At 37.8% G+C, this 559,064-nt stretch overlaps 3 protein-coding genes, 1 long non-coding RNA gene, 2 other non-coding genes and 1 pseudogene across 12 annotated transcripts; 3 read left to right on the top strand and 4 right to left on the bottom strand.

Annotated features, from left to right (window-relative positions):
- Positions 1-31,253: 31,253 nt before the first annotated feature.
- LOC122240328 lies at positions 31,254-44,157 on the bottom strand. The gene is made up of 3 exons (XR_006219885.1): positions 44,075-44,157; positions 31,459-31,506; positions 31,254-31,336 (listed from the first exon to the last, which is right to left on the bottom strand). It is a non-coding gene; the product is annotated as an uncharacterized LOC122240328 (long non-coding RNA).
- Positions 44,158-162,617: 118,460 nt separating this feature from the next.
- LOC122240608 lies at positions 162,618-162,724 on the bottom strand. The gene has a single exon (XR_006220388.1). It is a non-coding gene; the product is annotated as a U6 spliceosomal RNA (small nuclear RNA).
- A 28,216-nt stretch (positions 162,725-190,940) lies between these two features.
- PKP2 (plakophilin 2) lies at positions 190,941-450,770 on the top strand. Of its 3 annotated transcripts, XM_042992091.1 has the most exons (15): positions 190,941-191,018; positions 209,365-209,439; positions 215,973-216,035; positions 371,485-371,597; positions 372,288-372,988; positions 384,173-384,308; positions 400,851-401,058; positions 410,828-411,005; positions 429,304-429,421; positions 430,289-430,453; positions 431,360-431,533; positions 438,392-438,545; positions 445,314-445,503; positions 448,858-448,945; positions 449,331-450,770. In XM_042992091.1, exons 4-15 carry the CDS (start codon positions 371,589-371,591, stop codon positions 449,397-449,399), a joined length of 2,190 nt encoding a protein of 729 aa, XP_042848025.1. In that variant the 5' UTR covers positions 190,941-191,018; positions 209,365-209,439; positions 215,973-216,035; positions 371,485-371,588; the 3' UTR covers positions 449,400-450,770. The 3 variants fall into 3 exon arrangements, with proteins under 3 accessions (XP_042848025.1, XP_042848026.1, XP_007090788.2); XM_042992092.1 differs by lacking the exon at positions 209,365-209,439 and having other exon boundaries at positions 190,984-191,018; XM_007090726.3 differs by lacking the exons at positions 190,941-191,018; positions 209,365-209,439; positions 215,973-216,035 and adding an exon at positions 356,611-356,896.
- LOC122240658 lies at positions 380,252-380,355 on the bottom strand. The gene has a single exon (XR_006220431.1). It is a non-coding gene; the product is annotated as a U6 spliceosomal RNA (small nuclear RNA).
- Positions 450,771-463,947: 13,177 nt separating the features above from the next.
- Positions 463,948-484,532, top strand: LOC122240521 (annotated as a pseudogene).
- Positions 484,533-488,790: 4,258 nt separating this feature from the next.
- Positions 488,791-509,129, top strand: YARS2 (tyrosyl-tRNA synthetase 2). Its single transcript, XM_007090723.3, has 5 exons — positions 488,791-490,014; positions 490,808-490,975; positions 505,514-505,669; positions 505,971-506,141; positions 507,656-509,129. Exons 1-5 carry the CDS (start codon positions 489,236-489,238, stop codon positions 507,813-507,815), a joined length of 1,434 nt encoding a protein of 477 aa, XP_007090785.1. The 5' UTR covers positions 488,791-489,235; the 3' UTR covers positions 507,816-509,129.
- Positions 509,107-558,289, bottom strand: DNM1L (dynamin 1 like). 5 transcript variants are annotated; one of them, XM_042992086.1, is made up of 20 exons: positions 557,874-558,286; positions 539,134-539,281; positions 534,283-534,329; positions 533,798-533,869; positions 531,391-531,477; positions 529,763-529,925; positions 526,469-526,589; positions 524,612-524,743; positions 523,505-523,711; positions 520,272-520,392; positions 519,872-520,027; positions 519,542-519,631; positions 517,880-517,972; positions 515,249-515,305; positions 514,258-514,335; positions 513,909-513,941; positions 511,949-512,125; positions 511,472-511,581; positions 511,184-511,343; positions 509,107-510,921 (listed from the first exon to the last, which is right to left on the bottom strand). In XM_042992086.1, the coding sequence occupies exons 1-20, from the start codon at positions 558,129-558,131 to the stop codon at positions 510,865-510,867; spliced, it is 2,367 nt and encodes a 788-aa protein (XP_042848020.1). In that variant the 5' UTR covers positions 558,132-558,286; the 3' UTR covers positions 509,107-510,864. The 5 variants fall into 5 exon arrangements, with proteins under 5 accessions (XP_042848020.1, XP_042848024.1, XP_042848021.1 ...); XM_042992090.1 differs by lacking the exon at positions 539,134-539,281 and having other exon boundaries at positions 557,874-558,289; XM_042992087.1 differs by lacking the exon at positions 513,909-513,941 and having other exon boundaries at positions 557,874-558,285.
- Between the last annotated feature and the right edge of the window lie 775 nt (positions 558,290-559,064).

Below are 559,064 nucleotides of genomic sequence, written 5' to 3'. Positions count from 1 at the left end.
GAATATGAAAGAACATTAATGTTTGTAGAGTCTACAGTCTTCTCACCAAAATCTGAACGGACAATGCTTTTTACACTAGTTTCTTAATATTTTTCATGACAATTTTAATCTTCTTTGTAAGGCTAGCCCTGTTTCTGATACTTTGTTTTACATGTAAAAACTCATGATACGAATGCATTCACAGTTCAGTAAAAACTATCATTACGACTATGTCAGGGAACTAGAGACGGAACGCAGAGCCAAGCATCCACTTTCTCATGCAGTTTTGGCGAATGTGCGTGTGTTCTAGTTACTACAGGGAGATCACAGTTGATCAAAACTGACTCAGGTTTTAGATAAAAGCAAATATATTTGAACCTATTTGGTTATGATACTTGTCATTTCCACCTTGTTTATTCTCCTATAATTTTTACTATTTTAAGATTTTGCAGACTCAATAAAGAACAATCTCGTAAGACTTTACCTTAATGATGAGTTCCTTTAAAAATGAAAAAAGCTAAACTTTCACTCCCTTCTCAACTTCTGCTGTCCATAAAACAAAATATAACTTATTTCAGAATGGGTTATCCAAAGAGCTGAAGGCTATTGCAAACAAAGGGATACAAAATCTTAACTTTGAACACATAGTCATTTCTTTACCTCTTTAAGGAGCACTTGATGTCATCTAAGTGCAGTACATGTAGTTTCATGGAATGGCATTCCATTTTTGCCACCTTAATTGTGATTATTACCAGGTAACTTGACTACCTGAGAATTACGACAAAAAACAAAATAGACTTGATAAGGATTTCAGAAAGTCATTCAGCCTCCACTAAATCTAAAGACAATGTAGAGATCTGTTTTAGTCACAACTTGTTCTTACAGCAGCTCTGGTTATCCTCATGTACTTCAGTTGATCTAAACTTTCATAGATTTTAGGCTAAGAATTTATTGCTGCCAATAAGAGATGATGCAGAAGTATGCAAAGTAAAGTAATTTAAAGTTAAAATCTACATGGGACACCTGGGTGGCTCAGTCAGTTAAGCATCTGACTTCAGCTCAGGTCATGATCTCGTGGTTTGTGGGTTCAAGCCCCGTGTTGGGCTCTGTGCTGACAGCTCAGAGCCTGGTGCCTGCTTCGGATTCTTTGTCTCCCTCTCTTTCTGCCCTTCTCCCACTCCTCTGTCTCTCAAAAATAAATAAATGTTAAAAAAAAGTTTTAAGTTAAAATCTATGTAACTAAATGGTAGTTAAACACAGATGTTAAAGCACATGGAAATAAAGATTTTGAATGCAAAATCAAAATCTTCTTTGTACTTCTAACTTTTGGTGGAATACAAATCTTCTAATACTGTCCAAAAAAATTCATGACACAGAATTTTAATAGTTCCTCAGTGACATGGCTCAGGATATGATTCATCTGAACCTACTAAGACCCATTCTTCAAAAGAAAATAGTGAGTTTATACTTTACATAGGAAACAGAGCTGATTAAACTAAATCCTGTTTCCAATGTATTACTTAGTGATGCTCTTTAACGTAAGAATTTTCTATTTCATTAAAATGCTTTTCCTATATTAACTCAATTTTATGTTAATTACAGTGAATAATAATTTAATAAAAGATGCATTGATAATACTTGTCATCCACCATTAACAGTTAACCAAAAAGATGTGTATTTGAACAGTGGCAGTAAAGTAATACTCAGCTCAAGTGTTTTCTCATCAGAGTAAAAAGGTGTTTTTTTCATTTTCACCCTGCTCATCATGAAGGTGGGTAACCACGGTTTGATTTGATGGCATGACAATACCATGGTATAGAAACTTCAAAAAGAAAGAACTAAATTAAGGACTGCAATGAGGCTTAAGTTATTGCATGCAAACATTTTGAATACCAGAAATGGTGTTTGAAAAAATAAGTAGGTGTTTAAGAGAAAAATAGGCTTCTTTATGCTTGAGATGATTTAAATACACTCCTACAAGGAGGAATTGATTAGAGTAATTCTATTTTTATCTATATTGAAATACTGGAAATGACTAACTATTGATAGATCTATTGATAGATACAGTATCTATCTATTGATAGATACAGATGGCACTTGATGTGGAATTGTTTTCATCTCCAACTGACAATAATTGCTTCTAAGCTCACCTGGGTATAAGGACTCTCTCTGAAGAACAAACTATGCCTGATCTTATGAAAGCATAAAAAAATATGTCATTTTCTTTAGCAATTTTGTTGTGATTTACATCAACTGTGCACAGAATCCCTATTTACTGTACAGGGTGGTGGATTTCAATTATTCAACTTCATATTTTTGTTCCCTCAAAAACAATTTAATGGATAATGAGGCATATTATAAAAATGAATGAAAAATTCTTAGAAAAGTAAGTCTCAATGTTGGAAGGTTAATGCAGATTTTTGTTTTTGTTATATATTTCAAAAAAATTTTTTTTATTTTTTTTATTTTCCCAGTCCAAACATCAATACAGAGTTTGGCTATGATTTTGCTATAGAATAAAATTTGTGAACCAAAAACAACAGAACACTATAATCACTAAGGCTAGCTAAAGAGTCATTCTTTATAAAAATTGAATGATTTATTCTATTTGTATCTATATAGATCATTTTGTGGGTTTATTCTTTTCCTTAAAAAGACATTTTAAGCCTTCCACTTATTTTTTTAGATTTATATTCAAGTTAGTTAACATACAGTGTAGTCTTAGCTTCAGGGTAGAACCCAGTGGGGCACCTGGGTGGTTCAGTGGGTTAAGCATCCAACTTTGGCTCAGGTCATGATCTCGCAGTCTGGTCCGTGAGTTCAAGCCCTGCGTCAGGCTCTCTGCTGACAGCTCGGAGCCTGAAACCTGCTTTGGATTTTGTGTCTCCCTCTCTCTCTACCCCTCCCTCCCCCTCTCTCTCTCCCAAAAATAAATAAACATTAAAAAAAAGGTATTTAAAAAAAGGAGTAAAACTCAGCAATTCATCTCTTACCTAACACCCAATGCTCATCCCGAAAAGTACCATCCTTAAGGCCCGTCGCCCATTTAACCCACCCTCCCCACCCACCCCTTAAGCTGCCCATTTAAAAGACACAGGAATCTCCATTAGGAATAGCTTCATTAATTCTATCCCTATATAAGAAAGAAGCAGATAAACCAACTTTAATATACAACACATTTGCATTTATAGTTTTTTTATAAACAAAAAGTCCAACACAGTTCATGTCATTTGCATCAACTTTTTACTGACCCTTCCACCTGAGAGAAGTGATGGGGTTCATCTGCAAAATATGGGTAAGTTATGGAACACAGTGAGTGAGACTGTCTTTCAGAATGAAGAATTGAGAGGTCAAAATAGAAAAGAACTAACTCACATTTTAAATGTGATGATTCCACTAATGAATAGTCCAAGATATTTGCCAATTATTCTCAACTGCCAGAAAACATAATTTTTTTCAATGCACACATGATATTGAATAATTTAGATCCATCATATTTGATCTTTTTTTGGTATCCTTCAGTCATTGTTCATAAGGTGACTTTTTAACTGAAGTTTGTGATGTAATACGTAGCCATTGTTCAAATCAATATCTTTGACTTCTGCATTATAGAACAGAAATTTTAAAATCTTTTGAAATTCGTGTTTCGGGTTTTTGTACATGGTAACCAGCCAATTGTGAAACTTGACTGCATACAATTGTATTACTTAGAACAAATGTTTTGCAACCACCTTTAAAAGATGTTACACATTTCAGTATTTTTACAATGTCTTCTTTAGAATGTGTGAATATTTGTCAGGTTCAGATGAATTATGTAACAATGAAACCTCAAGCTGTTATGAAGTGTACAGTTTATGATTACTTTTGTAAAAGAAAATGGAAAAGCACTTGAAATATAATTTTACTGTTTCCTATGTATTTTGAAAAATAAATAAAGTGATTATAAATTATTTTTGTTTGTCCTCAAAGAAAATACCTTTTTCAGATTTCATTGTGAGACCTTTCCTTTGATAAAATTTTCTTTAGCAGTCATTATTTTTGGCACTCCAAAGAAAGCAGTGTAATTTATTTATCAATAATTCACTAACTCAAGCAACTGAATATACCTTAAAAATCTCAATACACACAAATTTTTCTTTCACAAAACTAGTAATGTACGGTCCTAGATTATTTCCATTGAGGAGTAAGGAAATAATCATTACCTGAGTGTTAAAGAGGTAAATACTAACACATATTAGCTACGTTTGTTTCACATGCAAAAAAAAAAAAAAAAATCCCCATAAATAGAAAGTGATCTGGCTGCTGGAGTATACCCATTATTTTGTTCATTTGTTCATTTTGTTTTTCCTCAGATTTTCAAAAATATTTTCATAAGGAACAACATAGGTGTTGCATCTAGTTTTAGGTGGTCAACAGAGCACTTGACTCAAAAGGAAATCATGATCAATGATAAACTGGACGTTCTATACTAGAATCATTGTTCAAAAAAAGAACCAGCTCATAAGAAGCAGCAAGTAAATCAATCTATGCCTCTGGATAGAATGTAGGATAAAGAGTTAGTGATGTGGCCTGTCTGGCCTTGCTTAAGTTTCTACACCCAAAAGTGTGTGGAGCCCAAATGAAATCTAAGTTGCTTCTGAAAAGAACAAATGGCTTTTTCTTTGTTAGTATTTCCAAATATCTCCCCAACATATGTTTAGATTTCTATTCACATTGATTTAAAATTTAATTTCCACTAACAATATACGATAGTTTCTAAGTACTCTAGTCAGTACTTGTGGTGTTATTAGAATCTTTGCCAATTTTTTTTTAATCTTTGCCAATTTGAACATGACAAAAATGATATCTCTTCAATGTTTTCTTATTTCTTTTTTTTCTAGTGGTATTGATCACTTTTCATAGGTAGTATTTGAAAATCTGGATTTCATTAAGATTTTCCCCATACTCTTCCTTATTGATTTTCAGATATTGTTATCCCATTTTTAAAAATCTTAATTTTATTTATTTGTGAGAGAGAGAGAGGGTATGAGTGAGCAAGGGGAAGAGAGAGAGGGAGAGAGAATCCCACGCAGGCTCTGCACTGTCAGCGTGGAGCCAGAAGAGGGGCTGGAGCTCACCCAATGCGAGGCTCAAACTCATGAACCATGACATCGTGACCCGAGCCGAAGTCGGACACTTAACTGACTGAGCCACCCAGGTGGCTATTATCCCTATTATCCCATTTTTTTAAATGCAGACAAATTTTTCATTTGATCACATCTTAAACATACCTCCATTCTGCTAACCACAAGGTATAATAATTAGGTTATAATCAGAAAAGCAATTTATATAATATATATGATTAAAAATAATATACATTAAAAAATATATGTGAGAAACATAAAGCAAAGTGCAATCAAAAGCTATCCTCTCTGAAAAGCATGAGTTGTTATTTGACAATTTGGGCTGTCACCACCTGTGTATCTGAAAGAATTTAAAAGCATTCAATTCATTAATAAGCAATTAAAAATTCATTTATGTGCTAGATTTGAGCAGTTTTGATTCTATCCACTCTCAGAAAATATACAACAGGACTATATACCCATCAATATCTACAGAGAATAAAGCCAAATATCTGAACAGTAACCACAAATAGGACGCCTGACAGTTTCTGGTTTTTTAACCCACTTTTCCTCCAAATGGAAAAATCACCAAAAGTTCCAAATAGGAGTATAAATTATGTGAACAGAATCAGTTCCCACTGTGAATGCACTTAGTGAATCTAATTGTCAGCTTGTATGCACTTTCATAAGCAATTTTTTTTTTAAATTTCAGGACAAATATGACAGAAAATTTTATCCTAAATGGGAAGCTATGCCTGAGTGAGCAGCAGGAAATCAAACCAGAAAGTAAAGGAACTAATACATAAAAATCATACCGAGAACACAAAACACAAACAAGCCACCCAATTGCACAGCTCCTGAGGGCATTGATCATACCGTAGTCTATGGAAGTGGTGCCTCTAGGAGTACAAAAATCTAACCAACTCAGTGAACAGCAATGGAGAAGCAGTGCTAAAAGCTATAGAGTTACTTCAACCAGAAACTGTAATTGAAAGCGAGGGTCAAGGATTAAGAGAGAGTTTTTTGGTTTTGTCTTGTTTTAAATTGGGCATATTGCCTAAAACATACAGCTCATGTATGACGCACCAAGCAGTGTACTCTATCTTAGCCCCAATCTACACAAAATCCCTATGAAGTATTACTGTGACCATTTTTGAATGGAGAAATTGAGGTTCACATCAATTATGTAGACATACATACATTGAATGGTAGAACTACAGCTATGAACACATGGTTAAATCATTCCGAAGTCTGGGCTTTTATTCTCTATGTGTCATGAAATATAAAAACTAACATTTATGCAAATTAAAAAATGTTTAACATACGCTGTTTCTTTTCTTTCTTTTTTTTTTTTTTTTTCACTTATGCTGTTTCTTGATCATTACCACAAGGCGTGTGGGTTTTATCACTCCCATTTTACAGAGATGGTGACTGATTGAGAGAGGTTAAATGAAAGCTCAAGTTCACATAGTAGGTGGTGGGACTGGGCCACAAATCTAGGTCTTTCGCCCTCAAACTTCATGCACAATTTGTTACCTGATGCTTTTTCAGCAGAGCACAACACTAAACATGCTATGAAACAAAAGAGTACTTATTGGGTTTTTGCCTCTGTAGATAAATCACCAAGATGAAAGATGTATAAACTTCATTGACTTTTACTTTACTCATCTATAAACTGAGATGAGTTGTGTCTGTCCGATCTACCAATTAGTTAATGTATGTGTCATTTTTATAATACGTAAACCACTATGCAAACAGTAGGTACTAGTTTTTGTCACCAGTACCATTCCTATCATTAATGCCTAATACCTATGGATTGGACAAATATTTCTAAGAGCTGTAAGCTGGGTGTATGCGCAGATCAAGTTGCTAAAAAGGAGGGAGTAGATACCAAATTGATCCTGACCTTGCAAAAAAGGGCAAAGAAGGTAAGAGAAGGAGCATGATACATAGGCTCATGTCCTAGAGTCTTGCTATTCTTATCTCATTTCTAAATTATTTTTCCATTGCCACTATTTTAGTTCAGGCCATGAAACCTGTTATTTGAATTCTGCAAATCTTGCTAATTGGTTTAAAAACTTTCAGATTCTCACCAAACCATTCTCTACTACCCACTGCTATTAGGTCCACCTCTAGAAAACGCAACTCTGTACATCCCATATCCTTACACAAAACCTTAAATGAATCTTAAAGGGGAAAAGAATGGTTTCGGAACAACTAGAAATTCATTTTAAAAAGAATAATTTGAAAACCTACTTCATATCCTACATAAAAAGTAATTTCAGACATGTCACACCTAATTGTAAACCTTAAGCTTATACAGCTTCTGAAAGACCAAGCAGGATATCTTTATGACCTTGGGGTAGGCACCCCTGGCTAAGACTTTCCAGTTTCTTAGAAATAGCCCAAGGCAATTAGAGAAAATCTTAAAATGGAAAGATTTAAATTTCCTCCAAATTGATCTAAAGCAACTCAAAGTTTCAAAGCCAGTCTAATCAGAACCCAATGAGTTTTTTTTTTAATTTTGTTTTAAAAGAACATGATGAGGTGATTCCTAAATGTGTACAGAAAAGTAAAGGTCTATGAACAGCCAGACTGCTGAAATAGAAGAAGGAAGAGGAAGAGGTGAGACTTACTCTGAAAATATCATGGCTTATTCTGAAGCTATAGTGATTAAAGTAGTGTGACACTAGTGCAAGGCTAGACAAATAAACAAAACAAATGGAGCAAAAACTTGTCAAACAGATATGGAAATTAGATGTGTGACAGAGAGGACATACTAGATCGTGGAAAAATGGAACTATTTATTAATAATTGCACTTGGAAGAATGGTTATTCATAGGGAAAAATACAGTCCACATACTAAATTCAACTTCCAGTAGCATTAAATGTCAAAAACTTTCAAAATTCTATTGTAGAGTATAAATTTTTTAGAGACAGAGAATGACAGAGCATAAAATATGCTTGGTATTTTTTAAAAGACCAATGAATTCTATTACATCAAATAATTCAGCACCAAAAACAAAAGCAACAAAAGACTAAACAAGTAGGACTACACTAACTAAAAGCTTCTGCACAGCAAGAGAAGCCATCAACAGGGGCGCCTGGGTGGCTCAGTCGGTTAAAGTGTCCGACTTCGGCTCAGGTCATGATCTCGCAGTCCGTGAGTTCGAGCCCCGCGTCGGGCTCTGTGCTGACAGCTCAGAGCCTGGAGCCTGTTTCAGATTCTGTGTCTCCCTCTCTCTCTGCCCCTCCCCTGTTCATGCTCTGTCTCCCTCTGTCTCAAAAAGAAATAAACGTTAAAAAAAAAAAAATTTAAAAAAAAAAAAAAAGAGAAGCCATCAACAAAATGAAAAGGCAACCTACTGAATGGGAGAAAATATTTGCAGATCATAAATCTAATAAGGGGTTCATACCCAAAATATATAAAGAATTCATCTGACTCAATAGCAGTAAAGCCAGTCAACCCAATTAATTGGTAAACAACCCAATTAAAAAATGGGCAGATGAACTGAACAGACATTTTTCCAAAGAGGACATCAAAATAACCAATAGGTACCTGAAAAGATGGTCAACATCACTAATCATCAGGGAATTGCAAATCAAAACCATAATGAGATATCACCTCACATTGTTAGAATGGCTATTATAAAAAGATAAGAATTAACAGGTATTGGTAAGCATATGGAGAAAAGGGAACTCTCCAGCACCATTGGTGGGAATGTAAATTGGCACAGCAAATATGGAAAACAGTGTGGAGTTTCCTCAAAAATTAAAAATAGAATTACCATATGATCCAGCATTTGCATTTCTGGGAATTTATCCAAACAAAAGGAAAACACTAACTTGCAAAGGTATCTGTACCCACCTCCTGCCATGTTCATTTCAGCATTATTTACAATAGCCAAGATATGAAAACAACCTAAATGTCTGTCATCAACAGATGAATGGATAAAGAACATGTAAAATATATATGCAATGCAATAGTACTCAGTCATTAAAAAAATGAAAACTTCCCATTTATAACAACATTAATGGGCCTTGAGGGCATTATGTGAAGTGAAATAAGTCAGACAGAGCAAGACAAATACCATATGATCTCATTATATGTGGAATCTTATATATATACATATATATCATTAAGCATATTGTATCATTATACACACACACACACACACACACACATACACACACACACACACACACACACACACACACACACACACACACACACACACTAAGTTCATAGATACAGAGAAGAGATGGGTGGCTGCCAGAGGCGATGGGATGAGGGTAGGGAAGGTGAAATTGTTGAATAAAGGCAAAAGGTACAAACTTCTAGTTATAAAATAAATAAATCATGAGAATGTAATGTACAACATAGCAACTATAATTAATAATATTGTATTGAGTATTTGAAAGTTCTTAAGAGAGTAGATCTTAAAAGTTTTCATCACAAGAACAAAACATGCTGTAACAATGTATGGTGAAAGATGTTAACCAGACGTAGTGTGATGATTATCTTACAAATATCAAGTCATTATGTTGCACACCTAAAACTAATATAATGTATGTCAATTATACCTCAAAACTTAAATAACTTGTCATCAAAAAAAAAAAAAAAAACAACTTCCAGAAGTGAAAAGGAAGCTCAAATTGGGGATAAGATATTTATAACACATATGACTAGCAAACAGTTAGCAGCAAGTTATATTTTAAAAAATCTTGGGGTGCCTGGATGGCTCAGTCGCTTAAGCGGCCGACTTCGGCTCAGGTCATGATCTCGCGGTTTGTGAGTTCGAACCCCGCGTCGGGCTCTGTGCTGACAGCTCAGAGCCTGGAGCCTGTTTCAGATTCTGTGTCTCCCTCTCTCTGACCCTCCCCTGTTCATGCTCTGTCTCTCTCTGTCTCAAAAATAAATAAACGTTAAAAAAAAATGTTTATAAAAAAAAATCTTAAATCAATAAGAGCTTAAATAATCTAATTTAAACTGGGCAGAAACATGAAAACCATGAAAGGTGTTTTAATGAGGAATAAATGCATATGGGCAATGAACATATAAAAAGATCCTCCACCTTATTAGTCAAGGAAATACAAATCAATCCTGTAATGAGATAGTGATATATAGTATTAATTGACAAACTCACAAAGTCTAACAACACCCAACTGTGAAGAGGTGGTGACTAATGGGATTCCTAATATATTTCTGATAGGAGACTAATAGTAAGAAAACTGTTTGGAAATATCTATGAAACACCTACCTACCAAGGATGGAGCAATCCCACCCTTGAGTATACACCCAGAGAAACCTTCCTTCATGTGCATTTAGTAAATAGGACAAGAATCTTTATAGAAACACTGTACAAAACAGGGGTCATAAAAGCAGGAAATGACCCACATGCCTATAGAAAGGGTGCTAGATAAAGAAAGTATGGCATATTCAACAACAAATTATGACATATCAGTGAAATAACTGAATTATTTCTACCTACAACATGGATAAATTTTAGTAATAAAACACTGACTAAAAACACTAAGCCTCTGAAGAATTTACATATACAATATTATATATATTTTTAATCTCTAAAGTATATTGTATCATTACAAACAGAAACTATGCACAAACTTAGAGCAATAGAATAAAAACTGATAATTGAATAAGAATATACTATATACCAATGGCATAGAATTTAGAGTTTAGAAATGAGCCCTCATATTTATGATCAGCCAATTTTTGACAATTTTGCCAAAATAATTCAAAGAGAAAACAACAGTTTTCTTAACAAATAGTGCTGGGACAATTTGATATCCACATCCAAACAAAGTTGGGCCCCTCCCTCATGCAATATACAAAAACTAACTCAAAGTGGACCGAATACCTACATGTAAGAGCAAAAATGATAAAATTCTTAAAAGAAAACATAGACATAAATTTCTATGACCTTGGAATTAGCAACAGTTTCTCAAGTGTGAAAACAAAAGCACTAGCAATTAAAGAAATAAGTAAATTGAACTTCATCAAGATTAAAAACTTTTATGCTTCAAAGGATACCATCAAGAAAGTGAAAAGACAGACTACTGAATGGGAGAAAATATATGCAACTTATATATCTTATAAAAGCCTTGTGTCTAGATATATAAAGAACTCTTATAACTCAATAATAAAAAGATAAAGAACTCAATTTTAAAATGGGCAAGGGACCTTAAAAGAATTTCTCCAAAAAGATATACATATGGCTAATAAGCACTGAAAAAGAGGTTCAGCATCATCAGTTATCAGGGAAATGGAAATCAAAACCACAATGAGAGACCACTGCACACCCATTAAAATGTCTCTAGCTTAAAGTTTATTTATTTATTTTGAGAGAAAAAGAGTGTGAACAGAGAGAGAGAGAGAGAGCATGCGCGAGTAGGGGGAGGGGCAGAGAGAGAGGGAGAGAGAGAATCTCATAAACTGTGAGATCCTGACCTGAGTCAAAACCAAAAGTCGAACACTTAACCAACTGAACCACCCAGGTGCCCCTAAAATGCCTATAATTTAAAAGATAGACAATAACTGGGGCACCTGGGTGGCTCAGTCAGTTGAGCTTCCGACTTCAGTTCAGGTCATGATCTCACGGTTCGTAATTTCAGGCCCCACATCAGGCTCTGTGCTGACAGCTCGGAGCCTGGAGTCTGCTTCAGATTCTGTGTCTCCCTCTCTCTCTGCCCCTCCCCCCACTCGCGCATGCTCACGCGCTCTCTCTCTCTCTGAAAAATAAATAGAAAAACATTAAAAAATTAAAAACAAGATAAATACTAACAAGTATTGCAAAAATTATAAAAAATTAAATGGAACCCTAACTGATGATTAATAGAAATACAAAATGGTGCAGCCACTTTGGAAAACTGTCTGGCAGTTCCTCAAACTTGTACACAAAAAGTTATCACGTGACCCAGAAATTCTACTCCTAAATATATCTCTAAGAAATATAAAAACATATGTCTGCAAAAAAAAAACCTGCACATGGATGTTCAGAGCAATATCACTCATATTAGCACAAAAAAGAGGAAACAATCCAGATGCCCACCAACTGATGAACAGAAAGATAAAATGTGGTGTATCCACCTCATGGAATATTATTTGGCAATAAATAAGAATGAAACACCAGTACACAGTACAACATGGTGAACCTTGGAATGTTATGCTAAGCGAAAGAAGCCAGTCACGAAAGATACCAATCGGTACGATGATTCCATTTAAATGAAATGTCTAGCATAGGCAAATACACAGAGGCAGAAATTAGATTAATGGATGCCTGAGGCTGCAGTGGATGTGGAGGCAGGGAAGACGGCAAAAGGGAGCAGGGTTACTTTGAGGAAGATGAAAATGTTCTAAAATTGATTGTACTGATGAACGCGCCACTAGGTGAATACACTAAAAAAATGAATTATACACTTTAAATGATGGATTTGGTATATGAATTATATCCCAATAGAGCTGTTGCTATAAAAAGAAAGAAAGGGAGAGTGAATGACAAAAAAAAATCCAGGATAGTGTTTATTTGGAAGTGGGAGCTAGAGGAATAGATTAAGGACAAATAAATGTATAGGTATAAATAACTAGAAAGAGTCTAAGTCTTGATTGAGAGTTCATGGATGCTCTTTATGTGAATAATACACATATGCACCATACCTACAACCATAAAATAAAAGATGGCTTTGCATGGACCAATGAAGACAATTTGTCTACAAACGAAGCACTATGATTAACAGCATTCTGTGCAACTAAGGTCCATTTAAAAATTAATTTATTAACATTTATCCTGCTATATTCTATAAATCACATCCCCAGTTCAGAAAACTGGATTAGTGGATCAAATGTGATTGCTTGAATCTGTTACACAGAGATAAAAATGTAATTTTATAACCTAACATAATAAATGCCAGAATGAACAGGCACTGATCTCTTTCAATCTCTCTTCTACCAGGATCAATAATTAACATCTGTTCATTCCCCCATGGTCCCCATTTCCCTCATGCTGATACTCCCTTTGGAATAAATTTGTTTCATTCTATTTACCACCACAGTCTCAGTCATTTTACAGACTACAAAGAAGTGAAAGCAAGAGTATAGATAGTAGCAGTGTTGGTAGAAGGGCCGACATAGCCGGCATATGAAACTGACAATGTAGTAGGGCTGGAGTAGAGTGCTCTTACAGTATAAAATGTGGTTTCTAAGTAGTCTCAAAACATGTGCAATCTAAAAATGCGTGTCTTCTTATTCACAACTGTGAAATACCAATTTTGATGTTTGCTTTTTTGTTTGCTTGATTTGGGGATTTTTGCTTTTGCATAATTCTTTATTAGCCTCCTCCAGGGTTATGTTTCTCTTTAATGCTTCTGCTTTTGAAAAGGAAGCTGGGAATAGCTGTTCTCTTACTTGGTACCCTTAGAGCAAAAGCCCCAGCTCTAAACATGTGAGACAGGTTAGAGGAAAACATCAAATGTGAATCTGGGGGCACCTGGGTGGCTCAGTCGGTTAAGCGTCCGCCTTCAGCTCGGGTCACGATCTCCCGGTCCACGAGTTCGAGCCCCGTCACGATCTCCCGGTCCATGAGTTCGAGCCCCGCGTCGGGCTCTGGGCTGATGGTTCAGAGCCTGTAGCCTGCTTCCGATTCTGTGTCTCCCTCTCTCTCTCTCTCTGCCCCTCCCCCATTCATGCTCTGTCTCTCTCTGTCTCAAAAATAAATAAATGTTAAAAAAAATTTTTTTTAAAAAGTTTCAGCAAATCCCTCCAATTATTAGCCAAGTTACATTTTTGAAACATTGTTTCATGTAACCCGTGATGAGATACAATTCAGTGTGTTTTCAACAAACAATATCATTTATTACATGCTACCCCTTTGCATTCTTCATACAAATTTTTGGAAATTTCATATTTCATATGAATATGAAATGTTGCATATTTGAGATACATAGTGTCATATGAATGTTTTTGTTAATTCAGAGCACTTTGGAATTCTCTTATTCTATACAAAGCCTCATCATTGTTCAATCTAAAAGGTAAAATTTTCTACATCACTGAAATTCAAATTTATGTAGATACTATAAATATTAGCACTGCCAAAGCATAAGAGACTGTTAAAAACTGAGAACAAACTGAGGGTTGATGGGGGGTGGGAGGGAGGGGAGGGTGGGTGATAGGTATTGAGGAAGGCACCTTTTGGGATGAGCACTAGGTGTTGTATGGAATCCAATGTGACAATAAATTTCATATATTAATAAAAAAAATGATTGTTAACAGATAAAAAAAATATTAGCACTGATCTTATTTAAATTAACTTTGACTTATTTAACATTCATTAAAATAACCTCTTCCAGTTTTTCCAGCTGTCTCTTCAATAATAATCTCTTTTTAAACAAATTTTTATATTGAAGCCAGCTATCTTACATGAACTGACAGCTGTCATTTATTTGTATATCAATATTTCCATCAGAAATGACTAAGCCCAAAAGAATCTACTACCAATGTCATACAGCCTTCCAGCCCTTATGATTCTATTTTAAATATGCACAATTTTGTAGGAATATTATCTTATGAACTACAACATTAGAATAATTCTCCTTCTATAGATTATATCCACAATGAAATAGACTATCTTTCTTAAATATAGGCATAGTTGTCCAAGTAAATATACTAGCTAGTTGTGCACTCTAGTTGTTTAACCTGTTGGGAGTGATTAGGTAATTTAATTATAATTACATAATTATAATTCTCAGCAATAGTTTTACCATGAAATTGGCATTCAGTCCTCTACTGCATTATTTTCTGAAATTTTTCAATGCTGTTGTTCATTGTTGTCATTGTCCTTGTGTTGTTAAATTAGAATCTTTTGTATCATAAATAGCTATTTTTCATGGGTCCATTTTTATTGTTAAAACAAATGACACATTCAAGGGAATTCAATCTCCTATATATAAAATGGTAAGAAAAATCTGAACCAAGATGTTTTAAGATTTCAAATCTTGATTTAAACTTTCCCTGCTTTAATGATAACTTGGTTGATACTATTTCTCCTTTGTTTTCAACCTTATATTAGAACCTCAATCTATTCTCATTATATTGGCACCATATGGAAACTTCTTTATAATATTCGCTTCACATCTTAACTTAGTACCTGAGTGCATAGAAATTGTTATGAAAATGTTAGTATAGGCTTTTGCATTGTTTAAAAGTCCTTAAAAGGTATCAAGAAAGAATTTTACCCAACCACAGCCGAGATTTCGGGAATTTTATGTGTCATACATGAAAACATTGTACAGTATCTTCAAAAACAAGCAAGTATACTTAAACAGGCATGTAGGCAGGACATAAGCAGGACAGAGATGGTGAGATAGAAATACCACAATCAGTTGTGTTATTTCCATTTGCTTTCTGTCTGAAAATACTCCAGTGTTCACTTTGGCACACAGCAGACAGAAACATGATTTATCTTCTACGTTACCTTTTACCTATACTTTTGAACATTTTACCACATTTTAACAGTGGCACATTCTTCCCCTTTAAATTGTGGGTATGATACAGGACATATGTATTCCCAAATATCATTGAACTTATTCTTGAGATCAGAAAGTAGATCAATATTCTCTGAGTTTTGCAGAGAAAAAAAGTGATAACATCATCTGTACAAGATGAAATTTGCATTCAATTACAAGGACAAGAAAAGGTATTTCTAGATGTTCTAGCAACCAGAAAGTATAGTATACACACATCCTTAATACAAAATATTTGAAGAATTCAACAAAATGAGAAAAGAACAAAAATCTTAAGAACAGAGAAATCACAGTACAAAGGAATTATCTGTAAGAAGTAAAACTATGTAAATAAAACATAATATTAAATCATTATAAAACTTAATATACTATAAAAATGTCTTGAAAAAGAAGACATGATATAAAAAATATGAATTAATGGCAGACTTAAAATTCAGTTTAATGAACAAAAGTTAGAATGAGGAAAGGATGGAAGAAGAAAGCCAAGTTGAATTTATTATAATATATGGAGGTTTTTAATACATGCTTAGATGCAAATATTCAAGGAAAATAACCATTATATTATAGTATCTAAAAACAGATGTTCCCAAAATAAAAACAAAGTATATGCCTTCATATTGAGAGAAGAAAACAGAGTAGTCAATATAGCAAAAGAAGAAGGAAAACAATCAGAAACCATTAAAAACAATAAATTTTATGACAAGATAACATAAGGTCAAATATTAGTTGAGATAAAGCCAATAGGAAACCTCACCTATTTGTATCAAACACTGTCAGATTAAGTAAATAGTATATATGTCCCGACAATAGGACTTCAGCAAAATAAATTCTATCACATACTGCATTAAGAAATATCACACTCCAGGGGTGCATGGGTGGCTCATTTAATCATCAGGCTCTTGGTCTTGGCTTAGGTCATGATCTCAAGGTTCATGGTTTGAGCCCCATTCGGGCTCCTCGCTGACAACATGGAGCCTGTTTGGGATTCTGTCTCTCCCTCTCTCTGCCCCTCCCCTGCTCTCTCGTGCTCTCTCAAAATAAATGAACTTAAAAAAATAACTTTCTTACAAAAAATCACACTTCAGAAGAATACTTGATATCAGAAAATTATTTTTATAAATTTTAAAGAGAAATTGCAAGCAAAAGATTTCATACACAAAACCAGTGGCTTCTGAAGAGAATAACACATAGCAGTACAGGAGAGGATGGCTGGGAGGTACTCTTAGCCACCACCTGTTACATTGGATGCATAGAAAGAAGTTTAACAGTAGATCAATTGTGGGGTGCCTGGGTGGCTCATTCGGTTAAATGGCAGTCTTTGGCTCAGGTCATGATCTTGTGGCCTATAGATTTGAGCCCCGCATTGGGCTCTGTGCCAACAGCTCAGAGCCTGGAGCCTGCTTTGGATTCTGTGTCTCACTCTCTCTCTGCCTCCTCCGCTTGCACTCTCTCTCTCTCTCTCTCTTAAAAATAAACATTTAAAAAAACCAAAAAATAGAAAAAGTAGATGAGTTGTGACTCTTTCAGGACAGTGTTTTTTGCTATGATTGTTTTTTTCATTTTAATGACAGTGTCTTTTGCTAATCTTTTCCTCGATTTTGATACATTAATTTCAACATAAAGAATGACACAGAGATAAACTGTTTTCGCAAGATTAAGGAAAGAAGAATTTGAATTTAACCAGAGGCAAGTGATAGATTGGAGCCAACAAGACTGGGAACTATAGGAAAGTGTCATAGAGAAACTTCTGGTGATAGCAAGGCCTAGAAGGAGCATCAGAGAACAGACATGTCTAACGAGATTTTAAGGTTCTGCTATGACCCCCTTAACATTACTCCATCTGTAAAGCCCTCATTGTTCACACTGACATCTGTGTGAGCAGATGTTTGAGTGGGTTTGTACAGGTGCTGAGTTGCGTGCCAGAGCGATGTGAGAACGAGGGGAAAGAAAGCACATAGCAGCCCAGGGGAGCAGGGGTAGTGTGCTCCTGGCTGCCATCTCAGTTACATCTGGATGCATAGAAAGAAAATTGAAAGTAGATAAAACAGGGGCTCCTGGGGGGCTCAGTCTATTGGTCCTCTGACTTTGGCTCAGGTCATGATCTCACAGTTCATGGGTTTGAGCTCTGCATCGGGCTCTCTGCTATCAGCATGGAGCACCCTCTGGGTCCTCTGTCTCCTCATCTCTGCCCCTCCCTCACTCGCACGTGTGTGCTCTCTCTTAAAAATTAAACATTTTTTTAAAAAGTAGATAAAACCGTGACTGTTTCAGGACAATGCATTTTGCTGTGATTGGTTTTTTTTCCTTATATATATTGTAATATATTTCAAATAAAGGGAACACATTTTACTATAAATGCCAATGATTTTCTAACACTGAAAAAAATCCTTTCGACATTACAGTTCATTCAGTCAGTATCTATTGCGCAGCTACTCTATGTCAGCCATTCTTCTGGAGACTTAAAATTCATCAGTGATCAAAAATACAAAATAATCTAATTCCATGATCTGATGGTGATTAAATTCCACTCAGAGAGTCAGGCCATAAACTATACATAGTAAATGGATGATATATGTATGGCAGAATTGGATAATGGTATTAAATAAAGAGAACAGATTAAAAGGAATCACTGGTGCTAGGAAGGGTAGGTTGTCATTTTAAACAGGGTGGTAGAATAAAATAAATAAATAGGGTAAGCCTTTGGGAGGTCTTTCCTTTAAGCAAAGACTTGAAGCAAGGAAAGCATTAAACATAAAGCTCTCTGGAAAGAAGAATGTCCCAGGCAAAGGGAATAGCCAGTGAAAGACCCTAAAATAGATAATCCTTAGAAATTCAAAGAAAAGCAAGCTGGCCACAGGCAGCAATGCAGGAAGTGAGGAACAGAATAGTCAGAGATGAATAAGTCAGAGTATAAGTGCATGTAGAACATGTAGGACTTTGGGGGCTATTGTAAGGAATTTGGCTTTCTTCTAACTTAGGAAGCCATTACAGGGATTTCAGAGGATGAGTGACAAAATCCAATTGTTTCACCAAAAATCAGCCTAGGTAGTATGTCAGGTAGGTTCTAACTGTATTATTGGGAGGCAGAGAGACCAATGAAAACACTACAGCAACAATCTAGGTGAAATATAAATGGCCCCTCAGCAGCGTAATCATAGTTAAAAATGGAGAGAATTGATTCGTTTTTAATATTTTTAATGTTTGAATCAAGATTTCCTGGCAGATTAAAAAATGACTAAAAGTCTGTTGGCATAAACAGCTAGAAGGACTAAGCTTCCCTCAAGTGAAATGGAAACACATAGAGAAAGAGTAGATTTGGAAGCAGAACAGAAGCTTCATTTTGGAGAAGTTTAGGTTTGAAACTGTGTAGCCAGGGAGTGGGCAGTTGTATGTATGAGAGAAGTCCAGACTGATGACATGAATTTGAAAGTAAACTGTATATACTTGGAATTTAAAGCCACAGTGTCATCAAGGGTGAATATAGGCATAAAAGAAACAAAAGGACTGAGCTCCAGGGCATTGATTCCCACACGGAGGCATGGATCCAGTATAGGAAGCAGTAAAGTAGACTAAGAAGGCATGGCAGAGGTGTTGGAGGAAAGTCAGGAGTGTGCAGATTTCTGCAAGTCAGGCAAAGAAAGTGTATTAAAGAGAAGGATGTAATCAACTGAGTCAAATGTTTCAAAAAGATCAAGTACGATGAGGGCTGAGAAGGGGCCAATAGACGTGTGACTTAGGACCTTAATACACACTGTTCCAATGGAAGAATGAGGCCAGAGTCTGGCTGGGAGAAGGAGAGCAAGGGGTTAAGACACAACTGGAAGAGAAGAATTTGAAATAGTGAACAGGACGGCTGCAAAGAGAAACAGAAGAATCGGACTGTATTTGGTGGAGACAATAGGGTCAAGAAAAGTTTTATTTTTTTTAAGATGGAGAAATAGTATCATGCTTGTATACTGTTAGGAATAGTGATATAAACAAGGAAAACATAATAACACAAGAGTGGGAAGCAGAATCTCTGGAGCAATTTCTTTCTGTGAGAGGAGCTGAGGTCCAATGCACCCATGAAAGGATTGGCTTGAATCAGGTGCACAGGCAGTTCAAGTATCAATTGCTGCCAGAGCTTTTAGCTGCTGGTGTTGATAGGTTGGTCAATGTGATGCAAGGATCTAAGGAAGTTTTCCTGTGAATACTTCAGGGCTCTCTTGGAGAAGGAAGCAAGGGTGTCCGCTGAAAAGGGAGGCCGGGGTGGGGACATATACTCAAAGTCTGAGAGAGGAAGAGGAAAGAAAATCTTATAGGAGAGCAGAGGGAAAGCAGCCCAGGGAAATGTACTATGATTGCAGAGCAGAATTAAGGGTCTACTTTCAGGTTCATGGCCCTGAACTTGAGGTAGGAGTGGTCAATGTAGTCACACGTTTTTTTCCAGTCATGTTAAGTTTCAGGGATATAGGAAAAAATTTTTGGTGGAATAGGAGTAATTGAGAGAATGAGCTGGAAAGATAGAAGATAGTGATACAAGAAAAGAGTGCATGGAACTGTGTAGTTATTTGTCTCCTATAAGGAAAGAAAATCTTACCACTGTAAGTCACAACAAATACTAAAAATATAGTAAATAGATTGATTTAAAGTCATTTATTCACATTTTTGCAGGGCTGTTACTGAGAATCTCTATGAGTGAACAAAATGGACCAAGCCCCTACCTTAATGGAGCTTAATTTGAGGGTAGGAAAGATGTATTAATCAATAATTCTAATTAAGACATGCAACTCTTATATACTGTGAAGCAAGAAGACCTAGCCTAGTCTATTAGAGAACTTGTGGTTGATGGAAACTTCACCGGAAGAAGGGATACTTCAGTGGTGACATGAAGAATGGACAGTTGTGAGTGTGATGGAAAACAGAGAAAACTGCCTATGCCAAGATCCTTAATACATTAGAAGAAATGAAAGATGCTGATTATGGGTGGAACACATACTGGCAGAGTGAGGAGCAGTACAAGGAGACACTAGGTAGGAGCCAGCCCATGCAGTAGTATGACTACTATTCATTTGAACTTTCTAATAGTGGAATGGTTGCCCATAGATAGTAAAGTTTCGGGTTTACGTTTCTTTTTAATATTGAAAGAATAAATTGGAGGTGTGCAAGAGTGAAATAAAGATAAAGAACACTGAAGACAGGGCATTTCTGATGGAGTAGGAGGATTCAAAAATATTTTTCCACACACTGAACTTGAGGCGACTGAAATGTCTAAATGTCTATGTCAAGTAATCCCAATCATTTGCTGAGGGTAAGAAGGAAGCAAGGTCTTTAAGGATAGAGAGGAAAATTCTGAAAGAGTTACTGAACAGCAAGAGAAAGCTACATGAGTTAATGTTGATGCTGAAGGGCTGAAGCATCAAAATAAAACAATTATGCCACAAAATACCTTGAGGGCATTATGCTAAGTGAAATAAATCAGACAGAGAAAGACAAATACTGTATGATCTCACTTATATGTAGGATGTAAAAACAATGAACTCACAGAACAGATAGTAGATTGGTGGTTGCCAGGGGCAGAGGGCTGGGGAAGATGGGGAGATGTAGGTCAAAATGTACAAATTTCCAGTGATAAGATGACTAATTTCCAGGGATCTAATGTGCAGCATGGTGACTAGAGTTAATAGTACTATACTGTATACTTGAAATTTGCTATAAGAGTAGAGCTTTAGGGGTGTCTGGGTGGCTCAGTCAGTTAAGTGTCCAACTATTGATTTCGGCGTCATAATCTCACAGTTCGTGAGTTTGAGCCCCACATCAGGCTCCATGTTGACAATGCGGAGCCTGCTTAGGATTCTTTCTCTCTGCTTCTCTCTCCCCCTCCCTGGTGCAAGCTCATACCCTCTCTCTCTCAAAATAAATAAATAAAATTAATAAACTAAAAAAGAGTAGAGCTTCAGTGTTCTCAACATAACAACAACAAAATGATAATTAAGTGAGGTAAATGATGTGTTAACTAACCTTATTGTGATAACCATTTTGCAATATATACATATATCAAATCATCACATTGTACACCTTAAATTTACACAATGTTGTATGTCATTTATATCTTAATTAAGCAGGAAATAACCTCAGTTAAGCCAAAGGTTATATAAACTGACAAGGGTATAAGAGGTTGTGGCCTTAGAGTGGGATGTCTGAATTGGTGACTGTAAGTGGGGCAGTTTGGGGTAGCCAGAGGTACAGGATGCACACATAGAATCTCAGAAGGTTGGGAAAACATCATATCAGGCAGGTGGACAAGGTATTAGTAGTCAGATGGTCTGACCCAGAGATGAGTGGGGTGTGAGCACATGAACAACTGCTGCTTGAGAAATGCTGCAGGAGGAAGTTAGGTTAAGGCAAACATGTGAAAGACACTGAGATATCTAAGAGTTTGCACATCATGGATCAGGAATGGCAAATGGTGCAGTTAGAAGGCATAGAGGAATCTAAAGAGATGTGAGACCAGATCAATGGAGAGGGACCTCAGAAGCATTAGGAGAATTTGAACTTGGGAGTAGTGGGATGATCAGAGTGTCTGAGGGCAGCAGGAATGCCAAACAGCAGATTTCACTTCAGCAGTCCCCGGAGAATGCTGGATGCTCTGTTTCCCAGGGCTGCTGAAATCTGGAAAAGATGCCCCTTGTCTTGTGATGGGGTGGAGAGCAAGCTCTCTTGATCTCTTTGGGTAACAGCTCCTAGAGAATGTTTCTTTTACTAAATTGCATTATTCAATAGCTCAAGTTTATTTTAATTTTCTGAAAAAGTTAACAGTTTTCCCAAAAAGAAGAAAGATTAATAGCTTTTGGTAAGGTTGGGAGTATGAGTCACTCAGTCCCCAAGGACCACCCCCATGCCCTGTGGGCTGATCTAGAAAGCAAGCTCTCTAATGTAAAGTATGTATTCTCATCTTCTGCTGTTTGATGGCACCTGGCTTTGGATGAAGTGGTCTGTATTTCTACCATAAATGGAGACTCTGCAGCTGAGGTATCACACAGTCTTCAATTAGCTGATTCTCTTATTCTAAGTTGTTTTTGACAAAAGTCAACTTACGCAACCCATTTTGGCTAAATGAATCATTCGCGTACTCTTATAAATTGCATCTATATCATGAAAGCAATGACTAAAGCACTTCAAAATCTCTTTACATAATGTGATTTGTTCTCTCTGGGTAAGAAAAGTTTTATGAGTTCAGGCTGCTCACTAACTGCCATGTGTGTGGAGGGTGCCCTACATAGGCTCTATGCCGAGCTACTCAAGGGAAGCAGCACCAAAAGAAAGTTTCAATCAAATGTTTATCATTTAGGCTGCTATCTTGAATCTCTGCCTCATTAGTACTTTAGTGAGTAGTTAAGGACAATTTAGGAATAAAAAAGAGGTTTGCTTTAAGCTGTCTTGTTTTAAATCAAAAGTAACAGAGATAAATGATACTTCTCTATCATTGTTTCTGATTCCCTAGACTTCAACTCTTCTCAAATAGCAAGTATTCCCTTCATTGAGAGAAAGACTGAGAGCAAGAGCCCACCAAAAGGTACCACGTCTAAAATTTCAAATGACCATGAGTCTTCCTTTGCTCTCTGAATTTGGTAGTCCCATTTCTGTTCTTAGGAAAGCTATTAATTTAGGGATTCCTTTTTTTTCTTATTTTTTTAACATTTATTTATTTTTGAGGGACAGAGCATGAGCAGGGGAGGGGCAGAGAGGGAGGGAGCCACAGAATCCGAAGCAGGCTCCAGGCTCCGAGTTGTCAGCACAGAGCCTGATGCGGGGCTCGAACTCACAAATCACAAGAACATGACCTAGGCCAAAGTTGGATGCTTAACTGACTGACCCACCCAGGTGCCCCTATTATTAATAATTCTAAAAGACATTGAGTGTTTACTCAGAACCATTTATCAGTAACTGGTTATGTTCTTGGTAGGTACAATTACAACTCTAATTTTTTTTTTTTAATGTTTATTTTTGAGAGAGAGACACAGAGCGTAAGCTGAAAAGGGGCAGAGAGAGAGGGAGACAACAGAATCCAAAGCAGACTCCAGGCTCTGAGCTGTCAGCACAGAGCCCAACGTGGGGCTCAAACCCACGAACCATGAGATCATGACCTGAGCTGAAGTCTGGTGCTTAACCAACTGAGCCAGCCAGGTGCCCCACAGCTCTACTTTACTGACAAATGAAGAAAGAGAGTCATGGAAACTTTCAATAGCCTCCCCTGAACCACACAATTTGTAAGTAATAGGGCCAGGTTTTTATTCAAGAAGCTTAACTCAAAGACTCTTATCTCAAAAATTGTACTCTTCCACCTTAATGAGGCTGAGAGGGGGGTAGATGGAAAGGGCAGTCAGCTACCATTCCATCCAGAGTGTTAAGAGTTTATTCTGTCATCTCTCAATCTCTATGTTCAATACAATGATTCTAAACCCTAGCAGATCCAATGTTTCTTTTTTAACAAAAGTTTTGTAATACTTCCTTCATGTTCTGGAATAAAATTCATAGCATGAAATGAAGAATTAACTGAATTGGCTTGGGTTGTCCAAACCCTGTTTATTCAAAAATTTGGCCCTTGACCAGCTTCTGGAAGGTAATCTCTAAGCTTTTAAAATACCTTGCCTGAAAAGAGTGTCTTTGTGTACCTGGGGTTTGGGGCCACAACAAGTAGTTTATGCTAATAAAGTAACTTATGGTCGGGGCTTTGGGCCAAAAAGTATCAATCTGATGTCAGAGGAACTAGAGACAGAGTAAGGTCAGCCATGTAGGCACTCCACAGTTACATGACTGCCCCCCTAATTAAAACCCTGACAACATGGCCTAAGTAAACTTTCCTAGTTGGCAATACTTTATACATGCTGTCACATATCGTTGCTGGGAGAATGAAGCATTGTCCACATGACTCCCCGGGAGAAGACAACAGAGAGCTTATACCTGATCACTTCCAGTGCTGCCCTATGCATACAGTTACTGTAATATAAAAGAATACATGGAAGGAAAATTATTTGCAATAAAACAATAGGTATTTAAATATGAAATTGTTTGCACATGACTATAATATGCAATGTCGGATGCTTGAACTTAGGTCTAAAACCAACTGGCAGCATGTATCTTTGGAGGCACAATTTTTCCAAATGGTTAAAAACTCTTGGTAAATTCCCAAAATATAACATTCCCTCAATAGCACTATTCCTGGAAGATTAAATATATTTCAACACTATGCAAAAAATACTGTCTGTTTACATGTAAAACAGAGGTAAGTTTAGGTTCAGATAATTATGGGTAGATTTTCATCTACCTGGATGTTCTGTGCAGACCAATAAAAAGTCACGTAGGATGCTAGACAATTCTTTCTTTTGGAAGGCTGTCCTGAATATCACAGGACTTCCAGCCTCATTAAATGAGACAGAATGGTGACACCCAAAAACACCTCCCTGGGAGCAGTGTCAATCCTATTGAAAACCACTGATCTAATAATATTCTTTCTTTCTCCATGGTATTAGTCTCTGTGACATTTCTCAACTCATTCCTATTGGTCATTGATTCCCTGAATTCCTTCTTAAGGCCCTAGGGAGTGAGAGACTCACAGCAGTTTATATGCATATGTGCACAGAGCATAACAAGCACAGCAGGATAATATCTTTAGGTATTTACCACTGTTGTTACTTTTTATTTTTTCCTCCTTGGAGCTTCTTTCCACATCTTTCTTCTGCTTTCCACAGTCCTTCTCAGGGGAGAAATATGATAAAGGGGGGAAAAAGAGTTTCTTCCTGGCTTTTTTGTGTCAAAAGCCTCATTGGAGCATGGAGAAGACTTTGTCACACTGAGGCAGAGTTTTCCTCCACTTCAACTCTTATGAGACTAGAACAAGTTTCTACGGACTGGGTGGTGGGAAGCTGAGCCAGGATGAGAAGGCCTGACCTGAGCGAATCACAGGGACAGGAATGAAGGATTTTAAAGCAAAGGATCACTCTGAGGTAGCATTTAATTCAAGGACCTGGTGGCTGGGGGAAAGCTGACCTTACTCAGTTCCACTGGAGGGAGTACTGCTCATCACGCATACCCAGTGGTTAAGCTTCCTACTGGTGAGGGCCTTCCCTTGGAGCACAGTCCCCTCCAATCTGAATGCCACCTAGCAGGGGGTGATGTCTACCTATGCGATAATGCTTTGGACACTTTCTGATAAATTCCAACTACCACTGACTCACTTGGATCTGTTGGCAATGTCTCAGTATGGAAGAAGGGGTAGAAATTTGATTTGTTGTAGAATTGGATTTAGGAAAAGTCACTGTAATTGTTTTCGGGTGGGGTTGCAGCTCAAGATCTTCCTGAGCTGATGTATGGCCTAATACATATCCATTATGCTAGCAGAACTGGAGCCAACTCAAGTGCGGCATCACCTCAAACTCAGATAAAAACAAAGATGTCACCTCGTTTCTCTTTATAGCAGAGAGATGGTGTGGCTATTCAAGGACAAAAGTTTGTTTGTTTCTTCGTTTGTTCATTTGGTATGAGAAGGAAAGGGGTATGAATGGGAAGAAGTACTAATTGGGTTTTTGTTTTAATTTTGTATTTATTATTTAGTTTGGCTCAGGAAGCACATCAATATTGACAGCAGATGAGTCAGCTTATTTCTATAGCTGTGGGTACTTTGTGGAGACCTCCCTGAATGTGGAAGCCTGTACAAAATTGACCACTGGTCCACTGTCTTTTAAAGGACAACAGACTGGTGGAGCGCCTGGGTGGCTCAATCGGTTCAGCCTCCGACTTTGGCTCAGGTCATGATCTCACAGTTGGTGAGTTGGAGCCCTGCATCAGGCTCTGTGCTGACAGCTCGGAGCCTGAAGCCTGCATCAGATTCTGTGTTTCCTTCTATCTCTGCCCCTCCCCCACTTGTGCTCTGTCTCTCTCTGTCTCTCAAAAATAAATAAATGTTAAAAAAAAAAAATTAAAGGACAACAGACTGGTTATGGGCAGAGAGTGCTGTTTGTCCCACTTGGTCCAGATTGCCCTTCACTCCCCTTCACTCTCCTTCACTCTCCCTGCCCCTCCTGTTTCCTAGTCTTCATCTTTAAGAATTTTTTTGACATTCGAAAAAAAGCACAAGATTAGAAGTCCTGCGCCACATGGAACTTGTTTTGATGTAACTTTGCCATTAGAGACCCACCCTGGACACATCAGTATGGGTGCCTCTCTGGGTCCTCAAAGACTCCATGTCAGAACACATGGGACATATGATGAGTGAGCCACTGCGGATAACCACATAAAGAGATCCTGAAACCAACCCCATAAGCATTACATTGGGCAACTGGATTACATGGGTGTAACAGAAGATTGGAATTAATATATATTGGGGTAACTTTTTACTAATAATATGTTTGAGATTTTAAAATTCTTCTAAGTCTCAGTCATACTGATCTGTCTGATGCAATGATGGTATCACATTAAGGAAAACAAACAAGGGGTGACTGGGTGGCTCGGTCAGTTAGGTGTCCAACTTTGGCTCAGGTCATGATCTTACGGTTGGTGAGTTCGAGCCCCACCCAGGCTCTGTGCTGACAGCTGGGAGCCTGGAGCCTACTTCAGATTCTGTGTCTCCCTCTCTCTCTGCCCCTCCCCCATTTGCACTCTGTCTCTCTGTCTCAAAACTAAATAAACATTAAAAAAAATTTTTTTAAGGAAAACAAACAAGATTTTTATAGGATATATCAATAGTTGGAAGTTAGCAAGTCTGGCTGCTGGCCCAATGCTGCCTAGTGCCCCACCCCAGCTAGATGCTGATGCTGTCCAGATCTCAGATTAGTAAATTATTCTCTGGGTTGTCCAGCCCCATGACTCAGACAGGGTAGACCCAGGTAACCTGGGATTCAAAATTATGTGTGCATGTTCATGCAGAGTTTTTGGTTTGGGGGTTTTCTTTTGAGAAGAGAGGCAATTGGTCATGTTTTATATTCAAATTTTTATGTTCATCCAGCGGCAGAAGCAAAAGTATACACATGTAATAGAGGAGACACCTCCAGCTGTTTCTGGGTTTTGCTCCCCAGACTGAAATTCTGAGGTGTACCTGCTGAGAATTATATAGAAAACAAAAAAGGGGTACAGCTGCCAATCTCCAGGCTATGCCCCCATCCTCTCCTCCTAACTAATGTCTGTCCCCTTTGTGCCCCTCATAGGTATTGTTTCTCATTATGGACACTGCTTCCAGTTCTACTTAGCACACTGCTTCTCTACTGGCATACTGAGTGTATTAGTCTGCTCAGGCTACCATAATAAAATACCATAATAAAATGTTTAAACAGTAAACATTTATTTTCTCATAGTTCTGGAGGCTGGAAGTCTAAGATTAAGATGCCAGCGGGGTTGGTTTCCGGTTAGGATCTCTTCCTGGTTTGAAGATGGAAGGCCACTTTCTCAGGGTATCCCAACACAGCCTTTGTGCAGGCACTGAGACAGAGAAAGAGAGATTTCTGGTGTCTCTTCCTTATAAGGACACCAGTCCTCTTGGATTAGGGTCCCTTGCTATGACCTCACTTAACCTTAATTACCTCCATAAAGGCCCTATCTCCAAATACAGGTATACTGAGAATTAGGGCTTCAACATAAGAATTTTGGAGGGACTCGGTTCAGTTTATGACACTGAGTATTAGGTTAAAGGAGGGAGCTGATAACCCATGTTCTATTCATTATCTAGTCCTTGTCTTTTGGCCTTATTATCTCTCGGTTTCTCTGTCTCTGTCTCTCTCTATTGCAGTATTCTCTTTGTACTTCTCCATTTCTGTTTTTCCATTTATTTCACATCTGCACTCTAACCCTGGAAAGGATCTATATCTCCTGAATTTTGGTAAAAAGAGAACAAATTCCAAGTTGCATAAAGTCTGAAATCAGTTTTCCTAACTGCCTTGAAGTTACTGAATTTTTAATATTTCCACTCAATATTAAGGATCTCCTCCTCTTTGCAGCTACTTGAAGTCTGATGCCTGTCATATGCAGATAACATCAGTAACACATGTTAATTATTGTCTGTGACATCTTTCATCAAATTATTTTGTTGTTTTTCTCCAACATAAAAATATGTTCCAGATTCCAGTAACTGAGAACAATCTTGGTCACATGTCCAACTGTATTTTATTATCTGGTTCAGAACATTTTGTCTTTCTCTTCTGAATCACAAAGTGACCTTATCAGTTAACCTCTTGTTATTAAAATAAAATCTAAATAATTTTCAGAGCAATGGCTGTCTCTAAACACATGTGGCAAAACTGAACAACACTGAACTTGTTCTAATTCACTTGGTGTAAACTACCTCAACAAGCCCATCCATCTCTGTGAACAGCTAGAAATCTGGAAATCCTGCAGTCCTAAAGAAAACACTGCACATACTGCAGACACTTAGTCGAATGAAATTTGAGGTTAGACAAAAATTTAGTGCCCTGCAGCAAGATTACACATCCTTTGATGGAAACTGACCTCTTTCCTCCGCACCCATCCATGAATTTAATTCTTACACTCTGTTTAACAGCAATCAAAATTCCACACCCTTCAATTAGTATCTTCTTAAGATCCCAACATGCAGATTTTTTTTTAGCCTCTCAGCTTTCATGCTATAAAACTAGAAATTGATTAACATAACTATTGCATTTCTCCTTCTACTTCTTTCCTCATCAAAATTATAAAATTTGTAGCAACAAAAGCCATGTATTCCTTTACAGTGCATAACATAGAACTAGGCACATAACAGGATCTTAAGAAATGCTTTTTGCTTTGATTTGGTATGGTCAATTTGTAATTCAATTAAGAATACCCCTCTGATTTCTTAATTACACAAACAATCCTTGGCTTATTAAAAAATTTTAAAAAAAACATGCAGAGGAACATGATCGTATTAGCACAATCAATACACCATATAATTTATTCTTCTTTTAACTGTCTGAATCGTTGTATTTTCTATTTAGTCTTGAAAATAAAAATCCAGACAAAAATATCATCCTGTATGTATCCAAGATATTAATTTTATTATTATAAATATGAATTGACAAACTGGATTCTTGCTCTGTAGCTTACTACCATTACTCTATTTCTCCTGGAGAGAGCTAATGAAAGGACATTCCCTTGAATTTATAATGGTAAATTTCAGCAACAACAAAAAATGTTATGCTGTTTATTTTTTTTCCTCCAGAGAATATTCAATGTTCTCTCTAGCAAAAAATTTAGATGTAAGAAACCATGAAATTTTAATCACAGAAATAACCCTCTCAGCTTGATGTCAGCACTTTCATAGGGAATACAGATTTGCTAAAACTAGAAATCAAAAGTAACCAGTAATGAAGTGAAAGTAGGTAGTTTGATATAAGACACCACTGGTGTTTGGTCTGATTTTAGATGAGATCCCCTATGGAACTTGTATTGTACAATACTGTGAGTATAAATAAGTATAGTACTGACATTTCTGTGGACCTAAGAAAATTAGAACCAAGAGGGCTAAGTTAATAGGAGGTGAGATAACTATAGTATAAATCACCAAAAGAACCATTATCAAAATAAGGATACTTGAAAACTTCAATGCTTGATTTCTAAATGAGACTCAAAATTCAAAGTGAATTATATAAACATAATGACATCTAGTATTTCTCATCTGGAGTTATTTGTAAGAGAAATTCAACACATGATATAGTGACTTAAAACATGTGAATCACAATAAAAGTGGACCAATATAGAAAACCAGTCTTTCTTATATACCTGGCTGCATGTCCAAACAGGGATACAAATTAAAGTAAAAACAAAGATCTAGAACAGTGATGAGGAACACAATTGATGAAGGGTCTAAAAAGACAGAGCCAAGAAGGGGCCTGCCTGCCTGTGTTTGTTGGGTTCCATGACCTTAGGGCAGCAAATCTCACTATTACAGTTGGAGATCTCACTTGACTCAATACTGAGTGGATACACAGCTGGCATAGATTCCTAAGTTTCTTTTGCCTTCGGCTCTGACTACACTTCCATATGGAATATGCCTACATTCACAGAGAAGGTTAAATAGTCTCAGATTCAGTGCTTAGAGAAATGTAAAGGTGAGAGTTCCAAGAGCTATTAAATCATCTGAAAGTCAAGTTGGCTAGGTTTTTTAACAAAATAAATTTGATGCTTGAGAATTGTAGAATAAAAAATACCAGTATAATCTCAAAGTTAAAATAAGTTGTATGTTAAAACCATTTGATAATCATATTGTTCAGTAAGACAGTAATCACCCTTCTCAAATAAATATGCTTCAAATTAAATTGCCTTGACACAATCTTATCCACAAAGTTTACCCTCAGGTTATCAAACTTATCATCTTCAAAAGGAACCACAGAAGAAGACTCCTATTAGAAATAGGAGTGTATATCACTGATGCTTTATATTTTAAGAAAATTAAATAAATATTTAATTAGAGTGAATTGTACTCTTTCTTCAAACTTTGGTACTCTCAGCTTAGTGTGTGTGTGTGTGTGTGTGTGTGTGTTTGTGTGTGTATAAAATAATTAATATAATGTGTTTCAATAATATAATTTGATTCCAGACACTGGAGGCAGAAATAACTAACAAAAGAGAATTAACATATGGTACACATTTATTATTTATTCTATTATCTTTGAGCCAGACACTGCTTGGGTGCTAGGAATGTATCAGTAAAAAGACACACAGCGTTGTTGTGGTGGTAGAGTTCAGACACATATCTAAGGTAGAGAGATGGGCAATAAAAATAAATGAATAAAAAGATACTGCTAGACTGTAATAAATGTTAACATAAAAACCTTATTGGTAACATAATGAAGAGTACATGAGTGAACCTACTCACAGATAATCAAAGAAGACCTTGTAGAAGGTGGCACATTTAAGCTGAAACCTAAAAGATGAGAAAAGAACAAGTCAAGAGAAGAGCCAAGACAAAGCAGACATCCAGCAAATGCCAATCCCCTGGGCAACAAAGAGGATATGCAGGAGGAACCTGAGGGCATGATCTGGGCTCTATGTCCTCTCAGGGCAAACTATTACCTTGAAATGGTCTGAAATGGGCTGCCTTTAATATTCCAAGCCTTTCATATGGATGTCCAAAACCTGAAGGAGGCGCATAGGGTGTGCCAGAAGCGAAGTGAACATGATAAATAGAAGATTATACTGGAGCTACAGTGAGGGAGGGCAAGGGCAAGGGCAAGTGAGAACACCTAATAAGGAAGGAGTTTAGATATTACTCAATAGGAACCCAAAGAATGGTCATGACAGGAAGCCATTTATATTTTTGAGTCACAATGGACTCTGTGTTTCTTCCTTGCCTCTATGGTCCTGTTCTTTGGAAATGACCAATCCAATAGCAGTGAGAAGATGGAAGCATTGCCAGTTGAGTAAACACTGTAAGGTCCAAAGTCTGCCCTTGACCCTGGCCTCTTGTGTGAACTGTGCCTAAGTGACAGAATTGCCTCCTCTGCCACAGCCATTGCTCCCTAGGGCGGAAAGGATTGCAAATTTCACACTAGCACTGCTGACTTTTCAGAGGTTTATAAAATTAAGGTGTCACAATGATTCTTGAGAAATTCAGTCAGTCAATCAGTCATTTTTCAGCAAAATATCACCACACAGCAGGGAACAAAGTATAAGAGCCACAGTGGAAACACTCTGGGTTCTATGTGTCCTTTAAGGGCAATTATCACCTTGACACAGCCCTGTTCTCCACCTCCTGAAACAGGCTGCTTCCAAGCCTTTCATATAGATGCCAGAAACCCAAACGCTTATAGCAGTCAGGCAGGAAATATAAAGGATTGAAATGAGTACAGTGGGCACTTGGTAAAGTCCAAATCATAAACTGCATCTAACGAGGTCAGCAGCTACTCAGCTACAATGGACCATTGCCTTATAAATCCATATTTTAAAGAGAATTGTCCTTATTTTAAAGAGAGGCCAAAATTTCTTTGTAAAATTCTGATAACTCATTAAAAATTGTTTAAATCATTATATGGAACAAATTTAAAAAGAAAAAGGAAATTGCAGTCTTGCCACTTATATCTGACCTGTCAGGAGTGAGTTTGCAATTTCTCCCTTTAGGTACCTTTGGAAGCTCACACCAATTTAAATCTGTCCAGACCTCCTACTGTTTCCTGAACCACCAACAGAGTCTACTAAAATTCAGACAAACTTCTCAGAAGATCCAGCAAACACATATTGGTGAACCCAGGAATGTTAATATTAAGCATTTTTCTTGAAGACTACAGTAAACATAAAAAAAGGAAAAATAGAGGCATGTAGGTGGCTCAGTTGGTGAAGCATCTGACTTTAGTTCAGGTCATGATCTCACAGATAGTGGGTTCAAGCCCTGCATCAGGCTCCGTGCTGATCGTTCAGAGCCTGCTTGGGATTCTCTCCTTCTCTCCCTCTCTGCCCCTCTCTTCTCTCACTCTTCCTCTCAAAATAAACATTAAAAAAAGGAAAAATAAAAGAGAATGAAAGAAACTCAAAATTAGAACTGAGGGGTGCCTGGGTGGCTCAGTCAGTTAAGCATCCAACTCGATTTCAGCTCAGGTCATGATCTCTTGGTGTGAGATCGAGCCCCAGGTTGGGCTTTGTGCTGACAGTGTGGAGCCTGCTTAGGATTCCCTCCCTCCTTCTCTCTCTCTCTCTGCCCCTCCCCTACTCATGCTCTGCCTCTCTCAAAAAATAAATAAGCATAGAAAAGCTTATAAAAGTTAGAACTGAAATGAAAAATAATGTGAGGGGAATAAGCAACAAGACCATGGGAAGCAGAAATCAATCAAATGTAACACTATAATTATAATATGAAGAAAGAAAGATATTACTGAAATTAATTCATGAGAAAGATAGGGAGGATAGAACACACTGACCCATGTAGGAGAGGGAGAAGGAAGTGGAAGGAGAATTCCCATTGACACAATGATCTTACACGTGAAACTGAAAAGCAGGCCCATGAGAATACACTAGGGGTGCCAACGGGAGGGAGCGGTAGGTGTGAGGAAGTGAATACTGTGGTAATCACTGTTGCAAATACCTAAATGAGACTATATGTCTGCTAGAAGGACTTGAGACTTGAAGGGAACCATTGTTACTGTTGATGTTGTACTAGAAAAATGTTTTGTGAACGATTTTCAAAGTCCACTCGTGCAAGTAGCATATCTGAAAGAATACGATGAACATGAGGGTGTACACTCTTGCACATGGGGATTGTAGCAGCAGGAAGGAGGGGGCTCACAGGTGTGTGCTCAGTGTATCATCCTGGAATAATAACCAGGGGGCATATCAGTGGGAGAAAAGACATGATTAATAAATAGCTCTCAGGGAAACAATAGCAACTGCCTGATTCTGCATCTTCCCACACCCTCTCTAAAAACCCACACAATCAAGAGAGTAAATAAAACACTGAGATTTTCTATTTTAACAGAATATACATTAAAATATTTAGGAGTAAAGGGCTACAACACATACAACTTGCCTGTAAATTGCTCAGAGAAAAACCCTCTGGTTTTCCAAATGTAGTCATTTACTCACCCATTCATTGTTCATTCACTCAACAAGCATCATCTGTTACATATGCCTTATTCAACATTACCTCTCCAAGTAGAATGCCTGCTATTTGGTATGTGCTTAATAGGTATAGCACACATAAAACTAAGGTATCTTATTACATTCACAAGACATAGAAGTCCAGCTCCATAAAACATTGAGGACATTGCCAGGCTTTATTGCAGTTCACTTGGAAATGGATTGGAATTACTTTCCACATTAAACAGTAAAACCTTCCAAACTCCCCCTCAGTTTCACTTTTAAATAGCAGTTACTCAAATCTCTTAAATCATTCCTATTTGCAAAATTTAACAAAGCCTTTGATTTTCTTCCTACTTCTCCTTTCCCTATTTGGCCAAGCTCTTCTCTAAATTTCTTTCTGCCATTTCCTGTATCAGTGATCATCAGACCCTATCAATTTCCTCCAGCGCCTACTCCTACACCCAGCAATTTTAGGTTCTGTAGGCATGACAGAGACTTGTAGATGACCAAGCTAAAAGGCATTCTTCCTCCTTAGAAACCTGGGGCACAGAGGAGAAGGAATTTGAGGAGGAGACAGACGTAAAAAGGAAATGGAAAGACTTAAAAACAATTATATTTCTCCTTTATTCCTGCCAAATAGATGTATGTAGAATAAACAGAATAGACTATTCTGCTATTTCTTCAAAATGAAATATAGTTTCTTTCCTTAAGAAACTCCCAATCTGATATCCAGTCTAGACTCTTGATAAGAAAACAAGTAAAATAATAGTAATAATAATAATAATAATAATAATAATAATTTTGATGAGGGAGCATGGGGTGGACTGAGGACAATGCACAAGCTAGTACTGCCTGCCCCCCAGGAGGGATATGTGTGATATTCCTCAGGCTGCCCAAGAACAAAGGAAAGGAAAGAAAACAAATGGTTAACTGGTAGAGATCACAGTCATATAGGACATGAGTCTCCATCAGTTTGCAAATATCTTAGTAAATTACAAGAAAAAGGCAATCTTATCAACAGCCTAATTCCCAGAAACCTATACACTCAGTTTGCTGGAGCCCCAACCTCACACCTCCATAGTGATCTGTAGAACAAAGGCAAGAAGGAAATGGCAGGTAAAATTAAATTTCCTTATAACCTGCAGCCCAACGACAAACACTTGAGGCAAATACAGAGTATAACATTTCTCCAGGAACCCCCTGCCATCTTAATGTTAATGCCTTACTAGAGGGAAAATAATCTTAGCTTCACAATAGCAAGGCCTCAAGTATTTTAGTAGTCCTCTTTAGCATATCAAAGTCTCTCTGGAGGCCTCCCTTTTAACTTTACCTCTCCCAACTTCACAATATATAAGGAGCCACTCTCCTTAACACTAGTGCGGCTCTTCCCGCCCATGGATCCTGTCCCCATGCTTTAATGAAATCATCTTTTTTCACTAAAGACATCTTCAAGAATTCTTTCTTGGCTGTCAGCTCTGGACTCTATGAACACCCCACCATCATCCCCAAACTTCATCAATTTGACTCATATAGTAACAGAACCAAGTATAAGAATTTCTCTTGGCGTGGTGACCATAGATGCCCTGAGACAGTACTGGCTTACGATTGTGTTCATTAATGGTGTGCCCTTCACTCTTCAATTGTCTCAATTTGGATGTAAAATTGTTTGCCATATCCACCAGCAAAGTAGAGTGAGGTCTAACTTTAATATGAGAAAAGTTCCTTTTCAAAGACAGAGTTGGTCTATATATATAGAAACTCATATTTAATGCTGCTATTAAAAGGGGCTTCCTTTAAATTTTAATAGGACTCCCAAGAAAACTGCATATACCCTAACCTGCTCAAACGCCAAAATCCTCCTTTACTCTGAGTTTTAGACCAGTCAATTGCAGACAGTGTTCTATGCAGGACCTTTTCTGACCCTCAGGAAACTAGCTAGTCTTTGGATAATGTGTGGTAGAGCCCCTCCCTAAGGAATGTGATGAAAACCTCAAGACAAGGGAAGCAACCTGGCTATGTGTGTGTACATGACATTCCTCATGACTCTGTAACATAAACTGCCCAATCATACTGTATGTCTGTATGTTACCAAGTATGGGAGACAAAGAAGCAGAGATTGTATAAAAGGCTACACCCTGCCGCTCTTAGGGCATGGTTTTTCAGGTACGAACCCAGGCACGACAAATAAAGTTGCTCCCTGGAAAAAGAAACCCTCAGTGTCTCATCTCTCTGTGTGAGAATCCTGCTATAAATGAATGGCAAGATTTCAGTTCTGATCCTCTCCAACTTTAAGGGCTAATTTTGATAATTATGATGATGTCAAATTGTTATCTTAAAAGAGTGGTCAAACAAATCAATGGTCAATTCTGAAAGGAAACAGAAAGGATTCACAGATACCTAGAGATTGGTACAGATTGAGCCTTTTGAAAGCAAAGGTTCCAAATCAGAAAAAAACATACTCTAACCCATTTATATAATAGGTGCCATTAAAAAAAAAATTTTTTTTACAGAACTGAATATTGGTAACTTTTAGAATTAGAGAATAAACATAATTTTTTTTAATTTTAGAACTTCCTTTACTGTCCTAAAATTTAAAAAAATTTTAAGTAGTATTAAGTACAAAGATGAAAGCGATCTGACTTAGTCCTCCAAAATCTCATGATCTAGTGAAGGAGAAAAAACAAACTATGCAAGACAGACTATATAAAGGCATATAACAAAACAAATTCTCACCCGAAAAGAGTTTACAATTCTTGGCAGAGAAGGACGTTCTACCAGTGCTGATACTAAGTAGAATGTCCTAGGAGGCTTATCATTTCAGGTACAAACATTTTAAAAGCTTCCATTATTTGCCATTATTTGCCATACATAAAATCTCTATGTATGACTCTAGTGTATTTATTAGCTCATTTCAAGAAAGGGGGACATTAATTCTGAGGGGAAATTGAAGGCAGGTTTGATAGTTATCTTGATCCTGACTGGTACAGATCAAGCAAGCACAAAAGTTTACATCTCTGGCTCTCCAGCCTGGTTTGGCAGAGCTGTGCTGGGCTGCAGCACCTCTGTGTCCTTGGTAATGCAGTCATCCTGGTTATGCAGGCAACAGCCATCACCTGGAACACTGTTGACTATTTCAACCCATCAACCCCAAACAGATGGGAATCAGATTGCTAAGAAGGGATAGCCAAGCAAAAACTTTGTGATCTCCAAGATATTTTCCAGTCCTAAAAAATTGATTATTCTATGTTTTTGTCTTGCATAAGGAAAGGTTCATGGCAAATGTCTTAACATTTGGCTTTAATTGGTCATACTTGTTTCTTCTTTAGCTAGTTACCCAATATAAAACAATGCAAAACAGATACCTTAGTAACGAAGGATGAGAAGGGCAAAGAGCAAAGAAGAGGTATATTTTAGAAACTCTTGACTCATATTTGTTGTAGTATTAGTGTCTTGTCAGTAAAATTTACTTGTGAAAATATAGTAATTGAATTCTAATGATTTCTAATTTGTGGCTTATTGCTTAATATATTGACATCTCCTTATACTTGTATCATATAGCCAAAATTTACTGTGCCAACCATATTCTGTGTATCACTCATTTATTCATCTATGGAATAAATTTCCCAGCAGAGAATGAATTGATTCTCTGTGATTTTTTTAATATATGGAAACATAGAGAAAAATTCTCATATTGTATTGATCCTTAAATATTTTGTCTATAATTGTGTTAGTCTTCTCTTTATAAAATTTTAACTCAGAAAACTACAAAGGTCATTCTAGTGAAAAGATATATCATATATTGAGCAAACTTTATCTAATTATGGTAAAGTACACATTGTTCTGAGACAACTGCCAAAAATCAAGGCTGGCTGTATGTAAGCAGTGATGGCAGAATCAAAACGTAACCAAAAATTGATCTGGTTCATTAAAAATTGATACGGGGTGTGTGTGTGTGTGTGTGTGTGTTATATAATCTCTACAAATTGATGGGTGAATTTGGCAGGGTAGGGGAGGAAATGATCACTTTTCCATCTACCCTTCTAAGTTCTTAGGTGGAGCCCCTGTAACAAAAAAACAGACTAACAACAACAACAAAAATGTATCAGCCTGTGCATTGCACTTACGGACGGGAGCACCCAGAGATGAGTGACTCCAAGGGGTGGTTAGAGCTTGGATTTATATGCCATCTTAGGCTAAAACAAAAGAAAAAGGGGTTTGGGCTTCTATGTGAAGGAGACAAATTATGGGAAGGTGATCAGGAAAAGCATGGTAAACACTGTTTAGTAAGGTTTATCATGCAGAATTAAGGCAGTGTCTTTTCCACTGATAACAGTTCTTAAGAGTCCACGAGTCCTCCTCTTCCTGGTATAGGAGAGGGAGACATGGCTCCAAATGGAAATTTTCCTTATAAATGTAAATATCCTTTACAAAAGCAAAACTTGTGCCCTGTTTTTAGGGCTTTCCCTGCATCTGCTGGTTCTCAATGGCCTTTAACTCAAAATAATCCATATGCCAAAGAAACCTATCTTGGGATGGCACTTTCTGGTACCTCCTCACTGATATTTGAAACTGCACACTCTAATACTTGTAGCTGCTTTTTCCATATGATGTCAGAGTGATCTGTATACTGAAGTTGACAGCTACCTTATTGCTTATGCATCAATTTTTTTCAATCTGCAGGCTCTGCAGAAAACTTTTATGAAAATGAGAATTACAAAGTATCATTGACTGACTTACCAGTAATTTCACTAGATATATATTCATTTAGTTTTATTAGGTAGGGGTATTCCTCAGATTCCTTCCTCAGTCTCTTAGCATTTTGGGTTTAATTGTCTAGTATAACGGTATTATTCTTTCCATCTTCCAGTTAAAGAGATTTTTTTAAGAAGATAAAATGCTCCAGCTGCCAAAGATTTATTTTCTCCAATTTGATAATCCAAAAACTGTTACCATATAATTAAATAGAATTACAGCTAATGTTGCCTTATTCAGTGTTCTTAAATATATTTAGACTTCTCCAATCTGCAGTTTGGTGTCCCCAAAACAACTCATTTTTTCCTAACATTCATTCATTATTAGTTATCTGACATAATATCAATTTTTTTGGATAAGACTACTGTAGAAAATGTTGATTTATGTGGTGAAATGCCTCTATACATTGTTTCAAATACTTAATAAATCCTTTTCGTATTGAATTTTATACAGGTTTAATATACAATGTTTGCTGAGACAGTTGAATTAGTTATGAGAAGCTAGACTGTACTTTGTAAAAAGAAAAAACAAAAAGAAACCTGAAATGTTAATTGCTTAATCTAATATTATTTCTTGCTCACATCAAGGCCGATGTGAGTTGACCACCCCTCCTCCACTTTATAGCTATCACTGTAACATATGATTTCCAAAATCCCCACCTCAGAAGAAGAGAGAGCAGAAGAATTATTGCAAGAACTGTTTTTAAGAGACAGGCTTAGGTGATAATGTAGCAAGATTCTCGCACAGGGAGATGGGACACTGGGGTTTTTCTGTCCAGGAAGCAACTTTATTCGTTGTGCTGGCACAGGCTTAGTGGGTTCATACAAGAAAAACTGAGCCCTGAGCATAGTGGGGGTAGCCTTTTTATGAAATTTCAACTTCTTTGTCTCCCATATATGGTGACATATAGTCTGATTGGACAGTCCAAGTTAGAGTCATGTCAGAGCTACGCATACGTGTATAGGAGTTGATTGGGCCACATTGCCTTCCTTTGTTCTGAGGAGGCCTCCACCACATTCCTTAGGTAGGAGCTCTACCACAATAACTACTTTGGCAATTAGTTTAGGACCCAGCCATTTGGCCCCAATTTAATTGCAAGGGAGTTTAGGATTAAGGGAGCAAGGGAGCAAGGGAGCTTGTATTCCTTTGTGCCCAGGAAGAAGAAAATGAAATGGGATTTGACAAAAGTATAGAATTATCCTTGCCATGCAAAGTCTTCAAGAAGAGTACCAGTAAGGCTGGAAAAAACAAGAAAGCATTTTTTTTTAAAAACAAAGTGTAACTTGGGTTTGTTTTATGCTAGAGTGAACTGCCATTTAAGTCATAGAGACAATGAACTTCATTGTGAAAGTATAAACTAAAAACTAACTTCCTGGTTTTAAAACAGATCAAAAGCACCATATGCCTATTTGTGAAAGATATAGCCTATTATTTAAAAGGTGACACTAAACTGCTATAATTCAAAAGCAAAAGGAAAACAAATAAAAACAAAAACAACCAAAAAGACAACCTGATTTAAAAATGGGAAAGGAGGACTTGGATAGACATTTTTCCAAATAAAACATACAAATGGTCAAAGGGTATATACGAAAACATATTCAACAATGCTAATCATTAGGGAAATGCAAATCAAAATCACAATGAGATGTTACTTCACACCAGTTAGAATGGCTTTTATCAAACAAAAAAAAAGATAACAAGTGTTAGCAGGGTTGTGAAGAAATTGGAACCTTTGTATGCTGTTGGTGGAAATGCAAAATGGCGCAGCAGTATGGAAAACAGTATGGAGGTACTTCAAAAAATTAAAAATAGAACTACCAGATTGTAGGGGAGGAAAATCATTTTCCTTCTAACCTTTTGAGGTCTTGGCTGAGACCCCTAAAATAAAAGACAGATTAACTAGAGAAAAATAAGCAGAAGTTTATTAACATGTATACTTCATGTATACATGGGAGATACCCAGGGAAAATGAGTAATTCAGAGAGGTGATTTAGAACTCCAGCTTAAATACCATCTTCAACAAAAGACAAAAGAAAGGTTGTGTGTGGGTGGTCAGTGATGTGGAGGTGACCAAAGAAAGCATGGTAATCAAGGAAAGGATTTGTTATGCAGATTTAAGTGTTGCCTTCTCCAGTGATAAGATTCTCTTGTGATATAGTCATCATTCTCTTCCTGGAACAGAAAAGGAGACACCCTTACAAATGGAGCTTTCCTTAATAGATGTACATTTTCCTTACAAAAGAGTAACCCATTCTTGGCTGGGTCTCTGTATCAAAAGACAGATTAACAAAAGAAAAGCATATAACCTTATTTAATATAAGTGTTATGTGACACAGGAGCATTCATAAGGAAAAGAAGACCTGAAGTAAAGGTCAAACCTGAGCATTTTTAAGTTTTTTTCTTTAACATTTATTTATTATTGAGAGACAGAGCATGAGCATGGGGGGGACAGAGAGAGGGGGAGACAGAATCTGAAGCAGGCTCTAGGCTCTGAGTTGTTAGCACAGAGCCTAACGCGGGGCTCAAACTCATAAACCACGAGATCATGACCTGAGCTGAAGTCAGACACTTAACTGACTGAGCCACCCAGGCGCCCCGAACCTGAACATTTTTATACTAGGCTTGATGAAGAGTAGAAAGTCGTAGGGAAATATGATAGGACAAAGGGTATGAACCAAGTGCAGTAAACTGGGGAAAACTTAACAAGGTCTGTTTGTTCAGATTCCTCTTGATGTTCATCTGTGTTCAGAGATAAGGATGTTCTTTTCTTTGGGGGTAGGGAGACCACCACTCACATGAGGATCTAATGACCTGCTCTTCAAGGGAAAGTTAGAAAATCCTCCCTGCACCTGCCATTAGTCAAATTCCTTCAGTTTAAAATACTCAGCATGCTAAAGTGCCATATTTTGGGTAGTGTGTCCTGAATTTATCCACCTTATCACCCTGCAGATAATCCAAGGGATAATCTAAGGTAGTAATAAATATATTGGTTTAACACAATATCTCTTTCCAATGGATTTTAACTGATATTTCTGCTGTTGTCACATGAGTACAAGACAATGTCTAAAACTCCATTGTCTTCACTGAATAAAATTGTTGAAAAAATTATGAATGGCTGTAGGCACAGCCTCTATTTCTTTCATATGACATGGAAAATATTTTTACATTTCATTTCAGGCAAACATGTGGCACCTTAATAGTATCTTTGCTATTTGTTGTAGGAGGAACAGTAACCAGTGAAATAGAATTCTAAGAGCTCAAACATCAGCAAAAATAACAGATAAAGGAGAGAGGGCCCATTATTCTTTAAATATACATGACACTGAAATTAGGGTTCTTGTTTCTTAAGATCTAAATAAAATTAACTCAGACTCCCAATTCATTACATGTAGAAGCCCAGAAATCTTTCCAAAATTCTTGCAGTTTCTTGCAGGATGTACATCCTCAAGGTTACATCCTTTCCTAAGGTCTTCCTCCATTTAATCAGTTCAGGTTATGAACTATTTCACTGCACACATAAATAGTGCTATCCCACTTTATCTCTGCCAAGTCACGAAACTTAGTCTATGCCTCAATTTCCACATTTACGTAAGGTTATCAGTGTGTACATATTTTGAAGATTTTTTTTTGATTGAGGGATTTGAAGAGGGGTATATATTATAGCATTCACAGAACCTCAAATTAAATAGTGGATATCTCTATTCAAAATATCTTTAGTTCACCACTCAGCTGCAGAATATTTTTCACTGATGACTTCCCCAATGGACTGCTTCAGTCTTCTAACATTCTGTTTTTCCTTTCCCTTTATCTCAAATCCCCACCTCATCCCTTAGACCACCTTGGGAATTGGTACGACTTCTCACTCTTTTTTTACAAAGTAATTTAGTTCTGTACAGCACACTCTTAAACTAGGATCAGACCTTCCTTCCCATATCCAAACCCATCTGGGTGGTCAGCACACCAGAATCACTTATTTTATATAACTCATCCTTCTTAGCAGGCAGTGGTCATTTTATCCTCCATTAGGAGTTAGCATATAAAAATTCTTCTAAATATTTTATTGCAATATATAGTCATAATTCAGGCAGAGATTAACTCCATTTAAAACTACATTTCTCTGATAGTTTTGTTCAAAAAAGGTCTGCAAAGGTAATTTTTAAAAAAATTCTACTTGAATCTAGCAATACTGCATTTATTAAGCATGTCATATTTTGTCATCATCTCTGCTATATCAGGATCTATAGAAGCATTATAGTCCATCCCAACAAAATAATTTAAGACTGTTGAATAAGCAATATGAAAACATATTCCCATAGATTGCCAAAATGGATGGCATAAATACTTTTGAAGAGATCAATGTCAGTTAAAATATATTGTCTGAAAGTAATAACATCTTGATGTACTAAGAAGTTTAATTTTAATTAGTAGATATTTCTTTGAAATAAATGCCATTACCATTTCTAGTCACTTGGTCTGTTAGAAAAAAAAAAATTAAAAGATCACTCTAGGGGTTCACCAAATCCAAATTACAAGAGCTAAAAAAAAAAAAAAAGTGGGAAATGTAAGGAACATGTCTCACTCATAGATAATGGATATAAGAAGGATAAATGGATATAAGAAGGCTGGTCCAAAAAATAGATTGGGAGTCCAGAAAAAAATCTCCTTGTCTCCTGTCAGCCTCCAAACATGCTTCCAGGTTAACCATAAGGATATTACATTGGTTCACAGAACAAGTAGGACTGGATAAAAATGAGGTTTGACCCATATGTTGCCATAGAATATTCAGGTTTCTGGTATCAGCAAAACTGAAGATATCCACATTGCTTAGGTTTCAGAGTGTGCCCAGGACAAGATGCAGAAAGTTGGAGATGATTGATATAAGCATATTTTCAAGGCTAAATCCAGAATAGAAGTTGATAATATGGGGCGGTGGGGGCGAATGTTGTGCCTAAAGGAGTTACAACTATTCACTTTTGTGCAAACTGATTAAATGTAGTCAAGATACATGATGACTGCTTCCATACACATACATGCATATCACCTGTGACCAAGAACAATCCTGGAACTAAATATGAAAAAGGATGAAGTGCCCTGTATTAGTCAGCATTCTCCACAGAAAAAGAACCAACAGAATGATATATAAAGAGAATTATTACAAGGAATTGACTCACGAGATTATGGAGGTTGGCAAGTCCCAAGGCCTACAGTGTATGTTAGCAAGCTGGAGACCCAGGAGAGCTGATGGTATAGTTCCAATCCAAAAGGCACTCAAGACCCAGGAAGAGCCAATATTTCAATTCAAGTCTGAAGACAAGAAAAAAGTTGATATCCCAGTTTGAAGGACGTCAGGGGACAAAAAAAAAAAAAACCAAAAACTCTTTTACTCAGGGGAGGCTTGACTTATGTTTTCTGTACAGGCCTTCAGTTGACTGGATGAGACCCATCCACATTAAATAGGGCAATCTAGGGGCGCCTGGGTGGCTCAGTCGGTTAAGCGTCCAACTTCGGCTCAGGTCACGATCTCACTGATCGTGAGTTTGAGCTCCGCGTTGGGCTGTGTGCTGACTGCTCAGAGCCTGGAGCCTGTTTCAGATTCTGTGTCTCCCTCTCTCTCTGACCCTCCCCCGTTCATGCTCTGTCTTTCCCTGTCTCAAAAATAAATAAACGTTAAAAAAAAATTAAAAAAAAAAATAGGGCAATCTACTTTACACATTTCCATCAATGGAAATGTTAATTTTATCCAAAAGCACGTTCGCAAAAACACCTAAAATGTTTGGCCAAGTATCTGCTTACACTGTGGTCCAGACACACAAAATTAACCATCACATTCCTCTTTTCCAAAGTTTCTCACAGCAAAGTTGCCTTAAGACATTTTTTAAATATTTCTAACTTAAGACCTCTAAATTTTAAGACCATTTTTTATGAAAAAAAAAAACCCTATGTCTTTTAATTACTTTGCTGACACATTTCTAAAATAAGGCATTGCACATATTTATTCAAATTCAGTCAATCAAAAGCTGACAAAACAAGGTGAGCAATGGCATATCATCCAGAAAAATACAAAAATCTTAAAAGAAGACTAAATATTACTGAAGACAGACTTTTTTGATAGACTGATTTTGTTCCCATTTTTCTGTAAGATCTGTTTTATCCTCTAAATATTTCATAGAAATTTGCCATAAACTTTCTCATATACTGTTACTAACCACCATTTATTAAGCCTTACTATGTGCCAAGCACTATGAAAAGTGTTTTTGGGGAGCAGGCTTTGAGGAAGATGCTATTATAATACCCATTTGTCAGATGAGAAAAGACAGGTTTAGGGAAGTTACTTACAAGAGATCACAAGCTAATAAACTACAGAGCCAAGACTCAAGCCCAGATTTATTTGTTTGGAAATTTAACACTCTAAACTACTATACTGTACAACACCACAATTAGAAGAGCTTGCCAAATTAATTGGGAAAGTCAGATCTTTCCAGACAAATAGAAAAGGATATGGCAAGGCTCAGAGTATTGAAAATTCCTGGCTTGTCCAGGGAATACCAAGAAATCCACCATCACTCAGTACTTGCAGTTTGTTATATATTTTTAGTTGGTCACTCTACATCGACATGGTTTCCAATTATTTAAACCAAGTTGTGTTAACTAATATACTCAAAATATCAGAAAGCTATAACCTAAAACCATATATTCTTGGCCATTCTAAGATGTTCTTTCTTATATTTATTCCTTGTTATGCCCTTAGTTTAACTTGAGGGATGGTGTTAGAGCTTGCTGTGTGAAACAGACAATTCTATTCACTGTTCAATTGTACTTAAGTTTGCAGTGAATTACATCACTTGGTGTCTCTTCATGTAAGTATTCCCAAAGATAATTTATTTTCAGTTCTTAGGAAAACATTTTGCTTCTCCTGAAATACCAGCATTCTCCTTTTGAAGACAATGCAAATCATATAACTGATTCTGCGTTTGTTTTTTTTGTTTTGTTTTGTTTTGTTGCTTTGGCATCTGGGAAGGTCAGAGACATACCTATAATTCTTTTTTTTAATGTTTATTTATTTTTGAGACGAGAGAGACAGAGAGAGAGATAGAGAGTGTGCACATGAACGGGGCAGAGGAAGAGAGAGAGGGAGACAGAGAATTCCAAGCAGGTTCAGTTCAGAGCCTGATGGGGGGCTTGATCGCATTAACTATGAGCTTGAGATCATGATCTTGACATCATGACCTAAGCTGAAACCAAGAGTTGGACTCTTAACTGACTGAGCCACCCAGACACTCCTATAATTCTATCATAATTATTCTTGATTCTCCCCCAACCCTGCTATATCTCTACTCTCTAATTTTGGTTTTTAAATTTTCTTATTTTTATAGTACTTCTATTTTTGATTGATCCTCTTGAGAACCACTTCAAATCCTTTGTTTAACAAAGCAGAGAGTAAATGAATGAATAAACGAATGATTATGTGAGAGAATAAATCAGTGAATGAATGAACAAACAAACAGACTTCCCCTGGCTCTGCATTTGCCGGGAAATTGGCTGATGACACTCGTCATCTTTACCTGTTCTTATATGTTATCTAGTTAAAAATTTTAAAAAGTAAAGAGAGCTAAGGCAAGTTACTTCAAATGTGTAGATAACATTTCTGTACTGTTAGAGCTATGATAGAGCTAAGAAACCAGTGAGAAAAATTGGTAAAACCAGACTAAGGTATTCTGTTGTGTTCTGAAAGACACTGGCATAAATTTCAATTGATAGGCTATTTAAACCTGTTTGGGGGAGAAATTTTAGGAATTATTCCTGAGTACATGGAAGTATATACTACCTGAGTTAAATTCAGCTGAGCAAGTTAAGTAATTCAAAGCCTTGCAATTATTCTGCCTCTCTAAGACAAGCTCTAAGCATCTCTTGATGCTGTAACACACTGAGATTATCCATGTCTTTTCAGAAGTGATAGAAACTTATCAAAATATGCCCTTTTTTTCAACATTAATTGTCATTTTTTGGAACACTGAATTTTCCCTTGAGTTAAGTATTCAAAATGAAACTTGAGGGGCACTTAGTCACTCAGTGGGTGACTCATTCAGTTGAGTATCTGACTCTTGATTTCAACTCAGCTCGTGATTCCAGAGTCCTGGGATCAAGCCTCACATCAGGCTCCATGCTGAGTGTAGAGTCTGCTTAAGATTTTCTCCCTTTCTCTCTTCCCCTCCTCCGTGCTCTCTCTCATGTGCTCTCACTCTCTCTTTCTCTGAAAATAATTAAACAAAAAAGATACTTGATATTCATTTTTAAAATGTGACTTAAGGAGCATTTGCAGGACATGCACTATACAGACCAAGCATTCTTCTCACATAGAAAAATTGTTAACATCTCCATTAAAATTTCCTTTAATAAACTTTGTTGGACTCTGTGCCTACAAAGATACTAATATGGAAGAATGAGAAACAGTTAACCTGCCAATAAAGATGGCTGCTTAAAAATGCAGAGGTGTCAACTGATGTCCAGTCTTCTCACACAGTTAGGTGTGTGTCTATCTACACACCTCAGGATGGATGAGACGTAAGATGGGGGATAGTACCAAAACACTTAACTCTTCTCTCTCTCTAAACCAGTATTTATTACGGTATTAATTTTGAGATGTGCTTATATTTTCATCTTTTCTGACACAGAGGTCTAAGACCAAAGTTGATGCTAAGTGAGAAAGCTCTCTCTATATTACGGCTTTCTTCTAGTGATGAATATCTCACTGCCCATCACCTAGCTATTCTATGTCAGGTATGCTAAATGCTTCCTTGAATCTGTTGTACAAAATGTGCTTTGGTTGAGCAGCCATTCTTTAGTCAAATACAGTGTGTACATGTGTTCTTTCTCTTTAGCTTTTGGCAGCTTAATTGTAACACTGTCAGAAAGATCACAGTAAAAAATAAATCTATTCATTTCTCATCATCTTCATTCAAATCTGTCTTGCAGTAGTGTGTTTGAATTTGTTAAGGGAAAGATTATGTAAAATGTTTACATAAAATAAAATTATATTTTTGGAATATAAAAAAATAAATAAATAATATTTTTGGAGTATGAATGAGTAATCTGTATAATATTTGTTTTTATTAAAGTAAAAAATAAGGGGCGCCTGGGTAGCTCAGTCGGTTAAGCATCCAACTTCGGCTCAGGTCATGATCTCATGGTCCGTGAGTTCAAGCCCTGCATCGGGCTCTGTGCTGATAGCTCGGAGCCTGGAGCCTGCTTCAGATTCTGTGTCTCCCCCTCTCTCTCTCTGACCCTTCCCCGTTCATGTTTTGTCTCTCTCTGTCTCAAAAGTAAATAAACATTAAACATGTTTTTTTTTTTAATGAAGTCAAAAATAAGAGCGCTGTGTGGACAGACTCAAGCATTTAAACTCTCAAAAACTCTCGAGTATTCTAATGATTAACAAAATACTCACTGTTAAGCCAGATGACAACATATATCCTTCCCCAAAATGGGTTCTGAATAGTATATATTTCTTCTCCGTTTACCTCTCAAACATATTTTTCTATTGAGTATAATTTCTGACAGAAATTCAAACGCTTATTTGAAGTCAAGTTGAACTTATTTAAATACCAGATAACTTCCAGTCAGAAATTCTTTAGACCACCTTTTATTTACTATTGTTTTGTTATCTCTGCACTCCAAATAGGTCACCAGGAAGAAGTGGTAATACCTTAGTTAAGTTGGACCAGTTTAGACAGTGGGAAGAGATTGTAACTAATGGCAAAAATAAGGGGTGATGTATCTACGTTATCTGCTCCATAAATCTACCCAAAGCCATGGTTAAATAGAATAGTCTTTCATTTCCTATACCAAGATCTTAATAATAATAGACCATATCATCTATAGGCCCTATCACCTTAGACCACTTGAGTCAGGGCTTGGAAACAGTCAAAATGACAGCACTATTATCTATCAGTGAGAATGGGGTTTAGCTCCATGTAACAGAAATAATAGAATCCAGAAATAATATAGGCTAGATGTACATGAGATTACTTTTCTCTCAGTTGAAAGAAGTCCTGAAACAGAGAGGTATTTCTTGATCATTAGTGTTTGTTTCTATTCAGCCATCCTAAGTGCATGACTTTTATCCTCAAGGTTGCCTCATGTCCCAACATGGATGTTTGAGTAATGGTCATCACTTATGTATTCTAGGAAGGAGGCAGCAAGAAAGGAAGCAACAAAGGAAAAAAATCAATCAATATAGTTCCAATAACTCTTGAAATTTTGGCAATAACAATTTTTGTGTGTTCTACAATTTAAATCAGTATTTATTTAAACTATATAAAGTATTTATAATTATTCCATTGCCATTTGAAAAAGGTCATATTCTCTATTGTTGGGGGGGCAGGGGAAGACACTTTCTGTCATTCATAGTTCTACTAGCTGGACTAAGAATTAAATTAGCATGAGATAGATTAACAGGAGAAAATCAAATTTAATTGTGAATATATGGAGAATCTACACAGACATTAAATTCCAAAGACAGGCAAAATGAGATATATATATGTTATTCTGAAATAAGGAGACGTAATGGGTAGTGGTCTGGGACTTTAAGTGGGAAGGGATGCAATTCACATAAAGATGAAAAAGAGTAAATGTTTACTAAATGAATGTTTGCTGGGCCATTCAGTCACAACAGGACATAGAGAGGACTTTAATCAGAAAGGCCCTGCCAGGTTCCACATGTCTACCTTACCTAGTTCATATTATAATGTACTCATCTATGGTGATAACTCTCTACAGGAGTAGGTCCTCTATTTAAATTCTTGTAGAAAGGAAGTCAAAGTTTCTTCCAAAGTCTTTTAGGCCTTGATTGTTTTCAGATCACATAATCAGCATGCCATGTCTTGGGGAAGCCTGTCCTTGTCCCCTCACTATAACTTACAAAAGTTTATTCTTCACGAATTTCAAATATACCTTATTATTTAGCTCCTCTCTTTTATATAATTGTTTTAAATTATTTTTAGGTCTTGAAAAAGTGTTCCACATAGGTGCATTTCTGAAAATATTTTCCTGTATCTCTGGCATGTTTTCATATATTTGAGTGTGATTCTCTACAGTGACTACAGATTTGTGGTCCCTTCCTTTCTATGAAATATTAAACCTTCCTTTTTTATTTTATTTTATTTTATTTTATTTTATTTTATTTTATTTTATTTTATTTTATTTTATTTAAAATTTTTATTTTAGAGAGAGAGGTTGCAAGCAGGGAAGAGGGACAAAGGGAGAGACGGAGAGAGAGAGAGAAAGAGAGAGAGAGAGAATCTTAAGCAGGCTCCATGCTCAGCATGGAGCCCAAAGCAGAGATCAACTCCATGACTCTAGAAACATGACCTTACCCAAAATCAAGAGTCAGACACACAACTGACTGAGTCACCCAGGGGCCCCGATATTGAACCTCCTTAAATTTCCTTTTCCTTATCTACAGCATAATGAATATGTTAATACCTATCTCATAAAATGTTGCTAGAAAAAAGATGTATATGAAAGATTTAGCAGGATGTTTGTCACATATTAAGTGCCAAATTAGTTATCCATCATTTCCATCATAAATAAATAGTTAACAAAATATGGCACAATTTTAAGCAATTGATGGGATATAATTTAAACATTTCTTAGACCTTCATGCTAGAAACATTCTCCTTCAAGTAGGCAAGTGACAGTAACATTGGTTCTTGAGAGTAGAAAGTTAAAGAAAATGTAAGTATTCTAAAGACATAGATTTTTGACTGTTCTGTTTAGTGTTATATTTCCAGTGCCTGAAACAGTATCTGACACCTAGGTACTCAGTAAATATTGAATAAACACTGTATACTTCTTGATATGGCTATAAACCATATCTGGTGTCATAATAAAATAGATTCTCTGTATCAGTTTACAACATCTAATGTTAACCTGTGAGCAATGTACAAACCCTTGGTTAGGGTACCGGAGAAGAATATAAATACTAGGAGCCTTTACAATAGAAAAGTGAAAGTATAATTGCCAGAAGGTAGGAGGTAAAAACAGAAGGAAGGATGTCCTGAAGAACAATTTTGATAATTATCATTTTATATAAAGTTGAGGCATGATACTGGGAAGTGTTGACTAAACACAAAATAAGGTACATTTATTATTTAAAATTACAGAAGTAGCCAAAAGAAAAACCCAAACAGTAATATAACAAATATTTGAGAGGGGGAAAGAGACATCATGTCAGTGAGATAAATTCTCCTTGTAATAGCAGGAAGTTAATAGGGACTGTCTAGAGTTGATAAATAAAGATATGAACACATTACTTCAATTTAGCACTTGGGGCTGTTATATGAGTAAGTATGCAGGAGTCTACTATCGTATGTTATGATTCATATGGGTTTTGTAGGGGTCAGACCAATGAACTGAAAAAAGATGTGATGGAGACCACCATTCCTCATCAGTCAAGTTTCTAATGATGTCATTTAAACTCTCTCCAATTTCTTCTAATATGTTTTTGAGTTATGTTGACCTGGGAAAGTGGCCTGAGTTTCAAAAGCTTCCACTGCAGGTTAAGAAACCAATGTGAGTGTTCTGCCAACTTCTAAGCATGTCCATTCCAATTACAAGTTTAGGAATTGCAGAAATGACCACTGGGTGTATCTGTGGACCCATTAAACCCTCTGTGAGACGTGTCTCATTTGTAATCTGATCCCCATAAACGTGTGCTCAAACAGAGGAGTCATTGTCACAATTCACTTCCCATGCATCTGTGTTAATGTGTCCACATAGTCTCTAATTTACCAACAGGCACTGGCAGGGATAACTGATTTTGATCATTGTGACCAAAGGCTGCTACTACATAGGAGTAGGTAGGAAAATATTTACAGCTCAAGTGATCTACCACATTGTCCTTACATTACTTATATTATAGTCTTAACTATAAATTGGCAACTTCAGTAACCACAGACTAAGAAATTTATAGTAACCACAACACAAAAACCTCAGGAATGTTTATAGCACCAAACAAGGCCAGCCACCTAGCCCTACAGAAATGCTAGAATGTAGAGGAAGAGAAGCCCTCTTGCCCTGGAGGTTACATTTCACCTCACCTACACCTGAAGTACCGAAGTCTGGCCCTTTGCCTTAATGTGGGATCAACTCAGTGGTGCACTCTGTCCTTGAGAGCTCCCCAAGGACTCAGGCTGAAGTTAGTCTCCAGTTGAGCCAATCCCTTGATTGGCTTTTTTTTTCTGTTATCAAATCAAGCATTCCTCGTTCTCTTTCTCCTGAGAGCACTTCTCAACAACCACACGCCTCTGATTCATTGTCTCTGGATCTGCTTCTAGGGATTCTGATCTAAAATGAACATTTTCTTGGCTCTTATTTGGAGATTTTTTTTTTCTGTTCATAAAGGAAAGTCAGGATACTATAAACTAAATCTTGGATGTAAGTCTTTGTTTCATCATTGAGGTTTTTCTTCTATTTCCTCCATTTTTCACTCTGAGATGATGGAGAGACTATATACACAATATATGTATAAATTGTGTTACCAATTCATGGTTAAATACAGTTAGTGCAGCTACATAATGAACTATGGGTCAAATGTTACTTTCTTCATAAACAGTGTTAATAACATAGCACAACCCCTCTCATTGGTACATTCTCACATAAAAATGTAAGAATGTATGTGTGTATGTGTGTGTGTGTGTGTATGTGTGTGTGTGTATGTATATTTATATATATATACATATATATATATAATCTATAAAAGTTTTGAGATAAAAATATTTTGAACTTGAAAAATATTTTGTTAATTTAACTCAAATATTTATTTAACCAAAATCATTTCAACATGTAATCAAAATTTTAAAAATTTTTATGCTTAGAGCACATCTTAATTCAGACTAGTGATATTTCAAGTGTTCAACGTCCATTTGTGTCTAGTGGCTATTATACTGGATAGTAGAACTCTAGGTTATCAAAAACAAACTGAGATAAAAGATTTTTAGATGTGGACAGAAATAATAATGACACATCAAATATTAGACAAGATCTGTTTGTTATGTTTTCTAAATCATCACAATATATATGTTTATAATAAATAACTGATTTTAAAAATAATTTTTGCTATTTTTCTGCATATTTTATATATTCTAAGTTTAGACCTTTTGACTAATTCTTCTTACAACTGCATTTTTTTTTAAGTAGGCTTCATACCCAGTATGGAGCCCAATGTGGGGCTTGAACTCAAGATGCTGAGATTAAGACCAGAGCTGAGATCAAGAGTTGGACACTTAACCACTGAGCCAACTAGGCATCTCTCCTACAACATTTTTTATGTTTATTTATTTTTGAGAGAGAGGGAGACACAGAATCGGAAGCAGGCTCCAGGCTCTGAGCTGTCAGCACAGAGGCCCACGCAGGGCTCAAATCCATGAACAGTGAGATCATAAACTGAGCTGAAGTAGGACACTTAACTGACTGAGCCACCCAGGTGCCCCCCTCCTACAACTTTTTAATACATAAGAACAATTCAAAATATTTGCCATACATATAATGCTAATTTTATGATTATATGTTATTAATGTTATGATTTTTTAAGTAAAATGCTTAGAACTTTATACATAAGAGTTATTAGTATTTTCATCTTTTGCCCATTATCTTTACCTATTATATTTAATTACTTAGAGACCAATTCTTTTTTAATATTTATTCATTTATTTTTGAGAGAGAGAGCGAGCACAGGTTGGGGAGGAGCAGAGACAGAGAGGGAGATACAGAATCTGAAGTAGGCTCCAGGCTCTGAGCTGTCAGCACAGAGCGCAATGCAGAGCTTGAACCCACGAATGGAGAGATCATGACCTGAGCTCAAGTCTGATGCTTAACCTACTGAGCCACCCAGGCACCCCTAGAGACCAATTCTTACAATAGTTCCTTCTCCTTTAATTAGTATTCTTTCTCTCTCCTTTTGAGTACTGAATTCCAACTCATTAACAATGAGTCATCTCAAATGTCACCTTCTCTGAGAATTTCCTGACTTTCACTTCTGTCATAATAGTTTTATATTCCATCTTCCATAGCACTACAGGTCTTTGAGCAAACTTCTTCTGTAGCATTTATAAATTACATTATCACTATTTACTATTGTGTTTATCTTTTCCATAGCATCCATTCTGCAAAATGGCCCACATGAATTTTTGTCTCCTATTATCAGATCTCTGTGTGATCCTCTCCCACACTGAATAGAAGTGACCCACGTGAACAGTGGAGTACTGCAAAAATTATAATAGAGTGTGGTTTTGAGAGACTAGGTTATATAAGACATTGTGGCTTCCACATTACTCTTTTCCATTACTTGCTCTATGAGCCAGCTTCCATTTTATAAAGACAATCAGTTGTACAGAGAAGACCATATAAACTAAATTCTTCTGCTGACAATCAGCATGACTTGCCAGTCATATGAGTGGCCCCAATTGAATGGAAGTGAGTTCTGCAACCCTACTCAAGACTTCAGATGACTGTAGCACTGACCAATATCTTGACTACAACCTCCTGAGAGACCCCAAGCAATAACAGCAACTCCCAAATTCCTGATGCATTGGATGCAACCCAATGTTGTTTTATATTTTCAGGTAATTGGCTATGCAACAATGGAAAATTAATACAGATTTTGGTAGTTCAACATAGGGTCCTGCTATAAGAAAAAACTTAAAATATGGGAGTGGCTTTGAATGGCTTTGAGTGGAAGAAATTTAAAGAAATCGTTAGGACATGCTTGGTAGACTTTGAGAAGGCTATGGGTATGGGCTTAAAGCAGTGTGAGGAAATGTTACTGAAAACTGGAGAAAAGATTTCTAATATGGCAAAAAGTTTAGGAACAGCATCACTTTCCTTAATAGAAATAAACGGGCTGATCCAGCTAAGTAGATTTCCAGGTAGAGTGTTGAAGGTATCCCTGATATCTTCTTGCTGCTTACAGTAAGATGTGAGAGAAGAGCAAAGAGTTAAAGGAAGGGCTATTAAACGCAAAGAAGTAAGGACTTGCTGGTTACAAAGCTTCCCAGACTTTCCAGGCGGCAAATGATGATATGATTTAAAAATGGCTTCCAGGCAAAGATCAAAACTAGACAGTGCCAGGAAAATTTGGTGTAAAGGTGAAGTTCAGCCTTGTTTAAACTGTGATATAAGCAAGATATAAATATTTGTAATATTCAGCCACTGAAATTTGGTTTTTAAATTATTATTGCAGAATGGCCTCATGTATTCTAACCAATACAATGAAAAAAGCCAACAATACAGTTTAGAAGGGAATAGACTGTATCTGAGGGTCTCCAATAAAGCAGTGTGTCAGAGTTTTCTTTAGGCATGTTGATGAAATTCTTATATCTGCTTCTCTTCCCTACCCCCACTTTTAAAGAATTTATTTTTTTATATGGGTGATTTATAGTGAATAGAATAACAAGGAATGGATGACTATAGCTAGAAGAAAAAGGAAGTAAATGGACAACTAGAGTGCTATTACATTCTTCTTGAAAATGCTCTACAACTCAGGGGCATGTGCCTACTGGTTAAAGGAAACTAGTTTTGTGTTTGCTTTGAGGCCAGGCTACATCAGTAGACATCCCAGCCTCTTAGACAAATTTTCTTACCTTCTGTGGCCTGAGAGGTTGCATCTACTTCCTGAGCTTCTTGTAAGATCTACACCCATTTATAGATAAAAAATGCTTAGAACAGAGTCTGTTATGATAGACTGAGACTAAGGTTTCTTTACATACAAAAGTCTCAAAGACTTGAGATCCTAATGATTAAGAACACAGACTCAGGAGGTTTGAATCCCATCTTTACCACTTACTTATTCTGTGATCTTTCATTTAACTTTTCCATCCCTCAATATCCTTATTGTAAGACAGATGTAATAGGGATTCTTACCTCTTAGGTCTGTTAGAAGAATTGAGTTAATATTTGTGAATTAAATGAGTTCATTTGTGACTGAATAAATTAGTTTGTAATTAAATGAGCTAATATTTTAGAGGTGCCTGGCTCATAGTGTTATAAATCTAATTTTAAATAAATTTAAAAGCATCATGTAAGTAAGGCCTCTGATTATAGATTTTCATAGTTAATGTAGCTCCTGTTCTTTACCTCTTTATGCCTTTTTGGCCTGATATTAAGACATATTGAAGAATTCTGGGTTTTTGTCCCCTAAAATGCCTATTAGGTTATCTCAATTTTTTATCTTCAACTGAAGCATGTATCAATGGAAATTAAACACCTCTTGATAGTCACCTGGAAATTTTTGACAGATCATTGATTGGCACCTGAGTGATACAGTTTTTTATGACACACTAATCAGTCACTCCAACCTCTCCTAGCTTTGAAAAATTCTATGTTCTATTTTGGGAGATTTGGCAATTTCTTCTGTCTTTAAATTACTTGGCTTGTGACAGGTAATCTTCTGTACACAATGTAACTTTACATTTCAATGCTGCATCACAATGCAATCTTTTCAAAGACATTTTAAGCAAAAATTAGGAATCCAGAATTAACTTAAAATTCAATTGCCCATGGAGTTATCAATGTAAGTATCTCTATTGAGGTGACAATCAAAAGAACCTCTGTAAAAATCTGAGTTCTCACAGCAAAGGCAAGGAAAACTTACTCCTTGCCCTGATGGCCAGCAAGTTTCTTTTAACATCTCTAAGATACATTCTAATTTCAGAAAGAAGGTAGAGAAAAAATTGCAATTTGGAAGAGAGGAAACAACAAATTATTGAATGCCTTGCATAGATTCTGGGCTACTTGTTTTAAGCATTTTATCTCTATTTTTTCATAAAATGAAAGAATATAATTTTTATTTTTCTCTTTACCCAGATGAAAAAAGTATAACCTCAAAACAATTTAACTAGCCCATAGTCACATACTGACACACTTATATATACCTAAAATATGGCAGAAGTGGGAGTTGAAACCAGGGATGTCAACACACAAAAGCCATACTTATTCCATTATATTACCTTGTCTATCAAAGTAATAAGTGCTATTCTACATTAATTAATGAATTAAATAAAATCTTATCATTTTTCATTAACGTAAGTGGTATACCATGATCTTAACTAGAAAATAAAACTTATTGAAATGAAAGTATTTTAGTAAGCTAAACATAAATATTCCCTGTATCTCCTTCTTTAATCCCTTTTCCTTACATTCCCATGGAGTCATTTGCTTTTGACTCCATTATATATTATATATTGATATAGCTTGGTTCCTCATGATATGAGCTAGTTTTGTATACTTCTTTTTTTTAATAATTTTTTAATGTTATTTTTTTTTTAATTTTTTTTTTAACGTTTATTTATTTTTGAGACAGAGAGAGACAGAGCATGAACGGGGGAGGGGCAGAGAGGGAGACACAGAATCAGAAGCAGGCTCCAGGCTCTGAGCCATCAGCCCAGAGCCCGACGCGGGGCTCGAACTCACGGAGCGCGAGATCATGACCTGAGCCGAAGTCGGACGCTCAACCGACTGAGCCACCCAGGCGCCCCTTTTAATGTTATTTTTGAGAGAGAGAAAGAGAGCGCGCGCAAGCAGGGAGGGGCAGAGAGAGAGGGAGACACAGAATCTGAAGCAGGCTCCAGGTTCTGAACTATCAGCACAGAGCCCAACATGGGGCTTGAACTCACAAACTGTGAGATCGTGACCTGAGCCGAAGTCGGACGCTTAACCAACTGAGCCACCCAGGCACACCAAGTTTTGTCTACTTCTATAAAAACATTCTTGGATAAAATCTCGTTATCATACTAATTTTTTATACTCTCTCTTTCCTTTTTCTAAGATATCATTGTTGTTATTCTTTTTTTATTTTTGTTCCCATGTCAGCATTTTTATAGTTTCATATTTTTACTCATTTTAATTGCACCCAGAAGTGGTCCTAGGCAATCATCAAAGATTGTGTCTATAAGAAAGTATATTGAGTCTTTCTTGATGTGTTGTCTACTTTCATAACCTTAAACCTATCTATAAAATTACTCTTTTGTTCTTTGATTTTTCTATTTTTGTCTCAACCTCTTCAACTTTAGTTTTTTGTCCATAATTTAATTAATTGAGTTTATAGAGAGGAATAACAATTTTTATTTTTGAAGCCTCATGTTTTGCCCTTTTCTTGAGAGCTTTCTTCATTTGCTATTTTTAAAGTCTCATCACTTTCTGACCTCTTGAAAAGAAAATAAGACTTCCAGGGGTGCCTGGGTGGCTCAGTTGGTTGAGCGTCCAACCTCAGCTCAGGTCATGATCTCACAGTTTGTGAGTTCAAGCCCCATGTTGGGCTCTGTGCTGACAGACTTTAAAAGACTTTAAATTCTCAATTTTCTCTTTTACTTCCTCTTTACAGACTCCATATGTTAACAGTTACAGACGTGACCCATTCCATTCCTTAATTCATCTTTGTGATTATACATCTACAACCCAGGACTCGTTTATTTTGAACATCTGTGCTACATGAACCAAGCATTTTTTGAAGTATTAATTTAACAAATATGTACTAATTACCAACAATGTTCCATACAATAAGAGTGTACTACTTCTCAAAGCACTTCCTATATATTAGCTCATGTCAATGCCTTCTGGCCAAAAACTATCAGGAACCAATTCCTGACCTCCTTGGACACATGAGCTGGCCCCTTTGGTGGAAAGAGTAACCCACACTCAGAGAAGTCATGCTCCTGCTTCCACTTAGTCTCTTTTTTAAGGGCTTACCTTTTCTTTCTGACAATCACAAAGAATTCCAGGTATGTATTTAGATAGAGGTTGCCAGCACATTTCTTTCTTTTCCCCTTCCTCGAAACAGAAGAAGATATAGCTGTCTCCTTTATGATAAACCATATCCTCATATACCACAAGACCTCTTCAATGCAGGAAACTCTGTTGTGTCTTTTCTTCTCTACATACAAATGTTTTCCTAATTACACATTTCACTACATGAATATCACAGCCACATCTGTAGCATGTCTGCACAACCCCCCTTTTTGTCTCCCAAAGGAAAACAATAAAAGAACCTAGTATAGCGTTAGATTATTAAATCCTTTTAGTTTAGTAATGATTTAAAAGAAACTGCCTTTCTTTGCTAACAGTGTTGTAGAATCCATATTATTCCCAGCACAGGGGAAGGGAAGTGAGGTAGTTGGCTATAAAGAACTCTGGACTCACCATATCTAGAGCCCCATAGCACCTCCTGCTGATTCAGTTTTCATTTTATTTCCATTTATTTGGTGCCTGCATCATCACCTCATTCTTTCTCCCCTTCTCTTATTTTTATCAGAAGCTGAGAAATTCTCGGTAGCAAGTATAACTCTAGTTTTCATAATAATAACGTATGCTGTAACATAAAATATGTATATACGATGCTCTCAAATAATGTCTTTGGACAGGCACCTAAGAAGAAAGTGAATTAGAAATTTTGATTATCTGATACATTTTCCAATTCTTAAATCACAGGACTGACCACCTTTGCCACCTCAGTTATACAGCAGTCTATGCTATCAGGTATTCTAGAATGCTTCACATTATTGCCTTTTCATAACCAATGGTCCCCAATCAAACCCATATTAGCTGTCCTTATAGCAAAGTGATTCATCACCTGTTCTCATGGCAGTGTAAGTACTTTCTGCCAGCACCATGCTTTATTTGCTTTGTTCTGACTCTGGAGCAGGCACAGAATTTCAGATCTGATGCCTCAGACAGGGGTGGACCTAAGAGAGGCCTGAAGCCTAAAAGGCACCAACCAATTTTTAGATTATAGATTACATGAAATATCAACTCAACTCACATGTGTTATTTGTAAAAATAAGAATTTTAGTGGTCCTTAGAGGGTGACTGAGACACAGCTTTAACTTGCATTCCATGTCTTTACTTTGGGTGCCTATTTTGTAGCAATTAACCAAAAGAAGAAGTCCTGAAATCATATTCTGTAAGATTTAAACTCTAGTGTGTTCCTGCTGTTGGATATGGGGTGGGGGGGATTAAGTTGCATCCTCATCCAAACAAGCACAGAGGCCTATAGCCTCCTGCTCAAATACTAAGTGTGTAGTTCTCTTGGATGCCATCCCCTAAAAGAAATGTGAACATTTGGCATCTGACTTTCTGTGGTGACAGGGAAAGACATTTCCTCTACACCATTTGATAAATGTCAAGTGCCTAAGAATGAAGAAAAGGCACTGAGATATTTGCAAGATAGAGTACTATTACAGAATATTTTGTGCTTAGTGCCAAGGTGGGAATAAAGGAGTCTGGAAAACATATACATTAAGTAAGGACAAGATGTTCTTAAGCCTCTGTAATTCCAAAGGGAGAGATATTGGTAGTTTAATGGATGACTTAAATCAAGGATACCAAGATAATAAACATTAAGGCAAGAATGAGAATGTCCTTCCTTTTAGCTTTCCACTATGCCAATTCTGTGTTTCACTCTTTCCCCTGAAACTAGCAGCCATCTTGTTGAGTAAAGACCCATCCTATGGTGCCTCTCCAGCTTGCTGTACTCCTTATTCCTTCCAACTGAACTCTTCCTACTTTTTAAAATTTAGAACTACAATGACTGATTCTCTCTTTCCCATGGTTTGGCTTTCTGCTGACTGGAAATATGTGGATAATGTCAATCCTGAGAACCGGATATACTCCATTTTATTGCCAACTCAAAGGTACAGTAAACATATGCTCAACTCTGACATTCTATCCTCTTCTGGGCACAAGGACCTAGTCTGAATAGACTAGAGCTCCTCCGACAGCTGCCTGGAACTATATTGTCTCTACTCACACATTGGAACTTTTTTTTTAGCTTATTTTTAGTATTTAGGTTGTAGAAAAAACGTTCACAATCATTTTCTTTTGTCCAAAAGAGGAGGCTATCTAAAATGAATAAAACTGAGGATTGAATATGTAATTCGACATGGGAAAAACTTAAATATGCATCATCTAAAAATATTTAAACTGTTTCAAAGAAGAAAATCTTATGAAAATGTTATAGGACACTAAAGGATGGGACAGTGCTTTTGATATGAACCATTTTCTCAATTTTCAGTAGTGTGAAAAAATTATCAAATGTTTAAAATAAAATTGTAAAATTCTGCTGTCTACTTTTTTGTGATTGTACTGGTCAAAGCAATTTGGCTATAAAATTCTAAACCATTGTACTCTTGTTTATTTTGAGTCCTTTCAAATTAATTAGGTTATTTAATTGATAGAAAAATGAATTTGGTAGGAAATGTAAGCAGCATAAGAGCATACTCTGAAAACCCTTTTTAATTTTTTTAATGTTTATTTATTTTTGAGAGAGAGAGAGAATGAATGAGCAGGGGGAGGGGGGGACAGAAAGAGAGGGAGACACAGAATCTGAAGCAGGCTCCAGGCTTGAACTCACAAACCATGAGATCATGACCTGAGCTGAAGTTACGCACTTAATCAACTGAGCCACCCAGATGCCCCAAACCCTGTCTTTTTCTATTTTTTTTTTTCAAACCCTGTCTTTTTCTAAACGCAGATATCAAGACTCTCATTCCCAACTCCCTGAGTCAGTAACTATTACCAAATTTTTTATGTGAAAATATATATGCCCAGTACTGTCCTGATTATCTGACATAGATTTATGTATCAAATCCTTATAGTGACCAACAAGTACATTTTCTTTTAATAAAAGAATCATACCTGGGACACCTCAGTGGCTCAGTCAGTTGTATCTGACTTCAGCTCAGTCATGGGGCACCTGGGTGGCTAAGTCGGTTAAGTGTCCGACTTCCACTCAGGTCATGATCTCACCATTCATGGGTTCGAGCCCTGCATCAGGGTCCACACTGATTTGCGGAGTATGCTTGGGATTCTCTTTCTCTCCCTCTCTCTCTACCCCTCCTTGACTTGCACTTTCTCTCTCTCTCAAATATAATAAATAAATCTTAAAAAAAGAATCATACTCATTTTTAGACAAGGAAATTGAGGTCCCAAAATTAAGAAACTTGTTCCTGGCCCCACATTTTATCAGCAGTGGAACCATAATTTTACCACAGAAAGCCCTGTTCCAGATAACACACACTTAACCACAAAGTTACTGCCTCTCTGTAGCCTTTGTCATTTTATGTTAGATACCACTACACGCATCTCTTCATTTTATATTCAACAAGTACAACAGATGAGTAACCAAATTAATTTTGCATATTTGCATGTGAATACTTGCATATGTTTTTCAGGACCTGTTGTCTGTGTCTACAGAGGTATATTAAGAATGCAAGAAACCTTTGATGTGTGTTAGACATTAAGTCTTTTGTAAAGTTATATTTTATGCCTTATTTTAGAGAGAGAATATAATATTAAGTTGTGTTACTTTCTCTGCTAGCTTTCAATTATATTTTTATCCTACCCCTGTAGGGTGTGCTTGCTCCTAAATGCAATCAAGAATCCCAGTAGACACTGTATATTAACTGACTGGAATTTAAATAAAAACTAAAAAAAAAGGAAAAAAAAGAATATCTCACCAGAAAACAAAGTGTAGCAAACAATGTCATCTATAAACAGAAAATTTCTTATATTTGCCTAAATGGAATAAAAAAGGATAGAAAAGGGGGGGATGAGTTTATTACACTATCACTACATTAATATTCTCTTATTTTGAAATGGCATGGAGGTATAACACAGCAAGGAATGTGCAAAGAACAACAAATAGTTTAAAATTGAGAGCGTAACATAACACAGTGGGATTATGCTGTGAATAATAAGACACCATAAATAAAATCATGGCACAGAAAGTTGCATTGATAGCAAAGAATTTGGAAATTGCAGTGATGATTAAACAAAGGTGAAAACAAAGAAAAGTCTCCTCAGAAGGAAGTGCCGCCTTCCCAGGCCTCAGGTATGCCCAGGGCCAGGGCAGGAAAACTTCAAATGTTCACACCTGGATAGAGCAACTGAGGGCTCACCCTGCCCAGTGCTGTTCACACCTGGGTAGAGTGACTGAGGGCTCACTCTGCACCGGTGCTCCAAACTGCTCCTGTTCCAAATGCTGCACGCAACTCCCCAACTTCCCCAAGACTCCAGAACCATGCCTGTGGGCTACCAGATACAGTTTTCTGGTGAGAAATAAGTCCACGACTTTCCTGAATTGTTACTGTGAGTGGGTAAAGTCAAGGTCAGCTTCCAGGCAAATATCCTTCACAGCCCTGAATTCAGACTTTATTGATCTATTCCAAATCCTTTTCTAATATAAAATTCCATATTCTCACAGCAACAATTCAGCAGATGGCATATAACTTATGAATCGGGTGAACTTAAATACTGCACGAACCAAAGAGAGGAGGGAATTATATCTGCTCAAAAAAGCAAAGTGTATCACCTTCCTTTAACAATTGAATAATTAGGCTTTTTCAACATTGTGGGGAAATCACTCAGCAATCGATGTACTCACATTTTCAGGTTTGGTTTTGCGAAGGGGACAATTCTCCATGACATTTTTGCGTGGCTGGTATGAATTTGCATTCAGAAGTATCCTGTAATGAAACTGCCTCTGGGGCAGAGGACAGATTTGTTTCCTGATCAAGATAATTAAGGTAATGTTTCCCTCTGAGAGAAAGTTGTGTGGGTTTGCTAGCAGCCCCTTTAAGAATTAGGGTTTCCTGGGGCGCCTAAGTGACTCAGTCAGTTGGGCATCTTACTTCGGCTCACATCCATGGGTCGTGAGTTCGAGCCCCACATCAGGCTCTGTGCTCTGGAGCCTGCGTCAGATTCTTTGTGTGTGTATCTCTCTCTGTCCCTCCTCCGCTCATGCTCTGTCCCTCTCTGAAAACAAATAAATAAAACATTTTAGAAAAAGAATTAGAGTTTCTAATCTTATTTTTCCTCAGCTGTGGCACAAATACCCTGTGGGTGCAGCATCCACCTGGGCCTGCATCTGCATTTGCCCCCACAGGATAGGGGAACAAGAGTAACGAATTCATAATTTTTTTTTTTTAACGTTTTTTTTTTTTTTTTTTTTTTTTTTATTTTTGGGACAGAGAGAGACAGAGCATGAACGGGGGAGGGGCAGAGAGAGAGGGAGACACAGAATCGGAAACAGGCTCCAGGCTCCGAGCCATCAGCCCAGAGCCTGACGCGGGGCTCGAACTCACGGACCGCGAGATCGTGACCTGGCTGAAGTCGGACGCTTAACCGACTGCGCCACCCAGGCGCCCCAAGAGTAACGAATTCAAACATGAAAGTCACACCACCTGCTGTGCCATTAGTAATCAAATCCTCTGTCTCCCACCCAGGAGTCGCTGTCTTCTGCCAGTTCATGTGAAACTGTGGCAGGCTAACTTGTTAGTTTGCACAAGTAATAAAATCTCAGAGCCATCACAATTCCTGACAGACTTTTCTCTAAAACAATTAATATTTCTCTTCTTTAATTATCATCATGGACATTTTACAGACAAAACAAGTTTTAATTTAATCACTGTTTTCTTTTTGATGTTCAATCTGTCACTACCTATCTTCCAGCAGTCTCTCCTCAGACTTGTATTTTTTTCCTTTCAAACTATTATGAAAGCATCCTTATTTTTGACAATGGTAAGATGTTGTAGGCCTATGTAGAATATTCCTATCTTAACTATAGAATCATCTATTCCCTAATCTCTGATTCTATTTAAAGAAAAATATTAAAGAGCAAAATATGTACAACAAAGGAGGCATGATGATGGTGCATAGCAAAAAAAATGCACTTTTTCATCCAAATTTCATGAATTCATGCTTGTAAGATTTCTTTTTACCTTGTTCTGAAGTAAGTTTATTAATTCAATTTTTTTCTTCCCATTTGTTTGTATGCTATATATTGTCGTGATATAGAATGTATTCAAATTACATTGTGCCCCCCTCCACCTCTTTGGAAGTTTCTATTTTCCTCTTCTATTAAGGTCCTTGGATTGATTTCAAAGTGCACAGATCTGGATGACACCTCATATTGGTAACTCTAAGAGTGAAAGAAACTCTCAATTTCCCTATATCATCCAGAATTCCACTTCAAGCAATGGACTTGTTTTATAAGGCCGTAAGAAATTACGTGCTTCTACAGTTCTTTTAATGGGTGGAGGAACAGACTCTACAATGGGTTTCCCAGAATAACTACTAGAATCACATCACAGAACAGTTCTGTTCAGGGACCTGCTCTTCAAGAACAGTAGGGAGCTAAGGAAATGGGAAGTGGTGATTCCCAATACTTGCCTTTACAAACACACTACCTTAGCTGTGATCTAGAGAGCAGGAAGCTACAACTAGGGCTATTTTCTAATGGGAAAAATGGCCTTAACTAGAACAAAAGGATCAGGAAGGCATCAGCTGAAATGCTGGCTCCTACAATATGCTGCCTTAGTTGCAGTCCAGGAATCAAAAAGCCATTGCCATAGATGATGTCTCGAGAACAGTACAGCACCTGCTCTATCTGCAGTGGCACAGCCTCCCTACCTAATGTATACGGTTCCAAATTTAATCTTGACACAAATGCATCTCTTTGGCACAAACTAAACCACAATCCAAAAACACAGATGTAAGAAAACCTTAGAAGGCATGTGTAAATTTCAAACTTTTATCATACAAAAAATACAACAGAATATAACTGGAAAGATGTTGAGTGAGTCACTGTATGGTATCCACCATGGTCCATTCTGGCAGCATCAATAGGTATCATTCTTCGCATTAACTTTGAACAACAGCAATAGATCTTCTACTTAAAAACCTCTATAATTCCCCTTCCAATTCAAATACAAAGTCATCAGAGGCTAACAAGCAATCTGGCTCCCTTTTAATTCTTTGCACTAGCTTTATTGCATTACCATCTCCCATAACTGCCCCATTTTTTCCAGCCACTCTAGCTTCCTACTAGTTCAACTAATATACCAGGCATACTCCCACCAAACTACTTTTTGGCTCAGAACACAGCATGGTTTGCTTGCCCTTAGTGAAGGCTACTACTCCCATACCTTTGCTGAGGTCCTTGTTTCTTTGATTCAAATCTTCTTTGTGAGGACTTGCTTCTATAGAAATAATCAATTATGAACAAAGATACCAAACTATGAAGACTTCAGGGCCCAAGGCTTGAAGTCACTTGCCCTGGCCCCAGTAGTTAAAATCAACTGTATTTTCTTTGCATGGCTCACTGTAAGTCTTTAAAAGATAAGATAATAATGTTCCATATATTACAAGGCCAGGTTCTAAAAATATGACCCTGAACAGATTTTTTCTTATTCTTTCGTTCTCCAAATGCTAAGTATTTTGCTTATTTCTCAAAAAGTCCAGGCCAATGGAATCTATTCCTTAAATTGGGGAGGCAAATTTTATTTCTGCAAAGAATCAGATACTAAATACTTTAGGCTTTGTAAGACAAGAAGCAAAATCAAGGTTAATATATAAATACGTATATAACCTTTAAAATGTAATCATTTAAAACTGTAAGAGGTATTCTAGTTTATGAACTGTACAAAAACAGACAGTAGGCTAGATTTGGCTTTCAGACTAGTTTTCTGTCACCTTCTATAAAGCACAACATCCTCATTACCTAAAATTCCATTGACAGACATTTTTTAAACCAAATCAAAAATATATTAAATATTTTTAAATGTTCTCAGTTATCATTTGTTTTTTCTAGCTTCCCGTTATCTATTCTAATCACATTATTTCTCCTACCTTGATTTAGTCACAGATTTAAATTACAAATGAGACCTTTCAATTCAAAGTTCTAGCTTCTTTTCTCTGTGATACCTTTAGCCGAAGCACTTTTTGTGAGAAGTCTGATGATATGGATAGTAAACAATCTATTAGAAAACGTGCAGTGAGTAATTAGTAAATGTTCTGGCCTTAAGTCATAAGAAATTTGTAATATATGGAAAGCACCTTAAAATTTAAATGATAGGACATATTTTAAAATAGTAAAGCAGTAAAATTAAGAGGTAAGTACCTAAATATAAAACTTCTTTCTGGGGCACCTGGTTGAGCATCTGACTCTTGGTTTGGGCTCAGGTCATGATATTATGGTTGTAAGACCAAGCCCACACCAGGCTCCATGCTGAGTGCGGAGCCTGCTTGGGATTTTCTCTCTCTCTGCCTCTGCCCCTCCCCCACTCATGTGCAGGCTCTCTCTTTCAAAAATAATTCTTTTTAATATAGGAAAAGATTTTGATATTCAAATTTTATCTCTTAAGTCTGAAACACCAAGCCCTCTGCCCTAATTACTTCCATCCAAGTGCTCCAGGTTTTTTTTAGGGATGGCAATTTTATGTTATGACCTTTTCATCTTCATAGTACAGTCTCAGATCTATTATCTGGAATGCAAAAAACATTTAACATTAAGCTTATATGATTTAGGAGGCAGATTTTATTGTATTAGAGTCTGACTCCATGTTTGATATGAAGTCCTGCCCTCTCTGCTCCTCCATTGTCCTATATCTGAGTTAGTAGCACTTCCTCTTCCACGAACAGTAAAGTCATTTATCTCTGACCCATGAGTGGCATTTCTTCTTCCAGCAACCTTGAAACTATGGTAGGCTGTTACCAGTAGGATAAAGTCTTAGATACTTCACAGATGATAGTGACATCCCAGCTTAAAACATTTAAAAGATTTCTTATTTCCCTTAAAAATCTAACTTGAACTCCTTACCATGCCCTGTAGAGGGGCCCGTATCATCTAGTTCCAATCTACCTTGCCACATACCACTTATTTTCTGTCCACAACTTTCCCTATACCTTTAATAAAGCAACAAGATTTTCCTGAAGGTCACCATTCACTATTATATGTATAATAAGTATATTATATATATATACATATACACACATATGCATATACATATCTATATGCGTATTATATATCACTATTTTAAAATTTTTTAAAATATTTATTCATTTTTGAGAGAGAGAAAGAGACAGAGCACAAGCAGGGGAGAACAGAGAGAGAAGGAGACACAGAATCTGAAGCAAGCTCCAGGCTCTGTGCTATCAGCACAGAGCCTGACATGGGGCTTGAACTCATGAACCATGAGATCATAACCTGAGCTGAAGATGGACACTTAACCAACTGAGCCACCCAGGCGCCTCAAACTATTTTTTAAAATATTTATTTTTGAGAGAGAGAGAGAGAGAGAGAGAGAGAGAGAGAGAGAGAAACAGAGTGCGAGTGGGGGAGGGGCAGAGAAGGACACAGAAGATCTAAAGCAGGCTCTATACTGACAGCAGAAGCCCAATGTGAGGCTTGAATTCATGAACTGTGAGATCATAAACTGAGCAGAAGTCAACACTTAACTGACTGAGCCAATCAGGTGCCTGTATATATCACTATTATATATACATAATATATGTTAAATATATATGTATATTAAATGTACACTATATACATGCATATATATATGTGTGTGTATATATGTATGTGTGTGTGTGTGTGTGTATATATATAAGTATATAGTGCATTTTACTTAAGCAGGATGCTATTTTCTCTATGAGGACATGTGGCCTGGTGCTGTGATGCTATGCGGTGCTGATGCTACTGGTATGTTTCTTAATACTGCGGTTTCAGAATATAAGAACCATCTGCCAAGACCCCAAAAATATCAACCGTATACCAACCACCTTTCTATCAGAGATGGCTGATATATTAAACATGGGGAAGACAGAGTTATAAAGCAGCTAGAGGTAAAAAACCAAGTCATTAATTTAACACTATCCATAAAATATATTCACAATATCGCATATATGAACACTCCACCCAAATTCTTATTATTTGGATAGGTCTGTGGCTGTGTCTTTAGCAGGGGAGATAGACTGGGTATATGAAAATACAGAGTTATGGTAGTAGGAATACAGCTAAGCCAGTGAAAATAATTTAATGCAAGTTTGTGACAGTCAAGAGTCCTGAAACTAGAGGATAACTCAGTACGATAGCATCTGAGGTCTGTCTGAACCTTTCAAACCCAGCTTTTGGCCTCAACAGATAGCCAGTACGATGGCTTGCTGTTATGTGAGAGTGAGAAAAAGCAGCAGGCTAAACTATCCTTATTCCTTACATAAAATAATATGTATTATTACGGCTCATCCTTCTGAGCCTTAGATAGAGCAATCAAACTTTCCATCAAAACTCACCTAGACAATAAGAGTTATTTCAAAGAGGCCCATGTTTTACAACATTCCCAGGTTTCTTTTCTACAAGAATAATCATTTTAAGGTCCACATAAGTTTGTTCATGAGGGTTTTCTTGCTGTAAGCATCTTGTTATGAATTCTGCTGAGAGGAAATCACTCTGCCAACCCACCCATCTGATGTTCTCTCACCCCCACACACATTTATCTTAGAATCATATAGGATATAAAAGGTTTTGAGTGCCACAGCACCCATCAAACTCAGGCACCTGCATTCTAGGTCATACTGTGCTTCTGAACTCCTCAGTAAATTAGTCAATCACAGTGTTTAAAGTATAGAGTCTTCATTTCTTGAGTTTGTAAACTCCCCTGGCACCAGGTACAATGTTCTGAGCCTAGTAGTTGCTCAGTATTCTTGGACGGCTAGTATCAGTGATGTTCATAAATGTACATTCCCTATTGGGAATGCTTTTTTACTCCACTCAAGTCCAGAGAAATAACTTTTAATAGTTTTCAAATTAATTCATTATCATGTGCTATTATTATTCCCACACCATAGACGTGGAGAGATCTAGATCAAGAGATTTTAAGATTACACAGTTAGTGATGAATCTAAGCTCTTAGAATTGCTTTTCCATTACCATTTGTCAGTGTGTGTGTGTGTGTATTTGTGTGTGTGCATGTGTGTATGTGTGTGTACTTTTGAGTCAAAGACCACCATACTGTGTTAATGGTGGTAAAATAGAAAATTTTATTTATGGCACTAAAAATATTAAAGTCAAGGAGCCCAGTAGGAGAAAGCTTCGGGGCTCAGTCGCTTGAGCGTCTGACTGGCTCAGGTCATGATCTCATGGTTCGTGGGTTTGAGCCCCGCATCAGGCTCTGTGCTGACAGCTCAGAGCCTAGAGCCTGCTTCAGATCTGTATCTCTATCTCTCTCTGCCGTTCCCCTGGTCGTGCTCTGTCTCTCTGTCTTTCTCAAAAAAAATAAATAAATAAACATTTAAAAAAAAAAAAGAAAAAAGAGAGAAAGCTTCAATAACTGAATCTTGTACCTTAATATTCCCTTTCAGGAGGAATCAGGTATTCTATCAAAGCTATTGAAAGGGAAGAATTCTGGATTTCAAAATTAGAGACAAAGAAGCTTAGGAATGCATTGTCTTTGATGTCACTCACCAAAAAGTGACTTAAAAATCAATTCATTTCCTTAAAATCACCTGTGCCAGTATTATTTCTTTTAATACCTACAAGCTTCAATTCTAATTGCAGAGGAAAGTAGCAAAAGAGGCATACAGGAATACTAGTCCCCGTAAGAAACAACACTCATAGGAACATAGTAGTCGGTGAAGTGTCAGAGATCATTTCAAAACTGATAATAGAGTAAGCCATATGAAATTGCTGATATCCAAGCAATTTTATATTGGTACTTGAAAAGAGAATTCTTTACGGAAACCATTATAAAGCAATTGGATTTCTATGATATAAAGATGAAGAAAGTAACAGAAGATTTACTTCTGAACTAAATTCCTAAAATTAACTGATTGAATGTGTTAACTGCATCTACAAATACTTTCACAACACTTCAATTAGTGTTTGTTTATATAATTGGGGACTTCATCTTAGCCAAGGTGACACCTAAAATTAGCCATTGCAATGCCTTTGTTGTTTTTTAATTCCTGGTTCTGGTAGTAACTATTGGTGTGATTTTACACAAGTTACTTAACATCTCTGTGCCTATTACTGGAAAACTTAAATAATCTTGAAAACAGAAAGGTCCCCCATACCAATTCAGAAAAGAGTATGAGAGAGAGAGAGAGTGTTGGTGAGTATGCATTACAAATTTATGTGCATTTAATGATATCATAAAAATGTCCACAAAGTCTGAAGAGAATTTCATACAGATGTATACAGAAAAGTAGAAAAACTAACAATTAAACTTTTTTTTTATCTCCTTGAGTAACAAGAAAGGCTCACCTTCTGATTGTCTCCTGTATACCTCATGAAGGACTTCTAAGTTAATCTTGGAATTAACTCAGAAGAATTAATTTAGAGGGATGTGTTCACAGTTCTAAGGGTTAGAAGATCCAGAATTATGCCCTGTGAATTGAGAAGATGTGGCCTCTTCTCAGGCCTATTATGTTTATAAGTACTCACACTTAGGAGGATAGAGTAGACTGCAGTTAGCTCCCTCTGCTTTGTTAAAGAAAGAAAGAAAGCATAATGATCTTACCCTTACACTATTTTCTCCACAAAATCATGTAATACTATAAGTATAAAAGTATAGTATGTTTGTTAAAAGAATTGAATGAATCTAAGGAAAGAACTTTATTTTATATTTTTAATTTTTTAAGAGAAAGAGTGAGACACTGCATGTATGCGTGAGCAGGGGAGGGGCAGAGGGAGAGGGAGAGAGAGATTCCTGAGCAGGCTCCACACCCAGCCCAGCTGCCTTAAGGAAAGGACTTTAAATTCTGCCCAGCCTCAAAACAATGGCAGGTACTATTACTCTACTTATGTTCTGTTTTGTTTTCTTTTTTAGATAAGTGCTGCCCTGGTCTCTTGATTTAGAAATAAAAATGTACAATTGATATTATTAAGTTTGTGCTTTTATTATCACTTACCTGGATTTTATTATCACACAGCTACCTGCTTGAGCTCCCTGCCACTTGTATATCCACCACCACCACCAACAACAACAACAACCATTTCCAAAACAACACTTCAGTGCCTTATCATCAACTAGGATAAATTCAATTTTCTTAGCACAACCAATAATGTCCTCTAACCTGATTGTGCCTTCCAGTGCTGTCAAGGCTCTGAGTTCCCCTTTTCACAACCTTCATAAATCTGACATTCAACTCCTGTGAAAGCAAACACTTCCATACACTGGCCCATGCAGTCACTCCCCTTTTTTCTCTCCCTGTGTCCTCTGGCCAACTTCGTCTCATGCTACTCTTTCCTTTTCATCAACACTTTCCAGCCACACTGGCCTTTGTGGAATGTCTAATCACATGATTGCCTCCGTTCCAAGATTCTTCTTGTCACCCCATCTTTTACTCTGAGGATCCAACTCCTATATACATATCATTTTCTCAGAAGGCATCTGAACTTCTAATCCAAATTTGGCAGCTCTGGTGCCTTTTTATAATGATAATTTTTTTCATCAGATCATATATATTAAGTTGTATTTTATATTTATTTTGGGGGTTTGTTTTTACTGTAGAGCTCTCCTACTAATTCTAGTAGCTTCTACTAAGCTTTATGAAGGAAAGGGCAATGCCTATGTTGTTTACCACCAAATGTCTAGCACCTAAAGAGAATGCCTAGCACGAAGAAGGCCCTCAATAAAGATCTGCTAGCTGAATGAATAAATACATGAAGAATGAGATGGTATTATTACCTCATTAATAATTATTACATAATTATTATATATAATATATAACATATAATATATATTATAAAATTACTATTATATTATCAACCCCATGTGGCAGGCCTATCCAATATCCATTCTGTACTACAAACAGATTCTTACAAACAGGATCCCAATTGTAGTTGGGGCATTATTATGGTAAAAATCTGTTTTCCTTGTTTTTGCCTTTTTCCTTTTCTTTTTCCCCTTCATCCTATCAAGGATGTTGCACTTATGAGGATGTTGGTTAATAAAACTAGAATGAGCCTGAGTCTTTGATGATATCGAGCTATCATGCCACGCATATATCACAGAGATACTAAAGTAAGTCACAAATATTGAAGTGTAGAGCCCAAGAGGACATGAGAAACAATTCCTTTATAAATGAGGAAAGTGTGATCCAGAGAGGTCTTACTGGTAGTAAGGAGTAGGTGTAGGATTATAATTCAGCTTTCTTACTCTCAGGCCAGGGCTGAGTTTTAACTTCTCTTAGAGTCTGTGGTTTGTTGCTGTTGTTTTTTCTCACGTAGAAGTGTTGAAATTTCTGCATAGCATTTTCTAGGAAGGTGACATATAGAAGGGAACCATGTCATCAGTAAAGGGAGTAAGACATAAGAGGACAAAGCTGACTTAATAAGATGGAAGGATGTGGAGACAAAGTGAAAATTATGGTGTCTTAAGAAGAAACAGACTTTTTCTCAAAGCTCAAAGAATATAATCAAGTCTGATTTAATGGAAAATCTTCTTTTTAAGGAAGAGAAAACAATACTTAGTTATGTTCTGAAAGGAAAGAAAATTCTGTACTATAATTTATAGACTTAAAAAGAACTGCTTCTAATATAACCTACCAGTTTCCAAACTCATTACATTATTCCAATGATGCAATAGCAGTGCTGTAGATTCTATCACAAAATATTGTTATTTCAATCCCATTAGGAGCGTTGGTAATTTTTCCGAAAAAAAGTTTCTAATGCCCATGAGTGTAGCCAATTTGACATTACATGTGAAATTACATGAGTCTTATGGCCCATCAGAGACAAGGACATACACTAGGTATAACAATATAGTTGAACTCAGGAAGAGAGAAAATATCTTCTCTTATACAGAAATACAGAATGCTTCCACCTAAGTGTGTGGGATAGTGGAGAAAGCTATGTTGGACATTACATTTACGATATAATCCAGAACACCCTGAAATCAAGCACATGCACACCAAAAATATCATATATGATTACATTATAGCCTAAAATAGTGTCTGTTATGGGGTGCCTTTTTAAAAATACTGTTGAATAACAGCTTCTTACCTAATCAGAAGTGTATAGTCTCTTCATTAGGAATGAATATACCACATAATTGGGCTACGATTTAAAATTCTAAGTAGACTCCAAGTTAGTACCTATAATACTATTAGTCAAGATTTGGCTAGGCAAATGACACCATTCTAGATATTTCAATGCAAGGTAGTGGACTTCTTCACATGGCATTGGGTTACATAGAGGGTTAGAAATGAGATGGAGGTAGGGAACCAGGGAGGGACTGGACATGTTCTACAGAAATCAGGAATTATAGGAAGCTATGACCATCACTGCAAAAGAGTGCATTTATGTGAACCACCATTGCCTTGCAGCATACAGAAGCCTGTTTTTATCATCTGCTGCTACAGTGTCTACTCCAAAGGAGACTGCCCTGATCTGCTGCCTCCATGGCTCCAAAAGCCCGAAGAAACTCTTCTTTATTTAATGTTCATTTATTTTTGAGAGAGTGAGTTAGGGGAGGGGCAGGGACAGAAGGAGACAGAAGATCCGAAGGGGCTCTGTGCTGACAGCAGAGAGCCTAATGCGGGACTCTGGCTCAGGAACCTTGAGATCATGATGTGATCTGAAGTCAGACACTCAACCGAATGAGCCACCCAGGTGCCACATAACCCGAAGATATTCTAACTCCATTTCACCTCCAGGTCTCAGACAGGATGTTTCCCATTGGCAGGACCTAAACTTCAACCTGCTAGCCATGAAATTTGGGTTCTAGCAACTGTGGAGGTCTTTCTTCTACATGTGCTGCACAAGTTTTTCAGGTACCTAATAAATAGTGAGGGAAACAGACATAGTTCTAAAACTGTTATGAACAACTCAATGTCTATGGGAAAAGATAATTACTAAAACATTAAGCTTATATATATTAAACTTTTATATATATATATATAAACATATGTATCCTATACTTTTATATAATAAATGTAATATATGAATATGAAAAATAATACATATTTTGTGTATAGTATATTTAAAATAATACATATTTTATTAATACATAATACATATTAGGTAGCAATCACTATTCTAAATCCTTTAAAAGTTTTAACTATTTTAATTCTCATAAAACCCAGATGGGATAAGCACTATCATCATTTCCATTTTACAGATGAGGAAACTGAAGCTTAGAGAAGTTAAATAAAATTTCCCCAAGTTCACATGGCTAGTAATTAGCAAAACTGAGATTTGAATCCAGACAGTCTGCCTCAAGTCCTCATCCTTCAACTTGCTATGTGCTGTCTACGCTTCTACTACCCAGTACTAGGACAGAAGGAGTGAGGTGCTCTAGCAGCACACGGGGAAAAAGAAAAAAAAAAAACCCTAATCTAATCTAGGACTTCAGGGAAACCTTCCAGGAGAAAGTGATATTCCAGTGGAGACTCTGAGTAGAAGTTAGCTATGTGAAGAGGAGGAGGATGACATATCCTGGAAGAGACAATATATTCTGAGGCCAGAAAAGGCTTGGCTGTCCCTACAAAACTAAATGAAAGCCAGTGAGGCTGGAGCATAGAACGCAGAGGAAAATGGCAAGAAATGAGCCTGTAAAGGAATCTGAGCCCCCTTCCTGTGAGCTAGACATTGCACTAGGCACTTAACATATACTGAGCTCCAATCCAGAGTGCCTGGGGGGGCTAGAGATCACAGCTAAAAGAGGCACACCGTCCCCCTGGAACCTTGTTCCTATATAAACTTCAGCAGTGTGCAGACTAGGTTTTATGGACAGACTAATAGGCTATGAAATGTTTTTCAAGTGATACCCTAAATCTTACCATTAGAGATTGATTCCTCAGAGTATCACCATTATTTTTTCCAACTTTATTATCCTTAATATACAGAAAGTTGCACATATTTAATGTATACGTTTTGATGAGTTTGGACATAGGCATATACCCATGATACCATCACCACAGGAAGTACATACGTCCATCACCTCCAAAAGATTTCTGTCCCTTTGCTTGTGTGTGTGTGGGCGGGGGTGGGGGGTGGGGTGGGGTGGTGGTAAGAACACTTAGCATGAGAATGACCCTCCTAACCAGTACTTAAGGCACCATGTTGTTAGCTATTGACAACAAGTTATACAACAGATCTCTAGAATTTATTCACCATGTAGAAGTATACACCCATTAAACAAATTCAAATTGATTTGAAAAAGTTAACTAATTAAATAATTAGTTCTTTGTTATTTTATGTGAATTAAGACACTTTTATTTTGCTGACAATTAACTATTTACACAGGAATGGAAGAGTAGAAACACTGATGGGAAGAGAAAAATTGTACCCTTTTGAGCCTAAAGCAATGCCAAAAGTGACTGATGTGAAGACATCTGGTGCCTGAGGAGGTAGACTGGTGGATAGGAAGAAGCCTCAGAAAAGGCTGAAAATGAATTTCATCTGCAACTAAGCAGTAGCAATATCTGACTCTGTTTCCAAAGCCTGAATTTTTCACAGATACAAATAAATGGCTCCTTTGTGTTTTTTTTGTTTCTTTCCATTCCACAGAATTTTCCAGAGGAATACATTATGTGTTAAAAAGAATGCAAAGCTCTAAATATAAAAAATAAATGACACAGCCTTTGCACTCAGGGAGAGAGAACATTACCATAAGTGCTAAGATTCCCAAGCACAGAGGGCTAGGAGAGCTCACACTTAACCTAACCAGAGGAGAAAGGGGGGCAGAGGCCTCCCTTGAGCTTGCAAAGCAGAAGAATTCTTAGAGGGAAAAAGAAGATATGATTAAAGACAGAGGCCTCATCTCTGAGAAATTCATAGTCTTTTTTTTTTTTTAATGTTTACTTATTTTTGAGAGAGAGAGAGAGAGAGAGAGCACAAGCAGGGAGGGGCAGAGAGAGAGGGAGACACAGAATCCCAAACATGTTCCAGGCTCTGAGCTGTCAGCACAGAGCCTGACACGGGGCTTGAACTCACGAACAGCGAAATCATGACCTGAGCCGAAGTCAGATGCTTAACCAGCTGAACCATCCAGGTGCCCCTGAGAAGTTCATAGTCTGAAAGAGAGTGCCAGAAGTGAATCCAGATTTGTGTACATGTTAGTAATTTGGTTAGTAGACACACTTGCTACTGAGAACACACAAACGAGAGCAGATGTGTGATGGACTGAGATGCTGCAGAAGACAGAAACGAATGGTGAACAGGCCCTTGGCAAAGCACCAGAGAGAAACGTGGAGTTCGTTCTAAATTATAGCACATCTGGGATAAAAAACAGGAACAAAATGTTGGGCGACATTTCAAAACTAATGTCAGAATGAATCCCATTAATTGAGAAAATAACTTGATCTTAAATCTGTTTGCCAATTATGATTTTCAACAAAATACTTGCCAGGAAGTAATTTTACTAAAAATCCTATAGAGGTAACTAAAGATTGACTGAGGGAATTAAAATATATTTTTCCTTCCATTAATGCCATTAGCTCACAGCTAATGAGATTAGAGGAGTGTAATATAATAAAGCTACTCTTAAGCATCCTGAACACGCATTCTGTAATGTAACTTTCAAAACGATGTTTCAGTGTTTTTACTTTGACTAACCCACTGTGGCCTCTTGTCCACGGTTAAAGAATTTTTCTTTGTTGTCCAGAAAGCCAAACTTTTCTGTTCTTCTTACTCAAGAGTTTTATTGAACTCGATCTAATCTGTTGACCACAGACCCTGTAAGTAATTGTAAACGTCCTACGCTCAGGTTGCTCAGGTTTTCGTTGGCAGAACCTGAGATAAAACAATGCAGGCAGCATTGTTTCTGCTCACTTCCCGTAAGGTTTATTTCTGCATGGCTTCTCTGTTTCTCTTGCTTAAAGGCTCTACATTTATTTGTTCTGTTTTGCTTTGGCTTTGCTTTGAGTGTGTGTGTGTGTGTGTGTGTGTGTGTGTGTGTGTGTGTGTGTGTTGTTTTTGCTAAAGGTCAGCAGAAATGCTTTTTTATTAGCAAAGGTTAAAGACCATGCAGGCATAAATAACTAAGATGTATAATTTCATGAATTTGATTATGACAATGGAGAGAAATTGGAAGGAGGACATAAAAGGTGATCAGGCACTGGGAAACTTGCCAAAAGGCAGGGAGACCAAATGTGAAAGAACACAGAGAGGAAAGAGATATATAGAATAGTCTGGACTGATCACTGAAAGCCTCTTAAAAGCCCTTGCCCTGAACCTTAAGTATTTATTTCCTATTAAGAACAGAACATCTCCTTGGACACTTCTAGTGGAAACATGAATGCATGTCCACTCTGCCCCCCTGAAACCTGACCCCTAGGCTGCCTTCCTCTGCAAGGGAACAGAATCACCATTCTCCCAGAGCTACCCCGCCTGCTTAGAAACCATGGAGACCTCACTAACAATTCCTTCAAGAGATTGCCAAGTCCTAGAATGCATCTATAGGGCCTCTTATTCTGTCCTATATTTTTTTCCCTTTCCACTCCCCAAACCAGTACTTGAATTCAAGCTTTTAGTCTCTCCTACCAAACTTTTAATTAATCTCCCTGATTCTGGACACTTCCATATTAATCCATTCCACAGAATGTTAATATATGATTTTTCACAATTCACCTCAGTGATTGTGTCACTCTCATGTTCAAAACCTTTAGCCATTTTCCTCCTGCCTCACCTATTAAATGCCAATGTCTCTGCTTATACTTATAGCTTCACACATGGCTCAGAGTCACCTTTTCAGGCTTTATTCTGACTACTCCCTTTTATGTACTCAATGGCTCATACAAATGAAATAACTCAAACCATTCACTCTTGCTGAAATGTCCCCTCCACCTTTCTTTCTCAAAATCCTCCCCATCAGCCAAGGTCCATGAAGACTGGTCACATCCTCCTGGCTTTCCCCCTATTCTGAGCCCTAGTGGCATTTTGCATAAACATATTTCTTGGCACTTACCCCATTCTATCTTATTTTTTTCATTTTTTTTGATGTCTATCACTTTCCTACTAGATTTCACTAGATGAAATGGTGAGGATATGATTTAAAATATGAGTTTAAATCTTCTGTTCCTTTATCCCTAGGTGACCAAGGGCAATTGTCAGACTTGTTTAAGATGCAGTGTCCTCATCTGTAAAATGGAGGTGATAAGAGTATTTTTGTCATACAATTATTATGAAGATTAAATGAGCTAATGCATGTGAAACACATGGAAGAGTGCCTGGTACACAATAAGCCCTCAAAATTGCTTCATCATTTTTAGTATATTTTATCTTTATGACTGTCACAACACAAAGAGTGTAGCCTTATATATGGCAAACGCTAAATAGACATTGTACATGGAAGGGGACACATGAATCATTGAACTAATAAAATGAGAAGGAAGGAAAGGAGAGAAGAAAGGAAAAAAGATTAAAGTGAAGAAAAAAGAAGTTACATTCAAGGTTTTGTTAATGCTAAATTTGGACAAATACATTTCTGTTGCAAAAAGAGGCTTCCAGCCAATACAGCCTCATTGTGCCCAAGTCCTGAAGTATTTTTTCAATATAATGAAAAGAAGTATTGGTTCACCTTAATAAGATGCATTACTTACACCACACACATTATTTCACACACATTATTTCACACATAGGACAGAAAGCATTTAAGCACAAACTAGAAGAAAGCCATGTACTGACATTTCTCTGAAGCTCTTCATTCCTTCACTTGGAAAATCCACTGAAAATACACACACACACACACACACACACACACACACACACACACACACGCGTGCGCACACGAATCACAAATGAACACAGTTTAGCTCTCCAACCCCACAAAATCTTCTATCTACTTCACCGTGATGTTTTGAGGCTGTGCTAGTCGATGATGGCTCACAGCTATGTAAATGAAAACAACATGGTAATATGTCCTGAACAGATAAAATTTGTGTTATTCAAAAAGCCTTTGAACAATGTAAGGCTTATATAAATAAATGAATGACATCCTCTAAGGCAGCTTTCACAATTTGTGGGTGTAACAGCATGCAAAATTCTGCTTCCAGTCAGTGTTTAAAATGGCAAGAGTAAACAAGAATTATTAGAACTGCTGGGGTCAAGCAACAACTTGAAAAGTTAATATTATGTATGCGTAAGACATTGAACATGACTGTTATCAAAGGGAACAAGAATACAACCTGAAAACTCTGAAAGACAAAAAAATCAAAACAATGGCAAAAAACAAAAGAATTTTTTCAACCTTGTTTGAGACCAAAGGAATAAGTCTAGGGGAAAATCATGTATCTCTTTAGGGTTTTCCTGTGATATATGATTACCTCAAACTAATAGTTATACAATACATGAGCTTTGAATTTTGGCCCAGTGTATATCTAATCAGGTCATTTCTCTCTACCATATGAATGTTTAAAGAGATGCAATATGCATACTCAAAAGTAAACTAATTATCCAGTCTCTTCCTTGCCCCCAAACCTGCTGTGTTCCATCTTCCACCATTGGAATGCCCGGTCCAGTTGTGCCTGTCACTAACCATCCTAGCTATCATCATGTACCTAGAAATTCCTTCTCTCTTCAACGCTTTGGTCAAGACGTTTGACTTTCCTCACTACCCCCAAACACATTAACACCTTACCCTGCACACATACAGCACTTTTCAAGAAATTAAATAGCCCATCCAATTTTGTGACAATTTTTCTATCTGCCTTACCAGCCTGTGGCAGAGGCTTTGTCAAGCTTTCTTTATCTCCCTCACTTCCACCTCCCAGCAGCATCCTGGGGCCACCTTCCAGATCTATCTAAATCTTGACCTTCAATTTCAGTTCCAAATATATGTCTCCCAAGGAGCCCTTCCTGAACCTTTGGCCTGATTCATATGGCACTCCCCAGTGCTATACACATCATAGCATTGCCACAGTGTACTGAAATGACTGATTTGCTTGTAATCATTAAAATATAGTCACATTTCTCCATATCCAGGATTGGACCACATTCACTTTATATCTACAGCATCTAACCTAGCATATGGTCTATAGTCTGTTGAGTAAATGGCTAAATGAATGCCTTATTTCTTTGCCATAATCAATTCATCTACTATCTTTCTTTGGGGGAGAGGTGGTAGATAAGAAAATCTGTCAATTCTGCAAGGTTATTCTCTTTGCAATGACAATTGCCTTTTGTTAATCATCTCTACTCTCTCTGTACATAATAATAGGAATCATTTTATAATTGAAAGAAGCCTCAAAAACAATCTAGAATAATTCCTTTGTACAAAAGAATGAAGGTAATGTGTCAGTGATTCAGGGACACTGAAAACTCCACATTTCCAAAAGCAGACTCAACATTTTTTTCTTCTAATGCATTTAACAGTTTCTTATGTAACTATTGTACTAGGCATGTTTTGATGTACCTGTCTATAATGGGTAGTTTTATGTCAATTTGGCTAGGCTACAGTCCCCTTGTTATTCAAACATAAATCGAAATATTGCTGTGAAGATGTTTTATAGATTTGATTAACATCTGCCATCAACTGGCTTTTTTAAAAAGGAGATTATCCTTGATAACTTGAGTGGGCATCATCTATTCAACTGAAATGCCTAAAAAGCAAAACTGAGGTTTCTCTGAGAAAGAAGAAATTCTTCCTGTGGTGTGCAGCATTCACTCTTGCCCAAGAGTTTCTAATCTGCCCTTCCTGATGACCTGCCATATGGACTTCAGACCTGCCTAGCCAGTACCCACAATAGCATGATCAATTCCTTGTGATGGGTGGATGGATGGATGCATGGATGCATGGATGGATGGATGGATGGATGGATGCATGGATGGATGCATGGATGGACGGATGGAAGAAAGGAACAACAAACAAAGGAGTGAAGAAGAAAGAAAGGGATGGAAAGAAGGGAGAGAAGGAAAAAGGGAGGGAAGAAGTGAAGGATCCTACAGGACTCTTCAAAGGCACAATCAAGAGCATATAGAAGTAAAATCTATTTTAAAAAGTCTTCTGAATGCAAGCCCCATGTCGGGTTCTGGGCTGACAGCTCAGTCTGGAACCTGCTTCAGATTCTGTGTCTCCTTCTTTCTCTGCCCCTCCCTGCTCGCGCTCTCTCTCTCTCAAAAATAAATAAACATTAAAAAAAAGAGCCCTTTGAAGGCTGAGGAAATCACTGCTTAGAAGAGCATGTTTGCCTTTATAAAAGTAACTGTACATAAAAGAACACCAGCAATTGGTGGAGGGACTCTAATATACATACACAGATGCCCCAGAAGAGAGTCAGGCTTAACTACAATCAAGATCCAAAAAGGTCAAAGTACTTACAAAGTACTCTCAGCTAAGATTTTTCTTTCTCTTTCTACTTCTATTTCTTCAATCCTCTCCAACTCTTGAAGAGTTTGTAATTGTCACTAGTAAGTAGGAATGGCGCTAACTGAAAAATAAAGATTTCTGTATCCTCTTATCCTAAAGGAGAATGCCAACCTATAAGAGATTCCAGATTGGGTAAAGAATGAAAAGTTTTACCCTTGAATAAGATTGGAAGCCTGCATTACCACTGCAAGTAATGAATTAAGACTATTTTTGCAAGCTTAAAGTGCTGAATTTTCTATACCTTTGTTTCAGATAAATACTATAACCACATTGTGGAGGGCAGGGGAGGGGAAAGAAGGAACTAATTCAAGTAATTCATGAACACAGCATTTCACTAATACCCTCAGTCTTTAGTATAATGGGTACATACATAAGCATGTACCTAATAAATCTAAGGGAAAATTTTGATTAATAGCAAGATATCTGCATGATCCTAGTATATCCCACAGATGGCTTGTAAGTTTCAAGGGAAAGATAGCAACTATACAATAGAGAAATTGGACAACACCCTCACTAGGTGATCAAAATTGACATTTACCAGTGAGGGCCAGATAGAAAATGTCCAAATGGGATACTCTGAGGATACATCATTTATGTAATAGTTTTTTAATAATTTATTATATAATATTTATGTAATGTTCTGGCCTAGAATGCATAATCAGAATATATTCAAGAAGAAATACCAGACAAATGCAAACTGAGAGACATCCTATTGTTTCTTTAAGACTATTTTTTAATGTTTATTTATTTTTGAGAGAGAGAGAGAGACAAAGCACAAGCAGGGGAGGAGCAGAGAAAGAGGGAGCCACAGAATTCCAAGCAGGCTCCAGGCTCTGAGCTGTCAGCACAGAGTCCGATGAGGGGCTCAAACTCAGAGACCATGAGATCATGACCTGAGCCGAAGTTGGACACTTAACAGACTGAGCCACCCAGACATGCCTTTTTTAAGACTATTTTTAAAAGTGCCAATGTCTCTTATACACTAATAATGAAGCAACAGAAAGACAAATAAAGAAACTGATCCCATTCACAATTGCACCAAGAAGCATAAAATACCTAGGAATAAATCTAACCAAATTTGTAACAGATCTGTATGCTGAAAACTATAGAGCTTATGAAGGAAATTGAAGATGATATAAAGAAATGGAAAGACATTCCCTGCTCATGGATTGGAAGAATAAATATTGTCAAAATGTCAATACTACCCAAAGCTATCTACACAGTCAATGCAATCCCAATCAAAATTGCACCAGCATTCTTCTCAAAACTAGAACAAGCAATCCTAAAATTCATATGGAACCACAAAAGGCCCCGAATAGCCAAAGTAATTTTGAAGAAGAAGACCAAAGCAGGAGGCATTACAATCCCACACTTTAGCCTCTACTACAAAGCTGTAATCATCAAGACAGCATGGTAATGGCACAAAAACAGACACATAGACCAATGGAATAGCATAGAAACCCCAGAACTAGACCCACAAACGTATGGCCAACTAATCTTTGACAAAGCAAGAAAGAATATCCAATGGAAAAAAGACAGTCTCTTTAACAAATGGTGCTGGGAGAGCTGGACAGCAACATGCAGAAGGTTGAAACTAGACCACTTTCTCACACCATTCACAAAAATAAACTCAAAATGGATAAAGGACGTGAATGTGAGACAGGAAACCATCAAAACCCTAGAGGAGAAAGCAGGAAAAGACCTCTCTGACCTCAGCCGTAGCAATCTCTTACTTGACATGTCCCCAAAGGCAAGGGAATTAAAAGCAAAAATGAACTACTGGGACCTTATGAAGATAAAAAGCTTCTGCACAGCAAAGGAAACAACCAACAAAACTAAAAGGCAACCAACGGAAAGGGAAAAGATATTTGCAAATGACATATCAGACAAAGGGCTAGTATCCAAAATCTATAAAGAGCTCACCAAACTCCACACCCGAAAAACAAATAACCCAGTGAAGAAATGGGCAGAAAGCATGAATAGACACTTCTCTAAAGAAGACATCCGGATGGCCAACAGGCACATGAAAAGATGCTCAACGTCACTCCTCATCAGGGAAATACAAATCAAAACCACACTCAGATATCACTTCACGCCAGTCAGAGTGGCCAAAATGAAAAATTCAGGAGACTATAGATGCTGACGAGGATTTGGAGAAACGGGAACCCTCTTGCACTGTTGGTGGGAATGCAAATTGGTGCAGCCGCTCTGGAAAACAGTGTGGAGGTTCCTCAGAAAATTAAAAATAGACCTACCCTATGACCCAGCAATAGCACTGCTAGGAATTTACCCAAGGGATACAGGAGTGCTGATGCATAGGGGCACTTGTACCCCAATGTTTATAGCAGCACTCTCAACAATAGCCAAATTATGGAAAGAGCCTAAATGTCCATCAACTGATGAATGGATAAAGAAATTGTGGTTTATATACACAATGGAGTACTACGTGGCAATGAGAAAGAATGAAATATGGCCCTTTGTAGCAACGTGGATGGAACTGGAGAGTGTGATGCTAAGTGAAATAAGCCATACAGAGAAAGACAGATACCATATGGTTTCACTCTTATGTGGATCCTGAGAAACTTAACAGAAACCCATGGGGGAGGGGAAGGGGAAAAAAAAAAGAGGTTAGAGTGGGAGAGAGCCAAAGCATTAGAGACTGTTAAAAAGTGAGAACAAACTGAGGGTTGATGGGGGGTGGGAGGGAGAGGAGGGTGGGTGATGGGTATTGAGGAGGGCACCTTTTGGGATGAGCACTGGGTGTTGTATGGAAATCAATCTGACAATAAATTTCATATATTGAAAAAAAAAATTAAAAAATAAAAATAAAAATGAAAATGCCACTGTCATGAAAGACAGAGGAACTGAAAATACTGTAGATCAGAGGAGAATAAAGTAATATAAGTAAGCACAATAAAGAAATATAAGTAAACACAAAGGAGAATAAAGAAATACAAGTAAACACAATATAAATAAATGTAAGTAAATACTGGTCCTAGACTGAAAGGAAAAGAAGTGGTATAAAGGTCATTGTTGGGTTAATTGACAAAATTGGAATATATGTGGTAGATTTGGTAAAAGTAATATAGCAATATCAAATTTACTGAAATTGAAAAATACTCTGTACATTTGAGAATTGTTCTGGGGCCATACAAGAGCTTGCACGGATGATAACTATAAAAACTGGACTGGGGCTATAAAGGCCCTGTGCTTACGAAATATTCACTGAAGAATTTAAGATTTAAAGGGCTACAATGAATGTGTGTTAACATTGAAGAGCTCAAAAATATTATATGGATTGATAAAGACAGAGCAAATGATAAAGCAAATGGGATAAAATGTCAAGAATAGGTAAGTCTGAGTAAATGGTATATAGGTGTTCTCTGTACTGTCATTATTCTTGCAATTCTTTTGTAACTTTAGAATCTTTCCCAAGTTAAATGGTTTTTTAAGTTGCTTTATTTCTTCTTCAATACAGCTTTCAGAATGTACCATTCTGATGTGACCATCTTGCTATTAAAGTAAGCCTGAGCCTAAGAATTTAACTTAAAGTCAAAGTGTCCTGATTTGGAAAGTCCTTGGTCTTCTCTATCAGAATCCTCATCCAACCAAATGAAGCAGAATCATGTGGTGGCACTGGCAGTTGTGGGGATGCTATTTAGCTGGTTATTTAAAGGTATCTTTCCACCTGTGCACATTTCCTCTGTCAAAAGAAAATAAAAGTACAACTATGTTCAAGTGAGGTATTTGGATGTTTAACTATAAAAGGTAGTCTAGTTTAGGTTAACATTACAGTAACTAAATAAACATAATTAAATTCAAATTCTATTCCTAGAGTACTGTCTAGGGAAGCTGTGAAATCTCAATCTACCTTCATCAATTTTCTCATTTGTAAAAATGAGGTTGAATAAGATTATCTTTAAGGTCCTTTAAATTAAATGCGTAAAACAATTTAAATGAGACCTGAATGGAAGAGGAAGGGGAAAATGGAGTGGACACATACACCCCCACGTGAAAAAGACTCAAAGGAAAATACATTCTTGCGAAAATTAAGCAGCCATCTAAAAATATGTAGTTTTTCTCCCTTCTATTGCTTATATTTATGGAAAGTTCAGTATTCTGACCATAAAGAGCAATTATTTGTAGCTTTTATCTGGGGACTGTGGAATTCAGGAAACTTGGGAAGTAATCAATAACCTATATAAGTATACAACGGAACAGCATAAATTTTAGGAAAGAATGGGAATCAGAATGGTGTCAGATGAAAATGGAAACTGAAGAAAATGTGGCAATGCCTTTAAATATTCTTCGTGAAATGATATCCATGTTAATACCCAAACTTCTTAATCCAAGTAATCAATTATAGCCAGGGAGAGAATGAAGATATTTTCAAATATGCAAGATCTCAAAAATGTTACCTTCTGTGCACCAGGAAATAGAAATTCCAATATAGAAGATTTCTAAAATGATGGAGAAGGAAGGCATTGTGATGTTGGTACTATAGCAGTTTTCAAGAACAGTTAGTCCATACTGGAACTGATAATAGATCAAAGTTGATGGATATTTGAAACTAAAGATTATCTGACATTTTGAATATCAGGTACACATTTCTGGTGGAGAAATTAGGGATGTATTATTAATGGTAAGTATAGAGTTAATTAAGTGAATGACAAAAAACAATAATTATTAATTTCCTGAAAAAAGAGAAAATAAAATATATTGTTCAAAAGTGGAAATGGAATCATATCATACATATCATTATATGGTTCAGCTATAATTCATATTTGTTTAGTCCTAATATAATATCTGATTACCTTTTTAAAAATATGGAGATGATCAGGGGGGAAGAGGGCTAAATCTTTGTCTTCCTTACTTAGAAATCAACGAGTAATTTCTCAAACTAGAAAATCAAGAAAAGGTAACATTTTACATGTTATTTAGAAATTAGAAGATGAATACCAGAAGAAACAACTAGAAACTATGAAGTAATTGCCAATAAAGAGGCAAAGCTAGGGGTTGGCAAGGCTGAACCAGGGTCTTCTTGTCTCCAATATAAGCCCATTAACTTTTTAAGTATACGTGTACTTAACATACAAAAAAAGTTATATAAAAAGAAAAAAATGAGAAATGGCTTTAATATATTTAGTAGGACTTTAAAATTCATTTTTGCCTTATTGAACATGATTGTATCTACCTATATTTGAACACTTATGTATAATTTACATATATAAATTGTCAGCAGTCTACAGAAAAATGCTTTATGTATGTACATACTGGATTTCCACAACTCCAGCAATAACACTTCAGCTTCCCAAGAATCCAGAGCTCACTAGCTTGGAGGCATTATTTTAAATCTTAAATTTTAACTCAGTGGGGTCTAACTGAAAAGGAGCTATAGTGATTGCTCACAGGAAAAACAGGTTATGAAACACACAGTTTCTTATTTTTTGTGATTAATGAAATATATTGTAAAAATGGTACTTCCTGGGGAGAGAGTAATAAACAAAATCTATGATAATGAAGGTGATGATTTTCAGAGCATTTCTGTGTGAAAGACATAAAGCCCTAAAATCAACCCAATCGTTTTCCATCCCACTTCCAAGAATAAAGGAGAGTAGCTCAGAAACAAACAAACAAAAAAACACACCCAGAGGTGTTTTCTTTTCTTTATGCAAATAATAAACCTGAAAAATCACCTGTTCTGTAGAGTACCTAATTATCTGTCGTGTTGCTAAGGCATTTAATTGCTTAGATTATGCAACATCATGTTAGCTAATCTCCTTGAGGAAACAAGAGTACAGTTTAAAACCAACCTTCACCTTCTTTTTCAAACTTACTATACAGACTGGCAGTAAGGACATACCCATTCAAATGAAAAAACAAAACATTTGATTCTGCCATGCCTGTCAGATACTATTACTAATGATGTTAAGACCAGAAAATACAAATGCATTTTATATGGAGAAGACATGTCCTCAGAATTTTTTCTTTTTTGACAACTGCCCTGTAATAGGATTAGAGGTATAAAGGTCTACAATTACATTTCTAGGGTTCTCAGAAAACTTCTTTTTCCACATTTCCAACTGTCCTCTTAAAAAGTTACCATTAAACAAGCATTTATTTAACACCCTCTAACATGCATAGGCTGGGCCATATGCCAGTTCTTCAATGATAAGCAAGACTTTTCTTCACCCCTAAAAAGCTTTCAGTCTCATAAGGAAGAAAAATGCAAACCCATAATTGCAAGGTGTGGCATATTCATATAATGGAATACTACTGCAATTAACTGAATACATTGTGGCTACACATAACAACACGAATACACCTCAGGAACATAATATTAAGAGGAAAAAAATAAGTGCAAGACATTAGCATAATATGATTCCCTTTACAGAAGACTCAAAAATATATAAAACAGAAACACCTATTGTTTAGGGACACAAACATAAGTGAAAAAACTATAAAGAAAAGTAAGAATGATAAGCATAAAATTCAGAAGGGATTTCCTCTGCACACAGCCAAAACCTCTCTCAATGATCTCTTCTCCTACTCAACAATCTACCATGGCTCCCCACTGAATCTAACAGATTTCTATCACTTCAGCCAGAGAAGTCCTCACTACCCTAAAGGTAAGAGCAATTTTCTCTTTTTTAAATTGGATGGAGGATATGATGGCATACAATGATGTTTGATTCATTTTTACATCTTTCAAATACTTTAGAAATATTCTATAAATAATTTAAAAATTAGTGATAAAAAAGGGGAAAGCATCGTGAAATAATCAGGAAATTGTGAGCGATCTGGAATCAAGAGACACTACTGCTTCTGCTTGTGCTTCTTTTCTTTCACAGGAGAAAAATTTCAACCTATTGACTCTTTTGCATCCTGTTCTTAGCGCCCACAGATCCTTCTCTCATCTCAGGCTCTGCCATCGGATGTCCTTTGAACCACTAATCACTCTTGGGATTCTAATTTGTTGCTCATTTAACAGGTTGGTGTCCCTTCTTAAGTGGATAAAATTTCTCTGGACATGTTGTTACCACTTTCAGTTCCTAAAAAAGGATAATCACTTTTTTTGATGAAACCTAAACTATGTGATACATCAAATGAAAGCAAAAGATTTCTTAGGTCTTATACATTCAACCTGTAATAGTTAAAAATAAGTTTGCAATATAATTCTTTCCATTGATAAGTGTTGGCAATTAAGTTTAATGTAAAATATGGGTTTGAAAGTAGCTTCGCAATTTGATTCAGGTTTCCTGGGGCTTTTATCTGTCTCTTGAGCGTAACTTGCCTCCATTTACCAGGATTAAAAAATGAAATGATAAATGGTTCCTTAAAATTTCTGCAGAATGAAATTAATATTCATGAAAATTACTATTCAATGTCAGTCTTGTTCTTATCCTGGGGTTCCAACACCTGCCAAAGTCCTACAACTCTCATAGGTAGGATCTCTGCAATTAATACTTTCTGGCACTCAAATCATTCCTCAAATCAAATCAAAGCTATTTTATAGCAAAATGATTCCAAGGAAACCCAAGAGAGAAGTTTTAGAGCAATTCAGACCTCCTGAAGGGGATACAGTACAAATAATGTATTTCTTACATTGATTTGTTAGTTGCCAATTTGACCATATCAAAGCACAAACTATAGGAACATATCTGTACAAGAGAAAATCAAACTAAGAGCCACTATGCTGCACATACATACTATATATAACATACTAGGCTGTAGCTTAATAATGAAACAGAGACTTCATTATGAAGAAAAGTGGGTGGATGTTTAAAGTGTCAAGCTCTTAAAATATCAGAAATAATTACACACCGTGTCCTCAAACCATGGAAAAATATCATTCTTTATCTAGCAGTAAGTTCTGTGAGTGAATCAAACTCATTCTACCTTACTCTCTTCCGTGCATAGCTTCTTCCTACTACTCACTTAGTGTTTGTATGGACATAATCAGTTCCTCCTGCAGATTGATGATGAAGGTTTCCATGATGGAACTTAGAGAGTTTTCCTCAAAAAGTAACAATGCAAATATAATAAAAAGCAAAATGAGATGTGTCTATAGGCTTGAATATATTGAGAAACACAGGAAATGCTTAAGCCATAACACATCTCAAATAAAAGAGAACAGATCTGTATTTAAAATGCATTTTAAGCACATTTTTAAGATACAAAGCTAAAATTGATTGGGTGCCTGGCTGACTTAGTTAAGCATCTGACTTCAGCTCAGGTCATGATCTCACAGTTCATGAATTTAAGCCTCATGTCAGTCTCTGTGCTGACAGCTCAGAACCTGCAGCCTGCCTCAGATTCTGTGTCTCCCTCTCTCTGCCCCTCCCTCCTCACGTTCTGTCTTTCTCTGTCTCTCAAAAATAAATAAACATTAAAAACTTTTTTAAAATGTGAAAACTTCTAAAGACATGGCCCACACTATATTGCTTTATGATTATGACAGAATTTTCTATTTGATTTTTTCAAAATCGAAACAGAACTATGGCAATGACATTTCCAGATTCTAATTTCTTTAATAGCTTATTCTTTCTCCTTCACATAGAACTATTTACCAGGCAGCCAGATTGTGGGGGGAGAGGGGTGCTTAAAATGATGCTTTTGTAAAAAAGTTTGCAAAGCAACAAAATCAGTTGAAAATTTGGGAAGGTTTTGTTGGGTTGTTGAGTATGCCCTCAGTAAGGAAACAGTGACAGACCCATGCCATCCTGTATGGTACTTTCTCTAAGGAAGGAAGTGCAAAGTTGACATAGTGTAGAGGGTGAGTGAGGAAAGAAGGTTCTGCACTAGAACACCATTTGGGTTATTTTTGGATGCAGTGTGCAAGGACTCTGTGCCAGAATAAATGAATAAGCTAGTGTAAAACAAATTCTACAGTCAAAGGAACATCCCAAGCTACTCTCTTCATGGCTTAGTAAGTGTTGAACAGGGGATGGGCCCCAAGTCAGCATGAAGAGAAGAGAGTAGGAGAAGGGCAGAATAGAGGGTACAATCTTCTCAAGGAATATCTCACAGCCTTCATCCCAACAGTGTGCTGTTCAAGGCTCCCTCTGGTCTGACCACAGCCTAGATTGTCCTGGTAGATGTGCTACGTGGCCTACAGTCCACTCTCACAGACTGTCAACTACACATGCCCACAGAGCCTGTACCATCACAACTTAGTACTAAGCAGAACTGAATCAGTAGGAGCTATGTAAAACAGACATACAGAAGACAAACGATGAAAGACTGCACACTAGCCGTTAAAAAGTAGTCACTTTTCAGAGAGATTATGCTGCTTTTTTGCCAGATGTTATTAAGTGAACATGCATTTTGTTTCCTTTGTGAGCAGAGAGAACATTATTTGTAGGTCTTTCTCTGAACATAGAAAAATGTTTTTCTTTCTGTCCACATGTTCAAGCATTTCATATATTTTTCTTACAAAGAGTAGAATATAACAGAGAGAGCTAGCAACTGAGTTTTCTATTTTCTGTTTCTTTACTTGACCATAATCATTTTCATTTTTTCTGATATAAAAAAATTACACAGCAATAATTTTACTTTTTTAGTGTAGACTGTGGATGGTAGCAAGGGGGGGTGGGACAGAATTGTCTCTTCATAGAAAAGTTTTTTTGGTTTTTGGTTTTGTTTTGCTTTTTTCTCTGCTTCACTAAGAACTGAATCAGATCATCTCTAAGACCTCTTCTGGTGGTAAAATTCTATGATTCTAAGTTCATTTCTGTGTTCAATCTCAGTTACTAATTTCACTTGATACTTTGCATGCATTTGAATATTTCTACTTGCTTGTCTGTCCTTGATTCAACTTTTTCATAAACTTTGCCCAAACTTTACTAGAATTGAAATGGTTCAACTGCTAAAATATGTGAAAAGCCAGCTAGTAAAACTGTCTGATGCTTAAAAGCACTATGTTTAGTGACATATAATGATATCAACTTGTCTTCTACTCTGAAATTGTACTATTCAATAATTCTTCCATTTCTCTAGAACAGTTACCTTGAAATTGTGATGTGTTGCAGGTTTTAGAGTTGTATGCCTTCACATTATTCGTGTTTTGACAAATTTATGAGAAGGTTGCTTCATTGCTGGGGCAAATGCACAGAAGCACCACATTGGAAGATGTGAACACTATAGAAATTATACCTCTGGGATAGCAATGTATCCAGCCACAATGCATTTATTCAGAATTCATAAAAGGAAGAGAAATGAATATCTGAGACACAGTTTAACTTCTCTTCAAAGTCTAATTAGACAGCCCCTAGGCTAAGAATGCAGTGGCAGCAGAGTATTATAAAATAGGGAGAATGTACACGGTCAGTCTGCCCCAGGCTGTGTTCCCATCTATCTCTCACAGAAAAATAAGTGGCCACAAAGGACAAGAATGATTCCTAATTTTAAGAATGTATTTGTCTTTGGGGTACCTGGGTTGCTCAGTTGGTTAAGCGTCCAACTTTCGATTTTGGCTCAGGTCATGATTTCAGAGCCCGTGTCAGTGCAGAGCCTCCTTGGGATTCTCTGTCTCCCTTCTCTCTGTCCCTCTCCCACTTGCTCGTGCGCTCTCTCTCTCTCAAAAATAAATAAATAAAATTAAGGCTGCATTTTTCTTTCTTTTTGGGGGGTGGGGTGGGGATGAGGATGGGATGGAAGGTATTTGTCTATCATATCCAATGGATACATTCTCATAAAAACCAACAGAAATCATTTCAAAATCTGTTCTTTTATTCTTATTTTTCTTAAGGACAACAACAACAAAAAAGAAATACAATGTAAATTCCACAAAGGACACAAGCTGTTAGACTCATGCTGCCTGGTATTTCCCATGATGAGCAAAATTCCTGGGCATGGTTTGAATTAAAAAATGAGTGAGTGAGAGTCAATGAATGAAAAAATAAACCAAACATAAAATTTTAGATGTAGAAGACATCTTAGGGGTCAAAATTCTCATATAAAGTTTTAGGTAAATCACATGAATAAATAATTTTAAAGCCAGAATCAAAGCTGTGGACTCTCAATGTCTTTTCTTATATGCTGTACTGTTCTTGCTTGTCTCTTCTTATTGTTAACTTATCTCAAACCCTGAGCATACATATAATAGATAAATATATGTTTGTTTTGGAACCTGTAATACAGAGAAAGAGTATGTTGAATCATCTAGATGAATTTTTTAAATTTAATATTTGTTGAGTTCTATTTTGTACTGGGCATGGTGCAGTAAAAGGGGAGGTCTCTTTAAGGAGGTATAATGTGTGTGTGTGTGTGTGTGTGTGTGTGTGTGTGTATGCGCGCACGCGCGCATGTGTGTTTTCCCCACTACCATGCAATTCCACATCAGCTGGATATTCTACAGTTCAACTCAATTCTGACATTATCTCTCTGGAGACAGTATCAGATCCCACAGGTTGAGGGCTCAGTCCCACAAGACTACTCTCTCTTCCAACCCATATCGGATGCCAGTCAAGTCTAGTCACCTGTGCTTCTAATCCATCAGCTATATACCAAAGGTTTCCCATTATGCTCTCCTAAAATCTCAGCAGAAATGGCTGTGAGATGTAAAGGATTAAAGAGCGATAGTTGGCAGGTAAAACCTTCAGATGGCAAATGGGAAATGAAGGAAGACACAGCAGGAAAAGCCTCAGCTCTGGGAAGGCCTCTACCAATCCACTGTGGTGCTCAGCACAAAAACTGTTGTTAGAGGACACTGAGAAATATGGTGGTACCATCACTGTGATCAGTCATCACATGGGGGTTGAGGAAGCAGGAAATAAAGTATGGTAATAGTAGATCAAGGGGTGCAGATAATAACCTATAGAACAAATTCAAACACACACACACACACACACACACACACACACACACACACACGTATAAAGGAAATCCAATATTTTTGCCACATGTGGATTTTAGAGATCATATGTGTCATATCCCTTCATTCAGGAGTTTATTTCATTTTAAAATAACAGAATTTTTCTTTTTTAGTCGGCTATGTTTATAATTTTTAAGAGTTTTCTTAAACTTCCTTTCATTGGAGATTAAGACTAAAACAAAAGTTAAGACAAAGGTGAAGAAAAATATATAAACATGGAAACATTTCTTTCCAGTATGGAAAAACTGGAAAGAATGCAATTTTTAAATTTTTTTTTTTTAACGTTTATTTTTGAGACAGAGAGAGACAGAGCGTGAACAGGGGAGGGGCAGAGAGAGAGGGAGACAGAGAATCCAAAACAGGCTCCAGGCTCTGAGCCATCAGCCCAGAGCCTGACGCGGGGCTTGAACTCACAGACTGCGAGATCATGACCTGAGCCGAAGTCGGACACTTAACCAACCGAGCCACCCAGGCGCCCCGAGAATGCAATTTTTAAAAGTAAAAAAAGAAAAGGGAGAATAAATACAAATCACGGTTATTATATGGGTAATATGCTGGAGTCAGGATATACCATTTAAAACTAATAAGCCAGAGAGTGATGAGAAAGTAGGATTCAGGGGACTATTATTATAGGAAGTTTAAATGCAGTCCTTCTTAAATGACAAAAGAATTTTTTTTAAAAAAAGAGAGAAGATGACACTCTTCTTATATAAATACTGTATATATAACATAATATAGAGAGTAATTAAAACCAAAAATAACAAACATAAAATGATAACATTTTGATAAGAATTGATACCAAACTGTCAGTCACATTAGCAGATGTTAAAGGGCTTATCTTGCCTATTAAGAGATTTTTAAATCAACTCAAAGAATAAAATTCAACACTATTCTATCAATAAAGACACATCTAAAACAGAATGATTCAAAGAGGTAATATAAAGGGATAGGCAAAGGTGCACTGTAACAGTAATAAGCACAGGTTTATTTCAGTAGTGGACAACATAAAATTCAGGCCAGAAATCATTAATTGAGACTCAGTAGATTATTTTATAACGGCTAATAGTACAATTTACAATGAAGATGCACAAATTATTAGTATCTACTTATACAGAAAAAACAAGGAAACACCTATATAGAGCCAAAAATACAAGAGATGCAAGAAAAAAAATAATGCAATGCTAATGATAAAAGACTTCAGGAAAGAAAGAAAGAAAGAAAGAAAGAAAGAAAGAAAGAAAGAAAGAAAGAAAGAACAGAAGAAACAATAAATCTGACCTATGGATACATGTCAAACACCACAGTATGCATCTTAATTATACGAAATATCCACAGAAATTATTTTTATCTGCATTAAATTTCCTGAATTTGATAGCTGTACTATGGTTATGAAAATGAATCTTTGCACATAGGAAATGTACCCTGAAGTATTAAGGGCTAAAATGTTATGATGAAATATGGAAAACAAGGAAAGGATATATGAGAGTTTACTATTCTTTCACCTTTCTTGTAATTTGACATTGTTTCTAAAGAAAAAGCTCAAAAATAATGGGCTGTTATTCTGACAGAGGCTTGCATTTACTTGGTGGTTTGTTGCAGACAGATTCATCGCCCCACCTTCACCCAGGCTACAAAACTGAAGACCCAGCAGCCAGCGTGCCAGGACAGCCGGACACATTCTTCTCAGACTACTGCACCAATGTAATAGTGTCTTATGTTTTATGCTAAAACCTCTACATGTGCCTTAGGTTTCTGGGACTTAGAGGGGTGTCAACAATAAAATAGTATTAACTGCCTTTCCCTTAGAGTGATCTCGCACGAAAAACCAAATCTCAAGGTTTTACAACAAGAAGAAGCAAGCTTCCATCCTTCCTTCTGGAAAGAACATTAAAGACTCTCATGGAGACGAGAACACTGTAGGCATTTAGCAAGTGTCTCTTAAAAATATAGATGATACCACATGAAACTTTCATGACGAATAAGAGCCTCTAAGGATCAATGGCAGATTGTAACCTTCTGAGCATGCAGTAGTAGATCCCAGCTAAGACTAAGATTCCAGGGTCAGACTGTAGTCCTTGGAAAAGCAACTAACAAAACAAGATGGAGTAGCAGAAAACAAATCCGAAATTCAGTTTGAGAAACTGGCACACAGCAGACTGGAAGGGATACAGCCTGGGGAAATATAGGAGCACACTGGTCCCAAACAGCTGGTCCCAACCAGCACACTGGTTCTAGATTCAAAACCTGATTGTGAAGAAAGGATGATGAGAGAAAGAAGACAAAGGCTTCCTGAAGGAGACTAATACTGAACCTGAATCAAAGGAGCAATTTAAGTCTGCTTAAATACTTGCTGTCAGAACACCTGGCTGAATAGCTACATAAATCAGAAGAAATATATAGGGAAATATATTTTAGCATTTTATCTAAGTTTCTCGGATGAAGCATTAGTTTGAAAGGAAAACTGATTTCTAACAACATGCATATTATATATCACCTCTACCTTCTAAATTAGCATGTAATTGGGCACATTGTTCTCTTTTATCTCTCTCTCTCTCTATATATATATATATACACATATATATGTATATGTGTATGTATATGTGTATATATATATATATATATACATATATATATATATATATATATATATATATACACATAAAGAATTTATTGTCAAACTGGTTTCCATACAACACCCAGTGCTCATCCCAACAGGTGCCTCCTCAATGCCCATCACCCACTTTCCCCTCTCCCCCACCCCCCATCAACCCTCAGTTTGTTCTATTGTTCTCAAATAGCTATGTAATTCAAGTTAGTCTTAATTCCCCACGGATGTCTTATGCTTTCTTTGTATGTCAACATAGATGCTAGAGAAATACTGGAATAACAAATAAGTCTTTTTTCTTAATGTTTGTTTGTTTTGAGACAGGGAGAGAGAGAGAGAGAGAGAGAGAGAGCAGAGGAAGGGCAGAAAGAGGGAGAGAGAATCCAAAGCAGGCTCCATCCTGTCAGTGCAGAGCCTAACGTGGGGCTCAATCCCATGAATTGTGAGATTATGACCTGAGCCAAAATAAGAGTCAGGCGCTTAACGGACTGAGCCACCCAGATACCCCAACAAATTAGTCTTTATTGAAAAAGCAGCCTACATACACAGTTCTCATTATATCCATAGCATATATAATACAGAATACTTAGAGTAAATGGAAAATCTGTGTAAAATGTTCCTATATTCTACTAGAGACAAAATATAAATTTACTTTTCCCTTTATTCTTAATAAATAGCTTAATATTTATAGATTCCTTCCAGTCTTCCCAGCCAGATGGAAATTACCATTGTCAGAAATATCAAGCAGTGATCAAACCTAATATTTCATCTTGTCGGGTTACATAGAAACACACGCTCCTTTAGTGCTAATAGCGACTATCTCCTGGTAAACACAGAAAATAGAAACAGGACTGTTTGTGGTATCAAGGAGCCACCCTCTTGATTTAACTGAAGGGCTTTACAAATATCTTTTCACCATCTCTGCCTTTGGCTCCTGTGTCTTCATCTCTAAAATAAGGAAGGAGAACAAATCTCTGAGTTGTCTTTCACCTGTGACATTCTGAGACTTCCTTATGAGTAGAGACTCATAAACAGAAGCTTCAGACCACGGATGAGACACAGAGGCCACCACAAATGGCTATAGCTGCAAAGCACAGGAAAAATTCATTTATGTCTAGGTAAGAAAAGTACATAACAAAGGACTTTTTTAGATTGTTGCCATTCACTCTAGGTCATAATCATGAGATGCAGCTGTACATAAACTAGCCCTCCCCAAATAAAACTCACTATATTTCAAAATAATTTATTTTTTTAATGTTTATTTTTGAGAGAGAGAGGCAGAGTGTGAGAGGGAGGGGCAGAGAGAGAGAGTGAGACACAGAATCCAAAGCAGGCACCAGGCTCCAAGTTGCCATCACAGAGGCCGATGCAGGGCTTGAACCCACAAACCGCGAGATCATGAGCTGAGCCGAAGTCAGACGTTTAACGGACTGAGTCACCCAGGCACCTCTCAAAATAATTTAAATCACTAAATTTTTTTATCATGTATCCCATCAATAAAAACTTTTAAAATATGACCTCCAATGTATGTTTATTTCTAAATTATCCATATCATACATTCACTATTATCATAAAGCATACTTTCTTTTTTGAGACAAACATAAATGTAAATAAAAGTTCTAACACTTTAACCAGTCTCTCACTTTAGAGCCGCTGTTAACAATAACAGCAGTGCCCCACACTAGTTTGTCATCAGTAAATCTGATTGGTCTGTAATTCAATTTTTAACGCTGAACTACACTCAGAAATTATTTTATCTCCTATATGGTTTTGAGGCTTGCTCAAATTAGAAACAAAAAGAGTTTCACTTTGACTGGTAGGATGGATAGACCTGCACTTAATCAGACACTAAGTGTAAAACAAGTGTCCTGAGTTCTCCAGCTAATCACATATTATCCAGTGAACTTTGTTGAATTTTAATCTTTTACTTTCTTACAATTGGGACAACTCCTGGCACACAAGTTACAAAAGACAGAGTCTATCTTTCCAGACAAAGCTCAAAGTTATGGAGACAAGTTTTCCAGGTTTTCCAGAAAAATCAGTGGCCAATCACAGGGTCCATATTATCTCTAAAACCCACAACTCTGAAGAGGCCCTCATTTCTACTAGATCATAAACTCCTAGAAGGCAGACCGTGTGTCTTTTCCCTTCTGTGTAACAGCAATCTGAGTTCAGTTTTCTACCCTGTTGAACAGACCAGTTTATGGCAAAATTACTGAGCACCCCACTGACCCTGCAGGAGCCCATGACCGCCCCCACCACCACACCCTAGTCCACTTTGGTGATTCTTTCCTTTTTCCTTTAAGTATTTAATAGTACCTCTCTTGGAGAACAAAACTTTTCTCTTCACAAGGAAATTTGTATTTTAAACTTTCTTTCTCTCTTTTTAAGTTTATTTATTTATTTTGAGAGAGAGAGAGAGAGAGAGAGAGAGAGAGAGAACATAAGCAGGGGTGGATCAGAGAGAGAGGAAGAGAATCCCAAGTAAGCTCCATGCTGTCAGCACAGAGCGTGACATGGGTTTATCTCACAAACCATGAGAGTCAGATGCTTAACCAACTGAGCCACTCAGGGGACCCAAGCTTTATCTTTAATGAAGGAGCATCGATGATATTCAGGGTAGGGGGCAGAATTCAATCATTACCAGAAAACAAAAAGTGAATTACTATGGATGGATATGAAATTCTTTGATCTATGAAATTATACAAATAGATGGTCACAACATGATGAGCCAGCCCAGACTCAATGTAAGATAGTTTATGAATGGTGTTGACAGAACTCAATCTATATTTTAAAACTCCCAGATGACTCTAATATGGGATTAGAAAAACTCTAGACTAGTAAATTGTTGGTTTTCATGCCTTATTGCAAATCAGAATCACCAAAAAGAACTTTTTTTTTTTTAATGTAATTATTTGGAAAAATACCCATAGATTCTTATTGGGTAGATCTATATGGGTTAGAATCTAGTATTTGCATTTTGAATCAGCTCTGTGGATAACACTCATTTCCATGATTTGGGAACCAAGATTTAAACATACATCCAGAGAAGTAAAAGTAAAAGAAAGGGGCGCTTGGGGGGCTCAGTTGGTTAGGCGTCCAGCTTCAGCTCAGGTCATGATCTCACAGTTAGTGGGTTCAAGCCCCGCGTCGGGCTCTGTGCTGACAGCTTGGAGCCTGGAGCCTGCTTCGGATTCTGTCTCCCTCTCTCTCTGCCCCTCCCCCACTCATGCTCTGTCTCTCTCTCTCTGTCAAAAATAAATAAACATTAAAAAAATTCTTTTAAACTAATAAGTGAAATAGGAAAAACCATTACAATTCTAATAGATTCAATGTAAATATGTGAAACTTGGCAGAAATTTGTAGGCTATAGGTAAAGCTATTTATTTTGAGGTATACTTATACAATATTGCAAGCTACTGCTATAAGAAATGTGTATTTATATAGTTGTTTGTTCTCGTATAAAATACTCTAATGTTTGCTAATAGCTTCCTGGCAAAGAAAGTTTTACATATAATCTCTATATCCACAAGGCTGTTTGAGCATGAATCTTTGATGTCTAGCAAATATAGCAAATACCTATCATGTAACCCATATTCCTATCATATACAGATCATTTTCAAATCTCAAATTTTAACGTCTTTTATATTTACCCACTTGTTTACCATTTCAGGTTCTCTTTATTCCTTCATTTATATCTAAATTTCAATCTGTTATCATTTCTCTTTAACCTGAAAGTCATCCCTAGCAAATGGAATTGTTTTCAGCCCAGAATGACTTAAAAACTAAAATATAACCATCTGAGGATAAACCCTTTGTATGAGATAGGCCCTAGGCTACCATTGGTAGCTCCAGATATAGGCAACTTAACAGAAATTTCCTATGAACGATTCTGTTTGTAGAATATTGTGTTTAAGCACTGCTAACTTTGAAATTTTTCCACATATTGTTTTTTCTGTTACATAAAAAATAGCAGTATATTCAGAAGCAAGTGTCTTTATTTTCTTGTTCCACGACATTATGTTGTAAGTGGTAGAAAATCAGTAAGAAAAAGAAAACAGGGAAGGTGAAGAAGACGTGAGGCATGCATGCAGAGCACTCAGCTTGGGCTGATGTCTGGCTTTTTTTTATCAACTGGTCCAGTTTTTATGTGTGTGTTTGTTGCTGGGTTACAATTGTATACTTCGTGTAATCAACATAAAACCAACTTGCTGAACAGGTTGTTCTCCATCAGTCAAAAAAAAAAAAAAAGGTACATGCTTTTAGAATTGAAGTTTCTACTTAAGGATGCTTGTTAGACCCCTTATTTGAAAGACTTACCTTGGTCATCAAAGGTCCTTGGGTAGTTAAGAGATTTAAGACAATTTAACTTTTCTTCATTGCAAAAGCAAACAAAAATACTGCAAGAATAAAAGAATGGCCAAGGGGCGCCTGGGTGGCTCAATCAGTTAAACGTCCAACTTCAGCTCAAGTCATGATCTCACTGCTTGTGGGTTCGAGCCCCACGTTGGGCTCTGTGCTGACAGCTCAGAGCCTGAAGCCCGCTTTGGATTCTGTGTCTCCCTCTCTCTCTGCCCCTCCCCTGCTCACACTTTGACTCTCTCAAAAGTAAACAAACATTAAAAAAAATAAAAATAAAAAGAATGGCCAACTAGCAGGTAAAGCTATTTCTCATTAATTCTGAATCATTAGGTTATAAAACATAAATGTCACCCAGATATAAATTGGTTTGTGAGGCCTCTGGTGGCCTATGTCCCCAAATTCTACAGAGGAAAAAGACCTATGAGCAAAAATACTTCTTCTCACCAAGTTGCATTGTCATGTTATATCATAATCTGTACCTCCTGGTAGATGATAGCCTAGCTAATGTAAGATACACATTGAACATGCTAATGACGCAACAATTCGACAGATAGTTACTAATAACAAGGCCAACTGGTGATATGGGATAGTCTTAAAGCTGAAAAAAGGGAAACAGTTTGGAGTCATGGTTCTTAAACAAACTAGCATATCAAAACCCTGAGACTGCTTATTTAAAAATGTTTATCTTTCCAACCAGCTTTCTTTCTTTTCCTACCACCAACAAAGCTGAAACACCCTGGGAAAGTGGGCATTTACAAACTTTAGCGCACATCAGAATCACCAGAAACTCTCGTTAAAACACAGATTGCTTGACATCACCCCATGTGTTTCTTATTCAGTAAGTTTGGGGTAGAGCCTAAGAATTTGCATGTAGTACAAATTCATAGATAATATTGATTCTATTGGTTCAGGACCACACTTTGAGAATCATTGGCTTAAATAAACTAGGAATACAAAGGAGCAGTGAATTCATCCAAATTAAAGAATCTCGATATAGGGCAGAAAACTAAATTAACTGATGTGAGATAAATCCAGTAGAAAATGTTGAGACTAGAGAAAAGTCAATGTGAGGGATGTTTCCACACAAAACAGAAGTGTTTCTCGACAATTACACTACCAGGTATTTGGCCAAAGGATACAAAAATACTGATTCAAAAACTGATACTATACCTCGATGTTTATAGCAGCGCTATCAACAATAGCCAAATTATGGAAAGAGCCCAAATGTTCATCAACTGATGAATGGATAAAGAAGATGTGGTATATTACTGAGCCATCAAAAAAATGATATCTTGCCATTATCAACAATGTGGATGGAGCTAGAGTGTATTATGTTAAGCAAAATAAGTCAGTTGGAGAAAGATAAATACCATATGATTTCACACATATGTGGAATTTAATAAACAAAAGAGATAAACATAGGGGAAAGGAAAACAAAAGCAAGGGAAGCAAACCATAAGAGACTCTTAACTATAGGGAATAAAGTGAGGATTGCTGGAGGGAGGTGATGGAGGGTAAGGGAAGGGCTAAATGGATGATGGGGACTAAGGAGGGCACTTGTGATGAGCACTGGGTGTTACATGTAAGTGATGAATCACTAACTTCTACTCTTGAAACCAGTATTGTACTATATGTTAACTAACTAGAATTTAAATAAAACTTGAAACAGAACAAAGCAAAACAAAACAAACAAAAAGAAATGTTTCTGGAAAGAAAGCTTAGTAAAAAGGTACCTGATTTCTACAAGAGGCAAATGAAATCATAAGATTTGGGATTCTGATGTATGTAAGCAAAATAGTTCTGACCTGAAGAGGACATATAGAAATAAAGAATAATATTCCCTTGGGCAGAAGTGAAAGCCAAAATAACTGGATATGAAGCTAAAAGGGGACAGTGGAAACCTGATTATCGTGGACCCTAATTCCTTTATGAAACTGTGACATTAACCACCGGGGAGACTTTGGTTTTGAATAACTAGGAAGACACCTGAAAAGATGAAACCTCATAACACCACCGAAATCCAGGTAACTAATTAGAATTTAGTAATTGCAAAGTTGGCAGGAAATAAAGAAAAGAAAGAGAAGGGAGGAAGAGACAGAAAGCAAGAAAGAAGATTATGAATTTAATTTTAAAAATGGGCAAAGGACCTGGATAGACTTTTTCCCAAGGAAAATATTCAAATGGCCATGAAAAAGTGTTCAGCATCACTAATTATCAGGGAAATGCAAATCAAAACCACAATAAGATACCACCTTACACCTATCAGAATGGCTAGAATCAAGAAGACAAGGGGTACCTGGCTGGCTCAGTCGGTGGAGCATGGGACTCTTAATCTCTCAGAGTTGTGAATTCCAGACCCATGTGACTGGAGAGATTACTTTAAAAAAAATCTTGAGGCACCTTGGTGGTTTAGTCGGTTAAGCATCCAAGTCTTAATTTCGGCTCAGGTCATGATCTCACAGTTCGTGGGTTCCAGCCCCATGTTGGGCTGTGTGCTGACAGTTCAGAGCCTGGAGCCTGCTTCGGATTCTGTGTCTCCCTCTCTCTCTGTTCCTTCCCTGCTGACATACTGTCTCTCAAAAATAAATAAAAACATTTAAAAAATAAAAGTAAAATAAAATAAAACAAAATCTTTAAAAAAGAGAGACAAGAAATAACAGGTATTAGTGAGGAGTGAGGATGTGGAAAAAAAGAGAACGCTTGTACACTACTAGTGGGAATGTAAACTGATAGAGCCACTATGGAAAACAGTACGGGGGCTCCTCAACAAATTAAAAAATTAAACAAATTAAAACAAATTAAAAAAAAAATTACCATATGATCTAGCAATCCCACTTCTGGATATATAACTGACGGAAATGAAATCACTATACTGAAGAGGTATCTGTACCCTTATATTCATAGCAGGATTATTTACAGTAGCCAAGACATGGAAACAACCTAAGTGTTTATTAACAGATAAATAGGTAAATAAAATGTGATATTGATACTACTATATCAATAATAGAATACTATACAACCATAAAAAATAAAATCCTGCTATTTGTGAAAACATACATGCAGCTTGAGGGCATTATGCTAAATAAGATAAAGACAAATACTATATGATTTCACGTATACGTGGAATCTAAAATAACCAAACTCATAGAGATCAGATTTGTGGTTACCAAGGGGTGGACAAAATGAGTGAATGTGGTTAAAAGGTACAAACTTATGGTTATAAGATAAATATGTACTGAAGAGGTAATGCACAAGATGAAGACTATACTTAATAATACTGAATTATATATTTGAAAGTTACTAAGAAAATAGATCTTAAAAGTTCTCATCACAAGGAAAAAAAGTATAACTATATGAGGTGATGGGTGTTAACTAAACTTATTGTGGTAATCTTTTTGCAAATATACATACATCAAATCATTATGTACACCTTAAACTTATGCTATGTGTCAATTATATCTCCATAAAACCAGAAAAATATTAATTTTTAAAAATGGCATTCTGAATTTAATTTCACTTTTGAAAATTCTGATTTTTTTTTTCTGAGCCTCGTTTGCTTATTTGCAAAACCTGAAAATCAAACTAAAAACAAATATCCAAAACTGGCAATTTTGTCCGTTCGTTCAAATATTAGCTGCTAATGTTATAAACTTGGATGAGAGCATCCTGTTCAATGATGGTTGAATATTTTATAAATTGAAAAATAAAACAAATATCTGCTGGGAGGAATGAAGGCGAAAAGGACAGAGGGAAGGGGAGGAGTGAGGAAGAGAGGAAAGAAAGAGGAAAAAAAATTAAACTACTAGATAGAAGGAAGATAATGTGAAATTGTTGCTGCAAAGGGGCTAGGTTAGACAGAGTAGACTTGTTGGCTCTCACTAACATTTAGAGTACAACTTTAAAGACCATGAGTCTACTACTCGAAATTCCAGCATTCTTCCATGGTTTTAGGGAGGGTAATGAAGGATAAAAACCATCTAAAGCCCTGACTCATCCCCTGCCAAATCTGTGCCCAGTTGGAAAGACAGATTGGGGAAATAACACATATAGATGTTATATTCCTAAGGAGTGTATGCTACATGGGTCTCTGGTTTGGAAAGGGGTTATGTTAAGAACGAGATAGCCAGATGTCCCCTTGTGGGCTTCCTACCAATTTGGCCTCTGCAACATGTCATTGAAGCAACCACTAAAGTTACTTAGAAGGCTATTTTAACACATTTTTCAAGCAGCAGCTATATCAAAAGTACATGCAAAAACAGGTGCCCAAGAGTGCATGGTAGAGTCAGCAACAGCAGCAAAAGAGGGCCATACAGCTTAGAAGACACCCAAACATCTAGGAAAAAAGAATCTGTCCCTTTAGTTCATGGATTTTGATACTGAGACAGTCAAGATCCTGGGTTTCTCTCACGAGTACCTCTTTCCACACACATCCACTGATGGTGATACCTGGAAAAATGGCAGTATGTACGATTATGCATGGAGACATGTAGTGGTACATGACAGCCTGGAATGTGCAGTCCCCATAAATAAGAGTGGCACATGAGGACAAAGATGGAAGCCATCTGGTAGCAGTGAATACTGGAATTGTGGCATTTTGTGCATCCCATCTGTTCCGATACTGGAGGTAGGAGATCATTTCATTTCAGGCCAGAAAAACTAAAACAAATGAAAGACTATCAGATACTGAGCTAGGAGCTACCCATTTATCTGCCTTCCAGCTGTGGAATGAGTAGGGAATTGATTCAGCCAAGTAGACAGAAAGGCACCCAAGGCAATTCATTGGCACTCTCTACAGAAACACTCTCCATTGGCAAATTCTCGGGCTCAATAGATTTGTTATTATTTGAGGATGAGTAAAACAAAAACATACCAAATGTTACAGACAGGGAAAAGAGAACCAAAAGAGGAAATGAACATAGAAAACTTTAGAAAAATCTGTGACATCTTCAATTATCAAATACATGTCCTCTTTGAAACAGGACCAGAAAGCCATAAGGAAAGATAAAAATAATACACCATTAGATCAATAGACAGTGAGATGCAGGGTTATAAGTAGTGAAAATACTTTCTTTGAATTGTATTGTTAGTCATTACCTCTTTCTAATATGTGTAAAATACATAAGGAATATAAATAAAATAATGTTCCTGAAATCAGCTCATGAAATAGTTGAATCAGCTCTGAAATTTTTCTCCACATTTTCTGTACAGACATTTTTATCATTATTTATCATCTGTTTGGGGGAAATACCTATGCTTAAAATTTTCTCTTTAATAAAAGGTGTTGTACAGGGAAAACCAAAAGACAATGAGATCCTTTCCCATGTCTTCATTCTGCTAATTTTGTAAAGCAGTTAAAATCATTCCGCAGCTCTTTTGAGAAATGGTAGTGATCAGAGCTAGGAAAAGTTCACCAACCATATGCTCCTCCATGCGGGCCTGTCTGCTGTTGTCTGTGGGAGGTATAAATCAGCAAGATTAATAGACCTCGTTGGTGGATATGTGCCTTCCACTACTGATCACATAACAACTTCGGGTTTTTTTTCTATTTTCTTTTGACTTAGGGACTTGAAAGTTTTATATGGGGAGACAGATAAAGTAAAGGAGGTTTACCAATTGAAGCAGTGGCCATAAGAGTCTTTGTCCAAGATCTTCTAGGTCCAAACTAATTAACTCATGAGTTCATTAGAGTCTTCCCCAAAAACATATTGCAAAGAAACTATAAACGCTACAGTGGGGTTTAAAACTTCAATAGAGTAAACAAAGATTAAAACTTATACTGTAAAAATTTTTTAAATCTGGTGGTTCCCTAGAGGGCAAATTTTGTGAGTTCTCCCATAAATAGTAAAACTAACAGAGAGGGAACCACAATGAAGTTTAATTGTAACAAGGAATACATCAGATTGTTTAGGAAAAAAAGACAAGCATCAAAAAATAAATAGAAGAAAAATATCTGTGATGTAATTTCTGCATATAAATTAATGCAGATTGAAAGAAATCACTGAATTCCAGTCAAATGTAACTTTAGAAGACCAAATTTAGAAGTATACTGGCAATTTACTTTATACCTCTGAAAAAAGAAAATGCTGTGTACATTCAAGCCACAAATACATACATACACACACACACACACACACACACATAAACAAAACAGTCAAATTTGTATCAAAACTATCCTTTGCCAAGAAGTCAATAGAACAACATCTGTAGAATTTTTAAATGGTAAGACAGTGATTAAAAATTGTATTTCCAGGGCACCTGGGTGGCTCAGTCGGTTGAGTGTCCTACTTTGGCTCAGGTCATGATCTCACGATTTGTGGGTTTGAGCCCCGCATCAGGCTCTGTGCTGACAGCTTGGAGCCTGAAGCCTGCTTCATATTCTGTGTCTCCTTCTCTCTCTGCCCCTCCTCTGCTAGCACTCTGCCTCTCTCTCTCAAAAATAAACATTGAAAAAAAAATTTTAATTAAAAAAATTCTATTTCCAACCAAATTAGCTTTGCATTGTCTTCTATTTAAAAAAAAAAAACATTCTCATGGCAACCCATTGGTAGGTTCAAGCTCCACATGGAGCTCTGTGCTGACAGCTCAGAGCCTGGAGCCTGTTTCAGATTCTGCGTCTCGCTCTCTCTCTGTCCCTCTCCTGCTTGCATTCTCTCTCTCTCAAAAATAAACATTAAAAAAAAGAGTCTGTTTCCTGGTTTCTCTCTCTCTCTCTTTAAAAAACAAAAACAAAAACAAAAACAAAAAACAAAAAAACCCCAAAAACATTCTCAATAATGCAAGAACTCAGAAAATATGCCATATAAACTTCATGGGGAATAAAAGTTATTTTTGTTGACTAAAAAATTAAGCATAAATACTCTAAAATTAAAAGACATGACCTAAAACTAAACTGTCAAGCAATATTATAGACCATAAAGCATAATGCTGGAAGAACAGTATGATTTATATTAAAAGCAAAAAATCTAGGAGTCAGGAGAACTGGCATTGAACCTGCATTCCACCAGCATCCATAGGCAGGTTTTCAATAGGTTGTGATCTTTATTTTCTTTTATTTCACTGAAGTTTTTAGACATAAACTTCAATATGAAGTTTTAGACATAAAGCAATAGAATGCCTATTAAGAAACTTTATAAAGTATTATTTAAAATAAAATGAGTTTTTGTTACCCATGTATAGGCTCACAACCTTCCAATCGAATAAAAGCTGGTTTGGAAAAAAGACAGTCTCTTTAACAAATGATGCTGGGAGAACTGGACAGCAATATGCAGAAGAATGAAACTAGACCACTTTCTCACACCATTCACAAAAATAAACTCAAAATGGATAAAGGACCTGAATGTGAGACAGGAAACCATCAAAACCCTAGAGGAGAAAGCAGGAAAAAACCTCTCCGACCTCAGCCGCAGCAATTTCTTACTTGAGACATCTCCAAAGGCAAGGGAATTAAAAGCAAAAATGAACTATTGGGACCTCATCAAGATAAAAAGCTTCTGCACTGCAAAGGAAACAATCAACAAAACTAAGAGGCAACTGACAGAATGGGAAAAGATATTTGCAAATGACATATCAGACAAAGGGCTAGTATCCAAAATCTATAAAGAACTCACCAAACTCCACACCTGAAAAACAAATAATCCAGTGAAGAAATGGGCAGAAAACATGAATAGACACTTCTCTAAAGAGGACAACCATGGAGAAATGGGAACCCTCTTGCACTGTTGGTGAGAATGCAAACTGGTGCAGCTGCTCTGGAAAACAGTGTGGAGGTTCCTCAAAAAATTAATAGATCTACCCTATGACCCAGCAATAGCACTGCTAGGAATTTACCCAAGGGATACAGGAGTGCTGATGCATAGGGGCACTTGTACCCCAATGTTTATAGCAGCACTCTCAACAATAGCCAAATTATGGAAAGAGCCTAAATGTCCATCAACTGATGAATGGATAAAGAAAATGTGGTGTATATACACAATGGAGTACTACGTGGCAATGAGAAAGAATGAAATATGGCCTTTTGTAGCAATGTGGATGGAACTGGAGAGTGTGATGCTAAGTGAAATAAGCCATACAGAGAAAGACAGATACCATACGTTTTCACTCTTATGTGGATCCTGAGAAACTTAACAGAAGACTATGGGGGAGGGGAAGAAGAAAAAAAAAAAGTTAGGGAGGGAGCCAAACCATAAGAGACTGTTAAGAGAACAAACTGAGGGTTGATGGGGGGTGGGAGAGAGGGGAGGGTGGGTGATGGGCATTGAGGAGGGCACCTGTTGGGATGAGCACTGGGTGTTGTATGGAAACCAATTTGACAATAAATTTCATATTAAAAAAAAAAAGCTGGCTTGTATTAACCATCTACGGTCGTAGTGAGTTTCTCTCCACCTCGCAACTAAAAAACAATTGTATTTGAAATAACATTTATTTCCTTGGTGAAAAAGATATTACTCATGAAAACTAAAAATATAAAGAAAGAAAAGTTGAATAAGAATAATATGTTGATAAATTGAACTTGATCTTGACCCTAAATCCATTTCTCTTGTAATCTTTCTTGTCTTAGTAAATTGTAACTCCATTTTTTCTGGTTGTTCATCTCAAACCTTGAAACATTACTGACTCTTCACTTAATCTCATGCTCCATATCCAGTCATCTGGATACCTTGTTGGTGTTACCATCAACATATTTATTAGTCAAGCACTTCTTACCACCTCCAAGCTACAACCCTAGTCAAGAGCCATAAAATTGGTCTCCTTGTCTTCATTTGTACCTGTTCTCACAGAGCAGACAAAGTGACCCCTTAAAAAAGATAACTCATTCTCACTTCAGTTAAAACCGTCTAATGCTTCTCAACTCACTCAGAATAAGAGTCTTACCGCAGGCCCTTTGTACTTGCTGTTTACTCTGCTCAGAATGCTCTTGTTCCAGGCTTACAGTGGCTCACTCTCTTCAATTCTTTATTCAAATACCAGTTTTTAAGTAAAGTTTACCCTAGAGCCCTATGTAAAAATTCTATACTTTCCCCCATGCAATCTCCTTATTGTCTACTTTTTTTCTTTTTTTTTTTTTAATTTTTTTTTTCAACGTTTTTTATTTATTTTTGGGACAGAGAGAAACAGAGCATGAACGGGGGAGGGGCAGAGAGAGAGGGAGACACAGAATCGGAAACAGGCTCCAGGCTCCGAGCCATCAGCCCAGAGCCCGACGCGGGGCTCGAACTCACGGACCGCGAGATCGTGACCTGGCTGAAGTCGGACGCTTAACCGACTGCGCCACCCAGGCGCCCCGGTCTACTTTTTTTCCATAGCACTTATTATATGCTTTGAAACATGCATATTAGTCTTTTTTTGCCTGTCTCCTCCTACTAGAATGAAAGCTCCATGAGAGTATGGATTTCTCTCTGGTTTGTTAATTGCTGTGACTCTAGCACTGAGAAGAGTGCCAGTAATAGATACTTCATAAATATGTGCTGAAATAAAGTTTCAGAATAGTCTTCATTCTGATATTATGCATTTTTCAACTTTTATACAATGGGCACAAATTACTAAGTTACTTAAATAATAAAAAATGTTAAAATTAGCGTAAGAAAAGTCATGTATGTACATATAACTATTTTCTTCAGCAGCATTAGAAATAAAATAGAAAAGTGCTCGCTTCAGCAGCACATATACTAAAAAAGAAATAAAATAGAATAATCTAGGACAATATTATCAGGTCCAGAAGATTTAATTTTCAAAGGTTTATTAGCACCTCAAACTATTCACTTGTTATCTTGAAATATATGAATGATTTTTCCCTCTTGTCTATGAAGCTGTCCTTTTTAGACGCACATTTTGATAAATAAAAATTTTAAAAGAAAACCAGTATGATACTTGAAAAATAAATATAAAAGTTAAGGTCATTTTAGTTGGAAAAGGATAAGAATTCTACAACAAACAAGCCAGTGACCCACCTTTAAGCTTCCATTTTTTTTATTGATTGAAGAAGCTATAAATAATGTCAATTTTATAGTAGCAATAACCTACCGAGTGAAAGAGCTTTAGGATGAAAACAGCATAAAATTAAATTAGTTTCCCTGGTATTTGATCTAAACTGAGATAATGTTGTTGACAGTGGAAGGTTTTTAATTTGTCTTTTCGTCTACCCACTTGTCTTTCTTTAGCAAAGATGACCCAGGGGCTGAGATTGTCCTTAAACGTTAATTCATTTGGTTTTTCCTGGCCATCAGTCACATGTGCATGTGGTGAAACAAGCAAAAGAACATTGGGTTTTCATATAAATCAAAACAGGAAAATTGATTTTTTTTTTCAGTTGCGGAACTCACGGAGTAGCCGATTGCCTGTTGTGGGTCTAGGCAAATGTGGTGTTCCTGACCTGATCTGATGCTCAGTATACTAAAAATCCTCCAGTGGGAACATTCTGCCTCTCCCCTAGTTCTAGCCTCTAGCCCCTGTTTTGTACTATTTGCCACTCTCTGGCCAGTTGCCCACCCCAGAGAAGCCTCTGGCCAGGAAGCCCACTCCTTTTCATGTGACCTTGATGCCCTCTGTCCACTTAATGGATCTGTGCTTCATACTAAACCCACAGGTGGATAGTTACTCATGTTTGGGTTTCATGTGCTCTGATAAATATCAGTTCTCTGCTCTGTCTGATTTATACACTAATTGCAAATTAGACCAAAAACAGTTAGGTATCTCCTTGAATGTGAACTGTGAATAGTGGTTTGTTTCCAAAGATTACATCAGGGAAAGGGGCAGGGGTGTGAAAAGTAACTTTACAGTGGCTAAACCTGGAAAACACTACCTTGGCCATGTGACCAAGGTTTGTATCATCAATGATAAGTCATTGATATTATGGGATGAGAAAAATATTTCACCTCTATGGCATTTCACCTCTATGGCATTCCTCCTCAAATCCTATCTATGAGAGAAACATTAGACACACTCAAATTTACTATTCTACAAAATACCTGACCATCTCAAAACTGTAAAGGTCATAAAAAACAAGGAATGTCTGAGAAACTGTTCTAGACCAATTGATGATTAAATCAAACCTAGAATCATAAATGAGCATTAGAGAAAAAACCAGTGAGATCTGAATAAATCCTATAATGTAGTTACTAATCATGTACCAAGTTTGTTTCTTAGTTGTGACATAATTACCAAGGTAATGGAAGATGTTAAAATAGGGGAAACTGTGTCAGTTATACACAGGAACTATCTATACTACTACTCTTCCAACAATCTGTAACTATTTGAAAATAAAGTTCATCAAAAATAATAGTCAATCAGATGAAGATGAAAATATTCCTTTTATTACTGATAAAGTCTAGGTTGAATAAGTAGGCTTAGGTGTGGAATTATACAGACTTTTTTTTTTTACAGACTTTTTAATTATAAAACCAGAAATAGGCAGATTTGCCACAGATACAGAGTTACATGGGACCACTGCAGGCGTCCCAAGTTGGGACTTGACCTTTTAAATAACTTGGGGGTTGGGTACATTCTACAGATAACTGGTTTCTAAGAATAGTAAAAGGGCTAACTACATACGCCTGGTTTCTCTACCAAACTCATCAAAGATAAGTCATTGTTTCATCTCTGGAGAAGAGTGAGAAGGTAGAGATAAATCCAGAGTCCAAATCTAATGAGGCTGCCTGGAAGGGAATAGGAATGGGGGGGGGGATAAATGTTGCCCCCTAACATTTCCCCCGTTTTTGATCTCTAAGCCATTTGAGCTTAACAATTAAGATGATGGTCACACAAGGTCTGGTTACTTCATTTTTGATGAGGAAATTAGAAGTTTCTTTGATCTATGCTGCTTTCACCTTCATGAGGCTACTGCCCATGCAAACTTCTATTGTTAGGATACATTAATAGGCAATATTGATTTTCCTCCCAAAATGCACTGAAATGCTTCCAATATAACAAACACCTCAATCAAAATAACTCTGAAGCCACTCACTCTAAGATTGAAACTCTTCTCCCATTCTATGTCTCACCCCATATTACATCCATGATACCTATAGAAGCCTATCAGAGGCACTTCCAATCTCAGCTCTGACATGTAGAGTATGGAAGTCATCAATACTGTCCATTCAGAAAAAGCTGAATAAATTGAAAATCAATGACTTTTCTTGGACAGTCGGAGGACTGGGGTCACAGGGAAAACTATAACCCTGAAATCTGGAGAGACTGGTGAATCCAAGATTCACAGAGGAGATATGCTTACCTGGAGAAGAATCACCAGAATGGCAAACTACTAGGAATACTTAGATGGCAATTCTAACAAATTGCTGGAGACTGAAGAGTGTAGATTAGCCTGACAGTGAGCAACTCCAGGGGCTTTGCCACTGGAAATCCTACCAGGTACTCACAATGAAGAGTAGAGAAAAAGCCCTCCTGGATCTGGCTGGGAAGGAAAGATAATCATTTTAAAATAAACTGAGTCCATTCTCCCTAACAAAGACAAATCTCCAGGGGAAAAACTTTCCTACAGTCTTACTTCACCTGCAGGTAGGACATTTCTACCACTCTAGCATCTTCCTGTCTCACCAAAGAGGAAGGAATGGCTATAAAACACTTGTGAAAATCCCAGGACACAATCCCACTAAAAATGGAGATTTAACCAAAAGATTATAAAATGCTACCCCTTTTCCCTGATTTCTTACCATCCATACAGAGCTCTAATATAATAGTAGTGGATTACAGATGAAAGAGCTGCAAGACACAGACTCTCTCTGAGAAGTCTTAGCGAAGCCCAGAGTCAACAGGAAAAACAAACAGGACACTAGAGGAATCTGAAACCTCTGGTACCTACAGCTACAGCAAAAATTGAACACAGCCCAACTCCTAGACAGATTAACATAAAACCTCATATTAATGGCCTATTTACCTCAGTTTGTATCATCCAACACATCATGTCTAGCTTCCAACAAAAAATTACAAGGTAGGCTAAAAGGCAAGAAAAAACACAATCTAAAGAGAAAGCAAACAGTGGAATTAGACTCAGGTATGACATAGATTTGAATTACTGGACAGAGAATTCAAAATAGCTATGATTATTTCATGAATGGCTCCCATGAAAAAGTAGACAGCATGCAAGAAGAAATGGCTAACATAAGTAGAGAGAAAGTCTAATAAAGATTTAAAAGCAAATACTAGAAATCAAAAAACATTGTATAAAAATGAAAAATGCCTTTGATCTTTGATGGGTTCAATAGTAGACTGGATAAGGCCAAAGAAAAAATAAGTAAGCTTGAAAATAATCAATTGAAACTTCCCAAACTGAAGTATAAAGAGAACAAAGAATTAAAATGAAAAAAAAGAAAAAAAAACTAAACAGACCAAACAAAAACTGTGAGGCAATTTCAAAAGGAATATCATAGGTGTGATTGGAATACCAGAAAGAGAAATAAAGCAGAAGAAATACTTGAAGTAACAATGAGAATTTTTCCAAAATTATTGACCGACAACAAACCACAGATCCAGAAAATTCAGAGAACATTGAGCAAGATAAATATCAAAAATTCTACACTGAGGAATTTCATATTAAAACTGAAGAAAACCAAAGATAAAGAAAAAAATCTTGAAAGAAACTAGAACTAAAAAATGATCCATCAATCCATGATCCATGAAAGATACAATTGATAAGTTGGACGTTGTTAAAATTAAAAACTTCTGCTCTGTGAAAGTCATTGTCAAGAAAATGAGAAGACAAGCCACAGACTGAGAGAAAATATTTGCTAAAAACATATGATAAAGAACTATTATCCCAAATACACAAATTTCAAAACTCGACAATAAGAAAGCAAACAGTCTAATTTAAAAATGGGCAAAAAATGTGATCAGACACCTTACTAAAGGAGATATACAGATAGAAAAATAAGCACATAAAAGGATGGTAAACATCATGTCATTTGGGAATTACACATTAAACCAACAATGAGATACCACTGCATACCCATCAGAATGGCAAATATCTGAAACACTGACCACATCAAATGCTGGCAAGGCTGTGGAGCAACAGGAACTCTCATTCACTGCTGGTGGGAATGAGAAATGGTACAGCCACCTTGTAAGATAGCTTAGCAGTTTCTTAGAAAATTAAACATACTCTTACCATATGATCCAGCAATCAGGCTCTTTGGTATTTACCCAAGTGAGTTAAAAACTTATGTCCATCCAAAAACCTGCATACCAAGGTCTATAGCAAAACTTGGAAGCAACTAAGATGTCCTTCAGTAGGTAAATGGATAAACTATATCCAGACAAAAGAATATTATTCAGCACTTTTTTTTTTTATTTTTGAGAGAGAGAGACAGAGATAGAGACAGAGACAGAGCACAAGCAGGAGAGGGGCAGAGAGAGAGGGAGACACAGAATCCAAAGCAGGTTCCAGGCTCTGAACTGTCAGCACAGAGCCCTGTGCAGGGCTCAAACTTTAGAGCCGTGAGATCATCACCCAAACTGAAGTCAGATGCCTAAACCACTGAGCCACCCAAATGCCCCCTATTCAGCACTTTTTAAAAAGGAACTATCAAGCCGTGAAAAGACATGAGGAACTTTAAATACATTTTGCTAACTGAAATAAGTCAATCTGAAAAGGCTGCATACTATATGATTGCAATTATATGACATTCTGGAAAAAGCACAATTATGGAGGCAATGAAAAGATCAGTGGTTTCTAGGAGCTTGGGAGGAGGAAGGGATAAATGGGTAGAACACAGAAGATTTTTAGGGCTGAAACTACTCTGTGTGATACTATAATCATGGATATATGTCATTATACATTTGTCCAAACCCATAGAAGGAACAAAGCCAAGCATGAACCCTAATGTCAATGATGGACTTTAGGTGATGAAGATGTGCCAATGAAGATTCATCAGTTGTAACAAATATACCACTTTGGTTGTGAATGTTAACAAGGAGGGGCTATGCCTGGGTGGGTGTCAAGGGGTATAGAGGAAATGGGGCTGACCCTGAAATTGCTATAAAAATAAAGTCTATTTAAAAATAAAAATAAAATCTATATATTAAAATATAAAATTTAAAAAATTATAAACATAACATCTACATATTAAAAAAATAAAAATGGTATTTGTTAGAAAAGATTATTAGTTGTGTCCTGATAGGTTGACAGCCAGTCCAGTCTTCCAGATATCTGGGGCTTTTAAGCTATAAACTTACACAGATTTAGAAAAGTTTTCTATCAAAATAGTTAATGTGTGTTTAATCATGTCTGAGGAGGGATCCACCTGTGTATACTTTCTGACAGTAGCATCTGTAACTTGTCTGCATTCTGAAAAAGTTTAGAACTTTACAATGATGCCATTCTGACTGGCCTAGTCTTATTTTAGGTACCTGGTTCAATACCTAACACTGTTAAAGCCACCCTGGGTACAGGGTACAATCCCACCCTGGGTACAGACACTTTCTACTCTATGCCACAGTAGTTTCTGTCATTAGTGTTTGCTTAGGAATTGCTTAAGCCTTCTGGGAAAGATTTGTCCCTCATCCCTACCATTCTTTCAGCTGGAAATCACCCCCAGGGGACTGTGAAACTAAAGCTGCTGTTGATGCTTATAAAGTGTATGCTCTTGAGGCCTACTGAAGATATCTCCCCCATGTGTTTTTCAAGACACATTGGTTTCTGTACTTGGCAGCATTTCCAATTTTGAAGAGCTTTACATTCTGTTCCATCTTTTTCTGTGAATGTAGGAGTTTCTTCCAGTCTTTCATTTTGCTCTGCTCTTCCGTAGCAAATAAGGTTCAAATGAGTTTCTAATAATTTAACATACTTTCAAAATTGATCCTCTCTAAAATATGAAAGGCCAACACCACTTCCTGGAATTCAATGCCTGCCTTCCTTTTATTTTCTATTTCAATTCTAGTTGGCCTTTGTTTTCCTATAATATTCATCCAAGTTGTCTTTAAGATATTGCATAGTGAGGGAATGTAAGCTGGTGCAGCCACTCTGGGAAACAGTATGGAGGTTCCTCAAGAAACTAAAAATAGAACTACCCTACGACCCAGAAATTGCACTACTAGGCATTTAGCCACGGGATGCAGGTGTGCTGTTTTGAAGGGACACATGCACCCCCATGTTTATAGCAGCACTGTCAACAATAGCCAAAGTATGCGCTAATGTGCAGCTGTTCTGAGAACCATTGATTAATATTACCACCACCTTTCCTTAGCAACAGACTCAGCCTTCTATGTCATGGAGACATTTCAAAGGTGCCCATCGAAAAAAGTCCCTCCTAGGATCACCAGCAGAGGTAGACAGGTGGGGACAGGTGAGTGGGGGTAGGCACTTACCAATAGGTCTCAGAGGATTTTTCATATCAATACATATAAACACTGAGTTTTACACTTTAAAATGGTTAAACTAGTGAATGTAATGTTATGTGAATTTCACCTCAATTTAAAAAATAAAAAAAAATTAAGATCTTCAAAAAAAAAAAAAAAAAAAAAAAACAATAGCCAAAGTATGGAAAGAGCCCAGATGTCCATCGATGGATGAATGGATAAAGAGGTGATATATATATACAATGGAGTATTACTCGACAATCAAAAAGAATGAAATCTTGCCATTTGCAACTACATGGATGGAACTGGAGGGTATTATGCTAAGTGAAATGAGTCATTCAGAGAAAGACAAAAATCATATGACTTCACTCATATGAGGACTTTAAGAGAAAAAACAGATGAACATAAGGGAAGGGAAACAAAAACAATATAAAAACAGGGATGGGACAAAACAGAAGAGACTCATAAATATGGAGAACAAACTGAGGGTTACGGGAGGGGTTGTGGGAGGGGGGATGGGCTAAATGGGTAAGAAGCACTAAGGAATCTACTCCTGAAATCATTGTTGCACTATATGCTAACTAATTTGGATGTAAATTTTAAAAAATAAAAAATAAAATTAAAAAAATTAAAAATTTTAAAAAATTAAAAAAAAAGATATTGCATAGTGAGAAATGTGAAATCAATAACCTCTGGGTCTGTGAAAAGAACCCATTGCTCACAAAATCTTGTGTGCTTCCATTCTCCCGAGATGGATAATATCACCCAGAAGGTAATCTTTTCCCTATAATCTACTCCCTCCCAGTTGCACTCACTTATTAATAAGCCTATAGCACTCTCCTGCATCTACCGAGGCACTCTTGGCACCCCTATGCCTGCACTTGGATAGCTCAAGCTGAAATTGTAACAACATGCACACTAGCACCTACTTGTTCAGCACACCCTCAGACGTTTACTTTTTGCTTAAGGTACTTAATATTGAGGATTCACTACCCAATCTCCATTTTATATTTCTGCTAATTGGAGAAGTTAGAAACCTACAATCTAAATTCACCCAACTCCTTAAGCTAGGATTCTTGACACAAATTAAGTTTCCACCAATTATAAGAACTCTTTGTGAGACTGGGAAAATAAACATAAGAGGTCATCCTTCTGTGGCTCTTAGCTGGTGTTTCTTGCAAAAATGAGTTTAGAAATGTGAGGTTTCCTTAGTCGGAACTGCAGTGTCCATTTTCCAGTTTCTTCAGTATGAAAGGCAATCGTCATGGTGGCAGTAACTTTCTGCTTTGACAGTGTGATATCAGAGGTAGTAACTTTCTTAGTGAATCATCCCTATGCTGTCCTGCAAGTCGTTGGGGAGGTCCAATTGAACACCTCTTTCTTTTTAGCACTTCCAATAATCTTCAATGTACCCATATATGTTATCAATTCTAAGATCTATTTTTTTCATATTTTTACCTTTCTGAATTTAGAGTGCTGTGGGTAATCAATGCCTTTATTTCCATCACTGGTAACCACGTAACATTCATGACACAAGTTTTTGATATCCTTCCACTGATGACTTCTATTAAGATCAAAACAGCACCAGCATCACCACACCTTACAGTAATTTCAAATATAAGTCCCATCACAATTAAGGCTCTTAGAGTATTTTGTGTTTTCCCCACTAAACTACCACTGAAAGATTGGGTGAGACTCATGCGCCATTTACCCAAGGTCTCATGAATACTGCTCCACTTCTATAACAGCCTTTTCTCAGCTAAAATGTGCTCCTTGCTTAGGGGAAAAACATCTTAAGCTACAGTAACTTGTCAGGGTAAAAATCTAGTATGGCTACTGCTTAATTCTGAAGTTGCCTGCCCAGACAACAAAGGAGGCAAAAATATACAATGGGGAAAAGACAGTCTCTTAAGCAAATGATGCTGGGAAAACTGGATAGCTACATGGAAAGAATGAAACTGGACCACTTTCTTACACCAAACACAAAAATAAACTCAAAATGGATTACAGATGTAAATGTAAGACCTGAAACCATAAAACTCCTAAAAAAAACATAAGCAATACTGTCTTGGACATCAGCCTTAGCAATATTTTTCTGAATATATCTCCTCAGGCAAGGGAAACAAAAGCAAAAATAAACCATTGGGACTACACTAAAATAAAAAGCTTTGGCACAGTAAAGGAAACCATCAAAAAAACAAAAAGGCAACCCACTAAATGGGGGAAGATATTTACAAATGATATGTCCAATAAGATATTAATATGCAAAATATATAAAGAACACTATAACTCAACACCTAATAATAGTAACAATAATGTGATTTAAAAAATGAACAGAGGACTTGAATAGGCATTTCTCCAAAGAAGACATACAGATGGCCAACAGACATATGAAAAGATGTTCATCATGGAAAAGTAAATCAAAACCTGACTTCATACCAGTCAGGAGAGCTATTATCAAAACAAAAAACAAAAAAACAAAAAAATAGCAAATGTTGGCAAGGAAATGAAGAAAAAGGAATCCTTGTGCACTATTAGTGGGAATGTAAATTGATGCAGCCACCATGGAAAACAGTTTGATGGAGGTTCATCAAAAAATTAAAAATAGACCATACAACCCAGTAATTCCACTTCTGGGTACTTACCCTTAGAAAATAAAAATACTAATTTGAAAAGATTTATGTACCCCTATATTTATTGCAGCATTATTTTCAAAAGCCAAGATCTGGAAACAACCCACATGTCTATTGATAAATCTCTAGATAAAGAAAATGTAGCATAAATGTACAATGGAATATTACCCAGCCATAAAAAGAATGAGATCTTGCCCTGTGCAACAACATGGATGTACCAAAGAAGGCATTATGCTAAATGAAATAGGTCAGAAAGGAAAAGATAAATACCATATGATTTCACTGATAGGTGGAATCTAAAAAGCAAAATAAACAAACAAACAAAAACCAGAATAGTCTCATATACATAGTGAATGAAGTGGTTGTTGCCAAAGAAGAAAGGCTGGGGTGATGGGAAAAATAGGGAAAGGGGATTAACAGGTACAAACTTCCAGTTATAAAATAAGTCATGGGGATGAAAAATACAGCATCAGTATATAGACACTAATATAATAACTTTTCTTGATGACAAATGATAACTACACTTATTGTGATGAATATTTTGTAATATATATAATTGTTGAATCACTATGATGTACACATGAAACTAATATATGTCAACTATACTTCAATAAAAATTTTTAAAAAATGAAACTGCCTGTGTAGGTCATAACAGTTAAAATGAATAACATGGATCATGGCAAAGATCACAAACCCAATTTGAAAAAGCAGCATCAAACTAGAAATGACCTAGTCAAAGTTATTTTGCTCACCAAAATTCAGGTTTTATCTCTCTCTCAATATTCCTGACATATTCATGAGCAGTTGGTGTTTCAAGGGGGCCTATGGATAGCATCCATTTTCCCTGCCCAAGTTCTAAGTCATTTGAGAAATAAGATTCCCCCTCAAATGTTTTAAAAGATAAAGATCAACATATCAACATCATTAATAAAGTTCTGGTCATAGAACATGGCTTAGACATGTAACAGAAATGGGTTTTTTTAGTACTAAAGCCCAGAATTAGACATTTGCCACTACAGGCAGCATTGAACAACCTCATTACTTCATACATGGGCCTCTCCCCCTTAAAAATGCAGCATGAAATGTGTTTTCTTTAGGCAGCAGCCTCCTGAGGGTAGGGAAGAAATATGGGGTGAGATCCATGTGCCCATTTCCTCCCCAAATCTCAATAACATTCACAAAATAAGAAAGGAAGGAAAGAAATGAGTAAGTGACCAAAACAACCTACAGTGTCAAAGAGCCTATGTTGAGGAAACTAATCTTTGTAAGGACACAGATTTGTCTATGTTGTTTAATGCTATGTTACTGGTACCTAAACCACTTCCTGGCATTAGTGAATCTCAATAATATTAGCTGAACGCTTATAACTGGAAAGTAAAAAAAGGTAGATTCATGGTAGCTTCTTACTTTTTCCTAAAAGTAGGCTAAAACTCAGAATAAATAAGCAAATGGTTTAGTCACATTATTTTCCTCAAGAAAAATATCACCAGCAAATAACATTATTTACCCAGAGAAGGTGGTACTCAGCTCAGCATCTCTTCCATCCCTTATCTCTGCCTACTGCCAGTAAGTGTCATCAAGCCAAAGAGAACCCAAAGGATGTCATAAAATCTTCTGGCACAGAAGACCTCCAAATGCTTCTGCCTGGCCAAAAGTCCCATATTCACCATAGATTTAGCCACTTTAAATAGTATAATTAAACAGGGGCATTTGGGTGGCTCAATCAGTTAAATGTCCAGCTTAGGTCATGATTTTATGGTTCATGAGATCTAGCCCCACATTGGGCTCTGCGCTGTCAGCCGGCATCCTGCCTGGGATTCTCTCTCTCCCTCTGCCCCTGCCCCACTTGTGCGTGTGCACTCTCTCAAAACAAACATGAAAAAAAATTTTAAGTATAATTAGCAGATTTCTCACTCTTTTATCTATTGTTCACAAACAAGAATGAACATCTATGCAAACAGAAAGGAATTGGAAGTAAGGTCTTTCTTTGCACAACTCTAAAGGATCTGAAGCAATCATAATGATAAGCCCTTATCTGTATGAACTACACTACATATCTCCTATTATTAGGCCTATATTGAAAGGTAGATGATAATCTTCACTTTGCCAGCAAAGCTGCCAGGACATAATTAAACATTAAAGGTTTCTATATACAGCCCTGGGTCGAGAGGAGGTATCTCCTACTGGGAACTCTCAAGCAATGTGAACTCTTCTTTTTGAAAGTGGTTTGCCAGTTGTCAGCTAATTAAGTTCAAGGTAACTTAATCTAAAAGGTTATGCTATCATTTGCCCATGAGGATATGAAAATACGGTGAAGACAAAATGAAACTGGAAAAACATGATGTTGGGATTTTTGCTTTGTTTTAGTTTTGCTTGTTTTGTTTTTTTGTTATGACTGTTTGCAATAGATCTATTTAAATTTTGGTATCATATCAGAGTAAACAAGTAATAATACATATTCTGTCTATTTAAAGATTGAGATTCCACAGATAATTGACATGGTCACATTAGTAATATTTATTATCAAATGGCCAAACACATAACAATTTGGTCAACTATGTTGCTGTATCTAACATTTCCCTCATATTCTTTCATTTGGAACACACATCTCTATATTTTTGTATTCCCTTTAGTTACTTGATATCAGACTATGAAGTTCTGGAAGATTAGGCTATATCTTTTTTGCTTGATTATATACAGCACAAAATATGGTACTGGCATTTGGAGAATTTAGTAAGTAGTATTTAAACTCTACAAACACTTCAATGTAATTAAGAGTTTTAAAAGGTTTAATCTTCTGTATAATTAAGTTTCTCAACTTGCAGTATACTTCAGTTAATACATGAGAACTTCTTTATTGCCTGCACAACATAAAAATCTATAAATCTTATTACAAATCCAAATATTAGTAGTTCTAGCTTTGGTATATTTGAATGTAAAACTTCAGTTGCCTTTTAAAGGTCATCTAAGGAATTATAACACTGCACTGGGTAGATAAATATCTAATATTTAAAACACAGTAAAAATGAGTTCAAGGTCTCCAAAATAATCAATTTAAGGTTCAGAAGACATACAGAAAAGTCTCACCAAATATCTATCCCAGATAGACATCTTAAAGACTTGTATCTGCAATTACCCTCTGGATCTCTCCCCAAACCAACATGTTTATAGTGCTTACATTCAAAAATGGGCCCCTATAATTGAGAATCAATCTGGTTCTCAGAAACAAGGTTAGGATAGGGCCACTGATGAAGATAAAGGCAAGGCCTCATATATGTAAAGTTTTCTCCCACTTATCTACCCTCAAATGGCTCACACCCACTTGGGACCCTACGAAGGGTCACAATACAAGACTTTACAGGCCCTCTGATGTCTAGCCCACAACTGACTTCACAATCCCCTTGTCAGTTCATTAGAAAATGGGCAGGCCCTTGCACATGATCAGACCTATCAATGGACATGTGGCAGCCTTTAGTTCCATAAACAGTTTAAAACTAATTCATATACATCACTGGTAGTATTTTCAGAGGATGCATCTATGTGCTGCCCAAACAGAATCTTTGCCTCTTTCTAATGGCTAATGTCTTAAGGTCACATGTGGACCCAGAACAAGTGGGTAGTAGTGACATAGGAAAAGGAGTCTTCAAGCATTACATTAGATGCAACTTACTACATATTATATTTCTGCTGCATTACATCTGATCTGAATAATCTTAATACATCTATGGCTTTTGTGATTGTGAGATGATGTCATTTCTGCTTCTAGCAACACAGAAGGTGGAAAATTCAGCTCACACCACCTGGTGGCTTAGGGTAAACCTTTAAAAAAGGGTCTCTCAAAGAGCAGTTGACCAGAACACACCCCCAAAACTTCCCCAAATACCCCTTTTCTTGTGCTCCCTAAATCGGTGAAGGACACCACCATTCAAGCTACAGGTCATCACTAATTACTACCTCTCTCTTACACATGCATTTGATTAAGGATAAAAGCCCAATCGAGGAAATTTCCTAAGTAACTCCAAAATCTGGTTCCTCACTAGTATCACATAACCACTACTTCTCTGTCTGAGTTACTTCCACAGCATGTTAATAATCATGTCCCTCCTCAAGGGGATCTAAGACACAAATCTGATGGTGTCACTGCCACTCAATCACTCCTCATTGCCTTCAGAATAAAGTCCACAGGCTTTGATAACCTACCTTTTACCTAGTTCTCCAGCCTCATCAGTTATCCTTTTTCTCTTCATATCCTTTCTTTCAGCTACTGTAAGCTGCTTGCATTTCCTATTATACCACACACACATTTTAGATTGAACCACCCTGCACTGTCTCTCACTAGCTTAAAATTCCTTTAAAACTAAACTAAGATTAAACCTACCAGCAAGACCCTCCAACATTTCTAACACCCTCTGAATCAAGCCCAAGAACACCAAATTTATGCTATATATGACTCCCTCTTCAGATTTTCCATCCTGTGCTTCCATTTCTTCTAACATCACTTTCTGTTATCAATTATTTGTGTTTCCTAGAGCCTACGAGTTGGCTTGAAGACATAGTCTCAGATTTTCTATCTCCATGCCTAAGAACAGCCTTTGGCACATAGTAGACACTCAGTAGATATTCGTTGAGTGAATGAATGCGACAACCAAGCTTGAATTCAAATATAGATCCAAAGTCTATGATCTTTTCACTTTATCATAATCATTCAGCTATATATGAGTGGATGACCCAAAATAGACATTCAGAGTAGAGTTATGACAGTGTTTACAGCCTCTTTCTGCCAGACTCTTCACATTTGTCAGAGGAAGAGAAAAAATTGTCTACTGAAAGTGCAGGTAGTACTCAGTGTTTCTCCACTGCTGCAGACAGATGGTCAGAACATCATAATAAATATGAACAAAATGTGCCCAAAATGAGAATGGAAAATTCTGCCTCCAAAATCCACAGAGAGTCCTTTGCCTATTGATGGAGGGATTATAATTATATCAAAGGCATTTTAGGTGAAGCAGAATCATTAATGTGAAACACAGAACCAAGCTTCCTGCTTTGAGATTTATGGATTTATATACTGACAAATAATATGGTTTATTTTTCAGGTACATAAGAAAAATAAAACTGCCATGTAGAAATTTAAGTTCTTATTCAACTGACTATTTTAAAGTATCACTGAACCATTTAAAAAATACCTAAAACAATTTAAAGGAATATTTCTAGGCATCCAAGATTTCCTTCCATAATACTTCTGAAAAAACATGGTGTGCATTAAAATCACCTGTGAGGTTTTTTTCTACATCAATAGAAAATAAATAAATAATCAATCAATTGATCAATCCTGAGTCTCACCCAAGATCTATTAAATCAGAATCTCTTTAGGATCAGGTATAGAACTTTAAAGTTTCTCAGACAATTCTGATGGACCAGACTTGCTTGTGTGAACTGGTATGGTGAACTATTCCTTGAAAATATTTTTTTTTACCCTCAGAAGTGTTTACCTACAGGTCCATTCTAGATGTGCCATGGTAGTGACACACTACTCTTATTCCTCAGAACATACTTTGCAAGCTGTAGATTAGGTTTTGAATATTACTGATTCTTATTTTAACTCATAAGAATAACTTACTTAGGAGCACCAGGGTGGCTCAGTCAGTTAAGCATCCGACTTCTGCTCAGGTCATGATCTCACAGTGTATGAGTTCAAGCCCCTCATCAGGTGATCTCGAGCCCCACTTCAGGCTCCACACCAATAGTGCAGAGCCTGTGTGGGATTCTCGGTTTCTCCCTCTCTCTCTGCCCCTCGCTGACTTGTGCCCTCTCTCTCTCTCTCAAAAAGAAGAAGAAGAAGAAGAAGAAGAAGAAGAAGAAGAAGAAGAAGAAGAAGAAGAAGAAGAAGAAGAAGAAGAAGAAGAACAACAACAACAACAACAACAACAACAACAACAACAACAACAACTTAGTTACTGAACTTCAAAATTGAAGAAGAATATGGGATGGGACACAGTATATCAGGAGTGTATGTCTCCTGAAAGGTCACCAGGACCATAAATCAATATGTAAAATGAAATAAATATAACCATAAATCTATACTTTAGGAGTTGTTCATGGGATAGTTGTTCATAGTTGTATAGGATAAAAATTTGAGTCATAAAATTTAAATAAAGAATGATTAGGGATTTTTCATGTAGTTTAATTTTCACAATTATTGAGGTGTTTATAATTATTTTCCTAGAAATAAATTTGAGAGTTTCACAAAAGTAGTAAGTGACAGCCTGAATTCAATCCTCTGTCTCAAAAATCTGAGTCTAGTGCTGTTTTTAAAACATCGCTGGCTCATATAAATAAATTTCATACACATAAAACTCAATTACAAGGCTATGTGATGGGTAAAATAAAAAACAAAATCAAAACAAATAAACAAACAAAAAAAACCCAGATAGTCCCATATAAGTTTCAAAGAAATCACTTGTGGAAGACCAACTTCATAAACAAAATTCAGCTCTACCATTCTGATGTTTGATTATTTCTCTGCAATCTGGACAATGGCCAAGGATGTTGCTATCATTCTACTACCAACATGGAAGATACCCCCTGCATGCACAAGAAAGAACTATCTGGATAAATAATTCCAATAGAGCCAAAGTTGAGAGACTCTTCCTTTACCAAAGCTTCACCCAGTATCAGGTTTTTTAATTCAACTGAGTCTTTTACATTTCAATATATTCCCACTTAGTTATTCCACTAATTTATCCTCAATAAATATACTTAATATTTCTTGAGAGTCTGCCATTTAATGTCAATACAGTGATAAAAAGAGACACATGGATATTAATCTCATGGAGCATGGGTAAGAATCTGTTCCACAACACATAGGTGAAAGAATAATCATTGTTTTCCAAATCAAACTAAATATGCCTTTAAACCCATTTAACAGAGTGTGGAAAAATCTAATCCCAGTCATATTTGGGGAGCCCAGAATTTGGGGAGCTTTTATGATACCTAGAATGAAAACAAAGACAGAGTCTTGGTCTTTGGTGTCAATGTGATTACTCTTCCTGCCACTAATGCTACTGTTAGGTCACACCCTCTGCCTTTTGTGATGTCTGGTATTCCTGCACCTCCCAGTGGTCTTCTCTACCGGCCCCAGACAGCAAAGCAACTCTGTCCCTCTTTCATCAGGATACTGAGCACTACATCTGAGATGAGAACCTCTCAAATCTCTGGTCCTTTCCCAGTCCTGGAGGCACTTACCCTTCTCCTTATATCAAGACACCTTTATGCTTTCTCCCCCTTGCTCTTTTTTCTCTTTTTCTAGAGTGGTTCTTCTCTCCAACCAAAATCTAAGTAAAGATCATCTTCTAAAGGTCTAGCAAATGCAGGGCAAGAAAAAAATATGTCTGGTTCTCTTGATTCTTCTACAATAGCTAAAATAAAACAAGAACAAATTTCCATAAGGACCCTCCACATAGACTGGCAGTTACAGCCATTTGTTAAATATACACTGTACTTGAGCAAAGCACTACATACTTATCCAGTGAAAACTCCTGGAGCTCTTGACCCAAGGCACATAAAAGTGATACTGGAAGTTTTCTCTTTTTCCCCACTCAATTCTTAGAGTTTAAAGGACAAGAATTTTAATTGATACATCCAAAGTACATCAGGCATAGCACTGCTAGGAATTTATCCAAGGGATACAGGAGTACTGATGCATAGGGGCACTTGTACCCCAATGTTTATAGCAGCACTCTCAACAATAGCTAAATTATGGAAACAGCCTAAATGTCCATCAACTGATGAATGGATAAAGAAATTGTGGTTTACATACACAATGGGGTACTACGTGGCAATGAGAAAGAATGAAATACGGCCTTTTGTAGCAACGTGGATGGAACTGGAGCGTGTGATGCTAAGTGAAATAAGCCATACAGAGAAAGACAGATACCATATGGTTTCACTCTTATGTGGATCCTGAGAAACTTAACAGAAACCCATGGGGGAGGGGAAGGAAAAAAAAAAAAAAGAGGTTAGAGTGGGAGAGAGCCAAAGCATAAGAGACTGTTAAAAACTGAGAACAAACTGAGGGTTGATGGGGGGTGGGAGGGAGGGGAGGGTGGGTGATGGGTATTGAGGAGGGCACTTTTTGGGATGAGCACTGGGTGTTGTATGGAAACCAATTTGACAATAAATTTCATATATTAAAAAAAAAAAACAAAGTACATCAGGCATAGTTAAGTCACCTTCATTTTACTTAATTTTTTTAAATTATTGTTTTTCTCCAATGACATTTTATTAGAAATTAATTAAGTACACTTGAGATTCTGATTTATTTAAAATTAATAACTTCCTTCAATGGTATGACACCTGTATTATATTTTATCTCAATAGTCTGAAATACAAATGAAACCATTCTCTCTACAGTGAGAGAGCCAAGACATCCTCAGAGACGCTGTCAATGCAGTTAGGATGTCTATCAGAAAGGAGATGACATTTGAGGTCAGCCATAGGCATATATCTTAAGTAAGTGACATGTGCCATCTAGCATTTTTAGCTTCCCTGATTTAATCTTTTTTCCCCTTTTTAGTGTCCTTGTCTCTCTGTTGAAGCACTCAAGATACTTTGCTTTACCCAATTCCCCTGCATAACATGTCAAAATTCTCAGGAAATGTCTTAATAAATTCATCCACTCTCAAGTATAAAGGATTGATGTTGTTTAAACTGAAACTACTTCAGGAGTGCCTGCAGTTATTGATTTTTAGGCCTAACGGATAGATAGAGAAGCACTGTGCCTGGGCAAAAGGACTGTTCAACCCCTCAAAATTACACTGACATGTCCAGACCAAAACCAGTTCAAATAAAATGTCTATTTGCATATGTTTTGGAAAAGGTCTACTAAAAAGCCTCACCTAGAAAAACTACTTTCACTTTCAAATGAAATTATATATGGAAAAACACTTTTTAAAGTTAATAGTAATAGGATACTGACTGATTTACAAATGCTGTTCTATTAGCTTTACCTGAATTTATAGTTTACTATAGCCTTAGGAGATTAGTGCTACTGTCCCTATTTCACAAATAAGAAAACAGAGGCAATGGGAAGTTAAATAGTTTTCCTAAAGTCAAAAAGCCACAAAGTGGTCCTCTTAATAACCTATAACCTGTCCTTATCATATTCATCAATGTTATTCTCAGAGCTTTGGCATGCAAGATGATGAATGAGAAGGAATGATGGATAACACAACTTTGTATGTTCTGTTATTTATTTCAGGAAAAGCATAAGCAGTATATTATTGTAGCCAATACTTAGTAAGCCTTTCCTATGGCCAAAGTAGGTTGGTGAGAATGAATGCACATCATCTCATTTTTTGCTCCCAACAGTCCTGGAAGTAAGTCCTTCCAGGAAGAAGTATTTCCCACATAATATCCAGTCATTCTCAAACACTGGCAGGGTGTCTATGAATTCAACTCAATTCTACCACTATCTACCTGGAGATAGGATTAGATTCCACAAGTTGAGGGCTCCATCCTACAAGACTGCTCCCTCCACCCCTCCAGATGCCAGTTATAAGCCCAGGTTGTAATCTATGCTTCTGGACAACAGGGTACAGATTGGGGGTTCTGAGGATCCCCTCCAACTCAGGATGCAATAGCCAGGCAAGGTTGTTACCCCTATTTCTGATCAACTGGTTATATATCAAAGGTTTCCACAATATTCTTGGGTTCAAGTGGCTCAAGTGGCTCATAGACCTCAGGAAAACATTTTATTGACTAGATTAGTATAACAGCTAAATGGAAGAATTGTATTGGGCAAAGTATGGGAAAAGGGCATAGAGCTTCCATGCCCTTTCCAAGGCACACCACTTTCTCCACATCTCCATGTGTTCACCAACCTGGAAGCTCATCAAACTCTGTCCTTTTAGGTTTTTACGAAGGCTGCTACCTACTCCTGATTAATTAATACTGGCAATCAGAAATTAGTTCAACCTCCAGCTCCTCTACCCTTCCAGAACCTGGGGGTTTGGGAATGAAAGTTTCATCACTCTAATCATTTTATTGCATTTCCATTGACAACTAGCCCCAATCTTTAGGTACTTTCCAAAAGTCCCCTCGTTAACACAACAAAACACAGTTTATCATTCTCAATACTGAGGAAATTCTAAGCTTTTTCAGAGCTGTGAGCCAGGAACCAGGAAGAAGACCAAATACATATTTCCTATTAAGTCACAATATCACAATTGCCCCTGGTGTTATAGCAATTTATGCTCAGACTGTAAAATTTCCTAGGTAATTTGCCTCCTGCCTACCCTATGTTCCTGCTACAATAAGCCAAATGTTCAAAATCAGGTCTGTGTCCTCTCACTCAGACTTGATTATCACCTAGCTTCTTTACATATCATAATACAAAACAATCACATCCATGCATCTAAACCAATTCTTACCCTGAGATTAGACCATCAGAGAAAAAGACTTTCTTGGTCATTCTGGCAGCAGCATTTGCCATTATTTGTCAATTAGCTTAAAGAATTATAGTAGGCTTTATTTTTTAATTTACTTATTTAAATTCAAATTAGTTAACATACAGTGTTGTATTGGTTTCAGGAGTAGAACCTGAAGTAGTGATTCACTACTTACATATAACACCCAGTGCTCATCCCAATATGTACTGCCCTTAGTGCCCATCACCCATTTAGCCCATCCCCCCATGCAACTCCTCTCCAGCAATCCTCAGTCTGTTCTCTGTATTTAAGAGACTCTTATGGTTTGCCTCTCTCTGTGTTTTTATCTTATTTTTCCTTCTCTTCCCCTACGTTGTTTTGTTTCTTAAATTCCACATTAGTGAAATAATACATTTGTCTTTCTCTGACTGACTTATTTTGCTTAGCATAATATATTCTAGTTCCATCCCCATTGTTGCAAATGGCAAGATTTCATTCTTTTTGATCACCAAGTAATATTCCATTGTATGTGTATGTATATATATTTACATATATATTGCATGTATACAATACACTGCTATAACACTGGGGTGCGTGTGCCCATTCAAATCAGCATTTTTGTATCCTTTGGATAAATACCTAGTAGTGCAATTGCAGGGTCCTAGGGTAGTTTTTCATTTTTTGAAAAACTTCCATAACGTTTTTCAGAGTGGCTGCACCAGTTTGCATTCCTACCAATAGTACAAAAGTGTTCCCCTTTCTCAGCATCCTCAAGAATATCTGTTGCTTCCTGCGTTGTTAATTTTAGCCACTCTGACCTGTGTGAAGTGATATCTCATTGTGGCTTTCATTTGTATTTCCCTGATGACGAGTGATGTTGAGCTTCTTTTCATGTGTCCGTTAGCCATTTGGATCTCTTCTTTGGAAAAGTGTTCATGTCTTTTGACCATTTCTTCACTGAATTATTTGTTTTTTGGGTGTTGAGTTTGATAAGCTCTTTATAGATTTTGGATACTAACCGATTTTCCAATATGTCATTTGCAAATATCTTCTCCCATTCCATCAGTTGCCTTTTAGTTTTGATGATTGTTTCCTTTGATGTGCAGAAGCTTTTTATTTTGATGAGGTCCCAATAGTTCAGTTTTGCTTTTCTTTCCCTCACCTCTGGAGACATGTCTAGTAAGAAGTTGCTGCAGTAGGGGTCAAAGAGGTTGCTGCCTGTTTTTCCTATAGGATTTTGATGGGAGTGTGATGCCTCCAGCTTTGGTTTTCTTTTTCAACATTACTTTGACTATTCCGGGTCTTTTCTGGTTCCATACAAATTTTAGAATTGTTTGTTCTAGCTCTCTAAAGAATGCTGGTGCTATTTTGATTGGGATTGCACTGAATTGTGTTGATTGCTTTGAACAGTTATAGACATTTTAACAATATCTGTTCTTCCAATCTATGAGCATGGAATGTTTTTCTATTTCTTTGTGTCTTCTTCAATTTCTTTCATAAGCTTTCTATAGTTTTTAGTACGCAAATCTTTTACCTCTTTGGTTAGGTTTATTCCTAGGTATCTTATGGGTTTTGGTGCAACTGTAAATGGGATCGATTCCTTGATTTCTCTTTCTGCTGCTTCATCATTGGTGTATAGAAATGCAATTATTTCTGTATGTTGATTTTATATCCTGCAACTTTGCTGAATTCATGTATCAGTTCTACCAATTTTTTGGTGGAGTCTCTTGGGTTTTCCACGTAGAGTATCATATCATCTGCAAAGCATAAAAGTTTGACTTCTTTTTTACCAATTCGTATGCTTTTATTTCTTTTATTGTCTGACTGCTGATGCTAGGACTCCTGGTACTGTGTTGAAAAACAATGATGAGAGTGGACATCCCTGTCATGTTCCTGACCATAGGGAGAAAGCTCTCAGTTTTTCCCTGTCAAGGATGGTATTAGCTGTAGGTCTTTCCTATATGGTCTTTATGATGTTGAGGTATGTTCCTTCTATCCTTACTTTCTTGAGGGCTTTTTTAAGCAAGGATGTGTAGGGACACCTGGGGGGCTCAGTTGGTAAAGCACCCGACTCTTGGTTTCAGCTCAGGTCATGATCTCATGGTTTGTGGGTTCAGATCCTGGGTCCTGGGTCAGGGTCCATGCTGACAGTGTGGAGCCTGTCTGGGATTCTCTCTCTCTCACTCTGCCCCTCCCCCGGCTCATGCGTGTGCTCCCTTCTCCTTCTCTTCCTCTCTCTCTCTCTCTCAAAATAAATAAAAGACTTAAAGAAAAAAGAAAAGATGTTTTTTGTCAAATGCTTTTTCTGCATCTATTGAAAGCATCATATGGTTCTTATCCTTTCTTTTATTAATGTGGTGTATCACTCTGATTGATTTGCAAATATTGAACCAGCCCTACAGCCCAGGAATAAATCACACTTCATCATTATAAATAATTCTTTTAAGGTACTGTTGAATTTGATTTGCTAGTATCTTGTTGAGAATTTTTGCATCCAGTTTCATCAGGGATATTGGCCTGTAATTCTCCTTTATAGTGGGGTCTTTGTCTGCTTTTGGAATCCAGGTAATGCTGGCTTCATAGAATGAATTTGCAAGCTTTCCTTCCATTTCTATTTTTTGCAACAGTTTGAGAAGAACAGGTATTGACTCTTCTTTAAATGTCTGGTAGAATTCCCCTGGGAAGCCATTTGGCCCAGGATTCTTGTTTGTTGGGAGATTTCTGAGAATTGACTCAATTTCTTTGCTGGCTATGGCTATGTCCAAATTTTCTATTTCTTCCCACTTGAGTTTTGGTAGTGTGTGAGTTTCTAGAAAATTGGTCCATTTCTTCCAGATTGTCCAGTTTGTTGGCAAATAATTTTTCATAGTATTCTCTTATAATTGTTTGCATTTCCGTGGTGTTCATTGTGATCTCTTCTCTTTCATTTGTAATTTCATCTACTTGGGTCCTTTCTTTTTTCTTTTTGAGAAGTCTGACTAGAAGTTTATCAATTTTGTTTATTCTTTAAAAAAAACAGCTTTTAGTTTCATGATCTGTTCTGTTTTTGGTTGGTTTGTTTGTTTCTGTATCATTTGTTTCTGCTCTAATCTTTATTATTTCCTTTCTTCTGTGGGGTTAGGCTTTATCTGCTGCTCCTTTCTAGCTCCTTTTGGTGTAGGGTTAGGCTGTCTCTTTGGGACCTTTCTTGCTTCTTGAGATAGGCCTAAACTGCAATGTACTTTCCTCCTAGGACTGCCTTTGCTGCATCCCAAAGGGTTTGGACTGTCGTGTTTTCATTTTCATTTGCTTCCATATATATTTTTTTCTTCTTTAATTTCCTGGTTAACTCATTCATTCTTTAGTAGGATGTTCTTTAACCTCCATGTATTTTTTCCCACTCGGCACTTTGAATAGGGTCCCCCTACTTATCTGCCATCTTAACCCCTCCCCCAGTCATAGGCTTCTTGAGCTAGCATGCAAGAATTTTACTCAACACTGACTAAATAGGATATGTAAACTATTATCTCATTTTATTATTCTGAAAACTCTAATATTTATAGAACATTTCTGATTATTTTTGTACCCCCAAAATGACTGATCTATAGTACCTAGAAAAAATGTTAGACACATTGAAAATGCTCAGTAAATATTTGAAGCCTTGAATTGTATCAATCACATGAATTTGTATAGGAATTTAAAAATCTTGTTTTGTCACTTAGAAACATCTATCTTGAGAGAAAACTATTGGTATTCCCTTGAGCTCATGGGTATGTTGGTATGCTTTAGATATCAATAAATTATGTAGTGTTGGCAGGAATTCTTTTTGTGTGTGAGTGCACTAGCAGTATAGATTTTTAATTCTTTTCATTGAAAGATAAAATACAGTTCATAAATTTTAAGTATAGCACCACAAACATTTCAAATATAAACACACAATGTAGTCACTATCTACATTAAGGTATGGTAGAACATTATTTGCATCGTTGGTCATTCCTCATACCCATTCCCAAATATCAGTCACTTCCACAAAGAAAACCACTTAAAATTCTATCACCATAAATTAGTTTTGTCTTTTTAAACTTCATATGAATGGAATTACAGATTATGTACTACTCTGTGTCTAGCTTCTTTCATTATATGTTAGGTTGGTGACATTCATCCATGTTGTTGCATGTAGCAGCAATTTATTCTTTTCTGTTGCTAGATACTATTGCATGTATATATACAAATTATAATAGATAAATATTTAATCATATATGTATAAATACGTTGATGAACAAATGATTGTGTCTAGGTTGAAATTATTGTAATGAGCTATGACCATTGTAGTAAATATGTTCTTAGAAAAAAATTTGCATCTATTTCTTTCAGGTAGGAATAGAATGTCTTTCCTTTTTATAGGTAGAATTGCTGGGTCATAGAGCTTATGAATGTTTGGTATTTGCAGAGAAGCCAACAGTTTTCCAAAGTAATTGGACTAATTTATACGCTTTCCAGCTGTGAGTGAGTACTCTATTTGCCACATACCTTTGCCAATGCTTGATAATAACGTTTTTGTTCTTTTGTGTTGTTATCCTAGCAGGTACATAGAGGTATATTGTTAATGGCCTTTGCCACCTTTTAATATGCTTGAAAATCAACGAGATATCCTCTCTATATATACAATGGAATATTATTCAACCATTAAAAAGAATGAAATCTTGCCATTTGCAACAGCATGGGTGGAGCTTGATAGTATAATGCTAAGTGAAATAAATCAGTCAGAGAAAGAATACCATATGATTTCACCCATGTGGAATTTAAGAAATGAAATAAATGAGCAATCAGAGAAAAGCCAAGAAACAGACTCTTAACTATTGAGAACAAACTAATGGTTACCAGAGAGGAGGTGGGTAGGAGAATGGGTTAAATAGGTGATGGGGATTAAGGAGTGCACTTGCCATGATGAGCACTGGGTGATGTATGGAACTGTTGAATCATTATATTGTACACCTAAAACTAATATAACATTGCATGTTAACTATACTGGAATTAATTTTTTTTACAAAAGCATCAAAAAAAGAGAAATATTTTCCTACTCCAAATCCTAAAGACATTCTCCTATGTTATCCTCTAAATATTTTATTTTATTGTCTTATATGAGACATATAAATTGATCATATATACAGTGTGAAATGGGGTCATTTAATTTTTTTTATATGGATATCAAATTGATCAATTACCATTTGTTTAAATAGTATGTTCTTTCCCCACTAACCATGTCCTACCAAACTAATTTTTTTTCTAAAAATAAAAAGTAAAAATTAAGTCAACAATAAATGGTAAGAATTCACTCTTAATATCACATAAAAACTAAATTGCCTTCCTTTAAGTTTCAGGTCTATTGTTAATACCCTGTCTGAAATTTAATACCCTGTAATTTGTTGGAAAAAAAATATTAAACATTTAGCTTAATGAACAATAAGGATCCTGGATACAAATGAAGAAGAAATTTGAAGATATAACCAGAAGAGTAAGTTATAAATTGAATCTATCTATAATTATATCTCTTTCTTTTAAATCACAAAAACTTGGCATTTGTATTTCCCCAAAAAAGAATGAAGGCATTTGTTGTTCAGTTATATTTTTAGGCCACTAGTCAAATGGTGACCCATAAAATAAACAGAATACAGTTTATGAAACAAGATTTCTTTTTTAGAGGGAAAGTTTCACTGCCAATGAATGGTGTTTTCTCTCCCTTAACAACTTACTTTTTGTTCTTTACCAGCATTTGGGAGGGGGAAGGGGAGTGCAGTATTAAAAAACAAAACAAAACAAAACAAAACTAACTCTCTACATTCCCAAATAAGACATGATTAAGATAAAAACATGTTCTCTGTAAACAAGGTTATTATGGATATGGTAAGATGGTAACCACTTAATTTATGTCAAACATAAATCAGTTTTTAAGAATCATAGCAAACACTTCTATAGCATTTCCCATACATCCACCACTATACAAAATAATTTGTGTATGTACACATTTAATTCTCACAGCAATTCTATGAAGAAAGTAATAATAGTACCTGTATCTTGCAGATGAGGAGACAGGCATAGGAAGGTTAACTATCTTACCAAGGTCACACAGCTAGTAGGTTGGTGGACCCAAGATTTAAACCTCTATGGTCTGGTTCTAATGGGTGTTCTGTTAACTCATATGCTAACCACTTTGTGCCAGTTTGCAAGCATTTTAACAAAATGAGTAACAAGGTTACTAAAAGATGTGTATGTATTTCAAATACATTTATTCTAATTTATTCTATCTCCCTGTTTTTCTTATTGTTCCTCTGTAAAATGGAAAAGATAAAATAGTAACTTCCTCCTAAGGCTGCTATGAGGATTAGATGAGTTAATACACAAAGAACACTAAGAAGGATAGATCATATGGGCCATATGAGTAAAGTACACTTAACAGGCATCTATGACCATATAGCAGCAATTAGTACAAACCCCCTATCAGACACCTAATATGTCCCCAGGCCAATATAGGAGGACATCCCTACTTCTACGGCAATCAAAGTCTTTAGTTAATGCTTTGTGGTTTTAGATTTTAGATTTTTTAGATTTTACAAAAAGAGTGTATGTCTCACATTTTATTATTTTATCCAAAATATAGTTGCCATTACCCTCATACTGCTTACTGATATTTTGTTACTTCCTTCAACTTTTCAATATATGATTATAGTGGGAACCAGCAGGTACTATTTATTAGCTTCTCATCTTTCCACTTAACTCCCTCTTAGTGGAAGCCTAATTTTATTCAGATATTCCACCTTACCCACTAATCCATGATTTTCCAAGAAGCTGAACATTCCCAATCCCTGGACTTGGACTGTTTCTGTTTTGTTTGAATTTATGATATAAGAACATTCCCCTGGTATATGTTATTTATCCAAGCATGAGTATGTGACAATACTTGGTGGACTGATATTTAAGAGTTCAGGCATATTTTTCTGACTCTCCCATGCTGCACATGAAAAAAAAGGGCAAATAGGCCAAAATGCCAAAGGAGCCATTTTACAAACATGAATGAAGAAGGAGTTAGCCTTCCAGTAAACCTAGTTCTGGAGACAGCTTAGCTGATCAGCCAAAAGATCCTGGGTATCTGCTGACATCACTTAGTCACTAATCCATACTAAACCTGGAGTACCCACTACCTGTGGATTGCCATATTACATATAATAATAAATTTACTCATGATTTATACTGCTTTTTGTTTGTTTTTTGAGAGAGAGAAAGAAAGCAAGCAGAGGAGGGTCAGCAAGAGGGTTAGAGGATCCAAAGCAGGCTCTGCGCTGAGAGGCTGACAGCAGCAAGCTTGACACAGGGCTTGAACTCACAAACTGCAAGATCATGACCTGAGCCAAAGTCAGATACTTAACCAACTGAGCCACCCGGGTGCCCCTGATTTAGACTAGTTTAATGCAAGATTTTCTGTTATGTTCAGTTGAAAACTTCTTGCCTAAAACTCATATAAATATATAACCTGTTTAATTTGAAGTGAGGTCTGTGTCCATGAATATCTTACAGATTTTCACTGCTTTCAGTGACTGTATATTATCTACTTTGGAGGTTGTACCCTTTGCAGTTATTTCTTCAAAATATTTGATGTCTGCCATATTTTAAAGAAAACTAAAAGAGAACTAAAAGCTAATTTCAGAAAACTATTCTACTTTTGCATCATATTGACTTCGCTGAGTTGTAAACTTATTGAAAAATATGTCAAGGCATAAAGTCCCATCTGGATAACTTACATATAAATACATTTAAACAACTATGCACCAAATGAAAATATTCTATTTTATTGCCATTATAAAAGAATATGGATTTTCATTCATGCCTTACTCTATTTCCAATAGGGTAGCTAAACAGTATATAATAATTAAACTATTTTGTATATAACAGTATATAACAGCTGAACAATTTTAAATATTGCAAGTTGGAGCTCAAACTATTTTTTAATACTTTCTTTGGCAAATTTATACAGAAAAAAGCTATTGAAAATATACAGTCTGTGAAAACAGCAAGTATTAACTGTCTATGACAATTCTGTAATACTCAATAAGTTACATTTTTTGAGAAGTGTTCAAAGGATTAAATTACAAATGAAAGTTTGTGAAGACACTGTAAATATAGAAAGATTACTTTTTTAAAATGAAGTCTGTTAAGAATTATAATGAAAGAAGTTGGGGACAATTAGCATAGGAAGACATCTCTAGAATTTTCTTTATGGCAGAGTGAATTATCTAGTTTAAGTTATGTGGGCAAAGACATTGGCATTAACTGGACAAAAATTCTAAAAAAGCCAATGTGAGAGTCAAAATAGTAACTGACCCTATAAACAACTAACACCTAACACCAAATTCATTGCACTAATCTGTTATAAAATTTCTGATGTTGATTTATATGTAATCTAGGTTTACTAAACTTGAATAAACTAGTATTCATTCCAAACTCCATATAGCATATCAAATATCCAAGAGTAACCATTAGCAGTGACCCATCATAGCTTACAAGATTTTAAATATACAAAGACACAATAGAAAAAACTTTGCCAATAACTCCAGGATTGATTATAACTCTTGTGCATATCTACCATGGGGAAAACATCACAATTACATATCACATATGTATATTCATATATATACAGGTCATATGTATTTTTGTATATCCATATATATTCATATCAATCCATACATATGTATTTATATCATTTTCTATGTTATATACACATATGCAGAAATTATACACATTAGAACTATAAAAGACTAGGTTCTATTTCCCCCCTTTGAATTAATTTAGATATCTAGAAAAATCCTATAATCAAGCTATAATTTTTTTAAAGTAAAAGAAAGTATGGCTTAGAAAATAGTATCTTTCAGTCTATGAAATTCAAGCATCTTCCGAAATAACTATCATCTTCAGATGGATGATTTCGTGACTTCTCCAGAAACTAAATTAGAGCCTTGGTGAAAATGAGCAACCTCACACACAAAGCCTATCAGAGTTACACTGTCTTTTCATAAACATAAGTAAAGAATGCCACCCTAGGGGCACCCTGGGTGGCTCAGTCTGTTAAGCGCCGACTTCGGCTCAGGTCATGATCTCACACTTCATGAGTTCAAGCCCCACATTGGGCTCTGTGCTGACAGCTCAGAGCCTGGAGGCTGCTTTGGATTCTGTCTCCCTTTCTCTCTGCCCCTCCCCCACTCACTGTCTGTCTGTCTGTCTCTCTCTCAAAAATAAGTAAATATTTGCAAATGATATATCTGATAAGGGATTAATATCCAAAATATATAAAGCACTCATAAACTCAACACCAAAATAAATAAATAAACAAACAAACAGACAACCTAAATAATCCAATTAAGAATGGGCAGAGGACCTGAATAAACATTTTTCCAAAGACATACAGATGGCCAACAGACACATGAAAAGATGCTCATCGTCACTAATCATCAAGGAATTGCAAATGAAAACCACAATGAGATGCCACTTCACACCTGCTAGAATGGCTATTTCAAAAAGATAAGAAACAGCAAGTGTTGGCAAGGATGTGGAGAAAAGGGAAATCTCCAGTACTGTTGGTATGAATGCAAATTGGTGGTGACACTGTGGAAAACAGTATGGAGTTTCCTGAAAAACTTAAAAATAGATAATCCAGTAATTCCACTATTGAGTATTTACCCCCCCCAAAAGAGAAAACACTAATTTGAAAAGATATATGCACCCTATGTTTGTTGTAGCATTATTTATAATAGCCAAGATATGGAAGCAATCCAAGTGTTCATTGGTAGATGAATGGGTAAACAAGATGTGGGGTGTGTGTGTGTATGTATGTATACACACAATTTTTTAATGGTATCCCTTCATTTTGTGTGTTTCAAGTTTTTTTGTGTGATTCAAGAAATCAAATACAGGGGGCGCCTGGGTGGCGCAGTCGGTTGAGCGTCCGACTTCAGCCAGGTCACGATCTCGCGGTCCGTGAGTTCGAGCCCCGCGTCAGGCTCTGGGCTGATGGCTCGGAGCCTGGAGCCTGTTTCCGATTCTGTGTCTCCCTCTCTCTCTGCCCCTCCCCCGTTCATGCTCTGTCTCTCTCTCTGTCCCAAAAATAAATAAAAAACGTTGAAAAAAAAAATTAAAAAAAAAAAAAAGAAATCAAATACATTGATTTCTATATCATGAAATCATATCTGGCAAACTTCCTAAACTTTCTTATTAATTCTAATTATTTACCCATATATAACATTCCCTGTAGGTAGACATACCTTATCAAAAGGCCACTTGCAGTCTTAACTTTCTGTCAATGTTTTATATGAACGGATGTTGAATTTTACAAATGTTATTTTTTAATCTACTGAGATAATCATATGATACTTCTTTATTCTCTTATTTTGGAAATTTCAGTAATGGATCTTTGTTCAATGTTAAACCAGCTTGTCTTTTTGGAATACCTGCTTTCTTTCTCTACACACATATATACTTGCACATAACATACTATATACACACATACATAACTTGCTCTCTCTCTACACATACACACACACACACACACACACACACACACACACATCCCATGTACATTACTCCTGGATTTGTTTGTTTCTTTATTTACAATGTTTTCATCTACCTTCTTGTGTGAGATAGTCCTATGATTTTCCTTCTTTTATATCCTTGTCAGGCTCTGATATCAAGATTATTCTGATTACATAAAATGCATTGAAGAATATTTGTTTTTTCTATTCTCTGGAAGAGACTGTACAAGACTTTAAATATTTGGTAGATTTCATTGTTTAGGCTTTATCAACACTGACTTGTAAAAGTTGTGTTTATAATTATGGAATATATTATAGATTTAAATTCTTTAATATTATGATACTATTTCAATTTTTTATCTCTTTTATCAGTTTTATTAGAATGCATTTTTAGCAATTTATATACATTATCAAAATTTTCAAGTTTATAGTTATAAAGCTGTCCTGTTTCTTTTAATTCTTTTTTTTTTAACTTTTAAATTTTTAAATGTTTATTTATTTCCACACCATCAGCGCCGAGCCTGACATGGGGCTCAATCCTGTGAACAGCGAGATCATGACCTGAGCCAAAGTTGGACACTCAACTGACTGAGCCACCCAAGCGCCCCAGGCTGGTCTGTTTCTAATACCCTCTTTTGCTCTTTTTAATATCCACAAGATCTGCAAGGATATCTTTTTTTGCATTCCTGATATTAGCTATTTGTGCTTTAGTTCTCTCTCTCAGTAATAGTATCACTTTGGGATTTATTAATACTTTTTATGTTCATTTTTGTTTAATTAATTTCTACTCTTATCTTTATTTTCTTCTCCTACAGCCTTTGGTGTAATTTACTATGCTTTTTCTTCTCTCACTGATTGCTTATTAGTCTTACTTTTTATCTAACATATTATTTTAAAACTAAATATTTCCCTCTAAGTAGTGCTTTCGTTACACCCCACAAGTTGTATTAGGTATTATTTTATTATTTTATTATTTTAATATCATTTACTTTCATATGTTATCTGGTTTCCATTGTGATTCCTTTTGGGCCCTACCAATTATTTGGAAATATATTTCTTAATTTCCAAACATGGAGATTTCCTAATTATTTTTTGTTATTAATTGCTATCATAATGACAATGTGGCAATTAATACTAAGTATGATTTTAATTTTTTAAATTAAAATTGACATTGACCAATGCTTTATACCCTTCAGTTGACCAATGCTTTTAAATATTCTATATTTTATTCTTTGTCTGATAGATCCAAAAGCAGAAGTCCTTACCAGTCTTTTTCTATTGCCCACCATTTCTGTTTATCTTCTTTTGTGCTGTCATATCTTCTCAGTTTCCAAATTCTGTTTTGTGATGAACAAGTTCTTTATTTGTAAGATTGTGGAAATGATATTTTCAGGGCTAAGATAATGTTATTTTCCTCTAGAAAGAATTTATTTTTGCTTCATCCAGGTATCTGGGGTCACTAGCAACCTGGAGTCTCTTCAATCTAGTTTCCATGAATTCAGTTAAATCTAAACTGAGACATCTGAGAGAACTTCTTCATCCTTACTGCTATGATGCAGTCCCTTCTAGAGTCATTCAAAGCAGAGAGTTTTGCAACTCCTCTTTCTGGGGCCTCTGGACACCAAGTGTTCTGTGAGGCTGCCACGGGTAGTTCTTCTTCACACACCCCCACTCCCACAACCCCCAGCAAAGAACCCAGAGGAAAGGGTCCCAAATGCCTGCCGCACCTTTCTGGGCCTCTATTTTTCCCTGTTCCCGACCCATTCATTCTGTGCTATCCCATTTGTTTTACAATGCCTTTAAAAAGTTTTTAATTGAAATATATTTGACATATAACATTGTGAAGTTTAGAGTATACAACATATATGATGTGTTAATATTGCAATATGTTTGCCACTGTAGAATCAGCTAACACTTCTATCATAATTATGTGTGTATGTGTGTGTGTGTGTGTGTGTGTGTGTGTGTGTGTGTAGGGAGTAATTAAGATCTAGTCTCTTAACAAGTTTGATGTTTTTAATACAATACCATTGTCTATAATCACTATGCTCTTTATCAGATCTCCAGGATTTATTTATCTACTAGCTGCAAGTTTGTACCCTTGAATATCCCTTTTATTCCCCCACACCTCAGTCTCTGGTAACCAGTATTCTACTGTCTGTTTTTACAAGTTTGTGACTTTTTTAGATTCCACATATAAATGGTATCATACAGTATTTGCCTTTATCTGATTTATCTCACTTAGCACAATGTCCTCAAAGTCCTTCCATGTTGTTACAAATGGCAGGATTTCCTTCTTTTTTTTTTTTTTTAATTTTTTTAATGTTTATTCATTTTTTGAGACAGAGAGAGACAGAGCATGAATGGGGGAGGGGCAGAGAGAGAGGGAGACACAGAATCAGAAGCAGGCTCCAGGCTCTGAGCCATCAGCCCAGAGCCCGATGCAGGGCTCGAACTCACGGACCGCGAGATCGTGACCTGAGCTGAAGTCGGACGCTTAACCGACTGAGCCACCCAGGCGCCCCACCTTCTTTTTTTTAATTGAAGTATGTATGATTGACATACATTATATTAGATTCAGGCGTAAAACATAGTGATTTAACATTTATATACATTATGAAATGATCAACATAAGTGTAATTACTAATTACTATTTATCACCATATAAGTTAATATAATATTATTATCTATATTCTGCAGGCTATACATTGCCTTTCCAGGGCTTATTTTATTTTTTTCATTTATTAGAAATTTTATTTTATATATATATATATATATATATATATATATATATATATATATAATTTATTGTCAAGTTAGCCAACATACAGTATATATACAGTGTGCTCTTGGTTTGGGGGGTAGATTCCGTGATTCATCACTTTCATACAATACCCAGTGCTCATCCCAACAAGTGCCCTCCTCAATGCCCATCACCCATTTCTCCCCTCCCCCAAACTTCCATCAACCCTCAGTTTGTTCTCTGTATTTAAGAGTCTCTTACAGTTTACCTCCCTCTCTGTTTGAAACTATTTTTCCCCTTCCCTTCCCCCATAGTCTTATGTTAAGTTTCTCAAGTTCCACATATGGGTGAAAACATATGATATCTGCCTTTTTCTGACTTATTTCACTTAGCATAATACCCTCCAGTTCCATTCACGTTGTTGCAAATGGCAAGATTTCATTCTTTTTCATTGCTGAGTTTTCCATACACACACCACATCCTCTTTATTCATTCATCAGTTGATGGACATTTGGTTTCTTTCCATAATTTGGCTATTGTTGAAAGCACTGCTATAAACATTGGGGTACATGTGCCCCTGTGAATCAGCACTCCTGTATCCTTTGGACAAAATCCTAGTAGTGCTATTTCTGGGTCATAGGGTAGTTCTATTTTAAATTTTTTTAAGACTCTCCACACTGTTTTCCAGAGTGGCTGCACCAGTTTGCATTTCCAACAACAGTGCAAGAGGGCTCCCATTTCTCTACATCCTTGACAACATCTGTTGTTTCCTGGGTTGTTAATTTTAGCCACTCTGGTGTGAGGTGGTATTTAAATGTGGTTTTGATTTGTATTTCCCTGATGATGAATGATGTTCAGTGTCTTTTCATGTGTCTGTTAGCCATCTGGATGTCTTCTTTGGAAAAGTGTCTATTCATGTCTTCTGCCCATTTCTTCACTGAATTATTTGTTTTTCAGGTGTTGAGTTTGGTAAGTTCTTTATAGATTTTGGATACTAGCCCTTTATCCGATATGTCATTTGCAAGTATCTTCTTCCATTCTGTCGGTTGCCTTTTAGTTTTGCTAATTGTTTCCTTTGCAGTGCAGAATATTTTTATCTTCATGAGGTCCCAATAGCTCATTTTTTATTTCCCTTGCCTTTGGAGACATTTTGAGCAAGAAATTGCTGCGACCAAGGTCAAAGAAGTTGTTACCTGTTTTCTCCTCTAGGATTTTGATGGTTTCTTATCTCACATTTAGCTCTTTCACCCATTTTGACTTTATTTTTGTGTATGATGTAAGAAAGTGGTCCAGGTTCATTCTTCTACATGTTGCTGTCCAGTTCTCCCAGAACCATTTGCAAAAGAGACCGTCTTTTTTCCATTGGATACTCTTTCCTGCTTTGTCAAATATTAGTTGGCCATACATTTGTGAGTACAATTCTGGGCTCTCTATTCTATTCCATTGGTCTATGTGTCTGTTCTTATACCAGTACCATACTGTCTTGATTATTACAGCCTTCTAGTAGAGGCTAAAGTCCAGGATTGTAATGCTTTGGTTTTCTTTTTCAACATTACTTTGGCCATTCCGGGTCTTTTGTGGTTCCACACAGATTTTAGGATTATTTGTTCTAGCTTTGAGAAGAATGCCAGTGCAATTTTGATTGAGATTACATTGAATATGTAGATTGTTTTTGGTAGTATTGACATTTTAACAATATTTGTTCTTCCAATCCATGAGCATGGAATGCTTTTCCATTTCTTTGTGTCTTCTTCAATTTCCTTCATAAGTTTTCTATAGTTTTCAGCATATAGATCTTTTACATCTTTGGTTAGGTTTATTCCTAGGTATTTTAACATTCTTGGTGCAATTCTAAATGGGATCAATTTCTTGATTTCTCTTCCTGTTGCTTCACTATTAATGTATAAGAATGCAACTGATTTCTGTACATTGATTTTGTATCCTGCGACTTTGCTGAATTCATATATCAGTTCTAGCAGAATTTTGGTGGAGTCTATCCGGTTTTCCACATATAATATCATGTCAACTGCAAAAAGTGAAAGCTTGACTTCATCTTTGCCAATTTTGATGCCTTTGATTTCCTTTTGTTGTCTGATTGCTGATGCTAGCACTTCCAACACTACGTTAAACAACAGTGGTGAGAGTGGACATCCCTGTCGTGTTCCTGATCTCAGGGGGAAATCTCTGTTTTTCCCCATTGAGGATGATATTAGCTGTGGGATTTTCATATATGGCTTTTATGATGTTAAAATATGTTCCTTCTATCCAGACTTTCTTGAGGGTTTTTATTCAGAAAAGATGCTATATTTTGTCAAATACTTTTTCTGCATCTATTGACAAGATCATATGGTTCTTATCCTTTCCTCTATTAATGTAATGTATCACATTGATTGGTTTGCAAATATTGAACCAGCCCTACAGCCCAAGAATCAATCACAAACATAAGCATTCTTATTGATAGGAATACTGTAATTGCAGGGGACTTTAACACTCCACTTACAACAATGGACAGATCATCTGGGCAAAAAATCCATAAAGAAACAATGGCCTTGAATGATACACTGGACCAGATGGACTTGACAGATATATTCAGAACTTTTCATCCAAAAGCAGCAGAATACACATTCTTTTCGATTGCACATCGAACATTCTCCAAGATAGATCACATACTGGGTCACAAAACAACCCTCAATAAAAATAAAAGAATTGAAATCATACCATGCATGTTTTCTGATCACAATGCTATGATACTTGAAATCAACCACAAGAAAAATTTGGAAAGCCTCCAAATGCATGGAGGTTAAAGAACATCCTACTAAAGAATAAATGGGTCAACCGGGCAATTAAATAAGAAATTAAAAAATATATGGAAGCAAATGAAAATGAAAACACGATAGTCCAAACCCTTTGGGATGCAGCAAAGGCAGTCCTAGGAGGAAAATACATTGCAATCCAGGTCTATCTCAAGAAACAAGAAAAATCCCAAATACAAAATCTAGTGGCTTACTTATTTTAAAACTCAAAGTTTGTACTCTTGGTCCATTTCATCATCCTCCCCCTTCTCTGGCAACCATCAATCAGCTCTCTGTATGTGATTCTGGTTTTATTTTGTTTGTTCATTTGTTGTTGTTGTTGTTTTTAGATTCCATATATAAGTAAAATTATATGGTACTTGTCTTCCTCTGACTTATTTCACTTAGCACAATACCTTTAAGATCCATCCACCTTGTTTCAAATGGCAAGATTTAGTTCTTTTTATGGCTGAGTAATAATTCAGTGTATGTGTGTGTGCATGTGTGTGTGTGTGTGTGTGTGTGTATTGTCTTCTAATGATAGACACTTAGGTTGCTTCCATATCTTGGCTATGGTCAGGAATGCTGAAATGAACATGGAGGTACATACACCTTTTGAATTAGTGTTTTTGTTTTCTTTGGATAAATACCTAGAAGTAGAATAGCTGGATTGTACTGTAGTTCTATTTTTAATGTTTTGAGGAAACTCCATACTATTTTCCATAGGGGCTGCACCAATTTACATTCACACCAATGGTGCATGAGTGTTCCCTTTTCTCCACATCCTCACCAACACCTGTTACTTATTTTTTAAATAATAGTCATTCTAACATGTGTGAGGTGATATCATTGAAGTTTTGATCCGCATTTCCCTGATGATTTGTAATACTGAACACCCTTTCATGTACCTGTTAGCCATCTGTATGTCTTCTTTAAAAAATGTCTATAGTTCCTCTTCCAATTTTTTAATCAGATTGTTTAGGGGTGTTTGTTGTTCTTGTTACTGAGTTCTGTCAGTTCTTTATGTATTTTGGATATTAAATCCTTATTCAATATACAGTTTGCAAGTATTTTCTCCCACTCTGTAGGCTGCCTTTCATTTTGTCGATGGTTTTTTCTTGCTGTGCAGAAGCTTTTAAGTTGATGTAGTCCCACTTGTTGATTCTTGCTTTTGTGGTGTGCTTTTGGTGTTATATCCAAAAAATCATTGCCAAGACCAATGCCAAGGAATTTCTTCTCTATGTTTTCTTGTAGGAGTTTTAGAGTAACAGGTCTTATGTTTAAGCTGAAATAGTGCTTAATCATTTTCTCCATATTTATTTGTTTTCTTTGTGAGGGGCTGGTCTGAATTGTGACAGACAGTTGCTACCACCAAAGGTCACACTGAAATTCAGTCTTTAATTTTTTTTCCAATTTTAGAGCTGTAAAAGTTAACTTACCTCTTATCATTACCTTATAAAAATAAAGTGATGTTGATAAAGGAAGGCATTTGAACTCACCATGAAGTCCACTATAATTCTAATGTAGCACTAAATGATTTAGTCTGGGTATTATTCAGATGCTAAATATAATCCATGGCTGGGACATCTATATTGCTAAAGTTTTACATCTCTTGTTCTTACTAAAAACCCAGCCTACCAAATGAGTAAAGATAATTCCGCTTTACAGATTTTCTACTGTAATTATTGTTAAGAACTATAATCATTAAGTATAATTAGCATCAAGTAGAGTTTTACACAACAGTAAATGGTAGCATAATTACAGATTCAGGCTGTCTGTGCCACTACAAAATTAAGTTAAAAATTTCAAGCAATCTGTATTGTAGTTTATACATATTCATAAGCATACACTATATTGCCTATAAACCCAAGTGAGATTGTAAAGTCCATATAAGAGGTCTAAATCTAACTACTTTTATTTCCTCTGAGATATCAAACTCTTTTGAATTTCACTTGTTATGAGTCACATTCTACTTCTTATAATATGTCATAGACACCATTAAATTTAAGAAAGATAAGAACACAGAAAATAACAGTTTACCTTGCAAATAAGTTTATGTTTACAGTGTTTCATAAGAACATTTTTATTTGTTCCTAGATCTTTCCCACAAAACAATAAAAGCTCACCAAAAACAATAAAAAGAATGAAAAACAGAGAAGATAATCCATATTCAATAAACGCTCTCAATTCCAGACAATGAAGTTCACTAGCCAAACACCAGGAATCTGGATCAAGAAGGGAAGTGATAGGAGTGAACTGGTGCCTACTGGAGCTCTAGCAAGTACAGAATCCCCCTGCCCCCATACCTCAGTCTAGAAAAGCTTAAGCTATGACTCTATGACACTGAAATCTAAAGGATGGGTGGGCAGCAGGAGAAGTGGTGGTCTTGTAAGATTTAATTCCTTTAAATATTCATACAATATCATTAAACATCAGGGATCGAATCATGCTGTCTCATTATTTCTATTACTTATCCCTTACATTTTCAGTAGAATAAAAATCACCAGACATGAATTAGCAATTAGGAGGAAGACTGGGCAACAATTACCAGATTAAAATACAGTTAGCCGATGCCCTAGGGACCTTGTTCTGAGCCATATCATCCACCTAGAAAAAGTGATATGCCCCAGTTAAAAAATGTAATGAAATGACAGATTTGATGAAAGTCTCTTCAAGGTCACAAACGGTAACTCGCATGTAGTCATAGATCTCACCTTTCCCCATATCTCCTCTCTTGCTCTCATTCTGGTATTCCAGACATCAATTCCATTTGAGGATAAGACATAATTAGAAAGAAACCAATATGGAACATGCATTAACTTGGAGGGAGAACAAGAAGAGGCAGGTGACGGATACAAACCAAATGAAAATTTACCCATTGAAACATGTGAAAAGTCAAAGAGTTCCTATTCTCTAAAAGAAATTATAGCTCTGAACTCTTTCTTTAAAAAAAAAAAAAAATTAAAGATCAAGGAGCAGGTTCAACATTCAAAGAAAAGACTACTGAAAGAAGTGAAAAGAGAGCTTATAAACTCAAAACAGAAAAGTAAAAGAAAAATAACACAAAAGAGACAAAAGCTAGATTATAATCCAAATGCGCGCGCGCGCGCACACACACACACACACACACACACACACACACACACACACACACACACACACACAGAGTCAGGAATATAATGTGAACACAATTCTGCAATTCACAGAAAACAACATGAAAAATAAAAGTGACTTAAAATTGAGTATAGAGGAGTACCTGGGTGGCTCAGTTGGTTAAGCAACTGACTTTTTGGCTCAGGTTATGATCTCGTGGTTCATGGGTTCGAGCCCCGTGTTGGGCTCTGTGCTGACAGCTCAGAAACTGAAGCCTGCTTCAGATTCTGTGCCTCCCTTTCTCTCTGCCCCTCCCTCCCCTGCTTGAGCTCCCTTTCTCTCTGTCTCTCAAAAATAAATAAAACATTTAAAAATTTTTAGTCAAATTGAATATAGAGATAATAGACATGGGACACAGGTAAAGAGATCTAACAAATGCATTATTGATATGTTTTCTGGAGAAACAAAAAGAACTGAACTACTAGAATAGAAAAAAAAAAACCTAAAATCTAAAATAGAAGAAAACAATCCTGAAACGATGGCTTTAGTCTACAAACAAAGAAGTATATCATGTTCCAGGATAAATCAATACAATAAGGTCAGCATTGAAACATAACTGCGGGAAGTTACTGAACTATAAGGAGCAAAGAATCATACAGATATCCAGGTAGGAAAACAAAAATTCACATACTAGGTTGGCCTCAGTCTATCTATAGAAGCACTCTTATTAGGAGATAGTGTAACAGTACAGTAAAATTTTGAAAGGAAAAAAGATGATGCTAGAATTTTGTATCTAGTCAAGTATTATTAACCAGTATGTTTTAATCTGTAGACCTTATTTGGATATCTCCAGTTGTCCCAATATCATGGTTTAACTGCAAAAGAAAATCCCAGATCATGTTTTATATTTCATTGCCATTAGTCTTTTTTTCTAGAACAGTTCCATCATCTGTTCTTGCATTCTTCATACTGACAGTTTTTAAGACAAAGTCTCATAAATTGGTGTTGGTTCCCAAACTGGCTCCCATACACGAAGGGCAAGGAGAGAACCAAGAGGAAAGCTGCTTCAGACTGGTAGATGGCAGATTTAACAAGCAAAGGAACTTCATAAGAGGCTTGGCTTGGGCTGCCACAATACCAGTAGATCTCTGTTCCAGCCTGCCAGAATCTTAAAAGTTTATACAAAGGCCTTAACTGAGTTCAGTCATGTACACTGTCCATATGGTTTCAATAGCACCTTACTCTTTCAAGGTCATGTCCTTGAAACAGCTCCTAGTGGGGAATGGTGGGCAGAACGTACATTCTAAGGACAGGGAAGAGAGTAGGGACCTCCAATTGCCCAGGTCTAGCTCAAAGGTCAACTGGTGGTCACATCCTCTATGTGACTTCCTCCAACAATTGGGAATGTGTCCTTAAAATTATACTCAGGCTATGTATATTTGACAGGAATACCACAGACACCACCCTAACCAAGTGATCAAATTAAAGTCCCAGTAATGGGACAAATTGACATGTTCCTTTTCATATAATGAATGGAGAATAATAAGCCCAAATTTTAAAGTCTTAATACATCTGATATAAAATATAAATATATTCCTGATTATGTTTTTTTTTTAATTTTTTATTTTTTTTTTAATTTTTGAGAGAGGAGGAGAGACAGAGTGTGAGCTAGGGGAGGAGCACAGAGAGAGGGAGACACAGAATCTGAAGCAGGCTCTAGGCTCTGAGCTGTCAGCACAGAGCCTGATGTGGGACTTGAATTTACAAACTGTGAAATCATGACTTGAGCCAAAGTCAGATGTTTAACCAGACTCAGCCACCCGTATGCCCCATGATTATACTTTTTTCTTAAATAAAGAAGTATACACAGTGAAAGTGAACTCCCTGTCATACTATCATCCCAACCCCCCAAGTTTCTTTCTTTCCTCAATGGAAAATGCTGTTAATGGTTTGTGGATATTTGTCAGACGTCTTTCTGTTATTTTACATATGTTTAAAATATATATTTAGACTGTATGTTTTTTAGGGGGGGTGAAGTTATTTAAATATAATCATCCTATATATTTTGTCTTGCAGTTCAGTTTGTTCATTTAATATATTTTAGACCATTTTTATGACTACTCACAGATGCCTCTTTTTTTATCTGATGATTAATATTCCATTAATTATATAAAACATTATATAATTATCCTTGTATTGATGGACATTTAGGTTGTTTCCAATTTTTTAGCATTTCACACAATGCTATAATAAGCATTTTTGTATATATCTCTTCATTGAACACATATTTCTTCATGGAACACATATTTCCATTAATAGATATCTAGGAATGAAAAACCTAAAAAGTATGACATTTTGACTTTTTTGATAAATCATGCCACAATAATCCCCTAAATCGACTAACCACTTTGTTTTTACTAACTGTATCAGGAGAATCTGTTTCCTTCACATCTTTGCCAATATTTCATATTAACAACAATTTTTAATATTTGCTAATCTATTGCAAAAAAATCTTATTGATGAACAGACAGGCTGTGTATCTTTTCATATATTTATTGGTCATTTTTATAATCCTTCTGTGGATTATTTATTTGTATCCTTTGTACACTTTTATTGTGTACATTTTTTTATTTATTTGTAAGTTGCTCTTTATGTTTCATTGCATATTAATCATATATAACACTTAGCTTGCCAATATGTGTTCTCCCCAGTGTTGACTGCCTTTTATTCAATTGCATTTTACACTAGATCACTGAAAGAAACAAAAAATCAGAAGTCCCATTGTCTTGATTTTATCCACAGGAAATCTAAGACCTACAGAGAGAGGTATATTAATTTACTCTATGTCATACAACTAAGAACTTAGTCTTATCGGAGGATACCAAAATAAGCATTAGATAGTGGGGGGAAAAGTTTAGAATTTATACTTTTGTCAAAAGATCTGGGCTGGATCCCAATCTGATCAAATAACAGACTGCTCTTGCATCTATTATTGCAAGGCCTTTAAACCCCCTGAAAAACAATTGAACTTGGAATCCAAAAGCATGGGTTCAAGCCTTGACTCTACCAACTAATAGCTGTGTGCAGTTGTGGCAAATAAAATTCTTCATCTGTAAAGTGAGACTACAAAGAGATGACCTATGTATTTCAAATCGGTGATGTGAGAACCAAATGTCATAAATGTGAAAGAGATTGATCCCCTTAAAATATTACACAAATACAAGCAAACCCACCATGATTTTGGGTAATGCAAGGTAACCCCTTACCCCAAAAATAAACCATTAACTATTTCTCAGTTACTACTTCTAGTGAAATAAAGAAAACAATGTTTTGATAATATATATAAGATGATGGAGATTTCTGTTGTACAGATTCTAATTCTTCTCTATCATTAATCTTCACAAATCCAACATTAGTTTTTCAACAGGCCACACACCCTTCAAGCTACTCCAAATTTCTACCATTTCTTATTATCTCCTTTATATTGAATTTCAATTTACTTGGTTTAGAACTTGAAATTTAAGAGCTCAAATCTATTTTTACTGCCTAAGACAGGAAAATGTTAAAGACAACTTTATGGCATTGATAATTCAACTTTGAATCATCTCATGAAAAGAAGTGCCTCAAATTATAGAAGTTAATCATTATTTTATATGAACTATAAACACAGCTACTGGCATAAGCAGATTGTCATGAAATCTATCATAATTGACTAAGGATTTACTTTTAGGTGATTTGAGCCCTTTTAAAAATACTTTTCAATTTAATCATTTCATCTCCTCAGAAAAAGACATGTAAATGAACTCATTATTACTGAGTATATGCAAGGTCATCCAGTGCCTTTCTACAGAAAAATTATGAGGAAAAGAAGACCATTAATAGAGTATCTATCACTTTGTTGAAACTGTAGGTTGAAATTCACTCTCACATATATCCCATTTCTTTTAGCTTCAGAACAATGTGTATTAATAGAGGCTAAGGATTTCCTTATCAGCATTAACACAGTTGCTGAAAATAATTCAAATGCACTAATATTCAGAAGAATTTTTTAAATGCAAGGGTTTCTTCTTTTATAACAGAAAAAAAATGTATTTCTTATACACCTGGGATATTTTCATGCTAATAGTTTACTGACAAATATGAATGGTAAAGGTGATAGGTTATTAATTGCAATTAGCCAAATGTAAATAACCTGTACATCGTTAATTTTAGTGTAGCAACATTTAAAAGATGAAAACAATTTGGTACAACGTATATGTCTAGGAAACTGTGTATCACAGACTAAACAAGGAAAGGAACATGCACTAACTTATTTAGAAACATATATAAAAGCTCCCAAGGGTGCAAAATCCCTGCTTTCCTTATAGGGATCTCAGAAAAATACATAAATAAAACAATGCATAAATTAAAACAAACATTTAAGTCCTATAGTTTAATGATTCCCTTGGTACATATTTGCTGATTCTTACTCTTTGATAATAACCTTCTATAATTTAACCATATTTAGCCTTTTCACATAATTCAGGCCATGATTCTTCTGAACATCAGTATTTAAATACATATTGAGGTTCCATTTTATTTTACTATTTATTTTAAAGTTTATTTATTTTGAGAGAGAGACAGAGGGAGAGCAAGCAGGGGAGGCGCGGAGAGAGAGAGAGACAATCCTAAGCAGGCTCTGCTCTGTCAGTGCAAAGCCTGATGTGGGGCTCAATCTCACAACTGTGAGATCGTGACCTGAGCCAAGATGGAGAGTCAGAAGCTCAACCAGCTGAGCCACACAGGTGCCCTGAGGTTCTATTTCAAAGTCAATGTATATGATCTGAATAAAGGTCACTTTAGCATAATTTACAGGTAAGGAGGTCATCACAACTCTTGATTTCCATCACAAGGCTCCTATCAAGGTAGCCTACTCCTCAATACTAAATTCTCAATGAACGAATGTATAAACAATGCAATTTGAACATAAGTTTCATAGAAAGGTTTCATCTTCCAAAAATGGCTATTTAATTCTGACCATTGTCTGATTTTAAGCTTTTCCGCATTTCCTGAATACAGCTTCTAGACTTTTTCATTTAACAAAAATTCAGAAATACCTTTAAAATTAAAGATTCCATGGTGGTAGACAAGTCTCAAAATAAAAATATAAACAATCATTAAATCTAGAAGTAAGTTCAGTAATCTTTACTCTCTACTTAAGAGACTATAAACTAGCAGTCAATGACCTAATTTTTTTTTCTGACTCAGTTAAAATCAATAACAACAAAAATGAGTTACTAGTATTTAAAAATACAGGGATTTCTTGTGAAATTTTGAGTTTTCAGTTTCCCTTTAAAAGTGTGACATCCAGCACTCAATAATCACATTCCCATATGAGCCGACCTGAGCTGCCTCCTGCAGCCCCTGCATGCACACATCAGGTCAGCTGCAACTCCCACCATTTCCTATTGGGCTGCCCTGGCCCCTACCGCACTCCCTGCCTACCTGCCTTCCTCCCTCTCTCTCTCTTTCTCTCATTCTCTCTCTCTCTCTCTCTCTCTCTCTCTCTCTCTCTCCCCCCCCCCCCCCCCCCCCCCCCCCCCCCCCGCCTAACCTCCCAAGGCAATCAACTTTGAAACCACAAACTGAAGAGGAGTAAAATTACCATAAAACTGAGAAGATTAAATGAAGATACCAGCCTACTTTGTAATCAAGTGTCACTTTACAAAGGGATCTTCCCTTTCTGAAGACACCTCCTGATGTATTATTATAAAGCTCTCATATAAAACATAAGGAACACTTTAATATTGGAAACTGTAATCTGCCATAAGGATTTTTAAAAACTGTCAGTGATATTGATTCGAGTTCCTTCCAGGATGGGCACAATGATGATGGGGAGCACAATAACCCAGCTGATATCCTCCTCAGTGTTTGAGCTCAATGTAGAGGAGATGTGGTTTCAGGGCACAGAGCAGAAAGAAAATTAGCTGAAGCTATATCCTTATAAGGTTGCCATGCCAGAACCAAAGTAAGCAGCCCCAAAGGGTTATTGAACCAAACGTGCATATTGGGAGAAGCAACACCCAATCTATGTGGACTAAGACCTAGGCATTTGATCTATGAGAAAGTTACATGTGTCTCTCTGCCCCACTTTCTTGCATGTTTACAAGTGGCAAATTTAAAACAGTTAAAGGTGTGGAAACAGAGTAGTTGGCAATTAAAATTATGGGAGTGTCTTTATTTGTGTATGTGTGTGTGTGTGTATGTGTGCATTCCAAGTCAAATTTTTAAATTATGTTTGTATAATTAACAAAAATAATAGCCATTAATTTAGCGACAACTGCAAACAGAAATTCTGTCTAAAGTCATTATGAAAAACAAGTGTTGGGGAAGAAAAGATGCCCACCTTTTTAACAACTGAACCCAGTTTAGGGTTGTTGTTAATATACTACAATTAAGCTTACTGAGTTTGGCCCATATCACCAGAGGAAGAGTATTTCCTATATGCAAAAAAAAAAATTACTCATAAATCTTTGGGGGGTGGGAGAGCCTTGTTTGTCTCTCTCAACAAGGTTAGTTTTGCTTCTCCAGAGCTTTCTTTCCATAGCTGGATTCCCTTTCCACTGAGACCTTTTAAAGGAGCGGAACTAAACTTCACCTAAAGGCAAACCTCTAGATTTTCATTGTACTCTCTGTTCTCTCTCCTTTTCCCCCTTTCTGAAGTTCTCAAAATGGCCTTTCTCATTTCTGATGTAGCTTGAACTTTGAACTGCAGGTCAGTCTATCAGCTCCTGATTGCCAGTGACTAAAGAAGAAGCTGAGAGTCCAGATAAAAGGTGAGAGACTATTTTCTTTGGAGCATCAATGAGGTGTTTCAAATGAATTGTAAAACTAAAGCACTCTAGCTTTTGAAGTCATTAGGGGAGACTAGGCCGCACTCCATTCAGCCGTCCAGGTCCTTTGGGTTGCATTCCAGGATGAGAGGGAAACTTGACCCAAAAGGCACATCATGGAACTGGCAAGGCAGGAACATGCAATGAAGCCAGATCACCACAATGAAATGTCACTTACTATCACCAAATAACATCACATTACTTGCATCCACGCAAGAAGGTTGTATTGTTACTAACATTTGGAGCAAATAATAACAACAATAATAATAATAACAACAACAACAACAACTTGAATAGTAAAAGAGGGGAAAAACCACATCAGGAGAAGGAGAGTTTAGAGAAGAAGGCAAACTTAGACACCAAAACTAGAACATATTCACCAGCGACCACAACCCAGGGGAGAATCTTGCATTTGAGAAAGATGCACATCTAGGCAAAAACTAGGCACAAAAGCCAGTACAAATTCTCCTAAGGGGCATCTAGAAAGGAACCGTTTTTATTCTTATTTAGAAGCAAGAGATGAAGCAGAGACCCTGTTTTCCCCCAGAATGATCTTTTCCAGGTCCTTCAGTGGTGGGGAGAGGGGGTTGTCTGAATTTGTTCAGCTGAAATTTGACTCTGCCCCACAGGACTATCAATAAGAAGTAATTCCAATTGGTTCTACATTCACAAAGAGTGGTATTTTCTGAGATCATTTTTATTAAACATCCTTCAATTGCACAAGATATTCTCTCTGCCTGACTCCTCTGTACTTTGCATGGCTGGCTCCTTCCCAGCCTTCCGAGTTACTACACCATACAGCTTTACCTCACTTCTTCATAGACATAGTCCTTCATCAGCCACCATCTAAAGCAGGTTCCTTCCTGTGACTTGGAACCTCAGTATCTTGTTTAGTTGTACTATAACACATATCCCAAAACATAATTTCTTTTTATTTCTTCCTTCTCTATTGACTACCGATCCAACCCCATTCCCATCCCACTACATTGTTAGTGCTGGGAAACTGAAGAACATGTTGGTCTAATTCACAATGGTGTCCTCTGGATATCTTGAAAGGTGTCTGTCACACTCATTGCTCCATAGTTTTTTTTAATAAATGTTCATGGGTAGGTCAATAAAAATTGTCCCCAGTTTAGATTGATTAGATGATTAAATTCATTAGATAGACATAAACTAAGTGAAACAAATTTCTTTACGAAAGGACTCCTATAATCAATTAAGAGCCTCCAAGAGGAGTCTATACTTTTTTTTTTCACTTATGCCACTATAAAACTACTTTTCCATGGACTACCTGTTATTGTCTGCTACATCTGTGTTATATCATCCCTTAACTAGAATTATCAATTAGCTAATGGACTGGGATGGCTTCTTAGACAAAAATGCCTTTAAAGTAATCCATGTGGTTACCATAACCCAGATAGATATACCTTCATGAGCACCCAAGATCATTTTATGCCTTCATCATGTAGTCTTCTGATTTATAATTTATATGAAATTCTCTTCCCCCAGAGAATTTGTATGAAACTGTCTTCTCTGCCACCAATGATTCTGATTTATAGGTTAAAGATGTATCACTTATAAACCAATAAATTGGCATTTTGAATTACAAATTCATCTCCTATAAATTTGACCAGCATGAAACAACCCTCCTGGATAAACTTATGACAAATCAGCTCTATGGTACTGGAAAACTGAGGAACAGAGCCTCAGTCAAAATATAACCCCACTGCCTAGCCTCCTGGCTGACTATGACTTTATCTATAATTAAAGAAAATTTGAAAAGTAGCTTCATAAAATCATCATAGAACTTAAAAATATGTTATAGGACATTGCAATTTGTATCCCTATGGGCCTTTGTCTGAATGAAAATACCAATCAGTGTTAATTCATGCATTTATTCATCCATTTACCAAATACTTATCAAATACTTTCTAATGTGCCATGTCTGTCCTGGTGCTGGAAATACAGCGATAAGTAAGAGAGTGCCTAAGTTTGAAAATGTGAGCACCTACAGGATTTGTGTTCTGACTAATTTTAGGTGTTCTGTGTGTTTTGTAGTTATTAAATTACATGTAGTGAGATAATGTGCCCGGATTATGTTAGCACGGTTACTAGCAGAAAGGTGTTTGTGGAGTTACCATGTAATATCATTAGAAGATTCTAATTCTCACAGTGGAAATATGTTTTTACTTGGCATCCCTTATGTAAGAGACCATCAAAAAATATTTTCCTAGACTTTAGTAAAAAGAAAAAAAAATGACTTTCCAGACAAACTCATTTGAATTTTTATCATACAAAACTTATGATTCATCCCATGTTCCTTCCCTTTTGTAGTGAGGAAGAGAATAGAAAAATAGAGGGTTTAGTTGCTGTTGTGACTATCTCCCCATGGATTCCAGCACAAATATTTTTATTCTTCTAAATTATTTCTGATCAAGCTTGTCACTTGCTTAAGTCATTTATTCTTTTATATATATTCAAGTGCTACAAACCATTGAAAATCCTTTTGAAGTAAAAAGTATTCTAAATTATTAATCAATAAATAAATGAATAAATTTATGAACAGATAGGTAGATGTTTCAAGGATAAATGATAGCTTTCATTCTCTTAAAAACTTATATCTTCAAATATAGTCAGTGTTAGTGCTGCATCATGCTTTTTTCTACATGCTTTTTCATCAATAAAAATATTATTACTAAAATAATTTTTAAGTATATTTTATACCCAAGAATGTACTTAGTAATAATTCATTCAAGTCACCAGGATATACATATTTACATTTTTAATGTATATTGTATACATTAATTTTTAATGTATAATGTATACATTAAAATGTATATACATTTTAATGTATAAATATGTACATATTAATAATGAATTAATATTTTCTAATGCATGTAAAACAGTACCTTGCATAAAATGCTACTATAAATGGTTATTACATAAAGTATTCTAAAAATATTACAAACAGTTGCTAAAACTTGATAATTATCAAGAGGGTAATTATAACACTGCATGGTTACCTGAGGAAATACAAGTATCCCAAGAAAAAACAATGGGAAATATTTTTTAATACCTCCTAAGATACTTCAAATAAAATTTTAACAAAGCATCACTGTCTCTTTTGTGTTATAATACTAACATTTAAAATAAATGCGCCTTAGGATGGAACTGACATCAATAGAACAACACTCCCCAAGAGAAGTTGCAAAACACCTCCTACTGAGTCTGAAATATTAAAAACTGGTTCATTCTGACCACCAGGGATATAGTACAGTGCCAGTACACAATGTACAACTGCATACAGTTATATTAATAAAACATGAGTAGATTTACAATTCACCAAATATCAGAGTATTCTTGAAACTCAAAGAAGTAAATGTGGGGCATGTGAAAAGAAGGCACAGTCTCTCAGGCTCTGGATACAAGAGTGGCTATTATTAGGAGTTTGAGGGTGAATGAACAGAAAAGAATCAGAATTCTTTAGAGAGTATTCTTCAAATTCTTCCATCTTAGGGGACAACTACAACATAATAACATTTAACTAAAGAAGAAATTAAAGAAGTGGCTTCATAAAAAATTAAAGTGTGATTTCTCTGAGACTCATCTCCATGCAGGGGCAGAACCACTATCAAAGTTAGACCCAAAGGAGCTTTCTATAATTCATTACAAAGAAGCACCACCTAGGGATCTATTGGGCATTGAAGAACTCTAAACTCCAGTTAGAAACTGGAAGAGGCTAGAAATCCAATTGGTACCAAGTTTTATCCCAATGGATCACAAAGATATTAACAATACCCTAGTCTACACACAAAAACTAGATTATAACAATAAAACATACAGCTGGGGCAGAATTTAAAAGAGGCCCTTCCATTTAGTCTCTGCAACAACTTCCAGGTCTAAGTAAGTTGTTTGAACCCAACCTTGTATTTGAACCTAATTTGATGTACATTGCACATTGTAGTGTATATTACACATTTTTGTATACATAACACACTTGGATAGTGCGCACCTATGTGAAAGGTTCTGTGCCTTTAAAACTGACAGTGACAATGAAGCCAACTTCAGGTTTCATATATGAAATGGAAAACTTACTATCAAAGCAAAGACAGAAGCAAATTGTCAAATGCATGCCTCTAGCCTAACAACTACTATCTTCTGTTTGCAAACCAGTCCTCGGTTTAAGCTAGAGTGGATAGATGGCTTCTCCACTACTGATTAGCTGTAATGGGACCTGTTTTCTCATATATAACATGGGAATAATAATAATATTTGCTCCCCATAAGGGTAGTTTGTGGAGCTTAAAAAAACAGTTAAAGGGGCGCCTGGGTGGCTCAGTCGGTTAAGCGTCCGACTTTGGCGCAAGCCATGATCTCACAGTTCGTGGGTTCGAGCCCCACGTCGGGCCCTGTGCTGTCAGCTGGGAGCCTGGAGCCTGCTTCTGATTCTGTGTCTCCCTCTCTCTCTGCCCCTCCCCTGCTCACGCTCTGTCTCTGTCTCTCAAAAATAAATAAATGTAAAAAAAATTTTTTTAAAAACAGTTAAAAGCATCTATTAGCATACCCTAGAACAATGCTGTCCAATAGAAATGCAACATCTTTTATGTCTAATGCATATTTTATACTTAGAGTACATCTCAATTTAAGCCCCACTTCAAGTACTCAGTAGCCACATGTGACTAGTGACTACTATATTGAACAAGGCAGTCCTGGAATATAGTTAACATTCATTAATACCTTGGTATTACCGGTATTGGTATTATTATCACCCTTACAAAAACCATAAACAGTGTTTATAACTGTTCATACAATTATAAAATAATTTTAAATCCTTTGCTAATTTTCAGAATATACAAGTTTCCAGTGATGCTACAAAAGCTTATAAAAATGAAGGCAGAGGGGTGCCTGGGTGGCTTGGTCGGTTAAGCATCCGACTTCGGCTCAGGTCATGATCTCGCAGTCCGTGAGTTCGAGCCCCGCATCAGGCTCTGTGCTGACAGCTTAGAGCCTGGAGCATGTTTCAGATTCTGTGTCTCCCTCTCTCTGTGACCCTCCCCCGTTCATGCTCTGTCTCTCTCTGTCTCAAAAATAATAAAAAATAAACGTTTAAAAAAAATTTAAAAAAAATAAATAAAAATGAAGGCAGATATGCACCTTAATATGTTAGGAAAAAGTACAAAGAAAATTTTCAAAGAGCATGGCAAACATTAAATAGGAGAAAAGTTGAATAGACATGGAGGAAATTTTCAGATACAGCATATATTTCGAGAAAAGGTTTTTAGAAGGCAAGATTTAAGGCTATAAAACATAGGTCCAAATTTTGGCTTATAGTTAATACAGTAGGAATTATTAACTAAACTCTCTGCTTATTACCCAGAAAATCCAGATAAATTTAAAGGCCTTAGCAAGACAATTTGGATATACAGTTTTTAATTAAGCAAAATCAGAGTTTTACAAGACCTTCTAAAACATAATTATAAGTCAGGGAGCCTCTTTGGCCTGAATCTACAAAGCATTCTTTCACCAGATCTCATTCTGACAACCCCTAATCATGTTTCAGATACCAACTTAAACTTCCCTTCCTTGGGAAGCTTTTAAAGACCCTAAAAGACCCTGATGGATGTCTATGGCACCTTCTTTTGCTTTATGGTAGTTCTTACCACAATGTATTTCAATTCCAAGAATACATACCTATTTTTTTCTTCTTGAAGCTTTTTTCTTCTTATTTACTTTCTATCCCTGAAAGATCTTGTAATTTCCTATGCTTTCAACTATTTATATATATAGTTTCTAAATCCATGTCCAAAACCTGCTGGAATTCTCTACTTTGATATACACAAACTAAAATTATCATCCTATCTTTTCAAAATCTCCTCCTCCTCCTCACTCCTATTTAACAAACTCACTGTTCTCTTGTCATACATACGTTAAAAAAATCTTCAATTCATTCTTGGCTCTTCTTTCACTGTGTCACCCAGACAAAACATGGCCAATCCTGTAGATAGCCCCATTAACCACTGTCTTCAGAACACATTTCCATTATTCTGACTCAGACCCTCATCAGTTCCTACCTACGTGAACACCTTCTGGCTGGCCCTCCAATTCAAGAGTCTCTCTGACCCCAGCTTGCTGACACACTGCTGCAAAATTTTCTCTTTTTTAAATATTTTTGAGTGTAGTTGGCACACAGTGCTACATTCATTTCAGGTGTACAACATAGTGATTCAACTCTATTCATTATGCTATGATCACCACAAATGTAGCTATCATCTGACACCATACAACACTATTACAATCATTGACTATGTTTCTTATGCTGAAAAGTACGTAATGCTTCACAAATTTGGGTATCATCCTTGCACAGGGGCTTTGCTAATCTTCTCTGTATTGTTCCAGTTTTAGTATATGTGCTGCCAAAGTGAGCACTGCTAAATTCTTAATACATCTGTTTGTCCGTGCTATTCTGTTCAAATTCCTTTGTTTGTCCTAGCATATTAAACCTCTAAGCCTGGCTTCCTAAATCCCCCATAATATGACCCCAAACTATCCTTCCAGCTTTATCATCTACAATATTCTCAGTTAATTAAATGTTCTAGCCAAATTCTCTGTCCCTCTAAAGAATCCCTATGCTTTCTCAATTTCATTATTTTTTCATTTCCTTTGCATAGAAAGACATCACTCAGACAATATACACCTAAAAATACTTTTTTTTTAAAAAAACTGATCTTTCCCTGACTTAATTCCCAACCTAAATTATAAGACATAATTTATATTATTGAGTTCCATCTTTTTTTAAAGGTTCTAGTCAATTTCAAGTTCCTGGAGGGTGGAATCATGTCTTGTTTTTCTTGGTATTACCTTTAATCCACCACCATACAGCAAGTGGTAAAAATATGAATGGAAGAAGAAAATTCACCTGACAATATCCCTGCAAATGTCCTATAGTGAATTAGAAGCAACTTGAAAGGGTCTGGTTATGCTTTAGGTAGAAGAAAGATCCAATTTAGGGTAGGCTTCTTCAGTTTGTGGGGAGTTTGAAATACCACAGAGAAATTTAGTAGGTAAATAATGGAAAAATATTTGCATGTGGCCATTACCCAACATTTACTAAATGCCTACTGCCATCCTTAAAATATTTCAGAGGCAGAAAGAAGTTCCAAAAAAGATAAAAGACTTCATCATCTACAGTATTCAAAACCTCATTCTAATAGGTGGCTGTACTATGGAGAAGTTTCTTTTGAGAATGAAAGATCAGCAAAACCATCCTCACTTGTTCACAAAGCCAACTTTTAACCTAGAAAGTTTCCTGGGGTTGAAAAGATAGTAACTCAAAAAGTACTGAGCAGCTGAACTCAAGTCGCCTTTGAATATTTTCTTTTATTTTCAGTAGTTTCTCTGTTTCTTTTAGGCCCATAAAAAATGCAAACTAGATCTTAGTAGAAAGGAGGCTATAGACTTGCAAATAAGAAATAGGCCATTTGATAATAAGAAAAGCAAAATGCGAGTAAAACAGCAAATGAGATTACAAATAAATTTAAAATGTCAGCTATAAAAAGAATCATGGCTCAAGATCATAACAGATGCAAGTGATTTTAATAATGTAGAAAGCAAGGCCAGAGATGATTGGAAAGAAAACCAAAATAACAAATGGGAACTAAGCAAAATATTTAATTATTGTGGCTGTTTAAAGTTGTAGTAAAAATCTCTCTAGCTGATCAGAAAGTTCTCAGGACATAGAATTTTATTCTTCTTTCATAAAATAAATATAAATCTCAAAAGTTGTAGATAATTTTCCTATTTTTCTTATACACATAGCATAACACTTATGAATGAATTATGGATTATGAATCATAAATGGTTTATGGGTTTTTTTCTCAAATCACTCAAATCTTTGAAAGACCAAATTGAAATTACATGTTCCTATACATAAGCTGATTCTTCTTCAAGGCACAAATTTAAAAAAATAATTTAGGGTAAAACTATCACCATAACATGAAGAAGACATTCTGTGTCTTTTATATATACACCTGACATATAGTTAGGGAACGATATGTTATTATGAGAAAATAAATGAGAGTTAGGCACAATATGAGCTTTCCCTTTCATTTCAGTCTTATTATCTATTTCTTCTTCAAAATATTCTTACAGTCTAAAAAAGAATGAAGTTTTTCCATTTGCAACAACATGGATGGAGCTAGAGAGTATAATGCTAAGCAAAATAAGTCAGTCAGAGAAAGACAAATATCATAGGATCTCACTCATATGTGGAATTTAAGAAACAAAACAAATAAGCAAAGAAAAGAGAGAAGCCAAGAACAGACACTTAACTATAGAGAACAAAACTGATGGTTCCTATATTGGGGGGGGGGGGGGGGGGGGGCAGGGATGAGGGAATAGTATAGGGATTAGAGAGTACACTTATCATGATTAAAATAAAATGATTAAAATATATAGATACTCTTATAGTCTAGTCACATTTAAACCACTCACATTCCTGTAACATCCCCAAGTTCTCCTATATAACTACACCTCTGCTCCTGCTAATTTGTCTTTCTCATATGGTATTTCCAATTTGTCCACATGATAGACTCCTACTTGTCTTTAAGACAATTCTAGTATCATCTCCTCTCTGAAGCCTTCCCAATCCTTTCCCAGTTCTACCTGATACTTTATATATCATCCATTGTTAATCATCATATTGTATTCTAATTATTTTCAATTCCTTGAGACCAGAAACTGTGCCTTATTTGTCATTGTGTTTTAATACAGGATCCTGCTCCATTGTTATATGAATGTAGATCAAATCCACATGTTTATATGTAGGACTGTAAGTTCCTTGAGGTTAGAAGCATTTTGCTGTTCATCACACTACACACAAACCTAACGTAGGCTCTACATGGAATGTTTTAGTGAATTACCTTGCAATCAAGAAAGGACAAAGTTTAAAAAGCTAGGGACTAGTATTTAACCTATCATTTTACAACTGTGAGTTAATACAGATTCATGTATCTACACAAAAGAAAATAGAGTATATACTAAAGATTGCTGAGTTTATTAATATAAACTCCTTCTTGCAAATCATTCTGTTATCATTATTTCCTGGAAAAACTCAGAAACATCTATATCTTTAAAGAGGCCTCTCTCTTGATAAAATGATAAAATTGACTTAAATTTTTGACTACCACAAATAATGTTTTCATAAGGTAAGGAATGAAGGAAACAAAAAAAAGGGTTGCTATTTTCAAAATTATTCTGATTTTAGGCAGTGCAATATCATGGGAAAGTCAGTACAACATAGTGCCAGGGTTGGATTCTCAGCCAACTCAAACACTCTGTGCTTGCAAACTCGAGCAGTTTATTTAACTTCTCTATGCCTCCATTTCGTCAGCTGTAAAACGGGGGGAAAAATAATAGTGCAACCCTCAGAGCATCATTGCAAAGGTTAAAGTTGTTACAACTTTTGTAATCACTATGTCTGGAACATAATAAGTTCTCAATAAAATGTAAGTGATTATGATGTTAATATACCAGATAATCTTCAATAACAGGAGTGAAATTCCACTCTTTTTTTTTTTTTATGTTTTATTTTTATTTTTGAGACAGGGAGAGACAGAGCATGAACGGGGGAGGGTCAGAGAGAGAGGGAAACACAGAATCTGAAACGGGCTCCAGGCTCTGAGCTGTCAGCACAGAGCCCAACGCGGGGCTTGAACTCACAGACAGCGAGATCATGACCTGAGCCGAAGTCGGCCGCTTAACCGACTGAGCCACCCAGGTGCCCCGAAATTCCACTCTTTCCAGTGTGGGAAGATAAAAGCTTCCTGATCCCTCCACATTACCTGGCTAACCAAAGATGTTCTAAATTGCTATAGTCCTTATGAAACAAGCACCCCCATGCCTATCAAATTGTTCTTATTAGGCACAGTACCTGGAAGCCATGGAACTCTCTATGGAATACTGTGTCTTTTTGCAAAACAAATGAAATATGATTACATTTAATTCTATCCTACATACCAAAAAAAAAAAAAAAAAAACTTGACTAGCATAAAATAGTGTTATATTGTAGCATACATGTTACCACAGATGGTTGTCCCAGAACAAAATATGTGGCTATTAGTTATTGATGATTATTCTTTTGGTACTTATTTGGCATACTATCTCTAATACTCATTATTATGATTAATAGTCCCTGTAACTAAAGAAAACCTATATTTACATCTTAGAGTTACTTTCTTTTTATTTTTTCTATGCATAATTTTGAGTTAATTTGTTTACTTTTCATAGGTGTGATTATTGTGTAAAGACAAATTTGTAACCCATTTTCCTCTTTCTCCTTATGATACATTCTTCCACATTAATGTAAACTGTTCCACTATTAATATAAATTAATAATGTATAATAATTTAAATGGCTACATAACAGTTATCACTTAAATATTTTCCTATTTTTGAACACTTAAGTTGTTTTATTTTTATTGTAAATAATGCTACCATGAACATTTTCATGCACACTTTGTTTTCCTGCCTTATCCTCATTTCTTTAAAGTCCCAGAAAAAGTTTTAGGTACTGAAAAATTTTAAGATAGAAGAAAAATTCAAATTAAAGAATTCAACACATTAGTTTAGGATATGTTTCCTATAAGTTGAGAGTAAATTAACCAGCAGCAAAACATCTTGTGCTATCTTCAGGACTACCAATGTTCCATAACACACGTACATGATTAAGTTTTTTAAATCTGTGTTCAAAAAAAAGAAGAAAAAAAGGGATAAAGTGGACTTGCTGGTTGGGAAAAATGATCTAGAGATAATAGAAGGAAATCAATATTGTTCATTTCACATCTTCTGCCATTAAGAAGAATTAATAAAACTAATATAACACTACCTGTTAATTACACTTGAATTATAATAAGTAATTTTTTTAAAAAAGAGTACAATGGATGGAGTGCCAGAAAGTACTATAAGTCATTTACATATATTATCTCACTTGATCTTCATAAGAATTCTCTGAGCCAGGTACAGCTCTTATTCCCATTTTTCATGAAAAAACAGTCACAGAGATGTCAAGTAGCTTGCCAAATATCAGACAGCTTATTATTACTAAAACCAGACTTCAAACCAAGGCTGATCAACAAAGAGCCTGTACTCTTAACCACCTCAGTCTTCTGCTTCCACAGAACACGGAGATAGATAGACCTCAAGTGAAGGAAGTAAGGTTTTAAAAAAGATCCAAACAAGTCAGTTTAAATAAATTCAAAATAAATTCAAATAAAATAAATTCAAATCTATAGGACAAATATTTTATCAACAGTGTTGGTATGTATTTATAAAATATACATATTAAATTGAAAGATGACATATTTAGAAAGAATATGGCAGAATCAAAATTTACATAAATTTAAGGATGAATAGAAGGATTTGGTTAATTCCTGAATTCTTGTTCCAATGATCCACAATATGGACACCAATAATATAAAAATTTCTCCATGAAGTTTAGTTGAACTCAAATTCAGTAAATAGCCACATAACTACTAAACAATAGAACCATTGACTGTATTATTCTTTAATTCAACTACTATGTGACAGAGGATCATGATCAAGGGAGATAGTAATGTCATTGTCTCCCTATTGACCAGATGACATCTAGAATGTTACAGCTGGCCCTGAGTCTCACTTCCACAAACAGGCATCCAAAGTAATTAGACCAGGATGATTAAGGTCTGGAAATGAGAAGTGAAAAAAAGAAAGAAAAAAAAAAACAAAATGGCACTCAGACATTTGAAGGACAGTCACCTAGAAAAAGAAGAGTTTATATGGCATTGTTTCAAATACATAACACATTCAAGTAGCTAAAAATTTCAAAGAAAGAGACCGCTTCAGGAAGTAAACTGCCCTTCATTAGTGGCCAAGTTGGAACACAAAATTGAGAGCCATCTATTAGAAGTGGTAAAAACCTACCCAACACTGAGGAGAAAATTGAACTAGAGTGCCTACGTAGTTTCTTCTGGATATAATATTGTGATGCTTTTAAAATCTGAAAACAAAAACAAATCATAAAATTTCTACAATAATAATAAAATTTAATTGCATTAAACTCTTATTAAAGGTGGTTACTTCCACTGAGGGGTATCTTAATGGCATTGCTCATAGGCAATTCTGCTATAAAAACAAAATATGGCTTTTAGCTAGAGAAGAAAACCGTACAGGCAGCCGAGTCTTCCATTGATCCTACTCTACTCAGAAACCCATTAAAGTAAATCTCCCACATTGGGAATATCTTTAAAGTGACACTGCGAAAATTGACTGAAAATTTGACAAAATGAGGGGGAAAACCTGAGCTTTAGTATATCCATTCCTTCCTGAGGAGAAAAGTGGAATCAAATTAGTTTATTAACAACTTTATAATGCCCTAATGGAATTTTCCTTGATGTACTAATCAATATTTCAGGAAATGGGCATTAAGCCTAACTTAATCTATCTATGCCAGAGTTAATGCTGATATAACAATTCCATAGTGAAACTTGCTTTTAATTTAGAAAGTTTATCCCTTCTCAGAATATTACCATTAATGAATAATTTATCTGTTCCTGTCTATAAGTGAATTTTAATATGGAAATTGCTCTTGAAAGCAACCAGAACTACTCTTATAAGGTAAAGAGTTTTGGAAGTTGAAAGAATACTTCCTAGTGAGTGGGTTCTTCCTTGCTGAGAACAATAAATTTTTACAAATCATTAATATTAAATAATATACCTTGATACAATTATGTAAAAGGTAAGAACATGGATAACTTTGGTGTTTTTTTTTTAATTTCCCAATAACAAGATTGATGTAGAAATGGCAATCTGGCTTTCAGGAGGACTTCAACCAGAAGGCATTAGAGAAATGGGGAATAGAGGCTATTCCAAAAGAAAAAACAAACAAACAACACAAATTAAGCATGGGGCAAGAAGGGTAGGAGATGGCCTAGATTGGCCATGTCTAGGGGAGAAAGGTTGAAAGTTATTTTACAATCTTATTCTGAAGGGGTTTAACATAAAGTTGGTCAGCCTTTTTAATTTTGGAATAAGATATATATGATCTTGGATTTACTGTAAGTAATTTTTCTCAAAGAATTGGGAAAAATAGAGGATTGAAATAATACTGCTGAATAGGAGTTGAGACAAACAGAAAACTTTTGGAAGGGCTTTTACAGTGAATGAACTGGATGGTCATAAGAAAGAGATTATAAGATGTCCAGGAATCCTTGCGAGCTCATATAAAATTAGAAAGCATCAGTCTGCCATTCCCACTTTATTGGAGAAGACAGGATAAATTTTTACCAAATTTTCTAGGTAAAATTAGGATAGTCTGCCTTAACTAAAAAATATGTGGCTCTTTTTAATGCTCAAAAAGTTACATTTAAGTATTTTACTCAATTTATACTTTTTTAATATTATTTTTATTTCTGAACTTTATGAATTTATTTGCCTACTCAAACATTTAAAATTTTTCAATCAAAAATTATAAATTACATATAGTCTTTTGCTTACATTTTATGGATTGAGAAAGTGAAGCCTCTGGGTGTTCATTGATTCTTTGAAGTGGATGTTTTAGTTTATTTGTTTGAATACATGTAAGAAATTCTGCCAGCAAAAATACCATCATGAAAATGAAGAAATCTGGATTGCCCGGTGCTAGTTCCTACCACCTCAGGAAAGCCAACTGGACACACCTCTTCCCAACTCCATGATTAATTACATTATGTTAGAAATTTAAAATTGGCCATGATGAGAGTATTTATACCCAGAAATTGGCAGAGCACACAGTACGAATCGGGAGTTTTCATCTCCTTCTTCCAGAAAGCCAGTTGTTAAAAAAGAAAAAAAGAAATAAAAGAAAGCAAGAAAGAAAGCCAGCTGTTAAATATTTACCAGCATACCACTGGCTCCACGTTAAAAAAAAAAATAGATTTTAAAAAAGTTGGGAGGGACAAAAAGAGAAGGAGGAGGAAAGGAGGGAGCAAGGGAAGAAGGAGGTTGGTTAATTTCAAAAGTATGGAGAGTAAGTGCCAATGAACAAAGTTCAGCTAGTGCAAGAGCAAAAGAGATTGACATATACACAAAGAATCTTTAGTTCTGAACCAGAAAAGGCTTGCTTGCTCCTTTAAAAACAGCCTGGACTGTTGCAAAAATCTAAAGAGTAACTGGGCACCCACAGGAGTAGAAAGTCATCCTCAGAGTGACTGAAATTAAGACTTGAACTGGGTGGGCTTCTTGGCAGGATGGTATAAATCCAAAGCCAAAGACTTGACAGACCAGAAATGAATTAAAATAGCTTAAAAAGACAAAACAAGCACCAATTTAAAATGAATGTCAAATCAACCATGCTAAGGACCTAATACGTATTCAGTGTCTGACATTTATTCCATTGTTGATCTTTGAATAAAGGTATATGCTGTTCAAATGGGCAGGTCATATTGGACCCAATTTCAGAGCTATTTGTATCTATATAATGAAACATCTCCACTTAAGCTGTGATATGTTTATTAAGGAACAACATCCAGAAGTCAGATAGTTCAAAAATGACATCAGGACCTTTCAGTGTATATTTCAATTGGTTATGGAAAGGAAGAAAAAGGTAATCATCCCCAAGTAATACTGTTTCCTACGAACTACTATTTTTTTTAATCTTTTTTGCAGTTCCTAAAAATTACATTTCTACCATAACCGACCTGGTCACAACTGCAAAATCTCCATGTTATAGGTTACATGTCCCATGTTACACATTACTTGCAATTAAACCACCTCACAGGGGCTAAGTATGCCTGACAGAAGAGAGGCTCCACCAATTTTAATTCTAGTTCTGGCATTACTAAATATGTGACAGTGGACTCACTATTTAAGCTCTTAGGACTTCTATTTCCTCATTAATAAAATACCTAACTCATAGGATTACCCTGAGAGTAGATGAGTTTATGCATGTGAAGAGCATGGAACAGTGTATGGCATATAACAAATGCTAAATAAATGTTGGTTTTTATTATTTCACCACCTCAACACTAATACTGGTTTCTATGATATGGCTTTTTAATGATGATTATCTGTTTTATCAAGCAAACCCAAATATATGGTGAATCAGCATTATTTTATGGCTATCTTAATAACTCAGCTGCCCTGAAATGGAAAAAAAATGACCAATTTTGCAGATATACTTTTGTCAAAAGTACTTAGTTCTAGCAATTCTAATCTGTAATACATTTCTTTGGGACTCTATTAGCCATTATCATTGTTATGTGACTGTGTGCATTTATTATTTCTCTGATATCAAATTTTTCTTAGTCAAAGTAAGAGCCTAACACTGTTATGCTACATTGACAATTCCAAAAACTCAAAGATTTTTTTAAAATAAGGTCTATTTCTTATTAATGTTGCATGCCCACAATTGTTTTTGCAGCAACTCTGCCCCTCTCCCTTGCCTTTCCTGCAAGATCCAGAATTACAGAACTGTCCCTCTTTGGGTCTCAGGGCAATGGAAGAGAGAGAATATGGCTGACTATGACCTTACTTTTAAAACCTATGCACAAAGTGACACATGGCATTCCCAACCATTTCAATGGCCAATGCAAGTCACATAGCCATTCTTGAGCCAAACAGAGAAAGGATGTATAATTTTCCCATGGAGAGAGGCAGTGCATATCTTAAACAATAATATGATCTACAATTAAGACTTAGTGATGCCAGGAATCAGGTGTTATTTGGGCGGGGGCAGGGGGGGAGGGTGTTTTTTGTTTTTTAATTTGACTTTTTTCTGTGATTTTACTCTGTGCAGTTTTTGGCTGTAGTTAATGTTATTTTGTTTTTATTATTTCTTACCTGCATTATTTATTATGACCTAGAAAAGAAACTCTTACCTATATCCTGAAATTGACATTAGTGGCCCAATGGCACAGGATCCAAATATATGACAGTAGTCAAAATCTCCTCTTTCTTCTACACAATCTTTCTCTACCAGGTTGCTCCACTACTTCTATGACTAATAGTTCCAACCATATGTGTGCCACTGGCAGGAGACCTTATGGATGAATCATTAAAATCCTTAATATTTTGGGGCGCCTGGGTGGCGCAGTCGGTTAAGCATCCGACTTCAGCCAGGTCACGATCTCGCAGTCCGTGAGTTCGAGCCCCGCGTCAGGCTCTGGGCTGATGGCTCAGAGCCTGGAGCCTGTTTCCGATTCTGTGTCTCCCTCTCTCTCTGCCCCTCCCCCATTCATGCTCTGTCTCTCTCTGTCCCAAAAATAAATAAAAAACGTTGAAAAAAAAATTTTAAATCCTTAATATTTTTTGCTCAGAGGTGCAATAACCAGGATAACGACTAGATCAAGATGGAATTACACTAATTCTCTGACATAATTACCCACTTCCTTGGAGAATATTTTACTTTATTGATTCTAGGACTCAGGCTTGTTTTTATGTCTTAACATCTCTTATATTGGAATCCATCCTTAAATTACCATCAGAAAGCTTTATACAATATTAATAATTTTTTTATTTCTTGGTTATATAAAAATTATGATGCATTTAATATTACTTCACTTCTTAAATTCAATGAAATATGGTTCTTATTAATATATATCTCAAGTTTGATTGGTACTAACATGTTGAGTGCCTTGCCTGATAAGTTATGATGCTGTGAACCACCCTTCCCTGGAGGCTGCTGCCCCAGTTCCCTTGTGACAGCCAGTGGGACTGGTCTATGAAGAAGCCATCCTGAGCATTCATACACTGGCACTAATAGCACCCGTTCTGTTAACAAGGTGGCTTAATGAATGACAATTTTTTTTTCCTTTTTCCAACTTTTATTGTTAGAAGTTTCAGATCTTCACAAAGTTTGAAAGAACAGTACAAAGCACACCCATTTACCCTCTTACTACATTTGCCTTCTGTGTGTGTGTGTGTATGTGTGTGTGCGTGTATGTATGATTTATTTTGCAAAAACACTTGAAAGTAAATTGTAGACCTATCACATCATTCTGAAGCTTTCAACATTCATCTCTTACATATAGACCATCATCATACCTAAAAACTTAATTACCCATAATATCATCTAACACCACCCATATTTAAATTTATATGGGTGCCTAAAATGCCAAATATCCAACAGAAGCCCTCTGAACTTCACTCCTCCAGTCCATCCAAATAATTTCATAAGCTCTAATTTCCTGCATTTGTCTATTTGAAACTCTTTTTTTAAATGGTTCTTTATTTTTGAGAGGGAGAGAGTGCGAGTGTGGGAGGGGTAGAGAGAAGAGACACAGAATCCGAAGCAGGTTAAAGGCTCTGAGCTGTCAGCACAGAGACTGATGCAGGGCTCAAACTCATGAACGGTAAGATTATGACCTGAGCCAAGTTGGACGCTTAACTGACTGAGCCACCCAGGCACCCTGTCTATGTTTGAAATTCTTAAGAGAACATTTTATTTCTTCACTGGACCCAATCTGAAATACACAGAAATTGAATCTCAAATACACAGAAATTGAAAAGAAAACAACAAAAGGTTGTACCACAGTAGTCCCAAACATAGAGAGCTAAATTATTTTGGAATTTTAATAAATTAGTTTGCATAAGTGGATATTATGCAGGAATATGGAAATTAGGATGCATATGAGATATAATAGCAGTAATGATACCAATCCTAATGTGACTCTTTAGTCAGGACTCTTCATTGGGGAAAAAAGGGCCCTCCATCCAAATATAATAAGATAAATATTACGATTGTCTTTTAAAAATAATCTGTAAGTTTTCTTGACATTATACTTCAGAGGCTAACACAAATGAGTGAACATACCCAAGAGTGGTGTTACTCACCTTTTCTATAATGTCAGCACTACTCTTCTGGGGAAACAATGGATTAGCTCTTCTACAAAACATGCTCCCTTGAGTTCAGCAAAATAATACAGGACAGATTTTCAATTTAGCAGCTTCAGAAACATTTTGTGAAAGTTACAAAAAAAAATCCTTTCCCATGGTGCTCACTTGCCTAAATGGAAGCATCTGTTCTGAAGATTAGTGCATCCTGGAAAAGCTCAAGGGAAAGTATGTCACTTTCCTTCTATGAAACCCAAGTATTAACCACCTGCATGTTCCCAAGGCCTCCAACATTTTAGAGTCATAACTTCCTCCTTTACTTTTTCAACAAGCCTTCCTTCAAATACTGACTGGAGAGCTGAAGAGCCCCAACTTTTCCTTGGAGGATTATTAAGGAATTGCATTGCACCTATATGCCCCTCTCTCTGGTTTCCTGCTTTACCTGAGAGTTCAATTGCTCTCTCGTAATGATTTGCATCCCATGGAACCTACTCACCTCTTGCACAGCTCAACTAGGTAGACTTTTGACTTCTTTTTATTTATCCCAAGGAGAACAGAGAATTTTGCTGAAATTGTTAACAGAAAAGAACTTAAGCATAGAAAAAAAGAAACAGTGCAAAATTTAATATTAGCCATTTCTGTTTCTGAAGCCCCTCTTCATTACTCTCTACAGGGAATTTTTCTTTTTTGGGGGGGAGGGGCGGGTAGGATGGGAGGTGCCCTCACCCTCATAGTCTAGTATTGCTATCAGGTCGCCTTAAGAACTTCTCTGCACCGGCCCTTTCCCATAACCCCCCTTTTTTCTCATTCTCTAGTCTCCCCATACATCTTCTTCTCACTCCCAAACTCCTAGTATTTATCTTATTATTTGTGACAGAAAGTAATTTTATTTTCACTGTTGCAGCCCTAATCCATCAATATGAAATTCTGGCCTCACTTTTCCCAACCAAACGACAGTTAAAGTATTCTCCAACACTTAAAAGTCACCTTCTCTAGAGCTTCTCTCTTATGACATTAAGAAATTCATGACCAGTTAAGAATAGATCCTGCTTCGTGAATATCAATGTCTTAACCATGTTGAGGCAAAAGAGTAATATTTTACCCCACAAAATGAGAAATGTAGGAATGATCATTCAGCTCCAAAATGCCCCAAGTGCCCCCACAGTGCCCCGAGCTCTTTTACCTTTTTAACAACACAACACTTTTAGCATGTGTCTCTTTCCCTCATGCTTATAATATGACGTTCCATGTCCAAGCAGGAAGAGCAAATGATTTAAAAAAAAAAAAAAGGAAAAAAGGAAATACAGAAAAAGAAATCAAGAAAATGAGAAAGCTAAAGGGACAAGTCAGCCAAGTCTACTTTTAAAACAACTTTCTAGAAGCCCCATCCAAAGATACCTGCTTCTATTTCATTGGCTAGACTTGTATCCACTACTCTACAAGGGTGTGTACAAAGTTGGGGTTCTGTAAATAAAAAAGAAGAGAATTAATATTTGGTAGGCAATCAGAAATGTCCAGGAGCTGAGCTAACACAGAGATCACACAAATTCAAATATTACCAAGTAGCAAGCTCACTTACATGCTGTAAAGGATTCGAGCTAACAAAAGTCTCGGAGGAAGCAGAGAGAGGGCTGAAATATCAAGAGCAGATCCCCAGGTTATTTCCACCATACATTCCCTCTGGTCCAGAATAGAGGAGATCTCTATGTGAGATTCACAGAACCACTTCACACAAAGGGAGTATTTAAATTATGAAGCAAGTCCACTTCACACCCCAGAGAGATATATCATGCTCCTCACATCCTGATTAGAACAGGTCACCTGCCCTCTCTCTGCCTCCTTCTCCTGGTTATTTTCTCCACCAGGATGCTTTCATTTCTTCTTCCCCGTCTACAGCCAGTTTCTCCTTTTTTGTGTAGATAAAGCGATATAACCATTTTCTTTTAGTTTTGATTTTTTTTTTAATTAGGTAGGATAAAGTTCTTGGGTTCTTTGCAAAAAAATCTGTTGCACAAAATGTAATAAAATATGTATTCTCTGCATCTTAAGCACGCTCCCTCAGAGTCACAAGATTTTTTCTTCCTTTATATCTACAAAGTAAGTCAACAAATTTATGGGCGTCTGCTAACTGCCATTTATTGTTCAAAGCACTGGGAATCTAAAAATGGATGAGAACTTGTCCTTGCCCTGGAGGAGCTCACTGTTTGGGGGATGAGAGAGATTCATAAATACACTATCACAGAGCAGTGTGGAAAGTTCTAGGATAGCCATATTCCTAGGGTACAAGGCATGCTGAATTTGGCAAGTAATCTAGCCAGAAGCTTAAAAAGAAGGGTAGATTAGTACTCCTTTGCTGAATCTTAAAGGTGAACGGGAGGTTGAGAGACTCCAAGCAGAAGTAACACATGAAGAAAATGGAAGAAACTTCTGGTGTGTGTAGAGAACAACAAGGCAATTTGTGGTTATTAAAACATAAATTGTGAGGCAGATAGCGCTGAGAGACGCACTTGGAGAGGGCTTGGGTCAGATCACGGAGGACCTCATAAACCATTTTAAAAACCTTTAGCTTGATCCTGCAATTGATGGTGAGCTTTTGAAGACTTTTAGAGTAGAGAGTGACAGTATCACAAGTACATTTTCGAGCTGGCTCTAGACTGAAACATAGATGAGAAATAGGGATAAGACCAGAGCCAAGAAAACTGGATTAAAGGCTGCTATGATAACCCAGGCAAGAAGTGGTAAGGACCTAAATAAACATGGCATAAGAGAAATAATGTGTTTATTCATTTAATGAATATTGATTGAACATGCACTGTGTTGCAGGCACAATTACAGGCAGAAGGTCATAAAAGTGAGCAAAACAAACAGAAATCCCTACCTTCACAGAATTTATCAGGTAATGTGAAAGTTCTTCCAGATCTGTGGATTAATACATAGTGATTGACTTATGTAACCAAAGGCACATATAAGATTTTCGGCCCAGACTAAAAATATAGTCTTTGTCCAAAGAAAAAAAAGGAAACAGGAAGTCCAGATCCTCATTCACATGGTCTCTAAATCTTGAAGGGCTTTTTCTTATAGAATATTAATTAAATGAAACCCACCTCATCAATGCACCTTTCTGGTGAATATAAATAACTTCCGCTGATCTCTGCAACATTTTAACATTTTCACCATTTGGAAATACAGCTGTTGCTGCTCAGCTTGCTTTTTCTCTGCAGCTTTGATGGTGCAGTAATGTCAGAATGTGACATTATTGCTTACCCAGGCTATGCACTAATGATTCCATTTTTCATAAACAGTGGGGCTTAGTAACCTTTGGGGACCACTTTCAAATTCTTGTACATCCACAAACACTGTAATTTGTGAGACATCTGTTACTCTAGGCTCTAATTTTGAAGGAAACCTCCTCAGAATATATTTTTACTAACTCAGGAAGTTTTTTTTTTTTTTAAATAGTATTACATATTTGCCTCATTGCTCTGCTTTACACACTGTATATATAGGTGAGCATCGAGAACCTGCAAGTACTTTATACTGTCAACTAAGGTTAAACTACTTGCGGGAGTAAAGTCTGCCAGGGAATTATGTATAATAGCAATTTTCCCCTCACCAACACTTGGCAAAGGAACTTTTCCCTACATTTTCTATTCTGGTCAGGTAACTCATTTTTTTTCCAGTGTTTGTTCTATCACTAGCTTGCTAGATGACCATGATAAAGAAAATGTATCACCTCCATGGATATATTTCCTAATTCGGAAATGGAGAGAATTGAATGACAAAATTTCCCCTAACAAGGCGATTCTAGATTTTTTAATTCATAAGACCAGTTTCACAGCAGACATTGAATTCCAAATAAATAGACAAAAGGATACAGGTGTCTCCCCATCCATTTTTTTTTTAATTTTTTTTTAACGTTTATTTATTTTTGAGACAGAGAGAGACAGAGCATGAACAGGGGAGGAGCAGAGAGAGAGGGAGACACAGAATCTGAAACAGGCTCCAGGCTCTGAGCTGTCAGCACAGAGCCCGACGCGGGGCTCGAACCCATGGACCGTGAGATCATGACCTGAGCCGAAGTCGGATGCTTAACCGACCAAGCCACCCAGGCGCCCCTCCCCATCCATTTTTTAAAAGTTTGCGCTACATCACTTTACTTTTACAAAAGACCTACATTAGTACTACCTGTTTTTGTTAACCAAAAGAAATCTGAAGAGGATTGTCACTTTTAGGAAAAAAGACAAAGAGCAAAAATAGCATTCATTGTTTGTTTTGCAGCAGAGCTGTTCTAGAGGCACATACACCAGGAAGGGCTGAGGTGGCCCTGCCAAGCTCCTTCCCCAGGAACTACACTCAGCACCTCAACATCAAGCTGCCATGGTGTTGAACTGTGTGAGCATCTGTGCTTTGTCTTGATTTATTTCACGCATCTGTTAACAAGATTTGTCATAAGGTATCAGAAAAGCCTAAGAGAGGTTATTTGGGGGGCCTGGGAATGCTCAAAATTCTTCCATATAAATTAATGGTGATTGCTTCTTAACTTTATAGCATTTTGGCCTACAAAAGGTTTCATTGCAATACTCTACATTCAGATAGCAGGGGAGACCTGTATTATTCAAAAATAAATAAATGTCTTAATTAAAATATCTAAATCAGACAACACATATCCCAGAGTGCTTAGGCAATGTACCAAAATAATCTCAAGATGGCTGGAAGTAATTTTTTTCGTATTATAGATAACAAATATTGCTACCAGAATACTGTAGACATGAAAAGTTCTCATTTTCAAAAATAGGTGGAGGTGAAGGCACTGGCTCTTTTTTTTTTTTTTTTTTTTTTTTTTTTTTTTTTTAATATATGAAATTTACTGTCAAATTGGTTTCCATACAACACCCAGTGCTCATCCCAAAAGGTGCCCTCCTCAATACCCATCACCCACCCTGCCCTCCCTCCCACCCCCCATCAACCCTCAGTTTGTTCTCAGTTTTTAACAGTCTCTTATGCTCTGGCTCTCTCCCACTCTAACCTCTTTTTTTTTTTTTTTTTTCCTTCCCCTCCCCCATGGGTTTCTGTTACGTTTCTCAGGATCCACATAAGAGTGAAACCATATGGTATCTGTCTTTCTCTGTATGGCTTATTTCACTTAGCATCACACTCTCCAGTTCCATCCATGTTGCTACAAAAGGCCATATTTCATTTTTTCTCATTGCCACGTAGTATTCCATTGTGTATATAAACCACAATTTCTTTATCCATTCATCAGTTGATGGACATTTAGGCTCTTTCCATAATTTGGCTATTGTTGAGAGTGCTGCTATAAACATTGGGGTACAGGTGCCCCTATGCATCAGTACTCCTGTATCCCTTGGATAAATTCCTAGCAGAAGGCACTGGCTCTTTGACAACTAATTTCCTTCATGGTTATTAGACATTTATATCTTTCCATCCCTTTAAGGAGTTAATTCAGGTAACATATCTTCTGGAAAATCGTCCATTTAAGGAGTTTTCTTATTTATTAGCATAGATTTTTGAAAACTGTTTATTGTAACTCTATTAATTATTTCTCTACTGGTGGATCATTCCTTCTCAGCCTTAAATCTATGTATTTGTGTTTTCATCTCTTCCTAGCTACACCCTTGATGAAGGTAAGTGGGAAGTTACCCATTTGACTGGGTTTTGTTACTATTGTTTAACTGCCTTATATCAATTCTACTATTTTTTTCTATTTCTAATTTATGCTTTGATTTATGTTTTTATCATTATTGATTCATTTCTTTCTTTAGCTTTCCTTGGATGTATTTGTTCAACTTCCTATACTGAATGCTTAATTATTTTCATTTTCTTTTCCTTAAGTTGTTGTATATAGTATTCTCAATCTTGTGAGAGGAAAGATTCTGCAACTTCAGGTTTTATTTTCTATTTGACCCAACAGTTGGTTAAATGAAAGCTATTGTTTCTTTCTTTTCTTTTTAGTTTATTTATTTATTTTGAGAGAGAGAGAGAGAGAGAGAGAGAGCAAGCAGGGAAGGGGTAGAGAGAGAAAGAGAGAGAATCCCCAGTAGGCTCCACACTGTCAGCACCACAAACTGTGAGATCATGACCTGAGTTGAAATCAAGAGTCAGACACTTAACCGAATGAGCCCCCCAGGTGCCCCAAAAGTTACTGTTTCATTTGTTTTTTCTTTTGCTAGGTATATCTGGTTTTACTAGTTTACTTTCAGAAATTCAAAGATTTACTAAATTGCTTTTCTACTTTCTGGAATTTATTGAGATTTCCTTTGTGGGTTCAGGGGAGTTTTGAAAAGGTAGAGCCTCAATAGTATATAAATTTTTATAGCATCTCTATTAATTATTAGGAATACTATCTCCTTCGTTATTGGATTGTGGATTTCTCAATATGTTCAGGGTGAAAGAAATATGAAAAATATCTGGGTAAGACTTATCAAGACAAAAAAGAAAGGACTCAAAAAAAAATAATAAAAAGCCCACAAATGAGAGAGGAGAATTAACACCACAGAAATACAAACAATTATAAGAGAATATTATGAAAAACTATATGCCAACAAATTGGACAACCTAGAAGAAATGGATAAATTCCTAGAAATATATAAAATACAAAAACTGAAAGATGAATAAATAGATATTTTGAACAAATCAATAATCATTAAAAAACTGAATCAGTCATCAATAAACTCCCAAAAAAAGTCCAGAACCAGATGGCTTCACAGGTGAATTTTACCAAACATTTAAAGAGGAGTTAATATCTATTCTTCTCAAACTATTCCAAAGCACAGAAAAGGAAAGAAAATTTTCAAATTCATTCTATGAGGCCAGCATTACCCTAATACCAATATCAGATAAATCCACCACAAAAAACTATAGGCCAATATTTCTGGTGAACATAGATATAAAAGTCCTCAACAAAATACTAGCAAACAGGGGGCGCCTGGGTGGCGCAGTCGGTTAAGCGTCCGACTTCAGCCAGGTCACGATCTCGCGGTCTGTGAGTTCGAGCCCCGCGTCAGGTTCTGGGCTGACGGCTCGGAGCCTGGAGCCTGTTTCCGATTCTGTGTCTCCCTCTCTCTCTGCCCCTCCCCCGTTCATGCTCTGTCTCTCTCTGTCCCAAAAATAAATAAAAAACTTTAAAAAAAAAAAAAAATACTAGCAAACATACATTTACATTGTTGGATTCATAAATCCAATACATTTAAAAAAATAATTCACCACATCAAGTGGGATTTATTCCTGGGTTGCATGGGTGGTTCAATATTCACAAATAAATCAACGTGATACATTTCATCAATAAAAGAAATAAGAACCATATGATCACTTCCATAGATGCAGAAAAAAATTTGACAAAGTACAACATCCATTCATGATAAAAACTCTCAACAAAGTAGGTGTAGAGGGAACATACCTCAACATTATAAAGGCCATCTATGAAAAACCCATAGCTAACATAATCTTTAATGGAGAAAAATCAAGAGTTTTTCCCCTAAGGTCAGGAATAAGACAAGGATGTCCATTTTCACCACTTTTATTCAACATAATACTGGAAGTTCTAGCCACAGCAATCAGACAACACAAAGAAATAAAAGGCATCCAAATTGGTAAAAAAGAAGTAAAACTTTCACTATTTGCAGATGACTAGACACTATATATATATAGAAAACCCAAAAGACTCCACCAAAAACTGCTACAACCAATAAGTGAATTCACTAAAGTCACAGGATACAAAATCAATGTAGATAAATCTGTTGCATTTCTATACACCAATAATGAAGCAGCAGGTAGAAAAATTAAGAAAATAATTCCATTTACAATTGCACCAAAAATAGTAAGATACCTAAGAATAAACCTAATGAAAGAGGTGGAAGACCTGTACTACAAAAACTATAAAACACTGATGAAAGAAATTGAAGATGACACAAAGAAATGGAAAAACATTCCATGTTCATGTACTAAAAGAACAAATATTGTTAAAATGTCTACACTATGCAAAGCAATTTGCAAATTCAATACAATCGCTATTAAAATACTAACAAAATTTTTCACAGAACTAGAACAAACAATCCTAAAGCCACAAAAGACCCTGAATAGCCAAAGCAATCTTGAAAGAGAAAAGCAAAGCTGGACACATCACAATTCCAGACTCAAGTTATATTATAAAACTATCGTAATGAAAGCAATATGGTACTGGTACGAAAATAGACACATAGATCAGTAGAACAAGATAGCAAACCCAGAAATAAACCCACAATTATATGGTTAACTAATCTTCAACAAAGCAGGAAAGAATATCCAATGGAAAAAAGACAGTCTTTTCAACAAATGATAAAACAGCAACATGCAAAAGAATGAAACTGGACCACTTTCTTATATCACAAACAAAAATAAAGACCTAAATGTGAGACCTCAAAGCATAAAAATTCTAGAAGAGAACACAGGCAATAACCTCTTTGACATCAGCCATAGCAACTTTTTTCTAGATCTATCTCCTAAGGCAAGGGAAACAAAACTCTTGGGACTTTATCAAAATAAAAATCTTCTGCACAATGAAGGAAACAATCAACAAAACTAAAAGGCAACATACAGAATGGGAGAAGATATTTATAAATGACATATTTGATAAACAGCATCCAAATTATATAAAGAACTTACACAACTCAACACCCAAAAAACAAATAATCCAGTTAAAAAAATGGCCAGAAGACATGAACAAATATTTCTCCAAAGAAGACATGCAGATGGCTAACAGCCTGAAAAGACGCTCACCCTCACTTACCATCAGGTAAATGCAAATCAAAACTACAATGAGCTATCACCTCACAACTGTCAGAATGGCTAAAATCAACAACACAAGAAACAAGTGTTGGTGAGGATTTGGAGAAAGAGGAATCTTCCTCCACTGTTGATAGGAATGCAAACTGGTGCTGCCACTGTGGAAAACAGTATGGAGGTTCCTCCAAAAGTTAAAAATAGATCTACCCGAATACAAAAAGACTAATTCAAAGGGATATACATACCCTGATGTTTAGAACAGCATTTTTTACAATAGCCAAAGTATGGAACAGCCCAAGTGTCCATTGTTTGATGAATGGATAAAGAAGAAGTGATATAGAGATTATATGTATATATATATATATATAAATTATATATATATATATATATATATATATATATATATAAAGAGAGGGGGGGGAGGGGGAGGGAGAGAGAGAGGGAGGGAGAGAGAGAGAGAGAGGGAGAGAGAGAGAGAGATATCATATATATATCAGCCATAAAGTTGCCATCAGTTGCTATGGCTGATGTCAACAGTACCATTCAGCCATAAAAAAGAATGAATCTTGCCATTTGCAACAACATGGATAGAGCTAGAGAGTATAATGCTAACTGAAATAAGACAGTCAGAGAAAGACAAATACCATATGATTTCACTCATAGGTGGAACTCAAGAAACAAAACAAATGAGGATAGGGAAGAAAAGAGAGAGACAAACAAAGAAACAGATTCTTAGCTATAAAGAACAAACTGATAGTATCAGAGAGGTTACCAGAGCATGGGAGAATGGGTTAAATGGTGATGGGGATTAAGGAATGAACTTGAAATGAGCTGCTAAGTGTTGTATGCAAGTGTTGAATCACTATATTATACACTTGAAACTAATATAACACTGTACATTAACTAATTGGAATTAAAACTTATAAACAAATAAAATAAAAATCTCTGGCTACAATTGTTATTTCTTTTGATCTCCTGTTTTCTAAAGTCGTGTATATATATATATATAGATAGATAGATAGATAGATGCTTTGTTATTTACCGTCACTATGAACAGTGCAAAAATGTGTTTAATTTTACCACCTCTCCCTCCCTTTTTCTTCCAGTTTTGGTGACAAGTCCTGGAACATTTTCCCTGGCAAACTATAACTGATTAATAATTATTAATTATTTCACTATATGGCTTTGTTCAAGAGTTATAATCATAAAAGTTAATTTTGTAACTACGATTTAAAAATTTTAACTGTAGTAATTATGTTTTTAAAAATTAATTTTTACCACCAGGATTTTCTTTCCACAGTTTCAATCTTTTGCTTGAATAGAGTATGCATTCAAGTAGATTTTTCATGTAGGCTACATAGGATATAGAGTTGAAGAGTCTTTGTATATTTAGAAATATCTTTCTGTTGCCTTGACATATTAATGACAATTTGGCTGGATGTACCTTCTGTGGGTGAAATCTATTCTTCCTCCAAATTCTGGAAATATTTTTCATCTGTTCTCTTGCATACAAAGTCTCTTAAATTAATTAATTCTTCTGTGTTTATATTTCTATTATTCCTACTTTAACATTTAACATTTAATAATTTCACTAGGTGTGCCTTAGTCTTCAATCATCTTTATTATCTTTCTAGGGAATATAATGCATACTTATTGTTTGCATCCCCCTCCCCCCAAGATCTGTCCCCTCTTTTGCTGACAATAGAATTAATTCATTTTTTTCCTCACACCAATCCATATTGTTTTTTGTGAAGCTCAAACCCCAAACCAGGGGTAGAGCATATAAACCAGTCTTAGGTCAAGTGATACATCATCACCTTGCCTCAGTGATTGGTTCGCTCACAGTGTGTGAACCTCACCATGTGATTTCTCCTCATCGCCAGGTTCACTTGCCACAATGTATTAAAGAGACGTGCACTAATTAAAGCATTACCTGCACTTTGCATTGATTCCTCATTCTACCACATGAAAGAAATAATGGCTCCTGATATCATCTTCAATTTGGGGGCAAATATATTGTCCTGCTTGCCATGATCTTTGGGTATTATATACAGTTCTTTCCTAATTTTAGGACAAATATTCCTTTCTCTGAGTATTAGGGAGTTTTTTGCTTGTTTTGTTTTGTAGATGAAGAATTGCAAAAACATTCTGTGGAGAAAAAAAAATCACTTTTTATTTCTGAAAATTAAAAAATCAAACAAGGCTATGTCCTATTATAGAAAGCCCCATATTAGCTATTACTTTTTTTCTAGCCAAAAATGTTCAGTTACTTAAACATCCTATTCTCAGGTTACCATTTTTTTTCATAGAAAGTGTTTTTGATGAAGCTACTACTTCTTCCTTAAGAAAGATAATGTTTTTCTTTCCCCTGAAGTAAACATGTGAAGTTTAATTCAAGAATCTATTTCCTTCTTTATTAGCTAATTCTTTTTTTTCTTTTTTTTCTTTTTTAAAAAAATTTTTTTAACGTTTATTTATTTTTGAGACAGAGAGAGACAGAGCATGAATGGGGGAGGGCCAGAGACAGGAGACACAGAATCTGAAACAGGCTCCAGGCTCTGAGCTGTCTGCACAGAGCCCGACGCGGGGCTCGAACTCACGGACCGCAAGATCATGATCTGAGCTGAAGTCGGCCGCTTAACCGACTGAGCCACCCAGGCGCCCCTAGCTAATTCTTTATTATTAGTTTATTAACAAAATAGCTGCCACTAATATTATAATTTTAACCTGCATTTTCTTAGTGAAATGGACACTTGTTGGCTTTTGGAATAGATACCATTCATTCACCATCATGTTGATGACAGTGGCTAGTTTTCACTTAAGGGATTTCACTCCTCCCTACTTTCAGTCCTTTGACCATCCTGCTAGATCTAAATGTGGTATTTGACCTAGGATGGGCACATGGTTATGTAGGAATGTGCCAGTGGTTACACAGGAATGATGTTATGAGCTGAATTGTATCCTGTCCCCATCCCCAGCAAAGTCATATAGTGAAGTCCTAACCCCTAGTAACTCAGAATGTGACTGTATTTGGAAAGAGTAAATATCTAAAAAAAGTAAATAAGATTAAATAAAGTCATTAGGGTGGTCCTCATTCCAATATGACTTGTGTCCTTATAAAAAGAGGAGATTAGAACACAAAAACACAGAGAGACGACCATGGGAAGACACAGAGAAAAACTGGCCAATTGCAAGCCAAGAGAGAGGCCTCAGAAGAAGCCAAATCTGCTAACTCCTTGAACTTGGACTTTTAGCTTCCAGAAATGAGAGAAAATAAATTCCTGTTGCTCAAGCCATCCAGTCTGTTATAGTAGGCCACTAATACAAACAGGTATGTGACTCCTCAAATCAATCAGAACCAATAAGATTCAATTCTGGAAATGGATGTTTTTCACTACTGCATTTGAAGCTAAGTGAACTCAAGATGAGGGTTGCTGCAGCCCTCTTGTCACGATGAGGCTAGACCTACCAGAGAATGTAACCAACAAAGAGGAAGTGGTACTAAAAGATCAAATAAATGAGAGAAGTACAGTATTGTCATTTGATTCCCCAAGATCAAGCAAACTTGAAGCCACCTCTACTCATGGACTTTTCAATTTTGCGAGTCAATAAAAATCCATGTTTAAGTATTAGAAATTGAATTTTCTTTCCTCACAGCCAAAAGAGTCCTAATTAAGAACTTAACATCCAAAAATTATAAGCCAAGAATTGTCCAAAGTTACAGATTGTTTTGTTTTGGTTTTTTGTTTTTTTCCTAAACAGCAATTGCTTTAAAATGATACAGTCCTATGGAAAGATGTCATGGTCCCTTTTTATAGGAAAAAAAAATCAGATAAAATAATAACAAAATATTTTATAGGAAAATGTCTTGAAATATCTGTCTGTTCTATAAGTCATTTCCTCTGGAAAGTGAGATTGATTTGGGGTAGATAGATTTCAGGAGTCTATACCACATTTTATTTACTGCTTCACTGTTCTTACACCAAACATCCTTTGAAACAGATTTTGAAATAATAAGAATTAAAATTTATAAAGAAAAATGAAGCAGTTCTGGAATTCTGAGCGTTGACTCCGTGTTTATTTCACTTTCATATCTTTGAGTATATCTGTGCACACACTTGTAAACTGGGGTAACTGCCTACAAGAGAAAACGGGTTAACATATTATATGCCAAAAGCCTACGGGAAAATAATTAGACATGAGGACTGGATCCTGATGGAAGATGGCTTGTTTCCCCAAGCTACTCTGGGTCTCCCTCTCTTTACCACAACCTGTACAACACCAGCAGTCCCCCTTCCCTGTGTAGTTATTCAAGCGAGGTATCAGCCTGCACAGCCGATCAAGCAAGCAATATCCATTCTGAACCCTCTGTTGCTAATGTATTGACTTTCTTATTCCACACCACTCACTAAGCAGACTAGACAACAAGAGGTAAGTCACCTCTGCACCCAGGATGTGCCTGCAGGATAATAGCAATTTTAATCCCTGCATCAAGCAATCCTCAGAACTCCTATGACCGGCTTAAAAAAAAAAAATCAGAATATTAGTCACCCATCTCTCAAGTCTCATTGTGAAGAGTTTGGTGAAAGAAGTAAATACTCTTATAAGAATTTATTAGTAGAAATGTTTTTCCTCAACAAGTTCAGCAATAAAAAAAGTCACAATGATAATGTTACGTATGTTCCTATCTTTCTGTCATCTGAGAAAATTATGTTTTATTTGATTATTAGATTGTAATGGCTGAAGAAACATCGAGACAATATCTGTTTAAAAGGATGCAAATTTTCTGTAAAATTCAGTTTATTTGAAAACTCAAAATTGTTAGTGTTATATTTAATGACAAAAAGAGACTATTTAAAACAATGTGATATTTCCCTCTAATGTTATAATAAAATTTGGCAATTATTGTGACTTAAGTTTTAGTCAGGCAATATTTATATTCTTCTAGAAATGTCTATAATAGGTCTAGGAACCTGTAAGATTTAAGGAAATTTAGGTTAGAAAATCACAGTTTTCCAATTTCTCAGTTATATATCCTTGGACAAGTAATTTAACCTCACTGTTCTTTTATTTTCCCCTATTGTAATGAGAATAATATACTAATTTTTATATGAGTATAAAAATTAAATAAAATAATATGCATAAAGCACCAAACATATACAAGGCTGAATATGAAACATATATACAATATATGTTTTGAAAATAACACTGATATTTCTATATACTTTAAATTAACATACAAAAATCAAATTTACAAAAGACATAGAAGGATAATGTGCATTATTTTTAAGTGTGTTCCCTATAAGGACTATTTTACTACAAAAAATCCTTTATTTTCGAGTTCTCCCACTCATTTGAAAGATGGCTAGATGTACTAAAACTACAGTGAAAAAGATCCAGAGTGAATCCTTACAAGCCTGTGATCCTAGATAAATTACTTAACTTGTCTGAGTCACCATGTACTTAGTGGAAGAATAAGAGCATCATCACTTATTTGCCAAAGCTTAAGGGAAGACAAGTTCTGGCCTGTGGTATGTGCTTAATATATTCTTTAAATTTAGAAACTCACTTATTTTATAAAGCAAGGTACATGTTTGCAGTAGCACCACACACAAGGAATTTTGCTGAAAGGTATGTCTATTTTAAACACAATTATATTGCAAAAGGTTTAGCACAGGTATGGAATCCTATATGTACTCAGTAAGAATACAGGACTATTACATTCATCATTCAAAATGTTTTTGAGCACCTCACCTGCCAGATCTGTGCTAGGTTTTAGAGGCCAATATTTCTGATGAAGCCACAAATGAGGGCTAGTTGCCTAAAATCCTTTATTTCCAGCTCTGTCCTATGCCATAAGAGATTTCATTAACAAGCGCTAATACCTCCAGGATATAAAGCTATTTCAGAGAAAAAAGGATTAATTAACTATTAATACAATAAAATACAACAGGAGCCCAACTGCCAGGTTTATGTATGCCAGTTGTCCTTGCCAGAATTCCCTCTGCAGATTCATTTGAGCTACTCTCCAACCTGCTGGTCAGAATTCCAGGTTCATTGTGTTACTTTAAGTATGGCAGAATGCAATAAAGCAGGAAACATCATTCTACACAAAGCTCTAAGATTGACCTCCTTAAGACAACAGAGAAAACAATAATGAGATGTTCAAGAGAAGTAAAAATTCCTCAAGGGTGAAATGTATTTTCTTAGATCCATGCAAGCAAACATGTTTACAGAATTCCATCTCAGGATCAAAATTTAATTGTGTTGACAGTGAACACTGTCTTATCTTTTTCCATATCATGAATGCTAAAATGGGACTTTACTTTCAAGAATTTGCTTTGACAGCTCAGATTTTTCAAATCAGTGTTTGCCATAGCCAACTACCACTGCCTCAGGTGACCCTATTAAAATATTTACAACACTATGCCATCTGCTATGTTATGTAGTAATATTATGGATATTGTTGTGTTTAATGTAAAGGATCTGAACTAAGCAAAAAGATAGTCAAAGCCCTTCCCCTGGACAACGTTCATGGTGACACAGTCTCTCAGCGCAGTTTATGCTCTTGATCAAAAAGTGTTACTCCAGATCTATCCATTTAAAGAAGTTTCAGACCAATATTGCAAACTCCACTACCAGTTAATTAGAGAACACTCATAACAGGTTTTGTTTCCCCACATATACCTACAGAGGTCAGATAACGAATATTTTTAATCTGATTACTTTCTCCTACATATCATCCAAGTATGAATCTCAGAATTTGAGAGATTTAATTTCAAGTTCTGCTTCTGTCTTGTGGCCATATAACTTCTCAGGATCTCAGTTTCTTCTTTAGTAAAAATACCATTGTCATGATGATAAAATTAAATAACTTATTCAAAGTCTTAGAACATTACAGACCCTCCAAAATAGTAGCTCTTATTACTGAGAAAAGGCCAGGTGAGATAACAGTGCCTACCAGAAGAGAGTAAGAAAGGGCTCTCTCATTCAGAACATCCAGAACCTCCAGGATCCTCCCTGTTTACGAAGGCCTGAAGGAATCACTAAGCTCAGCTGTGAAGAAGGAAAAAAGCAAAAAGGAGAAAACCAGGTGGACGTAGACACAAACATGACTTAATTGCAAGAAGTAACACCTTTTCTTTTTCTGAGTTTTATAATTGCCTAAATTACCTATTTCACTCAAAATAGCCTGTCAACCCTAGCATCCCTGCAGGGGATAATAAAGACCTCTTTAATGACGCATAGCTATCTGCTGGCAATGCTTAGGTATTCCTAAGAAATACCACACAAATAATTTTTACTTTATGCAAATACCCAAATATGTCCACAAGTTAGTTCACTCACAACCCAAAAATCATCACTCCACTGTCAGAACATGGAGGTGGCCCAATACACATAAAGAAATAAAAGGAGTAAAACAGATAGCTGATCAAATGATATCAAAATATCAGCCTTTTATTGTAAAGAAGTATATCAAAGGCCACTTCACAGCTTAATACAAGAGCTACATAGCCTTGCTAATTGAACCCACGGCCAGGCAGATTTCCCTTATCCAATCACAGGCATTCCTGGATAAGAGCAGCACAGAGGGGCAGAAGAGAACCCCTCCATGAAGACAGCCTTATTATAAGAGAAAAGAAAGGGGGCTGAACTGTGCATGCTCACTTGATCCTTCCCAAATTTATATGTTATAGTAGTCGCCCCTTATCTATGGGGGATCCGTTCCAAGACCCCCAGTGGATGCCTGAAACCGCGGATAGTATCGCACCCTATATGCTGTTTTATCCTATAAATACATACCTATAATAAAGTTCAATTTCTAAATTACACACAGTAAGAGATTAACAATCACTAGTAATAAAATAAAACAATTAGAACAATATACTATAATAAAAGTTACATGTCTCTCTCTCTCTCAAAATGTCTCATTGTGCTGTACTCACCCTTCTCGAGCTGATGTGAGATGATAAAATGCCTGCGTGATAAGATGACGTCAGGGGAATGACGCAGGCGTGTGACGTAGCCTCAGGCTACTCCTGACCTTCTGCGGATTCCAGATGGAGGATCGTCTTCCTCCTGACCAGCGCTGACCACAGGTAATTGAAACCTCCGAAAGTGATACCACATGTAGGTGGGACCTTCTGTATTTCTGGGACAGGGTGAAAGGGGTGGAGCGAGGCCAGCATTGCCCCTAAATTGCCGAAACTAGAAGAGTTCTCTAAACCGAGTTCTCTAAATCGGAAGAAATTTTCGGGAACGAGGGAAGAAATAGTCTCTCCCCCGCCCCCACCCGGTATCTACAACCAGAAAATAAACCGAAAGCCCTAAGTAATGCAAGGCCATATTACATTAATCTATTGCCAAGTAGTAGGATCAATTCCTAAAAGGTGTCCTGTTTAACAAAAGTTAAAATTCTATTTAAGCATAGCTTGAGGCATAAAAGTTCTGGAAGGCATCTGGATCCCAAGCAAAGCATATAATAACTGTCTCCAGTAGAACATCTCTCACCTGAATCATAATCTAAATCATTCAAGGCATACTGTTGCGGTGTGTTATGTCTCTAAAGGGCTAGACAAATCTCTTCCCCTAATTAGTTTGAAACAAATTAAGGAATGCACACAGATGCCAGATAGGAATTAAAATACCTGCTTTTCTACCAGTAGAGATGCAATAGAGACTATGGCTTGGACCTGCGTTCAAAATTAAGCTTCTCACTCATTTTCTGCAAAACTGGACCAGCCACCCCAAATTGCCCGTGCCCTCTTTACAGGAACAGAGCCTGCCCAAGTAGGTGTCGGTTTGGAGACAGAGAAATGGCAGGAGAAGAAAGAAAATTCCAGTGTTTTCACTCAGTGAGAGATGTAAGATAGGTCATATTGTTCAAGGGATGCTTACCTCTGTATTTCACTGTCAGCAGTAAATGAACACATGATGACAAATCCTTGCCATCTCACCAAGAGATAAATCATTCCTCTTTGTACATGGAGGAGTTAGCAAAAAGTGAAAGAGAGTATAGATGCCCCTACCTCATATTTTCAAAAGTGTAGAATGTGGAAAGAAGGAAAGTCATCTTCCTTACATATTTCTGTGATCTGCAAAGTCAGATTCTGGTGTAAGCATTGCCTTTTGTGTTGGGTGTGAATTTTAGTCTGTATTTTCGCGTGTGCAAGAAATAGAACTTGTTTGTTTTTTTGTGTAACTCATCCTAATTCTTTTTATAAGAGGAAAGTAACCGTTTTCACAATTTGCTCTCGTCCCACTTTACATATGCTAATCTGGATTAATTACCAAGAGTTCCCTTTTTCACCTTCAAAAGTGTCCTTATTTGGGGGTGCCCGGCTGGTTCAGTCAGAAGAGCATGTGACTCTTGATCTCAGGGTAGTGAGTTCAAGCTCCATGTTGGGTGTAGAGAGTACTTAAAGTTTTTTTAAAAGTACCCGTATCTGAACTATAAATGATATAGTCTTCATAATAAGAAGCCTATTCTAATGGGTGGCAGAAACTTACTCCCAGTCAATCCAGAGGGGATCTCTTTTACCTTGGTGGCACAGGAGTGGGGACTTGGCCTCACATGGCAGCAGGGCATTGAGAGAGGAAGGAATCAGATCAGGGTGAGCAGCTTGCTCCTCTGGCTTCTGTGTGGACCTCTAGTCTTGTCCACACAGAAGTATCTCAGGTGTCAGCTGATACAGACTGCAGCTTCTTAGGTCTCATTCCTGTCCAAAAGCACGTCCAGGATTGAGCTCCATCTATTACTTCAGGTGCAGGGGAGTCACCATGAAACTACCCACACCAAACTGGCATAAGGGAAATTAAGAAGTTAATGCCCTCTGTCACTTTCACACTTCTCTCTGGCACACTGAAATCAGTCTTCTGCTCTTATGTCACCCTGGTGCCACAATAGACCCAGCTTCCTTGCTTGGGAATCACTCTACTACCCTTGCCTCTCACCAGGACATGTGAAATTTTGTAAAACTATCCCCCAGGTCTTGCCGTTTCCTTGGGCTCCATCAGGAAACAGGCACGACATGCCCTTGCTTCTCTCAGGGCCCACCAGATCATCTGGGGGTTTGTACTGACTGCACCCACTCCCAGCAGAGTTTGGCCCAAGAAGGAATCACAGGATCTACTAGTAGGTGGTCAATTAGTAGAGTTATTATCTTTATCATGATCTGTTATTAAGTCTCCACTTCATCATCTACCAAAAAGTATGATAAAATCTATTTTCTCAGTTGTAGTGAAGTTCAAAGAGGTCAGCATTTATCAAAAGCAAATTACAATGTATATTTAAATACTGTTTTCCTTCTGTGAATTCTTTGAGGCAAGTAACCACGTTTTAGTCTTCATTTTTGTCCGTACCATGTCACTAGTACACAGTGAGGTCAAACAACATTTTCAGTAAAAAGATCACCTAAAACATATATAAAACAAGCTTATAATATGAGTGAAAACATTTCCCATCAACATAAGCAGGAATGATGTCATGTAGACATTTATAGTCCCAAGAATTGAATACAGTGATAAAGATATAATAGGAAAGTAGTAAATATTTTGGGGGTGATTGATTTATTTTATCCCAATATGCTTAACTGTCCATCTATGGTGCTTGAAACAAGAATAGGACTTCAAGAATGCCTAATTTGTCTTGTAGAAACAATGAAAACATCAAGTTCAGAAAATCACTATAATATTTAAGAAGTGTTATTGCCAGATGGGAAATATATTAAGTTAAAACTATGTCGAGGAGACCAAAAAATACAGTGGCAAAGGGAAAAAAGGAAATAAATTTCTCTATCACATTTCAGAAAAGTCATGCTGGTGGCTCTGCTTTATAAACTCATTCAAGGACCCAGGTTCTCAGGATCTTGGTTCTCAGGGGTCCCTCAGGGGTTTTCATGGGCGTGGAAGAGACTGAATGGCAGCATGTCTGTGAGGAGGGGATATGGCCCACAAGCAGCCCCATCACCTCTGTTCACATTCCATTGTCAAGAACTTAAACTGGGAAAAAAGGGAGACCAGATTTTGATAGGCAGCTAACAGACCTAATTATAATAATAAAGACATTTTTGTCTCAAATAGGTTAACCCAGGTTAACTTACAAGTAAAATATAGTCAAAACAACACCTTTGCAGGCCAGAAAAGCAAAGGAGTTGCTCTTCCTCTGCACAATTTATATCCACCAGTTATAATTTGCCAACTGTATATAGTATATAGTCAGTAGACGGTGGGAATTTATTTTATAAGTGAAAAAATAGAAGCTAGTCTATAGAAGCTAGAGGAGACTCTCTAGGAGTCTCACAGAACCAAAAGTCATAATAAAGAATATTGTTTGACTTAGCCTTATATAAAACCTACTAAAGGGGTGCCTGGGTGGCTCAGTCGGTTAAGCGGCCGACTTCGGCTCAGGTCATGATCTCTCAGTCCGTGAGTTCGAGCCCTGTGTTGGGCTCTGTGCTGACAGCTCAGAGCCTGGAGCCTGTTTCAGATTCTGTGTCTCCTTCTCTCTGACCCTCTCCTGTTCATGCTCTGTCTCTCCCTGTCTCAAAAATAAATAAAACATTAAAAAAAAATTAAAAACCTACTAAAAATGGGAGAAGAGAAACAGTAACTGAAAGTATCTTCTTGTAGAATCCGTCTTAGTTAGGATTTCTAACTTGAAGTAGTTTATAAAACTGAACACCAAAACAAAGGGACAAACAAAATGTCAGTAATAAATAAAAATGACAAGGACTGAAGGTCCTAATAACAAGAACCTTATTATGATTTAAAATAATAATACATTATTATCAACTCTTATTTAACCTGCTAAACAAAGCATGGGAAAACATGCAAAATGATAATAAAGTACACATTTTCAAGTTAGGGATTGTTGTTCCCTTTCACCCTGTTCTCTGAACGAGATTAACAAGGTGTTCAATGTCCATATTCTAAGCAGGAGAATAGAAAACAGAACAGATTGTCAGTCCCTAAACAATGGCCAAATGCTAGAATATATATATTTCTTTAGGCAATATATTTTTTTTTAATTCAAAAGTTGAAGTAATAAAGATTTGAAATTTGGGAAAATGAATCCTGTAGAATATTATAAAAGCAATGATTCATAGATTCATAAGGTTTTATTTTAACATAGTTATGAATTAAATGTACATTTAATAACATTTATAACTATGGCAAGTCACCACAAGCTTTGGGTTCTAAATTCTTTCTCCTTCACAGTAGAATTTTTATGCTCATTTAACTTATCAATACAATTTTTTAAATGACTAGGAATTCACCATACATATTCAGGTTCTATACTGTAAAGAGGAAGCTTAAAAGGTCTACTTAATTTGAGCATCACTGCAGTGACTACACCTGACAGGTGAGTCCACCTGATTCAGAGAACCCTCATTAGCAGTAGTTGAAACACGCTTTAAACTCAAGACTAGTGCCCAGCACATGGTAAGCACTCAATAAATGTAGCTCTTACTCATCACAGTATAATCATATGCCCACATCAAGAGAACATGCCCTATCGATAACTAATTTCTCCTCACTGAAATATTTGTGAAAACCATAAAAAGACAATCTTTTCTAGATCAGATCAGCCCTTATTCTTATAATCCACTTTAGTCCATCTCTGGCTGACCTCTGTATAAAAACTGCCATTATCTAAGAACTCTGAAATTGGTCTGTGTTCACAGTTGCTCAAAGTTCCATAAAGAGCAGAGTTTTCCTCAACTGTCATTCTCTCTCCGAATCTGTTAACTACTGTACACGCCTCAGCAGAGATCAGCTGAAATGGAATCATCTGTTGTTGCCCATTGCAAGCTTCTGTGCTCTGAGTTATTGGACAGGGAGTTGTTGGGTTTTTTTAATTGTTTTTCATGTTTAATTTATTTTTGAGAGAGAGAGAGAGAGTGTGTGTGAGTGGGGGAGTGGGAGGGGCAGAGAGAGAGAGAGGGAGACACAGAATCTGAAACAGGCTTTGAGCTGTCAGCACCGAGCCTAACACAGGGCTCAAACCCACAAGTGGTGAGATCATGACCTGAACCAAAGTTGGATGCTTAACTGACTGAGCCATCCGGGTGCCCTGTTTGGTTCTTTTTAATATACTTTATGTAACAAAAAATATAGTCTCCACTTTGTGCTGGGGATAGAAATCTTAGTTCATGATTAGGTGTAAAAAATTATAAATTTAGTTTTTAACAATTTATTTAATCTTTTGTATCACATCTTGACATGGGAAAAGAAACACAGACTCCATACATTTTTCTCCTTTTGTCAAGTGACATACAATGCCCAGTGAAAAGTGGATTCTTATAGTGCACATCCTTTGGTGGTTGATGGTGGGGGGGGGCGCTTAATCCAATTTTCAATGTCATGTGACCACAAAAGTACTTACACAGATGTATGTCATCCCATCTTCCTTGTCAATCTATCCAGGTTGTCCAACAATGTTCCTTGTTTCTGTCTGGTCCCTGCAGGAACTTAGCTCTCTCTATTCCATCAGTGACATACTTGAGGCCATGGGAATTTCCACAAGGCTAACCAAGTTCCCAGATCCCTAGATGTGACCCTGCTGTATCTTCCCCAGGGCCCTTGGAGACATCTTCCCAGTAAGGTGGGTATGGGGTCCTTCTCAGTCAGGTCTACCATTATCATACACTTGTCACCTTGCCTTGGGCTCTCTCCTTGCTGGCTTAGCAGAAACTCCTGGACCCTCAGTTGTTCCTCACAGATATTTGTGTTTTGTTTGTTTTTTAATTGGTGGACTCCTCTCCACTCCCACACAAATATGTGGACTTTTGGAACACCTGTTATTTTACAATTTCAGAAGTTCCCTGGGTGAAATTCGAAACTGGCCCCCGTACACAGAAGGAAAGGAGAGCCCCGAGGAAGAGGCAGACCACCCCAGATTGGTAGGTGGCAGATTTAATAAGCAAGGGAACTTACAAGACTGGTAAGATGAGTAGATTGCCACACCAGCCTTCCAGAATCTTGAAGGTTTACACAGCAGCTTTAACACAATTCAGTCACATTATACCATCTACATGATCTTAACAACACATCACTCTGTCAAGACTGTGCCACTGAAGCTGCTTCTAGTGTGGAAATAGTATGTGGAATGTACATTCCAAGGAAGGAGGGAGGGAGTGAGGAGCCCCTGATTCCTAGGTCCAGCTCAAGGGTCAACTGAAGGTCACATCTTCTCCATGATCGCTTCCAACAATGTGAAAGCCAAGAGGCTTCAGGTTCCTCAGGAAACAGGCACTAAGATGGATATGTGGGGGGTGCTCTCAGGAATAATGTCTCTTAAGTATCAAAGGGGAGCGGGATTGAGTAAAGGAAGAGTTCAACAGGAGGCAGGTGTAACAGAGGCCACAGCTGATCTGACAGAAAGCTCAGAAACAGGTGCATCTCTTCAGAGATGCCCTAAATTAAAGAAAAGGCTGAGCTTCAAGCCCTCTCACCAGCAAGTCATTGGATAAGAGAGGGACTTCACCTTGGACAAGGCTGCTCCTTTTGGTCACAGGCAACTCCTAGAGCCATGGATAATCTACATTCCCAGGAGCTAAGGTAGGAATAAGCATCTCAGTCCTAAAGAGGGATCTGCTTCATCAGGAGTTCTCAAACTTGAGCAGAATCAGAATCACCTAGAGATAATTATTAAAGCACACATTGCAGGTAAAACCCAAGTCTGATTCGTTAGTTGTGGGTTGAGGTTAGAGTATCTGCATTTCAAACAAGTTCCCAAGTGTTGCTGCTGTTGTTTTGGGTCACCCTGTAAGAACCACTGGACTCCAGGGGTGCCTGGAGTGGCTCAGTCAGTTAAGCATCCAACTCTTGATTTTGGTTCAGGTCATGATCTCCCGGTTTGTGAGTTTGATCCCCATGTTGGGCTCTGTGCTGATGACATGGAGCCTGCTTAGGATTCTCTGTCTCTTTCTCTCTCTCCCTCCCTTCCACTCTCTCTGCCCCTCCCTGACTTACATGTATGTGTCACTCTCTCTCTTAAAGAAAAAACAAAACAAAACAAAACACTGCACTCCACTATTCCAAGCTTGCTCTTTTTTTCCATCAGCTGAGTAAAGAACACCTTGAAAGTCAGAAAACCCAAAGAAGATAAAATAAGGGTGAATGGAGAATGAGAATCTATTTTTCAAATACTGTCCTGTCACAACCCACTGGGATAGAACGTATTTTACTCATTACAGTTGATCCTTGAACAACACAGGTTTGAACTGCACAGGTCCACTTATACACAGATTTTTTTTTTCTACAAAAAGCTTCATTGTTTCCCCTTCACCCACACCTCGGGAGAAGGCTCCTGGGTAGCTAAAAAGCTGGCTAGTGGATGCAGGGAGAGGCTCAGGCAGAAGCCCTGGCCCCAGGGGGAGGCCTGAGGGGGCCCTTTGAGGCTGCTGAGCTCCTAGTCATCCTTGCGAGGGAGCATCTGGAAGACAACAGCGCCCTGGACCCAGGAGGGTCCAGCCTGCTGAGGTGAGTCAGGTGGGCACATCCTCTTGCTGAGTTTCACCTCCTCACCTGGGAAGCAGTTCTGCAGGAAGGGAGGAGCTGGGTGTCTCTGTCAGTAGAACCCGTCCTGCAGCTCCAGAAGGGGCTACTTAAGGCTCTTTTTCAGGACAATGGGGGCTCCTACAGCATCTGGGATTCAGCCCCACACATCTTGGGACAGATTCTGCTTGTCCTTTAAGAAGACATAAATGCATGCTAGTTTTGCATCATCAAAAGATGCTGGGAACCCTCATACTTCTCCCCAGCCAACTCAGGAAGAAGTGGTTCATACCCTCCAGAGCCACAAATTGTAGGAGGCCCACAAATGTGTGTTGAGCAGGCAGATGACTGCAGCCTCCACCTAGGTGGAATAATTCTGATAAATCTGGAGCTCAAAAACCAGTGTTGGCTTGTCCTTGGGGCAAAGAGTAGCTGAGAAGATGGTTCTGAAGGTTGTGACTAGAAGGGAAGTTGGAGGGTGGCCAGAGATTGGAAGAAAGGGTGTCCTAGGGTCTGTTCTGTCCAAACACTGTGGAAACAAAAGACAAACTCAGGACTGTCAGGAGTTCTGCCTGTTAGTAGACTTTTTTTTTTTTACGAGATATTACCATAAATGTATTTTCCTTACGATTTTCTTAGTAACAATTTCTTTTCTCTAGCTTTATTGTAAGAATGCAGTGTGTGATAATATACAAAATATGTGTTAATCAACTGTTGATGTTCTGGGTAAAGCTTCTGGTCAACAGTAGGTTATTAGTAGTGAAGTCTGGGGGAGTCAAAAGATATACCCAGATTTTTTACTGCACAGAAATTGGCACCTCTAACCCCTGTGTTGTTCAAGGGTTAATTTCCTGTGGGGTTCTTTATATTTAGTTGTTTTTCTCTTCTGTTAATTAAATGTTCTTTGCTATATGATTATTCTTGCTGTCAACTTGTCCCCACACTGGAAGCAGTAACTCAACATTACCCCCATTCTAATCCACTCATTCACTTAGAAATTATGTACTCTGCCCATTATGTTCATTTGTTATGTCTGAATTCTCTAGTATGAAAAGTTTTGTGCAATTTAATTAATAAGTGAGTTATGGCTACACATAGAGATAGGAAAAACCACAGGCACAAACCCTGTGTGGGGGCTAGGTGACTGCAGGTGTGGCTATAAATAACAGAATGACCCCTAAACAGGAAGATAATGAGGTTTGTAAACAAGCATAACACCGTAGCACACAACATGGAGTGGAGTGTAGGGGACTGGACATACGTTTCTTGTGACACCCAGAGTTGGTTGGGTTATGATCACGCTGATAGGTAGCAAGTGGACCTCATGGGGGACTTGTGTTCATTTTCTGTACTAGAAGCACTCAGGTCAGTGAAGCACATTATACCTGAGGATTATGCCCAGATTGAGGCAAGGGCTGTGAAAAGTCCTGGTTTCCTCCTTCCCACCCCGATTTCCTGCACACTCTTCTACATGAAATTGGTGTTTATTTATGACATTTTGCCTTGGTTTTTGCCTCTCATGACTGCCACTTGTCATTCTTTTTAATACTTTCAGTGCATAAAATTGTAGTTATTGGTGGTAAAATCATAAGTTTTCCTTTTTATTTCCCTCTGCAAAGGTCCAAATCCTTCAACTCTTTACATATAACCATCTAGGGTCATATACATTTTTCTGGGCATTATGGACAAAGAATAATGTGTGAAATTTGGAAATGGCTTATTACTAATTAAAGAAGATGTTTAAAAAGCAGAAAAATAATGTCTATGAGGAAATATTCTGAAAACCAGGACTATTTAAAATGGAAATTAAAGTTTAGGGATTAATAATCTTCTTCAAAGATATAAAGGGCATCTAATTGAGGGATGGAGGAGGAAAGCAAGGATAAACCCTCAATTTCTACTAAGAAACAAGGATAATATAAACTAGATAGAAAGGTTTTTTACCTAGGAGACTATTCGACATTAATTGGGCACATGAAAAACCTGTATCATCTCTTTTCCTGGGAGGGTCTAATCAAAACAGTATCATATTTCAAAACAGGATTAGATGTGGTCCTATCAGAATACAAAGATGACCTCCTAAGTTCTCTTCTCACCCTAAGATTTTTATCTTTTATGATAGCAGTCAGAGACATTCTGATGAGCAAAATTGATTTCTGGCAAAGGACATATCTCCAAAGAACCATTTTTCATGGCTTTGTATATAATTTTTATTGATGCCATAATCTTCAAAGAATGAAGAGATGGCTGCCTGAATTGAAAATCCTTAGGCTGCTCTAGCTGTTTGGAAGGATTTACATTTCTGTGATGTCCTGAAGTTCTTAACTCATTGTGACCCCAATCTAACACTTACATGCAACCTGGTTAACAATAAGAGTGTGAGACTACACTCCAAAAATATTTGAAAATATTATCTTTATGACATAGAATTTTCTTTTTCTCATATTAGTTTATTTTCATTCATAGGGTTTTATAAGGATGAGGTTAATCAGGTAGAGAAAATCAGAGAAGCTTGGACTCACTCTAGAGAAAATTTGAAGAATGTCAGACGTATACTTTTGCCATCTCAAAATACAGTCACCAATGGGTACTAGAATGAGGGATAGAAAGTAGAAGAAGTGAGAGAGACACCAAGGATATAATTTCTCTCAATCTAGAAGTTCCCTTGAGCCCTTTTGTATGTAGCAAAGTTCTACTGTACCATTATATCCCAGGTAAAATACCACCTTGTCTGGGAAGCCCATCACCACTCCTACTATAATTTATGTAAATTAAACTCAGATACCCCTGAGTTTAAATCCTTAAATCCTTATTGTTAACAACAAATAATATCTATAAATACTTGACCATTTTACTTAACATCTCTTAATTTCAAAATAAAATTGGCTCACATATATGTGAAAAAGTTTAGGACAGTGTCAGACACAGAATTCATCAAACATCAGTTTCTTCCCTCAAAATACTGTAATGGGTCATATTGGCACCCATGCAATGTGTGCCAAGAATGTACAGGTATTAAACACATTTTTTTAAATCTCTAAAGTTCAAAAAACACTGAATGTCAATCATCTTAAAAGATACTAGGAATTGTTCTTAAGAGTATAAAATGTTCATCACGATCTTAACCTCTGGCATAAATGAAAGTTGTAAGTAAACAATTATTAGCTAAAACTGAAGACAATCTATAATTTTACAAAATTTACTGGTATTCCATACCCTGAGCTAATTTCTGGGAATTTGTGTCTGAAAGAGAAAAGTACAAAGGACTGAATGTTTGTGTCTCCCAAAATTCATATGTTGAAACCCTAATTCCAATGTGATGGTATTTAGAGGTTGGGCATTTGAGAAGTGACTAGTTCATGAGAGTGGAGCCCTCATAAGCGGGAATAGTCCCCTTATAATAAGGGGTCAGAGAGGTCCCTTGCCCCTGCTGAGGTGTGGGACACAGAGAAGATGGTCCCCGAGGAAGAGAGTATTTACCAGAAACCTGACCATGAGATTACAGAGCCTGCTCCTCTTCATCCTGGACTTATAGCCACCAGAACTTTGAGAAATAAGTCCGGGGTAATTTTTTTAAATATATTTTTTAAGTTTATTTATTTATTTTGAGAGAGAGAGAGAGAGAGAGAGAGAGAGAGAGCGCATGAGTGAGGGGGGGAGGGGCAGAGAGAGAGAAAGACAATCCCAAGCAGGCTCCATGATGCTTGCACAGAGACCCACGTAGGGCAAGAACTCATGAACCATGAGATCATGATCTGAGCTGAAACTAAGAGCTGGATACTCAACTGACTGAACCACCCAGGTGCCCCTCAACATTATTACATTTTTAAAACATCATTTTATTTGTTGTCAAATGTGCCTTTATGCATATATAATTATATACTCACTCTTTTCTTTGTTTCTTAGTTTCCAAATTTTCATTTCATAAATACACATTTAAAGAAATTTTTTTAATTTAATTAAAAAAAGAGAAATGTTAAAAGTCCAGTTACCATATTGAAATTTAAAATAATGGAGCTTATTGGTTTCCATACGACACTCAGTGCTCATCCCAAAAGGTGCCCTCCTCGATGCCCATCACCCACTTTCCCCTCCCTCCCAACCCCCATCAACCTTCAGTTTATTCTCAGTTTTTAAGAGTCTCTTATGGGTTGTATAGAAACCAATTTGACAATAAATTTCATATTAAAATAAAATAAAATAATGGAGCTTAGTCTAAATGATACCATCAAAACAACTTAAAATTTTATTGAATTACCTTATTTAATAAGTTATCGAGAATTATCTACACACAATAGTTCACCAATTGTTTTACAATAAATTTGTTATTATTTTACAAAGTCTAAGACTAAAACCAGAGAAGTCAAACATTTATAAACTATACTTTTTTTTGTTTGATCCCGAACTATTACTCCTTATTAGGGAAGAGATCAGGGAATCAACGTGGTGATCAAAGAAATGTGGAGCACATATCACTATTATAAGTCTTTTACTTTAAAATCACCCTGAGAGATGTACCATAACTTGGTAGCAACAAAGCATGAAAGAATGATCCAATACTTGGTATGCTCAAATACCCTCGAAAGTTTCTTTGGTAACTAAGTTAAAGATGTATCCTTCTTCCTGAGAAACTTAACAGAAACCCATGGGGGGAGGGGAAGGAAAAAAAAAAGAGGTTAGAGTGGGAGAGAGCCAAAGCATAAGAGACTCTTAAAAACTGAGAACAAACTGAGGGTTGATGGGGGGTGGGAGGGAGGGGAGGGTGGGTGATGGGTATTGAGGAGGGCACCTTTTGGGATGAGCACTGGGTGTTGTATGGAAACCAATTTGACAATAAATTTCATATATTGAAAAAAAAAAAGATGTATCCTTCTGCTTAGACTTCAAGGCCCTCAAATGTAGCCCTAAGAATCCTCTCCAGTCTTGTCCTCCATATCTTCCCTGTGCATACCCTTCACTCCAACAACAACAAATTATTTGGCATTTCCTGACATGCTCCAGGCTTTTCCACTTGCATCTCTACACACTGAAACCTTACTCTTCCCTTTCCTCAAGGCCTGAAGCCCTTTCTAATAGCTCTCATTTGGATATGGTTTTGTTTCCTTTTTACTTTCGCAGTACTTTTCTTCTCTCCTGTGGCACTTACCTTGTTCTGTAGAGTCTTGTAGTATAGTTCAGTGTATATTTGCCATTTCTGATTGGATGGCAAATTCCTTAAGGGTGAAGACTTTGTTCAATTTAGTATTTCTTTTTTCATCTTCCCATTAGTTCTCACTCAACATGGAAAACGTAGTTCTTCAATACCTATTATGTTGCATGTTGCAGGCCCTGTGCAGGGCTGTGGAGATGGAATATTTAGTGAGCAGGAGGTGGTTCCTGTCCTAACAAAGCTTATTCCAGACATCAGAGGATAAAGAAAAGTAAACAGGAAATCAAAGTAATGTGGAAACATGTAGGTATTAAAGCAGGACATGGCAAAAATACCAACCAATCTATAGTGGGGGAGATGAGACATACTATTCCAGAGAGAAGGAACAGAGTTAAGAAAGAACCTGGAGTTGAGGGTGCATGTGGTTTCAAAGAGCTGAAAAAGTACAATATGGCTGCAGCAAAAAACAGAAGATGGTATGTCCTCCATAGCCTCTGTTTTATGGACCATGAGGGCTTTGCTTATGAGGGCCATGTCATTGAGGCCCTCATAAATAAGGTAAGAAGTTCAAACTTTATTCTGAGATCACTGGAAGTTGTTAAAGACATGACCTGATCAGAATTGACACTGATACTTAAAGAAAAATCCATATGCGTTAGCTTATTTCCTACCGTGTATTTATTATTGTACACTCTGCCTCAGTTTTTTTTTTAGTGTTTATTTTTTGAGACAGAGAGAGAGTGAGAGAATGTGAGCAGAGGAGAGGCAGACAGAGGGAGACAGAATCTGAAGCAGATTACAGGCTCCAAGCTGCCAGCACAGAGCCTGACATGGAGCTCAAACCCATGAGCTGTGAGATCATGACCTGAGCCTAAGTCAGATGCTTAACCTACTGAGCCACCCATGCGCCCCATACTCTGCCTCAGTTCTAAAACAATTTGATGTAGCTAAAATACTTGCAGTATAATATTTACAAATTAGCATATTTCTACTTTCAAGGAGAGTTTTCAGAATACAAGAAAATCAGACATGTTGTACTGAAATCAAAGATATATACAGCCTGAACACATTTCATGTCAAAAACAAAACAAAACACTAGACACATAAACATATAACACCACCACATGATAAGCTTTAAGCTTATTGGAGTTTTTTTAATGAAAAAGGTACACTTTTTAACACTTTCTGTCAGACTTTATTTTTTTTAATGTTTATTTATTTTTGAAAGAGAGAGAGACAGAGTGTGAGTGGGTGAAGGGCAGAGAGAGAGGGAGACAGAATCCGAAGCAGGCTCCAGGCTCTGGTCTCTGGGCTATCAGCACAGAGCCCGATATGGGGCTTGAACTCATAAGCCGTGAGATCATGACCTGAGCCGAAGTTGAACGCCCAGCCGACTGAGCCACCCAGGCGACCCTCTGGCAGACTTTTCTACAACACCAGAACACTTGTTAAAATCCTTTAAGCAATAGACATAAAGGGATATACAGTATACATGAAAATATATAAAATGTTTTGCCTTTCAGAATTCCCCTTGAAGAGAAGATTTGTTGGGGATAAAAAAAGTCTTCTGGTTGCTAGTAATGATAAGGTGAATAGTGCTTTTAAAATTAAAAAAAAAAAAAAGAGTTCTTCTTGTGTGTTGAGATTTTGAAATATACTTGTTGGAATATTCCCAAAGATATGAATCAGAACAGAAGAAGGACTGCTCATGGGGAGCCTCTAAGTAAATGAGTTTCTAGAAAAATGAATCTACTAACAGTAGTTCTGTTCTTTTTACTTGCTAAAGTAAAGCTGGAGCTTTAGTCTTTGAAGAAGTTACATGTTTATCTACCGATAATTTCTACATCAAACTATTTTCAAACTGTCAAGATTCACAAATTTCAGGAGAACATATTATGTCAAGCCCAGAGAAAACCAAAATATCTATGCCAAAACTTGCCAAGAAGGATAATGTGACTTACAGATAAAAGGAGATACACAAGGAAAAACAAGTGTTTCTTTTCATTCAGTTGCTTAATTAAATGGCATTTCCAGTTTAAATGGTAGAAGGAGGAAACATCCCTGTTTAATCAGAAAAATCAATACAGAAATAGCAAATTCAAACACCATTCATATCAGTATACCATCTAAAAGAGAGCAGTAGTTGAAGTTGTGGACATATAGAAGAAACTCTCTGAATATTGGAAAGGTCATTTCTCTCAATTTTTCACCAATACAATGTCCATCTGAGGTAAATAGAGCAGCATAAATCTTGTATTTACAAAGGTAATTCTCATAGCACAAAGGTGATCTGAGAAACGGTAAGTCTGGGATATTAGGAAACTATTAAAATAAATTAAGCAGTTCTGCTTTTAGCTAAGATCAAGTCAGAGGTACAAGGTTTACCTTCCCACCTAAAAAAAACTCAAAAACTAGGTGAAATATATGAAACAACACATGTGTAAGAGGAAATTACTTGAAGCCAGGAAACAACTATCTAAAATAATCAGAGAGAAAAGTTCCTATTGGTCACATGAGGCTGAAAGAGTGACTGTTGCAACCGACCAAGCTGGAAAACCTCATACTACAAGGAACATTGAACAGAATTCTCAGAAGGATCCTGCCTTGGTTGTGGTGAATAATTAGCCCATGATTAAAAACAGCCCTGGTACTGCCTAACAAGTATTAATAGCAAGACCCAAAGGATCTAATCATTTTCAAGTAACTGTCTCATAACAAAGCTCAGAAGTATTTATAGGAACACAAAAATATCTAGCACAATACAACAAAATAAAAGCAAAATGACTATCATTCAATCAAAAAATACCAGATATACAAACAGAAAAACAGAATTCATAATGACAAGAAAAATCAATTGGCCAAATTCAAACCACAATGGGATACCACTTCACACCTATCAGAATAGCTAGCATCAAAAAGTAGGTAACAAGTGTTGGCAAGGATGTGGAGACATTGGAACCTCATACACTGCTGGAGAAAATGTAAAATGATTCAGCCACTTTGGAAAACCAGTTTGGCAGTTCATCAAATGATTAAACATAGAGTTACTAGAGGACCCAGCAATTCCAGCTCTTGGGTACATACCCAAGAGAAATCAAAGCAGACGTCCATGTAAAACTTTGTAAATGAATGATTATATAGCAGCTCTTATTAACAATAGCCAAAAAATGGAAGCAACCAAATGTTCACCAACTGATGAATGGATAAACAAAACATGATATATTCATAAATGGAAAATTCTTCACCTATTAAAAAGCAATGAAATACTGATACATGTCAGAACATGGATGAACCCAGAAAATATGCTAAGTGAAAGAATTTAATTATAAAAGACCACATATTGTATGATTTCATTAATATGAAAATCCAGAATAGGGAAATCTATAAAGACAGAAAGTAAATTAGTAGTTCCTTGAGGTTGGGAGGGGAATAGGGAGATAAGGAATGATACCTAATGGATCTGGGGTTTCTTTTTAAGGTGTTGAAAGTTTTTCTTAAATTGACATGGTGATGCTTCTACATATCTAAATATACTAAAAAACATACAATTGTACAATTAAATGTATAATTGCATGGTATATGAATTATATCATCAATAAAGCTCTTTTTAAAAACCAACCCAGAATGGACACAAACGTTACTAGCAAACAAGTGCATTAAAACAGTCATTATAGTGTATTCCATGTGTTTATAAGGTTACATAGATATATGGAAAATCAAACCTCTAGAGATGAAAGTTTTAATGTCCAGGATGGAAAATGCAATGAATGTGATGAACAGCTGGCTAGATTGAAGAAGAAAAAAAATAATGAACTTGAATAAATAGCAACAGAAACTATCCAAAATAAAACATAAAGAAAAAAAGGAATTTAAAAAATAAACATCATGAGTGAGCTGTGGGACAATGTCAAGTGATTACATACATATGTAATTAGAATGCCCAAAGAACTGTTGAGAGAGACAGAGAAAATATCTGACTAAATGGCTAAAACTCTTCCAAATTTGATGAAAATTATAAATGCATAGATCCAAGAAATCAGTGAACCTCAAACACAGGAAAAATGGAGAACTAAAGAATATCATAATCAAATTGCTCAAAACCAGTGATAAAGAGAAAATCTTAAAAGCAGCAATGGCAAAACATACATTCCAACAAGATAAGGATGATAGCAGATTTCTTATTAAAAACAGTACAAGTGATGGGGTCCCTGGGGGGCTCAGTCAGTTAAGCATCTGACTCTTGGTGTCATCTCAGGTCATGATCTCATGGTTAGTGGGTTCGAGCCCTCGTCAGGCTCTGTGCTGACGGTGTCTCTCTCTGCCACTCCCCTGCTTGTGCATGCTTTCTCTCTCACACACACACAAAATAAATAAATAAATAAGTAAACATTTTTTAAAAACCTTCTTGAAAAAAAACCCAACAATGCAAGTGAGAAAATGATGGATCACATTTTTCAAAAAACTAAAAGAACTGTCCAACTTGAATTCTGTGCCTAGCAAAAATATCTTTTGAGAACAAAGTCCTTACAAAAACACATTTTTCTGCTTTAGTCTCTTCAAATAGTGAGTAACTAATAACATAACACCAATCTTGCATTTTCATAATAAGTCCTACTTAGTCATGATATAATAACCTATTTGAACATAGGTTGGTTGAGTATGGCAATATTTTGGCAAAACTATTTCAAACTTGCTCTTGAATGAGATCCAGCTGTTATTTTACTTTCTTTTGCTGTCCCTGTCCCGATATAACAGGTGATCCTAGCATCACAGAGGAGAGTGTTTCCTCTTCCTTAACACTCTGTAATAGTTTACTCAATATTCAAATTATTCATTCGTGAGCATGCAGTAGAAATTTCCAGGGAAGACACCCAGGCAGCAAGGTTTCTTTTTGGGAAAATTTTTCACTAAGAATGAATGTACTTAATGTTTTTAAGACTATTTGGTGGGGTTTTTTTGTTTGTTTTTTTGTTTTGTTTTTTGTTTTTTTAACCTTGAGACTGTTTTGAAAAGTTACAGTGTTCTAGGAATTAGTACCTCTTACCCAAGTTTTAAGTAGCATAAAATTATCCGTAAAATCTTCTGAATTTCCTCTTCACATCTGGAATATCAATAATTGTGTCATTTAAAAATTTCATTTTATACTTGGTCTTCTCCTTTCTATTCTTCTACCAGTTTTACCAGAGTTTGTTTATTTTATTAGCCTGTTTCAATATCAATTGTTTAGTTGATATTGTCAGTTTGTTTTTAATCTTAATAATTACTGCTCTTACCTTTATTACTACCTTAAATGCACTCGTCTTCTTCCTTCCCTTGCTGTTGATGAGAAGTAACAGTCTCACTGCAGCTGTTTTGTACATCAGTCTTTTCCCTTTGACTTTTTTGATATTTTCTTTTTATCTTTGGGTGTCTTCAGCTTTATCTTTGCATATGTAAGTGTGGATTTGTCTTCCCTTTTCGGACTTGTTGATCTTTTTAAATCTATGGATTAATGTCTTTTCATTATTTGGGGTGGAATTCTGAGTGATTGTGTTTTTTAGCACTTTTATTTTTACAATAGATTCCTTTTAATAGAAAATTTGGGAGGATAGTACAGACAGTTGCTATATCCAGCTCACATCTAATTCTCCCTATTCCTAACATCTTTCATTATAGGACAATTTGTCACAAATAATGAACCAATATTGATAAATGAAGTGGAAAGTCTATAAACTTTATAATAAAGTTATTGATGTGTAAACTAAAGTTTATTTATATTTCCTTAGTTTTTACCTAATGTGCTTTACCTATTTTAGGATCTTATCCAGGATACTACATTGTATTTAGTCCTGTGTCTCCTTAGGCTCCTCTTCCCGGTGACAGTTCCTCAGGTATGTCTACTTTTGATGACCTTAACAGCTTTGAAGGGTACTGGTCAGGTATTTTGTAGAGTTTCCTTCTGTTGGAATTCATCTGATGTTTTTCTTATTATTAGACTGGGGTTGTGGGTTTTTAGGAGGTAGATCACAGAGGTAAATTACTATTTTTATAACATAATAATAACAAGGGTACATATTCTCCACATGACTTGTCAATGTTGTTAATCTTGGTCACCTGGCTGAAGTCATTTGTTAAGTTTCTCCCTTGTAAAGTTACTCTTTTTCCCTTTTTTCAAACTTCGGAAGAAAGTCATTGGGCACAACTCACACTTAAGGACTGTGGAGTTATACTGTATATCATTTAGGGCAAAATAAGTATATAAATTGGTTGGAGTTCTGCGTGGGAGATATATCTATTTTCCCTATTTATTTACCTGATCATTTATATCAGTATGGACTTGGATATTTATTTTACAGTTTGCATTATAATCTGTTATTACTTTATTTTGCTCCTCCAATTACCTTAGCTTTGCAATGAGGAGCTCTTACAGTGGTCTCTTGTGTCCCTTTAGCATACCAGATCATTGTGGTTTGCTTATGTGCTCTATCTTGTTTTGTTTTGTTCAGCATTTTCTTATTTTCTGGTGCTACAAGATAGTCCACACTCATACTGCATATTTATGGCCCCAGCTCTAGGATCAGTAACTTCTCCAATGATCCTCCATTCCTTTCGCTGGAGAACAGTATGAGAAACCAAGATCTGGGTGCTGAATATATTCATTGCTACTAGAATGCTGTTGCTTTTTGTTCTGCCTGCTGACAGATGAAGGAAATACGTATATGTACCAGTCATTATATTTTATTGGCAGGCTTTATTTTTTAGAGCATCTTTATATTCACAGCAAAATTGAGCAGAAAATACAAAAATTTCCCATACACCCCTTCCCCACATTTGCATAGCCTCCCCCATTATCAACATCTCACACCAGAGCGGTACATTTCTTACAATGAACCTACGCTGACACATCTTTAAACCCGAAGTCCATAGTTTACAATAGGTTTCACTGTTAGTGTACATTCTAGGGGTTTGGATAAATGTATAATGACATGTTATCTGCCACTATAGTATCATAGAGCATCATTTCACTGCCCCCAAGTCCTCTGTGTTCTGCCTGTTCATCCCTCCCTCCCCCTAACTCCTGGCAGCCATGGTATTTGTTGCCTTTTCCAGAATGCCATATAGTTGGAATCATATAGTATATACACTTTCAGATTTACTTCTTTCACTTAGTAATATGTATTTAAGCTTCTTCCATGTCTTTTCATGGTTTGATAGCTTCCTTTTAGCACTGGATAAAATTCCATGGTCTAGCTATACCATAGTTGTTCCACTAACTTACTGAAAGACGTCTTCATTGCTTCCAAGTTTTGGCACTTACAGAAAAAAAGCTGCTATAAATGTCTGTGTGCAGGTTTTTGTGTGGACATAGGTTTTCAACTTATTGGGGTAAATATCAGGGAGCACAATTGCTCAATCATATGGTTAAGAGTATGTTTAGCTTTGTAAGAAACGGCCAAACTGTCTTCTAAAGTGGTTGTGTCATTGTAGATTCCCACTGACAATGAATGAATGTTTCGTTGTTGACATTTGGTGTTATTAACATTTTAGGTTTTCACCATTCTAATCGGTTGTAATGGCATCTTGTTTCAGTTTGCAATTCCCTGATTACATATGATGTTGAGCAACTTTTCATATGTTTATTTGACATCAGGATATCTTTGATGAGATGTCTGTTCAGAGCTTTTGCTTATTTTTTAATTGATTTGTTTATTTTCTTATTGTTAAGTTTCAAGTGTTCTTTGTATATTTTGGGAGACCGGTCCTTTGTCAGATAGGTCTTTTGCAAATATTTTCCCCCAGTCTGTGTCTTATTTTCTTGACACTATCTTTTGCGGAGCAGAAGTTTTTAATTTAATGAAGTTCAACTTATCAATTATTTCTTTCATGGGTCATGCCCTTATATTTTTAGATATTGCTTTTTCCTATTTGTATTCTCCTCTCCTTCTGGAATCCAAATAAGTATATGTTCATCTCTTCATTCTCTTTTCCATGTATCTTATGCTTCCATTAGAACTTTCATAGACCTGTCTTTCCATGCTACATTTTATTTTGCCTTGTGTATTTAGATATTTTAAACCTCAAGCTACCAATTTTCATTGAAATTTTATTTGTGGAAAATCTTTGCATTCTCAAATTTTCCTCTCATCTACCAAGTACTGTCTAGAATGACTCCATGTTCTCAAAATGAAGGTTTTTTTTACACTACACAGGAAGTATAAATTCAGGCTGAATACAACATGTGGATTGTACTATCAGATTTTCAATGCTTTTCTTTTTCTGGCTTCTACTCAGCACCAAGTTCATGACCGTAACTATTCCTTGCCACAATAAAAGGAACAGGTGTTTAATATATTTCTACTTTACCCTTACACTGAAGATGTAGTCTACAGAATCTCAGGCATATGGTAGAAGGGAATATATTGTATTAAAATCATGAACCTGGTTCAGCTCTGGATTTCATCTCAAATATAAGGTATCTAGTGAGGCCACAGAAAGCAAAACTCAATGGTACAAGGCTTAGCAAATGCTTTCAGTATAAAAACCAGCTTCTGTGCTCCACTATCCTTTCTGAGTTTTTACTTTCACTAGGATTTTTGGTACAAAAATATTACTCACTTTCTTGCAAGATCACCAATGCATTTGTGATGATTTAAGTTATTTTATCCATAATTTTGAGGATTTTTCAACAAAAAAAGATCAATTCATGGACCTAGTCTGTCACATAGGCGGAAATACAAATCTTTTACTCCATTTTCCTTCTTTTCTCACTAGTAGCCAACTTACATCAAGAGCAAATTCTAGAAATATGCAATATATATACCTTTCCAAAAGTCACAAAAGAATAGCTTTGGTATCCATGTCCCATTAAATCTTTCTAAAAGCTTTATGCTCCACACTTCCCCTTGCTACTTACCCTGCCTTTTCACCCTAGAAAAAGTGATAAGCATCTCTGTAGTTTCACTGTTTGATTCATGGCATCTATAATATTTTGTGTAGTTTTACAGAACCTATCATTTAAAAAAGCATTGAAACAGAACATAAAAATATTTCTTAACCCATATAAAATACCTTCTTTATGAAGCTAAAAACATTGCTGACAACTGATCTGGAAAACATAAACAGAAAGAATGATTGTTCAATGTTGATTTTTAAAGATGCATTTAAAAAGAAAACCCAATATTTACCAGGGCATGGTTTTTCCTGCTTGTTTGCAATGACTGCAAAGGAAATCAGCATCATTCTTCTCATTTTTGTTTTGCTTTGCTTTAAGGGAGAACAATCCCGTGGGGCACCTGGGTGGCTCAGTTGGTTAAGTTTCTGACTTTGGCTCAGGTCATGGTCTCACGGTTCATGAGTTCTATTAGTGCAGAGCCTGCTTTGGATCCTCTGACCCCCTCTCGCTCTGCCCTTCCCCCGCTCATGCTCTCTCTCAAAAAATAAATAAATAAAAGAACCCCATGTATTTGAAAGTCCTTTTAGCAGAATTATTGTTTATTTTATATGTCAAATGTAAATTGACTTTAAAATCTTTATGTTCTGCCTCTTAGAAAAAAATGTTTTGCACAATTATTATTTCTTAATAGCTATCAACAATCCATGTGAGAATAGGAGTATTGGTTTAAGAAATAGGATATTGCCACTTTTGCTAAGCTGTACAAGAGTCAGTATATTTTGACAGATCTATCTAGGAAGCCAAATATTGTCACCATTTTATTCCTCTAATAATAATGATTTCACAGACATCAGAAAATTGCTTTTCCAATATATTGATCCTCAGGCCAACCAACAGAAACGAAGTTAAAGCCAGACCTTATAAAAATCTTTTAATCTCCTCCAAAATAACCAGTTTCATGATTTTATATGACATAAAACTTGAAGTCAAATTTGGTACACAACAAGCCATCCATCAAAGTTTATACCTTTGCTTCCATTGGCAAGAACTAGTCAGAGCAGCTAAGTAGGATAGGGGAGGTTTAACAAAGAAACAGGAAAACATCAGAGCAAAGAGCTTTTAGGTAATGTGTGGAGGGGAAGGATAGGAAGTAATCATAAAATAAAGTACTTCAGATTACTTGTAGCAGGACCATGCTGTTACTGTTATTTACGTAAGTGATTTACCTTCCTTCATTTTTCCTCTTGGGTTTTGCCTACATCCGGTCAGCCTGGTGTGCTTTATCCTAGTGAAGCAAACCAAGTGATGAAGTTAGCAAGATCCTACTGGCATTTTTATCAAAAATCACACATCTGTGAAAGATAACTTGCACCCTCTAGCTCAGAAGAGCTGTAGGAGCAGAGAGGCAGGGTCACATCTGGAGAAACAGGAACTTTGACATTCTCGCACAGATTCTCAGGCTCTCCGGTGCCTGGGTGGCTCAGTCAGTTCAGCATTCAACTTCAGCCCAGGTCATGATCTCACAGTTCAAGAGTTGAAGCTCCACACTGGGCTCTGTGCTGACAGCTTTGGATCCTCTATCCCCCACCCCTGCCTTCTGCTCCTTCCTCATTCAATCTCAGAAATAATAAATAATAAAAAATTTAAAAATAAAAGATTCTCATGGCCTCAAGTGTGACTGATGGAATGGAAAGAACTAGATTCCTGAAGAGATTAGGCAATAGAGTCTAAGAAAACCCAATATTAAATATTAAAATTGTGTCTTAGGGACAATCTGTAATGAATTGATGACCAAGGATCAGAAGGTTACATATATCTCAGGAGATATCCTTATGTGCACCTGGTATTGAAAGTCAGATACTCTCCTTCTCCACACTAACTTCACCAGCCATTAAGGCTGGTCATGATAAATGCTACCTTTGCACTGTATCTTTTTGTCACTTGGTAAAAGGAGAATCATCCTACATTTATGAAGGCTAAAGTTTTTTTTTTCCCCCATCAAAACGGGGCATAAAATACATTTTTTAAGAGAAAATTATGTACTTTTTTCACATGAGTTAATGCATAAAATTTGTATCCCCACTACATTAAAAGTAGATATTAATCCTTTTTAAGCCTAACATAGGAAGCTATATAATAAACCAAATTCATGCCAATAAGAGAAGTCATTTTATAAAGGGTGATAAGAGGAATTCACCATCATTTTTAGAAGCACACTGGTATTTATTGTACCAAAAGGACCAGAAATAGAATGACAGCTGAGGAAGTCTCTTTTTGTGACAGAATTTTGAACAATTGTGAACATAGACTAATTTCAGAGTTTAGTCAGTGACAGTTATTGTATAAAGAAAAAGTGGTTTGAGATAGAATAAAGCGGATCATCAGAATGAAGGCCATGAACATGATAAATGTCCCTGTCTGTATCTAGGACAGACATTTCCCCTGACAGTACTGCTTATGAATTTAATATCTGAAAGAGAATTAGTTGTTACCATTAAGTAGGTGATGTATTTATATGAAATATTGAAAATAGTAACGTCTACGTTTATTGTGTAAATGGTGTGCCCAGGGCACTGGCCCCAAGTTGAAAGTGTGTTTCACCCATTGTTAAGATTCTCTGAATCACATGGACTCCCCTGTCAGGCATAGTTACTACAGTGGTGCCCAAACTAGGCTAACCTATAAACATCATCTTTATGGAATCAGATCCAAACATCCATATGGCATATTTTCTAGTGTATATGTTTAAGCTATTGATTAACCGAATGATCATAGAATTTCTCCTGCACGGGAGAAAGGTATTTTGAATACAAAATGTGTGTCCATTTATTGATGACTCAGAAATGTCATTAAAAGTAAACCTAACTAATAAGTATGTTAAAAAGAAATTTTTTAATGAATGCTTGCTATACATCAATAAACCATTGAATTTCCAATTATAATACTTGAGCTTTATTTCCACATTTCAAATATTATCATTTTTACTTTTCAGTTTTTAAAAGATAATTATTAATGAAATATATTTTCCAGTATTTCTCCACTATTTAGGAATTGGTAATCCACTTAAATATTGTCTTATTTTTCTCCTATTCTTTTTTTTTCTGTTTCCTGCCTGTAATTTGGACTTTGAACATCTTACTAATCACATTAGGAATGTAAGGTGCGAAGCCTTAAGAGAAAATTTACAATCCTAAAATAATTTTTTAATCATTTAATACGGAAATTAGAACATTGAAGTGAAGTTTTGCTTTAATAATAACCTAAAATATGTGGCTATTAACTTTACACTGGAAATAGATAACACAAAGCAAGGAAATATCATAAACAGAAGTTATGATATGTGACCTGTGATGTGATGTATGACAAAAATTGATAATTTCTCATCATCAATAATTTAGAAGGCAGACTGTTTGCTGACTGAAGCTCAGGCTCTAGGGAAAGTGGATAGAAAGAACCAGGATGTGTGTTGGCTTTTATTTACTAATTTTAGCAGATAGGCCCATATCTGAGCCTCAAACTTTGGTTCCCCAGATTTGTACCAGCAAGAAACCAACCTCACGAAGGATTCACTGCCAGCGCCCAAATCAAGTGAAGGTATGGGTGAGAGCGATGATGCAATAGAGCCATAGAAAGCGATGAATGAGGGAGTTCCTCTCTAAGGAGTTGAGTCTGTTCAGTATGTGGCAAAAGTGTTCTACCCAGATATTTGCTGGTCTGAGCAAACTGAAGCAGGGAGGGTCACAACAAAATGCACACTCTTCTTTCCACAGTACACTGGTTATCGCCAGGATGTGACTGCCCAGCCAGGATACGTTTTCCAACTCCACACCAACGCCTGCCCTTCCCTGCATCCTGCTTGCACATGGCCATTTGATTAAGTCTTATCTTTGCAAAGCTATAGAAGGTATATGTGCATTTTTTAGCAAAAATTATGTAAAAGGGCTGGGATCCCCTGTTATTTTACCCTTTTCACTGGCCAGGTAGAAACGACAAGGCCCAGAAAGCTGACATTTAGCATTCTGTTAGCATAAGGCATGTGCCACACATGAAGAGCTAAGTGAATGTGAGCTATCATTCCATTATTGGAAATGATTAGTAAATGTTTTTAATTCTTTACTTTGGGCAATTTAAAATTTACTGGCTTGAAAACTCTTTTCAAACTCATGTATTAAGCTTCCCATTGCGCTTGTCCATCCATACAATTCAACTTCTACATACAAGCCACACCAAAACCAAAAGGAAAAAAAAATCAATAAAAATTCAGGCACGTATCCACCTAGGAATTTTTTGTGGAAAAACTTCTTGGAAATGTATAAATTATTCAGGTAAATTATATTTGGGGAAAAATCAATACCTGTATGTATTTTTCCTGAGAAAAATGTATGTATGTATATTCTAATATTCTAATATTTCAGACCCACTACTAGTATTAATAGTGGCCAATAATTAAGAGGTCAAAATAGATGGTTTAGCTTTGACCTGTGGAAGAAATAATAAATGAATTAATTAGTATGAGGATGTTCTCTAATGTATTACATATGTAATATCTACCATAACACTGCAATTCATGTCCCTCCACTGCAAATTTATAAGACTCTATCAGCCTTCCAATCTATTATATCTGAGATCATATACAGAGGATGAGTCATTGAAATGTTTCAGTCATGTTCAAAGAATGTGAACAGACAGCCCTTCTGGGTAATCCAAGTTCTAAGTTCAAGTAGCAAAGTCCCTCTACTTGATTCTGTGCTCAAGTCTGATTTATCTTTAAGGAAAAGAAAAAATGTGTGTATAATTTAAATATATACTGTACATATATTTTTATACATGTGTGAACATTTTACATGTATGTAAGCATATGTTTACATATGTTATATAAATATGGTTCAGGGAGATAGGTATAGAGAGTGATGTATAGATAGACACATAGATTGATCTCTAAAGAAAAAAAAGGTAGGGAAACAAATTGACTACATATTATTTTATTGGATATTAGTTTCCTACATTTGCACAAGGAGCATACTGAATAGTATGTTCCAGATTCTTCTGTGTTAGGAAAAGCAGCCCCATGCATGCAGTCTCTTGACCCCTAGTCAACTGCATAAGAATAGACTTTGGAGGGCGCCTGGGTGGCTCAGTCAGTTAAGCGTCCGACTTCAGCTCAGGTCACGATCTCATGGTCCGTGAGTTCGAGCCCCGCATCGGGCTCTGGGCTGATGGCCCAGAGCCTGGAGCCTGCTTCCGATTCTGTGTCCCTCTCTCTCTGCCCCTCCCCCATTCATGCTCTGTCTCTCTCTGTCTGAAAAATAAATAAACGTTAAAAAAAAATTAAAAAAAAAAAAAAAAGAATAGACTTTGGGCCTGGAACACCTCCTTACCAAGAGATAAAGAGTCTTCGCAAACTATGCTGGACTTAGCACCTTGTGTGAGAATATATTTCCTTGTCAGACTCAATGTGTGTTCCTTTGCTCCACTTAAGCATGTATGTCATATGGCACCTGGCCAATCCCACTGCTTTATCTGTCCCCTGTAGGGGGAGGAGGGGATTGGGTCCTTCATTTTTGGCCACATCCCTGCATTGACTTCCAGGGGAAACCTGCTGGCAATAAGGAACCAGTGCCCACTACTGAAGCTCATCTTACTCTGTCTCTTCTCTTCATAAGTGTCATTCCTTCGAGTGGCTATATTGTGTTATTCCTTGGCAACTCCAATACCAAGATGCAGTGGACAGAGGTGTTTAATGTTCTACTCCTGATAATAGACAAGAGAAACCACTTTCTCTGTATTCTGTACACACTTCCAACAGCATTGCTCAGTATAGACCTTAAGTTAAGTACTTCTCTAATTCCAATTGGTTAATACATTAGCTTCAGATTCCTGAGGGCACTTGATGAACCACCCCTAAGCTACCTTCCCAAAGTCCTTATGAGGTAGGTTGACCAAAGAGATTATAAATCATCCATAAAAGTTAAACACTGACCTATATATCCTAAGTCTAAAATAATATTCAGAATTAAATTGTATACCTATTGAGAAAGTGAAAAATATTCTTACTTCCTATTTGTGAATCTATTACTTCTTTTTCTACCTAACGTGACCTAAATTTTCTTCATTCAGCAGGTGTTTATTCAGTGCCTCCAATGAACCAGGCACTGCCCTAGCAGATGAGAACAAAATAATAATAATAATAAACAGAACAAAGTTCCCCTCCACCCCCACTTAGAGTTGTATACTTGTGGTATAGACAGCTAGCAAACAAGTGTAGAATCAGTTGAAGATAAGAACTATTGGGAAAAGAAGCAGGGTAAATAAATATAACGTGATGAGGATAGTATTTGCATAAGGTAGTCCAAAAAAGCCTCTCTGTGGGGATGACCTTTGAGCAGAAATGTGAGTAAATTGAAGGAGTAAGTCATATGAATATCTGCTACAAGAGCACTTCCAGTGGAAACAAGTCTTCTCTAGTTGTTTTCTATTTAGGCATCTTGTTTCACCCAAAAGATTACAATGTTCTTGAAGACATCTTCTATTTATTTTGTATCTACCTCAGATAGTAGTCTCAAAGTAATCTGATTATCAGTATATACAAAGAGGAGTAGTGGGATTTTTATGGAGATATTTTATATATGTACTAATATTAAAAGTAATACTCTGTGTGCTGAGAATGTAGTATCTAGTAGATTACAGAGGGAAATAGCCATGGCAGCTTGAAAAAAAAAAAACAGGTGAAAAATAAATCTTTGTCAATGACAGAAGAGGTCCCAGGACTAGCAACACATGTGTGTGATTCACAAAAGTAAAATCTGAGGGCAGATTTTTCACTGGAATCTGTGTCTTTTTGTGACATGATTATGTGTCACTCTATTACATGGATACTTTTTTTTTTTTTTAAGTAATACATTTAAAAAGCAGGATGAGGTTGAAGGACCAGGAAAAAAGATAGCAAATGTGGATGAGTGAAATCCAATTTGCCAGGAGAATTAAACTTTTAGAGATATCCTTAAAATTTATTTCAGAGGTGTTTAACTACCATTCCCATTCTGAATATGTGAAGAAACTAATATGGAAAGGAAAGTTAGCCAACTTGAATTGCATTGTTTTCAAACAGATGCATTAATGGTAAGAAAATTTAGCAGATTAATCCACTCAGAATCAACCCATTCTCTTGCACTTCAGAAATCAAGAGTTTAAACCTTTTGTAATACTCTAGCTCAAAACAGAACTTGTGCTTGATTTCAACTAGCATAGAGTTATGCTTATAAGTCTTAACACTGTTTACATTTTATATTTTAACTAAAAAATTTATATTCTTTTGACTGACTCTAAGACAAATTTGTAAGAAAATAGACTTCCTGGTGTACCCGAAATCTAAATAGATTGGTATCTTGATACCTGAAAATCTTGATATCTGAAAATATCAATTGGAAAAGATTTAGGAAAGAACAAAACAAGGCGATTCTTATATCACAGTAAAGAGTTCAGACTATAAAACCAGATGACCAGGATTCAAATCCTGACTCTGCCATTCACCATCCATGTATCCTTCGATGAGCAGTTAACATCTTTGTTGCAGTTTCCTTAGCTAAAAAATGGAAAAAATTAATAGACCTCCTTAAGTTTGCACGGAGAAATGAATGTGTTAACATGCATAAAAATAAGTGGACCGATACCTATTTTTGAAATATTTCAACACATAATACATACTGTGATATCGTTTTGGTACTAGTAATATGGCAGGGCTTTTAAGAAAATTAAATGAGATAGTTTATGTAATACATATAAAAGGCTCAGCATAGGGGCTAATTACAAATGGTAGTTTTATTTTTTTTTCAGTATATGAAATTTATTGTCAAATTGGTTTCCATACAACACCCAGTGCTCATCCCAAAAGGTGCCCTCCTCAATACCCATCACCCACCCCCCTTCCCTCCCACCCCCATCAACCCTCAGTTTGTTCTCAGTTTTTAAGAGTCTCTTATACTTTGGCTCTCTCCCACTCTAACCTCTTTTTTTTTTTCCTTCCCCTCCCCCATGGGTTTCTGTTAAGTTTCTCAGGATCCACATAAGAGTGAAAACATATGGTATCTGTCTTTCTCTGTATGGCTTATTTCACTTAGCATCACACTCTCCAGTTCCATCCACGTTGCTACAAAGGGCCACATTTCATTCTTTCTCATTGCCACGTAGTACTCCATTGCATATATAAACCACATTTTCTTTATCCAACAAATGTTAGTTTTAGATAGGAGCATTATCACCATCAAAATCCCTATCCCTAACCTTCATCTGGAAAATTCTGATATATAAACTAAGCAAAAGAAATGTCAGTGGGCCCAGTTGCATGCCCATGAATTCTATGTATGGAACAACTTAGACCCAGACAGAAATAAGTATTGTTAGGGCACCACACAACAAGAGGTACCATTGTCTTTATTCCTGGACACAAGATTGAAATAACTATTTAGAGACTATCTTTCTAAAATGAATACTAAATTCAACTTCTTGTATTTCTATAAGTTATAAAGACAGTGTTCATTGATAATATTAGAAACTACCCTATGAGCTATATACAGTTTCATAAACCGAGAATTTCCATACAAATATACATACAATGAATCTAGTTGCACATAATGGGATTCTGCTACTACTTTGCAAATCTTCTTCACTAAGGAATCAGAAACCCTTCATCAGACGTAATGAAGAAAACTGTCTCGCAGATCTTACCCAATTTCTCTCATTTCTTCACATGGATTCTGAATTGTTGGCTAATCTCTTATGTTCCTTCCTATTCTGGTCTCATGCCAGTCTGGGATAGGCACTTGATTGTGTGAGGGCTTTTTATACTGATTGCAGACAATTCATGCTATTTCCATCTACAAGTACCAAAAGTTCAGGGTTTTAAGAGGAAGATTTAACCACGTTTCTATATCTCTAGCTATCAGTGTTCAAAACTGAAAAGAATTTAAGCAGATTTCTCTGCTTTTTTTTAATTTTTTTTTAACGTTTATTTATTTTTGAGACAGAGAGAGACAGAGCATGAATGGGGGAGGGTCAGAGAGAGGGAGACACAGAATCTGAAACAGGCTCCAGGCTCCGAGCTGTCAGCACAGAGCCCGACGCGGGGCTCGAACTCACGGACCGTGAGATCATGACCTGAGCTGAAGTCGGCCGCTTAACCAACTGAGCCACCCAGGTGCCCCCAGATTTCTCTGCTTTTAATGAAAGACACAGAATGTCTTCCTTTAGATATTTATTACAAAGAAACAATTTCTTTCCTTGTGCATAATGCCCAGCTTTCTCTCTGCCTTTCCACCCAGAGGATTCTATAATCTGTATTTATCTTTCACTTGTTGATCCACTCAACAAATATTTATTGTTTGCTATGCCCAAGAAACTCTCTGGGCCTGGGGACATACAGTGGACAAGACATAACCCACAGCTTCAGTGTTAACTGCATTTACAAAAAGATTAAATCCTGTCTAATAACTTAGATAAAAGAAATTGTATATTAACTATATGTGAGAAAAGTCTTGGTTCCTATGATGTATTCTGAGTACTTTTATACCAAGCGTCCTTTTAGAAGCCACAACCTGTTCTGAAAACCTTAACAGCAGTGTCACACTGACTGTTCTTCCAATGTCGTTTTCCTATATAGCCAAACACCGCAATGTGGTTATGTGGTAGATGGTACTGGCTAGCGTAATTGAGATGAACTCTGGTAAAGATAGAAAGGTCTTAAGACTAGAAAATTCATAGGCTGTTAGATTGCTTTCACATAATGTACCTCAAGGCTCATCCTTTTTATCTCAGATGGGTTTAAAACAAAACTTCTCCAGTTACGACTGCATTAGCTGTATAAGTAAATCCATGAGAATAGCTACAAGATATTTCCACATTAGCTCAGTTACTTAATGAAGCAATCATCTGAAGAACATGAGAGTAAAATATAATACAAAATAAGCCTGAAAAAAAGGGAAGAGATGCTTTAAAACAAATGCTAACACTATCAAAGAGAAGAGCAATGAGAGAAGATTAGAATAACTCTTATCCACTGATACAACAAATATTTTTTGAGCTCTTAACATAAGTACTGTGACAGGTGCTGAAAGTACAATGATGAATATTACTCACTTGATGACATATTAAAATTATAGGGTCTTATTGCAGAATAACAATGACTCTTTATTTAACTTGTATTAAATGTATGGGACTGCTTCAAGATTTTTTGAAACTGTTATTTTTTATTCTCAATTATTTGATGAAAGCCCTAAATTTTCAATCTTGCATTTCTGTTTCTGTATGTGTATGTATACACATTCATATATATTTCTAAACATAAGTTCATATATGTGTATATACATGTTCTTATTAACAGAAGTACTCAATAATTTCATCTTATTTAGGTTTTTTTTGCCCTAGAGGAACCCTTGAATACATGAAATTTTAGAAACAATTGAGATTAAGGATATAGTTAACAATGGAAGATACATGGGTAAAGCATTCGTAATTTGGATATTTGTTTCAATTTATAGGAAATCATTGAAAGTATTATTATTTATTCACATGGAACACTTATCCTCAAAACACCATTAAAAATTCCATTCTCATAAGATTGTTATATTTAAGACAATTACTTGATTAACAACCTAGAACTAAAATGTTACATGTCTTCTCAGCTCTTATTTCAGTGCACTTTTACCTAACCACTGTTTTAAGAACAATGGAATGCAATCACAATATTGAAGAGAAAAAAAAAGTCCCACCAAAGAAGATCACAATGATGCCAATTTGGCTGTCTAATAGCAATGACAACATTTATCATGGAATACAGGCCCTTTCATGGCCTGACTCCTGCTTAACTTTCCAGATTCTTCTTTTGTCATTTGTTGCCTTACACTTTATACTATAGCAACATTGAATGATGTACTATGTCCTCCCCATATTTTGTTGCCTCTCATTTCACTGTCTCTTCTCATTCTTCTTCCTCTGACTGGAATATCGGTGTCTCCCTCCTCCACTTTTTCTCTTATTCATGCACATTGTCCAAGTGTCGGTTCAGACATCTCAGATACCTTCCTTAGACCCAGCTCTTCCAGGCTGTTTTCTTCTCAGTATCCTAGGTATCTCTATCACTACACAAACCACATTGTAGTAGTAACATTAGGTTGAACCAAATGAAATTGCCATTATTTGGTTGATGTTGACTTACAAAAAGGGTGAGTCATTTTCTACCACCGGGCTAAAAGTTTCTTTGGGGTGGGTCTTATTACTTAATCACTGTCTATTCTTTCCCTGTTTAGAATGGACTCTAGTACCTGTTTGCTTACCTGAATAAATGGGCAATTTATAAACAATTGCAGAAATTTCAAGGATGTTCCTCAAACTGTCCCACACCCTAATTTAAGCCAGTTTATGTCCACTCACGCCTCCAGTGGGTTGAATGCATGGTTAAACCAAATATTTTTGCTATATGCCTTGTTTTGGATAATGAAGCAGGGCTCCCTACAATGTTTTTTGTTGGCTGTTCTTGCAAATTGCGTGGCTTCTTTATGACTATATCTTCAACAGAGACCTGAGAAAATCTGTCCCCTAGCAACAGCTTTCTGTAAATTATACTCATAAGTCAATACAAGGAGAGGGAGTGAGAGATGTGGGGTGAAGCATTTCTTGGTTGAGCATAATTTTAACTTTAGACAAGATCCAATTGATTCAAGCTGATTATGAACCGACTGTCTCTCTCCCTCCTTTGCTTTGGTTCTGTATACCTCAGCTTCATCCAAAAAGATTCTGCTTGCATCAACCCCCCTATGCCTTCCTGGAGCTGTTCAATCACTCCTGGCAAATGGATTATGAATAAGATGCCAACACATGATTTACTTCCTACGAGTCACAACTCATCATCCATATTTAGCAAATGCCCACTATGTTCTAGGAATTAAGGTAGGATTAGAAAGATGGGTAAAAAGGAATAACTCTTGCACTCAAAGAGCTCTGAGTTTAGTAGGAGGAATGAGACATATAAATAAACAAAGGCCAAAAAGAGGAAAACTCATATTAAAGATATATACCAAGCACAATGGCAATGAGAAAGAGTTTTCTCATGGGGCACCTGGGTGGCTCAGTAGGTTGAGCGTCCAACTTCGGCTCAGGTGATGATCTCACGGTCTGTGAGTTCGAGCCCCGCGTCGGGCTATGTGTCAACAGCTCAGAGCCTGGAGCCTGTTTCGGATTCTGTGTCTCCCTCTCTCTCTGACCCGCCCCCGTTCATGCTCTGTCTCTCTTTGTCTCAAAAAAATAAATAAACGTTAAAAAAAATTTTAAATACCTGTAGGATCTGAAAATTAGATAATCGGTGGCCTTGGTAAGAATAGTAATAGTGTCTACTGGAAAAGGATCCCAACCACTAATTGGTAAGCTATGATTTACAGATAAGGGAGTGGAGAAATCAGTAGTGAAGACTGTTGTTTCTATGTGTATACCTGATATAATATTAATACTGAAATTAAATAAATTTGAATTGTGGAAAGATACAAAGATAGAATACCTACAAATACCTATATTTGTATAATCTTACTGACCGTATGGGTTAGCTATCTTTATTTTCTGCCTTTTACAAAGAAGGAAATCAATAAACTGGACTTGAACGACAGAAGTAAAACCATCATGAGTTGGATTTTTTTCATATTAAATCCATTTTCCCACATTGTACGTACAATCCATCTTTCAAAGCACTTTGACATTTGGTATTGTCAACCCTAACAGGAATTTAAATTAGAAAAAAAAAAAGAATGAGATAAAGATTAAGTGATTTGTTCAAGGTCACATTGTTACAAAACTTGCATCTTATCCAAGACTCTACCTAAAGGGCACAATACCCAAAGTCTAAAAGAAGCCAGTGTTTATAGTTGTTGTCTATTGCACATCCTTTTCTCCTCTGCTCCCATTTGCCAACCAAGCTGAGACAAAATAAGGTAGTGATTAAGAAGAAAGAGGCAGGGTGCCTGGGTGGCTCAGTCAGTTAAGTATCCAACTCTTTATTTTGGCTCAGGTCATGATCTCATGGTTCATGAGATCAAGCCCCATGTCAGACTCTGCAATGATAGCAGGGAGCCTGCTTGGGATTTTCTGTCTCCCTCTTTCCCTGTTCATGCTCTCTCTTTCTCTCAAAATAAATAAACATTAAAAAGGAAAAGAGGCAAGACTCTATAGCCAAAATGCCTCTACTCAAATCCAGGCTTTGCCACTTACACTGTGACCTTGGCTAAGTAACTTAACTTTGCTGTGACATAGTTTGTTCATCTGTAAAATGGAAATAATAATAATTATACCTATGGCATAAGAGTGTTTTGAAGATTATAGGAGTAAATCGGAGGCAAACACTTTGAACAGTGTCTCATATATAGTCAGTACTATATATTTATTTGCTATCATTATTATTTTTCTTTGTTGTATAATAACTTAGAAGATGACAGATATCAGAAGAGGGTAAATAGCCAGATCCATTCCTTCTAATTGCCAACACTTGTCAATCCAGCCATTCCTTTGAGTTGTTTAAAAAGGGAGATGGGGTACCTGGGTGGCTCAGTCAGTTAAGCATCCAACTTCAGCTCAGGCCATGATCTCATGAGGTTGGTGAGTTAGAACCCCGTGTCTGGCTCTCTGCTGTCAGCACAGAGTCTGCTTTGGATCCTCTGTCCCCTCTATCTCTTTGCACCTGCCCCCCTCTCTCTCTCCCTCAAAAATAAACATTTAAAAAGGGAGACATTTTACCACAAATTCTGAGGGAAAGGGGTAAAGAATAATGAAAATGCTTAACTGAAACAAATTTTGAGGATGTTTTTATCCATGCCATCTCTTTTCTAAAATTACCCCTAGTATTGAAGGTTACTTTGATGTTTAACTTACCCACTAACCTCAGAAAAATAATTTCCATCTTTCCCCGTACATTATAGTAAACAGTACAGAGCCTGCTTGGGATTCTGTCTCTCCCTCTCTCTCTGTCCCTCCCTTTCTCTCTCTCTCTGCAATAAATAAGCAACTTAAAAAAAAATTCAAGACGGGCAAAAGGAGGTATGGGGGGGAAAGTCTAGGGAACAGAAATGTGAGAGGTAGCTGAGAGCAAATTTTGCAGACTGATTTCTATTTTCTCTGTTCTTATCTGATAGCTTCTCGTTTCAGCTTTGTAGCATTTGAGGGAATATGCTATGTCTTGAAATTTCATCTAATGGATGCACCAAGTTATTCCTCTCAAATCTGAATATGCTGCTAAGAGAGAAAAGTAGACCACACCCAATTTGCCATTATGTTTTTCAAGTGGTTAAACCAAATTAATGTTAGAAAAATAATAAAAATGTTTAAATAAGTAACGTGTAAAATTTGAAGGACTATAATGTTTATTAAGCATCATTATGTTCCTGGTCTCTAAAATAAGTACACTTGATCCTTGAACAACACAGGTATGAATTGTATGGTTCCACTAATACATAGATTTTTTTAATATAAATATAGTACAGTAATATAAATATATTTTCTGTTCCATATCATTCTCTTAATAACATTGTCATTTCTCTAGCTTATTTTACTATAATAACACAGTATCTAATACATATAAGATATTAAATATGTATTAATCAACTGTTCACATTATCAGTAAGGCTTCAGGTCAACAGTAGACTATTAGTAGTTAAGCTTTTGGGAAGTCAAAAGTTATACATGAATTTTTTTTTTAACATCTTTATTTATTTTTGAGAGACAGAGCACAAGCAGGGGAGGGGCAGAGAGACAGGTAGACACAGAATCTGAAGCAAGCTCCAGGCTCTTAACTGTCAGCACAGAGCCCGACATGGGGCTCGAACCCATGAGTCGTGAAACTGTGACCTGAGCCAAAATCAGATGCTTAATGGACTGAGCCACGCAGGTGCCCCCAAAAGTTATACATGGATTTTTTACTTCAATGTAAGGGAGGGGGTTGGCATCCCTAACTCCCAGGTGTTCAAAGGTCAACTGCATTTTTAAATATATTAATTAATCTTTATAATTATTCTACAAAGAAAATATTAGTTCCATGTTACATATAATGAAACTTAAAGGAGGCAAATAACTTGCCCAAGACCACGGAGCTAATAAGTGCAAACCTCTGTGGAATTTAAATGTGGATCTAATTTTATTCAGAGAATGAGGGAAAAAAATAATATGAGCTCTTTCTAGATTGAGGAGAACCAAAAAAACCCACAACAGTTATTACCAAAATCCCTGAACAAAGAATATACAGATAATTAGATTGAAACAAAAAAGTAAATTAACATTTAATTCTCCTCTATCATAAGTGAACAAATTTTCTAGATTATGTATTTTTAGCTATTCACTATAAAAGGACACAATTTACATTTGAACATATAGTTGTACCTATAATATGCACTTTCATCTCTGTATGTCAGAGAATTGCTTGAAGACTTGAAACATGACTTTTGGGCATATACTCTTGTTGCTCATGAAATATGTAACTATTATTTTCACTCAAGATGCAAATAATATTCCCAATTATTTTAGTGATTTCCTTTCCTTTCTTTGCTATGGTAAAACCAGAGGTTTTTTGGGTTTTGAAATGAGGGGCATGATTCTTTATCTCCCTTTTGAAAGTTATTGAGATAAATGAGAGACTTTAAAAGAAATTAAGGTGTTTTTTAAAAATCATTTTTAAAGTTTCAGTATATAACATACAAAGTCAATTCATTGCCTCAGTTTATATTAAAAGGAGGAGTCAAGAATACTGAGGCCAACTTTTTCTCCATTCACCAGAGAATTACACACATTTTTACATTCACAAGGAGAAAGAAGAGTTTTTGTTTTGTTTTATTTTGCCTTTTAAAGAGAAGTTCCTCTCAGTTTTACTTGTTATATATTTTATGAAAGGATCAGCCAGTCTCTATTCTATACAACACATGGGTAACCCTTTTGTTGTTAGATTTAGATTCTATTGCAATATGATGCACCAAACATCATTATTATGTATTTTATGTAAGTTGTTTGGAGCTAAAGTCAGAAGACATCATAATATATTCAATTCAATTCAGAAAACACTGAATGAGCTCCCTGTAGGAATAAAACAATGGAGTGAGCATTACCTGAATTCAGTGATTAATAAAACACTCTCCCTGACTTCCAGCATCTCACATCTAGCTCTTGAATAACTCTAATATGGGACAACATGTCATAAATTTTATAACAGACATTCAGAGTGTTATATTTGAGCTGTCATCAATAAGAATACTTATTCTAAATATATCCTGTCCATGATCTGATCCTGAAGACTTCACTTATGATTGTCAACTAACCATAATATGGAAACACTGCTTCTACCAAAACCAGTTGAGTTTGTTTCCAGTAGTCTAGTCCTTTAGAGATTCATATGTGCCAAACACCGCATGCTGGCATACACTTCCATACCCTCCTCTCTCATGCCTGCTAAGCACTATGGCCGGTCAGGGTTTTTTAGCAGTACTAGCAGAAGAAACTCTGTTAGGTATACCCTATTCTCTTGAAATAGTAATAGTAATTAACAGTCTGACTTTTGTCTGGGAATGTTCTCCTTTCCAACTGAGTTGATACAATCAAGAGAGATAGGCACGAAGAGATAGAAGGTGTTAACCACTGTCAGCCAGATGTTAGATTCGTCAAGTCAGCCCAGACAATCAGTGTCATTTTAGGATCCTCTCACATCCTGCCACTAGTCCTGCCTGGTTCTCTTATGCTTCCTCCTCTAAGGAATAGAACCTCTGAGGGCCATTTAAAAAGCCCTATCAGGGGGTACCTTTTTATGTCAAGACTTCTCTCCAAATAAGCTTGCCTTCAAAACATGGATTAACCTGGGGCGCCTGGGTGGCTCAGTCGGTTAAGCGTCTGACTTCAGCTCGGGTCACGATCTCACATTCTGTGAGTTCGAGCCCTGCGTCGGGCTCTGGGCTGATGGCTCAGAGCCTGGAGCCTGCTTCCGGTTCTGTGTCTCCCTCTCTCTCTGCCCCTCCCCCGTTCATGCTCTGTCTCTCTCTGTCTCAAAATAAACGTTAAAAAAAAATTTTTTTAATTAAAAAATTAAAAAAAAAATATGGATTAACCCCTGAGGCTCAATTTCTACAGATGACCTGCTAAGTAACAATTAATTAATCCCAAAAGTAATCTGTGAGAGATAAATAATGAAACCATTTACCTCTGCTTCCTACCCTCTGCAAACTCCTCCTCTTCTGAACTATATGGATGCATTCTAAAAACCATTCCACTTGTTACCTACTCCCCTTCACCAAAAAAAACTTTTATTGATTGTGTTGCTATAGTAATTAATTAGGGAGATATTTGAAGGGACATGGAGTTTCACAATCTAATCATATTATGTTATGTAAAAAGCACCCAATAAGCATTTATGTGGAACATATAAAAATATGGAACAAATACTAACTAGAGGAAACATAGTCATAAGGCAAGGGCTGTATCTTTCATCCTTGCTAAAAATCTTTTCTTGGTAAAGCCAATACTGCTTTATATATCCTCTAAGGATTTGAACTTGATCCTTCTCTTGGAACAGTTGTGAAGAACATTACCATTCCCTCTGGCTGAAAAACAGCTACTGAGTTCTATTCCTCTGGGGGGCGGGGGGGGGGGGCGGATTAGGTAGATGATAGGTAGGTAGATAGATACATAGATAGATATTCTGTGCCAATATAATTTTCAAGTCACATCTTGGAAAACCTAAAGAGATAAATAATTTTCAAAGGGGGCACTGAAAGTTTCTCTTTTATTTTATTGTTTTCCACAAGCAGATATCTCATTATAAAAAAGGAGTTACTGTTCTGCTGTAGTTGGAATTTTTTCCTTGTTTTAATATTTAAAAAAAATTACATCAATTGATCATTTTTCTAATAAGCAAAAATTTTGCCTGAAAATAAAACTAAAATATAGAGACAGTTTGTTCTCAATTGTGCTGCGATAAGCCCCATAAGTATTTGATTGTGCATGCAAATATAGGTACTGGTATTTGTTTTTATTAATAATACTTCAGGGAAAAGAATCAATGAGGGCAAGATTCTCTCAGGTATTGCTATCTTAAAGACCCGAATCAACTGAAAAGAGAACATCATAAAAGCATCTTCCTACTTAAAAAAAAAAATAAGATGGGGAGCAATTCATAAAATCTAGGAAGACAACTGTCAGGGAGCAGAAGAAAATCTCCTTAATACTATTAGAATCAGAGGACTGAAAGGAACCTGGGTAGTTTATTTGACATACTACTGATCTCATATCTAAATCATCTTACAAAGAAGATGCCCCACTTTTTGTTCATCTCCCAAGCAGAGGAAGAGTTCATAACATCCCTAGCAATTTAAAACTGCTTAGAAAACCTTTGGAAGACATTCTGCTTCATAGTTTATGTAAATCTCACCTCTGTTCTTTAAATATGTTGATATTCTTAGTGGAATGCAAGAACAAGTGGTTATAACCTTTATGTCATAACCTTTTCAGATTTTGGTGACTACTGTTGTCTTTCTCAAGTTGCTCTTCCAAAGCTAAATAAACTCAGTTCCATTGATCTGTCTTTACATATGCCAAGTAGGTCATTTAATGCAATCTCTCAAGCATTTGAGTAACATGTCTCTGAACCCTGCCAAATTTTTTACATCTCCATTTAGATGGGGAATCCAGATGTCATCAAAATAATGAGTGTAAAGATGATCTTGCACAGTCTATAAATAATACAGTAATTACCTGAATGATGATTTTAGTTTTAATACTTAGTAGAGATTTATGAAGAAAATTATTTAGGCTATAATCTGGTTCTCAAAACAAAAAAAAGTTCATAGTAGGTGCCATGGCTTTTGACTGATTAAGTGATAGCTTGACGTATGCATTCAAAAATTCATCATGGTTTCCTGCCCTAATAGAGTAAGTGGTACCTCATTAACCCTTGTTGTAGAAACAAGAGTACTGACATATTCCATACATTGAACAACAGACAGCATAGGATTATAATTCTGAAAGAAAAGAAACAAATGATGTACACCACAGAATTGCCTGGGCTTTTTACCTAGAGGCATATTCTGGACTGCTGCCTAGAGAGGGAAATACAAACAGACTATGGGGGGTGTCACTAGGTTGAGGAGACAGCAGAGTTCCGAGAAACGAAGATGAATGTTATCTAGAATATGGAGGACAGAGGGGGAAAAAACACGTAAAAAAGAACTCCAGAAATCGGCCCAGGATCCTCTTGAGTCTTTGACTGATTACTCTGCTACACATAAGTTGGCAGTGAGACATATAAGACAAAATAAAGAAAAACCAGTAGGGAAAAAACAAGTGTCAGAGTTTACACAAGGCTAGAAGATAGCCAAATTTCAGTCAGCCAGAGGGAGAACCTTCACTGCACACCTGGAGCATTCAGGAGAAACTCCAGAAAGGCCACACCTTAGGAGTAAGGCTAACTTCATCCTAGCATAAAATTAACTCTGAACACACCCTAACAAATCTCAGAAAGAAAACAAAAGCCCAAAGAATCAAACCATTCTTCAAAAAATTATCTACTACCACAACAAAGACCGTTTAAAGGATAGATACAAAATCTAAACTACTCAACAACCAGACAAATGAATCATAAAAAGGTGAGCCAAAACCAGTCAACAGAAATAAGGTAGAAATAATAAAGATGACAGACAAACAGATAAGGATTTTTAAAACAGCTATTAAAATACATTAAAATTTAAAGAACATGAACAAAATGATTAAAAAAGGAAAAACCAGTTAGAACTTCTTGAGATGAAAAATGCAGTATCAGGGATACCTGGGTGGCTCAGTCAGTTGGGCGTCTGACTTCAGCTCAGGTCATGATCTCACACTCTGTGAGTTCGAGCCACACATCAGGCTCTGTGCTGACAGCCCAGAGCCTAGAGCCTGCTTCAGATTCTGTGTCTCCCTTTCTGTCTGCCCCTCCACACCTCGCACTCTGGCTCTCTCTCTCTCTAAAAAGAATTAAACATAAAAAAATTTTATAATGCAATATCAGAAATAAAAAATATACTGAAATAATAAATGTACAAAAAAATTAATTTTGCTGTATGTAAATTATATTTCAATAAGTCTGACTCTGAAAAAATATACTTAATGGAATTAACAGTTCTGTAGGTACTGCAGAAGAAAAGACCAAGAACTGGAGACAAATAGAAAATACGTAAACTAGAGAGAGAAGAAAAGCACAAAAAACAAAAAAGTCTCAAGACTTAGGGGACAGTATCATATGGTCTAACATGTGTAAGTGTGTTCTAAAAGGAAGGGACAAATAAAATATTTAAATAAAAAATAGCTGAAAAATTTCCAGATTTGTTGAAAATTGTTAATCCATAGAACCAAGAAACACAATGTACCCTAAGCAAGATGAGCACAAGAAAACTGCATCAGGTATAATATAATCAAATTTATAAAAACCAATAATAATGAGGAAGTCCCAGAAGTAGTTGTGGAGGAGAAGGGAAATAAAAAGATACTTGACATCGTTAGTCATCAGAGTAGAATAAATTTAAACCACAATGAGGCACCACTACGTATCTACTAGAAAATCTGAAACCAAACAGACTGATCATCCCAAGTGTTGATGAATGTATAGAGCAACCAAACTTTTCATATCATTCTATTTCACAAGTGTAAAATGATACATGCAATTTTTTAAAAGTTAACATGTATCTATACTATGACACAGTGGTTTCATTATTACGTATTTAATCAAAAGAACTAAAGATACATATCCACAAATTGACTTATTAAAGGAATGTTCGTACCAACTTATTCCAACCAAACCTGAGAATATTCCAAATGTCTACCAACAGGAAAATAGATAAACAAATTGTAGCACGTTCATACAACAGAATATTTATATTTAATTTAGTTATAATTCAGAGAAATGCAATGTTACTGCCTTTAAAGATGGAGAAAGCATGCATGAGCCAAGGAATATAGGCAGCCTTTAGAAGTTGGAAAAAAAAAACAAAGAAACATTCTTCCTTAAAGCCTTCAGAAAGGAACACCACCTGATGACATCATGATTTTGGTCCAGTGAGATGCATGGTGGACTTTTAACCTACAGAACTGTAAGATAATAAATTTTTGTTGTTTTCAGTCAGAGGTTTGTGGCAAATTGTTACAATAGCAATAGCAAATGTCTATAGATCTTCAAACTCCAATATTAACCAATAATCCTTAATAATATGCTATTTTACCTTTGACTAGCTAATCTTTATTTTAAGCATAATTATAACAAGTTTAGTTTCACACCTGGCGAATGGACACTCTTCATCATCAAAATGGAATTGCCTAAGGGCACCTAGGTGGCTCAGTCGGTAAAGCATCCAACTCTTGATTTCTGCTCAGGTTGTGATGTCACAGTTCATGGGTTCGAGCCCCACATCTGGCTCTGCAGATGGTGTGAACCCTGCTTGGGATTCTCTCTCCTTCTCCCTCAAAATTCTCATTTGTGCTATCTCTCTCTCTCAAAATAAATAAATATAATTATTTTTAATGGAATTGCCTAATGCAATTATGTGTCTGGTATATGTAACAAAGTAAGGAATTCCAATCACAAATTCCTACACAAGGAATAAGCCTTGGTCTTATATTAAAATATTGGACAACAGAAATATGTTTATGTTTTTTCAAGTGAAATACTCATTATGTTATATAACATTTTTGTAGATGCTACTTTTACCAACTTTTTCATTAAAGATAAACTGTCTTTCCTAATCATATTGAAACAAAAAGAACTTCCATTGAAGTACTAGAAAGAGCTACACTGACAACAAAAAATAAGGTTGAAGATCCACGGGTGGGTGAAAGGGTTCTAGAAAAAATCTTAATATGCTAAAAATAATTAAAAAAACTCAAAGCAGAGAAATCTGACAATGGATCTTGAGAGCACCTGATTATATTACTGTTTTTCTGGAGCACCTGGGTGGCTCAGTCGGTTAAGTGTCCGACTTCGGCTCAGGTCATGATCTCACAGTTCATGGGTTCGAGCCCCACATCGGGCTCTGTGCTGAACTCTTATTCAGAGCCTGGAGGCTGTTTCGGATTCTCTGTCTCCTTCTTTCTCTGCCCCTCCTCCACTCGTGCTCTGTCTCACTCTCTCTCTCAAAAATAAATAAACGTATATTACTGTTTTTCTATGTGATGCAATAACTGACTTTTATAATGACAAACACTAATTGCCAAAAAAACCGAACCAAGGCTTTCATACATGCTAATGAAACAGAAACATAAGAAATAAATTTTTAGGAGATTTTCATTAAAACTGCCAAAGTAAATAAATGTTGATTTTTCAATGAATATTTGATTATTGGAAAATTTCCTTAAGAATCTAAAATCTCAGTCAGTAAAGCTACCAACTCTTGATTTTGGCTCAGGTCATGATCTCACAGTTCATGGGTTCGAGTCCTGCATTGGGCTCCACACTGATGGAGTAGAGCCTGCTTGGAATTCTTTCTCCTCCCTCTCCTCTGCCTCTCTCTCTTCTCTGCCCCTCTACCATTTGTGCTCTCTCTCTCTCTCTCTCTCTCTCTCTCTCTCTCTCTCCCCCTCTCAGAATAAATAAACTTTAAAAACACTCTAAAAAAAACACTAGAAAGTATTTTTGTCAGCTATTGACATACCTTAGTGCTAAAGTGTGACTTCTGCCTTCATATTTGCAATTGCAAGATGTTTAGAATCAATTTGAGTTTATCATAATGCTTAAAATATATTAGTTTTCCACAGATCCTCCCCCCCAATCCCTTCTTTATTTCTACAAAAAAATATTCATATACTTAAGGCAACACATTTTTCAAACTCAAATATAATATTTTTACATACATGACAGGTTAGATAAAATGTTATATTTTACACCAAGGGAAAATTTAAGTGAGTATTTATTGAGGAGTTTAAATGACAATAATTATAAAAAAGGACTTTTTTTCTTTTCAGTTTGAATATAAAGCTTTTAATGTCTGGAATATCAACTGTATTGAAGTCATTTGTTATTCTGGGTTTTAATGCCATGTTTCTTTCTGGTGAACAATAGTTTTGTCATTTGTTACCTTTATGGCATTCTTTACTAAATCTGTACTGAGAAAGAGACTGGGGACAGCAGGCTATCAGAGACAATAAAATAAAACATCCTGAGGAATGAGACTTGCAGCCATTTACAAAAGAAAAAAGAAAACCCTAGACAAAAAGTTAAAAAGCAGAAACTAATTCTGTCAGCGAATACTAATTTCTACGTGTCAACTTAACCACTTCAATGCTGATTATGCACCTTTCAATTCTCTGAATAGAGTACAAGAGAGGAAAGTGAAGCAATACTCACAATTCCTTTTCAAAGAAAAACCCAACTAGAAGACCTAGGCAAGAATTTTCACTCCACCCGTATGGCAGAGAGAGACAGAGAGAGCACAATGTCACTATCAAGAATCTATTTTCCTGACACAGACCTTAATTTATGCACTTGTTCACTTATTCACTCGTATTGCTGGTGGTAGAACCTACCTCTGGGAAGTAGATCACAGTTCATTGCATCATTGGCAGTTTTCTCCTGACATGGGTACCGACATTATAAGAGAATAGTTGCAAATGAACTCATAGGTCATAAAGTACAGTATGAAAAGCATTGACTTTGGAATCAAACAGACCTGGGTTTGAATTCTAATCCCAATCCTTATTAGTTATGTGAACATAAGCAAAGTTCTCTATAAGACTCTATGAATCTCTTTTTCTTTGTAAAAGAGCTATGATAATATTTACCAGAAACTGTAATAATATTTACTATGATAATATTCACTAGAAGTATAATATTTAATAGAAAATTTATTGCAAATAATATATGCAGTTGGATACCTTGCAGGAAAACAGGATTTGGTGAAGTTTTATGAAATACATTTACATACCCTCAAACTCATTTCTTCTAACTCTTCAGTAGTCATAGTCTGTGAGAATCATGTCCTTCACAACTTCACAATATGAATACCAGAACACAAAGAAAGTACAACAGCCCAAAACTTCCAAGATGTTTAATATATTTTTAAATAAATGTTTAACTTAACAATATGTTAAATATGGACAAATGATGTTTGAATTACTTCTTCAACTTAAACGTCAAAAATACAGATCTACAACTCTTAAAAGTCTTATGATGATGTTTATAGCAAGATAGCAAGAACCTCATTCAAAAGCCATTTTCAGCTTGAGTCTCTCCTATTAAGATAAGGTAACTGAAATAAATAATAGAAACCAAGAGTATAAGGAAGTTAGGAGCAATGAGGAATGAAAAGAAAATTTGGCATTACATAGCCTAAAAAAATAATGGAAAGTTAATATTTTAGCGATTTTCCATTATATTTCATTTCAAAATTGCTAACTTTTGTGGAGTACATTAAGATTCTTTTCATTTATTTTCTTTTGCAATTCCCCATGAGCTTCACAAGAAGATTTTTTTAACTGAAGCAATAACTTTCTTCTCCCGCCAAGGAAGATACATAACTATAAATGCATGGAGAAAAGTCTACTTTGTGTCTGTCATTCAGAGGATGAAGCAAAGGAGAATTCTTAGTCTGAGAGTTATGTAAGCAAAATTCCTGACCCTTTAGGCTGAGCCTTCACAGTGGGACTTCATATTTAATTTAAAGTATTCTAGATTTTCAGGTTATCAAAATCAACTTTAGGTAAAATACAAAATCGTATTGCAAAAGCAAGAGGTTTTTTGGGGGGAAGGGGTGGGCAGAGGATTACATTGTTTTGGATTATTTGGGCACTCTTGTTTAACATAGTGTTGGAAGTCCTAGCCTCAGCAATCAGGCAACAAAATGAAATAAAAGGCATCCAAACTGGCAAAGAAGAAGTCAGACTTTCACTTTTTGCAAATGACATGATACTCTACATGGAAACCTGAAGGACTCCACCGAAAAAGCTGCTAGAACTGATATATGAATTCAGCAAAGTCTCAGGATATAAAATCAATGTACAGAAATCAGTTGCACTTCTATACACCAGTAATGAGGCAACAGAGAGAAATATCAAGGAATCAATCCCATTTACAATTGCACCAAGAACCATAAAATACTTAGGAATAAACCGAACCAAACAGGTAAAAGATCTGTGTGCTGAAAACTATACAAAGCTTATGAAAGAAATTGAAGAAGACACAGAGAAATGGAAAAACATTCCATGCTCATGGATTAAAATGTCAATACTACCCAAAGCTATCTACACATTCAATGCAATACCAATCAAAATAGCACCAGCATTCTTCTCAGAGCTAGAACAAACAATCCTAAAATTTGTATGGAACCAGAAAAGACCCTGAATAGCCAAGGCAATGTTGAAAAAGAAAACCAAAGCTGGAGGCATCACAATCCCAGACTTTAGCCTGTACTACAAAGCTATAATCATCAAGACAGTATGGTATTGGCACAAAAGCAGACACAAAAAGCAATGGAATAGAATAGAGAACCCAGAATTGGACCCACAAATGTATGGCTAACTAATCTTCAACAAAGCAGGAAAGAGTATCCAATGGAAAAAAGACAGCCTCTTTAGCAAATGGTGCTGGGAGAACTGGACAGCAACATGCAGAAGAATGAGCCTGGACCACTTTCTTACACCATACACACAAAAATAAATTCAAAATGGATGAAAGACCTAAAAGTGATACAGGAAACCATCAAAATCCTAGAAGAGAAAACAGGCAACAACCCTTTTGACCTTGGACACAGCAAGTTCTTACTTGACATGTGTCCAAGAGCAAGAGAAAGAAAAGCAAAAATGAACTATTGGGACCTCATCAAGATGAAAGGCACAGTAAAGGAAATAATCAGCAAAACTAAAAGACAACTGATGAAATGGGAGAAGATATTTGCAAATGACATATAGGATAAAGAGTTAGTATCCAAAACCTATAAAGAACTTACCAATTCATCACCCAAAAAACAAATAATCCAGTGAAGAAATGGGCAGAAGACATGGAGAAGTGTCTACTTTTCCAAAGAAGATATCCAGATTGCCAACAGACACATGAAAAGATGCTCAACATCGCTCATCATCAGGGAAATACAAATCAAAGCAACACTAGGATACCACCTCACACTGGTCACAGTGGCTAAAATTAACAACTTAGGAAACAACAGATGTTGGCAAGGATGTGGAGAAAGGGGAACACTCTTGAATTGTTGGTGGGAATGCAAACTGGTGCAGCCACTCTGGAAAACAATGTGGAGGTTTATCAAAAAATTAAAAATAGAATTGCCCTACAACCCAACAATAGCACTACTAGGAATTTATCCAAAGGATACAGGAGTGCTAATTCATAGGGGCACATGTACCCGAACGTTTATAGCAGCGCTTTCAACAACAACCAAATTATTAAAAGAGCCCAAATGTCCATCAACTGATGAATTAATAGAGAAGAAGTGGTATATGTATATGTGTGTGTGTATACACACACACACACACACGTGTATGTATGTATGTATGTATATATGTATATATGTACATATACATATATAATGGAATACTACTCAGCAATGAAAAAGAATGAAATCTTGCTATTTACAACAGTGTGGATGGAACTGGAGAGTATTATGCTAAGTGAAATAAGTCAGTCAGAGAAAGATAGACATCATATGTTTTCACTCATATGTGAAAATTGAGAAACTTAACAGAAGACCATGGGGGAAGGGAAAGAAAAAAAATAGTTACAGAGAGGGAGGCAAAACATAAGACACTCTTAAATGCAGAGAACAAACTGAGGGTTGTAGGGGGTGGGGAGGCAGGGAGACGAGGAAAATCAGTGATAGGCATTGCGAAGGGCCCTTGTTGGGATGAGCACTGGGTGTTGTATGTAAGTCAACATGGGAATCTAGTCCCGAAGTGTATACACTATATGTTAGCCCACTTGACAATAAATTCTATAAAAATAAAACACAACAAAAAAAAAACAAAATAAAATAACATTTTTCCTTAGAGTTCTTTAAGAAAATGACTTTAAGAAAATTCTTAAAGAATTCCTTAAGGAAATGATTCATTATGCAAATGATTCCCTAGGATTCTTTAAGAAAAGAAAAATTTTTTACTTATTTTTTTAATGTTTATTTATTTTTGAGAGAGACAAAATGTGAAGGGGGGAGGGTCAGAGAAAGAGGGAGACACAGAACCTGAAGCAGGCTCCAGACTCCACACATCAGCACAGAGTGCAATGTGTGGCTCAAACCCACGAACCGTGAGATCATGACCTGAGCTGAAGTTGGACATTTAACCAGCTGAGCTACCCAGGAACCCCAAGAAAAGAAGTTTTTTTAATTCTTTAAGAAAATTTCCGTAGAATTCTTTAAGAAAATTATTTAAGAAAATGAGAACAATATCTTTTATTTATTTCATTCTAAAACCTGATTGTATGAGGCAAGTGGACAAAATCTTTAAAAAATCTGTCTAGTTATATGAGTTACAGGTCTTAAGATTCCCCATATGTCTGCTCCCGTATTTGATCGCTATATGAGAAAGAAATTACCCTCCTAAAAATTGGCCACTCGTAAGATATCTTCATAAGGAACCTCATATTTCTAACTTACCTTATTGAAAAAATCTGAGGAAAGAGGAAATGAAAAAAAAAAAAAGACAGAGAGAGAGAAAACGAAGAAAGCATGGATAGAAGGAAAGGGAACAGAAAGTAGGTTCCAATTGTGTGCTTCCCTTGTTCGGCTGCCCTTCTCCAAAGTGACCCTTTCATCCTTTGAAGATAAAAATTAGGGGCCATGCCTCTCTTGCCTTCTTTTAGTAAACCAGATACCTAGAAAAACAGTTCTTTTGGTCATGAATACTATTCAATTATGTATTTTGTTAAAACCTCCTTTTCACCAAATAAAGTTAGTCCTGACCCGTTTATCAGCAGTGAAGAAAGGGAGCCTGGCAAACATCCGCCTTTTCAGATTTGATTCTCAGATCAATTGTTTACAGTGGTTATTTTAGCTTGATAGGGCCCACCACTTAAGGAGATAAATCTTTTTTTTTTTTTCTTTTCCTTTCAGGCATGCAGGGGAACATGAGCTTTGTGATACCTGTTTTTTTTTTCCTGCAAAATAACAAAATTGTTTATAAAAAACGCTACTTTTGATTCAGTACAATCACCTGAGATATGATCACCTTGTGTTTTCTATTTTTCACCAACACTTTTATTATATTTTATAATGGCATTGGAGCGCCACAGTTACTGCTTAACCTAGTTTTGTCTTGAACAAGACAGCAGAATTGTTGTCAAATGCTTGCTTAACCTTAGCATACATCTCTACCATTCTTTCATCCACATTCGAGAGTCTAATGTAATTTCATTTTGATTGAAGACATTGAAGCATTCTCTTTAAGGGAGCCCATGTTACAATGTTCCCATTAAATCTAAGACCTTGAACCACTACTCCTCATTATTCTTTCCTCCTGCCGTCCTTCCCCTTGCTCCCCATATCCACAGTAACATTCATGGTAACAGTAATCTGCACCTTTTGTTTCATTCCATTCTTTTAAGAGTCTTCTCAAGGTGTTACTTAATGAACAAAATCCACCTCTCACGTGCATAAGCAAACAAAAAGCATTTATGGGAAAGGTGCTAGGGTATCCCACAGAACCAAAGGGCAGGATAAGAAGCCTGACCCCATAAAAGACAGGGACCAGGCAAAGAAATAACCCCGGTCACCACTCTATTTTTGCCTCTATTTGCATGTTTACTCCTTTTGTCTCTTCCTCTATTCACACCTGACTTAACAGAGTCAGCCTGTACATGGCCCTCACCTGCCTTGTCTCCAGTTCACCAGACCAACTAGTGCTTTCCTATTCAAATTCCAAATTCTGATAAGTACAAATCTGATAGTTATCCAATGCAACCCATTAACTGTAACTAAGGATTCAGAGTCATATAGTTCAAATGTGGCTATCAAGGTCCCATCTTGGGGAACAGGTAAATGGGTTATTAGTGAAAAGTGGTATGGGCCAGAAATGTCCCCCAAAATGTTCCTGATACTAGGTACAGGTTCTGTCAAATCTGCCCCATTTTAAATATGTGAAAACCAATGCATGTTTTATTTAATGGTCTTGTCTTCAAAGACTGGGGGTTTAGCCTTAGTTTTGTCACTAACAAGATTTTGGAACTAAGTCAAAATCACTTCAGACTATATAAATTTGCAATGTTTCTTCTAGCATTAAAATATGGTAATTCTATGTTCACCTGAGATTGGTATTTTAAATGATCAATTCTCCTGCATGGATAATATTTTATAGCTTATATAATATTGGCTGACTTTTCCTGTATAGTTACTCTGGGCAAGACACTATTCTAAAAGCCTTAACATCTATTAACTACAATGCGACTCAGACACAAACTTCATAGGTAAAGGGCACTGTACCCCACAAGACTTCCCTCACTTCAGGTGCCAACTATAAGTTTGAGAGTTCCAAGACTACCCACACTTCTCTCTGACCAGCTGGGTACAAATTCAAGGTTCCTACTACCCCTCAGATTCAATAATTCTCTAGAATAGCGCATGACAATTCGGGAAGGCACTCTACTAACAATTACAGTTTTATTATAAAGAATGTAAAGTCAGGACCAGCTGAAAGAAGAGACGCATAGGGCATAGTCTGGAAGAGTCCTAAATATGAAGCTTCTGAGACCTTAGGAAAATCACCCTCCTGGTGCATCAGTATATGGTTACCAACTGGAGAAGCTCACCTGTGCTCTGGTGACCAAAGTTTTTATTGTGGTTTCATTACATAAGTATGATTAATTGAATCATTGGCCATGTCACTGAGCTCAGTGTCTAGCCAGCCTCCCCAGAGGTCAGGAAGTCAGGGTGGTATTACATGACTCAGAGCCCCAACACTCTAATCATATGGTTGGACTTTGGCACGACCAGCCACCATCCTGAAACTATCCACAAGCCCACCATGAGTTACCTTGTTAGTACACACACATATATGGTCCAAGAGGCCTACCATGAATAATAAAGACACTCCCTATCATTCAGAAAATTCCAAGGAACCAGAATCACAGCCAACTGAATTCTTTATAATATAACATTAATTTATTTAATTCTCATAGCAACCCTTTAAGGTAAGAATGAAAGTTTTCAAAATTTTATAAGGCAGAAGGTGGTTAAGTAACTTGCCCAAAGTCCACACCTGCTAATAAATGGACAGAGAATCTGGGTTAGATCCTGTGTTTTTATTTATTTTTATTTTTTTAAATTTTTTAATGTTTACTTTTGAGAGAGGGAGAGAGAGAGAGACAGAGTGTGAGCAGAGAAAGGGCAGAGAGAGAGGGAGACACAGAATCCGAAGCAGGCTCCAGGCCCCGAGCTGTCAGCACAGAGCCCGATGTGAGGCTCGAACCCACAAATGGTGAGATCGTGACCTGAGCCCAAGTCAGACGCTTAACCAACTGAACCACCCAGGTGCCCCTAGATCCTGTGTTTTTAAATGATATGTACTTTCTCCTTCAGTTATTTGGCCCTTGCTTAGAAATCTGATCAAAAAACTACATGCCCCCATCTATCACCCTACAACACTACACATGTGATGAGCACTGCATAATGTGCACAGAGGTTGAGTCTTTATGTTGTACACCTGAAACTATTGTAACATTGTTTCAACTACACTCAAATAAAAACTTTTTTAAAAGGTCTAAATAAAAATAATCACATACCCCAAATCATAAATAATAATTCTTTGACTTACCATGTCATACTTTCCAACTCAAAAATAGCAACATCCTAGTCTTTTGTTTTCAAAAGAAAATGTATTTAAAACCAGTGCTGTTTGTCATCTTCTTCCCTTTAAAACCACAGAATAAATTATAAATCTGTGGGAAATGTGGACTTGATAGCTTTATAGCCATTATCTTCAAAGTGACTGAGTACAGAGAATGTGGTAGGCATCTTTATCCAACAGTGGTGTCTAATATGGCAATGGATAGAATGATTAATTCTACTCACTGCAACGAACTGCCCCCAAATCTCAGTGGCTTCACACAATAGATTTCTTTTTCATTCGCATATAGTCCAGTGACGGTTGGGTAGCTCTCCTCTGACTGGAATTCAAGGATCTGGGCTCCTTACCTCATGTGGTCAAGCCATCCTGGAGCTCTTTGCTTTTAAGCACACAAATGAAAGAGAGCACTTAAAGAAGGTGAACCAGATAATTAACCCCTTAGCCCAGAAATGGCATGTGTCACTTCTGAGCATATCATATTGTCCAAAACTCGTTAGGTGGCCAATTTAATCATAAGAAGCCTGGAAAATCAAAATGCAACACAGGGATATTGCTTAGCATTATTAATAGTGTCTGTCAGAGTCTGCACGTTAGTTACCAAATATCCATTTGATCCCTCCTTCCTACTTGGGGAAAACACGCCTCCACAAGTAGCCAACACAAAGACCCAGCGCCCTTAAATATGGCATCCAGTGTTCTTTCACTAGCTGTGTGGGCATGTTATTTACCCACACTCTGCTCAGTAAAATTGGGAATATTATTGTTCATACCTTAAAAAGTTATGAGAATCTAGTCTCTAAATCCTATCCATTAGACAGTATTCCAGGTTGTTCCTATGAACTGAGATGCAGGTTATATCCTTCGGTACATGCTCGTATACAATGGTAGTACAGAGACAAGACAGTGCCACTGGATACTCCTTCAGAAATGGAAAGGGGCGCCTGGGTGGCTCAGTCGGTTAAGTGTCCAGCTCTTGATCTCTGCTCAGGTCATGATATTGCAGTTCGTGAGATTGAGCCCCACATCAGGCTCTGCACTGACAGCACGGAGTTTGCTTGGGATTCTCTCTCTCTCTCCCTGTCTCTCTCTGCTCCTCCCCCTCACATCTCTCTCTCTCTCAAAATATGTAAGTAAACATTAAAAAAGACAGAAAGCAATAATTCATCACTAGCAGCTCTGAATTGTGAGAAAAAGACAGTGGAGTCTCCCTGCCCTGACAGGATAGAAACCTCTGGTACTGCTGCCCTCTGCAAACAACTGCCTTGCCTATAGTTCATTGTGACCTATACTAACACTCTTCTTGGGAGGTATACAGTTGTCAAAACTACCTTCTGTTTATAGAAGGCCGGGGACACAACAACAGTTTTAAGCCTTGGACAGCAAAAGGTGTTTTAGTCCATGTTCTGAGTTCTTTGGTAATGTCATTCCTCCAGAAACCTAGTAGTCTTCTTAGTTCTGGTTGCAATTAGTTCTGTATGCTAGTAGCCACACTCAAAGTTTATCTTAAATATAATTCTCAACCTGATTTATTTCTGTTTCTCTTTGCTGGTTTCTACCATGTCTTTCCTGACAATTTCATTGTGATTACCTGAGACTATCTAGCAAGTGAATGGGAAAACTACATCCTTAGTCTCCTCTTTGCACTGAGACACTTAATTCAACTGAAAAGTTTACAGAGACTTTGCATCTTTTTTTTTGGGGGGGGGGGCAAGAAAGAGAGAGATCTAGAGATCTAGTTTTTAATCCTTGAGGCCCTGAATTAATGGACTCTATTTCCCCTCCCTTTTTAAAATAGCTTTTTTGAGGTATAACTGACCAACAATAAACTGGATATATTTAAAGCATACAATTGGATAATATTGACATGTATATATCCATTAAACTACCACCATAATAAATATAATAAGTTGGACTTCATCAAAATTAAAGGCTTCAAAACATACTGTTAAGAAAATGGAAATACAAGCCACAGACTGAAAATATTTACAAATCACATTCCTCATAAAGGACTTGTAACCAGACTATGTAAAGAACTCAAAACTCAGTAACAACAAAGTAAAAACTCAGTTAATACAGAAATCGGCAAAATATTTGAACAGACATTACTCCAAAGATAACAAAGATATCAAATAAGCACATACAAAGATGCCCAAGGTCATAATTCACTAGGGAAGTGTGAATAAAAGCACAATGAAATACAACTACACCCCTATTAGAAAGGCTAAAATTGGAAAGACTGACCATATCAAGTGTTAATTGGAGCAACCAATACCTGAATATGAAGCCAATATTGCATACTTCTGAAACCTCCACATCTAGTACCAGTTTCTGTTTTGGTCAGCTACTTAGCTGCTCTAACAAATAACCTCCAAATCTTGGTGTCTTACAATGAAAGTTTTAGTTCTTGTTGGTACAAAGTCCTGTGTGGTCTAGAGGCTCCCCCGAGTATAGTCCAGTGGCTCTCTTTCACTGCTGACTAGGAATCAGGGCTCTTTCAAGCACATGACTTCATTATCCCAGAGTTCTTTCTTCCTGACCTTATAGACAGTGGAGTGGGTGAAGCAGAAACACCAGTTAGTGAACCATCTTGTCCCATAAGTGACACAAATCACTTTACATAACTTTACATTCTTCAGAACAAATTACATGGCTAACCTAATTGTCTTCTACAAATAGTTAATAATTAATTGTCTGTTCTATTTCCCTACCTGTGCTCTGGAGTCTGTCCCCTCCAGGTTTCTGAGAACCTTTGTTCCAAGCTTCATTCTCTCGTCTTCTAATACCTTCAACTGTTGAACAATTTCCGATTTCCAGATTATTGGAAACATTTGGGTTTATTCCATGTTCCCTTACAAGCACCTTCCTCTTTTTAATCCTAGTGTTTTACAGTTTCACGTTTGGATGAGTGTTTCTATCTACACAGTCTCCCAGCCTGATGCCTACCCAGCACAGTATTTAGATTGCTCTTGTGCCACATGAAGGGCCCTCCCATAAAATTTAACTGTCCTTACTCATTTCTCATCCTACTCAATGCCTACTGCAGTCTTTATAACTCCCTTTCCTAAGAGCATATCTTTGTTTTCTGGTTCTCCCCTACCTCTTATGGCATAATCTCACCATAATACTTTCCTCCTCAGTACTCTTCACTGCGGCCCGGTGCTTGCCCCTTTTCCCTTCTCCCTTTCGTGATGTTAACTATATTTACTGATATTTTCAAGTGCTATTAATGCTAAAGTAATTCAATGTATTTCTATAAATACTCTCTCATTACAGAGAATATTCTCTCATTACAGTTCTAGAGTTAGCAAGATTGCCCCAGCTAAAAATAGAGTCAAAGGTGTGCTAAAGGGTAGGGATATTTTAACTACAACCTTTCATTTTTAAAAATTTTTAAAGTGTTTATTTACTTTTTTGAGGGAGAGAGTGTGCTAGCGGGCAGGAGTAGAGAAAGAGGGACAGAAGATCCAAAGCAGGCTCTTCACTGCCAGCGGTGATCCCTATATGGGGCTCAAACTCGCAAACTGCTAGATCATGACCTGAGCTGAAGTCAGACACTCAGCCAAATGAGCCACCCAGGTGTCCGTAACTACAACCTTTCATTTTTAAGGCAAGTCGCAATATTCTGTGATTTTACCAATATCGTACTACTGCTAGCTGTCAGGAAAACTGAGACTAGAACCCCATTTTCCAATATCCTATCCACTAAGCTAGGCTGATTCCCTGATTTTTACTAATTCTTTTCTGTTTCCATTGGTTTTTAAATGTATTCAGAGGAAGTCCAGATAGGTGAAGATGTAAATCTTCCACAGAATAAAGGTATCTGAATAAAGAACCAAATCGAAGGAAAAGCAAGTATTATTAATTATGAAACACTTGAGTTTATTTTTATTCTAAGGAGAAACACTCATTCATTTACCTCATTTAAAATTTCAATTTATAAGTTTTTAAAATTTTAGGAGTATGAAAATCTCAAAAAACACTTTAATATTAAATGGCGCTTTCTTCTGATAAACAGTTCTAACCAGTTTTTTTAATACAAGAATAATCCTCACTTGAAGTGTTACTAATTGAGATTCAATTAGTTATTTTATTTAGATTAATTTGTCATATTAATCTTTACTACTTATTGTGATAAGTAGTACCATTCATTTATTCTCTGAAAGGCAGCAATTCTAAAAAAGTAGCCAATTGGAAATTAACTATCCTAGTGGAGATTTTCCATGGATGAACACAGCAGAGGTCCTATAAAGACAAGTTTCGAAGTTCCCCAAATATTAATTGCTTTGTATAAACGTCAGGGGTTTCCATGATCATGATACAATGTTGGTGTTTTACTTCTTTTGAATTCAGCAGTTTGTATTCTAGAGATACTCAAAATGTTGTTAATCTGAAGCAATTTATTTAAAGATTTTTAGAGACTTCTTTACACTATCTCTACCAAATATCTTTTTGTCAACAGAGATGGGAATGTTTTGAACTGAAACCAAAAATAAGAGATAAACAGTCTAGAAAGCATTCACTTCATAGACACATACTGAGAGAAATAAATAAATACGGACATGGGGGAACAGGTATGGAGAATAAGTTTAGCTGTTGGGTTATGTACTAATATACCCTCAGCATCAGAATTAAAATGCAACCATTTGTGGGGCACCTGGGTGGCTCAGTTGGTTAGGCGTCTGACTTTGGCTCAGGTCATGATCTCACCGCTTGTGGGTTCGAGCCCCGTGTCGGGCTCTGTGCTGACAGCTCAGAGCCTGGAGCCTGCTTCTGATTCTGAGTCTCCCTGTCTCTTTCTGCTTTCCCCCCGCTCATGCTCACTCTCTCTCTCTCTCTCTCAAAAGTAAATAAATGTTAAAAAAAATATTAAAAAAAATTTTTTTAATGCAACCATTTGCTTATGGTTGAGGTCATAAGATTCTAGTTGCTGGCCTCCTAAAAATATTCCATTTGAAAGTCTCATTTCACTGAGATTAACGTACAGCCTAACAAACCAAATACTTTATAATGAGACAATTTGTGGGTTTCCTTATCCTTACCAAAAAATAGAAGAATCTAATAAAAAGTTGAACACAATAAAATTTCAATATTCTAAGACTTACAAATAGGGAAATTGGTAATAGTAAGTGTCAATATGAAGGATGGGTAATTAGGGGCGCCTAGGTGGCTTGGTCGGTTAAGCGTCCGACTTCGGCTCAGGTCATGATCTCACAGTCCGTGAGTTCGAGCCCCGCGTCGGGCTCTGTGCTGACAGCTCAGAGCCTGGAGCCTGTTTCAGATTCTATGTCTCCCTCCCTCTCTGCTCCTCCCCTGTTCATACTCTGTCTCTCTCTGTCTCAAAAATAAATAAACGTTAAAAAAAAATTTTTTTTTAAATGAAGGATGGGTAATTAGACAAGAAATAATCTGAATAAATTACTCTATAGATACAGTGTAAAGAGAGAAAATTATACTCTATTCTCAGTTTTTAAGATTGTCTTTAATTTAGGTTCTATAGATGGGGAAAGTCTTACATGAGCCAACTAGTCAAATAACAATGAGTTGGGACTGAGTAAAGGAAACTGAAGAGAAAGTTTGGTTATAGGTATGATTTTAATATGAGGAAAATTAGAATTAATGCTTTTGTTTGTTGCTTTCTGCTTTGAAGTATAAGATCCATCCTCCACCCTTAGGAAATTATAGGAAAGGATTTGATGCATCTTACATAGAGGTTGTAATGGAAGAGACCACATAGCTCCAGCTGGAACTTAACCAATGGCATTGTCTATCCTTCAGGGGCTCTGGATGTTGAGTACTGGACTAAAGAGCCCTCTATATTTTGGATCTGTGTCCATGTCCATTCTAAAGACTCTTTTATGATATCCTTTCACTCACCAAATTCTCCCTATGTTTCTTGGAGGAAGATAGTTAAGCAACATAGTACATAGAAAGAATTGTTTCCTTATCACCTTGATTGGGAAACAGACCAGTTTAACACTTTTTTAATTATTTTTTTAAGTGGGCTCCACACCCAGCATGGAACCCAACATGGGGCTTGAACTCACGACCCCTAGATCAAGACCTGAGCTGAGATCAAGAGTCAGACATTTAACCAACTGAGCCACCCAGGTGCCCCTAATACATTTAATAACTGGAAGTAGACTTGTATAAGAGAAATGACTAGAACAGCCTTCTAATTGTTCTCCCTGCTTCCTCCAGTCTATTCCCCACACTGGAGCCTGGATTATCTTTTGAAAATGCAAATTTAACCACATCCATCTCTGCTCTAAACTTTCAGTGACTCTCCATTGATCCTTAGCATAATCTCCCCTCATAGTCTCACTCTTCCTTAATCCTCACTCCCATCTTTCACCAGCAATGCCTCTCTAGCTCTTCTGACCAGCTGTGCTGAACACCTTTCCCTTCCCTGAGTGCCCTTGTTCTCTGACCCATGCCTTTGAACATGCTGAGCTCTCAATCCAATACACCCAGTCAGCTCAAACCTTATCATCCCTGCTCCCCCTTTTTACCTGATAACACCCAGGCTCCAGAAAGCCTTCTCTGATCCTGAAATTAGATCTGGCCTCCCTGATTCCATAGCATCTTTTGAGAAAGCTAAAACAGTACTAAAACAGTTCAGTCAAAGACTAAAGTTCCAATCAGCAGTTCCTGTTCAGAAACCCATGGACAAAGCATTCTTGGAATAATGCCTCAGATTAGACACATGGATGTTATATTCTTTTATCAGAGAACATAGAAGATAGAAGAGATAGAAGTTTCAGTCAAGTTTCAAAGATTCTATGTAACAGTTACCAAGCAAAACCACAATACAGACCATCCTGCAGGAGGTTTCTGACCCCCTTACCTCTCCTTCCTTCCTTAGTACTGGCTTCAAACCTCTAGGGGTCAGAATTAGTAACTAATGGTTCAGCAGTAAAAGAAAAGAGAAGGAAGCTGCCAGCCACATCCTCTTTACCAGTTATGGATGTCAAACCTACAGCAGGACCTAGATGACAAAAGCAAGCATGGTCAAGCTTCAAGCCATGGTGATTCCTATAAAGGCGTTATGTTGTGGAGTTCACAGTGACATGGAATTAATGTTCTGGGTAGGTTGAACAGTATAAACTAGATGCATCAGGCAGGAAAACCAGGATTATACCATGTCATATGAGTTCACTAGACTGAGGAAGTTTTAAAAATTCCTGGGACGCCTGGGTGGCTTGGTTGGTTAAGCGTCCGACTTCGGCTCAGGTCATGATCTCACGGTCCGTGAGTTCGAGCCCCACATTGGGCTCTGTGCTGACAGCTCAGAGCCTGGAGCCTGTTTCGGATTCTGTGTCTCCCTCTCTCTCTGCCCCTCCCCTGTTCATGCTCTGTCTCTCTCTGTCTCAAAGATAAAAAATAAAAATAAAAAGTAAAAAAAAAAAAATTCTCTGTAAGTAATTTCCTAGAAATTGGTTTTTAATTCAGCATATATGAACTTCTTGAAAAGTAAGAGTCCTTATGAGCCTCTTGCAGCTATGGCAATGTCATAAGCTTTTTGGGGTTTGCTTTTCTTCTCATTCATTAAAATCTCTTTAGCCAGTTTTATCCAAACCCACACCTTTATTTACCATCTAGACCATAATGGCTCCCGAATGTGTACTCCCCAGTAAAGACACCTCCTCTGAGCTCCAGATTCATAATACACTCAAGGGTGTATATTATATGTAAATGAAAATACTGCAGACTAGCTAAGAGTCTATAGCATAGACTCTCATGTGGCAAACTTACATGTTTCCATGGGCTAATCAGGTAACATAAATGATTGAAAGCAATCAAATGCCAAGGAATCAGGTGTGGTGAGGGCTATTGCTAGCTGGAAAGCACATGCCCTTTTAAAGGAGGTAATCACTACTCTGCATTGACCAACTTCTGCTCAATGGGAAGACAGGTTCAGTAGCACCAGGTGTTGCTACTTCACAAGGGAAACTAGAACTCCGATAATAGTGTAAAACTTCTCTATTAAAATGATGTGCAATCCGGGGCAGTCAGTTAAGTGTCTGACTCTTGATCTCGGCTCAGGTCATGATCTCATGGTTCATGGGTTCAAGCCCCTCACTGGGCTCTGTGATGATGGTGTGCTTGAGATTCTCTCTCCTCTCTGACTCTCTGCTGCTTAAAGTGCTCTCTCTCGCTCTCTCTCTCTCTCAAAATAAATAATCTTTAAAAAAAAATAAATAAAATGATATGCAATCCAAACAAAGCACTTTGCAGTATGGAACCTTCTGGTTTGTAGGGTCTAGTAATAGTGGTTATGAATGGATTCAAAATCATCAGAACCTCCATGTCAGTGCTAGATGATCTCATCACTTCCTTGGGAGGTAAAGGTTTTTTTGTGTTGTTTTATTTTTTTAATTTATGTATTCATTCTAAGAGAGAGAGAGAGAATCTCAAGCAAGCTCCATGCTGCCAATGCAAAGCCTGACATGGGGCTTGAGCCTGTGAACCAGTGCAGAGCCTGACATGGGCCTCAAGCCCATGAACCATGAGATCATGACTTGAGCTGAAATCAGGAGTTGGATGTTTAACCAACTGAGCCACCCACATGCCCCAGGAGATAAAGTTATAGGGAGAAGAGTAAGTTTGGATTTGTAGGTTGGACTTATAATCAAGAATCAGCAAGAAGGAAAGAATTGTTCTTCGACTATACCTTCAAATGAGAGCTGGCTACCTGGAATTGTGAAGTATAGCTTGGAAAATCTGGCACATTTGGACCAAATTTGTGGAAACGATTTAAAAGACTGAAGCTTGGGCGCCTGGGTGGCTCAGTCGGTTGAGCAGCCGACTTCGGCTCAGGTCATGATTTCACAGTCCGTGAGTTCGAGCCCCGCGTTGGGTTCTGTGCTGACAGCTCAGAGCCTGGAGCCTGTTTCAGATTCTGTGTCTCCCTCTCTCTGACCCTCCCCCGTTCATGCTCTGTCTCTCTCTGTCTCAAAAATAAATAAACGTTAAAAAAAATTTTTTTAAAGACTGAAGCTTACTTGAGGGTTCGCTAAATGCTCGCTATTGGTTAAGCTAATGAAAACTAAAAGTGACCAAGATCCTTAGTAAAGCAGTACCACAGATATGCCTCATAATCTTGAAGTCATGAGAGGAAAGATATCAGTGGGCAGGGATAAACCAGTTCATCAATTCCAGCTAAAAGAATTGACAGTCTCCCTATCCCCTGAATCAATGTAGGGCTCAGCTTAGAAACAGGAGTCCCAGATCTGCTTCAAGTATGGCAAGTTGATCATGGTTTTTAGTACCCAGCTATCCATCTATAGCATTTCATAGTCCCCAGAAAAGGCAGGAATAGCTGTACACTGGCTGTAGCTGTGACAGAAAGACATTTTGTGGCAATCTGCATCCTGAGGATTTTAACACTAATTATGGGAGTAGAACCCCAAAGGAGGCAAAAATTAAATCCCAGAATGAACATATTGGCTCCCAGACATGCCAGTAAAAACTGATTGGTGCAACCGTACTAAGCCTGGTAATGTCTTCTGATGAAACTGAGAGAAATTTCATTCACCTCAAAGAACGAGAAGAAAGGGATATTGGACTGTGAATGGGAAGGGACCCTGGGAAGGCAAAGTGTATGCTGTATACTTCTTTATGGAGCACTACAGAGATTTTTTGCTAAGATAAAAATGTAATGAGGTAGAGAATTTCAGAGGGTTTGGGGAGCCTGATTCTAACAAGGAAAACAAGTGATAAACCATGATTGCCAGGGAGCTATTGGATGGAAAAGAACAATTGTCAGGAGTATGGGGCATAACCATTGCCAAGAATAAGGAAAGGAAGAGATGTGAAAGCAGCCAAATGGCACGATGGCTGCAGAAAGAGAGGCAGAGGGAAAGATATTTAGCAGTTGCCCTGAGTGGGAAACTTTGAGCAGAATGAGCAATATCTGAAGATGTTTTTAGGAAGACTTTCTTAAGTGCTAAGCTATATAAAGTCACTATCTTGCTACTTTGAACAGATCAGCCATAAATGTGTTCTTCAACCTCTTAACTTTTTCAAAGACTTTTTAAGACTAAAATTCATAATGGAGGTGTTGGGGTGGGGGAGGTGAGTTGCATAAACAGGAGGAGGCAGACCAAGCAGCCTGCTTACAATCCAGCTACATTTGAGGGCCCTATTTAGTATCGACATTTGGTTAAATAGCAGACTTCAAAGTGAAATCTCCATCTATGGTAGTATTGGAATCTAAAATACATATTTTGGAAAGTGTGTAAGGAGGAAGATCAAAATCTCTGAAAGCTTAGGGGTATTCCCTCCTAGCACACATCAGGCATGGCTTCTCTGTAGCATGCAATGCTGTGTGTATTATTATGGCAAACTCCCCAGGGTAACGTTGCCTACAAACACAAGAAACACTTACTAAGGAGGGACTTTTGATGTCTACTTATTTAGAGAGGCACCCACTTTGTAAGAAATCTCAGTGCACAGACTAACAAAGTTTGACAGGTTTGTTCAGTGCTGCTGGGTATAATTGATTTTAGATTATCCTGATTAAAGCAAGTCTAATTTTCAAACTGTTGTTATATCAAAAGTCCCTATTGAAAAGAATCCTTGTGAAGAGCTAATGACAGTTTTGGCTTAATTACTTTCCTTAAAATCTCCCTGAAGTAGAAGAAACAAACAGAGGTTATTCAAGCCTATGAATGTTTTAATACTTCAATCCACATGACAATGGGGAAAGCTTGATATAGCAAATGATAATTTACAAAACATATTTTCCTCTTTTCCTATTACTAAGTGGAAATAAAATATAGATTATTACTGTTACTTAGGGAAAGAATTTGAACCCCTTGATCTGATTATAGACAACTCTCTGGGGGACAAAAATGGTATGGGTGATGGTGTAAGAAGAAAATTACTTTTGAAATGAGTACTTCACAATAATTATCATTAAGATAGTCGCATCATGCAAGTTGGCTACTGTATTCTTCTAAAGGAAACACACTGCCCTTTCCAGACTCCTTTATTTACAGATTGATTCATTTCCTGTTTTTGGAATCTAATGTATCAACTGTTAATCCCACTTTGACACACTAAGTGGAATTATAAAGGCTTGAAAGGGTTAAAACATCTCTTCAAAGATCTAAAATGCTACCCCAGGGGTGCCTGGGTGGCTCAGTTGGCTAAGCATCCTACTTCAGCTCCAGTCATGATCTCACAGTTCATGGGTTCGAGCCCTGCATGGGGTTCTGTGCTGACAGCTCAGAGCCTAGAGCCTGCTTCAGATTCTGTGTGTGTGTCTCTCTCTCTTTGCCCCTCCCCCACTCGCATTCTGTCTCTCTTTCTGTCAAAAATAAATTTTAAAATTTTAAAAAATAATAAAGTGCTATCCCAAAACACCTCAGGAACTAAAACACTACTCAACTCTTGCTGCACATTAGAATCAGTTGAAGCACTTTAAAACCAAAACTACCAATGACAAGCCCTCCCCTCACAGTCTGGCGTGGGACTCTGCAGTATTTTATATAAGCTCCTCAAAAGTGAGTCTGATGCACAGCCTCATTTGGAAACCACTTGAATCAAGAAATATTGGTATTTTAAAAATCAGTGAGCAATCAACAACTGGAATTTATTATCAATTTTAATATATTAAATGTGACTTGAAAGATTAACTCAACACCAGAGGATGTTCGCTTAGTAACTGACCTCTCTCCGAAGGAATAGTAGCACAATATAGAAGCCCTACCAGTTCTGTAATCTAGAACTATGCATAAAACCACCCAGATGTTCCAAAATTGGGAATTGCTATTTCGCATGATGCAAGAATATAAAAGAATGTATCATTATTTCAGCTTATCAGTTATCCATATCAAGCTATGAGAAAGTACCTCAATCACCACTATAAAATGACATTGTCACATACACAGGCATACCTCAAAGACATTGTGGGTTCAGTTTGAGACCACCACACTAAAGCAAATACCACAATAAAGCGAGTCAAAGGAATATTTTGATCTCCCACTGCATATAAAAGCTAGGTTTAAACTGTAATATTGTCTAGTAAGTGTGCAATTGCATTACATCTAAAAAATGTACACATGTCAATTAAAAAATACTTTATTGCTAAAAATGCTAACCATCCTCTGAGCTGTCAGCGAATTGTGAACATTTTGCTGGTGGAGGGTGTTGCTTCAATGTTCATGGCTGCCAGCTGGTCAGAGTGGTGGTTGCTGAAGGTTGGCGTGGCTATGGCAGTTTCTTAAAAATAAGACAACAGTGAAGTCTCCCACATTGATTGGCTCTCCATTTCATGAATGATTTCTCTGTGGCATACAATGCTGTTTCATAACATTCTATCCACAGAACTTCTTTCAAATTTGACATCATTCCTCTCACATCCTGCCACTGCTTTATCAGCTAAGTTTATGTGCTATTCTAAATCATTTGTTGTCATTTCAACAATTTTTACAGCATCTTCACCAGGAGTAGATTCCATCCTGAGAAACCACTTTCTTTGCTCATCCATAAAAAGCAACTCCTCATCTGTTAAAGTTTTATCACAAGATTGCAGCAATTCAGTCACATCTTCAGGCCCCACTTCTAATTCTAGTTCTCTTGTTATTCCCACCTCATCTGCAGTATTTCCTCCACTGAGCTCTTGAACCCCTCAAAGTCATCCATGAGGTTGGAATCAACTTCTTCCAAACTCCCAGTAATGTTGACGTTTTGACCTCTTCCCATGAGTCACAAATGTTAATGGCAACTAGAACGGTGAATTCTTTCCAGGTTTACAATTTACTTTGCCCTGATTCATCAGAGGAATCACTACCTATGGCAGCTATAGCCTTACATAATGTATTTCCTAGATGATAACACTTGAAAGTCAAAATTACCCTTTGGTTCATGGGCTGCGGATTGGATATTGTGTTGGCAGGGCTGAAAACAGCATTAATTTCATTCTCATTACACCTTTCCATCAGAGTTCGTGGGTGGCTAGGGGGCTAGGTGCAATGGCCTGTTGTCCATTGATAGAGCACAGGCAGAGTCGATGTAGCATAATTCTTTTAGGCCCTAGAATTTGGAGTATGGTCAATGAGCATTGGCTTCAACTTAAATGCAACTTCACCAGCTGCATTAGCTTCTAACAAAAGGGTCAGCCTGTCCTTTGAAACCATGAAGCCAAGTGCTGACTTCTCTCTAGCAATGAAAGTCCCAGATGGCATTTTCTAATGTAAGGCTGCTTCATCTACATTGAAAATCTGTTGTTTTGTGTAGCCACATTTATTAATGATCTCACCCAGATCTTCTGTGTAACTTGCTACAGCTTCTTCATCAGCACCTGCTGCTTTGTCTTGCACTTTTATGTTATGGAGACGGCTTCTTTCCTTAAATGTCATAAACCAGCCCTGCTATATCTTCCAGCTTTTCTTCTGCAGCTTTCTCGCCTCTCTCAGTCTTCAGAGAATTGAAAAGAGTCAAGGTCCTGCCGTGGATTAGGCTCTGGCTGAAGGGGATGTTGTGGTTGCTTTGATCTTCTGTCCAGACCACTCAAACTTTCTCCATATCAGCAATAAGATTGTTTTTTATCTTTCATGTGTTTGCCGGCATAGCACTTATAATTTTTTTCAAACTTTTTTTTTTTTTTTTTTTTTTTTTTTTTTTTTTTTTTTAGTCACAACTTGGCTAAATGTTTACTACAAGAGGCCTAGCTTCTACCTATCTCGGCTTTCAACGTGCCTTCCTCACTAAGCTTAATCATTTCTCATTTTTTTTTATTTAAAGTGTGAGACATGTGGGGCGCCTGGGTGGCGCAGTCGGTTAAGCGTCCGACTTCAGCCAGGTCACGATCTCGCGGTCCGTGAGTTCGAGCCCCGCGTCAGGCTCTGGGCTGATGGCTCGGAGCCTGGAGCCTGTTTCCGATTCTGTGTCTCCCTCTCTCTCTGCCCCTCCCCCGTTCATGCTCTGTCTTTCTCTGTCCCAAAAATAAATAAAAAACGTTGGAAAAAAAATTTAAAAAAAAAAAAAAAAAAAAGTGTGAGACATGCAAGTCTTCCTTCACTTGAACACTTGATTGGCCTAATTTCAATACTGTTGAAGGGCACCTGGGTGGCTCAGTTGGTTAAGTGTCCGACTTCAGCTCAGGTCATGATCTCACGGTTCGTGGGTTCGAGCCCCACGTCGGGCTCTGTGCTGACAGCTTGGAGCCTGGAGCCTGCTTCGGATTCAGTGTCTCCCTCTCTCTCTGCCCCTCCCTTGCTCATGCTCTCTCTCTCTCTCAAAAGTAAATAATAAACATTAAATTTTTTAAAATAAACATTAATAAAAAAAATTTTTAAAAGAAGGAGTAAAAGGAAAAATGTAGAAGAAAAGAATCCTTAAAAATTTTTTCAATATTGTTAAGTCTCAGAGAATAGGGAGACCTGAAGTGAGGGAGAGAGATGGGGAAATAGTCAATAGAACAGTCAGAATACACACAATATTTATAGGTCAGGTTCTCCGTCTTATATGGGTTCAGTTCATGATACCCAAAAAGAATTACAAGGGTCACATCAAAGACCACTAATCACAGATCACCATAACAAATATAGTAATAATGAAAAAGTTTGAAATTTTGTGAGAATTATTAAAATGTGACTCCGAGACTTGAAGAGGGCAAAATCTGTTAGAAAAAAAAGAGCACTGATAGACTTGCACAATACAGGGTTGCCACAAACCCCCAATTTGTAAAAAAAATGCAGTATCTGAAGGCACAATGAAGCAAAGCACAAGAAAACAAGGTGTGCTGTATTTATTTTACACGGAACATTTGGCATCTGTCGCTGATACATTCTATAACTGGAGAAAGTTACGTGGAAGAGACAAATCTTTTTTGAAATAGGATAAGGAGGTAATTGATCTATCTCACATGTGGTACAGTTTATTCTTCCACGTTTGTTTAATTACTATCATGTACGTTGTTAAACAGTAAAGATAGTAGGACATAGTAACTTTGAAACATGTAATCTTTCTGCATCGTATCTCTTGTTGCTTAGTGACAAAAATTTATCCTTTTACAGGCCTCTAAGTTAGGCCTAAGCAAAGAGAGCCTTTATAAATATTCTCCTGAATTAGAATGTTTAACTTTCTTTTTAGAAAGGTTTAAATCAAAAAGACTACTTTAATGAATTTTATTTATTTCTCATCTTCAAATGAGTGACTGGACCAGTTGTTATTTAAATTCCCATATAGCTGTAATTCTACATTTTAACATAAATGTAGCTATATTGTAGATACATTGTAATAAAAACTGGTTAGGGAGTAGTGTTGGGGAGAGTGAAAAAGCCTCACAAGAAAAAGAAAATGTGGCTCCTAACCTGAAGATCTTTTGTAACTGAGCACATACAAGCATATTTACTCAAGCATAATGGGAATTTCCAATCACTGAGTACACAGCTATGAAGTTTCACATTCTTGTCCTTTGAATCATTGATCTGACTGAAATTATTTGCATCTTTTATATTTTAATTTATACCTATTTTATAAATTTGTGTTACTCAGAAAGTCTACGCAATTGCGTATTGAAATCTGAGAAAAAAAAAAACAGAGTCAGTTGATTTTACTTTATATTTTTAAGATGTAGTGCATTCCTGGTATGCATATGATTAAATAATTCAGAGCAATTTTGCTTTGGATGTAATCAAGACAACATAAAACTTCTCCGCAGTAGATGAACTGGAAACTGGAGGAACCGGCTGTGGCAGACCCCTGGGAGAGATCAGTGTTTTATTTTGTCATGTTTGGTATGCAGCCTCATTTTGATTTTTATTACATTGGGCTTTTCTTTTTTACTTCTTTTCCTACAGCCCCTTTGTGGAAGCAATATTACAGCATCTTTAAAAATAGCATTTTGAACTGAGAGAAGAGGACAAAACACCACTGTGGGGTGGTGATTTGGCTATAAAAATCTTTGAGCCAGAGGATTGGTTTGTGACTAACTTTATTCAGATTTGCTCATTTAATATTGGCAGTATTTCAAGTAAAAAAAAATGTTCTGTCTTCCACAGGATACCGTTAATTCATAAGATGCTTAAGAGATGCTGGTGAGGTTGAAGACAAAAGCATACAGTATATTTCAATGTGTCTGTCTGTCGTCTGACATGGAATGGGCTGTGGAAGTCCAGACTGTTATTTGTGCAGGGTGCTTCTAGAAAGCTATTGGACATCATCTTGAACAACTACACAGACTCTGGAGCCGTTGTAGTTTCAGTAGGGTGAAGTAAGGAGTGAGGGATGGAGAAGGACACTGGGGGATGTGAGTATTCTTTTTGCGCTCTTGCATTTGGGTACCTAGGCAGTGCTCTAAGGCTGATACATTTATGCAGTACCTTCTGTGTGTCAAAGCACTCTGCCATATATCCATCACTGTTATCTAATTTAATCCTTTCAGTGGGCCTTTGAAGTAACTAATCTCTCTGTAACCTGAATTTCCCCCAAGTCTTACCTGTCTGAGGGTACAGAAGAGGTTCTGTTAACACTAACATCCAAATTGCAGTGGCACTTAGCCCTCCCTGTGTGACAGCCGTCTTTACAGGACCTCACCATGCATGTCTCATGTAGCTTAAGAGCAAGCCATTTCCGTTCCTCCACTCTGATTCTCACACTGGTGAGGTCAGCACCAATCCTTTAGGAATGCTCTCTCCAAGCTTTCCTGCCAAGCAAAGCTACCCTGGGTCTGCAGCTACCCTTGGATTCCTCAGCATAAATCTGAATTGGGATCAGTGGCTGCATAAGGTGCTGTGAGAGGGTTATTGGAATTCAGGGTAAAAGATGGCTTTATCCTTGGGACGCCTGGGTGGCTTAGTCTGTTAAGCGTCGACTTCAGCTCAGATCATGATCTCTCGGTCTGTGGGTTCGAGCCCACTCTGTGCTAACAGCTCAGATTCTGCTTTGGATTCTGTATCTCCTTCTGTCTCTGCCCCTCCCCTGTTCACTCTCTGTCTCTTTCTGTCTTTCAAAAATAAATAAAACATTAAAAAAAAACTTTAAAAGATGGCTTTATCCCCATCTCTGTGTAGCACTTCTCCACTTGGACCTGAGGTTACATTCATTGTACCATTGTTGCACACACACACACACACACGCACACCCCTCACCTCACTAATTATTGCTCCATCAATTTCTTTTCTTCACTCCTCTTTCCACTGGGGCTCGAAACAAATCCCAAGTCCATGTGAAAAGACATAGAGACAATTCCCCTTCACTCTCTTCATCTTCCTTCTTTCAGGTATCACAGCATACTCCCCCCCCCCCCCCACCTATCCCTCTTTCTTTAGAAACCCTTCCACGATACCAACTTATGACAGTAGACATCTAAAGGGATCGTGTATCCATCTGTTCCACACAGATGGCCAGACTCTGAAACCCATTTTGGAATCAGCTGGAGAAACTGGCTAAAAGTCCCTGTGCAGCATATGAAACATGGGCAGTGTAGACTCCAAAGGGCTGTGTTCTTCAAACATTACAACGCTTCCCAACACACAAGCATAGAACTTGCCTGGTTTCAGACTCAGTGTGCTTCAGAAGACTTGTCACCAAAAACCATTCTCAACACCTAACATATAATGATTTTGAGGGAAAGAAAAATAAGAAGTATAGAAAGCGTATTCTGAATTTTACTACTTAAAAAGTTTGTGTTATTTGAAAAATAATCATGTGCAGGGGTACTAAGAGGCATCAGCATAAAACAATAGTATCCAAAGAACAATGGGATCGGGGCATCTGGGTGGCTCAGTCGGTTAAGCTTCCGACTTCGGCTCAGGTCATGATCTCACAGTTCGTGAGTTCAAGCCCCACATCAGGCTCTGTGCTGACAGCTCGGAGCCTGGAGCCTGCTTCAGATTCTGTGTCTCCCTCTCTCTCTGCCCCTCCCCTGCTCATGCTCTGTCTCTCTCTGTCTCAAAAATAAATAAAACATTAAAAAAAATTTAAAAAAAAACAACAAAGAACAATGGGATCTGTCTGAGGAAACTTCCCATTTTCATGACTTCTAAGGAAGCAGTGATTTATTATTTTCAGAAGTATGATTATTTTTTAATGTTTTTAATTGTACTATTTATGCTATACCAAACAATGCACATTAATCTGCACATTTTCGTTTGCTAAAACGTCTGAGCTTGCCTCACAACTCAACTCTCCTGAGTTTCATGGAGGACATTGAGGACTCCCCTGATCTCTGGCCAAAACTCTGTGATCAGTGCCCTACTCTGACACTCATGACAGAGGTTCCAAAGGCATTCACGGTAGACAGGGCTGCACCAGATAGAACTTCCTTCTCTTCACTCCTTGCAAAATGTTTGCATTGCAACTGTCACTCTTCCTCCCACTGTACTTAATGTCCCTGACAAAACATTAAGGCACCAGAAACCCCACTGTTTAATAATAATACAGACTGTAATATTTTATTGGTACTTTTAACTTTTAAGGCACTTTGCTCACACGATCATATTGTATGCTGATAGCAGTCTTTTCAGAGGGCTGGAGCTGAAGTCACTAGCTGGCTTGTACATGCGACAGAGAAGAAATGGTTGAGAGGCATGCTGAGGACCATCCGCTTTGTGGGTGTCTTATCTCTTTCATCAGAATCTGCTGATTTTTTAACACATATGACCGGAGGCCTTGATGTAATGACTCTGGTCGTGTTTTGATAATTTTGAAAAGTCATTATGAAAAAATTGAAAATGAACTTTTATTTGTTCACTTTTTCATTTGTTCATTAAAAATATTCATAAACACTCATTCATGTCTATAGATTTAGCTAGGGGGAAAAACAGTCCAAAACTCCACTCTCGTGGAGTTTATATTCTAGCAAGCAGAGAGTCCATAAATGAAACAAACAGGTAGTGTACATATTATGCAACATGCTAAGGAGACAAAGCAATAAGGAGTTGGCGGTGGTGTGCATTTCAGACAAGGTGCCCCGGATGGCTTCACTGAGAAGATGACATTTGTGTAAAGACCCAACAGAGAAAGACACTAAGGAGATTAGGTTTATATAGTTTACTGTATAACCCACAGCTTTTAAATTATCTTCATATTTATAACATCAGTTCAACCTCACCAGGGAGAGTATTACAGATGAGGAAATGAACCTCAAGGATTTGCCCAATATCATGGAACTGGTTAAATTCTAAGCTGGATCCAGAACTAAAAAAGAAAAAAGAAAAAAAGATCCCTGGTCACTGTTGTTTCCACTATACAAACTCTCCCTCTGTAATTGAAGACAGAACATCTTTTTTGGGTCCATGGAAAAATAGGTTAATAGTGGATTTTAAAATTTTTATTGTAAAACTGTTTAAATTTAAAATGCAAAATGAAAGTATTTTAAGATCTTTTATCACACTGCAATCATATTCAGTTACTCATATTTAGTACAACTAATTGTTTTAGCAACTTTTCATTTTGTCTACTTAAATTCAATTAAATAAGTTTTATTAAGTACCAGCTAAGTGGGCAGGAAAGTGTTCTGTTTTGTGAACAACAGGATTAAAAAGCCTAAATAGTCAAATGAGCCATCAAGGAATTCATCCAACTATATTTTGTGATTGTGACAAACTAGATCCTGAAATGCTAGTTCTTGGGGTCCTAGTTCTGGCTATATAGGACACATAATATAAGCCCTCATGAGGTGGTGCCTCAGTTCTGATGTGCAAAATCTCAGAAACATGGGGAGGTAATTGTTTCTATTAACATTTTTCTTAACATATTTGGAAAACAAATACACAAAGATGCTCCTAATCCCTCAGACCCGGAGGACAAATAATGATACTTTGGGTAAATAAAAAGTCTCATTGATTGCTTTTCTCATTCTTAAGATCAAAAATGAGAAATGTAGTTATAGCTTTCTTTCCACAATACTGAACATTTAATGCAGGTTTTCTTTTTTCAAGCTAAGTGAATGGCCAAGTCCTACTGGACTTGTTTTACATTGCTCAGAATTTTATGAGAGCAAATAGGCAGCAACTTAGCAACAGTGTGCTAAATTTCAGGATGGCACCGTTTTCACCCTGCCTCCTCACCAGTCCTATGGAGTAATCGCCAGTAAACACAGGGGGTGATATTAGACTCCCATATTGCAGTCACAGTAGCTGCAAAATGCATTTTTCTCAGGCCCCTTTGAAACCGACCACTTCATTAGGCAATGGACATGCTCGTCAACATCATCTCTGCCTCCTATAGTTCTCAAACTCTCCAGGCTTGCCTTGCTCCCTCATAATAAAATAAGCAATTTTCTCTAACTATGCTCACTGTTGCCCCTGTTTACTGAATTAGAGTTTCCAGGTTTGGTAATTGGTCTCCTGCAAATGTTGCAGCCACAAGCGTTTCTTATCACTCAGCTGCTGCTGTTCCCATGGCAACAGATGTGTTTACATTCACAACGTTATTCAACTTTTTTTTCCACCTCTGCAATTCAGTAAGAATAAAAATTGATGTGTGAAAAGGAAAGATATTGCCATAAAAAGGGACAGGAAAGAAAAAGGATTTTTAATTATAGGAATTAATAAAATATTCAACACCTACATACATGTTTGAATATTTTATTAATATTCAAAATGAAACATGTTTACTTTTAGAGGAAAGTAATGAAGGCAGGGACTGGTGTCTTTGTGAGATTTACTAAATACTTTAAAATCAGAAATAAATATATATCGGGAGAGCCTGGGTGGCTTAGTTGGTTGAGCATCCAACTCTTGGTTTTGGCTCAGGTCATAAGCTCTGTTTCATGGGTTCACGCCCTGCATCAGACTCTGTGCTCACAGTGTAAAGTCTGCTTGCAATTCTCCATTTCCCTGTCTCTCTGCCCCTCCCCAACTCACGCTGTCTCTGTCTCTCTCAAAATAAATAAATTTTAAAACAAAAAAAAGAAATATAAATCTTATTACAGACATGGATGTAGAGAAAATCGTACTTACTACGAAGGTAAGAATTGAAAACAATTGTGTGAAGACCATGGTTTTCACAACCTCCTGTAAATTTTTTTCTCCCTGATCTTAAGATCTTTGGGACCTATTGTGGGCTGAATGTTTGTGCTCCCCCAAATTTCATATGTTAAAGCCCTGACCCCCTATGTAACAATATTTGGAGGTAGGGACTTTGGGAGGTAATTAGGTTTTAATGAAGTTATGAGGCTGGGCCCTCCATTATGGAATTACTGCTTTTATAAAGAAGACCCTCCAGAGCTTTCTGTCTCTATACACATTCACCAAGGAAAAGCCATGTAAGCACACATCAGGGAGGTGTCTACAATCTAAAATAGGTTTCTCACCAGAGCCCAGCCATGCTGACACCTGATCTCAAACTGCTAGCCTCCAGAATTTTGAGACAGTAAATGTGTTTAATCCTCCCAAACTATGGTATTTTGTGATACAGCGCCAGCAGACTAAGATAAGGCCCTATCATTGAGCCTGTAGAAACGAATTAGTCAAGACTAAGCTGCTTCAGACATTGTAAAGTAGAATAAATGCTATTTCCCTGTGAAATATGCCCTGTGAATATGATCTGTGTGTCCTCATAACTTACTCTCAGGTGAGATAGGTTGCAATTTGAGGAAAGCCCTGGTCATACCTTGGGTCTGAAGTCTTTCTGCTCAGTTATACCTGGAAATGGAAGCTGAGAACCATTTTGATCCCTGTAAGTGTCCTGTCGCTGATGTATAGAAAAGTTGCAGGCAAGAGAGTGTCATAAAATCAATCCATGCAGCTGATCAGGAGCTAAATAATTTTAAATATAAATAAACTATTAACCTCCACTTGATTTACTTTCTAAGGAAGTGGGGAATGAGGAGGATTCTTTTGTTTTGTTGAGTGAAGTGGTGAAAGGGAAAAGCAAACACAACGGGTAGATTGCTAGGCTGTAGATCTACCAAGAAGAATAAGGTCTGAGGAAAGCAGCAGGGAGGAAGACAAGTAGTGGAAGAATCATAAGAAAGGTAGGCTGAAAGCAGGGCCCGGGGATGGGGGTGTGTAAAGGGAAGGAAGTAAGTGATGTGGATAGTTGCCACATGTAATGAAACTTTGGGGGAAGGCAGACAATATCTAAAGAGAGTTTTAAAGTTTATTGTGTTTGTCATGTGATATAATCCTCCCTTTGCTGACTCATTAAATGGCCTTAGAAAAAATCTAGATTATTTTTCTGTTTTCTGTTTTCTGTTTTAAGTTGAACTTGGATTTAAGTTATGACATGATGATGAGGCTGTCAATAAGATAAACTTTAAGTTTTACTTGTCTATATTAACTGCCAAGACTTCTTGGTATCCTGCATCATAGGACTTAAATGACTCAACTACCCTCCTTAGATGTGGGTATTTCTAAATCAAAATGGCAGGCCTGAATTTTACACAGTATTCTTGCCATCTTTGTCTTCTGCTTCTCTGTCTCCTTATGGTCCATTTCTGAAATCTCAGAACTATCCTTGAATCCCTCTGCCTAACCTCTAACTTTCTGTATATCTTCTCCATTTCACTAAAAGAAATCAACATCCACCTGGTAATTCTATCCCCATCCCAAAGCATTGGTTTTGTAGTAGAAAATCAATATCTGTAAATTCTTTGGAGCTCTTTCCATCAAAAGGTAGAATCGACTTCTCAAACCCAGGCATCTATACTGGCTCTGTGACACTCTGCCTAGTAGAAAGCAGTAGAAATGGTGTTGTATGACTTCCAAGCCAAGGCCTCAAGAAACCTTTATCTTTATTCCCTCTCTCTTACAGTGTTTCTCAACTTGAGCACTATCAACATTTTAGACCAGATAGATCATTCTTTATTGTTGAAGCTGTCCTGTGCAATGTAGGATGCCTGTCTACCACTAGATGCCAGTAGCAAGCATCCCCACTCACCGTCTCACAGCCCTTCCCTTGGTAATTAACTTATTAATCTTAATATTTTAATTTAGAGTCTTTTGGATTTTTAACGTATATAACCAAAACATGTACAAATAATCATTATAACATATTTCTTTTTATTACCTTACTTCACTGACTGGGAATTTAGTATTTTTTCCTAATTTCCAGGAGAAGTTTTTAAACATTATCAAGCATGATATTTGGTATTGATTTCTAATAGATATACTTTAATAGATTAAGGAAATTATCTTTGATTTCCTAGACTGGTAATAGGCTTTAAAATGTTTTTTGAATGTATGTTGAATTTTTAAGTCTTTTCTGCATTAAGATAATTATATGATTTGTCTTATTTTGTTAATGTGGTAAATAGCATTGATTTATTTTTTTATTATTAATTTTTCACTCTTGAAATAGGCTCAACTTATTTGTGTTTTATTATCCTTTTTTATTTATTACTGGATTCAGTTTCCCAACAATTTTAGGGTGTTTTTTTTTCATCTATGTTTATCAGTATGGCTGGTTTGTAATTTTTCTTTATTGAAATGTCCTTGTTCAGTTTTATTATCAAGGTTATATGGGCTTTATAATATGAATTTGGGAGATGTTATGAATAATTTTTTCATTTGCCCCTTCAGATCCTTCCTCTGTCCTTTTATATGTTCAGAAAGTTTGATTGCTAAGAACAGAGGCAACCTGGCTGTCCTGCTCTCTGCCTTCTATTTGCAACTGGGTACGGGAGGCAAAGATTGGAGAGCAAAGGACAGGAGGAAGAAGTGATTAGGTTATTTATTCTTTCTACTATCTCTAGGTTTACCTGTGGATACTTTTCTGTTAAACTACAGATTCTGCTTGGAACCCTTTCTTGTGTGACTATGCCTGTCATGGTCCCCTGATAACCAGGTTTCTTCTTCTTGCTTCTTTGGATCTGGCGGCAGTAGAGGCTTCCTACTGTTGCAAGCCCAGAGGTGCCTCACCATCTTTTGTTTCTACTCTTCACCATGTCCACACCTCTATAAATAGTTCACTCCTTAAATTCTCTTCAGTTAAACCTTTTTACACGTGCCGTATTTCTACCAGGATTTGACTGAAGATGTGTTGTTTCTAGAACTGGACCAGTGTTATGAAGTGAAGTTCAAAATGGAGCTCTGAGTTTCAGTTGTTCATATGCTCATTGAGCACATGGATAATCCTGCTGAAGGAAATGTGGCACAAGTATTCCATGGCATACAGCAAACTTCACAATTATTTAAATTATCACTGGTGGTGGCATGGGATAGAATACTAGAAGAGGACAAGGTGATGGGGGAGTGGCTCTGGGATTTAGTTGCCATGGTGGCAGTATTGATTACAAAGATATTGAGGTAAGCTACTTACTTATGAGTGTCCTGGAGACCTTATGAAAGTAAAAGCACAAAATTAAAATAAAATTAAAATTAAGGCTTTGGATTTCTCAGCGAAGTCATGAATGGAGAACCACAAAGCTTTCATGATAGCTTTAAAGAACTTCCTTATCTTATGTAACCACAAGGTGGACATTGCTGAGCATCAGACCACAGATCTGATTGTAAGATTTACAGAGTTGCAAATTCTGTTAACCTGCTAAGTCCTCTATGCTAAGGAAACTGTTTGGAAGGAGTGGCACTACTTGGAGTAGGGAATTGGGGCAGATAAAGACACGGGTGAGAATTTTGGATCCCATATTATCTTGAAATTTTTGCTAGTGGAAGGGCCGTTGCATCTCACTTTGTGCAAACAATTACTCCTTTGCATGAATAATCTTCAATGACTTCAGCTGGGACAGGTACTTTGCAGGAAACTCTCACACATCTGTCATTGTCTTGAGACCTGTAATGAGAATTAGCGTCCAGCCTAGTCCAGATGGAGAAGTGTAATGTCTACTCTTAGGAAGAGATAGCATATATACCAAAGGAATTACAAGATCTTGCCAATTTGCCTCTATGGGAGCTTACAGAATAGGCATGGTAATGGATTCTGGACTCCATTGTTCCTTCTTCATTTATTCTCAACTCTAGAAGCATTTCTGTGTCCTGTGTTTGTTCTTCCTGTATTATTTACAGAGCTCTTTTTATAGTTCACCACCTTTTAAAATTAATGGTTATTTTAACCAAATTCTCTCTGTTGAAGTTATTAGAGTGGTTTCTGTCTCCTGATTGGACCCTGACAGACAGTTTCATAGAGCTTGCAGTAATGCCATTTGAACCTGCTCTTTATTTATGGAAGGAAGATTTTAGATGACTGTTTCAATTTACTTAACAGTTATGATCAATGCATCTTTCTAAATTTTTCTTACATTTTCTTGCATTATTATATTTAGTAATGATTGTACATACCTTGTGGGTCACTATTATTTTCCTTTTACTTGATGTATGTATTTTAGAAATTCCTTCATACCAACTTTCAGTCCAAACTATCATCATTGCTTACTTTGCATCTCCACTCATCATTGGACCATGGCACTAACTGTATAACTAGACTTCTTGCCTTCCTTAAACTTATCCTCAAATATCAGTTATTTTTTTATGAATATATGTATCATATCATGTCATTTGCCTGCTAAAAAACCTGAGAGATATCAAAATTTATTGTCTAGCATGGATTCTTAGCTTGGCTCCATGAACGAGCTCTCAGAGTCTAAAATATTACTTGGAATTCTATGCAAATTCATAGTAAGAGTATCCTCAACACTTAGCATATTCTTGGAAGAGTCATGACACTCAAAAATTAAGAACCACTTTTTAGAATATTTACAGCATTTATAATCTTTACATGAATTATTATAAAAGTACATAGTTCTCATTCCAGGATACAAGTTTAAACATTCTCAGTAAGTATGCTTGCAGGCTCAATGGCCAGTGCTTGAATTTTACAGTAAAGATTCTTGTAACCAGGGTGGGAAAATCCATGCAAAAATCATTCCAATAAAATGCTGACTTAATAACATTTACTTCTGCGTGGATGTGCCATGAATTACCAAAATTCTTGGTAATTATATATTTATTATTAAAACTCAGGGGGCACCTGGGTGGCTCAGTCAGTTAAGCGTCTGACTTCGGCTCAGGTCATGATCTCACAGTCCGTGAGTTCGAGCCCTACGTGGGGCTCTGTGCTGACAGCTCAGAGCCTGGAGCCTACTTCAGATTCTGTGTCTCCCTCTCTCTCTGACCCTCCCCCATTCATGCTCTGTCTCTGTCTCAAAAATAAATAAACATTAAAAAAAATTTTTTTTTAAACTCAGAATATCTTTGCACTAAGGTACCACATTCTTTTTTTTTTAATTTTTAAAAGGTTAAACTTTTATTTAGAATATTCCCCTTTCCAAACTACCCATTTCATAATGTTCTAGGTCAATAAAGTGTTATAATCATTGGAATAACAACACTGACAGAAGGTAACATTTATTATAAGCTTACTCTCTACTAATATGGTGCTGAGTACTTTTACATGTATTTCATTCTCAAGACAACGCTATGAGGTAGAGTTTATGATTATTTCTGTTCTATGAGGAAACTGAGGTTTGAAAAGTTAAATATATTATCTAGGGGCGTACAATTGATAAATTTTAGAGACAAGAACTGAGCTCTTTAAAATTTATTCTCTTTACCAAGTGTTAGATATGTTGTCTTGTGGCTTGGATAGAAACTACTAAAATACGGCTTCTGGAAGATTTCTGTTTTATAACCAGTAGATATTTTTCTGGAATTACTTAAATTCTTATTCCCTCTGCCTCCTTCCACCCTCAGAAAATGCTGATTATAATTATGTAATCAATTATGATGTGAGCAATACCCCCATTCTTAAAAAAATTATTTTTTTATTTTAATCACCTGGTGCTCATCACACCAAGTTCACTCCTTAAACCCCATCACCTACTTCACCCATGTTCCTACCCACCTCCCCTCTGGTAACTATCACTTTGTTCTCTACAATTAAGAGTCTGTTTCTTGGTTAGTCTCTCTCTCTCTCTCTCTCTCTCTCTCTCTCTCTCTCTCTCTCTCTCTCTTTTCCTTCACTCTTTTGTTTTATTGTTTTGTAATTGTTTCTAAAGATTTTTCTCTGATTCTTTCTTGTCTTCTTTTTCATGGTTTTTGGTTTTCTTTAGTGATATGTTTGGATTTTTTTCTCCTTATTCTTTGTCTATTGATTAGTGGTTTTTTATTTGTGGTTTCCATTAGGTTTATATATAACATCTTTTGCATATAGCAGTCTATATTAAGTTGATTGTCATTTAGGTCCTCTCCTTCCCACGTTTTAGGTATATGGCATCATATGTTGCCTCCTTCTTTTTGTGAGCTTTGACTGATTTTTTTATAGAAATATTCATTTTTATGAATTTTATGTTTCCTACCTTCATAATGTCACTTTTGGCCTTTCATTTCCACTCAAAGAGTCCCCTTTAATATTTCTTACAAGACTGGGGGTGCCTGGGTGGCTCAGTTGATTGAGCGTCCAACTTCAGCTCAGGTCATGATCTCACGGTTTGTGACTTCAAGTCCCACATCGGGCTCTGTGCTGACAGCTCAGGGCCTGGAGCCTGCTTCGGATTCTGTGTCTCCCTCTCTCTCTACTCCTCTGCTGCTCACATTCTGTCTCTCTCTCTCTCTCAAAATTAATAAAGATTTAAAAAATTTTTTTAAATATTTCTTACAAGGGGCGCCTGGGTGGCTCAGTCGGTTGAGCGTCCGACTTCAGCTCAGGTCACGATCTTGCGGTCCGTGAGTTCGAGCCCCGCGTCAGGCTCTGGGCTGATCGCCCAGAGCCTGGAGCCTGCTTCCGATTCTGTGTCTCCCTCTCTCTCTCTGCCCCTCCCCCGTTCTGCTCTGTCTCTCTCTGTCTCAAAAATAAATAAATGTTAAAAAAAATTTTTTTTTAAATATTTCTTACAAGACTGGTTTAGTGGTCATGAATTCCTTTAGTTTTTGCTTGTTTGGGTAACTGTTTATTTCTCCTTCTATTCTGAATGATAACCCTCCTGGATATGGTAATCTTGGCTGCAGGTTTTTCCCATTCAGCACTTTGAATATATCATGCCACTCCTTTCTGGCTTGGAAAGTTTCTGCTGAAATATCTACTGATACCCTTATGCTGTTTCTTTTGTATGTAACTATCTTCTTTTTTTTAATACTGATTTTAATATTTGTTTCTTTATCACTATATTTTGCCATTTTAACTACAATATGTCTTGGTGTGAATCTGCTGCTGTTGATTTTATTTGGGGATCTCTATGCCTCCTGGGTCTGGATATCTGTTTCTTTCCCCCCCCAGATTAGGGAAGTTTTCAGCTATTATTTCCTCAAATAAATTTTCTGCCCCCTTTTCTCTCTCTTCTTCTGGAACTCCCCTGGTATGAATGTTACTACATTCAGTAGAGTCACTGAGTTCCCTAAGTATATTCTCATTTTGCATAATTCTTTTTTTTTTTTTTTTTGCAGTGTAATATCCCCTCTTGCAGGGCTTGACACTTTCGGAAGTATCCCCAATGTGTGCTGCATGTGCTCTGTTGTTGTGTGCTTTATCCTTCAGGCCAATCATCTGCAGAGGCCCTCATTGCCTGATACAGGCAGTGTTTGGTCCCTGGCCTGAAAGCAGTGTGTTTTAACTAGATGTACTCTGGTGAAATGAGACCTGTCACTGCCTGGAATGGGAGCCTTGCAAAACTCCCAGGAAGGGAGAGACAGCATGTTGATAGGGGTTTGGGCTGGTCTTCTGGAGGGGAGTCCCCACACTGGGACTGAGGCAAGCATGACAGGGGAGGGCAGTTCTTCCAGAGATGCTGGGGGGGGGGGGGGGGGGGGCAAGGCTTAGCATAAGCCAGTTAGGTAGTGAGTGTGGGCATTCCACTGGTTCCCACAAGTGGCCCTGTGCTAATGCTGAGGGGCAGGGGAGGGAAATGTCACCTGCCAATGCCTTTGTTCCCAGAGGGATCTCTCTGTGAAGGCTTCCTCTCTGTGACATGCTCCAAGATGAGCAACTAAGCTCCCTACTGTGTGCTCCAGGTGCACTTCAGATTGCTGTTACCATGCTGTGTGTCCATGGGTTCTTTACTGTCTTCTCACCAAGAGCAACCCCAATGTCCTCTGAGCTTTCCCAGAGTCAGGCACACTGACCTTTAAAACTACAGGCTCAGGGCACCTGGGTGGCTCAGTCAGTTAAACGTCCAGCTTTGGCCCAGGTCATGATCTCATGGTTCATGAGTTAGAGCTCCACATCGGGCTCTCTGCTGTCAGCACAGAGCCCACTTTGGATCCTCTATCACCCACTCCCTCTTTGCCCCTTCCCCGCTCAGGTGCTTTCAATCTCCTTCTCAAAAATAATGAAAAAAAATTTTTTTAACTCCAGGCTTTAAGTCCCACTCTTTGCAAGAACTCACAAAATTTGGACCACCCCCCCTCACTTTCTAAGCCAGTTGCTGTTGGGATTCATCTTCCCTGCGCACTCCCCTGTATGTTAGTCTGTCTCTCACCCTTCTCTGCAAGTGCAACTTTCTCCCCACTATAGCAGCTACAGTTCATTTCTTTCCCAAGCTGTGTCTCCACACCTCTTACTTTCTTCAATGGAAGTGCACTGGAACTTTCTTTCTTTTCTACCTTTAGTTGTGGAGTTTGTTCTGCCAGTCTTAGGTCAATTTCTCGGGTATTATGGGTGGTTTGATAGTTATCTAGTTGTATTCATGGTATGTAACAAGCCTAGGGGCCTTCTATTCCACTACCTTCTTCTCCTCCTGCCTAAATTCTCCTTTAAAAATATTATTTGAACTAAAGAGGAGGGGTATTATATATATTAATAATGTATATTATATATAGGAGGAGCATAGATCAAAGCTGTTGTTGAGGAGAAGCCGCTTTTCCTCTACCTTCTTAGGTTTAGTGACTAGGGCCTGTAAATTTATAATAACAAAACACAGATTAACAGGAGAAAAGGCATGCAATTTTTATTAACATTTATTTGCATAGGAGTTTAAAAAAAAGAAGTGAAACTCAACACACTGGTTAGACTCAGGAGTCTATATACCATTTTTTTTTTTTTTAATTTTTTTTTTTTAACGTTTTATTTATTTTTGAGACAGAGAGAGACAGAGCATGAACGGGGGAGGAGCAGAGAGAGAGGGAGACACAGAATCAGAAGCAGGCTCCAGGCTCCGAGCCATCAGCCCAGAGCCCGACGCGGGGCTCGAACTCATGGACCGCGAGATCGTGACCTGAGCCGAAGTCGGACGCCCAACTGACTGAGCCACCCAGGCGCCCCATATATACCATTTTAACAACAACAACACAAAAAAAAGGCAGGCCATTGGGCTTCAAGGAATGATAAGTTAGGGGAAGTGACTAGCAAATATATGGAGAAGATTAACGGGAGATAAAAATTTAGTTATTCAGATTTCATTCTGCCTCTCTGTGTTAGGTGATGAGTTGCTCTCCTCTTCCCATGACAGGAGATGGGGACACCTTCACAAAGGAGGGATTTATGCCCTGCTTTTAGGTAGACAAAGGGAAGGCAGAGAACCTTTCCTGCGTCTGTGGATTCTCAATTGCCTTCAGCTCAAAATAATCCTTATGCTAAAGTTGAATATCTTGGGGAAGCACATACCCTGATCTCCTCCACAGCAGTTCAAGTTAATTTTGAGTCTGTGTCACTTTGCTTCTGGTTTAGTTTAACCCTTTTAGATAATGCTTGATTAAATAAAGTAAGATTAGTTACATCGTTAGCTATAATAACAGAGCAATGTTAGGATTAAAAAAAAAAAAAACAGGCTAGTAATCAAGTCAACATAGGAGCTCTTCAATAACATTCGATCACACTCAATTTGTAACAGGGGTAATATGGTCTGCTGTCCTGGTTCAAAGGGCATTTCATACTGGTTTTGCCTTATCCCCTGGCTGTCAGGGAATAAGACTCTCCTTTTAAGTCAATGCGATTGCATGAAGTATCTGAAACTCCACAACTATGAGTTTCCAGGATGATCCGTTGGTGGATTGTCCCCTCAGTGTGTCAGCGATATGTGGGGGTTTGTTCCAAAAAGCACAGGGTTCATGAAACTATTTCTTGCCCTCTTGTTCATGTGATCGTTTCTCCAGCTCCTCCAGCTCTCCTGTTCTTAATCTGCTGCCCTTTATATAATCACCTTTATATGAATTCACTCTCTGCATGTGTGCATGGGAATTTTTCGACCTTGGGAACACTTTGTTCTTTTTTCTTCAGCTCATGATTTGAGTGTGGGTTTTGAGAGTGGAGAGTGAGAGGCCTTTGGGTGATTGAAAGAATTTCATGACTGCAGGTATTGAGGGAGGCGAGGGTGCCAGTTGAAGGAAAACCAAATAAATTAGCTATATTCCTCTATGTGTAAAATGTAAGCTCCTTCCCCTAACCTACAGGACACTTGGACCTGGCTCCAGCCCACTTGTTTGCACATTAGTCTGCATTTTCTCTTCCTTCCCTGGAACAGCCTTCCCTTGGCATGGTGGGCTCCTTAGTGTCATTTAGTCTCAATTCCAGCAACATCTACTCATTGAGGTCTCTCCTCAAATGATAAAGTAGCCTGCAAGTCACTCTTGCATCATTCTGTTTTGTTTACTTCATGGCACTTGTCACTGTCAGAAGTTGCTTCACTCATACATTTACCTGCATGTTGTCCAACTCCGATGGAACATAAACTCCAGGAGAATAAAGACTGGGTATCTCTCTTTTTTACTGCCGTATCCCCAGTCCCTATAATGTTGCCTAGCAGTAAGTCCTAAGTGATTATTTCTTTGCTCAGTGATTGACTGACTAAGAGAATGATTTGATGAATTATGTGGAAGGTGAGGAGTTCACTTAAGACAGCTGTTTGCAAATTTTTTCCCCAGGATCCTATCACACTCAAAATTATTAAGGCTGCCCAAATAACTTTTATTTATGTGTTGTATGTATGCTATTTAGTGTATTAGCAATTAAAACTGAAAAATTAAAAAAATATTTATTAATTTATTTACAAATAGTAAAAATAATAAATCCATTACATCTTAACATAAAAAAAGAAGCTTTTAAAATACAAAGTCAAAGCACCTGGGTGACTCAGTCAGTTAAGCGTCTGACTTCAGCTCAGGTCATGATCTCACAGTTTGTGAGTTCAAGCCCCACATCGGACTCCATGCTGACATCTAAGAATCTGGAGCCTGATTCAGATTCTGTGTCTCCCCCTCTCTCTGCTCCACCCCAGCTTATGCTCTGTCTCTCAAAAATGAATAAACCTTAAAAAAATTTTTTTTGAAGGAATATCGTGAATACTAGCACAATTTGGTGATGCTGCCTTGTTTCATGCTGGGTGGGACACCTACAGTTTTCCCCACCATTGTTTCTGCACTATCAGTGAAAATTTTAACTCTTTTACAGGGAAAAAAAATTAGTATTATTATAAAAATAAATGTTGACTTCATCTACCTCTTGAAAGGGGACCCCCCACACACACACCAGAAATGTTCTGGGGCCACACTTTAAAAGGCACTGCCCTAGGGGAGCCTGGGTGGTTCAATTGGTTAAACATCTGACTTTGGCTCAGGTCATGATCTCACAGCTCATGAGTTCAAGCCCCACATTGGGCTCTGTGCTGACAGCTTGGAGCCTGGAGCCTGCTTCAGATTCTGTGTGTGTCTTTCTCTCTGCCCCTCCCCCATTCACGCTCTGTCTATCTGTCTGTCTGTCTGTCTGTCTCTCTCTCTCTCTTAAAAATAAATAAATAAATAAATAAATAAATAAATAAATAAATAGCACTACTCTAGTTCATGGTTGCTATAAGCCAGAGATAAGATACAGAAGAATAGTTGACACCTTCTAAACCCAAACTTCAGTCTAATTGAATTTACAAATACTAAGTTCAAGCAATGTTTTCTTCCTATATTCCCTTATATATAAATATATGTCCAGAAATGAGCCCAAAGAATAAGATAGCAGGTTAGAGGTACCTTATACAACTATTATGGAGGCTCATTGCTCTATTACGATCTAGGCATTGCTGATCTTCTGCATATGAGACAGGTCTTATATTTGTGCTCTATGTCTTAGAAACATTTCTACCATTTTCTACCTGTGGATAGAGTGAAGAGAGTGAAAAAAGATTATAGGTAGTAATCCATAAGTTTTAAAATTCTTTTTCTAAAAGTGGTTCCACAATATTACTGGCCAAACTTTTCAAAGAAATTAGAATTTGACCAATTTTGATGACAAGCCATCAGTTAGAAACTTGAAGGTTCTCTTTACCCTATGAGAGATTTCTCAGGCCACTTGCTTGCACAGATAGCCGTGTAAAAATCTTAATTTTATTCTGTTTTGGGCATGCTTTGTATTTCCACATGCTTCCTATTATAGTGCAAGTCTATAAGCAAGGCTCTTTTATCCATACTTATGGACATTCTGCAAATGCTGGGAATTTGGCACAAGGAACAACCCTCAGCAATAAAAGTAGGAAATAAAAACCCCACTTTCCTTGTCCTTCACTGAGATAATTCTAAATTCCTGAGAGCATCCCCATCTGGACCTAATCCCATTGCCCACAGAGGTAACCCACCTCATTTAGTGCACCCTCTAATGGCTTTTCTTCCTTCCTTCTTGCACCTTCTCAACTCCACTTGTGGATCCTGGGATCCACTTAGATAAACCACCTACACTCAAGTCCTTTTTTCAGGAATGGCTTTTGAGAGATCAAACAAAGACAAAATTTTCCCTTAAATGAAGTCAGTGGTAATGAACAAATCTCAAGTAGTGGGCTTAGTTGGGAGGCAGAGAAGGAAAGAGGGAAGCAATGTCACCTTTTACTTGACAGCTGATAATGTGTTCTAGTCATAATATTCATTGACATGCCATTATGTTAAGAAAATGTTATACAGGGCATATTCTCAATTTCAAAGCATGGATGTTTTCAATCCTAGTTTCTGGAGCTATATCTCCACCAACATATTTTTCTCATGATATTTGGTTTTCAGAACCACTAGATTTATCTGTGGACTCCACTTTTTGCTATCTGGCAAAACTTACAGATTTATAATTTATATTTCCATATTGCTTTCCCTTTCATTCTCTTTAGCTACTATCAGTCTGGCTTATAGTAACTTTTAAATATATGAGTGAATATAGGGGCGCCTGGGTGGCTCAGTCGGTTAAGCGTCCAACTTCGGCCCAGGTCATGATAGCACATTTTGTGGGTTCAAGCCCCGCGTCAGGCTCTGTGCTGACAGCTCAGAGCCTGGGGCCTGCTTCCGATTCTGTGTTTCCCTCTACCTCTGCCCCTCCCCTGCTTGTGCTCTGTCTCTCTCTGTCTCTCAAAAATAAATGTAAAAAAAAAAATTTAATATATGAGTGAATACAGAAGGAAGAAACAAAGGAAAGGAAGGAGGGAGAGAGGGACAAAGGAAGGAAGGGAATACAACTGTATTTGAAAATGTATTTGGTGCTAAGCCATGCAGTTCTTTCTACAGGACAGGTTTGATTTATTCTGCATACATAAATTACAGTATTTATGAATTACTTGGTTATCTGTAATTCTTAACAATAAGCCCAGGTACTCCTTACTGTCAAGTGAGAAAATAAGTTTCATATATCAGAAACTCAGAAAAAGCACTGAGATCTGAGACGCATTCTTCAAAGGAAAGGAAAGTCTGAACACCAAAGCAGAGTTCAGTAGAGGGAGTCAAAATAAGACATTCTAAGTTCTTAGCAGAATGATTTCATTCAGGAATATTTTACTCCATTCCATAGAAGAAAAATAATTCAGCAATCAAACACACAGAAAGGAAAACAAAGTGCATGAAGTTTCTGGGCCCTTAAAAACATAACACAAGTTTATCTACCTGAAGATTAAGTGAATTATGAGAAATCTTATGAAAATTAAAGTAGTGATACTCTTACCATACAATCCAGCAATTGCACTGCCTGGTATTTACCCAACAGAATTGAAAACGTATGCCCACACAAAAACCTGCACACAGATGTTTATACCAGCTTTCTTCATAATTGCCAAAACTTGGGAACAGCCAAGATGTCCTTCAGTAGGTGAATGGATAAATAAACTGTGGTCCCTCAAGACAGTGGAATATTATTCAGTGCTAAAAAGAAATGAGCTACCAAGCCATGAAAAGACATGAAAGAAATGTAAATGCATATTACTAAGTGAAAGAAGCCAATCTGAGAAGGCTACATGCTTTAGAATTCCAACTATATGACATTCTGGAAATGGCAAATCTATGGAGACAGTAAAAAGATTAGTGGTTGGCTGGGGTCAGGGTGAGGGAGAGATAAATAGGTGCAACACAGAGGATTTTTATGGCAGTGCAGCTACCCTGTATGATGCTGTAATTGTGGGTACATGTCATTAGACCTTTGTCCAAGCATGTACACCAAGAGTTAACCCTATTATAAACTATGGACTTTGGGTGACAATGTGTCATTGTAGTTTATCAATTGTACCAAATAAACTACTTTGGTGGGAGATGTTGATAATGGGAGAGCCTACACATGTGTAGGGCAGGGAGTACTCTGTACCATCCGTTCAGTTTTGTTGTGAACATAAAACTACTCTAAAAAATGAAGTCTGTTTTTTAAAAATACTAAAGTAGTGCATAATTTAGTTCTCACCATCAATTATCTATGTTGAACTTATGCATTCAAGGTTATTATTAAGAAGTTATTTCTGGGGCGCCTGGGTGGCTCAGTCGGTTGGGCATCTGACTTCGGCTCAGGTCACGATCTCGCAGTCTGTGAGTTCGAGCCCCGCGTCGGGCTCTGTGCTGACTGCTCAGAGCCTGGAGCCTGTTTCAGATTCTGTGTCTCCCTCTCTCTCTGACCCTCCCCAATTCATGCTCTGTCTCTCTCTGTCTCAAAAATAAATAAACGTTAAAAAAAAAAAGAAGTTATTTCTTTCCATACCCCCCTCAAAATGAAATCCAAGTAAAGAGAAAAATAATCTCAAAATGCTTATGATTTTTTATTTTCTCCACACCACTCCTTCCAAATGATGTTTTTACAAAGGGCTTGGCTGTGCAAAATTGTTTTTAAAAATATTTTCAGTAAAAGTCTAGTCCAACCACCTTGGAATGTGTGTGATCTTTTCTCCCTCACTCAAGAATTAGACTTTTTTTGTTTTCTTTCCAAGACAAGCAGGCTTTAGTTCAGTTGAGGAAATACAATAAGTTACTCATCCAGGCTATAATTTCAAACTGTTGAGCTTCTGGCAACTTGCCCCTCCTCACCATTCTCTAGATATTCCTCCTTTTCTCCTCTTCACTCCCACGCGCACACAGTCCCCTGATATCCTCCATGGAAGCATCACGTTTGCGAATTGGGGTGATGGGAAGGCTTTGAAGTCGCTCAGGCATAATAATTTGCTTTCTATTTTTAAAAACAGATCTACTGGTAAAATAAATCAAGTGTTGGGCAAAGTGGTATAATCAAATGTCTATTTTGTGCCTCTTTCTGAAGAACAAATAAAATTTTCTCTCCGTGGGGACAAGAAATGATTTGGAGAATTGGAATAAACTTTACCTCTCTGTCCCCAAATTCTTGATCTTCAAATATTGACTGTCTTGATGAGAAATGCAGATGATCCCCAGCAGGCCCAACTCAGACAGAGTTCCAGGAAGCTTAATATGTGGCCACTCAGTAACTGAGATATCAGTGCCTCTAGGTTCCTTTCAGTGGTCCAGCCACAAACTGGATCCCTCGTGGTATGTATTGTATTCACAAGTTATAATTCACAGTTGTGTAATATAATATAATCCTTTGCTTCTTCTCTGCCTGGTTGGAATGGAGGGATAGGAATTAATAAATATCAAAGTAAACCCAAGCTAGCAGCAGGAAAAGAAATGACATTTTATTATTTATTTATATATAAATATATACCCCAATGTTCTTCATTCCAGTTTCCTGGTTATCTTAATGATGGGGACACATTGATCCCCTAGTAGTCATTTTCTTTTTTTTTTTTTTCCTTTTTTTTTTTTTTTTTTTTTAGTTTTGAGACAGTGAGAGACAGCATGAACAGGGGAGGGGCAGAGAGAGAGGGAGACACAGATTCCACAGCAGGCTCCAGGCTCTGAGCTATCAGCCCAGAGCCCGACGCGGGGCTCGAACTCATGGACCACGAGATGGTGACCTGAGCTGAACTCAGACGCTTAACCAACTGAGCCACCCAGGCGCCCCCCAGTAATCATTTTCAAAAAAGGTAAATGCTGATGTCAGCCTCCATGCAGCATGACTTAACAGACATTAAATACCATTCCCAGAGCAATTTCACCAAAATCCCATGACCCCAAGTATACTAGTGATGAACACTCTCTTCTTAACCACTCTCTAGAAGCATGGGTTCTAGCAGCATAAAGCTGCGTCCCAAGGATGGCATCCACCCCCTCTTAAAATGCCTCCTGAGAAAGCTTACAACTATAAATCCTTCCTCTGCTTCTTTGAGATGTAAATCTTCTGCTGTTCAAAACTGTCTCTTCAAGGACCTAGGAACCATCTCTTTGAAATAAAACACTGAAGGAGATACCTCTCTCTCTCTGGCTCCCAGACCATGTGGGAGAGGAAGGGCCTAACTTCAGTGGACACCTTGCTCCAGCTTGTATAAACACCCTAGTCATAAATCTACAAGAAGCTTCTTCCTCCTCTGGATGAGTGCCAATTAGCTAGATGGCCTAGTTGGATGTACCAAACACCCCCTTCACACTCTCCATTGCCTCTCCTTTGGCACACCTTGGTGTTTAAAAAGTCTCCTTTTATTTCAGCAGAATTGAGCTCAGGGTTCTCTTCCCTACTGTAATAGTTATTACTGAATAAAATTTGTCTTTATCACTATTAACTAGTGTCCAGCTTTATTTTTGATATCAGTCCCAATTCAATGAAGGAAACAGTAACCATTCTAGGAATTTCAAGCAGAAGAAATGTTGGGGCGTCTGGGTGGCTCAGTCAGTTGAGTGTCCAACTGTTGATTTTGGCTCAGGTCATGATCTCCCAGTTTGTAGGATCAAGCCCCACACAGCGTTCGATGCTGATAGCACAGAGCCTGCTTGGGATTCTCTCTCCCTCTCTCTCTGCCCTTTCCTGCTCATGCTTTCTCTCTCTCTCTCTCAAAATAAACACTTTTAAAAAAAATTTAAATATAGGTAGTTAGGTATATACAAAATATTATTGGAAGAATTGGAGAATTGGAGGTAGGGTTACTAACTCCTAAATAGGAGAAATTTTTACAATGAGGGGGGCTCTACTGATAATTACACTAGTATTATGAGTATAAATCAGGACTGTTCTAGACATATGTATGTATGATCAACCTATTGATCATACAGATATATGATCAAGTGGCCACTAACATGTCAAAGTCACACCAGTTAGCTGCTATTCAGAGTTTTGAAGCTTCTACCCCTACTGTTGTTGTCTCAACCCTAAAAGGCTCACACCCACAAAGCTAGAGACAAGGGGAAAGTCTGAGGTGAGTCCCCACCAAATATTATCCAAAGTGTGCTTGTCAGGAAAACAGTCTTCTTTTCTGCCTATCCACTGTGTCTGAGTACCTCTAATCAGCAATACCTGATTTGTATCTGGACCCCCTAGCTGTAACTGAGTCTGGAAATGTCCTTGATAGATTACTAATTTGTCGACAAAGGAGGAAGATAAAATGAAGGCTCAGAGAACCAATATAAGCATCTTACCATAATCTATCATACCAGGCTATTTGGCCATGATACCAGACTGAAAAATAAGTCTCTGTCATGTCAGAGCTCTAAAATGTGAAATATTAAGATTTCCAAGTCCCCTCAAGATTGCCTGAATGAACTCTGGTCAACCTGACTCAGGACCATTCATTGGTTTTACCCATTGTTAAGTGCTGATCCTAATTCTATTTACTGTGAGAAGGAGGCAAAGATGAGAAAGAAGTGTTTTTTGCCCTGAATCTCTGTTAGTAAGTTATCAATACATTCATACTTTTTCAAAGCAGCAGATAGAGTTGTTTTCTGCAGGTATAATGAAAAGAGCATTAAGGATCCATGTGTTCAAGAGGAGGGCTGCCTGAGGAGTTATAACTACAATGATACTTTGGTTCAGTTTATGTTCCAGCTCCTGAGTGTATTGTGGAATACTTACTAAATCTATTATTTGGTTTGTCTTTTGGGTGTTCCTGTGACAGATACCAACAAGCGGCAGGTAGCATCGACTGGGGAAGAGACAGAAGAGGGAGAAAAAACAGAGAAAATGACCAAAAGACAGTAACAGAAAAAGAGCCATAAGGAGACAAAAAGACCCAGAGAGATATGGAGAGACAAAGGCAGACAGTTGCACCTCCCGCACCAGGATACAAGTGTCCACATGTGTATATAGGTACACACACACACACCCCTACAATAAAGGAGCAGGACAGATGAAAGAAGAGACGGAGAAAGGAGTGCACAAAAGCAAAATGAGAGAACAGAAGTAAAATCAAGAAGACAAATATAGGGGTATAGGGGCACCTGGGTGGCTTAGTCAGTTAAGTATCTGACTTCAGCTCAGGTCATGATCTCACAGTTTGTGGGTTCGAGCTCTGCGTCAGGCTCTGTGCTGACAGCTCAGATTCTAATTCGGATTCTGTGTCTCCCTCTCTCTCTGCCCCTGCCCCACCCTGCTTGTGCTCTATCTCAAAAATAAATAAATACTTTTTAAAAATTTTTTAAAAGAAGACAAAATATAAAGATCGGGGAAAGTCTTTATAATGCTGAAGCTATGCAGAGAATCATTATAGCACAGGAAGAAATTTCAGGGATTCTGCATCTGTTCTTAATTTGTTTTGTTTCTGGGTTATTTCACTGTTTTTGTTTTGTTGCTAATTGAAGAGCATCACATAAACATACATTCTGATTATGAAACTAGCTTTTGTCTGGAATTAAATTGGTGACATGCAAATTTAAGAGATGTTGAGAGAAAATATTTTTTGATGTTTTCAAATGTGTAATCTGTGCATCCTTCATCCCATATTGCTACTAGGTAGATAATGTGAGCACCTGCTTTGTTGCAGTAATTTTGGTGTTGAATCAAATAGGCATTTCCCTTTGGTACAGTTGAAATTCTAACATGTCTCCTGGTTCCAGTTATTTAGGCCATTGTCCTCTAAAGTATTATTGCTGATTTTGTACACATTCATTAACTTATTTTTTCTTGCACTTTACTATTTCCTTCAAATTAAAAGAAAATCTTTTAATGAAGAGTATTTTTTCAAAAATTAGTTGGTGAACTATCAAAGACAGTTTCATTATCAGGAATTAGGGTTGTCTACTGTCAGCATATTGTTCAATGTTGTTTTGAGGTTCAAGCTCATTTAGCAAGACAAGAAAATGAAATAAGCTGCACAAGTATTGGAAAAGGAGAGACAAAATTATCATTATTCCATGTAATCCGATTTAATAGCCTCAAAATATAAAATATCCAAATAAAATATATATTCAGAATTAGATTCCTGGAGACAAGAAATATTTCAAAATCAGTATCTTCTATATATGAAAATAACCAGTTAGACGGGACGCCTGGGTGGCTCAGTCAGTTAAGTATCTGACTTCAGTTCAGGTCACAATCTCACAGTTCATGAGTTCAAGCTCCACACTGGGCTCTCTGCTGGGCTCTGTGCTGACAGCTCAGAGCCTGGAACCTGCTTAGATTCTGTCTCCCTCTCTTTCTGCCCCTCCCCCACTCACGCTCTTTCTGTCTCTCAAAAATGAATAAACAAAAATTTTTTTAATAAAGTAAAATAACCATCAAAATAGGCCAAATACTTTATTTACAACTGTGGGGAAAACTACTAAATATCTAGAAATAAATTTAGTAAGAAAGGCATAAGAACTCTGTGAAAAAAATTCTAACAGGACATAATGGAAGACCTAAATGAGTGAAAAGAACAGCCACTATTCACAGTGAGAAAACAGAGAGTCTTAAAATGCTAATCCCACCTGAACAGATCCATAAGCATAGTGAAATCCAAATTAGAGTATCAAAACAGGATTTTGAAACTAAAAAAAGTTCAAATGTCAAGTGACAAAATATGAACAAATTACTGAGAAATTTTTGATTAAAAAAATCACAAATAGATACATGTCCCACGAAATATGGAAAAAATAAAAGTTAATATTAATCAAAACACTGTGGTACTGGTACAGAAATAGATAAAGCTAGGTATACATGGAAATGCAATATATGATGAAGCTGACATTACAATTAATTTGGGAAAAGATGAGCCGTGTAATGAATTGTATCAAGACAACTAATTATGATTTGGAAGAATTTTAAGTGAATTCATAACTTCTCAACATATATCAAAATGTTAAATATTAAAATGCTAATGTAAGCAATTTATCTCTTAAAAGATTAATACATATACATGATATAATAGTCTACAATCTTTTGATGATTTGGGGAGAATTTCTAAAATTGGAATTAATAAGGAAAAATCTGACATATTTGACTACATAAACAGTGAAAACTTTTGCATCATGAAAGACTTCATTAAGAAAGTCATCTAAAAAAAAAAAAAGGAAGTCACCTAGTGTCAGGCAAGGAAAAAAATTATAACACATAACAGACAAAAGACTAATATCCCTAATGTGCAAATAATGGCAATAAGTTAATAAGAAAAAGACAACCCAATGGAAAAATGGGCAAAAAATACTAGCAGGCAATTCACTGAAGAAAAGTATAAATGGCTTATAAACATAAGCCATGGTTGCAATTGACATAAAAATAAGAAAATAAATTTTGCCTTTGAAGACTTAAAAGGATAGCATCCAATGTTAGCAGAAGCATTGGGCAATGGGAACTCTTACAATATAAATTAACATAATTTATGGGAAAGTAATTTGTCCATGAAATTATAAAGTGTGTATTTCCCTTAACCCAGCATTTCTTTCCTAGGACTCTAGCCCACATATATAACATGAATCACAAAGCAATTATCGTAGCATGATTCCATTTTTGTTAAGGTATATGTGTGTGTGTGTGTCTGTGTGTCTATGTGTGTGTCTGTGTGTGTCTGTCTGTGTCTGTGTCTTTGCATTATGTATCTATAGCTGGGTTCCGTAAAAAATTAGCACAATGTTGGAATGGATAGGCACAAATGAGTACTTTGGCAAATAGAACTGAATGGGAGAAAAAGAAGATTTTCATTTCTTTATATATTTTCATTTTAAAGTAGTGCCTTGGGGCGCCTGGGTGGCTCAGTTGGTTAAGCGCCAGACTTCAGCTTAGGTCATGATCTCACGGTTTGTGGGTTTGAACCCCACAGCAGGCTCTGTGCTGACCACTCAGAGCCTGGAGCCTGCTTTGGATTCTGTGTGTCCCTCTCTCTCTGCCCCTCCCCTGCTTGCGCTCTGTATCTCTCTCTCTCTCTCTCTCTCAAAAATAAATAAACATTAAAAAAATAAAAGTAGTGTCTTAAACAGGTGAATGGATAGAGAAAATGTGACATATATACACAGTGGAATATTATTCAGCCTTAAAAAAAAAAAAAGAAGGAAATCTTGTCACTTGTGACAACATGAATGAAACTAGAGGGCATTATGCTAAGTGAAATAAGCCAGACACAGGAAGACGAATACCACATGATCTCACTTTTACATATAGAAACTAAAATAATGTCAAATTCTCAGTAATAGACTGGTGGTTATGAGGGGCTGGAGGTAGGGTAAAAAGGGGAAATACTGCTCAAAGGGAACAAATTTTCAGGTATAAAATGAATAAATTCTAGAGACCTAATGTATAGCATGGAGACTATAGTTAATAATAATGTATTCTTAAAATTTGCTAAAACAGCAGCTATCAAATGTTCTCACCACATGCGCGCACACACGCACGCACACACACACAAATGGCAACTATGGGAGATGATGGACATGTTAATTAATTTAATTATGCTAATCATTTTACCATGTATACATACAACAAAACATCACATTGTATACCTTTTTTTTTAATTTTTTTTTAACGTTTATTTATTTTTGAGACAGAGAGAGACAGAGCATGAATGGGGGAGGGTCAGAGAGAGGGAGACACAGAATCCGAAACAGGCTCCAGGCTCCGAGCTGTCAGCACAGAGCCCGACGCGGGGCTTGAACTCACGGACCGTGAGATCATGACCTGAGCCAAAGTCGGCCGCTCAACTGACTGAGCCACCCAGGCGCCCCTATATACCTTAAATGTATACAATTTTTATTTGTCAAAAATAAATTTAAAAATTTTTAAAGAAGGGGAGAGAGGGGAAGATGGCGGCGTAGGAGGACGCTGGGCTCACCGCGCGTCCTGCTAATCACTTAGATTCCACCTACACCTGCCTAAAGAACCCAGAAAACCGCCAGAGGATTAGCAGAATGGAGTCTCCAGAGCCAAGCGCAGACGAGAGGCCCACGGAAGAGGGTAGGAAGGGCGGCGAGGCGGTGCGCGCTCCACGTACTGGCGGGAGGGAGCCGGGGCGGAGGGGCGGCTCGCCGGCCAAGCAGAGCCCCCGAGTCTGGCTGGCAAAAGCGGAGGGGCCGGAGGGACTGTGTTCCAACAGCAAGCGCGACTTAGCGTCTGGGAGATCATAAGTTAACAGCTCTGCTCGGAAAGCGGGAAGGCTGGAGGACAAAGGGAGGGAGAGCTGCTGAGCCCCCGGACGACAGAGCTCAGTTTGGTGGGGAACAAAGGCACTCGCCAGCGCCATCTCCCCCGCCCATCCCCCAGCCAAAATCCCAAAGGGAACCGGTTCCTGCCAGGGAACTTGCTCGCTCTGCGCAAACACCCAACTCTGTGCTTCTGTGGAGCCAAACCTCCGACAGCGGATCTGACTCCCTCCCGCTGCCACAGGGCCCCTCCTGAAGTGGATCACCTAAGGAGAATTGAGTTAAGCCTGACCCTCCTGCCCCCGTGCACCTTGCCTACCCACCCCAGCTAATACGCCAGATCCCCAGCAACACAAGCCTGGCAGTGTGCAAGTAGCCCAGACGGGCCACGCCACCCCACAGTGAATCCCGCCCCTAGGAGAGGGGAAGAGAAGGCACACACCAGTCTGACTGTGGCCCCAGCGGTGGGCTGGGGGCAGACATCAGGTCGGACTGCGGCCCCACCCACCAACTCCAGTTATACACCACAGCACAGGGGAAGTGCCCTGCAGGTCCCCACCACTACAGGGACTATCCAAAATGACCAAAGGAAGAATTCCCCTCAGAAGAATCTCCAGGAAATAACAACAGCTAATGAACTGATCAAAAAGGATTTAAATAATATAACAGAAAGTGAATTTAGAATAATAGTCATAAAATTAATCGCTGGGCTTGAAAACAGTATACAGGACAGCAGAGAATCTCTTGCCACAAAGATCGAGGGACTAAGGAACAGTCACGAGGAGTTGAAAAACGCTTTAAACGAATTGCAAAACAAAATGGAATCCACGATGGCTCGGCTTGAAGAGGCAGAGGAGAGAATAGGTGAACTAGAAGATAAAGTTATGGAGAAAGAGGAAGCTGAAAGAAAGAGAGATAAAAAAATCCAGGAGTATGAGGGGAAAATTAGAGAACTAAGTGATACACTAAAAAGAAATAATATACGCATAATTGGTATCCCAGAGGAGGAAGAGAGAGGGAAAGGTGCTGAAGGGGTACTTGAAGAAATTATAGCTGAGAACTTCCCTGAACTGGGGAAGGAAAAAGGCATTGAAATCCAAGAGGCACAGAGAACTCCCTTCAGACGTAACTTGAATCGATCTTCTGCACGACATATCATAGTGAAACTGGCAAAATACAAGGATAAAGAGAAAATTCTGAAAGCAGCAAGGGATAAACGTGCCCTCACATATAAAGGGAGACCTATAAGACTCGTGACTGATCTCTCTTTTGAAACTTGGCAGGCCAGAAAGGATTGGCACGATATCTTCAGTGTGCTAAACAGAAAAAATATGCAGCCGAGAATCCTTTATCCAGCAAGTCTGTCATTTAGAATAGAAGGAGAGATAAAGGTCTTCCCAAACAAAAACTGAAGGAATTTGTCACCACTAAACCAGCCCTACAAGAGATCCTAAGGGGGATCCTGTGAGACAAAGTACCAGAGACATCACTACAAGCATAAAACATACAGACATCACAATGACTCTAAACCTGTATCTTTCTATAATAACACTGAATGTAAATGGATTAAATGCGCCAACCAAAAGACATAGGGTATCAGAATGGAAAAATTTTTAAAGAAGTAATTTTTAGAAAAGTTAAAATGGTAATTTCAGGTACATCTATGTGACTTTTATTTGTAAACTGAATGTAAAGTATTTGACTTTAAATTATCTCTAACTCTACCTCTTTTTATAACAAATGTGATTTTATTCAATTCTCCCACATATTCTTTGGTTTTCAGCTCTATTTGTCACATCAGTCACTCAATAAATATTTGCTGAACAAATGAATTAATAGCCAGACATTCGCTACACTTTATCTGCCTATGGGTACCCTTTTTCCTTTGTAAGTAGAATAGCTAGTTTTGATTTCTGTTGAGCTGATTTAGCACTAATTATTCATCAAATTTTTCAGTACTATTTTTTAACATAACTTTCATTTTCTTACAGCTTTAGCTGCCTCTCGTTCCTCATGTCTCTTATACTTGCCACCTCTCCTTCTTCAACTCTCAGAGTGGAAAGCATGCACTTGTTGACATATTCTGTCCATGTTCTCATTTTTAATCATTGAATTAGACGTCATATAAGAAATAGATACTTTTTTAATTAAAAAATAATTATGTGAAACTATTTGAAGAATTATTTCTTCCAGTTGAAGAATAAATTACTGGGCTCAATCATGTTTTATTATTCTAGAAAAAAAATAATTTCCCAATTAAGAGGAGGGGAAAGGATTAATTTAATTGTGAAAATAAAGAAATATATTCCCATAATAAAAACAAAATGTGTTGGATCAACTCAGATTTCTACAGTGATAATAAAAATATTCTTTGTTCTACCTAAAGTCCCTGATTCTCAAGTCCAAATTTATCTGTTTGGTTTAGGATGAGTTTCCAGTCAAGACTGTTTATGCAGGCGCCTGGGTGGCTCACTCTGTTGAGCATCCAACTCTTGATGTCAGCTCAGGTCATAATCTCACAGTCGTGAGAACCTCTGTCCCCCTCTCTGCCTCTCTCTTGCTCGTGCACATGCCCTCTCTCTCTCTCTCTCAAAAATAAACATTAAAAAAACAGCTATTTTTATATCCATTTTAAAGGTAAAGAAACAAACCTAGGTTAATAACTTGAACAAGATTTCACAGTTGGAAGTGTTAAATCTGGGACCCAAATCAGGTCTATCCAACTCCAGAGTTTGTGCTTCTGTACCAAAAGCCACACCCACAAATTCTTAAATGTCATTCTCAATCAGAACATTATCACGTGGGTCTTCAAGTAAGTGTTGCTTTTCCCATTCCATATTTCATTATCAAATTTCACAATGCTAATTTTAAATATAATGAGATTCATTCTTATTTAAAATGTAAATGGGGGGGGGCGCCTGGGTGGCTCAGTTGGTTGGGTGTCTGACTTTGGCTCAGGTCATGATCTCATGGTTCGTGGGTTCAAGCCCGGCATCGGGCTCTGTGCTGATGGCTCAGAGCCTGGAGCCTGCTTCGGATTCTGTGTCTCCCTCTCTCTCTGTTCCTTCTCCACTTGCACTCTGTCTCTCTCTCTCTCAAAAATAAATAAAGATTTTAAAAAAAGGAGTTTTCTCTAAAAAAAGTGTAAATTGGAACCTTAATTACTTTGCTTTTAAGTAGACTTTATTGCTATCTATAGAAATTCTCTGCCTATTGGAAAAGATGCATTAAGAAATGACCAGTGCTCTGATATAATTATGTTCATTTGTCTCTGGAGTTTTTCTTAGCATTCTAAAATGAGCTAATAGTGCAAACCAATTAACAAACAAAATGAGATTACATTCAGACTGCAAAGCCAAACACCATTCCTGGTAAATATAAATATTAATAATTAGGGTTTTAATTAGAATAAACTTTTAAACCAAAGGAGGTATAGAAATAAACATAGCAAGCACAAGTCAACCTCACAACAAGCAACTATTTTAGCAGAAAATATAGAAGTATGAAAGTAAACTCTGTAAATTCTTATTATCCTCCTCTCAATCTTACCATTCTTTTAAATACCTTTGTTTCCAATTTTGAATACAGACATCAAATAGCGTTTCCAAACTGAGCCAGCATCAGTTCACAAACAGTGGTAACAACCACTCCAGGTCTTTCTTAACAACCATAATGAAGAGGAAACAGAAAATAATGAAGTCAACTGTCTGGAAGTGTTTTCTTCATGTAGAAGCATCTTGAGTTTTCTCTGGTAAGACTTAGGGCTCCTTGCCCTATTTCAGGTTATAACTACTATAACCTTAAAACCCTTGGAGGACATATTCTGGACCTGACATTAAAAAAAAAAGGCTAAAAAATTGCTTTATGAGCAATATAAACCACATAATTAGCAGGGTGATTATGAATAGTTTAGATACTTACAGAATTATGTGCTCCAACCATTGATGGAGGCCCTGTTAGGTAAAGTGCAATCACTGAAAAATTAAGGGAGACAAATACTATGTTATCCTAACAAGAAGCCTTATTTGAAACTGAGTTAACAGCAGTAGGAAAGCCAAATTATCTGTCTTGTCCATGGTGCTAGCTATAATAGACAGTTAGGTTTTTAAAAATGTATAGAATCAATAGGGCACTGGGAAGGAAAGTCCATACAACATAAAACTATGCAGTCATAAAAGGCTAATGAAGGAGCTCTTTATGACTGTTTCAGACAGATGTCAAAATTATAATATTAAGAGAAAGAAATAGGATATAAAACTGTGTTAAAGTATGTAATCATTTCCTTTAGAAAAAAATTTTTTAACTTAGAGGAAACACTGTGAATGTATTTTGATTGTTTTTACATAAAATATCTCTGAAAGGGTAACACTGGATACCTGGGAGAAGAAATGGATAGCTAGGGGTGGGACACAGATTTTTCATTGTATATTTGTTCATTCATTTTAATCAGCATATACTGTGACCCAGGAACTCCCTAGCTAAAAGTTTCCCCTATGAATATAAACATATTCCAAAATACAAATTCAAAACAACATTCACTATAGCAACATTATTACTAGGAAAGAACTTGAAAAAAACTAAAAATGCATCAATGGCTGATTGCTTATGTAAGTTGTGGTAGATCAATCTACTGAGTGTAATTAGCAAGGGAAGGAGAATACCTGTGTACCCCAAATAAAACTGTCCCTCTGTCATCCCAGAGGCCTAGCTCTTTATTTGCTACCCACCAGTGAATCTTGGGGAGCCTGTTTGGTAGTATATTTGGTCTCTTGGGGTTTGGAGAGAAAAAAAATCCAGGAGAAACACTACACCAGCATGTCAAGAACTTCAAAGGGTCTAACATTTTACCCTACTTGCAAGCTAACAAGCTAGTTTGTTGGCCACAGTTTTAAGGATGCTTCCAGAAGACACAGACTCCAGAAATAGAGCATTTTGCTCTTCACAGAAATGCTAATAGCCAGAGTTTCAGCATTTTCCTATGCTGTTCCCTGTGCTCCAACTCCAAAAACATGACCCAAAAGGTCCAGGTGACACCTGCACACACAGTGGGTTGTATTACAGGAGATGAATTTAGAGCTTAGGGAACACACATGTCTTATAATGGCCAGTAAGATGCCTGCCCTTTGCTCCACAGGTGTACACTTTCTCTAGTTTGCAAGACTGTAAACATTCTCCACACCAGCCCCCCAAAACAGGAGTGTTACACAGTTCTTTTATCCATAACAATGCTTTCCAGTGAGGTGAAACTAATCTGAATACCTTTTAGCCCTGAGTGGTACCATTGATCAATTTGGTGAAAGTCAAAGACAAATTTCATACCACTTTTTCTAGTTGAATGACTCTATCATTGTAGGGATAGCTATCTACAAAATAAACATAAATAACAAGTCAGTTACCCCTCTGGGAAGTTCCTCAAAGTAACCAAGGGTAACTTCAGTTTGGTAGGATTGCTATAGGCAGCTGAGGGGAACATAATTAACTCAAATTTTTCCTTAAATCCTTGAAAGTGTCTTATGACCATCTCTAAGATGCAAATCACTGTATTTGTGGGACAGAAGCAAATTAATGCCTGGTTTCAACACAAGAAGTACATTTCCAGGTGTGTATACGGTGCCCCTGGAAAAAAAGAAGTATTATTTACATTTCGGGGATCCCCAAGAGGAGCTTACATCAGGCTAGGAACCCAGGTTGATAGTGCCTCCAACGTAGCATGTCAGCCAGCTAGTAAGCCTTAAGATTGCCAGTTCAGTTTAAATAATCGAATCTGGTTCTTGTTTCTGGAACAACTACCCAAGGAAAGTCAGCCCAGTCTGTCCTGTTTGCATAGGCCACCAACCAGGATGGCCCCTATTTCTAAATCTCTCACAAAAATCATCTGTCTGTATCTCTGGATATCTCCCCACCTTCATTCTAATACCTGTTGCTCAGTCATTCCAGTGGATGGACAAATGCCACCTGGTCAGTGTGTTAAAAGGTTTGGATTTCATTTGTTTTATAGAAAAGTATGGGAAGGAAGAATAGTAAACTTTAACAGCACAGACACTGGAGCTAAGATGGCTGGATATGGATCCTGATTCTGGCACACTTTTGTTAATATTACCATCGATATGATTAGAAAAAAATATTTAAACATTAGGAAACTATCAAGCTCACAGTACCACCTATGAATTTCCAAACTCTATAAAGTTTTAAAGCTCAAATTTTATCATTGGCAACAAATAGTATCAGTTGTGTTTCTTGAAGCAACAGGCTCACTTTGTTCATTTTTTTGAGAAAATATCCACCAAATAACCAAATCTGAATAACCATAGTTTGTCAGCCATTTTTTCAAATAAAAATGTTCATTGAAAAAGCAGTTAGTTCAACTCACAAATCAAATGATCACACAAGGGCTTTCTCTCAAGACAACCATCATATTGCCAAGAAGGGCTCCATGAACACTTCCTACTTTGTCATATAGAATATTAAAATGACGTATACTCAAAAGTTGATATTTAGTCAAATTAATAATTTGTTCTTCTTTATCAAAGACAACCTTAAGTGAAATTCATTTGATAATTGACAGGGTTTAGAACATGCTGCTCCCAAAATGTAGCACTTTGGCATATTGAATATTTCAAACTGAAGGGATTTGAGAGGTACCTGGGTGCCTCAGTTGGCTGAGTGTCCGACTTTGGCTCAGGTCATGATCTCATGTTTCATGAGTTCCAGTCCCACGTCGGGCTCTGTGTTGACAGCTCAGAGCCTGGAGCCTACTTCAGATTCTGTGTCTCCTTCTCTCTCTGCCCCTCCCCTGCTCATGCTCTGTGTCTCCCTCTCTCTCAAAAATAAATAAACATAAAAAAAATTTAACTGAAGGGATTTGAGAAACAACAAATACAAGAAGGACTCTCTTTCATCCCCCTTCTCCCCTAAAGTAGGTCATAAACACTCAAGTGAGAGGTGCCCTTTCTATACCTGGAAGAAAGGAGCATCCTTATCTCCAAAGATGGAAGGATATCCAAAGGAATCCAAACAAATAGACCTTGCTAAGACTTTACTATCCTTAGCTACCCTTTTGTCCTGTCACATTTTTCTACAACTTTCCACTCTTCATCAAATCTATTATAAAAATGCTCAGGCTTAGCTACTTCTTCAGGTCTTTATTTCTTTACAAAGACTCCTATGTCACATAGAATTAATAAATTTGTATGCTTTTCTCCTGTTAATCTCTTTTGTCAGTCCAACTTACAAAGCCCCAGCCAGAGAGCCTAAGATGAGTTAGAGGAAGAGATTTTTCTCCCTTACTCATTGAAGAACAAAATAGCTATTAGTATAGCTTAGTGCTATTGACTTAATTTGTACTCAGGACCAGCATTTTTACCCACCATTGTTTTGTACCATTAGTGCAAATGTCAACATAGCAGAAAAGACAAATAACTTCTTAGTACTATTGTAAAAATAGGTTTGATCTCATGGTACCCTTAAAGTGTTTTGGAGACCCAGGGATTTTCAGACCCCACTTTAAAACTTCTGGTCTCTGTGAACATGATAAACTCTTAAACTAGGGCAAGTGCAATAGAAATGAAAAAGGAGGGCTGTGTAGGAAAATTTTTGAGTAGGATACACAGGATTTAATGACAAAGTACATGTGCGAAGTATAGAAGAAGGGGTCAATTTTGCTGAAAATTGGCTGACTACCTGATGTTAACATAAGGAACAAAAGGAATTGGCCATAAGATCAGCAATGGTTTTGGAGACATCTCCTAAAAACTATTTTTTCCTGACCAAAGAAATACAAGGGGCAATATTTTGTTTAGAGACTATGATCCCAAGTGTAGATTAGTCTATGACTGAAGTTATCATCTAAGCCAGCTGCCGGTGGAACTATGACAACTAGGTTGAAGGAATTGTAATTATAAATCTAGAAATACCTAAAAGAGGTATTTCACTAAATTCCCATCTAGGCATCAATAATAGAAGATTCTAGCTACACTGGAGATTGGGACTACAACAATAACAAAAGATGACAATGGTAGTGCAAACATAGGGTCCTTGACATCAGATGGAAAATTTGGCTAAGACATTAGTGGACCTCAACAGAAGAGGGGCACCTTAACAAGGATATTTGGTGTGACTCATTGTCCCTGGAGCAAACATCAGCAATTTCAACATTGGACATCACATTCCTTGCAATAAGCTTCAAGGATCATCAGTAACATTGGCATCAGAGCATTCACTGAGCTTCAGCAACAAAGCTACTGTGGGGTTTGCCACAAAAGAATCTCCATCTGAGCCAGAGTAGGAAGAGTTGGGTGCATGATAATCAAAGGGCTAGAACATGAGAGACAGTCTCTGGAGAACTCTCTGAGTGTTCTTTGTGAAGAATTTACAGCAGGACTTGTGTTCCCACAAGGATGTAAGAAAAGCAAGAGAAATATTTTTTCTGAGGTATTATTTTTCCTCCTTTGGGTGATAAAACCTAGCAAATGATTGATGACTGGGTATAAACAAAACCCTAATGCATGAAAATTAATTTGGGGCTATTCTTATCTTCCATAGACATTGGCTTGATCCAAAAGTCTATTTAAACAAAGACCTAGTTTCCCCCAAGAAATGTTGATTTAATTACAAATCAGAAAGTGGAGAAGTTTCCCTTTTTGATAAAAACTCATTTGCTATGGTTTTATTTTATCCTCAAAGACTCCATCTGTGTCTGATCATTAATGATAACCACATAATCACTACATAGCCTGGCATTTTTAATATCTATTTTCCATTCTATATAATACTAGCCCTTGGAGAATTTAAGTTGCTACATCATATTTTATGACAGTTAACCTACCCAAAGAATTTCTCTGTTTTGTGAAAAATGTATTACAACATATTCGCTAGGAAGGTCAGTAACCTGACCACAGCTAAAATGCAGTATTTTACTACATGTAGCTTTTTTTTTTTTAGTTTTTCAATGTTTATTTATATTTGAAAGAGAGACAGTGCACCAGCAGGGGAGGGCATAGAGAGAGATGGAGAAGAATCCAAAGCAGGCTCCAGGCTCTGAGCTATCAGCACAGAGCCCGACATGGGGCTTGAACTCACAAGCCATGCATGAGATGACCTGAGCTGAAGTCGGATGCCCAACCAACTGAGCCACCCAGGCACCCTGTGTCGAGATACCCCTGTCGAGGCACCCAAGGAGATAATTAAAAAACTATGAACACAAAATATATGCTGAGTACTTATAAAATGTTGCTTATCTTCTATTATCTAACAAAAAATAGGCCATGAATAGAAATTACCCACCAATCTCCCCCTCGCCACTAATGTCTAATACACTGGCCTTTTTGCCATTCCTCAAACATGCCAAGCTTGTTCCTGCTCAAAAGATTTCGTACTTATTATTTCCTTTTGTACTAGTTATGTATTTCTGTATAACAAAACACCTCAAAACTTCATGACTTAAAACAATATGCACTTATCATCCCACAGTTTCTAGGGGTCAGATTCTGAGGTGGAGCTTAGTTGGTGCTCTGGCTCAAGGTATCTTTTGAGATTGCTGTAAGATGTCATCTGGGGCTGTCATTTGAAGCTTAACTGGGGGCTGCAGGGTCCACGTCCATTACAGCTCCTTCTTGTGGCTGGCAAGCTGGCACTGGGTGTTGGCAGGAGACCTTAATTCCTTACCATGTGGCTCCACTCCATATATTTGCTTGAGCATCCTTGTGATATGGCAGCTGGTTTTCTCTGTAAATGTTCCAGAAGATCAAGGTGGAAATGGAAATATCTTTTAAGTCCTAACAGAATTTGTACACATTGTAGAATCTGATCACACAGACCAATCCTAGTACATGTGACAGGGAATACACACAGGCATGGATCAGGAGGCAAGGATCATTGGATCATTGGGGGTCATCTTGGAGACTGGCTACCACACTCCTTTTCTCAAGCCTTTTTTATTTTTTTCCTTAGCTCACCTGATTCAGGTCTCCACTGAAATGCAGTCTCCTCAAAAAGGTCTTTTACCTATCTAATATAATTTCAGGCATCGGTAGGTGCTATGAAAGCAATATAAGGTAATGGGATAGAAGGTAATAGGTCACGGGGAATCTACTTTATTCATTCCCTCATGTGTTTATTTTTTTAATCATCTATCCCAAGAGAAACTTTGTCTATTCTTGTTCATAATACAGGCCAGTTATGGAATACAGTGCCTAACACAGAGTAGGCACACAGTAAATATTTTTTGAATCAATGAGTGATTTTTGAAGCAGTGGTAATGAATTTGCAATCAGCACTTCATGCTCTTTTACACTATTTTGTAACTCTGCACAGAGAGAAATATTAGCAGAAACCTGAAGGATGACAAATCACAAGACTAGAGCTCCATAATATTTCCTTTTCAGTGAATTATAGTGTGTGGTAGTAATTAAGTTTCCACATCATTCAATAGGAAATACTTTTACCTTTCTAAGTGAAATTTTCAGGATTTATGAAATATTTTAATTATTGTATGTATTATGTGTATATGTGAATATTTTAAATATTCAAGTATAATAACCAGTAAGCTATCAGGAGAGGGTGTTTGGAAATAACTGTAGATAAATAAAAATATTAATTTTTGAAGGGACTTAATCTCATTGAAAAACATTACTCAACTATTTAATACTTCTGGTTCTGGTTCATTTCAGTACCTGATGTACATGTATATCATCATTTTGTCACTGAACTGAATGAAAAAAGAAGTGTGCTTTGTTTTATTTTTTTTTTTTAAGTGTGCTTCTTTTAAACCAACATGGGAAAATTCTCTCTCCCAGCCCTGTTCTCCTAAGTGCAACTCTCCAGGAGGCAAAATTGCAATTTACCCCTTCCCTGCTAATAAGAATATAATGAAAGTTAAGGGGCGCCTCGGTGGCTCAGTAGGTTGAGCATCCAACTTTGGCTCAGGTCATGATCTCACAGTTCTGAGTTCAAGCCCAGGATCAGGCTCTCTACTGTCAGTACAGCTTGTCTGCCCTCAGCACAGGCTCTCTCCTGCCAACACAGAGCCCGCTTTGGATCCTCTGTTCCCCTCTCTCCGCCCCTCCCCCCACTCACACTCTTTGTCTCTCGAAAATAAACATTAAAAAAAAACGAATATAATCAAAGCTAAAGCCCAATGCTTAAGTTTCATCTAAGATGCTGTATCTTATACTCTGTACCGTGAAAAAAAATGATTAGAAATGTTCCCGAAAATACTCATTTCTGCAAAGTCATTTGCACCTATGCAATTAGATTATCATGGCAATAATCTGTTCAGACTAATAGCTCTCATTGCAAATGCAATTATTCTAGCTTTAATCCGTTTTAACTGAGTCAGAGAGCAGAAATGGGTAGGTCAGTCAGTAAATGAACCTCTGACTCCAAGATCAAAGTAAACAAAAGGATGTTCATTCTAAAGTGGACTGCTAAATAATTTCTGGAATATGGTAATAGAATTATAAAAATGGAGAGAATATTAGAAATTATCCAAGCTCCCTTACCAGCCACAGCAGAAGTTTTCCCCACAGTATCCAACCTCTATTTGAAATATACCATGTTTGAGGTCTCTCCTTTCAAAGTATTTTTAGAAAATCCAAGTTCAAATGTTGCTCCAAAGTAACTCTCTTTGAAGTTTCTACATTTAGAACCTAGCTCTATTCCTTGACACATGACAAAACAAGGCTAATCCTTTCTACCACTGGTCAGCCCTTTCAGTTAGTGATTCACATACTTGGGTGCACATTGGAGTCATCTGGGAAGCTTAAACTACTAATGCCTAGATTCTGTCAGCAAAATTCTTATTCATCTTGTCAGGGTGTGAGTCGGGGATCTAAAGTTTCAGAAGCTCCCCCCACCATGTAATTCTAATGTGCAGGCAGGGTTGAGGACCACTGTGTTTGCAAAGAACTGTCTCATTCCCAACACTTTTAATCTTCTCTTCCCAAAACTAATTTTTCCTCTTTCCTTCAGTTATTCTTCACAGGACATAATTTCCAGAGTCCCTCATCATCTTAGTCCCCTGAATATGCTCTGCCTCATTGTAGTCGATCCTCACACACAGAAGCTAGCAGTTCTCCAGTGGTCTGACCCATGCAGACTAAGGTTGCCATTGTGATATCTTATTCTTTGTAGATTGAATCACATTTGTATTTGAATAACTATGTGACACTGGTAGCACATTGTGAGCCTACTGTCAACTAAATCCCTTAACTCCTTTTTATGTGAACTGACGCAAAACCATGAATCCCCAACCTGAGTGTACAAGGTTGATTTTCTGAATTTCCTACTTACTTTTATCGTCTCTTAAGTTTGTTTTCATTTGTTCTATTTTATTAATTTTTTAATAAATCATTGTTCAATAGCCCAGGGCCAAGATTAGGGTAAGGCAAGTAAGACATTCACCTCAAGGACAAAATGTAAGGGGCACCAAAGCTCTCAGAAATTGAGGCAAATTTTTTCAGCTTTTTTGAGATATAATTGAGAAAATTGTAATGGATTTAAAGTATATAATGTGATGATTTCATGTATGTATACACTATGAAAGGATTCCCACAATAGGGTTAATTAACACATAACTTACCTCTTTTTTGGTGAGAATGCTTACATTCTCTCTTAGCAAATTTCAGTTATATAATAAAGTGTTATCAACTGTAGTCACCATGTTATACATTAGATACCCACACCTTATTTATCTTATAAATGAAAGTTTGCATCCTTTCATCATCCTATCCTCATTTCCCCCACCTCCTAGCCCAGACAACCACCACTCTACTGTTCCTATGAGTTCAGTGTTTGTTTGTTTTAGATTTCATATGTAAGTGATACCATCCAGTATTTGTCTTTCTCTGTCTGAATTATTTCACTTAGTATAATGCCCTTTAGTTTCATTCATGTTGCCACAAATGGCAAGATTTTCTTCTTTCTCAAGGCTGAATAATATTCTCTGGTGTGTGTGTGTGTGTGTGTGTGTGTGTGTGTGTGTGTGTGTGTGTCTACACCCACACACCCCACATTTTCTTGATCCATTCATTCATGACTGGGCTACTGTGAATAATGCTGCAATGAACGTGAGAGTACAGATACCTCTTTGAGATAACACATAATTTTTTTAGGTTTTTTAAATTTATTTTGAGAGAGAGAGAGAGAGAAAGCACATGGGTGAGAGGCAGAGAGGCAGAGAGACAGGGAGAGAAAGAGAATCCCAAGCAGGCTACATGCTGTCAGTGCAAAATCCCAACGTAGGGCTCGAACTCACAAACCATGAGATCATGACCTGAGCTGAAATCAAGAATCAGATACTTAACCAACTGAGCCACCCAAGAGCCCCTAACAAATAATATTTTCATATAACATTTTTAAAAAACAGTATACATGAAAAAAATCCATGATAAACAAAATATCAGAATTTTAAATCAGATTATTTGTTTTATGACGCTGTATTATTATGCAATGGGAACAGTCATTTCCAAGCAACCTGTGGTTCACAGGCCAGGCTAGCCATCAAGCTCCCACCTCCAGCCCACCCCATCACTACCACAGTGGGTTATAAGGGCTGACAATCATATGCAAACAGATTGAACAAATTTTATATATATACATATACACATATGTGTGTGTGTGTAATATATATATATATATTACACACACACACACATATGTGTATATGTATATATACACACATGTTTTGCGTCATAGGGTTTTTATTACCTTTTCCATTTGGTTCATAGTATGTGTGGATATTTTGACCAGTGTATATGGGAGCACATATTTTTCTTTTTATCTCAGACTCCAATTAAGTTGCCCCACAGCACTGCAATAACCATTTGCCCCTTTCCCCAGATTTATGTATGTAATTTAATAAACACAACTTTTGTATTTTTGTCTAAAACATTGATAAATATATTAATCATGACAAATTCAAGTTTAAACATTAGTTCTCTGGTTCAGAAAGCTTGCTCCAGTTTGAAAATTGTTCAAACAACTAAAAATTAACTTACCTGTAGTCATTTGCTTCACAATTCTCCATCTTCATATTTCTGTACTTAAGAGATGCTCATCATCTACTAAATTGAATTATACTCTTAGTACTTGATAAATTAGAATACCTCATTTTGGGTCACTTGGGTGGCTCAGTGAGTTAAGTATCTGACTCTTGATTTCAGCTCAGGTCCTGATCTCACAGTTTGTGGGATTGAGGCCCACATCAGTCTCCGTGCTGAGAGCACGCAGCCTGCTTGGGATCTCTCTCTCTGCCCCTCCCCTGCTCATGCACTCGCTCGCTCGCTCTCTCTCTCTCTCTCCCTTTCTCAAAATAAATAAATAAATAAACTTTTTAAAAAAGTCTTAAAGAAAAGAATACCTCATTTTACATATAGGCAAAAATCCCAGAAAGCTTACAGTGTTTGATTAAAAATGCATTGTAAATTTTATTGTCTATACTTTTCATTTACACAGAGAAGAATCACTAATTCATTTGATTTACTTAGAACAATTACCTCTGTAAGTGTTTTTTTTATTCAAATAGCAGAATAAAGAGGTGGAAGCAATAGAACATCACAGTTTTACAAGTACAAGAAAGAATTTTCTAACACCCAGAGATGTTCAGACTTAAATGATTTCCTTGTCACTAGAAGTGTTTAAGCATAAGATCTATACCACTTGCTGTGAATGCCATAGCAGGAAATCAAAAGTGTAAGAGGAGCTTGGATTTGATTTCCAGAGGTCCTTTACAGCTCTAGAGGTCTGTGATAAGACCCCACAAGATAAGCAGTATCATAGGGTTCCGTATAAGTAAAATTAGGTTGTCCTTTAAGCTTGCTATTGTATGTAACTATGGTTCAAAAAGATATTTGGGAAGGAGCAATGTAATTATTTTCATGAGTTCAAACCCAAGGGCTAAATAGACATTGTCAATAGTCCTAATCTCCTTCTAAACATGCACCATTTTGTCTATACCCTGTGGAACTCATTCTCTTTTCTGCCTGCATTGCCATTCTGAACAGCACATTCTATGGATTTACTACTTATTTGTAAACTAAAGCATCATGTTTTTCTATTTGTTCTAAAATTTCCTCTTTCCTACCTCTGAGGAAAAATTAAAAGTTATTTCTATTGTCTCCATACTTCTTTACACAAACTGAATTGATAGGTACTAAGAAAATGTTGATGACATATTTTACAAAATTATGTTTACAGTAGCCCAAGGAAAGAATAAATTTTTATTCCATTAGAAATGAAATACATGTGGGGCTCCTGGGTGGCTCAGTCGGTTAAGCCTCCGACTTCGGCTCAGGTCATGATCTCACGGTTCGTGAGTTCGAGCCCCGCATCAGGCTCTGTGCTGACAGCTCAGAGCCTGGAGCCTGTTTCAGATTCTGTGTCTCCCTCTCTCTCTCTCTCTCTGACCCTCCCCCGTTCATGCTCTGTCTCTCTCTGTCTCAAAAATAAATAAACGTTAAAAAAAATAAAAAAGAAATAAAAAAAAAAAAAGAAATGAAATACATGTATTTGGTTTCTCTACATGAGTGGCTCTCAACCTGGCTATTCACAAGAATCACCTGGAAAGTCTTTAAAATGCTGATGGACAAGTCCTAACTTAGGCCAATTAAATCAGAATCTCCTAAGGGAAAAGGAGCCTGTGTAAGAGTATTGGTTTAAGTGTGCCAATTGTTTTTAATGTGCACCAAGAGTGGAGATCTGCTCTTATATTTGTGTGTTGTACTCTCTCTCTCTCTGTTTCTTGGAACAGGTGGAACTGAAAAACAAAAAAAACAGTCAGAGGTTCTCTGCATGTAAACTGAGACACAGGTGCAATCAGAATATTTTAAGTGGCCACAGAGGACAGACAGAGTGTCAATCGCTGACTTCCAGGAGGAGTTTTCCTTCCTACTTTTTAAAACTAGGTTGAAAATAAAATATCCTAATTCCTAACTTTGGATTCTTTTTGTCTGGTTTTGTTTTTACAATAAAAAGACAATTGACAAATAAGTAGATATAGTCTGAGACAGTCCTAGTGTGTTAACAGTGCCCTGACTAGTGGCTGGGAAGTTATATGCTAGTATCAATATTGGTTTGTAATAAAAACTAGTAGCCATAATGCTTTTTAAATTCTCCGCTTATTTTAATTTTAAAAATTCAGTTATGGGTCGGTCATTCAGATCATTTATTTTATTTTTTTTTATTTTTTTTTAACGTTTATTTTTGAGACAGAGAGAGACAGAGCATGAACAGGGGAGGGGCAGAGAGAGAGGGAGACACAGAATCTGAAACAGGCTCCAGGCTCTGAGCTGTCAGCACAGAGCCCGACGCGGGGCTCAAACCCACGGACCGTGAGATCATGACCTGAGCCAAAGTTGGACGCTTAACCGGCCGAGCCACCCAGGTGCCCCCAGATCATTTATTTTAAAGTAAGCATTTGATCAAATCTATAGAAGAAACAAATCATAGATTTAAAAAAAAAAGAAAAAGATCTATGAAAGTAGACTGTCCCTAAGACAGTCAGGCAAAATGAGGTATTTATGTCATCCTGTGCTAAGGAGAAGGGGGTAGGGCTCTGAGACTTCAAAGAAAAGGAAAGCAATTCACAGAAAGATGAAAGGCATAAATGGTAAACAAATGTTTGCTGGGCCCTACACAAACAATAGGACATAGAGAGGAATTTTAGCAAACAGATTTTGCTAAATTCCTCCCTGTCTACCACTCCTAGTGCATATTAGAATATAGTTACCTATGGTGCTAACTCCCTTCCTGGAGCAGGACCTCTGTCTAAATACTTTTAGGAAGTTAGGGGGAAGGTCAAAGTTTCTTTCTGAGTCTTTTGGGCCTTGACAGTTTTCAACTTAATCCACCTACCAAAGTGGCAGGCACATCATGGGGTGATTTTTTCTGAATACCTGTGAGACCAATGTTGTTATTTGAAAACAGTCATGTTTAAAGGTAGCATGAATAGTATAATCCCATTTTAAATATATATATTTCAATTTTAATTGAATAATTAATTAATAATAAATTAATATTAATTTATTAATATTAATAAATTAATTAATAATAAAATAATAAAATATATAATTAATTAATAATAAAATATATATATTTTAATTTATATATATAATTCAATTTTAAATATATATATATTTCATATATTATATATATATCTCTTTCATATATATTAGTCATCCACATATACATGGAGTATATATGTTAAATATATATATACTAAATTATATATATAATTTTCTGTTTGTGGGTTGTTTATCTCTGGGTTTAGGATTACTAAATTTTTTAATTACTGATTTTTAGATTTTTGTTTCAATTTTTTAGTTTATTTTTATTTTATATTTTTTGTAAAATGAACAATGAATTAGTTCTGTAATAAAGAAATAATAAAGACTTTTATCAATTTATATGAAATAGCACCAATTTTTCTTATACTGAGGTTGAGATCCAGAAACCTGCTACCATAGATTCTTTCAAAAAGACAGCAAAGAAAAGCTGGTTTTTTTGTTTTTTAATTTTGTTAACCATTTATTTTTGAGAGAGAGCTTGTGAGGGGCAGAGAGAGAAGGGGAGAGAGAGAGTCCCAAGCAGACACCACACTGTCAGTGCAGAGCCTGATGTGGGGCTCAAACCCATGAACCCTGAGATCAGGACCTGAGTTGAAACCAAGAGCCAGAAGCTCAACTGACTGAGCCACCCAGGTGCCCCAGAAAAGCTGTTTTAAATCAAATACCAAGTTTTTCTCCTACCCTATTTTTTCTGCCATTCCCTCATTCTTGTCAGGAATGATAGTTTATGCTATTTTTTAGAGAAAGCAAATTTTTTGTTGGATTATAAGAGATGAGAGCAACAGTATAGAAATGTCTGGATTGTGTTCAGGCATATTCTACAACTCTATATACCATATCTCAAGTCATCACTAAGATAATTGGAGAAGGGGATTTGGCAGAAGGGAGAGAAAAATACTAAGTTTGTAGTCCAACTCAGCTTCTTGATATTTTAGGCTATTCTTTCAAACTAGTCCAAATCTCATCTACTATTGAGAACTTTCAACCAATTCACTAATCTTTCTCTCCTCCGAATTCTTAGAGACTATTGTCTATATAACACATTTAAATCAATTCAATATTGAGTTACATTGTTATTTCACCTTTCATGTGTGTAAAACTGCCTTTTACAATGAGAATATAAACAAATTAAGGGCAAGACTATATTCTACATGAGCCCAGTACAACCTTATGCACACAGCTATTCAATATCTACTTTTCACATTCATGGGGAGGTGGGGGGAGGGCGAGGGGGGTGGTGTCTTCACAGTGGATCTGGCTCACTTGCATTCAAATTGTGAGAAATCCAAGTCTCTGATAATTTCCTGGTACCCAAAGCTAAATCATTTAGTCTTTTCAATGATCTGTCACAACATGTTTGACATGTTTCAGTGATCTACCATAGCATGTTTGACAATGATTCCAACTTGTATAATTCATTGTTGTCTTCATCTGATCATGTGTACATTGTTTAAACAAGAAATGCTTTACCCACGTAGTCCATATAGCAGACAAAATGTTTTTCAAAGGATGAGCTTAGGGCGGGTCTTCCCAAAGCTTGCCTGGGGTACGTGAGAACATTAAAATACTCTGGAAAGGGGTGCCTAGGTGGCTCAGTCGGTTAAGCATTCACCTTTCGGCTCAGGTCATGATCTCGCCGTTTGTGAGTTTGGGTCCCACTTCAGGCTGTCTGCTGTCAGAGTGGAGTCTGCTTTGGATCCTCTGTCTCCCTCTCTCTGCCCCTCCCCACTTGCACGAATGCACACATTCCCTCACACTCTCCCTCTCTCTCAAAAATAAGTAAACATAAAAAAATGTTTTGAAATACTCCAGAAAAAATTATTGTAAAATAAGAATGAAAAATGCTGCATACTTGGGACACCTGGCTGGCTCAGTTGGTATAGCATGCGACCTTTGATCTAGGGGTCATGAGTTCAAGCCCCATTTGGGTTTAGAGCTTACTTTTAAAAAAGAAAAGAAAAGTGAGGCATCAGTGGCTCAGTCAGTTAAGCATCTGACTTCAGCTCAAATCATGATCTGGCAGTTCACCAGTTCAAGCCCCGCATCAGGCTCTGTGCTGACAGCTCAGAGCATGGAGCCTGTTTCAGATTCTGTGTCTCCCTCTCTCTCTGTCACTCCCCCATTCGTTCTCTGTCTCTCTCTCTCTCAAAAAAATAAATTAAAAAAGAAAGAAAGAAAGAAAAACAACTAGATATCCTTATAGGAAAAAAAATTAAACCTAACTCTTACCTCAAAATATATACAAAATTAACTCTAAAGAGACAGATTTAAACAAAACCTAAAAAAAATAATAATAATAATGCTGCATACATTATCCAGCTCTTAGAAATTAATATTGTACATTAATACATAAGGCTCCTGTGAATTCTTGAAATGAGTAAACTTGTTTCATTTGGTTTAACCCAGCATTTCTCAGTGACATCATTTGTTGTATAACATTCAATAACAACTTGCAGAACATACTTTGAGAAATGCTGATTCTGAGATTCAGAATTTCATTCCTCTTTCTTAAAGGTCATACCCAAATAGCAGACCTTATCATTGAGTTATCAACATAAAGGTTATTAGGGTTGTTTAAGAGGGATCTTAACATCATAAGGCTTTGTTGTGTCCAAACTCCTCCTTAAAGATTTGTAATGCAGAAGACTGTCTTTCAGTGTCTGGAGAACCAAATAAATAATCCTACATATTTTAAGGTTCTGAGAAACGAGAATGATCATTTCATTTACCACTTAGTCTACCGAGTACACAGGAAGGCTGTTAACTTTCCATTCACTAATATGTTTTCCCAGCACTTCATTCTTTTCCTCTGGTTCAACTGTTAGATCACAATAGTGATACTTTAAAATATTCTATCTGGTGAATCTACTCACACCAAAGGAAGCTGTAGATCATGCACAGTGAGACTGCTTGACAGAAAGAACAATGGAAAAGAACATCTATCCTGATAGAGAACAAAACCTCCTAGCTATGCTTAAAATATTAAAATCTGGTTTGCAGCAGCTTCTGTCTTTCTATGAAAACAGACAAAGATGGTGAAAACATAGAGCTGGAATAGGGTTCTGGATGCCATAGTAACAGCATCTTCAGTGATGACATTATGTACCACCTGGTGCTCTCTGACTAAATTGCAATATTATGTCTCAGTATTCACCAAGGTGGGAAAAAGCCCAAGCATAAAACAGAACAATCACATTAAAGCAACAATTCACCTACAGGTTGGAGTAGGATGCATCAATCTTTTTTTATATTCCTAATAATGTCCTTTGTGCTACCAGGTGTTAGCTTCATGGCAAGATTTGTGAGCAAAGCTAAAATTCAAAGTAAAGGTGAAACAGAGACTATAAATGTGTACATCACAAACATGCATGGAAGACTTCACTGAAATCTGATCATTTCAATAAGAAAACCTTGCCAGGGGCACCTGGGTGGCTCAGTTGGTTGGTTAAGTGTCCAACTTTGGCTCAGGTCATGATCTCACAGTTCGTGAGTTCGAGCCCCACGTCGGGCTCTGTGCTGACAGCTCAGAGCCTGGGGCCTGCTTCGGATTCTGTGTCTCCCTCTTTCTCTGCTCCTCCCCTAGTTGCACTCTATCTCTCTCTCTCAAAATAAATGAAAAAATATTAAAATAATTTTTAAAAAGAGAAAAAAAAACCTTGCCAAACTTCTATTCTATTTAATCAACATAGTTTCTAAGGCAGAGGCTGAATGACCACTTTGGGGAAAAATGGAAGAAGATAACAAGACCTTTGGACTAGATGATCTGTCAGGACCTTCACCACGTTAAAACACAATGCTTCTATGATAAAGTCATAGTATTTCAAAACATTAGAACATAACAACCTACTGAACTTGAGAAAACTCCCAGTTTTCCATATGAGTAGGAAAAAACCCAGTTCTCCTCCTGTGTGTCTCTTTATTCTCACATGACTACCATACTCATGACACTTCTAATACCAGATGTGTGGGGGTTTTCCCCAAAAAGCAATTCTCTGCAACACCACCTGGGTGTCCCACAATTTAACTCAATTCTGACACTATCTACTTAGACATAGCATTAAGTCCCACAGGTTAAGGGCTCAGTCCCATAAGACCCCACATACACACATATACACACACACATACTTTAGATGCCAATCACAAGTCCAGGTTGTCACGTGTGCTTCTGAACTTGACTGGCTATAATTCAGAGCCTCCCATAGCCCCCTCTGCAGATTCAATTAGTTTGCTAGAGCAACTCAGAAACGAGTTACTTATGTTTATCAGTTTATTAAAGGATATGATAAAGGATACAGATGAACAGCCAGATGAAGAGATAGAGAGGATTAAGTCTGGGAGGGTCCTGAGCACAGGAGCTTCTGTTCCCATGGAGTTGGGATGCATCACCCTCCTGGAACTTGGATACATTCACCAACCTGAAAGCTCTCTGAACCCCATACTACTGGGATTTTTTTGGAGGCTTCATCACATGGGTGTAATAGGTCATTAACTCCATTTCTACTCTTCTCCCTTCTTAAAAGAATGGCAGAGCTGAAAATTCCAAGCTTCTATTCATGGTGTGGTCTTTGTGGTGGCCAGCCCTCATCTAGGAGCCATTGAGGAGTCTACCCAGAGTTGCCTCACTAAAACAAAAGATACTCCAAACACCCAGGAAATTATAAGCGTTTCAGGAGCCCTGTGTCAGGAACCAGGGTCAAAAACTGAGCAAAATATGCTTCCAGTGCACTTATCACTTAGGAAATTGGAAGGTTTTAGGAATTTTATGCCAGGAACTATAGGTCGAGACCAATATATGTATTTTCCATTATGTCATACTACCAAATAAAGGTAATGATAATTTTCCATTTCTTTCATGAAAGAGAAGTCCTTTATGGTTTTGTGAAATTAATCAAAAAAGAAGCTTTTATCTAACTGTGGGTCCTAATTCTTTTACAGACATGTCAGTACTTATTTAGTAAGCATCTATTCCTTCGGAATTTGTTTCAGGTATAGCATTACAAGTTCTATGAAGGATATGTCATCATTACTATTCACCAAATATTTCTGGGTCTCTCTTTTCAGAACACATGGTAATTTTACTTTCTGCCTCTTTATGAAGTTAAGTTTGAACATGTAATTTGTTTGGTTCAATGGCATATTTAACATGTAATTTGGGGGGTCCAATGGCACATTACTTCCAAGCAGAAGTTTTAAGAGCCAGTTCATTTGCCATGTTCTCTGCCTACTGCTTCCATGACGCTGGAAGCAGATATCAAAATGAAGTCGCCATTATCCTGGGTCCTTGAATTACTCCATTGAGCAGAGGACCACTGCTGACCCATGTTGGACATAAAATCCAAGAGAGAAATAAACTTCTCTGTTATATGACTGAGATTTAGATTTTTACCACAGTATAAATCTGCATAGCAACCTACTCTTGTTTACTGTGCTTTGCCTGATGACCTCCCATAACCAACTCGCCATCCCCAATGTCTTCTTTTGTCTTTAGCTGAAGATGGTAGTAAAGGTGATGGCTTGGACCATTTCAGGGAGTTACCAGTTTTCCTGGGTCTCTCTCATTTCTATAGGCAATATACACATTATTAAACATTTTTTTATTTTCTCTTGTTAATCTATCTCATGTCAGTTTAATTCCTAAACCGACCAGAAGAAGCTTGAGGTGTAAAGGAAAATTTTTCCTCCGCAACAATTCTTCTGATTAAACCTAGCAAAAAAAAAAAAAAAACCTAGCAAAAGACGTTTGAAATTAACACAGATATATGAATTGTATCTCAATAAAGCTTTTACCAAAAGAAAACAAGTAACAAAAAATACATAGATGCATATCTATGTATATCTCTATACATTAATGTACTATTTTAATATATGTCCTTTGAGATGCTTTTAGAGAAAATGGAATTATACAGTGTATGCTATTATGAAATATGCTTTTTTGGTTTGACTTTGTATTAAGACCATTTTTCCAAGACAATGAGCATTAAAAATCATATTAATGGTTAAATAGTATTTCTTTATATGGATATACCATAATTTATCAAATCTATTGGTTGGCTATTATAGTGTTTTCAGGTTTTGATGTTAAAAGCAATGATGGGAGAGTATTGTCAGATTATTTCTGTTGGAGGCAAGTTTAGAAATAAATTGTGAATCAAAGAAAATACCGTATTTTAATGTACATATTACTGAAAAAGTTACAGTAATTTAATTTCTGAGAATTCCCCTATTCACATCCCTTTATTTAAATTGGAAATTGTCATTTTATATCTTTGCCAAGTAAAAATTGCTGTATTATGGTTATCTTAGCTTGCATTTCCTTAATTACTAGTGAATTTCAACATTTTTTATACATAAAGTCACAAAATGAAATTTTTAATTACCTATTCATGTCCTTTGCCCACTTTTCTATTGACATGCTTATTCAAGTGTTTTTGAAAGATATATCTAGTAACAACATGCTAAATAGATTGAGGTGTTTGTGCTGCCTAAATGTAACTGAGGGAAGATAAGATTTCAGAATCATAAATCTTCATTTCATTTGAATTTCTATAAGATTGTGGCTTCTTTCGTTTAGGCCCAAAGTGATATTGTGGTTAAAAAAAAAAAAAACAGCATACCAAAGTAACTTCAATTTTTTTTAATGTTTATTTATTTATTCTAGAGAAAAAGCTCAAGCAGGGGAGGGGCAGAGAATCCCAAGCAGGCTCCAAGCTATCAGTGCAGGCTCAAACCCATGAACCATGAGATAATGACCTGAGCTGAAACCAAGAGTCAGACACTTAACCAACTGAGCCACCCAGGTGCCCCAGTAATTTCAATTTTTAAACCCAAGTCCTTTACTCCTATTTCTTGAACTCTGTGAAGGAAAATGTGTACACAGAGTGACTAATAATATTTCTTAAAAATTCTTTTTCCTCTCCCATCCATGCTCTCACTGTAGTGCCTTTGAGCCTATTTCTCTCTTCAAAGCCACCTAAAAACTCCTCTTTTCGTAGTCCAAGCAACCTCTGTTCCTATCCCCTCCCTCTCTCTCACTACTATTTATCATGCGTTGTGCAAATATAATTAAAAACAAAATTTTCTGCCAGCTCAAATAACTTCTCCACAAAGGTAGAAGAAAGAGAAGATGGTTTTGTTAATAAATAAGCATTGATCCAGAATGTGACGTACATCACAGGCAATCCACTAAGAGATTGGAAAGACAGAAAGAATCTCACCCATGTTCAACCCATTGCATACATATTCTCAAACGGAATGATAACTAGTCTTCAAGTAAGAGAACTTGAGAGCACCATTTGTCACACATCCTAGATTCACTTGGTTATTGGGGTGGCTATCCTTGTTAGAGAATTGCCTTTAACCAGAAAAGAAAATAACTTCTCTTATCTTTATTATCTCTTATCTCTCCTACCCTCCCACAGAAACTGGAATATAGGGACACTATTTTCCTTAATGATTACATTTCAAAGAGATGGCTCCCCAGTCCCTGGGGAAGACACTCCTGAGTTGTGATACAGGAAAGAGGCTTATTTAGGTTTTGAAAAGGTTTATATACACACCAAAAGCACAGTTACAAGTTTTCTAAAGAAAATGTTCTGAAAGAAGAGACATGGGGGAGGGGAGCAGAGGTAGTCTCCATTCCTTTTTGCACCAGGGAAAATAAAATAGTTTGTCTTTTTCTTTTTTGTTTTGTATCTGTCCTTACGTATGCAAATAGGTTTAACCTCACTCAGGTTGGCAACACCAGACTTTCCTACTGAGGACAGGAAAGTGTAGGCCAAAGTCCTCTATAGTAGAGGGCAGAGTGGAAAGAGGCTTCAATGTCCCTGAGGAGATGTTCCTTGGGTGATTAAAACACATCTAGACCAGCAATCAATGTTCTCGAGTTCCAGTCCTCCTTCTGCAATTAATTTGCTGAGTGCTTTCAGGGCTCTATCTTCTGAAAAATCTCAGTTTCTTCATCAGAACAGTGAGAGGATGATTATTTATGTAATTCATTCCAACTATAAAATTCAGTTTTCATGAGCTACAGGTACACAGAAATAGATGGCAATAGCTCTTCAAACAGATGTCCTAGTACAAACTGAAATGGATGCATTCCCAGAAAATGGAAACATGACTTCAAATAACGAAGAGAAGCAGCTGAGAAGGTAGAGAAGGAGAAGGACCAGGATTTCTCATCCAGAATAATATGGAGAAATTCATGCCAAACCACCAACAGCCAGGAAGCAATGGGCACAAGACTTTACCTGAAATGATTACCAAATCTCTGTGCACTGAGTTCTGCTAAGTTACATCTCTGACCTTCCAGCCATATTCTGGAAAATAATTGTCAATTCAATCATCTGGGCATATGACAATAACAATATCTAAATTATAAAACAATTTTAAACACAAAAACATATAATGGTCAGATCTTACAGGATGTTCCACTCTTTGTTCCCTAATTTGTCAATAAATCTAAATAACATATATATTAAATATATCTAAGTAGATGTATCATTTATCTATTGCACAAAATGTTGCATTGTATACAACCACAGTAGCATTCAGCAACACATTTATTTAGCTCACAACTTTATGGATTTCTGCTGACCTGGCTGAGTTCATGCATGGGTGTGTGATCCACTAAGGATCAGTTGATGTAGGACTCTGCAGGGAGATATGAAAGAACACGGTCCTGCTCCAGGTGTCTCTCATCATCCAGCAGTCTAAGCTGAGCATCCTCCTTAAGATAAAGCAAGAGCAGCAAGTGAAGGCTCCTTTCCAGCCTCTGCTTGATCACTTTGCTAAATCTTAGAATGACAAACTCTTGTCCTGGTTTGCCTGGTCTATCCCGCATGCAGGAAGCTCCCTCAGCTCCAGCCAATCAAGGGCAGTTGGTCACCCTACAACATCCCATTGGACAAAGCGAGTAACATAGCCCAGCCCCAAAGTCAGAGTGGGAGGGCCCTACAAAGTTGCCCTACATGGCAAAGAGCATGGAGAGAAAGTCATTACCACACAAGGATTTTTAATTTCTTCCTATCTGTGTGTTCTATTCTTGAGTTTCGAATAAAACAATCCATGAGGATAGTTTTATGTCCCGTGTCTGTGATGCCACTCAGTTCCTAGGTCCTTGAAAAAACGGCTCCTCCAGGTTGACTTCTTAGCTGCCAGAGTTGTGGCCTTTGAATTACAAAACCAGGGATGTACAAAACCCTTGACACTAGGTTTCCAACCTCGGGGTTTCAACCTACAGACATAGGACCTTTGATAATTCCCCCTCAACCACATAGATCAAATATGCCCTGCATTAACCTATTGATAATTTTCTCATTAACAAGAGAACTGCTAGAGCTCTAAAGTATTCTTCCAAACTAAAGAACTTTACATTTGACCTAACTACAGAACCAATTAACAAAGGTATAGGAGACCCTTCCTCCTCCAAAATCCAAAACAAAACAAGGTCACTCCACCATTATGGTCAAAGCACATGAATTCTCATATGAAGTGCAATATTTAGGCACATATTTTATAGGCACATATATCTTGTTGGTATTAAAGAAAAAAAGAACATTCAATATTTTGAAAATTTTAACTCTAATATGCATTTTTTAATCCATTTAGTTGCTATTTCATCAAACAGAAAGAAAACTGCTCAACTCCATATTCAAGAAATTCATTTTTTCTTTTATTCTTACCGAAGTCTCTATTGCCTACAAGGATTTCATAGAACTTCTCTTAGGAAAGATAATATCATTAGTCATCTAATTTGGGCTGGTATCTCATTCAATCCTCATAATAATTTCACACAATTTACTATTATCCATCCTTCACATTTTTTTTCTATTTCATTAACATGAGACTGAGAAAACAATAATTTTGCTCCTCAAAATTATTCTGATTCTGCCTCCAACTGGCCTTAAATATTTAATGGTTGGTTATGTCTCTAAGAAAGAAAACACTGTGTTCTTGGCAGTAATTCTCAATCACTATGTTTTTCAAACATAAGCAAGACCTACTGGAGATATCTGTAAGAGTAGATGAGGAAAATGTGCAAACCCCTACTCAGCTGAGGAATTTTGCCACCACATATTCTGTGGTCATCTCCCATAATCCTCAAGTTTCAGCAGCAATAAAACTTCCTCATAAGTCTGCCAATTCATATACTATTGGGGCTGCATATATTGTTCACTTGCCTAACCATCTCCATATTCAATATTGACAGTATTTATTAAATTGCTTCCCCATTTGTTCCAAAGAAAAAAGTAATATATTCTATCTTTTCCACAATAAAAATCTGAAAAATAGACAAATCTATAAAATATAATAAAATTATAGAAACAAGTATACATATTACCTTATATATTATATACACAAACATGTTTTACATAGTTTATTATACACAGTATATTTATATGTAGTGTATTACATATTTTACTATCTTTTTATTGTATTATATATACAATTATGAATTATATTACTATTCTATTATGCAACTATATAAAAATAACAAATGTGACATCTTAAACCAGTGGGAAAAGGATAGATAAGTCAATAAATGGTATTAGGAAAGTAACTTCATACAAAAGTAAATTCTGGGGGCGCCTGGGTGGCTCAGTTGGTTAAGAGTCTGACTCTTGATTTTGACTCAGATTATGATCTCACCATTCATGGGATTGAGCCCTGCATTAGGTCCTTGTGCTGACCGCATGCAGCCTGCTTGGGATTGTCGCTCTCCCTCTCTCTCTGCACCTCCTCTCTCTCTCTCTCTCAATCTCTCATAGTACAGCAAGCATGATAGCAGCAGGTTCCGACAGGCAGGACCCTCAGAAGGTACCAGTCCTCAAATCAGGTTTTACCTCGGGGAGAAAGATACACATCAGTGATCCTGGAAATGATGAGAGCAAGAATAATGATCTAAAGACAGATCTGCTTAGATTTTATTCCACTCATGTGTGTACTAGAAGGATTCCTGTGATCCTGACAAATGACTTGTTTTTCCTGAATCTCAGCTGCTTCATATATAAAGTAAAGGTCTCAAAATAAAGGTCTCAACTGAGCTAATCTTTAAGGTCCGTTCTTGTTGCAGTATTATACCAGCCTGTCAAGCAGCTTCAATAACATAAGACAGATGTCCAGGCGACAGACCTGGATAACATATACAGTATGTATACATATACAGTATAACTATGACCTATACAGTATGTATGTGAATCATATGTGTTCCAACTGCTTCAGATATGCTCTGTAAGTTGTTCCTAAGCTGAAATGTTTCTAGAATAGACTCTATCTCTCACCTTCCTAAGGACTAGAAACTCATGAAGAAGTCTCATAAGGTTTCATGGATCTTTTATGATGCTGCTTTTGCATTCTTATAAGAGATTTGCCTTCTTGTATGAACTCCTTAGAAAAAAAATGTTTAGAGGTTTTTAAATAATACAGTTTCTGAAAGGCTCTTGGTTGAGAAAACTAGGCATTTGCTTCCTTAAGTGCATATGCTATGTATAATGGAAAGAACTTTCACCTGAGAGGGAAGAAGGCTGGATTCTTGCTTCAGCCAAGTCACTAACCTATATATCACTAGTGTCTTACACATAGCAGGCATTCAACAAATGCTTGTGGAACTGAATTGGAAATGTTAGGCCATTATTGTGAAGGATTTTGATGTTGTAACACTACCACCTAGTGGGACATCAGATAGAAAAAAAAAATTCAAGGTATTCCTAAAAGCATTCTTTTAAATACCTTTGGATCAAATATTGGGGGTCTATTTGTAAACAACAAGCCAAATGTTAAGGCAGAATTTCTTGATCATTGGAGTCACAATGAATGAGTAGGTAATGAAAAAAGGTATTTGTGGTCAAGTAATTTTGAATAACTCAGAGTAAAGCAAAAATAAATAAGCTTTTTAAAATGTGAGGCTTCACAAAGCTTTGAATATGCTAATTTGCATTTTGACTTTCTAAGAAAGAGGATATCCAATATATTCTTAATTCTGTGGTGTACTTTTATTCACCTTATAATGTTGTTGGAATCAGAATTGGACTTATAATTGATGTGTATGTTTAATTTAGCTGTATACTTTTCTCCAAAAGTTTTTAAATCAATGGCTAGGACTGACAATTACACTTACACTTTTATTGAAGATAAATATGGTAATATGCAGGTTTCATAACTTTTATTTGAGTATTTGTCTTTTTTGCTAATCTCAGGAATATATTCCATGTAATATATGGATATATTCCTATCATGGATCAAATTTAAAATGTTGATTTAATGATATTGGAATGGTTATCTTGATAAATTGTGCATTTATGCTGGCATTCTTACCATGAAAATCAGTGTCACCTTTGTGCTCTATGCAATGGCTTGAAGCCACACAGAGCAGCTGGATAAAGTAAAATCTGGCTAAAAATAGTAAATTTGGAACATAGGAACATAGCATATGTCCTATAGAAGAACAATGAAGAGATAGGGACCTAACATAATTCTTTTTATCTCAAACTGTGTGCCAAGACACCCCAGGGCACTTTAGGAAACTAACAGGGCCCCTGTAAGATATTTGAAATTTTCAAGTGAAACATATCCTGACACCTGTCAGATGCCACCTTAACTGTTAGCCCAAAGTAGATCAGGTTCACCATTAACTCACTCTACATTCCTTTCATTGATGTCCTATCTTTGTAAAGCTGACTTTTTTTAAGTACTGTTTGAAGATCAATGGAATAGTTTGTTTTGGGGGGTTTTTTGTTTTTGTTTTTTGCCTAGAGGTGCCATAAAAATTTCTGAGGCACAAAGAGCACCATGAACCAAGAAATTGATAACCTCTGAACTAATCCATTCAACAGCTAACAAATATTTGAGAACTTACTAGATACCAGACATTTTTTTTGCAGTGCTGGAAATAACAGCAGTAAAATAAAACAAAGTCCCTACTCTTCTGGAACTTACATAGTAAAGAAGAAAGACACACAATAACAAATAAATATGCCTATCAGTGTGGTATGAAAAGTAATTTAGTGCTGCCCAATTCTGCTTGGACTCCATTAATCCTGTTTAAAAACCTTTGATGAATTCTTACCACCTATCAAATAAAATTTAAAATCCTTTGGGGCGCCTGGGTGGCTCAGTCGGTTAAGCGGCCGACTTTGGCTCAGGTCATGATCTCACGGTCCGTGAGTTCGAGCCCCGCGTCGGGCTCTGTGCTGACAGCTCAGAGCCTGGAGCCTGTCTCAGATTCTGTGTCTCCCTCTCTCTGACCCTCCCCTGTTCATGCTCTGTCTCTCCCTGTCTCAAAAATAAATCAAACGTTAAAAAAAAAATTTTTTTTTTTTAAATTTAAAATCCTTTGTCTAGCCTTTAAGTTCCTCCGCAATATTCCCAGTCATTTGATGGTTGTGATTTCTTCCCACAAGATTCCTTGATATAGAGGTTGTTACATACTGCTTTATAGATGGTCACCCATGTAAATGTATCATTTTCCTTATTAAAATATAACCTACTTGAGGGAAGGGACAGAATATCATCCAATTTTGTACTCCTTTCAGAACTAACACAGTTCCTTATCTACAGAAATTGCTCAATAATTGTTGAGTAACTGAAAGACACTAGATAATAACATTGCACAACAAACAAGACATCTTTGATTCCAGCCTCACTAAAGAATACTCATCTTCATAAATTTCTTGAGTGGAGAAGGATATCCACTCGATCAGTGGATATTCAAAATTGCATTCTGGGGCTCCCAGGTGGCTCAGTCAGTTAAGCATATGACTTAGTCTCGGGTCATGATCTCACGGTCTGTGGGTTCGACACCCACATCAGGCTCTGTGCTGACAGCTCAGAACCTGGAGCCTACTTTGGATTCTGTGTCTCCCTCTCTTTCAATCCCTCCCCTGCTCATGCTCTGTCTGTCTCTCTCTCTCAAAAACAAATAAACAATTTTTGTTTTTTTAATTGCATTCTTACATACGCACTCCTTTGGTTTAAGACTTCCATTACAATGAGAATGTAGCTTGGAAAGAGAACATGAAATTTTCTTAGCTTTTTTTGCCTTGCTAGAAATTGACTTCCTTAACTCTAAACTGGGGGCAGGTTTAGGCATTCAGTAAGTACTTGTGCATTGGATAAGTAACTGAACTAATAAATAGATGAATAAGAGTGAGGATGATTCCACAATTAACACAAAAAATAGAAATTATGCCCAACTCAAAGATTGCGGTTTACACTCTGACAGTAAAAATAATGACAGTAAAAATATGACAGTTTTGCTCATTTAACAAACAAATAAGTAAAGGAACAAAGATGTTAAGAATTGATTGCGAGTTAAATTGTAATAGGATTTAGGAGCCCAACACTGAACCTGCCACTTCATTACTGATATGTCGTCTAATAATTGTAACATATTCCACATTTCAGGTTTAAACTTGCAGCATCAATGCAATCCTGCCATGTTTGAGACTCTGTATGGATTTACTCTTAGTTGAGAATCTAAAATATATTTCTAGTCAGGTTTACTTAAAGCAGCAGAAATGAACCACCACTGTGCACTCTGGCCTTGGGCCTATTTCCTTCATCACACTGCTTAACACTGATTCACCTTGCCTGGGGACATCCCAATGTCCCCAGGCCTCAAAGTAGTATCTTTGGGATATTCCCTTTTAAACATTTTATGCCAGAGTTGGCATTTGTATAAACAAAGGGTCACTGTAATAAATTGGAAGAAAGATAAAAGGTTAGACATAATTAAATAATTTAAATTTAAATAATTACTGAAAACATTGAAATAATTACTGGAAACTTTCAAGTGACAAATTCGAGGGACATCTTGGTTTGCCTGAGACTGAGGGTTTTCCCCGAATGCAGGACTTTCAGCAATCAAACCAGAACTGTCCCAGGCAAACTGGGATGGTTGGTCACCTAAAATCAATAAACTGAGGAGATAACACAAGATGTGTCATTAAGTAAATTTCCTAGTAGAGAAAGTTACTTAATCTCTCTGGGCCTCACTTCACTTATCTGTGAAATAGGACTGATAAAGGGGCCTGCCTCCTGTGATGGGTTGTGAAGATTCAACTGATATACAGAAGCGCTTAGAAACAGTGTAAATTACTCAATAAATTCCAGTTCCTTATGTTATCATTTTTGCTGTTAGTTTATGAGGCACTCGTGAATGTGTGCTTCGTGAAAATGTAATGAGACAACTGTAACTAATTTTATGAGTTTTGTTCTAAAAATACTCCCCATAATTTTAACTATTCAACTCTTAGCTGTCCATTACTTTCCACTAGACATGGACACACTTTTAAGAAAAACTGGGGGCACCTGGGTGGCTCATTCGGTTAGATGCCTGACTATTGATTTTAGCTTAGGCCATGATCTTATGGTCATGAGATGGGGTTCCGTGCTAGGTGTGGAGCCTGCTTGGTATTCTCTCTCCCTCTTTCCATGCTCTTCCCCCACTCACATGTGCTCTCTCTCTCAAAAATGAATTAATTAATTAAAAAAAGAAAATCTCCTGATTGTGATTATTATTAAAGATAAAATAAAATCTAACAATTGAAAAATTAAATCCCCTGTGGTCCGTAGACTATCATTTAATATAGACCCTAAGTCTCCACTGCCAGACTACAAATTAAAGAATTAAAGGCCCCAATGATAGTCCATCTTAAGATTAATTAAATGGAAATTAATTGTTCCCAGAAAGAGACTTTGAGGTAGAAGGGAAATAACTTACCTAATACCAATTTGGAAACCCTCATAAATCCAACATCCTGCTAATGCCTGAGTGTAGAAAATGCCACTCCTTTTTGGTGACTCCTACACAGGGATTCTGAGCATAGATATCATGACAGATCATGTTTATGTATTGATTATTATATATTTCACTACCAATACTACCCCTAGAATATAAAATGTTAGTCAGGGCCTTGTCTGTCTTATTCTCTGCTGTGTTACAGTGCCCACCCCATAATAAATACTCAGTTAAAGAAGATACCAAATATAAGCTTGGTTAACACCAGATTTTTTCAATGTTGAAACATATTAAAATCAACAATATCAACAAAAAGGAATTAAACAAACTTTTATGACATCTCTACCACAGTAAAAATGTCTGCCAAGCTTCAGCATAAATTTCCAATTTTAATAAGCTGTTTTTAAAATAGTGCTTTAAATTCCCTAAAGACCGGTTCAAAACAAGTAAATTCAACAATTTTCTTTTCAAAACAACTTTAACTTCAGAAGTACATATTTGACTTTATTCAGCAGATGAGCTCTTCCTCTTCAACATTATCACTCCATGTTTAATTGAGAATACTTTTCCATTGTATATACATAAGGCACTAGCAGGAATCTGGATTTACATATAAATGGAACCACACTATTGTTCCATAATTTTTTTCTTTATGCTTATAATGATACATATCATGAACATTCTTCAGTTTTAGTACATGTTCATCTTTCTTATTTTTCCCCAAGCATTTCCTGAATAAGGGGAATGACAGATCATGTACATTGTTGACTAATACTGGAGAACTGTGTTCTCAGAGAGCCAACCCCCTACAAAAAACAAAAGATATACCTCTCTAGAGACAATAATTATCAGTTGTGCTAGACTCTCCCATTCTTTCTCAAAGCAGCCCTTTGAGATCTTGTATTAATTTGGTAGGGCTACCATAGCAAGTACCACAAACTCTGGCTTAAAAAATAGAAATTTATTTCCACGCACTTCTGGAATCCAGATATTCAAGATCAGGAAATCAGCAAGGTTGTTTCTTCTGACACCTCTTTCCTTGGCTTGCAGATGGACATCTTTTCCTTATAACTTCACATCATTCCTCTGTGCATGTCTGTGTCCTAATCTCCTCTTCTTAATAAGGATACCAGTCATACTGGATTAGGCCCCACCCTGATGAGCTCATTTCACCATTTTAAAGGTCCTGTATTCAAATATAGTCCCATTCTGAAGAACTAGGGGTTAGGACTTTAAGACATTAATTTTGAGGGACACAGTTCAGCCTATAACAGACCTATATTTAAGACTATATTCGTGTTTCAATAATATATACATTCAAACATTATTTTTAGCAATAGCAATTATGAGAGTACAGTATTTTATCAAAATTCCAAATTAAGTAGTACATACAAAGGAACCACAACTTTGACTAGAGATTCCAGTTATTAGCAGGAGTAGGCATGGTTTTCCTACTTATTTATCACTTTTTCCATTTGGATTTGCTGCTCATCTATGCTTTTATTTATCAGAATGGATGCTTACTGGAAACTTACTTATCTTTCATGTGAAATCAGCAACAGCAAATAATGGCATCAATGGCAGCCAGTTGCAGTTGATGAGACGTGATTATCTAGCTTTCTGCACTTGGTAAAAATGAAGTATTTAAAATGCTTAATACAGTCACTTATCATTCTGTCATCCAGGCATTTCCATCTCCCAGCGAGACCTAAGCCTCAATTTCATCTTAAATTTATGCAGTATCTATTACCAATGCCATTTGATATGGCACAACCTTTTCACAAAGTACCTGCTGGGGAGTAATTTCTTCTTGCATAATTTCTACATTGATTTCCAAGACACCAATGGCCTGAATAAAAATCAAGGTGCATATTAATCTGCTTACTTGAATTCTTTTATTCTGGAATTATTTTCATGTATTAACCTTGGTGTGAGCAATTTTCAACACCTGACCTACAAAAAGCAATTACAGAGACAGAGCTCACAGGCAAGTTTGAGCTGGCAGGAACCTCACTCATTTAATGTCACAATGAGGTCAATGGCCCACTTGTTTCAGCTTTTTTATGTGCGCTCAAAGAAAAAGTAGAGGTCCTCCACTTATTCTAGCTTAGAAATGAAGACTCTCCCCTTTGATAAGGGAGACACATCACTCTAGTCTATGGTAGTTTGTTTTTAATTTCTTGTGAGTATGTGTGATAAACATAACTTAGGCTTAGTGTATAGGATATAATGGGAAAAGAAGTTCTGAGAGAATTTCTTTTGGATATCAGAAGTGGGAGGCTGCACAGAGAAAGAAACAAAGACCTTATGTTGGTGTTTTGTACTTACATCTCCTGTAATAATCAGTGATCCCAAGATCACATTAAATTGGAGCCCCAGTTAACACCAAATGGAACTATTATAAACTGTCACAGGTAACTTCAGTACCTCAGCTATGTTAGCAGGTGGGAAAGAATATTTTGAATGTCTCTATCCTATATAAATAACCAGAAAGTAATATATTTGAACTAAAGACCATGATCTGAACTTTGCCGCTATAAATAGCCAGGACATTTATAAAGTTCTCCAGGACATAGTCCACCCTGCAGCTGTAGATATTTTCCAAATACAAAGAATACAGGGTGCCTGGGTAGCTCAGTCAGTTGAGGATCCAACTGTTAATCTCGGCTCAGGTCATGGTCTCATAGTTCATGGGTTCAAGCCACACATTGGGCTTTGTGCTATCAGCAGGGACCCTGCTTGGGATTCTCTCTCTCTCTCTCTCTCTCTCTCTCTCTCTCTGCCCTTCTGGCTTGTGCTCTGTCTCTCAAAATAAATAAATAAACTTAAGAAAAAATACAATACAAAGAATATAATGGAATGCAACGTCATAAATATTTCAAAAATTAGTTTATTCATAAGCAAAATACTACTACATCCAGGAAAAGTCATTTTGTCAACGTGGGTGAGAGGAGGTAAGCAGGGAATATACTCGTGTGTCTTTACAAAATTACATAAACTCCAAATCTTGTATTAAAACCTGGAAAACCACAAACTTCAATTAATGAGGTCACTGAGAAATGGCCTTTATTCAACACACACACACACACACACACACACACACACACACACACATAGACACACTTCATGTTTACACATCTTTGCCTTGATATTCCTGAAGCTTTTAAGGGAAAGCTGAATATCAGGCTCTATTCTATTTACAAAATGATGACAGACTTACTACCACACCTCTATTCTACTCCTAGACAAGGAAGCACCTGTTCAGTGTGAAGCCCTACTGCTTTCTCCCTCTAATCAGGCAGGGGCTAGGGTCAGGGCCCCCCTTCCGCCCCGCCCTCCAAGGTCCCTGGATTGTGATAGGTATGTGCCTCCCTCTGTCTCTTCCTTTCTCTCATTTTACTGTAAGGAAGCACCTTCAACACTTTGCCTGGAACTCTCCGTAATGAGATCACCTGTCTCATTAGATATCTTTTCTACTTTCCACGTTACTTCAGGTGAAAATGTTGCTAAACCTGCTGCCACTACAAGGATCCCCTTTTTATCCAGTTTCCAAAAACATTTCCCCCAATTTCTTTTAAACTCTCAGCAGCAGCCTTCTGAAAGGCCATTAGGGTTCTACTAACAGTCTCTTCAAGACACCTTAGCCTTTCATTTGCACTCTTCTCTTTCATTCTAAGTCTATTTATTTTGAGAGCGAAAGAGCATGAATGAGGAAGGAGCAGAGAGAGGGAGAGAGAGAGAATCCCCAAGCAGGCTCTGCATTCTGCATGGAGCTCCACACAGAACTCAAACTCACAAATCATGAGATCATGACCTGAGCCTAAACCAAGAGTCAGATGCTTAACCGACTGAGCCATCCAGACACCTCATCAGTTACACTCTTCTCAAAACCCTCCCAGATTCTGCCCACTGCCAGGTCCCAAAGCCATTCCCACATTTTTAAGTTTTGTTATGGCACTCCACTTCTGAGTGCCCAAATATGAATACTTACCTAATGCTGCATACCAAATGATTCCAAAGCATAGCAACTTAAAATAATGATCAACATTTATTATCTCACAGTTTCCATGGGTCAAAAAATTGGAAGTGGCTTAGCTAGGTGATCCTGGCAAAGAGTTTCTGATAAGATTGCAGTGCAGAGGGATGCCTGGCTGGCTCAGTCAGTAGAGTATGTGATGCTTGATCTCAGGGTTGTGAGTTCAAGCCCCATGTTGGGCATAGAGATTATCTTACAAAGAAAAAAAAAACCCTTAACAACAACAACAAAAAGATTGCAGTACCGATATCAGGTGGAGATGCAATTATCTGAAAACTTGACTAAGATTGGAAGATATGCTTCCAACATGGCTCAGTTACACTGCTGACAATTTTGTGCTGGTTGTTAGCAGGAAGCCTGAATTCCTTGCCATGTGGACTTCTTTATACATCTGCTGAAAATCCTCATGACCAGAGACTAGATTTGCTCTTCAGTCTGAAACAACTGAAAAATGAAAAACTGAAAAACAACAGTTTTCAGACTTTGAGTATCAGATGATGCAAGATAGTGACTCCTAAGAGAGGGAAAGCAAATGAACATAACCTTAAAATTACATTAGCTTCCTGCCTGAAAAGTTTTCAGGCCATAACACAGGGGAAAGAATTCACGGGAAGCCTAGGTATAATTTGGAATTCAAGAGACAGAACTGGGAATCCAGAGAGGCTAAGACAGTTAAAGTTCAAGGGCAGAGGACCACAGAAAAGATAACTACACAGAGAAGGAAATTCAGAGATCTCCAGAGGAACCCACTTAAGTTTTCAGTTGAGTACTGATCAGCACATGTGTATGAGGAAACTACCTGAGGTCAGAGAAAAAATAGCAGAGGGAATAATTCTCTGCTCTCTGCTCTCTGCTCTGGGAAATGTTTGTGTTCCCACCCAGTAGAGTGTTCACAAAACCTCAGTACAGGGCTAAACTCGCCCTACACTAAGGGCTGCTCTGATCCAGCCCAATAAAGGCTAAATGTAGGCCTCAAAATAATTAAAGTAGCTTCATCCCAGAATAAAGTTCAGGAATAGTAATAGAAAATACAAATTATCCAGCACTTAAGTAAAATTCACAATGTCTGACATCCATTAAAAGTACTAGACATGCAAAGAAACAAGTAAATAACATTAATAATAAAGACATTAATCAGTAGAAAGAAAGATACAAGTGATAGAATTAGTAGACAAGGACATTAAAACATATATTCTATATATTATATATTCCTTATGTTCAAGGAGGGAGAGAAAAAATTGAGCACATTAACTAGATAAATGAAAGACATTTTAAGAAAATCAAGTTTTAAGAGCTGAAATGTAATGTCTTAGGTAAAATAAATACACATTAGGATTAACAGCAGATAGAAACTGCCAAAGAAAGTATTAGTAACTGGAAGACATAGTAATAGTGATAGGGAGAAATCTGTTATAAGGTGGCTGACAGGAGTGATAGGGGAATTCCAGTCCCTGCCCAGAGACTCCCCTTCTGGGTTCTTCCTGCCCTGCTTGCCACGTATGCCAAATTACTACTAATGAGGAAGTAACAGACTATAAATTGTCCCCCATGCTTATGCTCAGGACTCAGAGCTCTGGAGAGTGATTTCCTCTGAGCCCACCGGTGTGAAATAAACCTCCTTCCTTCCAAGGTCTCCTAGTACCACTTGGTTCTTCCACTGGGTGATCCAGGCCAGGTTCCATAACATTTGGTTCCCTGACCAGGAAACCCAACTGCACAGGCCCATTGTTGCCACCGGTCTGGGAAAATGGCGAAGCAGTGATGGTAGGAGGAATCGCAAGGGAGGAGGTGTGCCCTGCCTGATATTCGGCAGTCTCCCACTCGGTTGCCTTAGGCCCCACTCTGCCTTTCCCACTGGACTCGAGGAGGATTGGCAGGTGAGGAGCTGGACCCAACACTGGATACCAGTAAGGCCTGGGGCCCCAATTCTGTCCTGTCCAGCCCACCCATGGTGGTGGAAGGGGGACCCAATCACTCCCCGAAGACCTCAGTGGTCTCACAGGCAGGAATCCTGGTATGGGGCCCCATCAGTCCAGCCCACCCAAAGGGGTGGAAGGGGGACCTGGTCATGCCCTGGACACCTCAGTGATCTCACAGGTAGAAATTCTGTGGGAGGGAATGTAATAACCTCTGGTGTGTATGTGAGTGCCAATGTACGACTCAGTCTGGCTTGCCTACCGAGTTCAATTCTGTGGCTCCACGAGAGGGCACTCTTAAAGTCCTTAAGGTCCCCCAAAAGCCCATCGAGTCTGAGTGAATGGCATACAGTCTATGGTGACATTGGAATAGTTTCCGATCATAAGCCACAGAGCTGAGACCACTACAGCTAAGTGTCACCTAAGTTCCTTCAGGACACCGCCAGACAGGCATCTGACTGGTCTTCTCATTAGAGGGGGCACCCCTACTCCTCTGTCTTTGCGACTCTGCCTCACAGGGACATCATGGGGTCGGACAGAGCAAAGAAGAGGTTTTCAGGAGACTGTGGAATTAAGATAACCCCTGGCAAGTTAAGGACCCTATGTGAGCTAGAATGGCCCACTTTTGGTGTAGGACGGCCCTCAGAGGGAACCTTAGATGTCCCAACAGTCCGTCGCCTCTGGCATGTTACACCACAGACCCACGTGACCCTGATCAGTTCCCGTATATTGACTCCTGCTTAGAGACTGCCCAAACCCTTCCCCCTTGGGTGCGATTTACCTGCAACAAACAGGGACAGGCTAGGGTCTTAGTTGCCTCGACAAAGTGGCCCAGAGAAGGTTAACAGAAGTCCCAACCTCCACAAATTCTTGCCGGTGATCCAGAGGAAGAACCAATCTTGCTCCTGCCATATGCTCCCCCGAGACCATCAGCACCTAACCCCCCATTTCCCGATACTCCACCACCTTTGGTTGCCCCACCACCTCCGGACTTGGCAGATCCTCTCTCCCCCAGACCAGTGGCCAAATTGTGCCCTCAGCCAGGCACAGGCGCTCTCCAGATGCTGGTCCACAGCCACTGGTACCAAGAGACTCTCCTCTGGGGGGATCGGAACAGGGCCTATGAAGCCTATGAATATGCCCAATCGCAAGGGGAATCCCTCAGGGACTATTATGAGAGGTCTGCGAGGCTTACACCCAGTTTGACCCCGAGACACAAGAGAGCCACGACACCTTGACAAAAGGACGGGGAAGGTCCAGCCACCAAAAGCGGGGGAGACCCAAAACTTCCTTAGCAAGGGATCAATGTTCCTACTGCAAGGAGAAAGGACATTAAAAGAATGAATGTCCCAGCGGGGGAAAGTCCCAGAAACCCAGCCTATACACACAAGAACCATGCAAAAAAGAGCTCATAGGCCTAGCAGGAATAGATTCAGATTGACTGGGACCAGGGTCACTTCTTCTTGGCCCTCACGAGCCCACAGTCAAAATAAAAGTAGAGGCCCAAACTATGACTTTTATGTGAATTTGGGGGCCACATGATATGGCATGAATTCCTCTACCTATCCCTCTCCTCAGCTGGGATATACTCTCAAAGCTGGTGGCCCAAATAACCTTTGAGCCAACAGGATGCACCAGCCTCCCATTGGATCCAAATAGAGGCTATCCTGTGCCCAGGCCCAACCAAGCGGCCTGCCCAAATTCAGGACTGCCTTCCCCACTGTATGGGTCGAGGATAACCCCCCAACTTGCCCACACCCGGGCTCCCATCATTGTAGAGTTAATCCCAGGGGCTCAACCGCAGAGACAGTGGCAATACCCCCTCCCACAAGAGGCAAGGGCGGGCATCCAAGAAAGCCAGCATTCTGGTTGAATGCCAATCACCCTGGAATACCCTGTTCTTGCCAGTCAAGAAGCCGGGAGGAGGGTACCGACCAGTTCAAGACCTAAGAGCTATCAACAAAGTGACTGTCTCCTTGCACCAAGTGGTCCTGAACCCATACACCCTCCTCAACCAGATCCCAGGCTCTGCCAGATGGTTTACCTGCCTAGATTTAAAGGATGCCTTCTTCTGCCTCCACCTGCCCCCCAGAGCCAACCCATGTTTGCCTTTGAATGGACTGAACCAGACACAGGGCGACAGATGCAACTGACTCAGACGTGCTTCCCACAGGGGTTTAAAAACTCACCTACCCCCTTTTGGGAGGCACTGGCCGGAGACCTCACCAGCTTTCCAAGGGAGACCACACACTGCACTCTTCTCCAGTATGTGAATGACCTCTTCCTCACCAACAATACCTGGGAGAATTGCACAGAGGGCATAAGAGCCCTCCTCCAACTCCTGTCAGACTCAGGGTATCAGGTCTCATGGAAAGAGAGCACTAGGGCCAGAGAGAAAGAAGGTCATCACCTCCCTACTCCAGCCCCAAACTAAGAGGGGGCTATGAGAATTCCTGGGGGTTGTGGGATTCTGCCAAATCTGTATTCCCAGATTCTCAGCAATAGCAAGACCCCTCTATGATCTCTTGGTAGGGCCGGAATGAGAATACCCTGTCTGGACTGAAGAGGCCAAAGCCACCTTCCTAGAGATAAAGGCCACCTTGGGGCAGGCGTCAGCCCTTGCCCTGCGGGATATAAAAAAGCCTTTTAATCTCTTCAGGCTTGAGAAGGTCACCCTCAGGGTTCTCACACAGACCGTTGGCCCTTGGCAATGGCCAAAAGAGGCCAGTAGCAGCAGGATGGCCACCATGCCTTAGGGCACAATCAGAGTTTGGCCACAGTTCTGCTCATTAAGGAGGTAGATAAACTCACCTCCTGGGACAAGACGTCACCTCTTGGGACAAAAAATAAATGTCAAGGTTCCCCATGGTGTTGCGTCTCTCATGCCTCCAACTCTCGGCTAGCACAATACCAGGGGCTTCTCTGCAAGAATCCACGGTCACTCTTAAAAACAGTGCGGACCCTGAACCCCGCAGCTTTCCTACCTTCTGAGGAAGGGAATGTCCGTTGCACACCAGGAACTCAAGGTTTCTCTCCTTTTGAACTAATATATGGGAGGCCTCCTCCATGTCTAGGGAGCTTCCCAGAAAGGAAATAAGAGAACAATTTCAAGGTTTAGGGGCCACCTAAATGAGTTACAACAATACCATAGAGAGGGCATCAGTCTCTTTAGGATCCCCTGTCCACCACTTCTCACCAGGGAACTCGGTCTAGGTCAAAGACTGGAAAAAAGACCCTCTCAAACCACGGTGGACTGGGCTTCATACCATTATTCTGGCCACCCCTACTGCCCTCAAGGTCACAGGTATCACTCCATGGGTCCACCGCTCCAGAGTCAAGAGGACCAGTCCTGAGGAGCCCCAGACTTGGAAGACTGACCCAAGTCCGATCTTTAGCCCTGCTCCAGCCACACCCCGGAAGCTGACTGGTCTACGCACAGCAGAAGCTTGAGAAATTGCCAGTCTGATAAAATAGACTGTCCTTACTCCTTGCCATCGTATTGGCAGAAGTTGCCCCAGAAAGCTGGGGAAACAGCAAGAGAGGTTCCTGTTCACACTCACCTTCCTCTTATGGATAGGATGTTTTGTTGGCGTTGATTGCCTCTAATCTGGGCCCCATTTGTAAGAGCAGGGCACTTTCAGTGGAAGAATCTGGGGGGGTTTAAAAACTTAAATGTGGTGTAAACCTCTTTAGGTCTACTGGTTTGCCTGCCAGTAAGGAGGTTGCCAATGCCATTTTGGGGAAGTGTTTGTACTAATGTATGCCTCAAGCTTCAGGAAAAAGAGATTAAATGATTCTCAGGATAAAAGTTGGTGCTTGGATTAACCTTCAGCCCTGAGGCCCAGGCTAAATGAGAGGTGTTACTACCCATCCTCCTAGGGGCAGGAATAGCCACAGGGACAGGGACTGGCATAGGAGACAGGCTCTTCTGTGGGGCTAACGAGTAGCTGACTCCCTAGTGTCCCTGCAGAGCCCTCCCCCCCCCCCAAAAAAAAAGTTCCCTGGCAGGAGTTGCCTTCCAGAACAGATGGGCACTTGACCTCCTCACTGCCAAGAAAAGGGGCACCTGCATCTTCCTTAGAGAAGAATGCTGTTACTTTATAAACCAGTCAGTAATAGTTACAACCAAAGTCAGGGAACTGAGAGACAGAACCAGCCCATAATAAGTGAAGGTGATGCCCTCTAATACAGCCTAGATCTGTTTAAAGGGACATCACAGGGGGGAATGATAGGGAAAAATCTGTTACAAGGTGGCCAACAGGACTGATAATGGGAATTCCAGTCCCTGACCGAAGACTCCCCTTCCGAGTTTTTCTTCCCGCCCGGCTTGCTGTCCTCGAACAGACTACAAATTGTCCCCACTGTTTATGCTCCAGACTCAGAATGATCTCCTGAGCCCACTGGTGTAAAATAAGCCTCCTGCCTTCCAAGATCTCTGAGTGCCACTTGGTTCTTCTGCCGGTTGATTCAGACCAGTTTCCGTAACAATAGAAACTATCCAAGTGAATTACTGAGGGGAAAAAAGACTGAAAAAATGGAACAGATGTAATGTGTCAATTATACTTCCATTTAAAAAAAAATTGGAACAGCATATCAGCTGCAGGACGACTTCAACCAGCCTAACATACATATAATTGAAGTTTCTAAAGGACCAGAGTAGACAAATTATTTAAGTAATGACTAAGATTTTTCCAAATGTGGTGAAAATGTAAGGCCATTCATCCAAAAAGCTCAACAAAGCCCCCAAACAAGAAACATGAAGCAAACTATACCAAGGTACCATATAATGCTTAATAAATAAAATTGTAATTCTGAAACTCCCTATCCCTTTTTCTGCTGTATTTTCTTTATAGGTCTTACCACTCCTTAACATCACATTTATTTATTTATTTATATAGTTATTGGATTAGTGTCTTTTTTATCCCCTAGAAAAATGAGCTTTGTAATAGCAAGAATTTATCTTGTTTATTACAATAAATCCAACATGTAAAACTATGCCTAATATACAGTAAACAGGCAAAAAGTAAATGTCAAATATTTATTCAGAGAAATTATTCTGAGTTTATAAATTTTTATGAGTTTAATTCTTTTTGACCCAATTACTATATTACTATATCATACTTAAGGAGATAAATAGAGTTTAGTTTTAGAAATAAAAACATTCCAGACAGTGCTATTGAACTGACCAAATTATCTCCAATTTATTATTCATTTTAAACCAAAATATGCTGAATATCTAACCCAATTTTATTCAGTATAATCTTGTTTCTTTACAATATTCTATTGAAACTTCCCATACTCACATTAATCCCTGCCTTCCTTTTTCCTCACCTTTACTCCGAATTTGGCCCCTTCTCTCCCTCTCTCTCTCTCTCTCTCTCTCTCTCTCTCTCTCTCTCTCTATATATATATATATATATATATATATATATATATATATTTACATTCAGACACCATCTTGGTACAAACAAAAACACATTGAAGGATACCAGAATATACCACTCAAAATATACCTCTGACATATGGATTACTTTGAGCTAAAGGCTATTGAGAATCAGCAGATTCAGGAAAAATTCTCTACCTCCCCCTAATGAGCTAAAAATAGAGTATAAATTTCCTCTTTTATAAAGGAAATTTACACTTGTAAAGATGTCTCTGTACCAGGAAGAGAGCTACTCCTACTGACAATTCTTAAGGCCTGAGAGACTCTTATCTGCATAACAAGACAACTCTTATTTACCATACATTTCCTTCTCTCCCTCTCCCACCCACAAGTCCAAACTTCTTTTCCTTTGTTTAGCTAAAAATGATATGCTAAGTCTCAAACATCTAATCTTATCCTGGAGCCATATTTTATTTTGTAAACACCTGTGCAAACACAAGGAATAATAACTGTTTTCTCTTGTTCTTCTGTCTTTTATCACATCGATTCAAGACCCCCAGTCCTTGAACGTAGGATGGTAAAGATTTTACCACCCATACTACATCCAGACACACCCATGCACATGCAAGCACACACATACATATACAAACCCCAGTCAAATAGAGACAAATGTATATAAGCAAACATACACAAACACAGGTGAACATACACAGACTTACACAAAGACACATATATACACAATAAAATCCTTATAAACAGACTTAAAAAAAACTTTTAATCTATACAAAATGGCTACACATTATATTCTCTCTCAGAGATTCATAACTTGCTTTAAGAGATTTTATGTAAAGAAACTGGATTAAATTTGCTTAACATAGTACTTTCCAAAATTATTTGAACATATAACTTTCTCACACTGCTATGAGCATCTTAAGGAACAGTCTTCTGAAGGACACTGGCTTGGGAAATACTGAGCAGATCATCCCATGAAGTAGATATGTCAGATTATTTTAGCCCAGGGAGTATCCATGTCACTTGGGGAGATTTCTCAAAATTCAGAATTACAGAATCCATCCCAGATGTATTAAATTGAATCTATGCTCTAATCCACTATGTGTTGATCTACCATTACCATTTCAGAGGACGGTCTACTTCTCTTGTTTCCAATTTCTAGCTGGCACCTTGCTATTAATCCCATATACATTTAAAACTCTCTGGAGTTCCTTTCTTTAATTTTTTTTTTAATGTTTATTTATTTTTGATAGAGAAAAAAGAGAGAGAGAGAGCAAGTGGGGAAAAGGTGGAGAGAGCAACAGAATCTGAAGCATGCTCCAGGCTCTGGGCTGTCAGCACAGAGCCCGAAGCAGGGCTTGAACTCACAGACCACAAGATCATGACCTGAGCCAAAGTTGGACACTTAACCAATGAGCCACCCAGGTACCCCATCTCTGGAATTCCTTTCATGTGATGCCCAACTATCTGGTACTGAAATCAGATGTCACCATTCCTCTGAAGCCTTCACTGGCCTGTCCAGGTGGTCAATCTGATTCCCCTTTTCCATGAAGTGGTGTCATTTTACCTTGTAATTTTTTTTTCTATCTCTCTGCCTGCTATCCTTCATCATAATTATTTGTTTACATGTTCCTTTTATCAGACTGCTATTCTTTGCAGATAAGCCCTCAAGTTTACATCTTTATATTCCTACTGACTTTCAGTGTGTTTAACAAAATATTCAATAATTTTGTTGGTGGTGGTTTGGGTTTATTTAAACTAAAGTGAATTAAAATCTACTCATTTTATTCTATTTTGGTATAGTTCTCAGTTCTCAGTTATTTACACATAATATCCACACATATGGAGTCCTTTATGTAGCAAATAAGCCACTTAATATATATTTGTCCCATAGTCATCAGCCTATATTAGGGACACATTGTTACTGGCTCAGCCTACACAATTATGTCAAAATGTATACCAGGATATGACCAAAAAGATACTGTTGACTAAGATGTCCATAGTAAGTAAGCATTTAGGACAGTAGTGTTCGTATTTGAACCAGGTCCTAGACTCTCAGCTCATTGATCTGCCAATGGCTACCACCTCCTGACTGAGATGTGTTAGCCATTAGAGTTGAGAAGAGTCCAGGTACCAAAAAGGTAGCAACAAAGATTAAAATAATAATAATAATATGCAATAATATAAAAATACAACAACAGCAATAATAATAACTATCATTTATCAACCACTTACTTTTTGGCAGAATGCTCTACATCTACATATATTAATCTCTTATTAATCCCTACAATAACCTTGTAAGATAGCTATTAGTGTCAGAGAGGAAGAATTTGCCTTTCAAGGTTTTTCAAGTTGGAAAAAGAATCACATTGGCATGAGGCAGAATAACAGAAGGAAATCAAATTTAATAGCACACATATGGAGAATCCTCACAGACATGGAAATTCCAAAGATAAGCAACATAATGCTTATGTGAGCTCATGCTTATGAGAGGTCAGAGGATACAAAGGGGAGAGAGACCATTAGCAGGAAAGTAAAAGGAGATATTTGGAAAACAAAGCTTGCCCTATTACTTAGATAAGTTTCTCAGGTAAAGAGGAATCTCTGTTAATATTTTTCTTCCTGATACAAGCAGGCAGTTGAAGGGGAGAAAAAGAGCTTTTCCTAAATCTGCTGGGTATTGATAGCTTTCAGCTTAAAATAACATTCATGCCAAAATGGCCCATCTTGGGGCAGCCTGCTCTTGGCCTCTACATTAGCTTCCTCTTTCTACAAATAAGAAAATCAAACCCTAAAGAGTGTTATGGACTGGGGTTTGCATTCCCCAAATTTCATATGTTGAAGCCCTAATCTGAAATGTGAAGGTATTTGGAGGTAGAGTATTTGTGTGTGAAAGGTAATTAAATTTGGGTGAGCTCATGAGAGTGGGGCCCACATGACGGGATTACTACCCATGTAAGAAGATTCCTTAAAATGCATCCTCCTGGCCTCTGAGTTTCTTTACCCTTATCACATATGCTAAATTTTGACAAGGAGCACCGTCCTTCATGCAACATTTAATAAGTATTTGTTGTGATGTTCCATTCTCTTTTTACTCTCAACCCCCAATAATTTTTCTTCCTCCAGCTGTACTATTTTACACTTTGCTTAACAAACAACCTGCCTGAATTGATTCAGCTTTAGAACTTTCTCCCATCTAGCTACACTGCCCTCATGGACAGGGCTTCTATCAGAAGGATACTTTAGGATGCTTTCAGATACAGGTACCACCACCAACAACAACAACAGCAACAAAACTGATTAAAGGAGGCTTAAACCAAAAATATATAACTCAAGGTTAACAAAAAGTCTAGGTGTAAGCGGATCCAAGCAGTTTAGTGGCTCAAAGTTGTCAGCCCTCCAGGTTAGAATCCATGAGAGTCTCTTTGCTTTTATCTTATGGTCGCAAGGTGGCTACCATAGCTCTGATTAGTACTTCCTCCCAATAGCATGTACTGAGCAAAATAGACAAGGGTCAAAAAACACCTTCCCACCAAGTTGTCTCTCTGTTATCAAAGAAGAAAATGCTTCTCATATATTTTCAGATGGATTCCCTTATATTCCATTGTCATAACTAGAACTAAGCCCATTTTCCCACTGGCAAAGAAGAGTGAAATTAATGCGATCGGTTTAGTCAGTTATGGTTTACCCTCCCCTGAGCCCGTTGCTACCTGTCCAATACCTCAAAAAAAAAGAAAGACTCAATTAGCAAGTAGGAAGAGAAGCAACAGTTGTCAGGTAGATAAACAGTTGCATTGGCCACAAAGCTACCCAAGTCTCCAGGAGCAGGAACCAGCAGCATGGCAGCTAGAGTCATATCTGCCTCACTTTCTATCCATCACTTCCTCAAGCAGAGTACGCTAATATTTTGAGTGGATGAAAGGCTTAGGGATGACTTGAAGAGGACAGCAAAAAACAAGAACAATATTTTTACTGCCTGTATAGTGTGTGTGTGTGTGTGTGTGTGTGTGTGTGTGTGTGTAATAATAGGTATTAGAGTTGGATATAGGAAACATGAGTCACACTGATTTCTGAAAGAATGAATTTTTAGAAATCAACAAAAACATGTAACATGCAAACGTATATAACAATACTGTAATGCCTGAAGTCCCTAAACCTCCCACAAAAGTCCTCCAGAGTCATAAGTCAAAACTTATAACTTTAAAAAGTCACGTATGGAGTATATGGTAGTATATGATGTGATCATTATTTTTAGGAAAAACCTCCTAAGGAAAATGAATTTTCAAAGGGAGTCTGAAGGAAGGAAAAAACAAAGAAACAAATGAGAAGAGCACCCAGGGAGGAGACTGCACAAGAATCAGAAATGCCAGTAAAGACTGTGCTTTTACCCCCTTGTTATTTTTTTTTCTTAGTGTCATTATTTTCCTCTCCTAGCAATCCCTTTTCATTCTCTGCCAAACTTATTTTATAAATAGTCGCCCCACACTGCTCCACTCCTTACCTCCTAGTAACTGCTCAACTCTGGGCAATTTAGCTTTTACCATCATCAATCTGCTAGGCAAGAATAGAAAGGTTACCTAATCTAAACCCATCTCTCCTCTTCCTGCTCATATACCCCCCAAGACGTGGAACCTTAAGACAGCAATAATATGAACAGAGGAGCCTTCCCTTGGATGAAAGTAGGTACCGGAAGAAATTCTGAGTTTTCCTCCAAAAACTGTAGATGATCCTTAGTATCTCCCATGCTGTTGGTAATGTTCTTCAACCCCAGTGCCAGTTTGGCTTACCAAAATTAGCCCATTAGCCTTTCACATTTCCTAAATTGAAGTAATTAGGAAAAAATATTAGCTCAGAAGATTCTTAATGGAAAACAATCATAAAAATAGGAGAGTAAAAGACACAAGCCCAAAACCAAAGAACATGTAGAGTATTAGTGCTCCAAGAGATTGAGCAAATCCGTCAAATTATTAGGTCTCAGTTTTTCCACATTTAAAACTAGAAGGGAGAAAGGGAGTTAAAAGATCTCTATAGAAATTTTTAGCCCAAAGGTTTATAATTTTATCAAAGTTCTGTCTCAATAAGTCACCAATAATCCTTTTAATTGTTACATCCAGTAGTCTTTGATCTTTTCTGATTTTGTTTTGCCTCTGCAGCATTTGGCACTTTTCACATTTTCTTCTTTCCTTTGATGTAAATGAAAGGTTGTGATTTCTTTAAGAACTGGCAGCACTTAAGACCACTGCAAATGGTTATGTAGGATGGGTATTGCCCAACCTATTACATGCAAAGGACATTATTACAATCAAGGACATTATATCTATGCATGTATTATAAAACTTTTCCACTGATGACAGTAAATAATCTTGTCCAAAAAACCACCACTGTATTATGACTTTTTTTTTTTAAAAGGTAACTTTTCTAATTTATGCAAAGGGTCTCATAGGCTGGCAGTATACTGGCAGCAAGGTCTGTGTTGATAGAACCGAATGAGTTCAGTCTTAACCCAGTTATTAGAACTTGAGGTTTTACTGTCATCTTTGACTATTTCCTTTCCTCAACAAATGGCCAGCGTAATATTCAAGTAATTCAACTTAATTATAATTCAACTAATTCAATATAATTCAACTTTTTTTTTTTGAGCATTCACTCTTTTTAAATTAAAAAGAAAAAGGCATAGTAGTATTTCAGAGAAGTCAGTCCTATTAATTCTACCCTCCTCTACATTTCTCCAGCCACAGTATTTGTTATTCTCCCTACCTTTGGTCTCATCCTTCACCGATGTATCTTCTATACCACTACCAGTGATATCTCCCCAAGACACAGACCCAATCATCTCTTTTGTTTTCTTGACAACATGCACTTATTGATGAAGAAAATGTAAGAGTCATCCATGTTCTGGGCCCAGTCTACTCTTCCAGCTTTATTTCATGCTTTGTGGGTCCTTAATACATCTTCACTTGGGCCGGGGCAGGGGTGGGGGAGGGGGGGTGGGGGAAGGACGTGGGGGGAGAGCAGGAAGGAAGTATAGAATGCCTTGGCAAAATCACAATTATTATTGACTAAAATGTAAATGTTTATACTACATCTGTGGCCTAAATAGACACAGTTTTGCCCAATCCATTTTAACATCTGATTGGGTGAAATAAAAGCGAAAATTCAGACCTCTTATTTGGAGCCTTTAGATAATTTCACAGGGATTTATAAAGTTCCCAGCATTTCAATCTAGGGACACTCTCTGTTTAAGGCAAAGCAAACTATTCTTCCTCATTTTGGAATTGTTTATTATTCAGAGGCTACAGAAAAATACTCATTAATCCCTACACGAATGTGAAACGCAGAGGGATGCCTCATCACTGAGTCATTCAAAATTTTAGAACATTTAGCTTAAAAATAGATGATAACTCATGCAAGTTCTCTCCCTGTTTATTATTTCTGATCATTAAATTGTCTATGGCAACAAGTCTGTGACCCACCATATCAGCTGACAGCTGATTTTTAAAATAAATTTTCCTTCTGCCAATTTTCTAAATATATCAGCTCTCTTAAAATGAGTAAGCGTCAAGGAGCTAACCTGAAGACCCAGTTTTTGCCCCTACTAAGAAGGTAGCTAAATGTAGAATTTGAAAATGAAACACATTCCCTTTTATTTTCAGAATTTAAAAGCATAGGACATAATGAATAGCAAATAAGGAAAATGACATCTGAGAGACACAGAAAGAAAAGTAAAAAGCATTTTCCCATGATCGGTGACTTTAGTCTGTAGTTCTCAGCTTCACATGGGTGGCCTGGGAGTAGTGGTTCATCTAGTTGCACACGGATGGTCTTCAACCACATCAGTTGGTTTCACATTCAAAATGATGGTTCTGGGACCAAGAATAATCCCATTTTTTTTTCTATGTTTTATTTATAATTGGGTGTTCTTCTTCCACCAGTCTTTTGAAGCAACACAATCCGAGTAACTAAATACACTTACCTCGTCCACATGCCAATTAATTGCCTAACTTCCTCTTCTTTGTTATTTGGGTGTGTCACACTCTGCTTAGCAAATGCATTTCTTTAAACTGTGTATGTCAAATTCTGATAAACTCATAGTATAAATATACTGGGGATGTTACTGTTTAAAGGAAATGTTTGGTGAATGCTACTAAATGGTAAAAATCCTCAGAGCCACCTCTGAATTTCTCTACTATACACTCTGGTTCCCACTTACTTACTGAGTTGTAAAAAGTGGGATTAGATCAATAAACATTTTTGGTCTTTGGAGAAAAAAAGCTTTCCAAATCTACTTTTACTTTGTTGGTTGTTTTTAGTCAAGACATTTTGAATGTTGTTATCCTTTGCATACTTAAGTGTCAGCTCACCACTGATGTTATGAAAGGAGCTTTGACCTTCATCTCAGTCTCATAAATTGACTTGGCATGTGCCCAAAGTATTCTTAGTCAAGTTGATAGTGGCTCCTCATCTATGAGTCACATTGTTTTAAATACACTAATAATTTCATCAGTATGATCATAGTTTCTGCATGGAGGGTTTAGTTTAGGCTTTCTTTCCCTTCACTGAAACCACCTGGTTCGAGAAACAACTAAACAAAGGTGTATATATTGGATAACACTCAAAGGATCACATGTCAGGGTTGGATTTTGTTTGTTGTTTTTTCATTCTCCCAGCATTTCTGGCAAGTGAGGTGTGCAGAAACCAAAGAATACATTCCCTAACTGATGAGGTGGGGGAAGGCAGCAAGAAAATGACACCTACCTAGTTTAAGGTAATTCACTTAAAAATCCCAAAATTAAAAATCCCAGATTAAAAGGAAGATACCCTCTAACAACCACTTGATGTCACTGCTGTAGCTCATCTCCAGCTTCTCCGGAAGGGAGTGCAAGTTGGCTCCTTCCTAAGTGACCAGAAAAGAAAAAAGGAGACAAAGAGAATTTTAGTCTTTTTACATGGACATTTTTTTTTTAAGCTAATGACTGTTTTAGTTTTAAGTTGGGTTATCCCACCGTGCTTCTTTTTCTTGTTCTGAAGAGAAAAGGAAAGTGTGTGAAGGATCTGAGCAGCTCCTACTGGACAAAGACAAATATTTCATTGCCATGTCTACAGTTCTCAAATTAGCTGCGTATCAGAGCTCATCTGGGGATCTTTGTGAAAACACAGGTCACTGGACTCTACCCAAGAACTGTGGAATCCAAATCTCTGGAGTAGGGCATAGGCATTTAGGTTTGTATTAAGTCTTTCAAAGTGATTCTGAGTATCAGTAAGGTTTGGAAATCTCCGTTTCACTTTGCATTACATTTTTCCTAATTTGTAATGTTAGGGAATGTAAGCTGACCTGGTTTTCTACGCAACTAAAGAATTTTACATTTTCACATCCTCATTTGTCACTCAGAATGAACTTTTGGGATGCACCCTCTCCTTCATGCAAACCTTCTTTCTTTCATCTCTTTCCCTCATTTCTCCTCTTTATTTTTCTCTTCCTTAAGTATTACACAGTATACATTCTCTTAATTGCAACAATTATATATTTTGCTTTACTAACATATCTATTTTTCAACTGAAGGAAAGCTGAACTAAGTCCTCCCTTTGTTGTTTGGCCCTCCCTTTTATGACAAGGACTATACTAGTTCCAGCATTATTCCTAACAATAAAAACAAACTCCCTTGCTAAATTTACACATTATTAATGTTACATGCATTTTTTAGAAAAATAACTAGCTTACCTGGCCAGTTATATGCCGGATTCCATGTAAGACATTTCAGACACATTTGTGCATTCTCTCATAAAACCCTATGTGACTAATACCATTAATGAATCTTTACAAATGAAGAAGTTGAAGCCAGAATTTTGCCTCCTCCACCCCCCCCCCCCCACAACCCTTAATCTTACAGTGGGAAATTCTAACGCAAATTCTTTGGTTTTTGCTCTTAGATACTGCTTTGTCTTATCAGAAATATGATCACAGTGCTACTGACCAATTTATTAAGTAATCAGTGTGCCAACTTCAAGGAAAATCAGACTATAAGCTAAAGGTAAAGATACCTACATAATCACATACTATGTAATCTTCTTGATGAGTCATATCATTTCTGCTTACTAGGAAAGAAGACTCAATAACAATCCCCAGAACTGTGAGCCAACTGTGGTGTGACAATCCAACACGTTTAGGACATTACCTAAAATTTTGCAGACTGAGGGACAGAAAATTCCATACTTTGAACAAAGAACCCAATTAGTGGCCCTGCCTTTAGCTGATAAATTGAAGATTGTGATGTCTTCCTGTGTTTTTTCAACAACTCCGTGCATTTCAGCTCTTCTGCAGAACTCGTCAACAATCTCAAGTGTTTTGTTTGCTTTTAGACTTCAAAGGAGATTTGAGACTGAAAACACACTTACCCAACCAATCATTTATGTAAGAAATACTGATTCAATTTTAGCATACTGCCTAATTCTGCCTTTTTCCTGACATAACAACTGGGAAGAATATCAAAGCAAAAATTGCATTGCTGAGCCTGAGAAGAGCCAAAACAATGATTATACTAGCACCAGATACTTAAAACACTGCCAAAAGAAAGAAAACAGGTATTATTCATTTTGCTAACTTGACTAAAATTGAAAAAGAAATTCTGAATCTATGCTGTGTACAAGGTCTGGTATCTGGTGATTACCCAGCTGTGATTTTTTTTTTAATTAAAGTGAAATTCACATAACATAAAATTAACCAATTTAAAGTGAACAATTCAGTGGCATAAATTACATTCACAATGTTGCACAACCACTGCTTCTAACAGTGTTAGTTTCAACATTTTTTTTTTTTAGTTTCAACATTTTTATCATTCCAAAAGGAAGCCTGATACTCATGAAACAGTTACTCCCCTCTCCCCCAGCCCCTGGCAACCACCAATCTTCTTTCTGCCTCTATGAATTTATGTATTCCTGATATTTCATATAAATGGAATCATACAGGAGCACCTGAGTGGCTCAGTTGGTTGAGTGTCCAACTCTTGATGTCAGCTCAGGTCTTGATCTCAGGAGTTGTGAATTCAAGCCCCACCTTGGGCTCCATGCTGGGAGAGGAGCCTACTTAAAAAATAGTTAATTTGGGGACATCTGGGTGGCTCAGTTGGTTAAGCGTCCAACTTTGGCTCAGGGCATGGTCTTGCGGTCTGTGAGTTTGAGCCCTACATTGGGCTTTGTGCTGACAGCTCAGAGCTTGGAGCCTGCTTCAGATTCTGTGTCTCCCTCTCTCTCTGCCCCTCTCCCACTCATGCTCTGTCTCTGTCTCTGTCTCTCAAAAATAAACATTAAAAAAATTTTTTTTGATAATTAATTAATTAATGGAATCATACAATATGTGACCCTTTGTGTCTGGCTTCTTTCAGTTAGTATAATGACTTCAAGGTCCATCCGTGTTGTAGCATAAGCATATATCAGTACTTCACTCCACTTTATGGCTGAATAATATTTTATTATATGTATACATCATAATTTGCTTATCATTCATCTGTTGATGGGCCTTTGGGGTGTTTCCATCTTTTGGCTAATTTGAATAGTGCTGCTATGAAACATGTATATACATGTATTTGTTTGAGTAGCAGCGTTTTCTTTTCTTTTCTTTTCTTTTTTTTTTTTTTTTTTTGAAGTGTAGTTGACACACAATGTTACATTAATGTTACATTAATTTCAGGTGTACAACATAGTGATTCAACTTCTCTTTGCGTATGCTACGCTCATCAAAAGCATAGCTACCATCTGTCGCCATACAACACTATTACAGTGCCACTGACTGTATTCCCTATGCTGTACCTTTTATCCCCATGACTTATTCATTCCATTGAGTAGCAGTTTTAATTCTTTTTGGTACACCTTAAAGTGGATTTGCTGGCTCATATGGTAATTTTATGTTTAACTTTTTGAGGAACCACTGTGATACTTTTTGTAGCACATTTCTTCTCCTGCCATCAGTTCTCATTGAGATAGAAAGTTAGAGGAAGAGGTGAGACAATGTCAATGAGACCAGAAGTTCTCAGACTTGTTGGTCTCCTTAACTCTTTATACTCTCGAACTTTTTTTTTTTTTTTTAAGTAGTCTTCAGGCCCACCATGGCCCTGACCAAAGATCAGGGCCCCAAGATCAAGATCTGAGCCAAGACCAAGAGTCAGACACCCAACCAACTGAGCCCCCACTCTGAAACATTTTTAAAGAACCCAAAAGGCTTTTGATTGTGCTGGTCATGTCTATCATTATTTATTGTATTAGAAATTAAAACTGACAACTTCTTAAAATAACAGAGCCATTATATATTAGCATAAGTAGCATATTTCTTGGTAAGATAACTATTTTCCAAAATGAAAATATTTAGTGACAATAGTGAAATTTTCATACATTTGCAGCTAATGTAAGACAGCTAGCGTGAGCGCACACACATGCATGAACAGGAGAAGGGCAGAAAAAGAGGATCCCGAGCAGACTCCATGCTGTCAGTGCAGAGCCCCACATGGGGCTCAAACCCACAAACTATGAGATCATGACCTGAGCAGGAATCAAGAGTTGGATGCTCAACCAACTGAGCCACCCAGGTACCCCAATAATATTTTTTTTTAAGACAGCTGGATTCTCATACCTGCTTCTACAGTCAATCTGTTGTTTTACTGAAGTATAAGGAAAAAAATCCAGGCTCACATAGATATATAATTGGAAAAGGGTGGAACAGTTTAGCAGCCTTTTGGGATATTTATCAGCATTTTCTTTGATACTACATGAAAACTTAAGTGGTAGAATCTTATAAAGGTTGGTTGTGATGTGGAATCTGAAACTACATTAATAAATTTTTCTCACTGTCTACATTAAAATCCATTTGTCTACTTAGCAATCTGACTAGCTCTTTCACCATGCATGATTGTAACATAAATGTAGGTTCACTGAATTATGGATCTCTTCTAAATGTTGATAAGTCTGGGTATACAGGAACAAAAAAAAATCATATTTTTTAATATCACCATCCATCTCAGAAAAATATGGGAAGCTTCAAGAAAATACCTGCCAATTACCCAAATCTGAGTAATCATATTTTGCCAGTCCTTCCTAAAGTGAAAAATGCTATCTCATGAAAAAAGGGACTTGTTACACTCACAACTCAAACAGTTGCACAAACGCTTTTCTCCTAACAGTTCTCAGCAGTTCTCTGTGTGTACTTCCCATGGGGCTTGAACTCACCATCCTGAGATCAAGAGTTGTATGCTCTACCAGCTGAGCCAGCCAGATGCCCCAGTCATACAGAATTTAAAATTTTTTTTTAACATTTATTTACTTTTTTTTTTTAATGTTTTTTATTTATTTTTGAGACAGAGAATGAGCAGGGGAGGGGCAGAGAGAGAGGGAGACACAGAATCCACAGCAGGCTCCAGGCTCTGAGCTGTCAGCACACAGCCCGACGCGGGGTTCGAAGTCACAGACTGTGAGATCATGACCTGAGCTGAAGTCGGACACTTAACCGACTGAGCCACCCAGGCGCCCCATCATTTATTTACTTTTAAGAGACAAAGAACATGAGCTGGGGAAGGGCAGGGAAAGAGGGAGACACAGAATCCGAAGCGGGCTCCAGACTCTGAGTTGTCAGCACAGAGCCTGACGCAGGACTCAAACTCATGAACTGTGAGATCCTGACCTGAGCCCAAGTCAGTCGCTTAACCGACTGAGCCACCCAGGTGCCCCATACAGAATTTTTAAAAGGCATGTACTCAAGGATCAAGATTTAATAGAATTAATAAGTTTTACTCTTCTATTAATGCTATCTGTAAGTGAAACTGGTATTGTCTCCTCTCCTGCAAGCGTGTGGCCGTGGAGACTGCAGTGGGTCCTGGGGTGGTGCAGGACCACTGCCTTGCCATCTGTTTCACCGGCTACTGTTTTCCACAGTCAGGACAAACATCAACATAGCAGAAAAGGCAGAGAAAGTTTCACTCTTGTTATGAAAATGGTTTTACTTTAAAAAACTCTGTACAAGGGTCTCCGGAATCCCTTAGTGTCTGTAGACTATGCTTGAAAAACCTCTACTCTAAACGTATATGCTTGGCCAGAGAAAAGTTATACAGGAATAGCTTTTTAAGGGCAGGGCTGGAAATTTGGAATTCTTAAGCAAATCAGTTGCAAAAGTATCCCAAGAGTTGTTTCTGTTGAGAGTCTAGGGAGACAGAGAAAAAAAAGAAACCATCTTAACCTCTTAAACAACCAAACTTGTTAGGGGCCTTTTGAATGGCGCTAAACATCCCTCCTACATAACAAAGTAACAAATTCCCCTACTACCATTGCTTCTTCTGCATCTGGCTGAGAAAAACACATGCCCTAGAGCCCTGAAATCACCTTCTGATCCCCATAATACCGAGGACTCCTAGTTTACCAATTCATCTCCACTCCTCTTTTCCCTTCCAGGCCATTCCAGGGACTATAGATAAAGAGATCAGTATCTCAGATTCATACCTCAGAGAACCATCACGCTCCAAAACTTTCTGTGACTCTCCATTGACCATTGCAGTTTTCTCATGGGGTCTCCAAAGACACTTTTTTTTTTTTAAATATAAAGTTTATTTATTTTTGAGAGACAGAGAGAGACAAAGTATGAGGAGGGGAGGGGCAGAGAGAGAGGGAGACACAGAATCCAAAGCAGGCTCCAGGCTCTGAGCTGTCAGTACAGACCCCGACGCAGGGCTTGAACCCACAAACCATGAAATTGTGACCTGAGCCAAAGTCAGATGCTTCACCAGCTGAGCCACCCAGGCGCCCTTAGACACTTTTCTTTTTAACAAAATATTTGTACATGGTTAAAGTTTGAGATGTGCTGTTGTATAACGCACAAAATCTACTCCCAACATTAAAGCCTTTGCAGTTTGGACCTCAACTAAATTTCTTGCTTTATGGTCCACCGATCCTTTTTACCTGTGGTTTCCAAACCTGGCTGTTCATTAGAATCTCCTTGAAAGCTTTTTCAAGCTTATAGATTCTGATTTAATTGGTTTCCACTGGAGCCTAGGAACCAGTATAATTTTTAAAGTTTCCTCCTTGATTCTAATGTTCAACTGGTTTGGGAACACTATCCAGAATTACTCTAGTCAGGCTACTTTCCTTATCAGGCTTCCAGCCATCACACTTTTCTACCTCCACACTTCTGCTGCCCACCTTCTTAAAAGCCTCTACCACTTTCCACCTAATTCCATCCCACCTACCCTCAAGATCCAGATCAGTGAAGGGGCACCTGGGTGGCTCAAGTCACTTAAGCATCTGACTTTGGCTCAGGTCATGATCTTTGGGTTCGTCGGTGGAGCCCCGTGTCAGGCTCTGTGCTGACAGCTCAGAGCCTGGAGCCTGCTTTGGATTTTGTGTCTCCCTCTCTTTCTGCCCCTCCCCTGCTCATGCTTTGTCTCTCTCTCAAAAATAAATAAACATTTAATAGTTAAAAAAAAAAAAAAAAAGATCCAGCACTGTGAATACCCAACCACAATGTCTATACGTATTGCACCACCTGGAAAGCAATCTCTCATGCCTGGGACTTCAGAAATACTCTTTATCTTTCCAATTTATTTGGCACATCATCCTGTACCACCTCCTTTATTGTTGCTTTGAATAATTTTTGACATGCTATTGTTATTTAACTTTTGACATATTTTTGTTTTATCTCCCTATCTGTGACAGAAGGGCCTCTAGGGCAAGAATGTGCCTTATTCTTTTTGCATACCAAGTTCCTAGCTACTGTCTTACATATTGCTGGCTTCAAAACAATCTGTTGCTTTGATCGCACATGTGTAAAAATTCTAAAATATGCAAGGGGCATGAGGGAACCCATAAGGGCAGATGAAGTCAGCCTTGCTACGGAAAGAAAACATAAATTGGCCCTTAAAAGGTGGGTAGATGTAAACTAGGCAGCCACTGAAAATAAGAGGAAATGAGCACCAACAATTTAGGGTGTGAAAAGAATTTTAGCCTGCCTACTTCAGAATGTTTGTTCTGGAGAGTTCCATACTGTGAGATGAAGTCAGCTTGGTAGGGTGAGGCTGATGAGAAAGATCTTAAATACCAGGATAATTAATGCTGGCTGATCCTTTATGCAACTGATTGTTAATGGGGTCACTTTCCCACTTAAGAACTTTCCTGACAACATCTTTGAAATTTGGTTTATTTAGTCAATAATTGCCTTGTTATTCATGGCTTCAAAGCTTGATGTTTCTGCTGAAATACATAGCATTGAAATATTAGCAAGGCCATTCAAAATGCCCAGAAAATCTTTTTAAACCATTTCCACGGAAGCTCCTGCCACAGTCATAGTAACTTCAGAGGGATTTCCTTTCTTACCTCCTCTTCTGTATCATGGGGCAGTCATTAGGATTCCTAGTTGACTTTGGTTCTATGGCCAGAATATTTCTTCAAAATGTTTCTGCTGTCTGAGCGATGACACCTTAAGCTTAAAAAGAGCAGAACTTGGGGCGCCTGGGTGGCTCAGTCGGTTAAGCGTCTGACTTCAGCTCAGGTCACGATCTCACGGTCCGTGAGTTCGAGCCCCGCGTCAGGCTCTGGGCTGATGGCTCAGAGCCTGGTGCCTGCTTCCGATTCTGTGTCTCCCTCTCTCTCTGCCCCTCCCCTGTTCATGCTCTATCTCTCTCTGTCTCAAAAATAAATAAACGTTAAAAAAAATTTTTTTTAAAAGAGCAGAACTTGGGGCACCTGCATGGTAGCTCATTTGGTTGAACATCTGACTCTTGTTCCCCACTCAGGTCATGATCTCATGGTTCATGAGTTCAAGCTCCGAGTGGGGCTCCACACTGATGGCCTGGAGCCTGCTTGGGATTCTCTCTGTTTCCCTCTCTCTCTGTCCCTCCCCTGTTTGTGCGCAGGTGCATGCCCCCGTTCTCTTTCTCTCTCTCTCAAAATAAATAAACAATTTTTTTTAAAAAAGAGCCGAACTGGACAGGTCCTAAATTTGAACTCGTTTACTTCAATTAAGTAGATGATATTAAGGAATTTTAGTTGCCGCAGGAAAGCTTGGGCTGTAAAAATGAAACAAGTGACTTCAGAGATGCAGAAGTATGTGTCCTGTCTAGACCTGTCCCTGAAACCATGAAAATCCAGAGCGCTCCAAAAGGCCTTTGCCCTTTACAAGATTGCCACATGATCCCTAAGTGAAAGGGGGTGGTTCTGGGAGATATGCAGTAAGCTCTGGGTTTCAGGTTCCAGGATCACAACAAATTGTGAAAACGGATGATTGCTTAACCTTACCTTCAGTTAACACATCATTATTCAAAGCCTTAAAAAAAAATAATGAAATCAAATTAATAAATCAGAATCCCATCTTTTATTATAAACCTTTTTTTCCAGAAAGACACACAAAAAATTTGTCCCCACATTTAAACTCTATTAAACAAGAGAGAAGAACTAAAATTAAAATGTATTTCTATTATACATTTATTTAACAAATCCTGGGAGCTTACTATATGTATGGATTCTCAGTAGTACAGATGAATTGGTGAACAAAAAGTATCTGCTTGCAGGAATCTTAAATTCTAGTAGGGAAATAACACGTATGAACATATGTATAGACGACAACTATCAGGACAAATAAGTGCTTTGTAGAGAGTGACAAGGTAGCTGTTTCACACTGTTTGGCCAGGGTAATGCTTTCTTTTTATTTTTTAAGTAAGCCCTACACCCAATGTAGGGCTCAAACACGTGGCCTCAAGATCAAGGGTCTCATGCTCCATCAACTGAGCCAGCCAGGTGCCCCAGGGAAATTCTTTTTGAGGAGGAGATATTTTAACACATCTGAATGACAGGAAGAAATCCATCTCATGAAGATTTGGGGAAAGCATCTTCCAGGAAGAGAAAGAATTAATGCACAGGTGAAATTCAGCAAAATATGAAAAGGACACTAGCCCCATGAGCCAAGCCTTGCCCACACAATTTTTAAATTGAGACTGCAGACATAATAAAATAGAACAGAACATAACTGGTATGGCCTGAATGTTTGTGTCCCCCTCCCCCCAAATTTATATGTGAAACCTAAAACCCAATGTGATAGTATTAGGAGGTGGGGTCTTTGAGAGGTGGTTGGGTCATGAGGATGGAGCCCTCATGAATTGGAGTAGCACTTTTATAAAGAAGACCCCACAGAGATCTCTTCCCCATCTTCCCCATCCCCATCCTCCAGTAAAAAGATGCCTTCTGTGACCTGGGAAGTGAATTCTCACCAGACACCGAATCTGCTGGTATCTTGATCTCAGACTTCTAGCCCCCAGAAGTATGAGAAATAAATGTTTGTTACCATTAAGCCACACTTTGTATGGTATTTTGTATAGCAGCTTGCACCAAGACAATAGTGGAATAGCAATGTAAAATAATGGGGTTGGAATAATAATTGTCTGTCCCTTCTCACTCATACTCTCTCTTGGCGATTGCTGTTCTTTTGGACGATAGCAACTATATTCCAAGTGAATAGCACACATTTCTCCTTAATATTGTAAAGGTGTTATGTATTTTTCTCTTATCATTATTATAAGTAGGAATGACACAATAAAGTTAAGCTATACTATTAATCACTTTTGAGATTTTTAAAGTTATTAATGAGTATACTCTGAATAAAATCCAAGATGATGATCATTTAAGCACCAGTGACATCACTGAGATGGTGAACACACTGGAACTCTTTCCACTGTTGAACCAGGAATTCCAGCAGGGAATGCTTCACATCCAATGAAATATGTCTGGATTAACTGCACTTGATTTCTAAAGATATCCAGGTTTTCTCTGAATAGAGTTTAAACTCCACTGATAAAACAGGCAGAGAGCTACATGGATCCTCTAATCTTAAGTAAATTAAGATTGATTTCCTTTGGCTTTGCTTCCCCGGCCATCAAAAAATAATAACAGTCCTGCTAACCTCTGAGAGATATGCCAATTATTGATAATGGTAAATAATAACAGCAGCTGCCACGTATTGAGCACTAAGGGTGTTAGATGGTTTATAAAGATAGCCACAGCATCTCCTCCCATCCCTGCATGCACACCCCTTGTAATACAACTTTGTAGTCTCTCCCTTAAGAGGTGTCATCTCTTTCCCCCTCCTTGAATCTGGGCTGGTTTTGTAACTTGCTTTAACCAATAGAATGTGGTCAAAACAACACTGAGCAAGTGCCGGAGCCTAAGCTTAAAAAGCCCTATTGCTTCTGCTCCTACTGTCTTAGAATGCTACTCAAGACTACCCTGTAAAGAAGCCTAACTACTAGTATCCAAAATCTATAAAGAGCTCACCAAACTCCACACCGAAAAAACAAATAATCCAGTGAAGAAATGGGCAGAAAACATGAATAGACACTTCTCTAAAGAAGACATCCAGACGGCCAACAGGCACATGAAAAGATGCTCAACATTGCTCCTCATCAGGGAAATACAAATCAAAACCACACTCAGATATCATCTCACGCCAGTCAGAGTGGCCAAAATGAACAAATCAGGAGACTATAGATGCTGGAGAGGATGTGGAGAAACGGGAACCCTCTTGCACTGTTGGTGGGAATGCAAATTGGCACAGCCGCTCTGGAAAACAGTGTGGAGGTTCCTCAAAAAACTAAAACTATTTTTTTTACCTACCCTATGACCCAGCAATAGCACTGCTAGGAATTTACCCAAGGGATACAGGAGTACTGATGCATAGGGGCACTTGTACCCCAATGTTTATAGCAGCACTCTCAACAATAGGCAAATTATGGAAAGAGCCTAAATGTCCATCAGCTGATGAATGGATAAAGAAATTGTGGTTTATATACACAATGGAGTACTACGTGGCAATGAGAAAGAATGAAATATGGCCCTTTGTAACAACGTGGATGGAACTGGAGAGTGTGATGCTAAGTGAAATAAGCCATACAGAGAAAGACAGATACCATATGTTTTCACTCTTATGTGGATCCTGAGAAACTTAACAGAAACCCATGGGGGAGGGGAAGGAAAAAAAAAAAAGAGGTTAGAGTGGGAGAGAGCCAAAGCATAAGACCCTTAAAAACTGAGAACAAACTGAGGGTTGATGGGGGGTGGGAGGGTAGGGAGGGTGGGTGATGGGCATTGAAGAGGGCATCTTTTAGGATGAGCACTGGGTGTTGTATGGAAACCAATTTGACAATAAATTTCATATATTAAAAAAAAAGAAGCCTAACTAACCTACTAGAAGATGAGAGACCATATGGAAAGAGGCTCAAACATCCTAACTGTTCCAGCCATACTAGGTGAGTTCCCGGACCTAAGAGTATGGCTGTCTTAGACTACTGTACAGCCCCTGCCAAGCCACCAGCTGCCCTCAGCCACGTGAGTGAACTCAGGCCGAACCCACAGAACTGTTGAGTCAACCACCAGATAATGAGAAAGAAATCATTGCATGTTTAAACTCTTAAATGTTGGGATAGGTTTTTGTTGTTGTTGTTTTTCAAGAATCATTAACTGAACTAGGTGTGGACTAGGAGATCTAAGTGTTTTATATTTAGTATCTAAGTGAATCTTCTTAACAGCCCTTAGAGGCCAATACTATTAATGATGCAACATGACAAATAAAGGACTTGAAACTCAATGAATTTAAGTAACTTGCCTAAAGCCACATAGCAAAGCAACAAATCAAACCCAGCTCTCTCTGTACTCCAACACACATTTACATCCCTCTGCCATTCTATGAGGATGCTTTAAAATATCATCCTATGAGGATGTTTATGAAAGATGGGACTTTTTAAAATCCAAGCCAGATTATTAATATTATTTTTTTGATGTAGAATGTAATACTTCCATTTTTAGAATTTCAAGGAAATAATAGTATGTATGGAAAAAGAACACAAATTAAAAATGAAGATAATTTATTCATGAATGAAAATACACATATATCAATATCTTGTATCCAAATAATTGCCAAACAATTCAAAAGTATATAATGAAGTAATTTAAAAAATTTAAATAACGCATGACACTGTGATGCTAGATCCTCTACAAAGTTGTAGAAAACCATTTTTTTCCTGAATTTCTATGATACCTTCATAAGGTTAAAGATTATTAAACATCGTGGGGCGCCTGGGTGGCTCAGCTGGTTAAGCGTCCAACTTCGGCTCAGGTCATGATCTTGCAGTCCGTGAGTGCGAGCCCCGCGTCAGGCTCTGTGCTGACAGCTCAGAGCCTGGAGCCTGTTTCAGATTCTGTGTCTCCCTCTCTCTCTGACCCTCCCCCGTTCATGCTCTGTTTCTCTCTCAAAATAAATAAACATAAAAAAATAAAAAAAAATAAAAATTAAAAAAAAAAAAGATTATTAAACATCGTTCCCTCTTAAGCATTCAAATCACACTGAGACTTTGTTTCAGGCCAGGCCACCTCCTTCAGGGTGCACCTGGGCCCACTCAGAAGCAAACTAATTGATCAAAATGCCTATAGGTAAGAGGTTATACTCAATAAAGTATTTATTGAGCACCTACTAGTTATCTCATTGCTAGGCTCTATGGCAGAGACAAAGTGAGGAACATGGTCTCTTATGAAACCAAGAATATATGGTGGAAATCAATCAAGTTGTTCCCTCCCTTCCACCTCTGTGGCCATCGGATGAAAGTTCTGACAGCCATTTATGGAGCAGCTGTGATCATCCACCCAGAAGGTAGTGAGCTCATACATGCCCATTAGTCATGATTAAAGTAACTGTCTTTTTTTTTTTTTTTTTTTAAGTAAACTCTATGTCCAATGTGGGGCTCAAGCTCACAACCCTCAGATCAAGAGTCTTATGTTTTACTGACTAAGCCAGCTGGTGGCCCCTAAAGGAACTGTCTCAGAAGCTTCAAGAACTTTGAACAAATTGCTCATTGCCAGCCCTCATGGTTGCCCACTGGGTTTCTACTTCCCACAACACATTTGAGGTCTTTTAAAAAGAATAATTTTCAGACCTACATACTGACAATGTATCCAGAATAGCAGACAAAATGGACATCTGTATTAAAGATAAACACCTTTACCCTCATTTCCATTGAAAGTCCCCATCAGAGAGTAATGTTCAGCACCTACATGTTCAGAGCTCCCTTTTCCACTCCTAATTCAGTTTCATTGTATGTGGCTAATGATAAAACTGTTACCCATTGCCTTGGCAACATATCCATTTGCTAAAAGGAGAAATAAAACCTGAGATTTAAAATTTTCTGCCAGGTCTCTTACACTAATTTAGGAAATATTTTTAAAAGAAATAGATATTAATAGCCTACAAATAGTAACAGGAAAATGTTTCAAGAGAAGACACTCATGAAAATGTATTAAAGCTTATTTTTTAAAATAAAAATCAAAGAATTTTGATGCCATTAATGTTCTTTAATGTTCCTCATTAAATTAAATATTATTTCTGGGTGGCTCAGTCAGCTGAACATCTGACTTCAACTCAGGTCATGATCTCACGAGTCATGGGGTCAAGCCCTACATCAGGCTTTGTGCTGACAGCTCAGAGCCTGGAGCCTGCTCCAGATTCTCTCTCTCCCTCTCTCTCTGCCTCTCCCCGACTTGTACTCTCTCTCTCTCTCAAAAACTAAACATTAAAAAAAAAGGTTGAAATATGACTTCTGCTCCAAAATGTATACTATAGTCTTCCAGTAACTTCATGAATTTTGTGCATATTGGAATTTCCCATCCTGGAATTTATAAATGGTTAAAGAAAAATAAAGATTACTCTGAGGAAACCCTGACCGTAGGTTTGAAAACAATAAAATATTTGTACTTAAAGGTTATAATGTATAAATCAGATAAAAATGCAAATTTAAAACTCAAGACTTTTTTGAATCCTTACTGCAGTTTTCCAGAAGTAACCTCATAATTCAATTATGTGTTATTTACATTCCACCTCAACATTGCTGTGATTTTACCTTTTTTTTTCCTTTGTTGGCTTCTGTTGGTAAATGAAAAACAAAAGAAGTGAAGCATTTTCAAAATTGAACCAAATACTAAAAAGTAGCAGATTGCAGAACAGCCAAACACCACAGAACTATTCACAGCATTTTATTTCCACTCCACGATTTGTTGGCCAGAAGCTACGTTTAGCAGGTAATCTCAGGGCTTGCTCACAATTTAGGAAGTCAGCTAAGCAGTTTTTCCAGGAAATGCAAAGAACATGACAGGACTTGCACTCTGTTGGAGTAGAAATACATCTATTGTGTGTTTGGGGGCACGAGACTGGAGTCTGCATCCTTACTCACCCTGTAATTATTGCTATTGCAATAGGGTTCTCATGTTCAAAGAGACCCTTTGATTGAGTTGATATGTTAAGCTTATTTTCAAAGAGATTGTTCTACTGAACCATTGAATTATGAAAGTATTCAAAAGTTATTTCAGTTTAGCTTGTTTTTATTTATAGGAATATTACATAGCTAATTGGTAGAATACCTAGAGTATATAAAGATATCCATGTGACTTTTTAAAAGATAACATGTTACCAAAAGAGTTTGAAAACCTAAATAATTATTGCTAATGGTTGTTGGCCACTCATCATATACCATGTAATATACTAAGTTCTTTTTTATTTTTTAAAGTTTAGGGCACCTGGGTGGCTCAGTCTGTTAAGTGACTTCAGCTCAGGTCATGATCTCATGGTTCATGGGCTGGAGCCCTGCATCAGGCTCTGTGCTGACAGCTCAGAGCCTGGAGCCTGCTTCAGATTCCGTGCCTCCCTCTCTCTCTGCCCCTCCTCCATTCATGCTTTGTCTCTCTCTCTCTCTCTCTCTCTGTCTCTGTCTCTCAAATATAAATTTAAAAAAATTAAATGTATTTATTTATTTTGAGAGAGAGAGAGAGAGCACGCAAGTGGGGGAGGAGCAGAGAGGGAGGGGGACAGAAGATCCAAAACAGGCATTGTGCTGAGAACAGACAGCCTGATGTGAGGCTCCAACTCACAAAAACGTGAGATCTTGACCTGAGCTGAAGGCAGACATTTAACCAACTGAGCCACCCAGGTGCCCTGAAGTTCTTTTTGTAAAAAATCCTTATTTATTTATTTATTTATTTATTTATTTATTTATTTATTTATTTGTGTGTGAGAGGGAGACTGTGCACGAATGTGCGTGTGCAAGCAGAGAAGCGGCACAGACAGAGGGAAAAAGAGAATCCCAAGCAGGTTCTGTGGTGTCAGCTCAGAGTCTGACGCGGGGCTTGATCCCATGAATCGTGAGATTATGACCTGAGCCAAAATCAAGAGTTGGTCGCTTAACCGACTGAGCCATCCAGGTGCCCTTATACTAAGTTCTTTTATGCTTCATTCATTCATTCATTCATTCATTCCAACATATATCTATTGTCTACTATGTGCATTACTCTAGGGCCTGGAGAACAGCAGTGAACGAAGCATCCCAGCTTTCATGAAGCTTATATTCTTGCACGAAACAATTAACAAATAAGTGAAACATAGACCATCTTTAATGAAAATAAGTGCTATGGAAAAAAATTAAGCAGCAAAAGGAGACAGTGAGGACTCTGTGTGAGTATGTGTGTGTTAATGTACCTCACTGAGATAAGTCATCATGTGAGCAAAGACCTGAAGGAGCTGAGGAAATCCAAAAGTGGGTCCCAGGAAGATGTTTGTTAAACAGCATTAAGCAATTACTTGAGTATTCTTATGAACCACCTATTTAATTCTCACATCAGCAGTTTATGGTAGGTACTTTCATTGCTCCCATTTTGCAGGTAAGAGAATTGAGGCTCAAAAATGTAAAGAAATTTGTTTAAGGCCACAGCGTTCACAAAGGGCAAGTTGAGATCTGAACGCAGATCTGCCTCCCTCACAAACTGTAAGGCTTTCAACCAGCTTCATCCTGTCTAATCACCCACTTATCCTATCACAAGATTTCTACGTGCTCAATATTGGTACCTACGTAAGATGATAGTCAATTACAACATCACACTTAAAAAAAAAAAAAACTACTTGAGAGGAAAAAGTAAACCAAGTTTGGCTCAGTCAAATAAAATAAATGAGAAAAATTCCTCTCCAGTTCCCTGGTTAGGGTTCTAGATGGGGGCAGAGCTGACCTTGTGGATTATGGCTCTCCAGGCACAAAAACAGGGATGCCTCAGCTGGCCCTGTGGGGCTGGTACTGAAATGTTCTTCAATGCAGCATTTCCAGGGCTGAAATAAGAGGCCATGAGTAGAAGTGGAGCAGAGAAAGAAGAAGGGGACAGGCACTGAGTCTGTTGTTGGAAGTCTCTATCATCACTCCCCATCAGGTCACTGATCTTTTCAGTTGAATCTCAGCATCAGGGTTGAATGTTTACATCTGACTATGTAATTGAACTCTTCACAGGGTATAATCTACTTCAGGACTGGTCCTGCTGTAAGGCATTAAGACCCACCATCCACATGACTTCACTTAAGCACTACATTCCACAAGGCTTTAGCCTGTGGCCTGCTGAGAAAGAGTGGCAAAACTATCACCACTAGTCTAGGCTTTGGGCCCCTTGATTTCCTCTTCACTCCCTGGAAGCACATGTACCTGTGCATTAAGTGTGTGTGTATGCTTAGTGGTGAATGCACAGGACAAAAGGGAAGCTGTGTTCCCCAGCCACTCCAGACCTGAATAAATGGAGTTTTGCAGTAATTGAGTGATTTGAGGGAGAGTGAACATACAAACCCAAACAATCAAAGGAAAGATTATCTTACTTAATACCAGGGATAGAGGTTTTTCTTTCTCCCTCTCAAGTCCAAAGAGGAAAATCAGGACAAGTGGCTTAGGTTGTAAACTTTAAGGTCAAGGACCCTTTCTGTTGAGCTTGGCTCTCAAGTTCTCTGAGTAGTCAACTGCGGGTGAAACATAATGAATAGCATGATAAATATCAGTTGTGAAAGACCTGATTGAAAGTCAGAGGCCACTTCCATGGGCACCCGACAAAAAGCCTACCACAAACAAGGCTTAATCAACATTAGCAGGGCTATTAAACAGTATCACCTATTAAAAGCGAGCTCTTCCTAGCGCCTCTTTTTGGAGTTTCTCTGTGTGGGTGTGTACGTAAGAGACTGGGTGAGCAAGAGTGTACTGGGTACAATTTGTGTGTTTACAAGAGAAAACAGAAGCTCTCAATGAGGAAGAACATATGTTTCTGGCACGGCATCTGCGCAAAAAGTACATAGCCCCTGAAGTTGTACTAAGAAAAAAAACTAGTTAAAAAAAGTCTTTTATTTCACACACGTCATCTTCTTGGCACATTTCCCTCCTACTGCCCTTTCTGCCCGACCTTTCTTACCCTCAGGTCCAGGAAAACCACGAAATGTTCAACAGTCTGACAGAGCCTGCCTAACCAGATATGCTACTCACTCGGGGATCCCAGAGGCAAATCTCAAGCCAGGATCAGAAATGACTCTCCAGGGCGCACCTGCCTGGAGGGCGGCCACTCTGCAATTAAGCGGAAATCACATCCCTTGCCAGGGCTGCGCGGACGCCGAGCACTGCAACCTGAGCACAGCGCGGCCCCTGCAGGCGGTATCGGGGGTGACTCGGAGGGTTTGCGCGACCCCGGGCAGACCGCGCCCCTCTCCCACCTCCCCGCGGGCGCGTCCGACTAGCCAAGGGTCGGCGCGCGCGATCGGCCCCGCCCCCGCTCCCGGGCCGAGTGCGCGTGCCTGGCCGGAGGGGCGCCCCGTGCCCGAGAAGAAGCTGGACCTCAGCTCGGGAGGCCGCACTCCCCCTTGCTCGGGCCTCGCTCCAGGCGTGGGGGGCGGGGCTGGAGGCGGGGCCGGGGCGGGGCTCGAGCCAGTGCCCGGGGCTCTGCTGCAGCGTCTTCCGCAGGTCTCGCGGCAGGCTAGCGGCTCCGTCGCCCCTCCGGCCCCATGGCAGCCCCCGGCTCCCCGGCAGAGTGCGGCTACATCCGGACAGTCCTGGGCCAGCAGATCCTGGGGCAGCTGGACAGCTCCAGCCTGGCTCTGCCCTCCGAGGCCAAGCTGAAGCTGGCGGGGAGCAGCAGCCGCAGCAGCCAGGCGGCCAAGAGCCTGCGGATCCAGGAGCAGGTGCAGCAGACCCTGGCCCGGAAGGGCCGCAGCTTGGTGGGCAACGGTGAGTGGAGCCCCGCTGTCCCCAGCACCGCGCCGATCCCGCCCCTTGTCCCTTCCCCTACCCAACCCTCATTCTCAGCGCCCTGTTGCTTCGATTCGTTGCTTCCTGGGGGTGCGGGACCTGGTGTTCTGCCCACCTGTTGCTCGCCGTCCCTTTGTATGACCCGCCGCTCCTCCAGACTCTGACTTACTTGGGGAAAGCATTCTCCTAAAAGCTTATTCAGCTTCGTCTTTTATGTATTTACATATATTAGATGCACGTGTATATCTACGTGAAAGAATTCAGTACTAGATTTTCACCCCTTCCTTAACACCCTCCCCTCTTCACCCCCCCCCCCCCATCCCAATACCGTGGACTTAATCTGGAGGCTGTGGGAGTCTATAAGCATTTTGAGATTCTGTGCAGAAATTTGGTATCATTTTTTTTTTCTGGGAGAAAATGCTTCTAGCTTTTATTAGATTTTTTTAAAAGAGTATAACCCCTCCATATATACATATATATATATATATATATATATATATTTTTTTTTTTTTTTTTTTTTTGAAAAAACCTGAAAGTACTGGCCCTCCCTCTTACAACCTGTAAATTGGGATTGTAGTGCCTCGCCCAGGTACTTTAGGGCTCTCCACCTTTATGCGGAGCGAGTGGTTGACCTAGGAAGTGAAAAAATTGAGTAGGAGGCTTTGGGCGAGGGAAAAGCCACACCACCTGCGGAGGAGGAGGAGGAGGAAGGGGACTTTGGCCCAGGCGGCCGAAGCCTTGTCTGCCTCGTTGCACCGTGCAGAAGTCCTCATGTGTACAGCCCTGGTCTCTCCAAAAATTTAAAACGTGGAAGTAAAAGCGGTTTAAAAAAAACACAACAGCACTATATTAGTAATTAATTGATAGGGGAGGTGGAAGGGAACACGGCAAACCGGTTGTTAAAATTAGAGAACGTGATATATCATTTTCTCCCCTGCTAAAAGTCAGATGATCAGATCCGCAGAGTAACTCTTATTGTTTAATTTACTTTATTATAAAAGCAGTAAAGGGGCGCCTGTGTGGCTTAGTCGGTTGAGCGTCCGGCTTCAGCTCAGGTCATGATCTCACAGTTTGTGGGTTTGAGCCCGCATCGGGCTCTGTGCTGACAGCTTAGAGCCTGGAGCCTGCTTATGATTCTGTGTCTCCCTCTCTCTCTGCTCCTCGCCCGCTCATGCTCTGTCTCTCTCTCCCTTTCAAAAATAAATAAAAACATTAAAAAAAATTTTTTTTAATTAAAAAAAGCAGTATAGGCTTATTGCAGAAAAAAAGAAGAAAGAAATTGAACAGTTAAGTTGGGATATCTGTTTGTTTCCAGCAATGTTGAACTGTTTCTTTCTTGAGGACATAACTTGGGCAATGGCAAATGTAGAACCCATTAGGAAGAAAAAAAAAATATTTGCAGACCAGAACAAAGATTTAAAACAGCTGTCCCTGGGAGGATGTATTGTTTTCTTTTTGTGTTAAAGAATCCTAAAGGATCCTAAAGAATCCTAAAGGAAAAGGCAGTCAGTATTTGCATGCTTGAAAGGTAAAGAGATGTTTAATGACTGTAGTTAATGTAATTGCCTGTGTGTGCCATGAATCAACTATGTGGTTTGCATTTGTTACTATGCTTTCAAAACAGTACTTCTGTGGTAGGTGTTTGAATCCCCATTTTACAGATGAGGAAACTAAGCAGCTAAGTAACACTCAAGTTTCCACAGATCGTAGCAGAATTGGTATTTAAACCACCAAGCCTGAATTTTTAAACCACTCATTAGTTGTATTGTTAGCTTTTGGGTTAATACAAAATGGGGTTTTTATTAGACCCTGAGGCCTTCCTGATCCCCTATTTTCCTCTAAGTAAAAAATCTGAGGCGTTCCGAGAGTAGGGAGGTCTAGATAACGCTGAGCTGCCACAGTACATGGGATAAAAAGAACCTAAATTTACATTTGAGAGTCTGACTAAAGACTCCAGGACAATTGAGGCCAATTTTTGACTGGTGGTGTCATTGCACCCTGTTAGTCTGTGCAGGTCCAGTGTTTAACTGAAACCAAACTAGGGTCTTCTCAGGGACACAAGGGATGCACATTGTGTGTTCTTTCTTACTCTCAGAAAGTGGCTAGCCAGAAGAGCAACTAGACATCAACTATTCAATAAATGGGGGAAATTAACAGAAGAGGGAGCATTGTTGAGCATCTGTGCCTAACCCTGTTCTAAAATCTTCCTCTGTTCGCATTTCATTAAATCCTTAAAATAATTGCATAGGATAGATATGAAGCTCCATTTCACGTGTGAAGAATGCATCAGTCTCTGAATATTGGATGCTTGACTCCAAACCCACATGTGAACTGTCTTCCCTACAACGTGGTGATTCAGGTTGCTTGGTGAATTCAAGAACTACTGAATGAGTCTATACTTCATGCAGGCATTGTGCAGGTGCTGAATTACCCATAAGACTCCCCTTGCTTTTGGGCAAGAAGTTTAAAGTCTAAAGAAGGAAACCTCCCTTAAAAAAAATATGTTATCAAATAGGAAATAGTAAGGAACCCAAAAGAAGGAGAGCTAACATATTATGCAGTTTAGAAGTATGAGTTAGACTACTAGTTGAAGGAAATTTTGAAAAGCTTCTGAAAGAAATTGAGATTTTAGAACTCAAAAATTCAGTAGGACTGGATATGGGACAGACATTGGAGCATTCCAGGAGAGAGCAACAGGAATATTTCATGGTTCACAGAATTGATATGGTAGAACAAATCATGTCATGGTGCTTCTGCTCTAATGCTTAGGGCAACTCCTTGAATGGCCCTGCCTTATACTAAGGAACAAAGTGTTTGAAATATTTTGATTACAACAGGAGCTTCCCTGCAAACTGAAATGCACTCAGCAGCCTACACAGAAGTACAAGTCAGGCAGAGAGATAAGGCAGCTAACAACACCTACTTACTCTAAAGCCTCAGCTTTCTGAGACTTAAAAAGGAAATCGGCTTCAAAGGAATTTAACTTGTCATGCCAAGGAACAATTACCAGGGATGGTTCATGTATGTTAATTAAAGTTCTTTGAAAAGGCCTGGGGGGCTTGTGATGGTTGTGAGTATTGTTTTTAGTATTTCCGTATTAGTGTCATGTCTCTAAAGTTGAAACAGACAAGCAATTGTTGAAATAGTACTGGCCTGGAAAGAATCCTGTATCAACACAAGAAAGTCTGGGAAGAAATGACCCTGGTGCTAACTGCTGTTAGTTCCAGAGCCCTGGAGAATTCTGAATTGTTGACATACCTGCAAGATTGAGGCAGTAGATAATCTGTTGAAAACAGAGATGCGATGCGATAAATGAGGCTGATTTGTTGATAAATACCCTGCAAGGGTCTTGAATGCCTCAGTATATAGGTGGGTGGTTTTCATTGTAAATCATTCTAACTGCTGAACATTGTAAAGTTGCCTGTAACTCTTGGGAGGTGGGTTGGGGGAGGTACGGGAAGCTGTGAAGGGGAGGTTGGCGGGGGAGGGGGGGGATCAGAGGTGTGTAGTAGAATTGTGAAATGAATGTATTGTGGGGAATTTAAAAAATCATTTTATAAACATCAAAGAGAAGATATTTAACAATTGCAAGTATTAGCAAATGAAAAAAATTTAAGTGTCCAAATCCTATTTATTACACTTATTTTGAAAGTACTATTATACTTACTACACAGTTCCCCAGCGTGCTTGAATAGGAAGAAAATCATGTTTTAAACTGTTGTATGTAATACTCATAAAACACAGTGAACAATATCCCAATAAAATTTTCACCTCCTTTGGAAATCCACCATAAAAACTTGAGGCATGTCATTTACTTAGTTTCTCTGGCCAAAAAGTTTTAAATACCTGTGATCAGAAGAAATTCTGGAGAAAGGACTGAAAATTGGCTAAGGAAGCAAAAAAGGCAATAGACATTATTGAGGAGAGTGGGGTTGGGGTGGGGATGATTGTTCAAATCCTGTATGAATTATTTGTTTGCCAAAAATAAATTCCAGGAATGAAGCAATTCTGGGAGCCAGGTGGCTAGTCATTCAGAAAGTGGGAGGGATCAGGAGGGGGGGGGGGGGAGAGTCAGATGATGCGGGGGGGGGGGGGTGGCAGAGATATGCCCAAGCTGCTCTGAATGTAGTACATCAGTAGTCCAACCTGATTGAAAGTACCTCTGTGTCTGCCTGAAAAGCCCATGGGCCACTTTTTGTTTAGTGTCTAACAGATCGATTGCTGTGAGTACAGAAAAAGTGGGGGGTGGCAGAGAGGTTGTTGTATTTGTTTATTTGTTTAGAAATTCTTCTGATTATAGTTTCTCAAAGGAAATAGAACATTAGCAAAAAATGATTACAAAAAAATATATTCCACACCCTTAGAAAAAGTGAGAACACACCCTTTATGGATAAAGTTTTAAGTAAGAGGGATCTTAGGGATCTTTCAGAATCAGTGGAGCTGTAACAGTGTTTGATTTTGATTATAAAAATTCATTGCTCTGTGTGTCACAGATAAAATGCAGGACATTTCCTTTGAGAGAAGACTGTCATTTAGGCTTTTAAAAAGGCTCCTTTAATGTTATCTATGCCCTGTCCTGGTGGTTCCACTCATGGGAACAGAGGGGAGTTCACTTGACTTAGATATTTTAGGTATTTGTTGTTCACATTGGCTCATTCTTCTGAAGTGCTATCTTGGTTATCAACTTTAAAACTTTTTCCTCATGTGTTCAAATAAGGATATACGTATTTGCCTTATTTTATCTTCAGATATAGTTATCATTGATTTTACACTAAAACTGAATTTCTGGTCTGATCAATAAAAGCTTTTTTTTTTTTTTTTGCTAAGAGAGTAACCATATTATTGGCAACCTATCTCTGATAGGTTGAAATATAATATGTTGCTAGAACCTCTGGAATTTATAAACCAGAGTTGATAAGTCCCATAAAAGATCATTTGGTTCCATCTCACATGATAGTCAAGAATTTAAAATTACACAATTCTGAGATAAAAATGTTGGACTCCAGCTATTTTGTGCATGTACATAAATGTGTGAATACATAAACACCATACTCCTGGAAAAGTAAACAGTAAAAGGCAGTGTTGCAAGTGGGAGTAGAAAAATGAGAAAACTTCATCTTTGTATTAGAGTGAGCCTATTCACTTGCCTGACTTCTTATGGTAAGAGTAACAGAATTTCAGGGGTGCCCGGCTGGCTCCGTCAGTTACGTGTCCGAGTCTAGATTTCCACTCAGGGCTTGATCTTGCAGTTTGTGATTTCGAGCCCTGTGTCCGGCTCTGCACTAACAGTATGGAGCATGCTTGGGATTCTCTCTGTCTACCCCCCCCCACCCCCACCTTCCCTGCTCTCACTCTCTCTCTCAAAATAAATAAATAATCTTAAAAATTTTTTTCAAAAAGAATAACAACTTCAGATCCTCTTATAATAGAAATATTTAAAAATCTATTTTATATCTTGTGTAATGCTATCAGTGGCAATTGGATATTGGACATAAAAACAGTTGTTATATTCTCTCAAGTTCTTGAAATGAGGTAGGGAACCCAATATGTAGACTTAGATTAAAATGCATATTTAGAAAAAAAGAACCTTGAGCACTTGAAAATGCAATTCTCCATTACCATTAAAAGAATCCATATATTTGTATCCTTGGAATAATCAGATTTCAACTTAACAATGTTGATGGGTGAGGCATCATGATCAAAGCAATCCCTTAATTTCCAGAAGAAATCATTGCTCATTAGAAGCTTAATAAATTATTTCCACTAAACCTTAAATCTCACCAACACATCCATACAATGAGAGTAAGGAGGGTCCCATGAGAATTATTGTATTGGATTACCTTTTCTATTTGAAGGAGGAAAACAAATGGGGTCTTTTCTTGATAGATATGAGGAACTTATTATAGACCACCAAAATATTACAGAAAAATACTCAAGCCATACAGATAAGAGAATGACAATAAATATTTAGCATCCAGATGTAGACTCAACCTCGCCAAAAAGAACATAGCTTTCTACTCAGGAAGAAAGATTCTGCTTACGTTAGGGGGAAAGAATTTTTTCCTCCTCTTTCTATTCCCAGAATGACAGAGAAACAGAAAATATTTGAGCACCTTCCATCCACTCCAAGGCAAGAGCACACGTGTGACTACCATCTTCATATTTTGGCCCCACTATGGCGATCCACAGGATAGACGTCAGCCTGAAGCATCAAGTGCAAACTGAATTTATAGAACTGGGATATTTTGAATGTATAAGGAAATATGACTAACAATTAACTCCTCAAGTGCTGATGCAAGACTGTACTAGAAGCAGTAGTAAAAGATGCTATTCTTTATGTCAGGATGTGAAAATTTACCTAGAAAAGATAAACTCTTCCTGCTTTAATCTGGCCTCCAACCCATTCTCCACCTCACTCCTGGAGTAAACTCTGTAACGTCTCAATGCATCATTTCTTGATTTAAATTCCTTCAGTTCCTTGCTGTTTTCTACATAGCCATTCTATGAGTAAAATCGTCATTCAGCATGGCATTCCAAGTTCTTCAGGGTCTGATGCCTGCAACTTCTCAAACTTCATCTTATCACCACCACTCCCACTCCCCACCAAACAAACACGTGTGACTTATCTTCCTTTGTGTTCCTATTCCTGTGGCCCTCATTCCTCCCTTCTCTTGGCCTGGTTAACTCTTACCTGCCCCTCAAAACTCAGTTCAGTTGTGCCCTTGGATAGACACTATCTCAGAGGGTAGAGAGAGATCTTGAATGCAAGTTAAAGGTTTGATATTTGCGAGTCACAGAAGATGTTTAGCAAGGGAGAAACCTGAAAAATGCAGGGGATTTCTGACAGTACCTTTGGAAGATTTGGTGAGAGGAGGATTTTAAAGGAGAAGGGACAGCAGCTCTGAATGAGTCAGGAGGGAAGAGACTAGCTGTGGTAAGTGACAGGCAGTATAATGATTGAGACTTGTTACAAAAACCTGTAGTGAGTTTTTAAAAGAAAATAATTAACTTTGTGAGTTCTGTAAATTCATCATTTTGACACTGTGAGTATGATGTGATATTTGTCATTGCAATTCTGAAGTTATCATTAGGGATATCTCAGCAAATGAATTGGCAGAAATGCCACAGTAAGGAAACACATCACAGGAATTAATAGATTTAGAAACTTCCAGGATGTATCAACTCAGTACTTCACCGGTGTGCTTATATTATAATCACACATTCTGCTTATCCGGCTGCTCAAGCAAAATGCATGATACAGACACCTGCAGTACATAAGGGCTTTTGTAATAGGTATTTTTGTAGTCATCTAGAGCAGTAATTTGAGGATTGTCCCCCAAATGCCATAAATGGATCTATCAGAGGAAAATCTCAAGCTGGTTAGGGGCCTCCTAAAAAATAAAAACTTCTGGTGACTGGTTGATATATTGTGTGAGGGTTAATAGTCATTGACTAGATCCATCATGGCACATGGAGCATGTGGCCTGTTCTGTGAGGAGAGCTGGTCTGTTTGTGGCATATTCACATTCATTGGAAGGCAGCCGTGCTATACTCACCACTGTATCACCAATGCTCACTGCTGGAGTATCAACTTTGTAAGAAGTCGTAGCTATCCAGCCATATACCCAATATACCAGTTGTTTCTTGTATTTGATTATGGAAGTTGTGTTAACTGGTCACAATAAGCACCGCGCACTTTTTGTTCATTTTTCAATAATGCAGAACCTTAATAGATTTTGACCTACTTTGAAATAATTCTTTGCCATAGTTTTTAAACCAACAAATTCTGTTCATTTTCCAGCCTGAGCAAGAACTCACCTGAGTTGTATGCATGTTTAGAATTGTGGTTTCCATAAATATCTGTTCATTGTTCTTAGTAAGAACAGAAGATAAATATGTGTGTGTGTGTGTGTGTATATTTATATATGTATACACATATATATGTATATATATATACACATTATATTATATATGTATATATATATTATATATACATTATATATGTATATATGTATACACATAAATATATGTATACATTTATATATGTATACACATATATAAATAAATTTTAATGTAAGTCCAGGAAAATGAATCCTGGGTCATATGCCCACACAGGCAAAAGAAAAATCCGTCACCAGTTCCAGAGTCCTGATGTATGGTTCTTGATAGGTCCTAATGAATTTCATGTTTTTTTGTTTTTTTGTTTTTTTTTAATTTTAAGATTTATTTATTTCTGAGGGACAGAGAGAGACAGAGCATGAGCAGGGGAGGGGGATACAGAGAGAGACACAGAATCCAAAACAAGCTCCAGGCTCTGAGCTGTTTGTTAGCACAGAGCCCAACACGGGGCTTGAACTCACGAACTGTGAGACCGTGACCTGGGCTGAAGTCGGAAACTCAACCGACTGAGCCACCCAGGCACCCCATGAATTTCATGTTTTAAGCTCCTACTTTGGTTGGTAAATGACTTTAAGGAGTCATTTAAATATGAATTTCTCTATACAAATTCATTCTGATCAGCTTCAAGATGCCGGCTCACCTATAATGACATGCCCCCAATTTTACTCTTCGTGAAGAAGTTAAATTTCTTTTTAATTATTTTGAGAGAGAGGGAGAACAAGGGAGGGGAAGAGAGAAAGAGAGAGAATTCCTAGCAGACTCTGCATTGTCAGCGCAGAGCCTAGCATGGGGCTTGAACTCATAAACCATGAGATCATGACCTAGAGGAAATCAAAAGTCAGATGCTTAACTGACTGAGCCACGCAGGCGACCAGAAGTTAAAGCTTTTTAAGGTGTGTGAAGAGAACTGTTACCTAGAGGTTGCTGGTGAAAGGCCAAATACAAGCTTTTAGACCTCCAGGCTCTCTGTCCACCATAAGACCATTGTTAGCCCACACTGTGAAGGCAACGTCTTGTGAGCGTCAGCACAGTTAAGTGGAGCGTTTAAATCAACACTAGAAGTAAACACCTGCTGATTTCTATGTATACATTTAGTCATACCTGTTTTCACGGGAATTTCTTCTATCTCGAGCTCTACAAGTACTCTTCTTATAGTCAAATCAGGTTTTTAACCATGCTGGTGGAGAGTCATAGAAGAGAGCACAAGAAGTGAGTACTAGAAATTTGAAAGAAAAGATGGTTTTCTGAATGCAAATGCTACTCTAACAAAGGTTTTGTTTGTCTGTTTAGCTCTTCTCAATTGTCTATTTACCATGAGGGAAGCTCGAGTTGATTTTTTAAATGTGCTCAGATACAGGTAATAAAGTCACAGTAGAAGCTTCTCAATTTGATTTTGTAAGTGTATTAAATTTAACCAGTTCGGTAATAAAGCCGCTCACAAAACCCACAAACAAAAAACTGATTATGGAAGTTAGTTTATTTTTAACCCTGACAACAATCCATTATTTTGTACAGTACTGGCATACATAACCAGAAACCAAGATATTTTCTCCCAACTGCTGCTTAGGGAATCATATCATTCAGATTAACGTTCAGACCAGGAAAGAGAGAAAATTACATCATCACCTGAGGTGAACACCTGTGCAGACTTCCAGGCAGTTCGGCATCCTTCCACCATCAAAACCCAGTCCCATCACCACCCCTACCCCTACCATTGCTTTGAACTGAACTGCTTGTTATTTGTGGAGGTGGGGTTTCAAGTTGTTCCGTAACTACCTCATTCATTTCCCTTAAAGTGGGTTCCATAAAGTGTCAATGGTATTCTTAGAAGAAGAGGTATGGATAATGTTGCCCAAGTAATATTAATTTAAAATAGTTCCTATAAATATTACCTTCTTTAGGAAACTCTAGAACACATTACACACTGTACAAATGAAATGAATGACTGGAAAAACCACAATATCATTGTGATCGTCAGTGGCTGGGTCCATCACAAATAACCAGAAAAAGTTAAATTCAGTGTCACTGGTAAATCTACCAGAATAAAAACTCTGAGATACAACACAGTGTAAATTGAAGCATGCACACTAGTTTATCCCTCATTCTAGAACAGATTAATTCATGCAAAAGTGTAAAAAATGTTTGTAACCCAAATTCTATTTATTTTTTTAATTTTTTTTTAAGTTTATTATTTTAGAGAGACAGAGACGTTGCAAGCGGGAAGGGGCAGGGAGAAAGAGGGAGACAGAGAATCCCAAGCAGGCTCCATGCTAGAAGTGCAGAGCGTGACGTGGGGCTCGAACTCACGAAGCCATGAGATCATGACCTGAGCCAAAACCAAGATTTGGATGCTCAACTGAGCCACCTAGGCACCCCCTCAAATTCTATTTTAAAAACTATATCTCATTTTTGCACGTTTCTTTACAATTTTAAAAGCATTTATATATATGCTTTCTCAAGTAAACCTCTGTCTCAGCAACTCTGTTAGTAACCGGAATTAAGGGAAACTGAGGCATCTGAGTGATTTGTCTAGGCACACAGGAAGGGGTGGAGTGGAGGCTCCAGGCCAAGTCCACAGATTTCTTCCATTTAGGGAAGATACCTGCGTCATTTTGTGAAGTAAACAAATTCTTTGAAATATAAGGATACCCTAATATTCCATGTTAGAAGATCTGAATTTTCATATGCATTTATTGAATCAGGGTGTGCCTGTAAATACACTGTTTTTGTTTGCTTTGTTGTTTCTGGGTTGGAGAAGGGCATGGCTGAGTTTTTATATGTGTTCAGTAGTCATCATTACATATTTTATCTTTCAAACAGAAAATGGCTTGTTTAAAGAGATTAGTTTCCATCCTGATTAATACGTATCCTTTTTTTTTTTTTAAATCTCACCCAGTTCAAAATTTCTTTAAAATCTTAGCATACAGCTGCTAATTCACCTTTAATCCACTATACTGATCTCAAACCCATGACTGCCTAGTCAAATCAATCTGCATTACTTGTTGTTTGAGATTGTCCCTTTAACCAGAGAAACCTGCAAGCAGAGTATCAGGAGTCACAAGCTTTCTAGCACAGGAAGAGAGTCTGTGGCTTAAAGATCCAAGCTTATTTTATTCCTTGTTCCCAACTGTGTTACAGTTATTTTGGGAACCAGTAAACCGGTCTCAGTTCATAGATCCGAAAACTGAAGGAGAGGCTTCCTTATAAGGACTTATGTTGGGAAATAAAGATTTAATAGTTAGAGAGTATTTGGAATTACCCAGATAAAGGTTCTCAAGGAAAGAGAATGATTGCTTTTGGTCTTCACATCCAAACGTATGATGATAATCCCACCAGAGCTTTGGCAAATGGCAATTTCACAAAGACCACAGTGCAGTCAAATAGCAGAGACCAGTAGAAATGAGGAACCCAGAGTTCAAACATGATACAAAACCGCTTTGCAATTTGAAGCAAGTAACTTAGGGGCGCCTGGGTGGCTCAGTCAGTTAAGCATCTGATTTTGGCTCGGGTCATGACCTCAGAAGCTCCTGCGTTCAAGCTCCACTGTCAGCACAGAGCCCACTTCGGATCCTCTGTCTCCCTCTCTCCCTTCCCTTCCCTTCCCTGCGTTTCTCTCTCTCTCTCTCTCTCTCTCTCTCTCTCTCTCTCTCTCTCTCTCTCTCAAAAATAAATAAGTATTAAAGAAAATAATAAACCAAGTCACTTAAGTTTCCCTGTTTATAAAAGGAGGTGATAGTAGCTGACTGCATCACAGGCATATTGAAAAGAAACATATAAAAATAATTTGAGCTCTTTTCAAAAGCAAGTAATATTGAGCTATAAGGAGTTCATGTAAGTTCCTTTAAAAAGCCTTATAGCCCCCAGCAACACTGTGAGTTAAACATCTTACTTAAGTAAGGCCTGATGATAAAACTCACTGATTACCTACCTGTTCTGGTAGGATACATTGTTTCACTGGATCTTTTCCAAAGATTCTTAACACATTTCAAATAACCTTGCAGGAATCTCAGCTTGAAAACGGAAGTAGCCCCCTATTAACTGTTTTCTAGAATGTCTACCTGTTCCTGGAAGTAGGGCAAGGGTAATACTTAATACTGCAGGTGATCATGGGCTGGAGGGGGCCCTGGAAGAAATTTCCATTTTTGTTTTTGTTTTAAATGACACCTTTACATCTTCCACCGTGTCACTGGAATTCATTGTTCTAGCTACCATCCACATATGTCATTAATATTTTCCCAGTCTAGATTGTCCCTGACTCATATATTCAGTTTTCATATAATCTAAAATTTTGAAACTACTTTTTTGAAAAACAATAAATTTGATTTCTTATATATCAGGTAACCAATAATTTTCTACTTGGCCATAACGTCTGTAAAAAAGACTTCTCTTTTATTGGAGTCGGGCACAGTCTGAGCATGCTCCTGCCTCTCCCCCAGCCTCTCCTGCGTTTCTACATCCCTAGTGCTGAGGGCACCCTGGTCCCAGACCCTTCAAGATTAGAGCCAGGATGTTCCCTGGACCTGCCAGCTGGCCTCCTTTTCCACACCAGCAGGACCCTTGCTGCCTTGCTTTTCTGATACCCTGGGGTGGAGAGCAGGGGTGACAGAGTTGTGGGGCCTAGGACAGCCTCTGCAAACCAGCCTGGAGCCTCAGGCAGGTTTTGAGAATTGAGCCCTTAAGGCCTCATAGCCTTTGCTCTAGGGTTGTAGAGAATTCCTTTCCCTCATCCAGTGCCCAGGTTCCAGACATTCTCTGTCATTGAGGTTAAAAATAAGGGGCTATCTGGCCATTTGCCTGCCCTTATGGAGAAACCAGGCTCTAGAAACAGCAGATGCCTGGCTTACCTCACCTTCCATGGTCTGTAGAAAGGTGACACTTATAAGCCTGTAGCTGTCCCTCCTAACCCCTCAGGACCCTTTGAGGCCTGAAACTGTTTACCGGCTAGGTTTGTTGGCTCCAGGAAATAAGACACGTGTATAAACATAATTTGGAATGGATTCATACTTTTTAGTTCTCTGACAACAACAATCTCAATCCCCCCACCCCCTCAAAATATATGATTCTATTTTTAAAAAATGTGAATCTATTGTTAGCCTTTGAAATTTTGACTTTATAATAATCTTGTTGGGAAAGTATGTTGGTATGTTCCAATGGTGTTGGAAAGACACTGCCTGTGTTTTATTCTCCACATCCTTTACGAGTCTGAAACCTGAGAGAGTTCGTTGAGTATTTTTTCCTCTGATTTTTAAAGGAAAAGGAAATTTTGGTTAAAATCAGGAAACCAGAAATTTCCTAAGTTTTACGGATCTGTGATTTTTTTTTTTAATTTTAATGCTTATTTATTTTTGAGAGAGAGAGAGAGGAAGACACAGAATCAAAATCCAAAGGAGGCTCCAGACAATGAGCCACCAACACAGAGTCCGACGTGGGGCCCGAACTCAACGAACCGTGAGATCATGACCTGAGCCGAAGTCGGACACCCAGCTGACTGAGCCACCTAGGCGCCCCAGATCTGTGATTATTTGGATTATCATCATCATTATTATTATTTTTAAGGCAGTGGGAGATTATAAAAGAAGAACAAATACAAAGCTGAGAGAAGGGACCGCCTGGGTGGCTCAGTCAGTTAAGCATCCGACTCTTGGTTTTGGCTCAGGTGGTGATTTCACCATTCCGTGGATTCAAGCCCCTCATTGGGCTCTGCGCTGACAGGGCAGAGCCTGCTTGGGATTCTCTCTCTTCCTCTCTCTCTACCCCTCCCCTGCTCGCTTGCTCTCTCTCTCAAAATAAATAAACATTAAAAAAAAAAAAGCTGAGAAAAAGATAAAGGAGGTAGAAGAGGGTCACAACACTGCCCTCTACCACCCCCTCCTCAAAGAGAAGTATTTTAAGAGATCTGCATCCATTGAGAAGGCCCTACAGCCCCCCAGAGTGAGCAGAGAGGGCTGCCTCCTACTGTGTTTGTAGAGGAGTGGGCTGAATTGGACCACCAAACTAAGAGAGAATCTTGTAAGTACACAAAAGCACTCATCTATAGTTCTCAGGTTGATTTTCGTCTCCTGCCTAACTCATGTTGCCAAATACCTCAACCCCAGGCTTGGCCCTTTTTAAGCTGATCTATGTTTTCTTTGACCACAGTGACCCACCTTACTGTTTTTACAAGCTGTCTTATCTAGTAGTGTTGAGTCACTGTTATATTTGTCACCATTATATTTATTGCCTACACCTACATCCTTCTCAAGAAGCTTCTGAATTCCTGCCCTGGGAATAAAGTTCTCCTCCTCTGACTTAAGAAATGGAAAATTTATGGGATGGACCACCTAAGCCAATAAGTGATTCCCCAATTTCTCAGTATTATAACAAACATTTTTGGATCTTTGTGAAAATCTTCTCTCCCCTTTGTTCCTTTTTCTTACCAAAAAAAAAAAAAAAAAAAGTAATAACTGATTTTTAAAAATATTTTTTTATTTTTCAACTTTCATGTTGAAAAGCTCATAAAGAATGTTGTGAAACCTTTCTTCACTTCCCACATCTAAGGGTGATGTTAAAGCAACACTTAAAAACACTAATACTTGGTCTTAATTACTTAAATTTAAAGTACACTATTATTATATAATCCTTAACTACCAGTTGGCCTACTTAATATTTTACTATATGCTTGATTTCAGGAAATCTTCATCGAACCAGCAGTGTTCCTGAGTATGTCTATAACCTGCACTTGGTTGAAAATGATTTTGCCAGTGGGCGTTCTCCTGGTACTAAAACCTATGATATGCTAAAGGTAGGATACCAAAGAATAACCTACTTATCAAATTACCATGAAAACATTTTTAAGCTTCCATAGATATATTTTTGTAGATCTTTATTTTTTTTTATTTTTATATTTTTAAGTAAGCTCTGTGCCCAACGTGGGGTTTGAACTCATGATCCCGAGATCAAGAGTCACATGCTCTACCAACTGAACCAGCCAGGCACCCCTTCCATTGATTATTTTTTAATATTTATCTTTCCCAAATATTGCCATTTCCTAGATGAATTATATGAAGATTGCTTTTGTGTGGACACCATGGAAAACCGGGTCACATCTGGGGCACCTGGGTGGCTCAGTCAGTTAAGCGTCTTGATTTTAGTTCAGGTCATAATCTCGTGGTTCATGAGTTCAAGCCCCACGTCGGGCTCTCTGCTCTCACAGTGCAGAGTCTGTTTTGGATCCTGTGTCTCCCTCTCTCTACCCCTCTCTCTGTCTCTCTCAAAAATAAATAAACATTAAAAAAAATTTTTTTGCAATAAAATAGTATCAAATCTTAGTACAAAACTTAGTACAAATAACGAAGTCTCTTTTTTAGAAAAGGGGCCAACCTCTTCATGTGATTCAGAGACACAGACATCTTATGTAATAGTCATGGAGTAGTTGGTCTTCAACAGAGATGAAAACTGATTTATGCCTCATTTAAACTTGATTTCTCTGCAGCCAGGCACCACTGCCACTTATGAAAATCGCTGGGGGAGAGGAACCGCACAGTACAGTTCACAGAAGTCAATGGAAGAACGATCCTTGAGGCAGCCTCTGAGGAGACTTGAGATTTCTCCAGACAGCAGCCCTGAGAGGATTCATTACTCACACAGCGATTACCAGTACAGCCACAGAAGCCAGACCGGGCACACTTTGCGGCACCAAGACAGCAGGAGATCCACCCTCCTTCTGCCACCTAGATATGCTCGCTCCGAGATTGTTGGTTTCAGTCACTCTGCAGCCATGAGCAAACATCGCCACTATGACACCTACCACAGACAGTACCAGTACGGCTCTGTTAACGATGCCGTTTTTGACCCTGTTCCCGTCAACCCGGTGGTGCTCACGTACCCCAGGCCCGGGACCAGTCACAGCATGGGCAACCTTTTGGAGAAAGAGAACTATCTGACTTCAGGGCCTGCCGCTGGGCAGGTCAGGCCACTGGTGCCCCTGCAGCCTGTCACTCAGAACAGGGCTTCTCGGTCCTCCTGGCATCAGAGCTCCTTCCACAGCACTCGCATGGTGAGGGAAGCCGGGCCCAGTGTCACTGTGGATTCAGGCGGGAGGAGGACACACATGACTGTTGGCCAAGTGGCAGCAGGTGGAGGAAGTGGGAACATGCTCACGGAGAGAAGCGCTTTCACCGACTCCCAGCTCGGGTGAGTCCCCTTGTCAATCTGTGGGACAGTCGGTGCCAGCACATTCTGTTCCCACAGGCCTTAGGGTGTGAGCTGGCACTTCTGGGGCCGCAGAGAAAGGCTTTCAGAGATAAGTGATTAAAATAATGACTTTTCAGGCAGCTGCCTAATTGACAGATTAGCCTATTTACCTCAGGGACAGGGGCCAAGCTACCTGTTCCTATGGCAGCTTTGTGGGGAAATGTGACATTTAGTCCATCTGTTCCAAATTAGATGCCGGCTGAAGGGCTGGCCACCCCTTGGCTGTGTGAAAAGCTGCTCTGAATGGGAGCTAACTCCAGAGTAGACCAAGAAATGGGTAATTGCATGCATTTGCTCAATCATTCCTTGAAATGAAGGAAAGAAGGAAAAAATGCTTACTGCCCGTGCTAAGAGTGAACTTCATATGCTATTTTGATGACTACGGTCCTAAAAAGATGGAGAGTTAAGTAAGGAAAGCAGCTAATTTCTAGGTGCTGATACCGATGCTTTTACTTTTTGATTCTAGCAGCAGTGATTTGGAGGGTATTTTTTTGGCAATACTGAATAATTCATCAAATTTTCTAAGTCATTCTTTTGCCTCTCATATTGACTTTATGGCTCATCTAACCTTTGGAACTTAACTCATTCAGGTTTAATGATGGAGTACAAATTTCATGAACTGAGGAAGTTACTAAGAGAAAAAGGTTGAGACATTATTTGATTATTAAATCAGTAACTCCCAAAATAATGATGTAGTATTATTATAGTAAAACATTAAATATGTGGTTGTTTTAATTTCTAAAATTGCTTAGTGGAAGTTGTCATCTCTCATGATCCCTGTAAGAGAAATTGACTTAATACTCATTGACTGGGCAGGCCCTGGTGGTAAAAGATACTAGGATTCATCTAATCTTGAAGCAGGAAATATGTTTTATAAAGCAAAACTGAGCATGAGACTTCTAGCATTTTTTTTTTCCTTAAGTTTATTTATTTTGAGGGGGAGCCAGCACAAGTCGGGGTGGGACTGAAAGTTGGAGGCGGGTGGAGAGAATCCCAAGCAGGCTTCTTACTCTCAGCATGGAGCCCAGTGTGGGACGTGAACTCAACGAACTGTGAGATCATGACCTGAGCCAAGATTGAGAGTCAGACGCTTAACTGATTGAGCCACCCAGGTGCCCCGAGACTTCTAAGATTTCTTATTGAAAGCTGATCTTTGTCAATATGAACATACTTAGAAGAAAATGCATGAGGTCATTATTTGTGGAGGAAAAAGCTGATCAAGGCTTTTAAAAGGACAATTTAAAATTTATTAAATGCCTACTATATCCTAAGATTTGTGCTTGGCACAGTTTTCACACAGTGATTTTAGCAATAACAGAACTCTCATGCCACATCCTCTGACAATTAGCCTTCTTCTCTTCTTCCATCTGTGTGTCCCCATGCTTCTTGAGCCACCCTGTCACTTCTCAGTCTCCTCACTCTGCTGCATTTGGCTTCAGTTCCCACCATTTCACTGGAACATTGTCCTCACCAATGGCTGCCTTTTTGCTACATCCAAAGTAGACACGTATTTAGTCCTTAAAATACTCGGCCTTTGGGCAACATTAGACAGCAGGGTCTCTGAAGTTCTCTCTCCCATTGGTTTCCAGGGCATCAGCCTCTCCTGGTTTTCCACTCGCCTCTCAAGCCACATCTTCATATTCTCTGAGTGCTCCTTTTCTGCATGCCCGGGGAGGTCATCTTTAGTAACCTTCCTCTTCCTGGTCTGGGTGCTCTTCCAGAGAGGCCCGTGTACCATGAATCCTCATGATTCCCAAAGTTTTATCTTCAGAACCATCCTCTATCCTGAAATTCTATCTAGATCTGCATGCATTTCCAGCAACCTCCTGGACATCCTACACTCAGTATATGAAAAACTAGATTTATTAGCTCCTCCTTACTGTCTACTCCTAACCATCTCCTTATACTGAAGTCGTGCCATTTACAAACCTAGAAGTCATGCTTATCTTCACCCCTCCCCAGTCACATCACCATATTTTAACCTCCTTAATGGGCCTTAAATTTTTACCCTTCTGTCCGTCTTCATTGCACATATGTCTTTTCCTCTGGTCTTACTCAGAACTGTTGTCTGGCCATTAGAATGATCTTCACAAATCTAATTGTTTCTCTGCCCAGATTATAACCTTTCCATAATTCCACCAAGTTTTCATACTATGCAGCATGGCACACATGGACCAGCCCGTGTTTTCACCTCCGCTTATCACTCCAGTCCCATCTCTTTCTACTCTCCTTCACCTTTTCTCACCGCCATCCGCACACACTCCCCCCACTACAAACCACTTGAAACTTCTTCACTTTCTTCTTCCTTACTGCCTTCCTTTTTTTCCATCTAGCCATCTGTCTCTCTCTGTCTCTGTCTCTTTGCCCCCAGTAGCTCTGGTTTTGCCTGGCTACTCATGATACTGGATGTGGCTCAGATACTGCCTATTTCCTGATGATGCCCCTCACAATCTAGATGCCCCAGATAGGTGCACTGTGTGGGTGTCTCTACCAGAATAATACATTGTGGTTATTCATTTCTTACCTGCTTTCCCTCTAGACTTTGAACTTCCTGTGAGTGTCTTATCATCTTCATATTCTCAGTACCCTAAAACAGAGGCAGGCCCAGTATAGGCACTATATAAACATATGGCAAGAGAATGAAAGAATTTTTTTTTTTTTTTACGTTTATTTTTGAGACAGAGAGAGACAGAGCATGAACGGGGGAGGGGCAGACAGAGAGGGAGACACAGAACCGGAAGCAGGCTCCAGACTCTGAGCCATCAGCCCAGAGCCCGACGCGGGGCTCGAACTCACGGTCTGTGAGATCGTGACCTGAGCTGAAGTCGAACGCTTAACCGACTGAGCCACCCAGGCGCCCTGAGAACGAAAGAATTGAGGAAGGAGGAAATGAAATAGAAACTCTTTACTTTTTGCAATCTAAGTTCTTTTTGTTGCTCAGATTCTAGAAGTATTAACTATGCTATTTGGGGTTATTGTTGTAATGGACAGGGCAGGTTTCATTAGAATAATCCTATCTAAAAGAATAGAAGGAACACTTGGGAGTCGAGAAATTTAGAATAAAGGGTAAGACTTATATTCTTGACAGTTCCTAAGTTGCCATTCTAGAGAAATCGTAAAAACGAACTCTTCTTGAAATTTTTGTTCTCTTCATAAAAGGAGAAGGGGTCAGAGGTATTTCCTATAACGAGGAGAATAGGTGATCAAGGTGACATCCATGCCTAATGCCTAGATTTATGGTGTCTATGTCTCCCTTTCTTTAGTGTGCCCGTGGCATTTCAGCTCTCCAGGCTGCCTCCTGAGAGCCCTGGCTCTGGGACCACACCCTGTGTTCTCCTTTGCCCTGCATTCTGGCCCCTGTTTTTGGAATCTATATTTTTCTTTCTTTCTTTCTTTCTTTCTTTCTTTCTTTCTTTCTTTCTTTCTTTCTTTCTTTCGTCTAGTGGAAGCCCCACGTGTAAAGAAGAGGTCTTTCATGTATGTGGAACATTCCTACGGAGTAGCTAGATAGAATTATAAACCTACATAATAACATAAGATATCAAACAATGGATCTTTCTTTCCAAAAGAAGAATGGCTGGCCAGTTACTAAGGTAGCTGAAAACCAAGACATTGGAGTAGAAGACAGTCAGTATCTGTTTAAATCAGACTGCTGAGAAAGGTTTAAGAAATCACCAAATAAAACATTCCAGGTCTGTTTTTCTGAAAATATGATTTTCGTACCTGTGGGGAACTAGTGGTTCAACAAATGAATATTAGGCTCCTCCTGTGTACCCAGCACTGCAAGAGGTAGAAACGGCCTGGAGAGGATCAGTGAAAAAGAAAATGAGACACATCATCAAGTGCTAGGTTATGGAAATTCAGAGAACAAAAGAGCCTTGTGCTCTGAGATTAGTAGATGGAGCCTCTGGAGAGAGATTGAATCTCTAGTAGGATTACCAGTGAAGTTTGTGACAGCAGCACAGAACAGAAAAATTCTTCCACATCCTGTTAATTACCAACCTCTTCAGTTCTTTGATTCGAGTCTCTTTCAGCTATATCTTTCTTTCCATTTCCATTTTTAATGGCCCAGTTCAAGGCTTTATTGCCTCAGCTAAGACTCTTACAGTTCCCTCAAAACAGCTTCTAGAAGTACGTGTCTCCACCAGAGGCATATTCCCAAAGCAGTGCTTTAATCACACTTCAATCTTTATGGGAATTGCATTTCCTGAGCATCTGACCACACGCGGGAGCTCTCCATTCATCGTCTTATGTTTGTTTGGCCCTCTGAGGTGTAGCCCCATTAATACATAGAATATCTGGGGACCTGCCTCGGGTGGGGCTGTGTTGTTAGCTGGCAGGAACACTGGTTGCTGAAGGATTGCACACATGAAAAAGTACCATTTTTTATTTTTTCCTACATCATCTCATATTCTGATCAATGATACCATACACTGCTTCCTCTTGCATTTTTCATATACATTGACATCATTTTAACATTCTCTGAAGTTGTTAAAAAAAAAAAAGACTTCTGGAGAATGTGTTCAGGTGAAAATGGGGGCCCAGGTGCAACTACTCTTCCTGATTCTCCTCCCTGCCCCCTCCCTACCCCCACCCCCCACCCCAGTGCCATCTCCCAAGCACATTTCTGTAGGCTTCAGGAAGTGCTTTGTAATTGGGTGGGAAGGAAAGAGGGAAGGAAGAAGAGAGAGAGGAAGGAGGAAGAGAGAGGGAAGGGGTCGGGAGGAATGCTGTGAGAGAATAGAGGAAATTTGGAATAGGTCTAGCTGGGGATAGAGACACGCAAAGATTTCACTGGACTGCACAGACAGTAACAAAATGGAAAATCCACACCCTGACCACTGTTGCAAATCTTCTTAAAGAGGAAGTGCTCCTTCAGTTTGGGAATTTTTTTTTTAATGTTCATTTTTATTTTTGAGAGAACACGAAGCGGGGAGGGGCAGACAGTGAGGGGGACAGAGGATCTGAAGCAGGCTCTGCACTGACAGCGGCACCCAATACAGGCTGAAACTAGTTTGTGAATTGTTTTCAATGATAATATGAAGTAGCACTGGATTGATTAGCAGTGGATAGAGAGCTTCTTTATGAATCATGTTCAGGAAAATAAAGGAGTAATGGAATTATTTGTGGGTGTTAAGAGTGTTGGGAAATTCAAATTTTCCTGCGTCATGTATGACTTATAAAATGGATTAAAGGCTTAGTCTTAAAAAAAAAAACTGCATCGAACAGAAGGCTGTTCTTATGTTATAAATGATCTTCCATCAGTTGAAGCACCTGTAGTGATGGATGGTAAAGATTTAAAATTGCCACTGAGATTGAGACTGTTACAGTTTTAATTTCTCTGTAAAGGCATTGGAGTCCATGCATGTAAACTATTTCCATCTCTTTTAAATGGTATATTTCTACTAAATAAAAGTGACTCAAATTCTGGATTTAATGATAATAGCCTACATTTTTACCCATTAAATTGACTCCTGAGGCACAACATTTTAAAATATGAGATCATTATATAATTCTCAGTACAGATGCCAAAACTGTTCTGCTTCATTCTTAATACCCTTGTACTCATAACACTTGTATGTTTGAACATGTATATCAGAAGCACTGGGTATTGGTTTTTAGTCATGAGTCCCATTACTCTTATCTCCACACCTGTGTTATACCCACTCACACACACATTCACAATACTATACACGCTCACATGTGCACACGTGCATACATTAGTGGGTTGGCCTGATATAAGAGAGGATTTACAGGCATACCTCAGAGGTATGGTGGGTTAGGTTCCAGACCACTACAATAAAGTGAATATTTTGTTTTCCCAGTGCATACAAAAGTTATGTATACACTATAATCTATGAAATGTGCAATAGCATTCTGTCTAAAAAAGCAGTGTACATACCTTAATTAAAAAATACTTTCTTGCTGGGATGCCTCAGTGGCTCAGTTAAGCGTCCGACTTCAGCTCAGGTCATGATCTCACAGTTTGTGGGTTCAAGCCCCACGTCGGGCTCTGTGCTGACAGCCTGGAGCCTGCAGCCTGCTTCAGATTCTGTGTCTCCCTCTCTCTGCCCCTCCCCCACTTGTAGTCTGCCTCTCTCTTTCTCTCTCAAAAATAAACATTAAAAATTTTTTAAAAAATACTTTCTTGCTAAAAAATGCTAACCATCATCTGAGCATTCAGAGAGTTGTAATCTTTTTCCTGGTGGAGGGTCTTGCCTCGAAGTTGATGGCAGCTGACTGGTCACGGGGGTGCTTGCTGAAGGTTGGGGTGGCTGTATTGTGTGGCAATTTCTTAAAATCAGACAATGAGGTATGCTCCATCGATGGACTCTTCCTTTCATGAGTGATTTCTCTGTAGCATGTGATGCTGTTCAATAGCGTTTTACCCACAGTAGAAACGTCTTTCAAGATTGGAATCAATCCTCTCAAACCCTCCTGCTTTACCAGCTAAGTTGATGTAGTATCCTAAATCCTTTGTTGTCATTTCAACAGTCTTCACAGTATCTTCACCAGGAGTAGATGCCATCTCAAGAAACCACTTTCTTTGCTCATCCATAAGAAGCAACTCGTCTTTTATTAAAGTTCATGAGATTGCTGCAATTCAGTCACATCTACAGGCCCCACTTCTAGTTCTCTTGCTGCTCTTACCACACCTGCAGTTACTTCCTCTCCTGAAGTCTTGAGCCCCTTAAAGTCATCAATGAGGGTTGAAAAAAACCTCTCCCAAACTTCTGTTAATGTTGATATTTTGACCTCTTCCTATGAATCAGGAATGCTCCTTATTTATTTTTTAAGTTTTATTTACTTAGGTAATCTCTACACCCAATATGAGGCTCGAACTCAGGACCCTGAGATCAAGAGTCACATGCTCTTGCAACTGAGCCAGCCAGGCACCCAGAATCAGGAATCCTCTTAATGGCATCTAGAATGGTGAATCCTTTCCATAAGTTCTTTAATTTACTTTGCCCAACTCCATCAGAGCTATCTATGGAAGCTATAGCCTTATGCAGTGTATTTTTTTAAATAAATTTTTGAGTGTAACTGACAAACAATGTTACATTAGTTTCAGGTAGAGAACATAGTGATTCAACAGGTTTATACATTATGTTCACCACAGTGTAGCTACCATCTGTCACCAACGCTACTACAGTATCATTGACTATACTCCTTATGTTGTGTATTTTATTCCCATGACTTCTAAAAACCATAGACCTCTTCACGAATATTCGTGTTATCATTGCTCAGGAGCATGATAATCTCTATATCATTCCAATTTTAGCATATGTGCTCCTGAAGCCATGCATTTCTTAAATAATAAGACTTAGGTGCCCCAAATTACTCGTTGATCGGTGAGCTGCGGAGTGCATATTGTGTTAGTAGGCATAAAAACAACATTAATCTCGCACATCTCCATCTGATTTCTTGGGTGACCAGGTGCATTGTCAATGAGCAGCAATATTCCAAAAGGAATCTTTTTCTTCTGAGCAGTGGGTCTCCACAGTGGGCTTAAAAATTCAGTGAACCATGTTGCAAACAGATGTGCTGTCACCCAAGGTTTGTTGTTCCATTGACAGAACGCAGGCAAAGTAGATTTAGCATAATTTTTAAGGGCCCTAGGATTTTGGAAATGGTCAATGAGAATTGGCTTCGACTTCAAACCACCAGCTGCAGTGGCCCTTATAACAAAAGAGCCTGTGTTTTGAAGCCAGGTGCTGGCTTCTCCTCCCTAGCTATGAAAATCCTAAATAGCATCTTCTAATATAAAGCTGCTTTGCTGCATTGAAAATCTGTTTTTCAGTGTGGCCGCCTTTCTTAAGTATCGTAGCTAGCTCTTCTGCGTAACCCGCCGCAGCCTCTACACGAGTGCTTCACCTTGCAGTTATAGGTTATGGAGATGGCTTTTTTCCTTAAACCTCATGAACCAACCGCTGCTAACTTCCACCTTTTCTTCTGCAGCTTCCTCCTCTCTCTCAGACTTCATAGATTTAAAGAGAGTCAGGGCCTTCCTCCGGATTAGGCTGTGGCTTAAGGGAAGGTTGAATGTTGGGCCGGTTTGATCTTCTATCCAGACTGCTGAAACTTGCTCCGTATCAGCAATAAGGCTGTTTCCCTTTCTTACCCTTTGTGTGTTCACTGGAGTGGATTTTGAATTTCCTTCAAGAACGTTTTAAATTTCCCTCAGGAACTTTTCCTTTGCATTTACAACTTGGCCAACTGTTTGCTCCAAGAGCCTGACCTGTCTTAGCTTTCAACATGCCTTCTCAACTGAGCCTGATCACTTCCAGCTTTGGATTGGAAGTGAGAGACATGCAACTCTTGCCTTCCCTTGAACACGTAGAGGCCACAGTAGAGTTAATATTGGCCTAGTTTCAATCCGTGTCTCAGAGAATAAGGAGGCCTTGAGGAGAGGGAAAGAGGTGGGGGAATAGCTGGTTGGTGGAGCAGTCAGAATACACACATTTTTGGGTTAAGTTTGTCATCTTACATGGGTGTGGTTTGTGGTGCCCCAAAAGAAATACAATAGTAACATCAAAGATCATTGATTACAGATCACCATAGCAAAAATGTAAATATTGTGAGAATTACCAAAACGTGACCCAGAGACATGAGGTGAGAAAATGCTGCTGGAAAAATGGCACTGATGGGCATGCTGGACACAGGGTTGCTGCAACCTTCAGTTTTTAAAAAAGCAGTATTGCAAAGCACAGTAGAGTAAGGTACAGTAAAATATGCTATGCTTGTATTCATTGTGCTTGCTAACAGATACTGGAAAACACCCTGCCACCATGTCTTTTTTATTCTCCATTACCTGGAATGAATCAGGTGTACTCTTTTTGAAGCCAGAGTCCTAGGATACCTTTAAGGCATGTCTTTAGCCACAGTTCTAAGATTTTGCTGTCCTCAGTCTGGTTTCTCTGAGTCAATGCTTAAGGAAGCATGAATGTGTTAACATCCACAGTGATAATAGGTCCCCTAACCCAGTTACCCTCTAGGCAGAAATAAAAGGGGAGAAAAACACCAGTTCAATGAGGCATTTGGGAGGTATTGTTTTACAAGTGGCAATTTTATTTGTCCTCTATAAATTATCCTCTCTTGAGTCAAACTGCATCAGATTTCATCATCATCACTATAAATACCCGCAATTAGTAAAGGACAAAAGTATGCTACTAGAAAGACATAAACCAAATGTCATTATAATGGCAAAACAAATGGTAACAGAATGTTTATAAAATTGTTTTCTTTAAGAAAAAGCATATTTTAAAAGTTTACTTATTTTGAGAAAGAGAGAGAGCACGCAATCACAAATAGGGGAGGGGCAGAGAGAGAGAGAGAGAGGGAAAGAGAATCCCAAACAGGCGCAAAACCCTACACAGGGCTTGACCCCGCAAACTGTGAGATCATGACCTGAGCTGAAATCAAGAGTCAGATGCTTAACTGACTGAGAGACCCAAGTGTCCCAAGAAAAAGCATATTTAAATCTTAAAAAAAATTTTTTTTATGTTTTTTATTTATTTTTGAGAAAGAGAGAGAGATGGCGTGAGCAGGGGAAGGGCAGAGAGTGTGGGAGATGCAGAATCTGAAGCAGGCTCCAGACTGAACTGTCAGCACACAGCCCGATATGGGGCTCGAACTCGTGAACCACAAGATCATAACCTGAGCTAAAGATAGACGCTTAGCCGACTAAGCCACCCAGGTGCCCCAAGAAAAAGCATGTTTATAATTGTCTTTAATCATTACCTTTCCTGATGAATTCTTCACATCAGCATGATTTATTTGGACAAAACAAACCCAATTTTCCTGAATTTTACTGTTTACATACTGTTATATTTATTAAATAAGAATACTTTTAGAAGTGCTTGGGTGGCTCAGTTGGTTAAGTGACTGTGACTCTGGTCATGATCTCACGGTTCGTGAGTTCAAGTCCCACATCCAGCTCTGCTGTCAGCACGGAGCCCGCTTCAGATCCCCTCTCTCTCTTTCCCTTCCCCTACTAGTGCCCTCTGTGCACTCTCTCTCTTTCAAAAATAAACATTAAAAAAAATTTTTAGGATGCTTATTTTAAAATTCATTTTTAGGTGAAATAACAGTTTCGAACAGCTCTGAGAAAAACCTAATGATTGTTGAGGGAAGGTGTTTCATTCCACAGGTGTAACATTACCATGGCAGAAATAATTTTTAACTTCTATGACCAAATTTATTTTATTTTATTTTTTCAATATATGAAATTTATTGTCAAATTGGTTTCCATACAACACCCAATGCTCATACCAAAGGGTGCCCTCCTCAATACCCATCACCCACCCCCCCTCCCTCCCACCCCCCATTAACCCTCAGTTTGTTCTCAGTTTTGAAGAGTCTCTTATGCTTTGGCTCTCTTCCACTCTAACCTCTTTTTTTCTTCCTTCCCCTCCCCCATGGGTTCCTGTTAAGTTTCTCAGGATCCACGTAAGAGTGAAAACATATGGCATCTGTCTTTCTCTGTATGGCTTATTTCACTTAGCATCACACTCTCCAGTTCCATCCACGTTGCTACAGAGGGCCATATTTCGCTCTTTCTCATTGCCACGTAGTACTCCATTGTGTATATAAACCACAATTTCTTTATCCATTCATCAGTTGATGGACATTTAGGCTCTTCCCATAATTTGGCTATTGTTGAGAGTGCTGCTATAAATATTGGGGTACAAGTGCCCCTATGTACTCCTGTATCCCTTGGGTAAATTCCTAGCAGTGCTATTGCTGGGTCATAGGGTAGGTCTGACCAAATTTATTTTAAATTCCACGTAAAGTCTTATTGTGCCTTTGAAGTGACCTTTTCAGATGTAATTATCATACTACACATGTTTATCTTCAGTGAGTTCAGTTTCTTTCTTTGGTATATATTATGCTGCTACTTAATTCAGTGACATTCTCAGAGGCCAGTCTGATCAGAGGTGGAATATTTCTACTGCTAGCTTCCTACGCCTTCTGACCTCAGATGATGATTTTTCTTTTGGCTGAAGAAAAGCCAAGGTGTTCTAGGTGCTTCCCCATGTTAGCCAAGTCATCTCTGAAAGATCAGGTTGGTAGGCAGGAGGGAGCAGGTTTGGAACTCTGCTGAATCCGTGACTGTTTGTCTAGGAATGCAGACGTGGAGATGACTCTGGAGCGAGCAGTGAGCATGCTGGATGCAGACCACACACCAGCACCCAGAATTTCTGCGGCAGCTACTTTCATACAGCACGAGTGCTTCCAGAAATCTGAAGCACGGAAAAGGGTGAGTATCATCTTAAGTCCACTGTAAAATTACCACGCTTTGACATCCATTATGGTGGCCCTGCACACTGAAACCAGTAATTTAAGTTAAAAACAAATCTTTATTGAGTTATATGTCAACTATAGGTCAATTTTAAATAACAAGTTAATAAAATAAATAAAAGTCTTCATCGAGCCTTTTTAATTAAAAGGGAATATATACTCAGTACCAAAAAAAATTTACTGCAATTCAGAAACTTAGAATGTAAGTCTCCACACAAGCCTTCCCCTCTTTGTCTGTCTCTCCAATCTCCCGCTTTAGGACCAAAGCCAACAATTGTTCATAGTCTGTATACTTTTAGAGTTTTCTGATGAGAGGAGGGGGTTAGAGAGCTACCAAGAGCACACATGAGCATTTTAGACTATTGTTTTCTATATTTAAATATATATTAAATGTAAACAATGTTTTGCGGTTTTCTCATTAAGCAGTTATGAAAATGGTTCCATAGACAGCTCTGTACATATATCTTTTGGCATTCCCATAAGTGTCGTACAGGGCAGACCACCTCCCAGATGGAATCACTAGGTCATTTTATGTTTGTTTAAAAAGTGGTATATTTGTTCAGGAAAAAATCATAGTTGAAAAAGGTTTGCAGTGAACCTAAGTTTCCCTCCGACGCCAAACCTACCCCCCATTTTCCTTTTTCTTTTTCTCCTATCCTCTCTCCTCCTCCCTCCCTTCTCTTTCCCTGTCTCTCTCTCCCACATCATTTTTGGGTGTCTTTCCAGAGATATTCTATACGTGTAGAAACAATTACTGGGTGGGTTGGTTCAGTATCCTTTTTTGTTTAAAACAAAATTACAAATGGTAGCAGGTTATAGTAGTCTGCACTTTGTTTTCGTTTAAGGCTATATCTTAGAAATGTTTGATATATATTAGCCCTATTTCATTCTTTAAAGTTGCTACGTGGATTTCTTTTGTATAAATGTACCAGTTTTGTTTGTTCATTTTTTTAACAGCTTTATTAAGGTCCAATTAAATTTTACCATGTTTAGCCATCATGAAACCATCACAATCATGATAACGAACATACCCATTATCTCCAAAGTCTCTTTGTGCCCCTTTATAATCCAAACATCTGACCCCTCCCTAACCCACTTCCACTCCCCAGGTAACCAATGATCTGCTTTCTGTTACTATAGAATATATTAAAGTTTCTAGAGTTAAATATAAACTATGTAATATATATGCTTTTTTCTTTGGATTCTTTTACTGAGCTTTAATCTTTTGAGATTTATCCATGTTGTGAATATCAAAAGATGTGTGCATGTATGTGTTTGTGTGTGTGTAGCTGAACAGTATTTCATTGTATGGATACACCTTAGTTTGTTGATTCACTCACCTGTTGATGGATATTTGAGTTTGGGCTATTACAAATAAAGCTGCTGCGAACATATATGCACAAATCTGTTTTCATTTCTATTGGGTAGATACCTAGGAGTTGAATGTCTGGATGATATGGTAGGTATATGTTTGACTTTTTAAGAAACTGCCAAACTATTTATTTTACTTATTAGAGAGAGAGAGAGAGAGAGAGAGAGAGAGAGAGAGAATGAATGAGAATATCCCAAACAGGCTCTGCACCATCAGAGCCACACAGGCACCCGTTTTTCCTTTTAAAAAAATTATTTAAATTCCAGTTAAATACAGTGTCACATTAGTTTCAGGTGCACAAAACAGTGATTCAACACTTCCATACAACACCCGGTGCTCATCACAACAGGGTACTTTTTAATCCCCATCATCTATTTAACCCATCCACTCACCCACCTCCTCTCTGGTAACCATCAGTTCTCTATAGCTTAGAGTCTGTTTCTTGGTTTGCCTCTCTCTCTTTTTCCCTCTATGCACATTTGTTTTACTCAAATTCCACATGTGAGTGAAATCATATGATATTTTTCTTTCTCTGACTTATTTCACTTAGCATTATACTCTCTATCTCTGTCCACATCACCATAAATGGCAAGATTTCATTATTTTTTATGGCTGAGTAATATTCCAGTACTTTATCCATTCATCAGTCAATGACATTTGGGCTGGTTCCATAATTTGGCTATTGTTGATAATGCTATTATGAACATAGGGGTGCATGTATCTCTTTGAATTAGTATTTTTGTATTTGTTGTGTAAATACCTAGTAATGCAATAGCTGAATTGTACAGTAGTTCTATTTTTAACTTTTTGAGGAACTTCCACTCTGTTTTCCAGAGTGACTGCACTAGTTTGCATTCCCACCAACAGTGCAATAGGGTTTCCCTTTCTCCTCATCCTTGCCAACACCTGTTGTTTCTTGTCTTAGCAATTCTGAGAGATATGAGGTGATACCTCATAGTTCTTTTGCCCTTTTTTATTTGGGTTTTTGTTCTCTTGTCATTGAATTTTGTCAGTTCTTTCTATATTCTGGATATGTCTTTTTTTTTTTTTTTTTTCAAATATGTGATTTGGAAATACTTTCTCCCAGTTGTATTTTGTCTTTCCATTATTTTAACAGTTTTTGATTTTGATGGAGTCTAATTATAAATCTTTTCCTTTATGGACTGTGCTTTTCATGATCTATCCAAGAAATTTTTCTGTACTCTGATGTCACAAAGATAATCTATATTTTCTTCTAGAAGTTTTATAACTGTCAGATTTTATAGTTAGTGTATGATCCGTTTGGGTTTAATTTTTGTATATATTGCAAATGTAGACTGACGTTCCTTTTAAAAAAAAAAAAAAAACACATATGCAGGGGCACCTGGGTGGCTCAGTCAATTAAGCGTCTGACTGTTGGTTTCAGCTCAGGTCATGATCTCACAGTTAATGGGTTTGAGTCCCGTGTTGGGCTCCGCACTCACAGCTCTCTCTCTCCCTTTCTCAAAATAAATAAATATACATTTAAAAAGTATATATGCAATTATTTAGACACCATTTGCTGGAAAGATTATTATTTTGGTATTACTTCCTTTTTGTGCCTTTGTTGAAAAGTAATTGATCACATCTATATGAGTCTATTTCTGTGTCATGTATTGTATTTCACTGATGTTTTATTGGTCTATCTTCTTGCTAATACGACACTGTCTCGATTACTATAGTTTTATATATTAATATAGTTTTATATTGAAGTTTGCTAGTGTTAGTCCTCTGACTTTATTCTTTTTCAAGTGATTTTGGCTATTCTAGGTCTTTTACAGTCCCGTTTGAATTTTAGAATCAGCTTGTCAATTTATTTGTGAGAAAACTGCTGGGATTTTGTTTGAGATTGCATTGAATCTGTAGATTAATGTATGGAGAATTTTCATCTAAGCAATATTAAGTCTTCTGACCCCTGACCATGGTACATTTCACTATTTATTTAGGTCTTCTTTAATTTCTCTCAGCAGTGTATTGTAGTTTTTACTCCAGAGATCTTTCATGGGTTTTGTTAGATTTATCCCTAAAGATATAATATTTCTAAATGTTTTTACACATGGTCTGGGTTTTTTTTTTCACTTCAATTTTTGATTGTTCAATGCTAGTATACAGAAATATAATTGATTTTTTGTATATTGATCTTGTATCCTGTGACACTACTAAATTCACTCTAAGCTCTAGTAGCATATTTGTAGATTTGTCAGATTTTCTACATAGATCATGCCATCTGCTAATAAAAACTGTTTTATTTCTTCCTTTGCAATCTTAATGACTTAGGTTTCTTTTTCCTTTTTTTCTTTGGTACTGGCTAGAACCTCTAGCACAGTGTTAAAAGGAAGTGAAAGTGGACCTGTCCTGTTCTTGATCACAGGCAGAAGCATTTGGTTGTTATTGCACTATTAAGTATGATGCTACCTGTAAGTTTTTGCTTGTTTTTAGGAATTTAATCTGGGGGATTTTTACGTGGGGTTTTTTTTTTTGGAAGAATGGAAAAAATTTTATATTTTAGTATTTTTAACACCATTTCCTTTTCCTGCTCTTTGTTTTATTTTTTAAATTGAGTTATAATTGACATATAACAGTATATTCAGGTGTACAACATGACCCGATATATGCATATCAATGATTACCAATCTAGTTACCATCCATGCTCGGTTAGGAATTTTTTTCTTGTGATGAGAACTTTTAAGATCTACTCTTAGCACTTTGAAATGTACAATACACTCTTAATAACAGTCATCATGGTGTACATTACATCTTCTTGACTTATAACTAGAAGTATGTCCCTTTTGACCACCTTCACCCATTTCACCCATGCCAAACCTCCCACCTCTGGCAACCACCAGTCTGTTCTCTGTATCTTTGATTTTGTTTTTTCTTGGTTAGTTTGTTTGTTTGTTTTTAGATTCCACATATAAGTGAGATCATATAGTATTTGTTCATTGTCTATTTTACTCAGCATAATGCCCTCAAGGTTCATCCATGTTGTTGCAAATAGCTGTTTTTCCTTCTTACTTATGGCTGAATATAGTCCAATGTGTATATATATATCACATTTTCCTTATCCACTCATCCCTCAGTGGACACTTAGATTGTTTCCATGTGATAGCTTTTGTAAATAATACTGCAGTAAACATGGAAATTCATATATCTTTTTGAGTTAGTGTTTTCATTTCTTTCTGATAAATACTCGGAAGTAGAATTACTGGATCATAAGGTAGTTCTAGTCTTAATTTTTTGAGGAACCTCCATACTATTTTCAGAGTGTTTGTACCAAGTTATATGCTCTCCAACAGTGCACAGGGGTTCCCTTTTGGCCACATCCTTGCCAACACTTGTTACTGTCTTTTTGGTAATAGCCATTCTGACAGGTGTGATGTGATATCGTGTGGTTTTGATTTGCATTTCCCTGATGATTAAGAAGGCTGAGCACCTTTTCTGTATGTTGACCATCTGTATGTCTTCCTTGGAAAAATCTATTCAGGTCCTTTGCCCATCTTTTAATCGAATTGTTGTTTTGCTATTGAGTCACGTGAGTTCTTTATGTTTTGATTATTAACCCCTTATCAGATTTATGATTTGCAAATATTTCCTTCCCTTCCGTAGGTTGTCTTTTCATTTTGTGATAGTTTCCTTTGCTGTTTGATCTAGTCCTACTTGTTTCTTTTTGCTTTTGTTCTTTTCTTGTGGTGTCATATCCAAAAAATCATTGCAAAGACTGACATCAAAGAGGTTGCTGCCTATGTTTTCTTCTAGGAGTTTTATAGTTTCAGGTCTCACATTCAAGACTTTAAGTTGAGTTAATTTTTGTGTATGGTATGAGATAGTGGTCCAGTTTCACTTTTTTTTGCATGTGGCCATCCAGTTTTCTTAGCACCATTTGTTGATAAGGCTCTCCTTTTCCTGTTGTGTATTCTCGGGTTTTTTGTTGTAAATTAATTGGCCACATACGTGTGGTTTATTCCTGGGCTGTTTATTCCGTTCCATTGATCTGCATGTCTTTTTATGCCAATATCATACTATTTTTATTACTACAGCTTTTTAATATAGTTTTGAAATCAGAAAGCATGATGGCCTCCAGCTTTATCCTTCTTTCTCAAGATTGATCTGACTAGTCAGGATCTTTTTGTGGTTCCATATAAATTTTAGAATTATTTGTTTTATTTCTGTGAAAAATACCATTGGAATTTTGATGGGAATTGCATGGAATCTGTAGATTGCTTTGGATAGTATGCACATTTCAACAGCATTTCTCTAATCCATAAGCAGGGAACATCTTTCCATTTATTTGTGTCTTCAGTTTCTTTCATCAATGTCTTATAATTTTCAGTGGACAGATCTTCTCCTCTGTTAAATTTATTCCCAGGTGTGTGTGTGTGTGTGTTTTTAATGCAATTGTAAGTGGGATTGTTTTCTTAATTCTGATAGTTTATTACAGGTGTACAAAAATGCAGCAAAATTTTGCATATTGTTTTATATACTACAACTTTACTGAATTCATTGATTAGTTCAAGTAAACTTTTGGTGGGATCTTTAGGATTTTCTATATAATATGTCATCTGCAAATAGTGACCGTTTTGCTCTTTCTTTACCAATTTGGATGCCACTTCTTTTTCTTGCCTAATTACTCCAGCTAGGACTTGAATACTATGTTGAATATAAGTGGTCAGAGTGGACATCCTTGCCTTGTTCCTAGTCTTCAGAAAAAAAGCTTTTAGCTTTTAACCATTGAATATGATGTTAGCCGTAGGTTTTTCATACATCACAATACCAAGTTGAAGAACTTACCTTTATCCCTAATTTTATGGAATTTTGTTTTGGTTTTTACTCAGAAATGGTTTTGGGGGGCACCTGCGTGGCTCAGTCAGTTAAGTGTCCAACTTTGGCCGAGATCATGATCTCACAGTTTGTGAGTTCGAGCCCCACATCGGGCTCTGTGCTGACAGCTCAGAGCTTGGAGCCTGCTTCAGATTCTGTGTCTCCCCTTTTCTCTTCCCCTCCCCCACTCGTACTCTGTCTCTCTCAAAAATAAATAAACATTAGATTAAAAAAAAGAAATGGTTTTTGGACTTTATCAAATGTTTTATTCACTTATTAAAATATTTCTATGGTTTTTATCTTAATTTTGCTAATATGGTAAATTACTTTGGTCTTTAAGTGTTATCCCATTCCTGGGATCCCACTTGGTCATGATGTACTGTTACCTTTTTAAAATTAGATTTGGTAAAACTTTGTTAAGGCAGTTATACAGCTATATTTATAAAGGATATCGATCTTTTCTTGTAATGTCTTTCTCCAGTTTTGGATTGAGAGTAATAGAATACATTGGGAAGTGTTCTCTCCTCTTCAATTTTCTGAAAGTTTGATTGTAATTGGAATTATTTCCATCATAAATGTTTGGTAGAATTCACCAGCAAAGCTCTTGGACTTGAACTTTTCTTGTGAGAGGTTCTTAACCACACTCAGGACCTTCAGATTATGAGACTGGCACACTGCCTGCTGTGCTAAGGAAGCTATGTTCTCAACTATAAATTCATTTTCTTTAATTGGTAACAGGGCTTTGGGGGCTCTGTATTTTTTGTAATGAACTTCGGTAGTGTGTGTCTTTCAGAGACTTTGTCCATTTCGTCTAGGTTGTTCCAGTGCTCTTCATTGCTTTGTGTAGATGTCATGTTATTTCCCGTTGCCTAAAGAATTCTCTTTAACATTTACTCTAGTGCAGGTCCCCTGGTAGTTAACTTGAGCTTTTGTATGTCTGAAAAGGAATTTCATCTTTGCTTTTGAGAGGTCTTTTCACTAGGTTGACAGTTTTTTATTTCAGTACTTGAAAGTTGTTGCTTCACTGTCATCTTACTTGCTTTGCTTCAGACAAGAAATCATCTGTCATCTTCATTGTTCCTCAGTACATACTGTAACTCTCTCCACCTACCCAGCCTGCTTTTAAGATTTTCTCTTTATCACTAGCATTGAGCAGGTTGGTCATAATGTGCCTTGGTGTAGTTTTCCTTAGGTTTCTTGTGCTTGGGAGCTCACTGAGCTTAAATTTGTAGATTTTTTACTTTTCATCAAATTTTGGAACTTTGGTTGGAATTTCAAATTTTCAACCATTAATTCTTCAAAGATTTTTTTTTCTGTCCTTTGGGAACTTGTTACATATATATTTGGCTACTTGAAGTTGTCTCATAGCTCATCTGTACTCTATTCTTTTTCTTTAGTTTTTGTTTTCTGTATGTTTTCTTTTTTAGATATGTGTTCTTTGCTATGCTTTAAATTCACTCATTCTTTCTTCTGTAAAGTTTAATATGCCATTAATCTCATTCAGGGATTTTCTTTCATTCATAAATTGTAGTTTTCATCTCTAAAAGTTTTGAGTCTTTTTTCTATCTTCTATGTCTCTACCTAACATTTCAAGTTACTTGAAATCAGTTTTACCCTTTTAAATCTTGCTTTTGAGATTTGCTAGGTGGAACCAGAGCAGCATTTATTTAGAACGAATTAATCCCCACTTCTTAAAGCAAGACAATTCTGAAAACTAATGCACCATGAATTATGAGGTTTTCTGACTGGGTAGTGAGAATAGGCACTGTTCTTGGGCCTGTGTGACCATGAGGAGCTGTTCCCTTAAGTCCTTTGGTTATTTGGTTGGTTAGTTGGTTATTTCCCTGGCTTCAGGAAATTTTCTTACACACGTGCACTAATTAATACTCTACTGAATATTAGATGGAGACCCTCTGCAACCTCAGGAGTTCTCTTTCTGTGCCTCTTTCTCACTGGTACCTCTCCCCTACGGACTCTTCTTCTTGGATCCTGCACTGTCTCCTGAACTCTGCTTGTTGAATTCCATTTGGGTTTTACCTCACTACACAGCAGCCTGAGAACTCTCTCCATACAGTGATCTTTGACAGCAGTGGGGCTCACCTTGCTTGTTATCCATCCCTTAGGGATCACTATCCATCATTGCTACGTTACCAATTATCGAAACCATTGTATGCTTTGTCTGGTTTTTAAAATTGTTTCAGATGATAGGTAAATCCAGTCCTTGTCACTATTGAGTCATTATTAATTTTGATAAATAATTCCCTAATAAATTCCACCTAAGATTGTGTAGACTTAAACCCCACCAACATTGCATCATAGTGCCCATTTATATGTACCATTACTACCATGAGATTATTCTTTTGTGTTTGTTTTTGTTAATCTAATAAGCAAAAACAAAAAAAAAGCCATCTCTTTATGGTAAAAACTTTCCTGTTTTTTTGAAATCAAGACTAATAGTTGGTCACTTAATCAGTTACAAAGGAAAAAAAATTTAGTTATACACACATACCACACACACAGTTTGTCATAATCTTGCATAAACTATGCCCATTGTGTAATCATCTGCAATTTTTAGTTTCTTTAAAGTGAAATGAGAACTTAATGACACTGATTCATCTGATTTCACCCGTATCTGAATTTTTACATTTCCCGTAGTCTTTTACATTAATTTTGTTCACAAATAATTACAGAGCTTTTTAAAGCTGTTTTCCTTTATCTAGTCTTTCCAAAGCATGCAGATTAGTTTTCAGAGAAACAGAACTCTTTTCACCCTTAAATTTCATTCGTTTACCTAACAGGTAAATAAATTACATGATTACAGTAACAAGTACAGTTGGCCTAAGTACATTGGGAAACATGTAAGTTATACTTAGTAAATTTGTAACTCAACTAGTAAAAATTGGAGTGCAAAGCCCAACATAGAGTAACCTCTCAGCTTTGATAATTCTCAGGGAATCAGTAGGATTTCCAGAGGGAAACAAGAATGTGACTAATTCTACATATCAGTTAAGTAGAGTCAGGCAAAAGAGTTCTGTGGACTGTTTTCTCCAAAGATTTGTATCTCCTTAATGCTTGGTAGGAATTCATTATCTATTATGCGTAATATTATATATAATCCAGTGTTATGCATCTTATTGTATCTTTCATCATGCAGGATTGAAAAAGTCTTCTGAAGTCCAATTTGTCAGTATTTCTATTCATGACATCTGTATTTTAGGTATTACTTTAAAACCTATCCCCACATCTAGATTATTTCTCGTTTTAAAAGCTACATAATTATTGAGTAGTTCTCACTGCCCTTTGCCTGTATGTTTGTTCCATGGGAAGAATATGTAAGGATTTAAAAAAAAATTTTTTTTAACATTTATTTATTTTTGACAGACAGAGTGTGAGCAGGGGAGGAATAGAGACAGAGGGAGACACAGAATCCAAAGCAGGCTCCAGGCTCCGAGCTGTCAGCACAGAGCCTGATGCAGGGCCCGAACCCACAAACTAACTGTGAGATCATGACCTGAGCCGAAGTTGGGACACTCAACTGACTGAGCCACCCAGGAGCCCCAAGATTTAAAAAAATAATGTATTTACCTAGTAATGAACCCTCTTTATACATATAGGTGAAACGAATTCGGCTAAAAATTAGTCCTTTCTATGACTAACTCAGATAAATGTTTAAATCTTTTTTTATTACCAATTTTAAAAAGCTGGGCATTATTAAGCATGCTTTCATTTTCTAATATGGAATTACTTGAATTTTTCTTTTGTTTCTCAAATTGGGCTAGATTTCTACAATCTCTTAAGTTGCTAATTTGATTATAAATATCATTTTGCTTACATATGTGATTAAAGCTGTGCTTGCCTTCTTGGCTCTTTTTCTAAAACTAGGACAAACACTGGTTTTGAGAATAATGAAACATGAAAGTCACACTGAAACCTAAAAATACATATGCGTGGTAGAAAAATTTAAGTATTAAGTTATAACCCAACATGAACAAAATCCTGCTAATATTAAGCATAGTGCTATAGCATTTGAATTTATGTATAGAAGACATTACAGGCTCAGTCTCTGGGGCATGTGACTCTTGACCTTGGGATTGTAAGTTTGAGCCCCATGTTGGGTATAGAGATTATTTAAGAATAAAATCTTAGGGGGAGAGGGAAAATGGGTGATGGGCATTGAGGAGGGCACTTGTTGGGATGTGCACTGGTATATTGTATGTAAGCGTTGAATCATGGGAATCTACCCCCAAAAGCAAGAGCACACTGTATACACTGTATGTGAGCCAACTTGACAATAAATTATATTAAAAAAAAGAAATAAAATCTTTTTTAAAAAGGCAATTATAATTTGAATATAAAGATCAAAATTCTAAATCATAAACTTTTAAAACCAGTGGCAAGTTTTTAATCCTTATTTTATTTGATTAGGACTCAGCCCATTTATCATACTTGATCCTCTTCTCCTTTTTGAACCTTTCTTCTTTTGGTCCAGAGTCTCCTGGTTCTTTTTCCATTTCTCTGGCTCCTTCAGCTTTCTTCTGTGAAAAATTTATCATCAGCTGTCCCTTAAATGTTTATGTTCCTGAGATGCCTTCCTAGGACTTTTCTTCCTCAGCACCATCTCCTGACCTGCCTCATCCACTCCTGTGACTTCCATCCCTATATGATTTAGATGCTGATAACTTCCTGCATCTCTGCCACCTTCTCTCCCTTGGGCTCTAAACCATGTGTCCATCTATTTCCTGGACATCCCACTGAACTCCACATCAGCATTTCAAAAATGGGCACGTTAATTTCTTTTGCTTTTCCTCTCTACTAGCCAACCCTCCTTCTAACTTGTTCTTCCTGCTGGGTTGGAAGGCAGGACCCTTGGTGGTTTGAGTATTAACACTCAAAAGTCACTCAGGGAAGCGTGAGTCCCAGCATCCTAATTACCTCAGTGACCTTGGGGAGGATACTAACGTCTCTGAGCCTTGGCATTCCTACCTATAAAGCGGAAATAATAATCCTACTAGAAAGAGTTGTGAGAATGCACTCAGATCATTGTACAATGCCTGCCCCAATCTGAACATATTATTTCCTGTGTGAGTGGTAGTTCACCCAGGTGGTATGACACAAAAACTTGAACACAGACTTTCAACTTTTCTTTTATTCTTACCTCTCAACATTATTCATATTCAGGCAGTCTTCAAGACTTTTTAGTGCTGCTACTAAAAGTGTCTTGAATCTACTCACCTCTTTCCCTCCCTACTCAGCGCCACTATGCTAATCCCTATCACCATGTTTTCTGTTAACTCAGCCACTTCCTGGTTAATTTCCCTTCCTCCACTTTTAACCCACTACTGATACAGTCGCCTCTCAGCACCCACTTGCCTTTAGGAGGAAGGATAAATTTAATCTGCAAGGCCCTCCTAAAACTGACCTTATTTCCATTCCTGCTTCAGATCTCATCACCGAAGTTTTGACTGCCATAACTATCTTGCAGCATCTTATAAAACTCATACGAATTCATTACTCAAAATTTGGGAAATTAAGAAACAGACAAAAAGAGACATACCCACACTTCCCCAATATTGTTACCATCTTAGTTTTGTTCTCTGACTTTTTACAAATTGAATATGTAGCTTTCCTTGTAGGGATTTTTTTTTTTTTTGCTTTTATTTTAAGAAGCATGCACAAATATATGCTTGTTTAAAAAAATACAAAATAACAAGCAACTTTCATAATTTATATGCCCATCATTTCTTCCAAACTCCCTAAATTCATTTCCTTCTTTATGTCTGTGTTTGAGTGGAAATACATAGATATTTTATACATTTTTTCTAGTAACACTGTACAATGAGCATTTTCTCATAACATTAGCAATATTTTGCTATGTACCTAGCATGCAGACTGTTAATCTTAGATAATCTCCATTTGACTGGTGAGGGAACTGTAATGACCAATATAAAATATCTGTCAGTTCTAACATTACTCTGCCTCTCCCATGGAAACTTCAATCTGTGTGGATTGTGACAATCATTACCTAGTTAGTCTTCTTGGACATTTATGGTTTCAAATTTTTCCCTATTATAAATACTACAATCACAGGGTGCTTGGGTGGCTCAGTTAGTTAAGCATCCAACTCTTGATTTTGGCTCATGTCTTGATCTCATGGTTCGTGGGTTCGAGCCCAATGCCAGGCTCCACACTCAGCACAGAGCCTGCCTGGGATATTGGGATATTCTCATTCATTCTCTCTCTCTCTCCCTCTCTCCCCCTCTCCCTCTCTCCCCCTCTCCCTCTCTCCCCCTCTCCCTCTCTCCCCCTCTCCCTCTCTCCCCCTCTCCCTCTCTCCCCCTCTCCCTCTCTCCCTCTCTCCCCCCTCTCTTGCTCTGCCCCTCCCCTGTTTGTGCAGGCTCTCTCTCTCTCAAAAATAAATAAATTTTATTAAAAATCAAATAAATACTGTATTTACAATTACATGTGTGTGCATTTCAAATTCTTTCCTAATGAAGGTTATTAGAAGAGAATATTTTTGAAGTTTTTGACACTTACTGCTGATTGCCTTCCTGAAAGGTTATACCAATTTTCATGGAGTGATTAATTCTAATGGGAAGGAAAAGAGAAAAGGGGAGTGACATTTCACAGAGGTGGTGACATTTGAGCCAGCTCATGCAAGATGAGCAGGGCTTTGCCAGAAGTGAGGCAGAGTGGTCAGAGCATTCCCAACAGGAAGGAAGTGAGAGCAAGGGCACCAGGGCACAAGGGAGCCCTTGCCCCAAAGGAGTCAGTCTGTTCCTTCCGCTTATTTGCCACCAGAATCCTCATCATTTATTTTATAGTTGGCAGGAAGAAGAATCAGAATAGAGCCCTTCCATATATTTAGAAACCATCTCAAATGAAAGGTCTTTTGAAGTTCTGAGATATTAATGTTAGTCTGTTTCTTCTTTCCTTTTCCCAAAGGGAGAACAAATCCCCTGAGGATTCAGTATAACTGGGAAATACATGCCACCTCTCTCATCTCATCTGCTTCCCTGAATGTAAAGGGGCAAGGACAGTACATTTGGCGTTGGTTCTGATGTGTACAGGATCTGGAGCGCCTGGGTGGCTCAGTCAGTTAAGCCACTGACTTCGGCTCAGGTTATGATCTCACAGTTCATGGGTTCGAGCCCCGCATCAGGCTCTGTGCTGACAGCTCAGCGCCGGGAGCCTGCTTCAGATTCTGTGTCTCCCTCTCTCTCTGTCTCTCTCCTGCTTGCGCTCTGTCTCTCTCTCGAAAATAGACATTAAAAATAATAATGTGTATAGGATCCATCGCCAACTGTCCTTCTAGATCGATGCAATGAGGAGAATGTCATCAACTTCTTGCATTTGGTATTGATTTTGTATCAATCTGCTTAATAAGATGGATAAAAGTAACCTAAGTCTATTTATAAATTTGGGAGAGGTGCCAGACACTAGGGCGTCAAACTCAACAGTGACTAGAGCTGTAGCAGATTTCTACATTTGTCTGAGCATGGTGTGTCCACAATGCCTTCTTTCTGGGCTGGAGCAAGTGCTGAAAGCCCAAGGGGTGAAGGTGACAGGGTAAGCAAAGCCGGCTGTCCAAGCCCCCGAGTCCAGTTCCACATGCCACTTATCGCTGATTCTATCATCGCATCTGGAAATGCAATATGACCGGTAAGCCACATCCCATCATATTTTGAAGAAGGCCACTTAGGAGTTATAAATCAAGCAATAAAATATTTCTAAAGCTCGCAAAATACCTGCAGGACAAACAGGATTTTCTTTCTGCATCTGATGCTTCTACAGCTACTGTGAAGATTTAGTATAGCTGGCATTTATGAAGTTTGTGGAGTGTACACTTAACCAACTTAAAACCTAACTATGAAATAGAAATTGATGGAATTAGAGAAACATGTGAATTACAGACAATTTAAAATGTGCCTTTCTGCTCTTAAGGAAGTGTAGTAATGGGAATAGATGAAGTGATCAAGTAGATGATTTACTGGACCAGAATTAATTGACAGCTAAGAAATCTTTATCAGTAGCATTTTGTACAAATATATTAGAATGGCTGTAGACGTAGCCCAGCAAAATTGCTGTGGCCAGTTTACCAGTCGTGCCCTGTTCTGCACATGTCTCCTCTGAAGTGAGTTGTAAGTGGAAGTATTATTCCTCATTATTACTAGTAAAGCCTCAAAGAGACCAAAAGAGTACTTCTCTCGTAAGGTTCTCAACAAGCTATTAATTAGATAACATAAATGAAACTCTTAACACTATGCCAACACCTTCTAATGGTAGAAGTGGGTGGGAGAGTCATTATCTGTGTTTTATTATTATTATTATTGTTGTTGTTATTATGGTTATTATTTTTAAACTTTGACTTTTATTCTTGCCTTGCTAGTCTTCTCCCCAGTCCTAACAAAGAAAGATGTAAGATTGGAAGATTATGTCTTAAATCTCATTTATCTGTTTATGAAAGGGAAGCTGAAATTTGATGATACATAGAAAATATGAAAAGGTATTACTGGGCGCCAGAGCATGAACTGTGAAGCAGTTAGGGCATCATTCATAAGTGATGAACTTCAGCTGAAAGGGAACCTCCTGCCCATTCACAACAATAAGTGTTTCCTAAAAATTTCTGCATTAAGATGGTGAAAATGACTGACATCTTTACCAGAAGTTTTTACTAATTTAAAATTTCTGCATCAGATGCCATTGGAAGCCCATGAGAAGGAAAGCCCTCAGTCTACAACTTAACATTTTGCTTCAGCCACCCCATGTCCACCTCTTGACTTCTTTAGATAATATTTGCAGCCTAAAGTATATAGTCACATTGCTCATATTGCCATGATTTGACCTCTTCTTGAACAGCCATACATTTCAGAATCTAAACCATCTATTTTTATTCTTCTTTTCCTAGTGCTAACCCTTTCTCTAATAGAGAGCATGCCCTTTCTTGCATATTTGGATGGGAGAGATATTTTCTATTTTTTTTTTTAATTTTTTAATTTTTATTTTTTTAATGTTTATTTTTGAGAGAGAGAGAGAGAGAGAGAGAGAGATGGAGTGTGAATGGGGGAGGGGCAGAGAGAAAGGGAGACAGAATCTGGAGCAGCCTCCAGGCTCTGAGCAAGCTGTCAGCACAGAGACTGACATGGGGCTTGAACTCACAAACTGTGAGATCATGACCCAAGCCAAAGTCGGACACTTAACCAACTGAGCCACCCGGGTGCCCCGAGAGATATTTTTTAAATAGCATATCAAGGGGTGCCTGGGTGGCTCAGTTGGTTAAGCGTCTGACTTCAGCTCAGGTCATCATCTCACAGTCTGTGAGTTTGAGCCCCTCATCAGGCTCTGTGCTGACAGCTCAGAGCCTGGAGACTGCTGCTTCAGATTCTGTGTCTCCCTCTCTCTCTGCCCCTCCCCTGCTCATGCTGTGTCTCTCTCTATCTTAAAAATAAATAAAAACATTTAAAAAAATTTAAATAGCATATCAAAAGTGTAAAGTTACGTTATCTACTTAAATTAAGAAGCTTGCATAATTTTTATATGAAGCTTTTTAAATACCCTAAGCAATTGATCATAAAAATAGCTGGCATTTAGGATTAGTTTGCATTGCTACTACCAGTGCCATGGTAAATGAATCTTTATTTGTACCATTGATGGTGAGATCTGTCCATTTATATTGACTGTAAAGTTCTGTCCTGGAAAAAAAAAAAATGAAATGTTCATATAATTGTGCTGTTCTTCTATAAATCTCCTTACTCCTCTCATTCCAGCTCTGTTCATCTTCATTATGCTCAAGACTTAAAAAAAAAATTTTTTTTAACGTTTATTTATTTTTGAGAGAGAGAGTGAGACAGAGCGTGAGTGGGGGAGGGGATGGAGAAAGAGAAGGAGACACAGAATCCAAACAGGCTCCAGGTTCTGAGCTGTCAGCCCAGAACCCGACATGAGCCTTGAACCCACAAACCGTGAGAACATGACCTGTATGCTCAAGACTTTTATAGCTTAACTCTTTGTGTCCACTTAACTGGCACTTACCCACCTATCACTTTACTTTCCCCTTCAATTTTTTCATAGGTTTCAGTCTTCTCACATGTATTGTTAGCTCCTCCAAGAGAGGCAGGCACTGCCTTATAGCAGGTGTATATTGTATGCAGTGAGCCTCAGGTTGTGTCCCAGTTACTGTCTGATGGGGACTCTACTTGACATTAGTGAACTTCATCTGTTCATTCATATTACAACAAATGTCTTTAATGCTACATCAGAATAAATATCTGAAATACACATCTGCTTCTTCCCCAGGTTAATCAGCTTCGTGGCATCCCCAAGCTTCTGCAGCTCCTAAAAGTTCAGAATGAAGATGTTCAGCGAGCCGTGTGTGGGGCCCTGCGAAACTTGGTATTTGAAGACAATGACAACAAGTTGGAGGTTGCTGAACTCAACGGGGTACCTCGGCTGCTCCAGGTGCTGAAGCAAACTAGAGACTTGGAGACTAAAAAGCAAATAACAGGTACTGCTAACAGAATATTGAAGGATGTAGAACAGTGTACCCAGCTGGGTATGTTATGTCATCTGTTTTTCTTTTTTTTTTTTTTTAATTTTCTTTTTTCTTTTTTAAAATTTACATCCAAATTAGTTAGCATATAGTGCAACACTGATTTCAGGAGTAGATTCCTTAGTGCCCCTTACCCATTTAGCCCCCCCCCCCCCACAATCCCTCCAGTAACCATCTGTTTGTTCTCCATAGTTATGAGTCTCTTATGCTTTGTTCCCCTCCCTGGTTTTATATTATTTTTGCTTCCCTTCCTTTATGTTCATCTGTTTTGTCTCTTAAAGTCCTCATATGAGTGAAGTCATAGGATTTTTGTCTTTCTCTGACTGACTCATTTCACTTAGCATAATACCCTCCAGTTCCACCCACGTAGTTGCAAATGGCAAGATTTCATTGTTTTTGATTGCCGATTAATACTCCATTATATATATATATATATATATATATATATATATATATATATATATATATATATATATATATATATATTTACCACATCTTCTTTATCCATTCATCCATCAGTGGACATTTGGGCTCTTTCCATACTTTGGCTATTGTTGATAGTGCTGCTATAAACATGGGGGTGCATGTGTCCCTTCAAAACAGCACACCTGTATCCCATGGATAAATGCCTAGTAGTGCAATTGATGGGTCATAGGGTAGTTCTGTTTTTAGCTTTTTGAGGAACCTCCATACTGTTTTCCAGAGTGGCTGCACCAGCTTGCATTCCCAACAGCAATGCAAAAGAGATCCTCTCCGCATCCTTGCCAACATCTGTTGTTGCCTGAGTTGTTAATGTTAGCCATTCTGACAGGTGTAAGGTGGTATCTCATTGTGGTTTTGATTTGTATTTCCCTGATGATGAGTGATGTTGAGCATTTTTTCACATGTCGGTTGCCTATCCGGATGTCTTCTTTGGAGAAGTGTCTATTCATGTCTTTTGCCCTTTTCTTCACTGGACTATTTATTTTTTGAGTGTTGAGTTGGATAAGTTCTTTATAGATTTTGGATACTAACCCTTTATCTGATACGTCATTTGCAAATATCTTCTCCCATTCTGTCGGTTGCCTTATAGCTTTGCTGATTGTTTCCTTTGTTGTCAGAAGCTTTTTATTTTGATGAGGTCCCAGTAGTTCATTTTTGCTTTTGTTTCCCTTGCCTCCGGAGACGTGTTGAGTAAGAAGTTGCTGCGGCCAAGATCAAAGAGGTTTTTGCCTGCTTTCTCCTTGAGGATTTTGATGGCTTCCTGTCTTACATTTAGGTCTTTCATCCATTTTGAGTATATTTTTGTGTGTGGTGTAAGAAAGTAGTCCAGGTTCATTCTTCTGCATGTCTCTGTCCAGTTTTCCCAGCACCACTTGCTGAAGAGACTGTCTTTATTCCATTGGATATTCTTTCCTGCTTTGTCAAAGATTAGTTGGCCATACGTTTGTGGGTCCATTTCTGGGTTCTCTATTCTGTTCCACTGATCTGAGTGTCTGTTCTTGTGCCCGTACCATACTGTCTGATGGTTACAGCTTTGTAGCATAGCTTGAAGTCTGGGATTGTGATGCCTTCTGCTTTGGTTTTTGGGGTCTTTTCTTGTTCCATACAAATTTTAGGATTATTTGTTCTAGCTCTGTGAAGAATGCTGGTGTTATTTTGATAGGGTGTCATCTGTTTTTCTTAAGTTTCCCCAAACAAATGGCTAATGGGCTCATTATTATCTGAGAGGTGGCTTTCAAAGAACATTGTCACCCTCTGAGTTAAACCCCAGATTAAAGTCAAGTTAGAATTTTTTTTTTTCCTGAAAGGGAAATTATTTTGAGGCTTTTGCTCAATATTTTAAATTAAAAACTCTGCAACTTTGCATGTTTTTACAACTTTACAGTACTCACCACAGGGAAATTCTGCATCAGTTTACTAACAGCCAACTTTGTGATTTGAGAACGTGTAAGATTTCAGTATTGCCTCAAGTGCACAAGGCATTCATTCTGAAGAGACTCAGTAAGAACCACACCCAATTATTTGTTTTATTTATTCAATAATCCACTCGCTGGATGTATACAAAGAAAGTGAATCAGGGAATCAAATAGTGTCCTTATGTAGAGGATTAGTTTAGTCAAATTAGTCAAAATACAAGAAATGTTATTTCCCAATCCTTCCATTACCTGGACCCCCCAAAATACCAGCTCCCTAGCCCACTCATCCCTGCACCCTAAAAAGAAGAAAAAAAGATGAGAGTGGCCAGATGCGTTTTTCTAGTTCTTTACTTCATATTTCAAAATCTTGATTTGAACAAATAAATATCTTCTTTCTGCCCAATAGATTAGAAGAATGAAATAATCTGATAGAATTAAAGCAACAGTTTTAGTAATCCTTGAAATGTGGAGAAGAGAGACCTAGTTTTATTTAAATGAATAGTGCATGTGGTAGAGGAGAAAAGGGTGCATTGATGTTCAAGCTTAGCCCTCTTGCTGTCACCGTCAGCTCCCTGCTGATGCTCCCTGCACACGTTCCCGAGTGCAAGAGCATTACTGAGTGCAACCGTTGGTGGTATTGCCTTGCGGAAACCTTCCTTAAGTATCTTCAGGGGCCTAGGTGGTATACGTACATTTTTAATTTATCGCCAAAAGGTTTTAAGGTATTTTTAGGTATTATTAGGTGATGAAATCTTGGTTTTATAGATGAGAAAAGTAAGGCCCAAGCCCTTTTCAATATATCATATAAAAGTATTCTTAAATGATAATGCTGGACAGTGTTGTTTATTTTAGAAGGAAGTATTCCATACATTTTGTTATAAGTTGAATATATTCTACACTTCTGCAGAATATACAGCAATTTATTATACAACAGTTTTTTTTTTCTGTTTTTAAAAATGTTGTCATTCTATCTTCTCTGCCCATTTATATCTTAAAGTAATCACATATTTTTCTATCTTGATATATTTTAATTTTATAAAACTATATGAAGGGTTATACCTTGCTATCCTTCTGCCAGCACGCTGTCATGTCCCATGAGAAATTTCCTTCCATAACTATGACTTATATTAAAACACCTACAGAAATTAAGAGGGGTCTCACTCATTCATTCATTCAGCCAGCATTTACGGGGTGCCTGCAAGTACCAGGCAATGAGAATCATTTTAGAAAGGTTGTAGATGTTCTTTTCTTTCTACTAAAACATGAACAGTTACTTGATGGTTGGCACTTAAAAAGAAAACCAAACCTCACAATTGGAACCTAACATTTCCTTAATTAAACTGTAATAATGACAACCGCAAGAGAGAGTCAGATAATCTGTTTTATGGTAAAAAAAAAAAAAAAAAAACAAAAAAACAAAAAACTTTCCAAAGGATATGTTTCATTGTAGACTTTAAAATAAGGATAGGATACATTTTGAACTGGTGTTTTGAAGGAGAATGAAAATTATTCCCAGCAAAGTGAACATCATTAGCAAAGCAAAAAGAAGCTGCTGGTCATTTTTAGAGGCAGTTGGATAATAGAGTATTGATGTTAAGGTATATTGTATCTAGAGAGCTTGGGAGGATGTGTGGGTGTGTGTTGAGGAAGTAATCCATTGAACCATGCTTCTCCTTCTTTTGTAGGCAATAGGAAACTACGGTCAGAGAACATTCTGTGGTATTAATGCCATAGAAACCATTCAGTTATCTTTACATAATGTGCAGAACTGATCAGTGGAGGTTTATTGTGCAATTCTCAGGATTTCTAGTACAAGCCAAGCATCCCTTCCCGAGGGGGCTCATTACATGCTAATTGAATTGAGTCGATACTTGAGTGTTTGATACAAATCCTTCTAAATAACTTCCTTTAGCTCTATTAATAGAACAGCTAAGTAAGTGCTTTCCGGGCCTCAGAAATAAATTATTGACTTAATGTAGACATGTTTATATCTTTGCTTAGAAACACAAAGCGAATAACCATACATATGAATCTTTTCTTGTCTATTTTGTGGATATCTTTTTATTGAGCCTGTTCTTTGTGCTAGTCACTAAGCTAGGACTTTCCATTTTTCATCTTTGTCCCTCCAGTCATCTCCATAAGGCATTATTGACAATTTACATATGATCAGTGTGACACTCGGTGGGGTTAAGTAGACTGCCCAAGATTATGCAGCTAACGGAACAAAGCCCATATTTCAACCCAGCTCTATCTGGGTGTCTTGCTGTATGAAAGTGGCTCTCACCTCCCTCTTTGGAGGCAGAGAGTGATTCATTTTTACACTTCTTTGGGAAAAGACTTGTCTTTTAGGATCTCCTATCAGAGAGCTCTCCTTCACTCCTCTCTGACCCTTCCTCTGTCTCCACTTGCCACTGACTTGGTTAAGTCCTCTTCACCTCTCTGGTCTACTATTGCAGTAGCCTCTTACCTGCCCACTGATTCAGTTCTGCACATTCCCAGTCTGTCCACTACTCTGCTCCTAGTGATTTCTTGCTGATATGAAAATATGGTCCCATTGTGCTCCCCATTACCTCTAAGATACAGTCTATACTGTGCAGTATGCCACACAAAGATTTTATGATCTGAGCCTGGTGGCCACTGGCAGCAATGTCTCCTCTCATACCCTCCCAGCCCAGGTTCTGAAATCCTAAAGGATTTGCTGGTCTGTCTGTGTCTCTTTTCTGTCTTGGTATCTTTGTCTCTGCTGTTGTCTTGGACTAAAATCCTTTTCCACACCTTGACCACCTGGTGAACCCTCCTCACCCTTCAATAGCTGTCTTTTCCTCTGAAGGATTTTCAGATGCCATCCTTCCATACTTCATCCCCCTCAGTGGGGTTTTGAAAGAAGGGGCATCTCTGAACTACTTTTGCATCCTTTAATATTAGGATGCCACTTATTTCATGCCTGTGTGTTTACCGCAATAACAACTTTGCTACTCCTCTAAGTTGTTCAACATCTGTGGCTGATTGAATATAAAAAAAGAGATTCATGATCTGGGAATATCTCGATTAAGAGAAATAAAAGGATCAGGTTTGTTTTCAGATAAGACCCTGATTTTCCTGGCCAAGCTATAAAAAAAATTAACCATCCGATTTCTATATATGCATAAAAAAGGCATCAGCGCTTTGTTCTGCTGGGAGAGAACGTCAACTCACTGACCTTCCTGGCATTTTCAGTACCAGCCTAGGAGGGAAGCTCTTCCCTTTTCAGATGAAAATACTTAAGGATCAAAGACGTTCCCTCTATGAGATTGTTCCCCCTTCCTTACCAAGTGAGCCTGTTAGTGTACTTTAATTGAAATGAGAACAGTACATACTGGTCTCAGAGGCTCATCGCCAAGGTCACTGAGTAATGAGCATTTGCAGGAGTGAGTAGGACTCTGACTTGGTAAGAATGAAGCAGGAGATTCTTGTGCCTCTTTTCATGTTGCATAAGGAAGAGTCAGGATGATTGGCAATAAAATTTGTTAAAAATGCATATTGACCTCTGCATGTTTTTTGGAAATATTTCATTGGCTTGCTATATTTTAATAAAGTAGCAAAAACATTTTGCTATAAGATACTCGTTATGCACCTTTTAAAAATAATTGTATATTATTTTATTCTGCACTTGTAACGTGCAACAAGTTATCTTGGGTTTGTATATAACTTAGACTAAATGGCCTTTGCAATAGTGTGATATTTCAGGGAAGGCTTACAAAACTTAGGTGAAAGAAGTATATCCATGCAAGGGAAATTATTAAAAAAAAAAAATTCCTCCTGGTCTGTGATCACTTTGAAAAATAAGATTAAAATGAACCAGTCTTCCTCCTCCTGCTCCTCTTCTCCTTCTGTACTGATAATAGGGATTCATTTAATTATAATATATGTAATTTTTGCTACCTCATTGTCATGCAGAGTTTGTTAAATAACTCTATTTCTATTCCTAGAAGGCAATATTAATAAAACACAGATTTTAATATCTTATAAGATCCTTCTACTAAAATTAGCTGTTTTTTGCAAAAATCACAGTTGGCAATACATTTCTGGAGAACGCAGTTATTCTTATCTCTTTTATAATTGCTAATTATTCAAAGTATATCCCTTACCAGAATCCACTTCTTTCTTTTTGGCTAGAATGAGAGCTTAGAGATAGAAAATTACAGGCTTATCACCTGCAACAAAGAACTTAATAATAGAAATTTAGGCACTATGAATAAATTGACTGGAAGTTAAAGGTGAGACCAATGAAAACCTAAACCCTAATGTTATATCGGGTCATCTAGAATCTAGTCATTGAAATGAATATGTATTAAGGGTCCTTTAGTCCATTCATTACCCAATGCGAGAAATGGGAATAATTTTTTTTTCAAGTCCTCTCTATGCTCAGTGTGGGGCTCGAGTGCACAACCCTGAGATCAGGAATTGCGTGCTCTACCTAATGGGTCAGCCAAAGGCCCCAAGAATCATTTTTAAAATACAAATTACTAAAATCCATTCTGAGATTCTGGCTAATAAATTTGGAATGTGGCCCAAGAATATGTCATTCTGATATGCCGCTCGGTTTATTTGGAAACTGCTAGTCTAGTCTAACACTCTAGCTTTGGGATAAAACCGCTTGTCATTATTTTGATAAAGGAGGAGCTCATTTTTAGCAGTCTTAGCGATAGAGCTGGATCTTACAGCAGATCTTTCTGTTTCCTTCAAAGCTCTCTTAGAAGTTTACATTTTCATTGAGCCAGAATCTCCTTCCCTAGAATTTCCACTCATTAGTTCTGGTTTTGCCTTCATATAGTCACAAAAAATGATACCTAGCTATTAAATTTACATTGTTTAGTTACTAGAGAAAATGTATTCCTATGTGTATTAGATTCTAATATTTTTTAGCTTGGGTTAATTTTTCTACTAGCAATTGAATTTTTAATGATATTTAAGAACTCTATATATTAAGGATATTAACCCCTTGTCTCAAATTGTCATTTGTATTTTCCCAATTTGTAATTGGTCATTTATTGATGTTGTATGTACATGTTGGGAGAATGTATAACTGTTTAATCCTGAATCTCTAGTGAAAAGTTCCTTCCTAGCTTTGTACCATACAAAAACTTGGCAGGCATGACATTTCTATATAATACCCTACATTAAAAATTTAAAAATTATACTAAAACTCCCAAACCAGATACTTTCATAGAAATAATACTGGATACCAAGTTATAAAGGACGTTGACTGTTGGAGGAAAATTCCACTCCCTTTGTTCAGATTAATCCTCTTCTGGTTTTTATTGTAAATTATACTTTTCCTTTGAGTGCCCTGTGTGGTCCTTTTTTAAAAGAGGAAATGGCATCATGCTTCACATTTTTAAGCCTCTGGCAGGCAGGGACTATTAATTTGTTTGCTTATTTAAAGCAGGAAGCTTTTTTTTTTTTTCTCTCTCTCTCTTTTCTTTTTAACTTTCTTTAGTAGCTTAGAAACCACAACTCCACCTTAGACCTGCCTCTAAGTTGTTTTCAACAACCCTTGGAATTTTATTCTGTCACTCCCCCATCCAGAGCCCCTCAAGATGAAGTGGGAGGAATGAAGTCATTGTGTTGCAAAATCTGTGGCCCAGGGACACTGCTACTGCTCCTGACTAGTCCCCAATGCTAGTTTGACCAGGAAAAGACCTCCTCCTGAGCCAGAATGCTAGCCCTCAGAAAACACTAGACCCAGTGTCGCCCCATCTGACTGTAGCTCTGTGTAGGCTGCAGTGGAAATTTGGTTTCAGAAATTGTTGTTTCAGAAACTGATTAAGTAAAACTGATTAAGGTCAAAAGGCTGCATCTGGCCTAGAGTGTTCTAAATGGTGGTCCAAATAGAACTATGGTTGAATAATTATCAACCTTTACCTGTACAATTATTTCAGTCATTAAATCAGGGGAGGTGATATCACCACGTAATTCAGCCAAAAAAACCAAAAGCACCTTTCCTTGTTTCATAAGGTAGACTGTCCTGTATACCTGTGCTTCCTCTCTCTCATTTGCAGACGAAAGAGTACATTTTAAAAGTGAGAATTACTGACTGGGCAATGGCGGAGTGAGTAGGGAAGAAAATGAAGATTCCCATCTCTTTCTACCTCCTCTCTCTGCCTTCCTGGATGCCAGGGAGTTAGTCATTTGCTGAGGTATGAAAGAAGGCAATGCAACTTGACACCTGCTGGGAGTCACTGGAATAGCAAGCAGGAGGTATGCCCTCCTTCCCCTGAATCAGAAGTATTTGAATGCCAAATTTGTAAGAAAAACCAATCCTAAATGGATGTGCCACTTTGTATCCTCTCTGACTACCCAGCCTCAGGCTCTGTCTCACAAATGCCCTGGAAAGTACAGTATTCTATTATCTTAATTTCTTTCTGAGTTGGCTTGTATGGCCTTTTTCTTTAATGGTGGGTTAAGGGGAGAAGTTTCGAGAGGAAAGGGAAAGTTCAATAAGTAAATGTGGTACCAGCCTTAGACCAATGTTTAGGCCATACATGTTGGTAGATAAGTTAAAAATACTCTTGTATCTCCTTCACTACCAAACTATAATATAAGAAATACATGAGGTAGCCAGTGTAAATTCCAGGAGGACATAAAGTCTGTCATTGGGTAGGATTTAATAAATATTAATTGGCGATGTTGATCAGCCTACTGGTGATAGGCATGGGTATAAGCAAAGGCTCTGTAGGCCATCCGTGCTGTTACTGGGAGGCAAATATCAGGTGGAAGTTTCAGGTAGTGGGGAGCAGGAGGCAGAGAGAGACATTCCCTTTATATGACCCTTTAAAAACATTGAGGTCTTAGGGCACCTGGGTGGCTCAGTCTATTAAGCATCCAACTCTTTATTTTGGCTCGGGTCCTGACCTCGTGGTTTGTGAGTTGGAGCCCCGCATCAGGCTCTGCGCTGACAGCAGAACATGCTTGGTATTCTCTCTCTCCCTCTCTTCCTGCCCCTCCCCTGCTCTCTTGCTCTCTCTCTCTCTCTCTCAAAATAAGTAAACATTAAAAACATTGACGTCTTGGGGCGCCTGGGTGGCTCATTTGGGTAAGCATCTGACTTTGGCTCAGGTCATGATCTTGCGGTTTGTGAGTTCAGGCCCCACATCAGGCTCTGGGATGACGGCTCAGAGCCTTGAGCCCATTTCAGATTCTGTGTCTCCCTCTCTCTCTGCCCCTCCCCTGCTCATGCTCTGTCTCTCCTGCAAAAATAAATAAACATTTAAAAACAACAACAACAAAAAACATTGAAATCTTGGGATACTCCTATCTGGCTCTGTCGGTAGAGTATTCAATTCTTGATCTCATGGTTGTGCATTTCAAGCCCCACGTAGGTTGTAGGGATAACTTAAAAAAAAAAATAAAATATTTTTTTACAAAATTAAATAAATAACAATAAAAACATTGAAGTCTTTATTGCAGTAGGGTCATTTCGGGCCTTCATGTTGGTGAGACCAGAATTTATTATGTATGTGAGGTCAGCTTAACGGTAGGATCATTTAAGAGAAATGGCAATAAATGTTTAAGGATTTCTAGCTTCCATTATCATTCCTGATTAATTTAAACCTGCATAATTTTATATCATAATTCCCCCCACCCCACCCCTGCTGATTATGGATCAGTTTCATTGCCATCTAAAGAACTCTAACCCAAGTCTTTTGGTTGGGAAAGGGGCTCTCTCACTCCCACCCCACCCCCCTCCAATACCTAGCCACAGCCCTAGGAGTGCTGGCTGTAACTCCTCTTTTCAGCAGTTATTTGACCCATCCCTGTTTTGATAGTACTCTTTGTTTTTCTAGGTTTGCTGTGGAATTTGTCATCTAATGACAAACTCAAGAATCTCATGATAACAGAAGCCTTGCTCATCCTGACTGAGAATATCATCATCCCCTTCTCTGGTTGGCCAGAAGGAGACTACCCCAAAGCAAACGGTTTGCTCGATTTTGATATATTTTACAACGTCACAGGATGCTTAAGGTAATGCCACTCTACAGGTCTTTCCTCTGTGTACCTTATATACTACATCCAGATTTTCTAAAACTCTACCCCACTACCTAGAGGTCCTATAAGAATTATAAAGATCACTCTAAATATAAGAAGCACAATGTAGAGACAATGAGAGAGGTAAAGTAAGAACAGAATGTTGTTTCTAGGCATGTTTGATTCCAGAAGCTACCCACATTAGTTCACAAGAGCGAGGATGTCAGTTCCAATAAAACAGAGATCTAACCTGAATACCCAGAAGTGCAGACTGGCCTTCCCTATCTCCCAGGGTTTAAGGCAGGCTCCATGCTATTTTTAATTCATTAAAATCTAACTTAATGATGTGGTTAAAAAAATAATTGTAAACCTAGTGTTTCTGTTATATTTTATTAAAGCATAATTGTATTTGTTTTAGATGTACAAAGTAATGATTAGATATTTGTATATTTTACAGACGGTCACCAGAATAAGTCTAATGTTCATCACCATACATAGTCACAAAATTCTTTTTCCTTGTGATGAGAACTTTTATGATTTTTTTCTCTTAGCAACTTTCAAATATGTAGTATTATTAACTATAGTTGCCATGCTGTATGTTACATCTCTAGGACTGACTGACCTATTTATATGTTTGTTTATTTATTTATGGCATATGAAAATTTATTTCCATTATGGTTTTCTTTGGACTTACTTATTTTATAACTGGAAGTTTGTAACTTTTCCACATATACCCACTTTGCACCCCTCCCCCCCCCTCCCCCCCGCCTCTGGAAACCCCACCAATCTGTACTCTGTATCAGCTTATTTGTGTTGTTTTAAAAGTAATCTCTATGCCCAACATGGGGCTTGAACTTACAACCCCAAGATGTTCTGACTGAGCCAGCCCCTATGAGCTTCGTTTTTGTTTTTGTTTTGTTTCTTTTAGATTCCATTTATAAGTGAGATCATACAGTATTTATCTTTCTCTGACTTATTTCACTTAGCATAAGGCTCTCACAGTCCATCCATGATGTTGCCAGGGGAGATATTTCATTCTTTATTGTTGCTGAATAATATTCCACGTGTATATATACCAGATTTTCTTATCCATTCGTCAGTAGATACTCAGATTGTTTCCATTTCTTGGCTATTATGAATAATGCTTCAGTGAACATGGGAGTGCATATGTCTTTTCAAGTTAGTGTTTTCATTTTCTTTGGATAAATACTCAGAAGTGAAATTGCTAGATCATATGGTAGCTCTGTGTTTAATTTTTTGAGGAACCTCCATAATGTTTTCCGTATTGGTTGTGCCAACTTACATTCCACAGGCACAGCACAAGGTTTGCCTCTTCTCCATATCCTCACCAACACTTGTTATTTCTTATCTTTTTGATGATAGCTATTCTAATAGGTGTGAGGTGATATGTCATTTTGATTTGCATTTCCTTGGTGATTAGTAACGAGCATTTTTTCATGTGCCTATTGGCCATCTCTGTCTTCTTTAGAAAAATGTCTCTTCAGTTCTTCTGAATCTATCTTTCCTTTTCTCTTTCCTTTCTCCTTTCACCACTTTCCCCAAGTATTCTTGACTTCTTTGTTGCAAATGAATTGACTGTATATGCTCAAGTTTATTTTTGGACTCTTTATTCTGTTCCAATGACTTATGTGTCTTTTTTTATGCCAGTACCACATGCTATTTTGATTAATACAGCTTTGTAACATAGTTTGAAATCAGGGAGTGCGATGCCTCCAGATTTGTTCTTCCTTCTCAAGATTTCTTTGGCTGTTTGGGATCTTATGTGATTCCATACAATTTGTAGAATTGTTTGTTCTATTTCTGTGAAAAATGCCATTGAAAATTTGCTAGGAATTGCATTGAATTTGTAGATCGCCTTGGGTAGAATGGACATTTTAACAATGTTAATTCTACCAATTCCTGAGTATGGTGTATCTTTTCATTTATTTGTGTCTTCAGTTTGTTGTTTTTTTTTTTTTTTTTTTTTAAGATATAAACTTTTTTTTTTTTTTAATTTTTTTTTTTTTTCAACATTTTTTATTTTTTTATTTTTGGGACAGAGAGAGACAGAGCATGAACGGGGGAGGGGCAGAGAGAGAGGGAGACACAGAATCGGAAACAGGCTCCAGGCTCCGAGCCATCATCCCAGAGCCTGACGCGGGGCTCGAACTCACGGACCGCGAGATCGTGACCTGGCTGAAGTCGGACGCTTAACCGACTGCGCCACCCAGGCACCCCATTCAGTTTGTTTTTAATCAATGTCTTATCATTGTTAGTATACAGGTCTTTTACCTAGTTGGTCAAATTTATTCCTAGGTGTTTTTAAATAGCTGTAAGACAACAAAGCCTAAAGGAACAGAATGTTTTACCATAAGAACAGCCACTAAAGAAGTTAGTTTGAGCCGCATTTCTAAATAGTGGGATGAAAAAAATGCTTGAGTTGTTTTCTCCTTTGGGCTGTCAGATGCCAGCTAAATCAAGAGAAAATAGAAACACATGCAGGAGAAAGAAAAATGCTAGTTTTAACTTCTTTAAAATCATGCATCTCAAGCTTTCTTGTATTTGAAAATAATCATTGTTCTTTATGTGCAAGGATTAAAAGAAATCAGAAGATGTAATCAAAATTAGACAGCCCATGAGAGGTCAGGACATATTCTGCCTTTTGTTATTTTCTCTAGTTACAGTTCATTTTTGAGGGAATCTAGATGGTAACTGAGAGAATTTATCATGGTAAAATGTTTAATCTCCAAAGTTAATCACACAGTAATGCATATCAAATACCAGTTTTGTGTAAGAATTATGTTAGCTACTGAGAATTTTACAAAGATGAATAAGAAAATCTTTTGGGGATTTTTAACGTAGTAGGGAATGCAGATGAGTAAAAGCACTAGAACACAGCTACAGTGAAATGTATTTATTAGAGCAGTGGGCCCCTGGAGCATTAGCATCTGCATCACCTGGGTCCCACCCAGACCTTATGAATCAGAAACTCTCAGGGTGGGGCCCAGCAATCTCGTTTTGACAAGCCCTCCTGGTGATTCTGATGCCATGGTATCAGAAGTACAAGTGAGGTGCTGCAGGAATGCAGAACAAAGGACAATTCATGCCAGCTGACTGGGATCTGAAAGACACTATAGAAGGGGTGCCAAATGAACTAGGCCTTGGTGGATTATTTCAATAGTCAGAAATTCTCTAAGGACTAAGGACTAAATTCTTGAACAGCAGAAGAGGTGCCTATATGATCTGTTTGAATCTGTCCTTCTGTACAGTTCACTAGAACTGCTTTTTTATTGCACTTTTGATCTAATAACACATTTTGTTCTACTTGAAAACATTTTGGGGGAAAAATAAATAAAGTAAATAAAAATAAAAACATTTTGGAGACAGCTGGGTGGCCCAGTCGGCTAAGCATCCGAGTCTTGATTTTGGCTCAGGTTATGATCTCACAGTTTGTGGGCTCGAGCCCCACATCGGGCTCTGCACTGACCATGAAGCCTGCTTGGGATTCATTATCTCTCTCTCTCTCTTTCTCTGCCCCTGCCTTGCTAACATTCTCTCCCCTCCTTCCCTCCCTCTCTCTCTCTCAAAATAAATAAAAATAAACACTCAAAAAATTAAAAACATTTTGCATCTCAAAATTTCTCTGTAGCTCCCCTTGCCTGGCTGTGTACATCAGAGTTCTTAAAGTGGCAGATGTATCCGGACTTTTTCAACTCAAAATGACAGATACTCAACTCAAACTCACTCAAGCCAAATAAGGATTCATTGGCTCATGTGGGTGATATGTTGACAGTCACTTGTGAAAGTGAAGGAAGTACACGAGGAACCATGACCTCAAGGACTAGGACAGAAATTCAGCATCCCTGGGACTCACTCTGTTTTTTGTTTTTTTTTTTTAAGTTTATTTATTTGGGGGGTGGGGGGAAGGGAGAATGAATGGGGGAGGGGCAGAGACAGGGAAATAATCCCAAGCAGGCTCCTCTGCCAGCACTCAGCCCAACGTGGGACTGGATCTTATGAACCAAGAGATCATGACCTGACCCGAGATCAAGAGTTAGACACTAGGGGCGCCTGGATGGCGCAGTCGGTTAAGCGTCCGACTTGAGCCAGGTCACGATCTCGCGGTCCGTGAGTTCGAGCCCCGCGTCAGGCTCTGGGCTGATGGCTCGGAGCCTGGAGCCTGTTTCCGATTCTGTGTCTCCCTCTCTCTCTGCCCCTCCCCCGTTCATGCTCTGTCTCTCTCTGTCCCCCCCAAAAAAAATAAATAAAAAACGTTGAAAAAAAAAAAGAGTTAGACACTTGATGGACTGGGCCCCCCACCCGGGTGCCCCTCACCCTTTTTTTAAATTTCTATCTTCTCTCTGCTTCCTCTTCTTTTGCAGGTTGAGCTCATTTCTCTACAAATGCAAACATGTCTACACATTCTGTTTATCTTTAATCCTTGACACCTAGCAAAGTTTCTGACATATAGTAAGCAAATATAAAGTATTTGAATTAAAAAAATAAATGAATGAGCAAATGAAAAAATGATGAACTGAGTGAATAATCAAGTCTGGCAACAGTATCAAATTTGTGATGGGAAGTGATCAAACAGAAGATGGAAACATAGGCTAAGGCCAGATTGTGGGGGCCTTGAAGGTCATCTTAAGGAGTTAATTTTTTTCTTCTGTAAGCAAGATTAGCTAGTATGGGAGGATAGAAATATGAGTTCTGTGTGAAGAAGAATTATAATATCAATGGGAAGGGTGTATTGAGAAGGTGAATAATACAAAGATAAAAACGTGAGTAACAAATTTCTTTGTGTAGTTTCCCCTTATCAATGAAGAATAAAAGATTTGCATGGTCAGAGTGTAGCAGTGCCCTGGTTCACACACATTTTCCAGAAGATGTGATAGCTGAATACACTCCCATCAGTATGAAACCATTTCAAACAGTGTTTGCAAAACCAATCCAAACCACTGATTTGAACTACTTTCAGAAGCAGAATATAGCAAAAAATCTACAAAATTGAATGCCATATTATATGCTTAAGTATCTGTTCTTATTTCACCTGTATATCTAATTTACAATAATAATAACTGACATTTATTGTGTATTATGTTCTAGAAACTATTCTGAATGCTTTATGAGGATTTTCTCAGTGTATTCTTAAACTTACAAATCCTTGTAAAGTAAGCTTTCTCTATCTTGTAGATGAGGGGCTTAGATTAATGAATTTTCCCCAATGTCATGTAACTGGTAAGAGACAAAGCTGGAATTCAGATCCAGGAAGGCTGTCTCCAAAGCCAAATACATTTATAAATGAATACATTAATGTTTGTCACATTTCTACAGACTGTGCTCATGTGGATAAAACGTCTGCCCTTCACAGTCTTGTAACCTCACAGGGTAGGTAGGCCAATTTAAAGTCACATTCAAGTCTTAAAGTACTGTATCCGTGTCTCCTTGTTTTTGTTTTAGAAGTTCTGTGCAAGTGGAACTCTACACTGCGTTTCATATAAACAGAGAAGGTACAAAGGATGAAGCCTAAGAAATGAGAGAAATTTCCATGAGAGGAGATGGCATTGTAGGCAAATCAGGGTAGATGTTGTCACTGTGAGTATAAAAGCCTCTAGGACCTGTGCTAGGACAAATGCGCAGAATGTAAGAGAAGACCTCTAGGGAACCTGCAATCAAATAGCCTCAGTTTCCATGACAATAGAAGTGTCTGCTGAGCAGTTGCTTATTTTTGACCACAGCTTCTCTAAAAAAGATTTTAAGACAGGTGTTGACTGGTTCTAACAAGTGTGAATCTAAGCTGAATAAGAAGGTCATAAATGTTAGCAAATATCTTAATTGCTACAAGTTTATTTGAGGTATTCTGTCCCCCAGAGAGTATAAGAGCCAAAAATGAATTGGCCACATGAGCAGTATCCTTGGCATTATGGTTGACTCAGGTTAGCCTAGCTAAATTTTTTCAATCTACTTAGGAGAAAAACTGCATGCACCAGTGACTTTGTCCCTTTACTAACTTGACACTGAGATCAGTTTTGAGAAGGACTTCCCTTGGTCTGCATATAGCAATGGCATAGAATGAGTCACTTGCTTTGTTGATGAAATTGTGGCAGTGGCCCTGTCCACCTGGAGCTGCCTCAGCGAGATTGCATTCACACAGGAGCACCTGCAGAGTTTATCATTCAGAGAGACTGTCAGGTACAGCATACTTGTCAGGTGTCAGATCTCTTACGTACAGGATTAACATCTGCTTGCAGCAGCATTTTCCATGGGACGTAGCACTTTCTTTAGGTTTCTTAAACAATATTATGCAAGCCTAAGAGTAGTAAAATCCAAGGTAGGAGAGGAAACATAAAATTGTACCCTCTACCTTGTGCTAGAGCCAGCAAAAGCGATCGTCAGCATCTCTTAACTCCATAGGCAGTGACCTCATGTTGGTAACTTGAAATCAGCCACTGGGAGTATTTATACCGTAGAAACTGGCAAATGCTGCAAGTCAGAGGTCTCCCAACTCCCTTGCCCCTAGAAAGTTAGTTGTTAAATAAACATTTACCAGCACACCACCAGATCTGAATTTCTGTTAATTACCATCAAAATGTGGATAGTTAGGGTACAAGCATATTTTTTTTCTATACACATCCCTTTTCAAAGAAGAAACAATTCCTTTGTTTTCTTGGAAGGTATTCCAAAGCTTCAGCATTTCTTTTTTTTTTTTTTTTTTTTTTTTTGAATGGAGAAAATTTTTTTCAAATTATTTTTATTTATTTAGAGTGAGAAGTGTAACAGTTAAAATATTTGATAATTCATTGCAATCAGTAGGATACACTCTGCCAGGAATTTCAGATTCCAAAAGACTTATGTGACAATCATAGAATTATAAATTTACCAAAAAGCATTAGCTGCCTTCTTTGATTTAACACCTCTCCTACAAGCACACTCATTGTGATGAGCCCCTGCTTTCCAATTAATATGGGTAACTTCTTAGCAATTGATGTGACATGGCTGTCAAATCTGTATGTTCCACCTCCCTAATTCACACACTTTTGGAAAACCTTTGGATGTGACAAATAAAACCAATGGTTATTATCAGGGGAGGTTTGAAATTTCTACCAAAGATTTACCACTGTTCTCTGTTCCTCCATATTATTCTCCTGGCTTCTATCTTCCCCTCCTTCCTTCCTTTCATTTCTTTCCCCCTCTTTCCTCGGTCTTTGTTCTCTTAAAGGAGAAGGGGTGGAAATAACTTAGAGGTCAGAAATTAGAATGCCTCCAGACTTCAGATTGGACTTCTTGTGGACAGGAGTAAGACCATGTGGAATGGCAGAAACTGTCAGACTAGAGAATGGCGGGAAAAATGCTTGTTCCAAGAGCAGTGAGATTCAAACTTCTGGAAGACACTTCGGGCCAAACACAAACATGTCTAGGCAGCCTCTGCTAGTAGTCTCCTTCTTCATTCTTGAAGAAATTAAGTGGACAGTGATTCTCCCACAAGTACAGAACCCGTTATCAGAAATTTGAGAAAGGAAACTAGTCCAGCTTTCTTGGTATTTTACCACTTAGTCTATCTTTCCTCTTACCCAACATTGTATTTATTCCTTGAATGCCTGCTATATTCAAAGCACTCTTTAAATTTCTGAAATTTCAAAGGGAGATGAGATCTGTCTTTGCCCTGGAGGAACTCCAGGTTTAGTAGGAGAGACAGGCACCTGAAGAGAAAAGTCACAGTCCATTTGATAAGAAGTGTAAAAGGTATGAAAGACCAAGGCATTGAGTTGCCTGAAGGTTGGAAAAAGTTAACTGGAAAGTTACATTGAAGGAGCTTTTATTTATTTTTTATTTTTTTTAAACGTTTGTTTATTTTTGAGACAGAGAGAGACAGAGCATGAACGGGGGAGGGTCAGAGAGAGGGAGACACAGAATCTGAAACAGGCTCCAGGCTCTGAGCTGTCAGCACAGATCCCGACGCGGGGCTTGAACTCATGGACCGCGAGATCATGACCTGAGCTGAAGTCGGCGCCTTAACCGACTGAGCCACCCAGGCGCCCCTGAAGGAGCTTTTAAAGGATGAGTAGGTGTTTGAATGTCCCTCTCCATCTTCAACTCCTCATTCTGTTACTGGTTCGTCTGTGTCATTTTTCAATATAGTCATATTAATCTTATCACCATAATTGAAGACCACCCTAGAATTTTGCCTTTTTGTTTAGGATGATTTTTCTTATTCTTGTATTTTGTGCCCATAGATGTCAGTTAGAGAAGCAAATGGTTACCACATTTCCCTTGCAAATTACTCAAACTTCATTTTCTCCACATCATAGTATAGCAAATGTGTTTTGATGAATGTATAATATAATTATATAAACTAAAATCTATAACTGTCTTAAAAGAAACTTCCATTGTCACTTATTACTGTAAATCTAACCGGGGTGGATTTGAGTGGTCAGAGAAAGCAAATTACCTTAAAAAGAAAAGCTGTACTTATCAGTCTTGTGTCCTAATTAGCCACAGGGTTGAGAGTAATGTCATGGGGTGGGAGGGGGTGCTGTACTGAATATCAGTACACCTACTCTCTGGAAAAAGAATGTCTCTGTAAAATTTTAATATATTCAAATATATCTATCTTGTTGAGTATTAAAAAATATGGTGTTACTGAATTTCATTTTACACATATCTAGATATCAAACTTCAGAACTTTTTTGAATCTGCATTTCCTTAATTATATATTTTCATTCTATTTATTTGTGCTCATTCATCCCTTATTCTGAATATTCATGACAGAAAAGGATTTATTTGGTCTAGCTGTGTGCATAATGCTAGATGATTATTTAAATAATTAAGATTACTTAAACTAGGGTCTCGTTTCCCTGATTATCAAATAAGTTTTTTTGTGTGTGAGAATATAGATCCAAAGCAAGTCAGAACTACTTTTTAAAATTGTAATTTAAATGTAGTTCTTTATTTCTGGAAAATAATTTAATATAAAGCTAGAAGATAGTGTAAACAATACCAAAACTTGATAGAAGTATTCACATAATTCAACCTACAGAGTGGTTTTTCCAGAAATATAAAGACAATTGAATCATCAACTTCAAACACATGTATTTGGTTAATTATTTAAATTCTTCACATTTGATATGTAAACATAAGCAACATTGAAGTCTGTTGATAGAGAGGAAAGTTTTTTCTGTGCCCTTCAAGATTCTTCTGGCTGGTCTAACAATCAAATTGACTTGAGACAGACTAGCAGGAGAAAGTCAAACAAAAGCTTAATAAAATGTATATCTCCTATATACATGGGAGAAACCCAAGAAAACTGAGTAACTCCCCAAAATGCCTAAAGCCATCACCTTAAATATCATCTTCAGTCAGAGACAAAGAAGACGTTGGGGGTGGGAGTCAGGGAAGTTACCAGGCAAACCACAGTAAACAAGAATAAGGCTGTTAGGCAGTTTTAAGTTCATGCTTTCTCCATTGATAATTTTTTAGAGATTTAGAGTCTTCCCCCACTTGCCAATATAGCTAGGAGACACCTTCACAAATGGAGATTTCCCTTACAAATGTAAATGTCTCTTACAAAAGTGTAACTTCCACTTGGTTTGCAGACCTTCTCCTGTGTTTGCTGCTTCTTAAAAATAACCAGCTTAAAATAATATGTCAAAGAGGCATTCCTTGGGGTGACAACATTTACTCCTGTACACCATATGTAATTGAATTGGCAATATTTACAGCAATGTTATACTATCAGTTATAATTACATTTTATATGTGGTACATTTCAGATATTGTGGGGGTCAAGGATAGACCACCCTAAGAGGGCCCACCTTGACATGAAGATTATTTTGAGCTGAAGGCAATCAAGATCCTGTGGGCTCTAGAGAAAATTTTGCCCCTTTGTTAACTACATAGAATACCCTAAATTAGGGGTCTTTCCAAAATAAGCGTTATTAGCAGAGATAAATTTTATCTGACCCATCTGTATGGCAGGACAAACATCTAATTACCAAACATCTGCTCTTACTGCCCTGTAAATTATATTCCTCTGAAGTCCCAGACCCCTACCCACTTCTTCTTAGTTCAGAATGACTCATATACTTCATTTTGCCTCATATACTTCAGGCAAAATTCTTTGGAATTTCCATGACTGTGTAGATTCTCTGTAAATACGCTATTTGATTTTCTCCTCTAAATATGTGTCATGTCAATTTGATTTTTAGTCCAGCTGGAAGAATCAGAATTCTTGGGGGACAGGAATTCTTGGTCACCAATAACATAGAAACAAATGTGTAGTTTAACGGATTAAATTATTTTGTAAATATCTCTTCACATAAATTTAAAAGGTGTAAGTTGTATTTAAATGGATATATAAGAGCTTCCTGGGTAGCTCAGTCAATTGAGCATCTGACTCTTGATTTTGGCTCAGGTTGTGATCTCACAGTTCGTGGGTTCAAGCCCTGCATCAGGCTTTGTGCTGACAGCATGGGGCCTATTTGGAATTCTTTCTCCCTCTCCCTCTGCCCCGCCTCCACTCACACACTCTCTCTCTCAAAAGTAAACGTTTAAAAAATAAATGGGCATATAAAATCTGGATTTTAAAAAATGTTTTATAAGCTAAATCTTGGAGATTTCAGATCATCAGTTTGAAATCTCTCATCAGTGGGGCGCCTGGGTGGCTCAGTCAGTTAAGCGTCCGACTTCAGCTCAGGTCATGATCTCACAGTTCATAGGTTCGAGCCCTGCATCAGGCTCTGTGCTGACAGCTCAGAGCCTGGAGCCCGCTTCGGATTCTGTGTCTCCCTCTCTCTCTGTTCCTCCCCCACTCATGCTCTGTCTCTCTCCTTCAAAAATAAATAAAAACATTTAAAAAAAAATTGAAATCTCTCATCAGTAAGATAGTAAAGCAAACAAATCAAACATCAAACCAAGCAAATACAGCCATGTTTTCATCCCTCTCTGATCTCCCTCAGCCCAGTGCTCTTAAGAGTATATGTCACATTAGAATTGTCAAACAGCACAATGACAATCCTTGAAAAGGTCTCAGTTCTTCAGACTCAATTTTCTCCTGTTCTATCCATGCCCTTAGCAGATAGGCCCAGATTAAAAATTGTACTTCTCAATAATTATATGACATTTCTCTTTGTCAGAGAAACTCTTATCATAGTCAGAATTACTATTAAAAATTTTGTGATTCATCATTATTTAAGAAAAAAATGAGCAGGTTGATGTATTTGGATAAAGCAGCTGATGACTTTGTTGCTATCCTGTGGTTAAAGTCTATGGCTGTCTTGGAGGTACAGACTATCTGAGCATCATATGATTTTCGCTAGGACTTAAGCAACTTTATCAATCTTAGTCTGGTACCCAGATGTCTCCCTTAGGTGTCAAGAGTGTCTACCCAAGTTCCAGTGGCTTCTGGGCATATTTTAAAAATGAGTTTGCTCTTGATAATTGATTTGAAATGTAATTTGGCATTTTATCTTGAACAGCCAGCTAAATCCAAAAGAAATGACTATTAACCTGCCAACCAGATTATTACTGGTTGCATTGACTATTCAGAATACTTTTGGAGGACCTGAAAAATACAGGAAAGCAAAACTAAAGGATTTTTGAGGACAGATTTTCTCCTCCTCTACCTTCTGGTTTCTTGATGTATAATAGATGCTGACATATCTTTGTTCGGTTAATGTTCCTTGTCCTGGAAGGAACAAGATATGTAGGTGGGAGAGCTTTGTTCTACTTCCCAATGATCCTTCTGTTTGCAGACCAAACAGTTGACTTTGGCTGATGTTTGCAGATACCTTCAGGAACTGATGTTGACTTCAGGGTAACAGACAAGCCCTTCTCTTGGCAAAGAGTTTTTGTCCCTCTGCCAGCTCAAATGAGGCTCCCCTTTTGTTCTGTGCAATAACAGACTGCCTCTGCTGCTTTCTCTGGGTTAATCACAGACAAGGCCCAACTGTTTGATATATATCAGCTGAGAGATAAACAAAAGCCCAGACCTAAATCTCAAATAACAAGAGGAAGAAGGACGCCTCCTTATCCACCAATCTCTTATCAAGTGCCTGTTGGGTCTTAGAATGGACTCTGACCAAGCACTTAGGGGACTGAGGCCTTACTGCACAATTTCTGATACATAACATTAGAAATCCCACAATTGTTGGTGAATGTGAAGATGTAGCCATAGTATTTTTTAAACCATTGAGGTGATCACTATTTCAGTATGCTTGGTTATACCTTGAAGACTGGTCCCATAGGCAGTAGGTCTTGCATGTGATACACATGTAAACTGTGTGTTAGTAGAAAACCACACCTATAATCAGTAAACATTGCCCCATTTAAAAAAAAAATGGGGGGGGGGGCTTGGGTGACATAGTTAAGTGTCTGTCTTTGGCTCAGGTCATGATCTCACGGTCCGTGAGTTGGAGCCTGCTTCAGATTCTGTGTCTCCTTTCTCTGCCCTCTCCCTGCCCCAAAAGTAAGTAAATATTTTTAAAATATTTTAAAAAAATCTCTGCCTCTTAGAATTACTTGTTGGTGAAGTATCTTAAAAAGATTCACTTTGGGGCATCTGGGTGGCTCAGTCGTTAAGAGGCTGACTTGGGTTCAGGCCATGATCTCTTGGTTTGTGAGTTCAAGCCCCGCATCAGGTTCTGCACTGCAGAGCCTGCTTGGGATTTTCTTTCTCTCCTTCTCTCTCTACCCCTCCCCTACTTGTGTGCACACATGTGCAGACACGCACTCGCGCTCTCGCTCTAATAAATTAAAAAAAAAAAAAAAAAGATTGACTTTAACCATATTATTATCTGTCGTTCTCCTATCTGGTAAACAATTATAGCCTTTCACTTTATTTTTTTTTTAATTTTAATTTCAGTATAGTTAACATACCGTGTTCATTTCCCCTAGCTAGTTGGCCATGCACCACACAGTGAGCTTTGAACATTCTGTGTTGTAACAAACTTTCTTTCAGTGCTGGCAGACTGGTTGTAACAGCATGCCTGCCTACAAGCAGCCACACACAGATAATTGTTGATGGAAGGGCCAATAAAAATCCTACTAGAAGCAGATAATTCTGATTTTCAACAGGAGTCACAGGTCAGGATTCCAAATGAGATTTTAGCATGCTGTGATTTGGGGGAATTTTATGAAAATTACAGATCATAATATTTATATAATGCCTACTCTGTCACACACACTAAATTGCAGTTATTTTTATCATTTGACTTTGTCCATTCTTTGGTTCACCTATGAATTGAAGGTTTAGTCACCCTGTCATTAATCTTAACAAGGATATACCATTCTTCTTTTAATTCTAGTGAGGTCCAGGGTGTTTGGTTTTCTTTTCTTCTTTTCATTGTGACACTCAGGAATGTGGGAGATAAGTGGTCGCAGACAGAGTCACGAATCGCTGATTCGCTTTTGGATAAAACGCCCGAATCCTCCTAAATATGTGAGGTTTTGTTCAGAGATGTACAGAGGGTTCAGATTCTATTTTTTCCCCACCTATTACAGGTCACATTACCAGAAAAACTCTTTTTAATACCTTGCGTATTAAGGTATTACCTTTTTTTTTTTTTAAACGTTTATTTATTTTTGAGACAGAGAGAGAGCATGAATGGGGGAGGGTCAGAGAAAGAGGAAGACACAGAATCCGAAGCAGGCTGCAGGCTCCGAGCTGTCAGCACAGAGCCCGACGCGGGGCTCAAACTCACAGACCACAAGATCATGACCTGAGCCGAAGTCAGACGCTTAACCGACTGAGCCACCCAGACGCCCCAATACCTTCTTGTGTATAAAGATCACAAGCAACCGATGAAACTGGTGTCCTCCCAGTCTGACTCAGTGAAGGTGAAGAGCACCAAAACAGCCCTGCCTTGGTCACTGTGTTTATATTCCCTGCCTTGGTGCAATGAGTTTATATTCCTTCTTCTGAGGCCCTGGCCACCTGCCTCCAACCCCCACTCCAAGGACCTGGTTTTTATTTTTTTTTATTTATTTTTCTTTTAAAATTTTTTAACATTTATTTGTCTTTGTGAGACAGAGACACAGCGTGAGTGGGGGAGGGGCAGAGAGAGAGGACACACAGAATCCAAAGCAGGCTCCAGGCTCTGAGCTGACAGCATAGAGCCTGATGTGGGGCTGGAACTCACAAACCATGAGATCATGACCTGAGCCGAAGTCAGACGCTTAACCGACGGAGCCACTCAGGTGCCCCTAAGGACCTGGTTTTTAAATTTCAGTGTACCAACAGCATGAGGTTTCAGCTTCCTGGAAGTTGCCCACATACTTACTAAGACTTTGGCTAGATTATACCAGAGGAAGTAAATGCATCATTTAATTGAGTTAACACCATAGACACTAAATTAAGCATTTCTAATATATTCATTGGTAACTCTGATAATCAATTTTTAATGAGTCATGTGTTTGCTCATTCTCTTACTTTTCAGTAGGATTTTTGTTTTGACATACTGATGCTTGATATTGTTCCATTTATAACTTTGGGATTTTTTTCATATTAAACTTCCATTGGGCTACATGTAAGGAAATATTTCTTAGGATTCAGGAGATACATTTTAAAAGCTTCCATTCTGCCTAAGATCATCACGGTTTAATTCTCTGATTCCCACAAGCTTAAATACTAGCTATTGAAAGAACTATTTTAGTACTTTAAAATAGATATATCATTTTAGTAATTACTGCTTCTTTTCAGAGTGGTGCAATAGCAAATTCCTTTCTGACTAGTGACTTCTATTCATGGATATAGCGCTATAAAATAATCCACCCTTATCGTTCATATTTCTGGGTGGTTAAGTAAGGTAGGAACTATTTTTGATATGCAGGAGCAAATGACTGAAGCAGTGGGGTTCCATGCACTTTCTGTCAACAAAGGTATCAACTGCCAGAAAATCCTGATAAGTCCCATTTCAAGCAAGCAGAGTCTGGATAATACCAAACTGCAAGACAGCAGTTCATGCGTGTGAACTGGCAGTCCTGCCAATTTGAATTACCATTCTCACCCACAGTAAACACTTTGAAGTTGAACGAAGTTAAGCCACCCATCTGCAAGGTATATAGTGGGTTCAGCTAGTGAGAAATCTTTTGATTTGTCAAAGCAATTTTAGACTACTGCCATTTCTCCAAGCCAGAGGTTGCAAAGGTCAAAGGGAAGCTTTCAAACACGTGATAGCATTGTCTCAGAGTTGGGGGACATATGGTGTTTGCTAACCAAATGGCAGAGTGAATAAATGTTAGACGAGGCGTGCTCTATTCTGGAAAATAAAGAACAGCTCTCCTATCCTGACGTTACCACTACTGTGCTATCATCAAGAAAAGTAACTTAAACTCTGTGGACCTCAGTTTCTCCAGGTATAAGATGAGATGACTGGAAAAGATGCTTTTTCAGTTTCTGTCAAGCTTCTTCAAAGAGTGGATACAGGATCTTGGTTCAAATGATCATTTCTTGGGAAAAACCTACAGTAAAAATGGTTTGATTTACAGTTTATGAACCCATGAGTGTTCTTTTTTCAATGGTACAGTAAAAAGTAAATAAAGAGAATAAAGAGGTGAATCTGTAATTAGAATAATCAAATGAAAACCAGAGTCACAGAAGGGATTTTGTTAAAGTTAAAAATTCATTGTAGAATAGACACTTCTCTAAAGAAGACATCCAGCTGGCCAGCAGGCACATGAAAAGATGCTCAACATTGCTCCTCATCAGGGAAATACAAATCAAAACCACACTCAGATATCACCTCATGCCAGTCAGAGTGGCCAAAATGAACAAATCAGGAGACTATAGATGCTGGAGAGGATGTGGAGAAACGGGAACCCTCTTGCACTGTTGGTGGGAATGCAAATTGGTGCAGCCGCTCTGGAAAACAGTGTGGAGGTTCCTCAGAAAATTAAAAATAGACCTACCCTATGACCCAGCAATAGCACTGCTAGGAATTTACCCAAGGGATACAGGAGTACTGATGCATAGGGGCACTTGTACCCCAATGTTTATAGCAGCACTCTCAACAATAGCCAAATTATGAAAAGAGCCTAAATGTCCATCAACTGATGAATGGATAAAGAAATTGTGGTTTATATACACAATGGAGTACTACGTGGCGATGAGAAAGAATGAAATATGGCCCTTGGTAGCAACGTGGATGGAACTGGAGAGTGTGATGCTAAGTGAAATAAGCCATACAGAGAAAGATACCATATGTTTTCACTCTTATGTGGATCCTGAGAAACTTAACAGAAACCCATGGGGGACGGGAAGGGGAAAAAAAAAAAAAGAGGTTAGAGTGGGAGAGAGCCAAAGCATAAGAGACTCTTAAAAACTGAGAACAAACTGAGGGTTGATGGGGGGTGGGAGGGAGGGGAGGATTGGTGTTGGGCATTGAAGAGGGCATCTTTTGGGATGAGCACTGGGTGTTGTATGGAAACTGACAATAAATTCCATATAAAAAAAAATTCATTGTATTGATCCAGCAACCATTCTCTCCTCGACTGTTAGGTTGAATCATGAACTTGCATTTTTGTGGGTTAAAAGCAGTCTTGTATCATTGATTTCATCCTATAGATGTGGTCTTCGCGGGAGCAGGATACAATGCTGTGTGTGCTTTCTTGTTCCCACTAGTTCTTAACACAATGCTGGGCACATTTGTTCTTTGTATGTATTGAAAGCAGTATTTGGGGGCAGAAAGGCTTTTGAAATCACTTGGTGCAATATGTTATTTTATTTTTTAAGTTTATTATTTTTTTATTTAAAAAGAAATTTTTTTTTTTTTTTTTTACATTTTATTTATTTTTGAGAGAGACCGAGACAGAGCACAAGTCGGGGAGAGGCAGAGAGAGAGGGAAGCACAGAATCCGAAGCAGGCTCCAGGCTCTGAGCTGTCAGCACAGAGCCCGACATGGGGCTCGAACTCACAAACTGTTGGATCATGACCTGAGCCAAAGTCGGACACTTAACCGACTGAGCCACCCAGGCGCCCCTAAGTTTATTTATTTTGAGGGGAGGGGCAGAGAGAGCGGGAGACAGAATCCCAAGTAGGCTTTGCACTGCCAGCACAGAGCCCGATGCAGGAATCAACAAAGCCATGAGATCATAACCTGAACCAAAACCAAGAGCCAGTTGCTCAACCAACTGAAAGCCATGCAGGCACCCCATAACCTATTATTTTAAAGATGAAGAATAACTCAGAAGTTCTCAGAATTGTAATTCTTTTGATGTTCAGAATGACAGCGACATTGTAAATAAAAACTTTTGAATATCCTTTGAATGTTCTACCTGCCAGTAAAAAGAACGAGTCTGATAAATTTTATAGGACTAGTTCTTAGCAATTAAAGTTAGCCAAAGGGTGATTCTCAAAATTCAAAGAATGTGAAGATGCTGCTCTTGTGCCATTTTTGTTGACAGAAGTGTTAACACTGTGGGGAATTCAACTTTTTTAATTGCTATGCTAAGAAGAAAACCTTAACCCAGAGGAACATAGTAATAATAATACTAGAGTATAAACGTGATCTGAATTTGAAATATGATCTCCAAATAAATTACTTTGCTGTATTTGATACGTTTCAGTTCTCTATAAGGAAGCAATCTCCACTTGTAGATGTAGTTACTGTTTATAGAAAGATGTCATGACCTAGCAAAATTAGAAATAGACTAAGTACAAAGATATTTATAGGTCATGCTCTTGACTTAGGTCTTAACTGTGGAACTTTACACTTTTGTCACATCTGTCTGCCATTTTAGCTATTAAATCATCACATTTTAGAACATCTGAGTTGATATTTGTCAGTAATTGTTTATACTGAAATCTACAAAACCCCAAAATAATATAGTCCAACATCATGTCTTTATAAATGTGGAAATTGAGGCCCAGAGAATTTAAGTAACTTTAAGTTACTTAGAGTTAAGACACGGAACAGGTTGGGACTTGGACATCTACTATACTGTGTCTGATGTACCATTTGTTCTTTTACTTGCAAAATGTTTGCCTCATATCTATCCTCTCAGAGATGGATTGCAGATTAAGTAAATGATGCTATGACCTTGGTGCTTAGAGTGAAGTAGACAGAAAGCTTTTATTGACGCGACAACATGTTATATGAATATAGTTAGAAGTTGTGTCCAGATTTAAAAACCATTGAGAAATTGATAATTAATTGACCCCAGGAAGTGTCTGCCACACTTCTACATATTTGTCAGTTTTCCAGACACGTGGAAGAAGCATCAATCAAATAAAGCTTTGAAATAAAGGCCTATTAGATACACAGCTTAAGTCTTATGGTTGGTTGTTTGTTTTTCCTGGTAGAAACATGAGCTCAGCAGGCCCTGATGGGAGGAAAGTGATGAGAAGGTGTGATGGACTGATCGACTCGCTGGTTCATTATGTTAGAGGAACCATTGCAGATTACCAGCCAGATGACAAGGTGATTCACGCATTAAATATCTTGCATTTGATTTACCTACTTTGTCTTACTAAGACTCTTCAGAGTATTCTGGAAGTAGCTATTTGGCATTAACTCATTTGCTAAGCTTAAGATATCCCATCCATGCTTAGAAATATTAAAATCTGCCTAACCCCATTTTTCCCTCTACTTTCCAGACCCAAATTTACAATTAGCCATTTAACAACTCTGTGTAGATATTTGAATGGAGGCCTGTGCTACATGTGCAGCAATGAACTTAAATTCATCTCTTCTCTTACTCCCAAACTTGCTCCTTCTCTGAATAATCCTTCTTAACAATTATCACCATCCACCAAATGAAAGCAGAAATCTGAGTAATCTCCAACTACCTTCCTTCCTCACATCCCGTATCCACCAGGCAGCAAACCATGTGCACTCCACCTCAGAAACGCCCTCCAGTTTGTCCATTCCTCCCTCATACTGCTGCTGTTGCCCTGGTTTGTGCATCTTTCATACTGATCACTGCAGTAGCCCCTAACCAGTCCTGTAAACAATAGCTTCAGTTTTCCAGCTCCATGTGACTACTAAATTATGTATCTTAAAATATAGAATCGTTCTGAACACACCCTTAAAAGTGAACTAGAAAGGCTCTCCGGGGTTGTAAGAAATTCAGCCTCTATGTCCTAATATTGTGCTCATGACCGTTCGTGATCTAGCCATACTCATTCCACTCCCCGCACCCAGGGAACCCCACAGTCCAAGCACACCCTACAGCATCCAGTAAACTGTGTAAGATCTAAAACCTAGTAAGTCCTGTGATAGGTGATAGCATACATGCAAAGGGGCATCTATGTCTATATGGTCAATATGCACATCCTCTTTTCTCAGGCCACAGAGAACTGTGTGTGCATTCTTCATAACCTCTCCTACCAGCTGGAGACAGAGCTCCCAGACAGATATTCCCAGAGTATCTATATTCAAAATCGGACTATCCAGGCCGACAACAACAAAAGTATTGGGTGTTTTGGCAGTCGAAGCAGGAAAATAAAAGAGGTATGTTGGGAAGACTTGGAAAGCCAAAGTGTGTATGTGTGTATTTCTGAGTACTTAGTGTATCTCAGGCACTATTTTAAGTTGTTCTAATCCTTACATCCACCTTACGAGGTGTGCATTGTTGGTATCCTCATTTACTGATGAGGAAACAGAAGTACCGAACGGTTAATGAATTTTCCCAGAAAAATTTAGGAAATTAGTAGAGGGGATAGAATTCAGTCCTGGGCAGTCTGGCTGCAGATTTGCATTGTTCACCGCAATGTCATACTGCTGTATGCTTTATAAGCTAGGAAATAAGCTTAATATAGTATAGTCAATGGTGTAGAAATTGCTTAATATTAATAGCGACCCTGATGCTTGGCTCTGGATATCCTAAAAGTACACCCATACGAAGAAATACTGTGCATTCTGGCATTTTGTGAAAACTGGAAGAATGTCACCCCTCCTATTCCTCAGACTATCGTGGTGTGTATTTGTGAACTTGGAGAGCAACTGGTAAGCTTAGAATCCTGATGTTATCCCAGACAACTTCACAAGACTTGGGGAAGAGGCCTGTTTTTCTTATCTCCAGGGTGGTTGTGACTAATTTAGCTTCTAGCTTAACAGCAGCCTGAAAACTATTCTAGAATAGCCTATGCTTAATTCTCTTAGATTCTCTTTCACTATGAAATGTGAAGTTGGGAGGTTTACAGGATGTTGTTAAGGAGAAACAGTCATTGTGAGCGCAAAGTTAACTGATTGGATATCATACCTATTTGCCTTTTCGTTTCCATACCAGGCGCTTGTTATTATGCGAAGTATTAGTCTCTCTAGACTAGATGGTATTTCTGCTCTCTTGGTTTGGGTGTGGAATTGTAGAAATGACTCGAAGGCATTAATTCTGGATTTCCTTGTGTATGTGGTTAGCAATATCAGGACATGCCAATGCCGGAAGAAAAGAGCAACCCCAAGGGTGTAGAATGGCTGTGGCATTCCATTGTGATAAGAATGTATCTGTCCTTGATCGCCAAGAGTGTCCGAAACTACACTCAGGAAGCGTCTTTGGGAGCTCTGCAGAATCTCACAGCAGGAAGTGGACCAGTGAGTATCGCTCCTGTTTTTCTGCTTTTTAAAAACAATGACATTGTTGGGGCACCTGGGTGGCTCAGTTGGTTAAGCATCGGACTCTTGGTTTCGGCTCAGGTCATGATGTCACAGTTCGTGAGTTTGAGCCCTGTGTCGGGCTCTATGCTGACAGTGCGGAGCCTGCTTGGGATTCTCTCTCTCTCCTCTCTCTACCCCTCCACTGCTGTCTCTCAAAATAAATAAATAAACATTAAAAAAAATAATGACGCTGTAGGACATACCTACATCAGGTTCAGAGATGAGGTAGTAAAGTAAGAGCAAAAGTTTTTCTCTCTTCGGTTAAGACAGTTCTCTATAATTTCCAGCAAGAGTTCCAGCTTTCTAGGACTTTCAGCCTCCATTTCTACAGAGCCAAGTCAGGCTGTGAGTGAAAGACTCCTAGATATTTATATTAGAGCTCTTTCAGTTACAAGTCTCAGAATCCTACCTACTGGCCTGGGCAAAAAAGAGTAATTTCTTGGCTCATTTAACTGAAAAGTCCAAGGTGGTGGGTAAGGTGCTCCAACAATTGTAATTATAACTTTATCTCTGGGTTCTCTTTGCTCTTTTGGTTTTATTCTCAAAGGCTCTCCTCATATGGCAGCAAAGGTCACCAGTGATTTCAGACTTACCTTTTATGCAGGCCAGTGTCCCCACAGAAAAGAAACTACCATTTTCTCAATAACTCCATTTGGAACTCAAGACCTACGTTTCACTTGCCCATTTCTGAAGAAGTACCTGTGGCTAGGAGCCTGTGATGTTCTGATTGTCCAGGACTCGGTAGTGTGCCCAGATGTGAATTTCAGGGGATGGGTTAGAGCAGGCAGGGGTCACTGCCACTTGTATCACATGGACTGAAATGCTAAAGGAGTGGCTCATCACCAAAAGGAAGAATGAGTGCTGGGCAGGCAAAAACAACAGATGTCTACTGGGTATGGAGTTGGAAAGGACATCTGTGCTTTTGTGCCCCAAAAACTCAACTGCAGAATAAGGAGCTGCTTCTCTTCCTGATGTGCTTACTTTATACCAGCAAAGTCAAAAATATATAAAACAGTAAAAGCTCATTCCCTCCCCCATGTATTTTACACCTTACTTCATAGTTAGGGATTCTATAAATATGTAGTTATTTGAACTAAGCTTATATTCCTTGCCTTGGTCATGAAATCATTAGAATAACCCCCCTCTCCCCCATAATAGTTCATAATATGTCCAGTTTCCAATTATCCATCCCCATAGAGAAGAATACTCTTCTGGATAACAAAAATATTATTTATTCTTTACTTGAGAAACCATGTTCATTCTTTAATGTGTTTACAGAGAAGCTTGCTCTGTTTTGAACAAAATTGTGAAATAGTAAAACCAATATTTCTCTTAACACAAATAGGAGTGCCTGGGTGGCTCATTCAGTTAAGCATGACTCTTCATTTTGGCTCAGGTCATGATCTCGAGCCTTGTATCAGATTCTCTTCTGGGTGTGGAGCCTGCTTAAGGTTCTCTCTCTCCCTCTCTGCCTGCCCCTCCCCTGTGTGTGCCTGGCTGGCTAAGTCAGTAGAGCATGTGACTCTTGATCTCGGGGTTGCGAGTTTGAGACCCATATGGGTGTAGAGATTACTTAAAAATGTATATACGTGTGTGTATACACACACACACACACGTATATATACATATGTATATATATCTATGTATATGACAAAACTTTAACCTCTCTGATTTTCTGCAAAAGTTACTTGTGCATGAAGAGAAGGAAACAAGAAAGTACCAGGAACGACACAGTCCTCTTACCTTCCCATTTTCCCATGCTAGGTTTCCCAAAACCATTTTTTTTTTTCACTTTGCCAAACTACAGAAACCCTTCTATTAACTACCAGCCAACTTAAAAGAAAATGCCAGGAATTAACTTGGTGTACATGTATGTGTATGGATATCCGAGTCCACTGTGTTCTGAGTATGGTTCAATATGAGCTAACCCTTTAAGCTTGGCTTTTAGCCTCTTCCAGTCCAAGATCTCGCATGGAATCCAAACAGTCCAGAAATGTTTCCATGTTCCTGAGGATAGATACTACATACAGAAACACACTACTTAAGTTCTGAGTATGTAGTTTATTACCTAGAGCTTAAGTTCCTTCATTCATTTATTAAACAAACATTTTTTGAGTGCCTACCGTATAGCAGGCACTAGCCTAGAGCTAAGCACATAGCAGTAAATAAGATTAAATCCCTGTGTTTGGTAATAATCTAACTGGGATAAACAAAATAGGAATTTAAGGCACTAGGAGATTCTAAGTGCAAAAGGAATCAAAGCATTGGAGATAGCCTCATAACTGTCCTAATTGTGTCGAGGCATTTAAAATCATACCTAATGTTAGACCAGTTCCCTGAAAGGAGGCTTACACTGAACTGGTATTAATCCATACTCAGAATTGTTAGAGTTTCATTTGACTGGAGATTTATAGGAGAAAATCCTTGGCACCATGGGACAATGATATGTTCTTTTAAGTTAAAAGATGCTTTTTATGAAAATTTTAACTTACATATATATCTTTTCTAGTTATCACTGTTCCTAATTTTGTTATGCTTAAATTGTGTGATAAAAAAATACTTGGTTTTATAATTTCCAAAAAGAATCATTGAATAGGAAAACATGAAAAGCAGGGCATTTAAAATAATTTCAGGAAATATCCAGTCTATTAAACTTGTGTTCATAACTGAGATAGCACTGAGCAGTTGATGGTCATGTGCAAAGAGCCTAAACTAGAATGGATACAATGTGTGTCAGTTATGTATCAGTAGAAATAAGTTAATTAAACATCACATAGTCAAAGTTAAAAACCATTGAAATAAGCACTTTTCAAATTTCTAAAACACTTTAGAAGTTTTTAATTTCATATCTGTTAGGAAAAAACAAAACATATCCCCTACCCTCACACCTTACTAGAAAACAAGTTACAACAGCAATGAGATTTAAATGTTAAAGACAAAACTATAAAGCTTGTGAAAGGATATTTTCATGATAGGGGAAGATTATTTAAAACTGGATGCAAGGGGCGCCTGGGTGGCTCAGTCGGTTAAGCAGCCGACTTTGGCTCAGGTCATGATCTCGCGGTCTGTGAGTTCGAGCCCGGCGTTGGGCTCTGTGCTGACCGCTCAGAGCCTGGAGCCTATTTCAGATTCTGTGTCTCCCTCTCTCTGACCCTCCCCCATTCATGCTCTGTCTCTCTCTGTCTCAAAAATAAATAAACGTTAAAAAAAATTAAAAAAAAAAAAACCATCTTGTTTAAAAAAAAAAAAAGATAAAAGTGGATGCAAAAAGTACTACTATAAAGTATGTGTTTTATAAATTGACTACATTAAAATTAATAACTTATGGTGCTATGCTATCCAAAGACATTGTTAAGACAGTAAAGAGTCAAACCACAAAGTAGAAAAAGATTTTTTCAACGTGTGTAAGTAACAAAGGTTGGTATGTAGAAAATATGACAACTCATTGTGGCACCTGGGAGGCTCAGTCAGTTAAGCGTCTGACCTCGGCTGAGGTCATGATCTCACAGTTCATGAGTTCAAGCCCCGTGTTGGACTCTGTGCTGACAGCTTGAAGCCTGGAGCCTGCTTGAGATTGTGTCTCTCTGCCCCTCCCCTAGTCGCTCTCTGTCTGTCTGTCTCTCTCTCTCTCTCTTAAATATAAAAAATAAAACATAAAAAAATTTTTTTAAAAACTCATCAAATTAATAATCAAAAGGTAATCCAAAGAAAACTGGCAAGAGACTTGAACAGGTGCTTCACAAAATGGCCAATAAACATTTGAAAAGGTTCTTAAAACCTCCTTAGTAATCAGGACAATATGAACTAGAAGTGCTTTTTGCAAATAGTTGACTAATAGTCATTCTCACATATTCCCTAGAGCTGGAATACAAAAATCTCTTGGGTAAATCTGTCTGTTTACTTTCCTTTTTGAGCAAATTCTAAAGACCACCTCACGTCACTTTCTCATTTCCCTCCACGAATCAGAATTAATAAGACTAATATTTAGCTATTCTTTCCCCTGATTGATTAAACATCATTTGAGAATCCAAACTTCATCTAGACTTGCATGTTTCCAATTATCATTTTTATATACTAACATCAAAGCGCTTTATTATATATAAGAATATATCATTAGGTGGTATAGTATGATATACGTACAAAACAAGATTTTAATTTTAAAAGCACCTTATGTCTCAAGAGAAAATAAAAATTTTAAGAAATAAATATCTTGTGATGTTTTAATCTATCTTGATCTCCTGAGATGATAGTAAATCTTTAGGAAAACTTGATAACATATTATTCATATAGTTCAGTTCAATAAATATTTACATAGGACCTCTCATGTTCTAGGCACTGTACAAGGCACCGAAAGGAAAAAAAAAGAGTTGGATAAGATCCATTTCTTCCTTTAAAGGAGCTTCTAGCAGGAGAGATAGCAGTTTAGTATAGTTGTAACCTAGAGAATTAGGGAGTAATGATAAGGAAAGAGGAAAATGGATACCAGGCCAGACGAAGACATCTGAAGACCATTCTGGAAACAATGGAGAGTCATTACAGAGTTTAAACCTGAGGCGGAACATAATCAGATTAAATTTTAGAAGAGTCATTCTGGTGTGAGGCTTTGAATCCCCAACTGGCATTTAAAAAACAGAAAGTTGACTGGCAACATTTGGTTCCTAGTGGAGATTGGAGACCATAACTTCGCAGAAGTACCAGTCCGCAAATGCACTATTTACTCTAGCAGTATTTGGTGGCCAAGTATAAAATCAGTTTTGCAATTATACCGGGTGGGTAGAAAATAAGCTAGACTGATAAGAGAGTTAAGGGTATTGAAAGATAGTTTGTGATGTGTTGGTTCATGTACAACTAGTCAAAATAAGAAAGAAAGTTAAAACGGAAGAGTATTGGCAACTTGAGGTGTGGGGAGTAAAGGTTGAGATAAGGGCACTGGAATTCTTGATGAGGCTGAAGAAGAAATATAGTAGGAGTGAGGGACAGAGAGCAAAGTGAACAGGAAATTGTGTTCAGAGTATAACATTTGAGTTTATGTTTTCAGAGTCAAGGTATTTTGGGATGAAATAGGTTCTGTATGACCATGGAAGTGAATGACTGATGTGTGGAAGAGATGACAGTCAGTGACATTTAGCAAGTCTAGGAACAAAGACATGATTAATGTGGTCATCTATAGTGAATGTGGAGTGGAGAAGGCTCTGAGCCCGGCTCCGAAGCCTCCAGTGGATGTTGGGAAAGGAACGGTAGGCCTTGAGATGACAAAGAAAATGCTATGGGAGTGATAGAGCTGGATGGCCATGACTCAGAAGACGGAGCTACTGCATGTGAGGGAAGACATCTAGACGGGCCATTGGGAAGACAGAGGAATGCTAACCTACCTCTGTGCCCAAGTCACGGGAGTGGTACAGAATAAATAGCCTCCTCTGGATGGCTACAGAGGAAGGATTCTTCTCAGAGTGGAGCAAATAGTTTAATGGAGTGCTCTACAAGTTAGTGTGACAGACTTGTTTACAATAAAACATTCTAAAATAGTGATTGTTAAACTTCTTTTGAGTCTTGGACACTTTGACTATCTAATAAAAGTTATAAACCCTTTCCCTGAGAAATTTTATTATAAACACAAAAATAAGTTTTCTTTATTTTTTATTTTTAAGTAATCTCTATACCCAACATGGGGCTCAAACTCACAATCCCGAGATCAAGAGCCACATGCTCCACCAACTGAACCAGCCAGATGCCCCAATACAAAAATAGCTTTAAGGACTTGCTGTCCTCTCCCTAAAACCTTTCTGGGATCCAATCTTCAGAACCCCTGTTCTAAAAAGTATAGTAGAGAATATAAGAGCAAATCTGCAGGAGGGAGGAGAAAATAAGCAGTATTTAGATAAGATAAACAGAGAAGATAGACACCCTGAAGAATGGTGGGAATTTCTGGCAGGTGGCCTCAAGTTAGCTTCAGATAGAAATCTATAAAGTTGTAGACACAAGCCAAGATCCCTGTATTAGAGGTTTATTGATGCCAGGAAGGTTTTGGTCAGTACTCAAACTAATTTGCCAACCTAGTTCCAAATAAGATTGGTCTCTAGTGGACTTGGACCTGGACCAGCAACTTGCATACACAGCCTCTGACTGAAAGCATCGAATTAGAAATAATCTAACGAGCCGTACATTCTTTTCTCTAAAGGCCCAATATCTCTTTCAGAATAAACTGGCTTTTTAGAATTGAACAAGTTTATTAAGATATGTAAAATGCCAAAACTTAAGCAAAAAGAAACAGAAAAGGTGACTAAGCCAACAAATACATCGAATATTAATCAAAGGCATCTCCCTTTAAAATTTTTCTCAGCTCAGTTGTCTTCGTGGGTAAATTCCACCAGACCCACAAAGTTGAGATTATACTTACATTACACAAATATTTCAAGAAAATAGAAAAATGGAAAACATTATGCAACTAATTTCATGACACTAGTGTCTGATTCTAAAACATCATCCTTATATCCTTTTCACAATGCTGAGCTGAAGATATGAATAAAGAGGAAAGAAAGGAAAAGACAGGCCCATTTTATTTACGAACAGGCAAAAATATAGTAGGTAACCAAATCCAATATTCTATTTAAAAATACCTGATAAGCTGTTTTTCTCCAGTAATAAAATTGAAAACGTAATAAGAATTTAAAGGAAGTATCTTCAGGATGGTTTCATCACAGCTTTAGTTTTAACAGTCTCTAGTAATCTACAGAAATTTAAAATTAGTGTGAAGTCAAATGCAGTGATATTGATAAGATATATCTCACGCAACAGATGCCAACATCAGTAGCTCAGACAGTTGTCCAGAAGGAAAATGGCCTGCAGCACACCCGGAAGATGCTGCATGTTGGTGATCCAAGTGTGAAAAAGACAGCGGTCTCCCTGCTGAGGAATTTGTCTCGGAATCTCTCTCTGCAGAATGAAATTGGTGAGTCAGCAAACGTGTCTTGGTGTAGCGAATACATACCGAAAATATAAATTCAGGGGCACCTGGGTGGCTCAGTTGGTTAAGCATTCGACTATTGATTTCGGTCACGATCTCATGGTTTGCAAGATCAAGCTCCATGTCAGGTTCTGCACTGACGGCACAGAGCCTGCTGCAAATTCTCTCTCTCCCTCTCTATCTGCCCCTTCCCTCCCTCCCCTCTCTCTCAAAATGGGTAAATAAACTTAAAAAAAAAAAGAAAGAAAAGAAAATATAGGGGCATCTGGGTGGCTCAGTCAGCTAAGCATCTGACTTCAGCTCAGGTCATGATCTCGTGGTCCATGAGTTCAAGCCCTGCATTGGGCTCTGTGCTGATAATTCAGAGCCTGGAGCCTGCTTTGGATTCTGTGTCCCCCTCTTTCTCTGCCACTCCACCACTTATGCTCTGTCTCTCTCTCTCTCTCAAAAATAAATAAACATTAAATTTGAAAAAAAATACAAATGCAATAAAACATTGTATCACTTTTTTTTTTTTTTTTTTTTTTTTTTTTTTTTTTTTTTTTTTGCAATGATGAACTGAAAATGTGACTAAGGAGCAAAATGTGATAAAATAGACCTGGCCTTTGCACCCAGGCATCAAGGGTCCGCTTTCTCCCAGGGTCTCAAATAGGATTTTTCTTAATATCCGGCGTTTTGTTTTGGTTTTAATTACTATAGAAGGGAAACTTAGACCTAATTGTAATTAACAAGGTAAGTACATATTTGATGTTTTTGTGCCTTCAGTTGTATCATTGTGGATAGTCTTTTTAACCTATGCACCTGGCTTTCGGGATGCTCTCTGGGTGGCCTACTTAAGCGCTGCTCTTCTGAAACATTGAAAGTGTACACAGAGTGGTGTTCACTTTAGAAGCTTGGTCCTTGGGGCACCTGGATGACTCAGTCAGTTGAGTGTCCTACTCTTAATTTCGGCTCAGGTCATGATCCCACAGTCGTGGGATTGAGCCCTGCATCAGGCTTCACTCTAAGCGTGGAGCCTGCTTGGGATTCTCTCTCTGCCCATTTCCCCTGTTCACGCTCTCTCTCTCAAAAAAAAAAAAAAAAAAAAAGAACAAGAAGAAGAGACTTGGTCCTTGTTGCACTAGAAAAAAAATGAATGAACAGATCACACACAAAAAAAGGCAAAAAGGAGGAGTATACTGAATAGTGGATTCAGCATAGATGGTTTTTAAATGAATACAGTGAAACATTTGCTTTATTTTTGAGAGTCTTTATTATTGACAAAGGTGATAACTGTTCACACCATCAAATAATGTTTTCATTTGCTTTATACATAGAAATGCCTGATAAATACTTGTGAATCAAGTCAAAAACTATAAAATGAGATAATAGGAAAATAATGCCAAAAATCAGTCATGCTTCTAATGCTCCATAAATTAGTCATTTCTGACAACTTGAAAACTAGTTTTTCACAAAATTCCACTAAATTTATAAACAAATGCTCTTTTGTTTTGGTGGACACACACATACACACACAGCACCAGAGATACTGAAGTCTGATTATGTCTTAATAATGTCATTTCCAAAGCCAACCAGCAGCACAACATCGGAGAGGTAGTTTCATACAATGGTTTCGTGCCCATAATAAATATAGAGAGAGCCTGGAATTTTTCAGTGAATATGAAAGAAACCTTGCCTTAGGCACTCTGAAAATTATGAAAGTGTTCTCCTCATTGTCCTTGGTGGACTTTTGTGTTGCACTTTAATCAGGTATATTATCTTTGACTTTTTTTTTTTCTTTCCCTAAAGGAAATGTTGACTCCATCTTTAAAACAGTGCCGATGGAAATAACTGTGCTCCACACATTATGCATGTACCTTCAGGGCAGAAATGCTGTCGGTCTCAGGTTCAACCCTCCTCTAACTGTTGGGAAGATACAAATACAGCCCCATACTTTATTTTTTTATAAATAAGCATTGTATTTAATTCTTCAGTGGAGCGGGAAATGGCCTTGGCAGAGTCAAGGTTTTTTGTATTGCACTACACTTAATGTTTATCTATTTTCTTTCTTTACCTACTTTGAGTGACTTCTGGCCTTCATACATTGCATCTTAAATTTTGTTGACCAGCTTGGGTAATTACGATATTCATACTTTTTTTTATATTAACAATTAATGGCTTAGCAATGTGACTTCTCATTCCATAATTGTCACTTTTAACCAGAAGCTAGGTAAGTGGAAGATCATTGTTCTGGATGGTTTTATTAAATAATAACAACATCAATTAAAAAAAGATACGTGTTCATTTAAATAATTCAAGAAATTAAGAAAAGCATAATAAATGAAGCAAAAAATACTTCCTCTTACCACTTGGAAAATAACCATTGGTAACATTAGGTGAATATTATTCCTGAGATCTCTCTATACCTATCTACCTATGATAAAAGTTTAGACAAAGAGAGAACTAAATAAATCGTGCTATTAAAATTGGATCATACATCTAGTGGTTAACTAAAAATTATTAGAGTTAATTTTAACAAAGTAAAAGCAAACCAAATGATACAGAATAACTTCAAATACATTTTTCATTACATTTCAGGCATGTTTTAGAGATTGTGATAATGTGTGCTCGAGTTTGTCTCAGTCCTGATCTCTAACTCTTGGCCAAATCTAGAAGAATGTCTTAATTGCATGTGTAGCAATCTTAGTCTCCTCAATCACCAATAGTTCATCTTGTTGTAACATTCATGTCATGTGTGTGCAACGTGTGTCAGTAGCCCGTAAAAAGATAAAACAGAAAGAAACAAAGGAAAGAAGAAAGGGGAGTCAAAGAAGAAGGCGAAGAGGGAGGAAAGTTTCTATTCCAATATCTATATTTATTCCAGTTTGTCATTTTAGTGGTCCTGTTAATTCAAGTGCCATGTAACCTGTAGGTGATGCCTACTGAGCATTATAGGGAGGACCAGTGTTTTGTTAAATAGGTCTGGCCTTCTCCTTCATTATGGAATAGATACAAAGGATTATTATGTTACAGTCACATCAGAGTTTATGGTGACCTGCCTGATCCAAATCCTCTTACTAATGAAGTAGGTTGCACTAAAAGTTAGTTTTGGGGCGCCTGGGTGGCTTAGTCGGTTAAGTGTCCGACTTGAGCTCAGGTCATGATCTCACGGCTCGTGAGTTCGAGCCCCGCATCAGGCTCTATGCTGACAGCTCAGAACCTGGAGCCTGCTTCAGATTCTGTGTCTCCCTCTCTCTCTGCCCCTTTCCCACTCATACTCTTGTCTCTTTCTCTCAAAAATAAATAATAATTGAAAAAAAATTTTTTTAAGTTGTTCAATTTGTTTTATGCAGCCTGTAACTGTGATGAGGCTTTTATCTGTAAAATTCTGATGAGATTATCTGTTATTTTTTTGGCAATTTTTAAATGTTAATTCCAGTGTAGTTGCCATACAGTGTTCTATTAGTTTCAGGTGTACAATATAGTGATTCAACAATTCCATACCTTACTCAGTGCTCATCAAGATAAGTGTACTCTTAATATTCCTTTACCTATTTCACCCATCTCCCCTCTTGTGACCATCAGTTTCTTCTCTATAGTTAAGCATCTGTTTTTTTGTTTTATCTCTTTTTTTCCTTTATTTATTTGGTTTGTTTCTTAAATACTACATAGGAGTGAAATCATATGGTATTTGTCTTTCCTTGACTGAATTATTTTACTTATTAGCATTATAGTCTCTAGCTCCACCCCTTTTGTGACAAATGGCAATATTTCATTCCTTTTTATGGTGAATAATATTTCATATAATACACCCACACCCCGCATCTTCTTTATCCATTCATCTATCAGTGGACAGTTGGGCTACTTCTATAATTTGGCTATTGTAAATAATGCTGCAATGAACATAGGAGTGCGTAAATCCCTTTGAATTAGTGTTTTTGTATTCTACGGGTAAATACCCAGTACTGCGATTACTGGATGGTAGGGTAGTTCTATTTTTAATTTTTTGAGGAACCTCCATAGTGTCTTCCACTGTAGCTGCACCAATGTGCATTCCCACCAATAGCACACGAGGGTTCCCCTTTCTTCACATCCTCATCAACACTTGTTGTTTCTTAAGTTTTTTATTTTAGCCATTCTGACAGGTAAGAGGTAGTTTTTCATTATAGTTTTGATTTGTATTTCCCTGATGATAAGCAGTGGTAAGCATCTTTTTATGTGTCTGTTAGCCATCTATATGTCTTCTTTGAAGAAATGTCAATTCATGTCTTATGCCCATTTTTTTAAATTGGATTATTTGTTTTTTGGAGGTGAGTTGTATAAGTTCTTTATATATTTTGCATACTAACCCTTTATCAGATATATCATTTGCAAATATCTCCTCCCATTCCAAAGTTGTCTTCAGTTTTGCTGGTTGTTTTCTTTGCAGTTCAGAAGCTTTTTCTTTTGACATAGTCCCAGTAGTTTATTTTTGCTTATGTTTCCCTTGCCTCAGGAGACAGATCTAGAAAAATGTTGCTATGGCCGATGTCAGAGAAATTACTGCCTGTGCTTTCTTCTAGGACTTTTATGGTTTCAGGTCTCACACTGAAGTCCTTAATCAATTTTGAATTTATTTTTGTGTATGGTGTAAGAAAGTGGTCTGGTTTCATTCTTTTGCATGTTGCTGGCCAGTTTTCCCAACACTATTTGTTGAAGAGACTGTTATTTTCCCATTGGGTATTCTTGCCTCCTTTGTCGAAGATTAATTGAATATAACTGTGGGTTTATTTCTTTGTAGCCTCATGCTTTCGTAAGATGATCCACTGATAAACCTCCCCTCATTTTAATTACACTTAAATTCACTTAATTCCATGATGTCCATCTAAATTCAGTGGAAAGAAAATTCACATTCTCAAGGCCTTTAATTCTGTGATTTAACATTAAAAGGAGGAAGCCTTCTGATAATAATTTGTTTCTATTGGGAGATTACTACTTGCAGGGTGCTGTGATCAATTAACACATTAACTCATTTAATCCCTCACAACAACCCTGTGAAGTAGATACTATTATTATTCCATTTTATAGATTAGGAAAATGCAGCATTGAGAGGTTAAGCAGCTTGCCCAAACCACACAGCCATTGCGTGGCAGAGGCAGGACTGAAACAGAAGAAATGTGGCTTCAGAGACTGAGCTCTGAGCTCTAAACACTGTGCTGTGATGCTTTAATAACCGTGGAAAACAGAGTTCAGGTCTTTGAGCAGAAGGTGTGTCTTTCCTGTCAATCAGGTCCACATATTATCAAAGGATGACAATTGTTCACTTCCTTTTTTGCACACCTCTCTGTTCTAGGCATAGTGATTCATGCTGGAAATACAGAGATGAATTTGGTAATTGTTCTCAGGAGCCCATAGCCCTACTTGGAATTCAGACAGGCACATAACTAATTACAATCCAGTATTCTAGAGAAGTGCACAGTTCAGGGTGCCACATAAACTCAGATGAAAAACAACAAAATTGGGGCACCCGGGTGGCTCAGTTGATTAAGCGTCTGACTTCAGCTCAGGTCATCATCTCACAGTTGGTGAGTTTGAGCCCGTGTCGGGCTTTGTGCTGACAGCTCAGAGCCTGGAGCCTGCCTCAGATTCTGTGTCTCCCTCTCTCTCTGCCCCTCCCCTGCTCATACTCTGTCTCTCTCAAAAATAAACATTTAAAAAAAGTTTTTTTAAAGAAAATTAAGCAGAAGTTTTCATTATACAACCATGATAAACACAACACTGTATTCAAGAGTTGTGAGGAGAAATAGAAGCAGGAGAAATAGATAGCCAGGAACTTACATACAGAGTGAAAAAATAAAATAGTTTTTTTCTCCTTTTTATTTTTTTTTTTAATTTTTTTTTTAATGTTTATTTATTTTTGAGACAGAGAGAGACAGAGCATGAACGGGGGAGGGGCAGAGAGAGAGGGAGACACAGAATCGGAAGCAGGCTCCAGGCTCTGAGCCATCAGCCCAGAGCCCGACGCGGGGCTCAAACTCACGGACCGTGAGATCGTGACCTGAGCCGAAGTCGGACGCTTAATTAACTGAGCCACCCAGGCGCCCCTCTCCTTTTTAAATATTAGTATTATTTGTACATTGATGAAACTAAGCAGTACAGATAATTTTTTAAAAAATTTTCGATCACCGTCAATATTGTTGTAGAAGAACAAGTCCTATTCATATGTTAGTGTATTTCTTCTCAGGTTTCTTTTGCGTATTTTCTAATGTTTATATTATGGATTATTTAAGTATATTAATTTTTCATAAAGAATATTAACAAATATTTTCTTATGTTTCATAAATATTTGGGGGATGTATAATATTCTTTGCAGCTTGGTTTTTGATAGTATCCTATCACTGAGTTACTTGGGCATTTTATCATTTTTCACTTATAGATAATACTATAATAAAAATCTCTGCATAAAGCTTCTTCTATTTTTAAAGTGATATCTTTAGGATGAATTTCCAGAAGTGGAATTACTAAATTAAAGGATGTGAAAGTTTTTTAAATTCTTGATGTTTCTGTCAAATTGTCATTGTCATTTCTATCAAAAGATTTCCAGTGTACTGAGCACTGAGTATCCTCTTTTTAAGAATCTTTTTAAAAATTGAATAATAGAGAGATTACATCTTTCCATATATTTCTTAACCAGTTGTGTTTCTTTTTAAAATATTCTTTACCCAAAATATCTTGGGATGTTCGGATTAAGAGACAACCTTTTTAATCAAGTATTCTTCTTCTTTCATTTTATAGCCAAAGAAACTCTACCTGATTTGGTTTCCATAATTCCTGACACAGTCCCGAGTACTGACCTTCTCATTGAGACTACAGCCTCTGCCTGCTACACATTGAACAATATAATCCAAAATAGTTACCAGAATGCACGGGACCTTCTAAACACTGGGGGCCTGCAGAAAATCATGACTATCAGCTCAGGCGATGTGTAAGTCCTGTAGTATCTGCCTGTTGGCTCTCTTCCCTTTCCTCACTACCACTCCCAACACCCATCTGTAAATCTAGCTGTGAATGTGCAATCATTGAGGACCATGGGTAACGTGGCCAAAGAACGAGATTGTAACGCTGGGCCAAATCATTTGGTTCAATCCTTAGTAATCAAGCAAGTGAAAGACTGAATTCTCCAAGCCCAATAGTTGCCCATTCTCTTCTAAAGTATCCAGCTAGAGGCACCTGGGTGGTTCAGTTGGTTAAGCGTCCGACTTCTGCTCAGGTCATGGTCACAGTTAGTGAGTTTGAGCCCTGCATCAGGCTCTGTGTTGACAGCTCAGAGCCTGGAGCCTGTCTCCATTCTTTGTCTCCCTCTCTCTCTCTGCCCCCCCACCCCTGCTCATGCTCGCTCTCACACTCTTTCTCAATCTCTCTCTCAAAAATAAAATTAAAAATTAAAAAATTAGGGGCACCTGGGTGGCTCAGTCGGTTAAGCATCTGACTTTGGCTCATGATCTCCTGGTTCATGCACTTGAGCCATGTCAGGCCCTGTGCTGACAGCTCAGAGCCTGGAGCCTGCTCTGGATTCTGTGTGTCCTTCTCTCTCTGCCCCTCCCCAGCTCGCGTTCTGTCTCTCTCCCTCTCTCTCCCTCTCTCTCCCTCTCTCTCCCTCTCTCTCCCTCTCTCTCCCTCTCTCTCCCTCTCTCTCCCTCTCTCTCCCTCTCTCTCCCTCTCTCTCTCTCTCTCTCTCTCTCAAAAATAAGTAAACATTAAAAAAAAACCTTAAAAATAAAAATAATTTAAAAAATTTTTAAATGAAGTATCAAGCTAGTCAAATGCCATATCTTCTCTGGGTAGCACATTCCAGCCTTTTATTGACCTAATGAATTCACTTATTTCCCAGAGCCATAACTGTGATTTAAGAATAGCGGAATATAGGCAACGTGGAAGTCCTATGGACAGGGATTGCCCTTTTCCTCACTTAAATATGGAGCCAGTATCACCCCAGTGGCTTAAAAGAAGCAGTGATAACACAAGAAGTAGGAGGCAACATAATCAAATTCTTGCTTTCTTGGTTTTCTCTATCACATCTCTTCCACGTCTTATTCCCTTTTGAGAAGTTCTAATGCATATAAGTCATTCCACATCACTGTTTCTGTGTCTTTAAATTTTCCCCATTAAAAAAAAGTGAGGAAGAGAATGAAAAACCTTGTATAACAAAATCATTACTATTAGTTAATTTAGAGACATGGGATCCAAAGAGGACATGAAGATTATTATATTTTTCTCTTTATACAATTCTGAACTGTTTGACTTGTTAAATACAAGTTACTTTTATAAATAACCAAGCAAGAGAAGAAATGTTACAGCCCAATTATAATGAGTTGCAAAGCAAACAGACTCTACCTATGGTAGACAAATGTGTGCCTGGCCACACAGGGGCAAGCCTAGGGGTCTCTGGTATCCTGGAGTACTTGTGCTCTGCAGCACCACTCTGGCAAGCCTCATAGGGAAGGAAGACCATATTCAGAGTCATAGGATAAAATGGAGCACTGGTTAGAATGTGAGTTCCCCAAGTCAGAATATCCACCTGTCCCCAGCGCCTGGCAGAGAGCAGTTACTTAATTTGTGGAAAGATTGAATGATTACTGTATAAAACAGAAATGACTATTCCGAGTAGTCATCCATGCTCCTAAGCAAATCTCAGTAAGACCTAGGATTTTAATTATTTGAGTATTCAGACATAAGCACATGAGAACTTTTGCAAACTTCTTATAGCTTAGCAACAAATGGGGATGTCTGACTCTGTTACTTCCTTTTTGCCTTGAGTGTCCATCCGTTTGTGAACCAGTCCTCATATGCCCTGTCTGGAAAAAAAAAAAAAAAAAAAAAAAAAAATCAACAAGGAGCTTCTACCAGATGTGCCTGCTTTTCTGTCCTTGTGAGAGTGTTGGGTAACTGACCTGTGATTTAAGGGCTAGACTGGAAATAAGTTGCCATATATAGCATTTTTTTTTTCAAATAAATAATTTCAAAGTGCCAAACAACCAACTGATAAACTATGAATATAAAACATTTGCAATTCAAGAACACTTTCCAATTTTAGATATCAGAGACCCATAGTCTTCATGGATTTATGGGTACTTCAGTATTAGCAAGTGAGTCCAAGAACTCCATGAAGTACTAAAAGAATCTGTGAGGTGCTGATTTGGCTTCCCCTTCATACAAGTCTGGTATGGAAGAGAAAGGCTCTTAGCCAAAGAATGACCCCAAGATGTGCTTCTCCATACAGTACTGCATTTTTAGTTCGTGGTTGCCTGTTTACAAACGCCCATGATATGAAAAATTAAATCTTTGTTTCTTTGGGGGCCCCTGGGTGACTCAGTTGGTTAAGCGTCCAACGATTTCAGCTCAGGTCATGATCTCACGGTTTGTGAGTTCGAGTCCCACGTTGGGCTCTGCCCTGACAGTGCAGTGTCTGCTTGAGACTCTCACTCTCCCTCTCTTCCTCTCCCTGCTCATGCACTCTATCTCAAAATAAATAAATAAACATTAGAAAAAAAGCTTTGTTTCTTTGTTAGAAGACAAAATTTGGCTGTATGCTATTTGAGGTGATGGAAAAGAGAGAGCTCTAAGAAAGCAGAGAACCTTAGCCAGAAATAGGAAGTTCAGTACAAATTTAAAAGTAAAACATCAAAAACTAATAAGTACAGTGTTCATTTCTGTGGTGACTTGGCTATATAAGAGGAGTGCATTTTCCATTTGCTCTATACAAGAACAAAGAAATTTTGAAACTATTTTAAATGTTTCAAGAATTTATTAACTTGAAAATATCACTCCTAATTCATAGAGTAGTGTAGGAGATATATATGTTTTTCAGTCCTGCTTTTCTGCATTTGTATTCTATAAATATATATTATAAACATACTAATATATTTCTATTCTACAAATAGTATATGTATAATATTTAATATAAACATATTTAATTGTGTTTAATGTAATATAAAATAAATGGAAATAGTGTATACAAATATACAAATTTTATTTTGTAAGTTAATTCAAGGATTTATGGAACCTAAGGACATATTCCTTATAAATATCAGGAATATGCTCTACAAACTGATAGCCCTGTGCTAGTGGTTTTAAAAGACGAAAAAAAGTGGTTTTTTTTAACCTAGTGTGGCCCCTGGCCTTCAAAGCTCACCATCCAATTCTCTTGTCATGGTGAGTGACCTGACTTAATGGATGGCCACCAAGCAACAGCAGTTAAAGATTTATGGAACGTCTGAGGCAGCATCCAGAAGCCTGACACACTCTCACTGATCTCAGAATGCTTTCTTCCTTTTTTCAGTTATGCCTCCAACAAGGCAAGTAAAGCTGCTTCTGTTCTCCTCTATTCTCTGTGGACGCACACGGAGCTCCATAATGCCTATAAGAAGGTAAGTACACTAGAAAGGTGAGTGTTGCAGTTAATAGGCAGATAATAGTGGTCCCCTGGTGAGAGATCACTAAAAACATTTAACGTTTTCTTGGGGCACCTGGGTGGCTCAGTGGGTTGAGCCAACTTTGGCTCAGGTCATGATCTCATGGTTCATGAGTTTGAGCCCCATATCAGGCTCTCTACTGTCAGTGCAGAGCCCTCTTCAGATCCTCTGTACTCCCCTCTCTCTGCCACTCCCCTGCTCATGTTCTCCCTCCCTCCCTCCCTCCCTCCCTCCCTCCATCTCTCTCTCTCTCTCTCAAAAAAAAAAAAATTTTTTTTTAAACTGCATTTTCTTGGATGACAGTGTTGTTACCTTTCACATATGTTTGCTTATTCCAAAGGCTCAGTTTAAGAAGACAGATTTTGTCAACAGCCGGACTGCCAAAGCCTACCACTCCCTTAAAGACTGAGAAAATGAAACAGAGCTCTCCGAAATCTCAACCATCCGCAGCCATAAAAAAGCCCCAGAGGAAAACACCTATTTTTCTACTTCCCAGCCCAAGAAACCTCAAAAAAGCATGCCCTGTTTCTTATCCTTTTCTATTTCCATGGTCCCCAGAATCCAGAACACAAATAATCAGAATAATAATTCTATTAGTTTTCCAGAAGACTTTTGCAAGTTTGCTACCAGTAGACACTGGTAACAGGCTTGATTTTATCCTCCACCAGTAGTGGTCTTTGTGATCAGGGCTTATGGCACAGGGCCTCCTGGAACCAAAACGTGGATTCATGTGGAATGGACATAACAGAATAAGGAAAGAAGTCATTGTATGACTAGGATTTTAAAAGTTTGATTTACATTTATGTTCCTTTCCAGTCTCCATGTTTTGTCACTCAAATGCACGTTGTTTCACCTTTGAGCTATGAGTGTGTGGTTCTGCGGTGTTGAAACAGAATGGAAATGACGAAGAATACTGACAGAGTTATCCAGGAGAAATTTTAATGGCAAAATTATATGTTTGTTTACTCTATGCTTGTTTTTATCCTCTTGAATATTTTTTCTCTGATTTTAAATGAACTTAAAAGTTTTAGATCACAGCGTGCATGACTCTAAGAAAGTGAAATTGAAATGAAGTGATCATAGCAACTTTAAAAATCTTTTCAAAGGCAACTGTGCTTATGAAATTCAGTGTTCCCTCTAAACACCATGTAAATGCTTTTCTTGCTCAAGGAAAATATGAATAACAACACCATTAAATGCAAATCTCTTCTGAATAGTAGGATTCAGTGTGATCTATCTCCTGGACTTTTTCAGTTACTGCCATGGGCTGATAGAAAAATGGACTCTATACTCTTCAACTCCAAGAGGAACCAAAACCTCTCAAACAGCTGGGTGAGCCCAGGGCACTGAAAACACAGTTCATTTTAATGAATTGCATTCATTATCAACCAGCCCAACTTTGCCCAACATTTAAAAAAATAGCGCAGAACCTCTAAATCTCATGTGATCTTCCTCAAGCCATTATTTTAAATGAAGGAAACTCTAGAGCAAAAAATGAAGACATTATATTGAGGGAAAATATTTCAAGGCCACCCAGAAATGATATGAGAAACACTAATGTTGAAAAGTTGACAACCTCATTTGTCGAAGCAAACACTCTGTCAAGTGTTCTTTTAACTGAGCTCTGATTAATACCATTTCCATAGAATTAGTCTTCTCAATTACAATTCTGTTATATTTTGCTTTTTTTAAAAAAATCCAACAATGTTTGCTGTAAGAAAGTAGGAAGGAAAAATGTCTTTCAGCTCCTTTTGGCCAGAAAAGTGTAATAGAAAATAAATTCCCATTTTCAATTTGAATGTGTGCTTAAGTCTTTATTACATTTAGGCATTAAAATTATTTTAATTTTAAAAGCTCAATGGAGAAGACTTAGGTTTCTAACCTAGTTCAAAATGAAATTAAATACCAATTTCTTTTTTAAATTTTTAAATGTTTATTTTTGAGAGAGAGAGAGAGAGAGAGAGAGAGAGAGAGAGAGAGAGAGAGAGAGAGAGAACGGGCGGGGGATGGGCAGAGAGAGAGGGAGACACAGAATCCGAAGGAGGCTCCAGGTTCTGAGCTTTCAGCACAGAGCCTGATATGGGTCTCAAACCCACAAACCGTGAGGTCATGACCTGAGCTAAAGTCGGACACTTAACCAACTGAGTCACCCAGGCGCCCCCAGATGTCAATTTTTAAATACCAAAGAGAGAAATCATCTGTTTTTTCAGAGTTTTGATGAGTACAGCATTTGGAGCATATTTATTCCTCCAGATAACTGAAGTATGTTCAAGAAGTTTCTATGGTTTTTAAAGCACTAGTAAAGCCTTCAATGACTTTAAACACGAAAGGAGGCAAAATAATGTTGCCTGCATTGGTATCTGTGTATGTCTGATTATTGTGTATTGTGGTATATGTGGTATGATTGACATGACATTTGAGGACTTGACCTTATAAACTTCAGTTGCTAAGGATTTAATACTTTGTAATTATTTCTATTCCTTCCCTAATTAATGCCTAAATTCTTTACTAACAAATACTTCCTATAAGAAAATGGGACTGGCTAATGACTAAAGCTTGTAAAAAAGGAGAGACCTACGAATGTGTTAGATTTTAGTAAATTTGAGTGGGTCTGTGACCCTGAAAGGATAGACTCTGTCTGATCCTCATGTCCTGCTTTGTTCACCCTGATTACCAAAACCTCACTACTTTACTCTGTAGACACCTCTGAGGAGATCCTTGTGTGGTTGAATATCCATTCGGATCACAGTTCCACACAAAAAGTTCTTTTTTTTTTAATGCATATCCTGACCTTGCCCGTGTCATCAAGGGAACTGACAGGCTGAGCAGAGTCTTTTCGTGTATTTGTGCTGAGAGTTCCAAAGGGCTGCTGCCTTGTCAAGAATTCTTAATGGCATTCTGGAATATAGAAGGTTGCTGCCCTGGATTTCCATCGCTGGAAGCATTTGTTTATATCTGATGGAAGTCACCAAAGGGTTATCTGGCAAGATAGGGGATTAACATGTCAAACAGGAAAAGAAGCAGCATTAGAAGATAGATAAACCTCTTTAAAACAAATGCAATCACCCTCCGAAGAAGCAATTTCTTAGAATAAAAAAAGGAAATAGGAAATACATATATTTAAGTATATCCTTATATACATATACATATAACTTATTTGTACTGTAGTTATAAATGAAATTTCCTCTAAAATGTGTAAAGAACTTATGCTTTGAAATGGGGATGACTTCAGCATGTTTGTACTTGGAACAAAATTGCAGAAGCCTCAAATCGGGATCTGAGGATTAAGACAGAATTTAGAGGGCATCTGGTCAGTTCCTCCTTAAAGTGACAGAGAAGAAAAATATGCAGTCACTCATTCAGTTCAGCATCACCCTGTAACTCACCCCAGTAACCGTTGCATTAAAGTATTTGTTGTGGAAGAGAAAATAAATTTTAAAAAAGAAAAAAAGATTTTCCAAATAAAATTCTCCTTTAGATGTAACGTTTTAGTTTACAGTGGTCCTGACAGTTTTCATCTCTCATGAAATAAACTTCAACCTTTTAAGGACTATAAGAAAAAGGAAAACTCTTCATATGATATATTCAGGAAAGAGAGATCAAAATGCCGTACGTTAGTAAAAGAGCTGTTTAAGAGCTGAAGGGAAAGCATTCTGCAGCCATAGTCAGGAGACACAGTTAAAGAATCCAGCAATAGTTTGCCTGGAAGAAAGGTGCCATGTTACCTGTCTTTAAATACCTGAAGGACCATTGTATAAAAGTTGGCAGTCTTACTCTAACCAAGTAGAGGACACACCAGGGCCGGTAAGTAGAGACCTGGGAGAGTAGGTCTGAGTAGACAGTAGTGACATGTATGGAGCACCCCTCACAGACTCACAGACTCCTTGTGAAGTATATACTCCTTTCTTTTTCTTTTTCTTTTTTTTTTTTTTTTTTTTTTTACATTTTATACATGAAAATGATGTGAAGCAGAGAGGTTACATTCCAAAGAAACATAGCCCAAAAGTGCTGGCAGGCCATATAAAGCCAGGTGGGTTAGCTCCTCACCAGGGGTTCCTTGGAGACCAAAAATGGAAAATGTGTGTCCATGCTGGGGAATGTGGGGATCTCTTTGAAGAGTTAAGCGGACAGTCTGACATAATGGTGAAGAGGACTGATTGTAGAACCAGACAGTCTGAGCACAAAGTGTGACTTCCCCATTTGATAGCTGGGGTAAATTTCTTACTCACTCTGAGTCTCAGCCTTCTTTATTTGATAGATGAGAATGATAGTAGAATTACTTCATTGGGTTCTTTTGAGGGTTAAATGTGTTCATAGTTGTAAAGTATTTAAAACAGTGTCTGACAGGGGTGCCTAGGTGGCTCAGCTGGTTGAGCATCCGACTTCAGCTCAGGTCGTGATCCTGCATCAGGTCAGAACCTGGAGCCTGCTTGGGATTCTGTCTCCCTCTGTCTCTCTACCAGTCCCCTGCTCACACTCTGTCTCTCTCGCTCTCTCAAAACGAAATATTTTTTAAAAATTTTAAAAAGCGTCTGACAGTATGCAGCCAATAAATGCTAACTTACATTACTTGGAATTCTCTGGTTTGGAGGTTCTTTTCTTTTTAATCCATCTCTTTTGAGTTTGTCTTTTCAGATATGGTTGGTTCATTAAAAGCCCCAACCTCCTCCACCCCCAGAACACACACACACACACACACACACACACACACACACACACACACACCCCTTAGAAGACCAGGTAAAAATGAGGAAAACAAACACAGTCCAGACAAATGATTCTGAATGTCTGTTCCTCAGGACACAAGTCTTTGGGGAGGTATTTACAGGTGTTCTATGAAAAGGAATATCCCATAATCAAATACGTTTGGGAAGGGCTGAGTTATACAAAGATTGATTGTAAGACTTCTCAGAAGCTTCTTCAACATGTTGTTTCATTCCCACCTGGAGTGTGGCGGGAATCTGCAGACAGGAAAGTAACTCAGAAGGCAGTTATTAGCCCAGAGGAGCAGGCTGAGGCAGCAACAGACATTCCTACATCCAGCTGATCAAACCTTGTCATAAATCTCACACCAAGAAGCAGTTAAATCTCTCAGAAGCCTGAATTTTGCCTCTAAGCTACTAAGATACAATGCATCTGGCAAGGAATAAAAAACAGGTCCAAACTTGCAGATTTTCCTACAACTATAATAGGATGTTCTTCCCAGTAACAACTAATCCTTTGGGTGTTTTACTTTAGGGAAAAAACAAAAGGAAGAGTTCCACTTTTAATTATCTTTCAACATACATGTATTGAACATTTATTCCTAGAGCTAAGGACCAGTGAGATGCACTTTTTTAAGGAAGTGCTCACAGATCAAAACGAAACTGACTTCCCTGTGATAGACACTTGCACAGTTAAAAGTATCCTTTGCGTTATCTGGGAAAAGAAAATTCATTTCCTGGAGAATGAACTTCATCATGCTATAGGGTGACAGCTGGGCAGCTCTAGACTCCTACAGATCTTCTGGAATAGGGCTTTCTCATAAAACAAGAATGGTTAGCCTGAGAGGCAGAGGATTATTAAGAAGATACCTTCATTTTTAGCCAGAGGGAGTTGTCACAATTGATATCCTTTAATAAGTGTGTAAAAATTTTAATATTTAGAAAACTGACAAAGACATTTTTCCTCGTGAATTTGTTTTACCTCTTGCTCTAATTGGAGATTTTTGCAGGTCCTAATTTAAAATATAGAAGTAACCTATTTTTGTGGTATTGCCTGAACAGCTTTCTATAAGAATTACGTGTGACATTAAGTAGCACATTCCCACCTCTTTTGGTGACTCACACCTACTGTGACCCAGTTCCTCATCTCCTGTCCTGTTTCTCCTACTTTATCACTTACAATGCTTCATTTGCATTTAGGTACAAAAAAGTTCAACTCAAGTGACTTAAACAATTAATGTTTTTATGTCATGTAACAATAAGACCATGTTCAGGCTTGGGCTTGCTTATTTCAGCAGCTCATTGAAGTCATCAAGAATCTAGATTTCTGGGGCTCCTGGGTAGGTTGGTCAGCGTTGACTCTTGGTTTCGGCTCAGGTCATGATCTCACAGTTTCTGAGTTCGAGTTCCGCGTTGGGCTCTGCCCTGGCAGTGTGGAGACTGCTTAGGGTCCTCTCTCCCTTTCTCTCTGCCCCTATCCTGCTCATGCTCGCTCGCTTGCTCTCTCTCTCTCTCTCTCTCTCTCACTCAAAATAAATAAACTTTAAAGAAATAAAAATAATCTAGATTCCTTTAGTCTTTCTGCTCTGCTTTCGTCAGCATTCGCCCCTGGTTGATGTCTCCATGTTGACAAAATGGTTGTAGCAGTTCCAAACATCCCATCATTTCAGGGCCATGTCCTAAGGCCAGAAGAGTAAACATTCCTTTCTTGCCTCCTTTTTTCAATAAGTGAAGAAAACTTTCCCAGAAGCCTCCATCAGATATCCCTCATTTCATATCACCCAGAATTATATCACCTGTCAATTCCTAACTCAACTCCTAGTTAGGAAAATGAAGCTACTGTTCCTTTCTCAAACCAGGCACATTTCGCCCAAGTCTGGGCCTGCCTCCCCCAAAATTCAGGGATGGGGAATACTTGAACAAAGTCAGGGTTTAATTGGGCAAGGACAAAAAGGGCTGCAGAATAGTCAACCACCATTGCCTGCCATCTGTAGGGACACTCAAAGAGGAAAAAATACATTTGTTAGCAAACTGACTTCATTTGGCTTCTAAGAGAAGTGTGCGCTTAAACACTGCTGGTAAAAGTGCGAGTTTGGCTGCCGTGGCTGTTGCATTTAGGACAAAGTCTGTGAGGGTTTGTGGACAAAGAGGATAGAAGAGCTAGGAACTGCAGTTAAACCAGTAGTCGTGATTTCAAAGAGAATGTGATGAAAGAAGATCGTAAAGCAGGTGCTCAGCCAAACAGTAGGTGTGGAGTAAAATCACTTCGGAGGTACGGTGCCTCTCTTTTTCATTCTCCCTTTCTTGACCCCTGTCCTTCCTCACCTTTAACTAGTAATTATGGAACCCAAGTTATACCTTCATTGAGCAAGCCATCTTGGAAGAAAGTTGGCCTGAGCCTGAGGTGTTTGGATAATCTCATTTTCTCAGTGAGACATCAGTTTAGCCAGTAGACACAACATGGATTTGAATTCTGACTTTACCTCTCACCGGATGTGTGACTCTGGGGAGTTACTTTAACTTTCTGGGTGTTTCACCTCCTTGGTGAAGTGGAGTTGACAATGACTGCTTCACAGGATTGTTGAGGGAATAAAATAAGGTGATGTTTTCATCATTCTTGGTGCCTCAGCACTCAATACTTACAGGAGCCTTTACTATTTCCTGTAGAAGCACCCAGCACTTCAACTTCCTCCTCCTGTCTCCATTCTCCTCCTCACAGTGGCCCAGGAATCCTGTTAGAGCAGAAAACAAATTTCATCGTGATGAAACAGGAAGTGATAAGAGAGAGGGAAAATCACCTGCTAAATCTCCTCTCCCCCTCCAGCCCCTCCTCGTGCCTCCTGGTTTCTCTCACTTTCTTTGGTAAATTTATTTATTTATTTTGAGAGAGCACAAGCAAGCAGGGGAGGGGTGGAGAGAGAGGGAGGGAGGAAATCCCAAGTAGGCTCCGTGCTGTCAGCACGGAGCCCAAAGCAGGGCTTGATCCCACAAACAAATCCCATGAACCATGAGATCATGACCTGAGCCAAAACCAAGAGTCAGTTGCTCAACCAACTGAGCCACCCAGGTGGCCCCGCTCACTTTTCTTCTGATCCGTCATGCATAACCCCAGTCTCTTGACCTGTTTCTACACCAAACTCTGTCCTCTAGAACAACTCAGATCAGGGAAACCTGCTAGGGGCACAAAGTGAAAAGACTCCCCTTACTGTGAGAGTTGCAGCAGGAGACAATATGTTCATGCTAACCCAGCTGGAAATACTGAGTAAGCTTTTCTATTAAAGGCATTTGTGCCACTTATGGTAAATAACACTTCAGGTCAAACAGTAAAACTTAATGTCCTTTCCTGAAAAAAAAAATGATCTTTTTTTAAAAGTATTCTGACACTCTTCAAAAGTAAATGTTTAGGGGCACCTTGGTGGCTCAGTAGGTTGAGCGTCTGACTTCAGCTCAGGTCATGATCTCATGACTCGTGAGTCCGAGCCCCGCGTCGGGCTCTGTGCTGACAGCTCAGAGCCTGGAGCCTGCTTCCAATTCTGTGTATGTCTCTCTCTCTGCCTCTACCCTGCTCACATTCTGTCTCCCTATATCTCAGAAATAAACTTTAAAAAATGTTTTATGTTTGTATTAAAGTTTGATGTGGCATAGACTGCTCATTGCCCCCACTACACCCTCTCTCAGCTTTTCCCAACACAATAGAGTATTGACAGGTCACATGGTACCCAGAGTAAAAACTGCATTTCCCTGCTCCCGCTGGCAGTCAAGTTGAAAGCATATGACTAAATGCTAGCCAGTGGCATGGAAGTGTAATCCTACAGTCTCTCAAAACCTTCCTGAAGACCGTGGGCACATGCCCTTTACCCTCATTTTTCCCCGTTAGCCATTCTGCCTGGAATGCTGATACTCCCTACCAGGACCACAAGGATGAAGGCCACACTCTGCTGTGGCAGCACAGTGATCTCGGTGAAACTCCGTCATACGAGCTCTGGGCCACTCACCTTCAGACACTGCACACATGAGAGAGAAATACACTTTATTGGGTATAAGCTATTATTATTTTAGGTTTTATATCTCACAATCAAACTTAATTCTAACTATTACTTCTCGGCACTATTATACAGAGCAAAATCAAATTAAGAAAATTTCCAAACCAGAAGATACAGTGCTTCTGTCCTAGATCAAAAAGCCACCTAGAAGATTAAACTGCTAGCCAATATACAGAAGAAGAGAAGTAACTTTGGTGAATTAATTTTAAACTTGGATTCATTTATTCTGTTGATAAGGCACTTTACAAAGCAGTCTTCAGCCACATTGTGAATTAATTCTGCTCAGTAGAAAGATACATTTTCAAGAGGGAACTGGAAGGTACAGGTTTGGCCAAATGGTGTCATCTTTCCTCTGGGAAGCACACCCTGGGTCATATTGCCTAGAGGGGAAAAAGTACGTGAAATACAATCCTTGTAAAACTATGTGATTAGAGAAGCCTGTTTTCTACAATGTATTTGCTGACAAATGTCAAGAGGAAACAGTTTCTGCAAAATGAAGAGCCATTAGGTGGCCTAATTTAGGTCACAAACATTTCTATTTTTTTTTATTTTTTAATGTTTTTTTTTTTTTAAGTTGTTTTTTTTTTTTTTTAACGTTTATTTATTTTTGAGACAGAGAGAGACAGAGCATGAACAGGGGAGGGGCAGAGAGAAAGGGAGACACAGAATCTGAAACAGGCTCCAGGCTCTGAGCTGTCAGCACAGAGCCTGACGCGGGGCTCAAACTCACGGACCGTGAGATCATGACCTGAGCCGAAGTCGGATGCCCAACCGACCAAGCCACCCAGGCGCCCCATATTTTTTAATGTTTTTAAAGTTTATTTATTTTGAGAGAGAGAAAGAGAGGGAGAGAGAGAATCCCAAGCAAGCTCCGTGCTGTCAGTGCAGAGCCCGATGTGGGGCTTGAACTCACCAACCGTGAAATCATGACTTGAACAGAAACCAAGAATCAGACGCTCAAATGACTGAGCCTCAAGCACCCCAGGTCACAGACATTTTTAAAACCTCTACTGGAAAACCATCTACAGCTGCCCAATACCCTGTGTCCCATAGGAACTCTGATAAAAGGCATCCAATTTCTGACCTGCTTATTGTAGTGTTAGAAAATAATACTGGGCGCCTGAGTGGCTGAGTCAGTTAAGCGTCTGACTTAGGCTCAGATCATGATCTCACGGTTCATGAGTTCCAGCCCTCCATCGGGCTCTGTGCTGACAGCTTGGAGCCTGGAGCCTCCTTTGCATTCTGTGTCTCCCTCTCTCTCTGCCCCTCACCTGCTTGTGCTCTGCTCTCTCTCAAATATAAATAAATGTTAAAAATTAAAAAAAAAAAAAGAAAATAATACCAAGTCATAATAAATAGGCCTATATTGATTTGTGGAATTTGCTTAATGGATCTTGTCTTTGGGCACCCAGCACCCCATCCCACCTCTTGTAAATTCCCTCCTGTGTCACAGGGGCTAGGATGCAAGGAACTACATTTACACTCTCCTGCTGCTAGAGTTTTGGGTGCAGCTGGGGTTCTGCCAACATGATGCAGGTGGGTAGGAAGGCAGAGGCCATGTTCTAGCTATTGTTGTGTTTGGCAAGCAAGTCCCAACAGATGTTAAGTGTACCAATGTCCAGTCACCAGCCTCACGAGTGTTGGCAGTCATGACGATGACAGATGTGATGGTAGGAACCGTAGCAGCTGGCCTCCTGACTTCTGTTCTTCCCACTCTTCCATGAGTGTGTGAACATCCAAAGTCCTTTAGACTCATATACTTAGAGTGAATTCTGTTTTCTGCACTGAACCTGGTATAGTATTCCAGTCACTTATATTTGCTAGGAATTGGGGAAATCTGTTTCCCAAAAGAGCCTAGTTGTTAACTGTGTTCTTTAACATTAAAAAGGGATCTTTAGTATATCATAAAGAATTGTATTTGTTTTTTTGTTTTTTTTTTAACATTTATTTATTTTTGAGACAGAGAGAGACAGAGCATGAACGGGGGAGGGTCAGAGAGAGGGAGACACAGAATCTGAAACAGGCTCCAGGCTCTGAGCTGTCAACACAGAGCCTGACGTGGGGCTCGAACTCACGGACGGCAAGATCATGACCTGAGCCGAAGTCGGCCACTTAACCGACTGAGCCACCCAGGTGCCCCTGTATTTGTTTTTTTTTAATGTTTATTTATTTTTGACGAGACAGAGACAGAGCGTGAGTGGGGGAGGGGCAGAGAGAGAAGGAGACACAGAATCCAAAGCAGGCTCCAGGCTCCCAGCTGTCAGCACAGAGCCCGATGCTGGTCTTGAACTGACAGACCGTGAGATCATGACTTGAGCCGAAGTCGGACACTTAACCAACTGAGCCACCCAGGCACCACAAGATTTGTATTTCTTAAATATTGAGCTCACCTTAAATATCTGGTTGTTTTACATACAAATATAAGTTTTCTATAAAATTTTTACTTGATCTTTGGTTGGTATTCTAATAAGTTTAACAGAGTAATTTACTCCAAATAATGAACACCTTAATTAATTACATTCAGTTAAGCATGTTAAACAATAATCACAAAATTTCAATGTATCTCAAGGCCTTCATACATGTTACATCATACAGATATTTAGCTAAACTTTTCCAAGCAGTTAAATGGTGCTAAAAAAACCTGAGGATAAAGACTTGAAATATCCAATTCCTTTAGATAGTCAAATACTATTTATGAACTAAAGCAAATACCTTCCTCATAAAAATCACAAGACTAACATTAATTAATTATTTCATATCACAGCTACAGGGGTGCCTGGCCGGCTCAGTCAGAAGAGCATGGGACTCTTGATCCCGGGGTCATGAGTTCAAACCCCACATTGGGCGTAGAGATTACTAAAAGATAAATAAATAAAGTTTAATAAATAAATAAAATCACAAGCACAAAATGCCAGATACCCTTAATTATGTTGAATGTGTGAAATAACAAACAGAGACAGATTATAATGATGATTTTAAAACTTGTCTCTAGGTGTACATAGAAGTATTAAAATTATTATTTTGACTTACTTATGTCATCTTTCCTATGATAGCTACAGTCTTTTCAGGGCCACAAAGTCACTTATATAACTAAAGAAAACAGTATACCTGAAACTAATATAATATATTTAACTCTACCGGAATTAAAAAAAAATAATAAAATTTAAAGTAAGTTATATAAAGAAGTAAAAATAGGAAAAGCAGACTTACCATCTTAGGATGGCTAAGTTCGTTTGGTGTGAAATCCAGGACCAAAATGCTATCACAGGTGTGATCATAGTCCTAGAGATTCCAGGGGGGTCTACGTGCTGGTTCCTTTTGATTCTACAGGAACCACCCAAACCACAGATGACCTCTCTCTGTCCTTTCTCACAGATTATCCTTAGAGTAATAGGACTTTGGAAGCACATGTTTTTTCTGCTACCTAGTCCCCTTCCTCAACCTCTAACGACATTTCGTTATCTTTAGTGGGGTGAACTACTTACTCATATGTATACACACACAATCACACATACCAAGTGAGATTGCAACAAATCTCTGCTGCCTGATTAGAGTTAACTGAATCTTGCAAGTAAGCACACACACACACAGAAATTAATGTGTTAACTTTATTACTTATAAAGCCAAACATCGTATGGACATTGCTGACTTTTGGCCCTGATACAAAAAGTCTACAATAATTAAAAATTAGAGACAGCATTCCTTTGGGGGAAAAAAACACACATTCTTCCTTTTTCCCTCCTGGGGAAAAACCCATTGTCCCTGAGAACATAATAGATTTGAACTCATGGGAAATGAAAGGCACTTCCAGGTCTTGAATTTATATCCTACTTCAAAGAAATTTTTCTGAATCAGGAAAACTTAGCAGTTTTAGATGTTTTTAAATCACTTTTGAACAGACCCCTACTGGGGGTTTTGCTTTCAAGAGTTTTAGTTAAATTTTGGCTAGTAGATAATTAAAGCCATTGATTTGTTCTGTGTTTAGCTACTTGAAATTATACTCAGGGCCAAAGTGTCTTGTAGGAATTTCTTCTTCATTAGATAAACCATTACAGAAAGGTCATTTCTAACAATGCTATACTTGGCAAATTAATCTTTTTTAAAAAACTCTTCACAACATTAGTGTACTATAAAAACCCAAGCGATTAGCCAAACTCCTCATTGTTAGAGTTGTAGACTAAAGTTCAACATTTCTTGACTCACTGCCCGTGATTCATTATTTTGAATAGGTGTGTTCTGGGCTGAGGCCCCATGTTTGAAAATCACAGCAATAAAACCCAGATAATCAGAGTTATTCATGACATGCTTATACACAAAATTTGTTTCTGTATACCACGGTTATTATTAGATTTGCGTATCCTTTTAACCCCATAATTTTTAAAAAATTTTAACGTTTTTATTTATTTTTGAGAGAGCAAGACAGTGGAGTGGGATAGGTGCAGAGAGAGGGAGACACAGAATCCAAAGCAGCCTTTCCAGGCTCTGAGCTGTCAGCCCAGAGACTGACGTGGGGCTCGAGTTTGAACTCACAAGCCGTGAGATCACGACCTGAGCTGAAGTCAGATGCTCAACCGACTGAGCCACCCAAGCACCCCTCCCAATATTTTTAAAGACAGTATTTCCTCATATAGTCTTTCTACTGTAGAATCACAGTTTATTAAACAATAATAAAGCATTTTATTTTTGAAAAATTTTTGTAATATTAATTATGCTCTGACAAAAGCCATCCAGTCATTGTAGGCCAACAGAGTCTGATTAGGTGGAAGACATTTCTATCAAAACAAAAAGTTCCTAATTGAGGAGGATATTTATATCTGGTCTGTGCCATTGCCTAGAAGTCAACAATTAGAGATTAAGGCTCTGGTTAGCATGTTAGGCAAAAAAACACTGAAGTAGGATGACTCCATTTATATAAATTTCAAAAACTAAGCTAAAAAAATATTGATTAGGAATAGATATTTCTGTGTCTTTAAAAATCATTAAAAGAATGCATGTCAAGAAATATTTAAGAACACACGTAAAGAAGATATTTGCTCCTTGCTTGCTGCATTGAGCACAGTGCTATATCAGTAAATGGACACGACAACCTTTCTGTAATGCACGCAGAGCTGTGTTTAAGAACGCTTGAAATAAAGATGTTTATGAGAAAAAAAATCATATTGTAGGTTGAATTGTGTCCCCTAACCCAATCTGACTGGTGTCCTTATTTTTAAAAAAATTTTAAATTAAAAAAAAAAAAAGCTAAAAAGAGTAGCTAGTAAATGATTAACACCAGACTTAGGTCAGCAGTTACCTCTGGAGAGAAGGATACAAGTAAGGAGATTTATGTGGGCGATTCCAAGGTATTGGAAATGGGGTATTTGGTATACATATATTGTGAGTTCTCTAGTATGATATATGTCATGATTTAAAAGTTTAAAACTAATTTAAAAATTAAAGATAAGCTTCCATGATTAAAAAATGAAAGCCTCTGTGCTGACAGCTGCTTCAGATTCTGCAGCTCCGTCTCTCTGCCCCTCCCCCACTCACGCTCGCTTCTTCTCTCTCTCTCTCTCTCTCTCTCAAAAATCATTAAAAAAAAAAAACATTAAAAAAATTTTTAAAAACGTACCAGAACTCTGAGCAGAGTCACACACATTTGTCCCATCCCCATCTCTCCTTAGAGGCTGTTGTGTCCCACCAGGATCCCTGACCCCAGGTTTTGAGCACACACCCCCAGCTTTTGGGAGTGTTAGTAAACGCTGTCTCTGAGCTGAGTCCCTCTCTGGGACTTGCTTTTGGCTAAAGATAGCCATAAACCCAAGATAACACCCCCTTCCCGGAAAAAGCCCATATCCACAGACTGGTTAAATTGAGATTACTGGCATACCTCCTTTTATTGCACTTGGCTTTATCGCGCTTTCCAGATAGTGTGTTTTTTTACATATTGAAGGTTTTGGCAACCCTGCATCAAGCACGTCGATCAATGCCATTTTTTCAACGGCATTCTGTTCACCTCATGCCTGTGTGCCATATTTTGATAATTCTCACAATATTTCAAAGTTTTTGTCACCTGTGATCAGTGATCTTTGTTATGGTCACCTGTGATCAGTGATCTTTGATGTTACTATTGTAATTGTTTTAGGGCATTGTGAATCATACCCACATAAGACAGCAAACTTAATTGATAAATGTGTGTGTTCTGACTGCTCCACCAACCGGCCATTCCCCCATGTCTCTCCTCCAGGCCTCTCTATTCCCTGAGACACAGATTGAAACTAGGCCAATTAATAACCCTACCGTGGCCTCTAAGTGTTCAAGTGAAGGGAAGAGTTGCACATCTCTCACTTTCAATCCAAAGCTATAAATGATTAAGCTCGGTGAGGAAGACATGTTGAAAGCCAAGAGATGCCAAAAGCCAGGCCTCTTGCACCAAACAATTAGCCAAGTTGTGAATGCAAAGGAAAAGTTCTTGATAAAAAAGCAAAACAGACTTATTGCTGATACGGAGAAAGTTTCAGTGGTTTGGATAGAAGATCAAACCGCCACAACATTCAACATTCCCTTAAGCCAAAGCCTAATCCAGAGCCAGGCCCTGACTCTCTTCAAGTCTACAGAATCTAAGAAAGGTGAGGAGAAGAAAAGTTGGAAGGTAGCAGAGGCTGGTTCATGAGATTTAAGGAAAGAAGCCATCTCCATAACATAAAAGTGCAAGGTGAAGCAGCAGGTGCTTATGGAGAAGCTGCAGCGAATTATCCAGAAAATCTGGCTAAGATCATTAATGAAGGTAGTTACACTAAACAACAGATTTCCAATGTAGATGAAGCAGCTTTATATTAGAACAAGATGTCATCCAGGACTTTCATAGCTACAGAGGAGAAGCCAATGCCTAGCTTCAAAAAACTCTTTTGTTAGGGACTAATGCAGCTGGTGACTTACGTTGAAGCTAATTCTCATTGACCATTTCCAAAATCCTAGGACCCTTAAGAATTATACTAAATCTGGGCACCTGGGTGGGTCAGTCGGTTGAACACCTGACTCTTGGTTCAGCCTCAGGTCATGATCTGATGGTTTGTGAGTGCCAGCCCCATGTCAGACTCTGCATTGACGGTACAAAGCCTGCTTGGGACTCTCTGTCTCTCTCTGCCCCTCCCCAACTCACGCATGCTCGCGTGCTCGCTCGCTCTCTCTCTCTCTCTCTCTCTTTCTCTCTAAAAATAAGCACTAAGAAAAAGAATTATACTATACCTAGTTTGCCTGTGCTTTATCAATGGAAAACAAAGCCTGGATGACAGCACATTTGTTTGCAACACAGTTCACTGAATTTTTTAAGCTCACTGTTGAGATATGCTCAGATAAAAAGATTCCTTTCAAAATATTACTGCTCACTGATAATGTACCCGATCACCCAGCAGATCTGATGGAGACATACAAGATTAATGTTGTTTTCATGCCTGCTAATACAACATTCATTCTGCAGCCCATCGTTCAAGGGCTGATTTTGACTTTCAAGTCTTATTATTTAAAAATTACATTGCATAAGGCTATAGCTGCTACAGATAGTGATTCCTGTGAGGGATCTGGGCAAAGTAAACTGAAAACCTTCTGGAAAGGATTCACCATTCTAGATGCCATTAAGAACATTTTTGATCTATGAGACGAGGTCAAAATAACATGAACAAGAGTTTGGAAGAAGTTAATTCCAACCCTTATAGATGACTTTGATGGGTTCAGGACTTCAGTAGCTGCAATAACCGAGGATGAACTGAGAATAGCCAGGGAACTAGAATTAGAAGTGGAGCCTGTGGATGGCACTGAATTGCTGCAATCTCCTGATAAAAGTTTAATGGAAGAGGATTGCTTCTTATGGATGGGCAAAGAAAGTGGCTTCTTGATGGCATCTACTCCTGGTGAAGACGCAATGAAGATTGTGGAAATGACAACAAAGGATTTAGAATATTCCATCAATTTAGCTGATAAGCAGTGGCAGGATTTGAGAGGATTGACTCCAATTCTGAAAGACATTCTACTGTGGGTAAAATACTATCAAACAGCATCACATGCTACAGAGAAATAATATGTGAAAGAAATTTGTTAATTGATGGGGAAAACTTCATTGTCTCCTTTTAAGAAATTGCTAAAGTCACCCAGCCTTTAGTAACCACCACCTTGATCAGTCAGCAACCATGAACATCCAGGCAAGACCCTATACCAGCAAAAAGACTACTACTCTCTGAAAGCTCAGATGATCGTTATCATTTTTTAACAATTAAGTATTTTTAAATTAAGGTGTGTACGTTGTTCGTTTTAGACATAATGCTATTGCACACTTAATACACTACCGTATAGTGCAAATCTAACTTGTGTGTGCACTGGGAAACAAAAAAATTCATTTGACTTACTCTGTTGCAATAGTCACTTTACTGTGGTCGTCTGGAAGCGAACCTGCAATATCTCTGAGGTGTGCTTGTATAAAGGTCTAGTCCCTTTGCCCTTCAGAGGATTTAAATATGATGACATGGACATGTTTTAAATAATTATGAAAAATATTAGAAATAATTTAGGTTAATTGAGAAAAAATGCCAGTCAGATTGTTGCATCCACACGACTCCTGAAACAGAATGCTTCGGGCACCAGTGACAGTCACAACAAAGTTTACTGCAATGAGAGGTAAGGCAAACCGATAGATCGGGACCGACGCTCTTGACCACAGTGCGGTCTTGAACAGCCAGGGTACAGAGTATTTATAGCCAACCACGTCTTATTATCACCTGGGAACAGAACAAAGGAATAGTTCCCAGGTGGAAACAGTTCAAACAGACCCTTGCTCCAATCCAATCAAACACTAATCCATCCCTTGATTGATAGGATAAGGCTGTTATCTCTTAACCTATAGTGTTAAAACAAAGCTGTTATTTCTTAAGGCTACAGGTTAGCCCTACACTACAATTTAAGCCTTACAAGATATCATTGAAAACAGATATCACTCACTCTATAAAATGGCATGTTATCAAAATTGCATGCCGTCCAGAACCTCTTCAACTTGTGAGATGTGTTTTTTTTCTTTTTGAGGTGGTTTTTGTTTGTTTTATTTTTGTTTTTGTTTTCATCAGAGACCTCTTAAAGGAACAAAGGTACTGTAACATTTTGAATGTGAAACTCCAAAATGGAATTTCCAGTTTTGTTTATGTGAATGTGAGGCATTCTTTCTTAAATGTAATGAAAACAAAATATATAAAAGCCTAAATCTTGCCTTCTAAAGAATGAATACCAATGCCAATGATCCCACGTCAGTTATCACTAGGCTGCTGTTTAAGGGCTGCTATTTAGAGGCAAGAAAGTAAAAGTCAAAGGGACAGAACATCTTGTGCATGATACCCGCATTCGTCTCTCGGTGCTGTTTGAGAATCAGCTGGTAACTTCCAAGCTCTGCCTTAAATAGAAAATATCAGTCTTCTGTCAGTTCTGCTTAACAACAAGGGAAGCTCTGTGGGCCCTCCTAGATTATGCAATAATGGGAAAGTTTGAGAGAGGCAGAAGGAATCTATTTTGGCTGAAAATGGAAAAGAGTACAGGAATCATCTGAAGGCTCCTGGGTTATAGGAGGAGTATAAAACTGCACAATCATTTGGGTTCTTCCAAACTTTTTGTATAACAATGTCCATTCAGATGTGAACTCTTATCAACCTACCCATCTGGAATTCCTAAGAACTTAATCTGCTTAAGGATGCCTCCAGTGAATGTTTCTCTCTGAAAATGGCCCTAAGGAATATTTAGTGGGAAAGTATGACAGTTGTTACCTCAGTGTCAACATAAAGAAGCCAGTGTATCCCTAAAATACTTATCAGCTTGCCCTTGGATCATGTTAAGGCTCTGCTATCTTTGCGCATGCCTTTCAATACTATTCCTTTCTTTCTTCATTCATTTCACAGATACTTGCTTGTTGCCTGCTATGTGTCAGACACAGTGCTCAGCGCTAGGGATATGATGAACAACAAAGATGACCCTGACCTTGTGGAACATAGGTTTTGTAGGATTTGTGGCTTCATGGAGAATTGGCAGTCTCTGTACTATCATTCACCCACTGTATAAAGCGGATTTTTTTTCTTTATTCCAAAACTATTTCAGTGAAAAAACTCTCTCTTATACCTTTAAAACGAACCAGCACTGGTTTCAGTTTCTACCTGAAGAACCGGACACCATAGCTAAAATCGCAGAATGTACCTATATGGGCTGGCCTGAGAAAGCTACAAAGCCATTTATTTTCCCCACGACCTAGAGTGCTACAAAATTATAGTAGGGAAAGCCTACTCCAAGAAGTCCTAGGAAAGAAGAATTTGGACTGACAGGGATGGTTCCAGGTGGCTCGAACATCACCCACAGAAGTAAAGTACAAGCAAATATCTGTAGAGGCCTTAGATCAAAGCATTGATCCACACTGAACACTGATTTTCAACAGATGTGTTCTTCCCAAGTTTATTCACAGTTGCTCACCTATCCATAGATATACCACCACCCACAACTCTCCACATAGATGGTTCATAGAACATACCTTATTTCAAAGGACTCACCTCTAGAGTTGTTTTGAAGAAGGCAGCAACTTTTTTTAATGTTTATTTTTTGAGAGAGACAGAGAGTGTATAAGCTTGCCAGGGGGAGAGAGAAGGAAGGGGGGAGGGGCAGAAAAAGAGGGGGGTGGGGACAGAGGATCCAAAGCAGTCTTTGTGCAGACAGCAGAGAGCCCCATGCGGGGCCTGAACTCACAAACCATGAGTCATGACCTGAGCTGAAGTCAACACTTAGCTCACTGAGCCATCCAGGCAACCCCTGAGAAGGCAGGAACTTTAATTACATGTCCAAGCAAGACCCCTGAGATCACAGCAATGGGAATGCTCAAGTTGGAGGTTCACACTGGGTGCCAGGCACTGTGCTAGGCCTTTCACTGCAGCATCTCTGCAAGTCCCCACTCTGTGTCTCCATTTTCCACAGGAGGTAGTTGCTTTTGGAGCTAATAAATGGTGGAGCCAGATTTCAAACCTCAGGCTTTGAGACTCCAAAAGCCATATTCTTTTCTCTTAGACATGTTCTTTGAAAGGAAATCCAAGGGGATTGCACAGATTCTTCTGTTTATTCATTCTGGTTGTTTTATGTGGTTTCGCCCAGTCTCCAGGTTTCATCTGGCCTTCAAGAAAGCACTTACCACTGCCATCTCAGGCTGAACCAGTCCACTTGGCCATATCTCTTTGTTTTTCAAGACTTTCTTAAACTCTGGAAATGATAAGCTTGGGTTGTATTGTCCATCTTTCTGATATGAAGTTGTTTTTTATCTTATCTTTAATCATCTCTATCATATACAGAAACTTTCTTAGACCCAGCCTTGCCTAACCTGCATTCCAGCCTAGTATTAGCATAGATGGAACTAACTTGTTAAAATAACCATCGACACTTTCATTATAACTAGCTAACATAATACAGCTGAACATGAATTTGAACTGTGTAGGTGCACTCTCAGTGTGGACTTTTCCTGATATGTACAGTACAGTACTATAAGTGTATTTTCTCTTCCTATTGATTTTCCTAACATCTTCTTGTGCCTAGCTTTATTGTAAGAACACAGTATATAACACATACAACATGAAAAATATGTGTTAATCAACTGTTTATGTTATCGGTAAGGCTTCTGGTCAATGGTAGGCTATTAGTAGTGAAGTTTTTAAGAGTCAAAAGTTAGATGCAGATTTTCAGCTGCAGAGGGGACACTACTCCCTCCTAACCACCACCACCACCACCTGACCACCCCCAACCCCCTTCAGCCCCCAACCCCTGCATTGTTCGAGGTCAACTGTAATAGCCACCACCCAGTGAAAGCCAAGTTAACTTTGCATAGTTCTCCAGACTCTCCGTGCATGTGCTTTCGTAACTCCATATCTTTACTCATGCAGTACGATTCACCTGAAATATCTTCTCCCCTATTTCTTCATCTGGCAAACTTCCCCACGTTCTTCAAAAGGATCCTGCAACTCAAAAGGAATTTTTATGGTGATATCGCAGATACCCCAAGCTGAGTTGCTTGCTCAAATTGTTGTATTAAAGTTTTATGGTCCTATCGCCTGCCCATTATATTGCAAACATCTGCTTAATTGTCTGTCTCCCCTGCTGGGCAGTACATTGATTGACGTCAGGAGTGGTGCCTTACTCAGCCATAGATATGTAGCATCTCATGCAAGGCTTGGCACAGAATAGGTGCTCAGTAAACATTAATTATTGGATGGGTGAAGTGGTGAAGATTTAACACTTACATTTTTAAGTATAAGGGTTTTTTTGTAAATAAGTTTTACTTGTAAACAAGTAACGGGTTTTTTGTGTGTGTGTAAGATCCTCAGCTTGGCCTTTCTGTGTTCTTCCCTGACCCCTGGCCCCTTTTCCTCTGCCAGTTTTATCTCTTGGGATACACTGGAGGTTGTAAATCTTCTAGAGGGGAAAAGTACAAATGTTAGTCCAAGTCTCTTAAACATAAGAGAATGTCTCTTTCTCACACTAAAACCACATAACTCCTTTAGGGACTGTAAGCAAAACACAATGGGGCAAATGCAGTCACTCATGTACAAACACCACTGAATCAATACAAGAAAACATCTCATAGATGTATGTGTGTGAGGTAGCACAGAGGTAAAACTTAGGCCCCAAAGTCCACGAAACTTAGGTCCAAATTCCAGCTCTACGCTTACTGAGTTACCTCAATTTCATCATCCATAAAATTTGTATTAAAATTAAACTTGTGTCAAAGAGTTGTTGTACCTGCCAATTTCTAGCATCATGGTCTTAGATCATCACCTGTTGAGTAAAGCGTTTAAACCAGAAGATCACCAAGTTTCTTCCAGGTCTAAATTGACCTGTGATTTTGTTGTTTCATATGGTTCTGTATATCTTTTCTTAGAAGAGATCCCTTCTTAGAATTATAAGAGAAAAGGAGCTAACTATCCTTGTTTATTGCCAGCCTTTTAGGTTTGCCATTGATTGACATTTCCCTCTTTACCCAAACTCCAAATCCCGGCAGGCACGTGCATAAGAACTATTTATAGCCTTCCAACAACTCTCAAAGCAGCTGGACTGCTTTTGGATAGGGGGATTCCTGAATCTAAGTTGAAAAGGAAGATTATTTTTAGTTTATTAGAAACATGGTTTTCTAGTCTTCCAGGTGATGAAGCATTGGACAACTTCAACTATAATCAGCAACGGTTTAAACCTCACTGGAAAACTGTGATCACTAGGTTATCCTGCTTAAAAATGAGGAGATTTTTAAGAATAATTCCAAGTAGAATCAAGCAATTGAAAAACAGACTATCTAAAAGCTTTTTTAAAAAATTTGAATCATTTAACTTGGTAAGAAGTACCAGAAGACAAACTTAGTAATGGTCTTCAGATTTGAAAGGTTTTTGCAAAGAATAGTAACTAACAATTTTGAATGTTTCTTGGGCACAGAGCAAGAAAACTCCCCTTTAGAGTGCTTGGTGTCAACAGTTGCACCTGTTACTTTTCCTTATGAACTTTTGCACAAAAGAGTCTCACTTCCTTATCTGTAGTTTTATTGGTCTGTACATTAACATTTATGGGCCTTCTCAACGTGAGGATATTCACCATGAAAGAGTAATTTCTAATGTGGTTTTCTCTTACACTATTATTAAATCCAAAGATAATTATAAGGATTATGTAAGGGTTGTGGTTATGTGAGCTCTATGCTGAAAGCCTGAATTTTCACAGCCAGCACGACTCCCATTAAAGGCCATTTCTAGGACTAAAAGAAGAGGTCAGGCTGGGATCTCCCATAGGAGACCCTCCCTCTCAACTTAGGAGAAGGTTAGCTGGGCCATAGTGCAACAGCAAGCCTAAGAACACTTCTGTCTTTTACTCAGGATCGTGAAGAGGAAGAATCCACATACCTATCATATTGGAAGAGAAGAAAAAGGAATGTTTCCCCCTCATCTCTTTAATATACAAGTCATCAAGACTGCCACAGTCCTCATGGATTGGAGGGAGAAAGACTCTGGTTAAAGGTGCCTTCAGGATAGAACAAAATGCATAGAATGTGTCAGCCATACCAAAAATATTATGCACGTTATTCTTCCACTCTTGTCAATAAAACCTCATGATGTTGACACTATGGTCAATAAAACCTCATGACGTTGACACTATGGTCATGTTACAGATGAGAAAGCTGAAACAAAATGGCTGAAGGACTTAAAGTGACAGAACCAAGTGGTGATTCAAGACTATTCATCTTACTCCAAAGCCTGTATTTTTACTGCACTCTGTGGCTCCCGTCACTCAGAGGGACTCTAATCAGGACCCCAGAAGGCCAGTAAAGTTGCTGGAGAAGGAAAAGGCTATGGGGGTCAGCACACACCAGCTCTCAGAGAAAGGAAGCACATAGTTACCATAATTTGTAACAGCAAAACAGAGATTAAGGTACAACTCTTGAGCTGCTCCGCGCCTGAGGCCCCCTGCAAAAGTCAAACCCTGGTCAAAGTGAAGAATTAAGGCACTTAGGACTAAGATCATGGATAACAGGTCAATGTGCAGTGGCCTTAGCTAAGTATTGTGGTCTAGGCTGATTCGAGGCTTAAGCCATCTGTGAAAAAACGAGAGTAGAACTGAGTTTAGGCCTGTTTAGAATGGGTCAGCATCACAGAATCACAGAGTGGCAACGCTGGGCCAGACTGAGTCATTATCTCAGAACAGCCTGTCTGCCCTCTGCTCTCCCTTTACGTTGAATTTATATATCAGCAAATACAGCCACGTCGGTGTTCAGCTCACAGAGCATGGCAAGGTTCTGTGTGTGTCCTTTAGAGCAGAAGACTTGGTCTTCTGCAGAACTTTTGCAGTTCTTTTTAAATTTCTTTAATGTCTATTTATTTCTGAGAAAGAGAGACAGAGCGTGAGTAGGGGAGGGGTAGAGAGAGAGAGACAGAATCCAAGGCAACCTCCAGGCTCTGAACTATCAGCACAAAGCCCAACATGGGGCTAGAACTCACAAACCATGAGATCATGACCTGAGCCAAAGCTGGCCGCTTAACCAGCTGAGCCACCCAGGTGTCCCAGAGCTTTTGCAGTTCTAATAGCTGATGTGTAACCATAAAGGCAGTGGCACTTATTATAATCTGCACCATTTGAGGTAAAGATAGAGATAGTGCAAATTGGCATGTAAATCTGAAAACCCAAGTGCCAGAGCATCAACCTTCCTGCCCAACAGTAGCATCTGCCGTTGACTCCTTAGTCTTTGTGTTCACTTCAGAGTTATGGGCATCTTGACACTATCTTTCCTGCCAATAGGATTTCATGTATATCCTGAATGCTTTCAACTGGAGACGATGCTCAACAGCATCCTCTGCTCAGCAAGTTGACTTCAACTGGGGCATTGATGGGAATATCTTTTCATCCAAAGAAACACACGTGGAAGAACAAAGCAAGCTTTGTTCCTCATGTAAACAGTCCTATGAAAATGATTTATTCTTGCTTTTTGGTTTATAAGTATGACATTATCCTTCTTTCTTAAGGTGAAAGTTTTTTTAAGTCAGAGCCATCCATGGCAGCTAAATGATGCAAGTTTATAGGCTTAGGGTAGAGTTTAGATGGAAAACTTACCTCTGAATTATCACTCTGTTCCCAGCCTAGGACAAGGAAGCAATAAACTCGAAACTCATTTGTCTAACGTGAGTTGATTTTGAATTCATCATTGAGAATAATCATAATGTTTGAATCTTAAAGGTAATGTATTTCCAATTTCTGTCATGTATGCTGCTTTGATTTTACAATTAATTGGATCACCAAATTAACATGTGAGTGCTTAGTAATTATAAAGCACTATAGTTAGCATTGTAAAGAACACTTTACTCACTCTCATTTATTGCTGGCAATAATTGCCAATGACTATAAAAGTTAAAAATCACATACTCTTTGACAAGCAATTGAATTTCTAGGAATTCATACTACAGATACATTAGTATATATGTAAAATGGCATATGTAAGATTATTCATGCAGCAGTATTTGTAATAACTAAAGATGAGTGCTATTGATCATCAATACTAGTTAAATAAATAATTGACTAAATAAATTAAGTTACAGTTTTTCATGAAACTATAAAAAAGAATGAGAGTCCTCTTCCTGTATTGACTAGAAACTTTGCCAAGATAGGGGCACCTGGGTGGCTCAGTTGGTTAAGCGCTCAACTTCAGCTCAGGTCATTATCTCAGGGTTTGCAGGTTCGAGCCTTGCATCAGGCTCTGTGCTGACAGCTCAGAGCCTGGAGACTGCTTTGGATTCTGTGTCTCCTTCTCTCTCTACCCTCCCCCACTCTCTCTCTCTCTCTCTCTCTCTTTCTCTAAATAAGAAATAAACATTAAAATTTTTTTTAAAAATTTTTGCCAAGATATAATTTTAAATCAAAACAAGAAAGATATAGGACAGTCTATACAGTATAGTATTATTAGTGTTAATTTGATATATTTGAAAATATGCAAAAGAACTAGTAACAATGGTTGTCTTCTGAAAGAAAACTGAATGTATCTTTAAATGCCTCAAATATGACCCATAAGCTTTTTTTTTTAACAATATACCGCTTTTTACTGGCTGACCTATGGACTTTTGACATTGATCCAGGATATGATGGTCAAATGGCTGAAATCATAACTCTTATTATGTATTAGATGAATAGTTATTTTCTAGTGAAAAGTAGTACAGGTTTTATTTCTAGTCATGTTCTCTTTTTACATATTTTTACTTGTGGGGAATCCCAATTTACTTTATAATTTTTCATTCAACTGGCAATTTATCTAGTCTCTGAATGGCTTCCAGGTCCTTTCCATCCTGGGCAGAATCTCAGCGGAATCTAAAGGAAATCATTCCCTCCCTCCTTGTTTGCATGTATATCCTGTCAACTAGAAACAATATTTTGTAAAGTCAATATAAAGGCATGTGGTTTCAATGTTAAAATATGATAGGAAATAGATTGCTTGAGAGAAAGCCAAACTGCAAATACAGAGAGTGAACAAAGGAAAAGAAGTATAACAAGTCAGAAAGGAACAAGAAAAATCAAGGATTAAGTTAGTTCTGGCTTGACATAAGAAGGACTACTCATGCACATTAAGAAACTAAAAAGCCAGGGGCGCCTGGGTGGCGCAGTCGGTTAAGCGTCTGACTTCAGCCAGGTCATGATCTCGCGGTCCGTGAGTTCGAGCCCCGCGTCAGGCTCTGGGCTGATGGCTCGGAGCCTAGAGCCTGTTTCTGATTCTGTGTCTCCCTCTCTCTCTGCCCCTCCCCCGTTCATGCTCTGTCTCTCTCTGTCCCAAAAATAAATAAAAAACGTTGAAAAAAAATTAAAAAAAAAAAAAAAAAGAAACTAAAAAGCCATTAAAAACTAGTTCTAAAATATTCCTATGGGAGGAGCCGGCATAGATTTATCACTGCAGGAGGTTGGCTCCTTTGAACTTTGCTCTGAACTTCAAGGCATTCATCTTAAAATGTAGTATGTGTACCCCAGTGGAGGATGCAAATTCATACAATGGGATACAAGATGAAAAACAGTCTTTTTATTTTCATGTTTCAGTTCAATTTGTGGATGTTTTACGATGTACATAATATATTATTTCCATAGTACATGTTACACACACACACACTGAGATATTGGATGCTCAAACTTTCTTTGGGGTGCATGGCCAAAATGATTTGGAAACCACTGACCCGGTGCTCAAGGCTAAGAATGAGAGAAACTAGATGGGAAGAATCTTGTTTCATTGGTGTCCAGAATTGCTGATTGACGGTGGAAGATTATATTAGAATAAGACACTAGACATTTAGGAAGCCAAGAACAAATTCTAAATCAAGCAGAATTTGATGGTTTGGTTGTAATTGAGTAAACTACACATATATGTATGTCCTAAAACCCCACATAAAACAATTTACGTGTTTTCACCCTAAGCAACTTAGTACCATCCTGGCTATGATTTGGGATCCAGGAACTGTAGGGACAAGGTCAAAGGGACAAAAGCTATAATCTTGAAATTTTAGCTCCAAAGGACCATCTTAATACATGAAGGACCATAAAAGAAATCTAGCAGCAAAACAGAGATCATGTTCTAACTCATGGTTCCCCTCACATTTTATAATCCCTTCAATCAAAAATGTTTGTTGAGGCACTTCTACTTCCACCAAGATGGAGTAACTGGTACCAGAATTGTCTTTTCACTGTAAGCAAATGGAAAAGTAAACAAAAATATGTGAAACAACTGTTTTAAGCCTCAGGCAAGAGACCTTCCAGGTGGTTTGATCACCGAATGAGGAAAAAACAATGAGGTGAGCTCTAAGACCACCTCAGCTTCTTTCTACCTAAAGGAATTTTCAGACCACAGCCTCAGAGAGGAGTCCAGGCAGAGAACTGCAGCCACAACAAGAGAAAGAGTAGCCTCCAGGGAGGGTGAGGAAACATCATCATCATCTGAGCACTGGGAAATGACAATGGATGAATTATATGAATCATTTGCTTTTTTTTTCTTTCTTGAGAGGCAGAGAGAGAGAGAGAGAGAGAGAGCATGCGAGAAAGGGAGGGACAGAGAGAGAGAGAGAGGAGAGAGAGAGAGAATCCCAAGCAGGCTCTGAATTCTCAGCATGGAGCAGGACACTGGGCTCAAACTCACGAATGGTGAGATCATGACCTGAGCCAAAATCAGGAGTTGGATACTTAACCAACTGAGCTACCTGCGGGCTCCTCATTTACTTTTATTTAACAAATTATAGCACAAATTACAAAGCACATAAATATATACAACTGTATAGCCATAATAATGTCATTCTCGTGAATTCTAATATGCTTTCTGGAATAAGAGATAAAAACATGCATTATATCCTCACTTTATGTGTTTGTCATACATGTGAATGTGGCCCATTATGAATGTTGTGAAAATTTGTTATAAAAGATGATTTTTAATGACTTAAAAAGATATCATCTTACAGATATGTAGTAACAGTGATGTCTAAGAACAGAGCTTTGATTAGGTCATGAGAATTTGCCCTTCACTTGAGCGTCTAAAGAAAATCTGTGAAAGTCGGACACACAGCAGTAATAACAACAAGAATAACAAGAATAATACCACTGCCATTTATCAACTTTTACTGTGTTCAAGGCACTTGTTATACAAGATGGTATTTAATCTTCATGATAATCCTGTGAGGTACATTAGCATAACTGTTCATATTTTATAGTAAGGACATAGAGACTCTTAAAGGTTAGTGCTCATCATCATAGAGTATTTAATTCCAAATCTGATTCCAGAGTTTATACTCTGAGCCATTATACAAAACAGCATCTCAAGCCACAATAGGATGGCTGCTTGGGGAGCATGGAATCAGAACCAGGAAAGTGAAATGAATTAAATGTGATGAAATGCAAATTGGAATATCAATGACGATTTAGTGCAGGGAACAAACAATTCCAGGTATTGAAGAAGCAAAGGATTGAATCAGGAATCATGACCACTGGAAGAGGCAAAGACAAAGGAGTCAAGAGGCTGCTACTGGGATGATTGTGTTCGTAATAAGGAGGATCAGCTGCTTCTCCTACCTCCATAACTGCCTCTCAAAACCCGTGAAGATGGACACAAGACATGAAACAGTGACTCTGGTCCCTTATATATATCTTTTCACCTCTTGGTACCTTTCCATGACTTGCTTGCCAGGAGAAACAGCATCAGAGGGATGGCTTTCAAGGAACAGACAGTGGGGAAAGGAGAGTCTCTTCAATAAAGGGTGTTGGGAAAACTGGACAGCCACATGTAAGAGTGCAAAACTGGATCACGATCTCACACCATACACAAAAACCAACTCAAGATGGATTAAAGACTTCAATGTGAGACCTGAAACCATACAACTCCAAGAAGAAAATAGGGAGTAAGGTCCTTGATATCAATCCTGACAATGCTTTCTAGATTCGAATCAAAAGCAAAGGTAACAAAAGCAAAAAATTAACAGTTGCTACCACGTCAAACTAAAAAGCTGACAGCAAAGCAAACCATCAACAGAATGAAAAGACAACCTATGGAAAAGAAGAAAGTATTTGGAAGGCACATATCTGGTAAGGGATTAATATCTAAATTACTCAAGGAACTCATACAACTCAATAGCAAAAACACAATAATGCAATTTTAAAAATGGGCAAAGGACTTAAATGGACCTTTTTCCAAAAAAGACCTACCTAGAAATGTCCAACAGATACATGAAAAGGTGCTCAACATCACTAATCATCAGGATAATGCAAATGATGTAAAAACTACAGTGAGATATCACCTCACACCTACTAAACTTGCTATCATCAAAAAGACAAATGAACAAGTGTTAATGAGGAAGTGAAGCAAAGGGAAACTTTGTGCATTATCAGTGGGAATATAAACTCATACAGTCACTATGGAAAACATTATGGAGTTTATTTCAAGAAATTAAAAATAAAACTACCATATGATCCAGCAATCTCACTTCTGGGTATATATCCAAAGAGAAATCATTGTCTCAAAGACATACCTGTAGTCACATGTTCATAGCATTATTCACAATAGCCAAGGTATGGAAACAGATGAAGGGATAAAGAAGATGTGACTATATATATACATATATGTGTGTATATATATATATATATATATATATACCTACAGAAACACACAAAAGGAATGTTACTCAGCCTTAAAAGGAGAATGAAATCCTGTCACATTCCACAACATGGATGAACCTGGAGGGCATTATGCTAAATGCAATAAGCCAGACGGAGAAACACAAATACCAAATGGTATCACTTATATATGGAATCACCCCCCCAAAATTCAAACTCATAGAAACAGAGTAGAAAGTGGTTGCCAGGGCTCAGAAGTGGGGAAAATAAGGAGAGTTTGGTAAAAGAGTACACACTTTCAGTTAAAAGACGAATAAGTTCTAAGGAACTAATGTATAACATGGTAATAGATAACACTGTATTGTATAGTTGAAATTTGCTAAAAGAGTAGAACTTAAATATTCTCACTGAAAGAAAGAAAGAAAAGAAAGAAAGGAAAGAAAAAGAAAGGAAAGGAAAGGAAGAGAAAGAAAGAAAGAAAGAAAGAAAGAAAGAGAGGGATGAAGGCAGGGAGGATGCAGGAAGGAAGGAAGACTGATGGCCTCCATCTGACGTTTGCCTCCATATCTCTCATGAGTATGTCTAATTAGAGGAACCCAACTTTCCTTTAGAACCCTAGCTGCAAGAGATTCTGGGAGATACAGCTTTTAGCTTTCCAGCCCCTGCTGCACAGAAAGACATATAGAAGGAGTTAGGAATAAATGTCAATCCAATATAATTAGCACAAATGGCATCAGGCTAAGAGAGCTAACGTGTTCATCTCACAGCAAGCCTGAGCTTGTCAGCAGCATCGTCAGACCATAAGGTACTGCTAAACTATAAGCTCTGTAAGGACAATAGACCAGTCTTCCTATCAGTTAAATTTTCAGAACCTAATATAAGTCCAGTAAATATCTCTTGAATGAAAAGCTACTTAAAAGTCTGTACAGAACATCTACAAAGATGTTCATTGTTGTCAGAAAGATCTGGATTCAGGTACTGATGTTTCCTCATCTGTGAACTAGACAAAAATAGTAAATTTTCTCTTAAGAGTTTTGGAAAGAATTAAATAATTCACGTAAAGCACTTACCAAAATGCACAGAGCATTTAATAATGTTTGTTGATATTATTGGTATTACTATTATTATTTTTAATTATTATTATTATTATTCCTGCCCCTTGTCTCTAACTCTGCATTAGGGATCAACTTGCCGGTTATCACCACAGATGTTTTCCAAGTCAGAAGGTTACAACTCCCTCTCTTCCTTGGACAATAGCTTGGCGAGTATCACCAAGTTTCTCTTTATGGATCTTTTCTGTGTTTCCAAGCCTGCCCAACCCCTCGTTTGAGTAGTATCATTGACCCATTCGTATAGATATATGCATTAGATCTTTTAATATCTTTAGTTTTATAAGATCAATTCCTGCTGCATTATAAGCCAGTCACTTCAAACACCAAATCATTTTCTATGAGGAAAACATGGCTTTAAACTATAGTTCTTTATTTACTCATGAGCCTGAGCATTTTCTAAAATGTCTTATTGGCCATTGGGCTTTGTATATACGTGTGTGTGTGTGTGCTAATGTGATTTGTCTATTCATTTACCTATTGGAATATCAGACTTCTTCTCATTAATTATTAAGCACTCTGTATATATTTGAGGTATTTTTTTAAGTTTATTTATTTATTTTGAGAGAGACAGAGAGAGTATGAGTGGGGTAGGAGCAGAGAGAGAAAAGGAGAATCCCAAGCAGGCTCTGCAATGTCAGTGCAGAGGCCAATGATGCCAGCTCCAACTCACCGAACCATGAGATGGTGACCTGAGCCCAAACCAAGAGTCAGATGCTTAATCAAATGAGCCACCCAGGTGCCACTGAGGTATGTTTAAGTTATTTGTTTCTTGTATATCTTATAAATATTTTCATTTTTAGCATTTTTTTTTTACAAACAGAAATTCTTAATCTCTTCATGTATACTCCCACTTGTTTTTTTTTTTTTAGAGAAGTCTATTCCACCTCAATATGAAATATGTTTCTGATTTTACTAAATGTTTCGTAGCCACAATTTTAATGGCTACAATATACACTAGTACAGGTTGTACCAAAATATATTTAATCAGTTCTCTATCTTTGGATATTTAGTTTTCCCATAATAACTTGGCATGCATCCTTGTGCCTGTCTTTCCCACATTTCATATGATCAGGACCAAAATATATAAACATTTCATTGTTTTTATACATGTTGCTATTTTAGTATTGTCTTACTAATTTCAGTGTCCCAGGTCTCTTTGCCCATTCAACCTACCACTTTGACTATTTAAAAACTCATATTACTAAGGAGAACCAATTCATAGCTAAGAACCCTCCACAAAACATATTAAAAACTCTTAACTCAGGGAGCACCTGGGTGGCTCAGTTGGTTAAGCATCCAACTTTGGCTCAGGTCATAACTTCACAGTTCATGAGTTTGAGCCCCACATTAAGCTCTGCACTGGTGATCTGCTTGGGATTCCCTCTCTCTCCCTCTCTGCCCCTTCCTTATGCATACTCTCTCTCTCTCTCTCTCTCAAAAATAAATACACTTAAAAAAAAAACCCTCTTAATTCAGAAAAAGGTTTTGATATACTGGTTTTCCACTGTAGAAATTTTAGATAGAATGACTATATAATTTGTTGTCAAAACTGGACCCTTTTGAGAGTAAAAAGGTCATATTAAGAATTAATATTAATTAATATTGCTAAATAATATATAATATAATTAATATAATATAACATAATATAATCATATGTGATTATGTTATATAAATTTATATGTTATATATTAATATAATTATATAATTACATATAATATCATTAATATAATTAATATTAATCTAGCATGGCAGCTTATCGATTTCAGCTCAGATGATGATCTCACAGTTTGTGGGTTTGAGGCCTTCATGGGGCTCTACACTGACAGCATGGAGCTTGCTTGGGATTCTCTCTCCTCTCTGTCTCTGCACCTCCCCTGCTTGTGTGCTCTCTCTCTCTCTCTCTCAAAATAAATAAATAAATAAACTTAAAAAAAAAAAGAATTAGGCTGAATTTGCAACAATGTGGATGGAACTGAAAGGTATTAAGCTAAGTGAAATAAGTCAGAGAAAGACATATCATACGATTTCATTCATATGTGGAATTTGAGAAACTCAACAGATGAACATAGGGGAAGGGAAGAAAAAATAAGATAAAAACAGAGAGGGAGGCAAACCATAAGAGACTCTTAAATACGGAGAACAAACTGAGGGTTGCTGGGCGAGGCGGTGGGTTAAATGGGTAACGGACATTAAGGAGGGCACTTTTCGGGATGAGCACTGGGTGTCATATGTAAGAGTTGAATCACTGGGTTCTACTCCTGAAAGCCAAGACTACACTGCATGTTAACTAACTTGAAAATAAATTAAAAAAAAAAAAAGAATTAGGCTGAGGGGTGCCTGGGTGGCTAAGTCAGTTAAGCATAAGACTCTTGATTTCGGCTCTGGTCACGATCTCATGGTTCATGGGATCAAGCTCCGCGCTGGGCTGTGCACTGACAGCTCAGAGCCTGATAGTGATTCTCTCTCTTTTCCTCTCTCTCTGCCCCTCCCTGCTATGCTTCTTTTTTCTCTCTCTCCCTAAATAAATAAATAAATATTTAAAAAAATAATTAGGCTGAGACAAAACACAGCTAAACCAGGGCTTATGGTCACCTACAAACAGGGGCCATTCTCAAGTGTGTAGTGTGAATAATATTGGCAGTCCAAAGGGAAAGTGTCTCAATTGATGATACGTGCTATGTATTTGGTCACAGTCTGACATCAACAAAAGTGTTCTTGATTCCTGCTCCCGTAAATCTTCCTTGAACTCCATGCTTGAAGAAGAGGTATGTTAGATGCATAATGGAAAGAGAGGCACAGGTGTGTAAGATTTTCTCTGCTTTCAAGGAAAATAGCTATAAGCATATAGAGGAATTGTTCTCATTTGCTTTCTCTGTTGCTGAGACTTCCAGTTTGGTCTCTACCTATGGGCAACTATTAATAAGATCAGTAAGGACCAAAACTGCTCGAATTTGAACATAGCTGCTTGGGTCCCGATTGAATATTTCTGGAAACAGGATCTATGTTTCATTCGTTAACTGTCACTTTCCAAATCTTCATTTTTTTCAAGTGAACTCTATCCCCAACATGGGGCTCTAACTCACAACCCCAGGATCAAGAGTCACAAGCACTACTGACTAAGCCAGCCAGGTGACCTAGCAAATCTTCATTTTTTAAACCTTGTCAGCCATGTAGGTGTTATTTAAAACAGTTTCTACTACTTAAGCAAACCAAATAGAGGAGGAGATAGATGAACATCCTTTTAAACCTCCTTTCTAGTGTGGCAGCATAAATAATAAAGATAGACAGCCATCTCAGAATTTTAGAGCTGGATGGGATTTTAGAGATAGCCTAATATAGCCCATTTGTCTGTAAAATGAGGACTGAGGCTGAGAGTGTTAGGTGTGTTATCTAAGGAGTACAGATAGTGGGGAAAAACTAATAGTTTGAGAAAACTAATAAGACCTATTAGTCTTATGACTCCTACTCCAGTGCTCCTGTACCACAGCTCACACCCACATTTTGTTGCTATTGTGAGGATGAAGGAGTAATATTCGACTTTTCTGTGTGGGGCAAGTAAATGAAAGGTATTTTTTTCCCATAATAATGTGATAGAAGAGTAAGAATATTAGAGTTAGAGGATATTTGTGGATTTGCTTCTCATTAGATAATTGACCATATATTCAACGCTTAAAACAGGAGCACATAAAGCCTTTATTGGAGACACTGAAAAAAAAAAAAGACAAAAGTAAATTGAATCACAGTGAGAATGCTCTCCAAAATGTAGACTGATTGCTTATTGTTTTACTTCTTCTCCAATGGAGACACGAATTCAGTTAGCCTTGATGGCAAGAGAATGATAAGTTGATTGGTTCACTTGTGCACTATGTCAGAGAGACCAGGAAAACACTAAGGTGACTTGAGAAGTAGGCAAATTCTGAAATTATCTTGTCTGAAGACATTATCCTTTTGAACTAAGCTTTGCAAAATACAATCACAACTGGTGTCTCCAAGATTCTTTTGTTTCTAGGAGACAAGTCTGCTGTTTTCATCACAGTAACAAACAGACAAGCAGCTCCTGAAGTGTGATCCTGGCAGAGAGCCTGTGCAACAAAATACTGGTGTGGACTGCACCAGCTATCACAAAACTCGGAGCAGAAAGGGAGAGTGTTGGGGAAAGAGTTACTTGAGGGAAAAAATTCAGTGCAACAATTGTGAAGGAAGACAAAATTGCAGATCGAAAGGGGAAGAGCTGTGTAAATTCTATGGCCCAGGACCCCTTTCTTTATCTGTATGCCTCTCACAGCAGTCTTCCCCCAGGGGTGGACTTCCCTTGTCATATATTCCATAGTGTTTCTCCCCACCAGCCCCATCCCAACCTGCGTGCTCCTGGACAATCACCTTGAAGTCATTCCCTGTCTCTGCCCCAAAGCTGGGGGTGGCATAGGGCCCTGGGTCAGAAGGAGGAAGTGAGTGAAGAACAGGCCTCGTCAGAGAAATAGAACTTCAAAAAATAGTTTTATCTCCATAAGGGCAAGGATCTTCCTTTAGTTCGTGAATGTGTCTAAGCCATCAGAACAGTGCCTGACTCATCGAGTGCTTTTAGTAAAATTTGTTAAATAAATTTTTAAATGAATGAACAAACTTCTGAGTCCTTAACCCACTATAATGGTGGCAAACTACTTCTCCATCATTATTGGGCTCCTTCCCTCTTCCAGGATTTCTAAAATATGATCATCTTACATGATGCCCAGGAAATAATAATCTCCAGTCTGTTCTGGTCACTCTAGCCATCGTTGTTGACCAAGCCCACAGTGGTTCTCTGAGGCATTCAGATACTGCACTGCCTCAAATGAAGCAGAGGAACCTTGGAGGAAGCCAGGAACCCCAGGCCTGTAGTGCATCAGGAGAGCAGCTCTTTGAGGCCAGGGAGCAATGCCCAGCTCCTCTCGAAAGTAGGGCCGACAGCCTGGACTCTCTTGCCTGGGTTGGGGCCCTCATTAACAAGGAGGATCCTAGCTCTTTCTCTTCTTGTTCTCCGAGCTTATTTTCTCAAACTTTATCCTGTCTCTAGGTTTTCAACTTTTGGAAACAAAACCCAAAACATGTTCCAGACTGACTCTGCATTCCTCCCTGACTTCCCCCAGGCACAGAGCTTACTACCAGCTTAAATGGTAGAACGGAAAGGGGAAAATGATGGTAAACAAAACAAAACAAAACAACAACCCATAAATATCTCAAAATAGTATCCAGCCATATGGGTATGAGACCAGGTGCATATAGTTACGGCAACTATGAGTCCTACAGGTTATACCACTGACCAAAAAAGCAGTTTAAAAGAAAGAACAGTTGTGTGTATCCTTCTCTGAGGTCCAGGGTAGAGAGGAAAGTCACACTTAGTAACAGGTTTCTTTTTTTGTTTGTCTGGTTTTGTTTTATTTTTTGGTCTAATATCGTCCTGTAACCAACAGCTTTGAAGAAACTAATTTCTTCTAAAAATTGTTTGAATGTTAAGATGACCACCAGCTCAAAAAGCATCAGCGACACTTCAATAAAAGGACATAGACTAGGTCTCAAGGCACTTGGCTCACATAAATTTATACTTTCAATCAAATTTAATGGGCTTTCTTTTCTTGTGAGGAGGATGAGCATTATTAGTTTCACATATTAATATATTTTAGGGATATGATGAACTCGGGTAGTAAAAGCATCTTTTTCCTATCCCATCTAATGCAGAAGAAACTTCCTGGAAGGAATTCATTTGGAATGAAAGGGGAGTGATTTTCTTGCAGATAAGGATGGGCAGCGTGGGAGGATTCTTGATTTATGGTGTGGGTTTCACGAATATTGGCAACTATGAAGTCAGGAGAGAGGGTGAAATTATGAAGCAGATTGATTTATTGGTTACTATACAAAGACAACAAAGGCTTGAAACTAGCTTTGAGAAGTGATTCTTTATCTTTTCTCAAGTAGTAGGAAATAGGAACATTATGGAAATACTTCATCTGGAAGTATTTGGAAGGCCATCGCTAAATCCCTGAAGGGACATACAATTGTCAGCTCTTGCTCCCATCCACTCCGTTTGCATCCTGTGCCACGACGAATGTTCCAGAAGAAACCTATGCCACCTGTCTTCAAGAGAGAAAAGAAAATATAAGTAGGAATAATATTTTTTAGCGATTATAGTGATCAGAATTCCTCAGGCTCCTTTCTGCTGTGATTTTTCTATGACCTTTAAAGAGCTTATATTTTAACCCCAGCCAGATCTCTGCTGTAATTTGAATATGTTCCATGCTATAGATAGAGAAATGCTTCAGACTTAAGCAGAACTGCCTAACTTTAAACTGCTGGGCATAACCTGTGAGAAAACATTTAAAACAGTATTAATCTTAGGGGTGCCTGAGTGGCTCAGTCAGTTGAGCATCCGATTCTTGATTTTGGTTTAGGTCATGATCTCATAGTTGTGAGACTGAGCCCCATATGGGGCTTTGCACTGAGGATGGAGCCTGCTTGGGATTCTCTCTCTCTCCCTCTCTCTCTCTCTCTCTGCTCCTCTCCCACTCGCAAGTGTTCTCTTTCTCTCAAAATAAATAAACTTAAAAAAAAACAGTATTAATCTTTACTCTTTTTGTGCCTTTTTAAAATTTTTTTAAATGTTTATTTTTGAGAGAAAGACAGAACATGAGCAGAGGAGGGGCAGAGAGAGAGGGAGACACAGAATCCAAAGCAGGCTCCAGGCTCTGAGCTGTCAGCAGAGCCCAACAAGGGGCTGGAACTCAAGGACCACGAGATTATGACTTGAACTGAAGTCACACGCTTAACCAACTGAGCCACCCAGGCACCCCTTTTTGTGCCTGTTGAATGCTATTACAATTTTTTTTTTTTTTACATTTTGAAACCAAATCATATAAAACAGGGGTGCTCTCAAAAGTGAACATTTATGTGGCATTTTGTTGCAGGAAAGGGTAATTGTGAGATTGATATGATGCTAATTCAAGGTCAGCTAACTGCAAATTATCACAGTTGAGTCATGCTTTCTAAAATACTTTTTAACACTATTTATTTCCTTTTTAAGCCAATAAAAACAGCATGAATCAACTTATGCACCTTTTCTCACCCCAACCTCAGGTCATAGGTCCAGGCCCAGAAAATTTTAGCCATGTATATAATTCCAAAGGTTTAAATGTCCCACCTTTTTCTATCACTCCCGTTGGTCAGAGCCCCACTTTTCCTATTACACCAAGACATATTACAAAGGAAAATAATTTTTGTGGTCGCTGAGCTACTGTAAGTCTCACGTAGCATCTGTACCAGACTCCACTACCTGTTCATGAAATAGAACTAAACCTAAAAAGAAGAGATCAAGCAGAACCCATATCTGTTTTGTTATGTGTTTTTTTTAAGGATTTTTAAAGTAATCGCTACACCCAATGTGGGGCTCAAGCTTACAACCCCAAGATCAAGAGCTGCATGCTCTAATGACTGAACCAGCCAATCCCAGAACCCAAATCTATTTTTAAAAGACCTTACAATAAATTCTAATCTCAAATAGAAATTTTCTGTTTTTCATTATCCACAAACGTGCTTCTCAAAAGTTCTTCAGTAATACCGAAACAGGTACATGTATAAGGAGAAGTACGATTTCTTGACATGACTAAGTAATTAAACGACAATATGAAGTCATACTTTCTGGTATAAGATTACTAACATACCTGTAAAAACCACAGATAGTTACTTATCATATTAACCAGAAACTTCAAGAATGAAAGATACCTTTTAAAAATGTTCAAATCTTCCTGTGTGTTAGGTACTAAACAGAAAACACTATCTGCTGTGTGCTCAGGAAAATTTCCTGCTACACATACTTATATATATCTCAGATCAAAATGTCACAAAATAAGATTGCAGGTGAACGGGTTATTATTACAAATTTTAAGATATTTTGATTAGCAACATGAGAGAACACACCTGCTTATTTTCTTCAGCATTTGGGATTGAGTTGCATAACCTGTTGAATAAGTATCTCAAATCCTATCACAGTTAACATTTGACAATGAGAATCTCACTTCACTGATAATTATACATGCAAAGAAACTAATTTTTTAAATAGCATTTCATTTTGTTAAATGATTTCTTAATGTTAAGAAATGGAAGTGGCTCAGTCGGTTAAATGTCCGACTCTTGATTTCGGCTCAGGTCATGGTCTCACACTTCATGAGTTCAAGCCCCACATCCGACTTCACACTCACAGTGCAGAGCTTGCTTGGGATTGTCTGTCTCCCTATCTCTCTGCCCCTTCCCTGCTGACTCTCAATTGCTCTTTCTCACACAATAAATAAATAAACATTTTAAAAAACAGAAAGAAAGAGATGGAAATGTCTTGTAGGAGTGGTCTGGCACATGGCCCAGACACCTGTTTCAGGATCAAGGCACTCAGTCCCCTAGCTGCTGGGCATATAGGTTGGTGATGGCTCACAGCTGAGCCTATTTTTGCATCTTGCCCTCTGCCAAAGCCTTGATCAAGATTTTGCCTACTCTCCAAGTGCATCCCACGTTTAACGGCTGGTCAATAACAAAGTACAAAGGCCTGCCCCTTGTTTCAATTTAGAATGAATCTGAAAGGAAATCCCAGCCTCAGAGCACCCTATAGGATTATTTGAGGCTGCTATTGCAAACTGTTCATATTAAAACTTCACCCTCTACCTCCATCGCTGCATTACAGATGTTGTTCCAAGAATACACAATCCTTCTGCACACAAATCTCTAACTCGACCTTACACAGTTCGTATTGAAAGTAGTCCTAGAAATAAGACCCTAAAATGGATTTTGGGGGGCCTGGGAGGCTCAGTTGGTTAGGCATCAGACTCTCGGATCTCAGCTCAGGTCTTGATCTCCGGATGTGAGTTCAGGCACCACAGTTGGGCTCCGCGCTGAAGGTAAAGCCCACATAATAATAATAATAATAATAATAATAACAATAATAATAGTAATTACAACAACAACAACAACAACAACAACAATAAATAGGGTTTTGGAGCTGGATTCTATACCAGCCAACTGGCAATGAGAACCCCATTCATGGTGAGGAGTACTGATAGCAATCGCCATGCTGTGAAAATGTGATCACCTATTTGATTCCAGTTATACTAAACCTGGTTACCTGTAACTGTTACATAATAAAACAGGGCTTTCTGCATTTATTGTATTGAATTTTCTCTCCCTATAGCTTGGACAAGACTGCCACCTCCTGGAGAAGCTGGTGCTCTCATCTACTTGGGGAATCACTCTGAAAATTGCGTCCCAACGCCCTCTCTCTCTCTCTCTCTCTCCTTTAAGTTAAAAAATTTCTAACCCATCACAACTGTGAACAAGTTTTTGCAATGAGCCAAGAATTCAAACCAATTTGCGCATCACAATTTCATGTTAAAATTTAAACAGATGTTTGTAGAGCGCTTCGTAGGTGCAAAGGGCTTTAATTCTTAGTCCTCACAACAGCCCTTTGAAGTAGGAACTATTATCACAGGCACACCGGCGGTACGAATGAGGAAATTAAGTATTAGCGAAGTTAGACTGCAAGGTAAGGAGAACCCCCGTTTACGTCGTCAGAACTCCAATGACTGCTAAGAACTCAAGCTCCGTAGCTAAGTGACCGTCTCGCCCCACCCGGGCATGCGCAGAAAAACACGGAAGCAATTTCCGTAGTAATTATGGGAGTCTGACACTGGGGGTGTGGCAAGGGCTCCAAAATCCCAGCATTCGCATCGTGCCGGTGTCAAGATGGCGGCCCCCATGTTCCGGTGCTTTTCCCGGGGCAGGTGGTTTGGGAGCCCGGGCACGTCAGGAGTCTTGTTCCTGGGACTGCGTGAGGCCCATTCGGGCGCTCAGGGGCTGCTGGCGGTGCAAAAGGCTCGAGGTCTGTTCAAGGAGTTCTTCCCCGAGAGGGGTACGAAGATAGAGCTCCCAGAGCTTTTCGACCGTGGAACGGGCAACTTTCCCCAGACCATCTACTGCGGTTTCGACCCCACGGCCGACTCGCTTCATGTGGGGCACCTGCTAGCTCTTCTGGGCCTGTTTCACTTCCAGCGAGCAGGCCACAACGTTATTGCGCTGGTGGGAGGTGCCACCGCGCGCCTGGGAGATCCGAGCGGCCGCACCAAGGAGCGCGAGGCCCTGGGCGCAGAACGCGTGCGAAGCAATGCGCGCGCCCTGCGCCAAGGCCTCGAGGCCATGGGTGCTAATCACCAGCAGCTCTTCGCGGATGGGCGGCCTTGGGGAAGCTTCACGGTACTGGATAATTCAGCCTGGTACCAGAAGCAGCACCTGGTGGACTTCCTATCAGCCGTAGGCGGCCACTTCCGCATGGGGACGCTCCTCAGCCGGTTGAGCGTCCAGACCCGACTCAAGAGTCCCGAGGGCATGAGCTTGGCCGAGTTTTTTTACCAGGTGCTCCAGGCTTATGATTTCTACTATCTGTTCCAACATTATGGATGCCGGGTCCAGCTGGGTGGATCTGATCAATTGGGCAATATCATGTCCGGATACGAGTTTATCCACAAGTAAGCGCCTTTAGACCCAGGAGAAGTCGTGTGACCAAATAATTTACACCCGAATATCCTACGATTCACTATTGGGATTGGGTAGTGACGCCCTTGTCAAGTCCTTTTTGGTTTTCTCCCCGTTAAGAGTCTGAAATGGTGTCGATGTGACAGGCTGATAATGAGAACTAACGGGCTGGATTAATGGTATTAGGTATGGAACATATTCTAGAACTCTGCAGGAAATACACCACCAGCCAGGATTCTGTGTTACTGAATTGAGAAATTGCTTTCCTTTGTTTATACTTGAATGGGATTGTGCCTCGGTGAGTAGTTGCTGCTTTAGCTGCACCTTCCCTGAAGCTAGTATTAGTTTTTGGTTGGCATCGCAAAAAAATTGTTTTTCAGCTCCAAATGTTTGGCGAATAATGTAGATTTTAATGACATTTTCTTAAGGGAGATGAACTCTGTACTAGCCTAGCCCATGTGCTACTCATTTTTAAAATCCCTTAAAGCATCCTTAGTGTCTCTACGTGACTCCTTACCCAGTTTTCTTTCCTTGTTTTCTTGGGCCTTTAAAGTTTTGAGGCCCTAGTTATACAGAAACTCCCCCAGAGTCACTGGTTCCATTGTAGTTGAGAATGACAAATGCCAAAACAGTGAGTGCTCTGAAAACAAGGGACGAACATTCAGATTTAGAAGGTAAAGGAAGTTTTCTCAGAGCAAGAGACCAGAATGAAATCTGAAGAACGATTAGCAAAACCTACCAACACTTGTGACTGAAGCGCATAATGAAGTTTTCCTTTATGCTTAGGTTGACTGGAGAAGACGTATTTGGAATCACTGTTCCACTAATTACAAGTACAACAGGAGCAAAATTGGGAAAGTCTGCTGGTAATGCTGTGTGGCTAAACAGAGATAAGACCTCTCCGTTTGAATTGTATCAATTCTTTGTCAGGCAGCAGGATGATTTGGTAGAAAGGTGAGTTCTTAATAGTGTGCTGACAACAATTAAGTATATTAAGCTCATGGTATAATTTTAGCCATTGAATTGTGTGCCTTTTATAGTTTTTTGTGTTTTGTTTTCACTTAGATTCTACTTAAGACACAGAACATTGCAATTTTAACTGTTCTAAACAAGTTTTTTGTTAGTTAAAGCAGAGAACTACCGTGACTCCTGAAAAACTTACAGTCAAGTTTTGATATACCTCTAGTAAGTACTTAGGATGTTATCAGTTGCATAGTCTGGTTTTTTCACTCCTTTTATGGTCAACTTGACTAAACCTTAATTTACTCTTATCTCTAAAGTTTCTTTTCTTTACCATAACGTAGTACACACTTTGAAGATCCTTTTTTAAAAATGATTTTCTCGTTAATTCATTCACATTATCTTAAACCCTTCAAAGAATGTAATTGATAAAATATACCTGCAACAAAGAAAAGGTGAATTTTACCAAAAATGATTTTTCCAGACTGAAAAACGTTTTATAATGAACTATAATAATTAAGAGTTTTTTGCCTTCAGGTTTGTTTTCAACATATTTTGATGGTACAGTTTAGAGTTTTGATGTATCAAGAACTGACATCTTTTTGAATATTTCATTTTCTACTTGGCTCTGATGTATAAAAATAGAATTAATTTCTGTGTATTAACTGTGTGCCCAGCAACTCTGCTAAACTCTTATTAATTCTAATAATAATGTTTGGATTTTAAAGCACAAGCTTTTAAATGTAAGGGTAAGTGAGAGACGAATGGAAAAAATTAGAGAATCCAGATAGACTCCAGCATCTATGGTCACTGAATGTCTGTGGCGCTGCAGAACAGTGGACCATCTTTTCTTTCTTTCTTTTTTTTTTTTTTTAATTTTTTTAATGTTTATTTTCGAGAGAGAGACAGACAGCTATGAGCGGGGAAGGGGCAGAAGGAAAGGGAGACACAGAATCGGAGGCAGGCTCTAGGCTCTGAGCTGTCAGTACAGAACCCAAGGCGGGGCTCGAACTCATCAACGATGTGATCATGACCTGAGCCAAAAGTCAGACGCTTGACTGACTGAGCCACTCAGGTGCCCCAAGACTATATTTTCAATATATATCACTTGGATAATTAGATGCCTTATTTGAGGAAAATGGTGAAACTTAACCTCACACTGTATGCAAAAATCAATTCCAGGTAGATTGTCAACGTAATCTGTAACGAAAGCTAAATCATGTGTTCAGAGCATAAATAGGAAAATCTCTTCATAACTGGGATAGAGAAAGATTCTTATGTGAGATACAAAGAAAAAGATTGGTAAATTAGACAATTAAAATTGAGATCTACAGTTCTCCAAAAGCCACCATTAAGAGTAGAATACCAGTTATATGTACTAAAAGTACTAGCTATTCTGACAGGTATAAGGTGATCCCTCATTGTGGTCTTGATTTCCATTTCCCTTAGGATTAGTGATGTTGAGCATCTTGTTATATTGGACCATCCGTTTGTCTTTGGAAAAATGTCAGGTCCTCTGCTAATTTTTAAATTGGATTATTATTGGTGTTGACTTGTATGAGTTCTTTTTATATCTTGGATCTTGTTGATCTGTCGTTTGCAAGTGTCTTCTTCCAGTCAGTAAGTCATTTTGTTGATGGTTTCCTTCTCTGTGTGAAAGCTTTCTATTTTGGTGTAGTATCAATAGTTTATTTTTACTTTGTTTCCCTTGTCTGAGGAGACATATCTAGCAAAATGTCTAATTTCTAGAAAATGTCTAGAAAAAAAATGCTAAGGCCCGTGTCAGATTACTGCCTATGTTTTCTTCTAGGAGTTTCATAGTTTCAGGTCTCAAATTTAGGTCTTTAGTTCGTTTTGAGTTTATTTTTATGTATGTTGTAAGAAAGTGGTCCAGTTTCATACTTTTGCATGTAGCTGTCCAGTTTTCCTAGCACCATTTGTTGAAGAGACTTTCTTTTCTCCATTGTATTGTCTTGCCTCCTAGTGTCATAGATTCACTGACCATATAAGTGTGGGTTTATTTCTGGGCTTTCTATTCTCTTCTCTTGATCTGTGTGTCTATTTTTCTGCCAGTACTTCATTCTGTTTGATTACTCTGGCTTTGTAATGTATTTTGAAATCTGAAAGTGTGATACCTCCAGCTTTGTTATTCTTTCTCCTGATTATTTTGGTGATTCTGGGTCTTTTGTGGTTCCATACAAATTTGAGGATTATTTGCTCTAGTTCTGTTAAAAATGCTGTTGGTATTTTGAATCTATAGTTTGCTTTGCGTAGGATGGACATTTTAATAATATGAATTCTTTCCATGAGCATAGACTATCTTTCCATTGTTTGTGTGATACTCAGTTTCTTTCATCAGTGTTTTATAGTTTTCACAGTACAAGATTTTAACCTCCTTGGTTGAGCATGGTAGTCTTTTAAGTAATCTTTACACCCAGCGTGGGGCTTGAACCCACAACCCCAAGATCAAGAGTTGCATGCTTTAGGGCCACCTGGGTGGCTCAGTTGGTTAAGCATCCGACTTCAGCTCAGGTCATGATCTCCTGGTTCATAAGTTCAAGACCCACATTGAGCTCTGTGCTGACAGCTCAGAGCCTAAAGCCTGCTTCAGATTGTGTGTCTCCCTCTCTGTCCCTCCCACACTCATTCATTCATTCATTCTCTCTCTCTCTCTCTCTCTCTCTCTCTCTCTCTCAAAAATAAATAAAAACATTTAAAGAGAGAGAGAGAGAGATGCATGGTCTACTGACTGAGCCAGCCAGCACCCCTAAGCTTGGTAGTCTCTTATAATCCTTTGTATTTTTGTGGTGTCATTCGTATCTTTTCTCATTGCTGATTTTATGTATTTGAGTCCTCTTTTTTACTTGATGAATTTGGCAAAAGGTTTATCAGTTTTGTTTATCTTTTCAAAGAACCAGGTTTTGGTTTCACTTATCTTTTCATTTTTTTTTAAGTCGCTTTTCATTTATTTGCTCTGATCTTTATTATTTCTTTGCTTCTGCTAACTTTGGACTTTGTTCTTTTTCTAATTCCTTTGGTTGTAAGCTTAGATTGATATTTTTCTGGTTTCTTGAGAAAGGTCTGTATTGCTTTTAGAACTGTTTTTGCTATGTCCCAGAGATTTTGGAACATCATGCTTCCATTATATTTGTTTCCAGGTATTTTTAAATTTCCTCTCTGATTTCTTTGTTGACACATTGGTTATTTAGTAACATGTTATTCAGCCTCCACGTGTTTGTGTTTTTTCACAATTTTTTTTTGTAATTGATTTCTAGTTTCACACCTAAAAGAGGTTTGATATGATTTCAGTTTTCATAAATTTATTGAGTCTTGTTTTGTGGCTTAACATATGACCTATCATAGACAATGTTCCATGTGCACTTGAAAAGAATGTGTATTCTTTTTTTTTGTTTTAATGTTTATTTATTTTTGAGAAGAGTGAGACAGAGCATGAGCGGGGGAGGAGAGAGAAAGAGGGAGACACAGAATCTGAAACAGGCTCCAGGCTCTGAGCTGTCAGCACAGAGCTAGATGCGGGGCTCGAACTCACAGACCGTGAGATCATCATCTGAGCCGAAGCCAGACGCTTAACTGACTGAGCCACCCAGGCGCCCCAAGAATGTGTATTCTTTTGTTGGGATGGGATATTCTGTGTATCTGTTAAGTCCATCTAGTCTATTATGTTGTTCAGAAGCACTGGTTCCTTGATTTTTCTGCCTGGATGACCTATCCTTGGATGTAAGTGGGGTGTTAAAGTCCCATTCTATTATCGTATTATTGATTTCTCCCTTTTATGTCCATTAATATTTGCTTTACATACTTAGGTGCTACCATTTTTGGCACATAGAAATTTATGATTGTTCTATCTTTGTTGGATTGATCCCTTTATCATTATGTTAATGCTCTTTTCTCTTGTTATAGTCCTTGTTTTAAAGTCTATTTTGTCTGATATAAGTACTAATGCCGTGACTTTTTGCTTGTTTCCATTTTGATGGAATACTTGTCTCCATCTCTTCGTTTTCATTTTGTGTCTTTAGGTCAGAATGAGTGTCTCGTAGACAGCACGTAGATGTGTCTTGGGGTTTTTATCCATTCAGTCAGCCTGTGTTTTTTGATTGGAGCATATAGACCCTTAACATTTAAAGTAATTATTGATAGTTATATACTTCATTGCCATTTTGTTGTTTGATTGTTTTTGTAGTTCTTCTGTCCCTTCCTTTCTTGCTCTCTTCCCTTGTGATTTCATAACTTTCTTTAGTGTTATGCTTGAATTCTTTTTTTTTTTTTTTCCGTATGTATTCTCTTTTCAAAGGTTTGTGGTTACCATGAGGTTCATATTTAACACCCTACATATATAGCAGTCTGTTTTAAGTTGATAGTCACTTAAGTTTGAACGCACTTACTATTATTTTTAATGTTTTAATTTTTTGAGAGAGACAGAGCACAAGTAGGGGAGGAGCAGAGAGAGGGAGACACAGAATCCAAAGCAGGCTCCAGGTTCTGAGCTGTCAGCACAGAGCCCAATGTGGATCTCAAACCCACAAACACAAGATCATGACCTGAGCTGAACTTGGATGCTTCACTCAGCCAACCAGGTGCTCCTGAACATGTTTAGAAAGCATTACATTTTTATTCACCTCCTCCACATTTTATGTATTTGTATGTTTTTATTTTTTGTACTGCTTAACCAATTATTGTAGATACAATTGATTTTACCGCTCTTGTCTTTGAACCTTCAACAATAGCTTTGTGATTGATCTGGTACCTTTACTATATATTTGCTTTCACCATTGAAATTGTCATAATTATTCTAAGTTTTAGTTATGGCCTCTTCTTTCCCACTTACAAAAGTCCCTTGAACATTCTTGTAATGCTGGTTTAGTGGTGACGAATACCTTTAACTTTTGTTTATATGGGGAATTCTTTACCCCTCCTTCAGTTCTGAATGATAACCTTGCTGGGTAGAGTATTCTTACTTGTAGTTTATTTCCTTTCATCATTTTGAATATACTGTGTGCTCCCTCTAGAGCCTGCAGTTTCTGCTGAAAAATCAGTTGATAGCCTTTTGGGAGGTGCCTTGTACATCACTGTTTGCTTTTCTCTTCCCACTGTTAAGATTCTGTCCTTTTAGTTTTTGACATTTTATTTAAAAAAAAATTTTTTTTTTAACGTTTATTTATTTTTGAGACAGAGAGAGACAGAGCATGAACAGGGGAGGGGCAGAGAGAGAGGGAGACACAGAATCTGAAACAGGCTCCAGGCTCTGAGCTGTCAGCACAGAGCCCGACGCGGGGCTCGAACTCACGGACCGCGAGATTGTGACCTGAGCCAAAGTCGGCCGCTTAACCGACTGAGCCACCCAGGTGCCCCAGTTTTTGACATTTTAATTATCAATGTGTCTTGATATGGACTTCTTTGGGTTCATCTTATTTGGGGCTCTCTGTGTTTCCTGGATTCAGATGTCTGTTTCCTACCCCAGGTTAGGGAAATTTTCAGCTATTATGTCTTCAAATAAGTTTTCTCCCTTTCTCTCTGTTTTTTTTTTTTTAACCTATATAATGTGAATGTTAGTATGCTTGTTGTGTCAGAGGTATGTGTTCTCAATTAATTCTGTATTACCAGGAATTATAGCTTAATTGGGGAAATCTGAGCGTTAAGGTTTTGAAGGTAAATGGTGAGATACCATTCATTATAGGCTGACTTACATACCAACCAAATGTGACTATTGAACGAGGAGACTCCATCTCAGTATCTTTAATAACAGGTTATAAGCTTTTAATGACCTGTTTAAATTGGTATTAGGGGGTGTTTACCATCTTGCCCACAGGAGGAAGAGTCACTGGCATCCACGTGGTAAATTCTACCAGGAATGCCAAGAACTTGGGCCTGTTCGATGTTGCATGGCATTGTGTCAATGCATCCATGCCTATAGTAGGGAGGGAAAGGACCAAGGAGGCCACCACCAGAAGGAGCCATTTGAAGTAAATGGCCCCTGTAGTTAGTTACATCTGAATGGATTTGTACACCTTTGATTGTTTCACTGGCAATTCTCTTTTAAGAATTTAGAGAGATTGGAATAACAGTGACTTGGGCCTTGATGTCTAATCAGACATTTTTTTTTTAATTCTACCAAATATTTATTTATTGTATATAATTTATTGTCAAATTGGTTTCCATACAACACCCAGTGCTCATCCCACCAGGTGCCCTCCTCAATGCCCATCACCCACTTCCCCCCCTTCACCCCGCATCAACCCTCAGTTTGTTCTCAGTATTTAAGAGCCTCTTATGGTGTGCCTCCTTCCCTCTATATAACTTTTTTCCCCCTTCCCCCGTCTTCTGTTATGTTTCTCAAGATCCACTTATGAGTGAAAACATATGGTGTCTGTCTTTCTCTGCCTGACTTATTTCACTTAGCATAACACTCTCCAGTTCCATCCACGTTGCTACAAATGGCCAGATTTCATTCTTTCTCATTGCCAAGTAGTATTCCATTGTATATATAAACCACATCTTTTTTATCCATTTGTCAGTTGATGGACATTTAGGCTCTTTCCATAATTTAGCTATTGTTGAAAGTGGTGCTATAAACATTGGGGTACATGTGCCCCTATGAATCAGCAGTCCTGTATCCATTGGGTAAATTCCTAGCAGTGCTATTGCTGGGATTGGGCAGTTCTATTTTTAATTTTTTGAGGAATCTCCACACTGTTTTCCAGAGCAGCTGCACCAGTTTGCATTCCCACCAACGTGCAAGAGGGTTCCCATTTCTCCACATCCTCTCCAGCATCTATAGTCTCCTGATTTGTCTATTTTAGCCACTCTGACCAGCGTGAGGTGGAATCTCAGTGTAGTTTTGATTTGTATTTCCCTGATGAGCAGTGACATTGAACATCTTTTCATGTGCCTGTTGGCCATCTGGATGTCCTCTTTAGAGAAGTGTCTATTTATATCTTCTGCCCGTTTCTTCACTGGATTATTTGTTTTTCGGGTGTGGAGTTTGGTGAGTTCTTTATAGATTTTGGATGCTAGCCCTTTGTCCGATATGTCATTTGCAAATATCTTTTCCCATTCTGTCAGTTGCCTTTTAGTTCTGTTGATTGTTTCCTTTGCAGTGCAGAAGCTTTTTATCTTGATGAGGTCCCAATAGTTCATTTTTGCTTTTAATTCCCTTGCCTTTGGAGATGTACCAAGTAAGAAATTGTTCCAGCAGAGGTCAGAGAGGTTTTTTCCTGTTTTCTCCTCTAGGGTTTTGATGCTTTCCTGTCTCACATTCAGGTCCTTCATCCATTTTGAGTTTATTTTTGTGAATGTTGTAAGAAGGTGGTCTAGTTTCATTCTTCTGCATATTGCTGTCCAGTTCTCCCAGCACCATTTGTTAAAGAGACTCTCTTTTTTTCCATTGGATATTCTTTCCTGCTTTGTCAAAGATTAGTTGGCCGCACATTTGTGGGTCCAAATCTGGAGTCTCTATTCCATTGGTCTATGTGTCTGTTTTTGTGCCAATACCATACTGTCTTGATGATTACAGCTTTGTAGTAGAGGCTAAGTCTGGGATTGTGATGCTTCCCGCTTTGGTTTTCTTCAAAATTACTTTGGCTATCAGGGTCTTTTGTGGTTCCATACAGACTTTAGGATTGCTTGTTCTAGCTTCGAGAAGAATGCTGGTGCAATTTTGATTGGGATTGCATTGAATGTGTAGATTGCTTTGGGTAGTATTGACATTTTGACAATATTTATTCTTGCAACCCATGAGCATGGAATGTTTTTCCATTTCTTTGTGTCTTCTTCAATTTCCTTCATAAGTTTTCTATAGTTTTCAGGATACAGATATTTTACGTCTTTGGTTAGGTTTATTCCGAGGTATTTTATGCTTCTTGGTGCAATTGTGAATGGGATCAGTTTCTTTATTTGTCTTTCTGTTGCTTCATTATTGGTGTATAAAAATGCAACTGATTTCTGTACATTAATGTTGTATCGTGCAATTTTGCTGAATTCATGTATCAGTTCTAGCAGACTTTTGGTGGAGTCTATAGGGTTTTCCATGTAGAATGTCATGTGATCTGCAAAAAGTGAAAGCTTGACTTCATCTTTGCCAATTTTGATGCCTTTGATTTCCTTTTGTTGTCTGATTGCTGATGCTAGAACTTCCAACACTATGTTAAACAACAGCGGTGAGAGTGGGCATCCCTGTTGTGTTCCTGATCTCAGGTGGAAAGCTCTCAGTTTTTCCCCATTGTGGGCTTTTCATAAATGGCTTTTATGATGTTAAATATGTTCCTTCTATCCCGACTTTCTTGAGAGTTTTTATTAAGAAAGGATGCTGAATTTTGTTAAAGGCTTTTTCTGCATTGATGGACAGGATCTTATCGTTCTTTTCTTTTATTAATGTGATGTATCACATTGATTGATTTGCAAATATTGAACCAGCCCTGCAGCCCAGGAATGAATCCCATCTGATCATGGTGAATGATTCTTTTTATATGCTGTTGAATTGATTTGCTAGTATCTTGTTGAGAATTTTTGCATCCATATTCATCAGGGATATTGGCCTGTAGTTCTCTTTTTTTGCTGGGTCTCTGGTTTAGGAATCACAGTGATGCTGGCTTCATAGAATGAGTCTGGAAGTTTTCCTTCCCTTTCTATTTTTTGGAACAGCTTGAGAAGGATAGGTATTAACTCTGCTTTAAATGTCTGGTAGAATTCTCCAGGGAAGCCATCTGGTCCTGGACTTGTATTTGTTGGGAGATTTTTGATAACTGATTCAATTTCTTCACTGGTTATGGGTCTGTTCAAATTTTCTGTTTCTTCCTGTTTGAGTTTTGGAAGTCTGTAGGTGCTTAGGGTCTTTGTCCATTTCTTCCAGGTTGTCCAGTTTGTTGGCATATAATTTTTCATAGTATTCCCTGATAATTGCTTGTATTTCTGAGGGATTGGTTGTAATAATTCCATTTTCATTTGTGATTTTATCTATTTGGGTACTCTCCCTTTTCTTTTTGAGAAGCCTGGCTAGAGGTTTATCAATTTTATTTATTTTCTCAAAAAACCAACTCTTGGTTTCATTGATCTGCTCTACTGTTTTTTTAGATTCTAAATTGTTTATTTCTGCTCTGATCGTTATTATTTCTCTTCTTCTACTGGGTTTGGGGTGTCTTTGCTGTTTTGCTTCTAGTTCCTTTAGGTGTGCTGTTAGATTCTGTATTTGAGATTTTTCTTGTTTCTTGAGGTAGGCCTGGATTGCAATGTATTTTCCTCTCAGTACTGCCTTTGCTGCATCCAAAAGGGTTTGGATTGTTGTATTTTCATTTTCATTTGTTTCCATATATCTTTTAATTTCTTTAATTGCCTGGTTGACCCATTCATTCTTTAGTAGGATGCTCTTTAGCCTCCATGTTTTTGGAGGTTTTCCAGACTTTTTCCTGTGATTGATTTCAAGTTTCATAGCATTGTGATCTGAAAGTGTGCATGGTATGATCTCAATTCTTTTATACTTATTAAGGGCTGTTTTGTGACTCAGTATGTGATCTGTCTTGGAGAATGTTCCATGTGCACTAGAGAAAAAAGTATATTCTGTTGCTTTGGGATGCAGAGTTCTAAATATATCTGTCAAGTCCATCTGATCCAATGTATCATTCAGGGCCCTTGTTTCTTTATTGATTCTCTGTCTAGATGATCTGTCCATTGTTGTAAGTGGAGTATTAAAGTCTCCTGCAATTACCACATTCTTATCAATAAGGTTGCTTATGTTTGTGATTGTTTTATATATTTGGGGACTCCCATATTCGGTGCATAGACATTTATAATTGTTAACTCTTCCTGATGGATAGACCCTGTAATTATTATATAATGCCCTTCTTCATCTCTTGTTATAGCCTTTAATTTAAAGTCTAGTTTGTCTGATATAAGTATGGCTACTCCAGCTTTCTTTTGACTTCCAGTAGCATGATAGATAGTTCTCCATCCCCTCACTTTCAATCTGAAGGTGTCCTCAGGTCTAAAATGAGTCTCTTGTAGACAGCAAATACATGGGTCTTGTTTTTTTTTTTATCCATTCTGATACCCTGTGTCTTTTTGTTGGAGCATTTAGTCCATTTATATTCAGTGTTATTATTGAAAGATACAGGTTTAGAGTCATTGTGATGTCTGTAGGTTTCATGCTTGTAGTGATGTCTTTGGTACTTTGTGGTTCTTGCAACATTTCACTCACAGAGTCCCCCTTAGGGACATTTTCATTGACCCAGGGGACTACCAGAGTGGTATAGGGGCCACTGTCTCTGGGAGGTGGGATGAGTCCTGGGGAGCCACCAACTCCCTGCGGTAGAGGCTTAGGTGGCTGCCAGCCCTGGGTTTTAGAGAAGAGGTCAGAGGCAGTTGTAGAGACTGGGTTCAAGTCAGGATAGATGGCAGCTGAGTGGCAAGAGGGTGGATGGCCGAAGGGGGCTATAGATGGGGGAATGCTAGTGTTAGGATCTAGAGTTTAGAGACTGGCTGTCTAGATACCAAGTGGCCAGGAACACTGAGATTTTGTAACTCCCAGAAGAGGTTAACCTGTGTGTTTTCATAAAGGGCAAAATTAAGTTGAGGATTTTTTGGAGTTGGGAGCCCTTTTTGTTGAGGGAAATTTGTTCAAGGGGGCAGCGGGGGTAGAAGGGCATAGATCTGAAGTGTCCAGGTACCTGGATAGTAACCTCCTCCATGTCTAGCAACCATGCCCGTGCCCCCCAGTGCCTTTCAAATGGTTTCAGCAGTCCCATTAAAATTAGTAGCACTGCCCTATAGTTAGGGGGAACACCTTATGGAGTAATACTCTGGACTTGGGGTCACTTGAGGCCTCGTCACGTTTAGAAATGAAGAGGGTGTCATTTGGGTCACTATGGTCATTGAAATGATAAACATACGGGACCACGCCAACTTTGCTGCAGGAGACAGGCCTAGTCTAATGTTTCCCATTCACTGTGAGCCTTAGCTCTAGTGATTTCTGTGAGGAAAGGATGAGCACAGCACCAGGCAGTAAATATCCAGGGTGGGGGGGTAGCTACAGATATCAGTGGCTCTGGGGGCTCCATCTTCCTTTACCCGTCCTCATCCTCATCAGTGGCCTCAACAACCAGGTCAGCTTTTCCTTTGGTACCAGGGCACCCCCTGAGACATGTTGCTTTGTTCTATCCCATTTGGGGAGGAAAGCCTACGGGGCTCAGGATGTGGTATCTCAAAGGAAACAGACATGTAGCTGGACTGTTCTCTGAGAAGATTTTAGGGTCTTCAGAGAGACTGGCCCGTTGTGCAGTTCAGCCATGAGTAACAGTTTTCAATCACAGGCCACAAACCTGTAATAGCCAGTTAGCTCCCTTCTATCCTTCCTGCTGCACAAAGTCTTTAAGGTTAGAATTTCAGTTAAGGCGTAATTTCTGATGCCTTAATTGTTACTTTCTGATTTTCTTCATTATGTTGATCTTACGTGTTGTTACCAGAAAAAGTTTCTGGAAAATGTTCCTGTGAGCCCACTTCATAAGTGGCTGCATTCCTTTCCAGGGTGTCCCAGTTGCCCTCCCCAGGATTGGGATCTGCCTCCACTAGCGCAGTGTACACGGGACCTTTGGGAAAGCCCTGGCTTTCCTGTTGGTGCAAATAGCAGAGCCTTGGCATGTTGGTACCTGGTGGCACTAAGCAATGCCCAGGAAGCTTTCATCTCTGTTAAATAAATTTTGCATTTATTTGGAGCTGATGTACCTCCTCTGGGGTCTTAAGAGGCACTGGCATAAGATGTTCAGGACATTTGTGTTTGTCTATTAATTGTTTAGCAACATCACACCGGAGACTGGACTTACGATATCCCATGGGGTTAGGGAGACAAAGTGATGGTGAGTGTAGCGGCCATGTGGGGACAGCAAGCCTCAGTGAATGTCTCCTTTCATGGTGCCACTGGTTTCCTATTACAAGGCTGTTCCGTGTATCTGGGTTAGGGCACATAGTCCCACTGTGACCCACCACTCAGTGGTTACTAGGGGAGTTCTCACTCCTCCTTATCTACTGGAGTACCCTTTCCTCGGTACCATTAACCCAAAGCCTCATCTTGGGCAGCAATCACAGCCTTGGGGTTCACTCTGCCTTCACTAGCTGTCCTTGGCGCAAGGCAGGGAGGACCCTCATGTACATTAGTAGTCAGTAAAGGCCTTTATAATTAGTGGTCTTATCATCTCATTAGTCCATATAGCCTAAATCACATTGCACTGGAGAGTGAATTATTATGGTAGCAGTGACAGGAAACACACAGCAGAGGCAATATGCAGAAGCACGGAAGAGTGCAGTAGACCTCCAGCAAGTGGTGCTGCCTTCCCAAATGGTGTCACCATCTGGGTTAGCCAGTCACAGTTAGTAAGGTGGTTGAAGCTGGGGGTGGTGCATGGGGGGCTCAGTCTGTTGGGCTCCAACTCTTGATTTCGGCTCAGGTCAGGATCTCATGGTTTGTGAGTTCAAGCCCTCATTAAGGTCTACGCTGATGACGCAGAGACTCCTTGGGATTCTGCCTCCGTATCTCTCTGCCCCTCCCCTGCTTGCTCGTTCTCTCTGTCTTTCTCAAAACAAATAAAAATAAACTTTGAAGACAAAAAAAAGATACTTGAAGCTAAACGCGTTCCCGTAAGTTAACTACAAGTGCTATCATCACACAGTCCCCTTGACTGTACCATCTACCAACTGTTTGGCTCTCAGACTATTGATAGTGGTGCCAGCGGTTAGAAATGCCTGGGGACACTCACCTGGGCTGACTACTTGTGGCTGCACTTAGAGATGGTTCCCTGACCCGAGTGCCTCTTGTGAGTTCGTCTTGTGGCTAGACTTGCCTTAAGGGTTCTTACAATTGCAGGACGCACCTCAGCCACAACCATCAGAGAACTTCGAAAAACAAGATTTATGATTCAGAAGTTCTGGAGGGTCCGTGGCATTCTGGGGTCTCAGATAGGGAGAGAGAGAGGAAGAGAGTGTGGTCCAGGGGCTCTGCATTATTGGGATGAAGGGTGAAGTGCCAAAGGACTTTGTGAGTTCTTTATTGGCAAATTTAAAACAGCAGAAATTAGGAAGTGGGAAGGGAGAAACAGCGTCACTCAAGCGGCCAGTTATCTAGGTTACCCAGAGCTTTCTAAAAGAGGAGCTTCATGCGTGTCAGTAGTCTGGTGCTTTGTCTAGTTGACTTGCTGCTAGCTGTGCCATGCAGCTGGCAGTATGTTTATTTGAGGTGGAGGGCTTTGAAATGCATGCCTTGGCTGTCAGAGGGTTAATGTCAGGTACCGATGCTACACTTACAGAACTACTTAGGAAAAATACGTGTCTCTGCTTATTAAACCTGTATTTGTACATAACCTGTGACCCAGAAGTTCCTCTCCTGGCTATGTCCGCAAAAGAAATCAGTGCACACAGGCACCAAGAGAAATATATGGGAATATTCATAGCAGCATTATCAGTAATTGTCCAAGAGTAGAAACAACACAGAATAAATAAATATATCGTGGAAACAGTCACAGCACAGAATGCTGTATGTGACAGCTGTTCCCACAACCACATGGATGAGCCTCTTACTGAACATAATCATCTGCCAGAAAAGCCAAACACAAAAATGTATTCTGTATGATTCCGTTTATATAAAGCCTGAAAACAGGCAAAACAAAGTGAAGCTGTTTACGGAGGGGTACTGAAATGGTAAAAGTATAAAGAAAAATAAGTGATAATTTTGAAAGGCGAAGGAGTGGTTAATTTGGAGAGGAAGGGGATGTGATAAATTTGGGCTTCGGTGGGTGGAGGCAATGATGTATTTCTAGGCAGGTGATGGTAGATGTTTGCTTTCTGATTCATTAAACTATGTGATTTGCATACTTTTCTATGTCTTTCTATGTGTTTTATTTTAAAAAGAGGATACACAAAATAGTATGTCAGGAAGTTACAAATTTTTTATTTATGGGCACATATACATAAAAGTACTAAAACATCCCTAGGAAGGATGGGCACAAATTTAGATTAGCTTCTCTCTGTGGGCGAGGAGGGGAATATGGTAGTGCTGGGATCTAGAGCTGTACTTTTCTTTTTCAAAAAGAAAGGTCTGGAACAAAGATGGCAAAATAGTAACATCCTCAGTGTGGGTGGTATGTGCACGGGTGTCTTTTTTGGGTACTTTTCTTCATGTTTATTTTTCATAATTAAAAATAAATTTAAAGGGGCACCTAGGTGGTTCAGTTGGTTAAGCATCTGTCTCCTCACTTCGGCTCAGGTCACGATCTCAGGGTCATGGGTTGAGCCCCGCGTTGGGTTCTGTGCTGACAGCGTGGAGCCTGTTGGGATTCTCTCTCCCTCCCTCTACCACCTGCTTCTCTCTCTCGCTTGATCTTAGCCAAAAGGCCGAGAAGCGATGCTTCTCTCTCTCAATGAATGAATGAATGAATTTAAAAGTAGGCAGGATGATTTTTAAAGGGTAAGGGAGTTAGAGATAAAAATTAGGTATGTTATTTATATATACCTAACACTGTATTTTTTGCCCCAAAGGTACCTGAAGCTCTTCACTTTTCTGCCCCTTCCAGAGATTGACCACATAATGCAGCTGCATGAGAAAGAGCCAGAAAAGCGGGGTCCTCAGAAACGACTTGCTGCAGAAGTTACAAAGCTTGTTCATGGACAAGAAGGGCTGGCTTCTGCTAAAAGGTGGCCTTTTAGAATAACTGAAAGTGGATAAAGTTAATGTAATTAATAGACTTGAGAAAATTCATTAGGGTTGTTATTTACCACTAACAAGAATTGTCAGTGGTTGACCTAAGTACTGTAGAATAGCTTCTGTTGGAAAGAAAGATCACCTTGAATTAAGTGTAAATTATGTAAGATAAACGTTGCTGTTTCAAAACCTTTCAGTGTGGAACATAATGGGCACTCCATAATTGGTTACTGGGTACTAGCCCGTGTGTCTGGATAAGCGCTCACGTGATGTGGTTCTCAATGTGTTTTTCAGGTGCACTCAAGCCCTTTACCATAGTAGCATAGACGCACTGGAGGTCATGTCTGATCAAGAGCTAAAAGAGCTGTTTAAAGAAGCTTCGTTTTCTGAACTAGTTCTCGACCCAGGAACAAGTGTCCTAGATACATGTCGCAAAGCAAATGCCATTCCAGATGGTCCCCGAGGGTAAGATTATTTAACTTTTAGATTCACAGTTAATTCGGCAATAAATGTTACAGTTCACAGCATGTGTTTCCAGAAGGTGTTTTCCTGATAATGCTTCAATGGGGTCTCATTTCTGGCAGAAGTTAATCCCAGAATAAAGTGAAAACTGAGTATTGTCGAAAATCCTTTAAATTTTCTATAAAATCTGGTACTACTATACCGTCTCTCCTTAAGTCTAACTCAGTTTCTCCTCAGCATTGGAAAGGACTGTTTAAGGGACCACAGGGGTTACTGAACTTTTCTAGCGGTTTATTTACTGATACTGGAAATGGTACCACTAAAGATGACACCGTATCTGATTCTGACAGAGTTCTTAAGTAACACTGACATTTGTTTACATTGTATAAGCTGAGTAAGATTGGCTTGTACATTTAAACAAAATGTAGAAATTGATCTGTAAACTGTAGCAAATAGCCCAAAATAACACTTCCTACGAGAAAGAAATTTGTCCTTAAACAGAAGATGGTTTACTGTAATTTTATAAAACCATGGGTTGTAGCAGTTTATTTCATTTGGTAACATGTTAAGAGAAAACGAACATTTGCCTTTCACAAGGACTTCCAAGGCCTTTCATACTCTAGACCTCTTTTCTTCTCAGAGTTCACTGCTTTCTAGCTACTCCCCATGTTTCCTCGCCGTTTGTGAAATTTACTGCTACTCTCCAGTTTACATGTCTCTTCTTTCAGGAAAATTTCCAACCCCCACCCACCCAGTGTGCTCCTAGAGCAACCTTTCCTGGGGCTTTATAGCATTTAATCACTGTAATTATTTATTTGTCTGGATTACCCCACTAGTTTTCAGTAGTAAAGGCTCTATGAATGTTTATTGAATGAATTGGGCCATAAATAATGTGAGTAAAACCTATTTACATATGCCATCAAAAAATTGTTGCTAAACTGGAATTAGATAAGCTACTGATTTTCCATTTCTGAAATCAGCCCATTTCACTTTTCTAAAAAAGTTCTGCTTTTTAACATTTTCACAAAATGTGCTATTATTTGCATAGTCTCAGAATAGAATTTCCAAGGTTCTTCCAGTTTCATAAGCAAGTTTTCTAAAGGTTTTTGTAATAGCATATATAGTTGTGACTTGTAGCTCATGGAAGCTCATTAAAAGCAGCATTGCCCTTTTTCTGTCGGGAGGCTTCTTTTCTGTAAGCCCCTACTCAAAGTGTGGGGAGGGGGGGAATTGGCTTGAGAAAGTGATTTTGTTACTCATTTTTAAATCACTACCAACTGAATAGTTCTATATAGAGCTGTGGGATATCCCAGCTTTTTCTCTACTAAATAAGAAACTGTGCCTTAAATCTCCTTTAGAAGAGCATTTAAGGGGGGCAGAAATCTAGTGAACATAAAGGTAACAATTCAGTGCTAAGTGGTTTTAGTTGGACAGCCTCTGAAATATAAATGAAATATCATTGGGAGAGGTGAGTGGTGATGGATTTATCTAATTAACGAAAACACTGTTATTTTTAGGTATCGGATGATAACAGAAGGTGGAGTCAGTATAAATCACAGACAAGTAACAAATCCTGAGAGTGTTTTAGTCGTTGGACAACATATTCTTAAGAATGGACTTTCATTACTTAAAATAGGAAAAAGGAATTTCTACATTATAAAATGGCTTCAGCTATGATGAAAAATCCTTCTGGTGGTTCAGACGTATCCATCTCATTCTCAAGATGTACCAAAGGTTGGCTCCAGAACTTATACTTTCGTTCACACAAGCCAAACAACAGAGAATGGAGTATACTCTAGGCCTCAGAGTGTGAGTAATTTCATTATTTATATAGGTTGATTAATGTGTAATGATGGGGTATTTTGTTTCCTGATCTGCAGGTATTAAGGACTACCATAGAAAACCATGATTGCCAAGGATAATCTCTTTTAAAAATCCTGTTTCATGAAATAACTATTGTATCCTTCTTGCGCTCTTTTTAGAGATGAGGAAGAACAGTGAAAAAGAGGGCAGAATAAGGACTCTTGGATACTTTTATATCCAAGTGTCTATCTTCCTGACCTTACGAACACCAGCAGCATCCGCAGTGGTCACATTAGAGATGTGAAATACGGTATTGGAAACTGTAGATTTCTGAATTTTTTGCCAGTTAGGAAGCAAATACAGTTCTCCTTAAGAAGAAAAGTATTACACAAAGCCCTAGTTGGGAGTAGAAATTACAGTAGAAAGTTTCTTTTCAAAGAACAAAAACCAGTACTTTTGAGAAAGTTTCCAATTCAGTTGTCCAGTCTCTTACCTGTGTTTCAGTATAAATTTACTCACAGCCTTGTTTTGCCAGATTACTAAGGTAGCAATATTTTATAAATTTGGAAACTTAAGTTTCAGCTTCTGTCCCCAAGCAGATTACAACTTGAGATAGACTGAAAAGTAACTGGAGAGAAAATAGCGGCAAATGTAGTATCAAATACCCCATCATATGAGAATATCAAAGTAATTCTTCTGGTAAGGGAAGTCTTCAGGTCACACTTAAAGGATTTAGAATCAAGACCTAGTTAAGCTGTACATACATTAAGCAAGTCAATTCTCAGAACTGTTTCCACATGTGAAAAATGAAGGTAGTTATCATCCCTATTTCCCTGAGGACCAAGTGAAACATAAATACAAATGGTTCACAATCTGGTTCCTTCTTGAAAACCTTACAGGCAGCAAAGCATGGCTTTAGTGTTCAAATTCTAGCCATTTACTACCTGGGATACTTGAAACAAATCACTAGCCTAATATGTAAAAATGGAGACGTAATCGTAGCTTTGTGAATTGTGAGATTGCATAGGAAAAAAGTTGTAAAACTTGTCATATAGCATAAGCTGTCTTATGTTCCAATTAGATTTATATGTTAAAAAGCTAGTAGATCAAATTTTTCCCTGGGAGCAAAGTTAGGAAGAATTGACTTATTGACAAAACTTGAATGTCATTTCGTACCAGCAATTTTATTTACATAGCAAGAACATACAGGCGTCCGTGGTAAATGTCAGAGATCATCGCCACATTTCAGAGCTTCACTCAGTTTGAGCCAATAAATGAAGGGTTTCTGAAACTTTACATACCTTTCTTGCCTCTGCTTTTCTTGTACAAGGTGTGTAGTGCCAGCAAGTACATTACCATCACCTCAGTTTTAAAGGTAACGTTTTCAATTTGAAATTATGTTTGATATGCTGGGGAATGGTACACTGTAAGTTTCTCCCCCCTTACAAACTCAAAAGACTGGGATGGTAGTCATCTGATGTATCTGAAGTGAGTAAATCAGGGATGGCTGTACTGACATTGAATAATGGCAGAGTGATTTTAAAGTGTGTGCTAATGAACATTTAGGTAGTATGTATTCTATCAAGAAGGTACTATGAACAGATTCAAAGTAGTACCATTAAGATTGAATCTGGTTTTTATGTTTGAGATCAGTTGCTGAGCCCGTTGTTTGCTAGTACGTGGGTACTATAAGCTCATGTTACCAACACATTGTTCCTGCCAGTAGTCCTTCATGACTGTTGTAACAGAAATGTTAACATGTTCAGTAAATTCTGTATTGCTGATATGATCTTTTAGAGATGGAGCTAGATGCCTTAAGGATTTTGACCCATATCTTAAAATTTTTATGTAATTCATACCAAGAATCACCTGGGGAATTTTAATAAAATGTGAGTATGTTCTAAACCTCACCCCAAAACTCTGAATGTATTTTAGTAGTAAAAAGCCTTTAGGTGTGTCTGTCCGGATGTTTTTCTTTAAATAATAAGGCTCCATCAGTATTTTCCTATCTGTTGTAATCTAATGTATCGTTGGTGTGAAGCAAAAGTAATTGTTACCAACTAATAGAGATGGATACTTCGATGACCAGCACAGTATCTGGTTTTAAGTCTCACCTCCAAGTGAATCTTAGAGCATGTTATGAGTGACCTAATTTAAAGATGTACTGAAATTACTATTATATTTGAAAATCAAGTCTAGATGGTTGTTTTTAATGCAGGAAAGTAGAATTCATGCTTGCAGGTTTAAGAAAGAATCAAAGATAATTTAGATGTTTAATGCACTAGGGCAGCGTGGACCCGGAAGTGGAAGGGCTGCAATAGCTACACCTCATGCACATCACCGTCAGTGTTACAGATCTTCTTGTGCCTTCCTTCAGCTTTCATACTAACACATCAGAGGTTGCAGAGAAGCTCAATAAAAGTAGATATCAAAGGATAGGTGGACTACAGTGACTGTGAGTAACTTGTCAACTCACACCTTTCAAAGCCAGACCAGTTTATAGTGTGCATGCATTATAGTTGTATGAAATGTCTTCGTGCGTTCTTCTCCAAGGACTATGGCAGCAGCTTTAAGACTGCTCACAGATTACACAGGTCATCTTATCCACAGGCAAACTGCTTGTACGACTAGAACATGAACAGTTCTTTTTAAGTTCAAATGAAACTGTCACAAGAAAGACTTGATGTATTTCATGTGTATTTTATATGTACGGGGCAACTTTAGAAACAGCCATTTATTATTTGGATTAAATGTACGATTTGTTCTGTGATACAGAGTACGATTTTCAGTTTATAGCCAGTCTCTTCACATGAGCAGATTCATACCATTGCAATACACAGGAGTTCATAAATAAAATTCTACTCAAGTAGGCAGTAACTAGCAAATTTCGAGTCAACAAAGTCTCAGTATTATATAGTTCTCTTCACCAAAGATGAGTCTCTCGGATTTCAGCAATTATTTGACTGGCTCCTTGTAATGCCTACATTAAAAAAGATAAAAAAATTATAGATGCTTATTGAGTTATGATATCAAAAAATCTTGAACTATGTGGAAGTAATCTCTCCCCTTTATATGTGGCAGATCTATACAACTAGTACCTTCAGTCTAAAAATCGAATCAAGTACTATGCAAAAAAACAGACTAGCCATCCTGTGATGACTGTGTATCTCCAGGGATCAGAATGTAGTGTTTATACCTACAACCCAGCCCCGGGTGTGAAGATTCAGAAGCATTTGCGATACCTTTAGCATGTCCGCAGCTTCCTTCCGGCGCTGTGCCATGTCCTCGGATTCAGTCAGAAGATCATCCAGTAAGGATGATTTATACAGCTGTCCTACTAACTCACTCTGAAGAGTATCTTTCACATGATTCACCAAAAAGTGCATTACTGCCTTTGGCACACTGTAAAATAAAGCCATCAGATGATCCGCTTAGAATCAAAGCCTAAAAATGTTTTAAATACATGTATTTTCAAAACTGATTATGGAGTTATCCAGCAGTATACATATGCTCTGATTTATAGTACTAACCTGTCTTGAATATTCTTTCTGACAATAAGAAAATACGATTTGATGAGTCGCTCAATGACCTCACAGTCTCGCTGTTCACGCGCAGATAGTTTTCGTGCAACAGGAACTGGCTAAATGGGGTGAAGGGAAGAAAGAAACTTTGTTTTTGTGCCATTTTCAAATAAAAGTTCAGTAAGTAAGTTTGGGGCGCCTGGGTGACTCAGTTAAGTGTCCAACTTCGGCTCAGGTGATGATCTAACGTAACAGTTTGTGAGTTTGAGCCCCACGTTGGGCTCTGTTTTGACAGCTCAGAGCCTGGAGCCTGCTTTGGATTCTGTCTCCTCCTCTCTCTGCTCCTCCCCTACTTGAGCGCATGCTCTCAAAAATAAATGTTTAAGTTCAGTAAGTTTTTGTGACTTTTAGTTTCTTTTGTCTTTTAAAGTGTTCTCCGAATAACAGGGTTATCTCACTAGTGCTGAACCTATTTGCGTGGCTTACCACATCCAGCAGATTGACAGCATGGCCTTTTTGGGGACTGGCTGGCATAATTGGAATTGGTTTTGATTTTTCCTCAGCTAATAACTCTTCAGCTTTTGAAGTTTTCAGCATTCCTCTCCAGTTGCCTGTTGTTGGTTCCTGAACACCATCTCCGACCCCACCACCTCCAGATGCAACCTGAAAAAAACGTTCCAAGATCTGTTCCAATCGTACCCTATCGGACCTTAACTAAACAAAGTTCATTTTCCTTGACAGCAGTCAAGAACACACATCCTGTACCCATCTGGAATCTCATCTATTCAGACAGATAACTGGGTCAGAAAGAGATGGCGGGTGGCATGTATAACTGGAACCCTGAGCTGTCTAAGAGGTTCTGTTGTAATTTCCAGGCCTCAGCCAGTAGATTGAGTTTTTATCGTTTGCTAACTTTAACATTCTTCCTCTTCTCCAACTCCTCTACCACTATTAAAAACAAAACAGCTGCCATTCGGCTTTTTTTCAAAGGAACCTTACACACTGTTGAACTGTGATCTCTCCAAAAGTTCTGTGAACTCCTGTCTCCAAAACTTCAGAGTTTATGTTTTTAACAGTCAACAAAATACCATAGGATAGACCTACAAACTCTGTAACACACTCACGATTCTTAGGCTGATGTGACTTTAAACTGCCTAAAACATAGGATGTGACATAAACACAATGTAAGTTTCCTCCATGTCTCTACTCTTGAGAAGAGATCTGCTGAAAGGAATCTAGCACTACCATTAACCACAAGTGCTCTTGCACTTTCTTTTCTAGGATATGTTAGAAAAGATGTTTAGGATAATGGGAAAAACAGTAACTCATCAACACTTAAGCAATGTTTTTAGACGCTCTTTAAAAAGATCTTCTAATCTAAAATGGAGTTAAGATGACCTTCAAACTTCTAACAGAAATGCGTTATGGCAACTGTTTAAAAATGTCTTTTTTTTTTTTTTAAGCTCATAGATAACAGATCTGAAGATCAATTGTAGGGTGACAACTGGTTAAGTAGACTTTTGGGGGCAATCACATTACAAGTGTATACAGGTGTCAAATTATAATTTGTAGACCTGAAACATATTTTTAAAAAGTCATTGCGAATGGGGTATCTTTCTGAATTAAAACACTGGCCCAAATTTGTCTCTAATATGTCTGTTAAGATAGGCCATATCTAAATACAGGCAATATATTTATACGCTGATTTTAAAATGAGTAATTATACTTTAAATACCTATTAACTACACATGAATGATAGAAATTATAAGGAAACTAAGCAAATTCAGGGTGATGCCATGAGTGAAGTAAAACCCAAAGCAATGATTTAGATGGTCTCTGTAAAACCTGAGCACAGGGGGCTGAGAGAGGTAAAACATTTATAAAGTTTTGAGGTTCAGCACCTTAAATCTGGACAGTGAGGAAAGGAGCTAAATGCAGAAAACTATGGATGGGTCTGAATAGTTTACTGATTAATAATTTTCTCCAAAAAAAGTTCTCAAGAATTGACAGTCTCAAACTCTCCCAGTCCCCTTTGTTTTGAATTTGCTTAAGCTGTTGAGGCACATTTTAAGCTACACATTGAGGTGACAATGCAAACTGAATGGAAGCATAAGGAAGCTGCAGGAGGGGATTATCCATTAGTACTGGACCAATGTCAGAACTTTTAAAGAGGAAATGTCCAAACATGTAACTTCCACCTCTGGAATCTTAATTTCCTACCGCAATATTAAAATCAAAACTAGTAGGAAAGCCTATTGTTGTTATTTAAAGAAATGTTAAAACTAGAACGAATGCCATCTTAAAAGGATTAGAAAAGAAAAACAATAAAAAATGGAACACAGACAAGAGATAGATGCTACTGCACAAACAGATTCTTCAGTGATTTTGAAGACAGTGTTTCAGTGAGAACCAAAGGTACATTTCCATTCTGAAGCAAGAGACTCACATTTTTAGTTTCTCTTCTGCTGTCCTGAATTAACTGTTAAAAGATATGTTAAAACATGCAGTTTAACAAGCAAAATTTAAATACCAATGGTGTGAATTTCAAAACTGCAGGATAATTTCCTCTTTAAATTATTTTTCTGTGTGTTTCTGCTATCTGGCAAGCAAAGGCATGTCAACAATAATTTATGAAGTATACAGTTACATAATTCAGAATTCTTGTTAGACTAAATCTAACCTTAGCACAATATCCCAAATTAATATTCTATTCAGTGTACAGTGTGTTGTTTCCAGATGATTATGTTGCACCAAACAACCAGGCATGCAGGCTTAGATTAAGAATCAGAACAGACCTTGCCATCAGCCTCAGCAGAAGCAGCAGGGGAAGGCTCCTGGGAGGCAGGTGCCAAAGCACTTGGAACTTTATACGACTAAAGGTAAAAAATGCAGGGAAAGAAAATCAAGGATGCCAAAAATGCATTCAGAAAACATTCTATAAATGTAAATTTTTCTTCTCTGCATCAAATTAGTAAGTAACATGAGAAACAAAAGGAACCATGGGACATAAAATTATTTTTTATTCTTCCTTATTTCTTATATTGTTACCACTTTGTTAAAAGCCTTCTGCAATGAGTACCTAAGGACAATCCAAATCGTTTTTATTTTTGGAATCTGGTAAGATCTCTTCTGGTAAAGGATTTAAGATAACAGATTTGTATACACACATTTTAATGTATGCAACTTATTACAGGTAACCAGAACCTATTATATGCATATTATTTTTCCCTCTCTAAAATACCTTCTTGTTTTATAGTAAAGTCATCCATTGGTCATTTCAACTAATTGTACAGAGTTGATAAAGTCACCTTAAACTTTTAAAAGCTTGATATTTAAAATCCAACTTTAAGCATTTTTTCTAATGTATTCAAGATACCATTAACTTTAAATTACTCAAAACCTATTTTTAAGGGGGCCTGGTGGCTCGGGTCAGTTAAACATCCGGCTCTTGGTTTTTGGCTCAGGTCATGATCTCACAGTTTGTGAGTTTGAGTCCCATGTCAGTCTTGGCATGGACAGTGTGGAGCCAGCTTGAGATTTTCTCTCTCCCTTCCTGCCCCTCCCCTGCTTGTGCGTGCATATAAACACATGCGCTCTCGCTCACTCATAATATAAATAAGCTTTAAAAAAAAAAAACCCTATTTTTCAATTTGAAATACCTTCACTCAAACAATGAAATAATTCCAATGGAATAGTGAAGAGAGAAAAAAAAAATTACTCTAGAACTGAGGCTTACCAATCCATCTTTGCATGTTGGGAATATGCTTTAAAAATACTGTTTTTTACCTTGTCTCGTGATACGGCTGAAGGTAATTCTCTCGCTAGCCTGTTTCTCCTTTGTTCCTAGAAAACACAACCAAACAAAACCAAAGTAATTATCAGAGCATTGAGATACAAGCCTACTAAAAAATGTTCAGCTGAATTGAAAAGTGTGGAATGACTTACAGTATATCCTCTCACTGTTGGGACTCATGCCATAATTTTATTTTAAAACAAACAAGAAATCATTTAACCCAATGCTTCTCAATCTTTTTTTCTGCCCAACACACCTGAAGGATACAATACAACGTCAGTGACAGTGGCTCCCTAAACCAGGGATTCTCAAATGAGGGGCAATGGACTGACATCTTGGCTTTCCCCACTAAAAATCACAGATTGAAACTGTCCCACATAAATGTGTACGTCAACCTTCAGCATACCATGTAGAATCTTAAGTGCACAGATGACAGAATACTTAAGCCTTTAAACCTCACTCTAACCTGCACACATCTATGTGAAATTCCCACAACCCCCACACACAAAACCGTAGGAGGTATCTGTGGTGGAGGCTATCCTTTAAGGATGTTCCGTTTCCTTCATTCTACTATCTCCCAGAAATAAATGGAGCAGTGAAAACAGTCCTTTCTGTAACCTAATTTAACAGACTGATGGACCAGCCACTCTTCTACTTTGCTGTTATCAGGTAACTCTGGTACAAAGCTTAAGAAACTGACATTCAAATCAACAGGTGGTGAACACCTACTGTATGTCAGAGCACCAGGACAGGTTCAAGAGTGAGATGTATGTGTTAACGGCTCTCTCAGCAGCAACAGATACACAGAAAAGCATTTAGGTTAAAAAAAGTCAAAACTGCTCCTAAGTAGAAACCATTTCATGAACACTCTCAAGCCTGCAAAAAAAGATGTTAACAAAGCTTCCATATTGATCTTTTATGGGTAAGACTTTCTTTTGACAGATTCTTGACCAATTTTCTTTTTTTTTTTCATGAGGTAGTCCAGTGATAAAAAATACATGATAAAAATGTGTGGATTTTAACAATCTTCAGAATAAAAAGTTTTCCATATTAAAATGTACATTTTGAAGAGGGACACAAAGCAAAAAAAAGGGGGGGGGCGGGCAGCAGAATCTGGAACCCAGAAATTCTCATCCTAGTCTGTTACCAACTTGTTACGACCTTAGCGGTCCTGGAAAGCATCCTGGCTTATTTGCTTTGTTGACCAGAGAGGTTACCAACTCTTCCTAAGCCCTCAGTTTTGTCATTTGTTAACCTTATCTACCCTCAAAGGGTTGTAAAGATTCAAGTAGAATATTCAAATAAAGTTCTTTGTCATGGAATCATTAAAAACAGAGACCTACTCATTTGTTTAAAACAAAACAAAACTTAGCTGAAATCCCATCATAAATGACCTTGTCGGGACGCCTGGGTGGCTCAGTCAGTTAAGTGTCCGACTTTGGTTCAGGTCATGATCTCATGGCTGGTGAGTTCGAGCCCCGCGTTGGGCTCTGTGCTGACAGCTCAGAGCCTGGAGCCTGCTTCAGATTCTGTGTCTCCCTCTCTCTGCTCCTCCCCCACTCATCTCTCTCTCTCAAAAATAAACAAACATTAAAAAAAAAAATTATAAATTACCTTGTCAGTATTACAAAAACTGTTCCATACATAAGTTTTCCATGAAGGTCGTTTCAGTGTTACAAGGACTAAATCCTAGTCCTAAAACAAGATCGACATGCATTTTTCATGTAACAGTTATCTGGTGCACTTTCCAAGTGCTTTAAAATGCTTACTTACGTGCATTTTTTAAACTTTTTTCTGACGCTAACTTACCCCAGCTATGTAGCTAAAAATAGTTCCCTATACCTGTTAAAGATGCTTGTTTCTTTTTAACAGCACCCAGGAAAATAAGCACTAAGATAACACTTAATCATCTGTGGGCCTGAGATTCTTCATCTATTTAACCAAAGGACTGAAGTTGATGATGACTTGGGTCCTCTCCAGTTCCCAAATTCCATGTTTACAATTTTCTCTCCATCCATTTGCATGAAAGGAAATTTTATATAGAAGGGAACTCTGAGGTCTTACTGGATTAAGGAATAGCAGAAAAATTTACTATTCTTGGATAAAAGTAGCATTGCTTTATCCACCAGCCTTGGCTCCATGTGAGATCTTCTGCAACTTGCAACATTAACCTCAAATGGAAAAAAAGAGCCATGAAATGCAGCCACCCCAGTACTGGTGAAAATTTACCATTAATTTAGGTAGTTCTTAGAATGTTTCCTTCCCAGCTTTTAGAGCCAAATAAAAGCAATTTTAAACATTCACTTTTTTTACTCTTCAACCTGAATAAACTACAACAGTTACTGAGAGAGAGCCAGCCAGGCAGTCCTTCAACACTAAATCAGTGAATCCCAGATCCCCTCTGAGTTACAGCTTCGGAAAGAGAAAATGAGAATAATGCCTCCGGGTGGTTTTGAGAATTCAATTTAACATAACAATGTTATGCCCTTAGCATACTTCCTGGGATGTAACAGACAACAATAGGTATCTGTATGTTTTATACTTATGCCATGCTTGGTAAATTCGATACAACTGATTTACAGTGGATTTTCTCTCTCAAAAGAGACAATTCAAATTGTATTTACCTCTATATTATTGTTCATCAGCCCACAAGCATCAGCAAAGTCTGGATGTTTTGTGTTGATGTAAGCCAGTTCAATTGCCACTAAGTTATGGACCTAGAAAAAAAATTAGGCTATATACTAAAACATGTCAACCTAATTCTAATTTAGGAAACAAAACTTACTAAATAGTTCTAAAAAAGGCAGTATGGGAAACTGATGCCTTAATAAATACTCACTATTTATACTCCAACTAATACATGTTATGCCATATTAGAATTTGCCCTATCTTTTATTTATATTTCATCATCTAAGACTGCATTTCTAAGGGGGTGAGATAGTGACCTTAAGGTAGTTAGAAGTATTTTGTTAGAAAAAAAAAAATTTACCCAATGCAAATCTAAGTTCGAAGGCTTTATGTAACCTTGCTATTAAAACCTCAGATCATCTGCTATTCCACATCAACGTTTCAGTTCAGTTTCAACAAGAAAATATTTCATAATCAGATAAAGTCAAAGATGTTAACTTTGAGTAAAGGATACATTTAAAGACCTGAGCCTTAATTATGACAAACCTAGTTTAAATATACGTGGTTTGAAATCCTAACGGGACAATAGTCAAAAAGGAAAGCTAAGAGGCGCGTGCCTGGGTGGTTCAGTCGGTTAAGCATCAGACTCTTGATTTTACCTCAGGTCATGATCTCACGGTTCATGAGTTTGGGCCATGCAGAGCCTGCCTGGAATTCTCTCTCTCTCCTTGCCCCCCCTCCCTCACTAGCTCTCTCGCTCTCAAAATAAACTTAAAAAAAAGGAAAGCTGAAATTAATTCCTCCAGTATTGCAGAGATTTAACTAACCCCTTCATCTGCACCATTCCAACAAATCTCAGGTATTAGAACAGCATGAAAACGTCAAAACCAGGTGAAAAGGATCTATTCAAATGAAATTCCAATGATTCTGTCATCTCACTAGGTGGACCCTGAGAGCAGGGGAACTCCATATCCTTACTCCTCTCAGTCTGGGGGCTGCGCTCGCAAGGGAAACAACCGAGTGGCAGGGATTACATTCTCCACTTCCAAGGATGGTCTTGTACTCTTAGTAAACCTCCACTGGGGCTCACCACCATCCCAAATGCACTTTTAGTGACCAGGAAGGTAAACAAAACAACCAACAAATAGAGACATAAAGGCAATTTCAAATGCTTATCCCACATTTTTGCCAATTTCAGCATTTTTAAGGATAGCAGCAACCCACAGAATAGTAGCAAGCAACCATGACATTACAGTACTGGGCCATCAAAAGCAAACTAGAAGTGGCCAAATTATTGTCATGTGCCAGAGTTAAAATAAGAGCTTGCTCTAAAGGCTCAGTTTACTGGGGCTGAAGACAAAGCTAATTTTCCATTAGATCAGTGGTGCTACGTAACAGAGCAAAACTATTCACAATCCTCAAGAGGAACTCCATTCTCATGAAAACCTGTGGCTGCAGGCTAACGATGATGAAAACATGAAGAAAAATGTACTTTATACCAGAATTACTGAAGTTTCCTTTGAAATAATAATGGAAGTTCACTAATCGTTTTCTTGCCACTATACTGGAAAACATGCCTGAACTCTAAAGTACTCATACTGCTGTACAAAAAGCTTCAACAGTGATTACAATGATGACTTGTGAAAATAACAGCTCACCATTTCATTTGTAACAGGTAACCGTTTACGAAGAAGACAAGTCACTACTTCAACTATGGCATCATGAAGTTTAGGAAACCGCAACAACTCCTAAATATGATGGAAGAAAGAAACACAGAAATCTACTTTGTTTAATGGAAAATTAAATAATTAATGAAATAATTAGATTTTAAGCTACGTGTAAGCTGACTACTTCAAAGCACTTTTAGAAAAGGAAGCTACAGATGTGAACTTCCTGTTAACCCATCTCACAGATTTCCTCCCATCCCATGAAACCACCACTTCCGTATTTTACTACTTAATCGGACACCCATTACATTTGTCTGTTACCTGTGTACTGTAATTGCTACAGTGCTGAATGATCCTTTGCATTTCCTCATGAACTAGTTCCACACAACGCAGGCTGGGTTCTTCCAGACGTTTGATTTGCCGCTTGACCAGTAACTCAAATGAAACTTCAGGCACAAACAAAGCAGGACGAGGACCCTAAAAAAAAAAAAAAAAAAAAAAAAAAAGTTGAGCTCTTATTATAGCTATATACAATTTTAGCTCTTCCCTAGGTTAAAATAAATCACATTGTTTGGTATTTTTCATGAAAAGTGCTTCCTAATACCAAGTATGAAGGCAAAGAGGCTGTACAGTTCATTTAAAAAGATATAGCTAATGGGTTAAAAATTATAATAAACCTTTAACTTCTTTTTTAAAAAAATTCTAAGCCGAGCATACTCACGGTAGCATTTCTAATGGCAGTCAAAATGTCAATAGTGTTAAGGCCACCTAGTGGGTCAACAGATTCTAAAGTTCGCCCAAAAGTCTCATGGAAAATATAACATATCCGAGCACCACCGCATCTGAAAGGCAATCAAGTATATGATTCCTGTTATTACTAAAAGGGAAAGAAGGTGCAAGTTAGAAGTCTTTAAGGTCTTATTTTCTGAGAACGTCTCAGATAAACGATTACATTTAGATCATTTTCATGTGCTCTTAACTCCATCATGAACCAGTTTCTCTATTTTTTTTCTTTTAATGGAGAAGAAGAGCATTCACATGTGTATGTGTGTGCACACAGAGCTGTTCTGTCAAAACACAGTCAGCTAAGAACTACTGAACATCTTTTCTCTGCCCTAGTTTTCTTCAACTATAAGCTTTTGAAAAGAGCAGGAATGGTATCTTATTTGTTTCTGTCTATTCACAATTTAGAGGGGAGATAAGTAAACTTTTCCTGTAAAGGGCCAGATAGTTTAGACTTTTCAGGCCATACAGTCTGTCACAACCACTCTGTTCTACCACTGAGCACAAAAGCAGCCGCAGACAAAATATAAGTATAGCTGTATTCCAGTAAAACTCAGGCACACAGAAATGTGGATTCTATATAATTTTCATGTCATGAAGTAGTCTTTGAATTTTTTTTCAACTATTTAAAAATATAAAAATCATTCTTAGCCAATGGGCTACAGTTTGCCTACTCCTGCTTTAAACAAATCTCTACTGGGGCGCCTGGGTGGCTCAAGTCGGTTGAGCAACCGACTTCAGCTCAGGTCATGATCTCACAGTCGGGGAGTTCAAGCCCCGCGTCGGGCTCTGTGCTGACAGCTCAGAGCCAGGAGCCTGCTTCAGATTCTGTGTCTCCCTCTCTCTTTCTTCCTCCCCCGCTCATGCTCTGTCTCTGTCTCAGAAATAAATAAACACTAAAAAAAAAAAAAAAAATTTAAAGAAATCTCTACTATTCACTACTTTCTTACAGTTGTCTAGGCAGAAGGTGAACTAGCCTAACATTATGCTAGGTGAAATAAGGCAAACACAAAAGGACAAATACTGCATGATTCCCCTTATATGAAGTACCTAGAATTGGCAGATTCATAGAGACAAAGCAAATTAGAGGTTCCTAAAGATGAGGAGGAGGGAACAAAGAGATACTGCTTAATGGATACAGAGTTTCGGTTGAGGTGATAAAATATTTTACAAATAGACACCATTTGATGGTTAGACAATATTGTGACTGTATTAATGCCATTAAATTATACTTAAAATTACCAGTTAAAATTACCAGTCTGCCTTCAACCTTTCCCTTCTCCAAATAATTTTTCAAAATCACCATAATTATACTTCTAAAATGGGTGCTCCTCTGACCAGAAGTGTTCTGTTATAGCAAGAAGTCTTCCAAATTCTGAAGATCTCTGGCTTTCCACAGTCTTGTTTTTAGATGCCTTTGCTGCCTTACCTCCTGTTATGTCTTGTCATTGTACATACCATTCTGCAAATACACCCTGCATTATTCTTCGCTTTTCAAAGCCTAAAATACTCTTCTACTTACTGCATCCCGAAGTTCTATTCAGAGCCCAACCCAAATACATTCTAACTACAGCATTCTCCCAGTCCCTGAGAGAAATGTAAATGGTGTCTTTTCAGTGTCCTAAAGGCTTGAATAGGTGGTTACACAGGTATTTACTTTATTAACTATTTATAAAACCCCCCGTATATATTATATGCATGTTTCTGGATATGTATTTAATAAGTATTTAAATAAAAATACTTGATTATACTCCTGTTTGCCACACAATTGTGCCTCAGGTTACCTGGATCTACCTTACCCACTAAGCTCTTTTTTATTTTTATTTATTATTTTTTTAATGTTTATTTATTTTTGAGAGAGAGAGAGAGAGAGAGAGGGAGACACAGAATCCGAAGCAGGCTCCCAGCTCTGAGCTGTCAGCACAGAGCCTGACGCAGGGCTTGAACTCACAAACCATGAGATCATGACCTGAGCTGAAGTCAGACACCTAACCAATTGAGCCACCCAGGCACGCCCCCACTGAGCTCTTTAAAGATTCATCTTAGTAATCTTTATTTCCCTCAATATGCTATAAATATAATAACCAACCATCCAACAATTTATGGGGTTAACTCACTTATATAAGGCCACCTGGGTCACACAAAAGTATACAGAACACACAAAAGTGCAAATATAATTTCATGAGTGGTGAAATCTGAATAAGCTCTGTGGGTTGTACCAATGTCCATTTTCTCATTTTGTTACTGTGCTAGATACAAGATATCAACACTGGGTAAGATGGGGTGAAGGATTAACAGGACCTACTTGTACATTTATTTGCAACTTCCTGGAAGTCTATAATTATTTCAAAATGAAAAGATTTTTTTAAGTGAGAATTTAGAGAAATGAACATTCTTATGTATTGCTAATACAATCTATTAACAGTATGGCAACAATAAGAGGCTTTTAGGATGTTATAACCTTTGACATAGTAATTCCATTCTAGGAATTTATCCTAAGGGTTTACTTGGATACATGCCCTGGAAAGAGTCCATCACAACATTTTTTATATTTGTGTATAAATGAAAACAACGTATCAGTAGTAAGGTACTGGTTTAAGAAATGAGAGTGTACCTAAAAAATAAAATACTAGGTAAATTTTAAGATTGATAATAGAAATGTATAAGTAATATTAGTTGTTTGTGATATGTTGATTTACAAAATGATTCCAAAATAGCGTGTATAGCATCTGATTTTTGAAGATGTGTAATACAGGCATTTATAATGCATAGAAAAATGTCTAGATTCATGCCAAAATTAGCAGGGAGTATTTCTAGTTAGTGGAATTAAGTAATTTTGTCATATATTATTTTTATCTTCATTTTCTTCCTTTTTTTCATGAATAACTACAGTGTGTATATTAAAGAAATGAACATTTAAGGAGTTACCAAATATTTTAAAGATTTATCAAAGTTTTATTAAAAAAAAAAACCTGAAATTTTTACTGTGCTTTATACTTAGTTTACAGAGCATTTTTACACATACATCAGACATCATCCTATGCAAAATACTACTTTACAGGTAGTATAAATCACAATCAGATCATCTCAGATTTAAAGTCACTATTATAAAAGTTAAAGTAACCTAGCAATTCAGGTAACCAAATCCATACAGAAATTTTTTTTACTTACAGCTCTGAAGTTTCAATATATTTTGCGGTTCCTTCAATAGTGTTACAGTATTCTGTGGCAAATTTGGTAATAAGCTGGAGTAAAGTAGCACTTTTATCATCCACAGGTTCACCATAGCTATTTAGGAGAGACTGATACTGAGCAGCTAGAACATTTATTCTTGTTTTCAGCTCTGGTAAGCAGTCTCTGATGTGATGCATCAGTAACCTAACAAAGGTTAGAAAAAATGATTTAAAGTAAAACTGTGTATTTTGAAGCCCCAAACAGCTCAAATTTTTAAAATGCCAATAATGGTGAAAGCTGTCAAATAATTTGTCTTGGCAGGAAATAATGCAATTTTAGGCTAGAAATAAATACTTAGTCTGAACAAAGACAACTTGATTGACACTTTAAATTTGCTTTCAACCCATAAAATTATAGCAGTTGCTAAGAGAATCAAATAGAAACTGAAACATATTATTTCTATATTCATTACAATTACCTCAAAGAAAGTAAGCTACTCAATATAATTCTACCTAGATGATTTTTGTTTCTGACTTATCTTAGCAGAGTGAAAATCAATCTTATTAAGATCCAAGTCTATCAGCCTTTATTTAGAGAGTAAGACAAAAGAAAAAACAGCTTTCATTTTAGTCATTTATAAATTATCTAAAAAGGTCTTCCAGTCCCTCTACCATCAGTGGGTATTAAGAAATTCAAGGTACATACCTTAAATTCTTTTTATGAATAATAGAAGGCATCCAAAAATAAGACTAGATTATGTGAAAAATTATAAATTTTAATTAAGTTCCTGAAATCCCAAGTGGAAACTAAGTCATTTGTTATCTAGTTCTAGCACCAAAAATAAATGACTGTCAAGAACTTCATAATTAAGATGTCTTAAAATTCCCTTGCACATTTCTAAACTCCATAATTTAATGCCAACCACCCCAATAAAAAAAGATATCTATATTACAAGAACCTACATACAAGAAACAAGACCTGAAACGATATACATAAGAACATTATGAAAATATAAAGAACTAAAAATGAGAGCTCTCAGACACCTACTGGCAAGCAAACAAACAAACCAACAAAATCTCATTTTTCAAGAGGTAAAAATGTTACCTGTTCAGAGTCCTAGCAAGATACTTTGTTCCATTTCTATTAGCCAGGGATGGGTATTTCTTTTGAAGAAAAGCATATTCATCACGGATTGAATCAGTTACACTCTTCTTATTGTTAATGTCTAGCTGGCTCCTAAGGTTGAAAAATAACAAAACCTTTCAACTAAAGTCAACTGAGGTCTTCTAAATACCTTGGATGATGATGATGATGATGATGATGATGATGATGATAGCACCAAGCATTGTTTGTAATGCCTGATACGGATTGTTTTATTTAATTCTTGCAGTAATACTATGCAATAGGTATTATTCCATTTTATGCCAAAGGAACTGAGGCTCAGGGACATTAACCTACCCAAGGTCACATGTTAAGTACTTCAGCCTATATTCAATCTGTGACTTGTAAGTAAATAATGCCTGAATAGTTTAGGACTACCATTCACTATAGTCAAAAGCAGTACTCTTAAGTAACAGGGATAGACATGTGAAAAAAGTATAAGCATGATAGCCAGCTGTATATTTTATCCATGGACAGGCAATGGATTTCTACCAAAAATAATTAACTTTGAAGAGCAGTCAACTACAAATGCAACAGTTTTATACCACCAGCTCGCATGAAAAGAGAGTGGGAATTAAACACACACACACACACACACACACACACACACACACACACACACACACGAAAGAAAACAAAAAGAGAAGTCAAAGTATAGGAGAGTTAGGACATACGAATAAAGCAGATCTGAAAGAGATCTTGGATATCACTTAGTAAAAACATTTTCATTTTATTTATTTGTTTAAATTTTTTTTTTTTTTTTTGAGAGAGAGAGAGAGGGAGGGTGTGCAAGTGCAAGTGGAGAAGGGGCAGAGAGAGAGGGTGACAGAGAATCTTAAGCAGGCTCCACACCTAGCATGGAGCCCAACCTCAGGCCTCGATCTCACTTGAGCTGAAATCAAGAGTTGGACACTTAACAAAATGAGCCACCCAGGCATCCCTTTATTTATCTATTTATTTACTTTTTGAGGGAGAGAAAAGCAGTATCATTTTAAAAGGCCTGAAACCCCAAACATGTTAGGTGTCATTTAAGCCCACATTATATATCTAGTTTAGAGACAAACTAGGACTAGAACCCGGATCTCCTGTTAATTTCAGTGCTGCCTACTTTATAAAGGCTTTGGACTAAGAGAGTGCTTCATTTGAAATCTGCTTTCACCATGTGACTTTGGGAGATATAAAACTTGAGCCTTCTAATTATAAAATAGACACCAACACCTACCTCACAGTGATGTTGTAAGGGTTCAAAGAGATACCATTTGCAAACTGCTCACAGTAAAGTCTCTAAAACATAATTAGACGCTCAGTAGTAGTTTCCTTTCCACAATTTTTAATACCAGCTATTCATTATTAGAATACCTTTAATAAAATTTCTCCAAGTCACATCCTGGCAAATACAAAGGATCAATCACTAATGCCAGAGGTGTTAAACCAATTTATTAACATCCTACCATCTTAACAAACTCTTTCTTGATTGCATGCAAATTTAAATAATACTCTTTTTGCTTATCCAGTGCACTCCTCATACATAACACAATAGGCAGGAATTTTTCAAGCCTCGCTATTAAATTTTCTTCCGCTTTATAGCACTGCTTACTTTAAAAATCCTTTCCATTACAAACACCCACAGGAGGCTTTAGTGGATCTTTTCTCCCTTTAGAGCACTGAATTCCTAACAATACCACAGTTACAGTAAAAGGGAAAAAGAGGGATCATATCACATTTTAGATTACTTTTTAAAATTCAGATTTGCTCTGAAATGGGAATGCTGCAATTATTATCCCATTCTTGATTGCTAACCTGTTAACTACTCCAATTATTCCAAGTTTGACTGGTATAACCCTTCCCATCAATACATCCATGGCATCAGTACCCGCATCCATGAGGTCAAGTTTAGTGATTACAGCTAAGGTTCTGCGACCTGGTAAATGCAAAAAAGAAAAGATATTGATCCATTAAATAAAGCTATTCAGTATTAATAAAGAAAAATCCTCATCTATAATCCCTCCTTAACGTTACTTCTGTCATCATTTTGACAGTATTTTTCCAGCCTTTGCTTATAGATACTTTTAAAAGTTTATTTATTTTGAGACAGAGACAGAGAGAGGGCAAGCTGGGCAAGTGCAGAGAGAGAGGGTAAGAGAATCCCAAGCAGGCTCTGTGGGGTCAGTGCCAAGCCAGAATCGGGGCTCCATCTCACAAACCACGAGTTCATGACCTGAGCTGAAATCAAGAGTTGGATGCTTAACCCACAAATACTTTTTAAAAACTTACTTTAGCGGCAGCACCTGGGTGGCTCAGTTAGTTAAGCATCTGACTCTTGATTTCAGTTCAGGTCACGATCTCGTGGTTCATGAGTTCGAACTCTGCACTGGGCTCGAGCCTGCTTGGGATTCTCTCTCTTTCTCTGTCTCCACCCCTCCCCTCCCCTGTTTTCTCTTTCTCTCTCTCTCTCTCTTTCAAAAATAAATAAACTTTTAAAAAAATAGAAAATTATAAAAAATAACTTATTTTAATCATCATGTAAAATTAAAAAAATTTTTCACATATAGTGTTTTTTATTAGCTCTTAGGGCTCATTTTTTATAAGTATTTTAAAAATCTATTTAAAATTTACTCACTCCTATTGTATAGTTCCAGGAGTTTTGATAAATGCAAAAGAGTTATGTCACTTCCACCTCAAGACAAAACAGTTGTATCACTTCCCCCCAAAGTTATTTGTACTACCACCCAACCAAACCCCTTTTCTTTAAAAAACTTTTTTTTTCAATGTTTATTTGAGACAGAGGGAGAGAGAGAGGCGCAGAGAGAGAGGGAGACACAGAACCCAAAGCAGGCTCCAGACTTTGAGCCGTCAGCACAGAACACGACACGGGGCTCAAACCCACGAACCGCCAGATCATGACCTGAGCCGAAGTCGGAGGCCCAACCGACTGAGCCACCCAGGTGCCCCTCAAACCCCTTTTCTATTCCTAGATTTGCTTTTCCAGAATATGACATAAATAGAATCATATACATATATATAGCCTTTTGACTCTGGCTTCTTTCACTTGACATAATGCACTTGAGAGTCATCCGTGTTGTTGCATATATCAATAATTCATTCTTTTTCATTGCAAAGCAGTGTTCCATGGTACGGATATACTATAATTTGGTACTTTGAGAAACATTTGGGTTGTTTCCAGTTTTAGGAGATACAAATAATAGGTTTTCATTTAACATGGGTAAATGTCTAGGAGTGGTACTGACTGAACTTTTTAAGAAACTGACAAACCACTTCAAAGTGGCCGGTACCATTCCCACCAGTAATGTGTAAGAACCGCAGCTGCTCTGCACAGTGTCTAATTTTACATACGGCATTTTCAACATTGCTTCACATCTACAAAATCATCCTTTTTAAAGATTCCCGACCCATCACTACCTTAATAATCTATTATTATCTTAATCTATTATAATCTTAATCAGTCCTACTATGGGCCATATATTAAGTTGAATTTAATTTTTTGACACTATAAATAATACTCGATGGGACTATTTCTTTACAATATATGACCGGACTCAGATTCCTAGATCAAGGGTTGCCTGGGTGGCTCAGTCGACTCTTGACTGTGGTTCAGGTCATGATCTTGCAGTTCGTGAGATCGAGCCCCGCAATGGGCTCTGTGCTGACAGTGTAGAGCCTCCTTGGGATTCACTCTCTCCCTCTCTCTTCCCCTATCCCACTTTCTCTCTTCCAAAACAAATAAACTTAAAAAAAAAAAAAAATTACTAGATCAAAAGTATGATCCTATTTATGGCTCAAAGGTCAGTTTAAAATAGAAGGCATATAAAATGCTTAACAGTTTAAATGATAAATGTAAAATTTAAATAAACCTTTTGATAGAGCTTAATTAATTTATTTCTTACTATTATTTTTTAAGTAAACTCTACCCACAATGTGGGGCTCAAACTCATGACCTTGAGATCAAGAGTCGTATGCTCCACCGTCTGAGCCAGCCAGGAGCCCCTAGAGCTTATCCTCCAATCTAACATGAACATGTGGTAAACACTTCTTAAAAGCTTTAAATTAAATAAAAATACTTTTAAAAATTACTGTTTATGGGAATTTTAATTAGTAGCCTTAGCATTAACTTTTCCTACCAAATTTTTATTTCAAATTCTTCTTCAAAGCAAGAAAAAAGAAAACAGGACACAGCCCACAGAACCCCCAAATACTCCAGTAAAAAAATTAGATCCTATGTGGAGCAAAGCTACATTTATTAGCAGCAATAATAATTACTCTCTTATAAGCTGCCATTGTATATATACTATGAGATGTATATCACAGCATTAGTCAACTATCATACAATGATCCACAGTATGAACTAATCCTTGGGGTTATGAATACTTCATAAAAGGATTTTACCTTTATTTCTAAGAATTTCCTCTGCCTTATGTCTGTCTAAATGTTTTCTACCTCTGCGGAATGTAGATAACCACAATTAGCTACTGTATCATAATCGACAATGATCAATTATGAGTTAATTATTCTTAGAAGTCAGCTAGTCAAAAATCTAAATCATTTTATTTCTACAAAACAAACCATCCTTGAAAAGCCATCTTATTATTTAAAAAAAATTTTTTTTAATGTTTATTTATTTTTGAAGGGTAGAAAGACACAGCATGAGCAGGGCCGGGGCAGAAGAGAGGGAGACACAGAATCCAAAGTAGGCTCCAGGCTCTGAGCTGTCAGCACAGAGCCCAATGCAGGGCTCGAACCCACGAGCTCTGAGATCATGACCTGAGCTGAAGTCAGATACTTAACTGACTGAGCCACCCAGGGTGCCCTCATATTTTTATTTTAAAGTCATCAGGTAACCATTACAAATATGGACATGATGTTAAGTATTTTTGCCTTGACTATATAGCAACTAACCCATTAAAACTTTATTTTCCATCCGAATCTCTATTTGTAATTATAAGCAGAATAGGAGCACATTGTTTTTTAAATCTGTATTAACAGTTTGATATTCCTTTTAAAAATATTCCTTTCTTGAGGGTAGATTTACCACTGTTAACCAACCATATCTCATTAAATATAAACATTTGTCCTTACCGTCTGGATCTACCTCTCTTGAAATCTTAAGGGCCTCTGATGTGGCCATATCGGTATTAGCAGCAGTGACAGCAAGGATGATGGAATTTGGATTACTGATGAAGCGAAGAATGAGCTCTCGGATTTGAAGCTCAATATCCTTAGGTTGATCACCCACAGGCACCTGAACCGAAGAGAAATGAAGAAGGAACTAGTAATAAAAATCAACTTAGCCTCCCCTCACTTAATCTACAGGACGTGGGCATTACTCCATTTACAGTTAAAATGAAGAAAGTATATACATACTACTAGTAGTGGTATGTATGCATTTGGTAATATGTGAAAGCCTCAAAATGTACCTCTTGCAGATATCAGAAGTTTACTGTGTGAAGAATTGGTCGGTGTTAATTCCTAGAGACAAATTCATTCATTCATTCATTTATTCATTCATTCATTCAATTACCAAATATTTACTGGCAGCCTAATATATTTCAGGCACTGTTCTACATATGTCTACACATATGTCATGGCAGTCATTAAGTAAAAAGAGACTGATAATTATTTGAAATCAGATTATGCTTTTAAATAATGAGGGAAGAACTCACTCAGATAATGACATTTGAGAGAATGGCCAGAAACTGAAGGAGATAAGGGAGAGTTACATGCAGATATCTAGTGGAAGAATATTCCAGCAAGATGAATGATAAGGTCAGAACACTGGAACAGAAAGAGAAGAGTAACAGGATACTTTAAATCTCTTTTTAGAACTTAAGCTTTTACTGTGAATGAAATGAAAAGCCAATGGAGAGATTTTGAGCCAAGGAATGACACAATCTAATTTTTACCTTAATAGCATCATTCTGGCTGATTACTTAACAGATTATGAGGAAGACCTGTTAGGAGGCTGTTGCAGTAATGCAGGTGAGATGACAGTGGCTAGATTAGGATGGTAGCTACAAATCTGTATATACAACAGAGTTCTAGATATACTTTAAATGTAAGGAGAGCCAAAAAGATCTGCTCACAGAGTGGTGTGGAATACAAAAGTATCAAGGCTGACTACAAACTTTTTGGCTAAGCGACTGACAGAAGAGGGTTGCCATTTATTTAGTTGGGGGAGATTATAGCAGGATCAAGTCAGCTTGAGGGATAGGTCAGAAATTTAGCACGTGACATAACAAGTTTGAAACGTCTACTAGACACTTGTGTGGACATGCCAAATAGACAGTTATAAAAGTCTGGAGATGTTTAAATGCTGTCAACATACAGACATTCACATATTTAAACCCATACGTTTAGACGAAATCATCAAGGGGGGGGTAAGTGTACCCACTTGACCAGAGGTCTAAAAACTGAGCTCTAGGCACTCACTGTTAACACTGGGAAGATAAGAAACCAGCAAAAGAGACAGAGAAGGAGTGGACAGGGATGCTGGAGAGAAACCTGCAGAGTATGGTGTCGTGGAAGCCAAGTAAAGAAAGTGTTTCAAGGAGAAGGGAGGGCTCAACTATATCAATGCTGCTAGATCAAGTTGACTGGAAAAAAAAAAAAAAGGCTGATTATTCTCATATAAGGTCAAGTAAAAACCACATTTGTTCGAGTGAAAACAAACATGACTAAATCCACGATGAGTAACAACTAATCTTTACCTTGGTCATTCCTGGCAAATCCACAAGTGTCAGATTGACAACATTGGGTGAAAAAATCTTAAGATGAATTGGCTCAGGGCTTACTCCCTAAAAATAAGTTTTAAAATACATTAAAATCACATTAAAATTTCATTGAAATATAAAAATGCCAAGTACATCTCATTTCAAGTAGACAGACTCTAGATGCTTTCAGATACAAATTAAACCATGATCCCTAAAACATTTCAGCAATCAAAACCTGATGAAACCCATGGGAAGTAAGGCAGCCAGCCAGCCATATAGCAGGTTATAAGGTTACTCAATCCTGTAACATTAATATACAAAATTTATTTCCCCTTTATTATTCCACATTCTTTTCTCTGGGTTCTAGACAGATACAATTTCTTAGGTACGTTTAATAGACTTAGTGCTGAACAAAAGAACACTGTGTCACTATCCAAATTTATGAGGTTCTTGAGTAGACAGTGAGGCATAGGTAGCAAGTTATCCACATCAACTTGGTTCCTAATCTTTGAATTATCAGGTAGCAAAAGCATATATTCTAAGAGACTCCTCAGAAAATTTATCTGCATCTTCAGATTCCTGAATTCAAATAGTAAAATTTGGATAGTGAGAGATACCTTTATTTCCCTAGACTGAGATCATTATACACACTGCCTTCTCTTCACCACTGGCCCTCTACAAGTTTTAGAGCTGAGTCAGCTACATGTAAAAAGGCACATAGAAAATGTGCATTCGTCTTTGCATATGCCCTTCTTTATCCTTTAAAATATCCTCTCATCTACCTACCTTTTATCTTCCTTCATACACACCCACTGAAAATTTTAATTTCACAGAGAGCTTTTTTGAAACATCCTTTACTCTGAGTTATATTAGATAACTCCAAACTACTTTTCTATTTCAAACACATTAGTGTTCCAAAGTCATGTGCTGATATTCAGCATACCTACCTAGCTTGTGTACTTCTCAGGCATTCCCTTCTCATGTCCAATACAAAGCTTTGCTCAAATGCCTTTACAACTCCAATCTCATAAATATTTTAAATCCCTCAGGGCTTTATGTTAGGCATATGAAATCATTTAGATATTTATACATATGAAATTACTTACATAAGATCAAAGTATCATTTACTTCATTACAAACATGATTTAGGAAAGAAGAGATTTTTCACAGATTTGGGGGTAGGGGACTTCTCATCTTTTGGACACTGTGGGTGAGAAAACCTGCTAGGTAAGTATATCACATCCCCACCGTAAATTAAACATCTTGTCGGTATACAGACTCCATCTTTCATGGCATTCAGTCTAGTTTAAAATTTTCCTTTCTGAAACACTAGTCACATCCATTATAAGTTCTAGCCCTATGTAAAATTACCACCAATTCCTAAGTTCAGTAAATCCATGGGAACACAGGAGAGACTTCAGACTGGTACTATCATTAATAAAATTATCCCTGATATAATTACAGGACAGACAACAAGCTAATCTAGTTTGCTGCCACTTTTTCTACCTCTCCTATACAACATAATCATTAGAAATTCAGGAAGTATGGTAGCAGCAGCAGCAACTCAAAGGTTACCAGCCCAGAGTTCAATAATGAACAAAGCTTAGTCAGAGAGACAAATATCCTGACTAGACATGAAGAACTGACGTGGCTCAAAAATGTCTTTGTGTCAGGACAACCTCTTCAGCACAACATCTGGCAGATCAAAGGGCTCAGTGAATACTTGTCGAATATTAGTACTAGGCCAGGGCCCACTTGCTGGATTAAATAGCCTTTGGATAATACAAGAATGGAGGTTAAAAAAAAAAAAAAAAAGAAAAGAAAAAAGGAAGGAAACAGAAAGATAGTTAAGGATAAAGAAAGGAGAGAAAACAGAAGCATTTATGAGAAGCAGTGACAGTGCCTGGTGTCAACATTAATGGCATCTTAGACACATTTTTTTTTTAATTTTCACAATGTTAGGAAACAGGAATTAAGTTGTTAACATTAGTTTTCATTTTCATCAAAGAAAACTTCTCTCTTTACTTTCGTAAGTAAATCTAGGCTTCCTCAGGTAAGAGAGCTCTTCAAAATCTCCTAAGTTACATAATGCTTCTTGAGTTAGAGTACAATCAATCCATCAGAAAAAAATAACTTACTATAGCAATATTAAATACAAAAATTATATAAGTGATATATAAATCACAAGATAAACAATCATCTAAATGAAATATTTGATAGTATATGAAAGCTCTAAGAAACAAAAGGGATTTTAAGTAAGGTTTTTATATATTTGTGAAAATACTCCATTAGTTTCAAAGACCAGGACTATGAATTTACAATGCCCATAACGCATTATACACGGAATACTCTCAATGATATATTTACTGAGGTTTATACATTCTAACTCTAAAAAGATGCCTACCTTATTATTTCCCGAAATCCTTTCTGTTTCGTTTTCAATTTCTTGTCGAATTTCATCAAAATCCGTGTAAAGCTAAAAATTATTGAAACAAAAAGGACAACATTCATGATAAGATCAACAGTTCTTAAGTGAGGGGTTGATAAATTTCAAGGATGTCTACAGATCTGCTTCAGAGAACTAGTAAATTCTAATATATACATGTATTTTCTAAGCCAAGGAGTCTTAGTTTACATGAGCTTTTCAAAGCTACCTGATCCCACAACAGTTAATTTCCACATTACAATAAGGCTCAACATAAAGTGTCTTCCAAATAAACTGCTATGGTTAGAAATGTTACTAATAAGATAAGATTTATTTTACAAGGAGCAGTTGCTTCAAGATAACATAACACACTGCCAATCGTAAGAAACTAAATTATCAACTACTTGTACAAAAAAATGTATCAACATATTATCTCTTCATAATATTCTTGTGTGATCGATTACCTTATTTTTGGTGTGAAGAAATTTACCCCATTCTTCTGCTTCAACCCCTAGAAAAAGAAAAACTCCATTTATTGGAAACTATAGCAATTACCTTTTTATCTTAGGAATTCAAAAAGGCAACACAATATTATTTGTTCCTATTTTGCCACTGACAAGCAGTATTTTAAGATCTCCTAAATTATACTTTCATATTTTAAAAACTATCATATATTTCAAAAAATGACTTGAGAGTTACTCACAGATCTTCCTTTTGAAATCTAGATTTGAAATCTAGAGTCTGCAAATAAAATTGTTCATTTCTCTTCATATTTTGTATGTAATTATATTATGGTAAAAGTATATGCTTTGTTTTTAAATATCTTACACATAAAAGCAGTTTATACAATGAAAGTAACTGAAGCAAATGGCTAACAGAAGAAAAACTAAGAATCCTATTGAGTAATGCAAAAAGCACATGTAATAGATTTACACAAATAACTCAAGGTAAAAATTTGCAATACGTAAATGAAACTTTTTTCTCTTAAATTTGGTTTCCTGCTGGTTACCTATAAAGTCACAATTTGCTGTTCCTTTAAAGAGTTCTCTCAGTAGTGCAAAATTATCCTGTAACTTATATGTACTTTCAAGGTGATTTTCCCACCAGGGCCAAGACTATGTTTTCCCTTGGAAATGAAGGTTAGGAAGAAATGAAATGAGTGTTTGTGGGTGGGAGGAGACAGACAGACCCTAGCATATGTACTGTATGGAGTCGCTACTCTCCATGAGTTTCCAGTAATAGGTCTGTTCTTCCTGCACTTCCTGAAAAAAAAGGAAAATATAATTCACTGTGGGCACTGTTTCAAGTGGTCTAAATCTTGGCGAGCAAGTTTTGTTCTATTTTTCTCAGAAAAACTAGAAATGTTTAATTGTAGAAAAGTAACCAAACTGCCTCCCCTAAGCACAGCTATTCTGCTTTTGCCAAATTCAGAGTTCTAAGTATCCTAATGACTGAGTTCATGAATAACTCATATCGGTCACCTGAAATCAAAATAAAAATGACTAAAAGTTAAATAAATATTGAAGAAAAAGTGATTCAATTCTTTAGTGGAAATAAGTAAATAAAACTGGATCCTTTTTGCTAATAAAATGCTCACCTACTTGAAGCTTAGTACCTTCTTCCAAGAAGTCTCATTGGAGGACTGGAGTAATCTAGGTGAACAGAACTCACAGAGACAGCTACTACATACCAAAGGGGGGGGGGGGGGGGTTAATTTACCTTATCGTTTAAAAGAGGTCTGGCTTAACAAGCATGTTTTTAAAAATAAAAATAAAATAAATTACATTCACCACCAAAAAAAACCCTGCATTCTGATGCAATGCCAAAAGGTAGCAAGAACCACCTACAATCAATGTGGATAGGCAAATAAAAATGGAAGAAAAATAATGCACACAGCCTGTAAGAGTACGTAAGCACACATGCAGGCATACTAGAAAAAAAAGGGCCAAAAACAATGGATAAAGGAAACCTTTAGAAAGGTGTCTTGAGTTTTTCCATGTAGCAGGGTCTGCAGTTAAAGAGAAACAGCACAGAATGATAAGTTTAATGCTTAACCCTAGTATTTTAAACCTTTTTAAAAAGTCAAATCTGCAGAAACCTGAACACATTTCAAATGCACGGAGCATCCAATTTTTCAAAATTTACAACTGTAATTCCCATTACAATTAATAGTAAATACCTAAAGGGATATATATGTTTTAAGTGGTATAAATGAAGCATACCATGTGCCATAATTTGTTGGTATTTTCCATCACAGCTAATTGTATTTCCTCTGGTTTCTAGTTCTAACACAACCGGATTAAAATTGATTCACTCTCCAAAAATCTGCCATAAATATTTGATATGTAGGAAAAGATAAATTGCCTGGCACAGAAAAATCTACAAAGCATACCAAACACATTTTCCAAAACCTCAAAAGTAAATATATATGAGTATTTACCCTATTCATGAAGAATGAGCTTTTTATAAGGGATTATTTTCTTTAAAAAACATACTGAATTTAAAAAGAACACCATAAAAACAATTTTGGTCTTTAATCAACATGCTATTTTTGGATTTTGTCTAAAAGGAAATCTGAACAAAGACTGATTCTTAAAAATATATGAAAGATAAATGTGAAGTTCAAAGTTCAAACTAAATCAGTGTGAATAAAATTTTAGTAAGATTTTATCAGAAAATTCTTTCACATTGGCAAAGGGGGAGCAAGCTGAGAAATACTATATAAATATATTGATACCTCAATTATCCTACCTGGCTGACAGAATGAAGGATTCCACATTACATAAAATTTCCTGATAATTACACATATTAAACATTAAGATATTTTATTTTAATCAGTTTTGATGGACCTGTATCTAAAATGGATTATTCTGGGGCGCCTGAATGGCTGAGTCCGTTAAGTGTCCAACTTTGGCTCAGGTCATGATTTCACGGTTCATGGCTTTGAGCCCTGTGTTGGGCTCTGTGCTGAGAGCTTGGAGCCTGGAGCCTGCTTTGGATTCTGTCTCCCTCTCTCTCTGCCCCTTCCGCTCATGCTATGTCTCTGTCTCTCAGAAATGAATGTTAAAAAAAATTTTTTTAATAAAAAATGAAAAAATAAAATGGATTATTCTGCTCCATGTCATCCTAAAATATACTGCTCTAAATCAGCCTATTATTGCAAACGTCGGCCTTTGTTACATAACAAAGCCCTCTGAGGCTATAAATCCCTATCCAAAATAGTTAGAAACTGATTTTTTCTTTCTTTTAAGTTTTCCTGTCTGATTATGTTTTCCTTACTTTCTCCTCTCTGGTTTGTCAGACTGTCAGGTAGTTCATACTCTTCTGGCTAACTAAATGTTTATCTGTTTCTTTGTTTCTAATTTTCTCTGGGTTACAATGATTCATGGCAAGGTAGATTGGTTACCCTGAGTATAAAGAGGATCTGATGAGAAAACTAAGGAACTATGCTAATTATTACTAATACACATGAAATTTAATACTCAAAATTTATGAAATCTAGTTTGTGTTCTGGGTAGCTGAGTTGTCATTTTAAGTGAGGATTAAGTGTGTCTTAAGTAATACAAAATATTGTGCGGCTTTTTTTTTTACATAAAATGTAAACACTAAGCTTTGAAAAAAAAAAAATATATATAGGTAAGATGTGCAGATTTGCTGACCAACCACTAAGATGAGAGATATCAACAAAACATGGTGAACATATGAGCAGAGATACTGAGGAACTGACACTTCTGTGGCTGAAATGTACACCTTTTTCTACAAACACTACCCACATCTACAGTTTCTAAGAGACAGGATATCTATCATTTGCCCTTTTCATGATGACTGAAGAAAATAAAGGGTTAAAAGAAAGAGACCTAATTAATGCCATATAGTTTCTTAAAGTCTGATTTTAAGTTTTCTGGAATACTTCATGATGTAAGTTAGTAGGAATGAAATTTTAAGTATTATTCTATATATTTGAAGCTGAATCGTAGGTTAGTTCAACATGATTAAATTCGAGGCTTAGAATTTCAATACCAAACAAATATTATAGAAATACAAAGTGATGAATAATATACCAAGAAGCTACCTGATATACTTAATTAATAGGTTCCTACATATCCTCTGGCAGTCTATCCAAAAATACTACTTGTTAACATCTAAACTTCATTAACTTGCTTCAGTGATTAACTTTCTATAGTCATTGCAGATGCTCATGATAGGTTTTTTTTTTTTTTTTTACTCCTTAAAAAAAAAAAAAAGCTATCACTACCAATACTCCTATAATAATAGAAAAAATAATTAAAGTAACTTCAATTTCATCAATACTATCATCCCTTCTTAGATGAGAATCTAACTAGAATGAAACTGCATTGAAAACAGATCTCTGCAGATGAGTAACAAACATAGTACTCTGCTACCAATGTAATTAGTTATTTTACAGACTTATAAATAAGAAAGTCTGAGCCAAACACTGAACTAAAAAGGAAGATTAAATATATTATTTTCGTCAAACATTCCAACCTCACTAATATAAATAAGTATAAATAGGACACGCACTTAATAAGCAATTTAATATCCACTGACAGACACAACATTTCTCAAAATATTTTCAATTTAACCAAAGAACTGCTATAAAGGACAGTACATGTTTTTCTCATTTTAATATTCCACATTTGCTATTGGAGGAGTGGGTGGATCTTAAAAATCAGAATAGTATGTGCTATGTAGGTAAGCATGGCAAGAGAAGGACAGTAAAAAAGATAAAAATAAAAAACCAAAACTCTTTCTAAAAATAATATTCATCTTAGCTTGAAGGGCAAAAGATTCAAAATTAGCAAGTACATGGTGACACCAGAAAAGGGAAGGTGAGATAACCCTGCTATAATAAAAAACAAAGTCATTTTAAGTGTATTTAAAATTTTTAAACTAGAATCTAAATGATTTAAATTTCTAAATCAAAGTAAAAACATTTTTTAAACACTAGGGGAAAAAAAGCTTAAAACACTCCAAAAGACACAAAAATTTTTCTTTAAAATAACTGATTTCTATTTACTGAGCATCTCACTAAATTCTCCATAAACATTAACGACAGTTTACTAATAAGCTGAACTACCAAAAAGGTAATATTCCAAACAAGTCTACTTATGGTCCTCAAAACTTACTTTTTTTTTTTTCTTTACATGAGAAATGATGCATTCCACTTCTCTTCACAGGAATTCTGCTTTTGTTATAACCACTAATTTCTGGTCTAATCTGGTCTAATGTGTTTTTAAGATTCAAGCAAAAATGAAGAATTTTTAAATAATTCTTATTCCAATTCTAAAATTTACCATTTTCTTCTCCTGTTGTTTTTCGCTTATCTTCGGGTGAAACATGGACTAGCTGCAGAATGAGAGGTCTCCGGGTGACAATACCAGTGCCTCTGGGAAGCAGGTCCCTCCCCACTAGGCTTTCTAGCACTGAGCTCTTTCCACTGCTCTGAAAACAGAATACACAAGAGCAAAATGAGTTTCTACATAGATTTTTTAAATAACTTAATAAGACTACACTGACAAAGCACCATACAAAGAAATTAAAGAAAAAATTACTGCAAAGACTTTTAAACTGAAAGTTTAGTTTTATTTTCTATTATATGATCTTTATTTCTTTAAAATAAAAACTCCAAAAAGAGAGATTAAAGTCCTACTCTCCCCCCGCCCTCCCCCAAAATAAAGTCCCACTCTCCTGTAATTTTCCTACTTTTTTTGATACTCTCCCAACCAGGTTTTCAAAACCTGTAATACTGGCACGTAATGTTATGTCTATGAGAATATATGACTTTAAATGGGGTAGCACTACATGTATTTTTCTCTAACCGGCTTTTATTTTTGATGTAGCAATCACGGATAATATTCCATATCAATATACTAACATCTGTGTTTAATGGTCAAATAGTATTCTACAGTGTATAAAGCCAAACTTGACTTGGACATTTAAATGGTTTTTGCTACCATTAACAATGCTACAGTGCACATGGTTTATACATATAACCTTACTCACTTATCCTATTACTTCACTGGATTTAGTTCATTAAATGAAGTTGCTAAAGAGCTAAAGATTAAAGAACAGAGATTTGAAGCATTCACAGATGCTGTCAGACTGCACACAAGAAGGCAGGAACCAAGCTACACTTCCCATTCAATCTGCTGCAGCCCCATTAGCAGTGGGCATTATCACTTTTTTGAATCCTTGCTACTTTGATAGATGAACACTGACAGCTCGTTTAAAATTACATGACTTTATTATTGAAGTCAAGGATCATTTTGTTTAAAGGTTTTTTGTATTTTTTCAGTGATTGTTCAAATGCTGGCATTTTACATTTCTTATTAGCTTATAAAGCTTCTTTATCCATAAGTACTTCACTTTTGTTCTGAATATTTCCCAACGTTTTATTTTGAAAATTTCAAAGCCACAAGAGCTTTGAGAATATTAACAGTGAATGCTCATATCTTAAGAAAGATACACTGAATATTAACATTGGACACATATGCTTTATGTCTCTTTCTACACACACGCATGTGCGCGCACGCGCGCGCGCACACACACACACACACTTTTTCTTTTGTTGTCCTATCTGAGTTAGTTACATACACCATGACACTTCATCTCTAAAAAATATAGCATATCTGTCTCTAAGGGCATACACAAGGGCATTCTTCCATACAACCATATTCAACGATCACCCTCAGGAAATTTAACACAGATATAAGACTAGTAAATAGATAATCAAGGGGTGCCTGGGTGGCTCAGTCGGTTAAGTGTCTGACTTTGGCTCAGGTCATGGTCTCGCGGTCTGTGAGTTCAAGCCCCGCGTCAGGCTCTTTGCTGACAGCTCAGAGCCTGAAGCCTGTTTCAGTTTCTGTGTCTCCCTCTCTCTCTGCCCCTCCCCCGCTCGTGCTCCGTCTTTCTGTCTCAAAAATAAATAAACGTTAAAAAAAAATTATAAATAATCAAATAGTATATAAAAACCTTAATTTCTATTTATACATCTTAAATGCTTATAAATTTTGTATTAACTTTATAATTAGTATTTTCTGTATAGATTGTTTTTCCTGTACTACACTGTTTCTTAGTCACAACTAGTACAACTTTTACTTTCATATTTTCCACAAAGGCAAAAATCCTAAATAATGGGGGGGGGGGGGGGGGGAAACTCCTATTATACACATGTTGGATCTTCTTTGCCTGTTTCAATATGTCAATGTCTGTCAAATTATTTTTTTTAATGTTTATTTTTGAGAGACAGAGCGTGAGCAGAGGAGGAACAGAGAGAGGGGGAGACACAGAATCTGAGCAGGCTCCAGGCTCCGAGCTGTCAGCACAGAGCTCAACGTAGGGCTCGAACCTACGTACTGCGAGACCATGACCTGAGTCAAAGTTGGACACTTAACCAACTGAGTCACCCAGAAGCCACACCCCAATTTTTTTTTCTAATATTTAGAAAGAGCGAGTATGTGAGCAAGTGGGGGAGGGGCAGAAAGAGAGAGAGGGTGAGAGAGAATCCCAAGCAGGCTTCATGCTGTGCAGAGCCAGCCGCTGTGCATGCTGTGCAGTGCAGAGCCAGCCGCCCAGGGCTAAATCTTATGAACTGTGTGTGAGATCAAGACCTAAGCCAAAATCAAGAGTCAGACGCTTAATCGACTGAGCCCCTCTGTCAAATTCTTTTTACACCTCTTCCCTACCCTTTTTATTTTTAATGTTTCTTCCTTTCCAACATCTTTCTCTCTCAAGGTACTATATGTTATGTTTACTTGTTCTTGTTTTACTTCTAAGCTGTCCTCATTTCTAAAATAAATTTCCTTTCATTTCTAATACTTTAGTAAGTTCTACCACCTAGTTCTTATTTGTTCCTATACACACTTGTTATTTAATGCCTTATCTTGCCTTTTGTCTTAATATCTAGTTGTTTTCATCTGTTTTGCGAACATGTCTTTCTGGTATACTTTCTTGTCAACAAGAATGTTATTCTGAGTCTCATTTTTCTTTAAAAAACTTTGTATGAGATTTGACAACAGTCATTTTCTAAACTTTAGGAAAAAACTTGGCCTAGAATAACAATTCTAACTTTACACTCTAAAACTCCCTTTTGTCTCCATATAGTGTTCAAAAATATAGTTCTTTGTTTTCTGGTAACTTGTCTCTGTTCCTCTCTACCACTTTTATCTGGATCTTCTCTTTCCTTTGTCTGTATTCTTCAGGGGTGGTCAGTTGTATTCTCAGTTGCTTCTCACTGCAAGAACTGGTCTTAGAAAGGAGCTTTGTTTGGTTAGTTTTCAAAGTTTCATGAAGGTTCTCCAGTCCCTTAAGACTTTACCACAGATCTCTCTCATTCACCTATTATCTGTGTGTGCAAAACCCTGCCCAATTTTTCAGTCAAAGAAATAAAGTGTTGATACATGCTACAATATGGATAAACCTCAAAAACATTATGCTAAGTGAAAGAAGTCAGTCAAAAGACCACATATTATCTGATCCTGATTATATGAAATGTCCAGAACAGACACGAAAGTGGATTAAGTGGATGCCACGCACTAGGGGCAGAGGGAAATGGAAATGACTGCTAATGGATACAAGGTCTCTTTTTAAGATAATGAAATACCTAAAAGTAAATTATGGTGATAGTTGCAAAACTCTATAGACGTGCTAAAAACGAATGATTATACATTTCAAGTGGGTAAACTTCACATTATAAAAACAACACCTCAATAAAACCATGGAAAAATAAAATAAAGGAGAAAAATTCAAGATGAATTACAAATTTTAAAAATTCTAACTTTACAAATTAGAGAATATTAAAGTATACTTTCCTGACTTTGAGATAGAGAATGACTCCTTACTACATAAAATGTACAAACTAAAGAAAAAAAAAGTGACAGTCCAACTACAGTAAAATTAAAATTTATTTTACTCATACAAAAAAATTAGAGGAAAATATTTGTGATCCCTCTAACTCACAAAGAACTAGTAAGCAAAATGTATAAATAACTTCCACAAATCAGTGAGAAAAAGATGAATAATCTATTAGAAAATAATGTGCAGAGACAGGAACAGAAACTCACAAAAACAGCACCACAAAGGGTAAGAAAAAATTTAGAATGATCATATTCATTAGTAATCAGGGAGATATAATAAAAAACACAATTAGATACCACAAATTTAAAATGTGACGATAAGTAAGGGTCCTGTCCAAGATGGCAACTTAAGAAGATGCTGAACTTTCCCCCTCAACAGACACACCAAATCTACACTTACTTATACAGCAATTCCTCCAAAGAACTGAGGGCTGACTGAGTAGTTGCTACACAACAAAACACAGAAAACATAGAAAACGGCAAGAGAGACAGAGAAACCAGACACTGTAAGGAAGGGAACCCCTACCTCCAATGCTGTGAACTGAAGTGGGGAGGGATAGTATGAAGGGACTATACAAGAGCAGATTGTTCTGCCCTGGGGCACAGGAAAAAGCTGTGGTTTAAAAAAGCAATTAGTATATAAAAGATCCAGCATACAACTCCACCAAATGATGGGGGAGCTACCGGAACTCTCTCCAATTGGGAGAGGCTGGCAAGTGCCCCGGTTTACATCCATCCTCCACCTTGATAGTGCAAAAGGGAGTAGGGTTCCAGGTGCCACAGCCAGCCTACTGCCTCAGAGAGCACTGGGTCCCTAACCCACACCAACCATCGCCATCCCATCAAGGCGGCGCCAGTGTGTCACAACTGCAAGGAACCCTTGCTGGGCACTCACTACAGCTCCAGCTGTCATGTCAACATAACATAGGCACAAAGCACTGCAGAACACTACAGGCCCACACCACTTTGGCTCCAGACAGCTTGCAAGGGCAACCTTGGCAGAGAGCACTACAGGACACCATGGACCACACAAGCCGTGGCTCCAACTGCCCTGCCAAGGCACCTCGGCACTAAGTACCCCCAGACATACCAGCTTGTTCCCATTTTAGCTTCAGCAATCCTGCCAGGGCACCATCTGTGTGGAGAACCCAGGGACCAGCCCACAACCACTTCAGCTTTAGTTGTCTCACCAGAGCACCCTCTGCCAAGAGAGATCTGGGACCCTCTAGCTTGCACTCCCCTCAACTTCAGCTGTCCTGCCAGGACACCCTCTGAGTGGAAAGCCCCAGAACCACCCTATCCCATGCCCACTTCCATGCTGGCCATCCTTCCAGGGCAGCCCCAGCACAGAGTGCCCCAGGAAGCCCAGCCCACTCCAGATACAGCTCCAGCCAGCCAAAGTCACCTGGCACACACAGTGTACACAGGGTACGATTATACTCAAGACCACTCCTTCAAGTTTAGGAAAAGTAGCTGTCACACCTACAAGCTACAAAAGTAGCTTGACACCTACAAAGTCAAGCAAAATGAGAGACTGAAGAATATGCTCTGAATTAAAGAAAAAAGCAAAACCTCAGAAAAACTAAATGAAACAGATATAAACAACATGCCTAATAAAGAGTTTAAAGTAATGATCATAAAGATGTCCACCAGACTACAGACAAGGGTGGAAGAACAACCTTCAACAAAGAAATAGTAAATACAAAAAAGATCCAATCAAATCTGAAAAAAACAGTAACTAAAATGGAAAATACACTAGAAAACATCAACTGCACATTAGAGTACATAAAGAAGACCAGATCAGCATCTGGAAAACAGGGTACTGGAAAACACCCAAGCTGGACAGCAAAGAGAAAAAAGAATTTTAAAAAATGGTAAAGGCTAAGGGATCTCTTGGACAATATCAAGCAAATAAACATTCACATTATGGGGGTCCCAAAAGGAGAAGAGAAAGAAAAGAAAAGAAAAGAAAAGAAAAGAAAAGAAAAGAAAAGAAGGAAGGAAAGGGCAGAAAATGATGTGAAGAAACAGTAAGTGAAAACTTCCCTAGCCTAGGGAAGGAAACAGACATCCAGGTTCAGGAAGCCCAAAGAGTTCTAAATAAGATGAACTCAAGGAGGCCACACCAAGACAAAATAACAATTTAAATGGCAAAAATTAAAGAGACTTTTAAGAACAGCAGGAAAGAAGAAAAAAGTTATGTAGAAGGGAAATTGCATAGGGCTATCAGCAGATTTTTCAGCAGAAACTTTACAGGCCAGAAGGGAATGGCATGATATATTCGAAGTGCTAAAAGGAAAAAAACCACAACCAAAAATACTCAACCTGCCAAGGTCAATTCAGAATTGAAGGAGAGATAAAGAGTTTCTCAGACAAATGTTAAAGAAGTTCATCACCACTAAACCAGCCTTATAAAAAGTGATAAAGTGACTTCTATAAGTGGGGGTGGGGGGGAGTGGGAGAGGACATTATTAGAAATAAGAAAATTATGCATAAAATATGACAACATATACACAAAACATAGAGGAAGAAATAAAAAAGCTTTACTTTTTAAGGATGTGTTCGAACTGGGGCACCAAGGTGGTTCAGCCAGTTCAGTGTCTGACTTCAGCTCAGATCATGATCTCGCAGTTTGAGTTCGAACCCTACATCTGGCTCACTGCTGTCAGTGCAGAGCCTGCTTCAGATCTTCTGTCCCCCTCTCTCTCTCTCTGCCCCCTCCTCCCCTCTCAAAAATAAACAAACATTAAGAAAAAAAGAAAGAAGGTATTCGAACTTAAATGACCACCAACTTAATATAGACTGATACATACTTAGTATCCTATATATGAATCTCAAGGTAACTACAAACCCAAAACCTATAACAAATACACAAAAAAATAAAGAGAAAGAAAATCAAGCATAACACTACAGAAAGTCATCAATGACAAGGAAAGAGAGCAAATGAAAAGGAACAGAGATGAACTACAAAAACGACCAGGAACAACGGCAATAAGTACACACCTATGAATAATCATTTTAAATGTAAATAGACTAAATGCTTTGATCAAAAGACATAGGGTGGTGAAATGGATATAAAAAAAAAGGGACTCATTTATATACTGCCTACAAGAGACTCACTCCAAACCTAACACATGTAAAAACGAAAATCAAAGTACAGAAAAAAATATACCATGCAAATAGAAATGAAGAAAACCTGGAGTAGCAATACTTACATGAGACAAAACAGACTTTAAAACAAAGACTGTAACAAGAGACAAAGAAGGGCATTATACAATGATAAAGGAGTCAATCCCACAAGAGGGATTATATAAGTATCTACCCACCCAAAATTGGAGCACCTAAACACAAAGGGCAAATATTAAAACATAAAAGGAAAAACTAATAGTAATACAACAGTAGTAGAGGACTTTAACATCCCACATACATCAATGGACAGATAATCTAGGCAGAAATTCAATAAAGAAACAGTGTCTGAATGACAGGTTAGACCAGATGGATTTAACAAATATATACAGAACATTCCATTCAAAAACAGAATACACATCCTTTTGTTGGAACATCCACCAAGATAGATCACATGTAAGGCTATAAAAACAAGTATCAATAAAGCTAAGAAAACTGAAATCGTATCATGGTTCTTTTCTGACTGTAACAATATGAAACTAAAAATGAATTACAAGGAAAAAAAGGAAAAAAACCACACAAACATGTGGATGCTAAACAACATGCTAATAAACACCCAATGGGTCAATAAAGAAATCAAAGAGGAAATCAAGGGGCGCCTGGGTGGCTCAGTCCGTTAAGCGTCCGACTTCAGCTCAGGTCACGATCTCACGGTCCATGAGTTCGAGCCCCGCGTCGGGCCCTGGGCTGATGGCTCAGAGCCTGGAGCCTGCTTCGGATTCTGTGTCTCCCTCTCTCTCTGCCCCTCCCCCGTTCATGCTCTGTCTCTCTCTGTCTCAAAAATAAATAAACGTTAAAAAAAAATTAAAAAAAAAAAAGAGGAAATCAAAATATACATGGAGACAAATGACAATATAAACACAATGGTCTAAATCTTTAAACACAGCAAAAGCTATTCTAAAAGGGAAATTTACAGTGATACAGGTCTCGTGAAGAAATAAGAAAAATCTCAAATAATCTAACCTTACACCTAAAGGAACTATAACAAGAACAAAGCCAAGGTGAATAGAAGAAAAGAAACAATAAAGGTTAGAGCAGAAATAAATGAAACAGAGACTGATAAAACACACAAAAAAATCAATGAAACCAAGAGCTGGTTCTCTGAAAATATAAACAAAAATTGATAAGCCTTTAGCCAGACTCATCAAGAATGAAAGAAAGGACACAAATAAAATCAGAAATGAAAGAGAAACAACACCACAGAAATACAAGGGTCATGAGAGATTACTACAAAAAAAAATTGTACACCAGCAAATTGATAACCTAGAAGAAATGGATAAATTCCTAGAAATGTATAATCTTCCAAAACTGAACCAGGAAGAAAGAAAAAATCTGAACAAACCAATTACTAGTAACAAAATTGAACTGGTAATAAAAACTCCCAACAAACAAAAGTCCAAGACCAGACAGCTTCAAGGGTGAATTCTACCAAACGTTTAAAGAAGTGTTAATACCTATTCTTCTCAAACTATTCCAAAAAATAGAAGAGTAAGAAAAGCTTCCAAATTCATTCTATGAGGCCAGCATTACCCTGATACCAAAACCAGATAAAGACACTACAAAAAAAGAAAAAACTATAGGCCAATATCTTTGATGAACATAGATGTAAAAAACCTCAACAAAATATTAGCAAACTGAATCCAACAATACATTAAAAAAGTCATTCACCACGATCAAGTGGGATTTATTTCTGGGATGCAAAGGTGGTTCAATATCCACAGATCAATCAATCGCATCAACAAAACAAACAATAAGAATAATATGATCATTTCAATAGAGAAAGAAAAATCATTTGACAAAGTACAACATCCATTTATGATAAAAAAAAAAAAACCTCAACAAAGTAGGTTTAGAGGAAACATACCTCAACATAATAAAGGCCATGTATGAAAAATCCAAAGCTAACAACATCCTCAATGAGGAAAAGCTCACTAAGATCAGAAACAAGATAAGGATGTCCAATCTCCCCACTTTTATTCAACATAGTACTGGAAGTCCTACCCACAGCAATTAGACAAGAAAAAGAAGTAAAAGCCATTCAAATTGGTAAGAAAAAAGTAAAATTTTCATTATTGGCAAATGACATGATTCTATACATAGAAAACCCTAAAGTCTCCATCAAAAATCTACCAGAACTAATAAATGAATTCAGGAAAGCTGCCGAATATAAAATCAATATACAGAAATATGTTGCATTTCTATACACTAATAACGAGGCAACAGAAAGAAGGTAAGAAAACAATCCTATTTACAATTGTACCAAAAATAATAAAACACCTAGGAATAAACAACCAAAGAGGTAAAAGACCTGCTTTCTGAAAACTGTAAAACACTGATGAAAGAAACTGAAGATGACACAAACAATTGGAAAGACATTCTGTGGTCATGGATTGGAAGAACAAATATTGTTAAAATGTCCATATACCCAAAGCAATCTACGGATTTAATGCAATCCCTATCAAAATACCATCACTTTTCACAAAACTAGAACAAATAATCCTAAAATTTGTATGGAACCACAAAATACCCTGAATAGCCAAAGTAATCTGGGGAAAACAAAAACAAAAACAAAAACAAAACTGGAAATATCACAATCCCAGATTTCAATATACACTACAAAGCTGTACTAATCAAAACTGTATGGTACTGGCACAAAAACAGATACAAAGATCAACAGAATAGAGAGCCCAGAAATAAATCCATGATGGTCAACTGATCTATAACAAAGAAGGGAAGAATACGCAACTGGAAAAAGGTAGTCTCTTCTCAACAAATGGTGTAGGGAAAACTGAACAGCTACGTGCAAAAGAATCAAACTGGACCACTATTTTACACCATACACACAAATAAACTCAAAATGGATTAAAGACCTAACTGTGAGACTTGAAACCATAAAAATCCTAGAAGAGAGCACAGGCAGTAATTTCTCTTGACATCTGTCATAGCAATATTTTTCTAGACATGTCTCCTAAGGCAAGGGAAATAAAAGTAAAAATAAACTATTGGGACTACATCAAAATAAAAAGTTCTGCACAGCAAAGGAAAACAGTTGACAAAACTAAAACACAATCTACTGAATGGGAGAAGATATTTGCAAAGGACATATCCGATAAAGGTTTAGTATCCAAAAACTATAAAGAATTTCTACAACACCAAAAAAAAAAAAAAAAAAAGCAAATAATCCAATTTAAGAATGGGCAAGGGACGCCTGGGTGGCTCAATAGGTTAAGTGTCTAATTCGGCTTAGGTCACGATTGTGAGTTTGAGCCCCACGTCAGGCTCTCTGCTGTCAGTGCAGAGCCCCCTTCAGATCCTCTGTCCCCCCACTCTGTTCTTCTCCTGCTCATATGCGCACTGTCTCTCTCATAAATAAGTAAACATCAAAAAACACTTTTTAAAATAAAAAAAAAATAGAACTGCTATATGATCCAATAATTCCACTGCTGGGTATTTACCCAAAGAATACAAAAACACTAATTTGAAAAGACATATGCACCCTTTCATTTTCTGCCGTGTTACTTACAAAAGCAAAATTATGGAAGCAGCCCAAGTGACCATCTGTAGAGGAATGGATAAAGACAGAGACAGGACAGACAGAGAGAGGTGTACACACACACACACACACACACACACACCACGGAAAGAGTATGCTAAATGAAATAAGTCAGAGAAAGACAAATACCATATGATTTCACACATATGTGGAATTAAGAAACGAAGCAAAGAAAAAAAGAGACAAACAAAGAAACATACTCTTAAATACAAAGAACCCATGGTGTGAGGTGGGTGGCAGGGGGGAATGGGCAAAATAGGTAAAGGGGTTTAAGAGTACACTTGTCATGATGAGCACTAATGTATAGAATTGTGGAATCAGTGTATTATACACCTGAAACGACATTATAACACTGTAAGTTAAGTGTCTTAGACTTAAAATTTAAGGAAAAAACCACATTAGACCAGATGGACTTAAGAGATACACACAGGGGCGCCTGGGTGGCTTGGTCGGTTAAGCGTCTGACTTCGGCTCAGGTCATGATCTCACGGTCCGTGAGTTCGAGCCCCGCGTCGGGCTCTGTGCTGACAGCTCAGAGCCTGGAGCCTGTTTCAGATTCTGTGTCTCCCTCTCTGTCTGCTCCTCCCCTGTTCATGCTCTGTCTCTCTCTGTCTCAAAAATAAATAAACGTTAAAAAAAAAAATTAAAAAAAAAAAAAAAAAAAAAGAGATACACACAGAACATTCCATCCAAAAGCAACAGAATACCCATCCTTCTCAAGCATACATCGAACACTCTCCAGGATAGATCATGTATTAGGCCACAAAAATAGTGGCCTAATTAAATTCTTAGTAAATTTAAGAACGCTGAAATTATATCACACGCCTTTTCCAACTACAATACTATGACCAGGAATCAATTACAAGACTGAAAAATTCACAAGTATGTGGAGATTAAAAAGCATGCTATTAACCAATGGATGAAAAAATAAAATTAAAAAATAGCTTGAAACAAATGAAAATGGAAATATAACATACCAAAACTGCACAAGCAGTTCTAACAGAGAATTTCATAGTGATAAATGCCTGTATTAATAAACAAAAAAGATAGCAAATAAACAATCTAACTTTACATCTCAAGGAACTAGAAAAGGAAGAGTAAATCCAAAATTAGTAAAGGAAATATCAAAGATCAAAGTGGATATAAATGAAACAGAGACTAAAAAGACAACAGGAAGAAAAAAAATCAGTGAAACTAAGAGCTGCTTTTTTGAAAAGAAAAAAATAGACAAACCTTTAACCAGACCTGCCACAAAAAAAGAGAACTCAAATTAGAAATAAAAGAGATATTACAACTGTTACCACAGAAATACAAAAGATCTTAAAAGACTACTCTAATATATACACATCTGCACAATGGAATATTATTCAGCCATAAAAAAGGAAAGAAGTCTTGATATTTGCAACAAAATGGAAGGACTCTGACAGCATTATACCAAGTGAAATAAACCAAAGACAAATATCATATGATCTTACTTACATGTGGAATCTAAAAAAAGGCAAAAAGAAAGTCATACATACTGGGAACAGCTTAGCAGCCCTCAGAAGCAAGGGGTGGGTGAAATGGGTGAAGGTGGTCAAAGGTACAAACTTCCAATGAAGTAAGTCCTGGGGATATAATGTACGGTATGGTGACTACAGATAATAATATTGTACTATATATTTGACAGTTGCTAAAAGAGTAAATCTTACATTTTCATAAGAAAAAATGCAACTATGTGTGGTGATGAGTATTAACTAGACTTATTGTGATCATTTCACTATATATATATATATATATACATATATATATATACATATATATATATACATATATATATAATCATTATGTTGTACCCATGAAACTAATATAATGCTGTATGCCAATTATATTTCAATTACAAAAATTACGTCAACAGACTCGCAAACCAAACATGTTTACAGGTTCTCATTTTTTATCTATTATAAATAATATTGGCTTCCTCTACAACTGGCTAGATCAGTGCATGTTTTCCCCTGGTGATTTAAACAACCAATGTCTGCGCTCATTCTAGGAAGGTGAGTGGCTACAGAACTTCCCGTATGGCAAGTCACAGGTGGCTTACTCTGAAAATATGACCCACTTGGCACCCCTATGCCTTCTGCTTTTTTCATCCTCACATAATCCTCAAATTGATGCAATATCTATATATTCAAGGGTTAGAGATTTTTTTTTTAATTTTTTTTTTTAACGTTTATTTATTTTTGAGACAGAGAGAGACAGCATGAACGGGGGGAGGGTCAGAGAGAGGGAGACACAGAATCTGAAACAGGCTCCAGGCTCTGAGCTGTCAGCACAGAGCCCGACGCGGGGCTTGAACTCACTGACTGAGAGATCATGACCTGAGCCGAAGTCGGCCGCTTAACCGACTGAGCCACCCAGGCACCCCTCAAGGGTTAGAGATTTGTGTGCCTGGTCTCAGTGTCATCTTTTAGTTTCTTCCGAATTGTACTGTACTGAAATCTACAGTACTTTGGATTTATACTGTGAGATTGAGCCTTTCACTGAAAAGGCTTTGTCGTATTTTTAGCATTTTCTCTCTGATAACCACCATCAGTTGGGAGTAGCAAACATTCATTCATGACACATTACCCAAAAGTGATTCAATTTTTACTAAGTTTTCACTTTTCATTTTATAAAAGACACTTCTTAATTCTTGGATATTAATACAACAGATAAATGTGATTTTTCTTTATTTTTCTTAATAGTTTTTTTGAGAGAGAGAAAGCATGCAAGCAAGCAGGTGAGGGGGAAAGGGAGAGAGAGAATCTTAAGGATGCTCCACACCTAGTGCAGAGCCCAACATGGAGCTCAATCTCACAACAGTGAGATCATGACCTGAGCTGAAATCAAGTGTCAGATGCTTAGCCAATTGAGCCACCCAGGTGCACCTATTTTTCTTATCTTTTTAACATTTTTTATCTGTAGTGAAAGAAGTCAGACATAAATGGTAACATATTTTATGATTCTATTTCTATGAAATAGCCAGAATAGGTAAATCCACAGAGACAGAAAGAAGATTGGTGGTTTACAGGGCCTGGAGGAACGGAGGAACAGGAAGTAACTGCTTAATGGGCATGGAATTTTCTTTTGGGTGGTAAAAATGTTTTGGAACTAGAAGGAGGTGCTGATTGCACAACATTATGTATATACTGAATGCCACTGAACTGTACTCTCTAAAATGGCAAGTTTTATGTTACAGAAATTTCACCTCATTTTTAAGTTAAAAAAAAAAGGGAAGCAGCACATGAACTATACAAAGAAACTAGAAAAAAAAAGAGAAAATATATAAGTTTACCTAAGAACATGCACAAGAAAACAATACAGAATGAAATCTATGATCAATATTTAGCACCAAATTACTAAACTTAATGAAATCATCACCTTTAAGAACACAGGACAAATGAAGGCACATCAAGCAGGAGAGAGCAAGATTTCAGGAACTAAAATGTAGATAGCAGTGCTGGGGGCAGGGCATGCTTTTTTTAAAGTAAAAGAATTCTAGGATGATTTAGCAGTTTTTTAAAAAAGATGATAACAGGGCAGCTGGGTGGCTCAGTTGGTTAAGCATCTGACTTCAGCTCAGGTCATGATCTCACGGTCCATGCGTCCAAGCCCCACGTCGGGCTCTGTGCTGACAGCAAGGAGCCTGGAGCCTGCTTCAGATTCTGTGTCTCCCTCTCTCTCTACAGTCCCTCCTTCACTCACAGTCTGTCACTTTCTCTCTCTCAAAAATAAACATTAAAAAAATAAATAAAAATAAAAAGATAATAACAAGAGTTGGTGAGGATGTGCAGAAACTGAAACCCTCAAACACTGATGGAAGGAATGTAAAATAGTACAGCCGCACTGGAAAACAATGTGGCAGTTTCTCAAAGTTAAACAAGAGTTACCAAATGACACAGCAATTCTACTCCTAAGTAAAACCTTGGTTTGAGAGCATAATTCTTTCTGGAAACATGCTTGTAATCCAAAGCACTCATATATCAAAGCGAATTTCAAAAACCACTGGCTGAGTTGCGATCATGCGATTTTCATCATCACATACTATTCATATTGTTAACATTTTTCAAGTTAAAATTTATTAGAAATGTTTGCTCGTCTTATGGAACACTCGTAGAACAAGTGACTCGCAATCCAAGGTTTTACTGTATATCCAAGAGAACTGAAAACATGTCCAGACAAAAGCTTGCAAACAATGTTCATAGCATTCTCCATCATAACCAAAAAATGGAAACAACCCAATATTCATCAACTAGAATGGATAAGCAAAATGTGGCATATGTATACAATGGAATATTATTTAGCCATAAAAAGTAATGAGGTACTGGGACACCTGAGCGGCTCAGTTCGTTAAGTATCTGACCCTTAATTTTGGCTCAGGTCATGATCTCATGGTCGTGAGATGGAGCCCCGTGTAGGCTCTTGCTGGGTGTGGAGCCTCCTTAAGATTCTCTCTATCCTTCTCCCTCTGTTCCTCCCCCCATGCACACAAGCTCCCTTTCTCTTTCAAAAAAAATAAGTAATGAAGTATTAATACATGGATGAACTTAAAAACATCATGCTGAGCAAAGGAAGCCAGACACAAAGAGCCACATATTGTATGATTCTATTTATATGAAATGTCCAGAATAGGCAAATCCATAGAGACAGAAAGTAGATTAGTGGTTGCCAGGGGATGGGACAGGGGAAGGATGAAATGAGGAATGACTGCTAATGAGTACAGAGTTTCTTTCTTGCATAATAAAAATGTTCTGGAAAAAAAAATGTTCTGGAATTAGATGGTGATGGTTGCACAACTTGTGAATATACTAAAAACCAATGAGCTGTACATTCTATAATGGTGATTTTATGTTACATAAATTATATTTTAAAATGTTAGAAAAAAAATGTTGGTTTGCAAACTGGTCATTTAAAACCCAAGATTCCTTTCTGAATTCCTAAAGGTAGAATGCTGAAATCATGAAATGAAAGGTAAAGTGAAAAGTTCATTACTAGCAACTCTGAGTCTCAGGTTAATGTCATGTCACTAGGATTCCTATACTGGGTGCTGGTGTTTTGTTTTTGTTTTTGTTTTATTTTTTTTTAATTTTTTTTACATTTATTTATTTTTGAGACAGAGACAGAGTATGAACGGGGGAGGGTCAGAGAGAGAGGGAGACACAGAATCTGAAACAGGCTCCAGGCTCTGAGCAGGGCTCGAACTCACGGACAGTGAGATGGTGACCTGAGCTGAAGTCGGATGTTTAACCGACAGAGCCACCCAGGCACCCCTGGGTGCTGGTTTAGATTACATACCTGGGAGGGCACCCCCTTATTCTCAACTTAAAAAAATAGTGATTAAATTTCCCAAGTTAAGTCACAAAAGTTGTTTAAGTCTTATCTCCTCTCCACCTGCAAAGTACACCATGGTCTAAAAGTATCAACCTTTTCTCTCCCCTCTTCTGTTCTTTCCACACAGATGATCTCAGTTAAAGAAAAAAAAAAAAAAACAACAAAAAACTATTTAGCTAAAACCATTAAAGTTGTGAATGATCTACAGCTATAAACATGATTCCTTCTCCTCAACTCTTCCAACTCTATAGGCTTGAAAGAAGGATTACTTGGGCAATTTAACAAATCAAAATTTAAAACATTAGCAAGAATGCCACAGATATCAACATGCTACTCAATGGTGGTATGCCCTTAGGCTCAGCTTCCCTATCTTTTCTAGTTACATGCATTTTAAAATCAAAGACTCACTAATACACTTTTCAATTGGGATCTATGAATCATCTGCATCAGAATCACCTGTAGTGCCTGGCCCAACCTAGATTTGAAAATCAAAATCTCTGGGGATGGAATCTAGGAACTTATTTTCAAAGTGATTCTTACATATACTAAGTTTGCAAATCACTTCTATAAAAAGTTCAACAAAATGGGATCTACAGCCACTTAAGGTGTAGTTAATGTGTAAGAGAGAGGCTCTACCCGTATTATGAAGACATCATCACTGCCACTGAGAAGTTTACCAGTCAGAACATTTATTATTATGTTGGGATAATATCGTACACTACTCCATTAAATATGAATGTAATGCATGTGCTGTATATTACAAAACATTAAATGGCACAGAGGACAAAGTAGTGGTATACTAGTATTCAAGTCAAACAGAAGTGATTTTTTTCAATATAATGAAAATATGGGGGGGATGGGGTGGGGAGACATTGTTTCTAACCTTATTTATTAATTCTGTACCTGAATAATAAAGGACTGAAGTACAGCTAATAAAGACGTAAATGGAGATAACCTTCATTAAGTCTTTAAAAACTAATTTCCCTGGGTACTTGACTGGCTCAGTCAGTACAGCATGTGCCTCTTTATCTCAGGGTTATAAGTTCAAACTCCATGTTTTGGGCAGAGAGCCTACTTAAAACACACACACAAACTTAATTTTCCTACGGAGCAATTTCAAACATCAACACATAAATATGGCATGTATCACTACTAGGATGGTTTCTGCTAGCACAACGTTAATGATTTTCCTACCAGTGAGATCTTTACTCCTCTACTCCAAAGAGTAATTCTGCCAACAGGTTTACTCACGGAAATAAACTCAATTTTGGGGCATCTCAGTGGCTTAGTCAGTTAGGTGCCTAAATCTTGACTTTGGCTCAGGTCATGATCTTAGTTTCATGGGCTCAAGCCACACAGCCAGCTCTGCACATTGATCCCACAGAGCCTACTTGGGATACTCCCTCTCCCTCTTTGTCTGCCTCTCTCTCTCTCTCTCTCTCTCTCTCTAAATAAACAAACTTTGGGAAAAAAAAAAAAGGGAAACTCAATTTTGTGTAAGAAAAATCCTTCTTGATTTTAAACTATTTATGCTGACACACAATAGCCCTGATTCTTTTACTTCTCCAAAGCTTAGAAAGCATGAAGAATCTCTTAAAAGTATATGGAAAGTTTCTGGTCCACAGATAGGAAACACTTCCAAATTACTACCAAAGAAGATTTAGTTCATCTCCTTTCACTGTATTTTCAAAAACAGATCCATTTGATGATAGAAGTACCAGTGTTTTAAAATATTATCTGGTTACAGTGAACAATATCCATTCATTCAAAGTATTTATGGAGCACTCACTACACGCCCCGGGACTGTTACAGAGCTAGGAATAGGAACGCAGCAGTGAACAAAATATGTGAAATAAAAATACAGCTCCTAATATTATATTGATGATTCAGTGTCCAATCATTACAAATAAGTTACAAATACTACAATATATGTAGGCAAGAGTGAGCAGAATCTATACCAATCCTACAGCAGACCAAGGATATGTGTTTCTGAAATAATTTCTACCACTTTATTTAAAAGCAAGAAAAAGTACAGGATGTCTATGGTTTCCAAGGTTTGAATATACTCCATGGTACTCTGAACGTTAAGTTCCCTGTCATAATATTTATACTCTACACTAAAATACTGTAGCAAGATGTAGCGACAGAAAATGAGGAAACCGTCCCCTTCTCAACAGAAAAGATCATTGAGAAATGAAAACACTTAAAATCAATATACTAAGCTCCAAAATGCGTTTCTCTAAACTCTAATAAGAGTCCTACGATTCTTTTAAAACCAAGAAAATCAGCAGGCAGAGAAAATGAAACTTGTACTTCTCCTGTCACTCTAAAAATAATTTTTCAACATTTTCTGCATATAAAAAATTATGTTATCTATGACACCCAATATGAAAAGACCAGAGAACCTGATGCCCAATTTGGATGGAAGACAAAAACCACAGCCAACGCAGAAAAACTGGTTATTCCTTCCTAACACCCAGATACAGGTGGTTTGGGGCGGGGGAGACGGGGGGGGTTGCTTTTTATTAACTGCTTCGGCGTCCTCAAAACATGAAGGGATTGCACAGCAGCAAAACATTCAGGTACCACACAGTAGCGGCCTTCTCAACCCCGACCCCGCGGTTCCAAAACTGACTCCGGCGCCCCTGAGCAAGGCAAGAAGGGGAATAAAAACCCTGCCGCCCTAAAACCAACCGAAGAAGGGCTAGCTGGCCCGCCATGAGCCCAGTGTGGCCCCACGTGCCCAGCGCGTCCCCCAGGTGCCCTTCCAAGCAGCGGCCCGCAGGGCAAGCCGCGCCCGGTCTCCGCGGGGTCCAGTTCCGCTTGCCGGTCCGTCCCCCGACTAGCCCGCCCCCGGGACCCGCCGCGCCGGCTCCTCCCCTCGCCTCCCGACCCGGCCCGGATTCCCAGGCCCGAAGTAACCTGCCCCGGGCGGAAAGGCGCGGTACAGCCCGAAGTGCCCGGGTGCCCCCAGCAGCGCCCTCCTCCCACAGGCCGCAAAGGCCGGCTCGGAGCCGGCGCTGCCGCAGCCCCCACCAGGCCCGCGCCCCGGGCTCTGGCCTGGGCGGACGCCGCCCTCGTCTCCTACCTGCGTTCCCACCACGACGATCTGAGGCAACTGGATGATGTCGGCGCCCACCGTGTTGAAGACATCCTGAAGCTTGTTGATAACTGGAATTAGCGCCTCCATGGCTCCGAAAACACAGGACCCCCGCCCGGCCGGCCGCGGCAATGAATGGGGCCGGGGCCCAGAGTCCGCCTCCTTCCTCCTCTCCTCCGCCTTCTCCTCGGGAGCCGGCACCCATTGGACCCCGCCCGCGCTACCTGCCCCCTCCCGGCAGGCCATGCGCTAAGAGGAAGGTGGAGAGAAACAGAGCCTGCCGGGAGTTGTAGTTCTGGGGGCAGAGGAAAGAGAGGCCTACGGATTCCAGAAAGCTACGCCGCGCTGGGCGGGTGGAGAGCCGAGGGAGAAGGTGCTTGGGGCGGGCGTGGTTTTCAGGCTCTCTTCAAAAGCCCTCAGAGCGAAGCCCTAAGAGTAGGAGGGAAAATACACTTACGCCTGTATTCAGAGCGTAACGGGTGTGAAAATGCCAGATATGGATGTGTGTTTAGCAGAGCGTAGTATCTTGATTATCCAAGATGTTATTTCCTTATGAAGCTGCCTGCTCAATAAGGACGGGTTGAAGAGACTTAAAGAATAACTCAGAGCCTCAGACACCCCAACCAGGTGCAAAGGGTCTGTAGGCTGATACTAGAAGGCGTGGGGTGCTATTTTGCAAAAATACAACACCCAGCCCCGGTTGGAACATGCGGGTTCTCCCAAGATTTTTGTAAAAACGTGTTGTGGAAGAAGCTTATGTCAAGAGTTTTGGAGGGGAAAGGCTGAGCCCTTGTTCTCTGTATTCTATATAACACTTTATTTGCTGTGGCCTGATTCCTGACAAAGTGGAGATCTGATAACTACCTTACTTGCTTTTTGCTAAGTGTGCCTGTTACATTCCTAAATGTTGTTTTTCTTTTTTAGGCAAGATCATATTTCTCCTCTACTCCAAACCTCCAAATCTTTCCTATCTCAAAGTATAAAAAGGTGACATTTGAGCAAAAACCTAAAGTAGGTGAAAAGAAAGCCCCCTTGCTTTATTTTTCTCCGTAGTATTTATTTTCATCTTGCATGCTACATATTGAACTTATTTACTCTCTCCTCTTGCTAGATTATTGGCTTCTAGAAGCCAGGGATTTTTGACTGTTTAGTTTACTGATGCATCCCTAGCCCCTAGAA

This window comes from Panthera tigris, chromosome B4 (genome assembly GCF_018350195.1).
Source record: "Panthera tigris isolate Pti1 chromosome B4, P.tigris_Pti1_mat1.1, whole genome shotgun sequence".
Classification (NCBI taxonomy): Eukaryota; Metazoa; Chordata; class Mammalia; order Carnivora; family Felidae; genus Panthera; species Panthera tigris.
The sequence above is the reverse complement of the archived record's forward strand: the minus strand, read 5'-3'. Positions and strand labels throughout refer to the sequence as shown.

Excerpts from the sequence above, each read along its gene's own strand:
- PKP2 (XM_007090726.3), top strand. The coding sequence starts at position 356,674 with ATGGCAGCCCCCGGCTCCCCGGCAGAGTGCGGCTACATCCGGACAGTC. Across the intron at positions 411,006-429,303 it reads AACGTCACAGGATGCTTAAG|AAACATGAGCTCAGCAGGCC; the intron begins GTAATGCCACTC and ends TTTTCCTGGTAG. Across the intron at positions 431,534-438,391 it reads TCACAGCAGGAAGTGGACCA|ATGCCAACATCAGTAGCTCA; the intron begins GTGAGTATCGCT and ends CTCACGCAACAG.
- YARS2 (XM_007090723.3), top strand. The coding sequence starts at position 489,236 with ATGGCGGCCCCCATGTTCCGGTGCTTTTCCCGGGGCAGGTGGTTTGGG. Across the intron at positions 490,015-490,807 it reads GGATACGAGTTTATCCACAA|GTTGACTGGAGAAGACGTAT; the intron begins GTAAGCGCCTTT and ends CTTTATGCTTAG. Across the intron at positions 506,142-507,655 it reads ATTCCAGATGGTCCCCGAGG|GTATCGGATGATAACAGAAG; the intron begins GTAAGATTATTT and ends TGTTATTTTTAG.
- DNM1L (XM_042992086.1), bottom strand. The coding sequence starts at position 558,131 with ATGGCCTGCCGGGAGGGGGCAGGTAGCGCGGGCGGGGTCCAATGGGTG. Across the intron at positions 524,744-526,468 it reads ATAATTGGAGTAGTTAACAG|GAGCCAGCTAGACATTAACA; the intron begins GTTAGCAATCAA and ends TTTCAACCTTAG. Across the intron at positions 510,922-511,183 it reads AAGCTGCGGACATGCTAAAG|GCATTACAAGGAGCCAGTCA; the intron begins GTATCGCAAATG and ends TTTTTAATGTAG.